At 45.9% G+C, this 576,716-nt stretch overlaps 14 protein-coding genes across 23 annotated transcripts; 7 read left to right on the top strand and 7 right to left on the bottom strand.

Annotated features, from left to right (window-relative positions):
• Nucleotides 1-15,247: 15,247 nt before the first annotated feature.
• LOC144727793 (uncharacterized) lies at nucleotides 15,248-26,844 on the bottom strand. Its single transcript, XM_078606905.1, has 5 exons — nucleotides 25,836-26,844; nucleotides 20,542-20,546; nucleotides 18,136-18,217; nucleotides 17,711-17,888; nucleotides 15,248-15,408 (listed from the first exon to the last, which is right to left on the bottom strand). The coding sequence occupies exons 1-5, from the start codon at nucleotides 26,487-26,489 to the stop codon at nucleotides 15,248-15,250; spliced, it is 1,080 nt and encodes a 359-aa protein (XP_078463031.1). The 5' UTR covers nucleotides 26,490-26,844.
• A 13,462-nt stretch (nucleotides 26,845-40,306) lies between these two features.
• BBS4 (Bardet-Biedl syndrome 4) lies at nucleotides 40,307-60,883 on the top strand. The gene is made up of 16 exons (XM_078606579.1): nucleotides 40,307-40,399; nucleotides 42,309-42,390; nucleotides 44,735-44,814; nucleotides 46,888-46,951; nucleotides 47,504-47,615; nucleotides 47,999-48,071; nucleotides 48,740-48,793; nucleotides 49,989-50,116; nucleotides 51,630-51,684; nucleotides 52,064-52,132; nucleotides 53,037-53,189; nucleotides 53,800-53,971; nucleotides 54,946-55,015; nucleotides 56,486-56,630; nucleotides 57,521-57,725; nucleotides 58,853-60,883. The coding sequence occupies exons 1-16, from the start codon at nucleotides 40,376-40,378 to the stop codon at nucleotides 58,960-58,962; spliced, it is 1,596 nt and encodes a 531-aa protein (XP_078462705.1). The 5' UTR covers nucleotides 40,307-40,375; the 3' UTR covers nucleotides 58,963-60,883.
• NIPSNAP3A (nipsnap homolog 3A) lies at nucleotides 60,193-71,715 on the bottom strand. Of its 5 annotated transcripts, none has more exons than XM_078606583.1 (7): nucleotides 71,595-71,715; nucleotides 67,738-67,834; nucleotides 66,829-67,042; nucleotides 64,943-65,104; nucleotides 63,784-63,933; nucleotides 62,626-62,712; nucleotides 60,193-61,074 (listed from the first exon to the last, which is right to left on the bottom strand). In XM_078606583.1, exons 2-7 carry the CDS (start codon nucleotides 67,807-67,809, stop codon nucleotides 60,998-61,000), a joined length of 762 nt encoding a protein of 253 aa, XP_078462709.1. In that variant the 5' UTR covers nucleotides 67,810-67,834; nucleotides 71,595-71,715; the 3' UTR covers nucleotides 60,193-60,997. The 5 variants fall into 5 exon arrangements, with proteins under 5 accessions (XP_078462709.1, XP_078462706.1, XP_078462710.1 ...); XM_078606580.1 differs by having other exon boundaries at nucleotides 66,829-67,045; nucleotides 71,595-71,702; XM_078606584.1 differs by having other exon boundaries at nucleotides 71,603-71,698.
• Nucleotides 71,716-74,530: 2,815 nt separating this feature from the next.
• MLKL (mixed lineage kinase domain like pseudokinase) lies at nucleotides 74,531-96,080 on the bottom strand. 2 transcript variants are annotated; one of them, XM_078606585.1, is made up of 12 exons: nucleotides 95,626-96,080; nucleotides 88,764-89,240; nucleotides 86,990-87,082; nucleotides 85,883-86,036; nucleotides 85,262-85,297; nucleotides 84,359-84,468; nucleotides 82,867-82,996; nucleotides 81,669-81,750; nucleotides 79,192-79,337; nucleotides 78,598-78,647; nucleotides 77,422-77,559; nucleotides 74,531-75,716 (listed from the first exon to the last, which is right to left on the bottom strand). In XM_078606585.1, the coding sequence occupies exons 1-12, from the start codon at nucleotides 95,636-95,638 to the stop codon at nucleotides 75,670-75,672; spliced, it is 1,476 nt and encodes a 491-aa protein (XP_078462711.1). In that variant the 5' UTR covers nucleotides 95,639-96,080; the 3' UTR covers nucleotides 74,531-75,669. The 2 variants fall into 2 exon arrangements, with proteins under 2 accessions (XP_078462711.1, XP_078462712.1); XM_078606586.1 differs by lacking the exon at nucleotides 85,262-85,297.
• A 5,316-nt stretch (nucleotides 96,081-101,396) lies between these two features.
• Nucleotides 101,397-103,406, bottom strand: DAD1 (defender against cell death 1). The gene is made up of 3 exons (XM_078606588.1): nucleotides 103,010-103,406; nucleotides 101,748-101,893; nucleotides 101,397-101,553 (listed from the first exon to the last, which is right to left on the bottom strand). Exons 1-2 carry the CDS (start codon nucleotides 103,218-103,220, stop codon nucleotides 101,763-101,765), a joined length of 342 nt encoding a protein of 113 aa, XP_078462714.1. The 5' UTR covers nucleotides 103,221-103,406; the 3' UTR covers nucleotides 101,397-101,553; nucleotides 101,748-101,762.
• A 1,625-nt stretch (nucleotides 103,407-105,031) lies between these two features.
• Nucleotides 105,032-125,564, top strand: PRMT7 (protein arginine methyltransferase 7). Of its 2 annotated transcripts, none has more exons than XM_078606590.1 (18): nucleotides 105,032-105,182; nucleotides 106,596-106,816; nucleotides 108,668-108,704; nucleotides 109,544-109,693; nucleotides 110,213-110,321; nucleotides 110,695-110,807; nucleotides 111,433-111,695; nucleotides 113,051-113,231; nucleotides 115,192-115,319; nucleotides 116,094-116,223; nucleotides 116,521-116,604; nucleotides 118,516-118,563; nucleotides 119,570-119,659; nucleotides 120,688-120,849; nucleotides 121,656-121,730; nucleotides 122,734-122,894; nucleotides 123,612-123,708; nucleotides 124,946-125,564. In XM_078606590.1, the coding sequence occupies exons 1-18, from the start codon at nucleotides 105,111-105,113 to the stop codon at nucleotides 125,105-125,107; spliced, it is 2,283 nt and encodes a 760-aa protein (XP_078462716.1). In that variant the 5' UTR covers nucleotides 105,032-105,110; the 3' UTR covers nucleotides 125,108-125,564. The 2 variants fall into 2 exon arrangements, with proteins under 2 accessions (XP_078462716.1, XP_078462717.1); XM_078606591.1 differs by having other exon boundaries at nucleotides 106,653-106,816.
• A 3,149-nt stretch (nucleotides 125,565-128,713) lies between these two features.
• On the top strand, nucleotides 128,714-153,649 carry PARP2 (poly(ADP-ribose) polymerase 2). Its single transcript, XM_078606587.1, has 19 exons — nucleotides 128,714-129,388; nucleotides 133,087-133,222; nucleotides 134,007-134,143; nucleotides 134,402-134,602; nucleotides 135,291-135,656; nucleotides 136,722-136,789; nucleotides 137,389-137,439; nucleotides 138,252-138,348; nucleotides 139,307-139,379; nucleotides 140,888-140,990; nucleotides 142,026-142,185; nucleotides 143,208-143,346; nucleotides 144,523-144,586; nucleotides 145,804-145,935; nucleotides 146,952-147,079; nucleotides 148,225-148,324; nucleotides 148,983-149,081; nucleotides 150,144-150,268; nucleotides 150,984-153,649. The coding sequence occupies exons 1-19, from the start codon at nucleotides 129,364-129,366 to the stop codon at nucleotides 151,147-151,149; spliced, it is 2,370 nt and encodes a 789-aa protein (XP_078462713.1). The 5' UTR covers nucleotides 128,714-129,363; the 3' UTR covers nucleotides 151,150-153,649.
• A 13,637-nt stretch (nucleotides 153,650-167,286) lies between these two features.
• On the bottom strand, nucleotides 167,287-270,757 carry SMPD3 (sphingomyelin phosphodiesterase 3). Its single transcript, XM_078606592.1, has 8 exons — nucleotides 270,638-270,757; nucleotides 189,420-191,094; nucleotides 182,886-182,961; nucleotides 178,934-179,095; nucleotides 172,005-172,094; nucleotides 170,670-170,733; nucleotides 170,067-170,226; nucleotides 167,287-168,643 (listed from the first exon to the last, which is right to left on the bottom strand). The coding sequence occupies exons 2-8, from the start codon at nucleotides 190,785-190,787 to the stop codon at nucleotides 168,542-168,544; spliced, it is 2,022 nt and encodes a 673-aa protein (XP_078462718.1). The 5' UTR covers nucleotides 190,788-191,094; nucleotides 270,638-270,757; the 3' UTR covers nucleotides 167,287-168,541.
• A 3,405-nt stretch (nucleotides 270,758-274,162) lies between these two features.
• LOC144727633 (uncharacterized) lies at nucleotides 274,163-334,033 on the top strand. The gene is made up of 12 exons (XM_078606593.1): nucleotides 274,163-274,357; nucleotides 288,449-288,584; nucleotides 303,505-303,817; nucleotides 307,622-307,774; nucleotides 312,433-312,520; nucleotides 318,768-318,892; nucleotides 320,613-320,674; nucleotides 323,755-323,824; nucleotides 326,184-326,268; nucleotides 330,089-330,164; nucleotides 330,997-331,125; nucleotides 332,544-334,033. The coding sequence occupies exons 1-12, from the start codon at nucleotides 274,178-274,180 to the stop codon at nucleotides 332,807-332,809; spliced, it is 1,683 nt and encodes a 560-aa protein (XP_078462719.1). The 5' UTR covers nucleotides 274,163-274,177; the 3' UTR covers nucleotides 332,810-334,033.
• LOC144727794 (uncharacterized) lies at nucleotides 333,798-382,360 on the bottom strand. The gene is made up of 17 exons (XM_078606906.1): nucleotides 382,076-382,360; nucleotides 376,410-376,588; nucleotides 374,266-374,483; nucleotides 373,503-373,640; nucleotides 372,361-372,531; nucleotides 368,746-368,888; nucleotides 367,686-367,784; nucleotides 366,867-366,957; nucleotides 366,058-366,321; nucleotides 365,063-365,210; nucleotides 364,289-364,388; nucleotides 361,704-361,798; nucleotides 356,833-357,023; nucleotides 338,870-339,203; nucleotides 337,487-337,599; nucleotides 336,721-336,814; nucleotides 333,798-334,957 (listed from the first exon to the last, which is right to left on the bottom strand). The coding sequence occupies exons 1-17, from the start codon at nucleotides 382,179-382,181 to the stop codon at nucleotides 334,766-334,768; spliced, it is 2,676 nt and encodes an 891-aa protein (XP_078463032.1). The 5' UTR covers nucleotides 382,182-382,360; the 3' UTR covers nucleotides 333,798-334,765.
• Nucleotides 382,361-385,359: 2,999 nt separating this feature from the next.
• Nucleotides 385,360-413,574, top strand: LOC144727635 (copine-3-like). Of its 2 annotated transcripts, none has more exons than XM_078606597.1 (16): nucleotides 385,360-385,543; nucleotides 392,257-392,387; nucleotides 394,934-395,113; nucleotides 397,076-397,150; nucleotides 398,002-398,073; nucleotides 399,003-399,086; nucleotides 399,951-400,040; nucleotides 402,352-402,447; nucleotides 402,636-402,722; nucleotides 403,300-403,359; nucleotides 403,950-404,083; nucleotides 406,876-406,930; nucleotides 407,150-407,201; nucleotides 407,439-407,572; nucleotides 408,211-408,447; nucleotides 409,485-413,574. In XM_078606597.1, exons 2-16 carry the CDS (start codon nucleotides 392,259-392,261, stop codon nucleotides 409,590-409,592), a joined length of 1,593 nt encoding a protein of 530 aa, XP_078462723.1. In that variant the 5' UTR covers nucleotides 385,360-385,543; nucleotides 392,257-392,258; the 3' UTR covers nucleotides 409,593-413,574. The 2 variants fall into 2 exon arrangements, with proteins under 2 accessions (XP_078462723.1, XP_078462724.1); XM_078606598.1 differs by having other exon boundaries at nucleotides 408,214-408,447.
• Nucleotides 413,575-419,494: 5,920 nt separating this feature from the next.
• LOC144727634 (copine-3-like) lies at nucleotides 419,495-469,313 on the bottom strand. Of its 3 annotated transcripts, none has more exons than XM_078606595.1 (16): nucleotides 468,983-469,313; nucleotides 445,836-446,047; nucleotides 441,809-441,988; nucleotides 440,794-440,868; nucleotides 440,357-440,428; nucleotides 436,859-436,942; nucleotides 435,384-435,473; nucleotides 434,233-434,331; nucleotides 428,854-428,940; nucleotides 428,165-428,224; nucleotides 426,331-426,464; nucleotides 424,885-424,939; nucleotides 424,652-424,703; nucleotides 423,180-423,313; nucleotides 422,219-422,455; nucleotides 419,495-421,435 (listed from the first exon to the last, which is right to left on the bottom strand). In XM_078606595.1, exons 2-16 carry the CDS (start codon nucleotides 446,010-446,012, stop codon nucleotides 421,322-421,324), a joined length of 1,650 nt encoding a protein of 549 aa, XP_078462721.1. In that variant the 5' UTR covers nucleotides 446,013-446,047; nucleotides 468,983-469,313; the 3' UTR covers nucleotides 419,495-421,321. The 3 variants fall into 3 exon arrangements, with proteins under 3 accessions (XP_078462721.1, XP_078462720.1, XP_078462722.1); XM_078606594.1 differs by having other exon boundaries at nucleotides 422,219-422,458; XM_078606596.1 differs by lacking the exons at nucleotides 445,836-446,047; nucleotides 468,983-469,313 and adding an exon at nucleotides 443,752-444,544 and having other exon boundaries at nucleotides 422,219-422,458.
• A 7,646-nt stretch (nucleotides 469,314-476,959) lies between these two features.
• On the top strand, nucleotides 476,960-487,942 carry COQ9 (coenzyme Q9). Its single transcript, XM_078606600.1, has 9 exons — nucleotides 476,960-477,214; nucleotides 479,914-480,139; nucleotides 480,894-481,026; nucleotides 481,835-481,977; nucleotides 482,842-482,926; nucleotides 484,093-484,197; nucleotides 485,360-485,515; nucleotides 486,344-486,397; nucleotides 486,530-487,942. The coding sequence occupies exons 1-9, from the start codon at nucleotides 477,106-477,108 to the stop codon at nucleotides 486,563-486,565; spliced, it is 1,047 nt and encodes a 348-aa protein (XP_078462726.1). The 5' UTR covers nucleotides 476,960-477,105; the 3' UTR covers nucleotides 486,566-487,942.
• Nucleotides 487,943-489,478: 1,536 nt separating this feature from the next.
• Nucleotides 489,479-516,915, top strand: LOC144727637 (endonuclease/exonuclease/phosphatase family domain-containing protein 1-like). The gene is made up of 8 exons (XM_078606599.1): nucleotides 489,479-489,945; nucleotides 502,593-503,241; nucleotides 504,858-504,909; nucleotides 506,977-507,087; nucleotides 508,272-508,397; nucleotides 509,534-509,669; nucleotides 511,207-511,401; nucleotides 511,988-516,915. The coding sequence occupies exons 2-8, from the start codon at nucleotides 502,649-502,651 to the stop codon at nucleotides 512,167-512,169; spliced, it is 1,395 nt and encodes a 464-aa protein (XP_078462725.1). The 5' UTR covers nucleotides 489,479-489,945; nucleotides 502,593-502,648; the 3' UTR covers nucleotides 512,170-516,915.
• Nucleotides 516,916-576,716: the final 59,801 nt, after the last annotated feature.

Below are 576,716 nucleotides of genomic sequence, written 5' to 3' on the forward strand. Positions count from 1 at the left end.
GTGAAGTATGGTCAAACAACCCCCGATAACTGACACGGTGTGGGGAGACCTAAATCCAGTAGTGGATTGCCAAAAGTTCTGTACATTTTATTTTATTAACGCATCTTCCCACCATCATCATCATCAGCCATGGCCAGGCACTGCTGGATGAAAACCTTCTCAAGTTGCTACTGAATCCGTGGTGTAACAATTTACCCAGCATCTGGACACAAGCTCATTGTATTTCTCCATCTATTCGGCGGACATTCTTTCCATGTTCAATTCTTCGGCTGCCACTTTATCGCCTTGTTTGAACATCGGCCATCATTCCCCTCGGCAACGCGTCCTGGCCAAGTCCACGCTACTCTTCTCACCCATCTTAATGATGTTTATAACCGGCCTATGTTCTCGAATCCATGCGCTCCTCTTTACGTCTGTCAATGCCACCCCATGCTTCTTTGTACACCTTTCAGTTGTTATTTTACACATATATGTGCGTACAACTCAACTGAACCTTCCAAATTGTGCTTCCCATCAACCACAAAGGTTGCACAACAGAGCTGTTTTCTGCATGTCGGTGAAATTCCAAACGGCAGCCAAAAACAACTTGAGACGAGAGGCCTCTCGGGCAATGGACATCGGTGCAAACACCAAGTAGGGTACGGTGGTGGCGAGGTGGTTGCGCAACCATCTGTGAACGGACGAGGACCACCACCAAACTCACTACGTGTGAGAACCATTTTCGCCCCGGGGAACTCCTGCCAGTTGCTGTCTGTCTGTCCCACCAGGGGCTTGCGCAGTGAACGGTAAAAGCCGGTACAGCGTGTGAGGCAGTATCGCCAGAAGGAATACAATGTGAATGAGAACATTCTAGGCGGTTATGCCATGCTGTGGCAGATGAAAGAACGCGATGGACGGATAGGTGGACGAATAGATATATTCTTGAAGGCATGGACCGGTGAATGCGTGGATTTTAAACGTAATCTACTTCTTACTCTTAGTCCTTTCGGTAAAGTCACGTAGGTAAAAAATGAAATTAAAATTAATAAAAAATAAAAACAATAAAATCACGACGTTTCGGAGGCAACATAAGCTTCCGTCTTCAGGTGAAACTGTCACAGCAAAAAATCTGTATCAAGTGGAGAGAAGTCCCAAGAGGTACGACCTTATATACTGGTTAAGGAGAGAGGAGGAGTTGTGAGATGGTCAGTACTGCTGCTGGAACTGAGCCTATGTAATGTAGATGGCATATGTAGATAAGCCAGCTAGGATTAAGCCGCCTTTTGTTATACTTGATACAGCTGTCGTGGCTGTGACGGTTCCACCTGAAGACGGAAGCTTGTGTTGCCTCCGAAACGTCGTGATTTTTTATTTTATTTCACTTTTATAAATTTTAATGTTTTTACCTACGTGACTTTACCGAAAAAAACCTAAGAATATGAATCCTTGCAGTCACGAAAGCTTCAAATCTAGAATTTTGTTATGCTGCTGGGTGGGTAAATTAATAAAATACGATTAAGCCGCCTTTTTCTTATGTGTGCACGGCGGATGTAGATGCAGAGCATCAACGACGATTTCACTTCCAGGTGGTCAAGCCGGAGAAGCGCGTCAGGACAAGCAGCGGAGTGTCTATCGCTGCGATGTCTCCTTTGTATTTGTGGATCGGGCATTGCGTCGATATATGTTGTACGGTCTGTTCTTTGATAACCACAGTCGCACACTGGAGAGTTTAAATTTTCCATTTGTGCAGCAGGTATCCGCATTTGCCATGGTTTGTGCCGATGCGATTTAGGGCGGACCGTGAACTTCGCGGAAGATCAAATCCTGGGATCTGCGTTGGGTCTTTCACAAGGTAATGAATGGATGGATTGGTAGGTGGGTCAATTAATGTGTGGGTGGATGGGTAGATGGATTGCTAATGAATGTATAAGTGCATTGGCAATCCAATTGATATATTGCTGAATAGGCAACAACTGGACATTGCTCTATGTATTGACATCATTACGTGCAGCACTGTCATGTGGTTCTTTAAAAAATGCTCTCACAATGAATTAAGTTGACCTTTCGCACTGACCTCAAAGCCATAAATGCCACACAGGTCAAATGCAGAGCTACTCTTCTTCTCCACGCATGTCTACAGATGTACCTTGGAGCGCAAGCCAAAATTTCATTTCCGGAGCTGTATTAGATATTAAATATCTGTAAAGGGGGTTACTTCTAAAAAATACAGCTACGTGTAGGTTTTCAAAAACGCACGAAGAGTGACAGAGAACCAGAAAGTCGGCATGCTCCCAGCACAACGCCAGGGGCTCACCAACGTATGCCAATTCTCCCAATAGTTATTAAGCCTGCGCTCCTTCTCTCTCTGCTCAGACTTTCCAGTGTGGACACAACCACCGTGGCCAGTCTGTTGCGTGCAGGTGTCACGTCAGAAACAGACAACCCACATATTCTTAGGTTTTTTACAGCTGTCGGGCTGTGACGGTTCCACCTGAAGACGGAAGCTTGTGTTGCCTCCGAAACGTCGTGATTTTTATTTTGTTTTACTTTTATTAATTTGAATTTTTTTACCTACGTGACTTTACCGAAAAAACCTAAGAATATGAATCCTTGCAGTCACGAAAGCTTCAAATCTAGACAACCCACACTCACGGCGGTAAGTCGATGTGCCCCGTGTTTGCGTCGCGATTACATTTCCCCGGGGCCCGCGCTATTTGCGCTGCGTACGGGACACGAAAAACTCGCACCGCGTCGCGTGCGTGTTCGGTGCCCTGGCGCAAGACGAACGAATGCCACCCCCCCCCCCCCGTAAAATATCAGCCGTAACCTCACACGACGATAATGCACCCGCAGATGCGTGCGAACCCGAGCGTGCGTGTAATTCGCCGGCGGTGAATTACGTCGCCGGGGTTGCACAACAGCCAGAAACCCTCCGCGGATTTCCGCGGAGGGTTTCCTCGGCACGGCTCCGACGTTGGTGAACGTTGATGAATGTGAGGTTTGAGCAGCGATCGGTTATACGCTCAGCTGCTGTGAGCCGCGAGACCCTGGGACAGCACATGCGTGTCGCCTCCAATTTCTCGGTGCATTGCTTCGTGCATCATCATCATCAGCAGCATCATCGTTTGCGGATGTCCTTCTTTGTTTGTCGTATGATAATGATACTAATACGTTATGTATCTACTCATGAAAGCCTCGCTGAGTTTTAAGACTATTTTACAAGGAAGTCGTCTTACTCGCGAATGGTTTGCATATTCCTCGGTTCCCGGAGATAGCCCACGCATATGAAGGGTTATGGCTCAACAGTGCAGACAATTAGGTCAGCAAATACATTTCTCTCTGCTATGAAGAAGAGCCGTTGTCTGAAAAGTCGCCTATGACATGTTTCCTTTTCAGACTGTGTTATTGACTGATGTGTCGAGTCTTTAGTTATTTGTGATTATCGACCACCGCCATTGCAGTATCACAAAACATTTTCAGTCTGGATGAGGCCGTTGATTGTCATTTACCAATATTTATATGTATTTATTTAACGGCATAATCGAAGCACATATTTTCACTGTATGCAGTTGTATGATTACAACGTGGAATAAATGTAATCTTTGTATGTATGTGTAATGTAATATTTTGTGTTTTTTTTTACTCAACATATTTTCAAACTCTAAACTTGGCGTAAAGATGTCAAAACTGTCAGCCTCATTTATTATCAAAGGATCCAAAGTTTTAAACGCCAGAAAAAAAGTATCAAATTCATCTCGGATGCCATGGGATTTTTTTTGCCAAAAGTCAAGACTGTAAAACCATCAGTGCGACGAGGAGCAGTGTAAAATGGCCAACAGTAATTTCGACTACAATGTGTTTGTGTATAAAAAACATTTTTTACGTTTATCTCCATTGACCGTTTTTTCGGTGATTCCCCTGCGGGGAATTCACCCATTCCATTTTATCTTGGAGCATCCCCACGCGGAAACAGCAAACCTGGCCCTTTTTTTTACTCTTCACATATGGTAAGCATTTCACGGGAGGTTTAGCGGTTAGTAGGTGGGTGGGTGGTGGTGGATATTGTGATCCTGGAAGTGTTCATGGGGGACTATTTCTCTGGGAGAATGGGTGTGAGCTAGGGCGGATAGGGCCTTGTGTGCAACATGTGCGTTAGTGCAAAAGGAACTGAGCCTAATCCACAGTGAAAATTTGTTGAACTGCGTAATATCTCTGTAAATCCTTCCACAGCACCAGGTTCTCATTTTTTTTTCCACCGACCTGTAGAGTGGGTGCAGCTGTTCTCCAGATGTTTGAAAAATTCTTCCGGAATCTAGACAGAACTGAACTATCTGTGCTTTAATAACGCACATACACACACGAACACATTTGTCTTGCTTGCTGCTAAACTCGCGATTGCTGTTTTCACCAGACCAAGTACGTGCGTGCGTGTTTTGTTTTTTATATACAAACAAGTTACATTTTTTACGCGAATATGTCTCACTTGGTGTTACAGACGGTCCGCAAACCCATTCAGATGTTACAAATAAATAGCGAAGCACATCGTCGATGACATCCCACGATCCAGTGATGTTTTATTAAATATTGCAAATTTTAAAGCTGTAAAGTATTCTGTGTGTGTGAGTTCGTGGTGGGGGGGGGGGGGGTTCTCAGATTACATTAATATTTTTTCACAGTCTATCGCAAAATAGAATGTTAATTAAATTACGCTCCTCGCAATATTTCATACATTCAAGCGAACCTGAAATTCACAAGTCTCGCTCAAATACCAACGGCGTGTAAAAGTGTCGACTTCCCCCCATGGGTAAAACGATCGGCCGGATTCACCGTGTCTAATCAGGACTCTCTTTGTGTCTGTCTCAGCTTGCCACGCAAACAGGGCCCCACAACCACCCCCCCACCCCCCGAGTTTTTTTTTCCGAAGCATCATTTTCAATAAATATATACGCGACGGTGCCGCGCGCGCCCCCGCTCATTTATTTGCTTGTGTGTTTTTACACGACGGTCATTTTAGTGCCCCGGGTGTGTGAGTACATCGGCAAAAAATCTGGAGCGGCACACCATGTGTCTTGACCCCCCCCCCCTCCTATAGCCAACTCATCCGGCCCTCAGCAGGTGGGAGCATGTGGAGGCAGACGGAGCCACTGATTTATAACTTCCTTCGGAGAAGAATCTCCTCTGGCCCAGCCGCTCCCATCCCTTCCCTTCTCCCCCCCCCATCCCATATTCTCTTACCCCCCCCCACCACTCTCCCTCTGGTCACCCCTGCTCCCCACTGCCTTCTCTCCCTGCGAATCTCCCCCCTCCCCTCCCCCCACCAGTTCCACTTCCAAAGAAACCACCAGATTACCCCCCACTGTCCTCCGCCAATCACATAGCAGGTGACGGCTGCCTCAAAGGGAGGAAACAGCAGCTATCCCACAACCCTCTGGGGCCAAACATTTGCAAAGCTGCTTCATTTAAATGTTTAAAAACAGTAAATTATGCCCCTTTCTGATCCCCCCCCCCCTTGCCCCCACTCCACCCAAGCATTACCGCTCAAATCTCACGTTAAGCGCTTGAATGGAAAACAAATTGAATGCAAAAGTATGCTCCAAAATATCACGTGATATTTGCTATTTTGTGTGTTTAACATTGGTCTGAACTTTTAAGCGTTTTTAAATATGCCAAGTACCGTTTGGCCATGGGTGACCCTTCTTGAAGCGATTCAACGAAAAAAAATACTTTACCCATCTGAAGGAATGAAATGTAATCCCATATAAATCTCACCCATTTTTAAATAACACGCGAGCCCTCGTGAGACGTATAAACGCAAGAAAAATAAAAACATTTTAAAAGCGTTAGACATAAATATTATTTGTTTAAAAAAAGCGTAATATCAATAGTGGAAAAAAACGGCAGAAACAAAAGTAAAATAAGCAATAAAAATAAGGAGCAACTGACAAAGTGGAGGAAAGGGTGGATTTAGAAGCCAAGTACATTTTTGTACATAAAAAAACGGATAAGGTCACAAACTTGTAAATCCACTGGCTTTAATTGGGATTAGGTGGCGTTTGGACGTGGACTGATCGTGCCATTCGGGGTGACGTGATGAGGTGAAAATATTTTAGTCCACAGAGCAACACGGCATACCAGGAACCCGTCCAGGAGGTAAACTTTTTACTATAAAAACTAAACAACGAAACTATTTTTCACTGAGCTACATAACTCTTTTTCGAAAGTGACCTGGCCACAAACGATAGCTCAACGAAGTGGCTTATCATGTGGAAATGTATAGCAGCCAAATGTGGAGGGGGAAACCCGGAGGACCTGAAGAAAAATCCACGCGACCACGGTGAGAGAGACATTCAAACTCCAAATATACAGGCGTCAGAGTTGGGATCGAACCCATGACTTCATGTACACCAGGCGAGGTCGTTAACATCTCGCCACCGTGTGCCCTTGACAGAACGAAACCAATCCCGAACAGACCTACATCCCCTACCCAACGGCTTCACGCCCAGGTATCATGCTTCGCTTTACCCCAGTCACTCTGTGTCACAGTAAAATACATTATTTTCAGCCCTTGCCAACCCACTGTTGTTTGGAAGCCTCTCCCACACCCTGTTGGAAATAGGACTTATTTGACCATACTTCACCAAGCCGGAGAGTTCAAGTTGGTGAGGCGGATGCTCAGGACCGGTTGAGGGACGACTCGCTGCTGATGATGCCACCCGTGACCAGGCAGAACGGAGTGCGCTAACCACTGCACCACCGCTCCACCCCTATTCCTTATATGTTTACATTTTCAGCCCTCGAAACTCAAGTGGGATTAATTTAATGACAAACCACCTCTTTTAATTTACAGCCCAAATGACTTTACCGAAAGAACCAAGAAGATGAAGCCCAAATGACTGTAGGCAGAATTGCAATGCAAGACTCCGCCACATGGCAAAGCGACACTCGTTCATTTAAATATCATTATAATTGCCAACAACTGTATTTAGCAGGAAATAATCCATTGCAATATCAATATTTTTTTTAGAAGGATTACTATGCTCTCATACAATTTGAGTACGGAACAGTGGTGCAGTGGTTAGTGCACTTTTTTTCTACGAACCAGGCAACTTGCGTTAAATTCCAAGTCACAACTAACATCAGTGGCGAGTGATTTCTGATCCTCGGCCCAGTCTTCACAACTTCACAATCCCACACTGACCAACTTGGTGAAGTATGGTCAAACAACCCCATGATTTGACATTGCATGGGTAGGCCTTCATCCACCAGTTGATTGACATGGAGCTGAGCATTGTACAATTGACTTTGTTTTTTTTGGAACGCAAAATCAACTAAGCACCGCTAATACGCTTTTGGCATGGGACATAGAATGAATCGATATTAAATTGAGCAATTGACTTGCAAATTGGCAGAAAACCGTGTTGTTATTATTTAAATATTATTGCGCATTCATATTACATTTCCACACATGTACGATAGAAATGAGGTCCCCCCCCCCCTCCAACAAGACAAATGAAATGCGATTGAGAGAGGGGAGAGGAAGCCAAGCCGCGAGCGCCCAACGTCGAGAAACTATAAAAGACGACGCCGTGGACTCTGAGCCGACTGGGCCGGAGATAGCGCAGACACAGAGCTGTCTGGAACTCGGGAGATGGGAAATGAAAGCTTCCTCTGTTCCTCGGGGATATTAGTGCCGTCAGGATTTCATGGCGTTGAGAGCGCTCCCGCTCGCCAGCCCGCTCATCGTCCTCTCTCTCTCTCAGCTCGCTCGTCCGCTCCCTGGCCCGCTGCCTCCCTCGCCGGCTCACCGGACGGCAGACCCCACCGTGGTTTGCTGGTAATGGTCACTTACTGGATCTCCGGCTCATTTGGCTGGCTCACGCGGTGCGCTCACCCGCTGGGACAGTGGCCCAATGACTGGCTTGCTAACTCAATGGATGGCTCAATGGCTGGCTCGCTAAATAATTGGTTTGCTTGCTGACTCAATAACTGGCTAAATCAGTGGCTTGCTGTCTGCTCACTGACTTGCTGGCTGACCTAATGGTTTGTTTATATCTCGTGTATTGGTTCACTGGCTCGCTGGCTTGCTCACCATCTCATGGATCATTGGCTAACTTGCTGGCTCATTGGCTGGCTCACTGGCTCACTCAAACACTTGCTTATACGACTGTTGGCTGCCTCACTTTATCACACTTTTGCTGGCTTTTGCTGGCCGTCTTCCTTGCTGCACTGCTCAGAGGATGCCAGTTTGACCGCCTCAGCCTGCTCATATTTTTTTGTTTTAAGACCGTGCCAAATTTTTGAATAGTAGCATCGTTTTTTTTATACGGCAGGCAGGGCTTAGAAAGATTGACACAGACGGCTGCATAGTTGGTGATCAGTGTGGATGCCACTGAGCCAATTTGCACAGTTACAATAATAGTTGATGTGTTTACCCAGAAAAGCTTCTCTACGCCTCTCCGTATCGGGCTGGCAGAGTACTCAATTCACAGCTGGAAGGATGATAGTTTGAGTCCCGGTCAGGGGTCGACCGGCCCCCATCACCTCCTCAGGCATTGATCAAATAAGTCCCACTTTGTGGGAGGTGGCCGGGTGGATCAGAGGTCAGAGTACAGAGCCGGCACCGCTGAGATCCTGGGTAAAAATCCAGGGAGTTGTCCACGAATTAACCTAGTTCTCAAGTGTGCAGTGAGCCGATGGTCCCAGCACAGTAGCCGATTGCTGCACGCGAAAACACCAACGCATGAACATTGCTTCCGCGCGTAACTTAGTTAAATTCCAGCTCTGAGCATTGAAGTGTCGGCTTGACTGTGATGCGACGAACATTACTTTCTCAGAAAGAGTGGGTGGGAACGTGCTACTCCCTACTGTGTTGGATCAGAGGTCACTTGAAGAGCTCTAAGAAGTAGTTCTATAATACAGTACCTGCTTCCGTGGGCCTAACTCAAATACTAAGGCACGTAAATTGATCTCTTCGCAAGCAATTTAAATAGATTCTTCATGTAGTGACAATCCGCCTTTAGCACAATCTCGATGAAGTTTGGTTAAAAAAAAATCACTTTTTTATTTAAATGGTTGTCATGTGGAGAGTTTGGCACTCGCCACGAAATGGAAATGTGGAATTTCCACCCCTGGGCTCAGGATCACCGATACGTAGTAAAGCGCTTGAGAGGAGAGACGCTTTCATTTATAACTTAACTAAAACGTATTTATTTTTTTACCAGGTAAGGCCTACTGAGCTGTATAGCTCTTTTCCAGAAACGACCTGGCCAGAAATTATAGCCCAACGAAGTGGCTCATGATGTGGAAATTTATAGCAGCCAAATACCCGAAGCGCACATTGATTATACATGTGGAGGGAAAAACCGGAGGACCTGAAGAAAAAATCCACGCGACCACGGGGAGAGAGACTATATACAGCAGCAGGCGTCAGGGTCGGGATCTATCCCACGACCTCCTGTATATCAAGCGAGGGAGTTAACATCTCCGAGCCACGGTGGTGATGATGAGAGAGAGAGAGACGCAAACTCCACATATACAGCAGCAGGCGTCAGGGTCGGAATCGAACCCACAAACCTCATGCACACCAGGCGAGGGAGTTAACATCTCCTTGCCACCGTGATGATGATGAGAGAGAGACACCACAAACTCCACAGAAACAGCAGCCAGCGTCAGGATCGAACCCACGAACCTCCTGCACATCGGGCGAGGGAGTTAACATCTCGCCACCGTTTAAAGCTTTCGTGACTGCAGGGATTCATCTTTTTGGTTCTTTCGGTAAAATCACGTAGAATGGAAATAATAAAACAATAAAAATAAAACATAATAAAATAATTCTCACGACGTTTCGGCCACAACGCAAGTAGCCGTCCTCAGGTGGAGAACAGGTCTGTCTCCTCGACAGACCTGTTCTCCACCTGACGACGGCTGCTTGCGTTGTGGCCGAAACGTCGTGAGAATTATTTTATTATGTTTTATTTTTATTCTTTCATTATTTCCATTCTACGTGACTTTACCGAAAGAACCAAGAAGATGATCTCGCCACCGCTCCGGTGTAACGAACGAGGCCGGAGGCGCCGCGCGTCTGCTCGCACGCTCATTCCGCCCGTCACGCTCGCGGGCAGCGCGTGCCGCTGAGACTCAGGTGCGTGCCGAGGGACTTGCAGAGGATGGCTGGAGGTTTTTCTTTTTGTGTGTGTCTCGTGTGTCTCGTGATGCTAAAGCGATCGCACGGCTGCCGTCCGCGAGATGCATCCGTCCGCCAGAGCCAGCGAGGCAGCTCTGGGAATCTCGGCGAGGAGCTGCCAAATAAAAGACTGCGAGATAAATGGAGGGGAAGCCTTCCAAGCCTTTCAGCACCATTGTCCGGAGTTGGTGATGCACAAGCTCCAGGTGTCGTGGTGACTCAAAGACAGCCCTCCTCCTTCCTCCTCCTCCTGCTGCTCGCAGCGCCCATCGCCAGGAGTAGCCTCGCGTTTGTTGTCAGCGTCACCCAGAAGGCGCCAGCTATTCGTAAGAACTCGCAAGCTGATCTTTAAAGGTGCATTTGAACAATGTTGATACTCCTACTGATGCGCCTGCTGTTGTGGAGTGACTCATGCAGCTAGCTATGGCTACAGGGTTTTGGTGGTACATGTTGTTTGTCGTTTATTGTGAAATTTCAGTCACAGTTTCTATGATCACTGTTACATTGCTTATGGCTTTATTTTGGTGATTTCGAAAAGTTTTTCGGTTTGGCCATATTTGTTTCTTGTAGCACGGAGTTAGAATGATGGCTTTAATCTAAGGGGTCTTGTAGTTGTTGTTGTTTGACTTGCATCCCACTGGGATTTTTGCACAGAGCGTTGGTGTACGGTGCTTTTTTCTGGAAGACTTTTCAGTTTTTTCCTAGATTTTTCTGTTTGCGCGTAGTCACTTTAAGATGTTTTCTTGTTCATGTTTTTGTTTTGTGTTTGTTGCGGTTGCACCCAATTCAAGAGCCGAATGGCTCACAGGGCTACACCTAATAAATGAAACTGAAACTGAAGCTAAGCATCGTTGATCATTGACAGCGATGGGTGACCACCAGGTTGCCATAGGCAGCAACCGTGCCACGCCGCGCGGTTGACCAGCAGAGGGCAGTGGAGAAATAATTTCAATTCCGCACTTCAATGTTGCCGCATCTGTGGTCACCCACCGTCAACAAGCTCACGGACCGGCCCTGTGGAGTATGGTCAAATGGCCTTCACATCTCGCACGGTGTTTGGGAGGCCGTCACGCAGCAGGGCGAGAATGGGGTCGCGACCGGTAAGTTGAAGAAGCGTGCATGTCGCCATGCCTCTCACGTAACGCGAGGTTGCCGAGTGGCGGCGTGAGGCTTGGGGTGTGAGGATGGGTGGGTGAGCATCGCACGGCTGAACACGCGAGTCGAGTCCATTAGTCTAACTCAGGGATCGACAAGCAAATTAACAAAAAATTCAACTCAACGTGTCAAAATTGCACGGTGTGGTGAATACGATAGGGCTGAACGATTAATCGATTTCAAATCGAAATCGCAATTAGATATTTTCCCCAAATCTTGACTTAAAGCTTTCGTGACTGCAGGATCTTATCTACGTGACTTTTGCCGAAAACCCCAAAGAATATTTCCCAAAATCGTTCAGTGCTAGAATACGAGACAGCGGTGATCCTTGATAATAATAAGTAATATTAAAAAAATTAAACACGCTTTCATGAAATGTACTAATTGTGGCAGAACTCCACGACTCCAGGAAGTGGCTAAATAATGTCACGAAGCGGTCATGTCACGAAGCGGTCATGGCAGAGCCACCACCGCTTGCTGCACCGGAGCCGAAGATCTGTTGACCCCCCGGGTCTAACTACTTGACCAAGTAGATACACGCATCACGTTTGCTTAGCGACGATTGTGATGATGCTGCCAATGATCATTATGAACGGGTGACCGCATAAAGTGGCGCAGATATTGAGTGTGCAGGCGGTTGAGCTGCGCCGTGGGGCCCAGGGGATTGAGTCGCCCAGGTGCTGGGCTACGAGCACGTTGGGGGATGGGTGGGAGGGTGGGAGGTGGACAGGGGGGTGGGGTGGGGGAGGTGGACAGGGGGGTGGGGGGGTGGAAAGGGGGGTGGGGGAGGGTGTGAGGTGGACAGGGGGTGGGGGGGTGGACAGGGGGGTGGGGTGGGGGAGGTGGACAGGGGGGTGGTGGAGGGTGGGGGGGTGGACAGGGGGTGGGGGAGGTGGACAGGGGGGTGGTGGAGGGTGGGAGGTGGACAGGGGGTGGGGGGGGGGGTGCCCATTTCGTTCCTCACACCCAGGGCCCACGCCAGCCACGCTACGCCGCTGATAGGGTGACAACTTTTTTGTTATGGAAACCCCTTTTAGAGGAGACAGCTTCCCCCCCCTCCCAAACGTTTTTTTCCATGGCTTCCTAAAATATTAAACATATATAACTAAACAAATATATACGCAAGTGTATACATAAAAAAAATTATATTTTATATATCTAAATATATATGTAACAATATATTGAGATGTTGTTTTGCCTTACACGCCACCATTGTGAGAAGTGGGAGTTTATCTTCTTGGTTCTTTCGGTAAAGTCACGTAGAAGGGAAATAATAAAATAATAGAAATAACACATAATCAAATACAATTGTATTTTATAATGTTTTTTTTTATTATCATAATAATATACAATTGTATTTTATAATGTTTTCTTTTTATTATTTTATTATTGTATTTTATTATGTTTTATTTGTATTACTTTATTATTTGCCTTCTACGTGACTTTACCGAAAGAATCAAGAAGATGAATCCCTGCAGTCACGAAAGTTTTAAATCGAAATTTAAGTGGGAGTTTATTGCGCTGAATCGCGTAATATTTACCCTCGTGATAGCACAATGACAACGACGGCGAGTGGTGTTTGCCACTGTGCTATCACCACACTTTCCCACTACCGTCAGCCCTGCAGCGGTCGTGAAGAGGAACGCGGTGTTTGGCGATGCTGGCCCGTGAGCTGCGCGCATGTTGTTCATGTCGCCACGTGGATCGAAGACGCGACGAACGTGGAGGAAGAATATGTAACGCGAGGCTGAGGAGCGTGCAAGGGTAGCGAGCATGGAGAGAGATGCGCGTGGTTGGAGTTCTATCGAGGGACGGGAAGTTGGAACACGTGGGTTAGAGAAGTGGTTCTCGACCTCTGTGGTCAGCGGCATGCTGGTGGCCTGCGAGATCTTAGGAAGTGGTGTGCGGAAACTTTGCAGGCGCAAAGGGGGGTTGCTTTTTGTGCGTTGAACGTCATTCGCACCGTTACGGAGGCCGTCCGTGTTAATCAGGAGGTGTGGTACTTATGACTCGTACACATTGCCTTACATGCTAATATTCCTTTTGATCTAAGAGAATGAACAATACCGTACAACAATGAGATGGTGCTCGCGAAAGCAAAACTACGTTGACTCTTGCGTGGAGTTTGTGACAAACCAAATCAACCTGCCGTGATTTGAGGGATGCTCAGCGAAAATTGTCCTGATAATCCGCATAAAAATGGAATTGGCCAAACGGCGTCATCTGTTGAGTTGGAAGATGAAATGTGCGCGTGGGCAGATGGCGCCCTAAACACGACCGCAGGTGGATTGTACGGACTGCCAATGGAGATAGAATGTGTTGTATCTTAAATATAGATACAGGGATAAGTTTCAGATGAATACATTTTTGGACATCCGAGCCCCCTCCCTTCACCCCCCTCGCACTGGCCAGCGTGGTGAAGTATGGTCAAACAAACCCCCCCTCCCTCCCCCCCACATTACTGAAAGGAATGGAGAGGACTTCATGTAGCAGTGAAATGATACAATACTTAAAATAATGCTTTTTGTTATTTAAAAAAATATACAATTTCAAATGAGGATAAAGTTTAGATTTTATTTTAACATTCGTAAAATATAGTATTTTGAATTTTTTTCACATACATTGAACGATAAAGCTATTGCAAGCAATTAGCATCACAAAATAATCTTAACTGCAACAAAAGGCATAATCAAAACAAGGAATGAAAATAAAATAAAAAAAATAGGCCTCTTGAAACAAAACAACATCAATCATTAACAGATCTGCACATCATACAGAGAGAATAACCCTTCGTCAAAGACACGTTCCAAAAATGTAATCTCGTGACCAGATGTCAAGGGGGAGTCGTGGTGGCGCAATGATTCACGCACTGCACTATGAACCTGCTGACCCCAGTTCAATCCCGAGCCACGGCTAACGGCGGTGCCGAGTGATATCCGAACCGGTCCTGGGCGCCCCGCCCCCCTCCAGCCCCCTTCACCACCAACCTGAACACGACCAGCGTGGTGAATGGTCAAACAACCCCCGTGGCCCGAGGCAGTGTGGGGGAAGGCGTCGATCCCGAGGGCTGCTGTGCGTTTGCGACTGACCAACATCGGCGCACTACGGATTGCTCTCCCGATGTTGTAAAGTCTGCTGCCAATAGTTGATTGTGACCTTCCGCATTGCCTGGATGTATTTTCTCTCACCCGGAATCTGTGTGCTTGTCTTGCTGTATACCATGGCTACATTGTAATGTTTAAACATTGGCTGAATAGTATTTCCCTTGCTGAGGGGCTGATTGAGGACTTTGAAATGCCTTTGGTGGGCAACCACACACACACACCCAAGTCTCTTCTGTTACTGCAACAGGCCCCTGTAAGTCACTGCAACAGGACTTTGTAGTCACTGCAGTCGGCCCTTCTAAGTCATTGCAAGAGGCCAGAGCAGAAAAAAAAGTGACTGAGCGTTGAACTAAAATTATAAACTCAATGTTGATGCCAGGTGAATAATATTCCCCTCGAGTACCCAATTAATCGAGATAAGATGATTGCAGTGATGGAAAAAAAAAGTTAGTGGATCATTTATATTTCCTGGCGAACCGTATTCGTAGGACTCGCAGTCAAAATTGTCTCCCAAGTGGCGATGTTAACACATGACACCAGGTACTCATTCGAGGGAAGCTAAGTCGACCTAGAGGAGGCCCGGGACCAGTTCAGCGAATCGTCACCGGTGTTGGCCCGTGAGCGTCAACGGAACTGGGGTCGCGACCACGCCAGAGGAGACGCGGCAGCGACGACGGCGACAGTGACGACGCCCTGTGTGCTGAGATCGGCGTGGGCCTCGAGACGAGTGGGACAACTCTCCACGGGGGGGGGGGGGGGGCAGCAGTCGCGGGGCGGACCACGTGGATCGACTCCCGCATCGACTTCGGCACCCAAAGTCGGCAGGTCAAGGGTTGTTGAAGCTGGCCACGTGGCGGTGAGCCACGATGCTGGACGACTGCGCGGAGGCCGACCGTGCCCGACGAAGTCCCCCTGCGCTGTGCAAAAATCTCGCAGCGAGCGACCTGTGAGCGCTGGAAAGGGCATTTGACTCTGGTGGAACGGGCGCTAAAAGCAAGACAAAGCGGGTCATTTTAAAGCGTCGGGCCCCGTATTGGCGGTCGAGGCCGTGTTGAAATGAAGTCACGCGCTGGGTAGGTTTAGGGCATCGCGCGCAAATAAATGCGCGGACATTCCAAAGTCAACTATTCGAGGCAAACTAAAGTGTTGCACTGAAATGATTGCATGCATTTCTGTCAATCAACTTTGACAAATTGATTCTAGATTTGAAGCTTTCGTGACTGCAAGGATTCATATTCTTAGGTTTTTTTCGGTAAAGTCACGTAGGTAAAAAAATTTAAATTAATTAAAGTAAAATACAAATAAAATAAAAATCACGTCGTGATTTTTATTTTATTTTACTTTTATTTGTATTTTACTTTTATTAACGTAAAAAATGTTACCTACGTGACTTTACCGAAAAAACCTAAGAATTTGACAAATTTAATTGATCATAATCCATTTGTGTTACGTTTTAAGTAGTTGCAAGTGGATTTGTTGTTGTTGTTGTAAATAATGTAATTGTGTTATCCCATAAGAAGAACTATGGGGGCCTGGCTGATTTCACAATATATTTTAATGAATGCTTAATCACTTTATATAATCGAGTTGTGCAACCTGTGCACAATTTACTTTAGTTTTCTATGTCAGGATGAATTTTCACAATGCTTCTCCAACTCAACGAGCTTCACATTCTATCCCCCACGTTTACCACCTGTCAGATGTTGGGATTGTAACGACCTTCGGCAATTTCGCTGGAAAAGATCGGTAAACATGGAAAGGTAGACCAATGTTCGGGTGGTGAAGGTTTTGGAATTCCTGTGTAAGCAAACCGTTTTTCTCGTGAACATAAAGCAATGCGTTCAAATCCCATTGCGAGACTGCTCGCTAAAGATATTTGCCTCAACTATATTGCCAAAGGGATCCTTTTTAACCAAATAAAAATAATAATGTTCTGTAAAGCCAGGAAAGATATTAACAGCACACTTGAGGACATCTCTTCATTTTTTTTATCTCTCAAAATTTGGCCCAAGATGGAAAACTTATGTTACAGTGTGCCACTGAGTCCGATACTTGGCCACACTGGCAGAGCCTTTCCGAATCCCTCTGTTCCCAGAACCCGCACAATTTATCACTGCGCAGTTTGGATTCCCAGCAGCAGTTTGAGATTCGTGTTGTTTTCAGCTTGAATTCTTTCGACAAAGAGCACTGCTCCGGGCTTTAATGGGCTGTGATGATTTGGTAGCAGAGCCATAACTCTTGTTTTTTCTTTTCCCAATCACCAAGGGAGACTAAACGTTTTCAGCTTAAACTTTGGTCCAAGGGTATTTAAATTTCCACAGAAAGAGAGGCTAGTTGTTATCCCCCCCCCTCGCCCCAATTTTTTAAAAAACTAATTCCTTCTCCTTTTCCATACTTTCAGCCACCTTTCCATCAATTCCGTTAGTTTTTCATTATTGGTAAACGTTAGTCCAATTAAGCTGTTTGCAAGTTATCTCGGCAGTAAGCTTCTCAACTCAGCTGTACGAAAAGACACGTGTATTGTTAGTATTGCTTTAACAAAGCAGGCGATGACAAACCGCACACCTGTGAACTTCGATCTACTCTGTGACATCGGAATGAGGGAGGAGGAGTTAAACCGAGTGTACGATTACATTATCGCCAAAAGGTAGTTTTTACTTTTATGATGATGTGGGAATCGACGTTGCGCAATATATTAGCTGGCACCCCATGATGACAGGTCCCGCCTCTTCAGGGGCATATGTGACCCATCTGTTCGTAAACCACTTCACTCAAACCTAATAAAACCTCAAACATAAAGTGTTGGGCCAAAAATCCCAGACAAGTTTGTTTCTTAATGTTTACTGTGAAACGGTCCGAGCACCTGGCGTTTTAAGGCCCACTCGCACACTCGGGCAAGTGTTCCCTGGCAGGTGGCAGAGCTTCTTGTACTAAACAGGACTTGTATATTTTATTGCAGAGGCAAGTCAGGCACGACAACATTGGACTACCAGAACCATCGCATTCAAAACAACACGATTGAATAGCGACGTCAATCATCGTTCCACGTCAGGTAACATGAAGCACTTAAAAACCTCGCGACCTATAAATCAGCCAGCTGATCATCGGGATAACCGCCACCGGCTGAAGCCGGGGGAAAGTTGTCGCTGGCGACAATGGAACAGCAAATAAATCAGAAGACGAAGGAAAAAATCCGCGGCCGTGCACAGGCACACTTTGTTCCAGCGCTTGGCCAACATGCGTTGCAGGGTTTTTGTTGTTGTTGTACTTCGTCAGTCTGCGATGGTACGCAGGGCAGGTTTCTCACGCACGTCAGAGGTCCTCCAGGAAGTGTCGTTCACTGTAGAAGGGCTCTTAGTGCCGGCTCCAACAGACGGAGGTTCAAATGTCCACGGCAGGAGGATCACTTGACCCAATGCACCGTTAGGGGTCACCCAGTAGCGCGTGTAGCGTGGTTGGCACGGGCCCTGGCGCAAGCAGTGAAATGGGGCCCTCCATGTGTCCGCCTTTTCCCTTCTTCGTATCTCAGAATTTGGGGCCCGTCAAGCCCACGGGGCCCCGGTGCAATTGCACCGCCTGCGCACTCGGCAGCAACGCCGCTTGGGTGGTGACAAAGATGCACGCGCGTTCGCGATCACCCGCGGTGCGGTACCGTGTGTCACGGGAGTCCGTTGCGTCAACATTTTATACCTTCCTCTCTATTTGCGAGCGTACGCAAATTGCCGTGGGTTTCCGAGAAAGGTAGCGTCCGTCCAGGTCATCGCTGGCTGCAGCCTTTTCTAGGAGCATCCCTGCCCTGCCAAGAAACCCACAAACACACACACATGCAACAGACACAAAGACACTTTACCGCGGCTGCAGTTGTGTCACCAAAGGCGTGGACGTGCGTTTTGACTCTTGTGCTATCGGTTGCCATTCCTATGCCATTGTTTCAGAGTGAGGCCTTCAAATTGTCCTTTGGCAAGGAAGACTTGTACAAAACTCGGTGTCAATCAGTTCAGCGCAGATGCTCAAGCGATCTGACCCAAACGCACCGCGCCACGCGTACGAAGAGCAATCACATGGCAAAAGCAAAATACATCGCTGTTGTTGACGTACGGCGAGTTAATTAGCGTTTTAAAAGAGCGTGTAAATGTACACAGGAACACTACAAACACGAAAAACATATTTTCTCGCAATCATCATTATAATGAACGATGCAGATACCAATACACTTACGAAACAATAATATTATTAAATGACAGCCCCCCCCCCCCCCTTTCTCAATGCACTGGAAGATGGTGGCCTTTCCAATTATTTTCGGTCTTGGGGGTTGCTTGACCATACTTCACCATGCTGGTCAGTGTGGGCTGGTGAAAGTGGCAAAGGGGCCAAGATCCGTTGAGATTTCACTCGCCACTGATGGTAGCCGTAGCACGGTACCGGACTCGCCATCTGAATCTTGCAGTGTTCCAACCGCTGCACCACCGCTCCAATCCCCGTGTACTTATGTAAACGTTATACTGTACGACAAATTAATAAAAGCAATTTTGCATTTACCTGCTTTAAAACAGGTGTTGTAATTAAAAGAGATTGATGTTTTTGCGTTTGACATTAAAATAAAACTTTCCATCTCATGAAATGTGTGTTCTCCGTGAGACATCATTAATGCTTTCATTGATTGGTACATCAATTTTTTTTGTTACTATCAAATCTCCCGTGAGAATGGGGTGTGTATGACCTGAGATTGTCTAGTGGCGGTGTGAGACTACGTTACGGGTGGTCTTGTACCGCAAAACACGCGAGTCCAGTCTATAGCCGGACCACCGTACTCGACTCCGTAAAATACATGCGCATTGTGTAAATGTGTAAACTGAAGCACCGTTGACTTATCAGTGGGAGACCGGTTAGAGTGGCGTAGCTATCGAGTGTGCAGGCGGTGCAACTGCAACCAGGGTGCACGGGCCAGCAGTACCCAGACGACTGACACGAGGACTGGCTTGCAAATGTCCACGACCGACGATGATGATGGTGACCATGTTGGCGGCTGTGAACATTGAAACTAACCCAATGTTCACAACACCCTACAGAGCTGTGTTCTTCACCGATTTTCAGAGGTGGGGCCTCTTTCGCCGATAAGACATCAGTGTGTGCAGGCCGCCACACGTTTGAAACCATTGGGGTTCGACAGCATGATGGCGGGGTCTTTTCACATTCGTGTATCGTCGGGGGGGCCGCACATCAGAGGCCGCACTGAAGGCCACCAAGGGCCGCCAATGGCAATGAAGAACACCGATCTACAGAGAGTTGGATCGATTGCTTTGCCCTTTGCCCTGTGCACGATATACACGGCGGAGCTCACAGCAAGGTGTGTCTCCCACGTGTCGTCAGTGCCCCCTGGTGAACCCAGCCCATAGTGGTTCCAGTGCGGGGTTCACAAACAGCGAGGGGAGAGATCCGCGAACGAAAGACAAAGCAGCGGGCGCAACAAAGTGTACCGAATGTTCATGACGAAGAAGACAAAGAACTCTCGCATCGTCTTAACAGACTTCGAGGGCAAGTGCCACATTTGTCTCCTCCCCAGTGGCTATGTTCCACACACACACACCTCACCAGGTACTTATTTGAGGCTGAGTCGACCTAGGTGCGGCCCAGAACCGGTTCAGATAATCGTCTCTGGTGTTCGTGGCCGTGGGCGGGAATCGAACTCGGGTGGCCGGGTTCGTCGCGCAGTGAGCTTAACCGCTGCACCACCGCTCCCCAAGCAGAATACTGATATGAATTAATACATCCATCGTCATCATCATCAGCCAAGGTCAGTCCACTGCTGGATGAGGGCCCACCCAAGCGATACACACGAGCCGATTTCATTACTCTATCTCCTAAATGTATGGCCGCTCGGACGCGTGTTCCGTTCCTTGGATGTCATTCCGTTATTATTCTTGACCATATGCATGAGTCCACATTGAAAAGTATGACGACGACATCCAGGCATGTTTGACTTTGTATGTCACGCTACAGGGGGCTCAGTGGTGCAGTGGTTGGCGCATTGCGCCATGAAAGCCGCCGACCTGAGTTTGACTGCCGGCCACAACAAACTGTTGATGTCTCAACAGGTCCTGAGCCTCCTCCTTTACCAACCTGCGCTGACCACAACCGACGCAGCATTTTATTAACAAATGAGAATTACACTATATACGCCATGCATGTTATATTTACATAATACTACGTACATGTAATTCGCCGTTGGTGTTATGTATTAAACATCTGTACATCCCTATAGGCATGCAGCGCTTGGCCGCTCAGTATTATATTCCTAACCTCTGACACTGCAGTGCTTCCACACCCCCACGGGTCACCTTAGGTCACACAAATGCACATGTAAATCATCCTACAGACTGAGCTCAGATTTCAATGGACGGAGAACCGACTGAGGCGAGGCAAACACAAATGAGCTAATTTTAAAAATCCATAGACTGGTTTCTGAGATCCCCCCACCATGAATGATACACACAGAGATAAACACGCGCACACACTCTCTCTTTGGCGGGGGCTCTAATTAATAACTGGGTAATTGTTATTGCAATGGATCTGGGTCGAGTGTGGTTAGGCACGGGAGGGGAGGATTTGGATCATCACCCTCCCGGGGCTAATGGGGTGCCCCGTGTCACGGTGGCAGCTGTGGGAAGTTGTTTGGGAGAAAACCCCTGGCGTTACGTGAAGACAAACGAGCTGTAGACACGTGTGCCAACCGACTGCCGTGATCGTGATGATGATTGGATTGCGTGTTATGATGATGATGATGACGTTGATTATTTATTGATATATGAACGTGATGATGATTGGATTGCGTGTTATGATGATGATGATGATGACGTTGATTATTTATTGATATATGAACGTGATGATGATTGGATTGCGTGTTATGATGATGATGATGATGATGACGTTGATTATTTATTGATATATGAACGTGATGATGATTGGATTGCGTGTTATGATGATGACGATGATGACGTTGATTGTTGATCGATATATGAACGTGATGATGCGGATATATGATTGTCAATCGTTCATAAACGATTTTGTTTGATGTAGAGTGTTACGATGATTGATGTCTGATAATTAGTTTTATAATCGATCATGAAGATGATGGATGGATTATCATGGTAGATGTGTGTCATGAATTATTATGATTAATATGAATATGTATGACTGAGCATTATTAATTACTGATAATTAATGTGTATTATTAATAATGGTGATGTTAATGAAGACGCTAATGATGATGGCGATTAATGTGTATTATTGATGATTACTAATTGATTATTATGATGATATCAGCCCACATTGATAGTAGCCCATATGGTGGTGGTGATGATGTTGATGATATCAGCCCATATTGTATCCCTTACAGGGCTTCCCAAGCGTTACGTGGCCATGTGTACCACTCAGCACCTTCACCGTGTCATGAGCCCGACTGCCATGAGCATGCTGGGACATTGAAGAGCGCTTTTAAATGGAACGAATATCCTCGTATCCTCATATAAAATAAGCTAAAAACTTTAGCGCTTGAGCAGGCGCACATTTGAACTATGTAATGTTGAGCTCTGTGATACTAACACACACTATATTGTTCGTATAATCGTTACATTTGAATAATAAGATAAATACGGAGTATGTCTCCGTCTCTGTAAATAAAAAATCATGTATTTCTTAAACAACGCATCAGCCGCATGGCCTTCCTTATGGTAGTGAATTATAACAGCAGCAACAAGACAAGCAAACTCTAGGCCGGTTTCGACAGTGTCTCATCAGTCAGGCTTGCTTGAATCAATGCTGGTGAAATGCTTGTCATTATAGGCAAGGACCCTAACCACGGCCGTAATTATAATATATTATAAAATATTATAAAATATATATTATAATATATATTGGGGGGGGGGGGGGGGACACATCCCCCCCCCCAATATTCAAATATGCTCAAAATGTCCCCCCCAATATATTGCTATAAAATAGATTTGTGTTTTATATGATTGTGTTTATGGTTGTACTTTATTAATTCCTAATCTCTGCCATTACATACAATTAAACAATAAAAGGTAAAAAAAACCAGAACAATGGAATACAATACACAATTAGACATTATTGTAAAAAATAAATAAAAGTCCATCCTGTGTGTTAGTGATTTTTTGTTATTTTAGGCAGGAAATTAGTTTTCAAATTTCGAATTTTTTTCTGGGGATGTACCCCCAGACCCCCTGAAAGATTTGGTCCCCCCCCAATGTTGACTCCATGGCTACGGCCTTGACCCTAACCCCTTACAATATCGGTTGTCAGTTGGGCGCAAAAAGTTACATCGTGATACACAACTTAAATATTCATTAGAGTTGTTGTGAAGAATATAGCTAAGTTAAATTAAAAGACAATATATTCAGTGATGTATTAAATATAATAGGACGTTACAAATTGCAATAACCGCATAAAATGTTGTAGTCAATTGCCAAAGTATATTATTTGGGTCTTTCGGTAAAGTCACGTAGATAGGTTCAAAGAAAACAACCACTTGTGTTGCGATCGAAACGTCGTAGTCTTTGTTTTTTGTTATTTTCTTTGAACCTCTCTACATGACTTTACCGAAAGACCCAAAGAATATGAATTCCTGCAGTCACGAAAGCTTTAAGTCAAGATTTAACTGCCAAATTATAATTATCGGGACACTTTGCGTAACCCTTTTAATATTTAAATGTGCATGTACAATGTAGGTATTGTATTATTCACATGCTTGCATGTTGCATCGACAGGGCCCCATCGTTTAGAGATTGTGCTCTGACCAATAACATCTGGTGAACCAGCGACATTTGTTCCGGAAGCCTGACTCTGCTGATGAGACCTAGAAGGTCAAAACCGGTCAAATGTTTCATGTTTTTATACTTAGAACAAATGCCGATGAGGCTAAACAAACATTTAATTTTTTGGGGAGATGGGACAGAGAAATTAATGTATTTCTGTTTTGCTTTAACGGTGTACGATGTGTACTGTATATTGATGCATATATATCTACATTGAAAGTTGCATCATTATTCCATGATCGTTTTATAGTTCCCAAATTTGAAGTATTACCGGCTGTCCATCGTAAACACAAACCCACTCACTATACGAACGTATTGTTGTTATGTTGAGGTCACACCGCTGCGGAGATGGAGCGATGTGCAGGGACGAGACGGATTGTGGCATTCATGCAGCAGTGGATTGACCATGGCTGCTGCTGATGATGATAGGACATACAGACCTCTTAACTGTTATAAAACAATTAGTTAGCGATGTATTGTATGAGATTACTAAAATGCTCTTTGCGTAGGCCCTATACTATTTCGACCGTGTATATATCGTAGTCATCATCATTGCAAGCAGGTGATCAGGCATAGGTCTAAAAAGGTTCCTCTACCATCGACAACATACAGACTGTCAATCAGATTGCGGGAATGACGAATGAGTCTCAAGCACCTTTACACGGTTTATGTAACTTATTACAACGAATCTAACGCCTCACAAAAACGTGTGTTCACAAGTGGTAACATTTGTGTTAATTAGTCAAATGTGTATGCTTAGAAGTGTTAGTTGCACACACATTCACAAGAACTAGTAAACAACAATACTGTACTATAATTATACGAAGCACTTATCAAAAAGTTTGAGACAAGTCGGTCAGCAACCTTATATAATGTGTGTACGTATGAAGTTTGACAATTAGTAGTGTGGTATTGAAACATTTAAGCACAGGTGTACACACAAACATGGCATTCACATGCATCGTTCACTCAACCTTCAATTAAAAATCGCACACGATTTGTCCCGTCTTGTAACGTAAAGAAACAACAACAGCTTAACATTATCGGGTAATGGCCCTGACTATGGAGTCCCAAGAAGGATCTGAAGCGGGATAATTGCTCGAAACGTGAGTTGTATATTTTGTGGTAAAAGACAATGTTCGTAAAACATGTGCACCATTGCAATGCCCTCCAGGTTCACCTTTTCAGTTAAGCATGGACGCACACAGAGGTGAAAACATGTGAACACACAAACACATTTCCCTCAAGCACTAACACATTTACAAATAATTTGCATACTTCTTTTCAATCGACTGTCAATGCGTCCAGGACCTTGCTCAGATATCACTCCACTCACCACTGATTCTATCCGTAGCGGGGAATCGAACTCGGGTCGCCGAGTTCGTAACACAGCGCGGTAACCACTGCCCCACCGCCTCTACTGCAAGCACGACTCACTTTCAGCCCAATGTCAATCCACTGCTAGATGACCCCCTCCCCATGCCGTGTCGGTCACGGGGGTTGTTCACGGCTAACATCGGTGATAACTTAACGCCTCCTGAGCCCAACTTCCCATAAGCCACAGTGACCAGCGTGGCGAAGTATGGCCAAACAACCTCCAAGCATTTACACTATGAGACATCTTCTTTACCAGTGGCAAAATATAGTAATAGGTTTTTACCCTTTCAACTGGTACAAAAACTCACACCTTTATACAAGGGATCAACTTCAAGGACAGTGCATATCATTATCAGAGTTGTTTCTTTTTGTTTGCATTTTGACTGCTTGTGGTTATTGCAAACATGATTCCTTGTATAAAGGGTGTCAGTTTTTGTACCAGTTGAAAGGGTAAAAACCCTATTACTAAACCTCCAAGCACTAAATGTTCGCACACAAAAAATTCGGGATGACTCGGTGGCGCGATGGGACGTTTTGCGCGGTGCGCTATGAACCCGGTGACCCGAATTCGACATTCCCCAGGCCACGGCCAACATCAACGGTGGGCAAATGCATTGGAAAGATGTGATTAACCATGCAAAAAAGATTTAACTACACTTATTTGGACCGTCTTATTTGACAGACAACTATTACAGGTTATTGATAGACAGCCAGTTTTGTTTTACCAGGTTTAGTTTTTTCTTTTTTCACACTTTTGGTATGTAGGCTAGTCGTAGTCACAAACCGCACCTCTCCATAACAAAGGCTCAGTCTTTTGTTATGCAGTCTATTCTTAGTCTTAAGCCTCACCTTACCATATTTATAAAAGTGTGCCGTACTTGGCCCTTCCCCTCTTCAATCATTATATATACGGAGTGGTAGCTCTTGTAATCTCTCATTTACTTGATACAGCTGTCGTGGCTGTGACGGTTCCACCTGAAGACGGAAGCTTGTGTTGCCTCCGAAACGTCGTGATTTTTATTTTATTTTTATTTTATTTTACTTTCATTAATTTTAAATTTTTACCTACGTGACTTTACCGAAAAAACCTAAGAATATGAATCAGAACCCGGTCCCGTGCCCTTCTTCCCGTTCGTCATTACGGCACTCCTGACAGCACACAGCGACTCATAGAAATCCGCACCGCGTGTGAGGGCTTCATCTCACCACTCGGCGCTGGTCACTCAGACAGAAGGTGCAGATAATTCGCGGCTCCCCTGCGCAGATACTCGCCGCGGTCGCCGCCGCCGCTGTCGATCCTTGCATCGCTCGGGTGACCTGCACGCCTCCCCCTCCTCCTCCGCCGTGCTGCTGCTGCTGCCCGCAAGGCTGCCCAGCCAGCAAGGTGTTGCCCAGGTGCGCGATGTAGCTTGATGCCAGCAGCAGCGTCTCCAGCTTTGAGAGTTTCCTGTCGGCCGGCTCGGTGGGGATGAGAGTCCGCAGAGCAGTGAAAGCGGAATTCACGGATTGCGTTCGGTCCCTCTCGCGGGCATTGGCCGCTCGCCTCTGCGGTCCGCACGGCACCATCACCTCCTGCTGCTGTTGCTGCTGCTGATGATGATGCTGCTGCTGATGATGATGGTTATGATTGTGTTGCAGATGCAGGCTCGTGCTGCTCCACTGATGCGCGCGTCTTGCCGACTCCTTGCAGCTCAAGTCGTCTTGGCCAGGGTTGTTGCAGTCACCGATGTCTTCCTCGGAAGCGCCGCTGCTGTTGCTGTCTCCCGCATAGCCAGCAGCAGCTGCTGCAGCAGCGGCCACGGACTGCAGCTGTAGGTCGTTCTGAAGCAAGGGGCTTTGGTACAGCGCGGCGCGGAACATGGCTGCATTCAAACGCGAGAGGGATGATGCTGCTGCTGGTGATGCTGATCGTGATGATAATGACAATGCTGATGGTGGTAGCGATAACGGTGCTGATGATGACAGTGGTGATGGCACAAATGATCGTGATACTGCTGCCGATCGTTGGAGTGATGACAATAACGATGAGGCTGTTAACGATAGTAAATGTTGACGATGATCTCAACGATAGAGCATCCGCGGTGCGATTCTAGAGAGTGGTGCGACGCCGGTTGTGCCGTGGTTTTAGCCCCACACACACGCACGCACGTGCAGAGACTTTCTCTAAGAGAGGGATTGTGAAGAGAGAGAGAGGGGGTCCCGGTGGCGGGGAGGGCTTGCGTTCACTGCCGCTGGGAGCTCAGTGGGGGGAGGTCAATATATAGATGGGGCTGGCCGGGCGAGCGTAGCACGGCTCCACGTGGATTCATCATCAGACACGTGTGTGAGGCCAGCCACGGGGTGACGTCTCGGTACGCTCCTCCACCGCCGTCTATCGCTTTGCGGTGGAGCGGCGGAACGCACGGTGGGGTGGGGGGTAGCGCGCAGCGCAACGAACCCCAAACTGCCCAAGTTCGATACCCGCATCAGGGCCACGAGCGTCATCGGTGACAATCATCATCCGAACCGATTCTGTGCGCACCACCCCCCTCCCACCCACCCACCACCACTCACTTTGCCAATCCGCACGGACCAGAGTGGGGTAAGCGTTGCCAAACAGCCACACACCCCCACGACGGATCCGGCGTGCGGAAGTCTTCGTCCAAAAAATTGTTTGGCTCAGATGTCCCACGGCACGTATGCAGAATAGTGGGGGGGGGGGGTAGAGGCGGTGGTGCAGTGGTTAGCGCGTTGCTAACCACTGCACCGCCGAGCAGAGTTGGATTCCCGACCCATCAGTGTTGAGTCATATCTAAATCGGTCCTAGGGGGAGGGGGTGGGCTCAGACCCACCACGCTTGACCATCGTGGTGAAGTAAGATCAATAACAGCCCCGTGACCGACACGGCACGGGGTGGCCTTTATCCAGTGGTGGATTGAGAACGGCTGGAATGTATAACTTATTAATTCAGACTCTGTCTCCTCGGCAGACCTGTTCTCCACCTGAGGACGGCTACTTGCGTTGTGGCCGAAACGTCGTGAGAATTATTTCATGTTTTATTTTTATTATTTTATTATTTCAATTCTACGTGACTTTACCGAAAGAACCAAGAAGATGAATCCCTGCAGTCACGAAAGCTTTAAATCGAAATTTAACTTGTTAAGTGTTTTATTACTCTGCTCTCAGGGCACCTTGCTTGCGATTAATTAACCATGATATTTAATTAACCATGATAACGTCCACACACAACAAATATACATGTAGAATGCTTAAAGTTGTCAGAGTTGCAGCAAAATACGCCGTTGTACTATATATCTTATACGTCTATGCTACCCGCTTTCACCAACCCGCACTTACGCAGTGTGGTGAAGTATGGTCAAATTGCCCTCACGGTTGGATAAGCGGGGTGTGAAAGAAGTTCAACATAGATTACATACGACACACACAGCGTGGGGAGGCCCTCATCCAGCAGTGGATTGTCTAAAGGGCTGTACATGTACAGCACTTATAGTCAGTTGGAGCCACTTAACGCTCATAGTGAAGAGTATTTTTTAATTCACCCCTTAATCACCACCAACCACGTTCAATCCGCTGTTAGATGGTCATCTCCCAAAGCCGCTGCCGCACTACTTTATAAAATGTTGAATGTATCACTTATAATGAATATTAAATATAATGTATCACTGGGCCACTTGCATTGAAGCGTATTATAGCAACGTCTCAAATATTTAAAGTATTTAGGGGTAATTTATTATTATATTTATAATTGCTCCCAATCAGGGCCGTCACCGTGATGTCGAAGCGCGGGGCCCCCCAAAGCACGGGGCCCAGGACGGTCGCCCTGATACGCCGTACCCCAGAGGAACGGCTCTGCTCCCAATTTCCAGAGAATTCCCATTTGTATTGAAGTCTTGAAAAGAAATGGCAACTTCGTGGACTTAACGCACGTTCGCCTCGCTTCAGTGTAGATTGTGAAGTGCAGGTTCAGAGGATTATGAAGAGTCATTATAATACAGTATTACAGATCTACAATATGAATTTTTTTGATAAGATGCTCATGCTGTTAAAGAAAGGAAAGTGAATGTCTCATTATGCCTGCATCATAGGAAAGATGCTGAGCCTTTGAAGGCACAATAGAGTTGAACATTCACTGACAACCTTACCGGAGGACCCGGAGAAACATCCACGTAATAACGGGCAGAGAGAGAGAGACACGCAAACTCCAAATGTACAGCAGGCGTTAGGGTCGGGATCGAGCGCACGAAACTCCTGTATACCAGGCGAGGTAGTTCCCATCTCACCACCGTGGCGTCCCTGAAGGCGGAGGGGGGCACTGCGCTCTGAACCCGGCCATCTGAATTAGATTTCTGACCACGACTAACATCAGTGGTGAGTGACATCTGAACCTGTCCCTGCTGCCTCCATCCCTACCCCCCCTTTCCCACTCCTTCATCAACCCGCACTGACCAGCGTGGTTGGTGATGAGTGGTCAAACAACTCCCGTAACCAACACGGCATGGGGAGGTATTTAATCCAGCTTTGGATTGACAGAGTATCTTGCAAGAGTAACTTAACGGACTGAAAATGCATCGTGACTCTACGTAGCGTGCGGGTGGCCTACATTATATAATTATTACTTTTAAGGCGCTGATATCTTGACGATAACTTGAGAGTATGTTTTTATTTATTTATCCCATGAGTGAAGCTTTGAACTCGTGTTGGACAACCAAGAGGCGAGTATGTACAAGATAACACATGTCCTCTCATGTGTTTTCGGGTTGTCCCCGCATGTTGTTCCGAATTATATCCAACGTTTCGCCCCACGTGCTAGGGAGCTTCTCCATCGGGAACGGAATTGAAGATTAACGCGTCGGTTTTCGCGACCAAAATCATCCATAATACAGGGTGTTTTTAATTATATTCATAGGTTGTTTCGGTAAAGTCACGTAGATAAAAAATTTAAATTAAAATTAATGATAGTAAAATAAAATAAAAATCACGACTTTTCGGAGGCAACACAAGATTCCGTCTTCAGGTGGAACCGTCACAGCACGCTTGCTGTTAAATATATTAACGCCGTTAAACCCGCCACCACCCGACACAGATAATTAGTAAGGGTTGTCATGTAAACAGAACCTGCCAATTCGTTACGAGTACAGCACACCGGTATATTGGAGAGCAATGCCACAACATTTACAATATTAGTACGACGTTTCGCTCATAATGATTAAGCTAGTTGTAATTACTGGCAAAACGTCGTACTAAGATCTTAAATGTTGTGGCTTTGCTCTCCAACACACCGGTGTGCTGTACTAATAACGAATTGGCATGTTCTGTTTACAGGACAACCCTTACTAATTGTCTGTGTCGGGTGGTGGCGGGTTTAACGACACATTTATATATTTACGCGATTTAACCCAAAAAAACTTGCATTATGGAATTGAAGATGCTCTCATCACATTGGATATCGTTCCGACCAACACGCGATACAACTAAAAGACACTGCAGAGAAGCTATTCAACACAAGCGCGAAAACCTCTACGTCTTACCGGAGCTTAGTTTTATTTAATCTCAGGCTACGTCTTGCTTTTAGGGACCCACATATGAAGTCTCCCTTGATGCAGTGGAGTTCGCCCAATTCATCCACGGTGGCTTCTGACGGCGTGTGTCGTTTTATGACCCCCGTGTTAAGTACCGTTGATGAGCCCCTTCAGCTGAACAAACATCATCACCAACATCAGCGACCACCACCACCACTACGACACCCCCGTCACACGTTCCTTGCCCGTGGAATGCAAATCCTGTCAAAACAGACACTCAGCGCTCCGCTCAGTTCTCTGTTCCATGCTCCGCTCCAATGATGTGCCGTCACTCACAATGGACAACTGTGGAAGGGGGGCAAATTTCAAGGGGTCGGCAACCAATATAACACGAGCCATTTTTTTCGAATTCGGTAAATAAAAACAACTCAATATGTCCAGAGGCGCAATGCACTGTGTGGTAAAATCCGAGACGGCGGGCCTTAATAAATAACGCTCACGAAGCAGCAGAACTTACAAGAGCCGCATGCGGCTCTGGAGACGCGGGTTTTTTGCCGACCCCTGGACGAATGCGATGCTTTTCGATTTAAAGCTTTCGTGACTGCAGGGATTCATCTTCTTGGTTCTTTCGGTGAAGTCACGTAGAATGGAAATAATAAAATAATAAAAATAAAACATAATAAAACAATTCTCACGACGTTTCGGCCAGAACGCAAGCAGCCGTCCTCATCATTCAGACTCTGTCTTCTAGACAGACCTGTTCTTCACCTGAGGACGGCTGCTTGCGTTGTGGCCGAAACGTCGTGAGAATTATTTTATTATTTTTATTTTAATTATTTTATTATTTCCATTCTACGTGACTTTACCGCAAGAACCAAGAAGATGAATGCGATGCTTGTCACACGCCGTAGAATATTACAAATCATTCACTCAAAGCGTTCTAAGGAAGCGAATTGTTCGGTGATGTGATGCAGCCGCGTTTGGCAGTGGCGCACAAGCACAGCGAACACGAGCAAACTCATCCGTGCGGTATATTGTTCAATTCACTAATGAACACTAATGTTCACCACAGATGGGGATCAAACTCCGCTTCTGAGGTCGCAGAAAAGTCATGCGCAGCACGCGAACCACTGCGCAACCGCTCCACCGCCGTATGTCGCCTGTACTGTATCACAAACAACGTGAGCACGCGCTAGGCACAATTAACACGTTTGTGTAAATTGTCGTGACAAGTGTAGTCGACTTAATGCCACTTAAACAAGTGTATCGGCGACTATAAGGGATTTAGGATACCCTTGTCGAACACAGCAGGGGTCTTTGTCACAACCGCGCAAGATGCATTTCTTAGCGTATCGTGAGCGCGTTTTTTATCTGGCGTATGTGCTGCGTCATCATCATCATAATCGGCCAAGGTCAATCCACTGCTGAATGTAGGCCTTCCCCAAGCCGCCAACAACGCTCATGATCCTGCGATGCACACGAGTTGATTTCGCTGCTTTCAATCCACACAGCAACTGCTCACCGCATACTCCGTATACACGCTGCATAGAAAAGCGCGATAGTTTTCATTCCAATTCGAATTTCACGCGATATTTTACATGTACATAGAATGGACTCAATGTCGTATAAACGCATGTGTATATCCTGCATTCGTAATGCAAAGTATAGCCGATAATAATATTGCTCGAGACACAAAATTCGTGACTAAATTATATACAAGAAATACAGGGCAATCCATTCATAGATACCCTGCTAAACTATTTGGAAGAAATTACGGTGTAGATAAAAGAACATTTTATTTAAAAGCATCTGCACGCCTCCCACTAATCTCAATACATTCAACATGTTAACACTCTGCTCTGTAAGTTTATTTTGTTTAACCAGGTCATAACTCCAGAGACCCAGGATTACTCTCTGTTGCTGCAGTGACCTGGGGGCATTAGTCTTCCAGTCAGCAGGGAGCTATGATAGCTTCCCATAATCCCCACTGAGTAATTTTCGGAAAATTTGGGACGATTGAGTAACTTGCGAATGACGTCGGCAGATCTTTAACGTCCAAATGTGAAACAGACGGGCCGCGTATGAATTACGGTTATTTCACTCGCAGTAATAATCAGGGCGGTCGCTTGAGTCGAACCGCGAGCCTAGCCACGTGGTGAACGCGCTGTAGGCCACGTCGCCGCTTTCACAGTTTCAAAGTGAGACAGGCGTTCGAAATCAGTGGGGGTATAAATAAATTAATCAGCTTGTACAGACCCGAATGGGATGATCTTTACACTGTGATGTGCCACATGCACACAGTCGCACGCTACACACGACTGTCGATTATACAATACATTAAATTTAAAAAATATAACAATATATTATGCAGATATAGATATGTACTTAAATTATGCCTATATGGGTTGAATGTGTTCAGAAATATATATTTTTCAAAACGTTCGTGTACTGTATTTAATTTTCAACATTTAATATTCAGTATCTTAAGAATAGTTTAACATACAGCGTAGAACAGTGGTGCAGTGGTTAGCGCAATATAAGTCCTCAACTCGGCCATCTGTTTTCGATTCTCGGCGACGGCTAACATCAGTAGCGAGTGATATCCGAACTGCTCTTGTCTTCAATTACAAACCCCCTTCCCCTTATCTAACCAGCGTGGTGAAGTATGGTGAAACCCTCACCCCGCCTCACCACAGACACGGGGCATGGGGGAGGTCTACATCCATGCAGCAGCGGACAGAAAAGGCTGTAACATTTTTTTGTGATTATCTTAGCATGCACTACGTGTACTAAACTGCATATCTTTAACATTGCACATGCATTGACTCTGCAGTAGTATTACAGTCATGTGGGTTTTAAATCAGAATATATGATCTGTTGTTTGTGGCAATACCTTATATTATACGAGTAGAGGGCATATACAATACATATATTTATACCCACAACATAGAATACGTAAAGCCCATTCCCCCCCCCCCCCCGTAAATAATCCAACAAAATAATTTGAAGAAGCTGCATACGGGTCATACTATTCAAACACGAGCCTGTGCTATGAATGCAAATCCTCTTCACTGAACAGTTTAATAGCACGTCGTTATAATAATAACCGTCGTGTCGTATAATATGTTACTATGGTCCTGTTGTAAAGTAAATATAATTTACTCCCTTTGTCATTCCACTGCTGTATAAAGTCATCTGCGCATCCTATCAATAATGAATTTTAACGATAGAGTGCTTAAAGATTTGGTTAATATTGTATAAGCTACATAGGTGTGTGTGCACTTATCTTGAACAATGTTATTTTTGCAAGCAGCAAATATCATCATCGGACGTGATCAATCCGCTTCTGGATGAAGGAATCCCCAAGTCAGCACCACATCTGACGATCCTACCGTGCCATAACCCAACCTCGAAGCGGCACATGAACTGATTTAATCGCTCCATCTCCACGATGGACGGCCTCCCGTGCTCTCTGTGTATATCATCTAGACCAGTGTTATTCACTGCTAGGACCGCGAGCTACTGGTGGACCCCAGGTGGCCTTCAGTCCGGCCTCTGACGTACGACCCCCCCCCCCCCATCATGCTGTCAAACCCCCCAATGTTTTCAAATGTGTGGCGGCCTTCGCACTGATGTCTTATCGGCGAAAATGCCCCCTCCCTCCCCACCCGTCTTTGAAAATCAGCGAAGAACCCTGATCTAATAATAGTTTTTTTACCCTTTAATCTGGCAACAAAACTGACACCTTTTTTACAAGGAGTCATGTTTGCATAGACCACAATACCTGCAGTCATAATCCTTGAAGTTGATCGGTGTGGACCGATCAACTTCAAGGACAGTGCATACATTATCAAAGTTGTGTTTTTTGTTTGCATTATGACTGCAGGTATTGTGGTCTATGCAAACATGACTCCTTGTAAAAAAATGTGTCAGTTTTGTTGCCAGATTAAAGGGTAAAAAAACAATTATCATATTTTGCTACTGGCAAATGAGGTTCCAATGGTGTAAACCCTGATCTAGACACAATAAAATTCCAGTTGGTGAGACTGTTACAGAAGGGCTATAAAACCATGGCCGAAAAGATGTATGCATTACTCGATGTAAATGAAAACTCGTGGCGTAAGTCCTCTGTGTGCCTTGACCACATTTCACGGCCATAATTTCACACGTTGGCCTTCTGTGACCTTGCTGAAAATCAGCCTTCTCTTTGCTCGCACACTGATAGACGATAGCGCAGTACAAGGAGAAGCGTGGCCGAGCGTGCAATGGGCTCCACAAAAGCGATGCGTTCTCCAGGTGTACCGTATTGCCTCTACAGTACGACATGGAACGGAAGGACAGCTGCGGATAAATTGTGAGAAAAAAATGTGTACACGATAACCTGTTTAGTTACACGTGAAACACGTGGGTTAATGTATAATAATGTACCATAAATATTCTAAATGACGATCTTTCGTGACTGCAGGGATTCATCTTCTTGGTTCTTTCGGTAAAGTCACGTAGAAGGGAAATAATAAAATAATAAAAATAAAACATAATAAAATAAAATTCTCACGACGTTTCGGCCGTACCCGGCCGGGTATCGGGTAGGGTACGGGTATCGGCCGAAACGTCGTGAGAATTTTATTTTATTATGTTTTATTTTTATTATTTTATTATTTCCCTTCTACGTGACTTTACCGAAAGAACCAAGAAGACTTCTAAATGACATTGAATTATATGTGTACAATAATGGTGTGTATACAGTGGACATGTGTGTTCATAATCAGACATCACTTATCTAAGCAAGTTACGTTCCGCATCTAGCAACACTTATTTATTTAACGTTGTTTAATGTAAATTGTTGCGGGTATTTAACCCCGTTGTTGCAAGCCAATAACGCAAATGCGTTTGCGTAGCCACGCAAAAATATATTCTGTAGCAGCCGTCATAATCAAAATATTTATTTATACTGGAGTAATCCAATGAGCGATGAAGCTCTTATTCACAAATGTCCAGTAGGGGCGGGTTAGAACGTTACAACCACAAACAATACAAAAACACGATAGGAGTGCAAAGTATAGGAAAAGGCAAGGAAATCACAAATAATGGACGTATAAAAATAAACTATTTTATTTTACCAGGTAAAGCCCATTGTGCAATTCGCTTCTTTTTCAGAAATGATCTGGTCACAAACGATAGCTCAACGAAATGGCTTATCATGTGGAAATTTATAGCAGCCAAATAATATAATCAAAACGCATTGTTTCATTGCCAATTTTTCGCAAAAAATCGGACCAATTTTAAACTTTTCTCAACATGTGAATCCGGCCACATCAGTATGCCTACAAACTGCATGTTGTCCTGATGCCACGTGTGCGTGAAAACATCTCTCCACCACCACCACCACCCCCCACCTCTCCTCCAAACATGCATCGCTTTCTCACCCATCTCCTTCAAGTCTCAACAGCCATTCCCGTCCCACGACCACCACCACCTCCACCCCCACAGCCTCGTATACATATAACGACGGCCAATGAGCCCGGTACGGCCACCTGAATACACAGCCACGGTGACCAATCCATTTGTGACGGCCGGCCAACATAAACATTGCGGCGTGAAGGCGTAGTGGCATCAGAGTAGAGGCATCGCGGACAAGAAGGAGCACCTGTGCCCCATTCCGAAGACCCCCCCCCCCGCCCCCCACGGGTTCACCCCCCGCAGGGCTCCATGCGGGTCAGCTGCCACTTTACAGCCGCCGCAATGCACCGTGTCATTGGGACCCATTAGGGGCCATTCACCACCCGCTGGGCCGGTCGCATGGCTTCAGAGCAAAAGCGGGTGGAGGGAGAGGTGGAGGAGGAGGTGGTGGTGGTGGAGAAAAGCACCCTGCTTTTACCAGTGCCACCAAAAACAACTACAATAATATCTTCTTGGTTCTTTCGGTAAAGTCACGTAGAAGGGAAGTAATTAAAGTAATAAAATAATAAAAATAAAACATAATAAAATATATATTATATTATTTTATTATATTATTTTATGTTTTATTTTTATTATTGTATTACTTCCCTTCTACGTGACTTTACCGAAAGAACCAAGAAAATGAATCCCTGCAGTCACGAAAGCTTTAAATCGAAACAATAATCATATATTTAAATAAAAATATGCATCGCTTTATCAATCTACCGCTGGATGAAGGTCTCGCCCCTGGCTATTCGGTCATGATGGTTTGTTTGATCGCGAGTAGATCACCACACTGGTCAATGAAGGGGGTGGTCAGGATTGGTCCCGGATATCACTCACAGCTGGTGTGAAAGCCGTGATCGGGTAGTGAACTCAAGTGGTCGAATTCATGGCAAAGTTGTGCGTGAACCGCAGTCACCACTCCACCCCGCCACCATTAGGCCCAATTCTAAAACCACCACTGCCAAAACATCCTCACCGTTGCTACCATGACCAACACCGCATCAAAATGACCTCTAAAAACCAACAGAACCACCACCAGCACCGCCACCATTTCCAGCACAACCATCAATACAACGGCCAGCATCATCACTAGCATCAGTACCGAGACCACATCTAACCGCCAGCACCAGCACATTCATGATTGGTATCACAGGGAATGCCCAGGATTCCAACGATAAATCCAGCACAATTCAACAAACTGACTCATTCCTAAGCGCGTGCGTGTAAGGGCGATATGGCCGATGAGTCAAGAATCTCAACTCGAGAACGCTGAGAAAGCCGACTGTGTAAAAAAAAATATATAGTCTCTTGTATACATCGTTGATAATAATGTGATTTTTACTGTATTTTGCGTCTCGTGAAAGCAAGGCCGTAGCCATGGAGTCAACATTGGGGGGGACCAAATCTTCGAGGGGGTCTGGGGGTCTTCCCCCAGAAAAAAAATCTAAACTATTTCCTGACATTTCCTGTCTAAAATAAAATAAAAATTCACTAACACATAGGTTGGACTTTTTATTTATTTTTTACAATGTCTAATAGTGTATTGTATTACATTGCTCTGTTTTTTCTTTTTTACCTTTTCTTGTTTTATTGTATGTATTGGCAGAGATTATGGATTAATAAAGTAAAACCATAACCACAATAATATAAACAGAAATCTATTTTATAGCAATATATTGGGGGGGACATTTATATTATAATTGCGGCCTTGCGTGAAAGTTATCAGACGGTGTTGGTCTAAACATTTCTAAATCAGTTTAAGTCTCCCGAAAAACACTTGATAATGTACGATACCCATCGACACTAAGCCAAACAATTAATTAACCTCCCGTTGAGTTTGACGCTAAAGTCAACAGAAAAAAAGGCGACCGCCGTTACAGGTTAATATTTGTATATACACGTGGCTATTCTTCATCTAAAGCAGCGCTCTTCACTAATTTTCAGACGGGGGCCACTTTTGCCGATACGACATCACTGTGAGGGCCGTCACATTTCAAACCATTGGGGGTTTGACAGCAGCACGACGATGATGGGGGTGGGGGGGGTCACGTGTTGTGTATTGTCGTTTGCCGCACTAAAAGCCACCAGGGGCCGCCTGTGGATGTACCCAGTGCCGGATTATCCCAGTAGCAAAAGTAGCTACATGTGTAGCAAAAGTAGCTACATGTGTAGCAAAAGTAGCTACATGTGTAGCTACGGGCCCCGCACTTTCAAGGGCCCCGCACTTTCAACGGCCTCATGCTTTCAAGCTATCAATTCCGGTTCAGTGATTCCGCACTTGCTCTATTACTATAGTACTATACCGCCTTTGACTTTTATGAACGACTGAGTGTTTAAGTGTAGCGATTTATCGTATTATCTGGCTGTATAGCAAATGAAAAAATACAATTACTTTACAATGCAAGTTCAAAATTTGTGTTTTAATATTTACGTGTTTTATTATTATTTTATTTTAGGGCCCTTTTATAAAATATGCTACAGGCTCGCACTAGCTTAGGGGCCGTCCATAAATGACGTCACGCACCTAGAGGGAGGGGGGTCAGACATTTGTAACGATGTGTGACGAGGGGGGGGGGTGAAAATGTGACGTCACATCAAAATGCGCAACTTTAAATAAATATAGACAACACGTTCTACTTAATTTAATAGACTTTTTACTAAAGAGTTTAGAGCGATTTGTAGCATGTTTTATATTTTTTTTGGGGGGGCAGAGTTTTGTGACGTCATATTTGAGGGGGGTCTGACTTTTTGTGTCGCCGTGTAACGAGGGGGGGGTAAAAAATCGTCCAAAATCGCGTGACGTCATTTATGGACGGCCCTTTATTCCAGCACTGGATGTACCCACACTTTACCCTAACCACACGCAAACCTGCCGATCGACTCACTGTGGTGGTATTGCCCATTTATTATGCGGGGGAAGGAGAGCGGAGTATTTTAAATGCATTCCACATTGTTGTAAATACACATTGGAGAATGGTCTTCTTCGGAGTGTGAGAAATCCACAAGTACAAACTGGGACAATAGCTGCTTTTGGGTATTGTTAAGACGAAAGTCATCGGAATGTCAGTAGTGAATTCTCTCCTGATTCACACAAATGATTTGGTTCTCAGAAACGGCAACTTGATTAATTTCTCAATTGAAAGGAGGGGTGGGGTGGGGGTACGTTGCGTTAATTGCTCTTGGCAATGCTATACGTGTGGCAAAGCGGTAACCGGTTTAAACCGTTATTTTTCCAATGCGGTTACGTGGATTGCAATAAAAACCGGTTCGGACAATTATAACAGTTTAAATAAGGATCACAACCCATCTGCTGTTAAGGAACGCTGCTCACAATAATCACTGTGATGAGTTCAATACATTTTATAATGATCCGTACAGGGTTTATGTAGTGATTCGTGCATCCAGTACACGCATGTACTCTCCGTCTCGTTCTGTCTCATTTGTTGTTCTTGTTAAGTTGAGGGTTTCTTCTCATTCACATATTTGACTACTGTCATTTTCATTATGCTTCTATGGGGCCGTCCATAAATGACGATTTTTGACCCCCCCCCCCTCGTCACACGGCGTAACAAAAAGTCAGACCCCCCCCCCTCAAATATGACGTCACAAAGCTCTGCCCCCCCCCCCCCCCAAAAAAAAACATGCTTCAAATCGCTTAAAGCTATTGTCATTGTAGTGCGTATTTAATGTGGCGCTGCACTCTGATGTTGTAGGAGAAAACATTTATTAAAAGTCTATTTAATTAAGTAGAACGTGTTGTCTATATTTATTTAAAGTTAAGTATTTTGATGTGACGTCACATTTCTCCCCCCCCCCCTCGTCACAAATGTCTGACCCCTCCCCTAGGTGCGTGACGTCATTTATGGACGGCCCCAATGCTGTTCCCTTTGTTTGTACCATAAAGACCTAAACTGAAAAGTAAAAAAAAAATGTTCACGAAACTTGCAATACAGCAATCTAACATAAACCAATCCCGTCACGCACTATTAATTCCAATTAATTCTAGATTTGAAGCTTTCGTGACTGCAAGGATTCATATTCTTAGGTTTTTTTGGTAAAGTCACGTAGGTAAAAAAATAAAATTAATAAAAGTAAAATAAAATAAAAATTACGACGTTTCGGAGGCAACACAAGCCTCCGTCTTCAGGTGAAGACGGAGGCTTGTGTTATTTTTTATTTTACTTTTATTAATTTTAATTTTTTACCTACGTGACTTTACCGAAAAACTAAGAATATCATTGCAATTAGTTCATGGGCCAGCTCAGATATTGGTGCCACCTTAAGGGAAGCACATCTCTCGCAGTATTTATTTAACTAATTGTCAAATAAGAGTGGTTTATTTGATAACCCACTCATTTTTGTTATTGCTATCACACAATTCGCTGTTGTTGAGCACATAGAGAAACAGGAAACAATAAAGTTGCGTCACCTTAGGTGGTACCGATAAGTGAAATATCTGATCTGGCCTCATGGACTTAATCTCTCAGTCGATGGGAACCAAATAAGATAGCAAGCAAAGACTTTAGCCGTTCCGATTTATTCACGTGGCTTATAGGAGTTAATGCTGTGAAAAGCCACACGTTTTTTATAAAGTCACCACGTAATTCCCTATTTATTCACCAGCGAAACACAGCATCTGGTGTGGGCCCTATATGAACAAGTGTCTTCAAAAATGAATGAATGAATCAGGCAGGCAGGCAAGGAAAGTGGCGCGGCCACCTAAAGCGTCGTATCCAAGGAGGGGTCCTCGCCCCCCACCCTTAGCGACCGCATACAAACAAGATGGCGGACGAGGAGAATGCAGAGGTCGGTGGAGCGACGGCCGCGCTCACTCTGCACCATCCACAGCCATCGCGGGCAGCCGGCGTCGGCACGCCATCGCCCCATCGCGGGCACGCACGCACGCACACGCACCAGCCGATGAATCAGCAATGCAGTGATTTGGGGTGGGGGGATAGATCACGCCATCGCGGGCACACGCACCAGCCGATGAATCGGCAATGCAGTGATTTGGGGTGGGGGGGAGAGGCGCACGGGCCGGCACGGGTTGGATATTCGGCCCGGCATGGTGTTCCATGAAGTGGGGTGTTTGTGGTGGGAGATGTGATGGGTGGTGATTGTGTGATGACGCATGGCGTGTTGCTGATGATGGTGGTGGCGCTGGCAATGATAACTGGCCGGGGTAACTGGCGATGCGAGTAGTTGTGATGAAGGCAATGACTGGTGAAGTGTTGATGGTATTGGTAATGTTGTGGTGGTGATGGTCACAGTGGTGGTAGCAATGCAATGGTGGTTGGTGGTGGTGTTTACATTGGTGATGTTGATGGAGACATGATGACAGTCGTAGTCATGAGAAGGGGTGGTGACAGGATTGGTGATAGTGATGATAGATGGTGGTGGTGACGAGGATGGTGGTGATCCAATGGCAGCATTTTTGTAGACTTCTAAACTTCAATAACATAATTTGCTCAGCCTCTGATACCGCTAATCTTCAAAGTCATACATTCTTAAAACTACCTCTTGTCTTCCTTTGACCCAACCTCAAATTAACATTTTTTTCAAACGATAGTTTCCATGTGCCATTTGTGTATTATATCTCCACATTTTCCTTGTCTAACGACATCTCTTCATTATCCTTAATCACTCTCATCTCTATAATACACTGCATAAAATAATCATGTACACATTCTTGCCTCCTCAACCTTCTTCACTTGTAATCCACTATCTCCACTATCTCGTCCTGAAGACTGCAAATTTAGAACGCATGGAAAGTAACCTCAGATAAAGGGAACAGAAAACCACAAGCTACAGGGAAAAAACATAGACTCATCCATGCCTCACACTCGCACGTGTCAGTCAAGAGCAATTAGTCACCACGATATGTGAACACATCTTGATGCCCACGGCCTGTAAGAGAGGATACATTAATATTAATAAAATATCATCTTGCAAACGCCCAAATAATTCAAACAGCAGACAAACCACAACACCGAGGTTGCATTTCCATAGTTGAGTTTCACTGACACATGCCCTTGGGAGTTACTTTTGACTTGCAGCAAATGCACACACCATTTATGATGCACCACAGATCACCAACATTGGTGTGTCCAGAGTGAATCACTACCACATGTTTGCAAATTTCCATGATAGGCTTTTAACTGAAGGTAGGCCGTTTATAAGTGCACATATACCCCACAGTTAAGGAATTTCATAGAAGTCCTTTAACATGTTTTCATGCATATTTTTTTTGTAAATAGCAATTTAGTGCACCCGCTGTACTTATTATTTTAGTATTTGCCCTCTTGTACGTAATTTTAGCGAAAGATCTAAATGATCAGTTTTAACATTACTCACTGATAAGCCCAAATAAGATTTTGAAGCAGCTGTATGAACTAAATGTATTTTTTATGACTAATACCATGCAATTTACGTAACCTCTTGCTCCCAACGCACTGTGGTCAAATACATTTACCGTACCACATTCACTAAATAGTGCAACTGTGCAGATGCTTTGTCACCTTTCAAAACTATTGAAATGTTACAATGTGAACCATATAGGTTTTGCAATTCATTTGACAAGCACTGTGTGGACAGCCATTCCATGTTGCCATGACAACGTGCATTTAAAATATTTGTTGAGTCCTCAATAGGCTGCAAAGACGTCCAGTGAATATTAAAGAGTCACAATTAAAGTCTGAATTATTTTTTTGTACAGAGCGAAGCCATGTCCGAAAGTCATGGGGTGGCAAAGTCTTCTGGACAGATCATGTCAGCCCCTCGTGCCAGGGCTAAGAAGGGTAAGAACACTTGACTCCCCTCTACGCCAGGCACGTTTTGCACTTGCATTTGGCAACATTAATTTCCATCCAATGTCATGTGCAATAACGTAAAGGTAACGCTGAAGCAGCAAATGAAGAGTTGCTGTTTGCAGTGCGCTCCAGAAGAGGTCACCGCTTGTAACATCACTGTTTAACAGTATCGGGGCATAGATCCCTGTACACTCAGGGGCCCTGGCTGTAGATTGCTATAAGTCAGGCAAGTTTTTGCTGTTGGTTCTGTAGTTTAAAGAAAACAAGAGAGCACAAATACTTTATTGGTTGTTCAAGACTTGTGGAATTACGATATATAGCATTATAGTAGTGTGTTTGAAAAATGTACTTGTATCAGCATGCAATGATATTTCATATATAATTTACTTAAGTGTTTCGACTTTTATGGGAAAGTTGATTAAATAACTGAAACAGCAAGCTCTACATGCTTCTTAGTGATGAGTACACAGATGGGTGATTTATTTGAAGTATTGATTATGGTATGGACAATGTTTTATGGGGTTGCTTACTGCAGGATGTTGCATGCCGTTAAGGTGCCATTCATATATATTTTATTTAATAACATAAATAATAGATTTGTCTACATCAGCAACATGTAAATCATTTACAAAATGCTGACTTCTAGTACCACGAGAGAAAATGTTTTTTGCAGGAAAAGTGATAATAAATATAATATATTACACTAGCTTGTTTGCCCGTCCGAGGATGGAAGCTGTAAAATGAGTATAATTGTATCTTGTGTAAATTTAATGGCAGTGAATCTTGCACGAAAGTATGTCATCAAATACTTCACTGCATTTCACTGTAGCACTGTATTAATGGCAGTGAATCTGCCACGAAACTATGTCATCAAACACCTCACTTCATGTCACTGTAGCACTGTATATAACTAACCTTCAATTTGTTCAAATTCACTGCCCTGAAACTGTATTCTTTTCTGCTTTCGGTCGCTGGAGTTAAAAGAAATTGGAAATCGATACAATATCTGGAAAATCACTGAGAAATGTCTTTTACCATAATGTAGAAGCATAAATTAGACTTACCTTTTGTCTCAAGTGCTGAAGAAATAAAGTCACCAAATCCACTTTGTTGCTGCGTATAATTATTTATTAGATTCAATTTCAATAAAGAAACGTCAAACTTAAAGCGAATTTGCGAAAAAAAATATTTCCGCTCGACCTTCTGGTGAGTGTAAAAATCCACCCGCTCATGAATATTAATGACGGGGGGGGGGGTGCATGTGGAGTGACGTCACGCGCGTTACACACAAACAGACATTCTTGGCTCATTATAGTAGTTCCGTTGATCACTTAACTTTAGAGTCAGAATGGACCATGTTCAATTCTTGTCGATTCAACAGGGACCAGACATTCTAAGTTCAACTAATTACTGTTATTGCCTAGATGGCCAGGAATAAAGTGCATATTTTTTTTATCGAAATGTACAACCTTAATAAAAAATGTGCTTTTACTAAATTCCACAGTTTTGAGCAGCAAATAACTACCAGACTCACAAATACATTAAATGCTCAAAGTTAACTGTTGTACTTGTATTGCCTTATTGTCCGTTGGTGAATGCTTTGACAAGCCACGTTTTAGCCATCGGAGCTTCTTAGCACAGCTGCAGTATATAGTCAGCATGCTGCTGTGCTGCTTTAGCTTTTATAAAACAAGCTTTTTAAATACGTCCTGCTATATTTTAAACCAGACACTTATTATTGGCTGCGCATAATGTGGTATGCCTGTTCACACGCGTCCAACAAGAGCTTAATTATTTATACTCACCAGGATAATTTGCAGTGCATATTTAAAATATATTTTATGTCCAGGCCCTCCGGCTCTTGATTTGTTAGTCATGAGGTTTATTCTTCGTGATTGGCAAGCTGCATTTTGAGTGTGCAAGACTCAGGAGACTGCACCATAAGATAATTTGGATTTAAATCAACGCTGTCACAAATGCGGCTGCTCTCGCTATGGGGAAGCAGGCAGAATGTGCAGTGTGCCGGAAATAACACCCGTTCAAATAACACATCCTCGTCGCCAAGTTCATCAACTGAGCAAATCCTGTGAAATTGGACTTTGGGAAGCGCAAGTACTTGCTCTTAAAAAAAGACTGCTATTTATGCAAAACACTGAAGCGGGCTGAAAGGCTCATTCGCACATGTCCAGCAACTGCAGCTGCAGATCCAGCGTGTGTAGGTTATTATCTGCTAGCATTTGAAGGCTGCCACAAGCCATGTCCAGGCCAGATAAGGCGCTCTGTCGGCTGGTAGCTCAGTGCTCCATTTGCTCTGTGCACATTTTTCACACAGCGCCCGAGATGCCCATCTTTGAGCGGCGCAACTGGCTCATCCACCAGCACTACGTCCGCAAGGATTACGACACCTGCAAGGTAAGCAATACCACAGTCGTTCACCACTGACACAATGTCTGGAGGAGGAAGAGGTAGAGGCATCTGTCAAATGCAGAGTTTCCGATAGTATTTGCATCACCCATGTACAAATATCCTTTTCAGAATAGCATTTGTTGTTTTATATGCTCAAAAATATATTTTAAAAATCTAATATAAAACTAAAATAAATGTTACACAGTATTATTTTGAAAAGAAAACCAAGGAAATAAACAAGCATAGACTGTATATTATTTACCAGAATTTAGTGAGAACACTGCATGATTTCTTCGTGAAAACATGTAACTGAGTGTATGACTGTAAAAAGCATACTTTGAATGTTGGTGCTAAAATAAGTCGTTATAACTTAATGGATAAATTTTTTAAGTAACTTGTCAGTAGTTACGTCAAATCTTGTTATTATGATGTTGACAATTTCACACAACATTCACAGGATGAAAACATCAGCATCCTTTTTATAGCTGTACCTGGTTCTTCAGAATTTGAATTCAGTTGTGTGCATTTTATTTAGGATTTGTCGCGTGAGTTATATATGCCTCATAGTTTATACTGCAGCCCAGTAGATGATCGCACACGTGTACGCACTTTTGACACAATTCCTCAGCTGTTCTGGCTTAGTAATGTACACATTTTCTTGACAAGACTGCTCATGAGCAGCCAATTAGTGAAGGCCACATCACATCTAATAGGTGGTTGGCTTGGTAGTCATTGCTTACCTCCAGACTCGATGTGCCATTTCCACCTCCATAATTACACGCCATTGTCCTTTGTTTTGGATATTCAATAACAGACCTTTGATTTATTTTGGTGTGTGCCCAGCATATTAATTTTGGTATGCACCGTCATGTGGTGGCAGAGGAAATAATAAATAAGATGAGAAAAGCGTTCATCAAGGCTTATAAAATCATTTTCTGGAACCAGGGCACACCTCTGGAAGACTTTGTTGTTTTTTTCCTGGATTTTTCTGTTGCGTGTAGTTACTTTAAGATGTTCTTTGTTCATGTTTTTGTTTGTTGTGGTTGCACCCGAGTCAAGAGCGCATGGCTCACAGGGTTATACCTAATAAATGAAACTGAACTGAAACATTAAACAAACAACACAGTTGTAGTGTTAAGCAAATTCAGATGATACAGTTTATTTTATATACAAGTCGAAGGATAGTTTTCAGCGTTGCTTTTTATTACTGTAGGGCCTCTAAATTGTGGCAGCTACACGGTCAATTTTACATTATATATTGCACATATTTATCTAGGAATACATTCCTCATATGACATGCAATATTTTTAAAGTGGGTACTGGAGCAGCAAAGCAAACAGTAAATACAACAAAATCCATTGCCAATCTCTCAATGTGAAATCACCCATATATATTTGAATGCTGCCAGTAAGTGAGTGTGGATCTGACAGTGAATTAATAGCACTACTATTCTCTTCTGTGTTGCGTGTGTTTATTTAATAGTGGTAAATATACTTAAAACATTAAATGAAAGGATGAATATTAAAATACAATAACAATGAATAAGTATTTTTTTTAATTTCTGACACTACACATATACGTAATAAACTTTTCCTAAATAACATTTATAAATCATCTATTCATTTTGATGGGCTAATGTCATTTTAATTCATTTTTTTTCTTGTCATCCTGTTGTTCCTACATTTATAAACCTGAACTTTGGAAGAAAACGTCTTTCATCAACCCTGAGGAATATTGTGACAGATGTAGCATTAAAATCACCCTGGATGATGACCTTTTGTTGCATGGTGTTGTGAGCGTGATTGCCATGATGCCATGATGACATTTTAAAAATTGAGGACTGAAAATAATCCCCTTTGTGTGAAAAATCATATTTGCTGGCTTATCTTGAGTTTATGATTTTCAGAGCTTGCATGTATATTTATTTATTTTTCTAAAACCCTGAATACATGGTGTTGTATGTATGTTGAACTTCTTTCGCGCCATACGTAGCCAACCGTGCTAATTGGAGGTTGTTTATATAGGAATAACAGACATTTGCATGAGTTTGTGCTTATTCTTTGGTTTTGTATATTTCAGGTTATTATTAAAGAACAGCTACAAGAGTCCCAAGGCATGTGTGAATATGCTGTGTACGTTCAAGGTAATACTCTCAACACTTTTGTCACTTATATCTTTAATAACTGAATACATAAAAAAACGATAATGGCACAGTGGTTAGTGCACTATACTCTGTACCCGGCAACCTGAGTTTCATTTCCGGCCGTATCTAACTGCAATGGATAGTGCTATCTGAACCAGTCGCACCCCCGATTAGCACGTTTGGCTATGTAAGGCGCGAAAGAAGTTCAACATACATTCAGTCCTGGGTACCGCCTTCAGCAATCCGTACTGACTAGTGTCAGCTAGTATGGTCAAACAACACCGACACAGCATGGGGAGGCCTTCATCCAGCAGTAGATGGACAAAGGGCTGTGAATAATTCTTGTTTGATATTGAAGACATGCATTTCAGTCGAGAAAATCACATGACAACTGAGGCGTTCATGAAAAAAGTGCATGCTTAGGGCTTGAATATTTTGGCCACACCTCTATGTGCATCCTTGCCGACTAGTATAGGCAGAGGGAGCTATGTAATTTCCATCAATGGTCATGGGAGATGGTAGCCACACTGTTGCATACGTTTATATTCACAGCCCTGATATTTCGCCTGGAGGGAAAAATCCAGGAGTCACTGGAGCTGTTTCAAACGTGCGCCATCCTCAACCCACAGAATGCAGAGAACCTCAAACAAGTGGCTCGCTCACTGTAAGCATTTCGATTTAAAGCTTTCGTGACTGCAGGGATTCATCTTCTTGGTTCTTTCGGTAAAGTCACGTAGAAGGGAAATAATAAAATAATAAAAAATAAAACATTATAAAATAATTCTCACGACGTTTCGGCCACAATACACGCTGTCTTCCGGACAGACCTGTTCTTCACCTGAGGACGGCTGCTTGCGTTGTGGCCGAAACATCGTGAGAATTATTTTATTATGTTTTATTATTTTATTATTTCCCTTCTACGTGACTTTACCGAAAGAACCAAGAAGACACTGTAAGCATATTTACTTTCTGTGCCCCAATGAGCATAGGTACACACACATGCCATCCAGCACCACCGCTGATGAGGACAATGTGTTGTGTTGGCAGGTTCCTGCTGGGAAAGCACAAGGCAGCTATTGAAGTCTACAATGAAGCAGCCAAAATGAATGAGAGGGACTGGGTAAGAGCCATTTCCCTCGATTTCGAATGTCTGATTGAACTTGGTGTGTGCTTAAATTGTAGTGTGGCATCAATCATAACTGAGGAGGCATGCACAGAATTATCGATTAAAATGGATTATGATGCACACAGCACATGCATCAAGTCGTATATGAGTGAATATGTTATTTCTAATATATGCAAATTCTATTTCAGATGTTATTCTTAGGTTACATTTATGTGATTTCAGTGAGCAAAACTGAAGGAGATGAAAACGAACAATAGAGTTTTATAAATGCATTGTCGCATCTCTGTTGGCTGCAAGGGTCATGTGATCTAATTACATGCAACAAAAACATGATTTATTAATTATATAAATTATTTTTCACTTGAAATGGAACATCTTGTTTGCAAGGGTGTCCATGTATGAATGGAAAATAATTATCTATTACACACACAGCATGCGAATCGTATTTTATTATATTAATACATTACACCCCGACCTCCAACTGATCACCTGTTATTGTGAAGGAAAACTTAAAATAAATCTTATTTCATCATGGAGAAACCATTTGATGAAAAATGTTAAATTGACGTATGAGTGACCATACAGTTTCCCATAATAATGTTCAAAACTGTATTAAAATTCTTTTTAAGCATGGCATGGTATGTATCCTCCTTAACCCTCAGGAAATCAGCCACAACCAAGGGGTGTGTTACATGTACCTCAAAGACTATGAGAAGGTAAGGCGGCGAGGTAGACGCAGATGGCATGTATCTTTTGGTAATGTGGAGATACATTTAATAAAAAAGCAGGGCTGTTATTTATTGCGAAATAAAAGTTTAATGCGTTTTTGCTCATCTGGAAGCCTGTTTAGACTTGCATTTTTTAATTTAGTTTGGCAATGAAGCTTTTGAAATTGCTGATCCTGCATGCTGGTAAACTTATTAAATTGTATGCTGCAACTGTTCAAACGGCGTGCTTGACAAAGAACCAAATGCCCCCAATGTGCATCCTATGACGTCACCTGCTGCTATATTTGCAAGGATTATGCTGGTTTGAAGTGAACATTGCAACATAAAAATGATGCACCCTTAGACGGTGGCACATATCGATACGCTTAATGCATAATTTGTTGCCCAAATCTTTAACACGGACATCAGTATCATTGATTTAGAATTGTAAATACTTTGTTGTAGTTTGGGATTGGGGATAATATCTGAACCTGGGTTAAGGTTGGAATTTGGGTTGGGATTAAGATATGTTTTTGCAAATACGGTTATATAGGCAGTGCCTCAATTTTAAAAATGGGTTATGTTTTAGCGCCTTTGACCAAATCAACCGGAATATGCCCAGTCTCGATGCAAGTAGGGTTGAGCCTGGAGAGTGGTTGAATCGGTAACGAACATGCACAACAAGTTTATATAAGCTGCGGGGCTACGTGGTGGGCAGCAGAAGGTTGTTAAGTACAATCATTTGTTTCACTCTCTACTTCTCTGCTCCCACATCTATGCTCCCCACCATCACCAACACGCACTGACCAGTGTAGTGAAATATCGTCAAATAACCTCAGTCCGCATGGTGGGGGGAGGTCCTAATTCAGCAGTATATTGCCATGAGGGCTGTATATGAACATATGTTTTAGCATGTACACATATTTTAGAAAATGAATATCTTGAGAACGACTTTTTGTGTTTAGTTTTGTTGTCCTTCCCCCTGCACGTCCAATTCGCATGGTTGGCTACGTAAGGTGCGAAATAAGTTAAACATACATAAACACAGCATCACAATGGTCAGCTCAGGCTGTGCAATAGCGACAATCTCAGCAGCAGAAGCAGCGCTGCCTCTAATCCGTCGCGTGACATTCTCAACAAGGGGTGACGCAGGTATGAGAGGGCGAATTGTCCGTAGGTCACACAATCCCCGTTCCCTTCGCAGGCGAAGGAGTGCCTGAACAGCGCGTTACAGTGCAGTCGCCACGACCTGACGTCTGGCGTGCTAGGACGCGTGCACCTGCTAGAGGGCGACACGGAGCGCGCCATCGAAGTCTACCGCCGCGCCATCGAGTGAGTCTTCGCACATCGCACTGCCCTGTCGGCCGCCACTGATCCCAGCAAAGATCTCTTGCTTTAATCACAACAGGATCCTAGTGACCCTACTTTAGCCCTGCCGACTGTGGGTGTCCTGTTGTAATAATTAGAAGTGTAGATTTTTACACTGGTATGCGTATGTAAGGTATTGCATATTACAAATTTATGCAGATCATATGCTTATGTTAAAATAAGAATATACGGCCCTTTGTCAATCCAATATGGATGAAGGCCTCCCCTTGCCATATCAGTCATGGGGATTGTATGACCTCACTTCACGCTGGGCAGTGCATGTTTTTATTCTCAGTTCCTTGTGCAGTGCACTAACCACTGCCACCGATCCACCCAAGGTTATCTTTAAGCAGAGTTGAGCTTGGATATTTATAGGATGGGTGACCACCATGTATTAAACAGATGTTACAGGTTGCTGCAGGGTTGCGTTGTCGGCAGATGACAGTGCAGCAGAATCCACTATTGTACTGTACTATGCTGCAATGTCTATTCTCCCCTCCACTCTACACTGACCAGCGTGGTGAAGTATCGTGTAATAACCCCCACAACCCGCACCATGTGGGGAGGCCCATATCCTTCAGTGGATTAACAAAAGAGTTGTATATATTAGCAACAGGATCTAAATGAAACACATTTCTTGGACACTGTTATCACATTTTTTGATGAGCAATGAACACCAGTGCATATTTGAAACATAAAGATCATACATATCGTGCAAATATCTCATTTCATATTTCAGATTAACTTAGTGAACTATATAATAATAATAAAAGTACAGCCTACTGTTTAGTCATAATGGGATTACAGGATCAACATAGAACTTGACAAACACAACATTTAACATTGGAAATGTTTTGGGCTTTTTGGTTTCTAAATTGTTTTACAGAGCAGATTAGTATGATATATAAAATATCCCATTTAATCGTGTCTAAAATGATTGCATGGTCTTGTAATTCCATTATTGTACAGGGTGGCCCAAAAGTAAGGACACATTGGTTTATTATATATATTTTAACAAATCAGATAGGGCTATTTAATTTATTTTACAAATGTTCAAACGGACTTCCCATGAACATTAATGCAAGCATAATTCAGGACTTTTTTTTAAGATTACAGGTATAGTCTTTGAACATTCATCAATTATGTTTTGTTGCAATTCATCCCGGGTTTTTGATCAAGTTTTGTAAACAACGAATTTGAGGTGACCCCACAGGAATAAGAACAATAGATATTAATATTGTTAATAGATAAAATATTAACTGAAATAATTAACAATTAAAAATGTTAATGGAAGTGTTAAAATAAATGAAAACGTTACGTATCATGACTGTTGGGCAACCCTCTATATTTGCCACGTGTTTTTACGTAAAGAAATGTTGCTAATCAAATTATTGGTGTTCAATAATGTGGAGATACGTTTCAATAATGCCGACAGTTAACAGCAGAAAAGTCCATCACTCGACTTTTTCTTCACCAGGCACTCTCCAGAAAACACTGAACTGTTGACAACCCTTGGATTGCTATACCTGCAGGTTAGCATTCATTTTATGATAAATATGTAAATTTTAGAGCAGATATGCCTCTGTAAGAAATTGGGATGCATTATCTCAGGGCATTTTCTCACGAGTCAAGATTTATTATAAGCAAATCATAAGGCTTTCTATAATGATTTGAGGCATGGCGTGTGCTACATACAGTACAACTAATTTAAAAACAATTGTTTTTTGAAAATCACAATAAATCTACAAGTCACCAATAACGTGACACAACATGAAATCTCAGAGATGCTCAGTTTGAAGGTCAATTTTAATTATGTTAGAACATTGCTTGACTGGCTTGATATGCACTTTGTGTTTCAGTCTGTATAAAAAATATAGTACCATAAAGACATTGCATTACTTGTGGTTGCAGATGGGGTCATACCAGAGGGCTTTTGAACATCTTGGAAATGCATTGACATATGATCCTACAAACTACAAGGTAACTGTCCAGTTGCATATCCTGTATGTATACATTTCATTGTATATGTATTTAAGGGTACAATGTGATCATTAATAATGCAGATTAAAACAATATGTGACTTAGTATGTGATGCTTAGCATGAATTACAATGTATATTTATTATATTTCGATTTAAAGCTTTCGTGACTGCAGGGATTCATCTTCTTGGTTCTTTCGGTAAAGTCACGTAGAAGGGAAGTAATAAAATAATAAAAATAAAACATAATAAAACAATTCTCACGACGTTTCGGCCACAACGCAAGCAGCCATCCTCAGGCGAAGAAGGAATGCATTATCTTCGCCTGAGGATGGCTGCTTGCGTTGTGGCCGAAACGTCGTGAGAATTGTTTTATTATGTTTTATTTTTATTATTTTATTACTTCCCTTCTACGTGACTTTACCGAAAGAACCAAGAAGATATATTTATTATGTTATTATCTGATGACAAATGGTGGTGTAATTCACAATACAATGTGAAGCAATTGACAAAGAATACGGAGGTCTATAAAAAAAAAAGAAGTAATTTTTTGAGCGATAAAAACATGAAAAATTTAATTTTAAATTGGCCACGATATTCTCCAGGCAACCTGCCATGAGGCTTCCACTACAAAACCACCAAGAGCAGCCCATAATATATGAAATAAAACACACAAGTGCTATGGTTGTGACACAATCTTTCAGCACAATTATATGAAACACATGTTCTCGCAATGGATCACAAGTAGGCACATATCAAATCTGTTTTAAGACAAGTGGGTGACACGGTATCACTAAACCGATGTTTTCATTCACGCGACGAGGATCTGTACTGCATTTTATGCCACGCTTGTCTTCCTGCCCGTACGTCCCTAACGCCGCGTTGACGGCACGTCGCGCCCCACAGGCCATCCTGGCGGCGGGCAGCATGATGCAAACACACGGCGACTTCGATGTGGCCCTCACCAAGTACCGTGTGGCGGCGCACTCCGCTCCCGAGTCCCCGCCGCTCTGGAACAACATCGCCATGTGCTTCTTCGGCAAGAAGAAATACGTGGCTGTGAGTACCTCTGGCACTGCTGCTATTGTTGCCCCACCTTGGATAACTCCTTTGCTAACTCTCTTCCCCTTTTCCTCTTCTGCTTACGACCCTTTGTTCTGTCTTTCCTGAATGTAACCCTACTTTGTAGTCTATATTGTCTCCTCCCCCCTGAAACATTTCCTCATGCAAAGGAATCTTGCTCTACAAATCAAAATGTTGGTAATTGTTTTTATGAATAATCCAAAATGGACCTGTGGAGACATGTGAAAGTAAAGTTTTACTGAGCTTCACCCTTCCTGATTTATTTATTCCACCGTGTGTTTTCGAGTCGTGCAAATGACTGTCATTTACACAATGTTGTAGTTGTTCATCCTTCCATACACGTATATAAATTGAGGACATTTTAAATAAATGTCCTGTTTATTTGACATAAGCCACCAGTATCAATGTACCATAGTATAGTGTTTAATCTTGATTTGTCACATCGTTTTTTCTTATTTAGAAAACTAAAGTGCTGTATGTTTTTTTCCATTTCACTACAATAATGAACCAATGAATGCCATGCACCACTAACCATGGCCACCTTGCACTGGTTATACATCAATTACCTGACTTCCGTCCTTCCCAGGCCATCAGCTGCCTGAAGCGGGCACACTACCTGGCACCGTTTGATGGCAAGGTGCTGTACAACCTGGGCCTCGTGCACCTGACCATGCAGCAGCACGCTTCTGCCTTCCACTTCTTGAGCGCCGCTATAAGCCTCATGCCACGCATGGGCGAGCTCTACATGCTGCTGGCAGGTATTAGTCACAGGGGTGTGTGTACGTGAGCGCTGCACAATCAGTTTCAAGAAATATGTACATGTACAGCCCTGTTGCTAACCGACTGCTGGATAAGGGCCACCCCATGCCTGTGTGGGTCGCGTGGGTTATTTTACTGGACTTTACCACACTGGTCGGTGCAGGTTGGTGAAGGCGGTCACGATAGACTTGGTGGGAGTACATAGTAAAGTGCACTACCGTCTGCTCCCCGCAACGTAGCCCTGCATGCAGCCTATAACAACTTGCCTTGCATTGTGGTTAGCCATCCAAGCATAATCCAGGGTCAACCCTACTTAGTTTCTGAGATCTGAAAAGCTTGGGCACATTGTAGGTTGATTTGGTTATACGTGCAAAGAAAGACACAAATATAAAGTGGCACTTACAGATAAATAACTACTCTGTGTCCTAGACTGTCAACTGAGAGTGACATTTTGCAAATGAAAACAAAAATTGAAAGAAATGCCAAGTGACTTTCGGAAGTGCTGCCACAGCACCCTCTAGTGATGCCCGTAACATATAACTTTTAATGGCAGGTGGAGGGCTCAGGACTACAGTTTTGTTCCAAAGTGTGGTGTAACATTACAATGTGTTGCAGCAAAAAAAACCTGCCATCGACCTCTTAAAGTGGCTTTTAGATTAAGCACTGCCATAAAATATTCAAATGTTCCAAACACGCATTTGAATATTCGATGGCAGTGCTCGAAAGTTTTTCTGTCAGATTTACACAAGCAGATTTAAACTTTCATCCTTTATGTATCACCAGGTAAAAGACTTAAAATAATCATTTTCAATGGAGCACGCAATAGCTTGCACACGTTATTTTACTGCACAATGTGTAATTGTAGGTTGTACATGTTGGTCACAATGTGCTGCCCGTTGTTGCTCAGGTTACTGCACAAGCCGTCATTCGTCTTTGTCGCTGTGTTGCTAACACAGTGTTTTATTTCTGTCAGTGGCTCTCAACAACTTGGGCGACCCAGAGAATGGGCGGCGAGCATACGAGCAGTCCGTCGCGCTCGATGAGTAAGTCCAAGTCCATGTATTAACTGCTGCAGTGTGCTCCTGCTGTTGTGTATAAATTGATGAAATCCCACGTTTTTCCAGACACTTCAACATCCATGGCGGAACTACCCATATAGTTTGTTTTAATTCATCTTCTGTTATATTTACTTGAATTGTATATACATTTTCTTGGTTCTTTCGGTAAAGTCACGTAGAAGGGAAGTAATAAAATAATAAAAATAAAACATAATAAAATAATTCTCACGACGTTATATGCTCCAAGCACGTGTGCTGTTTCATTCAGACGCTGTCGCCTCGACAGACCTGGTTTCACCTGAGGACGGCTGCTTGCGTTGTGGCCGAAACGTTGTGAGAATTATTTTATTATGTTTTATTTTTATTATTTTATTACTTCCCTTCTACGTGACTTTACCGAAAGAACCAAGAAGATGAATCCCTGCAGTCACGAAAGCTTTAAATCGAAATTATATATACATTGTATAATCTCATGTTTAAAGGAAGACAGCGCAAACAGCTCTCTTGATACATATATATCTCGGCTGCAAGTCGCAGGCTGTTTGACATGACATACACATATCATGAATAAGACCTTTAATGTTAAGGGTAAGTAGATTATTACAGCACGCTCGTGGCATCCCTGTGAAGTGACATTATATTGCCCGCTATGGTAGTACACTTTATCGTCTGGTGTTAATGGGCTATCACCTGGTTATACAAGATACCTACTTTTTCTCCAAAATATCACATATTTAAAGAATCTTATCTTTTTTATGTGTAACAGAATCAGACGCCATACTTTGACAGAGCACGCTCATAACGTGTATAGCCCTTTGTGAGAATAATTACCTCTTCACAGGCGATTGCACAATTTTTATATTCTTGTTCTGTTTCTCAATATTATATTATGTAAATATCCATAACGAGCTTTGGTCCTTCAAAACTGCTGTAAGCGAGTTTCTGAAACTCAGCCTATATATGTCTAGAATAACTATGTTTTTGGTTGCCCCCTACCTATGTGATACAATTTTACTTATTAAATGTACCCCTGCATATATATTTGGCCCAAACTGGACTCATGATAATGTCATTAATTATGAATAAAATAATAATGAATTGTTATTAATGTTACATTTCGATTTAAAGCTTTCGTGACTGCAGGGATTCATCTTCTTGGTTCTTTCCATAAAGTCACGTAGAATGGAAATAATAAAATAATAAAAATAAAACATAATAAAATAATTCTCAGGACGTTTCGGCTGCTTGCGTTGTGGCCGAAACGTCGTGAGAATTATTTTATTATGTTTTATTTTATTTTATTATTTCCATTCTACGTGACTTTACCGAAAGAACCAAGAAGATGTTATTAATGTTATTTTAAAAAATGTTTGATTAAATAAGCGCAAGAAACGTGTGTGTGTGATTTTACAATTATATCCGTCTTGTGTCTGCAATCGCTTTCGATGCGTGCAGAGTGAATCCACTGGCGAGCCTCAACTTCGCAGTGTTCCTCTACAACCAGGGGGACAAGAAGGCGGCGCTGGCACAGTTCCATGAACTCGAGGCCACGGTGGCCAAGCAGAGGGAGGAAAATGCCAACGTCGAGTTCGACCCGGAGGTCCCCCCTCACCACCCAGTTGAAGCCCATGGGTTCCCCACACCCCTGCAACACAGCTCAACCCTGTCACTCACAAATGTGGCCGATGTGGCACGGATTGACTTACCAAAGAAATGGTGCAACACAGCTTCGTATTTATAACATACGAACTTTATCTTCTTGGTTCTTTCAGTAAAGTCACGTAGAAGGGAAGTAATAAAATAATAAAAATAAAACATAATAAAATAATTCTCACGACGTTTCGGCCACAACCCAAGCAGCCGTCCTCAGGTGAAGACCAGGTCTGTCGGGGAGACAGCGTCTGAACTTTACTTACTGTTCCAGAAAAGGGCTATGCCTAGCTCATTTATTTATTTATGAATTGTAACCATTTTTAGTTTTCCCAGTCTCCTTTCCTGCTACCACAGTTATTCGTGTTTCTGATATCGGGCACATGATATGCCCTGGTGTGTAGCCTTGGCGAGGTCTTCTATGGCATTAGGCTCCTCCAGGAGTCATCAGACTAATAGACTATCCATAATCTGTGTTTCACCGATTACCCCAATGACCAGTAGCATACAACCATCAATTACATTGCCCTCATTTTGTACATAAATAGGCTGTGCTGACATTGCTGTGCTGACATGTGTTTCAGGTTTCGCTCATGAGAAAATACTAGTTTAAAGTTATAATAGCATTGTTATACAGCAAGTGGCATCACTAGAGCACGATAATCACATGTCTAACTGTAAAGTCTGTTTTTGTCACGAACAAAGAATAAAATGCATGTGGGCACAACACAGAACAGACGGCTTGGGGACGTATCGACAAATATTAACCTCTTTTGTCTTTTGTGTTGCTTGATTTAAGTGTTTTCACGGTAAGATTTGTGGATGCATATGACTATACAGATGCTGGACACAGCCCACAAGCTGGGAGGTGCGCTGCAAGTTGCTGAGAGCCCCATCTGGGCCAAACCGGCCAAGGATGCCAGGCTTAAGGCACGCGCTCCGGCTGCAGCCAAGCCCACTGCCCCCCAGCAGCCCCTGGGCACCAACCAGGTGCTGGGGCAGGCCATGTCCTCAGCTGCTGCATACAGCAAATCTCTCATCAGTGGTGAGACTTTTCAGAACCACACCATATCTGTGAAAGCCAATTCTAACACTTTGTAAATGACAAGAAACTTCATCAGACGGAAAAGAGGAGTGCAGGCTGGAAATAATAAGAGGAATTAGTTGACGTCAAATATCATGCAGCGTATAATGGGAGGACTCTTTCAACGGTCAGAATCTTGCCTTTTTCTGTCTAGCAATTACCCTTTGTGTGTATTACACCGCATCTGTGCGTGTGAATTCACCAGCTGTCTTTAACGTTAAGGTCATAAGTGCAAATCAAGGTCACAAGTTCACTTCAAGGGTTGAATCGGCATCTTCTTTCCACAGTTGACATAATGCACACCATCTGGTGGGGCTGCAGCCACTTGATGTAAAGCCAGCAGTGGTTGTCATGGTGCACTAACTGGGCCCTGCCAGAATAATTTAAACTTTCACCACTGCCTTAAGACCACGAATATATAAGAGCACTGCCCAATGACGAAAGGAAAATACTCTGGAACTAGTTGAACGTGAAAAGAGGAGCCTCTATAAAAGTAGTTTTGGGAATCATTGAGGCTTTTGCTGAATAAAATACTTACTCTAGGAGCACTGATGAAGCGTGCACATCTATGTGGAGAGCAGTGGCACAGGAGTACACTGCGCTGTAAACCTGATGACCCGAGTTAAATTTCTGGCTACAAATAACCTCAGTGACAAGCCATATCTGAACCTGTCTTCAGCTCCTTCAAGTATGGCCAAAATAAACCTCCGTGACTGACACGGCATGCAGAGGCCTGCATCCTTCAGTGGATGGACAAAAGACTGGAACTTACTTTTTAAATGCACAGACCTGTGTAAATTTACTTCTAGATGATGGCTTTCCCATACTGTGCAGATGATTGAGGGGGTTATTTTACAATATTTCACAATACTGCAGATAGAAGATAGTAAGCATAGATGTGGGAGCATAGAGTATAGTACGACAATGGATTTAGCATTTCCCTCTGCTGCCCACCAAATAGCCCAGCAGTCTATTCAAACGTCCTGTGCAAGATCTAGGCTCAAACCTACTTTGCATGTCTACATGTAGTAATTATCTGTCAACTTTTAACTGTCGTGGTGTACGTGCGTGTATGCCGGCACACACAGGTGGAGGCTCCATGCAGACCAAGGCACCTGCGATGCCTCTGGAGCCTGACCCATCAGCTGTGGGTGGTCAAGAGGAAAGCTCTTCCTCTTCAGAGTGCCCACGGGAGTGAGCGACACACATGGGAACAGTTGCCATTCCACCTCCACTTGCTGTCACCCGACGTCCCACCAGTCTACCCAAGCCATGCACATTCCCCGTTAGATTTTCCTATTTTGATCTGCTTTGTATGATTATGTACTGTACTGTATAAAAAAAAACAATGTATCGCTGACAAAGGTGTCCACTAGGCAAGTGCTATTTATATATTAAAGGATATTTTTTTAGTGTTGTGTGACTTTGCACCTCCAAATGTAATATATAATTATATAGTCCTCTGACACTAGCCTGATGAATTAAGTTTCCTTAGTTGAATGTAAGTGTTTTTATTTCAGTGCAGTTTGTCTAATTCATTTTTGTATCTGTGTTCAGTGTTGCTTTGAATATATTAATTTAAACAGCCTTGAAACTAAGAAGATCAATACATGTTTTGGAGCAATACAAAAGGCTCGCTTAATACGTGTAGTGACAGGGTGCCATCTGTTAACCATGAGGGATAACTATGGGCATGGGTGCGCTATATAACAGCTAACCATAAGGGTGGTGTAACTGGGCCAAGGGTCAGAGGCGGGGATCAGTCGGGAAGCTCCTGAAACCTGCATGAGAGTTATAGAAGGGGGAGGCGTCGCCAGAGGCAGTGCTTTGCCACGCTGAGGAGGATATGAGGGCGGTAACCGGAGGTTCGGGGCTGTTGGGGTTCAGGTCCTGGCTGCCGTCATCTCTTCATCGTCGTCCGGCCGTATAGCCGATCCGCTGTACAGTCCCCGTCGTCGCTGTATAGTCAGCCAGCGATATAGTTAGACGTCGTTGATGTGGCTGTATGAGTGGGTCAGCTATACGTAGCCCAGTGTGTATGTTAGTTACTCTGCCCGTAAAGTGTTGAGAAATAAACAAGGAGCCCTCTCCAAGTCGTGTCTCGGAAGTCGTCATTACACATGTATTGCTAAAGAAAAGAGCCGATCGAGAATTGATCCAAATTTGTAAAAAGATCTAATATTGTATTGAAATGTAGCATCACTGAAAGTACTGAAGTGAATTTATGATGGTAAAAATTGCAGACAATGTTTCTCAATTTGACAGCCTTCCATGGAATTATAAGGTGGGATTACTCCTTACACATGAACACTTTAATGTATGTATCTATCCATATTTGTATTTTGGACTGACTGCAGCTTGTAAGATGTGAATACTGACGTGAAATTCAGCTGTGCAAGTCTTTAAAAGAATAACGCATTTCCAAAAATAAAATTCTAAGTATAAGTATTTATTTTACTTCAGTGATGGTACTTGCTGCCAATATTGCAACACAAATGACTCTTTCGGTACAGTACTCAATAAAGCATCTTGCAGCGTTTTAATGCAAATTAATGCTCAATGACTGAGGGGTGTATTTCAGCTAGGAAAATATGTCAAATATCTTGATTACATTCATGCAGGACATTTCAAATTGAAATGTCAGAAAACGGTTTAATATAAATATTATTTGCAAATTAAGAGGTTTCAAAATAATATAGGCTATTTCATCACTGAAACATAAACATAACATTTCCAAACTTTCTTTATTTTCTGGCTACATTTACGTGTAATCATATTTGGAGTAACTTATAGAAAAGACTTTAACACTTTAAGTCTTTTTTAGTTCAGCATTTCTTTAATATCACGTGTCATCTTAAATCTAATGTTAATATGCTCACGGCAAGATTCCTTGAGATTATATCACCTTCAATTCGCTTTAATATAATTAAATGTACCAGAGGTATTCAAAGTTGAACGTTAACGCATCAATTGTTTTAAACGTATTGCGAGTTTTTTTAGTTTTTTTGCCAGAGACTATATAGCTACTACATTTCTTTAAATACCAATATCGCTTGGCACGTGACGTGACAAACCACCTGAAATGAACGAGAGCTTTATTTGTTTAAACCACCACCCCCGTGGTGCAAGTGAGGCAGCCGTTTCTATGCGGACGTCCCCGCCAGTATTGTGACGCCTGTCCTTTCGACGCGGCGGTAGCGACGCCGCCACCACCACGGTTCGTTGCGCCCGTCTCACTTGAGCGGCGAGAAGGGAGTGGGAAGGAGAAGCTTGTTGGACTGCGCCACCACGTAGCTCACGCTCTCCCGCACTGCAAGACAGGACAAGCTGCTCGTTGGGCGGCCGATCCAACCGTGGAATTCAAATAAGATCTGCCTTCGCACATTAAAATAATCGCTGGCACGAGCCGGAGGTGGCGTGACACGACATCGTGAGGCTACATCAATGAACAGCGAGGCACGGAGGTTCTTTCACACGGGCAAGTTCAAGCTTGCCCTCCGCCAAATCATTTTGTTTCGTAAGGAGGTGGAGTTTCTGCAGCAGGTTTCTGCAGCCTTACTGTACATTGGTATTCTTGTTTCGTGCGTGGACTAATTCATTTACGATAAAACACTTGACTTGAGTGTGGCTGGGCCACCATGCACGTGTATAATTAGCCACCTCTGTAGATTACGGATCAGCAGTGGAGGTACCTTCACATGCCTCATACGTACAAGGGTAGAAGCTGTTTTCATTACAGCTGCTCATGCACCTGAGCATACATTGATATACACGGGAACATGTGCTGGGTGAGGAGGTAAGGTGAGCCTTTTGAATAGGATTAGGTATTAAGTTCGAGGTTATGTTACGAGGCTAGGATAGCGATTATGGTAATGTAATATTATGGATGCAAGTCTGCATCCCAACATATGTGCCAGGTGGTGTGTACCCTACGAGCATTTTAACTACAACACAGACATAAACATATATAAGATGTGTGCAATTTGACTATATTTTGGAATTGACCTGACATCGGGTTAAATCTTGACTTAAAGCTTTCGTGACTGCAGCAATTCATATTCTTGGTTCTTTCGGTAAAGCGAGGTAGATAGAAAACAAATAATACAAATTTAAAAGAATTAAATTAAAATATTAAAAGCAAAAAACACAATAAAAAGTGAAAAAAGAATAAAATGATTTAATAAAAGCAAAAAACCGACGACGTTATTGTGTTTTTTTTCCTTTTATTATTTTCAAAATGTTTATATTTTTTATTATTTTAATTTTATCATATTCTTGGGTCTTTCGGTAAAGTCACGTATATAGGTTCAAAGAAAATAATAAAAAATAACAGAAAACTACGACGTTTCGATCGCAACGCAAGCGGTCGTCTTCAGGAAAAGGGGGGTTAGCTTCCAAGAGAAACTGTTAATAAGGGTTTGAAATGGGCGTAGTCCCTTACAAACAGTTTGCCTTGGAAGCTCACCCCCCCCTTTTCCTGAAGACGACCGCTTGCATTGCGATCGAAACGTCGTAGTTTTCTGTTATTTTTTATTATTTTTTTGAACCTATCTACGTGACTTCACCGAAAGACCCAAGAATATGAATTCCTGCAGTCACGAAAGCTTTAAGTCAAGATTTAATTTTATTATTTTTATTTTTTGTTTTCTATCTACGTGACTTTACCGAAAGAACCAAGCATATTCAAATACATATTTGCCAGTTTCATGTTCAATTAAATTTATAAACGTACAGTATGTCGGCAGGGATACAACATGAGACGTGTGGAAGGGCACCATGTAAACGGGGCACAATGCGTTGGGCTGCCGTGTGGGCTTTTGGCTGGGAACTGGGTTGGTGGTGCACGTGGGAGTGAGCCAACCTGCCGCAACGACACGTGCGTCTTCGTGAGCCAAGTGCCTGCCGGCCGCACGCGAGTCTGCGCTGTCGAAGTTCCACAGCACTTGCACTGCACAAGGAAAAGTAGATGTAATTTCACCTCAGGTTTGTTTATCCATCGTGACAAAGTGTCCCTTGGCCGATCTCTCCCGGTTATGTCAACCTCTGAGTTAGGGAATGATCCATAGAAGCAGATACTGCAGATCTACCTCTGAGGCCCCTTCAAAGGGGACCTGGTCTACACCTTCTATAATTGTTTTCACTCTCCCCGAGAGTGAACGATTCTGCAACGAGGAATGCCACAGACAGCAAGTACTGGCACCAACAATTGTTCAAGCTCTGTGATCTTATATTGGGATGTTTGGCCAACTCCACTAATGAGTGTTTAGACTGTACATGCGGGATAAAACTCACACTCAATCCCCATACAGAATGGACATTGATCCACTTTCTGTAGTTCTATCCCCTGACAAGCCAGGAGATGGCGACCACAAGCTGGGAGGGAGTTTCACGAACTTGTGTCATCTAGCAACCCTCGCCTCCTCCGCGCAGGATCACAGATGCCTGTGCCACAAGTGCCCGGCTAAAGTATAACAGTAATGGCGCACTTGCATGACAGTCAAACCAATGTTTTTAATTTTCGGAGATGAAATGAAGCCAATTTAAGTAAAGAACAAAATTAAATGTGATGGTTTAGTTTTATGTAGTCGTTGGTAACTGGGATAATACAATAAACTCGCTACACTTGAGAACCGGGTTTAATTACAGGTGACTGCCGAGATTTGAGCCCACTGAATTAGTGGCACCAGCTCAGCACTGACTTCTGAGCCAAACATCCACCTCGAAGCTATTGTTGGTTTAAACAACACATGATTGATGCCAGCATAGACTTAACAGTCGATAGGATGCCCCTTAGTTCTGTGTTATTTTATACATGTTCTGAACTATGCTAACCCTTCACCAAACAGTTTCCCGATAAACCACAGAGGTTGGTAAATACAAAACCTTGGATGTGTGTCAGTGGAATGAGCGTAACGAAACCACGGTTCCCATTACCACGGCAGTGAAACCAGTGGTTATTACGGGAACGTGTGTGTGTGTGTGTTCGCACGACAGAGAGCTCAGGGGTGGTGGTGAAGACCTCGGTTGAGTTTGCCAAACTCGGAGTGCCAGACGCCAATGAGGGAAGCGTATCCGACGTGCTGGTGTGTGGTGATGGCGGCACGGAACGCCTTCCCCCACAGTGCGGGCCCGCCGGGCTTCATGTCGAACATCACGAGCTCGTACACACCTGCCAGCGCGAAGTAAAAAAGGCCACGCATGAAACACTCACACTCTTAAACGATAAAAACTAAGCTTTTTTTTTTACCAGATATAAAGCCCACTGAGCTATACAGCTCTTTTCCAGAAGCGACCTGGCCACAAACGATAGATCAACGAAGCGGCTTATCGTGTGGAAATCTATAGCAGCCAAATACTCTAAGCGCCTGTTTCTAAATGTGGAAGGAAAAACCGGAGGATCCCGAGAAAATTCCACGCGATCATGGGGAGAACACGCAAACTCCAAATATACAGCAGGCATCAGGGTCGGGATCGCACCCACAACCTTTTGTATACCAGGCGAGGAAGTTAACATCTCGTCACCGTGGCACCCAACTATTGAAATAAGCCTCCCAGCCACCTTTTACTGATATCGAATGACTACCTGCTAATGAGATATAGGATGGCATTCATAGCCACTGGTGACAAAGTCAGTGGTGGAAATACAAAACGATAAAGTTGGTATTTACATATCATCTAAATGTAATTGTATATCGAGGCGCTGTATAGAAACAGTGGAGCTATTTTTGTTATATATATAGTGAGAGATGCAGACAATTATAGGCAGGGAAAAAAGGCAAGGCCTTGTAACTGGACTGGAATATGGGCAGGGAATCAACAGCATAGGTAGGTTCCAGACAACAGAGGCAGTACAGGTGAATGAGTGATCTCCAATTGAGCTAAGGTTGACAGGGAAATATTCCCATAAAGGAGACAGGGTCTCCAAAGAACGACTACCTTTGACTTCCCAAACAGCGGTACTCACTTTATCAATTGTGAACAGACAATGGACGCATGTAACGTACTAAAACAGATCTTTGTACTAGCCTTAATTTTACGTCCTCTATACATGAAATAATCACGCAATATTTAGTAAACCAGCTCCTTCATTGTCTGGCCGATCTTCCTTACTCACAGACAATAACAGTAAAGTGAGAACAATAAGCTATAATATGTAAACCAAACATCACACGACATACCTCCCTGCTTCTTTGGCTCGCCGAGTTCATTCCAGGGTACCAAGTAGGTCACCTCACTTTCAAGGCTGCACAGCATGGGCATGGCCTTGGCGATGTAGGTCTCCTGCCATTCCGGGTCTTTGGCCAGTGCCGCTCGCACCGCCGTCCTCTGTGCGTAGTCCTCTGTGCACACAACACCACCACCACCACCAGCAGCACTATCAAAGCTACCACCGTGAAATATCATCAGGCATTGCTAGCACCTTCATCACCAGCAAAAGTGCCACCAGCAGCAGCGCCACCAGCACCAGGTTCATCATCATCAAAACCTAGCACCCTGTAATAACGATTGTTAAAACCACAGCCATAACCATCACCACAACTATCACCACCAAAATTATATTACTCCTACGACCATCATTATCCACTTCCATCGCAAACATGACCAGCAGTTGCATCAATGTCACCACGACCATAAGGGCCTCTATACTTTAATGACCAATTACCAAGCTAGTGGTGGTGGTGTTGTGTGCACAGAGGACTAATTTTCCAACTTGTAATATGGATGTTCCTGTTCAAAAGGGCTTACTCTTACCACATGACGCTGTTTTAACATTGATTTTGCAGCAAAGGGAACAATTTCGTTTTTGAAAGAATTCGTAACGTGGCGTTCAACACAATAACATTTAATGCCACAATACGGGAGTGGGGAACTTAAGTTGTGAAATAAAATTATTCAGGCGCCAATGCTACAGCTACGTGTGATAAGAACGGACACTGGATCCATCAGCATGCTTATCTTACGAGGAAGAGAGGAGGAATACTACATTTTCCATAGAAGTTACCAGGTGATGGCAGAAACAACAGCTGGGACAATTAGATAGGTAAATTAATCAACCAAAACTCATATCTGTGAACCCACACGGTTTACCCGTATTCCTGTACAGGGAAATTTAGTTTTCAGGTCCATACAGCGTACAGCCGTTTCAAGACAGCAACATTTTTGTTCTTGTCGTTATGTTTGTGTTTCTCCCTTGTGATGGGACTTTGTAGGATGAACGTTGAGATTTATAAGGGCATGGGATGACCAATCAAGTCTGAATTGGTCTCTAATAAGGTAGGCCCTGACAATGGGTTGACAGGTATGAAAACTTGGAATCACCTACTCTGTCGATTACGCAGGCACCATTAAAAAATGGAAGGCGCTCCCACATCTTGCCTCCTGAAGGCAGGAGTCCCCCTACAAGTCATGCCCAGCGCGACACGACCGATGTTGATGACATCACCATAGTTTCGCCCATCACCTCCTGTCCAGCGGCAAGTGTAGGAACAAGGTGATAACCATTTTCATTTTATAAAATAAAGTCAGGTTAACGAACCTACAACCCATTAATGTTATCCTTGGCAATCCCTCGTATTAGGGTAATGGTCGCCCAAAATATGCCGTGTAATGTTCAGAACTGACGAAGGATGGCAAGCGGACTTGAAGTTCACCGCTTGCTATTATTGTCCCGATTCAGTCTAGCAATCAATTACTTAAATAATTCGGGTGGTGTCCCAGCTGCAGCACCTCAGAATAGTACGGTTGGCTACTACGTACAGTGCGAAGGAAGTTCAACATAATACATACGCTTTGGTTCTTTCGGTAAAGTCACATAGATAGAAAAACTAATAATAAAAATAAAGTGAATAAAAATGATATTTATTTTTATTATTTTTTATATCTACGTGACTTTACCGAAAGAACCAAACAATATGAATTCCTGCAGTCACGAAAGTTTTAAGTAAAAAAAAATACATACGTAGGTACGTGGTGGAAACAAAACTGCCGACCAGGCGTACGGCCAACTCACCGCCAGGGCCACAGCGAGCCCAGGAGTGGTGGTGCGCGCGGGTGCCGTGCGTACCGTACTGCCATATGTGCACGAGCTGCACGAGGGGACCGTGCTCCACGGTCCAGTAGCCGATCAGCGGGGAGTGCGCCGTTCGCAGCTGGATGCACTCGTTGGTCAGCTTGAGGAAGGCGGGGAAGGCGTGCGGGTGTGCCGTGTACGTCCTCAACTCGTACATCCGCCCGTGCTGCTGCTGCCCCACCGTCATGGAGGCCATTCGCCGCGTGGCCTGCTGCGTCGCAGAGCGTCAAGCGCACGGGAAGCCGCGAGTCTCAGCAGTATTATATGAGCATCCTCAGCAGTATTATATGATACTGGTAGGAACCTCCTGGTTACACCAGCCCACAGGGGATTATTGTGTCAGTCCATCCATCGCGCAGGGAGGGGCTGGGTGGGGAGGGAGTGGCTGGGTGGGGAAGGGAGGGTGGGGAGGGGCTGGGTGGCGAGGGTGGGAGGAGTGGGGCTGGATGGGGAGGGGCTGCTCACCCCGTGGTGCCCTTATAAAACTCAACGTTTAACCTACTCACGACGGCTTGTGCCCTGGCCATTGACCAAGCAACCCAACGTTCCTACCAGCTCCCTCCGCAGGAATGTGTTTTATTGTCAGCGTTTCATTTACTCGTCATCATCTTAGTCATGGTAATTCCACTGCTGGATGAAGGCCTCCCTGAGCTGCTGCCATCTCTCATGATGCTGTGATGTAACAAACCACCGAGTGGTTGAGACCAATGGAGTGGCATCAAAAGGAGGGAACACGCCCAAAAGGATGTCTGCTGCATAAAGCAAAATCAGCTCGTGTGCAGAAGGATTGTTGCATTGCGAAACTATCAGGGATGGCGATGGCTTGTGGATGGCCTTTGTTCAGCAGTGGATTTACCACGGTTGATGATGATGATGGCGACGATACATACGAATGATTATTACCTGCCTCCCCAAGGGAACGTTGCAGGACTTGAACAGTGATGTGGCCTCCCGAAGCAGATTTCTAAAAGCCATGTTTGCCTCTTGGTTCACCAGTTATCTGGAAACACAACCCACACAGGCGTTCGCTTATAGTCATCCAGCGACACACACAACGCACAGGCAATGAGGTTTCTCCAGTTCGAGAGGCTGTGGTGAATTTTCTCCGGATATTCAAAACACCACCAAGCACAAAGATTTGGCCATGCAGGTAAATTAACAGCGATTGCGTCCTCTCCACGTTGTCCCCTCCGACTAGCACAGTTGGCTCCCTATGGTGCGAAACGAAGTTCAACGTACATACATACAAACGAGCTTATGCTTAATACACCCGCAGAATTAACCAGGGTGGGATCCCAGACACAAATCGCGAAACTCTACAAGAAGTGGCGAGCATGCTATACATCGCTGGACCACGTCATATCCCGGGGCTGTGAGGTGGAGATGGCTTGGGAAGGCCTTCATGCAGCAGCGAATTGATCATTGCTGACGACGATTCTCACTCACTAATGCATTATCCCCACGTTACTAATGACCACAGCCTACCGTGTCCCCAGCTACAAAACCCCGAGTCTCCCTAATTAATCAACCAGGTAGGGTGTTGACTTATGTTATCCGACTCTCTGTTGTATTACATAACATTTCTAAGTATACTAGATTTGTGTTTCTATTTCATTTATACCTGATGATGATTGCTTGTGTTGCAATCGAAACGTCGTATGCTAGTATTTAATTTATAATTTTCTCTTTATACGTGACTTTACCGAAAGAACCAAAGAGAAGAATAAATGAGGTAAACGTGCTTCTTGAATTGAGCAAAATTCTAAAGAACTTGAAAAAGGAGACGATGGGAGGGTCTTCCGAAGTTTGGCAGCTTGAGGGCAGAAACAGAAAGAGAAGCGGTTTAACCTGCAGTGTGGTGATCATCTACTGCAGCATGGGTGAGACGAAACAGTCCCTCTGGTAGACCAAGCCCTCAGAGTGAGTAGAGCAATCAATGAGTGAAGTTCACAGGAACAGTGATCATTGTAGCAGCTATAGAAGAGTGATAACGATGTTGGCTAACCAGTGGTGAGTGATTGGGGTGAATAAGGGAATACCACTGAACTGGAGCATCAATCACCCCTGCTGCTGCTTCACACTGCATAAATGAGGTAGAAACTCTGTGCTCCATCCCAGATATGACAATAGCCTTCTAACTTCGGCCGAATCTGTCCTTTGTAAAGTCGGAATCATTTTTTAAATTATTGTTTACTCAGCAACGCATCACCGAGTCATAATACTCATTTTCATGAGTGTTATGCCATGTTTTGCAGTCATGGGCGATATTGTACAGTGTAATCCCAATTAATTAATCTGAAGGTAGTTTTTTAGCATTGGGATGTTTGGCAAATACCGGTTAGATGATACATGTTGTTTATGGCTACAGAGGAAACCCATGCAGGACAGCGGGAAAACACACAAACTCCACGCAGAAAAGTGCCAGAGTAGGGCAGTGAACCCAGGCCCTTCTTGCCGCGTGGCAAATGTGCTACCACTGTGCCACCCCTACTGCCCTTAAGCAAGTCTTGAGCATGGAAAAAAAAGCCGAGCTTCACAGATGTCTCCTTGACGAGATCAGTAATACAAGAACTGTAGTAATTACATGACAGGTCAGATAAGTTTCGATTTAAAGCTTTCGTGACTGCAGGGATTCATCTTCTTGGTTCTTTCGGTACGTGACATTACCGAAAGAACCAAGAAGGTCAGATAAGATTTCTGTGATACCAGCTGTATGAAATAGCACAGTACATCGGCCATGATGCATGTGGATGCTCAGCAAAGTGTATACAATTATTTAGCTTTTAGGGCAGCCAGAGGTTACTCTGTGCGACCAGTGATTGTTAATAAGTTAGTGTGGTTAAACATTTACAGAAGAGCAGATTTATCGCAAAAGATACAATTCTGCTGAGGTTCAAGTCTTAAAAAGCAATCTCGATAATAACCCTATTAAATAAAAAAATAAATGGCAACATTAAAGTTGTATGCAGCAGGTTCCTGATGATTTACGACACTGGCATGTAGTCAGTAATATGGTAATACAAATAATTCCCCATATAGCCTTAACATACTTTTAGGGCAAGTGCTGTTAGCGAGCACCTATGATGGCTGGCACGGCACACGACGGGGTGGGTGGCCAGCACCACCCCCAGACCGCCTTTGTCTCCTGAGTGGCGATGTTTACTACACACTGCACCAGGTACTAATTTGAGGCTGAGTCGACCTAGGGGAGGCCCAGGACCGGTTCAGATAATCGTCACTGGTGTTGGCCATGAGCGGGAATCGAACTCGGGTCGCCAGGTTCGTAGCGCAGGTGCAACTTGTAATCGACAAGGGTAATGTACAGCCTTCAACGTGCTGCTAAATGAGAGCCTCCCCACGCCATGCTGTTTGTGGGGGGTTTTAAGATCACACTTCACACAAATGGCGACACGATGCAATTGTGTTAGGATTAGTTTAACTTGAATGTTTGTAAATTGTGTATATTTCACGACCATATAGCTATTAATAATCTATTCATACAAATGCATATTTTTTATTGGCTGTATTTTTTTGTTAGTATGATACATTTAATGGAATTTTAGCATTCCTGTACAGCTGCGAAATCGTAATCGTAAACGCCATCACCATTCACTATGTCACCAGGGTAAGAGTTCATTTCTAGGCAAATCTCTTTTGCAAATTGACAACCTCAGATGCAAAATACCGAGCTGTATTTTTATTTCTCCCGTAATTTGGTTCTTCTGTTCATATATTGTTTTAATTGTCATTTTTGTATTTTGTGTTATATTCCTTGCTTTTATCATTTTTCCGACCCATGCCACTTTTGAAAATGAGCGTACAGCATACTGGGTCTCCGAGTTCTCGCCTTGTCTCCTAAGCTTTCACCGGATTAAACTAAATAAACCAAGCAGTATTAAATTCCACACAATCAACACAATATGCCCTCCTGATTGCCAATCACCACCAACACTAATGTCCTTGTAACAAACGCTACGGCACTCCTCATTGCCCCAACGCTTACCACCAAAACCCCCCAAAAATACATTTTGCAAACACCCTCCACATGCAATGCCCACCAAACTCGTAACCAAGTGCCACGAAGCTTCACAACTCAATGCCCTTCAAACTCACTGGCGAACGTCCTTCACTCTTAGCCCAAGCATCACACTCTTAACCCACCGTAGACAATGTAACACGACTCCCGCCCCACACGCGAACTGCAGCAGGCGTGTAGCGGCACGCTTATGCAGACTGTCAATTGTAATGCGAAGCTCTCATGTGAACTATCTATTGCAATATGACATCCTCAAACTAAAACTGTGCTGTTTTCACGCCTTACGTGAACTACTACCCATGACAATTCACAGAAGCAAACGCTGTATGAGCTAAAACTCCGCTGTCTCTGCAGCTACAGCTAATAAATAGGGGTTAGTCCATAAACGTCTAAAGTAGCGGTGCCTTTCCAAGACCAAATGTTATCCAGCAGCATGCGTTTAAGCGAACGAACGCTGGAGCAATTTTGATCTTCTTGGTTTCACCAGCAAGTAACATCTCTAAACTTCTATAGAATAAACACAACAGCGGCGTGTAAACTACCAATTACAATGCGGGTAACCCACTACGCATTTGCAACCGCAATCACTTTTTGACTTCGCGGATGTGCAAGGTCGCCAAATCCGTCGACTGTGCGCATCGAGGGGCAGAGAGTTCGGCGAAGTTAACATGACGAGACAACAACGACAACAACAACAATAACAGCAGCAGCATTTAGTAATTACGTGTTTACGCGATGAGTTCTCTAACGCTAGCCGGAGGGGGCCGTCGCGGTCACAGCTGACGGCGGACGGGAGCCGCGCGGGGGTCATCAAGCGGCGAGCAACAGCTGTCGCGTGAATAAACAAAACGCGATTTTTAAATACCCCCCCCCCCGGTCGCACGTGGGAACTTGTGCTTCAAGGCGCTGCGCTGTGGAGTGTGCAGACATGGAGGTTGTTTTTACTGGTGGGAACGTCCTGGTTACACCAGCCCACAGGGGATTATTGTGTCCGTCGTGCAGGGAGGGGCTGGGTGGGGAGGGAGGGGCTGGGTGGGGAGGGGAGGGTGGGGAGGGGCTGGGCGGGTAGGGTGGGGAGGGGCTGGGTGGGGAGGGGAAGGTGGGGAGGGGCCGGGTGGGGAGGGTGGGGAGGGGCCGGGTGGGGAGGGTGGGGCGGGGCTCGGTAGGGGACGTTGGGGCTGGGTGGGGGGTGGGAGGGGTAGGGCTGGGTGGGGAGGGGCTGGGTTTGGAGGGTGGGGATGTGAGGGTGGGGAGTGTGGGAAGGGGCTGGGTGGGGAGGGGCTGGGTGGGGGCTGGGTGGGGAGGGGCTGGTCACCCCGTGGTGCCCTTATAAAACTCAACGTTTAACCTACTCACGCCGGCTTGTGCCCGCCCTCACAGTCGGCCATATTTGCGGAATACACCACGCCGCCGTTGACCCTGGCCATTGACCGAGCAACCCAACGTTCCTACCAGCTCCCTCTGCAGGAATGTGTTTAGTGTTTGTTGGGTTAGATCGCGTAAATATATAAATGAGTCGTTAGACCCGACATAGTCTGTATACTGTGCGTGCGTGCGTGCAGCAAGCAATAGCTGTCAACCCACGCGGTTAACGTCGTATTATTGTAACAAGGAGTGTTCAGGTCGATACGGTGTACAGGTGTTTCAATACGGGCAAAAACATGTGTTTTTTTAATACTCTTTGTTTTTTTTGGTAAAGTCACGGAGGTGAAAATAAAATAAAAATGAAAACAACTAAATTAGATCACGACGTTTCGGGCACAACACAAGCGTCCGTCCTCAGGTGGGGACAAACAGCTAAATAACAATAATTTAGTTTAAAAAAAATATTTTATTTTTACCTACGTGACTTTACGAAAAAAAACAAAGTGTATTGTTTCACTAGTTCATTAAACCTATTTTTGGCAGTTACGAAAACTTCAAATCTAGAATGTTTTTTTTTTATATCTGTTTGTGTTTCTCCCTTGTGATGGCACTTTGTAGGATGGACGTTGATGTTTATAAGGGCACGGGCTGCCCAATAAAGTGTGAATTGTTTGTTAGAAGGAAGGGCACTGATGATGGGTTGACAGGTATGTAGTGGTAAGTGTAGTAGTGGTGAGTGTACTAATGGTGAGTGGAGTTGTGGTAATTGTAAAATGTTAGTATTTCTCTCTTATGATGGTATTTTGTAGGATTAACGTTGACATTTATAAGGGCACGGGCTGACCAATAAGGTCTATAATAAGGGAAGGCACTGATGATGGGTTGACATGTATGTGCTAGGGAGGTAAATTTACATTGCGTGTATTTGTTTCATCACGGTGAGGAATCAGGAAAGTCTGGATTTACCAAGAGACCCTGACGGCTGAGTGAATAGCTCAGTATGCATATGAAAGGGTTGGTAGGAATGTGGGTTCATAGGTAGGCGTCAGGAGCTAGCGAACAGCACTGTGAGTCTGTTCAGGCTGTGGGGGATCTTTGTATAGGCAGGCAGGTGGGTGGGTGGACAGACTGATCGATAAGTGGGGTAGTTCGGTGGATACGCAGATATCAGGTAGGTATAAGTGTTTAATAGATGGATAGGTAGGTGGTGCGCAGTCTGGTACGTGTAAATGTACTAAAGCATATTATTGTTTCACGTAAAATTATTTTATTTTATACCTACGTGGCTTTACCGAAAGAACCAAAGAGTATTGTTTCACTAGTTCATAAAACCTATTATTTTTTAAACTATTTGTATTTACAATCAGACACCGACTACTCCAAACGTGTATTTTTCCGCAAAAAAAAACACAAAAATAGTTGACTTGGTATATTTAAAGACGTACCCATCGGAAACCGCTTCATTTAAAGATTCCGTAGTTTTTTTTGTTGAAATAACAAACATTTATGAACGTAATACTCTGAGGGAAAGCTCCTATCTTTTGCCGTTTTCAAATTATTCAGATTTGATCATAAAATGCGTAATTTTTTCATTCAAAACCGCTTGAATCGAAAATCTCAAACAATAACAGATATAATGGTTCTCGCTTTAATTTTATTATCTGTTTAATGCTCTCATCAAACAAAGAAACCCGCAATGTTTATGGGGCGCCTAAAATAGAGATTTGGGGGCCTTAAAATAAAAAAAAATCTCGTTTCCAGATTTTTCCTGTTATGTCCTAAAAGCTACATATGTACCATATTTCAGCTTTCTACCTTGTCGGGAAGTACCCTAAGAGGTTTTTGAGACATACAGATTAAGGTATTTATAATAAACATTTTCTTGGAATGATGTTTCGATTCATGATCTTGTTTTCCTGGTGGCTTGAGAGTTGTGGGTATTCCATGGATTCAGGTAGTCTTGGTTTTCTAATTCCTTTTTTTAAATTGCAGAACACTTTTAAAACCTGCACTAGTTATTTAATTGCAGTATTTTAAGTCATAGCCATTTAATCGTTATGCTTCGACAGTAGTCTTTTTCATTTTACATTTTCTTGTTCGGTGTGCCGTGAAGACCGAGAGCCGTGAGAATGAAAATGTTTGCATTAGATGAATGTCGATCTTTGTAATGTCCTCATTCCAAAATCATGAGCCCGTTGCATTTTATATCGACGAATTACAGTACAGCTGTATAAACAGTACATTTTAAACCAGCCCACGATACAAATCCACGCGGTAAAAACACATTCAAAAGACTTTTGTAAAATCTCGAATATTTTATGGCATAAAATGATTTTAAACATGCACCCAGCTGAAACAATTGTTATCATGCAGTAAAGACATAAAAATGCTGCAAATACAAACTCTTGAACACCAATTTGTAACGCCAGAGAACGCACTCTGATTCACTTAAGTGTTGTATTTTTGTTAAGCTTATGAGTGTCAAAATAACCTCGAATGGCCACCGATTTATTCTTGTTAGATCTTGGAAGCGAAGTGGCATTAACCCGATGCAACTGCCATTCACAGTTCATCGTTGTTAGCACGAGGGAGTGCAGCAATATATATTGTACGATGATTCTACACGCCCACAACTACGCTCTGCACCTTCAACCTGGGCGGATGGTTGGTGCGGCTCAAGTCGGATCGAACAATCCACAGCGTGGGGAAGCTCTCATCCAGCATGTGATCTGACACTTCACATATTGCGTAGGCTTTTTGCGCTTGTATGGACACTTTCGTTTCACATACTAAGAGCTTCTCCTAGCAACCAAACATCGGGCATCGTGCCAAACATGTTTGTATGTAGACCTTCTTTTGCACCGTACATAGCTAACCGTGCTAAAACATGCAGTAAGCCCGAAAACCCACGAGACATGTTCACCTATTGGTACCTCAATGGGAAGTACTGGTTTCTCTGGTTGCCACATTTATTTTGTTTAGTATCAATACCACCAACATGCTTTGTTTAGCATAGTTTTTGATAGAAACAAGTTTACAGGATCCCACTACACTACAATAAAATCAATGAGTAATTACAATCAACAGTCACGAGATTTTGAAAAAAATAGGAAAAATTTTATGTTTTTAACTCATTGAGAAATGATCTTTTGCACAAAGGCTAAACTTATTAAACCATTACACACTGGCAGTCATGTTTTATGGCTGTACAAACATAATTCAACAATTCCAAATTTGGCTTTGGACCTGTAGAATAATACATTGCGTTTATTTAGTGCATACATTATGGTCAGGTGATTTGCATACCTGGACATTTGTATAGGTGGAAATGCCACCTTGATATGAGTGTATGGGATAGTTTTTGTGTGTAAATGCATAATTATTCTTGTGTGCATCAGTGTATGTCCACAGCGAATTTATTGCTCTTGACATCTTCAAAGGTCCAGGTCCTCGTGAAGATGAAGAAGTTTTCTCACCAGCTCTGAAATAAGCATACATGTACATACAAGAATAGCATAGATAGTTACACGATTGGCAGGTTCATAGGTTCAGTGCAATCTCCCCCAATATTCACAACAGTCATAAAGTAGATTCTAGTTGATTGATCTCAGCATGCCCCAGAGGAGAAAGTCCATGTGTGCCGATATCTCAAGTGTGATATTATTAGCAGTTGCGCTTTGCCTTCCCCTCCCTCCAAGTCTTATGTAAGCATGTCTTGTTTATACAAGAGTTGTGCCTATATATTCAGCTCCGATTGTATTGTGGTGCGGTATAAAAAATTGCTTTGAAGGATACCAAGTTGCAGGCAACCCTTTGTACGAATTACAACAGACCCTTTGTGAATAATAGTGCAATGTAGCTCTCAGAAACACCTTCTTGTTCGGTTATATGTATATTTATTATAAATGAAGTCCACCGACTCACTTATAACTTAACGAGTAACCGCGAGTGGCTATATACACTTGGATAACTTATGTGACTCTACGCGACGCTCCCTGTGTAGTTGGCTAACTACACAGGAGCGGACGCGTAGTCACGGAGACAATACAACTCTAGCCTTCCAAGACTACAAGGTGCCCGTTCCAGGACGATGAAGACAATCCGCTACAAGATGACGACTGCAACGACAGCTCCTTGCTTCCCCCACAACAGCAGCCCAGAGCCCTGTTCCACGCCGGCTTTTATCCCCCTCACGACCCGGCCACGCCCCTCTTCCCTAACTCTCTCTCCCCGCACCTGGTCCTGTCTGTCTGTCCTAATTACAATATACGACCGTCTAGGTCCCGTGCTTCTCCTCATGCCACCCTGTCAATGCCTGTCGCATCAATCATTATTAGACCACTTAGGTCCCACATTAGCCTAACGTGAGCCTGTCTGTTCCAGTCACGTTAATTAGTAACCATGGCCCTAGATCACACCGTACTGTTGACAATAGGAAGACAATACTTGTTTTCTTGTTTTGGAAAAGAGTTGAATGATTAATCTTGTAATGTTGCAACATGCCTTTGGATGCACGCAGGCAAATACATCAAGACTGTAACTCAGATAAATTTTACACGTCTATATAGATGGCGGGTTGTAACGACACATTTATATATTTACGCGATCTAACCCAAAAACCTCTTATGGATGATATTGGTCGCTAAAGCCTACGTGTTAAACTGACGTCTATATTATATTTTTTTATACAACGTGCAATTCGCAATCGAAAGAGGCACATGATTCACTGGTTATTTTTGTCAATTATATTTTTCACATTGAGGATGGAGTAGTGATGAGGTTGTTAATGGCCTGCACTATCAACCCAGCATCCTGAGTTTTGTTCCTGGTCACGGCCAACTTTGGTGGCAAGCTGATATCAGCATATCAGCACTGGGCCTGCCCTCCCCACCCTTCCACTACCTTGGACTGACCAGTGTGGAGAATCATAAAAAAATACCCTGATGAGCAAAATGGCACGGAAGGCCTTCATTTAGCAGTGAATTGACAAAGAGCTGTAAATGATCATTTTGTGAAAAATGTACAAAGCAGTATTTAAGTGTATACTGAATGTACATATTACATAGTGTTTTTTTTACCCTGCACACAGTACACGCCCTAATTCCAGCTTTCGGAGCAGGATTATGCAAAATGTGGTGCATTATTGTTAGATTAGGTCGGGCATGCCCCATGGCATCAAGGGTTACCTGCGGCGCCTGGCCTCAAAGGAATATCACACTCGCGCGCTTGGTCGATCAGAGTTTTCAAGGCCTCGGGGCAGTCCTCCGGCAGTGGCTCACTCTCGCCCTTCATCACCATGTTACGAATTGCCTTCATGTCTTTGCCTGCCGTGAACAATTTCAACCGTCACCATCAGCATCGATGTTAACAATTACAATGTAAGGTTTATGTAGCATCCATATGCAGTCTCATTTCAGCATGCTCTGTAGAGCAGTGGGGCGTGAAGGGCAGCAGAATGAAATGAGGGGAGAGGTAGGGAAAGAGCGAGTCCATGGACGGTTTCGATGACACGGAGTGCGATCTTGAGGTTGATCAATGATTGAATTGGAAGACAGTGGAGGGATCTGAGTATTGGGATGAAGTGGTCTCATTCAGGGTGCATGTGAAGAGTTTGACAGAAGCATTTCGGGTCATCTGGATATTGTAGATAGGGGAATTAGGGAAGCCGCATAAGAGAGAGTGGCAGTAGTAGAGTTGGAACGTGATGAAGACTTGAATTAAGATTTGAACGGCAGCTGGGGTAAGAAAATGGCAGATGCAAATACACGTTGCATAGATGGAGGCATGAGACCACGCAGAGTTGAGATATATATGGTAAGAGAGTTAGGGCTCAATGACACAATCATAAACTTCAAGATGAAAGCTGGAAAACAGTTGCTTCGGTATTAACTTGCATTTATCTACTAAGTTTATAAAATATGCTCAGCATCCATAAATACTGCTATATGTATTCCCTCAGCTGCTGCATGATAGAAAGTGCCAGTGGTGCAGCCCTAAACATTTCCCACGAATATCTTGGATGCTTTACTGGCACCAAAATACATGGGTACTAAATATACACCATGATTTGCAAAATACCATATCAGCACGGACATAGCACCAAATGATTGCAAGTGGGAGGTGTGGATGTGTCTAGGGCGTTCCATGCAATGTGGTGGCAGTTAGGGTTGTGATTGTTAAGTGACGATAATTGCGGTACAGATGGTGAAGTTGTGTTGGTTGTGTGTCGATTGTGATACTGTGGATGTTGGCGATGGTGGCATGTGTCGTTTGGTGGTGGTTGTACGAGGGGAATGTAGAAGCAGGTGTTGTGCAGAGATGTTCAAGATAACGACGGCCGTGGATCTTCTCAGAAATATCACCTTCGAAAGGAATCTTGCGTGCAGCAATTTCCCACATCACAACACCATAGCTGCAGAGACAACACCCCAACAAAAGCCATCAGATTACGGATACAACCATCTTCTGTTCATGAAAGACTAACTATCCTGTTATCCAACAACTAGCTAAAACTTGCACCCTATAAAATACATTTATTTACATCACAGGTGGGGGGAACCTATGGCTCATGGGCCAAGTGAGGGCCCAGTCATTCTAATCGGCCCACAAAGAATATTTTCTATTTCCATAAGCATCTTAGCCGTTTGATGTCTTCGGAACTGCGACGTGAAATCGTCGAGTTCGAGAAAAGCAATAGGCAGGCATCGCATTAATGGAGTGAAGGCAAGCCCTCGTTTATCTAGTTTCACGTAACTATTGGACAATGCTAAGCTGTGTGTTAATGTGGCCCACCAAAGGCATCTTAAAGTCATATTCAGCCCTTTTCAGTAAGAAAAAGTGGCTGCTTGGGGAAACCTTTATCCAGCAGTGGATTGATCAAGGCTCATGATGACAGTTACAAAAACCAAGTGTTTGTCCAGCAAAGAAAAGCAGCTGCATCAGCAACCGGGTGGCACCTGTAGATGTCGCAGCTGGGAATGGGTTTGTAGTTGAGGTCCCTCTGTCTCTCAGGAGCGATGAATGCCATCGACTCCGAAGAGTTCCGGTTCGTGCTGCTGCGGCAGATGGACGTGCAGGTCCTGGCAAAGCCAAGATCGGAGAGCTGCTCAAGACAGCACGATGAAATATAGAACATGGAACAGGACCGAGGAAGCAGGCATTAGGAACACGTACAAGTGTACATACATCCACCGCTGTATTAATTTTTCCACGGAGATTCAGACTCTGTGACCGTCTCAAGCCAACTTAACCACAATAGACCCCACTAAGCAGTTACAAATGAAGACGGGGCACTGCGGTCTCAAATGCCTGGCCACAATCATGCACACCTTTGCTCTAGTATCAGTATCCAGCTGCGAAGCTGTTAGGCATGCAACGATGCATCAACTTATTGATTAAAATTAATACTTATGCTCATCTTACATAGAATTCTAAGTATAAGCATAATTATTTTAAATGTACGTAAATTGTATGTAAATTTCTCATGTAAACTCTGCAACCAATAGCTTTTACATTCTCCCATTATCATCAACACCAGCCATGGTCAATCCGCTGCTGGATTAAGGCTTCCCCAAGCTGCCACAAACAATCCTTCTATGTAAATAAACCACCTAGCACCTGCACATGAACATTCTCTAATGTAAATAAACCACCTGGCACCTGCACATGAACATTCTCTAATGTAAATAAACCACCTAGCACCTGCACATGAACATTCTCTAATGTAAATAAACCACCTGGCACCTGCACATGAACATCCTCTAATGTAAATAAACCACCTGGCACCTGCACATGAACATCCTCTAATGTAAATAAACCACATGGCACCTGCACATGAACATCCTCTAATGTAAACAAACCACCTGGCACCTGCACATGAACATTCTCTAATGTAAATAAACCACCTGACACCTGCACATGAACATTCTCTAATGTAAATAAACCACCTGGCACCTGCTCATGAACATTCTCTAATGTAAATAAACCACCTGGCACCTGCACATGAACTTTCTCTAATGCAAATAAACCACCTGGCACCTGCACATGAACATTCTCTAATGTAAATAAACCACCTGGCACCTGCACATGAACATTCTCTAATGTAAATAAACCACCTGGCACCTGCACATGAACTTTCTCTAATGTAAATAAACCACCTGGCACCTGCACATGAACATTCTCTAATGTAAATAAACCACCTGGCACCTGCACATGAACATTCTCTAATGTAAATAAACCACCTGGCACCTGCACATGAACTTTCTCTAATGTAAACAAACCACCTGGTACCTGCACATGAACTTTCTCTAATGTAAATAAACCACTTGGCACCTACACATGAACTTTCTCTAATGCAAATAAACCACCTGGCACCTGCACATGAACATTCTCTAATGGAAATAAACCACCTGGCACCTGCACATGAACTTTCTCTAATGTAAATAAACCACCTGGCACCTGCACATGAACTTAGTCTAATGTAAATAAACCACCTGACACCTGCACATGAACATTCTCTAATGTAAATAAACCACCTGGCACCTGCACATGAACATTCTCTAATGTAAATAAACCACCTGGCACCTGCACATGAACATTCTCTAATGTAAATAAACCACCTGGTACCTGCACATGAACACTCTCTAATGGAAATAAACCACCTGGCACCTGCACATGAACACTCTCTAATGAAAATAAACCACCTGGCACCTGCACATGAACATTCTCTAATGTAAATAAACCACCTGGCACCTGCACATGAACTTTCTCTAATGTAAATAAACCACCTGACACCTGCACATTAACTTTCTCTAATGTAAATAAACCACCTGGCACCTGCACATGAACTTTCTCTAATGTAAATAAACCACCTGGCACCTGCACATGAACCTTCTCTAATGTAAATAAACTACCTGGCACCTGCACATGAACATTCTCTAATGTAAATAAACCACCTGGCACCTTCACATGAACCTTCTCTAATGTAAATAAACCACCTGCCACCTGCACATGAACATTCTCTAATGTAAATAAACCACCTGGCACCTGCACATGAACATTCTCTAATGTAAATAAACAACCTAGCACCTGCACATTAACTTTCTCTAATGGCAAAACGTTTCTGCAATCGAATCGCAACACTGTTGTATCAATAACAACAATGGCAGTACAATGGACATCTGTGGAAAAGAGCTTTATAGTTCATCAGATTCCTCCAGTATAAATACATATTCTGAGTATGTATATTGCTGTTGAGTAAACCCCTGAGGCTGCATGCAGTTTTGACCAATAATGCTGGTCCAGCTTCATTACACGAATGTAATTTTAGATTATTGTATTTCTTTATCATAATTTATCATTCATTTTTTCATTTCACGGTCATTTTATATTTGCAAACATCACAAAGTAACCCCGACCCCTGAGGCTCCGGCACCTTGATGGTGTAGTGCTCGTTGACCAGGAACTTATCCGTGCACACGTTGCGGTAGCACACTGGGCTCTTCATGCTGTGCATTCTGCAAAGAGATGGCAGGCAAGAGCATGAACGTTCAATCAAAATTGCCGCACCACACGGCCCCGTGACTCTGACTCATGACACAGTGTGCAACATCCGAAGAGGATCGGATGCTGAAAATAAAAAGGTGCAATTTCATTTTCGAGAGTGGACCACTGTGTTCCCGTGTCACGGTAAAAATTCTCAAGGACCCACATTAAGTAGAAATGAGCCCACAACGGCTATGACACTTTGTGCGTGTCTACACCTCCAGCTGTCTAACATCCCCCACCCCCTCCCCGCACTGAATGTTTCCACCGCAAGTGGTTATCGGAGAGATTTATTCAGATAAATTAGTGACCTAACATTAGTAGCGAGTGATGATTCATAATTGACTATCTTTGTATCAAATCGCTTGAGTACAATGCCTACGTGTGTCGGAGACATTCCTGCACCAACACAGCCTGCAGGAGTTGAACTCTGGAAACCGCCTGATGATGCTGGATGCAATTAGCAGTGAATCATCGTAAATAATTGTTAAATGCATGTGGATTGCACTTCAGCACACTGCTGTGCTGAAGCAATACAAAACTGACATTTGTTGTACGTGACAACTTAACTTATTCAGCCGTGTGATGTGCAGGAGAGTGTACGACACATTGTCATTGACCAAATAAATATATATTATGAACGTTAAGCAATGGTCGCGAAAGCCTACGTGTTAAAAGTAGCAGGTGATATCTGAACAAGCGTTGGCCAACGTCGGAATATATGGTCAAACAACCCCCATGACTAAGGCCTATAACATCCAGCAGTGAATTGACAAAGAGTACCAAATTATTACTTAATTTCTACGATAAGCGAATATGTCACGTAAGAGTCATGTGGAGTCCATCCAATTAATTTCCATAATTGCCACCAGGCTGCCATATATCACTGCATATTTTCAAATTGACACTTACATTTTGAAAAATCTAAGCAGAAAAATCATAATTCTTAATCCATCCAAGCCAGCTAAATTCCTCCCATCTGTTCCACGCATCCGCGATTACATGTCCATGCGCCAAACAGGTGGGCCCCTAAAGGTGCAAGATGGGGAAAGGGTAGAGGGGACCCCCGGGAGATGGCCAGCACGCACCGGCAGAGGGCACGTGCCCCCTCCATGGCCATGTGAACCTTGCTGCGCCAGCTGAGTGGCTCCTCAGACTGCAGCAGCTCACGGAGGGTGCCACGACTGCAGTACTCCATCACGATAGCAAAGAAACTCGCTGGAGCCAGGCAACGCATGCGGAGGAAGAGATACCGAGATACACACCAAGTTTCGATTTAAAGCTTTCGTGACTGCAGGGATTCATCTTCTTGGTTTTTTCGGTAAAGTCACGTAGAAGGGAAGTAATAAAATAATACAAATAAAACATAATAAAATAATTCTCACGACGTTTCGGCTACAACGCAAGCAGCCGTCTTCAGGTGAAGAATGATACACTGCCAAGCTAGGAGCTTATATATAAGCTGAGTTGGGGGTGTAAGAAGAGCGCCTTAACAAAAGAATATACTAAATTCCTCTTGATATGCACATTCTTTTGTTAAGGCGCTCTTCTTACACCCCCAACTCAGCTTATATACTGTATAAGCTCCTAGCTTGGCAGTGTCTCATTCTTCACCTGAAGACGGCTGCTTGCGTTGTGAACCAAAAACGTCGTGAGAATTATTTTATTATGTTTTATTTTTATTATTTTATTACTTCCCTTCTACGTGACTTTACCGAAAAAACCAAGAAGATACACACCAAGCATACATATGTAAACAAATGCAGCCCAGCGAACTGCTTGCTCCATCCGCTGACCGGCGGAAGGTGCCACCATTAGGGGAGGATCGAGAGAGCTGCCCTAGAGGGTATTTGGCCTACTCTTCCATGCTGGCCAGACATACACATACGTTGTTTTTTATTATCACGGTTGCCAAGCAGAGGCTCTGAAATGGCCAAAATGCCAAATGGCCAGCAACATACAGCACTCCTGAAGGTGTAATAAACAACAGTTATTATATTGAATTGAGAAAAAGTTCTAAGAACTTAGGAAAATAGACAATGTGAGGGAATTCCAAAGTGGGTCTTAGTGTGCGTATATTTGGGTCGCTATACAAGGGAGTCAGCCCAATATAACTGGCCACCTTGGTCTCCCCCCCACTGCTGGTTCATATTGAATCATTGAATCCGCACCAAGTAAATTGACCAGAGGCCTAGACCCAGTTAAGTATATCTATGTGGTTCACTAAAATGTACAACAGACACGTGACCATGCGAAATGCCCAATATCAAGCAATAACATAATTGTTTCTCTAATGAAAACAATCAGCATGGTTGCGTACATGATTGTTAAAAACAAATGCATTTTTAGTGGTCGGCAATCAACTAAAAGCCATTACGAATAATGGTGGAGCAATATCAATCGTATCTGCTCTTGAACATTTGCAGCACCCTTACACAAGTAAGCGTATTCACATGAAATATTTAGACGTGTTGACACGGTGCACTCTGCTCGCAAACATCATTCAACGCTGTATAAAACTCCATAAACACGCCGTCTTTCTAAAAAACGTCACTCTGGCTTGCACGTACGCAAACTTACCCGAAGGGTCCACGATAATCCCATAGAGCCTGATAATATTCTCAGAGTCAAGTTCCCGCATCTTCTTAGCTTCATCCAACATGACATTCTTGGACCCCGCTGCATATGCACTGCTCACAAATAAAAAATAAAAAAACAGATCCTCCATGTCAGTGATGTCAGCACAAGCCTGTGAGTAAAACTGTCTCCCTGTGTGTCGTGCAATGCTTACTTAAGTGCTTAAGGCCTACCAAGGCCCACCAAGGCAATGCACGGTACAGGACGCAGTGGCAGGGTTGGGGGCGGAAAGAACACATCTCTGCTCGGTGATAGTTTTAGGCCGAGTAAACCTTAAAGAGACCCAGGTCAAGTGAAGACACCAATTGCCACAGCTGTCCATAGCCATGCATGGACACAGGCTTATTAAGACTGTAGTGCAGCAATGTTCTCCAGTCACTCTCCCGGCATGCATCTGTCAAAGCCCAAGTGCCTTCTTCTTGGTTCTTTCGGTAAAGTCACGTAGAAGGGAAATAATAAAATAATAATAAAACTGAATAAAATACAGACCTGTTCTTCACCTGAGGATGGCTGCTTGCGTTGTGGCCGAAACGTTGTGAGAATTGTATTTTATTATGTTTTATTTGTATTATTTCCCTTCTACGCGACTTTACCGAAAGAACCAAGAAGTTAAATCCCTGCAGTCACGAAAGCTTTAAACCCATGATTTGGCACTTGCGATATAAAAGAAATGATAAAAAAAAGAACTTGTGTAAAAAGTTGTAGATATTTTAGAAAATTTCGAAAAAAATTCACGGCAAGGTTGGAAGCATGACGTCATTACACACGAACGTGGCTGAGGTGTTGTGAAAGAGAGCTGATGTCACCGCCCATGATCAGGAGCGTACATGTTTGTGAGGGGCACACCTCTGGTTGGCTGCTTGCTTGTGGTCACATGACGCACTTCAACCAATCCGTGCCGCGTTAATCACACAATGACAGAATCACAGAATCACAGAATGACAGACCTGGGTGTTTATATATATTTATGTTATTGTTACTTTGAATATTATGTCAGAAACACTTGGTCTGTGCCCTCCAGTTACCAGGGTGAAAAGTGGGCTACGTTTTGCCCAATCCTGGACCAGCTGCTTCAAAAACGTAATAAACAAACAATTTGTTCATGATTTGCTGTCACAATTTGAGTTTATCCCACCATTATTCTGCCGTGGCATCAAGGCAAGATGGGATGGTGGGTGGGGCTTAGCCGACCTAGTGGAATCGTCATTGAAATGTAATACTTACGCATCTACCATATCTTGCAATGGCAATTCCACTAGGCCTGAATGCCACGCTAGGCTCTATCCGACCCCCCCTCCTCCACACCCCACAATTCCACTGGTTCTGTTATCCTGTTAGGAAAATGTATTTCATTCTAAAAATCGAATTGCGATGCCAAGCTGGGAATTGTGCGAATCGACAAACTCTACCCACATGCGTCTCTTATGCACTCATAAGTCCAGCCCATCCCCAAATGAGCGCACTCACCTCATGTCAGATTTAAAATGCTTGATCCAAACGGGGAACTGGCAAAACTCGCCCTTGTACATGGAGTACTTGATGGTGGTAATGTCTTTTTTCCGGTTCACAATCTCATCCAGCTTTATCTCCCGGAGCTCTTCCACAGGGTGTCTAGACTTCCCTGTGTTAACAATAAATAAAGTCAGGGAGTGTAAAAACATGAAGGTTATCAAATGGACTTTTCCTGCTTTCCTGTATTAGTCGTGTTTCGCGTACGTAGACACAATGTACACTCCTACGTAATACACACAACACGCCACATACCACAATGCAATATACACCACACATGAAATCACATCCAATGGCGGGTGGAGTGGTGGCGCACTACACGATGACCAAGCGAGATGAGTTTCTTGGCCACGGCCAATCCGCACCAAGCAGTGTGGCAGAGTACGGTCAAGCACCCCCTTGGGAGGCCTTGATCCAGCAGTGGATTTAACAAAACCCTCTAATTTTCTTTACTTATTCCACCCAATCGTGTGGTTCCATGGTCAGAGTGCTCGACTCGTAAAATGGGAAGACTTTGATGATACACGGCATGCCAGAACACGTTCATTTTATTGTGGCCTACTGGAAAATACAACCATGAGAGGTTTTTTGGGTTAGATCGTGTAAATATATAAATGTGTCGTTAAAACCCGCCACAGCCAACCCTTACTAGTTGGCTGTCGGGGGGGTGTTGGGTTTTAACGACACATTTATATATTTACGCGATCTAACCCAAAAAACCTCTTATGGATGAAATTGGTCGCGAAAGCCTACGTGTGAAACTGGAAAATACAAGGTGATCCCGTTTATAGAGACTCCACTTAAATAATAGGGAAAATACACTTTGTTATTTTAAGACTTTCCCTTGTAAGCTAAGGAGTCATCGCTTGACAATACTGTGCAGAAGAAAATAAGATGGTGATTTGAAATCAAATGTGGTCTCTATAAAAAAAGGCATCGAAATCAATTCCTCATTACCAACCACAAACTTGATTAACGGCCAATTGCTCCTTTGAACAAAAAGGCACTTTGACCCGACTGTTATGGACCCTTCTGTTGTAGCTCAGCTGTATGTAGCATCCTCACCGAGATCCTTGGCAATGTTTAAGATGGTGCTGATTGTTTTTTTCATTTCTTCCTGCTGGGATTCGCTGGCTCTGCCCGTCTCTGTGAGCACAGCTGAAATAGCGAAACCAAGGACAGAAGAGACAAATCAATGGCGGGAAATACTGTACTGTAAACCAACAACATATAATGCACGACATGAAGTAAAACAAATGAGCATTGCATTAGGTTGTTTATTATTTGTATTCTGCAGATATTTCAGGCTATAGATCTTAAAATTAACCCAATTACTTTACTATGCAAGTTCAAAATTTGCGTTTTGATATTTAAGTGCTTTTTTGTATTTAAGGCCCCTTTTTAACATATGCTACAAGGCCCCGCACTCGCTTAATCCGGCACTGAACAGCTGTAAAATAGTTTCATAAGACTGGAAGTTGGCTAGCAGGTGCGTGGTGGGGTAAACCAATGAGTAATGTTTCATAGTTGGCATACTTCTTCTTAGAGGAGGGAAGCAGTGGGTTGAGTGCTTTGGTATGGATGAGTGCTTTGTGAAGGTCCTCATAGGTAATCAAGTTCTGACCTTCCCTTTCACATAAAAATGCAATGCTTACTTTAGTAGTTCAAAGCGTTTCTACATAGGTGGACATTTATGTAATGCCACAAGTAGACACTTCATTCAATATTAGTCAATTGAAAAAGTGCAAAAACAAAATGCTGTCCTTAAGACTGACGTGTATTAAAACAGGGGCACCAATAACTTATACTGCCATGAAAGCAATGCATATTCTGCTGCTCAAGGCACACATACAGAATTCAGTTCCCTTTGGTTATTTTATAGCTCAAGTTGCCATGGTGTAATGGCTACCCCACGCTTGAAATAGCAGTCCAGGTAAGACCAGTTCAATGTCTAACTCCAGCATGGCAGTGTAAAAACGATATGCAAGAGCCTTCAAATGGGAAAAGCACAGGATAGTTGATTTACAGGTCACGTGTGGTGGCGGTAAAGTGTGGGTAACTCCCACCTCATTAAAGACACCTGGCCAGCATAGAAGTGGGGGGGCAAAAATACCCTCCCAGATAAAGCGGTTCCCAAAAACCTTAGATTGTGCGGACACCTTTTTAGCCTCCAAAATATTTCGCGGACCACCACACTCCACTGGTTATTTGAAATAGCAGATTTCCTTGCGGCTCTGAAGTCACAGGTTGCTGACGCCTGCTCTAGAGGATTTTTCTAGAGGTCCCTATCATGGAGGCCCTTCCACCAGCAGCGGTGTGAACAAGCAATTGCATGGTTGCATCTTTACTTTGAAAGGTTATACCCAAGGGTTTGAAATTTTAATATAATATTGGAATGGCATGGACGGAAAAACGCATAAGAGGCCAGGCAAAGTGGAGATGGAGCAAAGTTACATGGAAGATAACTTAGGATTAAAGTGCAGTCGCACAGGATTGATAGCAACGGCATCCTAAGTAAGGGAAGGTAGGTGATAAAGAATTGTCACAAAAACATGTTTGCATGTGGATCCAAATCGCTCAAATAGGTATGCCGTAAAACTTCCTATTTTGTAAAATAATGCCCTATTAAAATACATGACCAAATTGCACTTTCCATATCCTTGCTATTCAATTTATACTTGACAAAGAAAATACTCTGAACATTATATTTGAACTAAACTTGTGCGATGGAGTCAAAATTTAAGTTCTAGTTTAGATCCTTGTGTGGTCCTGATCCAAGCCTCACGTAGGAATATAAAGCATATGGTATACAGAGATTAATTCATAATTTGAAACCTACCGTTCAGTATAAGCCGTGTGAGGTCCTCACGGAAGTCCTTCGTGGCGTCCATGATATTCTGCGGGCATATGTAGGTTTGCGTCTTGTCCAGCGTGTTGATATCCTGCAGGGTGATCATGGGAATGATGTCGTTGAGTCGCTCGTGGAAGAGTTCGAAGTTCTCCTGGGCATCGCTACTCTTCATGAATTTCTTAATGGCCCCGTAATTCTCATACTTCTCGATGTATTCCTTGATCTGCACGATGACCTCGATGAGCTGTACGAAAGCATTGCTACGGGCCCTGCAGGGCATCTTGTCAGGGTGTTTGGATTTGCCGGAGGCACCCTCAGACGAGGCCGCCTGCTCCTTCCTTTGGAGGTAGTCTATGACCATCTTCACCCTGTCCACCAACCTCTGACATTGGTATCTGTTGGACTTTACTTGCTGGAATGTTTTGTACAGCTCCTCTGCTACCGAGAAGACCTTTGATACAATTTCTGCAGGAGAAACAAGCGCAAACACAATTACACAGGCGTGCATGAATACACACAAGTACTTTATAGCGCAACAGCACGAGTGGATACACCAGTAAGGGCAGCATTTTAATGTTATGCACTTTGCTTGAAAACTTACTCGTCAAATTATTAAGGCTTCCATATTTTACACGAACAAAACTAAATATTACAATAAGCACGTGTGCTGAATATTTACCAGAATTTATAAGCACTGTACAGTGCTGTACAAATGCTCATTTGATATAATCCTTCTATTGTTCTACGTGGATGTAAATGCATGTTTTAATGCGTATATATAAAAAAACAATTCACTGGGATTGAGTGTGTGTAAATATGCTTCCTATTTGAAAGCCAACAGTAATTGTGTCCGATAAGCCAGTTCTAGCATTCATTCTTAGCAAAAATTCAGAAAAAAATGCCTATCATAAATTAGGGACAGGGTTAGTGTTGGCTTTTCACTTTCAGAAAAAAAATACCTATCATAAATTAGGGAAAGGGTTAGTGTTTGCTTTTCACTTTGAGCAAATAGACCACTTGTAATGTTATTCGGCGTTTCTCCAAACTTCAAGACTTGAACGGAAACCCACACGCTTCCTCATTAGTGTGTGTTTCAACTTGTTTTCCTCTAAGCAAACAAGTGCATGAGCCATACCGAAAGAGGATGCAAGTGTCCTGCATGACGAAGCCAGGCATTTTATGTCAACATGAGTATCTTTAACAGCCTCCGATTCGGTTAATGCGGAGTTTATTTTGGGTTAAATCACTGTGGTGTACAATGGCATTGTTTAAATTATTATAATCCGTACACTACCCGACACAGACAATCAAGTCAAGTTGGCACATCATGGGCAAATGTGGACGTTCTCCCCGTGACCGCGTGGATTTTTCTCCGGGTCCTCCGGTTTTTCCCTCCCCAATTAGAAACATGCGTTCAAAATATTTTGGCTGCTACATACCTGTCAACCCCTTATCAGCAGTGCCCTACCTTATTACAGACCAATTCAGACCTTATTGGTCACCCATGCCCTTATAAATCTCAACGTCCATCCCACAAAGTTGCATCACAAGGGAGACACAAACGAATAGACACACACATGTTGCTCGTATTGAAGCGGTCGTACGCCGTATGGACCTGAAAACTCAATTTACCTGTTACAAGAATACGGGTAAACTCTATGGGTTGACAGGTATGCCGCTATAATTTTCCGTATGATAGACCACTTAGTTGAGCTATTTGTGGCCAGGTCGCTTATGAAAAATAGCTGTATAGCTCAGTATGGCCTTAGCTGGTAAACAAAAATAGTTTAATAATAGTTTGTGTAAATATGCCAACTGATTTGGTTTATTATCAAATCCGAAAATATGTTGAAAAGGAAGGAACATTTTGGACGTTTCACTGGAGATTCCATGCAGTATCAGCAGGTGTTAGCCAAATTACATGTATTATTTGTCCATGCGATATTGATTCGCTCTGTTGGGTTATGGAGGATTATAGTTAAAAAATGGCATACCTACACGATCTAACCCCAAATAAACTCATTATAAACCAAAATATTGGTCGTTAAAGCTTATAACAATAATCTCCGATTTTAACAAATCAGTCTGTTGAGTTATCATAATAAGTTATGAAAAGGGCATTGGATACCACTGTAGGTCAAACGGATGTATGGAATTGAATCCTACAATATTTCCACACATAGAAAATGCCATAATCTCTGCTAATTTCCTGCACGCATGGCAGAGGTCGCAACCGGGTACCCGATACCTGTATCCTACCCAATACCCGGCTACCCGTACCCAGCCGGGTACGGGTACGGGTACCTGTTTGTGACCCTGGTGCGGCCGGGTACGGGTAGGCCGTGAGTCACTGGTGAGTAACTGTTTGTCACTCAACGTCTTGTCTCTTCTCACAATTCAAGTTCCTAGAATCAACCCACCCGCGCCTGCAACATGGCTTCATCCCAGAGGTCGCAATCAGGTACCCGATACCCGTACCCTACCTGTACCCTGCCGGGTACGGGTAGAGTACGGGTACGGCCGGGTACGGGTACCCGTTTGCGACCCTGGTGCGGCCGGGTATGGGTAAGGAATCAAAACCCGTTTGCGACCTCTGACGCATGGCCAAAGTAATCTTTGTGCAAAACGCCTAGCGACGCTTGAGCAGGCATTTACCATCTGTTTAGCAATCGGACATTATCTAAAATCTCGCTTGAGTTATCTTCATGCATTGTTGTTGTCCTTCTCCCACACCTACGATTAGCACGGATGGCTACATATGGTGCAAAAGAAGTTCAACATACATACATTGTTCACCCTTTTCCTGCAAATAACGCTTTTCAAATGTTTTTCTTTTAAAATAGCATTTTTCCCCCCTGCACAGCCAACATAAAACAAACTGCAGATGGCCCCTAAAGATATTAGCTTGACAGTTGAGTGCAAGAGTTTGGATGGTTAAGAAAAACACCATTCAAGTTACACAGCTGTATGCCAGACGGCAAAAGCCAGTGTTATCATCACTCATGATTATTCACATATAGGTTACATAATCCGCAGGGCTCAAAAACAGTCATGCATCGCTAAAATAACATTTATAAAATAACGTTCACAACATGGATAGCATTCATAACACGTTTAACATTCATAATATGAATCAATCAATTATGATAATTGTTTTTTTACCCTTTTATCTGGCAACAAAACTGACACCTTTTTTTTACAAGGAGTCATGTTTGCATTGACCACAATACCTGCAGTCGAAATGCAAACAAAAAACAACTCTGATAATGTATGCACTGTCCTTGAAATTGATTGGTCCACACCCGAGACAGCTTTCCTTAGAGCCAGTTTTGTTGCCAGATAAAAGGGTAAAAAAACAATTATCATATTTTGCTACTGGCAAAGGAGGTCCCAATGGTGTCAATCAATTATGCTATTTAAATAGTGAATATCTCATCAGACATTCATTCATGTTCATTACGGTTATGAATGTCTGGTCAACTATGCACAGGCAGAGAGGGCTGTGCAAAACTCACGTAGGGCAGTTCTTCTCAACCGTTATTGTCCACCACTTGTGTGGCCCATGATTTGTGAATTGTTAGCACATTGTGATCATACCAACTGACGTATTAAACGTGAAGCGCAAGAGACGCATTTAACACGTAGGCTTTCGTGACCAATATTATCCACAAGAGGCTTTTTTTGGGTTAGATTATTATTTAAGATTATTTAAGACCGAAACAGGAGAATTTCGCCACAACTCTGGCTGTCGCCTGATGATGCTGGTAGTAATTATCGGCGAAACGTCGTAATCGAATTGTAAATGTTGTGGGTTTTACTCTCCAACACGCTGGTTTTCTGAACTATAAACTAATTGGCATGTTTTGTTTACGTGACAAGCTTGACAAATTAGCTGTGTCGGGTGATGGTGGGTTTAACGATACATTTATATTTACGCAATCTAACTAAAAAAAACCTCGATTGTGCAATAACCATAGCAGAAACGCTGTATTATTTTCCAGGACTTATGTGCAAAGCTCTGTATAGCGCAGTGTATGTATTACGTATGTACGTGCATGTTTTATTATGCACTCAAACGCAACACAATAGTGTGCTGTGTTTCTGGCGACATTAGCGTAAACCCAGTAGAATAAGAGGGTGTGGAATACATTGCAAGCTACAGTTAAATCATTAAAGCAACGTTATACTGCAACGTGTTTGACAATGACCCTTATTTATAGCAAGGGGGCATCGCCCAAAACGTGAGCTATGATATTTTAAATATTTTACTGTAAAGCCCCAGAATGTTATTAACGAATGTATTAAGTTTGTATGATTTGTACTTGAATGCCAGTGCTAACGCAGCAGTAGCAGCATCACCACCAAATACAGTACCAATCAAGTATGTACCTTCTACTGCAGGCCAGGATATGCTGTGCATCCAGCAACATATCGTGTGTTACGAATACTCGACTGCATGTCTTGTCATTGAAACAGAACAAGTGTATGACCACGATGGCAGTATGACGCATCTGACCCGCCCATACTGCACATCTGTGAAAAACCTTCATAAGCTCATCGGATTTCTCCAGTCTAAATATTCAGATAAACATTCTGATGCAGCAACATTCGTGCTGTGTCTACCGATTCACACGTACCATATCATCACAAGCTCAAAACAGTGCCGTGCGTGCTGATTAATGTCAGTGCACCAATCCCACATTTCAAATGTTGAACATTCTCTGCACAGTCCAGCGTGGCAAGCTATGCTGAAACAACCTCTTCACGACCAACACGGAGTGGGGGAGACCCTCATCCTGCACTGGCTTGACAACAGGGCTGGACATGGCCATAAGAGTTAATGTCAGTGTACTGCATAGTGATATGCGGTGCTATCCTTGTGTGACCCTTACACTTTCACACAATCTTGGCAGTTGATTGACACGGTTACCATCATAACCACACACAAATCTAGACTTTACACTTTCAATACAAACTGCAAGCTGACCAAAGACAAATATCCCCCGTATAGCTGGGTGGGGAGGGTGGGGAGGGGCTGGGTGGGGAGGGGGGGCTGGGTGGGGGGGTGGGGAGGGGTGGGGCTGGGTGGGGGGTGGGGAGGGGCTGGTCACCCCGTGGTGCCCTTATAAAACTCAACGTTTAACCTATTCACGCCGGCTTGTGCCCGCCCTCACAGTCGGGCATATTTGCGGAATACACCACGCCGCCGTTGACCCTGGCCATTGGCCGAGCAACCCAACGTTCCTACCAGCTCCCTCCGCAGGACAATGTGTTAATTTACACTCGATGAATCCGATTAGCTATAAAGCTATTTTTTTCACAGATGTCCAGTAGCGGCACAGGGTCAGAACGTTACAATACAAAAACACGATAGGAATGCACACAAACACAAAGTATATGAAAAGTAAACAAATTACTTCATATATATACAAATGAAACTAAACTAGGTTTTTATCTTACCACGCCGGGTGTTCCATATGGGACACATTAACAAGCCGAGGACAAAAACTACGTGCAATGTACATTGATATCACCATGAGGTTAACCCGTATTCATATTCTTGGTTCTTTCGGTAAAGTCACGTAGAAGGGAAATAATAACAAAACAAAAATAAAACAATAAAATTCTCACGACGTTTCGATTGCAACACACGCAATCATCACCAGTTGCGAAAACCACAGCCACTTTTTTCAAATAAAATTGTCTTGCTGTGTTTTTCACACCTACTGATGATGATTGCTTGTGTTGCAATCGAAAGGTCGTGATGTTATTGTTTTATTTTTTATACTTTTATTATTTCCCTTCTACGTGACTTTACCGAAAGAACCAAGAATATGAATCCCTGCAGTCACGAAAGCTTTAAATCGAAATTTACCCGTATTCTTGTACCGGGAAATCGAGTTCTGAGGTCCATACGGTGTGCAGCCGTTTCAATACGGGCAAACACGTTCTTGTTTGTGTCTATTTGTTTGTGTTTCTCCCTTGTGATGGGACTTTGTGGGATGAATGTTGAGATTTATAGGGGCACGTGGTGACCAATAATATCTGAATTGGTCTGTAATAAGATGGGGCACTGATAAGGGGTTGACAGGTATGTAGTGGTGAATGTCTATGTGTTTGTGTTTCTCCCTTGTGATGGGACTTTTGTTGGATGAACATTGGGATTTATAAAGGACACGTGGTGACCAATAATATCTGAATTGGTCTGTAATAAGATGGGGGCACTGATAAGGGGTTGACAGGTATGTAGTGGTGAATGTCAGTGGTGAGTGTACTAGTGGTGAGTGTATGTGTTTGTGTTTCTCTCTTGTGATGGGACTTTGTGGGATGAATGTTGAGATTTATAGGGGCACGTGGTGACCAATAAGATCCGAATTGGTCTGTAAGAAGGTAAGGGGTTAACAGGTATGTTATCCACAAATATCAACATTGCTAGTAGCTTAACATTTCGAACACATTCGCCGCATTCCCCCCTCCGTCTTTAACCTGCGACGCCCACGTGCGTGAACACGGCTACCACAACGCGCGTAATTCGCGTAACCCAGATGGCGATAAAGTTCCACAAAATTCTCGCCTGCTTTTGTCTTTTGATTATTCAAATATAAGAAAAAAAATAGGGAGGGTGGGAGGAGGACGGGGAAAGAAAAGACGGCGAGTTTGGCGATTTCCCCCCCTCCGTGGACGAGGCTTCGAGGCGTTGCGCAAACAGCAACGCCGCCTCTACAGTGCACCACGCAGACTTCCAACATCACCACGAATCAGTCGTCTTCGTCGCGTTTAAAGCACCGCAGTATCCGCAAATGTAGCCGAGCAAGCGGCTCGATGTGTCTCTTGCACAAGTGTTACTCACCGAAAGCATCCATTGTAACAATGCTGCTGATGATGAAATGAACGCTTGGGGTGGGTGGTGGTGAATGAGATGCTGGTGATGTTGAACGCCAAGTCCAAACTCGACAAGAGCAGTTCTTTAATCGATCTTCTGCCGTATGGAACAAACACAGACAACTGTGTCCCGTATAGGCCACGCAAGGTTGCCGGGCAAGTGCTGCTGCACGTTCCGATTTAAAGGTTTGTATCAACTTCTCAGCGGAAACAAAGAAAACCAAAGAAAACACTGAAAACTGTACGTTCACGCAACCCCTAGACGCCCAGTGGGTTCTTCCAGAACCCGGTGAAAGACCCTCGTTCTTATAAGGAAATTAACAGCCTTGCAAACTCCTCCCATCTGACTGTCTCCTTCCTGCGCAACCATTCACCACTCACACTCCTCCTCCTCCCACTTCTCCTCCCGCCCCCTCCTTCTACAGGCACTAAGGGGCCGTCCATAAATGACGTCACGCGATTTTGGACGATTTTTGACCCCCCCCCCTTTCGTCACGCGGCGTCACAAAAAGTCAGACCCCCCTCCTCTCTCTCAAATATGACGTCACAAAGCTCTGCCCCCCCCTCCCCCCAAAAAATAAAACATGCTTCAAATCGCTTTAAACTATTGTCATTGTAGTGCGTAGTAAATGTGGCGCTGCACTCTGATGTTGTAGGAGAAAACATGTATTACAACCTTTACTTAATTAAGTAAGAACGTGTTGTCGATATTTATTTAAAGTTGCGCATTTTGATGTGACGTCACATTTCTCAAACAGTTTCATTTTCAGTTTCATGTATTTGGTATAGCCCTGTGAGCCATTCGGCTCTTGAATCGGGTGCAACCGCAAGAAACAAAAAAACATGAACAAGAAAACATATTAAAGTAACTATGTGACTAAGTGCAAACAGAAAATCCAGGAAAGAAAACAGAAAAAATTTAAGTAAAAAGCACCGTACACCAACGCTTCCCCTCCCTCCTCCTTCTCACTGCTTTCCTCTACGGGTCCATACTCTTTGTTTTTTTCAGTAAAGTCACGTAGGTAAAAAATAAAATACAAATAAATTAAATTAAATCACGACGTTTCGGAGGCAACACAAGCTTCCGTCTTCAGGTGGCACCGTCACAGCAAAATTACTGTATCAAGTGGGGACATGGGGAAAACCAAAGAGTATGGACCCTTGCAGTAACGAAAACTTCAAATCTAGAATTCCTCTATGGGGTCTAGCCAGTGGTTTGGGTTTTCCGAGCAACATTTAGTTGAAGCGACTTAGCCAATCATCATGGAATGTTGGCATGTTTACTGGGTGCCGACAAAACCAGGCATCATCACGATGCAGATGCTAATTCTGTATTAATGGCCCTCGAGAATAACGGGTGTTTTTTGGGTTAGATCACGTAAATATAAATGTGTCGTTAAACCCGCCACCACCCGACACAGCCAATTAGTAAGGTTTGGCACGTAAACAGAACATGAACAGGAGGAATTCTCCACAATTCTGGCCGCCGCCTGATGATGCCGGTTGTAATTACTGGCGAAACGTCGTAGTCAGATTGCAAATGTTGTGGATTTGCTCTCCAACACACCGGTGTGATGTACTAGTAACAAATTGGCACGTTCTGTTTAAGTGACAAACCTTACTGATTGCCTGTATCGGGTGGTGGCGGGTTTAACGACACAGTTATATATACGCGATCGAACTAAAAACACCTTATTATGAATGTCACGAAAGCCTATGTGTTAAACTGATTAATGCCCCTGTTTTATGCATGCACAGTGGTATATGCAGTTGTGTAGTGTGCGATCACATTGTAAAGTTACATTTTGACTTTAGAATTGTCAATCTAGCAACATCTACCAACCTCAAACGTCCTCTATGCCAGCAACTTAGAAGTCATTTGGTTGCTCTTGAAGCCGTGACACCATCACAACAGTGATTCTACAGCCTTTGAAACTGAAGTATAAAAAATCCTTTCCAAGCACACCTGATACTGCAGTGTGGTCGAACACATGCCGAAAATAGGTATTGGATGTGTCCCTTAAGTCTCCTACGATGGTGACGAACTGTTGGTGTACTCATATATATCTGGTCAAATTACCTGGTTTGTGCCCGATCTCGTCAGATGTTCTGAAGCTGTGGCAGGGTTGATCCTGGATAGTAGTTGGATGAGCGACAACCATGCATCACGGCTTGTTGTTAAAGGCATTTGGGGCTACCGTTTCAGCACTAGACAGTTGAACAATCTCCATTGCTCAGTCGTCAATGCCATATACCAAAACATAACCAAATCGCACCGACTATCGTCGTTGAAATACGGTCAAATAAACAGTGGATTGGCAAACGGATCGTGCATGTACCTCTATGTGTGTTGTACGGTGGCTATGTTGCTATCTTGTGTAATGAATATCGGACCAGGACAGATGTGAGTCACCAGTCAGCTTGACCGACGTGTTCATTACGTGAGTTTGTATAATGGCCTGACACAAGAGACGCCTCCTTGGAAGATTGATCAATTATGCACTTGATTGTAGACTACAAGGACTGTAATACATTAAAAAAAAGGTACCGTATACAACACTGACATGAACGGAACCTGTACAGCCCTGCTTAGATGGAGACATCTAGTTATTTCACTTATTTTTCACCACGCTGGTCCATGCAGGTTGGCGAAGGCAGAGACATAGGAATCATAGAAGTACAGTTCAACAATGGATTTTACCGTACGACCTGTTATGCCATACTACAGTGCTGTACTATGTGTCCAGTACTTATACTGCAGCGATATGTCAGAAATAATACTGTAGAGTAACAGCAAGTTAAATAACATAGTTTGTAAATACTGTACATTTTTAGCTAAATAAAGTTGCATTACAATACAGTGGTGAGGTGTAAACTGGCTTCGTGATACAAGGTATAGTGAACTATCTCAAATGCCCTCACTTTACAGAATATCTACTAACACGTACAACTCAACCACACACACACACACTCGTGATGTAAAACGAACTGGGAACACACTCTACTTCATTACTGTAGAGGGAAGTTTAATCAATACTCGATTGTCGCCATGCAACCCAAACTATGGGCCATATAGTAAACAGCTGTAGTCGATGCTCCTTCAACGGAAGAATGGAAAAGCGACACGAACTCTCTCTCTTTTGAAGCCCTCTTCGTCGTGGTCAATAGCTAACCGCGCGACATTGGCATTTAGCCTCCCGAACATACTGATGACATACTCAAAAAATAGAAGTGAAACTTTGGTTGGGGTAAATTGCGTCAATGAAGCCATGTGCTTGGATTTCAAATTGCGGAGTTTCCCTGATGCCTCTCTTTAGACCTGTGTGCCCGCGCTGTGCTTTGTTGCGCGAATAATAAATCAATCCGTGGCTTCGCCTCTGGGACCCAGTGGGTTTCCCCGAAATAACTCAACAGTGAGGTCATCATCAATGATGTAGCCATTGCAGTTAGGGAATTTCCTGTCCCATGCAGAAGCATGTCAGTGCGCCCCAAGTGGACAAGTTTACTAAAAGTACACCGATTATTGTGAGCGTCGTCGTCGTCGTTGAGATTATAAGATAAATAAACAGATGATATGCCTCCTTAACGTATTCGTCTTTCCACACAAAAACATTATTACATAACCCATCAGCCACATACACCGCCTTCTAGGAGTGCATATCAACAGCATTGTTTCAAGACAAGTAAACTCTAGACCTGTTTTGTCAGTCCCATCAGTCAGGCTTGCTTGAATCAATGCTGAACTGCCGATCTGACAGGCAAGGACCCTCCCCTGCACACGTAATGTATAAGAGGCTAGCATTGCCACGTTAATATCCCCAAACCAACTCGCTGGTTTATGGGAAATCGTCACTATAAAACTCGCCCGAGGGGTCGTCCACCCTGAAGATGGAATATTGCTGATGCGCAGTTAATACTTTGTGGCATCTTAGGGCCGTGAGATGGCGTTGGCATGTAGAGACATAAATACCATCGGCATTCATGAGGGTGATATAACAATGTTATGGATGATAGTGATGGGTGTGAATAGTATGGTGCTAGTGATGCTATTGGTGGAGATGATGATTGTGATGACAGTGATTATGGTTGGGCACATTCCTTGATTGGCAAAATTTCAATGATTCACTGCTGGATGGCAGATAGTGATACCGTATGATTATGTTACGACTCTCTTTACCCGCAGCTTTTTCACAGGTAATAGCAGCCAACTGAATTATAGCAGCGGAAAGTGCTATAATCCATGATTGACCACACAAAAAATACTAATTTATTTTTTTTACTTCAATAGGATCCACAAAGAGTGCCACCATATCATGGCGGAATAATTATTTTCTTTAAATGTACTCAAGATATTTTTAACATTCCTTTTGCCAACCTGAGTGAAATGTTGATTCCCAGAATCTCATCAACTTGTTTAGCTTCACCCAGCTTCCCCAAGCAGCTTGTGCTTGTGATAAATGTTAATCCGTGGTTTATTTGACTTTAGATTGTCCATTATTGGGTTCCCTATGATCACGAACAATGTATACACATGTAATAGGAGGAAAATAGTTCCATATTTAAATCAGTGTTGTATCCCTTTCTAAAGAGATTAAGGTATCTATTCACAATTTAGATTTTTTATTTCTGAGTCCGCTGGTCACAACTTCTGCTCCCACAATGATGTACAGTCATTCCACCTAGTCTGGAAAGTTTGGCTGCTTTCAGACTGAAAAGGGAAAGTTATTTCTTGTGCATTTTCCGCTAAGAAAATATTTCCGTATATATATGAATTGTTATAGACATGCAGAAAATGTATACTATATTTTAGGATTCTATCATGCATTATTGCTCCATTTAAGTACATCTGATTAATAAATAACCTTTTTGGCTTTTCATTATTAGGACATTTTTGTTGACAAAAAAACCCTGAACATTAAACGTTTCAACACCAAATAGACAACTATTGGAAGGCATCAAGTCTGCATTAACCGCACATGCTTGTGGTAAACAATGCCAACATGCTCTGATTATATATGTATTGACCTTGAAATTGATTGGCTTACACCAGAGAGAGCCTTCTTTATGGGCTTGTCTCACCAGTGTCAGACCAGAGAACGCCAAAAGGCGAATAGCATGAAGGTAATGCATATATCAAAGCATTCATTGCTCAGGTTGAGCAGTTATATCTGATACTGGCAAGAAGTTCAAAATATATATGTTGAACTTCTTTCGCACCGTACGCAGGCAACCACACTAAACTCTTGCATTTATATCGCCCCCAAAATGTAACTCAAGTTTAGAGCAGTTTTATTTTTCACCGAGGGGATCCTTATTTACAGCTTGTCCCTGTGCTACACAGGGTGAACACCACAGCGAGCTGCAAGTGGGCATTAGTTTGCCAGAAAGGGAAAGTGTTGCTACTGCTTTTTAAAATTCATTTTGCGAGAAGTGTTTGGAAAATGTGAAACCTGATATTGGCACACAATACCTATTCTTTTTTTTGTTATACGCGCAGTATAAACCAGAGTGGCCTGAACTGCAAAATTCCGCAAACGTGCGGCAAAGCTCTGCGCTACTACTCGGCCATGTCACTGCCCCAACACGGAAAAAATCTGCACACACAAGTCAAACTATTAAAACTATTACCTTCATGGTAATCAATCACACTTTCATGAGATCTGGTTATTAGTACTCTTTAGCCACAAATAATAGTTTAGTTTTGATTTGCAAATGCAGTGGACCACAAAAACTCAAGGGTAGTTGTCACAAACTCAATTTTTATTTTGGAAATGTTAGTGTACAAAATGTGACTTTACATTTGTTGAGCCTAATTAATTTGTGATAGATTTTCGCTGACATAACTGTCTTTTCCAATGGACATTTTCATGGGTTTTGCACCAGCACACCTCCGAGCCTGAAACAAAGCACAAACACAGTAATCACTGTGTGCTGCACATTTATCAATATTCAAAATATTCAAATAAAGCAACAATTTACAAGACCAACAACCCTCACTCGATAACTTAAAATAAATGCATTAAAATGCATAATATAAAAATGTATCGGGAATTCTTCGTGAAAATTAACCTACGAGTTCAATGCACTTACATGCTGATGGATCTCTCAGCCTATGAAGTTGACGACCACTATGTGAAGAATGATGTGGGCAAAAAGGAAATCTGCAAAGGCCCTCTCGGGGGAGATGTTAACGAAGTCTTCCTTGTTGCGAGGGTTAACCTGGATCCGCAAGCACACTGCACACACACGCGCACATAAACACAGCACAGTGGAATTAGTATTATTTGAAGCCACATTGACACTTTAAGACTGGTATCAAGAGTAAAGCAGCGCCTCATGTGCCAATTGCATGCCACAATGCAGACCGGTGATTGATGTATGGGGTCTCCCTTGAAAACTAAATATTATTATACAGTACCTCTTGGAATTCGAGGAAGTTACCCACACTTTACCACAACACACTTTAACCTCATTATCTACGGTGTACCAATGTACATATCTGGGTGGTCAGAGGCGTCGGTAGATCGAACCAAACCGGTCAACCTATGGATTGCAAGTTCAATGCGATAGCCATTACACTGCGATTACAACATCCACGCCATGGAAAAGGAGCACGTAGATTATTATTGTCATTATTTAAGTACAACGTAGCATATCTGACCGTCGGATATCCACAATAACCAACGAAGCGCCAACACGAAGTGCAACTTATATGCAGGGTGTAGCTATAATTTTCTAGAATATTCGCATATCCAACTTTTCACATATTCGTCTATACATCAGCAATTCCCAGCGAGTCGGATATGCGACGTCGTATTGTATGATGATTCATTGCTGGGAGGGATGTTGGGAATAGCTCTTAAGAGAAAGGAGGAATGAATAGATTGTAGCTTTAGCAGCGGGTTACTAATATTCTACAAACACGATGTAATTAGAAGGCCTATGGACATTAGAGACCCACAGACTCGCAGAGACACTTAGACCCGCAGACATTCATAGACTAACACAGAACGTGAGGCTCATACAGAGACCCACAGGTCAGAAGTTAAATGGGAGATGCTGCTGGTTGAGAGGGGAGGAAGCGATGGAGGACACAGATACGACGGCGGATGTGACTCGAGCAAAAGACAACAGAATAGACGCACGCAACAGCAAAGCACACCATCATAATTACCATCATTGCGTCAAATCTAATTAATAAAAACAGATAAGAAGACGAAACGTCTCCATCATTAAACGAAGACAATTACCACGCAAACCGACCCACGGGCCCTTCGTGAAGACCAATCTTGTACCATTCGGCTTCGGAGGTTATCGAGTCGTGTGTATGCGTGTGTTTGTTTGCAATGCACCTGCGAGAATGAAGGAGCCCACGCAGGAGATGAATCCCGAGAGGAAGGAGTTGAAGGGGAAGGTGCCGACCAGGCAGCAGTAGGCGAACTGCGCCAGGCCCGTCACGAGCACGTAGGCCAGGTAGGAATCCACCAGCTTCAGCTTGCTCGGAGTCGTCGACCTGTACTCGTCGTAGAACTTGGACACGACCGTCAGCAGCTGCGAAGACATGTTTGCTTTCGTGGTCGGAGGAGGCGACGATGATGATTATGATGGTCTACGACGAACAAGCAGAGAGGCCCGGTGTCGACCACTCGAGTCCGATGAGGCCACGTATGCCTCGTCGTTAGCGAGGGGGGGTCACGAGGGGGTCACCGGGTGACGTCACTGCGGCTCGCCGGCGGCCATATTGGTAAGGGAAAGCGGGTGGGAAGGGGGAGCGGTGGTGCTGCGGTTAGCGCGCTGAGCTACGAACAACACCCCACAACTCCTCCCCCCGAGGTTCATGATTTTCACGGTGCACCAACACCGGCGACGATTATTTGCACCGGTTCTGGGCCGCCGGCCTCAAGTGTGTGAATATCGACGCCGGGGGAGACAAGGCGGCCGCGCGTGCTGATTGTTGTTGATCCACCCAGGTGCGCGCTAACAGTGACTTGCCCAGTCTGTTGCAGGCTACACGGCGATGGAAGGGGAATAATTTGTGTTTAAGGGCGCTTGTTTGGCATTGCGAGCCGTGGGGTTCTCCCGTAGTAACATGGCGGCGCGCGTCACGCCGCGCGCGTGCTCACGTCAAGTGCAACGTGGACGGTGCAGACAGGGAGGTTGGCAATTGAGATCTTATTGGTCATCCCGTGTCCTTATAAATCCCAACGTTCATCCGACAAAGTCCCATCACAAAGGAGAAACACAAACGCAGACATTCACCACTACATACCTGTCAACCCCTTATCAGTGCCCCATCTTATTACAGAGCAATTCAGATCTTATTGGTCACCACGTGTCCTTCTTAATCCCAATGTTCGTCCTACAAAGTCCCATCACAAGGGAGAAAGATACTTTTTGTTGCCCATATTGAAACCGCCGTACGTCGTATGGACCTGAAAACTCAATTTCCCCGTTACAAGAATACGGCTAAACCGTATGGGTTGACAGCTGTGCATTTATAATGCTATAATTGTAAGCAGTAACTAATTGGCACACGTTTTGTTTCCGTGACAAGCCTTGCTAAATTGGCTGTGTCCAGGTATTGGGGTTAACGACTCATTTTTATTTAGGCGATCTCACCCCAACGTTAACCTTTATTACGTCTACGTGGTCAGCTATAATGCCAAATATATTTAATTTTTATTTTTTTACAGTTAGCGAGATTATACACGCACACACAGAAGGGCGATGCGATTTACACACACATTTTTGTTACAAAATTGTCGCAGCGAAAAATGTTATGGTGGCGTCTCCACAACGAATGCGTTAAAAAAAAATTGCAATTAGAAAAAATTGCAGCGTTTCGATATTTAACGGCGAATGCGTTAAAAAAATAAAGCCGTGTTGTACATCATAAATGAGTTATTTGCATTTTATTTTCAAACAAAATATTTATGCTCCGAATTGCACGGCATTTACTCTGACGTTTTGAACGTTGAAAATAATTCCCTTAAATATGTAGCGCTTATTGCAATCACGTCATTAGATACATTTATATTTCTATCCGGTTCTGAAATATGGCAATTAATTAAGGTGTTACATCAATAAAAGTAGTATGCATTATTAATAACCCTAACAAATAAACTCCATAAACACGAAACACTATTCAATAATCCATAACGTAAGCCTGTTAAATTTTGTAACGGTACTGCATATGATTATGAACATCGTTTGAAATATATCAACATAATTAACCAAACATAACTATGCACGCTCAACAGCAACGGTGCAGAAGTACAATATGAATAATCGCAAACAAGAGTTCACGCGTGGAATGGCAAATCGCGTTCATCTGCATCAACAGGGAGGGGGGGTCAGGCACAGCCGACGTCGGGGGGTCAAGGGTCACGCATCAGCTGGCGTCATGGCGGCGCCCAGGGGAGCCACGTGGCCCGCGCGCTGCCGCAGTGTGACATGAGGCTGCCCGCTCGTCTGCTGCCCTCGCTTCTCGCCACCGTGCAGCCGCTGCCCTCCTCCTCCTGTCAGGTGCCGCACGCGCTCCTGCTGTAACTGCACTGTCGCTGTGATGACCCGCTGACGTTCGGCTGTCCGTGCAGAATCAAGCCTGAACTGCACGGTCAATCGTCGTTACATGCGAAACATTCGTTCTCGTTCAGTGTGCCCATGCTTTACCGTAACATTGCCCTCCTTGCGTGCATTTGCTGCAGTCCTTTTTTTGCTCGTACCCTGCAATAGATTTTGGTCGGCGCGTGTGCCCATTGTGTTGGCTCGTGCCGCGATTCGCAGCGCGGGTCGCTTGTATGCATCCTCTGTGTTACAGGAGCTGTATGTTTCCCAGTTATATTACGGCCGCGCTTTTTGTGGCCATGTTGTTGTCATGACAAAGAAATCCACATTCGGAGCTCACGCCCAAAGCAACACAACGCCCAATTGTAGAAAATCGTCTCGTGAACGAGATATCACGTAACTAGAGGACGTGTACAGTAAGAATATGCAGTATTCTAAAACAATGTACATCTCCTTTCTGTTTTCTATTGGTCTCTCTTTGAGATTTCTTGAATTGCTTATTATCCATCCAAGGGGAGCTGTGACTTCGCATATGCCCTGCTGAAGAAGTGGTTGTCGCATGAAAATTTAAATGAACGCCATTTAGCCCTCAAAGCGGAAACTATGCCAAATTGCTGGTATACATGTCAACCACAGAGGGTTTCAAATTAGTGAGACCCTGACTGAAACACCTTTGCGAAACCCCAAGGAATGAGGCAGAAACCCAATAAATGAATGCACAAATATTTAAATGTGAAGTAGGCGAGTCAACTTTTGGAGGGGAGCGAGGGTGGGGTTACTAAACGAGTTTGCGTACCAGCACGAGACTAATGATGTCCACCACTTAGTGAACACCCCCACAGTAAATTAAATAATAACAACCTCGGATATGTATCAGTTTACCATTGTTTTATCATAAAAATGCAGCAAGTAAAGACATTTTGGAGCTGACCATCGACGGCTGTCAATGCGTACCAATATACTGTGTAGGGCAGAGTGTATTTATTTTCACGTAAACAGAAAACGTGATAAATTCATTGCACGGCCGTAAGACACTCAACATTGGGAATACCATGCATGAGTTTCAAGGGTAATCGTTGAGACTGCCAACTTGACTGAGACTAGCGGACCTGGGGTCAATTATAATGAGAATAATAATAACCAGACCTACGACTGTATTATCTGAAATGACAATCTCATTCTGATTGCAGTTAATTACGCATGGCATCTGTAATTAACGCCAGGCATTGAGACAATTGATTAGCACCTCCGATTAGCACGGTTGGCAACGTATGGCGCGAAAGAAGTTCAACATACGTACATACGTACAATTGACTTGCCTCAAATGTGAACCCGGTTTAAACCCCGGTGGTTGCCCGCATTTGAACCCAGAATCTCAGCGGTGCCGGAGCAGTGCAGCGGCTGTCCTCGTCCTTGCGATCCGCACAGACGCTGCTCTTCACATCCTCATCCTGCAGCACATCCTCCGTCGCTGCACCTGCCCCGGGCAGGAGGACAATGAAGACGTTCTGCGGCAGAGCCAACCCGACCACGGGTGCCATGGAGTGGCAGCAGGAGGGCGAAGACTATGACTTCCACCAGGAGATTGCGCGGTTCGAGTTGCACGCGTGCACGATCGATGCCGGTGACACTAGCAATACGATCATGTGATACACATATATTCTAGATTTGAAGCTTTCGTGACTGCAAGGATTCATATTCTTAGGTATTTTCGGTAAAGTCACGTAGGTAAAAAATTAAAATTAATACAAGTAAAATAAAAATAATATAATATATGCGAGCAACCACCGGGGTTTAATTTTTTACCTACGTGACTTTACCGAAAAAACCTAAGAATATGATGCACATATAATTTGGATTTAGACAAATTAATTATGCTTAAAGCCCAATGTAATGGGTCATGTGTGGCAACCTTTCTGGCGCAATTAAGCAAGTTATGGCGGCATTTGGCCGCGAAAAAGCACATTAGCTGGAAGGACATATTGGTCATGTAAAGTTTGTGTATTTGTGCCAGCTACTGTCATCAACACTATTGAACCTAAAGCTGAAATCTGATGTTTTATTTTCATCAGTACAGGAATACTTTGCACTTTTGTCTGGTTAGGGACCAGAGCATGGACGAATGTCAAAATTGGACGAATGTCAAAGCAGAGCCTTTGTTTAGCTTGCAAATGTATTTTGGCCGGCGAAAAACGTACATGCAAATTACTACAGTAAATATAAAAACCGTATTGCAAATAACTACAGTAACTATGTAACGCATGCATGCAAAACCTAAATAAACAGAAATAAAAGAAAAATAATAAGAATAAATACTCAAAACTAAATAAATAAACCTAACTAAATAAGCTAAATTATACCTTCAAATATTTGTATTCTTGCGTAAGTGGACGATGACTATATTGGTGATGAGTACAGTATTAATAATATATAAATAAACACAAATATAAGAGATGCTCACTGAACGACTTCTATTCATAGATTGAACGAAAAAGATGGCGCGTGACGCGAACGTCGTGGAAGGTTTGGGATGAAATTGGGCGAAAGAGGAAAGCGCGTGGACGAAATTTTAAATGTGGTGATAGTTGAAAACGGCCGAAAGAGCGAAGCGACGAAAGTCAAGTGGACGAAAGTCAAGGTATAGCTGTACAGTGGTACCCCGGAGATCGAACTTAATTCGTTCCAGAAGGTCAATTCGAACACCGATTTGTTCTAACACCGAATTTATTTTCCCCATAAGAATTAATGTAAATAACATTAATTGGTTCCAGACACAAGAAATCTCTCATTATAAAGCATTTTTACACGAAGTTTACAGTAATTGCATGCATAAAATCATCACTACCACTAACCTTCTTAGGAGACATTGTGTATGGATAAACACCAAAAAACACTAAAATAAAGGAAACTAACGAAAAAGTTAAGGAACGATGTTTTGCGGGTCTGCACTGGGTAAGAGCTACACGTTAACTGAGCCTCTCATACGGTAAAACCTTTGTCTGGGCAAGCGTCATGCACGCTGGCCATACGCGTTTGCCCGTTCGACCTCCGAATTTCGTTTGGTTTCCGGGGCAATTTTTTTCCGGAAATATCGTTCGAACACCGATTTGTTCGAGTTCTGGTGCGTTCGATCTCCGAGGTTCTACTGTACTATGGAGTTTTACTGTTGGTTGCTAAATGTTTTACTGGCAGCGCCTGTGATGGTACATATCTCTGCTTCCCTCATTATCTTTTTCCAATCTTGTCAGATTCACAAATTATATACAGTACAATACTTAAATGAGCAGATTAGTCCAGTGGGACGAGTGGTATCTTTAACATGTGCATTTGTACGGGTATTTTAACATTAGGACAGCATGCCTGTAAAATTGTGATTATAACAGGCAAAATTTTAACATTAAACACATCACCTTTGACAATTGCTGTACTTTTTTTTTTACCAGGTCTTCTTATGCAGATATGCTGCATGACAAAGACAGGGTAAGTAAATTTGTAAGTGTTTAAAAACAGTTCCATTTATAATATGTAAAGCATTTTTTCGATTTAAAGCTTTCGTGACTGCAGGGATTCATGTTCTTGGTTCTTTCGGTGAAGTCACGTAGAAGGGAAAAAAGAAAATAATAAAAATAAAACAATACATTTATTATTATTTTATTTTTTCTTAATATGTAAAGAATTGTGATGCATCTACATGCAGCCTACCAACAGAAGACTGATTAACTAGGATGGCTTGGTCTTGGCCACACCACGATCTCATAGGCTTTCTTGACCTTAATAGATATTCACTTGCAGCTACTGTTTCAATCGCTAAAGTAGACCACATAATGGAATTTTGTATGTTTTGCGTGTGCAAACAAGACCATGTTGACTTGATGAAGGCTTGATAATGACCAGTATATTCTCTTAAGTAGTGTGTGCTCGTGTGCATATCTGTTTATGCAAACCTAGAGTGTAGGCCTGTACTGGTCTTAAGAGTAGCTCGCTGTTAGCACTTTGTTTGGGCAGGTGCCATAGTTGCTAGAGCACTTGACTCACAATATGAAGGTTGTGAGTTCAAATGTATATGTTGCAAACAGTCCATCACCTAATCAGCGTCAAAAAGTATGCACCACTTTGCAAGGAAGTCGGCAGTGATTGCTTTACGGATTGACTGGTCACCGCCGTGGGAATGTGCAATTTCCACAGCTGGCTTAGAGCCACCTACGGAAATGAGTGCCAGTCCATTGCTCATTTGAGCAAGGAGGCCCTCTGACTCACTTTCAAGTGAACACCGCTCGGGCAGCCTGTAAAGTTGGGTCTCTGTTGTCCTCGCGTCTCAGAACGAGAAGTACTACGCGGGCATCCGAGCGGCCGTGCGGCGTGTTCGAGATCGCGGGCAGCGTGCCGTCGTGCTCGACATCGGCACGGGCACCGGTCTGCTGTCCATGATGGCCGTCACTGCTGGGGCTGACCGCTGCTACGCCATCGAGGTGTCCGCCAACCTAACCACCACCACCACCACAAGCCCACGAACCAATTAAACACATAGGTAGTTTGCATTCGCTTGTAATCCAAGCGGTTTTCTGGGTTGCACTGCATTTTGTGCATCTCCTCTCTCAATCTTTTGCCACGCCCTACTGTGGGCACATGGAGGACATCATGCAGCGCAATCCAGAAAACCGTAATTGGATGTGTTATTTTTTTTCTTACAAAAGGAGTATACTCAAGAAAACATACTGTGGTAGCCTTTTAACATGTTTTAAAGCTACCATGGTGAACTCTACATATCATAACGGACATTCAACCCTCATGGAATAAGGTTAACGTGTGTCCCGACACTCTATAAGTGAGCATTGTATTCTGCTTATCTTCACTGTTCGTCAAAAGGAAGTGCTAGAATCGTAATTATTTTCGTGTTTAAAAAAAAAATCAACTGATCGCTAGTTGATAATTTGCCACGTGCTGTTATTCAGATGTATTGTTTTATTCTGGTGGGTGTGGTTTCGCAGGTCTTTAAGCCAATGGCTGAAGCGGCTGTGAAAATCGTGGAAAAGAATGGCTTCAAGGACAAAATAAAAGTGATAAACAAGCATTCCACGTCTGTAACCGTTGGAGCCGGTACGAGAGTGGTGCCTGTTAACGTGCGCAGTTAACTTGACCCTGGTACACCCACCACTCAGCCGTTTACCTGCACTCGCATTAGACACTTTCGTCCATAAAAATTATAGTTGTGTGTACACATATTACTCGGGGATGTGTGTTCTCTATACAGTTCACTCGTTACTCAGTCTGTATGTTGAACTTCTTTTGCAATGTACGTAGCCAACCGTGCTAATCGGAGGTCTCATAAGACACGGTGAACTTCACGGTATTTTTTTTCACAAATCTACTTGGGTGGTGCTTGGCTCATAATCAAAAGATTGTTTGCTCCGATCCCATTCGGCGGGTGACTCGGCCAATACTGCCGTGTGGCGGCGTACTTCCATTGCAGGTGGAGACATGGAGGAGCGCGCCAACATCTTGGTGACCGAGCTGTTTGACACGGAGCTGATAGGCGAGGGTGCGCTGCCCAGCTACCAGCATGCGCACCAGCATCTGGTGGAGGTGAGGGGCCTACGAACGACCATTTCGCGACCGCGGTCGGTCACGTTCACGGCCCACGCATATTGCGTCGCTTTGCCGTTTTCGCTTTACAGCCCAGCAGGCTGTGTCGCCATCGCTTGCCAAAGAGACTTGCGCCTTGGTTTCACGGACGACTTTGGTTGATGGACGAGTTGGTTTCAAAAGTAAAGTAGAATTTCCTTGACCTTCCCGAGTTACATGAATTAGCAGGTGAATTGGGCAGATCTCTTGCAGATGATTTATACTCCTGCTAGGCCCGGATGTCTCTGCTTGACCAATGGAGAGGGCCACTGCATTGGTCAACCCAAGAAGTGAAGTCATCCTTGAGAATTTCAGTTCCTGCACGAATTGGTGGCGAACTCGATTTTTCCAAAAATATCAAAATGGGCTGCAATGGGGGAATAGGGGGGGGGGGGCAGAGGAAGGGATCGGGGGAGTTGGAGGGAGGCAGGGGGTGGGAATTTACGTACAAACTCAAGATCTGTGGTTCATCGAAACTGGGCATTACTGTCACAATGGCCTTACACCTGTTATACTCCTAACTGCTTGCCCATGTGTGTGTGTGTGCGCGCGCGCGTGCCTGCGTGTGTGGAATGCGAACCAACAGAGCGGCTGTGAGGCCGTGCCGCACAGCGCCAACGTGTACGCACAGCTGGTGGAGTGCCCCGCTATGTGGGCTTGCCACAAGCTGCTCCCCGACAGCTCCGTGACGGGCGGTCCTGGCGATGGCGGCGATGCGTCCGCTCCAACGCTGCGCCCACCCGAGGACGTGGTGCGCTGTGGCGGCGCTCCGTCCGTCTACGACGTTCAGCTGAGCCAGCTGTCGCGCGATGAGTTCACGCCGCTCGCTGCCGTGACTCGCATGTTCAGGTGAGGCCTCGCATCACGGGCCTCGCCACTGTGGTTTGGTTCGATGAGATGTGAAGCCAGGGGCCTGGGTGAGGCTGCTGTGGCTGAGTTAAATTATAAAGGCCCACTGAGCTGTGTAGCTCTTTTTTTCAGAAGCGACCTGGCCACAAATGATAGCTCAACAAAGTGGCTTATCGCGTGGACATTTATAGCAGCCAAATACTCCTAAAGACATGCCGAGTCTAAATGTGGAGGGAAAAAGCGGAGGACCGGGAGAAAAATCCACACGACCACGGGGAGAACATGCAAACTCCAATTATATAGGCGTTCAGGTCAGGATCGAATACACGACCTCCTGCATACCAGGCGAGGGAGTTAACATCTCGTCACCGTGGCATGAGGTTGTGTTGTCTCAGTGTGTTGAGTCAACTCATTGTGACCTTGTCGTGCTGTGATCGCCATTTAACAGTGCATGATGGTTGTGGTGTCGTGTGACCCACGGTGAATAATGTTTGTGTTTGTGTGCATTTGCACGTATATGTGCCTTTGTATTGGTGTATAACTGTGCGTCTTTGTGTATGCGTGTGGTCTTAAAGAGTGCTTGCTAACAGCACTTGCCCCAACAGTCTTGTTGAAGGCTACAGGGAGTATGTTTTGTCTAGTGGTTCGCACATTTCACTATGGACTCGGGATTCTCCGGCCAAGGCTGGCATCAGTGGCGAGTGATTTCCGAATTGTTGTGGGCTTCGCCTTGGTCAACTCGGCCTTGAATGAATGTGTGCTGTGTTGTGTAAACATGATCGCTGGGAGACTAAGGCGGTCAGAAGGCTGGCTACCAGCACTTGCTTGACATGGATTCTTTATCTTTTGCGTGCGTGTGTGTGCGTGCTCACTTTTGCGTTATGTGTATGTGTCCACAACTGTCACTAGTGATAGGTTTTTACCCTTTCAACTGGTACAAAAACTGACACCTTTATACAAGGCATCATGTTTGCAATAACCACAACACAAGCAGTCAAAATGCAAACAAAAAGAAACAACTCTGATAATGATATGCACTGTCCTTGAAGTTGATTGGTCCACACCCAAGACAGCTTTTCTTAGAGCCTAGTCTCCATTGGTGTTGGACCAGATGATGCCAAAAGCGTACAACTCAAAAACAGTGCACTATCAAAGTATTGAGAGCTCGGGGTAAGCATTTACACTTTGAGACCTCCTTTACCAGTGGCAAAATATAGTGATAGGTTTTTACCCTTTCAACTGGTACAAAAACTGACACCTTTATACAAGGCATCATGTTTGTCACTCTGTTCATGTGTCTGTTAAGGCTATACGGGGGCATTTTTGTCTCTGTGCATGTGCTCACGCGTTCGCAGCCTGGACTTCAGCAAGCCGGTGAGCAGTGCAGCGGCACAACACACGCAGCAACAGGTGGCCGCGTGCTCGGGGCTGGGCCAGTGCGTCTTCTCCTGGTGGGACCTGCACATGGACCCCGAGGGGAGCATCGTGTGCACCATGGCTCCCCGCTGGGCCCATCCGACCCCCGACACCCTGCAAGTAATGAATGCTGCGACGTGCCACCCGTAGCGTCGTGGTTGGTGAGGGGGGTGGGGGGCTGCAGGGTGAGGCTGGGCCCTTTTTAAATGATTAAATTGATATAATTATCTTCTTGGTTCTTTCGGTAAAGTCACGTAGAATGGAAATAATAAAATAATAAAAATACGTGACTTTACCGAAAGAACCAAGAAGATGAATCCCTGCAGTCACGAAAGCTTTAAATCGAAATTTGATATAATTAAGTGATGGGCATCACAGCCTTCCCTCTTATACACAGCGGAGTGAGATCCAGACCAGAATGCACGATGAACAAAGGCGGATCGTATCGTTACTCACGTTAGCGTTTAATAGCTTTCAACTTGTAACGCACCACCGCCGCCGCCCGCAGTAGTCGCTCACTAATCTCTAGGAGAGAGAACCACTTGGAGGCGTGAAGAGGCACCACAGGCAGTAGCTAGGCGGTGAGCCAATGCGGTCCCCTATATAGGAGCATAAACCATCACGTGAACTCCAGTCATCCTCGCGGCAGCTTTTGGCTCGCCATCGAACAAAGACGGCCACTGCATCGCGCGCTTTCAGATGCGCTTCTGCGGCTGTCTGGAACGCTCTTCCTTCCGATATTAGGAAGCCACTGGAGCTATGCACTTTTAAATCACCTAGATTGAAAACTCATTTATTTATAACTGCTTTTTGTGTTTAGTTTGTTGTCCTTCACCCGCACCTTCGATGGTAGTGGTTGGCTACGTACGGTGCGAAATAAGTTTAACACACATATCAAGAGGTTTTCAGACAATTAATGAGTGTTTGCTATTTGCGTCATGTTTGTTTAACATTGAGTGTGTGGTGGCCTTTCCCGAGCTTTCGTATGCGCGCACCCCCTTTGTGAACAAGGTCTCGCCAAAGGGTTGACCAACTTAGAAATAAAACGTTGTTAATGGAGAGTGACTACATGTCCTGGTACAGAACGCTCGAACAAGTAATTTGATGAAGTGTTGTGGTTTTACCATTCAATTAGAAGTTATTTTTCATGTGTTTGTGCTATCTTCGTGTTTGTTTTGTCTGTCTGATTCATGACGTGATCGTGCCTCATTTGTTTTGTCCATTGCGTACGTTGGGTCTGTCGTGTTTGTACCCGGTACGCACAGTTAAAAAACTGTGCGGCTTATTTTCACGCTGTGTCTTGTTCGCACCGTCTTGCGTCATGTTCGCACCGTCTGACAAGTGTGTATGGTCCGTTGTTTTGTTCCATTATCCTGAATTCTACGTGGGCATAGAAAGTGTGTAAATCGTTGTGTGTTACTGGCAACATTCCATTCACGTATTGTCCTCGGGGGTAACACGGTCATCAGGATTCATTCTGGTACTTTGACTCGAGGGATGGGTCTGGAGGGGCAATACCGTGACAATACCATACGCACCTCGAATTAGCACGGTTGGCGACGTACCGTGCGAAAGAAGTTGAACATACTTACATGACTGGGGTGCCACCACTAGAATCCTAAGTTGGCATCCGGGTTTCAGCCACTTGTGATTAAACCCCAGGGTGTTATCTGTTGTTTAATATCTATGAATGGGTTCCCTGTTTATTTACCATTTTCAATTGTTCATCTGGAAACATTAATAAAATGGAAATTTCTATCAGGGCTCTCTATGGCCTCTCTATCTCTTTGCTATGAAGAAGGGGCATTGCCTGAAACACTGCTTATATATGTATTTTTTGGGAATTGTTGAGTTTTTTTACTTGTACTGATGCACCACTGCCAATGCAGTATCACAAAATTATTGCAATTACACCGGTTCTCAATTGTTCAATCAGTGCTGCGTTACATTCCTACCTGCACTGGGCCCACTCCCCCGCCTCCAGCGTACTGATTGGCGCGCGTGTGCGTGTGTGCGTGTGTGCGCGTGTGCGCGTGTGCGCGTGTGCGTGTGTGCGTGTACCCACATCGCTGTGGTGCAGTGGAGGGACCACTGGATGCAGTGCGTTTACTTCCTACCAGAAGCGGTGCCAGTCCAGGCGGGCGAAGCCCTTCACCTGTCGGCCTGCCACGACGACTACGCCGTGTGGTACCGCCTGGACAAGCACAGGTGGGGGTTCCGGGTGGACGGCAGACGTGCAGTTACACATCTTATTTGTGAATGTGATTGAATCTCATTGTGACCACCATCACCGAATAAATAAACTGCTGCCTTGCCACAATGAAGTCAGCATTTCCATATTTATGGTTTTCTAGAAAATGTGTTTTCAGGGTGCAGAATATGCCTTGGAAACTAGAAAACATGATGGGGTGGACCGTGTCTGCATATGCCCCCAGCTAATGGGCGAAATATTCCCAGTTATTCCAGTTTCTATAATCCATACCTCAAGCCATCTAATAAGTCCAGTTTTTATTATTCATGTCACTGTTCCATTCATACGTGCACCTAGTGTCAGACATTTTTATTAACACTTTCCAACTAAGGTTGAAAACGTTCATGCCATGAGGTGGTTTCCATCCGGTAAGGGGGGTGCGGCACACTATCATTCCTTATGAAGGTGATCAAACATGAACGAACCTGTAGCATAGAGAAACGTTGCTGATATGGACATAGCATCTTGAAATTTGGCCAAATAGATCAAAGAGTTTGCCAAAAACATGGAGATGCAAACCACAGCAAAAATGACTTTGAAAATGTGCTAATATTTTTTGTTTCTGTCAGCAACACATCTTTCTTCCGTACTGCTAATTAAATCCTTCCAAGGACAAACATGCTGGAAAGCATTACATAATCCATCATCCGTACAGTTCACCTTTTCCTATGCACGACTTTTTTTCCTAACAAGGGAAACCGTGTGTTGCCTGCGTGCGCTCGCGCCTTCAGCCCTGGTAGTGAAGGGAAGATTGAGCGGCCGGTGTGCGAGTGCTTGGCTCACATGGTGTGGAATCGACAGCGCTTCAGGGAGTTGAACGACGCCGCCCGCACCTCCACCTACCTACAAGCCCTGCGGCAGGTGCGCCGGCGCTTTCCCGCATGCCGCGTCGCTTGCTTCTAACCAGTACTTTCTTACAGGAGCTACTCACACAGACTGAACAACGTTCTCTGTTCCATTTGTGGCCACCACCAGTGACGGTTGCGCGAATTATAACGTTTGTTTTATGCATGAAAGCATCATCGAGTCTCGTGACCTTTTCAGGAAAGTTGTTGCGTGCGCGCGCGCGTGTGTGTGCGTGTGCGCCTGCCCGAGTACGTGCGTTTGGTTGCGGCGTTTGCTGCTAACTCGCTCGCTGCCTCCGCTCTCTTCTGGTAGGTGGTGCGACAGGACAGCGTGTGCGTGAGTGTCAGCGATGGCTCTCTGCTACCCCTCCTGGCCGCCCAGCTCAGCGCGGAACAGGCAAGGGGGGATTGCACACTGCCCCCAGCTTCTGGCACAACGTCAGATTGACACAGGGTCCACACTGGGGGTCTATTTACATGGATCTCTGTCTTTGTAGGCCATCATCGCTAGTGTTGGGCGATTCCTAGAGGAATTGTATTCAAATCCTGTCATTCAATCCTGTGTGATTTTTTTTTCAAGATAGTAATTCCCACAGAGAAAATCTACATTCACTGAAATGGCATTCCAGCAGGGTTACCGTGCCACCTAGTAACGATTTTTAAGGGAGTGCGGTATCGTTGGGATTCTAGTCGTTCTATGGGGAATTGTGAAAGCGTGCCATCGATTGGTGATCCTTGGAATTCTCACTTCATTCCCACTCATTTGAATGGAGGTTCAGGAATATGTGCTTCAATGAATGGGGATTCCGTGGATCACTCCTATGGGGTCGTCCATAAATGACGTCACGCACCTACGGGGGGGTCAGACATTTGTGACGATGTGTGACGAGGGGGGGGGGGGGTTTGAGAAATGTGACGTCACATAAAAATGCGCAGCTTTAAATTAATATAGACAACACGTTATACTTAATTAAATAGACTTTTTAATAAATGTTTTCTCCTAGAACATCAGAGTCAAGCACCACATTAAATACGCACTACAATGACAATAGTTTAAAGCATATTTTTTTTTTTGGGGGGGGGGGGGGGCAGAGCTTTCTGACGTCATATTTGAGGGGGGGTCTGACTTTTTGTGACGCCGTGTGACGAAGGGGGGTGGGGTGGGTCAAAAATCGTCGAAAATCGCGTGACGTCATTTATGGACAGCCCCTTTGCTATCAATCACATTGTTTTGAATTGAGACTCCTCCACTTTCGTCTTTCAATTTCACACTTGAAGATTAGCCTGACTGTTGGACAAATATTTGTTATCCTTTTTATTCGTTCACACACCTCTGCATTGGAATATTCTTCATTTATGTTTTCAACCTCACATAAGCGGCCTCAATTCATCCAACTTGTCAACACTTACGTATTTCCATCCTGTAGTCCTCTGTGTTGCTTGCTGCTTTGCGTTGCGAAGGCACCTTGCTTTGCAGCTGTAATAACAGACAACAGGTTCTCTGCGGATATGTTAGAATTAATCCGGCCAACATGAATGTAGTCTCTTGATCTGTAGAGGCTTGACATAACTTGCTAGTTTATCACTCGTTATTAGCTTTCAGTAAAGATTCCCTCTTGACCAAATGCTTGTGCCTCTCATAATAAACAGTGGATTGCCATTTAAAGCTTTTGTGACAGCAGGGATTCATATTCTTGGTTCTTTCGGTAAAGTCACGTAGAAGGGAAATAATGAAATAATAAAATTTTAACATAATAAAATAAAATTCTCACGACGTTTCGGCCACAACGCAAGCAGCCGTCCTCAGAGCTGTCTTTCCGACAGATCTGTTTCTTCACCTGAGGACGGCTGCTTGCGTTGTGGCCGAAACGTCATGAGAAATGTATTGAATTTGTATTATTTACCTTCTACATGACTTTACCGAAAGAACCAAGAATATAGTGGATTGCCAGTTTGCGTGTTGTGAGGTAAAGTGTGGGTACTGTATTCCCACCTCTTCCAATATCTCTTCGTCAATTTGGAAGAGGGGGCCAGATATCCTCTGGAGGGGCTCTCTGTACATGAAATAAAAACCGCAGTTGCATTCGTACATTGCTGTGTAAGACGGGAGATATTTTCATTGGCGGCTTGAGTAAATATGGCCCACTTTACGGCAGCGACGACTAGCCTTGTGAGTTATCGTTCCGCATTGTAGCGCTAGGTGCATATCGGCAAGACTGCACTTGTTGATCAGATTGATTTGGGTTGTTTTGCTTTGTTACAGATACATATATTGACCCTATTGTGAAAACGTGTTGTTATATTGTAGGTGGTCTCTGTAGAGATCTCTTCACTGTCACGGCATGTGATCGAAAAGGTAAGAGTTGTTTGAATCTGATCGTTATTTTATCTGCGGCATTCGGGAATGCACAACATGCTGAATGGCGGCTGGTTGATGTTTTTTTTGTCAAACATAACATGAGATATGAAAAATAAGAATAGGTTTTATCCTTTCTGGCAATACAACGCCAAATAGATACATTTTGTGAAGAATCAAGTCTGCATTAACCACACGCACGCATTGGGGCTCTGACCTCTAGATTTAGTTTATTTTATTTATTTATCCAAGATAGCCTCACCGAGACTCAAAATCTTGCTTTCATTGCTTTCATTGCGGTTTTCGTGCTGTACGTAATCTACATATTTTAGCTTTACAGGAAATAGAAGTTGCTGACCACATCTTGTGAAATGGAGAAATTCAAATTGAGAATACAGCTTTTGAAAACAAGGGATTAAAATTTCAGTTCAACAAAATGTTTAGAATTTACCAGTTCGATAATAAATAACGAACCACATTGCCCCCCTGCCCCTGCCCCCCACCTGCATCACACGAATGGCTGCCACTTCAAAACCTCCCCATCACCAACCAACAGTCCCCATCGTCCCTTGCGATAGCAGATTCACGAATTGTAACAATTCGATGATTTGTTAAAATACAACAGCGTCTTAATGTGAATCAGCAATCGATTCTCGTATATATTGTTTATGGTTTGTTACGTCTCACCTGCAGTTTTGTTTGCCTCATTCACCCACTGCTACTGCAACTTATAGTTGTTATTTTTTTATCATGAGCTTCACCAGATGAAGAAAGAAATACCTTCGCATCTGGTGTAATGAAGAACTGTGGGTTGCTGAAAATTGCTCAAGTGTCCCACCAGACCATGCTTAGGATTCTTGCGATTTAGTATAACCAATTTAAAGCAACTTATCGAAGGCCCTATAAGGAGTGGGAGAAATATCCCAAGTCATCCTGCTTGGCTGCCCTGCTACGTGTTGTAGAAACTCATGTGTGTGTTCTTACTCTCATTGCTGCTTGGTTACAGGTGATACGAGCGAACGGGCTGGAAGGCAAAGTGCATCTCTTGGATAAAAGGCCGGAGCAGGTTACTCGCCAAGACCTCCATGGAAAGGAGGTATGAAATGTATATTCCGTACACAATAAAAATATAAAATTTTTACTTTTGTGCTGTTATTTGTTGTTGTTGCCCATTTAAAATTTGGTCCGTTTTTTTATCTTGTGGAAGTTGTTTGAATATTGATTATATAGATTCATTCCTAAAAAGAATGCTAAATGGTTAACATCTGCATGGACAGGAGACTCGTTATCTCATTGGTCTATCCCTATATGGAATAAAGTTTACAGAACCAAACTGATCGCAAAAGGTAATTCATGCTCTCTCAGTAAATTGGGAGAGAAAGATAAATGAGGCCAGCATCTGTTTTCTTGCCAAACACTTAAGTCGATTTCAGCCTGAAAATCAAATACAGTAAAACCTTGGATTGCGAGTAACTTGGTCTGCGAGTGTTTTGCAAGACGAGCAATTTTTTTAAATAAATATTAATTTGATGAACGAGCGAGGTCTTGCAATACGAGTAGTACGTGTATACGCTTTGTCTGCCGAGCGTCACTTGATCACAACTGATATACGAGTGCTTTGGATTACAAACATGTTTCCGGAACGAATTATGCTCGCAATCCAAGGTTTTACTGTATAAGCAGAACTCCATTCTGTGCCTTGACATACAAATAAAATGTCCCAACTCCCAACGGTTTTCCAGGTCAATATTCTCAAGCTGCATTTGTGCAAACAAGCAAACTCTCAACCGGTTTCAACCTTCTGGGTCTCATCAGCAAAGTCATGCTTGTTAAGAAAATGCTGCTGGATTACCTGATGTGATTGGTATGAGCACTCCCTAAAAACGATAGCACCCGCCCCCCCACAACCTTTAAAGTAACAAGCAATACCAAACAGCCATCAGTCCGTGAGTTTCAAACTAAAAACAAAAGCATTTTAAGTTTTTTGTCCTCCCCCCGCACCTCTGATTAGCTTGGTTGGCTACATACGGTGCGAAAAAGTTCAACATTTCACACACACATCCTAATTTTGAAATGGATACAGTTTGCCGAGTGTATGGGCCGACCAACGGTTGTTCCTCCCAGGTGTCGGTACTGCTGGGGGAGCCCTTCTTCACCACGAGCTTGCTGCCGTGGCACAGCCTCTACTTCTGGTACGCGCGCTCGGCACTCGCGCCGCTACTGCGGCCCGATGCGACTGTGCTGCCCAGCGCCGCGCGCCTCTTCATCATGGCCGTGCAGTTCCAGGTGGGAGCGGCTCGCGGCAACAACTGCTTGCCAACTCGCCCGCTTACTCGCTCGCCCACCCAACAACTTATCCACACACTCAGCAAACCAGGCTTGCCAACTCACCCATTTATTCACTTGCTTAACCACCCACCCTCCAACTTATCCACGCACCCACCCAGCAAACTCTGCTTGCCAACTCGCCTGATTCCTCGCTTGCTCACCCACCAACCAACTTATTAATTCGCCCACCCAGCAAACTCTGTTTGCCAACTCGCCCATTTACTCGCTCGCTCATCCACTCACTATCGTATCCTCCCGCCCACCCAGAAAACCATGCTTGGTAACTCACTTGTTCGCTCGCTCGCTCGCTCGCTCACCCACCCACCAACTTACTCGTCCACCCACCAACACGCTCGCCTACCCACAATGCCCTCACCCACCAACACACCCACCCACTCACACCATCTCTACCTACTCACCCACCCGTCTACCCTCTCACACTTCTACCTGCCCACTTATACCAATTACACATTCACCCATATACCTACCCACTCGCCAACCCACAAAACTATGCATCCACCCAGCGACCCACTCATCATCCTATCCACCTATTCACTCATTCACCCACTCACCCACCCATTACCCACCTGCTATAAATCTCTCCCATGTACCTCGCACCTTAATGAGCCTGTCGGTGATGCCAAATCTGGAATCTGTGAAGTGGGGAGTGCCCTTTTGTGAAGTGCTCCGTTCTATTGTATTGAGGTCGCATGCTCAGCTGGAGACCGCTGTTATTCCCCCCGCCTCTGTGCGTGCGTTTGTAGGACTTGTGGAGGATCCGAGCACCCATCGGGAAGTGCGAGGGCTTTGACGTCAGCGTCATGGACCACATGGTGCAGGTGCTCGTGCAGTTTCTACCGCACAAATTACATACAATTAATTCTAGATTATTTAAATTTCGATTTAAAGCTTTCGTGACTGCAGGGATTCATCTTCTTGGTTCTTTCGGTAAAGTCACGTAGAAGGGAAGTGACTTTACCGAAAGAACCAAGAAGATCTAGATTATTTGTGTGTGGATAAACCGTGCTCAGTCGCACCTTTTTTCGTTTAGTTCTTTCCCCGCACGTCTGTTTAGCACGGTAGGGCTACGTACGGTCCAAAAGACATCCAACATGCGTACGTACGTGCGATTATGTATTTATTAGTTGCTCAGTGACTGGCGCCCATGTGCGGTTAACGCATCAGTCATGCGCCAAACCTTGCACTGCCCAGAGTGGTGAAGTATGGTCAAGCAAACTCCATGACTGACATGGTGAGGTGAGGACTTCATCCAGCAGTGGAGTGAATATTGCTCCTAATTCATGCCATTTGTTTGTCTAGGATGGGCTCACGGTTTCTAAAGACTATTTTCAGGATGTTCCGCATTGAGATATTTGAGCAATTAACTTTTCAATGCCGTTTTACATGTGGAAGAAATCTATAATATTATGATATGCATTGTTTTCCGATGACCAAATTACACGCAATGTGTCTGATCTCATTAAATCTCAGAAGTTAAGCAGGATTGAGCCTGGATAATGCTTGGATGGGTGACCACCATGTGCAAAAAATGTGCTCTAGGCTGCTGCGTGGCTATGTTGTCAGCAAATGCCAGTGAAGCAAAAATCCATTGTTGTACTGTACTATGCACTGACTTCTACGCCTCCCACTTTCACCAACACGCACTGAGCAGGCGTGCTTCAGCATGGTCAAATAACCACCTCATTAGGACTGACGCAGGCAATGGGGGGGGGGTGGGGAGGCCCTCATCCAGCAGCGGATGGACGAGGAGGACCATACCTGTACCCACAATTCTCCTCTGCGACACGCGTGTGCCCCCCACCCCCCCCCCCCCGTGTGCAGCGCTCGCTGTCGTACCGCGAGAGCGCCGAGGCGGAGCCGCACGCGCTGTGGGAGTACCCGTGCCGCGCGCTCTCGGCGCCGCTCGCCACGCTCCACTTCCCCTTCACCGAGCTCGTCCCCGATGAGCCCCTCGGTGCCACTGGCTCGCTGCCTCTGTGCCGGTGAGAACGGCGCTGGCTCTTGCCACGTACACAACTCGGGACGTGCGAGTGCTGTGCCCGCCACCCGTAGTCCACTAAGCCATAGTTAACGGGGTAATCGTTAAGTCTGCGGCTGTAAGAGAGAGACTTTGGGTGCGTTTTCCTTCTATGGTTTTACGGATAAAAATCGATTTGGATTAATGGGAATTGACCTGGAAATGGGAGTTATTCAAATGTACAAGACTTTAGGGTATGTAACGATTCACACCCTGCATGGAAATGTATTATTTGGAGTGTTTTTGGGTCATGATTCAATGACAGTACGATTTTTTCGTCTTATTTTTAGTCTTGTTACTCCATCACCCTGAATATAACATTTGCATATTATTTTCACATCAGCTTACTGAATATTAAATAATTGATTATTAAACACTCAATTTGTGCACGTAGATAAATTGGAAATGTCTGATTTTATGAATCTTTAATTAAACTGCATCTATGTGGCACGGGTTGACACGACGCATCCTGTGTTGTAGTGGCGCCGTGAAACTTCAATTCCGTAACTTCACGGAGGCAAGCAATAGAATAATATGCAACAACAGACTCACTTTATAAATGTCATCATGGGCAAGTAAACATTCCAACTAGGCTTCCAAAAACGTGTTGTCAATACACGTTTATATTTTCTCATAAATGTTCCGTTGACTTTTATCTCGGTGGGCATGCCTGTGCGTTCAGGTCCGGCACGTGCCATGCCGTGGTGCTGTGGATGGAATACCTCCTCACCGATGAGCTCCACATCATGACAGGCTTGAATCAGCCACCTTCCCAGCAGGTCCATATTCGCTAGACAGCGCCGACGATCCATGCCAATTCACCTCTCGGGTTTCTGCTACCTCCGTCAGTCATCGCAGTTGGCAGCGGGAACTCTACAGCAGAATCTGTATTCGATTTGCATGAATTAGTTGACAAATGTTGCACCTTATTGTTGTATTAGTTATGTTCGTTACATTTTCTCCTGTGAAAAAAATAATCAGCCATCCACTCGTGCATGAGGCCTCCCCATGTAATTCCTATCCCTAACAGTCTTACAATGCGATAATCCATTTCACATCTACGCATGAGTAAATCACGTCTTTCTTCCATAGTGTTCATCCTCTCACGAGAAATTGTCTCCTTCAGCTGCCATTCTATCACCAGTCTCATCAATTGGCCATCTTCCATTCAAGTGATGTGTTCTGCCTGTGCCCAAGTAATTTCATTCGCAGTAATTCCCACCACACAACTCTTCATGCTTATTTGCACGTTTTCAGTAATTTTGCCATCGTCTTTCATGAGTACCAAGGTTGCTGATCAATCATACGTCATAGAAAAATATGGCCTTTCCTTCATGTGTCCGATCACTGCTGGATGAGGGCCTCCTCACACCTGCGTGGGTAGTGGGGGTTATTTGGCCACACTGGTCTGTGCGTGTTGGTAAAAGCAAGTTGAATAAACGTTGGAGCGTAGAAGTACAGTGAAATGATAGCTTTTTTGCCGCACTGCCATCTGCTCCCCACCACGTCACCCCTCAAGCCCTATGACAACCTGCTTGGTCATCTATCTAAGCACGAGCCAGGCTCAACTCTGCTTAGTTTCTGAGATTTGATGAGATCGGATACTTTGCTTACTCAGAAAAGACAAGACTCACCAAATCTCAATATTCTTTTTGAGAAGGCTTCTTAATTTCAAGTTGGTTTATTTTACATTAATACGTAATTGGTTACATGTGGAAGGAAACGGGACAACTTGGGGGGGGGGGAAACCCACACACATGAGGGTTTGACTTTTAAAGCACTATACAGAATCAAGAATCCTTGACTCCTACTGCTATCTTTTGTCGACCTCATATGAAAGCCTGGAAGTTTGCTTTAAAAGCTTACACAAGAATTGTTGCAGAAAACTGCAGAACTTAGAGCCTCAGTATAGCACTCAATGCGCAATCCAAATCGCCACCTCTGATGGTGATAATGGTGGTAATGGCAGTAGAGCTTGTGTGACTGCTGTGGCTGTCGACTGTTGTGTGTGTGCAGGGGGAGTGTGTGTGGAACCCCAACACCAAGCAAGCGGTCTTCTTCCTCGGCAACCCCCGTTCCCTGGAAGAGGGCGACGCCATCAACTTTTCCTTGCACTTCCATCCCAATACTGGAGAACTCAAGACGGTCTTTGCGGTGGAGGCAAAAGCCTCCGAGTAAAACAAAGAAAAATGAATTTGTTGAATCCTGTTGATAATATTAACAGAGGATACTGTTACGAATGATGTCGGGTGAAAGTGTGATCACAGGCTTTATAGACATGGAAATGAAAATCCATGCAGATCAGCTGTTAGCATGGCAAGCTGGCTTGCCCCCAAGGCCCTCACTGGGGTGTATTTTTGTTTTTAGTTTCGGTGGCTTTCTCAATTTGGTAGCCGTTTAATGAGTCTGCTTCAGAGCCATCTTTAGAGAAGACAAGAATACATGGGCCACCAATAAACTGAATATACAATATTCGTACAGGAATTATCTATGAAGTTGCAGCCTGCGTTATTTGTGAAATGAGTTATTATTAGTGGTTTTTATTGCTGTCGTTTTAAAGTTTGATACGTGTATGCCAGATCTGGTTGATTTATGTTTATTACATTCCAGCTTAAAAATATTTTTTTTCATCTGACATCTTTGGTGGACTTATATTTGTGTCTGTGTGTACTGTTCAATGCATTATGATGCTCGGGAAGGAACAATCCACATTCGTTCAGTTGCCTTTACAGACCACGATAGGTTCATGATTATTAATAACCAAAACCCAAATTATGAAATGTCAGAGAAGTGACTCACAAACGACTTCATTATTATGCAACACTAATTCCAGGAACGGTAGTGCCAATTTCTTTGTGGGCACACGTGAGTGTATTTGGCTGCACTTTAAAAAAAAAATCTTCACATTTGAGTATCACCCAGTAAGAACTACTAGTTTACCACGAGACTAGATTCAATACCAACATCATTTCCCTAGTAATTTATGAGCAGTGGACAATTATGCATGGCTAATTAACCAGCTTACAATGGAAGTCCAGTTTACCATGGAAGTCCAGTTCACCATGGAAGTCCAGTTCACCAAAGCAGTTCAGTTCACCATGGAAGTCCAATTCACCATGGAAGTCCAGTTCATCGTAAAAGTCCAAGTTCACCATGGAATTCCAGTTCACCGTGGAAGTCCAGTTCACCGTGGAAGTCCCAAGTTCACCATGGAAATCCAAGTTCACCATGGAAGTCCAGTTCACCGTGGAAGTCCCAAGTTCACCATGGAAGTCCAGTTCACCAAAGCAGTTCAGTTCACCATGGAAGTCCAGTTCACCAAAACAGTTCAGTTCACCATGGAAGTTCAATTCACCATGGAAGTCCAGTTCACCGTGAAAGTCCAAGTTCACCATGGAAGTCCAGTTCACCGTGGAAGTCCGAGTTCACCATGGAAGTCCAGTTCACCATGGAAGTCCAGTTCACCAAAGCAGTTCAGTTCACCATGGAAGTCCAGTTCACCAAAACAGTTCAGTTCACCATGGAAGTCCAATTCACCATGGAAGTCCAGTTCACCGTGAAAGTCCAAGTTCACCATGGAAGTCCAGTTCACCATGGAAGTCAGTTCACCGTGGAAGTCCAAGTTCACCATGGAAGTCCAGTTCACCGTGGCCAATATTCATCCAGCTAGTCGTGGTTTCACAGCACCCGTCGTTCACGTGAAACAAGTTCTTTGGCATCACTGCGCTAGTTGGTGGTACACAACGAGAAGAAACAAAACTCGACAATCATTCGACCCCCACCCCCCCCAAAAAAAAAACCGCTGTAACCTTAACAAAAAACATCTAATCATAGCTGTCAATCCACATGGTTTACCCCGTATTCTTGTCACAGGGAAATGGAGTTTTCGGGTCCATATGGCGCACAGCCGTTTAAATAGGGGCGAAACAAATGGTCTATTTGTTTCTTCCTTGTGATGGCACTTTTGTAGGATGAACGTTGAGGTCACCCCGTGGTGTCCTTATAAAACTCAACGTTTAACCTACTCACGCTGGCTTGTACCCGCCCTCGCAGTCGGGCATATTTGCGGAATACACCACGCCACCATTGACCCTGGCCATTGACCGAGCAACCCAACGTTCCTACCAGTTCCCTCCGCAGGAATGTGTTTTATAATTCAAATGGAAATGACAAAACCCCTGAAATAATCTTAGTTTTTTTCGGTAAAGTCACGTAGGTAAAAAATTATAATAGAAATTAAATAATAAATCACAACGTTTCGGAGTAAACACAAGTCTCCGTCATCAGGTGGGACCGTCACAGCTAAAATTACTGTATCAAGTGAGGCAAAATTCCAAGATACAAGCTCTTAAATGCAAGTTACGGGGGGAGGGGCTTATCTGAATGTGGTAGCCAATGAATGGAACGTGTTGGGGGGGGGGCTAAAAGAGAACAATAGGTGCACTTGGGGTTGTAACCGGTGTTGGCTGACAATCCAAATACAAAAAACAAAAAAGGGGGAGTACTGTTAAACGCTGGGGATGTCAAAACTCGGTAAGGTAGAATAGTACCTGTCAAATAAGATGGTCCAAATATGTGTAGTTAAATCTTTTTTACATGATTAATGACATCTTTCCAATGATTACTCAGTTTGTACCCATCATCACGGTCGAAGTTATGTCTGTGTTTGTATATCTGGATGGCTTCGTATACAAACCTTTGATGGTAGCCAGAAGGTTTGCAGAGTACCTTGGTCTCGGAAAAGACAATATCATGAGAGCCCACAGCGTTGTAGCAATGATCGGCAATGGCGGAAGACTCAATTTTGCCGTGTTTCATATCTGACTTGTGCTCGCGGACACGATCAGAGACATGACGTTTCGTTTCCCCAATGTAACAATCACCACAGATGCAACTCAGGGTATTGCAAGTCAGGAATGACATTTTACAGATGGGATTAGATCACGGATTTTATGTACTGTACTGAATCGGACTTGGATCTTATGTTTGTTTAGAATTTTGGAGATCTTTTTCGTCACGCCTGCTATGTATGGCAACGTGATAGTTTTGATCGGAGTTTCAAGTGGTTGTTTCTTTATGGTGGGAGCAATAGCTTGGCGGATAGTGCGGTCAGAGTATCCATTCATCTTAAGGGCCCGATGTACATGTTTTAATTCACTGGCCAGGTGTTGTTGGTCAGAAATGCCATGAGCTCTGTGGTATAGTGTTTTGATGAGATTATTATTTTGAGACGGGTGGTGGTGGGAATCAGGTTTCAAGTAGGAATCTGTGTGGGTGGCTTTCCTGTAGACAGAATGTCCCAAGGATCCATCAGGTCTCCTCTCAAACAGAACATCTAAGAATGGTAGTTTGCCATCTTTCTCCACTTCCATGGTGAATCTGATGGATGGGTGTCTGGAATTGATGTGGTCCAGGAAATGGTTCAATGCTGGGAGGCCATGTGGCCAAATGACGAAAGTGTCATCAACATACCTCTTCTACAGGGAAGGACGCAGGGTGGACGTCTGGATGGCGTCTGATTCAAACTTTTCCATGAACATGTTGGCTATAACTGGTGACAAGGGGGAGCCCATAGGGGTACCCTCATTCTGTTTGTAGAAGGTACCATTCCAGGTAAAATAAGTGTTGGTGGTGCAATGCCTAACCAGCGCAGGTACATCCGAATTCAATCCATGTTGGAGCAAGTCTTAATTATTGTTAGGGTGTCAGGTACTGGGACTTGGTTAACAGAGATACCACCCCTGAAACCCAAGAATCGTCGGGCCAAGGGGGTGACGTCAGGCGCGCACCCGGAAGTTGGCGATTGGCGCGAAGCCACGTGGGGGGGTTGCGGGCAGCAGCAGCAACAGCAGTAGCAGCAACAGCAGTAGCAACAACAGCAGTAGCAACAACAGCAGTAGCAGCAGCAGCAGCAACAACAACAGCAACAACAACAACAGCAACAACAACAGCAGCAGCAACAGCAGTAGCAGCAACAGTAGCAGCAGCAGCAACAACAGCAGTAGCAGCAGCAGCTGCAACAACAACAACAGCAACAACAACAGCAGTAGCAACAACAGCAGTAGCAACAACAGTAGCAGCAACAGCAGTAGCAACAACAACAGCAGTAGCAACAACAATAGCAGCACCAACAACAATAGCAGCAGCAACAACAATAGCAGCAATAACAACAGCAGTAGCTGCAGCAAGCGAGCAGCTGACGCTATTGTTCAGCATAATCGCGAACTGCGCTAGTTACACCTCGCGTCGTCGACATAATACAAAGTACAATAGTAATTGTACGCAATCCCAAGGGGGCGATTTACACCGCTCGCTTGCGAGGCGGAGGGGGGCACCGTTTTGGCAGTCGGAATAGCAAACATCGTCGCCTTTGCTTGCTGCTGTTGCTGCTGCTGTTGTTTTACACGTGCGGTGTCGTTGGTTCTGGTGAAATCATGCCGCCCGTGCGCGGTGTTCGTGGTAAGTCCAAGTCCTGTGCCGCGCGTGTTCTGCTTGGCGAGACGTAACCCCGATTGAGTAATTTGTGGTTTGTTTGCCGTGCGAGGTTGATGGTGATGATGGTGGTGGTGGAGCGACTTCCTGAGAATGACTTAAGTCTCACTCGTATGGTGGATGCGGAGCAATGACGACTACCATTTCACATTGGGGTGGTCGAGCGGGATTAATAAAAACGTCGTCAGGAGGATTTGTGGATCGGGCCCTGACCGTCGGTTCTGGACGACTACAGTCAAGCACACCACTGGAGGTTTTTTAAAAATTATTATTAATGTGCCATTCGTGCGTCGGGGTAGACCACGAGCAAGAACGTTGCACGAGGGAGAGATCCTCTCCGGTTGCAGTACCACGAGTGATCGACGCCACGGGCCGAGCCAAAACGAGTCGGCCTTCCTTGGAAAGCGCGGGAAACCAATACAGTGTGGTCCACATGTCTTGTGTCACCCCCACCCCCTCTACCATTTGATACTTTTGAACAGTTTATTTACAATTATACTCTTAGGTTTTTGTCGGTAAAGTCACGTAGGTAAAAAATATATAAATAAAATAAATCATTGCCCTGTGAGCTAAGAAGCTTTGAATCAGGTTTCATCAACAAAACTGAAAAACTAAAATTCAAAACAACGTTTGCAACAGGTCGCATAAAAATGATGAATACAATAAATACAGCAATGAAAAAAGTCTACCAATTTAGAAAAGGTACAATACATTACTTAATTATAAATTAAATATGTAACTAAAATGAACATTAAGATTAGAGAAACATTGCACAATAGTGCATCTAGAATGAGGAATAAGAATCGAAAATATATTGCAAAACGAGGAACAGAAACGCCTTTGGTAAAATAGTCTTCCTGTGCAAACGACAAATTCAAACTAACACGAGTAATCAACAATCACCATGACATTGCACACATCACAACAGAACAGGAGCCATATACATAATAAAAACAACTTCGTATATCATCTACTTGCTTCAGCAGTGGCAGATTGGTAGGAATGCACTTGAAAGAAGTGATTTAAGATGATTGAGCGAAGGTGGTGACTAAATTAAGTTATGTGCTGATATTATTGCAGAGATTAGGGGCGGCCACTGAGAATGCCCATTTACCAAAACCTTGTTTTGTACCTGGGAACATTCAACAAAAACAATGATGAGCTCCTCAGGTTCGGTCTGACATCCCGTGCATCCCGTGATGTCAACAGATCCAACAAATATTCTGCCGAATTCGAACTAAGGACATTTTTAATAAACAGCCTGGTGAATAATTCTGCGATCATGGATGGATGTTAGGCCAGCCTCTCTATACAAGTCACAATGATGAGTTTTATAAGGCGACATCCAGAGCAAATCTTAGAGCCGAATGATATATTGATTGGGTTGAGCTTATTTAGCAATGAATTTGATGCAGACTGATTAACAATGTCACAGTAATCAAATAAAGGCAGTATAGTAGCCCTCACCAACTCAAGACGAAGTTTAGCTGGCAAACAATGTTTATGCCTATAAATAAATTCAGTTTTAAATTTTACTTTTTTCCCAGTATGATCAATATGATCTTGGAACAGTTTAGAATCTATTATGAGCCCAAGGTAATTCGTTATGTCTACCTATTCAATAAGTTTGTTTTCAATGCTCTAAAACTTAACATAATTTTTTTTATGTAAGGTTTATCTAAAACAAATGCATATGCAAAGAGGATTTTGGGGGTGGGGGAGCGGTCACAAGACATCTTTACTGGACGTCTGTAGAAAAAGAGCTTTATAGCTCATCGGATTCCACCATAAAAATTGATCTGATCTGGACCACCCTGTACTGTGCCAACAGCGTGCCGTTGAAACCACACGAATCGGTGTGATTCCCCCCACCCACACCCCCCCCCCCCCCCAAAAGAATATAAATAATCACATTTGAGATTCTTAATTCCTTAAAATGCGAATTTTAAGTGAAGTCCGTTACCTTGCCTATAAGTTACGTTATCGCGAAATTGCGTACGTTTTGAGTTACCGTATAACGGAGTGGCGGCTATTCTTTTGATGCGCACTCGTGCAGGTAGATATCAGAGAGGTCGTGCATGGTTGTATGTTGAACTTCTTTCGCACCGTACGTTGCCAACCGTGCTAATCGGAGTTACGGACACACTATAAACACAAAGCATTTCCAAAGAAATTCGTTTTCCTGAGAAAGCAGGTAAGGGTGGTGATGACCTGTCAGGGACGCGTGTCCATACCTGTCAACCCCTTATCAGTGCCCTACCTTATTACAGACTAATTCAGGCATTATTGGTCACCACCGTGCCCTTATACATCTCAACGTTCATCCTACAAAGTCCTATCACAAAAGAGATACAAATAGAGAAAATAATTTCCCCGTATTGAAACTGATTTTTTGCCGTATGGACCTGAAAACGCAATTTCCCTGTTCAAGAATGCGTGCTAAACCGTATGGGTTGACAGCTATACGTGTTAGCAGCAGAGTGGCTCATTGTGCCACACGACAGACACCGCTGTCACCAGGTTTACGTTTGTATTGCGGCGAACGCCTGCAGGCCACCGTTTTAGATGAAAGGGTCGGTGGGTCACGTAGAGGTTTGTGTAGCCTTCACACCTGCTGGGCTTACCAGGTGGCTGTATAGCGGGTGGTATAGTAAACCCGTTTGTGAACGTGAGTGCTTTAGTATTGTGTTTTCATTTAAACTGGTTGTCTTCCACACGAAGAGAAACACTTTTTGGCCAAATGCAAATACCCACCTGATAACAGACGCTTGTGTTGCGCCTGAAACATCGTGATTTATTTTATTTTATACCTACGTGAATTTACCGAAAGAACCAAAGAGTAAGCCATCTGGAGTTCCTGAGGATGTGCTTTGTGTTTTTAAGGAACTACACTGGACCAACTTCCATATTTGACACGGCATGGGGAGGCCTCCAGCAGTGGATTTACAGGACTAAATAGAAAATGTTAGGGTTTAACATTTGCAGGCCTTTGTCGATAAGATCTCGAATGTCATGTCGGCCATGGATGCTTGACCATACCGCACCACGCTGGTCAATGCAGGGTTAGTGAAGTGGAGAACCAGGCCAATATATCACGTGTGCTTTACTTCGAGGGAACTCGGATACAAAAATAATATTAAACATCTCATCAGGAATTTAACTCAGGTTTCCAGATCCAGGGTGTAATACGCGAACCACTACGCAACCACTTGCACCCCAATTATATTATCTACACAACTTGTCCATTATTTCCCTCATCACTTGCTTTGAAGCAGAGGTCGCAACCGGGTACCCAATACCCGTACCCTACCCGATACCCGGCTACCCGTACCCGGCCAGGTACGGGTATCCGTTTGCGACCCAGGTGCGGCCGGGTACGGGTATGGGTAGGCCGTGAGTCACTGGTGAGTAACCGTTTGTCACTCATTTCGGGTAGGGTACGGGTATGGAACGGGTACCCGTACCCGGCCAGGTACGGGTACCCATTTGCGACCCTGGTGCGGCCGGGTACGGGTGCGGGTAAGGAATCAAAACCCGTTTGCGACCTCTGCTTTGAAGTTAGGATTTGAATGGACAAGGCATACGCCAGATGTGGGGATGCTGACCATGAGGTAACCCGGCCTGGAGGAGCTTTTGTTCGTTTCTCACGTCTCGTTTTGACACAGCCCCAAGTAAGGGTTCAAAGAAAGCCCCGGCTGGAAATGCATTGAACTGGGTTGGCCGCTGGTACTGGGAGGACGATGGGAAGAACTGGACTCCCTACTCGGACGAGCAAAATGAGATCATCTGCAACGCCTTCAGGTTTGTGGTACAGCAGCGGTCGTGGTGGCGAGTCCCAATTTATGAGGCAGGGTGGGGAGAATGATTCCTCATTGCACTGGCTGCTGACGCCATGCATTGCAATATTGCAATCAAAGCTGTGTGGTAGCCACCATTCTCAATTATATGAGTTTATTTCTCCAGATAAAAACTTGTAGCAATACAGTTACGATATAATTTGGATCCTTAAATGTGATTGCATCTCTCAATGCCAGACAGAAAATAGTGGGCATAGTTATTTTATTGAGACGGGCAGTCAGTCTTAGAGGAAACAAGGAAGGTCCTTTGTTTAGCTCTAATATAGGCAGGAAGTCGACAGCATGGATGGCTGGGGGAAAGGAGTTTCCAGATTGGGGTTCGCAGAGTAGAATGAGCGGTGATTAATATCGTATTTTTTTATTGTACATGGAAACCCCGCTGAACAGTCCTGAGTTCAATTATGATTACAATTTCAACAGCAGAATTTGACATTAAATCACTGTTACAATTACATTGTGATTGAAATTACAGCATAATTACAATTATTTGACCAGACGTCAGCTGGTTAATATGTCTATGCCTTTATATGAATTACACGCTCAGTAGTGGGCCAAACAACATGTGCAATGCAGGGCGGTTTGAATCGATGTTGCGCACAGTTCATGCATTGTCAGACACTTTGTGATGCTGTCACAATGTATTTAACTTCATGAGACGAAAATAACCCATTGAAAATGAATGATTGATAAGCACATGGTGCGTTGTGTTGCCACTGTTGTCACAATAGGACGAGCAAGAAAACTGTCTCTATAAAGCTGGCCTCTGGCATTGCCTTCAAAGTTATTTTCGACAACATGGTACAGCAGAACAGCCAGTCTGCATTCAAGAGGCGGATCCGGCTTGCGTTGGAGGATGGAGATTTCTGTAAGTACTTGATTCTACAAATTCCTACCATCTTAAGTTCTCACCTGGTTAAACAAAAAAAAACTTAATCTTAAAAGCACCGCGACACTTGTGGTATTGGCTTTTGAACACACATTCCTATCGCGTGCATTTGCGGCCAACGCTTACCGCGTTTGAGCTTCGCAGTTTATCATCGTCGTGCCTCTTCGAAGCCCATCGTCCTCCCGTTGCCACCAAGGTTTCCCGCTGCCATCACCTTCTCTCCCTTTCGCTCCGCAGACGTGTGGGAGTGGGAGGCAGACGGCCCAACGTGGGTCGTGTACGATGCGCACAGCTGCGTGGAGCTGGAGGGCGCCCACCGTGCCAAGAGCGCGACGCTGGACTTGAGCACCGGTGGACACGCGTACCGGGTGGACCTGAACGCCCTGACGCAGACAAACGTGGCCACGGGCACCGTTCGTGTAGTTCGGCGGCAGCCAGGTTCGTTGCAAAACGTGGACCGGAGCCTTTATGCACTGGATTTGTTGGTTCTAGTTTTGTTCCAATCTCATCCAGGCTGTCCTTGCACTTGTGTGGTATTTTTTCACGAGCATTTATTTAGGGGTTCCCCCGGTGGCAGTTGTGCCTCTAGCACAAATTTAACTCATCATCGGCTTGTAAGGTGGCATGTTGCAATGAGGCTTCAATGAAATTCAGAGTAATTGATCAAATTTGACAATTTCCAGTGGTTCTCGTTAACACTTTGGGGTATTTACCAGACTTTGCCATTCACCCACAGTTACTCGACCCTCCCTGACTGTTCTTTATGGCCCACCTCTTATCTAAGGGGTGTGCAGCCTGTTATGTGCACAGTCCGTATTGGAAATATCCTAGCTCCCCACAGGTCGAACGTGATGTCACAATTGCCTCCTGTTCACAGCAAACAGCTCGCCGATACGTTCGGCGTGTTTTCACTCATCCCTGATTCTCACGGGCTGATGAATACCGCATCGCGGGGCTGCAAATTGCAGACCTCTTGCTTGGTCTGTCTCAAAGTGCCGCGCCATAGTCGCTCTCCTCGCAAACCACACCGCTCGACACAGACCGACTTAAGTAAATAGATGCCACCCCTCCCCTTTTAACCAGAGGCCATCTCTCCGCTTAATATTTCTCCGCGTGCGCGACGCAGTCGGTAAAACAGATACAGATGCCAATCCGGGCGGGAGCCAGGGAGCCGAGGGCATCGAGGTCAAGCAGGAGGCAAAGCCGCAGGAGGCAAAGCCAAAGGAGGAGGAGAAGCAGCTGGAGCTGCCCAGCTCGACGGAGGGCGGAGGAGCTCCGGTTGGCGGCGCTCGCACTACGCGGAGCGGCGTCAAGCGCGGCCGCCAGCCGTCACAGCCACCGCTGGAGTCCATAGGTCTGGGCAACGGTGACGAGGAGTCAGACGCTCCACCCAGCAGGAAGCCGCGCTCGGGCAGGAAATCCGTGAAATCGGAACCCAAAGCTGCCCCGGAAACGAGCGAGGGGCAAAGCGACACTACTGTTTCCAGTGAAGGTGAATGGTCGTTAGTTCATTGTAAAAATGCCAGTGTCAGATCCTTCCTCTTTTTCCAAAATGTAATTTTTGAACGCATGAGACAACTAGAACAAAAACAAAGGTACACTGTACAGGTGTACAGCATTGCTGCTAGGCGATTTATTCCAAATCAATAGTTGGAATCGAATATGTTTCCCAGTGGGACGATTGTAACTGCCAGTATTTCCTATGATATCTTGGCAAAGTGTGCAATATCGCGGTGATGCTTGGAAATTGCCACTAAAATACCATTATTTTGAATGGACATCAAGGAATTGCCATTCAAATGGATGAGGTTTTTATGTATGATTTTTAAGCTGGCAAAGAATCCCCTTCATGGAAATAGCGGTTCCTGCTGTGAACAGCAATTGTTTAAAGTCGTAGGATCGTCCAATAAAATTCCATTAATACATTTTCAAATAATTGGGATCATAGTGGCGATTGCAAGGATTCCAAGGATCGCCACTAGATGGCAAACTAATCCCATGAGAATCCAATTCAGTTGAATGGATAGTGTAGCATGGAGATCACCCATAGCAGGATAGCGATTACTACAGAAATCACCTGGATTGACCAGAATTGCTGATTTAATACGTCGGATTAACGACCAATGTTATGATTCATAATTTTTTTTGGGTCAGATCGCGTGAGTGCGATGTCAGTGTTGTGTCATAGAGCCTGTTTCGCTCAACACAGCCAAATAAATAAAGTTGTCATGTGAACAAAGGTGCCAGCTTTTTATTGCTTCAACAGACCGGTATGTTGATCGGTGGTTTAACAATCAGGTACATCGTTTCTCTGGTAATTACACGCAGCATCATTAGACAATTGCCAATGTTACAACACCTGTAGTAAAAAATGTCCTTTGATTCACACACACAGATGAGCATGAAGTGGCAGGAAGTAATACCTGGAGGTTAATGTGTTCATTAATTTATAATACATTACAGTCAATTACGATAAACAATTTTGTTAATTTTGAAGCATTGTTGATAATGTAACAATGTCGGTAATGACGATGCTGATGGCCGTTGCTGCCAGCAGTGGTGAAGACGATCGTGATGAACGGGAGGGCTCCCGTGGACCCGGAGTGCAAGGCAAAGCTGGGCAAGGTGAGACAAACACCTCCATTTCACCGACATCCGCTTACAGCCAGTGCCTCTCGTCGAATATTTCACACGCTGAGGTCAAACAAAAAAAAAACTCGGCCTCGCTCAGCATCCCACGTGTGCTCAAGTCCTAGGTAACTTGAGACAAAAAAAAAGAATGTAAAAATATGATCAGAGTTTTGTTTGAGGCAGAGTTGGTGGGTCACACAGATTGCATTTATGTTTCGACTCCCAAAATGTGTGAGTCGTGATGTGGCTGGCAGATGGCGGCACAGCAAGTCGGTTCCTGGAACCCCTCCGGGATTATTAGTGATGGCAGTAGAGTTGCGGACCCTTGAACCTCTCTGAGCAGAGCTTTAGTTATCACCCCCCTTGTGTGCATCGTGAGTTTCGTGCGAGCACTCTGGATTCGTTTTGCATGCCAAACGCTCATCCATGGAAATTGTCCATATATGCCAATGCGGGGCCCTGCTGAAAAGAAACCTCTCGCTGAGGCATTCTCAGGTTGATGAAGTCCATCCATTTTATTATATCTGTATTAAAGTGGACAATAAATCAAAACGGTACCGCGTTTTGTGACGGCGATGTTTAATCTGTCTCAGGCGCACGTGTACAGTGAGGGGAACAACGTTTACGACGTCATGCTGAACCAGGTGAGGCCCTCGCTCATTAGCTCCTGCTTTCACCCAACAATCTAGTCAACTGGCAGGTGGGTGAGGCAGTACAACAAGTAGGGTTATGATATACTATCCCAGAACAATGTATGTGCCTTGCTCCCTTCTATTAGTGGGCTTGCTCTGGACTTTGAAGTTCACTTCTACATGAACAAAAAAGGAAATTAAATCCAAGCAAGACCTTCCTGTGCATAGATCACTATGCCCTGTAATTTCCTTTTATCACATTGGTAATGATTGGTTATTGCTCATGGCATTGGTATGAGAGGCCATACATTGCTCATATGACTCGGTTAAGTTGAATCTATTGCTGGTTTGCCTTGCTGTGAAATATTAAGCTTAACGGGCCATTGGTTCATATATTAAACATGAGAAAGCTTTAGTCCTATAACAAATCTTCTAATAAATCATTTCTATGCACATTATTTCACATGTCATAATTCACCTCCCCTGCACCCACCCCCAATTCGATACATTTTCACGAATTGGGGTGACGGTTGTATTGTGGTGTAATTTCTTCTGTCTCGTATGTACTATATCGTCTGCCTCTTTGGTTCCATTAGACTAGAGGTAACGTTTGCACTTAACTCGCATTCATCGTAGATACTCGGCTATTATTTTCTTGTTTAGGTGCATGCATCATTAGTATAATAATGTTTTTTTTAACCAAACTAATTGATGACGCGTCGCATGCCTAACAGCCAACCTGTACGACCACTTGCCGCGAGTGCGCGTGACGCGCCTTGCACGTAGCATGGCACGTAATAATAAATAAATTCATTTGCATGCAGACAAATGTCGGACTCAACAACAACAAGTTCTACCTGATTCAGCTGCTGAAGGACAATGACATGAAGAGCTTCAGTGTGTGGATGCGCTGGGGGAGAGGTGAGCAGCTGCTCTTACCGCTGTCCTGCTCGACGTTCTGCGTCACGCCTCGCTTTCGTCTTTGTGCAGTCGCTGTTATGGTGGGAGTGGTAGTGGTAGCGGCTAGGTTGACTCAGCCTCAAAATGAGTACCTGGTGCGATGTGTAAACATCGTCACTGGGGAGACAGAGGCAGCCGGGTATGGTGCGGGCCACCCACCCCCTCGTGTGCCGTGCCTGCCTTCATAGGTGCTCGCTAACAGCACTTGCCCCTACAGTCTGGTTCAGGCTATACGGGCATATTTGTCTTCTTTGAGTGGTGGTGCGCTTGAAACCTAGGCACCTGAGTTTCATTCCCGACCGTGGTGAACATCAGTGGCGAGTGATATCTGAACAGGTCGTGGGCCCCTGCTCAAACCAGCACTGACCAGCATTGTGAAGTATGGTTACACAATCCCTGTGTATCGTATGCCAGTGGGAGGCCTTCATTCAGCAGTGGACTGACAAAGGGCTGTAAATGATGATTTAGTTCATCGGAGTGCATCGCACCTTACGTTGCAAATTCATCCGCACACACCCGCCTGCATTGCGAGGCCCATCACGATGTTGACTTTCAAACTGCAGGCAGCGCAGTTAAGTGGTGGTCACTTTGTCGTGTAACAATTCTCATCTGCTTGGGTTCCATTCTCAAGCCGTGCACATCGAAAAAATGAAATCGCTACCGCTTGTTTTTCATCGGTCGCGCCTCGGTCAACTCTGCCCTGAAAACACGAGCTCGTTGCGTACGATCCGTGAGATCGAGCACTGATTACGGGTGAATGATGATGATGATGGCAGATGGCCTTGCTGATCTCATCGTCACCAACTTCAACGGGACATCGGCTAAACGGGGCTTTGACTTACGACTCGGCGAGGCTGCGAGTGCGATGCCTGCTCTGTCGCCTTCACCCTTGGTGTTTGCGTGCGCGCGTGCCTTGCAGTCGGAAGGGTCGGAATGAATTCCTTGAAGAACTGCAGTAACCTGTTGGGCGCCCAGGAACTGTTTGAGGATAAGTACGTGGGGAGCACGCACGCCACAACTTTCTTTGATATTTTAAACATCTATAAATACTATATGGATTTTTTCCCATTCGGTAGAGTTTACTATTTTTTACGTTTGAGTATTAATGTGACGACGGTGCTTTTGAGTGTGCAGATTTGTGCCGTAAAGGCGCCACCACGTGTGTAAGCAAACGTAAAATTTACTTGACTCACTCAACACGCTCGCTAATCCCTCGCGCTCATGCGCACACACACGCTGCCCTCGCCTGGCGTTGGAGTCGCGTTAAGAGTTGCGTTGCCGGTGCACGTTCAGGACCCTGTGGCCAAAACGAGGTTTCTAATACCGCCTTCCTCTTCTCCGCATATGACTGACCCATATCTCCATCTGTAAAGTAATTCCAATCGCACCTCACTTTAAAAATAAATAAACGGCTTTTTCGTTCCTGGAGTGCGCATCGCGATTTTTCAGAGGCATTTACACACTCTTTAAGTCAACATTGTAGTTGTATCTACATGATGAAAACTGCTTGTGTTTGGTTGTATGTCTTCGTTTAATGTACGGATAGGCACAGGATATGCGCAGAGGACCAAACACCACGGTTATGTTTAACACGTAGGCTTTCGCAACCAATATTATTCACAATAAAGGTTTTTGGGTTAGATTGCGTAAGTATAAATGTGTCATCATGGGACCTCCTCACCCCGAGCTCTCATTACTCTGACAGTGCATTGTCTTTGTGCTGTACGCCTTTTGGCGTCCTCTGGTCTAACACCGTTTGAGACGAGGCTCAAAATAAAGCTGTCTCTGGTGTGGACCAATCAGTTTCAAAGACAATGCATCTATTATCAAAGTATGTTTTTTTTTGCATTTTGACAATAAGTATTGTGGTTAATGCAGACTTGATTCCTTGTAAAAGGTTTCAATTTGGTGTTGTAACAACTTAACACCTGTTTTGTTGCCAGATAAAAGGGGAAAAACCTATTATAAATTTGGCATTAAACCCGCCACCCCCTGACACAGCCATTTAGTAAGGTTTGTCACGTAAACAAAATATGCCAATTCGTTGCTAGTACAGCACACCGGTGTGTTGGAGAGCAAATCCACAACATTTACAATCTGAGTACTGGTCCAATGTTGCTGTTGGTTGGTGTCTTGTCTTGAGACAAATAATCTGTATTTCCCACGGAGCTGTACGTTTGATAACGTACCACAAACAGATTTTTTTTCCTGCAGTAATTGGTGTCCAAGCTGACACAAACTCGCTACATGTGAGGACCCAGTTTATTTGCAGCAGGTAGCTGAAATCCAGATTTGAACCCTGGATCTCACCTTTGTGCCAGCTCAGTACTTTGACCCCTAAGCCACTGAGGCCAGTTTGTATTTCTGCTTTCTCGATGCTTTTATTGCCAGAAATCTCAAGAGTTGTATAATGGGACAGGACACTTAATCTGCTGTGAAATATAAAATGTGTACATAATAACAGATGAACGTTAAATACGAACCTCTTGTTTGCACGCAGATTTTTCCAAAAGACAAAAAACGAGTGGAGCCAAAGAAGTTCATTCCAGAAGGTGCCCGGAAAATACGACATTGTACCCATTGACTACAGTACCGACGCCATGGTAAGATTCCACAATGGTAAAATGCTTGTGATGATAAAGGCGCTTGCTCGTGCCACTGCCGGCTGAACGGCTTCCATTAGAGGGCGCTCTGGAGGAGGAGAACCTCTCTAAGGAGTATTTGGCCTAATCTTCCGCACTGGGCAGACATCTTGGAAGAGGGGTGGGGGAGTACCCACACTTTACCGCACCGCACACAAAACCTCAGAATCAGAATATTTATCCTGCAGTAATCCAATGAGCTGTAAAGCTATTTTTCACAAACGTCCAGTATGGTTGCCGATTGACTGCTGTATCCATTTCTACTGCTGGGTGTAAACAGGTGGGGGGGGATTTCAGAAACGTATTATGGCTGCCACAAGTACCGTGCGGGAAACATCACAGCACGGCAGCATCCCGCTTACGGTGGTGTCAAATATTGTGATTCGTATTTGATGTTTGGGTCAGATCGCCCGTGTGAGTAAAATGTGGTGTTGTGCATTCTCCTCCACCCGATAGCCAATGAATAGAGTTGTCACGTGATGATTAGAGTTGTCACGTGATGTACAAACGTGCTAATGTATTCTTACTGCTTCAGCAGCAACGCCAGTGTTGCTGGAGAGCGATCTCACGACACTTTACATTTAGGTAGTACGAGGTTTTGCTCATAATTACAACTAGCATTAATATCAGACCTTCGCCAGAAGAAAATATACATTACTGCCATTAGTAAGGATGTATGTTGAACTACTTTCGCACCGTACGTAGCCAACCGCGCGAATCGGAGGTGCGGGCGAAGGACAACAAACTAAACCGTTCTAAAGAAATTCGTTTTCAATCAAGTCGCGTGTTTTTATACTACGAGACTCGTAACACTACTTTCATGTCGAATTGAGCCTTCGCTCGCCTGTCTGTGCGATGAGAATCGCTCCAGTGACGTGCATGTCAACCAAGCAAAGTTCCTTTACGTACGAGGATGACCGCTTAAATTTGTGAACAAGACGAAATAAATCATAAGACTTGAGCGCTGGGCTTTTCCGTTCTCTCCCTGTCGAGCAGCAGACGAGCGAGACGGACGGGGCCCAGAAGCCGCCGCCACTGCAGAAGCAGTCGCTCCTGGACCTCCGCGTGCAGAACCTGCTGGAGCTGATCTGCAATGTGCGCGCGATGGAGGAGACCATCTTGGAGATGAAGTTTGACGCCAAGAAGGCCCCGCTCGGTACGCGGGTGCCACGCGGGTGCCACGCGGGGCGGACGGGGCGGACGGGGAGGACAGCGGCGGACGAGATGTCTCTGCCCCGGGCAGATAACTTTCGCAAACGTCGGCGAACGTTTGTTATCGAAATAAATTTTAAGCCGAAATCACGTGCCAAGCTCAAGTGGATGTAAAATAGCGGCCATCTATCTCTTCACAGGGCCAGGAGAAGAATATCCATATTCTCCTGGTCGGGAGCCAGACCTTTTCACCGGTGGTACTCATTTTATCTTCCAAGGAGGGATGGAGGGTTCACTGGAACTTGGACTGACGCTGCCTTGTGAAAGTCGAGCGCTCCGCTAACGGCACCACTGGGCCTGGTTTGACTTATGTAAATCTCGACACTAATGCAAATTTCAATCAATTGAAGGTGATATTTGTTGAGATGTTTTCCTCGGATATACATCGTGCTGGAGCCTCTGAGCAAGTACCGTTGAGAGTCTGTTTAAATCTGGGCTATTACACTCGTTTTAGCAGTGTTTTGTCAAAATAGAAAAACTTTGAAGGATGTAACCCAGTCACCGATGGCTATATATACCCTAATTGAGTTTCAGAATGTTACTGGACTTAGCCGAGACCTGACTTTCAGCCGCTCTCTTCACAGCATGCACGAGCGTCATCGAGCATTAGCTGAGTGGCCGAGCGGCCGAGCGAAGAGAATTGAGAAGGCAATTGTGTGTTGACATCGTCCTGGTCAGTTACATGACGTGATATCAGCCTCGATTGACTGTGGGAGTTCCGGAAAACGGCGTGTCGCCAAGTCTCGCTATAATTACGATTGTGCAGATGTGATGCAGTTTGCGATGGTGAGCAGCATCCCGTTGTTGTACTTCACTTCTGTTATCCCGCACCTTCTCTCCATGCACTGACTTGGGTGGTGAAGTATGGTTAAAGCAAACCCCAACAACACACAGGCGGTAGCAGCAGCAGTGTGTTCCGCAGACAGAGCTTGGCGGAGGAGGGACGCGTGCGCTTGTTGCTTGCAGGCAAGGTGACGAAGGCGCAGATCAAGGCCGGCTACGAGTCGCTCAAGAAGGTCGAGAGCTGCCTCAAGAGGAACGTGTTCGGCCGCGAGATGGTGGACGCCTGCAGCGAGTTCTACACGCGCATCCCACACGACTTCGGGTGCTCCCCTCTCAACTGGTCGCTCCTCACCCACTCACCGATTACACTGGTCAACAACAAAAAAAGCTTTTTTTTCTGGCCTGGACTTTTGCAGCTGCTTTAGACTAATTTCAGGGTGTTGATTCCAAATCTGATCTCAGATTTGCTCTATCACATCTCATTTTTATGCTATCGGCATACCCCATTTTCATTGATTTTACCCGAAATTAACTCTGTAACTTATGATTGCAAGTTGGTGCGAGTCAGTGACTGCTTTAGTGTTAAAATATGGTGCTGTATTTTTAGGATAGTGTGTTTATAATATCATTTTATGTAGATATCCACAATTATTTAATATTTTTCTTCTGCAGTTCTTATTGAAAATGCAATATTTGATTTCTGATGTGATAGACAAAAACTGATGCCAGATTTGGAATCAGCACCCCAAAATTACCTTAAAACCGTTGGAATACCTTATGCCAGAAAAAAGTGTGTTGACCAATGTCATCAGACCCACCCGCCCCTTGCAACCAAACCTGCTCCTCGCACTCACCACTCCTCACGCTCACTGCCCCCTCGCAATCAATGCTCCTCGTACTAATCCACTCATCGCCGCTCCTCACTCACTGCTCCTCACGCTCACTGCCCCCTCGCAATCGATGCACCCACCGCTCCTTGCAATCAACCGCTCCTCGTGCTCACCACTCGCGCTCATTGCCCGCTCACAATCACCGCTCCACACTCCCACGTCTCCCCCCAATCACTCCTCACACCCACCGCTTCTCATCACTCCTCGCACTCTCCGCTCCTTCCACTGCTCCCTACCACTCCTCACGCTCACCATTCCTCACCTGCTCCTCAGACCCACTGCTCCTTACTGCTCCTCACATCCACCGCTCGCTGCAAAGGCCTTTCGCAGTTTAACTTCGTGCTGTGTGTGAACATCAGTAGTGGGAAGACAAAGGCGGCTAATTTTGTGTGGCGCTGACATCGCTCACGTCTCGTGTGCCATGCCGGCCTTGATGAGTGTCCAGTAAAATCGCTCACCCCAACAGTCCGTAAAGGCTTCACGGGGAGTCTTGCCTTTGTGTAACGAGTGTGTGTGTGTGCGCTTGAGTGAGTGGCTGTGAGAGTGGATGTGGTTATGAAATCTCGAGTCTGTGTTTCACCCGACCCTTCACCTCTCTCACTCTGCAGCATGAAAACCCCTCCACTCATTCGCACTGAGAAGGAACTGAAGGAGAAAATTCAGCTTCTGGAGGTGAGTGGCGGCATGCGTATTATTATGCTTGTTTAACCAGGTGTCTCATGACTCTTTATTTCACGATGGTCCTGCAAAGTTTTTGCAGAAGCGGATGATGCTTTATTTGCATATTCCAATTGCGTGATTTGCGGGTAGTTTTTTTTTTATTGGGTCAATTTGGACCATTATTGCCAACACACGGTGGACTACTCTTGCAAATTACGTCATGGGACTTCTAACCCCAACTGTGAAGCGGGGCGGCGTGCCGTGTTTTTATGGTCAATACACCCGCAGTATTAATCAGGGCGGCTGCGTTTTCTCAACACGCGTTTTGAGGCCACAAAATTGTTGTGCATTTGTGTGTTTCTGTCTCTCTTTGCCTGTGTCTGTCTCTTTCTCTGTCCCTCTCCATGTCTCCCGGTGTTTCTGTCCATCTCTTGTTTTTACCTGAGTGTGTTTTTTTTGTTTTCCTTTCTCTGTATTTCAAATATATGTTTCTCTCCGTGTCTCTGAATATGCCAATCTGCTCCTGTCTGCTGTGCAGTTTTCTGTCTTTGTCTCCATGTCTCTGCATATGATCCTTATGGCGGTACCCCAGGGTACCAAATAATACAAAATGGCCGAGGCAATTAAATATTTTATTTCTGGGACACTATTTTTTTTCCAGGGGTGTACTTAACTCCACGACTGGGGTACCAATCAATCCGAAATCAGTGCTACGACGCGATGTCGAAACGCAAAACATCGGCATAAAAAAAAATCCGTTATCAAAAAATTCTACTTTGAATAGTGCATCGTGCACAGCTCGTCGAGATGAGTCGATTGCCGCATCGCCGACCATCAACAGAAAATTACTGCATCACGGACATTATGCGAGAGCCGGGGTACTGCGATAAGGTTCATATCTCTGTATCTCTCTGTCTCCCTATCATTTTCCACATCGCTCCTTCTGTTTTTTTCTATATATAGATCTTTCTGTTTGTGCGTGTCTCCTCTCTGTGATGCTGTCTTTGTATCTAGGGCCCGTTTTTTCCCCTTGCCTGCACAGAATCCCACTGAGTGTTGAGACGACCCCGATGACGATGATGACAACTATTTAATCCGCACTGTACACGTGTAGGCAACACGCATCCTGCCTCGTCAGAGTAGTCTCCCCGATGATGAGGTGGAGAGGGTTTATTTATTCGGTTCGGCAAGCGGACTTAAGAGCTCCCTGCCCGCGTCGACGACCGCAGGTGCTGAGCGACATCGAAATCGCGATCAAGTTCATCAGGTCCGCGGAGCAGACGGAGCACAGGCTGGACCAGTGCTACCAGGAGCTGCATTGCAAGATGACTCCTCTGGAGAGAGACCACGCCGACTTTAAGGTGAGGCTCGAGAGAGAGAGAGGGCAGCCGGGCAGATATTTGAGACGTGCAACAGCTATTATTATAGTTATTAACAGACAACTCTGCGTGCTTGGAATTACCGTTGAGAGAAATAAGAGGGCGTCAGAGTGGCGCTCGGTGGCAACAATTGTGGCTCTCGACAAGAAGGGCCTGGGTTCGATTCTTGACCTGGGCACCTTTCTGTGTGGAGTTTGTATGTTCTCCCCCCCCCCGGTTCTGCATGGATTATCCCTGGGTTCTCCAGTTTCATCCCTTAGCTAAAAACAAACAACGTAATTGTTTCCTCCCATGAGTCATCGGACTCGGTATGACTTTCGTGGGTAAGTAAATACTTGTTGTTCTAAGCAATGGCGGAGCCAGGATTTTGAGGTAGGGGGGGCAACCCCGCCAGCAATGAAAAATGATAGGAGTTGTTAGTAAGTAAGGACTTGTCCCTTGCTTTTTATTCGACGCGTGTGCGGCGATGGCGCAGTCATCGATCGAGGGTCGAATTCGAACCGTGTGTGATCGGCATCGTGCTCGATGAAGGCCTTCATGGAAGTCGTGTGCTGTTTACGCAACTGCACACAATTCTGAGTCCCTTATAACTGCATTGCCATTACTTAATGCCAATTATGGACTCAGACTATTGTTCTATCACCTCAGAGTCCCTGGCACATAATAATATGCTACACAGTGGCAGTGGGGGTCGCAAAATGCCGATTTATTACTAATAAACCCCAATGATCCGATCGAAATGAGCGATTTGGATCGGATCATTGGGGGGGGGGCACGTGCCTACCCAACCCCCCACTGGCTCCGCCAGTGGTTCTATGGAGGAGAACGTGGATTAGAGACGTGATATTGACCGTTAAGAAAAAATAAGTGCGTGGTTTTACCACGTGATGGTCGCTGTCCGTCGCACGGCAGCCTCTGCTCACCCGATGTACGATCGCCCCCCCTCGTCTCCCCCAAACACCCCCCACCCCCCATCCCCCAACCCCACACCACCGCAGATGATAGAGCGGTACATGACGTCGACTCACGCCAGCACTCACAACGAGTACTCGCTCAGCATCCTCGACGCCTTCGTGGTGGAGAAGGAGGGAGAGGCGGAGAAATTCCTCGCCGACTACGGGAACCGGTCAGTTCGCACGCCCCAAGCGCTCGCGGGTTGTTTGGTTTCTCGGCGAACAATTCAAGTCGATTGACATGAATTCTCACGCGGTGCACTCGTCGAATCGGGCACCTCCAGAATTGTGTGGTTTTTTTACGGGTTATGCAAATTGTATGCTAATGTGCTCTTCATGCCAGGAGTGGGCATCATTTTCCCACCAAGGGCCAATAGGACTTTTAAACACCTTCGAGGCAGGCCACACATTACCACACACGTCAATGACTTCAGTCTCAGCAGTGACCTGGCGTGCTAAACTAAGAAATATGCTGTGCAGTGCCGCCAGGTTAACGATATTCGGATTCCTCTAGTCTAAATAAAGATTCTGATATTCCCCTCTAGTACCCGATTAGTGCGGCTAAGTTGCTTGCTAGTGGAGATAAATATGATTTGCAAGTTGTTTCAACGCACGTCATTTTCATCCCCATGGGTCTTGGGTTTTCCAGCCCTGCTTTAGGCCAATGGAATAATTGAGACATAACAATTGAGGTTTCACAAAATAAGACCCTAAAGTTAATGGTTTCTTGAATTAAATCATGACCCCAAATTAATCCACTTCATGGAATCGTGGCAGGGATTGGGGTTGGTGGTGAGAATTGCAGCATTCCTGCTCTTTTGGGGTTAAAGGGCTGGATTTACAGGGGCAAACGCTCAACATTCGCACAAGGCTTCTGTTTCCGAAAAGCGGTTGGGTAATCCGGGTGATCTGCCCGACTCAGTGGCCTCGGTGTGGTTTTGAGCCCACTCTAGGCCCTGGAGGTGCGAAACGCATTTATACTGTGGTGGTTCCTACTGCTGTCACGTCCAGCTGTGCCCTGACTCCTTGGTGTCGTGGCCACGTTTCTGTTTTGGAAGAGCAATCTATTCCTCAAATGCAATGTTTATTTACTCAAGGTCAGGTGGCTTAAAATGATGAATCGTAATTCGAATGTCGATCGCCCAGTGGCTTTATCTGACTTTTCTCTACAAGTTGGTAATGGTACATTCCATGCAGCTTCCCAGGATGACGTGTCTGATGGAAGCCCAGCTCTGGTTCATTATTATTCAGATTATCATCTTCACCACACGTTGCTTCCACATTCACATTATCGCTCGGATTTTTTTTTTTTACGCAGCATGCTGCTGTGGCATGGGTCGCGTCTCTCCAACTGGGCCGGCATCCTGAGCCAGGGCCTTAAAATCGCTCCGCCAGAAGCTCCTGTCACTGGCTACATGGTGAGTGGCTCTGCCTTCCTTTTTGTCCCACCCTGTCTATCGTCGGTGACACTTAAAAGTTGGAAATGCTCTGTTTGACACTTTCCAATGGAGGTTAAAGTGTTCATGCACTAGCCTTGCCCATCTGTCTGTAATGCGGGTGCACAATAACTCTCGTACAGAAGTTAAATATAAACAGCACTTTAGTATAAACCTTTGCTGCTAGAGAAAAGCGGCCACATTCATCAAAGTCACCAGTGTGTTGACAACAGGAGTGCATGACTCTGGTCCTCACGGGCACTTGGTGTCTTCCTGTTTCCATTCCAACTGAGCTCTCCGTTACTGAATCGAACCCTTGATTGAAATATTAATTTGCTCAATGAGACCCTTTTTTATTCGTTTTAAATGTTAAAGTAGTTGGAGATTCCAAGTTATATATGACACCGACAGATTTGCAGCCCTTGAAGTCACGAAGTTGTACAGCTCTTTACAAGTTCCACGTGTATGTTGAAATTCTTTCCCACCAAACGTAGCCAACCGTGCTAATCGGAGGTGCGGGGGAAGGACGACACCCGACTATATTCAACAACCTTTGTCGCTAGTTTGTTATCCTTCTCCCGCACCTCCAATGTCATGTGTGTGTGGTTCCATTTGTCGTGTGTGTGTCGGACTTTCCCAGTTTGGGAAGGGCATATACTTTGCAGACATGTGCTCAAAAAGCGCCAACTACTGCTACACAACGCAGAAGAAGAACGTGGGCCTGGTGCTGCTCTCTGAGGTGAGCGTCGCAACGGGCAACCATATCTCACTGCACCAGATTGAATTAAATGATGACGTCACCCTACTGCTGCTCGATTTAAGACCGGAAGCAACAGGATAGCTTCACCATTCTTGCCCGATGAAGCTGATTGTAATTATCAGCGAAACGTCGTACTCAAATTTTAAAATGCTGTTGATTCTCTCTTCAACACACCGGTGGGCTAAAGAAGTGAATTATTTTGTCCTTTGAAAAACGTGACACATGTTTTACTGTTTGGCCGTGTCGGGTGGTGGAGGGTTATGACACATTTATAAATAACGCGATCTGACCCAAAAACCTATATTATGAATATCTCGCTTGACCATGTACGGGCCTTGCTCAATCCACTGCTGGATGAGGTCCCTCCCCACGCCTTGCGGGTCGTGCAGGTTATTTGACAATATTCGTTATGCTATGTCGGTGTAGGTTTGGCCAGAAAAGCCTCACCGAGTTTCAAGACCCGTGTAAGAATTTCCTGAATTGGAATGTTGGAGCAGTTCCATTCATGAGTGCTCGGCATGTGGGAGGAAACTGGAATAGCTGGACAAAACCCAGCACACACACTCGGAGGAATACACTCAAAGGTTGCAAATCTATGTGATGCACTAACCATTGCCTGCAGTGTGCTAGATTACAGGCACCCGTACCACTACTCCTGGCACCTTCTACTTAATGTCTCAGTGTGTTTCAGTCCAAGATCCTTGTTTTTACGTGTGTGCATACAGAAGTAGTGGTTAGTGCGCTGCGTTACGATCTCCTTTGTCGCGTGTGCCTGCGTCACGTTCCGAAGTTGAGCAAAATTTGATGAGTGACTTTCAAATTGCGTGCTTGGGTATGAATCCACTTAGCAACATCGCCCCCTCCTGGCAGCATAATCCTCTCTTGCAGGCCGGTTGCTGCATTCAATTTGTGCTGCATAACGACAGCTGCCATTGGGTGGGGGGTGGGGCTCCCCCTTGGCTAGGCTGCCCACATCAAGGTGGTAACTGCTGTGTAAATGAAGTGAGGATGATGATGATAATGATGATGATGTTCCGTCAGGTTGCCCTCGGCAAGTGTGCCGAGCTGTTGGCGGCTAACGATCAGGCAGACAAGCTCCCCAAGGGGAAGCACTCCACCAAGGGGCTGGGGAAAGTCGCTCCGGACCCCAGCAACAGCGTCAAGATGTAAGAGTGCCACCTTCCCGAGTGACCAGAGAACTAGGCAGCCGTGAAAGGCCGGATCGAAAATGTTTCTCCTGCCGCCGGTGGGAATACTTGATGGGTTGTCTCGGTTTAGACGTTTGATGTTTGGGTGTTTGTGCTGAAACGTAGAATTGTTAAAATGTGCTTATTTTTGGCTTTTCCACCTGGTGAAATCGCACAAATCCAGGCAAGCCAGTCTTTAAGTAATCCGAGCTTCTTTGAGAAAGACATTTTAAGAGAGAAAGTTATTATTTTGTGGATCTTGAGCTGTTCGTGTAGTTATTGAAAAACAAAAAAAAACGTGATAAATACGGTGAGGCACTCCGTCATAGCACTCGTGATGTCACTGCGTTGCTGTTGCATTAAAATGTATAGGATTGACATCACAGTGGCATCACTATCGCCTGCTCGTGAAATTGCCATTGTGTGGTTACGGATTTTCCTAAAACGTCACTGCAGCAATCTCGTTGCAGCACCGTGGCAACAAACCATAAAGTCTGATATATTTTTATTCTTGCAAATGATGTGAAGCCATGTTGGGGAGGCCAAGACACACAGCCTGGGGTACATTGCAATTGTGCTGTCGCTCGGCAGAGAGCACAATCGGGACACGATTGTCAGCAACTACTTACAGAAAAAGTTAAAACAAGAAAGCTGATTTGAGCGCCGCTTGCCGTGGGTGCGTGGGTGCGTGCAGAGATGGCGGCGACGTGACGGTGCCGATGGGACCCTCCACAGAGACCAATGTCACCAACCCCAGCGGCTTCACCCTCAACTACAACGAGTACGTGGTGTACCGGCCCGAGCAGGTGCGCATGCGCTACCTCCTCAAGGTTAGCTTCGACTACAAACCCATGTGGTGACGACGAGGGGCCAAGCGGCAAGACTGCGTCGACCCCCGGCGGTGCGTGCAGCAGGAGAGCGCCGAGGATTGTGGGAGATTTTGTCGAGTAGGCGCAGTGATGTGGCCGAGCCGTAGCGTGTTGGCCAATCGCTTGTAGCGGTTCACGGTTCGAACCGGGCAGGCTGCCCTGGTTAATAATGCAATACAACGTGCCGTCTGCCTCACATTGGACGTTCCAAAGGTCCCGTGACGTCGCTCGAAACGAGAAGGCCGTTGTGTTGCCAGCGTCACGGTCCAAATTTTCCAAATAAAAAAAATGTACTCGCAAATTATCTAATTGGGATCACACGTAGCAGTCATCACCCCCTACTGGCAGCCTCCTGCTCATTTGCAGGCTGGTGCCAAGTCACCTGCTGCACTGGGACATCTGCCACTGGGGGTGCCTTTGAATTTTTGAGAGGCTCTTGAAGTTCGAGGCATTGAAGCAACGCCATGTAAATGAACAGATTATTATAATCCATTTTCTGCGAGTCATCACGCCTTCTTGATAGCCCTGTGCAATAAAGGCACGGATACCAAATGTATTAACGATTCGATTATTTGAGCTGGGTGGGATGGGAAGGTGCAGCCAGTAAGCACTCAAGCTCGCATTGCCACCTATCTTGATTGTTTCCCAAACATCCTCTCTTTGAGGAAGGTCGCTGTCCTGGGAAATCTGTAAATATTTCCAGGAAGAAAAAAAATCCTGTTTTTGTTGTTGTGTATCGTCGATGCTATTATGTGTAAGTTCTACCCGCTGATGGTATTGTGAGCAGATTTATATTTCCAGATTTTGTACCTCAGAGGTGGCAACCCCTACGCTCGAGTGAGTAACAGAGGTGGCGGCATTACAAGTGAGCCAGCGATCGCATAAAGAATGTTGTTTTAATTTCACGCTTGTTTGGCGAGAAAAGCCTTGCCGAGTCTCGAGACTTTTTCAGTAGGATCCAGCCAAGTCTTTCACATTTGAGGATGATGTTGCAATGTTTAATCCAAAATGTAGGGATTTGCAGTTAATTTTTTGAGCCTTCTCGGTTACGTTTGTGTGTTTTTGTTACCTCTCGTTGACCCTTGTGTTTAAACTGAATCCGATGCCTTGCTACCTCCGCCAATGCCAAGGTCCCATTCTAGCGGAGCGGCTGTTTACCCTCATCGGCACGCTTGTCTCATCACACTCGCCCGTGTTGCAGAGGTCGCAACCGGGTACCCGATACCCGTACCCTACCCGATACCTGGCTACCCGTACCCGGCCAGGTACGGGTACGGGTACCCGTTTGCGACCCTGGTGCGGCCGAGTACGGGTACGGTTAGGCCGTGAGTCACTGGTGAGTCACCGTTTGTCACTCATTTCGGGTAGGGTACAGGTAGGGAACGGGTACCCGTACCCGGCCGGGTGCGGGTACGGGTACCCATTTGCGACCCTGGTGCGGCCGGGTACGGGTAAGGAATCAAAACCCGTTTGCGACCTCTGCCGTGTTGTCTCCGGCTCTTCTGTCGCATTTCTTTTCCGACTTGGGAATTCCCTCCCGCAATTGATTTTCACAAATTCCTGATGCATAGCCTTTTTTGTCAATTGAAGGAACGTATTACGGTAATTTTATCTGCCACGCTTGTCGGTCGTTTTGTTGCCTCTGACTAAATCACCCGCATTGCGTCCAACCTCGTCAGATTTCGGAAGCTTCGCAGATTTAAGCCTGGATAACGCTTGGATGAACGAGCTCGGTGCAGCAGAGGGCAGAAATCTAATGTTGTACTGGTACTCTATGCTCCCATTCTATGCGCCATCACTGACCAGCGTGGTGAAGTATGGTCAAATAACCCCCACAGCCCCGGCACAGCGTGAGTAGGCCCTCATCGTGCAGGAAAGGCCTGTGCGTGTACTGTCAGGTGCTCTCTGTTGCTGACCACATTTCATTACACACCTTTGGGTTTGTGCTTAGCAACTGATAACGGAGGCATTTTTTTTCCCCCAGCACCTCATCCACCACCAAAGTTCACAATTTAATTTGTTGTTAAACTGCTCCTAAGCAAGTTCCTGCACCTTCTTGGTTCTTTCAGTAAAGTCACGTAGAACGGGAAAAAAAATTAAAAACATAAAAAACATAATAAAATACAAATATTGTAAAAAAAAAGTATGTTTTATTTTTATTCTTTTATTATTTCCCTTTTACGTAACTTTACCGAAAGAACCAAGAAGATGAATCCCTGCAGTCACGAAAGCTTTAAATCGAAATTTAAGTTCCCGCACGTTGCGAGAGCGCTCGTTTGCGTTTGTTTTGCGACTCTTTCACTGGGGCCTTGGCATGCGATTGTTTGAAACGTATTTGAAAACTGAAAAGAAACGTACTTCCTCTTATCCCGTGACGACAATGTGCTTTGTAATCGATGTGTTTGGTAGGTTTATGCGTTTCTCGCAGGATGCGGTCTTACGCAGGTTGTCGTTTAGTTATTGCCTTCAATAAATCTGCTACGAGACAACACTTTCGACCTTCTCACGCCTTGTTTTTTGAAGTGAGTACACCCCCATGATTACGAACGCATCCAACTGTGGTACAACGAGGTACCAGTGGGAAACAATATAACCAGTAGATTCTGACTTACCTACATCGCACCGTTTGAGGATTATTACTCAGTATTTGGAGGTTTATCCGGAACATCCAGAATGCTCCTACATGGCATCTGACATTGAATTGTCACAAATCTGGGTCTTTGATTCAAGAATCTAACTTTGTTTTTTTTTCTCTCTCTCTAATTTGTAATTGCATTCGCTATTATTAGATTTCATTGTAACACTTGCACGCAACTTCTCGAACTTGTCATTGATTTTCCTGTATACAATTCGATACATATAAAATGTAAAGGTGCTCATCTTCTTGGTTCTTTCGGTAAAGTCACGTAGAAGGAAAGTAATAAAATAATAAAAATAAAACATAATAAAATAATTCCCACGACGTTTCGGCCACAATGCAAGCAGCCGTCTTCAGGTGGAGAACAGGTCTGTCAAGTAGACAGCGTCCTGTTCTCCACCTGAAGACGGCTGCTTGCGTTGTGGCCGAAACGTCGTGAGAATTTTTATTATTTTATTACTTCCCTTCTACGTGACTTTACCGAAAGAACCAAGAAGATGAATCCCTGCAGTCACGAAAGCTTTAAATCGAAATGTAAAGGTGCTGTCCTGCAATTGCTCGCTCACACCACTGCTGGCGGAAGGACCTCCACTGGAACGGAGCTCGAGAGAACCTCTCGAGGGTATTTGGCCTACTCTTCCAGGAAGGTGTGGGAGAACCCACGTTTTAGCCTACCACACCCCACGGCCTGCCGATCGACTAATCGGTGAATCCATTTACAATGCTGGGTGGGGTAGGGGATTTAAGAAACTGGCACCGTTATTTGAAAATAAATTAAATCATGACGTTTCGATCGCAACACAAGTGCCCGTCATCTGTATCTGTTCCACCTGATGACAGTCGCTTGTTGCGATCGAAACGTGATTTATTTTTTACCTACGTGACTTTACGAAAAAACCAAAGAGTATGGATCCCTGCAGTCACGAAAACTTCAAATCAAGATTGAACCGTTATTTTAATTCGTACCAGGGGATCGAACCAGTGTGACCTCTGCATTTAAAGTCCAGCGTGCAGCCCGGCAATTGCTTGGCTCGTGCCACTGCTTCACGGAATGGCCTCGACGAGAGAAAGCGTCGAGAGAGGCCCTCTAGAAGGTATTTGGCCTACTCTTCCACGCTGGCCAGACGTCTTGGAAGAGCTGGGAGTAGTCGCCACACTTCACCCCACCACCACCACTTGACGTGCCGATAGGTGGCGGCGTGGTCGCATGGGGCCACAGCTGAGCCACTGCTGCTTCCCAAACAATGCTCAACTTTCACTAAGAAAAAAAACCAAAGATCCCCCCCCTCCGTATAGCCTTCACAGAATGTTGGGGGCAAGTGCTGTTAACGAGCACCTATGAAGACCGGCACGGCACACAAAGGGGTGGGGGGAGGCCAACACCACCCCCGGCCGCCTTTGTCTTCCCAGTGGCGACGTTTACACCGCACCAGATACTCATTTTAGGCTGAGTCGACCTAGGAAAGGCCCAGGAACGGTTCAGATAATCGTCACCGGTGTTGGCCGTGAGCGGCAATCGAGCCCGGGTCGCCGGGTTCGTAGCGCAGCGCGCTAACCGCCTGCTACCTGCAACGTTTGTGCCAAATGTGTCACGCAGCATTTACGCACTTGAATTCCCTGCCAGTAACGCTAATCTCAACACACGTGGCTATGATGAGTCTGTGGGTTGGTATCGCAATGATCCATCATGAGATGGTCAAAATTGCTTCGGAAGACTGTAACTTAAGGGCACGGCAGCGTTGCGCGAAAGGAGGAGAGAGTGGGGTGGGGGGTACAGCGATGGAAACTCGTGACGATACGAGAACGAAGGTGAACTGCAAGACAATGGAATTGCAACTTACCCCTCCCACCTTGTCGGTGGAGAGATGTTAACTATCTCGGCCTTGTATACACGAAGTCGTGGGTTCGATCCCAACCCTTGACTCCTGTTGTATATTTGGGGTTTTGCGTGTCTCTCTCCCCGTGGTCGTGTTGATTTTTCTCCGGGTCCTCCCGATTTTTAAATCCTTTATATTAAGTTCACTTGCTTGCTTGCTTGCGCGCTTACGACCGTGCAAATCTTTCGGTCGTTTTTTAACCCACTTCCCGTGATCCAATCGAGTTGTGCGTGACAATTTATTTTCGTGAAAAAAATTTCCAAAATTTTCCACTTTTTAGGAAATTTTTTTTTTCATATTTAATTTAAAATACCAATGTGATAAAAATGAAACTCTTACTCAAGAAAAATTGAAATGAATAATAAAATAAAACCGATGCCACGCATATAAAGGATTTATAGTGAAAAACTTAGTTTTTACGGGTTAATTTTATTCCCCTCCACATTTGGAATCAACATCACGCGTTTAAGAGTATTTTTGCTGCTGTACATTTCCCCCCCGTGACGATAAGCCACTTCGTCGAGCTGTCGTTTGTGACAGCCAGGGCCGCTTCTAAAAAAAAGACTTTACATAGCTCAGTTGATGCCTTCCCTGGTAAAATTGTAATTTAACAAAAATAAAAAATTCCGTAGATTAGTTTTATCCCACGGAAGAAACACGAGGCTGACCACCGAGCGGACGGCATGACGAGAGAGAGATCATGGATCCCGAATCGCCATGGCAGTCGAACCTCGTGCGAGGTAAGGAGGAGGAGAGGGGAGGGTGGATCATTCTCTGGGTTCCTCCGCTTTTGCCCCCTTACCCACGTCTGAGAAAGGCGCGACTATTAATTCGCCCGCGTGACGATGGTGGTGTCAGCCCACTTCCATGAGCTTCGTCGTGCGCGGCAAGGTCGCCTCTGAAAAATAGATTCTGGCTCAGCAGGGCTTTACCTGGTAAAATACAATAGCGTATTCAATTTCCATTTAAAGCTTTCGTGACTGCAGGGATTCATCTTCTTGGTTCTTTCGGTAAAGTCACGTAGAAGGGAAATAATAAAGGAATAAAAATAAAACAATAAAAGAATTATGTTTTATTATTTTATTATTTCCCTTCTACGTGACTTTACCGAAAGAACCAAGAAGATACAATAGTGTATTTTGTTTTTATTTGTTTGACATTCCACGAGAGAAAGCGTCAAGATAGTCCTCTAAAATGTATTTGGCCTACTCTTCTACGCTGGTGAGACGCCTTAGGAGAGGTGGGAGTCGTCCCCACACTTTACCCCACCACCACCCACCCCAAATGTTATCCCTAATCATGTTGCCGTTAAGTCATGAGATTAAGAATCCGTTCGGATCTCTCTTAGCGCTGTGCGAAATGTCGCAGAGCGACTTCTGAAATCCCTTCACGAGAATTCTGCTTTCCCACATTTGGGGCGGGGGGGGATTTGCTTTCCCATCTTGTCTGCCACACGAGAGTGATGTTTTGACGGACGGCAGTCAAATCGATATTTTTTTAAATCTCAAGAGCTGGAGTCGTGCCAAAATATAAGTTCTTACTCTTTGGTTTTGTCGGTAAAGTCACGGGTGCCCGAAACGTCGTGATTTAATTCATTTAATTTTTTTACCTACGTGACTTTACCGAAAAAAACAAAAGAGTTTGAATCCTTGCAGTCACGAAAACTTCAAATCTAGAATATAAGTTCTTGTTTTTTGTTGTTGTTGTACCACATGCTGAGACCACTTGGGAACCCGTTTTGAACACAGGTGGGCTGCCTGCATTTAAAAAAGAAAACCGCGATCTCAGCGGTGCCAGCTCACCGCACTTACCTCTGAACCCACGTGGCAACCTCCAGGCGTACAACTTTAATAGCTTCTTGGTTCTTTATATGAATTTCATCTTTGGCAGATATCTGCTTATTGGGATTAAACGGATCCTGAACTGTATTTTATATAGATTGTGATCTTTTATGTCTTTCATGGACTCATTTTGAAAGCTGAGTAGTTGTTCTCAGCAAAGGCCGTCTCACTCAAAATGATGCTAAAAAATTTCCAGACGTCTTCTTGGTTCTTTCGGTAAAGTCACGTAGAAGGGAAATAATAAAATAATAAAAAAATAAAACATAATACATTTTTATTATATAAAATTATTATATAAAATGTTATTATGTTTTATTTTTATTATTATAATAAAATGTTATTATATAAAATTATTATATAAAATGTTATTGTTTTATTTTTATTATTTTATTATTTCCCTTCTACGTGACTTTACCGAAAGAACCAAGAAGATGAATCCCTGCAGTCACGAAAGCTTTAAATCGAAATTTTACTTTAATAGCCTCCAAACCCCCACCGTACGGTGGTGTCACGTTGGCGGTACCACCTGTGCGCCAAACACGAGGCTTCTTTCCTTGTGGTCTCGAATTGCTCTGCATTTTTTTTTATCGCTCTTGCCATTATTTACACAGCTGCCGCATTTGGTTGACTTTGTAGTCACGCGAAGCTGGTGTGCGTGCGTGCAAGCGCCAGGGCATGGGGGCCTTCGTCCGTGGAGTTTTTGCCGTTTTGTGGCCGAGTTTTACGGGCGACTTGTCCAGCGATGTGAACTCCGTGGCACCGCGAGAACGAGGGGAACTGCTAGGCAATGGAATAACAAATGCACCCTCCCATCTTGTTGGTGGCGAAATGTTAACTACCTCGCCTGGTTTTCAGGAGGGTTGTGGGTTCGATTCAGAACCTATCGCCTACTGTGTATTTGGAGTTTGTGTGTTCTCCCCGTGGTCGCGTCGATTTTTCTCCGGGTCCTCCGGGTTTTCCCTTCGCATTTAGAAACGTGCGTTCAAGAGTATTTGGCTGCTATACATTTCCACATGATAAGCCACTTCGTTGAGCTATTATTTGTGGTAGCCAGGTCGCTTCTGAAAAATAGCTATATAGCTCAGTGATCCTTACCTAGTATAGTAACAATAGTTTAGTTTTAGCTTCGGTTATACGTCCACAATTACTGCTTATGTCCCAACTGGTAATACCAGATGCCAAACAAGTTGTTGCGAGATCTGAACGAGGACCCATATCTCAGATAGTCCTCGCTTACAGCTTATGGCAGTGCACCTGCATTGATTCAAGCAGGTCTGACTGCTGATAAGACGCCTGCATGTTGAAACTGGTGCTGCTGAAATGATGCACTCCCGGAATGTCATGGGGCCGAGGGATTGCGTGGAAATACTTGTATATTTGTGTGTGGAGAAACGGCTATGTGAAGGAGAAATACTGTCTGCTTATCTATTTTATTCTATGAACAGTTCAGCTGTACAAGTAAAAACATCTCATGGGTGTATCACTGGTAAATGTGTAACGGTTCACCCGCATTGAGATATATATGGTTGTCGCTGTTTAGGTTTTATGTTTTTACCCAGGGCTGCAATTGTCACGTGAACCCAATACGTAGAGCATGTACCAACCGGGCAAGCATCAATATTTACACATGGGATTGGATACATTACTATGAGCGTGATGATCAATATCAATGGATGAATCCATGCCTCTAATGTCGAATAACTTGAACTTTCAATGATCTCGCTTTTACTGTTTGACTGAAGTGATTGTAAATCTATAAGATGGATAAATACATAATACCTCCGTTAAGAACAATTCATGCAACTTAAGACCTGGTTTATTATTTATAATCCGACTTTTTTTTAATGCATTTATGATCCAATTATTAAGGACAATTCGTTTTTTGCGTTAGTGTAAGTTATTTTTTCCTACTCGGAATTGAAAACTTGATCAAAGTTCAAATGGAATGAAACACACATATTTGACAGTTTGGTGATCGTGCATTGGCAGTGGTGCACAAGCAAAATATGTTTTTGTTTTAAACTTGCGAACACTTTCAACCAAATGTTTTCTACTGCCCAATGGGACTATTCACAATGCAGGCAACACTTAAACTTGTTTTTATTTTACCAGATAAAGTCCACTGAGCTATATAGCTCTTTTTTAGAAGCGACCTGGCCACAAATAATAGCTCAACTAAGTGGTTTATCATGTGTAATACTCTAAACGCACGTTTGTAAATGTGAAGGACCAGAGGTCGCAAACGGGTTTTGATTCCTTACCTGTACCAGTATCCGGCCGCACCAGGGTCGCAAACGGGTACCCGTACCCGGCCGGGCTACGGGTAGCCGGGTATCGGGTAGGGTACGGGTATCGGGTACCCGGTTGCGACCTCTGCGGAGGACCCGGAGAAATATCCACAAAACCACGGCAAGAACACGCAAACTCCAAATATACAGCAGCAGGCGTCAGGGTCGGGGTCGAACCCACGACTTCCTGTATACCAGGCGAGGTAGTTAACATCTCCTAGCCACCATAGCGTGGTTGGCCACACATAGGCGAACAGCTGCTGTTGCTAATTGTGCACGAATTTCATTGTCTCGTGGAAGATAAACACATTTGTCAACAACACTGTGTCCTTGAAAGGAAATAGAATAGGTGACTTTACGGAAAATTACTTTTCTTCATTGCACACACACAGGGGCTAGAGAGATCGAGTGGGTGTTAAGAATTGCGGACTGCATTGCTAAGTGGATTGTGCCGAGTGTTAAGTACAAAGCTCCCTACAGTGCCATGCGTCAGCAACATGTTAATTTTTTTGTTACATAAATGAGTTTATGTTGTAATACTGATTGATTATTGAAGCATGTGTCTGTTACCTAATAGCTAGTATTAAATAACTATTCATATGCTAATGTAAAAATATATCAGAAAACATGTTTTAATTAAATTCTTATCAGGCCCCATTTTGTACAGTGTAGTCTCCAACTCGTATCATTCACTCTGTCTCTCTAGCCTTTCTTTGTGCTTTGAAGAGGGCCGTTTCCTGTAAAGTAACCAAATATATTTTATCGTAAAGCCACAGTGTTATTGATTAATATTTTGAGGCTTTTCCCCCCCTCTAAAATGGAAATTGTGCGTCGTGCCAATGGATGCTGTTTGCCTCCGTGTACCAAGGCTGACAGTAACCACGTGCCAAACCAAGTGTTACCTTCTTTGCGACAAGTCCTATTTGGTAGGGGAAAAACATTTCTTGGGTAGGCGATGAAAATTTTTATTATTACGCTCGCAAAATGTACGTTGCATTATGCATTTCAAATAATTATTGTCCAATCGTGTTTGTTGTCGAGTGGCATTGCTTCATGTAAGCCCTTGCAGCCTCGATAGATTCCGCATGCACTACGAAGGCAAAAAAACTATATTTTAATCGCTAAAAACCATGAATGCTCATAATCGAATCACGAGGGAGATGGATTATTATTATTGGCCGATCGTCCCACTGACTTCTCAGTTTTATCCCATTTGTATTATTTAATGAGACAAAGTTCCCATTCGGAGCCCGCGCAGAGCAGTGCATACCCCAATGTGTGAGAGAATGGTCCGTGAAAGAACTACGTCTGAGATCTCTTCAATTGACCTTTTTTTAAAATCCACAAACTAGGGGGGGAGGGGGGTGGGGGGTGCACTTTCACACTTGTCTCCCTGGAGAGAAATGTTCATCAGATGGCAGCTTAACCCATAATTTGTTTGAAGTCTGAGAGCCGTATTTTTTTTATTACATTTTAAAAAGCTACATTTAACTTCGCGTTTTTGTGTGCAATTATTGGTGACTGGGCCCACACATGACACTTGAGAGCTTAGATAAATCACGGGCGGCTGAGTCTTGGGTTTAAACCCAAGTTCTCGGCAGCGTAGGCTCGGCGTAATCACGCCAGACCTACTCGGCAAGGCCTCTTCCGTTTAGCGCAACTAAAGCCCTCCATTTTCGGTCGGTTTTTTGTTGGCGCTTGTTGTTCGGCGCGATGTGAAGACGTTTGGCTCCACGTTCGCTGGGGGCTTTTTTTCGGGACCAGGCGTCGTTCGCGCTCGACAACAACGCCTTCGGTGCAAGCGCCGCGAACGCACGACGGACTTGGCAGGAGCGCAACTCTGGCACGCCGCCGCCACCACCTTGCAGTCTCGGAGAAGGTGCAAACCGCCGCACACCTGTCTGCGGGCAAATGTAGGTGTGAGGCACGCGCGTATATGGCGTGGGTGTTTGGAATTCCCACTGCCTTAAACAGCTGCTGCTGAGAACATTTTGGGCATACAGTAATGCCAGCACAGCGTTTGAACGAGGGGAAAAAAAAATGTAAAAGCAACAATTTTTTTTGTTTTGTTTACGGCACTCGGAAAACAAAGTAGCCGGGGATAAAAGTGGCTGAGCAATGTGGACCGTGCAACGAGATACATTTGCATTCAATGTACGCTGAGAAAATCAGAGTGCACAACTCAACACGTATATACACACACACATACACACGGAGTGTACAGCAGTGCTTGCGGGAACGACATTCCTATTAAGAGACACGTAGCGAAACGCCCCATTGGTCGCAACTCTTCCCAAAGTTTGTAACGGCTCCCGTATGACACTCTTAGCCGGGATGTGTGGCAGTCGGTGCAAAGGCCGTGAGAGCACCGGGACAAGAGTGGTGATGAATGGCTAACGAACAGAACACAACTGTCAAACCCATACGTCTTACCAGCATTCTTGTAACAGCGAAATTTTGTTTTGAGGTCCGTACGGCGTGCAGCCGTTTCAATACGGGCAAGCTAATTTTTTAAATATGTGTTTCTCCCTTGTGATGGGACTTTGTAGGATGCACGTTGAGATTTATAAGGGAGCACGGGGTGAACAATACGATCTGAATTGCTCTGTAATAAGGTAGGGCACTGATAAGGGGTTGATCGGTATGTAGTGGTGAATGTCTGTGTGTTTGTGTTTCTCTCTTGTGATGCGACTTTGTGGGATGAATGTTGAGATTTGTAAGGGCACGGGGCGACCAATAGGATCTGAATTGGTCTGTAATAAGGTAAGGGGTTAACAGGTATGTTATCCACAAATATCAACATTGCTATTAGCTAGTAGCTTAACATTTCGAACACATTCGCCGCATCCCTCCAACGTTCTGGATTGTTCTGGAATAAGGTAGGGCACTGACGAGGGGTTGACAGGTACGTATGCGATTCCCAGATTTGGGGCTGCGTGTTCAGCGTTTATTCTCTCAAACTTCCGCCACGCACTACTTACTGCGGGCGTCGCGATCAGTTCAAGTTGGCAGTGTGATTCTTAAACCCGCGAAGGCGCTCGCAAGTGGTGCGTGACAAAAGCCTTGGAGAAATTTTGCTCAACCCAAGGCCCAACCGGAATAACCAACACTCGGATTACAAGCTCCGGCAAAATATACGCTTTAGAATGATCATCCTTACCCTCTCTGTGAAGCTTATCGCTAAATGCAGCGTCAAAAAGAAATGTCCATGATTTTTGGTTCATGGCATGTACATTGTTCTAATATTTTTCGTAACGAGTTTTTTTTTTATACATTTGAAGGAACATTGTTTCCCATTGTGCCTTAATAGCCTGCTTTAGTTTCATTGCACGCTGCAATTTAATGCCGATTAACGTTAACGTTTTCCCTTTGAAATGTTACAATTGTAATTCGACTTTACACACGTTCACGTGTTGTGATCGCAGGTTCGTGCAGCTTCGGTGTCTTGTACTCGGCCTATTTCCCCGGCCTCCCTTTCAAACAAACGAGATATTTCCTGTGTCTCTTGAGCTCCGCTTCGCTTAACGCAGCAACCCCCCATTGTTGTTTTTCACTCCCACGCCACCTTTCAACCTGTGCTGACCAGCATGGTGAAGTATGGTCAATTATCCCTCGGCCTGCAAGGAGGCACGGGGATGGAGCCGACCTCATCCAGCAGTGGATTTACACAACGGGCCGTACGCGTCCGATGGCACCGTCCCTCCCTGCTTGACATCTCATTATGCACGCATCGAATGTTCCACGTAACAATTATTTTCGACGTATGCAAATGACACGCACACGTTATTTTTAACGCCACAAATTAAGCCCTTTCTCAATCTACTGCTGTGTTGATCATGGGGGGTTTGTTTGACCATACTTCACCGCGCTGGTCCGTGTGGCCTTGTGAAGGTGAGTGCCCTGGATGGGCTCAGATTGCAGCGGTTATCGATGTTGGCTGGGACTCAAACTCGGGTTGTTGGGTAAACAGCACCTGGCGCTAGCCACTGCCACCACTCGCCCTTTAAACGTCATTTTGTCTGCTTAAAAAACAACAAATGAGACAATCGACACGAACAACGCAAACCGGACGGTAAAAAAACAACAGCGACAACAACACAACAGAGTCGGGGCAATTGAACGAGCCTTGAACGTAGAGGAGTGTGTGGCTGAATCGCCCAGTCTCTACTCTGCGTCCCCACCTACCTGCCCTGTCACCTGTTTACATGTGCACTGGACATGTCAACAAGCTGCCCAGGTGGCGCAGTCTGTTAGCCCACTGTGCAATTAGACCCGGTGGCCTGAGCTCGATTCCCGACCACAGATAACACCGGTGACGGTATCTCAACCAGTCCAGGGCGACTCGTCCACCAACCCACACTCTTGTTTGTCCCTCCCCCCCCGCACCTCCCATTAGCACGGTTGGCTACGTACGGTGCGAAAGAAGTTCAACAAACAGGCATACATACGATCAGCACAGTCAAGTTACGGTCAAACATACCCCATGAGCGACAGCTAGGGGAGGAGGGCCTTCAGAAGTGAATTGACAAAAGGCCGCAAATTATGTTGTATTGCCTACACACCAACCTGCCCACCCACCTCCCCTGCCCACCCACCTCACCTGCCCACCCACCTCACCTGCAGTGGTCGCGCTGGTGAAAATCATTATGCGAGACGCCCTCTTGAGAACAATGGTTACCTCTGTTGTGTTTAGCCAGAGGGTTGAAAATGAAAGGTTGGCACACACACACAGAGAGAGAGAGGACCGGAGACAATGTTGGGTGACGAGTATAGATTTACATGCAAACGTGCACGGTCTCGTATTTTACAACCCGCGCGGTAATTAAATCTAGGGCGGGCATGAAGAGACACGACCACGGCTACAGCCCCCCCCTGCCCATCCTAGTTCCCACATTCTCGTGTCACCGCATGGAAATGGGGACTTCCAACGCATCTCTATCGATTGTGGCAGCGCGAACGACACTACGGTTTTTGGCGACCCCCGCCACTACCAGCCCCCCCCGTCCCACCACCACCACCAGCCCCCCTCCCCGCCCCACCACCAGCCCCCGTCCCACCACCACCAGCCCCCCCCCCGTCCCACCACCACCAGCCCCCCACCATCACCAGCCCTCCCCCCCCGCCCCACCACCAGCCCCCCCCCGTCCCACCACCACCAGCCCCCCACCATCACCAGCCCCCCTCCCAGCCCCACCACCAGCCCCCAACACCCGAGATCGCGATCTGTCGTTCTGCGGCTCCGGTGATGGGCTGCGTGAGATTGACCGCGAGCACTCCATGAAAACAGCTGCAGGGATGGGCCATTTCCTCCGGCCGTAAATTAGGAGTGGTAATTCAGCGCGGAGATTCATGACGATTTGCGTTTTTGTTGTTGTTATGACCGATTTCACTGCGAACCATTAGGCTTATCGCGTGCGTGAAAAAAACACCGACAATGGGTCTGCGGGTCATCGCTTTAACTGTCAATGAGTTCGAAATCCATCATCTTAGCGGCAGTGTGCCTGTCGAGTGTGTAGGCGGTGCGACCAAAAACTAAACTATTAAACTTTTTATTTATTTTACCAGGCAAGGCCCACAGAGCTACGTATTTTTTTTTTTAAAAGAAACGATCTGGCTATCACAAATGATGGCCCAGCGAAGTGGCTTATCGTGTGGAAATTTATAGTAGCAGCCAAATATTCCAAACGCGCGTTTCTAAATGTGGAGGGAAAACCCGGAGGACGCGGAGAAAAGTCCACGCGACCACGGGGAGAGAGAGACATACCAACTCCAAATATACATTAGGCATCGTTGGGATCGGGATCGAACCCACGACCTCCTGTATACCAGGCGAGGTCGTTAACATCTCCTAGCCACCGTGATGATGGTGAGAGAGAGACACGCAGACTCCAAATATACAGCAGCAGGCGTCAGGGTCGGAATCAAACCCACGACCTCCTGTACACCAGGCGAGGTCGTTAACATCTCCTAGCCACCGTGGTGCCCAACACCGGGGCTCAGAAGCCACAGGGGGCCGAGGCGATGGGCTTCAAAGAGGGTGGGGGGACAGGAGGGGGGGGGGGCCCATTTAATTCCTTGCACCAAGGCCCCATGTGAACCACGCTCCGCTACTGAATCTTAGCCACGCGTCAATACACGAAGGACAGTTGAAAAGGTATCTAGAGCATGAAGCTCCACAAGGTCACACCAACCGACGATTGCCACGCTTTCAATGTTTTGGCTGCAACTTTCAATGAGCGTCAACAAATTGACTGGCCGTTAAAAAAAAAAAACAAGCTTTACTTAAATACACAGCTCGCCGTTAGCCATATAGTGCATGTGACAACGTTTTATATCGTAATTATTTCGAGGTTGCACCTCGGTTTGCTTAAGGCAATCCTCGTGTAACGACATGTGTTCTGTACTTTTTGTTTTGTGGCACAAAGAGGCGTTTGCTGTAATATGGACAACACCGTTATTGTACGTACGTTGAACTTCTTTCGCACCCTACATAGCCAACAGTGCTAATCGGAGGTGCGGGGGAAGGACAGCCACCCAGAATGCAACATCCACCGACCCGCACTGACCAGCGTGTCTGACCAGGATGGTCAAACAGATCCGAATGACCGACGCAGCCTGGGAAGGCGGAGGCCTCGATCCAGCAGTGGATCGTCAAAGACCTTTACATCACGAGTAACTTTTAAAATCGAGGATTGCGTCATTGCTGGAGACTTGCTGAGCATGTCATGTCGATGTCTGCCTCATGAAAACTTCTCTCCAATGTGACAAACGAGACGGGCAAGCGTACAAAATACACCGTGGGTGCCAACAAAAATATGTAACAGTGCAAGAATGAGATACTAAAAAAAGAAATGTGCATCAATGTAATTAACCTTATAATATCTGCTTTAATATAATGTACAAATAATTAAGTGTAATAATTACATTGTTGAAACGTCAGTGGTTACTAAAATATAATAATTAAAAAATTAAAGCTACAGGTCCGTAACTCATTCACAACACTGTTTACATGTATATAAGCATTTCGTTTAAACGATGGTTTATTCCTGCAAGAGCCGACCATTTATTCCCAATCGTGACCACCACTTAGAAGCCACCACACGATTGAGGAAAGCCACCCAAGTGAATGTTCCCAGTATCGTCTCTTCCATTCTTTGTCACGCCGTAGGCTCCATCGCTCTGGCTCAAATTGCCTTCTGAATAAGCCCTCCCATAGCATATTACGAAATGAAATCGCAACTAAAAAAGCCAGTGGATCATGCCTCATGCGTACATGCGTTTGGCTGAATCATAATAAATTAGTTGTGTCAAAACAAAACAAATATAGCAAAGAGTTGTAAAAAAACTGACTCCCAAGGAGCGATTGCTGGTGGCAGTGATTGGGATATTTGGAATTAAAAAACATTTGGATTTCACTAAAACCCTTTTCCCTCAAAAGTACCACTACTACTATGAGGCTGAGCAATAATATTAAAAACACGTAGTCCCTTTAAATATTGTTTACTACTTGTCATAACTTCAATACAAACTTGCAATCATGCCCGCTCACAAAATAAACAACCTTTTCAAAATCACAAACATTGAGGGAGTTGCACGACAGTTGGTAACGTCATCAGCAACTCCTCGTTACAAAATGCTCCTGCAAAGTTCGCAAAATGTTTACTATCACGATAACGTCGTCAGCATTGAAAGTAATTAACGAAGGCCAACCGACGGAGGGTAGTCTGCACCTCGGCAGATGTATCACGCCCGCGTTGAGGGTAGCGTGGATAAAACACGAGCGCGACACCCCTTGCACTTTCAGCTGTGAATGTGTCTCACGCACGAGGATCGGACACAGACTTTCAACAGGCTTCGCTCGGATTTGTCACATCTCCTCCACTGGCGCTGTTTGATGCTGTTGATACTTGAGGGATCCAGGAGACTGGGAGTGGTCGAGGGAGATATCCGCCAGCAACAATAGTGTAGTGCGGAGACATTCCTGGTTTTATGCACTCAAATGCACGGACAAAACACTGACAAGATTTGTAATAAGGTGTAATTTTAAAATGAGGTCCCATGCTAAAATAGCCTCAGCCTCAGACACGTTGCGAATGGCCATAATATATAATCGTAGGACAACACAGTTGACTGACTTCTGTTTGACTCAAGGCATTAAGTGGGTGATCAGACACAGTGCCTACATGTAAATTACATTTAAAACGGCAGGTTTTTAAAAAGCGTCCGCTGGGACCACAGTTTTCATCTGATCAAATGTCAACGTCACTCCCCGTTGGTCAATTTGAGGAATGCTAACGAGGAGCGGAGCCTTTTCAACATCTCGGCGACCCCACGGCAACTTGAAACGCTCACCGCGACGCCGAGACCGACGTTTCGCCCCGAGGCAAGCCGAGCGTCGGCACTTCCATCAGCGCGCGTTCCCAACGGCCGATCGTCAGTGCGGCCGTGCAGCTGCCGCCACTGCAATCGCCGCGTTCCAGCGAGCGCCGATTCGAGGCCGCGCCGACCGCATCGCACCGCTGGCTGTTCCGGCTTCTCCGCGGGGCGGCCGTGCCAACAAAGCCACCTTGCTGAACCGCTCAAAGAGCTTCCCGAGTTCCATCGCCGGCGAGTCCGGCTCCCGAGGGCCAGGGCCGTCAACGTTCAGCCGGTGCGGATGTAGCCGCTGGTGGTGATGGCGGCGGCGGCAGCGGCGGCGGCAACGGCGGTGGTTTCCCAGCTGCCGGCGTCCGGCAGCGTTCAGGGCTCTTCGTCCAGAGAGGACACGAGGAGACGCATGGCGACGGGGAGATGGTCCGTGAGCCCGGCCAGCTGCGTGATGAACGAGTACTCCTCCACCTCCTGGCACGGAGACGAACAGGGGGAGAAGGAGAGCGGTGGAGCGGTTCGTTCGTGCACCGATAAAAACCCCACAGGCTGAGTTTGGTTTCCGGCCACGGCGAACGTTCGTGGCGAGTGACGTCCGAACTGGTTCTGAACCTCCCGGAGGATAATGCCGACTAGAAGTTAGTACCTCGTGCGATGGGGTCGGGGGAGTGATAAAGACGTCTGGGCGTTGCGCTCGCCACACCATCCCCCCCCTCATGCGCCGTTCCATCCTTAATAGTGTCTGGCTGACAGCACCTGCCCCAACAGTCTGTAGACTATATACGGCTGCGTTCACCACGACGCAACGTGAATCGTTGCATTGTGGCTGGCGCGATCGTCAACACGCGCGGTTGCACACGTGGCGCGTGATGCAAACGCGGGGGAGCACAGGACCTTGGCCTTTGATCGAAGTGGAACATCTGACGAGTGGAAATAACAAAAACAAAACGGGCGAGTTCACTTCGTTCGCGCCGTTGCAGGCAAAAAGCAGCGGGTGAACGTGCGCGTGTGGTTCCCGATAGGGGCAGGGCAGCAGCGCCGAAGGAAGTGGCTTGCAATGGGGATGGCTGTGCGTGGCTGAATTATTAAAGCTTCACCCGAGCGGGCCCACTCGTTTATCATCTGCCCCATTTGCACATCGACGGAGCGTACGGCGCGGTGCATTATTTACAGCCCTGTCCACGTTAATCACCGCCTTTCTTGGCTCCTAATTATATCCGGTAATTCGATTCGCTTTATTTAAAATTTCTCTCTGAAAAGTGTCGGAATATCCAGGAAGGTGGTTGTTGCCTCTGCGGTTATTGTTTCTTGCCCACAGCAGCAACTGGTTTCTGCTGCTTACCTCCCGCACCACATCGGCACCATCGTGTTGCCATGATTACAGCAGCCACTGACACGGGCGCTACCGCCACAATCACCGTCCAAAGTCAGATAGCGACTCCTACTCAAGATTGAATGTAATCCACTGCGGAGATGGAGCAATGACATCGGCATGCGTCTCAGGTGCTGGGTGGATCATTGCTTCGTAGGATCATGGGGACGGCAGGCGATGGTGATGGGGGGGGGGGGGTGGCGATGGCTAGGGGTAGCCTTCATCCAGCGGTGGATAGATCAGGGCTAATTATGATGGTTACTGAGAGAGAGAAGGAGTGTGTGGAGTGAGCGAGGGAGGGAAGATGCGAGGTGAGCGAGGGAGCGAAGTGAGTGAAGTGAGGGAGGGAGCAGGTGAGGGAGAGATGGAGCGAGCGAGCGAGGGAGCGAGAGAGGGAGCAAGGGGAGCGGAGGGAGGGGAGTAAAGTAAGCGAGAGAGGGAGGGAGACCAAGAAAGTGTGCGAGCGGAGGGAGCGAGCGAGCGTAGCAAGGGAGGGAGAGCGAGCGAGCGAGCGAGTGAGCGTACCGTGCGGCACTCGAGCGAGCTCTCCTCCGTGTGCAGCATGTAGTCGAGACGTCGCCCGCTGCCCCGGAGCGGCACGGGACGGCCGCCCTGGTCGCAGCGCGGGCTCTTGCTGGACGGGAACACCAGGTAGCTCTTGCGGCCTTCCTCGTTCTCCAGCACCCTGCGGGCCATGGAACGACAACGGAATTATGGAGTGTGCCGAGCGCGTAGGTTGTCAAAGGATCGCTCGATCACTCGATCGATCTTGATTTTGATTTTGCGTTCCGCCATGAAGGAAATGATCGCCTCGACGTGCTTTGCATGAACGTTGAAATTCACGGAAAAATACTGAAATGTTGGAAATAGTTGCATCGGAAAGAATAGCAACACGATCATTTTAAAAGCGCTTTAAGAATCAGAAATGCAATTTAAATAAATACAACTTCACAGCAGTAAAAGCAATACATATCAGATTAGGCACACTCAATCATGACACTTTGTAATATTAATCTAGTTTAGGTGCTCCTCGCAAACACCACTTGCCCCGACAGTCTGTTAAAGGCTATATGGGGGGGGACCTTTGTCTTTGGATAGTAATCCAGGTTTATTCAACAAGATGCTCACTTCTGCAGGTTTTCTGGTGATGCGACCTCCTCGTCGTACAAGCCTTCCTGGTCCAGCAAGGTGCCTGTGGAAATCACAGCAGGGCCAATTTGCAACAAAATTTACACCAATGGGTTTGTACGTATGCATGTTGAACTTCTTTTGGACCGTACGTAGGCAACCGTGCTAATCGGAGGTGCGGGGAAGGACAACAAACTCGACACAAAAAGCAGTTCATCACCACCATCATCATCATGACCCCCTACTTGTTCACACCTGAGTTTGGTTCTCAACCAGGGCTAACATCAGTCGTGAACTATATACTGGTTGTGTGTGTGATTGTCTTTTTGTGGTGGTGTGTGTGTGTGGGGAGCAGTAGCGTAGCGGTGAGTGGGTTGTACTGGCCACCCAAGTTCGATTCCCGCTCACGGCCAACAACTGTGACGATTATCTGAACCGATGCTGGGCCACCTCTAGGTCGGCTCTGATTAAAATAGTACCTGGTGCAGTGTATAGTAAATATCGCTACTGGGGAGACAAAGGCGGCCAGGCGTGGTGCTGGCCACAGATCCCCTGGTGTGCCATGCCAGCCTTGATAGGTGCTCGCTAACAGCACTTGCCCCAGCAGTCTGTTAAGGCTACACGGTGGGGGGGGGGGGGGGTCTTTGTGTGGTCACCCCTTACGATCCACGCTGTGTGGGGAGACCCTCATCCAGCAGTGGATTGACTACCTCTCTGTATGACTGTCCATCTCGCGGTGGCGAGATGTTAACTTCCTCGCATGGTATGTAGGAGGTCGTGGGTTCGATCCCGACCTCGATGCTTGTATATTTGGGGTTTGCGTGTCTCTCTCCCAGTGATCGCGTGGATTTTTCTCCGGGTTCTCCAGGTTTTCCCCTCCACATTTAGAATCAACATCACGCTGTTTCGAGTATGTGGCTGCTACTATAAATGTCCGCGCGATTATAAGCCACTTCGTTGAGCCATCATTTGTGATACCAGGACGCTTCTGAAAAAAGAGCTATGTACAGTGAGGGAAAAAAGTATTTGATCCCCTGCTGATTTTGTACGTTTGCCCACTGACAAAGAAATGATCAGTCTATCATTTTAATGGTAGGTTTATTTGAACAGTGAGAGACAGAATAACAACAACAAAATCCAGAAAGACGCATGTCAAAAATGTTATAAATTGATTCGCATTTTAATGAGGAAAATAAGTATTTGACCCCCTCTCAATCAGAAAGATTTCTGGCTCCCAGGTGTCTTTTATACAGGTAACGTGGGCCCTATCTGGTAAAATAAAAAAAATGGTTTCTAATTTAAGTGTTGCCTGCATTTACACAGATCTCTGCTCACCGACTGCCCACGTCTTCTCCTCGCCGGGGCCCTGCCGGCACGGGTCGCGGTAGTGCGTGAAGAGCGGGTGGTGCTGCTCCAACTTGTCCTCTGTTGGACATCAAACAAAGGAGGAGGAGGATGATGATGACGACGACGACGACGGCAATAATTATTTTGATAAAATCATCATGATTTTGATAAAATCATCATCAATGATAACAATGCTGAGGTAGGTGGTGACATTGAGGACATTGCTGATGATTGTGAAAGTGGTGATGATCATTGATGATGATGATGATGCTGAAATGCTGATCATGATAGTGAAAATGGTGGTGGTGGTGGTGGTGATGATATGACTTTACAAGGTCCGTGTCATCATCATCGTCAAACATAACCTTCATAACCACCACCACCATCATCATCATTGATGTTGTCAGCATCATCATCACCGCCATCATCATAATCACCTTCATCATCGGTTATCGATTTTTGTCAGCGTCGTCATCACCGCCACGTGCGTTTACTCATCAGCAATGCGAGCACCACCTGCCACTCGGTGCGTTGTTGTCGTCGTCGTGAGAGAGCCGCTATAACGAGACTGGGCCTCACGAGAGGAATACTCTATCGGAATTCCACCATTGGCTCAGGAGTGAAATATGGATGTCAGTGCTGTTGATGCTCATTGGAGCATGGGGAACTGACTTATTGACCACTGTAGACTGGCGAAATCGATCGTAACTTTTTTGTTTATTTGGCAAAGTGCAGGGAAAACCCAATCGTTGACCGTTTAAAAATGCGTCACGGCTCAATTCATGGACCCATCATCATAACCCCCCCGAATACAGGTACTGTGCAGTATTTAGACACAACACCAATCCAAAGTTGCATGTAATTCAACCTACGGATCGCTCTCTCAGAGTCGTACCATAATCCAGTGTTTTTTCATTTCTGCATCGGTCCTCTCGACCACCCGCAGTCTGCCTTTCTGTGATCACCCATCATTTATAACCGCAATGCAAATTAAGCCACCGCACACTGCAATTGCTGCATCGTGGGGTGTTGTGACGAATGTAGTTGAGAAGATTCGACTGCCCCCATTGCACGATATCGATTTTATTGTTGTTTCATGTTTTTATTGTACTTCAACGAGAGCCCGGCACGGAGCATAAACCGCGACGGCACGAGGAGGAGCACAGAAACTCGACGGACAAAGATTACAAAATCTATACTCCTGAATACAAAAAAAAGAAAGGTGGGGGAGAAGTTGGGATCACTGTCCCATCCAGGCAGGGGCCGGGTTTGGGATTGGACACGTCACTGTATCGAATTTAATATTTTTTTAATCGAATTCTGCCCACTCCACAAACGCTGCGACGGATTGGCGCGGACGACCGTGACGCTAGTCCTCGTACAGTCCGCCGTGGCGTGGAGTCGATGGCACGCGCCGACAAAAGGGGGAAGGACCGGCAAAAATTGTCTGGTTCGCGCATAATCAGCTTTCCGTGTAAAATCCTGCACACATTTATTCCTGGTCTGGTCCGCGCCAAAGCTGCTGTGGTGGGTTGGGGGGCTCTCTTGGGCTGAAAAGCATTCGAGCTGACAGCTCTATTAAATATAAAAACAGCTCATCCCTTCAGAGTGCGCATTAAAGAGAGAATTACAGTCACAGGCCTGGCGGGCCAAATGCATCGACTCCACCAGCTCATGGGTTTTTATATTTTGCTTCCATAGGTGGCTCGTGATGGCCATGTCTGAGCACCGAGACAGCACAGCTGAAATTCTGGGTTTGTAATTCTGCCCGGACAACAATTGCTCCTTGAATTACCCCTCGAATGTAAATGGGTCGCAATGCACAATTATTTCACTGTGAATATATTATGACCATATATTGAAACCGTGACTTATCCAGATTCAGCAGCATTTGGGCTAGCAGTGGGTCCTGTGGTACAGAGATGCTTAATTTGTGTAATGCTATGTTATGGTCATAGAGCTCTGTGGTTAGAGCACTCGACACTCAATGAGAAGGTTGTAATTCAAAATCCCGATCAAGCGTTGAATTCGGGCCATCATCCTTCCAAACAGTGGTGTAGTTTCGATTTAAAGCTTTCGTGACTGCAGGGATTCATATTCTTGGTTCTTTCGGTAAAGTCACGTAGAAGGGAAATAATAAAATAATAAAAATAAAACAATAAAATTCTCACGACGTTTCGACTGCAACACAAGCAATCATCATCAGGTGTGAAAACCACAGCAATAATTGTTTTGAAAAAGTGGCTGTGATTTTTACACCTGGTGATGATTGCTTGTGTTGCAATCGAAACGTCGTCAGAATCGTATTGTTTAATTTGATTATTTTATTATTTCCCTTCTACGTGATTTTACCGAAAGAACCAAGAATATAGTGGTGTGGTTATCGAGTGCGCAGGCAGTGCAACTCCACCAGGGAGCCCAGGTGCCGGGCTACGAGAAGGTCGGTAGCTGGCCCCGTTTTGATTCCATGCACCGGGGCCCATTTTGTTAATGCGTGGCCAATGTCACGAAGTGCGGAATATTCACCACGGACTGCGAGCAGAGATCAGTGCGAGTGGAGATCAGTGCGAGTGGAGATCAGTGCGAGTGGAGATCAGTGCGAGCGGAGATCAGTGCGAGCGGAGATCAGTGCGAGTGGAGATCAGTGCGAGCGGAGATCAGTGCGAGTGGAGATCAGTGCGAGTGGAGATCAGTGCGAGCGGAGATCAGTGCGAGCGGAGATCAGTGCGAGCGGAGATCAGTGCGAGCGGAGATCAGTGCGAGCGGAGATCAGTGCGAGCGGAGATCAGTGCGAGTGGAGATCAGTGCGAGTGGAGATCAGTGCGAGTGGAGATCAGTGCGAGTGGAGATCAGTGTGACTCGCTTGAGCATGCACCCGAGTTGCATCACGTAAAAGAAGAAGAAATCACTCAACCTATTCGAATCAAAACTGCCCCGTTGTTATCCTAACAAGTTGAGTAACTTAACTTTTTCCAAAATGTAACCATTTCTCTCGGAACGGCCATTAGTGGCGTCGTGTACTTTGATGAATGCATTGTTTTTACAGAAGCTTCCCAATTAAAGCCGTCTGTAATTGGGTGCAATCCGTCAACCAAACATAACAGACGTGTCCGTTATTTATCCTATTAGGGAGTCGTTTTTTAAAGTTTACACAGTGCTGGATTAAGCTAGTGCGGGGCCTGTAACATATGTTATAAACAGACCCTAACTTAAAAAAAAAGGTAAACATTAAAAAATACAATTTACTTGCATTGTAAAGTAATTGCATTTTTTCATTTGCTATACAGCCAGATAATACGACAAATCTCTAACCTTAAACACCCAGTCGTTCATACAAGTTGAAGGCAGTATAGTACTATAGTAATAGAGCAAGTGCAGAATCACTGAACCGGAATAGATAGCTTGAAAGCATTTAGCACGGGGCCCTTGAAAGTGCGGGGCCCGTAGCATATGCTACTTTTGCTACTAGGATAATCCGGCACTGAAAGTACATATACATTTTGTATCCAGCCTGTCAATGCATCAAGTAAATTTAATTGGGATAAATGTCAGTTATTCTCACGAAATAAAAAAAAAGAATGAATTGCAAACCTGGCAATGGATGGAAATGCAACTATAATTCTCTCCGTCACCTGACGCAGCCGACCCCACGCTTGTCCCACTCGCACGACGCATAGACCAGCGGCGTGAAACCGTTTCCTTACCGAGGTCCGAATGGGAGTTTCAAATCCCTTTTACAGGGTAATCACGCGTGAATGCTCGCACGCCGCAGTAACAAATGTGAGTTCGCGCGCCAAACTTAGAAAACGTTGCCAGGTTTTAGCATATTTCCCTCTCGTACCCGATTGGTGCAGCTAAGACGCCAAGCAGTGGAAGGTAAATGTTGTTCGCAGGGCCTCTCAAAGCGGTAGTCGTCTTGTGGCCACAGGCCACTTGGAAATGAAGTTCGGCTGGGCTACCCGATTATCCGAGCAATCGATTACTCTCGCGATTATTGATTCCGTTGCTGGGTTTGATTAGTCGACTAATCCGATAACAGGAAAAATACAAGAGGGCAAAAAAGTCCCCCCTCTCTTCCCACGTGCGCTGCTGTTGTGGGCTGTGATGGGCACGCCTTGCCAGTGCTGATGTTTACACGCCGCGTCGGGTACCCATACGACTGAGTGGACCGAGGGGAGGCCCAGGACAGGTTAAGATATTTGTCACTGACCTATGCATCTGTGACTGTAACTAAGACCTGAACCATCGCAGGACACCCATGAAGTAGAGCCTGGCAGCTTATTGGGCCCTCTCTGCTGAAATAAATGAACGGAAATGGAATTAGGGTCACTGAGTTGGTAGCACAGTAAGCCAACCACTATGCCACCACTCTCCATACCCCGTTACACAATGATAAAGATCCCCCATATAGCCTGTAACAGACTGTTGGGGCGAGTGCTGTTAACGAGCACACGAGGGGGTGGGTGGCCAACACCACGCTCGGCCGCCTTTGTCTCCCCAGCGGCGATGTTTACTGCACTGGGTACTCATTTGAGGCTGAGTCGACCTAGGGGAGGCATAGGAACGGTTCAGACAATCGTCACTGATGGTGTTGGCCGTGAGCGGGAATCGAACTCGGGTCTCCGGGTTCGTAGCGCAGCGCGCTAACCGCTGTAGACACACACGCAGAGACACACACACACACGTGCACCTTCGCAGTTCCGAGGCAAATTCAAATTCAACGAGCGGCTCACGATGCCACGATTTCCCACGTGGCCGGAGCTTTTGTGAAGCATTATGAAAATGACCACGGCGTGTGACAGGTGCCGCGGGATTCGCCTCGCCGCGCCGTGCAGTTTTTCTCACTTAATAACGAGCGAGCGACACACTTTGTTTTTTTTTTGGGTAACCTTTCAAAAACACCGCGCGTCCTGCTAGCGAGGAGCGCGGTGCATCTTCGCACGTCTCGTCATCACGATGACGGATGATGTTTTGCTGAAACTTGAATCGTTTCTGGGACGAAAAGAAAGAGCGGCTTAAGAAAGGAATGTTGATAGGAACCTTGATATGTCAACGTGAATGTGTGAACCGAACACGTCCGAGTGCATACAATATTGTACGTGAAAATCCTCTCTTTGCCCAGGAGAAAGCCTTGCCGAGTCTAAAAGCCATCTTTTAGGAGGGTCGTGCATTATGATGTTTGGCATATTGCTTTAATGAGTGTTTGGCACTTGGAAGGAAACCAGAGTACTGTACCTGGAAAAAAAGTCATTGAAGTAGGGGGAGTGGGGGGGGGGCAGGATTATGCTCAAAGCTCCACACAGATGGAATCAAGGATCCACTTGCTATAATACCATCTCCCAGCAGTCCTTTAGCAACCCAAGCTTCTAATGCCTGCCATTTCCAGCTAGGCTCCAATATAAGTACCAATCAGGCTCACACCAACTTAGCGTCCATGATCTTGTTACATCGGGAGCATTCAGGGTTTGTCGTGGGCACGATGCAAAACGTTATCACCGCTTCCCACGCCTTGCTCGTACAATTACTTCTGACCTTCCAAGGATCTTTGGGGTGCCGCGGTGACGAGATGTTAACTACATTGCCTGGTCTGCAGGAGGTCGTGGGTTCGATCCTGACCCTGGCACTTGTATATTTGGAGTTTGCATGTTCTCTCCGTGGTCGCGTGGATTTTTCTCCGGGTTCTCCGGTTTTTTCTCTCCACGTTTAGAATCAACGTCACGCGTTTAGAGCATTTGACTGCTTCTATAAATTCCCCAGTGATGATAAGCCACTTCGTTGAGCTATCATTTGGGGCCAGGTTGCTTCTGAAAAAGAGCTGTATAGCTCATTGGGCCTTACCTCGTAAAATAAAAAAAATTGTTAAGTTCATCTCCCGTGCCTTCTCTCTCTCTCTCTGCTGGCCCCGGCTTGCTGAGCAGAACCCTCACGTGAGAGGCAAGATCATTTAATGACCGACTGCCTCAACTCAATCACTTAAAACTGCAAGACACAAAACCGTATATATTTGCATCTGTGATAAAAGTACAAAGCAGAGCAAATCAAGTTGTGTGTCACAGATGAAATGTTGTGCCCCCTTCGAAGTAAATATCTCCCCATGCTTTAAAACCACTGGATTATAATGCAACACGCTTCTGACTCGGACACAGCGGCCCGGCCAGAGGGGGAGACGTGGTGGTGGGAGAAGCTGTTGGGGGGTGGTGGGAGTGAATGTATTTTATAATCTTTATCGAGAGCAAAAATATGTGGTGGTGCTGCTGCGTTGGCAGCGGTGCCCAAGCACAGCCAACAAACAAACACACACACTCGTCAATAGCAACACTGTGGCCTTTGAAGGGAAAAAAGAAAGGGGCGATGTTTCAGGCAATGGCCCTTCACGTAAACGATTTGCTACGGACGAGGGCGATTCCCCGAAACACCACCGATTAGATTCTTCCTTTTTAAGGCCACAGTGCTATTGACGAGTGTGTTGAGGTTTATTTTTGTTACAATGAGCAGGTCGGCATAAAGAAGATGTTTCTCCTTAATGCCCCATCAGCCCCATCGGCCCCATTGGCTGAATGAAGCCCCCCCATCTCCCCCCGCCCCGTCCCCCAGTCCACGATTGCTATGGAGATTTGTTTGACCATACTTCGCCACGCCGCTTTGATTAGTGACACAACCTACATTCCGTACCTCCAACTATTGAAAGACCTCGTAGCTCAGCAGGCGTGGCACGAGTACACCTGCGATCTAGCCCAGCGATGGCCGGTCGGTCAGTCGGTAATCATCGAGAGCGGGGCGAGCATTTGATCGCCGAGCATTGCTCCACCCGCAGACCGCTCATCCTTCCTCCCCCGTCGCACCGACTGACTTCTCATGTGTTTGGTCCGCCTCTCGATCGCGTCGTTAGCAGCGCGCTCGCTCGCACGCTCACTCACCCATGGAGCAGTTGTCGAAGTTGAGGTCGCCGCACATGACGTCGAAGAGGACGATGTCGCGGCTGGCGGGGCTGCCCGCCGCTTCGCCGCTGCACTCCTTGCGGAACTCGGCCTGCCACTGCACCAGCAGGTCCAGCTGCTCGCACCGCACCGACGCGTGGCCTGCTGGCCGCCGCACGGCCACGGCGTCACGCGCACGCGGACGCAGCGTCAACCACACGCGATGGACGCGCGGCGGCACCACCACCACATCGAATACCATCTCTCGCAAGCATTGGACATTCCGCGCGTGCCCTGGACTGCACGCCACAGACGCACGGCATCGCGCTGCGTGCATCGTACATGGCGCGACGTGTCGCCCCGCGCACGTAGAGCTACCGTTCCATTTTTCACCAAATGCGAATATTCGCATGCATCGTTACCCTCGTCGTCATCATTGTCATCGCCATTGCTGGCCGAAGGCCTCTCCTAACCACCGCCATCTCTCACACTTGTGCGGTGTAATAACGCACCTCGTACTTCACGCGTCATTGCATCTCGCGTGCCATTAACTCGCACTGCACATCCGAATTGCGCAGACGGGCGGTGAATCTGCGTTCAGCTTTGCCACCTTCTTCCAATTGTGTTATCAGAATCAGGCCACGAGATGAATCATTTCGATTCGGATTTCTCGTAGTGAGCGGCTCACTAGCTCGTGGCACAGAATTACGCTTGGGCTACCCGCCCTTCTCGACGCCCTGCAATCAACGCGTGTTCCTTCTGTCCTCATCAAACTGAAATATGTAATGCCCAGACCTGGAACAGTGAAAAGGGCGTTACATTTCATGGTCCTTTTTGTGCAATCTCGAGTAACAGGGCTGAAAGCATCAACTCGCTGAGCCGGTTTAATCACAAGATGCTGAAACACAGATTTGTAACCCGTGATCTCGATGGGGCAAGCTCAGTGCTCTGACGATAACACGAGCCCCCTGAGCGGCCCAATCACCCCGGCCATGGAGTGGCATAACAATCAACGAGCACGAGCAGCGTAGACGCCGGGTTACGAAGGGGGTGGGTGGTCGAATGAGACATGAGGCCCCATTGAATAATTCCCAGTACCAGGGCCCATGTCAACCAAAGCTACGCCACTGCCACCGCGAACATCTGTGGGTGCATTTGAATTCGAGGCGGGTGCAGTGCACTCTCATGCTCACCAGGCTGGGTTTGATGTCATCATTTGCCTTGGTGGGGATTAAGGTGTGTGGGCGTCCTTTGATTTAGTGTCGCCCGCCCACAGCCTGGTCGATAGCCGAGGGGACGCTCAATTTGTGGGAACAACAAACGGGGAAGTCAACTCAGTGCGATTCATCCGTCGTTTGCTTAACCAGGGGCAACGTTCTATCCCGTACAGATGGAAACAGATGACGATTAGACCACTTGCAGTACTGCCTTCTCCTGGCAAGCCAGAGTATGGCACCTCTTCGACGCATCAGGGAAGCGAGTTTCACAACATTTGTTGCGATCCACCAGCCCTCCGTCGTGCTGGATTTCCCGCACCCCCGGTTCGCATGGTTGGCTACGTAGGGTGCGAAAGAAGTTTAGCATATGTACATACGTACGTACAGGCGAGGGCAATGCTGAGATGCAGGGAGGTTCTGCGTGATCGTACCAGGGCCGGCGCCTTGGGGCGCTTGTGGGCCCCGTAGCATCCAATGTCCCTTTTGGGCCACCACCCAAGTTCACTCTTTCGTAGCGGCGCGTCACCGTTACGGTGCCCCCCCCCCCGCCCCCCCCCCCGCCCCCCCTCTCGCCCCCCCCCCCCCCACAGCGGATCTGCTGCCCCCCCCCCCCATCCGTGGAGCTGGAACCAAGCCTTGACCTTATAACGACGAGAATGTTGTTATGCTATTAATTTCATGATAAATGAGTTGAGGGTTATTTGCTAAATGTTAGATGCTGTCTATGATATATACACGCAGGGCATGAGTTAATTTAAAGTGGAATGTTATTGTTGTGCTACAATGTTAATATTTGCTGGGAATTAATTTTACGTACGCGTTTTTTTGCGTTATTGCATTCACGATGCACCTCAAGCCGCCTGGCTGTTATGGCAACGTGGAATTTTATGACATTGGCTTTCGCAATGACACAACAGATGGAGAGACGTGCATCTTCGGCACGCGGGGACAAAGGTAATAGATGGCCTTCGTGACCCAAGGACGAAAATTATGTCTTGCATCTCTCGAATGCCAAGTTTCCTCGCGTCGAACGCAAACATTAATCGCAGCTTCCCATTCCGCCGTGCGAACCTAAGTAAATGATGATGCTCATCAGCATTCTATTGGGCCCGGGACATGAATCAGGTTGAACACAGACACTGCACTGCACGTAATGGTTACGTGTTTAAAAATACATGCCGTTCATGTTCACATTTAAATTATAGATGGCCGCGGGCCCACCCGGCTACATTGAAGTGAGGCAACGGTTGAATTCAAATCGTGGACACTTTAATTTTTGAACGACGATTCGCTGTCATCGGAGACCAGCGATCTTCACGTAGAGTTCAGATTTTTCGGTCATATTCAGTGTGTGGCACTGCCCTCTGCTCCACCAAAGTGGCTTTCCACCTCTACACCGGTAAGGACAGGACATTTCTCGGATGGAGTCTCTTCAAATATACAGGCGACCCTGACGCCTGCTGTATGTATGGAGTTTGCATGTTCTCCCCGTGGTCGCGTGGATTTTTTTTTATCCAGGTCCTCCGGTTTTTCCCTCCACATTTATAAACGTGCGTTTAAAGTATTTGGCTGGCATTCATTTCCACGTGATAAGCCACTTTGTTGAGCTGTCATCTGTGGCCAGGATGGTTCTGAAAAAGAGCTAAATAGCTCAGTGGGCCTTACCTAGTACATAAAAAGTTTATATTTTTGTTTATCTTGCGTGCTTTGACATTCCTGTCTCAGAACACCTATTGTGCCAGGATATTTGTCTAAATGTTGTTACATTCATAGGTGGCACCAGCATGTTCGTCCAGGTCGCCTCTTGTGTTTTTCCTTTCTTTATTTCGGGTGCGTTTTGGATATATCCCTCCCTCCCTCCCCTTGTCATTCCCTCTCCCTTAAATTAAGAAAAGCTACCCTTACCCCTTTCGGTAGGGTCCCGCCTGGTTTGGGGCAGCTCCCCATATTTCTATCCACCGCTTTTTATAACCGGTTTAGTTTATGTTGACGGTGTGTACGCGCGTCACAACGCAATGCAACGGGCCCACGCATAGCCTCGATGAAAATAATAATAATCGGTGGCAGCTACACTGGCCACAAGACCACACACTTGTGAATGAACTCTGCGGAGTCCTTCTCAGAGCGGTAGTGCAGTCGCCTGCTCCCCCCCCTCCATCCCCCCCAAAATGTTTAGACAGCAGCTATTGTGCACCATAGAAGGGTTTTGAAATGTAAAAATTTTAAATAGCAAATAAATAACAAACGTTTTACATAAACCGTTCATCGTATTTTGTTGCTTCCAAAACGTTCATGCGTGTGCACCGCCGGGTTAGAGGCCACGTAGTTTGCGAATCCGCTGTCTTGGGGAATGGGTTTTCCTGGAGCGAAACGACGTGGACGTTTCCTCGACGTAAACACGTGGCGAGCACGCCACACTTGGCACGCGAGAGGCCTTCCACGTTGAGCTGATGCACTCAGAGTGCAGGACCCACTCTGCTCCTGAAGCTATCGCCACATGGCTCAAAGACTTAAACCCGGGCGTATGATGTGCACGTACTTGACTTACGCTCGAAGAAGAAGTGTTAGAGTTAGCGCTAGGGTGAGTGTTAGGGTTAGCGAAAGCGTGAGTGTTAAGAGTATGGGTTGGTGTAAGGGTAAACGTTGAGGTCAGGGTGCTTAGTGTTCGCGTGAGCATCAGTGCGAGTGTCGTCGTGAGTGTTGGTGCCACGTGCAGCGTTGCGCGCCACACGAACCTTCGGTCGCCTGCGTGTGCGTGCACGAGACGAACCCCACGAGCCGGCGCTCCTGAGGAGTGGTCCCAACCTGAACCTGCACGCGCACCATCACCACCACCACCATCACTACCACTGTCACCACCACCATCACCACCACTGTCACCACCACCACCGTCACCACCATCATCACTGTCACCACCACCATCACTGTCACCACCACCATCATCACCACCACTGTCACCACCACCATCACTGTCACCACCACCATCATCACCACCATCATCACCACCATCATCACCACCATCACCATCACCACCACCACCACTGTCACCATCACCACCACCACCATCACCACCACCATCACCACCACCGTCACCATCACCACCACATCACCACCATCATCATCATCACCACCACCACCAACACCATCACCAACACCATCACCACCATCACCACCACTGTGACCACCACCACCATCACCACCACTGTGACCACCACCACCATCACCACCAGTGTCACCACCATCACCACCATCACCACCACCATCATCACCATCACCACCACCGTCACCACCACCATCACCACCACCGTCACGAACCATCAAAAGACAAAGATCCCCCGTATAACCTTAACATACTCCTGGGGCAAGTGCTGTTAGCAAGCACTTATAAAGGCCAGCACAGCACACGAGGGGGTGGGTAGTCAGCACCACGCCCGGCCGCCTTTGTCTCCCTTGTGGCGATGTTTACTCACCGCACCAGGTACTCATTTGAGGCTGAGTGGACTTCGGTCAGGCCCAGGACCGGTTCAAATAATCCTCACTGGTGGTGGCCGTGAGCGGGAATTGTCGCCCGGCTCGTAGCGTAGCGCGCTAACCGCTGCACTACCGCTCCCCACCTCACCACAACCATCATCACTACCACCATTGTCACCACAACCATCATCACTACCACCATTGTCACCACAACCATCATCACTACCACCATTGTCACCACAACCATCATCACTACCACCATTGTCACCACAACCATCATCACTACCACCTATACCATCGACTATAACAATCATCACCATTGCCAGCACACGAAGTTCATGCTCAGGCTGTCTCGCCTAGCCTTCTATTAGCACAGCGGAGCAAAGAGGGCATTTGTACAAAGCATTGTTAACATAAAAACAGTAAGACCTCTTTCGTTCAGAAGCTTTGCAAGGCGTGGCAGAATTTTAACATACAAATTCTAATCATTAGCATTGCTGTTGCTAATTGTAGGAATTAACGAAGCAGACAACATATCTTGTTCATGCCCTTCCTGTCCCCCACAAGGCCGTCTAGGAGTGCAACATTTCATTGGTGACATACAATCAAACATTTCATTGGTGAAATAGAATCAAACTCTGGAGCGGTTTTCAACATACAGTGTTCCATCAGTAACATGTATGTATATATGTATGTCGTACTCAGATTGTAAATGTTGTGGCTTGGCTCCCCAACACACCGGTGTGCTGTACTAGTGACGAATTGGCACGTTCTGTTGACGTGACAACCCTCACTAGTTGGCTGTGTCGGGTGGTGGCGGGTTTTAACGACACATTTATATATTTACGCGATCTAACCCAAAAAAGCTCTATTATGGATATGTATGTATGTTGAATTTATTTTGCACCGTACGGACAACAAACAAACTAAACAGTAAAACAAAAATTAGTTTTCAATCCAGATTTAAAAGTGCATCGCTCCCAGTGGCTCCCTAAAGTCGGAAGGAAGAGCTTTCCAGACGGCCGCAGAAGCGCACCAGGTAGAACATTACGCAATGTGCAATCGAGTGAACACTTACCAGTGAATAATTGGTTTTTTACCCTTATATCTGGTAACAAAACTGACACCTTTTTTTACAAGGAGTCATGTTTGCATAAACCACAATACCTGCAGTCATAATGCAAACAAAAAACATAACTCTGTATGCACTGATGGTGGTGGTGATGGTGATGGTAAAAAAGGTGTCAGTTTTGTTGCCAGATAGAAGGGTAAAAAACCAATTATCATATTTTTTTACTGGCAAATGAGGTTCCAATGACTTACCAGTGAACTTAACTCAGTCACTCAGTGCTACGCGCTGGGGTGGATTCCTTCATGCAGATGGAGACATTACACTGAGGTCAACCTCATAGGCGAGGGCCATCGAATATCCAGTGCCTCCCCTACGATGCGAAGCAGCAGCAGCAGCGACGGCGTTGATCCGAGTGTGTTGCAGCTACGATAACCACTGTCGGTCAATGAACAACGAGACCTCTGGCCTAGCCAAATCCCTCCCGAGTGGATCATTTGTCTGACGTTTTCTTTTTGCGAGCGCGGGTATCGGAGTCTCGCCAGTTCTGGTGGGACATACCGTGTCAACAAACCACGCGGTTTACCCCGGCATTCTTGTGACAGGGAAATAGAATCGTCAGGTCCATACGGTGTTACAAGCCGTTTCAATACTGGCAAAAACATAGTTTCGTGTCTATTTGTTTGTGTTTCTCGCTCGCGATGGCACTTTGTAGGATGGACGTTGAGATGTATGAGGGCACGGGGTGACCAATACGGTCTGAATTGGTCTGTAATAAGGTAAGGGCACCGATAAGGGATTGACAGGTATCCGACGATGACAACCACACCCCGTCAACAAGGGGGCGAACTCTGACAGTGTGTGGCTTTAGTGCATTGGTAGTTACGAGGTACAATGTACAATGTGTGTATGTAGAACTTCTTTCGCACCGTACGCAGCCAACCGCGCTAATCGGAGGTGCGAGTGTTGAACGCGCGCACGCACGTTGCGTGGACACATCAAATGGGACAAAACGCTTGGCTTGAGCTTGGGCACGATCTCGATTGACCCATCAGTCCTGTACTAGGAGTCGATGCTATTGTGCAGTGTCGTCAATTATCATTTCACTCGACGCATCTGCTGCTCCTGCTCCTCCTTCTCCCCCCAAACCCCTCTATGTACATAATGCTAATCAAAGTAGAGGTCAGAGATCATGTAATCAGGGCGGCTTATAGTTGCCGACCCTTTGTGTAATCCACCTACAGTAGAGAACATAAACGCGTGGCTTGTGGTGGATTGACTTTCGACGAGGCTTCGGGCGCACGGGGGATTGATCGTACGTACGTGTGTGTGTGTGTGTACGCGTGTGTGTGTGTGTACGTGTGTGTGCGTGTGTGTGTACGCGTGTGTGTACGTGTGTGTGCGTGTGTGTGTACGTATGTGTGTGTGTGTACGTATGTGTGTGTGTGTGCGTGCTATGAACCCGGCGACACGGGTTCGATTCCCGCTCACTGCCAACATCAGTGACGATTATCTGAACCGGTCCCGGGCCTCCCCTAGTTCGACTCAGCCTTAAATGAGTACCTGGTGTGGTGTGTAAACATCGCCACCAGGGAGACAAAGGCGGTCGGGCGTGGTGCTGGCCACCCACCCCCTCGTGTACCGTTTCGGCCTTCATAGGTGCTCGCTAACAGCACTTGCCACTACAGTCTGTTAAGGCTATACGGGGGATCTTTTGTGTGTGCGTGTGTTCAGTCGGTCGAAAATAATCTCACGTCACTCGGTCTGTGATGAGAGAATTCCACGTGTCTATGGCCGGGAGCAGCCTGCTCACGTGTCCGGCGTGGCTGAGTTTCGGCCCAGTCAGAATCAGAATCTTTATTTACGCCGGAGGAATCCGATGAGCTATGAAGCTCTTCTTTTCCACAGATGTCCAGTAAGGGGCGGGTCAGAATCTTACAAACAACAAACAGGACAAAAACACGATCGGAATGCCAAGCATAGGAAAGGTAAGCAAATAACTTAAAAATATATATTTTACAAACTAAACTATTTCTATCTTACCAGGTAAAGCCCACCGAGCCAATGAACTTAGTTTTCAGAAGCGACGTGGTCACAAACGATGGCTCAACGAGGTGGCTCATGTATGAGCAGCCAAAATAACCCAAATAATCTAAACGCGAGTCAACGCTCCCGTTGCCACACGTGGCGGTTCCATGGGCCGCAGCAGCGGGGGCGCGTTCACCACTCGCTGCAGATGTTCGCGGCGTGAAACCAGCGGCCGCGCTGGTTAATACTGCGGCTGGACTGACCGTAATAACAATATACCGCTACGCGCGGCGTCTTCTTCGCGGTGGACGTCGAAGAATCCCGCGATGTCATTCGCGAAAAGAAGAGGCCATTCCGTGGCGGGAGCCATCGTTCGAGCGTTTCAAATTCGAAAAATCACCTAGAAATCACTAAATTGGGATTATATAGAGCAACCATCGCTGCCGACTAGGAACAACTTGGCAGGACCCTCCTGAAAACGAGTCATGAGAGTTCACCAGCCTTTCCTGACTAAACCTTTATTATAATTTTGATTTAAAGCTTTCGTGACTGCAGTGATCCATAATCTTGGTTCTTTCGGTAAAGTCACGTAGAAGGGAAATAATAAAATAATATAAATATATAAGAAAAACAATTATCACGACGTTTCATCACCTGATGATGATTGCTTGTGTTGCAGTCGAAACGTCGCGAGAATTTTTATTGTTTTGTATTTATAGTATTTTATTATTTCCCTTCTACGTGACATTATTATATTGTTACTCACCTTTGCAGATATGATGGGCAGTGATAGCCCGGCTGAATGTGAACTAAAAATCTCATTGTTGGGAACCCTGCTGCTCCGCCAAATGAGATAAATGCTGGTCCCAGAAGTAAACATTTTAAATGAATAATGTAATCACATTCTTGGTTCATTCTGTAAAGTCACATAGAAGGGAAATAATAAAATAATAAAAATAAAACGTAATAAAACACAATTCTCACGACGTTTCGGCCACAACGCAAGCAGCCGTCCTCAGGTGAAGAACAGGTCTGTCGGAGAGACAACGTGACTTTACCGAAAGAACCAAGAAGATGAATCCCTGCAGTCACGAAAGCTTTAAATCGAAATGCATTCACAGATTCATTTAATCTAAAATCGTATTCCAATCGTGCTATTGGCATCTGCTTGTTATGACTTAAAAAAATAGCAATTTGAAACTTTTCCAGGAAGCAGTGTAAAGGTTATTTAATTAAATTAAAACTTGTTTCACTTCCAAAATCCATTAAGATGGAACATCACTCTCGTTACATTTGTTACCTTTGGAAGAGAAACTCACAGAACTACTTCTGAGGTCCCTTCAATTGCCCCTCGTCCACGGTAGGGTTTGATGCATCTCATCACATGCTCTGTCTTAGGTATGGATGCCTGGGAATACAGGTTGGAAGTTTGGTTTCTTTTTTGGAAATCTACAGACTCTATTGAAATTGGACATCAGCTGGAATACAACAAGCCAGAAGCCTAATGCGACAGGCCTGTGGTTACTTTGTCAATTGCCTTAATATTTGGATAGGAATGTGACGTTTAGTGTGCGAATACATTTGCAGCTATTGCAAAAAATATTTGACAGCGTGCTGTCACAACTGGTTTCATGAATCAGCGGTTAATAAACAGGCTCGCGAAAAAAAGCCGTGAACACATCACGCTATTAATTACAAGTGTCTCGTTGTCACGGCTCTAGTTAAGCGCGCGTGCATTTTCAATGAACTTGCAAACGCCGCCGCTGCTTCACACTGTGATGCAAATGCACCATGAGGTTTATTTAACATTTGAAAGTTTCCACGCCTCTCGATTTTTTTTCTTTTTTTCCGCGTTCACTGCGCGCACAGTGGCTTGTCGTGGAACGCATGCCTCGCGCGGTCGTTGCAGCCGAGTGACAGAGATATGTATACATGCACGTGTGTATTTAAAACAATACAAGTGTGCATTCTATTCTGTGTACATGTCCCATCTGTTTGTATGTTGAATTTTTTTTCGCACCGTACGTAGCCAACCACCACGCTAATATTGGAGGTGCGATTACTGGTCTATCCAGGTCACTGTCGACAGTGGGTGTCTGTGACTCTATGACCATTGTTGTGTGAACTTCTTCGGCAACGAGGAGAGACTACGTTGGCCACTCCTGGTGTTACCCACGCCACTGACGTGCCCACTTTAATAGCTGCGACTCACTCGAACAGCAATTGTCCCAACAGAGTGTAATGCTAGCTCAGAGGCATCTTTGTCTTTTAGTATGTTTGTCGAAGCAAAATGAAGCGTGTATTTCTTTTGTTAATTGCAGTTGTCTAGTCTGGTCATCCTCTTGCCTGATATATAAATATATACCAGCTTGATCGTGCCTGCTGTCTGTAGTCCCAATGAGTGAACAGGTAACGGGTAAAACTGTCGTACAAAACTCACTTCATCGCGGTGAACAATCAATCGGCAACGCAGTACACACCACCACAACGTGAATATTCGTGAGGCTGCATAAACATTCTCTCCATCTGGCAGCAATTTTCATTAAAACTGAGCACTTCCTGGAGAGTGAATTAATTCCAGAGCGTGACCAAAACTCCTCTCCAAACTCAATGACAAAACCAACCGCAGAAGCCTCCGAATACAACGACGCAAAACGCTTCCGATTTAGCTTTTTTCCCCCTCTCTCTCCCCACGTCTCACCTTCACGAAGAGAGCTCCCTTGGACACGAAAACATCGGCGCCCTTGGCGTTGGGGAAGCACCTGAAGTCGGCGTCCAGGATGGGGTAGCAGCTGGCGAAGAAGAGGCCACTGTTGAAGAACTTGAAGGAGCAGCCGTGAAACCCGTACACGCCGACGTCGTACAGCACGTACTGGAAGTACGCCTGCAGCTGCGTCCGAAGCTTCTCGGCCGCCCGCTTGTCGAACACCTCCTGGAGGCACAGGAAGTCCAGGTTGGCCGGGAAGAACGAGGAGATCTCGTAGTCGAAGGGCTCGTCTGTGGGCTTCTTCCTGCGCATGGAGCTCTTCTTCATCACCGAGGGCTTGTACACGAAGCGCGTGGGCCACCCGCTCGCGTCCGTGCTGGCCCAGTCGGGCGACCGTGGAGGCTGCGAGAGAGACTCCTTGGAGGACGCGCGGCTATCCTGCGTCATCGCTCCTCCTCCTCCTCCTCCGCCTCCCCGCTGCTGCGGCTGCTGCTCCTCGCCGTACGTCACCGTCTTCTTGCCGTCGGCCTCCGGCCCCGCGGGTGGCTCGGCCAGCACGAGCTGGATCCCCGAGAGGTCGACGCACGCAGAGCCGTCGCGCTCCGCGTCCGCCCGCTCCCGGTGCCCGATCGCCGGGGACGGGCTCGCCGAGTCCACCGCCGCGCGTCCCCGGGGCCCGCCGTCCATCGCGCAGGCCCTCCGCAGGCTGACGGCGGGCGAGGGGCCGGCCGAGTCGGCGCCGCCGCCCTGCGAGGACACCACCAGGAGGCTGCTCCAGCTCGCCGCGCTGATGGACGTGTTGGTGGGCGAGTCGACGTAGATCTTGATCTGCGGGCGGCTGGCGCCCGTGCGCACCCTGCGCCCGATCTCCCGGGCGCGCCACTGCGTGTCCGACAGGTTGCCGACGCGCGCCAGCGAGTCGGGCGGGAGGCGCACGTTGGCCGTGGCGAAGGCGAAGCTGCGGCCGGACGCGAGCGGCCGCGACTCGAGGCGGGCGCGGGCCGCCGCCGCCGACAGCGCCGGGTCCGGGCGGCCGGCGTAGGCGTAGGCGCGGCGCGCCAGCTGCAGCGGGGCCCACGCCGCGAAGCCGAGCAGCGCCAGTGGCAGCGAGGCGGCCAGCAGCGCCAGGTAGAGAGGCGCCGCCACCACGACGGCGAAGAGGAAGCGAGGGCAGCGCGCGTCGTCGCCGCCGGCGCCGACGCCGGCGGCACCGTCGCGCCGTCGCCGCCGCTCGCAGGTGCCGGAGATGAGTGCGGCGAGCAGGCGGTCGCACAGCCAGTAGCACGGCACGATGAGCAGCCAGGCCGCCGCGTGCGCCGCGCGCAGGAACGCGTTGGGGAAGGGCGACGTGTGCAGCGCCATGCTCCCGGGCGCCGCCGCCGCCGCCGCTGCCGCTGCTGCTGCCGCTGCCGGTGGCTTCACATGCCGAGTTGCGCTTTCGTCAGTAGAAGTGGGGGAGGCTTCCCGGGCACACGGAGTGAAGCCGGAGGGCCGTCATTGCTTGCAGACTTTGTGCTGAGCTGCGAGTGCCCTCTTCTCTTGGTGTTTCCTCTCCTGTTGTCTCTTTTTCCTCCTCCTCCTGCTCAGGGTCTACCTCCTTGCTCCTGGTATCTATCCTCCGGGAGTCTCCTCTGGTCCTGAGTCAGCAGTCTCTAGAAGCTCAGTCACACTGAAGAAGAAGGCAAAACGTGAAGCGGGCTCATCACAAACACCACCCGGTCATCCTAAGTGCAGGCCAACAGAGTTCACGCATCGTTGATCAAACCATTGCATGCCAAGAATGGCAGGTGCAGCATATTTGCTACTTGCATTTTCAGAAGAAAACAAGTTTAAATACTCCAGTATACAGGGTGACCCAAAAAAAACGGGCCCCGTGTACACTTTATGTGATATCTCCTTTATTTATTCACCGATTGCCCTTATTTTACAGAACATGGCAGAATCAACGACCGTGAGTACACCAAGACCCCAGTGGGAGCTGGGACAAAGAATACACTGTGTTAAATTTTACTACAAGACAGGCTCGTTTAAGAAAACCCAGGACAGTTTCATGCGTCAGTTCGAATGTGAAAAGGCTCCATCCAAAAGCAGAATTCAGAACTGGGTGGCCCACTTCGAGAAGTATGGGACCGTGGAGAACCTCAACGCTGCCAGTGAGAACCGTCCAAGCCACTCGGGACGTCCCAAGAAGCGAACAGCCGAGCTGGTCGAAAGTGTGAGAGAGTCTCTCCAGCAGAGTCCGAAACGCTCTGTGCGTAAGCGAAGTCAGTCCCTCGGTATGTCCCGTGAGACTTGCAGGAGAGTGCTGGTGAACGATATCAGGGCTTACCCATACAAAATACAGACGCTGCAGACCCTTACAGCCTCAGACAAGAAGCAGAGGAGCGCTATGGCAGTCAAGATGCTCGAGAAGATCGAGGAGACACCAAGTTTCCTTAACCTCCTTTGGACCTCAGATAAAGCCCACTTCCATCTTGACGGAAAGGCGAACTCCAAGACAAATGTCTTCTGGGGGTCCTCCAGACCCAATGAAGTAGCCACCAAGCCCTTGCACTCTCCTAAGTGCACGGTGTGGGCTGCAATCTCGGCCAGAGGCATCATCGGACCAATCTTCATCGAAGAATCTGGCACAGCAGTGACAGTCACCAAGGAGCGGTATGTGGAGGTCCTCAAAACCTTCAAGAGTGAGCTCCAGACCCTCTACCCGTCGCTCATGAGCAAGTTCTGGTTCCAGCAAGACGGAGCAAGTTCTCACACCTCAAACCTGTCCCGAGATTGGCTGAAAGAGAACTTCGGAGGCCGAGTGATCAGTCTCAAGACTGATTTTGAGTGGGCACCCCAGAGCCCGGACCTAAGCCCCCCAGATTTTTTTCTTTGGGGATATCTTAAGGACAGAGTCTACGCAGGGAAACCCAGAACCATCACGGAACTCAAGGAAACCATCAGGGAGGAGATGAGAGCCATTACCAATTCAGTCTGTAAGAACGTCATGGACAACTTCGTGCTGCGCCTCAAGAAATGCACGGGGCTAAATGGAGGCCATCTAGAACACATGCTGTAGAACGGAGAAAAAAAGGCCAAAGACCCTAGTGTTTTGATTTGATGTTTTGAATATAATAAACTAGTTATGACCAAAGTTTCATTTCATTCGGACAAAACACTAAGAAACGGGGCCTAATTAGAGTTGGGGCCCGTTTTTTTTGGGTCACCCTGTATACCAAAAAAGTCAGGAAAATATTACATGATGATTAAAAGCAACTCAAAATGCTTTTATGCGCACAGCACGGTAATTACAATTTTTACAAAAAAATATTTTTCCACTCATTAATTTCGACAATGAAAGGCTGCCTGTTGTTGCTGGTGCAGTGCAGAGTGAATGTGCAAGGTCATGGGCCGATTTGGCAGCGGTGGTGGCACGCGCTCTGTCGGTATGCTCCACCTGTAAACTATTACTAAACTTAACTATAGTAGTAGGTTTATACCCTTTAAACTGGTACAAAACTGACACTTTTATACAAGGCATCATGTTTGCAATAACCACAACACAAGTAGTCAAAATGCAAACAAAAAGAAACAACTCTGATAATGATAATAATATGCACTGTCCTTGAAGTTGATTGGTCCACACCCGAGACAGCTTTCCTTAGAGCCTAGTCTCCATTGGTGTTGGACCAGATGACACCAAAAGGCGTACAACTCAAAAACAGTGCACTATCAGAGTATTGAGAGCTCTGGGTAAGCATTTACACTATCATTATCAGAGTTGTTTCTTTTGTTTGCATTTTGACTACTTGTGTTGTGGTTATTTAAAAAAATGATGCCTTGTATAAAGGTGTCAGTTTTGTACCAGTTTAAAGGGTAAAAACCTATTACTATGTTTTGCCACTGGTAAAGGAGGTCTCATAGTGTAAACTTAACTATTTTTCGATTTTACCTGAGCTATTTAGTTCTTTTCAGAAGCAACCTGGCCACAAATGATAGGTCAACAAAGTGGCTCACCATGTGGACATTTATAGCAGCCAAATACTCTAAACGCATGTTTATAAAACGTGGAGGGAAAAACCGGAGGACCCGGAGAAAAATCCACGCGACCACGTGGAGAACGTGCAAACAACTCCAAACATACAGCCGTCAGGGTCGCGATCGAACTCACGACCTCCGATACACCGGGAGAGGTAGTTTAACATCTTGCCACCTGTGGGTGTCGGCACAGTGGCTGATAGATCTTGTGCCCTTGGCGTCAAATAGTCCGTGCTTGCGTCGGTTATTTAATGGCTTCGCGGGATGAGTAATCGGTTTCTGAACCTTCAGGGACGAGGCCTTCGAACCAATAATGATCGGCTGTTTTTAGCGTATAAATATTTGGACGAATTGTGATATTGTACTTAAATGTAATGATTGCAAAACAATGCGAGGTCCATTCTAAATTTGGAATTGTGTAACTAAAAAATATATTTTTGAGAATGCTTTTTATTCTTTAAAAAAATAATAGAATTGATTATCTGAAGCGGCAAATTATTATTTAGGTTCACGGTTCTCTACGTACATACATGTCCTTTATAGTACAACAGTGATCGTCGCCTCAAATCCACATATTTTAAAACAGAGAGCAGGTCAGTACTACATAGTCATCATGGTGGCTTCATTTTAACAGGGGGAGTTCACCCAATTCAGTCAGGCACGCACAATTAACAGCACGCCTCGAGTACCCTCACACACAGCACACCTCACACCTCACACAAACCACACCTCACACCTCACTCCTCACACAAACCACACCTCACACCTCACACACAGCACACTCACACCTCACACAAACCCTCACACACCTCACACCTCACACACAGCACACTCACACCTCACACAAACCCTCACACACAGCACACCTCACACCTCACACACAGCACACTCACACCTCACACAAACCCTCACACACCTCACACCTCACACAAACCCTCACACACCTCACACCTCACACCTCACACACAGCACACTCACACCTCACACAAACCCTCACACACCTCACACCTCACACAAACCCTCACACCTCACACCTCACACACCACACCTCACACACCTCACACCTCACACAAACCCTCACACACCTCACACCTCACACCTCACACAAACCCTCACACACCTCACACCTCACACCTCACACACCACACCTCACACACCTCACACCTCACACAAACCCTCACACACCTCACACCTCACACACAGCACACCTCACACCTCACACAAACCCTCACACACAGCCAAACTGGGTCAGGTAACCCCTGCGGCAGTGCAGCGACGTTGGTAGTCACAGCGCTCAAGATCCCCATAACATCGAGACCAGGGACATGCGGTCAGGGGAGGCAGGGGAGGCACAGCCTCACCTGTCATACTCCAATGAAAATAGCTGTTACGAAAAGTAAAAAATAATGAACTAAAAATTAAGATTGTTCCACTGATCTGTGTTATAAATGTCATTTCTGTACGATTCCAATACTTTTTATAGTCAAAATCACCAAATTTGCAGAGCTCCGCTGCAAATACAGGAAGAGACGAGAGGTGAGGCAGCGACGAGCTCAGCCTCCCCTCTGATTGCGCAACCCCTCAGAACCTGGATGGAGCGAGGGCAATAAGCGTGTGCCTGTTACTATCTCAGTATGTCATCAATGTAATGTTTGTAGACCCCTTCCTTTCATGTCATCGCCTTTAATACTCCAGGTAACTTATTTCACGGATGTGTATGAAGATATTTCGGCTCGCTGGTCTCGTCATGAAACTGCAAGGAAAAAGCACCAGGGGAGGCAGCTATCACATCTGCCTCACTGAGGGGGGGGGGCGTTCCAGACACGCCTCCCTCCGTGAGGACACGCCCCTCAGTGAGGCCACGCCCCCTCAGTGAGACCACGCCCACCTCAGCGAGGCCACTCCCCCTCAACGAGGCCACGCCCCCCTCCGTGTGTGAATCTGGCTCTGATACCAGCCAGTGCCTCCCCAGCCATTGACCTCACTGCACGTCACTGATCGAGACTGGGTGGCGAGCTCAGCTCGGGCGACAGAGAATCAGCACGACGACCCGATTCGTTTTCACGGAATTGCGCCGTGCCGCTCTCTATCCGGCTACACTCTCTCGGGACCGCACGGGGTGCGTAGTATTCATCACGTTGTTTAACGCGTCGATCAATAGCGTGCTCCCACAATTTTGCGATTTAATTGAATGACGCCATAGATGGCCCTACTCGATACAACTTGACGCAATAGCCCAATCAGCACGGACATACATCGCTTGTGCTGAGTGGAGGCCCGGGGGGCATTTAACCGATTGGACCTCGGCTTTGGTGCTTTGTCAATGCTAGAATGTCACCGTTGCTATAAAACAGCCGCATGCCCATTTTCTTTGTGCGATCGGTGTGATGTCCTTAACCGACTCTGCACGTCTGCGCTTGTGTGCAGACCTCCCCTAAGGTCGACTCAGCCTCAAGCGAGTACCTGGTGCGATGTGTAAACATCGCCACTAGGGAGACAAAGGCGGCCTGGCGTGGTGTTGGCCACCCACCCCCCTCGTGTGCCGTGCCGGCCTTCATAGGTGCTCGCTAACAGCACTTGCCCCAACAGTCTGCGAAGGCTAGACGGGGGATCTTTGTCTTGTGTGTGTGTACGTAGCAGAGTGGCGCTGGCCACTCCACTCGCTCACGTGCCATGCTGGCCCCAGGAGGTGCTCACAAACAGAACTCTCTCCGACAGCCTATCGCGGTAGCACATTCCTGCGGAGGGAGCTGGTAGGAACGTTGGGTTGCTCGGTCAATGGCCAGGGTAGAGCATATGCAGTTAGGTTACGTGCATTGCAAACTAGCTCTACGCAACACACGTCAATGGTAATATTGTCACAGCGGGTAGCAAAGGGGCCGTCCATAAATGACGTCACGCGATTTTTGACTTTTTACCCCCCCCTCCCTTCGTCACACGGCGTCACAAAAGTCAGACCCCCCTCAAATATGACGTCACAAAGCTCTGCCCCCCTCCCCTCCCCAAAAATAAAACATGCTTCAAATCGCTTTAAACCATTGTCATTGTAGTGCGTATTTAATGTGGCGCTGCACTCTGATGTTGTAGGAGAAAACATATATTAAAAAGTATATTTAATTAAGTAGAACGTGTTGTCTATATTTATTTAAAGTTGCGCATTTTGATGTGACGTCACATTTCTCACCACCCCCCCCCCATCGTCACACATCGTCACAAATGTCTGACCCCCCCCCCTTAGGTGCGTGACGTCATTTATGGACGGCCCCAAATGACCTCGAGTCCATGACGCCCGGACGACCGAATTTCAAACCAATAACAGCACCGCGTGTAACGTGTAGAAGGAGCATGTTACACGGTCACGAGAAATAAAAACAATCCCTTTCATTGCTGCGTCTGTGTCGCACAAGAACGATACGTTCGTAAGCAGGGGGTGCGCGTTTCGTGTCGCGTGGCTCCAAAGTGGTGCGTCGTCCCATTGGAGGCCAATCGCATCGCCTGGCTCGCAGAAAACTTTCGCGTGTAACCACGCGGCCGCGGGAATTGCACAGGCCACTGCGACGGGTCGCTCAGGATGTCTGGCATTGCACGACTGTACGTTTTGCCAGATAATGCCAAATTAAAATAACAAAAAATTATACGTTGTTTTAAGAGGCACAGGACCCTGATAAAGGTAATATTTGAGCTATTTCTCATAATAATGAGCCATAATCATTAGTATTACTACTGGAAGTGGTAAAAAGTTAGTGGCACTCGTAAAATTAACTTGTACAATGCTTACCTACAGTTATAGGTCAATATAAAAACACACACACACACTCATAAATATTGCTACTACAGGCGGCACTGCAAAAGTGAGAGACATCTGGTTGGAGCCTATGGACTGTTATTACGCACAAACATTGACGAACATTTTCTTGGTTCTTTCGGTAAAGTCACGTAGAAGGGAAGTAATAAAATAATAAAAATAAAACATAATAAAATAATTCTCACGACGTTTCGGCCACAACGCAAGCAGCCGTCCTCTTCACCTGAGGACGGCTGCTTGCGTTGTGGCCGAAAGAACCAAGAAGATGAATCCCTGCAGTCACGAAAGCTTTAAATCGAAAAATTGACGACCATTTACAAGCAATTTCTTCAGAGTTAGTTCTAATGCACAACTGGATGCTTTGCTTGGACAACATAAATGTAAATGGTTTTAAGCCATACCTCGTTTCATTTTATAATACATCTTACGTGAAATTTTAAAGTTCCATGTTTAAATCTAATATTGCTGAAATGAAAATGTTGCTTAAGGTTTAGTATTAAGGCTCGTCTGTTTTACTTAAAACTTGCACCTTGCATGATGATGGTTTCCTTTTTTTTAACACGTGTATTTTATTGGCTTTCGTAACCCAGTTCTTCATTGTAAAATACCGGCTCACTCTCAATCGCCTCTTTATTCTCAATGGCCTTTTAAACAAATAATTGAGTCATAAAGAAAACGCAAGTGAGAGCCCATTAAGAGAAACATCTGTTTCGCAAAGGAAACCTGGGATAAATTGCGAGAAGGCAAAATGTATTCCGTAAAACGTGTGACCAGAAAAGGATGAATGAACGAGTGAAAATAATAATCAATGGGCAAAAAAAAGTTCCATTGCCGAATAATCAGACAGTGACTGGCCTCTCGCCGCACACTTGTCCAGCGCTGCCAACAGGTGATGAGAAATGTCAATTCCCTGGTTAACTCACGACTTCTAACCTCCAGGAATAGGGTTTTACCCTTTCAACTGGTACAAAAACTGACACCTTTATACAAGGCATCATGTTTGTAATAACCACAACACAAGCAGTCAAAATGCAAACAAAAAGAAACAACTCCGATGATGATAATGATATGCACACTGTCCTTGAAGTTGATTGGTCCACACCCGAGACAGCTTTTCTTAGAGCCTAGTCTCCATTGGTGTTGGACCAGATGACGCCAAAAGCGTACAACTCAAAGACAGCGCACTATCAGAGTATTGAGAGCTCGGGGTAAGCATTTACACTATGAGATCTCCTTTACCAGTGGCAAAATATAGTAATAGGTTTTTACCCTTTCAACTGGTACAAAAACTGACACCTTTATACAAGGTATCATTTATATCATCCAACCTCATTACAGAGCGGCTCGAATCGCGTGGAGAAGTGGCATTGCGGCTCCGCACAGATTCAGGAAAGCGCGTCGGAGCGAACTTATTTTCTCCGTCTGTTGCCGCGGTAATTAGACCACCATGGGCTGTCACTCTCTCTCTCTCTCTCGCTCATTGCTTCACTCCCGCAAATAAATCCTTTGGAACATTCACACACACGACGAGAAATTTCATTTTTCTCCAAAATATTTGAACCGATACAATATTTGAGATATTCATCAAAAGGGGGAAAGTCACGAATGCCATGAGCCTTTTTTCAATTGGCAGAAGCCCTCCTATTACACCCCAATCCAGAGCGCACACACAAGCCTGAGAACATCAGGGACCATTAATTTTTTTCATTCCATTAAAGGATGTCCTTGGGACTGGCGACATATTGAAAATTACACTTCTGTGTGGAGGCTGATGTTTGCAAATGGTTACATTACAATAACGAATCCGTTGTGCAAGTTCAAAGAAAAAAACGGAGAATATTTCGGAAAATAACAGCAAAATAATCCTGTTATCCCCATAAATAAAATTCAAAAAATAAGTGTTAGAGTTTATTGTCCCTCCCCTGCACCTTCAATTAGAACGGTCGACTGCGTACGGTGCAAAACCAACCTCTACTCAATGGGAGGTCGTCCCATCTCTGCTGCTACCTCCGTGGTCTGAATTTCTCTCCCAACAGCCACAGAATCTCCGTGCCCCTAAGAACAATTTTCAATTTCACTTTGAAATTAAATTAACTTGCCTGCTCAGTAGACTCAACAACTCGCAACGTGGCTCACCGGTATTATTCCCGCGTGAAAATACTCGGGAAACCTTTTCAGCTGTCACAGAGCACCTGGAGTGGATGTTCAAAGGTCTTTGTCAGCTCTGCCCTCAAAAGAAAGCATCGGCCACTTCATCCACGTCTGACAATGCGGCAGCCCTTCCAACGTTGCCATGGCAAGCACGCTGCCCCGCTGTGCACACTTTGACGTGGACTAAACAGGTCCAGAGCACGCACGCGCACGCACGCATGCACGCCCCCATGCAACCCTCGTGCGCCGTGTGGTGACCGTATAGCCGACCCCAAGAGATGAGAACCTCGGGCGAACCGTGCACGACCAGCGATGCCCGCAGCAACGCTGCCCCCCCCGCCCATCACCGCAAATCTGGGATATTCCTCAGGGAGGGGGATATTCCTTTCTTGTGTTGCTTTGAAGCTGCCGCTTCTCACAAGCAAGCGGACGCCCGTTTCATTGGCTCGGATTTCGGGGTACGGCAGAAACAACCAACGGCACGGCCACCGTTTTGCCAACGAGCGTCGGTGACGTCACCGCAAGCGCCCGTGCCAGGCTGGGTGCACTTTTGGGTGCAGCGTGAAGTGTCGAAGGCTCGCTGGGAGGGTCACGGGACAGTCCCAGGTGAGATGACTGGCCAGATATATCTAGATACGTACAAACTCTCATACACAAAGACAAAGATCCCCCGTATAGCCTTTAACAGACTGTTGGGGCAAGTGCTGTTAGCGAGCGAGCACCTATGAAGGCCGGCACAGCAACACGAGGGGGTGGGTGGCCAACACCACGCCCGGCCGCCTTTGTCTCCCGAGTGGCTGTGTTTGCACACCGCACCTAGTACTCATTTGAGTCTGAGTCGCCCTAGGGGAGGAGGCCCAGGACCGGTTCAAGATCATCGTCACAGGTGTTGGCCGTGAGCGGGAATCGAACTCGGGTAGCCGGGGTTCGTAGAGCAACATAGCGCTAACCGCGACACCACCGCTCCCCACGCACACACACACAGACACAAGTGCAAGGACGCACGTACAAACTTTCGGCAACAATTTTTTGTTTTTAGTTTTGTCGAAATCTCTGCGAGACAGGCGGAGGTCAGAATCCGGGCAGCCCACCCGTTGTGCGGTGTCGCCCTTGCACTCAGCTGCCCCAGTTTGTTGAACGAATGGGCCAACGGTGCATGCGCGGAGGTGTGCGGGAAGGAGGGCACGGGTGGGCAGTGCCCTTCCCAAACTGCACATCTGTATTCATTTATTTTCAGTCGTTCACTATGAAGATTCTAGATTTGAAGTTTTCGTGGGTTTTTTTCGGTAAAGTCACGTAGGTAAATAAAAATCATTTTTATTTTACTTTTATTAATTTTTATTTTTTTACCTACGTGACTTTACCGAAAAAACCTAAGAATACAATGAAGATGTTTAACAAAAGAAAAAATGTTTGCACCCGCGATTCCTAATGACCCCACCTCCCCACTCCCCCCCATTATAGAAGTTAAACTCCACCTATGAGGCATTGGGGGGGCGGGGGGGGTGGGAGTTGGGAGGCTTTGCCAATGGACACAGCAAGATGAATGGGTTATCATGTTTTCTGACGTCATGTTGTGCTTTTTTATATATAATTTGTAGGTGTCAGAAGTTATCCCCTCCTATCCATCGGGGCGCACGCACGCACACACAGTTTTTTTTGTTACAATCTATTAACCTTCGTGCAACAGAAAAGGTCATGGGAACAAAATGCCAAAGTGTGTCACCCGCTAGTCGCTGGAAATAAAATGAGAAGAATATTCGCCTTTTCGTTTGTTTTATTACGGTGACCTATAACGCGCTGGCCAAGCGGAAAGTCATCAACAACCTGTGCAGAGAGTCGATCCTACGGTATTGTGAGATCTCGGTTTTCACATAGATGTCCATGAACAAACGATGCATACTACTAAATAGATAGCTTTTGCAATGAATCAAGTCCGCATTAACCACACGTGCAAACACACGTGGTCTGATAATAGATGATGCATTAAATTTCGATTTAAAGCTTTCGTGACTGCAGGGATTCATCTTATTGGTTCTTTCGGTAAAGTCACGTAGAAGGGAAATAATAAATAATAAAAATAAAACATAATAAAATAATTCTCACGACAGTGTATTTCCGACAGACCTGGTCTTCACCTGAGGACGGCTGATTGCGTTGTGGCCGAAACGTCGTGAGAATTATTTTATTATGTTTGATTTTTATTATTTTATTATTTCCCTTCTACGTGACTTTACTGAAAGAACCAAGAAGATGATGCATTGTCTTTGAAACTGATTGGCCTACACCAGAGACAGCCTTCGTTATGGCCTCGTCTCACCACCAACGCCAAAAAGCGAACAGCACAAAGACAATGCACGTATCGGAGCAGCTATATCACGAGACCTTTTGTCAGTTTCAAAACGAATGCATCGCATATTATCAGAGCATGTTTGTTTTGCATGTTCACCGCAAGTACGTGCGCTTAACGCAGACATGATTCCTTGCAACAGGGATCTATTTGGCGTTTGAACATCTTAACACAACTGTTTTATTGCCAGAAAAAAGGGGAAAACCTTTTGTTATGCTTCATACTTTGATACTTGCAAAAGGACCCATGATAAACATATACTACTGGCAATACAATTATTAACTAAAAACATCTTTGCGAAGGGTCACTCCAAGACACTTTAAAATATATAATAAAGACAGTGAACATCGCTCCCGCTGTGTTTCAACTCATAGGTAAATACACACACGAGAATGCACACGCGCACAATTAACAAAGATCACTCAATCAAAAGGCTTTCAGCTGCCGTATGGCTCGGTGTGTTATTCCCTGTGCCTCTAATGGACGAGTTAATTCGTAAATACATTGCTACCGCAGCCCGAGAGATAAGCATAACAGGCTTGAGGCATGGCATATGGGTTTGATGTGACTCTAGCGCATCTGAATAGTTCATGAGACCCACGAGGGAATGTGCAATCCTTTCGGCACAAACAACCTTTTGTTTGGGGCATCCGTTAACGCTTTGTCAGACGCTTTTTGGACAGGTGCCGTTTTATTCCGTTTTGCGATTGGTGCCTTAACGGAGAAGGCACTGGAGGAATTTCATAACTTAAAAATGCCGATAATCAATTTGAAATTGTACTCTCTTTGTAGTAACTAAAGAACTAATTACAGCATTGATCGATGAGTTTAAAGAGACTAAAGGTCTTGCCACGAGTGTTGTATTCAACTGATAATTTATTACGTTCGATACTGAAATTTAATTTGCTTGGGCAGTTCCGTTATTGGCACGTGTGGCTGGATTTAGGCGATGCGTGGGGTTTACATCGATTCGATGATTAAGTTATTTTATTCCCATTCCTGCCCAGTAACTTCTGCTGGGATTACAAATCAAGCAGTCCATCCGCTTTCGAGTGAACCTCATCCGCGCTGTGACAGCATTCGCGACAGCGGCACAAATGTGTGCTGTGACACAACAGCCCGGATGGAAATCCTGAAGATTGATCACAGCTCAATTGCAAATAATAATAATAATCAATCACTCCCGCTGAATAACTAAGGTTATCAGGCACCGATGCGCTGGGAGTTTGAAATTAACGGGCGGCCTCTGGATTTCAACCCCAGTGTGTAAACCGCCTAACCTTGGCAGCGTCCCACTTTGTTAGTAAATGTGTTAAAATTCCATCATGAATACAACAAATGCGTGGGGCAATTAGTGTCATATTTCCTTGTTGCATTATGCTTGTTTTTTTTTTTGCAAACACGCCTCTGTCATTGCATTTGAAGATAAGTAGACAGGACAGCATGATGAACAAACCATTACCACAGTTTATAATTAGGTTCCCTGGTGACCTAATATGAAGCACTAACCTGCATGTTTGTGTGTCGTCACATTCCTGTGGAGGTTTATGTCCAACCAGACTTCATATCTCACGTGCGTACGTATTGTTTACACCTACTACTAGACAGTACGTGAAAACATCAGCTCTTTCACTTGGTAGAAGAAGAAAAAAGTTTCGATATTATTTACAAATACAACGGTATTAAAGGCCTCTCAGTGCTGTGTCAGTCATGCGCAGTGTTGGCTGTGGAATTATGTATGCATGTTGAACTCCTTTTGCACCGTACATAGCCAACCGTGATAATCAAAGGAGCGGGAAATCCAGCACTATGGAGGGCTGATGGATTGCAACAAATGTTGTGAAACTCGCTTCACTTCGGCGTTGAAGAGGTGCCATACTCTGGCTTGCCAGGAGAAGGCAGTACGGCAAGTGGTCGATTCGTCATCTGTTTCCATCTGTACGGGATAAAACGTTGCCCTATTGCTTGTGTGGAATTTCTCTGGGTGCTCCGGTTTCTTCACACTTCTATGTAGGTATGTATGTTGAACATATTTCGCCCCGTATGTGGCATACCGTGCTAATTGAAGGTGCGAGGGAAGGACAACAAACGAAATATATTAAAAACACGTATCATTAATTCTCTGAAAACATCTGAAAAACAAATTCGGACCCTCCTGAAAAAGAGTCCAACGATTCAGTTTGGCCCTCCTGGACAAATAAGCACCTCCGATCAGCACGGTTGGCTATGTACGGTGTGAAAGAAGTTCAACAGACATAAATAATTACAAGCACATTTCCAAAAAAATTCCAACCATCCTTCCCCACACTTGTCAGTGCAGGTTGGTGAACGACAGGGGTTGTGGGACGGAGAGAGCGGGGCCTGGGACCGATTCAGTCAGTGTTGACACCACCACAGATGCTAGCCATGAACAGGAATCAAACTCAGATCGTCGTGTTCAGGGTACCAGTGGCCTATAACGCGCCGTCGCCACACCACGTTGACCAACGCGACGAACGTCGAACTCGGTTGAGGTGGCGTTTGTTCAAATAAATTTGATTGGTTAACAGTCAGACCTGCTGTTAGTAATAGCAGAGTCTGGAGGAGCAAAGTAAAAGCGTTTATGTGCCTTGAGAGAGTGAGGATGTGCTTTTTTAAATGATGGTCATGAGTGTGCTATTACTGTCCTGGCTCAGAGAGACGTCAAGATAGCAAAGCCAATCACACGGGGTTTTAGAGGATCGCGTTGACAGTTTGAATTATTATTATTATTATTAATGTGAGCACGTGTTGCACTTTCAGTATTTTCAATGCCTAAAATGTGCATTTGTGATTGGTTGTGCTATTAGCAACGTCTGTTGTTTGGTGTTCTGTGAAGTGTTACACACTTGACTTGCAATCCAGAGAGCCGGGCTTCGATTTCTGGTCGAGATAACTAAATTGAAAATAAACATCACCAATACAGCATTCTATGAATGCGATAAAAATATAACAATTGCAAGCAAGTGATTCTTACCTACGTAGCTTTGTCAGATTTGAAAAATACTTATAATTTTACCGTTTTAAGTAAAACTGAGCTACGCTTGTAGACTAAATGTATACACAGCTCTACAATGTGCTGTCGGGTTGTACCGCATGCTGTTTGGCACGATGTCCCACGTTTCGCTCCACATGCTTGAGACCTTCTGCAGGAACACAGATTGAGAATAAATCTCCCAGCACGTGGAGCGAAACGTCAGACATCGTGCCGCACAACAATACGTACTATGACCCTAAACACACATCGGCCACATACACAGCAGAACAGCCACCGACGAATGCCTGCACAGTAACACGTGGGTACAGATAAACAAAAATAACTATACTCTTAGTTTTTTCGGTAAAGTCACATGACTTTACCGAAAAAACTAAGCGTATGAATCCTTGCAGTCACGAAAGCTTGAAATCTAGAAAAAAAAAAACTATATTTCCATGATTACTTTCGGCACACACAAAAGCAAAGGCTATCCCGTTAGGAATTAGTTGTGTGAGCTATCCCGGACCCTTGCTTTGTACGACACTTTTAATTATCGGTGAAACGTGGCCACAAAGAAGCGTCTCTCTCCAAATTTAACTATGAAAGAAGAACAAAAGGCATAAATTTCGATTTAAAGCTTTCGTGACTGCTTGCGTTGTGGCCGAAACGTCGTGAGAATTATTTTATAATGTTTTATTTTTATTATTTTATTATTTCCATTCTACGTGACTTTACCGAAAGAACCAAGAAGAGAAAAAACAAAAGGCATATTTGTATTAAATTATACATCAAACGGCTGGCGGCAGCAACAGAAAGCACGGATAAAAGGTTGGGGAATCCTGGTGCAGTGAAAAGGTAAAATTGTGCGTTTTCTCTGTGCCTGCTGAGCGTGCAAGCCACGGGGCTTTGGGATGATGACACATGGAGATGAGTGTGCCATAGCCACGGGGGAGAGAGGGCTTCAGCAGGAGACACACCAGTCAAGGGGACGGCAACGAATGAAGGACAAAGTGGAGACAAATTTGAAGGTCGCAACGGTGGGGAGATGTGAACTCCCTCGCCCGGGTTCTATCCCGACCCTGATGCTTGTATATTTGGTGCGTGCATGTTCTGCCAATGCCAGCTCCGCTCTGGGTCCTCTGGGTTTTTTTTTCCCTCCACATTTAGAAACATGCGTTTAACGTATTTGTCTGCTTTAAATTTCTACTTGATAAGCCACTTCGTTGAGCTATCGTGTTTGGCCAGGCCGCTTCTGAAAAAAAACTACATAGCTCAGTGGGCCTTACCTGGTAAAATAAAGTAAATACAAAACAGAATTAAGGGGATAAGGGAGACAGCAACGACGGGGGAATCGGGTACTCAGAAATGACTTGGAGAGTGCTGTGTATTGTTTTATTTAATCGTCTTCTTTCCCAGATGTCATATGGTACCACGCCACGAGTCAAAGAATCCATCCGCAACTCTCGCAAAGCAGCACAACTCCCACGTGTTAGAAAGTGGCTCGTGGAAGCAGCCATTATAGAAGTACTTCTGAGATCGCTTCAAGTGACCTCTGTTGCACAAAGTAGAGTGAAGCACCTAACCAGATACCCTGCTGCAGAGTGACGTTTGTGGCATTATAACTAAACCAATAGTTTTAATGCTTAGGATGGAATTTAGTTGAAAGAAATCTTTAAAAATGTAATATATTGTGGATTGGTGATCAAGCGGAGACAATCAATCCACTACACTTGAGAAGTGGCATTTAATCTTAGGCATCTGCATGGATTTACAACCAGGATCTAAGGGCTGCCAACTCAGCACTGTCACCTCTGAGCCACCCAGCCATCTCAGTAGAGGGGAAATGTCAAATGCAATCATTATTCAATTCCCAGTTCATTTTGTACTGTGAAGACCGATTCGCCACAAGGATAATCATACACTGGCGTTGGTCAACAAAGGGGTGTAAACAAGTTGTGAGACAACACCGACTGTGAAGAAGTCATGCCAACCCAATACCCATCATGCTTATAGCTCTATCACGTTGTACATGTCCTAGGAGGGGGAGTGGTAGCACAGTGGTTAGTGCACTTTACCATGAACACGACGAACTGAGTTTGATTCACGGCCACCGCTGACATCGCGCACTTCCTCTAGCCTCCAGCAACCCGCAGTGACTAGTGAAGTATGGACAATCAACCTTCACAACGGATGTGGAAGTGGGAGCTTCATATCACAGTGTTTTGACAGAGAGCTGTACAGGAATGAAAATTAAGGAATGCAAATACAAAGTGACCGGGCAAGATTGAACATTCCAGTACAACAATCCCATTAACTTTCATTCACTGAATATGTATCGACTAACTCAGTCGTGAGAGTGCCTCCACACACGTGGGTGGAGCTGCCGACAAAAGGGGCTTCTGTACAAAGCCGTGGCCCCGTCCTGAGCGTGGTTTATCTCCCCGTGAAAACACAGCACTCGCCCGGTCACTCGCAATACGGCCAAGCAGCGTCTCCAGACTCGGTCAGTGTTGGCACCGTGACCCCGAGATGCCTCGAATGACGAAATCCCAGCAATAATTCTACATTTGAAGCTTTCGTGACTGCAAGAAGTAAAGTCACGTAGGTAAAAAAAAAGATATATATATAAAAGAATATTATTCCTTATATAATTATTTATTTTTTACCCAGCAATAATATCGTGCAGCTCGCCGGTACGTCCATGTCATGGCATGGTTCAGGAACATGATCATTGATGAAGCAGATGGAACAAAACATCTGAAAGTGTGCAAAAACAGCAGAGGAGACATGCAGGCTTGGAATTACATTCGAGCTACGGAGTAAGTGGCACTTTGATTACAGAACATGCGATGGTTAATTACATCATTCATGCACGACTTGGGCAGGACACGGCACGAGAAGGGCTGATGGCCGATAGTCCAGAATATTGATGGGAGTGGAGCAATGAAATCAACTCGTGTGCAGGTGGACTGATCACGGTTGATGATGATGAAGCTAACCCATTTGACTCTGCATACCACGAAATTCAGCATGTGTATCCCTCGTGTCTCTTTGGTTCAGCAACATGCAAGTGTGGTAGCTATCGAGCGCGCAGGCGGGGAAAGTGCTCTAAGAACCTCATGGACAGGAAGGGCACAGCACTCATGGTTATGAAAGCGGGGGGCCCCATTTCATCCATGTACCAGGGCCAATGCCAGCTCCGCTCCGCTACTGACAATCAGGCGTGCTTTTTCGATGTCGGCTGGACATACATCACCATCATTATTATCAAACACGCCCCTATAAATACGATGATGCGTTTTCATTATCCAGGATAGCCTCACTGAGTGACATTCAAAAGCTCCCTTACTGTTCTTAACAGTCACGATGATGCCTCTGATTTTCACTTCTCTCTGATCCACGTGTTCTTGTTTCTGTCTATTTTTCCAACTATATCTTTTTTTTAAACGAACATCAACCTCTAATGCATTGAAAAAGAAATGACGACCGAAACATGGGAACTGTGAGACATTTGTTCAAAATGAATGTATATTGATGACAGCAGAGCGATGGAGCAGTGGGGACCTTGGAAGTGACATCTCGTTGGGTCGGGGAGAGTGTGTCCAGCGAAGATAAATGTCTCACCATGCCAGGCTACGAGCAGGACACTGCGATTCAGATATATCAGCCGGACTTGGAAGATATTGCCACTTTGGCACTGCGGGCATTTGTAAATGTTCTCAGCCACCGCTGCAAAACAATACCAACACCGCACTCCGACACATTCACGGTAATGCCACAGCAAACATTATGTTCGTGGAAGTGTTATTTTACGCGTAAAATACATTTGTATTGTTTCGATTTAAAGCTTTCGTGACTGCAGGGATTCATCTTCTTGGTTCTTTCGGTAAAGTCACGTAGAAGGAAAATAATAAAATAATAAAAAATAAAACATTAAATATTATATTATAATGTTTTATTTTTATTATTTTATTATTTTAAATAAAATAATAAAAATAAAACATAATATAATATTATAATGTTTTATTTTATTATTTTATTATTTTCCTTCTACGTGACTTTACCGAAAGAACCAAGAAGACATTTGTATTGCTTTTCCCCAATAATATTGCAATTGTGCGATCCGCACCATGTCATAACATTGATACATTTCCCTTCAGAATTCCGCAGCTAGAAGTGCATCACCCTATGTCAGAGAAAAGACTTGCAAGATGACTGCATTAAAGTACTTCTAAAGCCACTTCAATCGACCTCTTTATCCACACGAAGGATGCAACTGGTATACGCCGTGCACAGTCTGCTCATCACATGTCCAAGTAAAACAGGTTAGAGTTGTTTTGCATTCATTGGTAACTGGGCCGAGGCCATCAACTCACGTGACACTTTTGTAATATTTGACGGCCTAGGTTGCTCTTTGTGAACGAGACTCTATCCCGGACTCTTGAGTTCTCACCTGGTTTAGACAAATATACTCGACTTGAGAACATGCCACGGTTGAAAACCCGAATTCAAACCCATGGTGGCGGTCCAGTGCTCTGTCCCCTGGACCTACCCTACCACCTCTGTATTTGTTTTTACCAACACTCATGTTAAACAAATGTCCCCACCTAATGCTTATGTAAATGTTAATGCTGTGTGCTGATGACTCGAATGTAAACCCGGGGACGCCACTTTAAAACCCACTTACTGGTGGGCAGGGCCACGTTATTTTATCTTGTTTAGTTTGGCTTATTTATTTATTCCCGACAAACGTGTTCACACTTAGCGGCCGGGTGGATGGAAATGTCAACGTAGCGGTCGTGGACCCGGGATGATGATGATGTGCTCTGCCTCTGCGTGTAAACATGTGTGTTTCCATTGTTGAGAGCCGTGCTGGAGCTTCCGCTGCTGCTGGGCTGTTTGGGGTCACGCACAGTCAAGAGAGCCGGCATCTGGGCCCACGGTCGGCTAGGCCCACGGTCGGCTGGGCCTACGGCCGTTTGGGTCCACGGCCATCTGGGCCCACGGCCATCTGGGCCCACGGCCATCTGGGTCCACGGCCGCCTAGGCCCATGGCCATCTAGGTCCACGGTCGGCTGGGTGCATGGCCATCTGGGCCCACGGCCATCTGGGCCCCTGGCCATCTGGGCCCACGGCCATCTGGGCCCAAGGCCGTCTGGGCACACGGTTAGCTGCATGTTGCGGTGGTCAATTCAACCCCCTAATTCGCAGGACCCTCCGTGTAGCAAACGATGCTGAACTTAGAGCCCGTGGGGTAGACACGGCCTGCGACTTCATGCCGTACAACGGCGTAGACCAGGGTTCTTCATTGCAAGGCCCTGGGACCACTGGCGGCCCCTGGTGGCCTTTATTGCGGCCCCCGACAATACACAACACGTGAAAACACCCCCATCGTGCTGTCAAACCACAATGGTTTCAAATGTGTGGCAGCCCTCACACTGATGTCTTAACAATGAAAGTGGCGCCCCTTTGAAATTTAGTGATTAACGCTGGCGTAGATTCTCATCGTTGTGCGTCCGTTTGCATAGCTCTCCAATGTGTTATCTGGTTGTACTTGCACGCTGTCCGGCACGATGTCCGACGTTTTGCTTCACATGCCAGGAGAGTTTCTTCGAGTAATTGAACCCAACAGGCCGCGGATTGATAAAAGGCCGTATGTTAATGGTTAATTCATAAGAAGCGGTGTTTAGGTGTCGTTTTCAGATAGAGTTCTGCCCGCTTACGTGATTTATTTACGTCTCGTTACACGAGGATTTCGGAGACCAAGCGAAAAGGCGAAGTTTACAATGGCCGCCAGATGCTATTGGTGTCCATAGCGGCTGGCAATCCAACGTAAGAAGGTCACTGTTAGGGTCGTAACACAATGCACAAACCAAGCGAGGTCCCACCGTATGCAGCAATACAAGCTGTTGGCGGAAAGTCCTGTAAGCGGCGAGCGTCTATTCAGGCCGGTCTAAATGGCACACAAGGGGATGTGAGCACGGTGCCTGGCCACCTTTGTCCCCCCCCCCCCCCCCCCCGTGCTGCATGATGCTTACAGAGCACACATCATTTCACGTGTGAGCCGAGCGAGTTCGAGAGGCCGAGGACTGCTTGCAGATGCAACTCTGGTTCAGATTTTAAAAAACTCAAACTCAGGTCGCAGGGTTTGTCATGCAGTGCGCTAACCACTGCACCACCGCTCCCCACACAATCACACAAATATGCACATTGCGATACCCCAACCCCCCTCACACACAAATTCTGTACAAAGGTAGAATTCTAAAATTATCGATAGCAACATGATCTTTTCCATTCAAAAAATCCAAATCTGCATCCTAATATGTAAGGTGGCATCATATCTTGGCGGTTGATTTACATATAAATAACCAATCACTCGTAATAAAGTGTGAAGAACATTCCAGCAATTTATGGGGAATTTACCAATCACTCATAATGGCAACTTGTGAATTGCTGTACGGTCAGGTAATTTACTTACAAATGCACAAAACTGATCGCGTTAAGGAATGTGAAGGCACATTTCGCTAATGTGCGCACAATTTTCTGATGACAAATGCAGTCGTAAAATATAAAATGTGAAATGGGGAAATCTAGTAGTAGAGTACACGTCTTGTGTATGTGTGTGTCAATATAATATGTGGGGAGCGGTAGCGTAGCGGTGAGCACCTTGCGCTATAAATCCTGTGACCCGCTTATGGCCAACACCAGTTACGATTTCCTGAACTGGCCCTGGGCCTCCTCTAAGTCGACTCAGCTTCAAATGAGCACCTGGTACGGTGTGTAAACATCACTGGGCGTGGTGCTGGCCACCCACCCCCTCGCTCGTGTGCCGTGCCGGCCTTCATCGGCGTTACTTGCTAACAGCACTTGCCTCAACAGTCTGTTCAGGCTATACGGGGGATCTTTGCATTTGATCAAATGTGGATGGAGGAGTGGTGCAGCGGCTGGCACACTGCGCTCTGAATCTGACGAAATGAGTTTCATTTCCAGCCACGACAAACTAATCCTGGACGGCCCGTTCATCAACCGGCACTGACTAATGCAGTGAAGTATGGTCAAACACCCCCCCCCCCAACAAACATGATATAGAGAGGCTTCCATCCAGCAGTGGATTGACCATGGCTGATGATGCTGCTGCTGATGATAGTAATTGAAATACCCTGAAGCTGCAGGTAGGTTGTTTACATGGATCCCGTCTCTTGTTTTGCAGACTGAGACCTCAATCGGTAAGGTCAATTTCGCGACATCACGGCACACGGTGTGCTGATCTCCGGGTCAGCCGGCGTGCCCTGAGCTCTTTCATGTCTGAAAAACCAGCGGGACAAACAGCTGAACGTGCCAGTCCGTTACAAGCCTTGCTCGCAAGACACACTGCACACGTTTTTGGTCAGCCATTTTTTCAGACAAAGTTGTAGAATTCTAAATTTTGGATGCGACAGGTTTTGGTGCTACACATATGTCATCCGGCACTTTGGATGCAGCATCTGGTATGTCATGGAAGCAGGGAAGTGCCTCTGGGTGGCTCAGAGGTCAGAGCACGAAGCTGGCACCTTGGGTTGAAATCCAGACGGTGGCCCGTGATTAAACTGCGTTCTCAAGTGTCGTGAGTTGATAGTCGTGGCCTGTCGACAATTGACTGCTGTTATGTTTCGATTTAAAGCTTTCGCGACAGCAGGGATTCATATTCTTGGTTCTTTCGGCAAAGTCACGTAGAAGGGAAATAATAAAATAATATAAACATAAAACAATAAAATTCTCACGACGTTTCGACTGCAACACAAGCAATCATCACCAGGTGTGAAATCCACAGCAAGAACATTTTCTTGTTTAATATTTATATTATTTTATTATTTCCCTTCTACGTGACTTTACCGAAAGAACCAAGAATATGCTCTTATGTTGTCTAATTTCCAGCTCTGGGAACGAGAAACATCGGTGTGACTGTCACGTGACGAGCGTCACGTGACAGTCTATAGCAGAGTGGGTGGATTAGTGCTGCCCCCTACTGTGTACAATTGAGGTGCCTTACAATGTCACAGGTAGCTCTATGATATCTGCTTTAATGGGCCAAGAGTACAACGAGGCCAACAGCACAATCGGGATACACTTGGGGGAATTATATTTAAATCATGTAAGCAGTTTGCTGATCTATCAGTATGGATTGTTGTAGTGAGGCCAATAATGCCATCATATACGTGGGCTGTTGTTTTTTTTTCTTTTCTTCTGGCCACTCTGCTTTTCTACTATGTGCGAAAACCCCATTATGGAAATGGAATATATACAGTATCCCAATGCAACAGCCTCTTTAAAATAAAAAGCATATAGAGTCAGTGAGGTTTTTCTGAGCAAATGGCTAAATACTATTATATATGTGGCAGTGACTTTCTCTGCCCCCTGCTATCTCATTACAGGGTTGAAATGTGTTTTTTTTTAATGAAATCAGAGTTGTGGAACATTCTGTCTCATTATTGGATTTTTTTAAGTTCGGACATGCGATTTCAGATTTCACTTATTTAAATATGTCACATTCCCTGCGGAAAACCACACGGAACAGGTACACCCTCTATCACCCTGAGATGTCAGGTCTGAGAGCTTGGATTATATCCTTTTTTTCTGCAATACATTTTTCCCTCTCACCTATAATGAGATGGGATAGACACTTTGAGCTGGAATATATATATTTTTATCTCATGAAATAACTCAAATTATCATGATTGTGCAACTGGTTGCACATAAACGTACGATCATCATAATCATCAACTCATTCCAACAATAACAACCATTGTAACACATCAGTGTCTAAAGGTTGATCACTCGCTGGTGTTTAAGTACATTGACTGATTTATGGATGCTATCATGGTGTCACGGTGAGCACACTGGATTTGTAATACAGAGGTCGCCCGTTCAATTCCCCATGACAATAGCTGAAACAATGAGCACTTTTTTGTGTTTGCCCCAAACCGATGTCCACCCAGCAGTATAAGTGTGTGCATCGCAGTTCGTTAATTGCCAATGTCCGTGCGCGGTGGGGGAAAAGTGTGGGCACTGCCATATTTTCCTAAATGCCATTGTGGAAGAGTAGTCCAAATAGCAGAGGTGGGACAAAGTCATTGTTATGCAAGTCCAAGTCGAGTCGCAAGTCATCAAATTCATGACTCGAGTCTGACTCGAGTCCAAGTCACATGACTCGAGTCCACATCTCAGAGGTGGGACAAAGTCATTGTTATGCAAGTCCAAGTCGAGTCGCAAGTCATCAAATTCATGACTCGAGTCTGACTCGAGTCCAAGTCACATGACTCGAGTCCACATCTCAGAGGTGGGACAAAGTCATTGTTATGCAAGTCCAAGTCGAGTCGCAAGTCATCAAATTCATGACTCGAGTCTGACTCGAGTCCAAGTCACATGACTCGAGTCCACATCTCATAGGTGGGACAAAGTCATTGTTATGCAAGTCCAAGTCGAGTCGCAAGTCATCAAATTCATGACTCGAGTCTGACTCGAGTCCAAGTCACATGACTCGAGTCCACATCTCAGAGGTGGGACAAAGTCATTGTTATGCAAGTCCAAGTCGAGTCGCAAGTCATCAAATTCATGACTCGAGTCTGACTCGAGTCCAAGTCACATGACTCGAGTCCACATCTCAGAGGTGGGACAAAGTCATTGTTATGCAAGTCCAAGTCGAGTCGCAAGTCATCAAATTCATGACTCGAGTCTGACTCGAGTCCAAGTCACATGACTCGAGTCCACATCTCATAGGTGGGACAAAGTCATTGTTATGCAAGTCCAAGTCGAGTCGCAAGTCATCAAATTCATGACTCGAGTCTGACTCGAGTCCAAGTCACATGACTCGAGTCCACATCTCAGAGGTGGGACAAAGTCATTGTTATGCAAGTCCAAGTCGAGTCGCAAGTCATCAAATTCATGACTCGAGTCTGACTCGAGTCCAAGTCACATGACTCGAGTCCACATCTCAGAGGTGGGACAAAGTCATTGTTATGCAAGTCCAAGTCGAGTCGCAAGTCATCAAATTCATGACTCGAGTCTGACTCGAGTCCAAGTCACATGACTCGAGTCCACATCTCAGAGGTGGGACAAAGTCATTGTTATGCAAGTCCAAGTCGAGTCGCAAGTCATCAAATTCATGACTCGAGTCTGACTCGAGTCCAAGTCACATGACTCGAGTCCACATCTCATAGGTGGGACAAAGTCATTGTTATGCAAGTCCAAGTCGAGTCGCAAGTCATCAAATTCATGACTCGAGTCTGACTCGAGTCCAAGTCACATGACTCGAGTCCACATCTCAGAGGTGGGACAAAGTCATTGTTATGCAAGTCCAAGTCGAGTCGCAAGTCATCAAATTCATGACTCGAGTCTGACTCGAGTCCAAGTCACATGACTCGAGTCCACATCTCATAGGTGGGACAAAGTCATTGTTATGCAAGTCCAAGTCGAGTCGCAAGTCATCAAATTCATGACTCGAGTCTGACTCGAGTCCAAGTCACATGACTCGAGTCCACATCTCATAGGTGGGACAAAGTCATTGTTATGCAAGTCCAAGTCGAGTCGCAAGTCATCAAATTCATGACTCGAGTCTGACTCGAGTCCAAGTCACATGACTCGAGTCCACATCTCATAGGTGGGACAAAGTCATTGTTATGCAAGTCCAAGTCGAGTCGCAAGTCATCAAATTCATGACTCGAGTCTGACTCGAGTCCAAGTCACATGACTCGAGTCCACATCTCATAGGTGGGACAAAGTCATTGTTATGCAAGTCCAAGTCGAGTCGCAAGTCATCAAATTCATGACTCGAGTCTGACTCGAGTCCAAGTCACATGACTCGAGTCCACATCTCATAGGTGGGACAAAGTCATTGTTATGCAAGTCCAAGTCGAGTCGCAAGTCATCAAATTCATGACTCGAGTCTGACTCGAGTCCAAGTCACATGACTCGAGTCCACATCTCAGAGGTGGGACAAAGTCATTGTTATGCAAGTCCAAGTCGAGTCGCAAGTCATCAAATTCATGACTCGAGTCTGACTCGAGTCCAAGTCACATGACTCGAGTCCACATCTCATAGGTGGGACAAAGTCATTGTTATGCAAGTCCAAGTCGAGTCGCAAGTCATCAAATTCATGACTCGAGTCTGACTCGAGTCCAAGTCACATGACTCGAGTCCACATCTCATAGGTGGGACAAAGTCATTGTTATGCAAGTCCAAGTCGAGTCGCAAGTCATCAAATTCATGACTCGAGTCTGACTCGAGTCCAAGTCACATGACTCGAGTCCACATCTCAGAGGTGGGACAAAGTCATTGTTATGCAAGTCCAAGTCGAGTCGCAAGTCATCAAATTCATGACTCGAGTCTGACTCGAGTCCAAGTCACATGACTCGAGTCCACATCTCAGAGGTGGGACAAAGTCATTGTTATGCAAGTCCAAGTCGAGTCGCAAGTCATCAAATTCATGACTCGAGTCTGACTCGAGTCCAAGTCACATGACTCGAGTCCACATCTCAGAGGTGGGACAAAGTCATTGTTATGCAAGTCCAAGTCGAGTCGCAAGTCATCAAATTCATGACTCGAGTCTGACTCGAGTCCAAGTCACATGACTCGAGTCCACACCTCTGCCAAATAGCCCCTGCAGAGAGATTGTCTAGAGCTCCTCTAATGGAGGCCCTTTTCACGCTAGCAGTGGCACGAGCAATAGAGCTGCAAGGGCCGCACATCGGCCTCTTAGCAAAGGTCAAGCAAGGATAACCGTCGCAAGGTTCCGTCATTTTAAACAGAAATGTTCAAATGAGGTCCCAGGTGAAATCGGCTCTGCCCCTGCAATGATCGTCACGGGCTACGTAGAAGCGTGGCACTTCAAGTGAAGCATTACAGATGCAGCCTCCATTCACACACGACATGTTGTGCGATTAATTCATTTTACCATCACCGGTGGCAGATCGTTTAACTGTGAATCCGCATACAAAAACGCCGCTTTCCCATCCCCATTTCCCCTGTCTCCCCACTACATTCCAACTCACCCCTGAATATCAAAGCGATTACTCGGGGGACTCCCCAAGGCTAGGGGACCACCTTCTGGACGGCCCCAGGTAACCAAGGCTCTGGGTTCTGCTAGTCGTCAGTCCTCGTCCAAGCGTCGTCACGCAGAACCGACAGGGCCCACGAGAAAAGAAAAAAACACACGACCCTCTCTCTCTGGGTTGCTATGCAACGAGACGAAAGAGTTATTAACATTTCACTTGCCGAAGCGCAGACACGGTGGCCCATATAGCGCAGAAGTTGGCAGCCACTAAGTGACCTCACGAGGGTGTGGAACAGACAAGCGGGCATTATATCTCCCTCATATATCTCTGTCTCTCCACGTAAAAATAAATCATATGAATGTGTTTTTTTTTTGCTTGCGTACACAACCCAACGGGTCCCAAACCGCCCGCCCCACCATGGCCTCCCTGAGAGTGCATAATTTCTGCGGCATCGATTTTCTCGCATCGACTCAATTCTCCACAAACGGCCAGTTTGTGCGGCGGTGAAAGCGGGGCAACTTTAGAGAGAGAGGTGGTCAGAGGAGGATCCGAGTGGGAGCAGCGGACGGCACTAATCGTGGCACTGTACAGCGGGTGAGAACTAACACGTTAATAGAACTTAGCAACGCGACAGCAGCTGTGGACGCGAGGCGATGGGAAGGTTTAGGGTTAGGGAGTTCCAACAGTATGAGTGGGGGGGGGGGAAAGCAGGGGAAAATGTATGTACATGATAATTGTTTTTTTTACCCTTCTATCTGGCAACAAAACTGACACCTTTTTACAAGGAGTCATGTTTGCATAGACCGCAATACCTGCAGTCATAATACAAACAGGTATTGCGGTCTATGCAAACATGACTCCTTGTAAAAAGGTGTCAGTTTTGTTGCCAGATAGAAGGGTAAAAAAAACAATTATCATATTTTTACTGGCAAATGAGGTTCCCATAGTATTATGTACATTTGAACATCTTTCGCACCGCAACGTAGCCAAGTGTGCTTATCGGAGGTGGTTGATCGCAGTGGTGGACGAAAAGAATCGGTCATTCTTGACATTGACGGAGGTATTAAGCGGCTGACTGACGATTATTATACAGCCTCGTTTCGAATTTCAAAGCCAATCATACCACTTCATAAAACGTCTTCTTCTTTCGGTGCTCAGCTTTAACGGCAGATCCCCGGTTGCCATCTTCTCAATCCGCCTCTCTCTTCTCCGCCCTCCTTTTCATTCCCATTAAACGCCCCGTTCCTCCAATGATCCTTCGGCGGGCCTTCCTTCCCCTTCCATTCTTTCTTCCATGAAGTGCTCATTGGTCCAACCGTCCCCAGCGTAGAATGTGCCCTGTCAAATTAGGTTTTTTTTCGCTTTAAAAATACATGTACAAGATCAAACATGCACGGAACGTTTCTTTTTTGCTTCCATTTAGAAAAAGAAAATCGGCATGCGGGTGAAATAGTTTCAAACTCGGCAGCCTACTGATTAAATTGGTCGGAATAGCAAGTGGCCACTTCATAGACTTCCCAGTCGTTTCTCGTTGCCTCGGCAATCAGTTTACACGCACTCAGAGACATTTCTCAATTGGACCGGACGACCGACCACTGGAGGCGCCTCATTTCGTAACAACATTTCACTTATTTGTATGTACGTATGATTTTGCACCGTACGTAGCCAACCGTGCTAATCGGAGGTGCGGGGGAAGGACAAAAACACTACACGCAAAAAAAAGAAATGAGTTTTCAATCTAGATGATTTAAAAGTGCATAGCTCCAGTGGCGTCCTAATATCGGAAGAGCGTTCCAGACGGCCGCAAAAGCGCATCTGAAAGCGCCACGCGATGCGATGACCGTCTTTGTTCGATGTCCAGCCAACAGCGACACCTTTTAAATACCGTACGTGGATTGTCACGCAAGACTACTGTACTAATGGTTCACCGTCAATTTGTAAACTGAATTACTCAAGGATGTTAACGAACGTGCCGTTAATTGAGTGGCGCGCATGTAAGAGGCGGACCGGTTTTTGTTAAAATCCTTTATATTAAGTTCGCTTGCTTGCTTAGGACCGTGCAAATCTTTTGGTCGTTTTTTAACCCACTTCCCGTGATCCAATCGAGCTGACATTTTCCACACAGACTCGTTGTGCGTGACAATTAATGTTCGTGAAAATTTTTTTCCAAAATTTTACACTTTTTAGGACAAAAATATTATATTTAATTACCAATTGCTTAATGGTGCAATGCAATCATCTGACCCATAGGTGGCAGCCATCTCAAGCCAGAGGACTCTAGCCGCCACGCATATAAAGGATTTATAGTGAAAAACTTTGTTTTTACGGTTTATACTTATTAATGAATGTGAATGCAAATGCTGTGCGGTGTCTCTCGCGGTGGCCAAGCGGAATGGAACGGCACAGTGGCTTCTGTCCCAGCGCATCCCCGTTGCGGTGCCACGTGGTGCGAGCGGCTGGTGTCTCTTTAAGTGGCACTGACGCAAGCCTTGCCCTGCAAGTGACTCTTATTCCAGAGACCCCTGAAGCCTCCGCATGATAGCTGTGAACGTAACCTTTAGGCGTCGCACGCGCGCCACCGCACATTGTTTCACGCACGTATACCCCTGGGACCAGCGTTCATTTCACGTGTCCATATATAACCACCAAGCAGGTACGTACAGATGTTGAGTGTTTTTGTTTGTATATATTTATCATAATTTAAAGCTCCTTTGTCAATCCACTACACGAGTGCATCCCTCCCCATGCCGTGTTATTTGTGGAGGTTGTTTGACCATACTTGACCGGATCGGTCAATAAAAACTGGTGAGAGTGGACATTCGACCGGTTCATACATCGTTTGCCACTCATTTTAAGCTGTGCTCCAGAATCAAAATCAGGTTGCCGGGTTTCACAGCGCAGTGAGCTAACAAATGCACCACCATTCCTTCCCACGTGTGTGTAGACTGTATGCAATATATCTTATCGCGAGAATAGGTCAGTGTATTGTTGGACTTAAAAGCAGGTCATCAGTTTGAACCCTATGTTGGCAACACAGAGGTGCATCAAAACACAAACGCAACACAATTAATATTCGTAACGCGAATAAATGCGTAGAAACACGTAGAAATGTTCGGCCAGGACTAGTGGCTGATGAATGATATCTGAACGAGTGCTAACCTGACCCCTTCACCAACCCGCATTGACCAGCATGGCGAATTATGGGGTGCCCCGGTGGCGAGATCTCAACGACCCCGCCTGGTCGATCCCGACACTGATGGCTGCTGTATAGTTGATGCCTGCTGTATAGTTGATGCCTGCTGTATAGTTGATGCCTGCTGTATAGTTGCAGTTTGGATGTTCTCCCCGTAGTCACGTGTATTTTTCTCCGGGTGCTCCGGTGTTTTCTTCCACACTTAGAAACATGCGTTCATAGTATTTGGCTGCTATAAATTTCCACACGATCAGCCACTTCGGTGAGCTATCATTTGTGGCCAGGTCGCTTCTGAAAAAAAAATATAGCTCAATGGGTCTTATCTGCTAAAATAAAAAAGTGTACTTTCTCGTTTCAATCCCATTGACAAACATGGCAAGGGGAGGCCTTCATCCAGCAGTGGATGACAGAGGGTTCTCCGATTTTTTTTAAATATGCAATTGCATCTCAAGATTCAATACATGAAGACATGCACATTTCTGGTGTTGTAAGAGGATGAATTTTAATTTTAAAAAGGAAAAGAAAGTGCCTTGCATTTGTTTGGTTCTCAAGTGCACACTCACTGGAACATGGATTTATGTACAAAAAGCATCATCGCGAGACGTGTTCACTCCACTGCTGGATGAAGGTCTCCCCAAGCCATCTCTATCACGTCCCCCCCCCCACATTGCAACAAAATCTTAAACAGGAGCGGTGTCACAGCGGTGAGTGTACTACGCTATAATCACTGTGACCTCGGTTCACTTCCTTGCTGTGAAAAGATGTACAGTATTTGAACCTTGACCGAGCTTCCTGTAGGTATATTCACTTTGAGTAGTCAACGATGAATTTCGATTTAAAGCTTTCGTGACTGCAGGGATTCATCTTCTTGGTTCTTTCGGTAAAGTCACGTAGAATGGAAAAAAAAATAGTCAACGATGGTGAAGACAAAGGCAGCCAAGTTTTTGGGGTGATAGTCACAGCAAAACCCTCGCGTGTAGCACTGCCTTCAACGTGCACTCATCTCAGCAGCACTCACCCATGCAGACTGTGCGGCTACCATGTGGGATCTGAATATTTAAACATGAATCTACGCGAGCTAGTATGTTCTCTCATGCGTGCAGAGTATTACACCAAGTTCAGTGTGTGCGTGTAATTGTGGGGAGTGGGATCCGTAGTGTTTAGTGCACCCTGGTACAAACCCCTGTGATCTAAGTTCAAATCCTGGCCAAGGCTTTCACGTGAACTTCGGTCATCCTCGCAGCAACGGCTTTTGGCTGGCCATCGAACAAAGACGGTCGCTGCATCATCGCGCGCTTTCAGATGCGCTTCTGTGGCCGTCTAGAACGCTCTTCCATCCGAAATTACGAAGCCACTGGAGCTTTGCACTTTTTAATTTTTTATAAAAAACTAATTTCTTTAGAACTGCTTGTTGTGTTTAGTTTATTGTCCTTTCCCCGGCACCTGCGCTTAGCACGGATTGCTACGTACGTTGGGAAAGAGGTTCAACATACACACATTAGTGGTGGTTATCTGAACCAGTCCTGGGCCTTCCACAGGTCGATTTAGCCTTGAATGAGCACCTGGTGCAGTCTGGGAAAAAAAAACATCAGCGCTATGGAGACAAAGATTGTCCAAGCGTGATGCTCACCACGTAACCTATTTGTGCAGCATGCCAACATTAATAGGTGCTCACTAACAACACTTGCGCCAACAGTCTCTACATTTACAGAGGATCTATGTTTGTGACTGCACCATATGGAGCTGGGTACTCCTCCTATCCCTTAACAGGAGACAATGAGACTAATCTGTCCTGCATCATGGTATGATTGTGTTTGCCGAATACAAGAGCTGAAGCGTTTACTAAGCCAGCCCTAACTCCCTGTTCAATTGCATCTGTGTAAGGTAAACCACCAGCATACCATACCATCGATCCATTTCTGACAATACCAGAACGGTCTGTCAGCCTGGCAAAAGGACACAGAGGCGAATGCACTTCTGATTTCCCCCGACCATGAAATTAGATTGTCTGGAAAATGCTATCAATTTACACTCTCATGCCCTGTAGCATTGTCTCATGTTGTATATTCGATGCAGTGACTTAATCCTTCCAAAGTGTGTTTACTCGGAATATCAATGTAGTTCTAAAAAAAAACACATGCAAGTGAATTTAATAGCAATTTTATAATCATAATTACGCATTTATACTGGAGGAATATGATGAGCTACAAAGTTATTTTTCACAGACGTCCCAGTAATGTAATTTGTTCTATTTTTGTTGATCGTAGATATTTGGCGAAACCAAAGGCTGAAATATCTACGGTGCCATATTCAAATGAGGGTGACACAACACGTCGCAAACAGGACCATGTTCCACCGTTGCTAATAATGTGTCGAAGCTCAGAGTGATCCATTATTATGTCCCTTGCGTTCGCTTGACACAAACAGGTTTGTTTCATCGCAACATGCTGCGGATCAGCCTGGTAAGTTTCGTGGTCGTGGCAAATTCCCCAGATTTCGCCGTGGCATTAGCACGCTGTGCCCCAACTACCCTAAGCGGTCTCTGGCTTCGACTAAACAAATGTGCAAGTCGACGCACACAGAACGTGCGATGTAAAACAGACGTACGTTTCAGCGATTGAACAAATCACAACCTTTACGCATCCTTTACACGTCTTTAGGCGTGTTTACACATCAAACGTTACGCGTGTGTGTGTATATATATACCGCATTTAACAAAGAGGCACCCACTCAGAAACCGTGCAAAATCACATCGGCGCCACCGCACAATCAATGGGCACGAGTCGCATTGTGCGCACGCGGTTCACCGCGGACGAGCAGCTTCGCACTCGGCGTACGACGGTACTGACACCGAAGCACATCGTCATCACCACCATCATCACAATCCTCGTCGTAGTCGTACCTTGTGCGAGCGCAAGTGCTGGACGGATGTGGTTAGAGCTCACGGCCGCACACGGTCGCGAATGAGAGCGTGCGGGCGGGCGGGCGGGCTGATCGTGGCACCCAGCGGGGTTGGTGGTGGTGGTGGTGTTGTTGGGGATGGGGAGGCGGTGGGTATGGTAGTGGTAGCAGCAGCAGCAGCACAGGGGGGAGACGCTGAACACAAGAATCAATTCTGTTACGGAGGCACTGACCACTCCCCACCCTGCGACGGGCTTCAGCCAGCAGCCGGGAAATAATCACGCGCTCCCACAGCCCTTCCCCGCGTTGCTCTGTGCGCGCTGATCGCATCGTGTTGAGTTCAGTCAGTGGTGTCCACCCCTCCACCCCCAGGCTGCGTGCCCGTGTATGTCACTGTGCGGAGCGGTAGGTTAACGATTAGCGCGCTGCGCTACGAACCGGTGACGATTATCTGAACCGGTCCTGGGCCTCCCCTAGGTCGACTCAGCCTCAAGCGATTACCTGGTGCGGTGTGTAAACATCACCACTGGGGAGACAAAGGCGGTCGGGCGTGGTGTTGGAACACCCACCCCCTCGTGTGCCTGTTCCGGCCTTCATAGATGCTGGCTAACAGCACTTGCCCTTTCAGTCTGTTCAAGGCTATACGGGGAAACTTTGTCTTTGTGACTGCGTGTGCGCGTGTGTGACTGTGACTCCCCTGGGTGTCTTCTGCGTGACAGATGTTGTCGGATCTGCCACTCCCCCCTCCCACTCTGTGGATATATTGTTTGAAAATGTGGCACAAGCGTCCGCGTTTATCTGCGATCTTAAATTGTGGGTTAATTTCCAGAATTGATGACATGCATTGTATATATATAGGTGTGTGCGTACGTTTGCACGTATTTTAGTGAACACATTGTAAAGGTGAAGCCCTGCCATTGTTTGCTCATGCAACTGCTGGCAGAAGGGCATCGATTAGAAGCAGCTCTCTCTCGTTGGCTATCGGCTGACGAGGCTGGTTGTAATCACCAGCGAAACGTCGGACTCGAATTGTAAATGTTGTGTGTTTACTCTCCAACACACCGGTGTGCTGAAGTCTAAACTAATTGGTACGTTATGTTTACGTGACAAACCTTACTAATTGGCCATGTCAGGTGGTGGTGGGTTTAACGACACATTAGTATTTACGCAATCTAATTAAAAAAACCCGTTTATTATGTCTAACAGAGACTATTTGGTCTACTCTTTCACACTGGCCAGATATCTTCGAAGAGTTGGGAGTACCCACAATCTACTCGAACACACGCGACGTGCCGATCGACTGAATGTTCAATACCCGTACTACTCCTGGGCAGTGCCGGATTAAGCAAGCTAGTGTGGGGCCTGTAGCATATGTTATAACGGGGCCCTAAATAAAATAAAAACATAAATATGAAAACACAAATTTTTTACTTGCATAGTAATGTAATTGTATTTTTTCATTTGCTATACAGCCATATAATACGACAAATCGTTAATCTTATAACCCAGTCGTTCATAAAATTTGAAGGCGGTATAGTACTATAGTAATAGAGCAAGTGCAGAATCACTGAACTGATAGCTTGAAAGTATTTAGCGCGGGGCTCTTGAAAATGAGGGGCCCGTAGCTACTACACGTGTTGTAGCTACTACTTATGTAGCTACTTTTGCTACTGGGATAATCCGGCACTGCTGCTGGGCAAACAGGGGACGTATGTATGTCGTGTGAAAAAAATTAACGTTTTCATAAATATCGCATTTCTACATAAGCCAATAAAAAACCTCAGTGCGTAACATTGACAGCAGTCATGAATGCGAATACGCACTCAAACTTACATGGATGTCATGCGTTGATTAATAAAATATATATATATTTTGAAGACAATTTGTTCTCATTCCATTACTGGAATTTATAAGGTCCATTCGGTTCATTAGTATAAATAAATAAATTTGGCCGCTAACTGCCACCGAAACAAAAATAGATATTTTACTTATTCAAACTATTTATGTTTATGTTACCAGGTAAGGCCCACTGAGCTATACAGAGCTCTTTTTCAGAAGCGACCTGGCCACAAACGATAGCTCAACGAAGTGAATGATAAAGCGGCCAAATCGTCTACAGGCACATTTCTAGAATACATAAAATAGGGGCAACGGCATGAAGACATAAACAACTGCCTCCGTTCGCAGGCGTGTCGCGGTTATTATGTTGTTCTTGTCAACCGCTGTTGGGAAAACGCCGACGCGACAAGAAACCTTCCTCGGTGCAAACAGAATCGGCAGCACCCTGCAAATCCACGACAGCGACTTCAGGACAACGCGTCGGCTCGTGAACGCGTGCGTGGCTCTCATCCGCACACGAGACGAGTCGCACACGCCTTCCGTTCCTGCTCGACTGGGAGCACTGGCCCAATGTGCGGCGTGTTTGACAGGCGAGCCGCAATTTGCGAGTTCAATTCTCGCTGCGTGAATGATTGCGAGCACTCAGGGCATCTGTGGCCGTGCTTCAAATGAGGTCGCCAAATCACCCCTCCTCCCCCCCCAGAGGCGAACTGCTGCACCAAAAAGCATTGGGCATTAAAACAACAACAACAAAACCGATGCCGCGCGTTGAATGCGACGGCGACAAAGGGCACACGAACGCAGGCTGCGCGTTCAACAAAAGTTATCATCACATTGCGGAAAATAATTTGTGTTCGACAGCGGTTTCGGGTAGGCCGGCGAAACTGTGAATGCGCCGTCGTAGCGTGAACTTTGCACACACTTTGTCACATGAAGATGTCACCGGACGAGTTTCATGCCCCTTCTCTACACCTCCGCGCGCGCGTTTGTCATTCGGCATTTGCGGCACGCGCCACATTTGGGGCTTTTGGAGAGCCCCAGCCGTTTGCCAAATATCCCGGTTGTGTTTGTCACGAATACTTCTGCCATGTGCTGTTGAAGATCACCGAAGCTTTTCGGCGTTAAAACAAACGTAAGTGAACTGTGTATGGAATCAATAAATAAATTCAACGCATTTGTCAATAACACTGCCTGAAAAATTAAGCGTATATAATAGTTGATGTTTCAGGTGCCACTGCCAACGCAGCAATATCACCAAATAATTTGTACAAGGCATACATTTGCCAGTATTTCCACCGTGAAGTTCTAACTGCTGTGTAATGAACGCCACCTTCATTGACGCCCTGTATGCTGCTCTCATATTAAAAGGGGCGGTGGTGTTTATATCATTGTTAAAGTGGCAGCCGTGACGCACTTATTCCTGTGAACATTACCAAAAAAATTCGCAAGGACATAACGTTTGGTATCCACCGAGGATTCGTGCCGTGCCCTTTCGCCACGCTTCCAACTTAGCCTCGAATTTATGATCTTGAGGCGCCATTCCTCGTGGCAAAATTCGCCAATGTAATGTACACCGCGGTTCCCCGGCATTTCATCTCCACGTCGCTCGCTCCGACGACTGCTTTTTAAATCCTTTATATTAAGTTCGCTTGCTTGCTTAGGACCGTGCAAATCTTTCGGTCGTTTTTAAACCCACTTCCCGTGATCCAATCGAGCTGACATTTTGCACACAGACTCGTTGTGCGTGACAACGAATTTTCGTGAAATTTTTTCCCCAAAATTTTACACTGTTTAGGGGAATTTTTTTAAATATGTATTTACCAATTGATTAATGCTGGCACACAATCATCTGACCCATAGGTGGCAGCCATCTCAAGCCAGAGGACGAGAGGACTCTAGCCGCCCCGATGCCACGCATATAAAGGATTTATAGTGAAAAACTTTGTTTTTACGGGTTAATTTTTTACCGCATCACTTTCACACGCACGATTGTACAGACCTCTGCCCAAGCCCGCAGCAGCACCTATCACCGTCTCGGAAATCCCATAATGGCCTTTCCTTTAGGGCTCCCTTTCCCACCTCGGCAGTATCCTCGCACACCCTTCCACAACCCCTCGTGTCCCTCAAGTTCCGAGTAGAGCGATAATTGGCAGCTCGGAGACGTATGATGGATGGCTCCCTTATTGTGAGGAATAAGTTTAAAGCCAGCGGCGAGAAGAAGTACTGGGCTATCAGACGCGCAGCGCCTCGTGCCTCGTGCCCTGCGTCCTGACCGCTTCCGCTGGGCCCTGTGCTGTGTGGGATTCATGAGAACCCGCCGAACCACGATAGATGCCCACAAGTTGCCTGCTCGTTCTTTTTAATGCTTTCAAACCGATGTTGAAAGCGTTTATGCATTAGCCTCTCTCCGTCTGTAACGAAGGCCCTACAATGATTCTTGTAAAGATTATTATCCAATGTAAGCTAAATGTTCGCATAAAGCCGTGTTGCTATCAGGAGACTTGCCTATAGAATAGCGGCCAAATTAATGGTAGAACTGCCCAAACATTGGCACACACACACACAACAAAAACACAGCGCTAAAAGTATTCGCCATGCCGGACGTGACGATGACGTCACGCGATGTTATCTCACAACTTTACGCGTCACGTGATATCATCTCATTGTTCATCTTGGAACGTGAAATTGCTGTTCCCTCCTTATATGGCTTATGAGGACAGATGCATGTTGGGAAGCATTGCAGAAAGCTACACACATGAATGGCTTTCTTTTCATGTTGATTGATGGGTCCCCCTCCCCCCATATAATTTTCAACTGCACTATTGGCGTCATCCCATGAGACAAAGTTACCCCCATCTGATGGGAATCGGACCTTTGCCAGTGCAGCGCCAAGACCATGGAACGCGTTGCCTCTGCTAATAAGACAATCAGACACTTTAGAGCAATTTAAATCTGCCGTGAAAACTCACCTCTTTAAAATGGGCTTTTCCCCTATAGCTCTGGTCGTTTACGCTGGCTCTGTCTTATTTCCTGATTTCCATACATGGCGCATTGGGATCCTTGGATGAAATGCGCCTTAAAAATGTAAATTATTATTATTATCTGAGACTCTCGCAGCAAGAATGCACTTTGCTGTGGAAGAGAAAGGCCTCAAGAACACATTCCTGCGGAGGGAGCTGGTAGAAACGTTGGGTTGCCCGGTCAATGGCCAGGGTCAACGGCGGCGTGGTGTATTCCGCAAATATGGCCGACTGTGAGGGCGGGCACAAGCCGGCGTGAGTAGGTTAAACGTTGAGTTTTATAAGGGCACCACGGGGTGACCAGCCCCTCCTCACCCAGCCCCACCCCTCCCACCCCTCCCACCCCCCACCCAGCCCCACCCTCCCCACCCAGCCCCTCCCCACCCTCCCCTCCCCACCCAGCCCCTCCCCACCCTCCCCTCCCCACCCAGCCCCTCCCCACCCTCCCCTCCCCACCCAACCCCTCCCTACCCTCCCCACCCAGCCCCTCCCCACCCTCTCCTCTCCACCCAGCCCCACCCATTTTTGGATGCAGGACGGACGGACACACTAATCCCACGTGGGCTGGTATAACCAGGAGGTTCCTACCAGTATAAGAGATTGTAGAACTGTGGTGATTTCAAAAGAGTTAGTTTTAGTTGCTTATTTTGCCAGGTAAGGCCCAATGAGCTATAATAACTCTTTTTCAGAAGCGACCTGGCCACAAATGATAGCTCAACGAAGTGGCTTATCATCGTGTTGAATTTACAGCAGCCAAAAAGATGTAAACGCATGTTGATTCTAAATGTGGAGGGAAAACCTGGAGAAAAATCTACGCGACCACGTGGCGAGAGACATGCAAAACTCCAAATATACAGCAGGCGTCCGGGTCGGGATCGAACCCACGACCAGGCGAGGTAGTTAACTTCTCGCCATGGTGGCGCCCCAGGGGGCCCCTTTATCCAAGAAGCAAACATTTTAAATGGCTCGCAAAGTGTGTTCGTCGCATATCAATCTAACCAAACTGTTTATGTCACAGAGATAAAATGAGACAATTTACCAAATACGTTTTTTTTATATAATCAGGCGTTTCATACCGGCATTGTTTACCAGGCTGAAACCATCAACACAAGGACATCTCAGCCCATCATCCAACCGGGACCAAAGAAATTAGCGTTACTTTTTGGGAGATCCACAGCAATCGTCTTGTGGATAGACTGGCCCTGGAAAGGGAGCGTGCAATTTCCACCACTGGTCCGGTAACACGAATGCAGAAGAGCTGTACTCTATTATTCAACTGGGCATGGAGAAGCTCACTTTTTCTCATGATTCTAGTTTATTTCTTGCGCACAATGGCAACAATATGTTTCAGGAGAGAAATGCGAACGTCGAGATCTGGCAGCCACGAGAGGGCTTCAGGAGAGAGAGAGAAAGTTTGTGCAACGTTGCCATTCCCCCTCCATTGAAGGATCTAAGACTATACTGGTTTACTCTGTGGCCCATTTGTCATGATTACTAATCGCCACTTGTGGGAAGCCATAGCAGTGGAAGTTTGTTGTGACTATTTGTGTGTGTTTTTTGTCACTCCGCCCGTATGTTGTAAAATGTTGCGACTTTAAATGGCGTAAACGAATAAAAATGTTTTATGAGAAACTTAAAGCATTTTTTGTTTACAAAAGCAAATCAGTTTTAATGACGTCTGACTGAAATAACATAATTATAAACATATCAGTGTAAAAGTATTTATCAACAGATTTATTATTTCATAAACGTCCTGCTCAAACAGCACATTCATTGCCAAAAATACCCCGCTAAGAGCGGTCATTATAACGCAGATCTAAACTTCTAGTGCCTGCCCCAAATAGGCTTTAGGGACATCTGCAGAAACACTCAAAAGTTCGAAATATGTAACGGCAAAGTTGCAGCCCTGCAATTGCTCGCTCACGTCACCGCTGGCGGAAGAGCCTCCCACTGGAGTGAGCTCTGTACACAGAGCTTCTCCAGAGGGTATTTGGCCTACTCTTCTACACTGTCCAGACATTCTGACAGAGGTGGGAATATCCACACTCTATAATAGAGGTATTCTTTGGGTTAGATCGCGTCAATATCAATGTGTCGTTAAACCCGCCACCACACGACACGGCCAATTAGTAAGGTTTGTCACATAAAACAAAACATGTCATTTAGCGACTAGTTAAGAACACCAGTGTGATGGAGAGTGAACCCACAACATTTACAAACCTTACTAATTGGCTGTGTCGGGTGGTGGCAGGTTTAACGACACATTTATATTTACGCAATATAACCCAAACTCCCCCCCCCCTCCATCGTGGATAATATTGGTCGCGAAAAGTCTACGTGTTAAATCCACACTCTAATTCCACCACACGCAATCTGCCGATCGACTGACCGCCTTGAACCCATTTACACTGCAGCTGGGTGGACAACTCCCACGCCAGGAGATGGAATCGCACCGACGACCTCTGGATTGCAAGTCCAGTGCGGCTAACCGTTACGCCCACGATAAATAACTGAACGCCCGCGTGTGTGTACTGAACAGGCCGAATTACCTATCGTCTCAAACAATGCAGGAAACAGTTTATAAATACATCTTGCGCGGCCGTATTTTTCTTTAAGCTGATTGTTGCGTTTCCATGGAAACACTCCTCTCTTACCATAACTCTTCTCCCCGAGTGTCGGCTGTTATAAATAGCGCTCCCTGCATGTGGAGATTTCCTGGAAATTGCTAAAATCTTATTCCGCGCACGTATAAATTGTAATGGGAAAGTTCACATTTCAGTGACAACAGTCATGAATAAATATGTAAACAGAGTACTCTCACATTTAAATAATCGGTTTGTCCCACACCAATAATAATACTGTGTAACACTTTTTTTTTTAATCCTGGGTAGTAAGTGCTATTTTCCAATTGCTAATGCCTCAAAAGTACAGAAAATGGCTATTATTCCAAACAAACTTGGCTTTTGTGACCAGGACAGTGATATTTTTAAATTTACCTATTTTCAATGAGAAAACGTGGTGTGCATTTGTATCATTCCTTTACATTAAGTCCTGGTCACAACAGCAAAGTTTGTGGGGAATAATAGCACATTAAAAAAAAAATAATTTTGAGGCATAAGCATTTAGAAAATAACACTTACTACCCAGGAACAAAATTCGTGTTACGTAGTGTAATCATTTTTACTTGTGTCACATATGCATAGGCAATGCTGGATCGTTGGATCCTAAGTGTTTGTGCTAATTTAGTGGCTTCGATCACACCTCAATAGGGGTGTAACAATGCATCCCTTCTGCCCCCATTATTGATTTGATGAATTATCACAAATCAGGGCCACAATTCGATTCACAGGTGAATTGTTTTTTTTTTACCATGCCGTTTGTATTATTTTCTTTCTTATGTGTACGTTTTCGTCCACTGCGTTAGCCTACATGTTCCATAAGCATGTAATTTAGGCTTCTACCTTGCACACATGAAAAAACATTGATTCTTACACACGCGATTCGATGCATGTAATGCAAGTCTTAATAACCAATATGAATATATCCATACATGCATCCATACACCCCTATTCAACATCAATGCAAGGGAATACCAAGGCCATTGTAATTGAAAAACCACGTGACATTATTCATTAAAAAAATGTATCGGTGTTTGCTGATGTCACAGATTAAAATTGGAAATGTACTTATAATAAACACGGAATATTGTATACGTCATTTGTAGCTTTTAGTACATCCACTGCTGTATAACGGCCTTCCGATTCCATGTTGATATTGGGGGTTGTGACCATACATCACCACGCTGGTTAGTGTGGGTTGGTATTATTCGGGGAGGATGGGTTTCCAGAGCCAGTTTAAATATCACTCATCACTAATGTTAGACTTGGGTCGAGAATCGAACCTATATCGTCAGCTTCACAATGCAGTGTGCTAATCACTTTGCCACTGCTGCCCCTACCCCAAGTGTTATACATATAGTAACATGATAATCTTCATAATCAACGTTTTTGGGTTTAGATCGCGTTATTTATAAATGTGTCGTAACCCTCCACCACCCGACACGGCCAATCAGTAAAAAAGTGTCACGTTGACAAAAAACAAATTTTTCACTGCTTTAGCCCACCGGTGTGTTGAAGCGTGAAACCACAACATTTACAATTTGAGTAGCACGACGTTTCGCTGGTAATTGCATCCAGCATCATCGGGCAATTCGCCAGAATGGTGAGGCTCTGCTGTGTCTCCCGTTCTTATATAGAGCAGCAGCAGGGTGACGTCATCATTAACTCATTAATCTTTTCATCATGCATTTCATAAGCTAAGACGTCTCTGGGCTCAGTGTTTACACGTCGACTATACAATGGCTCGTTTATACAAGACCAATAACATAGCATGCACGTATGTAGTGAGTTGTATATACAGCATGACGATGAACAAAGAGTTATATACATGTCCATTGTATTTCCAAAGTAAAATGATAACCCGTACAGCATGCAGCTGCCCTCGATTAGAAGCGGTTGTTTACTAAAACGTGAACATTTGAATAATAAAAAAACATCCATTATACTATGAGATCTCTTTTACCAGTGGCAAAATATAGTAGTAGGTTTTTACCCTTTTAAACTGGTGTCAGTTTTGTACCAGTTTAAAAGGGTAAAAACCTACTACTACATCCATTTATATCAACAACAAAAAGTATGCTCATTGTAAGAAAGTTTACACAACTCTTGTGCTACCAAGTCCAACATTAATTGTTTTTTTCTCTGTCATGGTAGATACGGTACTTTGAATGAGCACTCAGTTTGACCCCAAAAAGCAGCAGCTCTAAATTGTACCAGAATGCACCAGTTTTTACACGAGTGGTGACTATGGGTGCACCATTACTATTATTAATGTGCACTTGACTTGTGTGCGATAATGGGGATGGGGCCAAGCTGTGCAATCTGGTCCAGTTAGTGAGCCTCTTTTTTATATAAAGACAAAGACAAAGATCCCTGTATAGCCTTAACAGACTGTTGGGGCAAGTGCTGTTAGCGAGCACCTAGTGGCGATGTTTACACACCGCACCAGGTACATACGTACACATACATTGTGGCAAATGTCATAATCTACTTGCCTGCTCAGGATACAATATCGATTGGGGTGCACACGAGTAATTACTCTACTCGTTAAATGTGCTTATGTAATGTTCATTACTGTATTTGAATTGCCCATCAATGTAAAAAAAAAACAGCTTTCTCACTGAAAAGGTGAATGATTAGGATGATAAAGGTGTTCAGTTTAGCAATGGTTGATAATTTTCAAGTACATTTATACAACGTGGAATCGTGAAGCGGTGGTTGACAGACTTGCACTACGAATACGAGGACCTGAGTTCAATTCCTGGCAGTGGCTAACATCAGTGGGGAATGAATATCCACACGAGTCTTGACCATGCGGAAGACGCATGGTCAACAACCCCTACGACGACCCGGTGTAGGGTGGCTTTCATCCAGCAGTGGATTGACGCAAGGCCGTTTAAAAAAAAATTAACCCGTAAAAACAAAGTTTTTCACTATAAATCCTTTATATGCGTGGTATCGGTTTTATTTTATTATTCATATCTGTTTTTCGTGAGTAAGAGTTTCATTTTTATCACATTGGTGTTTTAAATTAAATATGAATTTTTTTTTCCCTAAAAAGTGGAAAATTTTCACGAAAATAAATTGTCACGCACAACGAGTCTGTGTGCAAAATGTCAGCTCGATTGGATCACGGGAAGTGGGTTAAAAAACGACCTAAAGATCTGCACGGTCGTAAGCGCGCAAGCAAGCAAGTGAACTTAATATAAAGGATTTAATAAATATATTCGGCATGCACAAGCGTACGCGTGTAAGTTCAGACTGCTGTGTTGTTTTAATACGTAGAAATCAGTCTGTCTGGAAGAGGAATACAAAAACACATTTCACTTCATTCCATCTAATCCCTACCCTTTAGATTCCACCATCATCGCATTCAGCGTTGACACATATATATTCTTCATAATCAACGATTTTTGGGTTTAGATCGCGTTATTTATAAATGTGTCGTAACCCTCCACCACCCGACACGGCCAATCAGTAAAAAAAGTGTCACGTTGACAAAAGACAAATAGTTCACTGCTTTAGCCCACCGGTGTGTTGAAGCGTGAAACCACAACATTTACAATTTGAGTACGACGTTTCGCTGGTAATTGCATCCAGCATCATCGGGCAATTCGCCAGAATGGTGAGGCTCTGCTGTGTCTCCCGTTCTTATATAGAGCAGCAGCAGGGTGACGTCATCATTAACTCATTAACTCATCAGGTGCAAAGATTTGAGGGGGGGGGTTATTGTAATTATATACTTGATTAGTAATAAGGCTATTGTTACGATGCGAGTTGTAGATTAGTAATCATTTGGAATGTGTTCTATTGTGATTATGCTACATTAATAATCAGTTAGTGCTTGTTTCCCTTATAAGGAATTGTAATGCATCTTATTTAATAATACGCTTCCAGGCCGCACTAAGCCTGTAGCTGTCTGAGCGATTAAAGTTATTTCTGTTTCTCTCAATCTCAATGGATTCTCTAATTAGTCTTTGCCAGTAGTAACTAGTTTTACACAACACTTCAACGTTGTCAAAATCAATTGAGTGTCCCTGTTGACAAGCATGTTCTGCCACTGCCGACAGTTGTGTTTGCGATAGTTTAATATTTCTCTGGTGTTCTTTTAGTCTTACACTAACGTTACGCCCTGTCTGTCCAATATAGCATCTGCCACATACACAATTAATCCGATATACACCTTCTGTTGATAATTTAGGTAATTCGTCTTTAGTGCACGTTACTAATTGTTGAATTTTGTGTACTGTACCAAATCTTACTGTAATGTTTTGCTTTTGCAAAACACGGGCTAATTTGTCAGTTACTCCTGAGATAAATGGTATTTTTATTGTTTTAATAATCTGATCGCTTTCAGCAGTGTTGCTTTGCGATCGTGATTTGGCATTTAGTGCTCTGTTAATTTGAGCATTATTGTAGCCATTCTGTCTTAGTGCTTCTTTAACATGTTTAATCTCTCTCACTAGACTTTCATCATCTGACACTGTTTTAGCCCGATGTATGAGCGTCTTGATTAGAGAGGATTTCTGAGCTGGGTGATGATGCGATTTCGCATTCAGATAGGCATCAGTGTGCGTTTGCTTTCTGTAAACGCTGTGTGTTATTTTACCATTTAGGCCATGCCCAAGTAAAATATCCAGGAACGGGAGTGTGTTATTCACCTCCATTTCCATGGTGAACTGAATGGCCGGGTTTTGTGCATTGAGATGATTTAGAAAATCGTTAAGTGTATCTTTACCATGTGGCCAGACAACCAAAGTGTCATCCACATATCTAAACCAAAAGGATGGTTTTAATGTGCTCGAGGCAAGTGCTCTGGTTTCAAAGTTTTCCATGTACAAATTTGCTATAGCAGGAGATAAAGGAGAGCCCATTGCTGCTCCCTCCCTTTGTTTAAAGAATTCACCTCTCCATAAGAAGTAAGTGTTATTTAAACAATGGTCAGCGAGTTTCGGAATATCTTTTGGTAAATCTGTATTCTTTACCAGTGTATCAAGTAATTTAAGCGACTCGCTATTCACTAAGGTTCCAGTGAGCGAGTCGCTTAAATTACTTGATACACTGGTAAAGAATACAGATTTACCAAAAGATATTCCGAAACTCGCTGACCATTGTTTAAATAACACTTACTTCTTATGGAGAGGTGAATTCTTTAAACAAAGGGAGGGAGCAGCAATGGGCTCTCCTTTATCTCCTGCTATAGCAAATTTGTACATGGAAAACTTTGAAACCAGAGCACTTGCCTCGAGCACATTAAAACCATCCTTTTGGTTTAGATATGTGGATGACACTTTGGTTGTCTGGCCACATGGTAAAGATACACTTAACGATTTTCTAAATCATCTCAATGCACAAAACCCGGCCATTCAGTTCACCATGGAAATGGAGGTGAATAACACACTCCCGTTCCTGGATATTTTACTTGGGCATGGCCTAAATGGTAAAATAACACACAGCGTTTACAGAAAGCAAACGCACACTGATGCCTATCTGAATGCGAAATCGCATCATCACCCAGCTCAGAAATCCTCTCTAATCAAGACGCTCATACATCGGGCTAAAACAGTGTCAGATGATGAAAGTCTAGTGAGAGAGATTAAACATGTTAAAGAAGCACTAAGACAGAATGGCTACAATAATGCTCAAATTAACAGAGCACTAAATGCCAAATCACGATCGCAAAGCAACACTGCTGAAAGCGATCAGATTATTAAAACAATAAAAATACCATTTATCTCAGGAGTAACTGACAAATTAGCCCGTGTTTTGCAAAAGCAAAACATTACAGTAAGATTTGGTACAGTACACAAAATTCAACAATTAGTAACGTGCACTAAAGACGAATTACCTAAATTATCAACAGAAGGTGTATATCGGATTAATTGTGTATGTGGCAGATGCTATATTGGACAGACAGGGCGTAACGTTAGTGTAAGACTAAAAGAACACCAGAGAAATATTAAACTATCGCAAACACAACTGTCGGCAGTGGCAGAACATGCTTGTCAACAGGGACACTCAATTGATTTTGACAACGTTGAAGTGTTGTGTAAAACTAGTTACTACTGGCAAAGACTAATTAGAGAATCCATTGAGATTGAGAGAAACAGAAATAACTTTAATCGCTCAGACAGCTACAGGCTTAGTGCGGCCTGGAAGCGTATTATTAAATAAGATGCATTACAATTCCTTATAAGGGAAACAAGCACTAACTGATTATTAATGTAGCATAATCACAATAGAACACATTCCAAATGATTACTAATCTACAACTCGCATCGTAACAATAGCCTTATTACTAATCAAGTATATAATTACAATAACCCCCCCCCTCAAATCTTTGCACCTGATGAGTTAATGAGTTAATGATGACGTCACCCTGCTGCTGCTCTATATAAGAACGGGAGACACAGCAGAGCCTCACCATTCTGGCGAATTGCCCGATGATGCTGGATGCAATTACCAGCGAAACGTCGTACTCAAATTGTAAATGTTGTGGTTTCACGCTTCAACACACCGGTGGGCTAAAGCAGTGAACTATTTGTCTTTTGTCAACGTGACACTTTTTTTACTGATTGGCCGTGTCGGGTGGTGGAGGGTTACGACACATTTATAAATAACGCGATCTAAACCCAAAAATCGTTGATTATGAACAATATTGGTCGCGAAAGCCTACGTGTTAAACATATATATTCTGAAGCCTAATTAAGTATTTCAATGCTAAACAATGAACACGGGTGAATTAAACCTGCTTTCCCTTGGTTTGAAATGAAGGTGTGGACGTCCTTTCATTTTTAAATCCTTTATATTAAGTTCACTTGCTTGCTTGCTTGCGCGCTTACGGCCGTGCAAATCTTTCGGTCGTTTTTTAACCCACTTCCCGTGATCCAATCGAGCTGACATTTTGCACACAGACTCGTTGTGCGTGACAATTTATTTTCGTGAAAATTTGTTTCCAAAATGTTCCACTTTTTAGGAATTTTTTTTTTCATATTTAATTTAAAATACCAATGTGGTAAAAATGAAACTCTTACTCAAGAAAAACAGAAATGAATAATAAAATAAAACCGATGCCACGCATATAAAGGATTTATAGTGAAAAACTTTTTTTTACGGGTTAATTTTTTTTTATTGATCGAGCGTCAAAAGAGCAGTGCCAGTCGGCTCTGAGCTCTTTCCCTTGCCAGGTTATCAACAAACCAGTGTTTCCATGACGACGGATGGCTGAAGCCGCTATATTTACACACGTCTTAATGCCCTCTCATTGCCTGCCAAGCAGACAAATGGACCGGCTCTTGCGAAGAAAAAATAATAATTAAAAAAACGAGCTGTAATTTTATTTTGCCAACTTCAAATAAAGGTGTTTAATGGGGCAACATTAGCAGTTTAGAAAGTGGAGTTCATTTTCTGACTTTGGGGCAGCATGAGCAGTTTAGAAAGTCGAGTTAATTTTCTGACTTTCATGAAAGATTATATACCCACACCATTTTTGATTCATTGACGCGTATAGTTGAGTATGGTGAATGGCATATGTTGAGAAATTTATTTACAACATTTCTAAACTCGTAACACGTGGGGTCTAGCTTGCTTCCATCTTGCAACCTTGGATTCGCATGGTTGGCTTCGTACGGTGCGAAATAATTTCAACAAAAACTACATACATCTGTTAGGTAATTGATCATTTAAAGCTTTTAATTGAAACCTCACACAAAATTGAGCCTAAATTTCGATTTAAAGCTTTCGTGACTGCAGGGATTCATCTTCTTGGTTCTTTCGGTAAAGTCACGTTGAAGGAAAATAATAAAATAATAAATATAAAACATAATAAAATACTATTATATAATATTTTATTATGTTTTATTTTTATTATTTTATTATTTTCCTTCTACGTGACTTTACCGAAAGAACCAAGAAGATGAAAATTGAGCCTTTTGATCATAATTTACCCCGTCTTGGCCTCACAGAAGTTCAACTGCTTTTCATCACAATGACTGGCCACCGCTATTAATATCGGCCAGCGGGACAAAGAAGGCCATTGTTTCTTCCCTAAAACAAAGGCTCCTTTGTGGCAAACGGCCCGTTCGGAGAAGCCGGCAAGGAGAAGCAAGCCTGAAGCCGGTGTCTTCTATGTCCGCGTTAACCTCCAACAGGAGTCGGCGACCTGCGGCTCTGGAGCTGGCTATGTGCGGCGGAGGCTCTTTCAGGGCTGCTGCCTCGTGACGTCGTTTATTAAGGACCGTCTCGGATTCCCCCGCGGATCTTGAAATACTTGGGTTTTTTTTTTAAATACCGAATTCGATAAAAAAAAATAGCTTGGCTCTTCTTGTTATTTTGGTTGCCGACCCCTGACCCAGAAGCACAATTTACAATGTACGTGTTCTTTTTTTTTTACATGATTTAGATAAGCGAAATTGCCACGAATATTTATCACATTTTCATAGGCAGTTTTCTTTCATGCTGTTTAAGTAAACTGGATCAAGATGTAATCGTCATGGGCAAGGACTTTGATGTCACCACCTTCTGCCAGGTCCCACAGATGCTATACAGCAGACACTGTATATTACAGCAGATACTGTGTAGCAGCTGCCATGTTCTCTACTGGTCTTCTGCATCGCTGATCCTATCTTGCCGTGAAATTCATATCGCCTGTTTTTGACACGCGTGCTCAAATAGCAACAACTTCTTATTAAACCGCCTTTTGTTACTTGTTTTTTGTATATTGTATTTCTCGGCTTGTACTTTATCCCAACATTTCACTGGAAAAAGGGGTCTGGCCTCTAAGTGGAGCATACGTTTCGGAAATCTACGAACAGATCTCCCACGCAAAAGCGACATGCTTTTACAATGGGCTTTCATTTGATTGTGAATAATAAATGCATTTCCCATTCATCTCGATGAAAGAATCTCAATTTCAAAATGAATGCAAAATCTTAATTTGTGCAGCTGCATACAAATTGAGCCGCCAATTCGATGCAAACTGGTTGAATGCTGCGTACACTGATCACTCGACGTATCCTCGCAGCGTTATTTGGAACGTCATACACGTGTCAAAAAATTCGCCTGGACGGGCATTGCAATAGTACAACACAGGTGTGCCGATGTGGCAAAAGGTTCACGGGACTTGCCATCAACACCTGCCGCTCATGGAAAAAAAACCACCAAACTCAGCAATGGCCTGGCTGAACTCATCATAACTTATCTGAGATCGTATGAGAGCAAACACATGAAGCGCGTTGTCTCGCATCGACTCCCATTGTATGCATGCGGTACAGTGTTTTGCATTGTCATTGCCTTTGTTATGACACGCACTCTTCACACGAACTATCCCCTCGCACACACCGTAGACGCACGCATGTGTGTTGAACTTCTTTCGCGCCGTACGTCGCCAACCGTGCTAACCGGAGGTGCGGTGTTAACAGAGAGCAATTGCACGCCACTTAGGTCCGAGGCCACCTCATCACGGATGTTGTGGGGCAGCAGAGCCGCTGTGTGGGGTGGCACCGTAACGGTGACGCGCCGCTAAGAATGAACTTTGGGTGGTGGCCCAACAGGGACATTGGATGCTATGGGGCCCACGAGCAAACCAAGGCGCCGGGCCTTGATGAATTTGCGGTAAATTTCCTGGCAGTGCTCGTGCCATAGCTGTAAATCTTCTCTCTTTCTTAATTACCGTCATTATCAAATAAAATGTTGTGGATGCAATATTACACTCTACACTAAAATACTGAATTATTGATTTCTATAAGCCGTAATTATTTATATTTTTTTAAACCTATATTTTAATTTCGCATTCGTATGAATTATAAATGCGATGCAATGTATTGATAAGTAACTGGACTGGATGTATTTAATATGTACGTATGTTGACTTCCTTCGCACCGCACGTAACCAACCGTGTTAATTGGAGTTGTGAAAATAATATATGTTAATATTAACTAAATATTAACATTATATGCCAAGTGAATCCACTGCTGGATGAACAACTCATCGTGTCTTTTCGTTGTGGGGCTTTGCTCACCAAACTTCACCAAGCTTGTCACTGCGGGTTGATGAAGGGTAGGTCCTAGGACCAGTTCAGGTAGCGCTCATCACTTAATTTTGTCGTGGCCAGGAATCGAACTCAGGGTTTCTGAGCTCATAGTGCAGTGTCCTAACCACCCCACCGCTCCACCCTCACATACAGAATGCATTGCCGTATATATGAGTAAGAAGAAGGGCTATTTTATGTTTTTCCTTTCTGAAGCCACAGTGCACGATTGACACACGTCTGCATGTTGTCGCCATTAATTTTTACGGCTGCGATTAAAGTTTAAGCAATCGCAATTGGCGTGAATCATTGGATATGTTAGTCTATCGTTACGATCTGATGCAATTGACCCCACAAGCTCTCCACAGACCTTAACAACCATTTTTTTTTTTAAGACGTATCGGTTGAAAATGTTTATCTGTGTATGCTTTCACTCTCCTGCTCACTCTTGGACATTGAAGCAGGGAACTGACGATGCCGCAAAGTGTTTCAGATGCGCGTAAAAAGAGATCCTACGTGAAACCGAGCCACCAGCGGCATGAATTATAAACGGTTCTATTGCAGCTTCAGTTACTTGATGAATGACCTTATAGCAGATGACGGTGACCTTTCCATGAGTCTACACCAGAGGTCGCAAACGGGTTTTGATTCCTTACCCGTACCTGGCCGCACCAGGGTCGCAAATGGGTACCTGTACCCGGCCGCACCAGGGTCGCAAACGGGTACCCGTACCCGGCCGTACCTGTACCTTACCCGTACCCGGCCGGGTACGGGTATCAGGTACCTGATTGCGACCTCTGGGATGAAGCCATGTTGCAGGCGCGGGTGGGTTGATTCTAGGAACTTGAATTGTGAGAAGAGACAAGACGTTGGGAAATGAGTGACAAACAATTACTCACCAGTGACTCACGGTCTACCCATACCCGGCCGCACCAGGGCTACAAACGGGTACGGGTAGCCGGGTATCGGGTAGGGTACGGGTATCAGGTACCCGGTTGCGACCTCTGGTGAACACCAAGCCTGATATTTTTAGACCCTATCAGAGACTGCTGCAAAGGAGCCTGACGGACAAGTCCTGCACTTGTGGCAGCTTTACCCCCCAAATTGTTGACGCTGCTCTTTGGATTTCTTAGAGCACTTGTGTCGTAACGATTCACTTCCCCTCTGCCCACTCAATTTTTATGAATTGTCACAATTCATGATACGATAATGGCATCAATTCAATTTTCTAACATTGTGATGTGTCGATCATGGGGGTTGATTGATCATACTTCACCATGCTGGTCACTACGTGTTGATAAAGGCATTGGCCCATGGCCAGTTCAGATATCACTCAACACTGATATTAGCCATGGCTCAGAATCGGACTCGGGTTGTTGAGTTCACAGTGCAGTGCATTAGTAGCTACAGAGCTCAGGTAAACCCATTATATACACCGTATATGAAAAACATTGATTCTTACCACTGCTATTCATTGCAGACAACGTGAGCATAAGAATCTATATTCACCAATCAATGCCTGGTTACACCCATATGGAATACCATCCCTTCAAACTCTTGACCATTACTCTGTTTAACTTAACACGTAGGCTTTCGCGACCAATTTTATTCATAATATAGGTTTTTGGGTCAGATCGCGTTATTTATAAATGTGTCGTAACCTTCCACCACCCGACACGGCCAAACAGTAAAAAATGTGTCACGTTTTTCAAAGGACAAAATAATTCACTTCTTTAGCCCACCGGTGTGTTGAAGAGAGAATCAACAGCATTTTAAAATTTGAGTACGACGTTTCGCTGATAATTACAATCAGCTTCATCGGGAAAGAATGGTGAAGCTTTCCTGTTGCTTCCGGTCTTAAATAGAGCAGCATCAGGGTGACGTCATAATTTCTCTCGACAGCACACCGGTGGGCTAAAGAAGTGAATTATTTTGTCCTTTGAAAAACGTGACACATTTGTTACTGTTTGGCCGTGTCGGGTGGTGGAGGGTTACGACACATTTATAAATAACGCGATCTGACCCAAAAACCTATATTATGAATAATCTGTTTAGCGTCTGATTGCATACGTTTAAAATCTTTGGGTCTTTCGGTAAAGTCATGTAAACATTTTTTTTTTTACAAAAAACTGCGATGTTTCGATCGCAACACAAGCAATCGTCATCAGGAGGAAAAAAGGAGGGGGAAAGCTGCTGAAGCAGGCTGTTTTAAAGGTTTGAAATGGGTGTCGCCCAAGGGTCATAGACGAAGTGGGCAGGGCTAGTGATACATTTTCACGTTAATGTAAGATCGGAGGGCGACTTCCACGCCGAGGGCGCGGAGGTGGCTATTGTAATGTGAGAGGTTAGCATGGAAATGTAGGCGTTATCATGAAGCCATCCAGATATATAGACACAGACACAATTTCAGATATATAGACACGGACACAATTTCAACCGAGAAGATGGGTAAAAACTGAGCAATAATTGGAAGGACGTTATTAACCAGTTTAAGTCATAACTGGCTGTGATGTTTCCATCCTAGTTTCCAGTGTTCGTTGATATTTTCGACTCTCTGATTTTACATGAACAGGTGAAATGTCTCACACTAACACAGCCACCGTCGTTCGCGTCCTCGACGTGGCGACGGCTCTACGATCTTACATTACCACGCTAATCTCTCGCAATACAATAGACAGCTCCGTGCCCTCGGCATGGAAGTCGCCCTCCGATCTTACATTAACATGAAAATTTCTCACTTTAACATCACGAGCCCCGCCCACTTCGTTTATGACCCTTGGGCTACACCCATTTCAAACCTTTAAAACAGCCTGCCTTTTATTCCTCCTGATGACGATTGCTAGTGTTGCGATCGAAACGTCGTAGTTTTTTGTCAATTTATTTTGTTCCACGTGACTTTACCGAAAGACCCATTCCTGCAGTCACGAAAGCTTTCAGTCAAGATGCACACGTTAAATTTGATCACTTGAGTAGATCCTGGAATTATCGTGTCAATTCTTTTTAGTTTAATTGACTTTCATGTTTTACCCTTTTTCCAATATGGGCTGTTTATAAATGGTCCTTGTTTATCGAGGAATGCCTCACTGAGTCTCAGCAGGACTTCTACAGAAGGTTCAGCCTGGAATGATTAGTTAATCCCTTTTTGGGCTATTGTTTGCATGTGGGAGGTGGATATATGGTACCTGGGGGAAATCCAGACACGCAAGAGAATAATGATGAAACAAAAACAATCCAACGCAAATCCATAAAGTTCAGAATCTCGGTACCACGTGTGCTCTTTATTCTGTTTTGGCTGGAGGGAATATTGTGTTTTTGGCTGAAAATGTCAGTTGGCAGAAAGCTATAGTTTTACCAGCAGCACAAATTGTATATATATAATTGATATATTCAACAAATCCAAAAAAAATTGCTGAAACAGCAACATTTTCAATTAGCATATATCAATAACAAAAATCCACTTTATAAATAAGATTATTTCATTTACAACTTGGAATCCACGTGTTTACAAAGACCCCCCCCCATATAACCTACATACACTGTTGGAACAAATGCTGTTTGCGAGCACCTATAAAGGCCGGCACGGCACACGAGGGGGTGGGCAGCCAACACCACTCCCGAACACCATTGTCTCCGTAGTGGCGATGTTGAAACACCACACAAGGTACTAATTTGAGGCTAAGCCGACGTAGGGGAGGCCCAGAAACCGGTTCAGATTATCGTCGTTGGGGTTGACCGTGAGCGGGAATTGAACTCGGGTCACTGGGTTCACAGCACAGCGCGCTAACCGCTACGCCACCGCTCCCCACACAAACAAAGACAAAGATCCCCATATAGCCTTAACAGACTGTTGGGGCAAGTGCTGTTAGCGAGCACCTATGAAGGCCAAAACTGCACACGAAGGAGTGGGTGGCCAGCACCACGCCCAGCCGCCTTTGTCTCCCCAGTGGCGATGTTTTTACGCACCGTACCAGGTACTCATTTGAGGCTGGGTCGACCTAGAGGAGGCCCAGGGAATCTAACTCGGATCGCCAGCTTCGTAGCGCAGCGCACTAACCGCTACACTACCGCTCCAGATATACACACGCACACGAGCACATTGCATGCATTGTACGCAACAGCCAAGCAAATAAAACATTGAGATTCTCTGCAGTTTTTGTGCTCGCATACTCGGTACGTTCGGCTAATTGGACCCCCTCTCTGCAGCGCGCGTGTCCACAACATTGTGACGTCGCCGAATGCGTTGGGGTGATGGTGTTCCTTGTGTGCGCGTTGCGTGCTTCCCTCAAGGTCGTCGAGTCCTACGCCCGCATATTACGCCGCCTAATTTATTATCCACGTAGCTGTGGAAAACCCGCGACGCTTTGGACAATGCGTGACCCACGTTCCTCCTCCTGGGTTGGGTTGGGGGGGGGAGAAGGGGAATTTAATTTAAAAAAAGCGCCTCTTTCCACTCCGTTTCACGTGCGCTGCCCTGTAAATGCGCTCGCAGGTGCGATTCCGCAGAGAATATCGATTCGCCTAATTGACGCAAAAAGCAGAAGAAGATTAATTCTAGATTTGAAGCTTTCGTGACTGCAAGGATTCATATTCTTAGGTTTTTTCGGTAAAGTCACGTAGGTAAAACATTAAAATTAATAAAAGTAAAATAAAATAAAAAAATCACGACGTTTCGGAGGCAACACAAGCCTCCTGTCGTGGCTGTGACGGTTCCACCTGAAGACGGAGGCTTGTGTTGCCTCCGAAACGTCGTGATTTTTATTTTATTTTACTTTTATTAATTTTAATGTTTTACCTACGTGACTTTACCGAAAAAACCTAAGAATACGGAAGGGGATTATTTCACGAACGTGAATACCGTCGTGCGCAAAGTTGTTTTTGTCGTTACGGGAAGATACTTTTTTTAAGATGATAGCTGCTCACCCAGAGCTATAAATGCTGGTCGCCTTTTGGCGTTCTCTGGTCTGACACTGGTCAGACTAGGCCCTAAAGAAGGCTGTCTCTGGTGTAGGACAATCACTTTCAAAGACATTGCATCATGTATTATCAGAGCACGTGTGTTTGCATGTTCACCACGAGTACGTGTGCTTAATGCGAACTTGATTCCTTACAAAAGGTTTCTGTTCGGTGTTTGAACATCTTAACACAACTGTTTTTATTGCCAGAAAGGGTAAAACCAATTCTTATTTTTTTTATATAACGCACACCCCCCTTCCTTCCAAGGTGTCGCCCTCGTACTTAATGATGAAAAATAAACGTGGCCATTCCTATGAATGATGGGCGAGGCTTGCGAGGCATTAATCCAGGTCTCTACGGCTCAAACCGCTTCGACTCTTTGAGAGCGCCAGTCGACCTCATTGTTCATGTTGAACGCACGTGGCCCTTGTAAGCCCTACCTATTGATCGGTCGCCGAGGAAAATCTGGACTGGTTGTGCCACCACCGAAGCTCAATACAACGCCGACGTATCTCATTATTCTAACAGGGTGGTCCAGATGTATTGTGACGCCCCTCTGTTGAATTTTCCAAAAACTTTTTGTTCTAAGTAAGGTTTTTTTTAAAAAACAGAAATAAATGTGCAAAGAAAAATATGCTAAGGGTAAATTAATTGATGAGGGGGGTGGGGTCACAAGATATCTGGACCACCCAGCAGAGGAGTAAAACTCCAGCTGGTCGGGCTAATCGGGGTTGGGGGGGGGGGTCTAATGGTCCGGCTATCTCGAAATATCCGGCTATGTGCGATTTCAACTAAAAGTAGAGGCACACGCGATTCGTGTAATTGGTGCGTGCCGTTGCTGTGTGTGTTCTCGTGAGTGTACAGCCAAAACAATAATACATACTGACGGCATATGTGTGGTGAGTGCTGTGCTGTAAGGTATAGCACGTACGTAGGTAACGCTACTTGGAAAGATTCAATCCTTCTGGTTAATTGTGGAGGGTATTTTTGTAACTAGTAAAATGAGACGTTATGTAAAACGAACGGCACGTGCATGCGATTGATTGAAGACAACTGACGTGCAAATATGATTGTTCGCAAATTCCCCCCCTTTGGCTTCGGTTAAACAATCAACTCTATTGTCCATATATAGATACCCCTATATGAGGTTTACATTGCCGGCTCGGAAAGTTGAAGCAATGGGCATGTTAATTAATTAAATGCGTGCCCGCCGACGTCTTCCCGGGGCGATTGTGCACCGACCTTCTAAAGGCGATCCCTCGGGCGAGATGTTGACTACCTCGCCTGGTATACAGGAGGTCGTGGGTTCGATCCCGACCCTGACGCCTGCTGCTGTATATTTAGAGTTTACATGTTCTGCCCGTGGTCGTGTGGATTTTTCTCCGGGCCCTCCGGTTTTTCCCTGCACATTTGGAATGAACATCGAGTATTTGGCTGCTATAAATTTCCACGTGATAAGCCACTTCGTCGAGCTATCATTTTTGGCCTGGTCATCTCAGTGGGACTAACCTGGTAAAATAAAGAATCATTTTCGAGTGGAGGCCCTTCCTCCAGAAGTCCCGTGAGCAACTAAATGATGGACTCATATTCTTAGGTTTTCTCGGTAAAGTCACGTAGGTAAAACATTAAAATTAATAAAAATAAAATAAAATAAAAATCACGACGTTTTGGAGGCAACACAAGGTTCCACCTGAATACGGAAGCTTGTGTTGCCTCCGAAACGTCGTGATTTTTATTTTATTTTACTTTTATTAATTTTAATGTTTTACCTACGTGATTTTACCGAAAAAACCTAAGAATATAAATGCTGGACTGCCCCACTTGACATGTTCTACCGACGTTTGCGTTTCTATTATTCAAGCCGATCACGAATATAAGATTCAAGTTTGTAGAACAATGCATTGAAATAATGTTCCGTCCTTTGTAAATACACCGTGAGATGGAAAGACTCTCCGCACCTTTCAGTCATGGGCGTTGTTTGACCATACTTCACCGTGTTGGTCAACGTGGGATTGGCCACCGTGGGGGAGCAGGACTCATTCGGGTATCGTTTGCCACCGAGGTTGGCTTGGTCGGGAATCGAACGCAGGTTGCTTGTCTCAAAGTGCAATCTTCTTGGTTCTTTCGGTAAAGTCACGTAGAAGGGAAGTATTAAAATAATAAAAATAAAACATAATAAAATAATTCTCACAACGTTTCAGCTACAACGCAAGCAGCCGTCTTCAGGTGAAGAATGATACACTGCCAAGCTTGGAGCTTATATATAAGCTGGGTTGGATGTGGAAGAAGAGCGCCTTGACAAAATAATGTGCATATCAAGAGGAATTTAGCATTTTCATGGGAAATGCGTAGGAGGTGGGCGGGGGGGTTTCAAAAATCTAAGTGCAATGTGCGATCCAGTGCACCTCCCACTCCACCATAAATGTGTATACTGTACTGCAAAATATATAGCCTCCATTTGAAGTTAAATTCATATTAGGTACCCACGCTGCGGACGATATTTCCACTTCTGTTTTAGAAGCATAATGAAATAGAGCGTTGCAAATTATAGCACGTTTCAACATGACATTGGAATAATTTTCAAGCGACAAGTTAAAACCCATTTCCCTACTAAATATATCTCGCTAATATGCTGGAGATAATATATCCCTTCTCCCCTTGAGTACTAAATATAAAATAAACAGTTTAGAAGAGGTGTCTTTATCGGAGACGATATTTGTCGCGGCTATATCTCCAAAGGTGGGAGCGAGGGGTGGTGCAGTGGTTAGCGAAATGCCCCATGAAACTGGTGCACCTGAGTTTGACTGCCGGCCAGCTGAACCGGTTCCTTCTCCCCTTCCCCCAACCATCATTGACCAGCGTGGTGAAGTATGGTCGGATAATACGAATAACCAGCATGGTTTGAGAAAGCCTTCCTACAACAGTGCATTGGTTCCACCAATATTCAGGATTCGGTCAATCAGAGCGACTGCTTCGTCTCATCCATCCTGGAGTTCAACCACTGCACCGCAGGTCACAACGCTTCTGTTTCTGCTGCCTCCCTCGCACTGATCCACGTTGGAATTGCTTCCCATAATCGGGTTTACCCAAGCTCTTAGAATAATAATAATAAACTCGCTCGATTCAAGAAACGTGTTACGCAATCATTCATTGCTGGCCGCTTGACGTTTGTGAACTTTTGGGCCCTTTGCTCAGCCACTGTGTAAAATAAAAAGGTCGTAAATGATTCATTATTTTAGCTTCAGCGTCAATTGGAATGCAATGAAAATGTTTAGAGATATGAGATACCAGCATTAGTGAGACATCAGGTTTTTTTGGATTTGGCTGGCCAAGGCACCGTGATATAAAAATGTGAGCACAAAGTAAATTATTGCAGAGCTATATGGCAGCGTCTCTATAATGAGAAATGTTTAGAGCTTAAAATAAAAAAATGTAGTTCACCCACTACACAAATTAATTCATATGACAGGATGTTGTCCTTTAAAATATATAAAATATGTCACAAGACACTGAAAACTATCTATTTTTAATTGCTGCTATGCGAGTAAAAAAATAAGAGCAAAAATATCAGGCGATAATATTTATGGCAACATGTGCTATATATATATATAATCCAAACTGTTAAAGTGATATTTTAAACGAAGCCAGATATAGACGATTAGACAAAAGGTTAATCAGGACTGGAATTTGTCTGTGACGGATATCTCATCATTCAAGGCTGTGAGTGTGCATTGCCACAAGCCTCCAGACATCATTAAACAAAAAAACCCGCACACGTGGCAATGAGAAGGAGTCTATAAAACCTATTTAACGCCATTTATAGCCAAGTTTTCATTGATTTAATCCACTAAGGGATAATGCACATTGCAAAAACTAGTTCTGTGTATATTGACTTTCCGCAGGCAGGCTAATTTGTCTGCTGCCTATTTTTGTCCTTGCAAGTCAATGCTTGATGCGAAAGTGTTTGTTTTCTTGCCTTTGCCATTTTGCACTTCAACCAATGTGAGTCATGGCAGTCGTAATCTTAATCCAGGAATATCAAGCACATGGAATTAAACACAGAGGTTTGTCATGCACGTCAGTATTGTGATGGAGTCAACGACTGTGGGGATTTTACTGATGATAGCAACTGCAGTATTTTTCATTATTAATTAAATTCTGTCATTAATGTTCCACAATATATTTTCATATGGATATTCAACATAAAATCTCATGGATATTTTTCGATTTAAAGCTTTCATGACTGCAGGGATTCATCTTCTTGGTTCTTTACTGAAAGAACCAAGAAGACTCATGGATATTGTTTTTCCTATTTTGTTCCAGGCTGTACTCCAAACCAGTATGCATGCAACAACAGCAACAGTGGATATTTTGTTAGATCTATGTTTGTGATGGAGAAGTTGGTTGGAGCGGTGGATCTGATGCAAGCGACTTTGAAAGAGGTACGTCTGAGAATGTTAAATGGGTTTCAATATTTTGATTTAAAGTTTTCCTGACTGCAGGGATTCATATTCTTGGTTCATTTTGTTTGTTTGTTTAATATATTTATATTATTTTATTATTTCCCTTCTACGTGACTTTACCGAAAGAACCAAGAATATGGTTTCAATATTGTCAAGAAGGAAGTATAGTGACAATCGCCGGTGGCACAGCGCGGATAGTACGAGCCCATGCGCAAGGAATGAAACGGGGATGCCCTGTCCAATGTCGTCTCTCATCGTAGCCTAGGCCCCTCCAGCCCATGGGAACTTACACTTTGCTTTCCACCTGTCCTGGCTTTCTCAGGTTCATCCTCTTCTCGGGATAACCACTGTCCTGTGAACATCCGTAAGTCTTCCCAGGACATTAAGAGTCCTGATTTTTGTCAGTTGCAAAAAAACACACACCTCTCATGCACGATGCATGCACATGTGACATGTAGGTCTCTCCTCTTCCAGTATTGTGAGATACTATTATTCCCATGATATGTCCATGTTTTTGTGTTGCTGTCCTACCTCAGGTTGCAACCCAACCCCAAATTGCACTGCCTATCATCAAGTACGGGCTTTAATAAATTGCCACACTCTGCGCTGAGGAGTTATGCTCAATGGCAGCCTACGTCCCAGAGGAAATGGTAATCTTTTTACACATTAGGAAAAGTCATATTCCTCTCTTTAATTTCTCTTCTTATTTAATTGCTCTACGCGTTTTAATGAGATATCGCTCATTAAAATGCCCTGGTCTCTAATTAAAATTGTAACCGTGGGTCACAACACTTGTGAGTGCTACTGACGCGCGAGTGAAACAAATTGTCGTATTTTTAAGAAAGCCAATTGTAGCGCTTTAAAAAAAGAAAAGCATGATCTAGCTGTGTTGTTGTAACCGAAATGAGGATCTCTTTCCCTGTGTCGGTGTGCCCGATTGATTGCACCAGATCAGTACTTTGAACAGGTGACTTAAGCTAGTGCGGCGCAATACAGGAGGCCCTAATTTTAGAAAAGATCAATTTCTGTTGACAGGTCCCCATTCCCTATAAGAATGAGAAATGCCATGGACTGTACCTGGGGGCCACACTTTATTGATGGTCTAATATAACAATATAAAAACTCAGGGATTGATAAAATCAACCGTACATTATACATCATATGAAAGTGGTTCACAAATCACAATTATATAACTTTGAATGCCTATGGCCATATGAATGCCCATCAGCCCATCATATTATAGACGCTAAGCATAGATGAGCCTGGCGAGTACTTGGGATGGAAACGGCAATTTTGCCGGCTCGGGCTGCTAGGTGACGAGAATATGGCAGTATTAGAAATTGACTCAATCTGTGGGGAGCTTTGAGAGACTCCCCCTCGTACACCGTACGTAGATGTTCTACAGGATTCTCCAGTTTGCTCCCAGGAGCCAACCTCCCCTTTAGTAGAATTGCCCAAACATCCCAATTCAGCAATCTGTTGATGAAGTCTTGAAACTCGGTGAAGCTTTTCCGGCATAAGTACAGGGCATTATTATTTCTAGATTTAAAGTTTTCGTGACTGCAAGAATTCATACTCTTTGGTTTTTCGGGTAAAATAACGTAGGAAATAAATAAATAAACAACTAAATAAAATCACGACGTTTCGGAGGCAACACAAGCTTCCGTCTTCAGGTGGAACTGTTACAGCAAAACTCACTGTAAGTGAAATTCACTGTAAGTGAAATTCACTGTAAGTGAAATTGTGTTGCCTCCGAAACGTCGTGATTTTATTTAGTTGTTTTTTCATTTATTTCTTTTTTACCTACGTGACTTTACCGAAAAAAACAAAGGGCATTATTGTTGTGATTATAACAGACATTGTGACCCATGAGGAGGTTGGAATTTTTTGTGATGAACTAATCGTGCACTGATTGAATGTATGTGACTGAGCGTGCACCAGAGAATTGGACTCCCTACAGAGGCAGCCAAGCCCCTTGTAGGGAAGCCAATTACATCACGGTGACTTTAAATTTAAATTGCAACCCAGGTGGGCCATCTTTTTGAATCGATGCTAAAATGCATATGTCCTCTCTCACCGACTCCCGATCGACTCATTTGTGTACATTCACCAAGCGCATCAAGCTCCTCGGAGTTCCTTGACATCACTCTCGACTCCACCTTATCCTTTGGCAGCTGCACCAATCACATCATCAGATCTTGCAACTACCACCTCAGGACCCGCCGTCATTTACGTCCACTCATCACCACAGAAATCATCACCACAGATATCGCCAATACTGTAACTCATCGGGTCCCACCTCAGACTATTACATTTCCGTTCATGTTCGATCTTCATCGAGTAACCACAAGAAAGGCCGAAGGTTGCAACACCATCTCGCCCATATCGTCCTCTGCGCCTGTCATCCCCGGATAAGATTTCCCCGCCTCCCTCCACTGACTTCCCCCTGAAGCTCCCTGGATTTGATCTTCCACGAACCTCACCGTCCACCCTGAACCGCATCCGCTGCACAAACCATGGCAGTTGCGGAACCCCGATGCACAAATGGAAAATTTAAAACTCCCCAGCGGCGTGCGACTGTGGTCGTCCAGAACAGGCCGTACAACGGTGCGACGACGCAATGCCCCGATCCACAAACACGAACGAGACATCACGGCGATACAAAACTCCGCTGCTCCTGATGCGATTGTCTTTCATGACCACCCGAATGTGACATTGTAGTGGTTGCTCTTCATCCACATCGGCCATACGAAAGAAGAAGACCGACTTCCCATCGCCAGCAGGGTCAACTACAAGATCGTCCACCGCCTGTGCCACCGCGCCTCTGCTTTCGGTTGTCCACCCTGTCCGTCGCCGCTCCGCGGTCCCCCTGCACTACAGCTCATTGGACTCGCAACCAGAGGTCGCAAACGGGTTTTGATTCCTTACCCGTACCCGGCCGCACCAGGGTCGCAAACGGGTACCCGTACCCGCCAGGAACGGGTACCCGTTCCCTACCCGTACCCGTACCCTACCCGAAATGAGTGACAAACGGTTACTCACCAGTGACTCACGGCCTACCCGTACCCGGCCGCACCAGGGTCGCAAACGGGTACCCGTACCCGTACCTGGCCGGGTACGGGTAGCCGGGTATCGGGTAGGGTACGGGTATCGGGTACCCGGTTGCGACCTCTGCTCGCAACCCTTCCTCCTCCTCTTCCTCGCTACACCAAGGAGCAGGGGCTGTAGTCACCCTGGCAGCCACCGCCGTCGCGCTGCTGTTGCTGCTGCTCATTTGCAGCAGCAGCAGCAGCAGCGTTCAATCCGCAACCGACTTTTAAGAGACACTGAAATGCCCCACGGCCTCTTTCGCCCGGCGTTCGAGCCGGGGGCAGGGGCACAAGATGATCCAACACGAACGCAACTTTAGCGTGAAGTTGTGACGCTATAAAGGGACGTAGTCTGTCTTAGGGGAGATTGTCAAAGACAACAATTGTCTTGGTCATAATATTTATAAACGACGCGATCTAACCCAAAAACGTTTATTATGAATAATATTGGTCGCGAAAGCCGACGTGTTAAATCGTCTTGGTGTTTGCGTCGTAAACGGCCGAGGCGCAACGCTCATCTTTCTGTCATCCCGGCGACCCGGGGTTCCACTTCTTGTAAAAAAAAACAAAAAACCTGATTCTCCCTGAGCGCTCACATGGGTCGAACAAACTGAACCGCGCATTTGCACGCGCATTGCTTCCCGGTCCACTCCCGCGACGGTGCACTGTTGCTGCTGCTGCGTGACGCGACCCTCGCCACGCGTGTTTGGGAGCGCTAACGTTGTCACTTACTCGTCGAATGCTCCCACGTCGGGGAAAAGGCGAAAGTATCCGTGCGCGTGCACGGTTTTTCTTCCTTGGTTTTTGTTGTTGCTAGATCTCTGGCTCAGAAGACAAAAAAAATGGTAAAAGAAAACACGTTTTTCAATGCACACGCTTTTATTTGCACTCAAAAGTAGATTTTTTTTTATTTTCACCCCAAAAATTTATTTAATTTGATGTGCTGAATACAAGTGGGTGGCTTGTATGATGTAAATGAAACATACCGAAGTGAAGCCAGCCACTTTCATTCAGCACATCCAATCTTATTAATTTCTGGGGTGAAAATAATTTATTTTCTACTTTTGAGTGCAAATAAAAGTGAAAAAGTAGACTTTTCACGCAACGCTGTATGACTGGCAGCCGCCAATTGGAGCAATAACATTAAAACGTGGACAATATGTTTGTCATTTTGATTTGGTGTTGAACGTATTTGCTCAGCTTGTTACCTAACTCTTCTTTTTACTACTCCCAGTATTCTCTGAAGGGATGCATCGCTGTGCTGTCATCATTAAAACATGTGGAAGGGGCCTTTAAAATCAGGGGCGGTTTCTTCATTAGGGCGATTGGGCGACGCACCACCAATGTCATTCAACCACAAAGTCACGCTAGCCGTCACTGTGCCTCTGAATATAGTCCAATCAGCGTCATGCTACGTTCTGTGGAGTACCGCCTCTTTTTGGGCGATTTCCCTCCAGCTGAGAATCGCCCCGAGTGGTCCCATAGACTTACATTCAAAGATGTTTTTTTTCGAATGGGGGCGCTGCAATGCATTCTCTATGGCTTCCGGGAGGGCTCGCCCTAACGTGCTTACGTCATCATACGTGCTTACGTCATCATACGTAAGCACGTTTCATCCAACAATATAATTTGTTGCCACCTAGTGGAATCTTTAATAAAAGAAACTTGAGTGGTTTGTTTTAATAGTGAGTATAGAAACAAACAAGATGTATTGTAAGAGTCACTTTATTTTTCATTAATATTAAAGAAGTGAAGTTGCCTTTACATGCTTAAGCTGTTAATTTATCCATTGCATGGGTGGACCTTATCCTTATCAATCATCCAGACATTTGCCCCCCCTGAGAGATTTTGCAGGAGCCACCACTGTTTAAAATGGTTCAACTCCATATACAAAATGAATCATGGTCTCAGACTGAGTGCTTTCATTTCAACCCTGCAACCCCCAAAGGCAACACTTATTCTCTCTCATGATTAAAGCAGCAAAAATGGTGGAACTTCTAAAAGTTCAAAGCCCGAGTGTGATTATTTTTAGCATCAGTGGCTACATTTTTTATTGATTTGTTAAACATGTATGACCGTACGTATGCGTACCAGATTTTATACACGTGTACATTCTTACATACGTATGATGACTGGATTTGAAAAGTTGAATGATTTGATCTGGTAGAACATCACACTACTCTACCTCACTGGCCTTCATATGTGCCATTGCCCAAAACATCACTCAACATTGCTACGCGATCGGACTGTTGGACAATATTGTGTCTGTACTGTGTGCGTACTGTATGTGTACTGTATGTGTACTGTGTGTGTACTGTGTTGTGTGTGCGTACTGTGTGCGTACTGTGTGCATACGGTGTGTGCTGTGTATGTATGTTGTGTGTGCGTACTGTGTGTACTGTGTGCGTACAGTGTCTGCTGTGTATGTGTGCTGTGTGTGTACTGTGTGTGTTGTGTATGCGTACTGTGTGTGTACTGTGTTGTGTGCGTAGTGTGTGTACTGTGTGCGTACGGTGTGTGCTGTTTATGTATACTGTGTATGTACTGTGTGCGTTGTGTATGTGTACGGTGTGTACTGTGTATGTGTACTGTGTGTACTGTGTGTGTACTACTCGGTAGCCAGCTGTCTCCACGTGCGATTTCCCTTTGCGCGCCCTTTTTCTTGGAATGCATCTACTACCGCGAACAGCGAGGGGAACCTGCAGTTGAACCTCACACACCACGAGTGCTGGCTCACAGGCCAGCACCCTACACCTCGTGGTGTCATGGCCAGCACACTGCATTTCCAATAGAGGTCGCCAGTTCATCAGCAGGGCACGGCGCGGCAGTCAAAACAACGCCGCTGGTTTCTTAAATCCGCCCTCACCGCCGCCGCCTCTATCCACCCAGCAGAGTAATGGGCCAACAACAACCACAAGTTGATTGATCGCCAGGTCACGTGTGGTGGGGTAAAGTGTGGGTACCACCACCTCTTCCAAGACGCCTGGCCACCCCGGGAAAGCAGGCCAAATGTCTTCTCGAGGAGCTCCCGAGAGTGTGTGCTCTCTTGGGCGGCCTTTCTGCTAGCAGAGCATGCAATTGCACGGCTGCGCCTTCATACGTCAGAATCAGAATTTTTATTGATACTGGAGGAATCCGATGAGCTATGTTTCGCAGATGTCGAGTAGGGGCAGGTCAAAATGTGGCACACGCAGCACAACAAAAATGATCGGAGTGCAAAGTATAGAAAAGGTAATTTACAAAAAATATATATATTGTGATGGTCTTACACAAAGCATTCTCAGCAGCGGCTTTCAATGAAGACACGGCTAATGTTTACGCTGTGCGGCTTTCGGAATAATGATCGGACAATCACAACCACGAGGGTTTTTTTTTTGTACTTAATTTGATTCGATAAAGGGCCAACTATATTCTGTTTTGGGACAGAGGCTGTCTTGTCGCTTGTTTTAATTGCTGAATGAACGTAGAAAATACTCCACCCTATTTTGTCATCTCAAAAAACATTATTATAATCAACGTGTGACCGTGCATGCAGAGTGTTCATTTAAATGCTGCCGATGTTAAAATTAATTCCGTGCTCGCAAGCTCTATGCATACCTACTGATTATTTATTGATGCTCTCAGAAAGGCTGCATGCCAATCTCTGGTGCGATGAATTATGTCAAATTGCAAGCAGATGAAATTCAGCTCAATAGATTTGGGTGTAATGCAGCCACTAAATCTCCAATTACAAGATACGACCGGTGCTTTGAAACCCATTTCCCCGTGACAGCACTTAGGATCACCGTGAACTTGACCTCTGACTGTCTGACCCAAAAATCGATCTCATCGTGAGATGTTGTACGGCTGGACCATCCTTTAAAAGTGTCCGTTGAAATGGATCATTCGGCTCAAGCGATATCTTCGCCAGGCACGATTGGACACGAACATGTTGACAGAAAGACAATCTGAAAGTCTAACAGAATACGTGAGGATTCGGAAGCCCGAACGGGAACAGACACAGACATGAAGGCAATATCAATTGTTTGTGCCACGCTTTTGATGTAATTTCTGGGACACACCCATCAGTTGGGTGATAAGCGAGCCTCACTATTTGAAATACGACATTTAAAGAGTGGCTATCAAGGCTAACTCGTGCTTCGTACACAATCACGTGAAATAATTAGGAAAACCGATGTACGTCACTCTAAGTCAACGAAGGGCACACACGAGTATTAACGTAACGTTTCGTTTTATAAAGCATCGTCGTTCATGCAAATGGAATTTCGACGTCACCAGAGAACCACACGCAAGCTGGAAGGCAGTCACGCAGTGAATCGGTGCCAAAGCTCTGCAGTCCTGCATATATCAAGTTGTTTTATGCATGTGGGAGGAAACCGGAAACACCCGGGCAAAAACCCACTCGTCCTAGGGGGCAACGCTTTCTCTCCTGCAGAAGGGACGGGTTATACTGGTAGGAACCACCTGGTTCCACCAGCCCACAGGGGATTATTGTGTCCGTCCGTCGTGCAGGGAGGGGCTGGGTGGGGAGGGAGGGGCTGGGTGGGGGGTGAGGGGTGGGGCTGGGTGGGGAGGGGCTGGTCACCCCGTGGTGCCCTTATAAAACTCAACGTTTAACCTACTCACGCCGGCTTGTGCCCGCCCTCACAGTCGGGCATATTTGCGGAATACACCACGCCGCCGTTGACCCTGGCCATTGACCGAGCAACCCAACGTTCCTACCAGCTCCCTCTGCAGGACAATGTGTTGATAGTCTTCACTATACTGTACCGTCTTCTCCTGGCAAGCCAGGGTAGGGCACCTCAACATCCAGGGGGGGCAGGGAGTTCCTTAACGTTTGTGTGATCCACTAACCCTCGCCTCCACAGCGCTGAGTTAGAGACACGCATAGCCACAATCGTCCAATGAAAGTGTCGTGTATTTAAAAGTCGCACCAGAATGAACACGTTTTGTAATAATTTGAAAAATGTTAGCTTAACGTCCGAAAACCATTGGCCGTATATAATAGCATTTCTACACGGAAGTAGTGAAACAGTTCTGAAGATAGGCTTGCCTATGCGAATGCATTAACCTTTGAGCGCTGCGGCTGATGCGGTAGGCCTGCGGTATGTTGGAAGAGACTCGTTTGCTGTAAGTTGACGAATAGACATCGCCCTCCTGTTATCAATTTTAAAACAAAAGCCAGGCAAAGGAAGGCCGGGTGTGAGCATAGGCAGGTGGCTGCAATTAAAGTGTATATGCTAAAAGACGTCATTCTAAAAAAACAGGCCAAGGTGTGCGCCACTGTTAATAGAGACGAGAGAAGAGAATACTGTAATTAACGTGTAATAATAGCACGGGCACACGTGCTGAAATAATCCACCACTATTGTTATTAGCAATGCCCTGTACTGCTGCGCGTAACGTGTAATCAGCATTGGGATCTGTCCACATCGCTCTCTTTTTTTGTATTGCAGCATCATACTCCATAAACATCCACGAGCACTCCACTGCTGGATGAAGGCAAACAGCTCCTCGTCGCCCCCATCTCCACGACGATCGTCCTCTACTCCTTCAGCTGCCGTTCCATCACCAGTGTTGTCCGTCGACCATCAACCCACCTGAGAAATATGCCCTATATACTCTTAGTTCTTTCGGTAAAGTCACGTAGGTAAAAAATGAAATTAAGATTAATAAAAAAATAAAACAATAAAAATCACGACGTTTCGGAGGCAACACAAGTCTCTGTCGAAAGAACTAAGAGTATGAATCCTTGCAGTCACGAAAGCTTCAAATCTAAATATGCCCTGCCCAAGCACACTTACTCTCCTTCACGGCAAACGATCTCGTCAAAGAGCATACACCATTGCGCGAAACTCTGGTCATCCGTGCAGCGGCTTATTTGGCTGAGCCATCGAACAAAGACGGTCGCTACATTACGCGCTTTCAGATGCGCTTCTGCGGCCGTCTGGAACGCTCTTCCTTCGGATATGAGGAAGCCACCGGAGCTACGCACTTTTAAATAATCTAGATGGAAACTCATTTGTTTAGAACAGCTGTTTGTGTTTGTCGTCCTTCCTCCACACTTCCGATTAGCACGATTGTCGACCCAAGGGATAATCGTCACCGATGTTGGCCGCGAGCTGGAATCGAACTCGGGTCGCCGGGTTCGTAGCTACACTACTGCTCTCCTCTAGGACAGCAGATGCACACACACATGCTCATATGAGGGGAATCACCGTCTCCGTCTGCTAAACCTCTGAGTTCAAATCAAAACACAGTACTCCGGTATATCCATTGTGTAGCGTGGTTCACTCTCCTGCAGTGTACTGCTTGAGAGGTAATCACACACCGTGACTCAGTGCTGCTCCATCTCAACTGTGTTTTTTATGCATCTCACCACATGACGGGCAACACTATCTATATATATAAAATCGCAAATCTGTCTGTCTGTCTGTGTGTGTGTGTGTGTCTGTGTGTCGCCGGACCATACGCAGTTTCATTGGACGGCGGTTGCCCTAGGCAACGCTGCCGGGTGGACGCCATTTTTAATTCCCGTTAAAAATATGCGCACGCATTTGTGGTATAAACTCGATATACCCAGCGTTGCCCGGGGGGAAAATACATTTAAAATCTTATGAAAACTTTCAAACATTACATACCAATGAAAAAACAACCGTGTAATTACTTTTAAACCCGACGCGCCAAGACTCGATTCTCTGAATCGCGCAAAGGAATCGAAGGGTGTAGATTCCTTTAGATTCGGACGATTCCCGTTTACTATAAGTTGGTTAAAGTCGATATAAACTGCTACGAACGGGAAATATCCGCGGTTGACCAGGGCAAAATGTAATTAAAAACTCCTGAAAAAATACAAAAATAAAATAACAATGAAAATGAAACTCTATCATTCAAAATGTAAACCCCCAAAATGCCAGGAATCGATTCTTTGAATCGCACAAAGGAGTAATCGAAGGTTGTAAATTACTTTAGGATCGCGCTTCCTGTTTAATGTAAGTTGCTTATAGAGTTGATATAAACTGCTACGAATGGGAAATATCCGGCGTTGACTGGGGCAAAAATATAATGGTGAGGGCGGTTGTGAGTGGCGATTGTGAGTGGTGATTAGTGAGTGGAGGTTGAGTGGTGAGGGTGAGTGGTGAGGGTGAGTGTTGAGGGTGAGTGGTGAGTGGTGAGGATGAGTGGTGAGGGAGAGTGGTGAGGGAGAGTGGTGAGGGAGAGTGGTGAGGGTGAATGGTGAGGGTGAGTGTTGAGGGTGAGTGGTGAGCGTGTCATTGGTGAGGATGAGTGGTGAGCGGTGATTGGTGAGGGTGTGATTGGTGAGGATGAGTGGTGAGGGAGAGTGGTGAGGGAGAGTGGTGAAGGAGAGTGGTGAGGGAGAGTGGTGAGGGTGAATGGTGAGTGGTGAGGGTGAGTGGTGAGGGTGAGTGGTGAGGGTGTGATTGGTGAGGATGAGTGCTGAGGGAGAGTGGTGAGGGAGAGTGGTGAGGGTGAATGGTGAGGGTGAGTGTTGAGGGTGAGTGGTGAGTGGTGATTGGTGAGGGTGTGATTGGTGAGGATGAGTGGTGAGGGAGAGTGGTGAGGATGAGTGGTGAGGGTGAATGGTGAGGGTGAGTGGTGAGTGGTGAGGGTGAGTGTTGAAGGTGAGTGGTGAGTGGTGATTGGTGAGGGTGTGATTGGTGAGGATGAGTGGTGAGGGAGAGTGGGTGTATATATGTAAGGTTATTAAGAAATATATTTTTCACCCGGGCAACGCCGGGTACTTATGCTAGTAACACTATATCAGCCGTGATTTATCCACTGCTGGATCAAGGCATTCCCCAAGTCGTTGCTACTCCTCACATTACCACGTTGCGGTGATCAGCAATCTAGCTTCTGCACTTGAGCTCATCTTATCGTACGTAAAGGGTGAATTACATCGACAAGTCGACAAAAAAAGTTCAATTTCAACTTATCAAAGTACTGTGCAGCTGCAGACTTGCATATAAAATGGAGGAGGAAAACAGGTAAAATGTGAGGTTTTTCTTTTTTCCCTTTGCGTTAAGGATTTCAGGATTAACGTAACCATGACTCTGGCTTCAAATCCAGCCCGATCCATGCTGGCGAAGCGGATCGCCCGCCCCTTGCACACACAGCCGTGAGCGCCGGGATGAGTGTTTGTCGAAACAGCGACTTGAGAAAATGCCCTCACCTCAAACAGCTTACACGCTCATCAAGACCTCCTCGGGTACAGAGAACAGGCGCGCTTTGATTATATGGTTGCCCGGCAGGCAAAGGGCCTCTCTCTCTCTGTCAGACACGTTTCCCCACCAACCACAATGTCTGAATCGGTGCTCGGCGCAAGCTCTTTAATGTGAACGAAAAACGCCCAAAAAACACCCGCGCAGCGCGTTGACACAATGCCGTAGAGCGCAGTTGCCAATGTCACAGACAAAGGTTTGACGTTGCGACATCTTCCCGTTTCCCCAGTGAACGAACGAAACGAGTCACGAAATGCCTCTGCCTTCTCTTCCCTGCCAATTCCTGTCGCCACGCAACAACAACAACACTCCAAAAAACAAAACCTTCAGGAAATTGCATTTGGAGAACGATCTTGACCGCACCGCGACTCATTTTAAAATTACAACAACGACAACATTTGTTTTCTTCCATCCGCTCCGATGTCTGGCGGTATCTTCGCCCGTCGCGTAGTTTTCTTTGGACAGGATTTGGACAGCGGCCTTTTGGAGCTCGTGGTTAATTTAGTGACGGACGGGGCATTGGCGAGGTCTTGTTACGGGCCGCTCACTTTTCTTTCCTGCATTGCACGAGGGGGTGGGGTGTGTGTGCGGAGGGGGTGCTTATCCGCGGATGGACACGCACCCCCGGTGTGTTTTCCTGCTGAACGCTCACTTTACACGCCCCACGTCTCTTGCACGGGCAGGGAACTACTGCTCTACGGTATATAATCATTATTGGGGGAAAACGTGGCGCTGGGTGTTTCCATTGCACGAGCGGACATTGCGCACTTGAACGCCTGAGCAAGCTGTCTTGTCGTCATGCCACCCGGCTTGTCTCGGGCGACTGAGCTGCTAATAAATGGAACGTTTTAAAAATAGAAAATTGCTGCTGGTAGGTTTTGTTGTCACAGCCACAGGTGGATAGTATTTATGGAGGTAGGATTTTTCACCACCAATTCCAACATACGGTGCTGTATTGTACGTTGAATTTCTTTCGCACAGTAGGTGCTAATCGGAGGTCACGATTCGAGGTCAAGTTTTTTTTTTACCTTTTCCGGCTACTGCGTAATGTGTTCATGTATTAGTTCGGTCCATTCATCCATTTGTCTGCCTGCATGCCTGTCTGAATGGGGGGGGGGGGTGTAAGAACAAGCGAGCAATGGGAATAAATACCGGGCTGTCAGACGCGTGGCGCCTCGTGCCCTGTTTCATGACCGCTTCCGCTGGGCCGTGTGCTGTGTGGGATTCATGAGCACCCGCCGAACCACGATAGATGCCCACAGCTTTCCTGTTCGCTCTTTTTTCATGCTTTCCAACTCTGTCCGTTTGTCTGTCTAAAACGGGGGCCCTACAATAACTCTTTATAACACGATCCCAAAGTTGATTCGACTTTAGGAATAATGTTGGGCTGCATGTAGGGAATTGCTCTACGGACACCAGCCAAATTCACGAAATGACAGCCTAGACATTGGAGACACAAAACAACCACAGACCTAAAAGGACACGGTCTTAGCATCCCGATGCGGCCCGTTGTGGCGTGCCCTCCCCCGCTAAGTCGCTGTCCAAGACCTGAGGTCTCATCGCAGCTGGTGGACTTACTGCTTCCAGCGCGCCAGGCGTGAGTCCCTACCATTATTGTCGCTTCACAATACTTCCGAGGACAAACATACAAGTTGGGACGTGATAATTGTTTTTTTACCCTTCTATCTGGTAACAAAACTGACACCTTTTTTTACAAGGAGTCATGTTTGCATAGACCACAATACCTGCAGTCATAATGCAAACAAAAAACATAACTATGATAATGTATGCACTGTCCTTGAAATTGATTGGTCCACACCCGAGGCAGCTTTCCTTAGAGCCTAGTCTCACATGGGTTGGACCAGATGACGCCATAAGGCGCACAACTCAAAGACAATGCACCATCAGAGTATGAGAGCTCGGGGTGAAGCATTTACACCATTGGAACCTCATTTGCCAGTAAAAAATATGATAATTGGTTTTTTACCCTTCTATCTGGCAACAAAACTAACACCTTTTTTACAAGGAGTCATGTTTGCATAGACCACAATACCTGCGGTCATAATGCAAAAAAAAAACATAACTGATAATGTATGCACTGTCCTGTATGCAAGTTGGGACGTATTAACATCGTCCATGCGTATCCACGATTTGTTTCTTTGCTAATATTGCCTTCATTGTAGTGACTACGAAGAAAGTGGCCGCGGCGGGGGGGGGGGGGTCACGTGATTAATTTATCAAAGAACATGTTTGAATCGAACAAAAAATTGTGCTGCACTCACGCGATTCAATGCACGTGCCTCTAGGTTAACAATCAATAGCAATCGATGAATCAACAAAATGATAAACCTCGAATAGCCAATGGGAGGCAAAATAAAATCGAAGATAATCTTCACTGATCATGTCCCTACATGTATACTTCACATGATATGCTGTATAAAGAAAAGGGAAACAATATAATACTTAACAAATATGTTTCAAACTGAACGCGATGTATCAAGTCTCGCACTCGTAGCCCAGGAATCCGATCGGTCCAATTGAACGCGTGACCACGCTATTTGAACAGCTGATCTGTCCTGAGCCCAATATCACGTTGTGCTGTAATTGTGCACCGGCTGTATAACATCCGTGCTTCACTTGATCCATGTTACACGAAAGTGTTGGCATGCACCCGCGCCTGTTGTTTGCTGGGCGGAAATTGTCCCACTGACACAAACACGCACCTGTGTGTCTGCCACAAAGGGTGCGCACACGCACGAGTACTGCCCTGGCTGCACGATATGCATGCGTTAGTGTGTTCACGTGAGTGTGCTCAAACACGTCAAGATCCACAGAGGTGCACAAGACAAAGATCCCCCGTGTAGCCTTTAATGGACCGTTGGGGAAAGTGCTGTAAACGAGCGCCTATGAAGACCGCACCTCCGATTAGCACAGTTGGCTGCATACGGTGCGAAAGAAGTTCAACATATATACTGTACGCGATGGGGTTGGGGTGACCAGCGCCACGCCCCGGTCGAGTTTGTCTCCCCAGTACTAATGTTCACACTCCGAACTCATTTAAGGCCGAGTCGACCTAGGGGAGGCTCAGGACTGATTCAGATAAGTGTCGCCGATGTTGGCTGTGGGCGGGAATCGAATACGGGTTGCCAAGTTAGTAGCGCAGTGCGCTAACCACTACATTCCCGGTACCCACAAATGTGCACAAACACATACTGACCCGCATACATCGTCATATTGAAGCCCAATCAAATAGTTTTTGCAAGTGAGACCTTGTAAATGTTATTTGCGTTGCAGAAACTTAGCCGCTATACAGCCAAATCGATCAAGACAAACATGCTTATATAGTTTCGATTTTAAGCTTTCGTGACTGCAGGGATTCATCTTCTTGGTTCTTTCGGTAAAGTCACGTAGAAGGAAAATAATAAAATAATACAAATAAAACAATAAAATAAAAATTCTCACGACGTTCCGGCCACAACACAAGCAGCCGTCCTCAGGTGAAGAAACAGAGGCGCTCTCCTCCCCCCGACCCAGCTTAAATATACGCTGCCAAGCTTGGCGGTGTTCATTGGGACGCTGTCTTTCCGACAGCTCTGTTTCTTCACCTGAGGACGGCTGCTTCTGTTGTGGCCGAAACGTCGTGAGAATTTGTATTTTATGATGTTTTATTTGTATTATTTTATTATTTCCTTTCTACGTGACTTTACCGAAAGAACCAAGAAGATGCTTATATAGTGATTGGTTGTAATTAGCGAGCACCTATTAAGGGTAGCATGCCACTAAATGTTAAGTGGGCTAGAGCAGGACATGCCGCTTGTAGGGATGACGGTCGATAATGTCAGCATTATAACGGAGTGGCAGGCAAAGAACAAATGCCCCCGAAAGGCCATCCAAGAAGGAGATGGAGCTACGATATCAGTCGGTGTGCAGGTGGCACGTGGATTATATTACACCACAGGATCGCGAGTTGGTGAAGCCTTCATCCAGCATGGGTTTGACCGTAGCTGATGATAATGACACATGATGAGGTGGGTGGGTGGGTGGTGGAGAAAGCATTTTGCACGATGGGCTGTTTGTCTCGCCGTCGGAGATATGAACGAGAGAGAGAGCACTGCATCAGATGATAATCATGGTCGAGCAGACTGAACTAGTTAGCGGCAGCTCAGACCAGGCTCAAATATCAGATGGCCACTCGTGATGTTCTAATTTGCCAGGCATTGAACCCAGGCTGATGGGATGGTAACAACAACCGGCATCCGCCACTAAGTGATGGAAATATCACCAGAACGCATGTGCCAGGCTAGGTGCACATTAAAACCACGTGTGCACACGCACAAACCACATTAATATTAAAACAGTCCAACTAATTCAAATCTATAGTCATTCTAGAAGAAAAAAAGCTGCCTCATATACAAATAGGAATGAAGGGTAGCAATTATCCTTGTTTTCATTTATTCTACATTTGTAGAACCATACCGACCGTCCCAAGTGAAAACGGCACATCTGTAATGCAGTGTATGGCAGCAAAATTGGGGCTACTTAGCGAGGATTTAGAGTGCAACAATATTATCAGTGCTACTGTAATTGTGGTAATGTGCTAAAGTGGCCAGTGAAAAGGCTTTGGTCACGTTTGAAAGGCAGTGAGTTATCCTACCTGTTCTCCTCCACTCCATGTGTTGTTCGTGTGCTGTGGTTGTATCTGCAGCTGTCCCAGCTGATGGAACGGAGGTATCCGTGTGCAAGGAACCACGGAGAAGAGGTTCACTCAACGGTGGAAGATGCCCGGATATGCGGGGCACAACCAGCTGATATACAGCAATCCAACACCACACACACACACACAGAGGACCTCTCAATAATGGGAGATATACGGGCTAGAGCTGGTGTGATGAGTGAATTCAGTCTATTGACAACAATTGTAATCAACCACTTTATTTCATGGTCTATATCTCTGCCCCCCCCCTCAACCTTTATAAATGGCTGTCTCAACATTCTGCCTCCTATTCTTATGTTTTTTCGGTAAAGTCACGTAGGTAAAAAATTTAAATTAATAAAAGTAAAATAAAAAAAATAAAAAACATTTTTATTTTACTTTTATTAATTTAATTTTAAAATTAATAAATTAAAATAAAAAAAATAAAAAATATTTTTATTTTACTTTTATTAATTTAATTTTTTACCTACGTGATTTTACCGAAAAAAACCTAAGAATATGAATTCTTGCAGTCACGAAAGCTTCAAATCTAGAATCATACCTCCTGAAGGCGAGAAACCCCCAAGAAGTCACGCCCAGCGAGGCCCAGCTCATGATGCTGATGACGTGTGATCAAGCCCCACCCATTACCTCCCGTCTCGCGGCACATATAGAAACAGAGGTGAGACTTTATTCTCAAACTATGTTCGTGTTGTCCGCTTAGTCGAGTAATTGAACGATAGTTTAACAGGTAGGCTTTCGCGACCAATATTATCTGTAATAGTGGTTAAACCCGCCACCACTAGAGTGGTGGCGGGTTTAACGACACATTTATATTTACGCGATCTACCACAAAAACAACATCTATTATTGATAATTGAACGATAATTGATAGACACGTGGGTTAATTAATAAATCGGACAGCCCAGCTTTAGCATAGACATAAGCAGGTGCAACCAACTGATACACAGCAAGACATGAAACACAGGGATAGACCTTCATACAATTTGATGTCATTTGTTGAACCAGATTGGAAATAGTACGTTTTGTGAGCGAGACACTGATAGGCCCTGCTAAGTAGACAGAAACACAGTAAGTTAACAATGAAGGTTTCACATTTTAGTCTTGAATTGTGACACCGGTAGACAATCGTCAGTGTAATATTGAACGTCCGCTTTTTACATTTCACGGTAAAGGTGCAGCCCTGCAATTGCCCGCTCACGCCACTGCTGGTAGAAGGGCCTCCACTAAAGGGGAGCTCTAGAGAGCCCCTCTGGAGGATGTTTTGTCTACTATTCCACATTGCGGACCATTATTAATTATGATCTATTACCGAATTTACCCAGTGTCTGTTGTGGAAATCCCGACAAACACACACGACTCATATCTATTCTGCACGTGTGTAATGTGCATAACAGAATCACAGAGGTGGGACAAAGTCATTGTTATGCAAGTCCAAGTCGAGTCGCAAGTCATCAAATTCATGACTCGAGTCTGACTCGAGTCCAAGTCACATGACTCGAGTCCACATCTCATAGGTGGGACAAAGTCATTGTTATGCAAGTCCAAGTCGAGTCGCAAGTCATCAAATTCATGACTCGAGTCTGACTCGAGTCCAAGTCACATGACTCGAGTCCACACCTCTGCAGAATCAGAATCTGTATTTATACTGGAGGAATCCTATGAGTTATGAAGCGCTTCTGTACAGATGTGTAAACTATACCAACACCCTACCCGCAACACAGCTCCCTTTACAATGGCATAAAGGAAACACTAGCGCAATACTTCACACATAAACTCCATCGTATATTCTTTCACAGACTTGGGACAAAGTGCCGTTCGCGAGCACCGACTAAGGCAGACACGGCACACAAAGGGGTGGTTGGCCAACACTACGCCCGGCCGCCTTTGTCTTCCGAGTGCTCGTGTTTAGACACCGAACCAGATACTAACGTGAATGCTGAGTTGACCTAGAAGAGGCCCATGACCGGTTCAGATATTTGTCACTGATGTTGGCTGAGTAAGAATCAAACCCGGTTGCGCGTTACGATAGTAACGCAATGCCCTAACCACTGCACCACAATTCCACCCAGTATGTACAACACTAAATAGCACACAAACAAGGCACGCACATTCAGTATATTAATGCAAAATAACTCGCTATCAACAATCCAGATGTATATTACAATCCAGATGTATATGCACCGTCACATTTAACATGCTTTACTGTGTCTAGAACGAAGCCCAACGCAAAGCGTAATATAAACACACAATGCAATGCTATACCGTACTAATACACACGTAACATGATGTTGTGTCTATTTAACACGGCCCACTATGGTGGCTACAGCAAACAACATACATACAGAGCATGCAAGCACCTTTACAATAAAACCCTTCACATAATTCACAAGCAAAACACTACATCCAACACATTTGCAACACAGCCCGTACACAAAGCCACAGATCCCCCCTATAGCCCTAGCATACTCTAGGGACAAGTGCTGTTCGTGAGCACCTTTGAAGACCGGCACGACACACGAGGGGGTGGGTTGGCAGCACCACGCCCGACCGTCTTAATCTCCCCAGTGGCGATGTTTACACACCTCACCAGGTACTCATTTGGGGCTAAGTCGACCTAGATGAGGCCCAGAACCGGTTCAGACAATCGTCACTGGTGTTGGCCGTGAGCGGGTATCGAATTCGGGCAACCGGATTCGTAGCGCAGCGCGCTAACGACTGCGCCACCGCTCTGCATGCGCACGCAACACATTGCAAGACAGTCATGAATGGCCATACAGACACTACATATGCAACATATACGGACTAGGATATCGCCCATAGACATACAATTATTCTACACAAAAACTATACATTAAAGCACAACGCATGCACAATGTCTACACGTACATATGCTATACATAAATGCAAACACATTCGCAACACAACTAATTTACTATGACACAATAGACACAGACACTACACATGCACAATAACACCAAATAATAATACAACTCGGTACATGTTATGTATCCACATAGAGATGTTATACATATGCAGAAATAAATTAGCAACACAAACCAAATACTACGTATGAAAATCCAGATATACACATACTTATACCATATTAACAACATATCCTATACACTAAGTAGGTACAGACACTACACAATAACCTTCATGCATACGTAGCCACTGCGCATACATAACACCACAACATATTTTTGTTACCACAGCATGTACAATGTATTCACACACAGACATGCCTCGTACATTAAACACATTAGCAACACAACCCGTACACAATAATATGCACCAGAGGTGGGACAAAGTCATTGTTATGCAAGTCCAAGTCGAGTCGCAAGTCATCAAATTCATGACTCGAGTCTGACTCGAGTCCAAGTCACATGACTCGAGTCCACATCTCATAGGTGGGACAAAGTCATTGTTATGCAAGTCCAAGTCGAGTCGCAAGTCATCAAATTCATGACTCGAGTCTGACTCGAGTCCAAGTCACATGACTCGAGTCCACATCTCATAGGTGGGACAAAGTCATTGTTATGCAAGTCCAAGTCGAGTCGCAAGTCATCAAATTCATGACTCGAGTCTGACTCGAGTCCAAGTCACATGACTCGAGTCCACATCTCATAGGTGGGACAAAGTCATTGTTATGCAAGTCCAAGTCGAGTCGCAAGTCATCAAATTCATGACTCGAGTCTGACTCGAGTCCAAGTCACATGACTCGAGTCCACATCTCATAGGTGGGACAAAGTCATTGTTATGCAAGTCCAAGTCGAGTCGCAAGTCATCAAATTCATGACTCGAGTCTGACTCGAGTCCAAGTCACATGACTCGAGTCCACATCTCATAGGTGGGACAAAGTCATTGTTATGCAAGTCCAAGTCGAGTCGCAAGTCATCAAATTCATGACTCGAGTCTGACTCGAGTCCAAGTCACATGACTCGAGTCCACATCTCATAGGTGGGACAAAGTCATTGTTATGCAAGTCCAAGTCGAGTCGCAAGTCATCAAATTCATGACTCGAGTCTGACTCGAGTCCAAGTCACATGACTCGAGTCCACATCTCATAGGTGGGACAAAGTCATTGTTATGCAAGTCCAAGTCGAGTCGCAAGTCATCAAATTCATGACTCGAGTCTGACTCGAGTCCAAGTCACATGACTCGAGTCCACATCTCATAGGTGGGACAAAGTCATTGTTATGCAAGTCCAAGTCGAGTCGCAAGTCATCAAATTCATGACTCGAGTCTGACTCGAGTCCAAGTCACATGACTCGAGTCCACATCTCATAGGTGGGACAAAGTCATTGTTATGCAAGTCCAAGTCGAGTCGCAAGTCATCAAATTCATGACTCGAGTCTGACTCGAGTCCAAGTCACATGACTCGAGTCCACATCTCATAGGTGGGACAAAGTCATTGTTATGCAAGTCCAAGTCGAGTCGCAAGTCATCAAATTCATGACTCGAGTCTGACTCGAGTCCAAGTCACATGACTCGAGTCCACACCTCTGGTATGCACGGACAACGAATGCAGTGCACACACACACACACACTCCACACACGCGCAACACACTATCAATAGAACACATCCGCAATGCACGCACCATGCAGCCTCTCTACTCACGAAGCAACTGAATAAGGAGCAATCAACAACAGTGAGCAGTGAGTAGCAAAGCGGCAACGCAGAGGGAATGTTGCACACTCATTTGTCTCCATCCCTCGCAACCCCATGCCCTGAATGATGCGGATGCACCCAGTGGCAAACGTTAGGAATGTGAATCGGCGATGGAAGGGAAACAATAAACTTACGGATATCGCGCAGTCATGGACAAGAGCTCCGTCTCTTTAAATGCCTCCTTCGCGTTGCCGAGGCAACGGGTGCTGCTGTCACCTGCCTCCTATACTGCCATTCCCTCCCCTGTCGTCTACTCCCCACCCCTGCCGTCTACTCCACTACCCTGCATCCTACTCTCCTCCCCTGCCTCCCATTCCCCTCCCCTTCTTCCTACTCCCCTCCCTCATTCATACAGGTTCTCCCCTTCCCTGCCGCCTATCCGCACACATACGCTCGTGTTCTTCGCTAATTTTCAGGGGGGTGGGGTGGGCATTTTCGCAGATAAGTCATCAGTGCGTGAGGGCCCGCCACACATTTTAAACAATTGCGGATTGACAGCACAATGATGACGGGAGGGGGGGGGTGTTTTCACGTGTCGTGTTTTGTCAGGATCGCGGGCCTTGCAATGAAGACCACTGCCTTATCTCTTTTACTCGCATCCCCTTTCTCCTCCATTCCACTGCCTCTCACCCTCTGCGAGATATCACACCTGTTGCGTGCATACACACAAAGCGTGATGTTTATTAATAATTAGATGCGAGCCCACCGCCTGTGACTAAATTAGCCGTAATGCCCCCCATCCCATAAATTGTTTTAGCATGGCTAGTGCTTGAATGGGTGATTATCGTGTTATATAGAGCAGTGTCTTAGGTTGTAGCTGGGCTGGGTTGTAGTACAGCAAAATACACTGTTGTACAGTACTGTACATTGACCCGCAATAACGAGCATGGTGAAGTACGGTCAATTAACCCACACGACGCACACGGTGCCCGGAGGTCCTCACCCAGCAGTGGAGTGACAAATGCGACTCCACACGTGCATTGCACAACACTACCTGTATGCTACTGTAGTCCACAGCTGTTAATCACGCTGTCAAGCACGTGAACGTATGCCACGTGTGCTATTGTGATACAGTATTTATCATGATGACTCGCAGTCATTGTGCATTGTCTGCTAACAAATGAGAATGAAATGAGGCTTAACACCAACATCCACATACATAACGTAGTTTGACTGCAGGCACGTTTAACATTCTAAATACTTTATAAAAAGTGGCACGGAATAATTCAGAAAGTCGTTGCGGTATGTTTAACGTTTACAAGTGTGGTAAAGGCACCTGCACACGCAGCCAATGAAAATGCAATTACAATTAAGCTGCCAAAAATTGTGTAAATGCTGCCAATACAATACAGAATATAAGATTGTTATTGCCTTAACAGGTTTAAACATTATATTTTAACACGCCGAATATTTCCGTGATGGATAGTACAGACAAGTAGCATTGCTGACAGTACAGAAGATACAGCAGTTTCAAAATAACATAGGGTACAAGCACAATAGACGAAATAAAATGAGACAGACGATACAAAGATGACCATCACAAATTAAAGACGTAAAAAATAAGGGTACAAACGAGACGGAACACAAATAACACAGAACAGATATTCGATGTAACAAATGATACAGATAGTTACAGACATCACAAAGACAGTACAGACAAAACAAAAAATAACCTATTCCAAAATCGTGACATGAATCGCAACAACTCGTGGCGGAAATGGCGGAGAGATGGGTATTTATTATTACACTGGATATCGTTTAACCATTTAACACGATTTATTGAATCAACCGATAATTATTGTCGTAATGAACATCCCTTTATTAATCCACTGCTGGATGAAGGCCTCCCCACGCTGTGCTGGCTGACCCTACTTCACCATGCTGATCAATGAGGGCTGATGAAGGGGGGTGTCCAGGACCGATTGTGATATCACTTGCCATTGATGTTCGCGTTGTCTAGGATTCAAGCTAGGGTCGCCGGGTTCATAGCGCAGTGTATTAACCACTGTGCCACCTCGCCACCTAAATTAATCAATACCTTTATTCAAAGGCGATGACAGCCATTGATACGAAACGTCAATTTTGCAAAGGTAGTCTGGGTTACAAAAGGAGGAACATGCCAATGAAGTATTGTACAAGATACAACAAAATAAAAAAATACCCAATCACAAGACGCAGAGAAAAACATTTTAAAAAATCAACTAAGGTGCAAAAATAATTTCAGATGTACACACATTACATTCAGAATGCATTAGTGCAAATTACACAGTGAATATTACAAAAGCATGCAGTGTAGATCATAACACGTGCATTCATTAATGTCAGACAGGATATAGCAGCCCATTAAATTCATGGTTTATAGATGCAAAGCAAATGTCATATTGTTGCATGCATGTACACCAACATGTTCATATATTTCAGCCTTTTGTCAATCCGCTGCTTGATGACGGGCCTCCCATAGTTGGGTTATTTAACCATGCTTTCTAGTTTCTGCTTTGGAAAGCATCTTTCCTCCAATTCCATAAATGTACCATTTGAATATAGTTTGAATGTTATATCTTAGAATAATATATAGCTTTTATGTGCGCGAGTCGATGCAGGTATTGCAACCCTTAGAATCGAGTGTTTCATCCCTATAGCAATGTCCACGCTTCCTCTGAAAGTGTTCATTTGATTAAAGTTTTTAACTGCGACAATCACATTGTAAACTATCTAAAGTTACATCATGTTTGCGATCATAAGAATCTCCCGAAATACGCTACATTTTAGCTTCCAGTACTTTGGAAACTATGTTATATATATGGGAAACGAATCGAGTACGTTACACAAAGAAGCCTAACTGTTGATGAGACCCAGAATGTGGAAGCGAGTCCAGAGTTTTCTCGCTTAAATACAGGCTCCTTGATATTGATCTGGGATGCAAATAGGCTGATGGATTATAACATTTTTATTTATATGGGGAGACACACAACTAAATTTTCTCAAACATATTTTACAATGTTTCTCATGCTGCGTTGGCAGTGGTGCCACAATCACAAATAACAAAGAACTCAACACATTCGTCAATAAACACGTGGTACCAGAGAGAAGAGTCATTGCCCGAAACGTCGCCAATTATAAACGTATATATAGACTAGTTGGTCATAATGCGTTGGCAATAGTGCACAAGCACAAAAACTGAAAACACATTCATAAATAACTCTGGCCTTAAATTGGAAAAAAATATATACTGCAACAGGCGACGTTCAGGGAAGTTAACCTTCTTCATCACACATACATAGGACAGAGAGATAGAGTGGCTAAGAGTTATGTATAATAACGAAGGATCATTGCTCGAAACGTCACCTGTTATATCTTTTTTTCTTCAGGGCTTGCAGTGTTATTGACTAATATGTTGAGGATTCAATCTTGATTTGAAGCTTTCGTGACTGCAGGAATCCATACTCTTTGGTTCCTTTCGGTTAAGTCACGTAGGTAGATAGATATTTTATTATTATTATTTTACCTACGTGACTTTACCGAAAGAACCAAAGAGTTGGTTGAGAGATTCGCTGTCAATGGGTTCAGCACCATGGACAGCTCATGAGGGCGTGGAGCACCGAGGCCCCGCCTATTTCAAAACGACGTCACCCGCCTTCCACGTGACGATTCCCATAGCAACGGCGCGGGGTGACATGGAGGCGGCGTGCGTGACAACGCACAAGTTCGTGAGGCGCGAGCCTGACTCTCTGCCGGGTTCGGTGCCCCAATCGCGGCGGCGCGTCCAGGCCGACCCGGTCCTCACCGCCGCGGCCTACGTGCTCAACTTGGGGCGCGCACTTCGCGACAGACGGCCGCGCGATACGGTGGCCGGGGTGAGGGGTCACGTTGAGATATATATATGTCGTGACATTTCACTCGTTATTAAAATTACATTTATGCATGCTTGTACGTTTTGGTGAAAAAAAAAACTGTCACGTATACAATTGATAAAAGCGGGTTGTATTTATATTATTGGTGAATAATACATGTAGAAAGTTTACAGTATTTGTCAGTCCAATAATAGTTGAGTCATGTATGTTGAACTTCTTTGGCACCGTACGTAGCCAACTGTGTTAATCGGAGGTACGAATCATTATTCTTCCTCTGCTGGGTGGAAGCCTTGAACAGCGAGTTGTTTGTTACGTGAGGGTGTGTTGACGACACGTGGGGGCTGTGTCGGGTTCTCAGCGGTGGCGCGTTCGCCGCTTGCTGCAAGAGGCTCACGGTTCAGAGTTTTGCATTTGTTACATAGCTGGCAAACCATTATCAGTGCCCTAACTTGTTACAGACAAATTCAGACCTTATTGGTCACCCCGTGCCCTACAAAATCTCAACGTTCATCCTACAAAATCCCATCACAAGGGAGAAACACAAATAGACCAAAACATTTCGATTTAAAGCTTTCGTGACTGCAGGGATTCATCTTCTTGGTTCTTTCGGTAAAGCCACGTAGAAGGGAAATAATAAAATTAATTAAAATAAAACATAATAAAATAATTCTCACGACGTTTCGGCCACAACGCAAGCAGCCGTCCTCAGGTGAAGAACAGGTCTTTCGGAAAGACAGCGCCCTTTTACGTGACTTTACAGACCAAAACATGTTTGCCCGTATTGAAACCGCTGTACGCCGTATGGACCTAAAAACTATATTTCCCTGTACAAGAATACGGGTAAACCGTATGGGTTGACAGGTATGCACTTATGATCCATTTTAGTAATTTGCTCGGCTATTTTGCAATGGAGATCTGCGGTGCGTAAGCGCAGCAGCGAAAACCGGAAAAAAACATCAACATTGCAGAGAACAAGTCTGTCATCCAGGAATATTGGACAAGTAACAAACAATGTATTTAACAGTTGTAAACGAAACACGATAAAAAAAACTGCAAGTATATGAGATCAAGAGGTGCAAAAAAGAGTTAGGTACATGTGCAAGTATGCTGTATATTTTAGTCTTAAGAGTGACAACCATACGCAAATCGAATCGGGCATATGAGATTAAAGTTTCGATTTGGGATTTAAAGATCTTGACGTGAGGGGAGAGGATTTAGATAGGGCGGTAATTATTATTGTCTATTGCCACCTTTATGTCAATCGTTTTTTTCTAAACAGATTATATACGTGTGGTCGGGGGCTAATCGATCTGCATTTTTTAAAATCAGTGTTGTCTTCCTTTTTAAATGGAAGAATGATAGAGGCATCCTTCCATGATCGAGGCATTTCATTTTTTGTAAACATTTCGTAAATAGGTCCCCTAAATTAGTTCCAATAGCTGGTTCCATTTGATGATGTCCATAGTTATTCCATTATTAAATCTCTTTGTGACCGTGGATACTTCCTCCGCTTCGTATGAAGAAAATACAGCGTTTTTTAAGAGTTGATAAAAATTTTTTTTTAAAATTGTAGAACACAACACATTCAATTTAAGACATCATAGCATACATTGGAGCAGAGAAGCAGCAAAACGGATTTTGAAGATTGATAAATATAACCCTTAGGGAGAAAAACTAAATAAATTAGTTCATGCGTGTCTCAACAAAATCACATCACTGATATCAAACAGTTTTTCATATCTTATTTCATATTTATAGAGCGCCTTAGCTCAAGGCACTTAATATGGTTTAGCAGCGGTAACAAAAATCGAGTGATTTAGATGGAAAGGGCCTGCAAGGGCCGAGGAATGAGTAACCGTAACAGAGGGCACGTGGGGGTCATGAAAGGGCTACAGGGGAGGGACGCGAAGGAGTGGTGGTGCAACGGGAGGGAAGAGGAAGGGAATGGGCAATGGAATATCACGTAGATTTATATTTTGTAATTTTGTCTTGACATTGCACCCATAATTATCACAATGTACAATACTCGCATTGTATGAAATTGTAAATTAGCTATATTATTACTCTATTTTATTTGCAGAGTATCATTTACAGACCTAAAATTATGTACCGACCACAACATATGCAGACTTATGTATGAAATAATTCAGACAAAAGTACTTAATGTCTTATCCAAGCCATATAAACCTTTATGAAACCGGAGAGGCCGCTTGGATAATAAGCTGTGCCTTCATCATGAAAAGCCAGATACAGCACAATAGTTAAAATTGCTTTCTTGAGTTAACCTCCCCTGGCCAGTATACAATGTATATACAAATAACTTCAAAGGTTATTTATTGTAACTCATTTGTGTAACCTATTACAATCCAGAGGATCCTATTGGAATCCCTTTTGAATTATGAAGTTTGCACCTGTATTACAGTATATTTACTAAATGCAAGAACCTCTGTCACCAAATGATGGAAAATTCAGTAACTTGTCACTTCTTGTTCGATAGACACTGTGTAAAGCCAATGAAGCCATTGTAAAAAAAAACACATCCATTTATCACATACAGTGTATCATGTTCATTAGAGATACATAAAACTTCGTGAAATGTTTTCTCATGATTTTATATTCTCTTGTATAACGCTTTAACACATTGATAGTAGCCAGTTATGATGACCCCAAGAATTTGTGATTCAGAAAACGAGCTGTGTAGGTATTGATTGTTTTTCATTAAAACTTAAAAGTACCTCTGGGTTTGCGGGGGCAATGCATTTGTTATTGGGAAGTTATGGAAAGTGACTCCCTAGCCATTGCTTCCTTCCTCAGCAGTGCCGTTTCTTGAGCAAACAGCCTACACAGCAGAGTGAACTGTTATCTGAGATGCAAGAAATGAGACATTTTCGATTATCAGAAAACAACAAATTATTATGGTTACCTTTTATTTATGTTATATTAGCTCCTTCAATACATTTTTATTTAGCATTTTGCTCTTTTGTGGCCCTTAACTCAACACAGCCCATTTTATGTCCATTCTACACTTCATAATGCAACTTAAAATGCAATTAGCTTTGGTTGCTTGTGGCTATAAAATGTATCCACAAAAATGTCTACAGGTCCACATTCGCTCGGGCAGTTTTCTCTCTGAAACGAATATTTAAATTATTGTGACCATGCACAATGCAAAAACTTTATGAAAAGAGTATTTACAAATTATCTTTGCCATTCAAACCACTGCACAGTGATCCGTTTTGCTGTTCTATCTGAGGCTTTGCAGAAGAGCTTAGTGTTATCAGCGAAATACCTTATCCCTAATGCTGCGTTTACGGTATGAATACTGTCATTATAAAAGTGAGCATTATACCCACCACTAGCGATCATTGTTATACATTGCTAGCCACTTCACTGCAATCAGAGGAGCGTCTATATTTATCCACCCTTTGGTATCCTAAAAAATATAGTCAATGTACAAGAAACCTTTTGATGTCATGAGCTGTCTTTGTATTTTAACAGCCTCATATAAAATACCATCTTAGATGCCTTTTTAAAATTCACATGCTTCATGAAAATGTATTTCCATCTTGTTCACCAGATTTTCATATCCCTCAAGCAAGTCCAGAGCGATGTATTGGTACAATTTGGTGTTTTTTGTGACATACCCCGAATCCAGCTTGCCACAATTTTACTTCCACCTTTTTAAATAGAGCTGTACAAGGTTATGATTATGCATTTGCGGAGCATATGCATGACATGCATTAATGTAAATTATATAAACATAGCTGTGCAAATGTATACCTTTCACGATAGTCCACTAATTGATGCAGGCATATTAGTGCGACTCCTGCCACGAATGTAATTTTATCTTAACTTTCTTCAAAGCAGCTTTGTGATTGTAATTGAGAACATGTCAATTTAATTGACGATAACCATTGTTGAATCCAATCGATCGATAGTTTAGTATTTACCTCCCAAAGCCCAGCAGTGCAGGTTGACAAACCACACGATGAATGTCAAGTGATAGGCGTGTGGAGGCCATTTGGAGTGCAACATCAAAGGATCCACTGCAGTGAGTCATCCCGCCCCTCCACTCTGCAAAACTCCCGATTGACCCTCGAGTTCTTCGACAAGAGGCAGGAGATAGTCTGGAAATGCAAATGCCCTTGCAGCTAACCCCACAGCAGAGCTGTTTCAGCACGCTTAAATATACTCTATTCAGGATTATAGACAAGATTGATCTTTTTAATAAGGGGGTAGGTGGCATGCCAGGGGAGAGATTTCGTCCTTAGAGCACTGGATTTCATGGTCCCCTAAGTCTGACCCACACACACAAAAACCTAGCTTCTGCAATGAGGCTCACTCATCCGTGAACTTTGTTAATTTCATAGCCCAGTTAATAACCCTCTTGTGAGGGACTGGTTCAGGGCACAGTGTGCTATTCAGTGAGTGCTTAAATATCCATTAAAGTTGTTCTGATCAGCTGATAAGGCATTGTTATAGTCTCGCTCTGCCTTATGCAGTTGCATAGGGGTGGTCGGGTAAATGAGTGATTTACCAGTATGCATTTTACAGTTTAATTCCTGCAATCACGATAGCTTTAAGTCAATAATTTACAGTTGCTTAAAGCAATTGCTTACCAGAAATGATAATTTCTTAATTAATTACTGTAGGGGTGGAGTGGTGTTGGAGAGGTTAGTACACTGTGCTATAAACTCATCTGATTCTCATCTACACCTAACATCAACAGCAAGTTATATATGAACTGGTCCTGGGCTCCCCTTCAACCCACAATAAGGAGTGTAGTAAAGTATTTTCAAACAGGTGTCTGAATAGGGATAATCATTAAGGGGAGGGTGAGATGAAGTGATTTCATTTTTCTGAAGATACGAGATAAATAGCTTTGGCGGGAAGTAGGCGGCTTAATATCAATATAGAAGACCTCACGCAGCTCCCGTCATTGCGCCCGGGAATTATATACGGAAGTGAAAGCCAACATTACACCAAGCAGGCAGTGGAAAGTAGTCTCTAGTAAGCCTTTTGCGGGAGACTGATCTTGGATCAAGCTATGCGGGTTTCTGGCAATCACATTCTGTAGGGAGCATCATACGAGACTGAAGGGTACATCACAAGGAGGGCGGCAGAGCCGGAGATGAAAACAGGAGGCTGGGAGAAGTTACCTGCGGAGTGAGGGAGCCTGCGAGTGCAATGAAGCGATATGGTTGCCTCGTCACCGGCCGCTGGATATGCCAAGACACCACTGCCGAGCCATCGTCGGCTCACGAGAAGAGCAGGGTTGTTTAGTTCTCCGAGAACTGAATTGGCTTTGAAGCTGTGGTGTCATCCTGTGGGCAATCTCCTGTCAGACTCCTTGATCCGTGACAGACGTGTGCCGTTTCCCAGCAAGCCATGGCTCGCCGTTTCTCTCCTCACTGCCATGCCACGTTTTCTTTATCACCTAGGAAGGCTCTCGTGGTTGGCTTTTACTTCATTGAATTCAGTAACTGAGGAGGACATTCCACTAAAGCTGATGCATCTGTCTCTGGGAAGAGGTCATGAAGTCCTAGTGGATGTTGACAGGGATAAGAAATGGAAGTAGAGACCACCGCAGGTTCCTCAGGAGATGGCAGTAGCCCCAGGGAGGCAGAATGAAGCTCGACGGGAAGTAGATGTAGGCAGGAACATCTTGCTGACCTTTCCTGAATCTGACGAAAAAGATTTGGATTTTATCCTTTCCGGCAATAATATAGGAGGTATTTAGATGTTCAAACACCAAATAGACACCCATTTCAATGCATCAAGTCTGCATTAACCACACATACCTGTGGTAAAACATACAAACAAACGTCCTTTGATAATAATTATCAAAGGAAGTTTGGTTGTATGTTTATAATGTGTGCATTGCCAGTACAAAATGGTCCCGTAGATATTTCCTGGGTCTGTTGTCCCCAGGAGTGTGTTAGAGTGTATGCCGAACCCCAACACAGTTTCTTTATCTGCTTGATGTCTCCCAACAGGCCTGGTCTTAAAAATAGCTTAAATCCCAAAACAAACACAACACTCTCAGAGCAGACCAACATAGGGGTACATGCTAGCGAGCGAGCTGGAAGATCGCGTGAACAAGATTTTGGTTTACATCCTGCACGGGAGCTTGTTTGGGTGAGTGGCAGCTGTGACAGGTTGAGGACTCCAAACCGCTGTCCGAGGCATATCAGGTCCCGGAAGAGACCGAGGGTGATGGGAAGGAGAGGCAAGACAGTTGGGCTGCTCATGATGGGCGGTGTACAGAAAGATGGCGCCGAGGAAATCGTGATGCATCTGATGTGTCAATGACAATTTGCTTCTGGGAATGATGTAAGTCCAGTGCTTTGATGGAAATTAATTGTGGGTAGAGAGTGGCAATTACTACGATTTGCACACCAGTTCTTGGATACTAGCCTTTTGCCCGTCCAAGGACGGGTGTATTGCAGTAAATCTGAACTTGCAAGTGAAAAGCAGACCACGACGTGATATATTCATTGCATCCATTCGTGTGCAATTTGTAAGGCCGCGGTGACACAGACCTACTGCATTTTAAGGTTATAATCCCTTGTTCATCATGACGTCCTTTTTACTTCGATGTCTCAATAGCGTTACGGAGATGGCGTGACGTGAGGGTTCTGCCTTTATAGTGAGGGTTATAAGTTGACGCTAAGGAGGGGGGAGGAGGCGCCTCGCCCCCCATGTGGAGTGACGTCACCTGCTAATTATTATTAATGGGGGGGGGGGTGGTATCCATTTGGAGGACATCACCTGTTCATGATTATTAATGAGGGGGGCTAAATTTTTATTTTTTAAGCTTTCGTGACTGCAGGAATTCATATTCTTTGGGTTATTCAATAAAGTTACGTAGATAGGTTCAAAGAAAATAATAAACTACGACGTTTCGATCGCAACACAAGTGGTCGTCACCTGATGACAGTTTTCTGGTTTCCATGACCCATGGAAAAAGGCAGCAACTTTGACAATGGTCAAGTCCACAGATGGTGTGATTTTATCCTGGCCCTTGGATAAAGGAAATGGCCTCTTGCGAAGAAGCGCCTTCCCCATCCCTGAGCTAAAGAAGCCGATGCAACTTAAGTGTTGTGCTTTGCCATGCTCTGGATTCTAAAATGATTTAATGGTTTACTCGGTTCCTTGCAGTGACCTCTCGATAGCCTTTTCTGGTATTTTGTGGAGCACATACATTCACGCATTAACACGTTTCTTCAGAGTGGGCAGGTCGGAACTTGGTTGGACAGCGCATTCATGCACGACAGACAGACAAATAATCCCTGGTGGGAAGTGTGGAACCTGTTGTTCCTACCTGTATAAGTGTAGTGTATCGTGTCGTGTACAGTGTTGTGTGTAGGTTAAACGTTGAGTTTTATAAGGGCACCACGGGGTGACCAGCCCCTCCCCACCCAGCCCCACCCCTCCCACCCCCTACCCAGCCCCACCCTCCCCACCCAGCCCCTCCCTCCCCACCCAGCCCCTCCCCACCCTCCCCTTTCCACCCAGCCCCACCCTTCCCTCCTTATATGCACGACAGACAAATAATCCCTGGTGGGCAGTGTATATGCAAGGCTGTCCATAGGGGGAAATGGGCGGTGGGGGGGTGTGCAGGGCCCGGAGCAAATCCCACTGCGTGGACCCCCCCCCCCCCCGACGCTTTCAAACTAAACCAAAAGTATTACATCTGACACTGTGACGTCAAAGCGTGCCCCCCTCCCCCCTCTCCAAAAGTGCGGTGCCCGGGGCGGCGTCCCGATTCACCATATATCTGCAAACACGTGGACAGGGACTCCTCGAACTTATGAACATTCGACTTAAGCACTTTCAGAGATGCGAACAGACCTGTCCGTGTGTCATGGAGATGCCACGTGAAGAACCAGTGGCATCTACATCTGCAGAACGTGAAGAACCAATGGCATCTCCATCTACGGGAGATTATACAACTTTTAAAGCCACTCCCCGTGTTTAGTGTAAACGTCGTACAACACGTTTGGAATCGACGGGTGTAAAGTTTGATCTATGAGCAAATCGACGAACGAACAGACCTCTGGAACTTAACTCGTTTGTAAGTAGAAGGGTCCCTGTATACGATACTACGCACAATAAATCCCCTAGGAACTTGCGCAGGAGGGGGCTCTTAGATGTAGCAATATTTAATTATTTAGCTATTTACTGCAGCAGTCCTATCTTTTTTAACCTGTAAATTTAAATAAAGGGGGTTTTTTTACGTGTATGTGTGAAAACTAAATATTTGAAATGGACAAATATGATGTGATTCTAGACGATAGCCTCAGCTTAAATTTGATCAGTAAAATTGTGGGGGTGGTTCCTGCAGTTGTGCAGGAGATATGGATACCGAGATATACATCGCTAAGTCTGAATTTAGCAGTTGACTTATATTCATCATAACATAATGTAACGCGATGTATTCCATGCATTAATATACGTTTACATTGTGCCAGTCATATATATATACGTGCTGTTTTCGTTTACTTGCCTTTTAGTTGATCAGTAATGTGCTTGCACAGTATCCCAGGCAATATTGCAGTACGTGTGTGTGCTTGATAAACAAAGTGGAGCAATGTTTGTGCCTGAACATAAGGTCAGTGCCGTTGTGTGGAGCAGTAAAACCACGATGGAGGCCCTGCAGAGTTGCTAATGGAACAGCTCTAATCTATAATGTTTGCGTGTCCGGGTTGGCGTGTGTGTGCACGCACTCAGCTCCTGTGTGTGTGTGTGGACACGAGAGAGAGAGAGAGAGAGCGCTCACTCTCTCCTGGATGCCCATAGTTTATTTATTGCTCCACGCAGTCATCTGTCGGTCTATTCATTAATTTCTTAATGTTTTCAGGTGGAATCCCACATCTGTATTTATTTATTTAGTCAGCTGGGAGCTTTTAAAATTTCTGTGTACTCAAACATTAATTTCATTTTGTATACAAATATCAGCAATGGGTGAGGTTGATTATTGTGATTATTTGCTCTTCTGCTTCTCTTCACCTTCCGTTGGCACCACTGACTTGTGCTAGTGACATGCTGTGCAAGTCTTGTGTGCATTTTAAATTAGACGTATTATTATTATGAGTTGGCAGGTTATGTAGATTAGTGATTTAGTTTGGTCTCCTTTAAACAGGTTATGGAAATAATATCAGTTTTCTAAAATACTGTGCATATCCAATGATATTGTCTACCCTGGGTACCTGCAGCATATTGGAATAATGGACCTTTTTAGCCAACAATTGCCTTCGAAATAATTTTGTCTACATTACCTGCCATTACATGGGATGAATTTGACCAATTTTGTTCTCCCATATACAATGACCTACTGACGCAAGGTAAAGTATGTCCATGGTACAACCTATTTGTTTATTTATATGTATAACTGCTATCAGTCAACACATTGCATTTTACCATTGACAACAAAAAAATTGTCAACAATTCACAAATTGCCCCAGTTTTATATGTATGTTGAATTTCTTTCGCGCTGCATCTAGCCAACCGTGCTAGTTGCAGGTGCGGATGTTAAAACGTTGAACTTATGAATTAATTTAGATGATATAGTACAGCAGAACAAAAAAAAACAATGTTCAATAATCCATAATCCTATCATTTCCAGCGTCTCCACATTTTGCAGCAACTCCTGCAATCTGTAGGGGCGGAGATTCTAAAATATTGAATTTTGCAGCGGATTAAAAAAAATCAGCGTGGCGAGCTTCCAAGAAGCGGCTGCACTGCAACAAAAAAAAAAGCATTCCCATCACAGCCTGAAGCGATTTGTGTGATATAAGATATGGAGAGAGATTGCACTTCAGAGAAAAGAATTCAGATACAGAGAGACAAACTGGTACATATATTGCTTGACAAATGGAGATACAAACATACATGGAGATGCAAAGAGGCAAATAGAGATATGGAGAGTCACAGAGATAGATATTCTTTGGGTCTTTCAGTAAATTCACGTAGATACCGAAAGACACAACGAATATGAATTCCTGCAGTCACGAAAGCTTTAAGTCAACACAGAGATAGAGTAAAATCGTAATTCAGAGAAACAAGTACAGACAACATTTATTGGTTTACTTCGCTCAGACTCAATGTGCTAATGTGATTTGTTGCATAGTTAAGGATTTTTGCTATTTAAAAAAAATATAAGACTCAAACTGCTAAAAAGAATTTACTTTAGACCCCCGTGGCAGATTAGCTCCATTATGGTTTTATAAAAAAAAAAAACGTGAAATTTCTAAACTCTGCAAATTGTTCACAGATTATTGGAGTCGCTAGTTACATGCTGCGTTCCTCCTATAATCCGCATTTTTTCTGCAGATTAATGGAAATGCATGGCTATTTATTGTTGACCAGGCAAAATATTGGGATATGTTTTTTCAGATTTTAGTTTTATTTAACAGATTAATGGAGTTTCACTGTACTTGCATTTTTTACTTGTATGTGAGCTTTTTTATTCTAAGAATATCGTGTTCAATGTAGTTTAAAAAATTGCCAGGCTTGAATGTGATGGATTAGCTATTTTATGTTACAGCAAGCCCTGTCAACAGCACATGCTCGCCTGCCATTGAAGACTGCACACACTTTCTCCAGTAACAAGATATTTTAAGCCCCTGTGGAAAAATCATTGCACTTGGCACAAAAACACTTTCCAATCAACACTTTTTAACTAAGGCTCAGCCTGTTTCACTGAACGTTGTGTAACATGTCGCGGTGCTGGAGAGGTTGGTCCATCATCTGAAAGCTCGCAATGCAGTGAATCTGAAAGCTTGCGATGCAGTGAACAAAGACGGTCACTGCATCGCGCACTTTCAGATGCTCTTCTGCGGCCGTCTGGAACGCTCTTCCTTCCGATATTAGGAAGCCACTGTGAGCTATGCACTTTTAAATAATCTAGATTGCAAACTAATTTCTTTGGGAACTGCTTTTTGTGTTTAGTTTGTTTTCTTTCCCCCGCACCTCCGATGAGCACCGTTGGCTATGTATGGTGTGAAAGAAGTTCAACGTACATACCTACGTCCTCTAATAGCCTGCTTGCCTCTCAGCTTGAGTTGCCATTCTGGTGTCGCATTATGTATTGCTGAGTTTGTTTATGGATTCGTACAACTAAAACCCCTTAACAGAAAAAATGCCCACATGCTCTTTTCTTTCTTGGGCCTATGCATAAGATTGTGAATTGTTCAAGTCGCCTTAGCACTCGGCTTAAGAAAGCCCACATTATCTCCCGTTAATGCTTGGAAAAATACATTTCACACTTCAGTATTATTGCAATACTTGTAAAATACATAGAGTAGACGTATTTTTCTTTTAATATTTTAGGTGAAAAGCCATTATTTTTGCTCTTATCAAGCACTGCAACTCTAATGGTTCTTGGTTTGATTGTCTCGAGGCATTTTCGTGTCAAATGGCAACAAAGCGCAAACATTATTTTAACTATTTAAGCTTCCCACACTGGAATTATAATGCTCTTTGTATTAATGCCACAGTGTTAGTATGCATCGCCTGCCTGCAATGGCAATTTATTCAAAGCCTTTGTTTATGCATGTTGTGGCAATGGAAAGCCCAGTAGTGTTCATGTTAAGAGTAAAAACTTGACATTACTTTATGAATGTTGAGAGTGCATTGCACACAAATCACATTCCAATATAGATTGTGATAGCTTGTACAACACTATACTAAATAACTGTAAGGACAGCAAAAAATACGATCGACAAAAATATACAATCATTAAAATATTAATTACATATTCTTCCTCCTGTATGTAATTTAAGGCCCTCTCGTGTATAAATATGAAATAAATGTAAGATACATTTGGCTAGAACTAAGGCAAACCACGGAGATTGCTGAGTTGTGGGCCTTTGTTAATGCAGATATGGATTAAGTCCTTCCCACATCAGGGACTTTGTCAATTATTGAGATTGTTTGACCGTACTTGATCATACTGGTCTTTGTGAGAGGTTGTCAAAGACCAGTTTATATCACTCACCAATAATATTAGCCATGGCCAGGTGTCCAACACAGAAAACTGGGCTCATAAGGAACCAATGTGCCACTGCTGCCGCACTGTCTACTGTACAGTTCTGTATATGACATTAAATCACAGATTAATGAGCCCGGCCATGAGTCAATCAACGTATGCACGAAGAAAATAAAATTATTGTAAACAAAAATACGCCCTATTGATATGGAAATGCGATCTTTTGTAATGGTACAATACCTCCTCTCTGGTGATGCAGACTCGGTACACGTTAGCGTGGCTCTCACACACCCAATTGTGGACAATTGTAAACTAGGCAGGTCTGCCATCCTCAATAAAACAAGCGCGGCAATCTGATTAAAATGCAACATGGCCCTTTTACTGGAAGGAGCCTGGAAGGGCTGTGTCTCATGCATTTTTCATCATTGCCCGTAGTGCACAAGCTCATTACAGTATTCCCATTTAAAGTACTTTCATTTCGTTATTTGCAATTTCAATATGAACTCGGTGCCGTTATGTCCACACATTGCGCTTCTGCTTTACGCCTTGTGCCACATTTGTTACACGTTGGGCAGTGCGTCGTTGTGACACTTTTCGTTTGTGTTCATGCTGAACAAGCTGTGAAGATTAAATGACCATTTTCTGTTGAACTGTTCAAGTGCTGAGAGCAGGTGAGAGGAATTGAGGTCACTGGGATGTTTGCTGCCCTACTTTATTTGGTATTCAGGGAATTATGGTTTTGTGTTTTGTACATAAGGCTTTCAGCACGTTCGCTGCATCCTCAGAACACACCCCCGACACACTGGGATGGCAAGCCCATGTGGTGCAGTTTTGAGGGTGAACGCTGATGATGGCGCCATATCCCCCGAAGCACTCCTTTTGGCAGCCATAGGCTACACGGGGCACAGATAGGTGCTTCAGGGCTCCTCGATGACCGAGTGGCACTAGGCTGGCAGGACCGCTGGCTGGAGTGTTATCCCCTTTGGCTGACATCGCCACCAATAGTGTCGGAGGGCCTCATACAACAGTCTTTGACAAAGGGATGTAAGGTGGTATTCATCATCAGTAGCAGTAGCCATGTTGTGTCCACTGCTGGATGAAGGCCTCATGCTGTTGCCACCTTTAATTGTTTAAAGTGTTGAATCAGCATTTTCAGCCTCACCAAACTGATACATGATTTCTGGGTCCTTGAAAATTGAGTCCAATTCCCCAGAGGTTCCATATTGGCCATTGACTCAACCCAAGGGGACCACAGGCATCCCCACAATCCTTTTTATTTATGTATGTATTTTGAACTTCTGTCACTACAAGTGTCCACCCTTAACAGGGGGTACCTTGTACTGTAATTTTGGTTGTGGCTAATTTGATAGGCTGAGAATCCCTGCGGTGTACTAGCTTTCACGGCACATGGGGCCATCCATTTAGTAGTTACGCAAAAATCTGTCAACTTGACCCCCCCCTCCCTGTACGCACGCAAACTTTTTACACCCCCCCCCACCTGCGTACGTACGCTTAATGCACCCTCCCCCCCGAATCCTATAGAACGGCTGATATTTAATCCACGCAGAAACGATCAAGGATGAATAATATTAACATGTTTAAGCAAACGGTCCACCTGCCGGCTGCATTAAAGAATTAAGTTGCGTACCTTTAAAAAAAATGTCTCGTGTCCGCTAGGTTCAAACGCCGACTGAACCCAGTCGAACAGATTACGTATTATCGGGATTCCGTCAACACGCGCAATGTCAGGCTGAAGCACAGCAGCGTGATAGCTCGCAGTCAGGGGCACGGTGGCATACAAGTGACACCTCTCCCACAGTCCCACTTCTCCCGGTAGTACTTGTCTGACAGCTGAAGAAACTGAACTGTGGCTCATTTGAAGGCCAATGTAGACAAATTATTATCGAAGCTTCAACCGCCCCCCCCCCCCCCCATTTTCTATGCGTACATACATTGTCAGTAGACCCCCCATACGCAAGCGTACACATTTGGGTTAACCCCCCCTCCCCCCTCCATGCGTACTAAATGGATGGCCCCTATGCCTCAGTGGAAACACATCGGGGGAATTGTAAAGTGGCAATCGACTTTTGCTTGTGCTGTAGGTTTGCACCGAAGAACTTCTGCATGCTGTGGTGGCGTTGTACGACAGTGGTCTGCCAAATGTGGGCTCTGATGGCTTGTACTCGACCGTGTGCGCCAAAGGAACTCAAACCATCATGCTTCTCCGCAACAAGGAAGGTAATTACCCTCCAGATAAGGTTAACATGAGGCCATTTATTAGGACTGAAAATTTCCTTTCAAAAACAGAAGTGCCTGTTGTTTTTTTCCAAGTACACTTAGGGTGCCACGGTGGTGAGTTGTTTCTTCCCTCGCCTGGTATGCAGGAGGTCGTGGGTTCGATCCCGACCTGACGTCTATATATTTGAAGTTTGTATGTTCTCTCCCCGTGATCACGTGGATTATTTCCAGGTCCTCCGGTTTTTCCCTCCGCATTTAGAATCAACGTGCATTTAGAGTATTTAGCGGCTATACAGTTCCACATGATCATTTGTGGCCAGGTCGTTACTGAAAAAGAGCTATATAGCTCAGTGGGCCTTATCTGGTAAAATAAAAAAAATAAAAAGTAACTTTTTGGTGATTAAAAACAAGTTTAATTATTGTGATCTTTGTGACATCTACCTTAGCGAAGGACATTTCAGGATTAATCACATTTATATATTACGAGTTCATGAAGCCTGTCTTCGCCAGGCAAAAGTTTTCAATAATTAACCTGATATGATTTTTGACAATTTTATCTGCGATCAGACACTAAGAACTACAAAAATGTATATTTTTCCGCAAAAAGAACATTGTTGACGACTTGATTCTAACTTTTTATATTTAAAGACGTACCCATCGGAAACTGCTCAATTTTAAGATTCCATCCTTTTTTTATTAGAATGAACAAGCATTTATGAACTGAATTTTCTGAGGGGAGCTCCGATTCTTTACTGTTTTCTAATTATTCAGATATTAACATGAAATAAATGTTTTCGTTCAAAACTGCTTTAATTCGAAATATCGATAAAACAAAAGATAGAACAATGGTTCTCGCTTTAATTGTATTTGCTGCTTAATGGTTTCTGAATGACACGCACAAATATGTTTATGGGGCACTTAAAAATTTAGGGGCCTTAAGATGAAAAATATCGGATTTTCTGATTTGTACTGTTGTTTGTGTCGTAAAAGCTATCTATTTACCAAATTGCAGCTTTCTACCTTGTCGGGAAGTACGCTAGAGGTTTATGAGACATACAGATTAAGGTCATTACTTATATTGATGATACTTACATCTTTTTCTGTTTTTCAGTTTGTGCTGTTGGCAACGTGGAGGTATCTAACCTAACTTTAGCTCCTTCCACTGGTAAATTTATCGTGACATACGAGGACCTGGTAAAGACGAATGCATTATCTGCAAGTAAAAAACTACTTCTGTGAAGCAGTTGTTTCTAAAAAAAAACATGCATACATATCAACAGGTCTGTGTAACTGTGACTATGAAAACCACCAAAGGCTGCATTCAAAGGGTGTGCTTGGTACTTGGCAACAGCTGAACGATACAACCTGAAACCTCTGATAGATTTCCTTTAATTGTCGTGTTGTGCAGATGGCCAGGAGTCTAATTTAATATCCTGGCCACTAATGCATGTTTTATTGAGTGATCTCTCCAACGTCTGCTTATAAAGGTCACAAAAGACTTTGCCTTAATTATGAATCTGTGGCAACGTTTGTGACGTCGGTGAAATTATGGACAGACTAATGATCATTAATGATATCACGATGTTTGCTTCCTAGAGCATTCATGCAACCCTTGCTCGATTAACTGGTAATTTAATACCATTTTCAATGCGATGCAACATTAATCGCAAAAGCTCTGAAGTGCTAATTATCCTTTAAGATGGGGAACAACATTATACACATACAGTGATGTTCAACTGGTTACTCCACCTGCTTTTTTTTTAGCAGTATACAAAAGCGAAATCTTTTTTAGTAAAAACTGAACAGTTGTGTTTGGGAGGAGAATGAGAACAGCAGGGGGGGGGGTCAAACATTCCTCTCCTCTCACAAAAACAGGTGTGCTGTGTAAAACGCATTCAAGGAAGCCACTGTAGCTATGGATTTTATAATCTGGATTGAAAACTCATTTCCTTAGAACTGCTTTCTGTGTTCAGTTTGTTGTCCTTCCCCCGCACCTCCGATTAGCTCGGTTTGGCTACGTACGGTGCGAAAGAAGTTCAACATACTGTACATAAACGAGTGAAGTACAGTACTGTATGCCCATTTTGATATGACCATCTTACACACATTCACATATTTTACATTTTAACAGAAATACGGATAGAATCATACACTTTTACAGCACGGGTACACTTTAACATTTTGACTTGTGCCATATTGAGGAGCCAGTGGTGCACTTTGTGTGGTATCATTTTAAATCCACACCTTTATGCAGACTATCTTTAATTGGCTATATAAAAATTCTGATTCTGAAGTCAGCATGAGTTATTGGCCCACACAAGACAATGTCATACAAAGGACACCCTATATTTCTGTAAATTAAATTTTCATCATAAATTTGCATTTGTGGGAACGTCACAAACATTAATTTAGCAGTATTTCAACAGTCTCAATCCCTCTTTATGCACTTGCAACGTGGATGGATTCACAACCACTATTCAATCACGGTAAAAGTATGACTTTATATTACGCAACGATTTTTGAATGGCATCCTGTGCAGCGGCAGTGTGTGATTTTCAAAATGTTGCTCAGGTAAGCCATCGTTCAAAGGGCCAAACAGAAAATATTCAGATGGTGCCAGAACTAGGCTATATTATGGATCGGGCAGTGCAGTCCACTTCAACTGTGGCCTTTCATGTTCTCAGGCTTTCTGTAGCCTGGAGTTGTTATAAAAAGCACTTAAACCTTTGTGTATTATACACAAATTGGCCTGCACATTGTTTCTGTTATGATGGCTTTTTGTCATTTATATATTTGATTGGAATGTTCATGTTGGAGGGAAATGTATGTGTATCAAATTTTAAAAGGAAGAAACAAAAAATATTTGAAATAATATGGCAGGTATTTCTTTCAGGGTATCCCTCCTACATTAATATTGTTTATTTAAGATATGTATGTATAGCCAACACACTCACTTGGGTAACCAAAGCATTTATAATCAGTATATCGGAACAAAACTTATGTAATCTGAAAGTCACGTATTTGTGTGTATATATGTGCGTGTGGGTTTTGTCGAATGGACACACTTTGCTTGGCACAATCACCATTGCAGAATCACTGCCACTTTGTGGCGAATGGCGGTTGTTTTTATGTGATTAATGGTGTGGTTAGTTAGCTCACAATGCTGTGATACCAGCCACTCGTGGCCCATTTTGGCCATGCTTATCAGGACCAGTTAGCATATGGACACTGTGTTTTAGAGCCCCACACAAAAGTTAGCAAACTAATGGCATATTACTCCTAGGAAGAACAGATGTGCAAGGCAGTAATGGTCTCTCTGGGACTGGCTGGTAATAATGCTGCAGTATACTGTTTGTGTTTGCATGTGTTACATTTGTTGATATGTAAACATACTATATATGTCCTGTATGTATTCATCGGTGTATATTAGAATCTTTAAAAAAAAGTAATGCTTCCTATGCTTTCAATGCAGAACATGCTTAAATGTGTACAAATTCAAGGTTGGTGAGCCTTTCATTGGTGAGTACTTTATATAGGTTATTCATATTGGTAAATCGTTAATAGGTTAATTAAAACATGTTTTCCACAATGGAAACATACTTTGCAGTATATTTTTGTGTGGTGTATATACAGTGAGTATGTCTTAACAGTCCAGTAGATCAATTACATGGACATAGGCTAATGAATTTTGCTGACATGAATAATTAATATGTTAAAAATACATATATTTAAAACTATTGCACAGCGGAGAAAAGTAATATATCTGCACAATGCATAAACTGATCTGCATACATGTCTTCATTGACTCTTCTATATTTTTCTTCTTGGTTCTTTCGGTAAAGTCACGTAGAAGGGAAGTAATAAAATAATAAAAATAAAACATAATAAAATGAAATAATTCTCACGACGTTTCGGCTCAGGTGAAGCCGTCTTCACCTGAAGACGGCTTCACCTGAAGACGGCTGCTTGCGTTGTAGCCGAAACGTCGTGAGAATTATTTCATTTTATTATGTTTTATTTTTATTATTTTATTACTTCCCTTCTACGTGACTTTACCGAAAGAACCAAGAAGATGAATCCCTGCAGTCACGAAAGCTTTAAATCGAAATCTTCTATATTTCTTGCAGCTTGTATTAAATTGGAACTGATTAAATTTATTAAAACACCCTCAGGTTAGCACATATAGTTGTGAATACACTCTAATAATTTGTGTTCATTTTGTCAAGTTACGTGTTCAAACTAAGGTCCGTTAATTGTAATTTTCAATATGTACCAGCATTGCTTGGTCAGTAATTGTAATACTAGCATAGCTGAAAAAATTATTTCGTTGATAAATTGCATATGGTACAAATAATGGCCAACTGGAAAGATGTATTACCTTCAGAAATTGTGGGCCGCAACGACCACATCACTGGGAAATTTGAATTAAAATGGTCACAGCAGTTGAGGCACAAATCAACAACATGCAATAGGAAATGGTTTAATTATTTAAACAGTCTCTGAGCCACACTCCATCTTCATTCTGCTTCGTTTTCTTCTGCGACATATTGTACAGAACGACTAAAACTGCCTTTTGAATTAATGCAAATTTAAACTGGTTCCATGCAGTTTTATGGTACTAATAATAAAAAATACTGTAATGCAGATATTAGTCTATTTGTCAACAATATTGAAGCAATAAAGACACCCTTGCCATCTAAATTTTGTCATCTGACTCTTCACTACGATTCTCAGAAGACATTAAGATATGTTAAGACTTCTCAGCCACGGGTAACTGCTTTAGCCACATGTAAAATGAGTCCTCTGTGACCTAGACGACTCAGTTCATGCCCTCCTTCACGACAGCTACCCATGGTCACTTATACTGGTAGGAACCTCCTGGTTACACCAGCCCACAGGGGATTATTGTGTCCGTCCGTCGTGCAGGGAGGGGCTGGGTGGGTAGGGAGGGGAGGGGGTGGGGAGGGGCTGGGTGAGGAGGGTGGGGAGGGGCTGGGTGGGGAGGGTGGAGCTGGGTGGGGGGTGGGGCTGGGTGGGGGGTGGGAGGGGTGATGCTGGGTGTGGAGGGGCTGGTCACCCCGTGGTGCCCTTATAAAACTCAACGTTTAACCTACTCACGCCGGCTTGTGCCCGCCCTTACAGTCGGGCATATTTGCGGAATACACCACGCCGCCGTTGACCCTGGCCATTGACTGAGCAACCCAACGTTCCTACCTGCTCCCTCTGCAGGAATGTGTTTTTTTGATAATTATATCATTTTATTCTCACGTAGTTAACATAATGGATTAAAGTTGCCCACTTGCAGAGGTAATGTCATTGTCACATCTAGCAGTGAACAGAGATTGGCTGGGATAGTTTTTATTTTTAATCACTGCTGTAAGTGCTGTTTGTTGATAGTGGTAATGATATACAATCATTGTCATGTTAATAATTGTCATTGAGACCACGTTCTGTCCACTGCTCGATAGAGGCCTCCCCAAGCTGTTGCCATCTCTCATAGTCTTGGCAATGTAACTATCCCACTGTATTCAATCCTCATCTCCACGGGGGTCGTACTCTGGCGTGTGTTCCCTGTTTTTTAGCTGCCACTCTGTCATTACCCTTGACTGCTGGCCATGATCTCTTCTCGCAATGTCTCCTCAAAATGTCTGTTAATACATAAATATATGTAGCCTATACACACACATTTTTTCCCCATGATGAATATTTTCCTTTGTTTTGTACAGCATCCTGAGATGCAGTTTATACATTATTTCAACAAAAAATGTACTTGGATTGTATAATAATACTTATCATGGATTTTTAAAAAAATGTTTTCCATTATCTCGTGGTTTCTACTCCATGGCTAATGTTCTCAAGCAGTTCCAGCACAGACACTGCTTTGAGATCTCGATGCTTAGAGACAAGTCAGTGTGCTGCCACAATCAATTTTGTCAAACTGTTCCACACATCAGTCACTCGGAGTGCAGTGAAACAAAATAATAAATGATGCAAGACTGCAATAGTTGGTAAATTATGGATTTAATGTTGAAAAAAATATGAAATTGCTATACTCAATGGTCCAACACTGAGAATATAATTCCAGCTTTTATTTTGTTACATTTATCTTGTCTTCCTATGCAATTTGAAATTCAGTGATACGTGGAGCTGGCACTGTGCCACAGCTCAATACATCAGATCCCTGAGCCTCCTGCACGCCTCTGATCCCTCCTGTTGTTTTAATAAATTTTTAATACAATAGTGATGCTGACAGTATTCATTTTTACTATGTTACAGTTTTTTTTCTCATCTTAGGACAGCTATAGCGCCTAGAGATGCAAACACTGGCTTCAGTCTTGGAGTGTCTCTAATGAGGTTATTGGGAAGTTAATTTATTATCCGCTAATTTGTGTGCACATAATGTAATCTATGACATTGTTTACATAGGCGGGAGAAAAATTGCGATGCAATACTACATTACGGTAATTCCCATTTCTGACTGGTTGCAATGCACACTGAAATGTTATTGTGTTGAGCTGGGAGCACTTTCTCGAGGTCAAAGTGGTTACCGGGTAATAATTGGAATGTTGAGACTACTCGAGTTGCCGAATTGTTCTTGTGTAATGTAGCTCTCAGAGACACCATTTTATTCTTTACGTATATTTATTATGAATAAAGTCCGCTGACAACTTAACGAGTAACCGCGAGTGACTATATACACTTGGGTAATTTGACGACTCTATTCTGAGACAATGTAACTCTAGCCTCAAGACTACTCGAAGACGATGGAGACGACGCGTTCCAAGATGAAGACGGCGATTCCCCACAACAACAGCCCCCAGGTCCGGTTCGCGCCGGCTCTTATCCCTCGCACGACCCGGCCACGCCCCTATTCCCGAACTCTCGCTCACCGCACCTGGCTCTGTCAATCTCCGCCCTTATTACACTTTACGGTCGTTGGGTCCCTGACCCTGTCAACGCTCGTTCCATCAATCCTCATTAGCACGTTAATTAGTAACCGTGGTCCTGGGGAGCCATACTGCCCCTCCATCGCCCTACTGTATTTACATCACCCCCCCCCCTCTTAAAATATAGCCGTCCCCTGCTACAACGATTTTAAATCAACTTCTAGGCCGAACCATACATTTAACACAATGCTTGCACAATCAATGTTATAGGACCAAAGAGGATGAAAAGAAACCACTTAGAAGAAGAACAGTGCGGACAACAACCAAACCAACAACAATAACAATGTGAACAACGCACGCAACGCAACCCCCGCGATCGTTACTTCAAGCATCGGACATTTTAAACATGCGGTCGCCCAACAACACACAACTCAAAAACACAATTTCACAGGCGATCCGTCACCGAAATGTCAACCCCCTTGACCGAGTCCTCAATGCCGGCCCGTCTCCCCGGGTAGGATTTTAGCTTTCTTCAGCCAACGACGGCTTGGTCACTAGACCGGGAGGGTCGAAGTCTTTGGAGGCCTGCCCGGGAGAGGCTGACAGGTCCTCTACCGGTGGCCCCTTGCGTGTGGCAGGCCTTCAGGGTTCCCCCGACATCAAGGGCTCGAGAACTGCGGGCAGCACAACATAGTTTCCTCAGCGTCCGATTACTTCGGCCTGTCCGACACACCAGACCCCGACCGCACAGACACTGGAGATGAAATTTCTAATCGGGGACGCACGTACGGCTTTAAGCACGACGCATGGACAAACCTATGGCGGCGCCCTACCTGTACGCGCACACACTGCGGCGATCTAACTTCAACGATTTCCACCGGCCCTTGCCATGGCCGGTGCAATTTGAGGAACGTGTGCAACGGCACCGGTGGGCAGTGCAGCCATGCTCTATCCCCTACCACCCATGGCAACACGTGCTCGCGACGACGCACGTTCGTTTTGTTAGCGGCTTGCACCCTGGCAGTGTTTTCTTTAGCTGCCTCGCGTGCGTCAGAAATCCGATCTAGCGTGATCTGCAAAGTCGCTGGCAGAGAATGCTTCTTCCTTCTGTGGGACAGACCCAATTGGACATCATTAGTGGGTTCACTTTCGCGACCATACATCAAGAAAAACAGGTAAAATCCCGTGGAGGCATGAGGGGCCATCCTATATGCTGCCAGGACCCCAGGGATGTGTAGGTCCCAATTTGTCTGCGCCTCGTCGACTGCTTGGCAAAGCATCGACGTTAGGGTTTTGTGAAGGCGTTCTACCATGCCATCCATCTGAGGATGGTAAGGCGATGTCCGAATTTTATTCGTGCCTAGCATGTCACACACTTCACGTAACAACTTTGATGAGAAGTTCTTGTCCTGGTCTGTAACGAGTTGTTCGGGAGCCCCCATATCCAACACATAACCGTGCAAAAAGGTATCGGCTATAGACGCCGCCGTCTGGTCGGGTAGGGGCCAAGCCACCGGCCACCGGGAGAAATACTCTACCCCGACCACAAGGAATTTATTACCTTTCTGCGTACAGGGGAAGGGCCTCAAAATGTCAAGCGCGAATGGCTCATTAACTCGGGACACGGTGATGGACTGCAAGGGGGGTTGACACTTTCTGGCTGGTGTTTTCCGGCATGCACAAGCGGTGCAGCCCTTAACGAGGTGGTACACATCTTCTGACATTCCCGCGCGAAGTGGCCAAGTTGGCCGCAACGGAAGCAGGCGGCCCTGGCCGCTCGCGGCAATGGCGCCGCCTCGACCCGGGATCGCCACTGTCGGTTCCGTCGCGGCATGTCTCCTCGCCGCCGCTCCCATCCGTGAACCGCTGCCGACACCTTCCCCCGTCGATTCGGCGCCATCCTCCATCGGCTCCTCTATGCCCCGTGATGGTCGGCTGTTTGATCCATTTCCAGGCCACGGCTTCCCGGTCCATGCAGCCACCCGAGTCCGTTTACGCAGGGTTTCGTGCGCTTGCAGGCACCTGGCGGTCCACAAGGATGTCTGAGCATCTTCGTCGATCACCGGTAGCACGATACCCATTTTCGAAGACAATTCCAACATCTTCTCCATCACAAGGGAGTCGAGCGCTGCTTGATCCAACTGCGGGTAGGCCGGCAATCCCAATGCCATCAGCGCGCCGCAGTAGGCGAGGGGTGTCTCAGCTTCCCCTCAACACCGCTGGAGGAACTTTCCCCGCGTGGCCGATGGTGGGTCGTATACAGCGGTCATCTCTCTGTAAGCATCCTGAAGCGTAGCCCTTTTTTCCGCAGGGATGGCCCAAAGTGTTGCGAGGCCATCATCGTAAAGAGCCGTAGGCAAAGCCCTCAACGCCTCCTCCTCTGTCCAGTCGACTGACCGGTACGCTGCTTCAAACCGAGGGGTGAAGGCACTCCAATTTCCACCTGCTGCTGTAAACTCATTCACCGGGGGCAATCTTCGTGGTCGATTGGCGGCACTCTTCCTCGCCGCAGGAGTTGACACCACCTCAGCTGCCTCCCGCGCAGGTTCCAAAATGGCGGCCGTCGGTCGTGTCACTTCCCGCGAAATGGCGGCCCCTGACCGTGTGGTCTCCAGCGCGGGAATCCCGGCCGCAGGCGGCCGCTCCACCCTCCCTGCGCGATTTAGCAACTTGTCCACGGCCACATCCGCCCTTGACGTCGCCGCACCCATTGATGCCACCAATTGAGCGACGGTCGAGCGGAGCCGATCCACCTCCGCCACCAGCTCGCGCCATCCCTCCGTCGGGCCTCACTGGGGAGAAGCGGCCCCCACCTCCCCCCTCGCCGGCGGCGACCGCAACTTTACCGGAGCTTGTGGCCGGGGTGGCGAGGCGATCACCACCTCCGTCCCCGGCGCTGCGTTCCCTGCACATGCGGGGTTTGTCACCAGGACCCCGTCTCCCGGGGCTGCTTGGGGGACCCCTTGGAAGTCCTCCTCTTCTGAAGAAGCTACAGGTGGTTTCCCACGCTTTCCTCTCTTCGGTATCTTGCAATAGCCACTTCTGATACCACTGTAATGTAGCTCTCAGAGACACCATCTTATTCTTTACGTATATTTATTATTAATAAAGTCCGCTGACAACTTAATGAGTAACCGCGAGTGACTATATACACTTGGGTAATTAGACGACTCCATTCTGAGAAAATGTAACTCTAGCCTCAAGACTACTCGAAGACGATGGAGACGACCCGTTCCAAGATGAAGACGGCGACGGCGATTCCCCACAACAACAGCCCCCAGGTCCGGTTCGCGCCGGCTCTTATCCCTCGCACGACCCGGCCACGCCCCTATTCCCAGACTCTCGCTCACCGCACCTGGCTCTGTCAATCTCCGCCCTTATTACGCGTTATGGCCGTTGGGTCCCGTGCTTCCCCTCACGTGACCCTGTCAACGCTCGGCCCATCAATCCTCATTAGCACGTTAATTAGTAACCATGGTCCTGGGGAGCCATACTGCCCTTCTATCGCCCTGTACTGTCTTTACACTTATAGTGGCTATGAGCCCAGTGTATTTTCTTGTGTCGGGCAGCTCTAACCCAATCAGTAAATTAGCAGATTTCAATTTATTGTTGTCTTTAAGCAAGTACTAACAGGTTCCCATTGCGTTAAGGCACAAGTCCTCTCCATGTACGTGGCTCCCAGAGGCATATGGCCATCACGAAAATTGATGACTGGGCCGTACTGAAGAAGATGAAACTGGTCTATGGTTGTGTCTGTTTCACTGCTGCCTGTTGGGATGGTCACATCTTGTCAATACTGTGAGATGGTGGTCTAAATGACAAAATAGCCAGTCACTTATTTTGTGATGGTGATTTGGATAAGATTGAGAGCCTTTGTACATGCAATGCACATCTTTGTGTGTTGTGAAATTTTGTAGGGCAGATATTCATTGCATAACAGTTTTTCGTGCTCTTCAGTGGTTTTTATTGACGTGTACTGTTTGCTCTCATATTATGATGCCTACATTTTACATTGAAAATCATATCAATACCCACATAGCTATTATTTCAATAAAGATGCATTCAAATAAGTAAGAGCTGAGATATACAGCGCCATAAGCCCATGGACAACTATATTCTTCATTACTAGCAATTTGGAAATCAGTGTCTGGGTCATGTTTTACATTGGTATTTAAGCCTCAGGCTTATGTTATTATTTTCAAGCAATCATTAATGCTATCAGCGACTTCCTATCTGTTGTGACTAGTAGCCACACATTTATGTGAATGTGAATTTGATGAAAAATACAACAGAGCTTCTGAAAAAAACTAAATCAACCAAACGTTTACCTGTTCATAACTGGCGTACAGGGCATTTTAAAAATGGAGGCTGACTGGTAATGTCCTTCTTCTGGCCCACTGGGGAAAGCATATTTTATCAGACTTCTATATTTACAGAGCGAAAATAGGCATGTTCCTTCCATGGCCTAAGTGTATACAGCAATCACATGTTGTAACCAGGGCATTGTGAAATTTGTTTTGAAAACAAGAGCCAGCCTTTGGGGAACGTTTTCCATCATAATGTTCCAGTACCAGCGCTTTGAACTGGATCGGAAAAAAAAATGTGACCTGATAATGCCAAAATTCAAATATCATTGACCTGGTTGCAAAGGTCAGACTTGCAACAGCAGAGATCAAATACAGGCTGCACTCAGTTGTGGGTACATATATATATAAAAACATTTTAACGAGAACGTTTGTTGTCGTCGACCTGGGATGTGGGATGTGAGTCGGGGACAGCTGGGATAATCTCATCGTCCAGAGGCCTCGGACGCGCATGTCACGCTGGGCCGGGCAGGGCAGCAAGGCAACATTTAAACAGCCGCTTTAATTTCAAAACATGGGGTGCCTGGGTTGTCCAGGGGACACATGCCTGTGTTGGAGCAGTGAGCCAGCACCTTTCTGATCTTGGTTTCATGTTCAAAGTCGGCCCCCCAGGGGGAAAAATGTTTTTATGTGCACCGAGTTTGATGGTTTCAGCCTGTTACTGAGTTATCATCTTCACCTATTGTATATCCTTTGCTGCACTGTCGCCATTTTTCCTGTCTTGTGATGCCACAATTCATTCTCATTTCGACACAGAAAGTTATCTCATAATGAGCTGGATGTCCATGGTGGTCATCTACGTATGCTTCTCGTCCTCTGGCTGCCATTCCACCAATAGTCTTTCCATTTGCCATTATCCCTTTTAGTGTTCTGTCTAAAGTCACTTACTTTCTTCACAGTCAGTATCTTCTCTTTTCGTCTGTAAGTGTCATTCTGAGTGTGTGACTTCATTCTTGTATGCACGCAGTGCAGCATTTGTTCCAAAGAACGTTTTTGTTTTCCAGAAATAAAACTAGGAAAGAGCATGCGAGTCTTGGGCACCAGCATTAATCGCACGCCGTCTTGAGGCCTGAGTCATTTACAAACATGCGTTTAGAGTATTTTGTTTATTTGGCTGGTATACATTTCCACATGATAAGCCATTTCGTTGAGGCTATCATTTGTGGCCAGGTCGCTTCTGAAAAATAAGCAAATAGCTCAGTGGGCTTTACATTTTATTTGTATATTTTTGTATTGATTTGCTTATCTTTCCTATACGTTGCACTCCCATCGTATGTTTGTATTGATGTTGTGACGTTCTGACCTGCCCCTACTGGACATCTGTGAAAAGACCTTGAACCTCATTGGATTCCTCCAGTATAAAATACATGTCCTGATTCGTATACTGAGTATAGGATGGACAGCAAGGAGAGATATAAAACATCTTCTTTACTTTCAATATGTGGAGTGTATCGGTGTCCCCCGGGGAACAAATGGCCATGTTGGAGTTGTGATCCTGGATTCAGATTCTAAGTTGACCACCAGGGATAAAACTAAATGTTCTCGCACAGAAAGTTTAGCAAATTGGTGGTTTCAGGAGGTTTAGCAAAAACCTGTGAAATAACTTAGGACAAATCGATGATCAGTCATAATATTTCCTGGGTATTGAAATATGCAGCCTATGAACTGCCTGAAACACTGAAACAGTACTGTATGTTCAAGCAGCTTGCTGTGCCATATTTTAATACATTAAAATGTTTGATATCATCCTCGGCTATTTTCAATCAACTCCGAATTAATGTCACCCCATGCTAGCACCATTAATACTGCCTGCAATTTAAGTTTATTCCCATATGTAGACTTAGTCAATCATTCTATCTCCTCTTCGTGACTTGCTGTTCTTGTATTCTATCGCGGCTGCTATTTCATCACTAATTGTACCTGTCTATCACCATGCATTCGAGAGACAGGTCTTGATTGTTTTTCTAAATGCCCTACCACAGTAAGTACAATCTGTTAGTGTCTTTGTTCAACATACTTGTTATTTCATACCTTGCCTGAACAAAAACATTTATTTCACGAAATATACCCGATGCGTGCGGCATCTGTGCAGTGGCTTCACTTCTTTTGTAATGTCATTTATTTTATTTTTGTCCTGGCTCCAAGCCAGATTGTCTCACTCTGTAGCCTATAGCAACTGCTGACATGGGCACGGAAACAAAGAGCGTGTGGTGTTCAAGCTGGGAAGTGGGAAATTGTGTTTAGATGATGTCGGTGTGGGGAGGTAATGATTTAATACGGTTGCATTTCTTTTCAAGTTACTTAAGCAGTATTCTTAGGTTTTTTCGGTAAAGTCACCAGGTAGGTAAAACATCAAAATTAATAAAAAATAAAATAAAAATCACGACGTTTCGGAGGCAACACAAGTCTCCGTCATCAGGTGGGACCGTCACAGCCGGATTAGCTGGTCCCACCTGATGACGGAGACTTGTGTTGCCTCCGAAACGTCGTGATTTTTATTTTATTTTATTTTGATTAATTTTGATGTTTTACCTACGTGACTTTACCGAAAAAACCTAAGAATATGAATCCTTGCAGTCACGAAAGCTTCAAATCTAGAAATACTTAAGCAGTGGTTGTCAAAATGTGTTGAGAATGGCATAATTAAACAAGCATAGATTAATGCTCATTTCAATTACATTAGTTCTATTTTTAGTCACCCAAAAGAGATTACTTTTACATATTTAGTGCTTAACGATCGGATACTACAACTTAAGCTTCATGTTTTTTTTTACATTTATTTGAATCCTGATGTTTTTTTAGTACAGTACCCCTTTTTACAGTTATAAATGGGCTGGACCACTGCACGTGCAAACAGGGCAACCTATATTCATTGCCTGGCCATGTTTAACATCAGTGGAGAGTTATATATGAACTGGGACCCTCCTCCCTCCCCCTTAATTAAGTTGAACTGACCAGTATGGTGAAGTACTCCCATAATCGAGATGGTTGCAAGGAGGGCCTTTGCCCAGCAATGGATTGGCAAAGGATGTACATTTTTATTGGCACAAATCCCACTTGCACTCAGTCGTTCTGGAGGGAAGCACTATGCTCGTGGGTGTTGAAGACCTTGTGGTAGCACTCGCAGCCGCGTGCCGCTTTTGAAAATTATTCGATTGTAACATTTCCTGTAATGGATCACTGAAAATAAAATATTTGCCATCATTGACCAGATACGGGTTGTGCCGGTTTTCAAAAGAACGTTCATATAATGACAAATTGTCACGTGTATCAACACCTAAAACTAGTTTTAATTATTTCTTACAAAGTACTCTACAAGTATTTTGTCTGGAGATTATAATTGTATTTGTTACTATATGTCATGGCCAGTGTTTCCTAATGTTGCCCATCTCAATGTTTTATATTTGAATGCAGTAAGTACATGTTAATGGCATCTGCCACCGCACTGATTGTCAAATTTATTCTCTTCCACTCACATGTGGACCAGCTATCAATTGACACGCGGATTATCAATATGAATGTCCACGGTGTGCGTCCACGCGAATATTAAGACATTTGAAACAGGCCACTGGGCCATGAGGACCCGAGTCAGGAAGCTGCTCACAGGGACTACGCTTCTCGTTCAGAAAAAGAACCAATCTCACATCCTGAATCCCGGCTTTCCTGCAGAGGCCACGGAGAGCTACGCAAGGAGGAGTCTGAAGGGAGCGGCGGACAACCCGGGCAGCACGGTCGCAGACGGGGACCCGTCCGGCGTTCACAGCGGGCTCGTCGATATCGTTCCCGACGAGGTGACGGCCGTACGGGCAGCGGGAGCCGACTCCGGCGAGTGCGCCGGGGCTGCGGACCCGGCGACCGGAGGGTGCGGCACAGGGGGCAGCGGTGACGGAAACACGGCACCAGACGAGGAAGCCGCCAGCAAGTTCGCCGAGGTCTACAGCGACACGGACAGCAGCGAAGGGAGCAGCTCCTCTTCAGAGGAGTGAGCGTTTGCCTCTTGAGGAGGCTCTGGATGTTTATCGTTGTGCTTTTGCGAACAGTGGTCAAAGTAACAGCATTTATTTGTTTGTTTAACACGTAGGCTTTCGCGACCAATATCCATAATAGAGGTTATTTTTCTTTTTTGGGTTAGATCGCGTAAATATATAAATGTGTCATTAAAACCCACCACCACCCGACACAGCCAACTAGTAAGGGTTGTCACGTAAACAGAACGTGCCAACTCGTCACTAGTACAGCACACCGGTGTGTTGGAGTGCCAAGCCACAACATTTACAATCTGAGTACGACGTTTCGCCAGTAATTACAACTAGCTTCATCAGGCGACAGCCAGATTTGTGGAGAAGTTCACCTGTTTCGTTCCTTATATAGAGGTGTAGATGTGGTGACCACACTTCTGCGCTCTTGCACAAAGTGGGAGAGGGGGTGGGTGGGATTAATGAGCCAACGTACATTATGCATGGGCATTATGCGAGCCCTTTGATCTTGTCTTTTCTGCCCATTGTGTGTATTAAAATAGCCGTACCAACGGTAATCCTTATTGAAGTATGGTGCCCTGTATAGGCATGCATTTAAACAATGTATTATTTGATGATTCGCTTCCACACAGCACTAAGTCGGTAACGGTTAAAATTCTTTTTTATTTCTTTAAATTTCGATAGATTCTCTAATTATTCTTGGCCAGTAGTAGCTAGTTTTGTACAGAACGTCAACATTATCAAAATAAATTGAGTGTCCTTGTTGGCACGTGTGTTCTGCTACTGCTGACAGTTGCATTTGGGAGTATTTAATATTTCTCTGATGTTCTTTTAGTTTCGTGCTGATCATTCGTCCTGTTTGCCCAACATAACATTTCCCACACGTGCAGTTAATCCTGTACAAACCTTCTGTTGATAGCTTCGGTAATACATCTTTTGTACCAGATATTAATTTTTGTATTTTATGTACCGTGCCAAATCTCACTCGGATGTTTTTTGTTTTTACAAACATCTGGCTAATTTATCAGTTACTCCCGCAATGTACGGTATTTCAATGCTCGTGTTATTTGATTTGGTTTTGACATTCAATGCCCTGTTGATTTGTGCATCATTGTAACCGTTCATTTGCAGCGCTTCTTTAACATGTTGGGGGAAAAACCTCTTCTGGATTTATTTGTTTATTTCAGAAAACCTTGCTGAGTTTCGAAGTGTTTTTCGGAGGGTTCCTGCATGGGCATGTTTACATTTTGCAACTACTGTAGTAAGAACCTATAGTACCCAGAGTAAATCCATACATAGATTACCCTCAGGAATGCATGCATATGCTGTGGGGATTGGAAACCCATTCACTTTACTGAAATTTAGTGGCCATTCATGAGCAGAGCAAAACAGCAGCGTCACACACATGGTGAAATCATTGTTAAACATCGACCCGTTCCCCAAGGAATTTATGCTACAAGTGTGGATCATCACGCTTTGCAAATGTACGAGTTTGTGATATTTTAATATTTATTTTGGTTATTGTCACCGTTATTGTTTTTTATTTCATCATTAGCAATTTAATTATTTCTTACACTCATGATACATGCATATAACTTTAAGTGTAAGAATATATGCTGTATTAATCGTTATGCTCATTTAATTTACTCTGCAATACAGTATGAGGAATTATAATCGGAATATATTTTACATGCACCACAAGGATGTAAAAACGAATAATTTTGTCATTAATGTTAAATTATGACCATTTATTTAATCATGGAGAGGGGTTAATTGTGACGTCTGTAGTAATCACCTGTAGCGACTGGCCACGTTGTGGTGTCATGAGGCCCATCTGGCAGGTGAAACACTCTGGCAGAGGGTAATGAGTCTCTTTTATCCATTCTGGCCAGTGAAAAACTAACCCACCGCGCAGCTCGAAAAGCCTTTAAACATATCCCTTTTTAAATTAAAGTTTCCTTAAGTCTTTAATGCTACAGACATTTAGATAGTTTTACTTTTACAAGAGTAAAAGGCAAGAGCAAGAACAGACTCTATTGTACTTTTCACAAATTAGGTAATTATTTCATATACCTCTGGCTCAAGCAAATGCCATATTGTTGCTGTCTAAGCTATTTAAAAATATATATATTACGATGCTTAGGCCAGTATTTTCTCGTGCTTTAACAGCTTGAGATTAAAGTGTGTGGAGTATAAGTATGTGGCAGGGTACACTGTTGCTTGAAATGGCCGCTCTAAAGGTTGGGAACGCAGAAACATTAAGATTGCGGGGAATCACAGTTTTACTTTTCTCTAGGTGTTTGTGATCTGTAATTTGTGTTTGTCAGTCCAGGCCTTTTTGCGTTTAATATAGATCCTTTTGCGAGACATAGCCTTCTGAGTTTATGCATTTGTATAGGGGATATGGCCAGGAGTAGTGTTGCGGGCTTACTTCATTGGTTTAATTAACGACACAGCAGGTCGTCACGGCTTCTTGGCCATGTGCCCTTTAGTCTTGGTGCCCAGATCTTAAAGCACAATTTAATCTTTATTCAGCATGAGATTGATATAATAATGTTAATCAAAAGTAGCGTAACGCTCAGAATTTAATAAAAATGTTCATGCTGCTTTTTTATTTATTCTGAAAACGTATTAATGGTTTGTTTTCATTTAAAAAATTATGTTAAAATGTTTTATTCCATTATAATCTTTGCACAATTATTATAATGGACTGGCTAAATTATTAACATTTTTTTAATCCAACTGTTAATTCGTGTAATGCCAATGAACATCATCTTCAGATATTGTAAAAAAAAATGCTATTATGTGAATTCATTAAATTCCTCACAGTATAGGTGGTTATAGTTCATTCCCTTGTCTGTTGTTAGTCTGACCTCATTGAGCACGTTATTCCTTGAAGTAGAATCGATGCTCGAAAGTATATTTACCCGTAAAGATTTGCTCCTTCAACCCAATTATTGATCAGCCTAGGCCAGGTTTCCAAATAATCTTGTTAGGCAGTGTGTCCGATCGATGAAAGTTGATTTCAATGGATCTTCACGTTAAGGTTTTTGATGAAGTGATTCTACAGGACTTGTATGGTTTGCGTCGATTTATGGACGATGCAAAGCTTTTAGCTTTAATTTGGCCAAAATTGCGAAGTGTAAGTACTGCTCAGAATTAATGCCTGCATTTACTGGATTTATATTTACATTTTACAAAGACCCCCTACTTTGGCATCCTAGCCATGCACTCTATACTGTCGTTTCCCCTCCCAGTGGTGTATGTATGTTTAACTTATTTTGCTTCGTACCCAGCCAATCGTGCTAATTGGAGGCGTGGTGTAACGTGGTTGGCAAGGGCTCTGCTGCAAGGAGAAGCCCCCCTTGTTCGAGGCGTCTGCACCTTATTTAGGCCCATGGGCTCCAATGCAGCTTCACCTCCAGCTTGCTCGATAGCTACACCATTGTCCCTTCCTGTTGTGGCATGGTGCAGTTTCAGGTTGGTGAGGCGGTGCAAGTCTCTAGCCCCTGTGCTTTGGAGGCAACGGTCGCTTGGTTACGTTACATTTTTGAGACTCCCAAACCCACGGGGTTATGGTAGTAAAACAAGTTGAATCCACCTGTGCAGACCTTTGAGTGTTGTTGTGTGCGTGTGGTATCTCCAATTTCCTCACGTGCAAAAAAGCAACCCTTAAAAAGGAAAAAAAAAGCCAATGTATAACTATTGCTGAAAAGGGGTCTTGATACTCAGTAAGGCTTTCCTAGAAATATTACTGACATCATTATCAATTATAATGATTCTTCCATTTGTCTGTGCTCTGTACACAGGGAGGAGGATTTCTCAGGAAGCATCGACCAGTTCCTGCACGACGTAAGGAGGCGGCGCAGAGAGCGTGAAGCGGCTCCCGACGATATCGGCCCCTCCACCATCGGGGTCGAGTGCTGCCTACTCTCAGCCCTCACCTACACCACTTCTCGCACGTATGGCCTTTTCATAACGCAGCCACGCACAAGTACATGGTGCTGTAAACAAGACTGAGTAGTCAAATAATCAGCACATTCAGCACTAGGATGGCAGAAATTAAGAGCTCTCATAAGCTCGTATTGCACCTTTGCAATTATCCTTCTCTTTAGCAGTACATTTTAAGCATTCCCTCTGATATTTGGCGCACGTTAATGGCCAAATTGTGCCGTCAGAATAGTGTTACAACTCGAATCCCAGAATTGAAATGCATTGTAAAATATATAATATCGCATATTTTCTTGCATGTGTAGTGAATCATTTCAGAGACACTATTAGGAGGCAACGACGTTTATACTTTACACGACACCGTTACACACGGGACAAATACGCCTGTCTCTCAAACTTGTTACTCACGGGACTATAATACACTGATCTCTTTCCTACACGGGATAACTACAAGCGTGTCAGAGCAGCCACGTGCTGTCTGACACACGATGTCAAAGTCGTAGACGTAGCACCTCGGTTCCACTTCACCCACGGACAGCCCCGATATGCGATCGGGGCTCCCCTTTTATCCCTCTCGGCTCGACCCGGCTCCACCCTCGGCCGCGCCCCCTTCTCAAACGTTTCCGAAGGTTTCCGACAACCTCGCACATGCTACCTGCCCGGCTCCGCCCTTAACCACGCCCCCCACAGGAACTCTCCAGAAGCTTCTCGGCTACACTGCCCGTGTCCCCTCGGTCACCACGCGCTTCACCCGGAGCCGGGGTGACTCGTCCTCACAGCAAACCTCACCACGTCCCCCCGTGACCAATTATGCGGCAATTACTCGCTGCGCTGGCGGAGTGGCTGCTATTCCCTATTCTGTCGGTAGGGGTCCGTTGCCTCTTTCTTGCGAGCACCCGGTACCACGCCCCCAGTGACCCACTGTAGTACTGCACGGTGTGCTCACCTCTGTCCCCATATTTCCTTGTTATACTGCACTAAGCGATACGCGCCGTAGTGATCCATTTTACATGACTACACATGTGTGATGTGTCCTGGTCTTCCTTGTATATAGTAAGAGGTAATGCATCCCATTAGGCTCTCACCTCATGAAAGAACACGAATCAAAACAACGTTCACATGGCAGTTTTTACCCAGGCATGTCTTTCGCAGCCCATTAGATCTAAGATTTGAATTCGATACAAATGTAATTACTCCATGCACATTGCTTAGCATTAGGCTGTGATACAATTGCAGTCTTTGAATATTTTGCATCCAAACTAATTAGTAAATAGTGCCCTTATTTGATGAGGGTAACAGCTGTGCGCCCCCTCACAACCACAGCCTGCAGCATCCCCGAATAACCACAGACTGCGGCGCCCCCCAACAACCACAGCGTGCGGCGGCCCCCAACAGACTGGTCAAGTAAATCCTTACGATCCACTCGCACAGCGTGCGGTGGGCCTTCATCCAGCAGTGGATTTAAGCACCAAAAAAACTCGAGTACTAATGTAATGGACAGAGCACGGCTCTGTCTCAGGGTAGCAGCGGACCGAGCATGGCTCTGCCTCAGGGCAGCAGTGGAGAGAGCGCGTCTGGCTCTCTCACGGCAGCAGTGGAGAGCACGGGGTCCCTCAGGGCAGCAGTGGACGGAGCACGGCTCTGCCTCACTCACTCACCCGTTTCCTCACTGTCACTCACCCGTCTCCTCACTTTCACACACCCGTCTGTTGCTCACGATCACGTGACGCACTTCAACCAATGGGGGGGGGGGGGGGGCGTACATGTTTGGGAGGGGCTCACCTCTGGTTGGCTGCTTGCTCGCGGTCACGTGACGCACTTCAACCAATCCGTGCCGCGTTAATCACAGGCACAGAATGAAATAAATAATGACATATCTGGGCTATTATATATGCTTATGTTCAATATAGAGGGTTTTTTTACTCATGCAAAGAACTGGCCAAAGTACTCTGCCCTTTAAATGTTAATCCGATTACAGCCCCTGGATGAGAACCCAGGGGAGCGTCTACCAACCTCCTCCCTCTGAAATGACTTGAGCAGACAATAAAGGAATTGCTTCGGCGATTAAAGTAAAATGAATCTGAAACATGGCATAAACGGGTAAAGTAAAAAAAAAAGCCCACAAATATTTTACTCTGAATAATCACTTGAGAAGGAACATCTCATTGGCAAGGATGTCTATGGTTTCAAGAGACGTGTAGTTCAAAAGGATACAGGACAATGGGCCACAGTTGGTTATGTAAATGGTGCTCAAGAGAAGGAAAATTGTAAGAGCAAATGACCCAAGGGGATATGGAGCGATAACATCAAAACACAAGTGGGAGTGAGCAGCATTACAACCGCTGAGTGCAACATTTCTGTGGTGTTATCAAACAATTGGCTTCGTACAGCAGTGAATTGAAACGAGCTGATAACACTCGCGATTGTGATCGAAGTGCTAGAATTCACAGTTCGCAATGAGATGGGGTTAAGTAGAGGGAATAAAGAGTGGTGGAACAAACTTCTTAGAGAATCTGACAGAGAAAGGACCGATGGAGTAGCATAAGGACGGTGCAGTATTTCACGGTGTGCAGTTTGACACCAGAGGGAGGTTCGGGAAGTCTGTGAGCTGCGCACCACTGAAACGTAACTTGGGGCTCATTTTCTTGGTTCTTTCAGAAGGGAAATAATAAAATAATATAGATTAACCCGTAAAAACAAAGTTTTTCACTCTAAATCCTTTATATGCGTGGCGGCTAGAGTCTTCTCGTCCTCTGGCTTGAGATGGCTGCCACCTATGGGTCAGATGATTGTCTGCCAGCATTAAGCAATTGGTAATTAAATATTTAAAAAAAATTCCCTAAACAGTGTAAAATTTAGGAAAAAATTTTTTCACGAAAATTAATTGTCACGCACAACGAGTCTGTGTGGAAAATGTCAGCTCGATTGGATCACGGGAAGTGGGTTAAAAAACGACCGAAAGATTTGCACGGTTGTAAGCAAGCAAGCAAGCACGCAAGCACGCAAGCAAGCACGCGAGCGAACTTAATATAAAGGATTTAAAAAATAAAACATAATAAAATACAATTCTCACGACGTTTCGGCCACAACGCAAGCAGCCGTCCTCAGGTGAAGAACACCAGACAGCCCTGTTCTTCACCTGAGGATGGCTGCTTGTGTTGTGGCCGAAACATCGTGAGAATTGTATTTTATTATGTTTTATTTTTATTATTTTATTATTTCCTTTCTACGTGACTTTACTGAAAGAACCAAGAAGATGAATCCCTGCATTCACGAAACCTTTAAATCGAAAATTGGGGCTCATTTTTGGCTGAAGGAGAGACTCGTTTTTCGTGCGGCAAAATTGTGTTTGGCCGTTGTGGCACACCTCATTAAAAATGCACGTGTATGTATTATTAATTCGCTTTTAAACAGTTGCTAAATGCATTTCCCATTGTGCTCCCTGAAGAGAAGGCACTCATTAAGTACCAATCCATTTCTTTGAAAATGCCATTGGGTTTTAATATGCAAAATCTGCTTAAAAGTGACATACTCTGAGATGCAATTGCATTACTATTACATGGATGTGAGGAAGGGGAACAGATTTATGAAGGGCATCAACAAAAGCTGCATGCATTGGAAGGTATATACCAAAAACTATTGTGGATCATTAAATGTCCTTTTGATGTTAAGTCTAGGCCTAGAAGTATCGTCTCTACAAGCTTACTCATAAATAAAAGACAAAGAACCTACGTATAGCCTTAATAGGATGTTGGGAAAGTACTGTCAGCGAGCACCTCTTACAAATACAAATGTCCCCCGTATAGCCTTAACAGACTAATGAGGCAGGTGCTGTTAGTGAGCACCTATGAAGGCCGGCACGGTACACGAGAGGGTGGGTGGCCAGTATCGCGCCCGACCACCTTTGTCTTTCCAGTGGTGATGTTATTACACACTGCACCAGGTACTCATCTAAGACTGAGTCGACCTAGGGGAGGCCCAGCACCGTTTCAGATAATCATCACTGATGTTGACCATGAGTGGTAATCGAACTCGGGTCACCGGATTAATGGCGCAGCGTGTTAACCGCTGCACTGCTGCTACAAGACCAACAGAGACACGTACTGTATGTGCAATAAAATACAATTATGTTTCGAATATTACATTGTTTATACAATAGTGTCTCAAGATGTTGTGCCTTAGCAAAGGTGTATCATTTTAAGAAGGCATGAGTAGGTGATTAAGAAGGGAGAGAATAGATGTTTTAACTGGAGGAAAGGGTATCGAGGGTGGAGATGGGGTGAGATTCTGCATCGAGAGAGGTCATCGAGTATGATTGGAATGTCTCTAAAGCCTGGGCTTGAACATAGAAAGGGAACACACGGCCATCATCATTATTGTCCAACGTAGAATAATAAAAATGATGTATAATTATATTTGACTTCATAGTAACGGAATTGCAGCCAAGGAATGGAATGTGCTTCGAGGGTTTCGTCCACTGAGGAGTTTCAATGATTAAATTAGCCCGTGCGCAAGTCCTTAAGTGGATTTTGAGAGGTGGCAGCAACTTTGGGAGGCCTTCATTCGCAGTGGATTGATCATGGCTGATGATGAAGTCCCTTTATTTTAAAAAAAAGTGTGTTATATCAGTTGAGCTAGTTGTATTGCTGAGTTTTGTTTGCTCTTCCAGGACGTCTGGCGAAAAGGTGTTCTTGCTGCAGCTCATGGCTACAAGGAAGCGTTTCCGCAAGTACGGACTGGGACGATTCCTCCTGCAGGTGAGAATGTGTCACTCTGTCACTGCTGCCCCGCGTTTGTGGAAGACCCTCGCCCCTTGGTTCCCTTCCTTCACTACCCCCTTTTTATACTCTCTCGTTTTTTTGCATTCTTCGTTGTTGTCACTTCTGATCCAATGCGACTGGACATCTGTGGAAAAGGGCTTCGTAACTCATCGGATTTCTCCTCCAGGATAAATACAGATTCTGATTCTGATGTCTTGATTAGACCAAACTACAAAGCTTACTTGAACCTGGACCTAACCTTTTTTTTATCTGGTGCCGCTTGTGTGCCCTGTCCTTTTTTGTTTATTCGCGTGTGCTTCGTCTGCAACCGCTAAACACCTCGTTTTGTTGTACAATATTCCGTAAAGACCTTGCATTCGTTCTTTGCATTAGTTATGATTTTGTCTTTTGATGTTGTTGCTGATGCATTGACGCACCACAGATCTCCCGTGTAAAATAGCCGGGCAATTGGCTAAATGGGGTAATCCGTGTGTAAAGACAGTACGGGGTAATCCGTGTGTAAAGACAGTACAGGGGACTAGCGGTCGCAGGGGGTAACGACAGGGGAATTCGCATAGGAAGAAACTAGGGACCACAGGGGATAATGACAGGTTAAGGGACAGACAGGGGAACGATCTTCTGGGGTCTACGAGAAGGATCCAGATTAGGGGCTGTGGCCACGTGATAGAAGGGGGCAGGTGCGGACCAGGGACCGAGAGCCATCAAGAGGGTTCGAGAGAAGGGGTCGTGGCCAAGGGTCTAGGGATGGCCACACAGGGGATGAAAGGGGTCGAGAGGAGAGGATCGAGGTTGCTGTTGTCGTCGGGGTCTTCGCCTGTCAAGTGAACGTGTCTTCAATAAAGAATCATCACAAGGGCAGTGTCTCCTGGAGTCGTTACACGTGTAACAAATTAAATAAACTGAAACGCATTGTTCATGAACATTGGCCACACTGCACTGAAGATGTTAACAGTTATGAATAGGAAATGTATTAAAATAACAGATTAATAAAAACATAGCAACAGTTTTAATTTGATTAGCTTGCTATTTTTTATATAAATTAATTGCATTGGCAACTTCATCATTTGGCGGCAATGTATTAACGATCTGGAGTTCTCTTGGTTTTAACCCTTGTAATAATAAGATGTTTTTGCTGGGTTGTTTAGGCAATAGGCGCACAGACCAATCTCTTGTAATTATTTCTGCCTATTTGTTTATCTTGTACAAAGGGTTGTCATGATAATTGTATAACAATTGAAGTCTATATAAGTCCCTTCAGTACATACAAAATAATTAACTTTGAAGGAGACATAGCCCTACAATTTATGAAGAGAGAGAGAAAAATAATTACATTTGGAGAAGATTCAAATGCTGATAATGGTACCTTAATGTGTTTTTATGTTTTGCATGCTCAAACCTCAGCTTTGATAAGGTATGGTTGTGGCGTTTACTGAAGCTCAGGCAATGTTCTTGATAACATATGTGCAATTTGTTTTGCCAAATATGAAAAGCTTTTCAGATTGTTGTGCTACTTAGTAAAATTTGTCTCCTTTGAGAAAATAGCCTGGTTAAATAATCATCTTTGTGATGCTAATGCAAGTGTTTTAGAACATTCGTATTATTTGAGTGCACATCAAACAGTGTAATCTCCCATCTGACATGTATTTGTAGATTTAGGAGAAAAGACGTTCTACTTTTTGTCAACCACCTTTCAACAACACGCATTTTCGGTGTCGGTTTTGCTGCAAGTGTCTTCCTTGGCGAATTATTTGAATGTAGGTGGCCATTGGAACACTTTTTTGCAGAGTTTCTGTGACCAGTTGCAACACAACGGTTTTGCCTTCGAGCTTTGTATGTGATGCTATTCTCTGAAAATTCTGATTCACGATTCTTTGCTTTTCACTGTCTTAAGGCAGAGTGCTCGATATCTCAGCTTGTACGAATACTGGCATGTTCTTATACACCTTTGCAAGCACATACATCTCACATGGATATATATATATACACAAATGGATGGCTATTGTCATCATGTTAATGAGCACTCATTGATTGTGTGCTTCACTTTAATGGGACTGGAAGGTCGTTTGATACTTAAAAAGGGGTTAATGTGAATAATGGGTTGGAAAATGCATGCTACCCTAAATTAAAGGCCACGTAGGGGTGGCATTTAAACGTCTCAAATTATATATTTCATATGTACGGAATATTTGACAATTAGGGTATGTAGGGCAGACTTGGATTTCAAAGTGCTGTTTTTTCTCAGAATTCTGAAAGGCTCATGCATGAGGATGCTTATCCCTCTGTGTACTTGTGCCAAAACTCTACATTTATGTTTTATTAATTTCGTGATTAATTAATGTTTTGATATTATTTAATTTCACGTGATTTGGCACAGACTACATATATTTTGTTGGTAGCGCTGGTGAATTGGTTGGCACACTGCACTATGAACCTGGTGACTTGAGTTTAATTCCTGGCCATGGCTAACATCAGTGCTAAGTGATATCGGAAGCTGTGATCGGTCCCCCTTTCACCAAGCCATACTTACCAGCACAGTGCAGTTATGGTCCATCAACGCCCATGACTGACGTGATGTGGGAAGCCTTCATTCAGGAGTGGATTGACAAAGAGCTTTAATAAATTATTATTCGTAGCAGTATTAATATACACTCAAAGGCAGCCAGCACTTCACACTCACCCTTTTTTTTCTGGAGTGAGTGGCAGATATTTCTACGGCAGATGCCAGTCTACTTCTCACTTTTGGCTTCTGAACCAAGAGGTGCTTCTCATTTTACTGACCTGAGCCTGGGAAGGGTGGGGGGGAATGGGTGGATGATGGCCTGACGCTAGCGAGTTTAGCCTGACCAGAATTGTAACTCACTTCTATGTTGTCATGAAGCCATTTATCTACCAAGCGAGTTATCTTGTACTTTATTTGCACATCAATATTGCCGTGTGAATATATATAATGTACACCACCTGGCAGCCAGCCTTCCGACACTTCACGTGGCCACAAAGTACACCTAGCCTGGCACAAGCGTCGTGGTGATGTCACCGCCACTTAGTGGTAAATGGCGGTTGTTGTGTATATATCTATATATATAAAATCGCAAATCTGTCTGTCTGTCTGTGTGTGTGTCTGTGTGTCGCCGGACCATACGCAGTTTCATTGGTCGAAATGTGAGGGATTTGCGAGACACGATTGGTCCGTTTGGTTTTCCACGGCGGTTGCCCCTGGCAACGGCTAGCGACGCATTCGCTGCGGGGTGGACGCCATTTTTAATTCCCGTTAAAAATATGCGCACGCATTAACACGTGACTCTGAGGTAAATTCATCAAAGTTTCACGTCCTCTTCACTCCCCCCCACCCCAATGTGTGCAATTACTATTATAGGGTCGGTAGATAATAAAATTATAGCGATTAGACAGTATTATTGTAGCGCGGGGGGGGGGGTAACGGCCCCAGTACCCAGCCTCAGCCGGGTGGGCAATCTAGGCGAGGCCGGAGGCTCTGCACGGTACTAGGCCTCGACACCCCACCACACTATAGGCCGTACATATTACTGCACAGCGGCCGAGGAGATCGTGGCTGGGGGGGGGGGGGGGTAGCAGCCCATCTGTGTATATATGTAAGGTTATTAAGAAATATATTTTTCACCCGGGCAACGCCGGGTACTTCTGCTAGTGTGTATATATATACACACATATATACCAATACACATATATACACATTGAAATCTCATAATCTGCAAGCATATGATTTGCCTTATTGTAGTAAGAGCCATGGGTGAAGTTTTCTATATCATCAAAAGCACCTCTCACCTGAACAAACATACTCGCCCTTGAAGATACACATTTACTAATTTAATGTTATAATAAAAAAAACAGTTCTGGGAAGCAGAAATCAGTGAAGCAAAAAACATTATTGCACTGTACTCTGTGCCCAGGTATATGCTGCCTGTCTTTGCCCAACCCAGAATGACCGGCGTGGTGAAGTATGGTCAAATAGCCTCCATGATCCACACGATACGGGGAGGCCCTCATCCAGCAGTGGATTGACAAACGGGCTGCACATGTACATGATTAAAAAAAAAACAGTGTGCCACTCATTAAGCAGTATACCACCAGTGCATCGCAGATGTTGATTTGCATATGAAACATGTTTAACAACAATTAAGCGTTCCATTTTTCCAAGCAGTCATTTATCATGTTGGTAGTAACGTAATTGGCCACGTAATAATTGGTGCTGCAATGCTGCAACTCTAATGATGGTAGATATTTGAAATAACAGTTTGAATGGCTGGAGCACATTATTAAAACATTGTCAAACGAGGCGTTTTCAAATATTGCCCCTGTTTTAACATTTTTATTAATTTATTTACTCTGGTATCATCATGTTGGACACAGCGTTGGCTGCTATGATACCATTGCTGTGATTAGTAATCAATATTTTGTCATGGCCTGCGTCACTAATTACATTTTTGTTATCTGCAATTGAAAACGTTTTTTTTCAATCAAGCCAGTCGCTTGTGCCAATTCCGACACTTAAAGATTATTCAGCGTTTCAGATCAAGTGGTGGCACCGGTGGAGGCTAGTGTTGAGCTGCTCATGATGACAATAACTCATAGTAATGTGAGGTTGAAATGTTTTTGTAATGGTGTGATAGTGATGATGATGATTATCATTAACACCGGTAAGTGTGGTCGAAGCAATGACTGATATAAAATTACATTCAAATGAGTTTGGTATAAGTTACAGATTTTTAAAAGCTTTGAGAGTAAATATCAGCAACCTAATATCAGATAGATCAATGCTACCCCAGTACTTTTGTTCTACCCATATAATATAGTAAAGTGTATGAATTAATGTCAGTCACACCTATGGAAAACAATGTGTAGTTATTTGTAATATGCATTGAATTATCCTCAGTATCATTGTATTGCTCTTCCATCGTAATGTTGGTAATGCGACTATAGTGTGGTGTTGGATTTACTGATGGTGTTGGTGGTTCAATTGTTAGTCATAGTGATAATAGTTATATTGAAGGAGATGGTGACGTTAAAAGTGACTTCTATGAAGTCCAGGAGCTCATTGTTACAATATTTTCTACAGAATTTGCAGCGGACGACTATCGTTAAAGGATAGCGTGTCATTGTTATCTTTCATTTCTGCATTTGTTTTTATGCCAAAAGTCTGCTGTCCCTGCGTTTAAATAATATGAGGCTTTGGATGAGTTGAGCACCCGTGCAGGGTGGAGGAAGGGAGGTTACTCAGACAGGTGGCACATGTATATTGGTAACCATTAGGCATGCAAGTGCATCAATTCATAAAATAATATTAATTATTTCGCTTATAATACATGCATCAAATGACGTGGGTAGTATCATGAAACTCGTACGATAACATCTTCATACCACGTGTGTGTTTTTATTCATAAATGTGAATGGTTTTCTGGTATAGTTGAAACAAGTGGCCTAATTATAATTATATAACAATGGATGATACATTCATGGCCACCCTTTATTATTTTCACATATCGTATGTGATTGGTTCACCACAATGGAAAATGAAGAATCAAATCCTGAGTTTAGTTGTGACGCCACATCATTTGAGTGCAACGAATCACAAGGGCAGGGAAGGTGAGACAAATCCGTACACGCTTTTCTGCCGAGGGATAAGACCTTAAGGCAGGTACCGTAAGAGCAAACCTTGTAGGATGAGTTGCGACATGGCAACAGGAGCGGAATCTATCAGTCGGAAGCAATGGCAAAGTGTGGCACATTCAGTGTCATTGACCGCGAGGACCTTGTTGATCCCTACAATCTCTGGCTGGGATGAAACGATACGGAAGGGCAAGGCTTTCATTTCCAGGGCAAGATGGGCTGGCCTCAGCTCCTCGACAGTAGACCAGCAGTCTCGCAGAGGGTTGAGTAAGTCGTCGCCCACAGCGCAGGCTAGCTTGTTGGTTGTGTGTACCTATGTATGCATATTGGACTTCTTTTGCACCGTACATAGATAACTGTGCTAATCGGACGTGCGGGGGGAAGGACAAAAAACGAATCACAAAAAAGCAGTTCTAAAGAAATGGGCTTTCAATCTAGATTTAAAAGTGCATAGCTCCAGTGGCTTCCTAATATCGTAACGAAGAGCGTTCCAGACGGCTGCAGAAGCGCTCGATGCGTTGACCGTCTTTTTTCGATGGTAATCCATAAGCCATTTAAACTGATCGCTGTTTGTTGGCAGATGCTGAAGGAGCTCATGGAGTTGTGGCAGTACGATGCCATCCTGGTGCACGCCGACAGCGGAGCCGTGAGCTTCTTCACGCACCACGGCTTCAGCGATGATGTCATCCTCAACAGCAAGTTCAAGTGAGCGGAACTGTAAAGAAAGTCACCATCCAAAAGAAACGGTGCCCGTTGTGTTTCCTAGGCTGTCCGACACTCGTTTGAAGCATTTGTTCGTTAAAGAAAAAGATATTTAAAGTTACGGTTATGTGTGCTATTGTGGCACTTTGGTGAGATGACAATGATGTCGCTGGACTGAAGTTATGATCCGGTTGTGTCATTGTAGCAGTATAGAAATATCACCGTGATGTCCTATACACGTAAATACATCAACGAAATTGCCTTATTACAGCGTGATCGTCATTTACTCGACTGTAGCTTAGAATTTCATTTTTATTAATGAAGCTTCAAACGCATATTGGACAGCCGTTTTTGGGTTATAGCTTCCTTTTAAAACCCCAAATAAAAAGGTCAGTGTCTCTGACGAGCTTTGGGAGTTGCTCATCTCTGTTGTTGGCCCTTAGCCATTGGGGGAAATTCCACATTCCTGTCGTTGGGGCCAGTTTGTATAAAGGCCGACCATCGTTGACTCTAAAAAAAACAAGGTGTTTTTTAAATTGGCTCTGGAAAGATGATGTACTGAGTCAGCCTCTAATTGTGATTCAAGGACTCTGCAACACTCGGACCGATATGGAATATATATATCTGGACATGCATTAACGAATTAGTTATACTATTAAAAGAGCCATATTTAGATGCATGACCCATGGAGGGCATTCACTGCCCTTGGTGCTGGTGTTGTGGGCATTTATTCCCAGATATTTTTTCTGAGTCACATCTACAATCTATTTCCACCATGTATGTAATGCCAGGGCATCTGGTTGCCACTTTGATCATCATTTTGGAATCACCCTCCAATCTACTTGCGTGCCGAGCCAATAAATGAGAGCCAATTAGCCTCGTTATGTGCGCTGGGCCCTGCAGGACCATCAGTGCAAATGCCCTTATCTGCGAGACAAGTGCCAGCAAAGGTTGGGCATAGAGGGGGAGAGCGTTTTGGAAAGGCGACTGAAAGAATTGCTCACCACACCGTATGGCCTTTTGGCGAAATAATGCCAAATACTTGCACACATTAGCGGAGAGTCTTAATTACGGGAAAAATGCAATTAGTGCTTGGATTGTGCAGAGTGCAGCTTCCCAGGAGGGACTGCAGGTGAGATGGGGAAACCGTGCACTGGCCACGCTTCTATGACTCAACGTTCATTCTCATTATGCCACTTTTGTGCGATCGTAATTCTACAAACAAGGTAACTGCCCCAGGATTCCTTCTTAAACATCAGTGGTAGTGCAGTGTTGGAGTAATGGGAGGAGAAGCAAGAAGAGAATAGGACACTTTCTCGAAGACAAAAGGTTTTGAAAAGTTCTAAAAAGGTTTTAGAGACATTAAATAATCCTCAAAGTCAGGTGATTCAATTATTATGTTTGCCGCGTGTGCCATGTTCGGCAATTACCTAAAACTGCCCCTGCACAAGTGTCGAATTTGCTGGCATAACAGACAACTCTGCAGCTCGGCAACCAATGGTTCGTACTTGTTCATTGGCATCACTAGAGAACGTTAATGGGCCATTGAAGATTCTCCAATTATCGCTGATTATTTTTCACTTTGCTGGCAGCATGCCCTTTACTTAAGTGGTCCAGGAAGCATGAAATGAAATGACTTGGAACTGAAACAGCCCAACCCCGCTTTGGTTTTTCAAAGCTCATTAGTGTACTGTTGAAACACGGCCGTTGTGTTGTGTTGCAGGGAGTATTCTGACGACTGGGTCAACACCACGATGATGAGCTACTTCCCAGAGTACTGCGCAGGTAGTGCACGCTACACACTCGGTAGGGGACAGTCCGTGGTCCCAGTGACATAGAGGGCAGTGTCTTAACTACAAACAAACCAACAATGATGCAAAGAAAAACCCCGCATTTACCTTACCATATTTAGTTTCACGTAATATAAGTTTGGCAAGAAAACATTTTAGCGGGCTAATTATCTGCCAAAGTCCTTGAGCTGGGACCTTAAAGATCCCTGGTTGCTGTTTAAACTGAGTTCTCAAGTGTACCAACTTGATTGTATAAACTTTGTTATCAATGACTGCACATTTTTAGTTTTCATACTAAATAAGATTTTCACTTCATTTGCCACATTTTCAACTCTCAGGATTACAGTGCAGCAGTTATTATTGCCGCGTAATGAACACTTGTTTCAGTGGCGCATGTGTGGGAATTTGCAGGGTCCCCAAGCATGGATAGGGGGCAATCAAAGTGTTCTTATGGGTTGTTCTGTGATGCTCTTCTCTCTGCCATTGTCTTCATCACGCACAGTTACATTTCAGCTGGCTTCATCATAAAATAACTTGCGGGATAATAATATAACATTGATGTGCAGAGTGGTAGGTGTTTTGCGAGCACTGAGCATTTTGATGTTGGGTTCGAGTGCATGTTTCTCTACAGTACTCATTAGGGCTCAAACGAGAGCAGAACATTAATAGACAGCCCTCCTGTCAGATTTAATGTTTTTGATCTCACCATGTGCCTGGAATATGAATTTCATCTTTGGCAGATATCTGCTTATTGGGATTAAACGGATCCTGAACTGTATTTTATATAGATTGTGATCTTTTTTGTCTTTCATGGACTCATTTTGAAAGCTGAGTAGTTGTTCTCAGCAAAGGCCGTCTCACTCAATGATGCTAAAAAATTTCCAGACGTCTTCTTGGTTCTTTCAGTAAAGTCACGTAGAAAAGAGAAGTAATAAAATAATAAAAATAAAACATAATACATTTTTATTATATAAAATTATTATATAAAATGTTATTATGTTTTATTTTTATTATTATAATACATTTTTATTATATAAAATAATAATATAAAATGTAATGTTTTATTTTTATTATTTTATTATTTCCCTTCTACGTGACTTTACCGAAAGAACCAAGAAGATGAATCCCTGCAGTCACGAAAGCTTTAAATCGAAATTTTTCCTGACGGTTATTATGTGTAAATGCTTGTTGTTCTTAGCTTATTTTGAATCTCAATCAATAACTATTGCATGGATTTATCTTGAGTATGTCTGTAAAAAAAATCATGTTTGCTTGAGCAACCTAAACAAACGTAAATGATCCCAGGGTTCCCTCTGTAAAAGTGACGTTTCTCTCGGTGAGTTTTCGTGCGACTCAAATAAAGGGCTTGATTGATTGATGGTATCACCTGTCCATAGGAGGCTGATAAATACACACAATGGAAACCTGACACCTATGCATGCAAGTTTATTTTAAATATATATATATAACCTTGGCTGTTTTCATAGAACCAGAGTGCAGATAGGCTGACACCAGTAAATGTGGAGCAGGTACCATTGCCTCTGTAACCTGTATGTGACTCCCATAGAGCCTCATTTTGATGGTGCCCATGTGTTTTGAGGACACATTGTGAATTTATGAAACCACCTATTATTGTCAGGCCCCTGTGTGAAAACATGTCTTCGAGACCTTAGCACCCACAATGCACTTCGTGGCCAATGATCCAGAAACACTGCACTGCAAATTAGTCTATGCGCTGTGGAAAAATAATGAATGGATGAATGAATAGCCTAATAAAACTCTGGGGAGTTCCTTTAGATGCGTTTAAAAAACCTAAATATACAAAGTGCTCTCCTGAATACATGTTTGTGTTCCTGGCCCAGGCTAATTGCCAAGAGTGTGTTGCACTAATCAGTGTATGTGTGCCTATTGCTGGATTTTTTTCTTTGAAATACCTTGAGGGAAACAGCAAACCCCAGTGGTGTCCACAGGTCACAATAGCATCTATGATGAAAACCAACACTGTATAAAGCACCATGGCACTCATTTCATCTCTGCTCTGAGCAACCTTTTGACCGAGCAAGCAGAATTGTGCAGTGCAGTAAACGCCCACTAATCCCGGGTTATTGGAATGTGACCGACCCTCTTTTATAAAGCTGGAAAATCTGAATTAAAGACGGTTACACTTTAGTGGGATGGAGCAATGGTGCAGTGGTCCATACACTGCGCTGTGAACACAGCCACCTGACTTTGATTCCCAGCCACAACCAATGTCAGTGGCAAGGGATTTCTAAACCAGTGCCTGCACGTCTCCCATGCCCCCTCAACCTCCTCCGTCACCAACCCGCAGTGACCAGCATGGTGAAATATGGTCAAATGTCACCCATAACTGATGCACGGTGTGGGTTGAAGGGGCTGTGAATTATTATGATTGTATTTGACTACAATGTAGCAATTCATCATCATCATGAGCCATGGGCAGATAGCCCGTAGCTGTCCATTGCACGTTTCATCATTTGTTTCCACTTCCCTCTGTCTTGTGCCAATATGCTCCAGTAGTGCCACATATCTTATGTCGTTGTCAAGCCATTCTTTGTTAGGTCTTCCTCTTTCTCTCCAGTTTTTCCCTTTTACTGAACAACACACTTTTAATGTTCCTGTTGTTGTCCATCCTACATATGTGACCAAATAGTTCCAGTTTCCTTCCCATCACTGCCTGCGTCAGGTCTTCTTCTGTAGACTCGCACATAACATACTTTATGATCCAGGAGGCAAGCTCATCATCTATCACTCAGGGACTCTGCCACCTCCATGTACCTACACTGGGGGAAAAGAACACCACTGTACTGGGTGATTTTTATAACGTGATTTTCATTTCAATAATGACTTGTCACCTTTACTCTTTTAAGTCGTTACCGCTTTAGATAAAATTTACGCACTGCCTTATAATAGTTAACTGCGTAGCGCATACATGTTGAGCCAGTTTAACTTTAGTATTTAATATAAAATTGATGAAACGTTATATTGATTTTTCTTTTTGCACCTCAATGTTTCTTAAAATGCTCAGTAATCTGTTTGCTGGGGCTGTGCTTTCAGGTCGGAATGCCATCACAAAAGAGGAAATAAGCATAGACGTGAAGAAGATGGATTTGGATATAAAGTTCTGGTGAGTGATGTGAATGACTTAGCTTAACTTGAAGAGTTTTTCTATTACTTTTTTTTGTTGAGCTGTCAACCATTTATATGTGCGTGATGAATATGTTTCTACATGTGTTGTGTTGCTTTGTGACCGGGATCGGCCTTAAAAACGAGACGTTTTACCTTGGTGTGCCTTCACTCGGTTGACATAAAGATTTCATTATGGTTATCATCGGCACGAGTGTCCTCTACGTTAATTTGCTTTGGTGGCTATGTTAAAAATGCGTCTGGGTGTGAAGGGAGACGCACCATCTCATGCTGACCTTACACAACAGTACTCTCCGCAACAGTCTGCTGGAGAGATTGTCATGTGTCTGTGTGTGTACTTCCGTAATCCACATGAAGTTGCATGCCATCTGTCTATTGACAGATGCTCTCCATCTTTTGTGACTCTTTTGATAGCTGTCAAGCATGCATTTCTAAGTGTGTTTCAACTCGGTGCAGTTGAGAGCACACACAAGTTAGGGACATCATATTGAGTGCTAAGTAAAGTAAGTAAGTTTGGGCAGGGTATGTCACTCGAAGAAATGATGGCCAACGGTTGAGGTTAATGTCAAGAAGTGGCAGCCCACGAAGGGAATATGACCAAAAGGACATCTGCCATGGAATTAGAGTGAACACGTTCCTTCGGAGTGGGCAGGTAGGAACTTGGTTGGACAGCGCATTCGTGCGATCCGTGTCACATGGCGCAAGCTGCGGGGGGCGGCGCGTCACGTGGTGCTGAGCCCGCCCGAAGCGCTCTATGCACGACAGACAGACAAATAATCCCTGGTGGGCAGTGTGGAACTGTTGTTCCTACCTGTATTAAATGTTTCACATGCAAGTGTTTCACAGATTCTTGTATCGCGAGACCATAAATGATGTTTGCAGCTTGGGAAGGTGTTCATCCAGCAATGGATTGATTGTGGCTGCCGATGTTACACGTATCTACTTTGTTGGTTCCATCGTTTCTCAGTCCGCTTGTCCTGGTGAGGGTCGTGGCGGCAGCGTGTTGAGTAGTGGCGGTCCAGATCTCCCTTTCCCTGGTGACAGACTCTAGCTCTACATTACTATACACTACTACACTATTATACACTACTACACTATACACTACTACACTATACACTATTATACACTACTACACTATACACTACTACATTATACACTACTACACTATACACTACTACACTATACACTACTATACGCTACTACACTATACACTACATTACTATACACTGCTACACTATTATACACTACTACACTACTATACACTACTACACTATACACTACTATACTACTATGCACTACTATACACTACTACACTACTACACACTACATTACTATACACTACTACACTATTATACACTACTACACTATACACTACTACACACTACATTACTATACACTACTACACTATACACTACATTACTATACACTATTACACTATACACTACTACACTATACACTACTATACACTACTACACTATACACTACTACACTATACACTACTACACTATACACCACATTACTATACACTACTATATACTATTGTACTACACTATACACTACACTACTATATACTGCACTGTACACTGCACGACTATACACGACACTACTATACACTGCACGACTTTACACTACACTACTATACACTCCACTACTACACAGTACACTACACACTACACTATCATACACTACACTATACACTACTATACACTGCACTATTATACACTCCACTACCATACACTACACTATTATACACTATACACTACACTAATATACACTACACTACTATACACTCCACTACTATACACTATACACTCCACTACTATACACTACACTACTATACACTACACTATACATTACTATACACAGACTCCACAAGACATTGTGGGGAACACGGTCAAATGCTTTCTCCAAGTCTGCAAAGCGGAGGTAGACTGGAGAAGCATACTCCCATCACCCCTCAAATGTCTGTGAGAGGGAAGAGAGCTGGTCCATTATTCCACGACCCTTGCCGGAATCCACATTGTTTCTTCTGAATCTGAGGCTCAACTACCGGAGTATGTAAATGTATTCTATGAATGTGTTCGAATGCAAGATTATTTACTTGAGTTTTTCGTGTGTGCGTGTGTATAGGCATGTGTGTTTGTACATGTGTTCACCCTTGTGTGCACATGTTGTGTTTGGAACGAAGTGCATGCATTCAAGCACATATTTGCATTGCGTTTGTAAGCATTTAACAGGTGATTGACTGTATGTGCCAGCATGTGGGTGGCATAATGCATCTGTGTCGGCCATGTAAGTGTGTGTCTGTATGTGTGTGCATGCCCCCCGCGCCTTTCTAGGAGGGACCGCTCCTTGGCAGCCTACCAAGCACAGGCTGTGTGCATAACTCGAATGAAGAAAGAGATACTGTCTCTCAGAGATCAGGTAGCGTAATCGTTGTGAAAAGGGCATTTGCCCTCCCATAATATTCAATCGGCAGCTGAAATGTACCATCGTTCTTGCGTTTTTTGTGGATATGAAACATCCAAAGAGTGTATTTACTATGCTGAATATATGTGATGTTATCTTTGGTTGTGTGAACGCAAGATTAGTTTTGTTGTTATTTATTATTAATGATATAATCAGGAGGGTCCTGTCAAGTTTTTTTTTAGCAAGAGGAGGCGATGGTTGCTATCCAATTGTGGGTTATTTTTCAAAATTGGACCGGCGCACAATGGCCTGCTCTTACACAAATGCATCGCCGGGAACTTTACCGTCCATTGCAAAGCAGATGACGCTTGTATTTTTTTGTTTTGTTAATAAACCCGCAATATTAAAATCAAGGCGGCCACTGGATTTGAACCGTGGACCTCTGCAACAAGAGGCAAAAGCGCCTGAGCTAGACCACGTCACTGTTGGTGTATCGAATTGTGTGTATGTTTGGTTTTGGCTTGTGTGTGTGTGTGTATATTTGTTTCTTAATGTCACCTTGAAAGTTTCACCCAAAAAAAAATATTGAACCTATAAACAACCTCCATGCTGTGAGGAGGCCTTCAGCCAGCAGTGGACTTATAAGGAGCTCTAAAGAAACGTTATACATGATATACACAACATTAATGAAAATAACCGAATAGCATTTGTGTATTACATTGAATATTTAGTAAATTGTTTTGTTTCTTATTACCTGGAATGCCTGATCTCATCAGGTCTCGGAAAACAAACAAGGTTAAGCCTGTATGTATGTATATAGAACTTCTTTCACACCGTACGTAGCTAACCATGCTAATCAGAGGTCAACACAAATCCTGGATATTCTAATTAAGATTCTGAGCTGTTATAGCAAGTGTGGAAGTTATGTTGTGGGCAGTAGAGGTGTGTTGTTGGACTGTACTTCTGTGTTCCCATATCCATACTCCTAGCCTTGACCAATGCACACTGAGAAGAATGGAGAAATCTGGCCAAATAACTCTGCATGGCTTGGGGAGAGCCTCATCCAACAGGGGATTGACAAGAGGGCTGTACTTGGACACGTGCTCCAATTTATCTTGCAGCATTTCGTATGTCTCCTTCATTATTGCCAGGAATTCAGTTAAAGACATATCCAGGTGAAAGGACAATTCCAACTTTCTTTGGACAATCTCAAAGGTCTTAAACAAACGTCTAAAGAGACATTGTGAATATGTAATGAAAATAAATAATACAATTAGCATTACATTTTAAAATAAAACTTGGCGAAGCTGGATTGAATATAATTATCTTAAATTAAACATTAAACTAAATCTGACAGCAGTGCACATCAAAAAATATCCCTGAGGGTCAGACTGTCCAACCATCCAAACCAATCCGCTTGCTGCGCACTGAAAAACTGTGTTATGAGCATTCCCAAACGTCCATCGACTAGGTGCTGTGGAAAAATGTACTGTGTCTGACAGGCATCTTTTCCTGGTTTCTCGTTCATAATTTAATTAAAACCTTTGAGGTTTACATTCAGTTAAATGTCTCCCTGAATTATATTGGTTAAATTGGTCACACCTAACCTGATTCAATTACAGGGCTGGATTTAGAATGCGTGACAAAGGCAGTGCTGACCAAATGAGATCTCAAAGACAGATAGGAGTAATAAAGCGAACGGAATGAACACAATGCACTCGCACAGCAGAATGAAAGTAATAAAATACAAAAGCAACAGCCGTAGCGGCTGCTTTTCCAGTTGGAGCAGCGGATGGGAGTGTTAAGCGCAGGACATTTAAGGTTTTCAAGGCCCCAGCATGAACAGCAGGGGGAGACAATCACGGTTCCTTTGAAAAGGCCTTCTGATCTTCACCTTGAAACCAAAATTAGCATTTTAAGATGCAGTGATGAAACGATGTCGCGTGCTGACAAAATCATTCAAGCAATACTCATTATTTACAAGTTATCAGGATCTTACGGTTTAAAGAAAATTACTTTAACTTGTGCTTTAGTCAGATATCAGATGTCTTGTGTGGCCAGACAAGGTATTGATCAATACAGCATTGGGATTTTAGCCAGCACTCTGGCCTTATTGCCATCTATTTTATGATTTTTTTTTATCTTAGAACATCACAATATTCACATAAGTGGAAAGCATCACAGTTTTTGATGTTTCACCACAAACATAGAACAGTGTCCCCTCTACCTTGTTGCTGGAACATTGGGCAGGCAGGGGCAGAACAGTGAGAAACACAGGAATCACGATTACAGAGGGGAGAGTGCCTCCTGCTGAAAACCTCACGCAACGACTCATCATGGCCTCATGTTGGGTCATCCTTACATCTGATAAGCATTTTGTTGATCTGGGTGGAAAAATTACATGTCGTGAAAAAGTACGTGACTGTTTTTATCGTGCTCAAATGCGTTATCCACGATAATATTTTTTTAGATTGGTAAGTTAGCACATAACTTAGTGGTAGTGTTTTTTTTATATTGTTTATGTTGATCAGTTTGCCATGGTATTTTGTACTCCTCTAAGAGAGGGACTTGTCATTATTTTCTGTGACGACAATACGTTTAATACTATTTTCTTCTTCCGAGTATATTTTTGTATTGAGTTTGTACAGCATACAGGCGATGGTGACTGATGTTCAAGAAATTTGGCACAAATACAGCCAAATCTATTCTCATAAGTATACAATTCTTATAAGTTTGCTTTCACTAAATAATGGCTCAGAGGTTGATTGATTTTTATTATCGGCCAGAGTCGCACCTAAATCTTTAAATAGTTTTCAGTCCCTTGCTAAACACTTACAAATATATAATCCTAATCGTCAGAGCACCAAGTGATTAATCTTCTGTGGATTGTGGTGCGAATTAAAGCAATTGAAAGCAGATGAAATATTCAGCCGATTACGAGTATAAGATATTGTTACACGTGAATCACTGACTTGCAGACCGATGTTTTTTTTGCCAACCTATTGAAATGCATCGGTTTTCTCGACAGCCGCAACGCGTTGGACCGTAGCTGTCACAAGTGCTTCTCGCTGCGTGTGCAAAAATTTGACGCTGCAGGCATCAGCATTACATTAACCAAAATATCTAGTGCGTGATTTATTTTAAGTTACTTGCAGTTTGTGGTTCCACTAAGGAAGTGTGGTCGAAACAGTCGTGGTTTGACTCAAAAGCTGCAGAGTTTAAATGCATCTAATCAATGTTGGCAAGCATAAGAGCCCGAAAACAGTAACTAAATTAAGTTGACGCAGCATCAGCATCTTATTGGTTGTGTTATCTTATTCTTTTTTTACAACTTGGGGACACTTAACCTGCCGTTTAAACCATGCACTCCTGGTGTTTTATACTCCAGGTATTTAATTCTGTAAGCGGTCTGTCCCTTAGTTGTGTATGCATTCTCGTGTCCTGAGCTCAATTCCCGACCGCAGATAACATCAGTGGTGGTATTTACACCAATTTTGGGCACCTCCTTCACCACTGTTGTCTTTCCCCCGCACCTCCGATTAGCACTGTTGGATACGTATGGTGCAAAAGAAGTAAAAATTACGTACAAGCATACATTCTCATCGTAGATAACGCGCATAGGAATACGACTGTAAACCAATGGGCTGAGGACCATCAACAGCGATGAGCATTTGTTCGAACATGAAGATACTTGGACTTAATTTTGGCCATTGTGCTCATTATTTTTGTCATTCTCATGAAATCTTAAGGTATTTGCTTTGTGCCGCTGTCTCTGCCTTGATCTCTAACCTACCCTGACCTCTAACTGTCTTTTTCTCCACGTGTCTGGGGGCAGCTGCTGACTCAGAAAAAGCACATAGAAACCCTGGAAACTCAGCTTCAGCTAAGCCACGAGGAGAAGTCACAACTCCGTGAGTTGAAAATAAAGTTTTGCAGAAACAGTATCGAGTTCATAATAGAGGGTTTTGGGTTCGGTCGCGTAAATATAAATGTGTCGTTCAACCTGCCATCCACCCGACACAGCCAATTCGTAAGGTTTGTCACGTAAGCAAAACATTCCAATTCGTTCCTAGTTCACCACACCGGTGTGTTGGAGAGTAAAGCCCACAACGTTTACAATTCGAGCACGATCTTTCACGAGTAATTACAACTAGCGTCATCAGGCGAGCGGCCAGAGTATAGTGTAATTAGACAACTCTGAATGTCCACAGTGGTAGCGTACCGTGTGAAGCTGCACAGGATGGCAACAGAACAATGGCCTTGGCAACAGTCACAGTAGTGTCACCATGTTAAAATGACCACGTGTGCATTCCGCTTGACACAAGCTTTACAAGCACTGCCCGCGTTAAGACTAGAGCAGCTCCTGTGCACCACGGGCTTCGTGTGGGTGAATTGTTTTACCCCAATTCAACCTGCGTGCCCTCATCTGCCAGCAACTACGCGAATGCGGTGACAGGGTTCACAGCGCCCTAGTCACTTATAGTGATTTTTTCTTCTTGTGATTTTGGGCCTTGATTCCTGTCCAGAGATCAAATCAGTGACACTTGATGTCTGAACCTGTCCTCCTGCGTGTCCAATCACTGGAGAGACAAAAGCTACTGGACATGGCACCCTGACACATCACCTCCCACGTATGCTGCTGTGGTGACCTAACAGAGGCTCTCGAATGACCAATTGTCTCTCTGGTCGTACAGATAAGTAGAGGATCTTTCTTTCGTTTTTATCTTTGTGCATGCACGCTAGGGATGGAGTCCGCGAGTTGCAGATTGCTTGCGGTTGAAAAGATGCATTTGGGAATCGGACAACTCTCTCGGGAGTGGATGGATGACGGAGAAGATAATGCGCGTGTTGTGTTGTCCACGCAGCACACGGGTAGGTGGAACTTTCACCCCGGTGGAAACACGTACACCATCACTGTCACCTTTCTTTCAGCCGTGATCTGCCCCCTGCTCGATGAAGACCTCCTGTTGTTGGTACCGTTGCATCGAGGATTGTCCAGCATCGATGTGTTGTGCGCCTACACTTACCAGCTTTCGTCACTCACTCATGAATTTAACACGTAGACTTTCGCGACCAATATCCATATTTAAGACCGACTGTCTCGTGTTATTTTTTTACCGTTGCGAAAAACTACCTTTGAAATAGTTCAGTAATAACGACATTTATCCAGGAAAACATCACCGTGGATGTAATTAATATATCCAGAAAGTTTGTTCAGGAGGGTCTGCATTGGGATGTTTGGCAATTTTCTGGTGACTTGTCCAATAGAGTAGCATTCCTTCACTCACAAATCATCGCTGAAACATCCCATAATTATTCCTTCAAAATTTGCCACATTTTCTCTTTTTTTATTTTTTCTGTCACTGCGAAGCTCGTGAAAAGAGGTTGTTATTTTCTTTTTTTACCCAATTATTTTTGAAACTGTGCACTCCAGTCTCCAGGTCTTGGTGACTTTATGATTAGTGTCTTTAAGAAGCACACTTTGGAAAATGTAGTGGCTGCTTTCTGGTGGTGATAGATAGGAGGGCAAGGTGGAGCAGAGTGGTACTGTATCGATCGGATCGTTCACCCTATTTTTTTATCTGTGTTGTTTGTGTTACAAGGTTAATTTATTTGATTAACATTGGTCAAATTAAAGGTCGCACTCATTACACACAAAGTGCTTGCCACAAATGGCCCACGATACCTTGCTGATCTGGTCAAAGAGCATAAACCAAAATGCAAACTCCGCTTATCCTCGCAGCAGCTTTTAGCTAACCATCGAGCAAAGATGGTCACCGCATCGCACGCTTTAAGATGCGCTTCTACGGCTGTCTGGAATGCTCTTCCTTACGATATTAGGAAGACACTGGAGCTATACACTTTCAACTCTCGATTGAAAACAAATTTCTTAAGAACTGATTTTTGTGTTTAGTTTATTTTCCTTCCCCTGCACCTCAGATCAGCTCGGTTGGCTACGTACGGTACGAAACTGGAGCAACATTCCAAATTTACTCTTTCAAATAAATAATGCCACTTTTTTTCCATCTGGGTACCATTCATTCAAAGAAGTCTCAATGCTATTAATCCATCATGTGTCAAATTGCATACTCAGCTGTGCAATACATCATAAAAAATGAAAGGGTAATTGATGTCAAAGAAAATGCAGTGTATATTGAGGCATGTACGATTGCCCTGTTGACAAAAGGCATGCCGTGTAATCCTTTATCATTACTCTTGTTGTCCTGTGGATTCCTCGTCCGAACTCGTGATGCACTCGCCCTGGGCGCCAAAATCCCGTGGGTGCGCAGACGACCCGGAGCTACTGGGGGCAGAACACGAGACCCCCCCGTCGCCGTCAGAAGCCGGAGTGCTGGCTGCCCTCATGGGGGCCCTGGGCACTTGGGATGCGATGAAAAAAGGCGAAGCAACCTGCACGGGCATGACAGCGGGCGCAGGCGAGGCGGCGGGCGTGCAGGAAGTCGGGGTGGAAACGAGGGATCCAGCGGTGGGTCACAGCGGCTGCGGCTCGGGCGAGGACGCCTCCTGCGATGAGTTTAAGTGGAGCGCTTTGTAGGTGGCACAGTTGTCAGAAAACAACTCCATGCATTCCCGTGGCTTGAACAAAACTTGAGGAAATGTCTGAGTGTCTTCTCTGTTTTATTTATTGACTTGGAGCATACAAAAAACGCCCACAGAGATACCTATAATTGAGTGCCATTTTGTGGCTAAAAGTTACACTTCCAGGGAAATGATTTGCACTATTAACTATAGGCAGTTTCCCCATCAGCGAAACCAGAGACCCTAGCTCTTTCTGATGACTGGATGGCTCTTAAGTGACAGCGAGCAGCATTAATATGTGGTACTATGTTTAGTAGCTATTGCACGGTGCTGTAAACCCACCAATCCGAGTGATTTCTAACCATGGCTAATATCAGTGTGGAAATTGCCATCTGAACCAGTCCCCTTCACCGACCTGCAGCGACCGGCATAGTGCAACACAGTCAAACAACCCCTGTGACATATTCAGTGTATAGGCCTTCATCTTGCAGTGGATCAACAAAGGGCAGTAAATTATTACTTTGGTCCAATTGTATTGAGTGCGCGGTGTCCATTATTAGTTCACATGGGCCTTATAAACCTTTATAGTGCTCACAGCTGGTGTTCCCATCAGCGTGCCAGACTACAGGATCGGACCCACAAGGTCAGCTTGTCTACTCATTCACTCCATTTGCATGTAAATTGGATAATGCACTTGAGACATCAATACTGTGGTAAGACACAGTGAACCGGATAAAAGTGGTTATTGAAATAGGTAGTTTGGACATCATTTGAATGATCAGCAACTGACTGGCCATATAGCACCACGCTGGTGCTGTTCAAATTCCAGTTCTTGAACGTCTACTCCGATTCAACATTGACTTTGCCCAACCTACAGATGTATTGCAACGTGTAATGTTTTATTTATATGTGAATTGAGTAGATTGGTGTAGATGGAAATGTCCACCAGAATGGATCCTATGGGGAGTGGACTTTTAGAAACACCATATGACAACAGCCTTAACTTTTTTTTTTAAAGTCACTTTATTTTGTAATGTTGAAAAATGTGAAAAGTGTGATAGCTGTCTGCTGTTCTTTAGTTAGTCTTGTCTTTGTAAGTTAATATTATACCAAACAAAATACTTGCCTGCAAATTGTTTTGGTTGGTTTTAAATGCATAATTAAAACAAGGTCTTGAAAGGCAAAAGGTTAAAATGTACTTCATACATTATTATAATAAAAAAATAGTTCCAAAATGTGATGCTAAATGACTTGTCATTTTAAATAATACATTCTCGCTTGGCAAGGTGCTGGCTAGGGCAATGAGTCATTGGTCTTGGCTCTGCACCAATGGCATTAACTACATCAGCTTTCTCACTGTTTTATTGTCAAAGTGCACCCCCGTATTTTAATTCAGGGATACAGCACAGCATTTAGCTTACTAATGCTTGGCATTTCTCATTACGGTATTAGCATTTTAAACATTTATGGCTGGTGGAAGATTTATTTATTTATTAATAAAATGCAGTGGCGTCATTGTAAACACTGCTGCAGTTTACACTAATTCACTTAACTCAGGTTTGGATCTAACGAACCAGCGAATAAAGTATAAACAACTGTACATCAACATCTTAAGCATGCCACTTATTCCTGCAGATATCAAGAGCTTCCTTCCAGCTTAGCATATTAGTGTACAGCTCCAAGAAGCATTAATTAAAGACAGTTTTACCATTCAGCAATTGTGGATAACTCTCCAAGTAAGGTCCACCCACTATGGAAGGCAATGTCATGATATATTATTGCCTTAATTACTGAATACCATAGTTTAATAATCTCATGGTGCAATATCAGGAGACTATGGGGGTCTTTTTTTTCTCATCCAGCAAATACTGGATTCATCAGACACATCATCCCACTCAGCCACCCCGAAGGCACGAGGACGCGCACATAACTTAACCAAGAGCAGTTTTAATTGTCGACTTTGGAAGGGGCTCTACGGTATGACAAGATGAGGTGGCGGCGCGCGGTTTGGAGTGACCGCGTGGGGAGACGCGGCCCCGGCTCGTGACGGAGTGCCTCTCTGTAGAGTGGCTGTCGTAGAGCAGTTGTCCCTGGATGGCCCAGCCCGACCTCGGTGGTACGCGTTCCACACCCGCACGGTGCGGTCCCAGCCAGCAGACACGTACTGCCCACACAGACCACAGAGAGCAGCACACACCACATTACACTGAGCACACACGTGGGTGTGCGTGTTAGTGTGGCTTTGTCTTTGTGTGAGGATGTGATCGTGTAGTAGTTGGCAGAGGTGGGACAAAGTCATTGTTATGCAAGTCCAAGTCGAGTCGCAAGTCATCAAATTCATGACTCGAGTCTGACTCGAGTCCAAGTCACATGACTCGAGTCCACATCTCATAGGTGGGACAAAGTCATTGTTATGCAAGTCCAAGTCGAGTCGCAAGTCATCAAATTCATGACTCGAGTCTGACTCGAGTCCAAGTCACATGACTCGAGTCCACACCTCTGGTAGTTGGCATACTGCAATAACCACATCGGTGGCGAATATCTAAACTGGCCCTGAGCCCTCCTCATGGTTGACAGCCTTAAATGAGTACCTGGTGTGATGTGTAAACATCAGCACTAGGGAGACAAAGGTGGCCGGACGTGGTGCTGGCCACCACACCCCTCGTGTGCCATGTCGACCTTCATAGATGCTCGCTAACAGCACTTGCCCCAACAGCCTGGAGAGACAAGCCAGGGCTCTTTGTGTGAGGGTAGCTTGGAGAGCATCCTTAGGGCGTACTCATTTAGTCCAGCACCTTGCAAACATGGTTGGTGAATTGCATGGAGATGAACAGCATGTGTATGAGATGCCCAACCTGCAAGGCTGGAATGTGCCCAGTTGATCGTAGTAAAGAAAATGAACATCTAAAGTGTTTGTAATTTTTTTACATTATCCCCTCATATGCGTGGGGGGTTTTTTGAGAACCCTCCAGACTGCTCTTATCTATTAGACATTCGATAGTGTTTCTTATTGCTGGCCCTTTGGATGTTTGGGCCTTGGGCCTATGATCATAAACTGTCATAAGCAAAACTACTCCTTCATGCAAAAGACAGATTCATAAATGGTCCAAAAATCCCAATTTCCCTTCAAAACCTTTTAAAAAGCCATTCGACTTGATAAGGTTTTCTTGGGTAATTATTTATGTTCCATTTGTGAGATACATTCACATGTGCAACTCTTGCAGTAAGTAGTCAAAAATGTCTCCTAGACGATGCCATCACAGAGCTCACGAAGTATTTTCGATTGCTCTATACCCAGATTAAGTTTTGTGCAAATAAAAAAAAACCTAATTCACAGAGCCATAACTTGCCATATTAGGTAACAGATCAAATTGAATACGATTTTTTCGATGCCGTAAGTCGGCAGCAACAAAGAGCACTCGTGAATTTGGCAAAAGAGACGATGGGAGGGCATTTCAAAGTCGAGTGGTATTGGGGGAAAAATGTATGAAGAAAACATCACATCCCACGTTTTGGTGTTTGAACAGAGTCTTCCTCGGAGAAGGAGACCTTGGTGTTGTTCGGGGTGTCAAGGGTGCGAGGTTCATGGGAACGATGATTGGTAGCAGCAATAAAATAATAAGGAAGTGACTGACCAATCAATGGTCAGAGTGAATGAATGAGTGTAGCGGCTTCAATCTGGAAAATTGTGTTAAATTTGATTCCATCCAGCAAAGTCGCGCAGTTGATGTCTGGGCTGATGCCATCAATTTGCTGCACATAGAAAACTCACTTTCACCAGGAATCTCGTAGATATGATTAGAATCTTAACAGATGCAGAGATGACGGCAGGAGTGGCGATGGATGGATGAAGTAACGGATAGGAATGCAGCGATTGTGTAGATACAGAGCCGAGAGTCGTGGAGACTCTGGCGGGCAAAGCACCACCTGTCCTCGCTCGGGGATGTGGATGATGGACCTGACACAGTCGCTGTGCCCTGTGTTGACCTGCACCTGCGTGAAGGTCTCTGCATCGAACACGCTGCACATGACAGGGGGACAAGACGCCATTCGCAAGTGTTAAACACGCAGCGGAGAATTGGGAGTCACGGTTTAGGTGACTGGCCCCATCTTTACGCGAGGGGAAATCAACTGGCTTGATGGAATCCCGATTTCGAATGAGCCGCTTCTGTAAAACTAGCGGTTTGTCGAAATGATGCATTTCTCACAATGAAGAAAATTGTCACCAACATGAAGAAATCAGAACAGTTGCACTAAAATGTATTTTCTGTATGGTTTCATGTCAAACGAACTGCTGTGTAATTTCGCTCACATTTATATCCGTGTCATGTATGTCGTAGCTTATGTTACATCCGATGTCAAAACAATGCATGTATTAAAACGTGCGTTATATGTTATGCTGCGGACAGCAGTGGTTGGTGCAGCAAAAATCATCTGTTGTACTATACTTCTATACCCCCCGTGCCTGCGTTCCCTGCCTTCACAAATTCGCACCGACCAGCGTGGTAAAGTGCGGTCATGTAACCCTGTCGGCCCACGTGGCGTGGAGGTCTTCATCGAGCTATCCGGACACGACCCCGTTCCGAGATGCTCCGAGCCCGGGCGCATTGCGGGTGGATTGGTTCAGAGGCTTCAGCCGGGCAGAATTGTCGTGAAGTGTGCCTCGTCTAACCGGCAGCTCGTCACCACCCACCGGAGTGTGTTCTGCACCCCAACCACAATGCAGCCACTGAGCTCGTCGATGCATAGGGCGCCGACGGATCCCGGCATCACCAGCACCCGCTCACAGCTCGAGCCGTCCCCGCTCTGAACACACAAACACACAAGCACACACACACACAGGCACACACACAAGCACACACACAAGCACACACACAAGCACACACACACACAAGCACACACAAGCACACAAAGAAAATAAAGAAAAAAAAGATCCCCCGTATAGCCTTAACAGACTGGAGGAGCAAGTGCTGTCAGCAAGCACCTATAAAGGCCGGCACGGCACACGAGGGGGTGGGTGGCCAAGACCACGCCCGGCCACCTTTGTCTCCGTAGTGGCGATTTTTACACACCGCACCAGGTATTTATTTGAGGCTGAGTCGACCTAGGGGAGGACCAGGACCGGTTCCGATAATCGTCACTGGTGTTGGCCGTGAGCGGGAATCGAACTCGGGTCGCCAGTAACATAGCGCAGCGCGCTAACCGCCACACTACCGCTCCCCACAAGCACACACACACACAAGCACACACACACAAGCACACACAAACACAAGCACACAAAGAAACAACACCCGTGGTCACATCACAAACCTTAAAACGGTTGAAGAGAATCCTAATTTTAACTTATAAAGTGCCCTTAAACAATAGTTCGTAGGGCGCTATGCATGAAAAGGCGGAAATAGTTGAATATCAACCTAGGAAGATGTTTGAAAATAATTAGAGAGAAAGCCATTTTAAACGGATATGCTTTAGTCGAGATTTGAAGATGTATCGTGTCTTGGAAGTCCTGACCTCAAAGGGTATGGAGTTCCAGATTTTAGGTAGCAAAATTGCAAAGGCACGACCACCCCAAGTGTGAAGCCTCGACTGTGGGACTGAGCAATGCAAAATCTGAGGAACTTAATGATCTTGATGGAATATATGGCTGAAGGAGATCATGAATGTAGGGAGGAGCGAGTCAATTTCAGAAGTGTCCTTTTATGCTGAAATATTGCTTATGAGTAATGATAATGATGCTGATAATCAGCAATTATGCACTGGATGATGATGATCATCCTTTCGGTGGTGGTGATGAACATGACAGTGATGACAATGATAGTGACAATAATTGCAGTCTCGGTAATTATGCCGACAGTGATGATGATGATGAAGGTGATGGCAATAATTACCATATTGCCAATGATCATGATGGTAGCGATAATGATTGTAATAGTGACAAGAAAGACGGTGATGATTACAATGATGGTGACGATGGTGACATGATCACGACGATAATGATTAATCAACCGCGAGCTCGGCGAGTGCGTTGATCATTTGCGAATTCGAAACGTCTCCCCCGTCGCGGTTGCCACCGTACCCAGACGCGCACGGTGCCGTCCTGGGAGGCCGTGACCCAGCGCTCGGTGACCCCGTGCCAGCGAACGCAGGTCGCCTCGGCCTCGTGTCCCGTGAGCGTCGCGACGAGCTCCATCTCCGGCCCGCACGGTCTGAACGCGCGCACTCGCACCGCCCCATCGCTCGACGCGTAGGCAAACTCACGCCTGGTGACAAAGACAGCGACGACGACGATGATGGCGATGATGGCGATGAAAACGAAACGCTTACAAGCGAACGGCGTTACTCGTTGTTCGTGATGAAAGGCTTTTGGGTTAGAGCACTCGCACCTGTTTAGGTCTTCTCTAAAGACTCGCCTGTCTCGCCGGGCCTACACTTCCCATGAATGACCCCGTCGACTCTGGACTTTGTAGTGTTTATATTTCAGAAATTCGTGCATGGGCGCACTGAGATCCCTGGATGAATTGCGCCTTATAAATGTAAATGATTATTATTGTTAAATATAAATGTGTCGTTAACCCACCACCATCCGACACATTCCTATTAGGAAGGTGTTGTCATCTGAACAAAACGTACCAGTTAGCAAGTACTTCAGCCATGTGTCCTGGATGCATGTGTAGGGGTGTTAGAGAGAGAGCCCGTTATGCATGGCAGCCTATGGTAAACAAACACAGTAGGCGGGGCTACATGTGTGCACGAGCAGGTGCCCTCTGCGACGTCCGCGCCAGACACCCTGGGGGGTCGATTCGGTCATTATGATCCCCCGGGGCCCCACCCCTCAGGGAGGGGTTGGGTATAAAAGGGGAATGTATCGAGGGGCTCGAGAGTGTTGTGTTAGCTAAGAAGAGGAGACGGAAGACGTCCTAGATAGAGCCCTGGTCTCCCCCTGGCACGCCGTCCTTATCAGGACCGCGCAGGCTCGAGCCAGTGGCGTGGTACCAGAGCCAGAGCCAGTGCTGGTCTGGACTCTGGGTACCGGGCCCGACTGACCAGTGTCGGGCCAAGATAGCCTCCCCTAGCCCATTAGAGGAGGACTCAGAGGCAGGCTAGGGTTAGCCTAGAGGTGTGTCCTCAGATAGACGGGTGAGGGGGCCGATACCCCCTCAGTGTGTATGTCACAACGTGTGGTGTTGAATAAACAAGTGTGCCTCCAACTCCGGTGTGAACGAGTCATAAGCGTTACTACATCTGGCGTCAGAAGTGAAACAAAGTACGAACATGGATACACGCCGGACGACTCGAGTCGGGGTACCAGAGGCAGAAGACACCACTGCAGTCGGAGGGCCCGAGACGGCTGAAGATGCCATCGACCAGCCGGGGCTGGGCGCATCCACGCCACAGCAGCTGGAGGAAGGGGAGCCGTCGATGGAGGGGCTGAGGAAGGCGCACGCGAAGCTGACCGAGCTGCTGTACGCCGCAGCCGCCATGCTCGACACCATCACGCAGCTGGGGGCTGCGGGACCGCCACGGGGCAACGGCAGCCGACGATCACAGCGCCTTCCCGCCATTTCCACGGAGCAACATTTTGAAACTCCCGCCATCGCCGCAGCTGCTGTTGAGGGCGTGGCCGCTCTAAGCATCGCGTCCAACGGCGGGAGTACAGTACCTGCCGCGTCACCACCAACGGGCGGAACGTCACCACGGGTGCGACCGGCGATGCCATCGCTGGTTCGTGCCGACGCTGACTTGAGTGAGGCGGACGAGGGAGTGCGTTCTTCCTCTGCAGCCGCTGCCTTACATCAGCGGCTACCTCCACTCAAGGAATTTGTGGGCGAGGATGGCGACTGGGGCGGCTTCCAGCGGCGCTTCCTCGCTCACCAGGAGATGGCACAGTGGACAGACGCCGAGGCTCTCCGAGCACTGCCAGCACTCCTCGACAGCGACGCCCTCGCCACTCTAACATCGGCTTCGAAGGAGAGGCGCTCCACGCTGCAGAAGGCGATGCAGGTGCTGTCGGCGGTATATGGTCCACCATCGGACTGTCGCCAACTCTTTTACGATCGCCAGCGAGGGACGAAGGAGTCGCCCCTGGCGTACCGCACAAGCCTCCTGGCACTGGCGAAGGAGGCCTTTCCACGAATGGATGACGAGGGTGTCGACGCCATGGTGACAGAGAAGATACTTTTGCTGGCGGACGACTTAGACATCGTCATTGTCGCACAGGACGATGCAGAGATGTGCTCCCTCCAAGCGGCCCGTCTTCTCCACGCAAACCTGTCCTCTCAACGACGGAAGGCCAGCAAGGCGGCGAGCGGGCGTGCCGTCGCTGCAGCCACCCTCCCGGCGGAAGAGGTTTGCGCCATCGACCATCAACGGCAGCATGGAGCGGGAGTACGGGAGGACCGGGCCGGTTCAAGCCGTCTACAACATCCATCGTCGTCACCAGCGCTTCCACGCTGTTACAACTGCGGCATCCGGGGCCACGTCGCCTCGGGGTGCCGCTCTCCTGGGCAGCGCAGGACGACACCTCAACGGGACGCTGGCCCTCGTCACAAGCTCCACCATCATAATCCGGCGAGTCGCGGCACCCCTCATGCTTGGCCCACGCACACGCCCGTCACACACTCAAACACCGCAGCGAAGGGGGGGCCAATATCGCGTACCATGGCACCAACACGCACCGCTCTGGGTACTCAGATTGAACCCAGCCAGTGGTCCGTGTTGGCCCATCGGGTTGTAGCCGCGTCGTCAGGGTCGTCGGCCGTTGTGGGCCACATCGATGGGGTCGAGGTGCGCATCCTGGTCGATACAGGAGCATCGGCGACCATTATTTCGGAGTTGATTTATAACATTCTCCCTGCCCAAAGCCGTCCTTTGATGCCTGTTAACGTGCCATTCTTTGCTGCTAACGGGGGTTCACTTGGCATCATCGGACAAATTCGTGCCCAAATTTGTGTCGGGGATATTAAATTGTCTGGGCCGATTTTTGTTTCCTCCTCGCTGGCGGTTCCGTGCCTGCTGGGGACGGACTTCCTGGCCAAAATGCCGATTAGGATATTAATCGACCAGGGATGCATTGAGCTCCCATCGGGCCGACGCATGGCGTTTCTGCCATCCCCCGCTACGAGCCGGACGGCGTTCGCGACGGTGCCGGCGTTCGTAGATAGAACGGTGCGCGTTCCTCCGGGGGCGCAAATGTTGATTCCCTTGAAACTTCGGCGGCCCTTCGCTAAGGGCATTGGGGCTCAAGGGGTTCTGTTGGGACCGTCTAGGGCCGGGGTCAGTGGACCTGATTTACTCCCGGCCCAGACCATAGTGAGAGGGGAAGGAGAACCCTTCATCGCGGTCCTCAATGTGGGCTCGCAGACGGTGGTGGTCCCACAGGGGACCGTGCTTGCTCACGCAACGCCGGTGCCCTGTGAGGAACCCGTCGCGAGTCATGTCGGCGCTGTCCCTGCACCGCGACCACATTCGGACAGCGATGAAGGGTGGCTCGAGGCGCTTTGTGCGGGATCGACGGACCTGTCAAATTTAGAGCGTCAACGTCTTAAGACACTACTAAGGGAATTTTCCGACGTTTTCAGTCGGGATAAATACGATTTGGGCTGCACTAATCTGCTGCGTCACCATATTGATACGGGTGACAGCGCGCCAATACGCCAGAATCCTTTTCGGTTGAGTCCCGCCGAAAAGGACCATGTCAAATCGGCTGTTGATGACATGCTAGCCGCCGACATCATTTCTCCCTCCAACAGCCCTTGGGGAGCGCCGATCGTCCTGGTTAAGAAGCAGGACGGTTCGTTGCGGTTTTGCGTTGACTTTCGGCGCCTTAACAAAATTACGGTTGCCGACGCATACCCGCTCCCACGGATGGACGAATCGCTTGACGCCTTGGCGGGAGCGCGATTCTTCTCCACATTGGACTTACTTTCGGGATTCTGGCAGCTTCCTCTGGACGATGATTCAAAGCCTAAAACTGCTTTCCGTACTCCGCACGGCCTGTTTCAATTCAACCGGTTGCCGATGGGCTTACACTCAGCGCCGGCAACTTTCCAGCGGTTGATGGAATTGGTTTTGGCTGGATTGCAATGGGAGTCGTGCCTGATTTATTTGGATGACGTTATTGTCTTTGGCAAAACTTTTGATGAACATCTCCAGAGGTTGCGGGCGGTTTTCCTAAAGATGCGGGCTGCTAATTTGAAATTTAAGCCCCAAAAATGCCATTTGTTACGCGAGTCGGTGCGTTATTTGGGGCACATCGTGGGACGCTCAGGTATTTCTACCGATCCCGCCAAAACGCAGTGTGTAAGCTCCTGGCCGACTCCCACCTCAGTGGGAGAGGTTAGGAGTTTTATTGGGTTTGCGTCGTATTATAGACGCTTCGTCGCTAATTTTGCGACTATAGCAAAACCCCTACACGCTTTAACATCAAAAGGGGTTCGGTTCTGCTGGGGTCAGGAGGAGGAAGCTGCTTTTTGCTCCCTTCGGGACGCTTTGGTAAACGCTCCTCCCCTGATTTACCCTGATTTTTCAAAACCATTCTTGCTCGACACCGATGCGAGCAACACGGGTATTGGGGGCGTGCTCTCCCAGGTGGTTGACGGCGTGGAACGTGTGGTTGCGTACGGCAGTCGGGTGTTGTCTCCAGCGGAGCAACGATATTGTGTCACCCGTAGGGAACTGTTGGCAATTGTCCATTTCATCCAACAGTATCGCCCATATCTGTACGGTCGGCATTTCACCGTCCGCACAGATCATGCGGCACTGCAGTACGCCCTGAGGGTTCAACAGCCATCGGGACAATTGTCCCGATGGTTGGAGGTCCTCCAGGATTACGATTTCCAAACCACATACCGTAAGGGCGTTCGCCACACCAACGCGGACGCTCTGTCGCGCTTGCCAACCACCTCCGAGTGTGCATGCCTCCTGGGGTCTGGACGTTGCAGACCTCCAGGGGACACATCGGTTCCTGTCTTGGCGGCCGCCAACGACGACGATACAGTAGTTACTAATTCGATCGAACAACAGGGCAAAGATTCCCTGTTGGGGTTGCCCGTAATTGACTGGGGGCGCCTCCAGATGGAGGATGTGTCCCTCCTCGGGTGGCGACGTCGCGTTGGCGGTGCGGCGGGGGGAAAAAGAGGTGGTTCCGACGCATGGGAAATGTGCCAAGGCCTGCTGATGCATTGGGACGGGAAGTCGCGTCGACATCGGCTGGTGGTCCCTACTGGGTTGCGGGGCAGGGTGGTATGGGCCGCTCATGAGCGCCTCCTACACCTGGGGACCCAAAAGACTCTCGCCTTGCTGCAACTTGATTTTTATTGGCCTGGCATGACGAGGGATGTTGGGGATTTGTTGGGATCATGCCCTCGATGTGCACAACGCAAACCGCCGGCACGGGAGTCTAACCCGCCCTTGCAATCGATCAAAGTGTCCAGGATAAACGAGCTGGTCGCTCTGGACATTTTGGGACCATTCCCCGCCACCCCCAGGGGGAATAGATATTTGTTGACTGGTGTCGAGTATTTTACACGCTGGCCTATGGCCTGGCCTCTGGCCAACCAGTCGGCAGCAGCCATCGTGGAGGCCTTTGTTCAGGGTTATGTCCTGGACAAAGGTGCTCCGGAGAGGCTGCTGACCGACCAGGGCAGAAATTTTTCCGGTAAACTACTCAGACAAGTCTGTGATCTCCTGGGCACAAAGAAAATTCGGACCTCCCCATATCACCCACAAACTGACGGGATGGTCGAACGGTTGCATCGCACCATCACGTCCATGTTATCACAACAAGTTTCGGACTCGCAAACGGATTGGGACCTACAAATTCAGGGGGTCTTGGCGGCGTACCGGATGGCACCCCATGCAGCTACGGGGTTTTCTCCCTTTTACCTCATGTACGGCCGAGAACCAGACCCGCCTGTTCGTGCCCAGTTGCAGATCCCCGTGCCGCAGGGAAAAACTAATCTGGCTGACCACGTTAAATTTAATCTGGACAAATTGACCGAGGCACGGGATGCTGCAATGCAAAACTCTGACCTCCGTCAGAAGGCGAATGAGCGCCTCAGATTGAGTCGAGCGCACATGCTGCAGTGGAAGCCGGGGGACAAGGCATGGCTGCACTGCCCCCAGGTGCCACTGGCAACCTCCTCTAAACTGGTGCGGCCGTGGCGGGGCCCTGTGGAAGTGGTGGAGGTGTTACGACCGCAGTGCGTGCGCATCAAGTGGGGGAAGCGGCGATGGTTCGTGCACCCCTCTAGGTTAAAACCCTTCTCTGCGGTACACAATCACACTTCACACGCGCGTGGCCAAGCATGTGGGGGGTCGGCCGACTCGCTGGGTCCGTCTCCGTCGCTCTCACCTAATGCCTTGCCGGCTGTGCCACCTTCAGGTGCATCAGGAGTGACGGGCTCACGCCCAATCACCCCTCCTGCGGATACCGAGGGTCACGCGGAGTCGGATGAATGCTCACCCCAAGACGGACAATTGCCACCTGATGGTCCGCCACACGCGGTTACCCCGTGTGAGGGGCCCGCTGCAAGGACGCGCGCTAAAATGCGCAAACTGTTGTGAGGCCGGAAAATGTGTACATAGCTGTTGTGTTCATTGGATGTTGTGTGGGTGGTGTGTTCCCCACTCCTCGGATGTACATATGTTGGCTTCACCGTGTGTTGTGTGTGCGTGGTGGGTTCCCTGCTGATTGTATATAGGCTGTTTTTTTTACGGAATTCGTATTTATTCGGGGGGGGTGCGACGGGTTGTTTTCTCATCTTGCTGTTGCGTTCTTCTGGTTCCTGTTATTGTTCAAAAATAGTGAGGCACACGCGCGGTCAGGGGGTGAAGGCACCTTTATTGTCAAATTTTTGTATGTTGGCAGCCGGGACGGCTGCATGCTATGCGGGGGGGAGTGATGTAGGGGTGTTAGAGAGAGAGCCCGTTATGCATGGCAGCCTATGGTAAACAAACACAGTAGGCGGGGCTACATGTGTGCACGAGCAGGTGCCCTCTGCGACGTCCGCGCCAGACACCCTGGGGGGTCGATTCGGTCATTATGATCCCCCGGGGCCCCACCCCTCAGGGAGGGGTTGGGTATAAAAGGGGAATGTATCGAGGGGCTCGAGAGTGTTGTGTTAGCTAAGAAGAGGAGACGGAAGACGTCCTAGATAGAGCCCTGGTCTCCCCCTGGCACGCCGTCCTTATCAGGACCGCGCAGGCTCGAGCCAGTGGCGTGGTACCAGAGCCAGAGCCAGTGCTGGTCTGGACTCTGGGTACCGGGCCCGACTGACCAGTGTCGGGCCAAGATAGCCTCCCCTAGCCCATTAGAGGAGGACTCAGAGGCAGGCTAGGGTTAGCCTAGAGGTGTGTCCTCAGATAGACGGGTGAGGGGGCCGATACCCCCTCAGTGTGTATGTCACAACGTGTGGTGTTGAATAAACAAGTGTGCCTCCAACTCCGGTGTGAACGAGTCATAAGCGTTACTACACATGCAAAATGCTGCTAACCCATTGGGGGCACGAAGCCGAATATTTGACTGCCCACCAGAGGCATAGCTAGCTAGGGGGGGGCAGGGGGTGAGGGGGGTACATATGTCCCCGGGCGCCAAGGTAAAGGGGCGCCAAAATTAGGCTCAAAACGTGACATTAGAACTTATTGCGGCGGGCGCGGCAGCCTGAAACTACTGCACAAATCTACACCTCAACCTAAAAGTTTATATATCCCGCCACACACAGCCTACATGTCATGTAATTACATTTTGGTATGTGATTACACGGTGGGGGGGGGGGGGCGCCAATTTTATAGTTCGTCCCCGGGCACAAAATATCTGAGCTACGCCTTTGCTGCCCACCTCTCCACTCTGGTCTCCACCCACCTCCTAAAATAATAATTGTACTATTTCCACCAACCAAAAATATCCAAACACAATCCATACTAATAACACTTGTTCAAATGTCCACGAGAAATAAGAACAACGCTATATATGCACAATCTTGATTTAGACCGGAGGAATCCGATGAAGTGCTTTTTCACAAATGTCCAGTAATAAAGATACATTACTTAAATGTTGCCTTTATTTAGAGTGCTGTGTTTTAATGCGGAGCCATCATTCATATCACCGTTTGACAGCTGTCTTCCTATCTCATGATAGAGGATTAACATTGCAAATCCAGATAAACGATCCCTCTTGAATATTATAATAACAACAATACACATCCCTGTGTACCGCGTGCGCGTGAAGTTGCTCCAGAGCTCGAAGCGATTGCTTCATCCGCCGATGTCGAATGCCGCCCACTATATGCGCGTGCAGAGCGCTCAATATCACGGTGACATGTCGGCCAAAATAAATGTGGCGCGTTACCCTCGGCAAAATTGGACTTTAGCCAAATATTGAAAAACGATGATGAGATTCACGAAACACCACTTTCCTCCCACGTAATATATGCATTCTTCTTGGCATTGATCAAACATGGTGATGTAGGACCCTTCTGAAAAAAGTCTTCAAATGCAGGACATATCGTGGATGAATACAAATGTATTACGATTAGGAACACGAGTTATAACTGTGTATCGTATCCACGTGTGTGTTAACATCCACGTTTTAATTAAATGTGCATGAGAAGATTTTTTGAAAGTCGTCGGCCAGTTTCATGGAAATGAATCTCATCAGGATATCTGATGGCTGCTTAACATGAGAGCTGATTGTGTACGATCTTGTTGCTGCAAATTTAATTATAAAACACGCATTGTGTCTGGCTCGTTTGCAGCATGGTCACATGGATATAACATGCATACAGTAATTAGCTTGAAGCCATCACCGACCGAGCACCAATTATATAAGACAATTATACGTGCTAACTGCAACCTCTGTTATTTATTTACAAGCAAACTAAATAGGCCTGCTTGTTTACATCAAGGTCCACTGACCAAATCGGCGTAACCCCTTTAATAAATGAGTTGTCTACACAGTACCAACATATCTCTGGACTGTGAGTCATGGCACACGGGAAGGCGCTGTGGTCATTAGAGAGGGTTTCACAACTGTGGCCAACAAGAATGATAATATAGGTGCCTGTTTAATCACCTAAATAAATTAACATTTAACTCGCCAGTCAGGGCTGTCAGGATAACAGCACGATATCATCCCACATAAAATCTGCCCAGCAGGTGTTCCTGGGTTATTTTGGTGCATAATCGGTGGTCTTGAGTTGAATTTAACAGCACCTTGCCCTTGAGTGCTCTCAAAATCAAAGTGGTTTCCCACGCGCCAAACAAAAAGACAAAGCTCCCCCCGTGTAGCCTTAGCAGACTGTTGGGGCAAGTGCTGTTTGCGAGCGCCTATGAAGGCCGACATGGCACACGAGGGGTGTGGTGGCCAGCACCACGTCCGGCCGCCTTTGTTTCCCTAGTGACGATGTTTACACACCCCACCAGGTACGCACTGGAGGCTACGTCGACCTAGGGGAGGCCCAGAACTGATTCAGCCAATCGTTTAATGGTGTTGCACGTGAGTGGGAATCGAACTCATGTTGCCCGGCTCGAAGCCTGCCACGACTAACCACTAGACCACCTCTTCCCACGCACAAACGCAAACTTGTGTAGGGCTGTTACAGAGAGCCCGTTATGCATGGCAGCCTATGGTAAACAAGCACAGTGGGCGGGGCTACGTCAGTGCACGGGCAGGTGCCCTCTACGACGTCCGCGCTTCGGACGTTACGATCCCCCGGGGCCCCACCCCTCAGGGAGGGGGGTGTATAAAAGGGGAATGTATCGGGAGGCTCGGGAGTGATGTTTAGCTAAAGAAGAGGAGGAGGAAGACGTCTGAGATAGAGCCCTGGACTCCCCCTGGTACGCCGTCCTTATCAGGACCGCGCAGGCTCGAGCCAGTGGCGTGGTACCAGAGCCAGAGCCAGTGCTGGTCTGGACTCTGGGTACCGGGCCCGACTGACCAGTGTCGGGCCAAGATAGCCTCCCCTAGCCCATTAGTGGAGGACTCAGAGGCAGGCTAAGGTTAGCCTAGAGGTGTGTCCTCAGATAGACGGGTGAGGGGGCCGATACCCCCTCAATTGTGTATGTCACAAAGTTGGTATTCAAATAAACAAGTGTGCCTCCAACTCCGGTGTCAACGAGTCGTAAGCGTTACTACATCTGGCGTCAGAAGTGAAACAAAGTACGAACATGGATACACGCCGGACGACTCGAGTCGGAGTACCAGGGGCGGAGGACACCGCTGCAGTTGGAGGGCCCGAGATGGCTGAAGATGCCATCGAGCAGCCGGGGCTGGGTGCATCCACGCCACAGCAGCTGGAGAAAGGGGAGCCGTCGACGGAGGGGCTGAGGCAGGCGCACGCGAAGCTGGCCGAGCTGCTGTACGCCGCAGCCGCCATGCTCGACAACATCACGCGGCTGGGGGCTGCGGGACCGCCACGAGGCGACAGCAGCCAACGACCACAGCGCCTTCCCGCCATTTCAACGGAGCAACATTTTGAAACTCCCGCCATCGCCGCAGCTGCTGTTGAGGGCGTGGCCGCTCTAAGCATCGCGTCCAACGGCGGGAGTACAGTGCCTGCCGCGTCACCACGGGTGCGACCGGCGATGCCATCGCTGCTTCGGGCCGACGCTGAGTCGAGTGAGGGAGACGAGGGAGCGCGATCGTCCTCTGCAGCCGCTGCCTTACATCAGCGACTGCCGCCGCTCAAAGAATTTGTGGGCGAGGAGGGCGACTGGGGCGGCTTCCAGCGGCGCTTCCTCGCTCACCAGGAGATGGCACAGTGGACAGACGCCGAGGCTCTCCGAGCACTGCCAGCACTCCTCGACAGCGACGCCCTCGCCACACTAACATCGGCAACGAAGGAGAGGCGTTCCACGCTGCGGAAGGCGATGCAAGTGCTGTCCGCTGTGTATGGGCCACCATCGGACTGTCGTCAACTCTTTTACGATCGCCAGCGGGGGACGAAGGAGTCGCCCCTGGCGTACCGTACAAGCCTCCTGGCGCTGGCAAAGGAAGCCTTTCCACGAATGGACGACGAGGGGATCGACGCCATGGTGACAGAAAAGATACTTTTGCTGGCGGACGACTTAGACATCGTCATTGTCGCACAGGACGATGCAGAAATGTGCTCCCTCCAAGCGGCCCGTCTCCTCCACGCAAACCTGTCCTCTCAACGACGGAAGGCCAGCAAGGCGGCGAGCGGGCGCGCCGTCGCTGCGGCCACCCTCCCGGCGGAAGAGGTTTGCGCCATCAACCATCGACGGCAGCACGGAGCGGGAGCGCGGGAGGACCGGGCCGGTTCAAGCCGTCTACAACGTCCATCGTCGCCACCAGCGCTTCCACGCTGTTATAACTGCGGCATCCGGGGCCACGTCGCCTCGGGGTGCCGCTCTCCTCGGCAGCGCGGGACGACACCTCAACGGGACGCCGGCCCTCGTCACAAGCTCCACCATCATAATCCGGCGAGTCGCGGCACCCCTCATGTTTGGCCCACGCACACGCCCGTCACACACTCGAACACCGCAGCGAAGGGGGGGCAAATATCGCGTACCATGGCACCAACACGCACCGCTCTGGGTACTCACATTGAACCCAGCCAGTGGTCCGTGTTGGCCCATCGGGTTGTAGCCGCGTCATCGGGGTCGTCGGCCGTTGTGGGTCACATCGATGGGGTCGAGGTGCGCATCCTGGTCGATACAGGGGCATCGGCGACCATTATTTCGGAGTTGATTTATAACATTCTCCCTGCCCAGAGCCGTCCTTTGATGCCTGTTAATGTACCATTCTTTGCTGCTAACGGGGGTTCACTTGGCATCATCGGACAAATTCGAGCCCAGATTTGTGTCGGGGATATTAAATTATCTGGGCCGATTTTTGTTTCCTCCTCGCTGGCGGTTCCGTGCCTGCTGGGGATGGATTTCCTGGCCAAAATGCCGATTAGGATATTAATCGACCAGGGATGCATTGAGCTCCCATCGGGCCGACGCATGGCGTTTCTGCCATCCCCCGCTACGAGCCGGACGGCGTTCGCGACGGTGCCGGCGTTCGTAGATAGAACGGTGCGCGTTCCTCCGGGGGCGCAAATGTTAATTCCTTTGAAACTTCGGCGGCCCTTCGCTAAGGGCATTGGGGCTCAAGGGGTTCTGCTGGGACCGTCTAGGGCCGGGGTCAGTGGACCTAATTTACTCCCGGCCCAGACCATAGTGAGAGGGGAAGGAGAACCCTTCATCGCGGTCCTCAATGTGGGCTCGCAGACGGTGGTGGTCCCACAGGGGACCGTGCTTGCTCACGCAACGCCGGTGCCCTGTGAGGAACCCGTCGCGAGTCATGTCGGCGCTGTCCCTGCACCGCAACCACATTCGGACAGCGATGAAGGGTGGCTCGAGGCGCTTTGCGCGGGATCGACGGACCTGTCAAATTTAGAGCGCCAACGTCTTAAGACACTACTGAGGGAATTTTCCGACGTTTTCAGTCGGGATAAATACGATTTGGGCTGCACTCATCTGCTGCGTCACCATATTGATACGGGTGACAGCGCGCCAATACGCCAGAATCCTTTTCGGTTGAGTCCCGCCGAAAAGGACCATGTCAAATCGGCTGTTGATGACATGCTAGCCGCCGACATCATTTCTCCCTCCAACAGCCCTTGGGGAGCGCCGATCGTCCTGGTTAAGAAGCAGGACGGTTCGTTGCGGTTTTGCGTTGACTTTCGGCGCCTTAATAAAATTACGGTTGCCGACGCATACCCGCTCCCACGGATGGACGAATCGCTTGACGCCTTGGCGGGAGCGCGATTCTTCTCCACATTGGACTTACTTTCGGGATTCTGGCAGCTTCCTCTGGACGATGATTCAAAGCCTAAAACTGCTTTCCGTACTCCGCACGGCCTGTTTCAATTCAACCGGTTGCCGATGGGCTTACACTCAGCGCCGGCAACTTTCCAGCGGTTGATGGAATTGGTTTTGGCTGGATTGCAATGGGAATCGTGCCTGATTTATTTGGATGACGTCATTGTCTTTGGCAAAACTTTTGAGGAACATCTCCAGAGGTTGCGGGCAGTTTTCCTAAAGATGCGGGCTGCTAATTTGACATTTAAGCCCCAAAAATGCCATTTGTTACGCGAGTCGGTGCGTTATTTGGGGCACATCGTGGGGCGCTCAGGTATTTCTACCGATCCCGCCAAAACGCAGTGTGTTAGCTCCTGGCCGACTCCCACCTCAGTGGGAGAGGTTAGGAGTTTTATTGGGTTTGCGTCGTATTATAGACGCTTCGTCGCTAATTTTGCGACTATCGCCAAACCCCTACATGCTTTGACATCTAAAGGGGTTCGGTTCTGCTGGGGTCAGGAGGAGGAAGCTGCTTTTTGCTCCCTTCGGGACGCTTTGGTAAACGCTCCTCCCCTGATTTACCCTGATTTTTCAAAACCGTTCTTGCTCGACACCGATGCGAGCAACACGGGTATTGGGGGCGTGCTCTCCCAGGTGGTTGACGGCGTGGAACGTGTGGTTGCGTACGGCAGTCGGGTGTTGTCTCCAGCGGAGCAACGGTATTGTGTCACCCGTAGGGAACTGTTGGCAATTGTCCATTTCGTCCAACAGTATCGCCCATATCTGTACGGTCGGCATTTCACCGTCCGCACAGATCATGCGGCACTGCAGTACGCCCTGAGGGTTCAACAGCCATCGGGACAATTGTCCCGATGGTTGGAGGTCCTCCAGGATTACGATTTCCAAACCACATACCGTAAGGGCGTTCGCCACACCAACGCGGACGCTCTGTCACGCTTGCCAACCACCTCCGAGTGTGCATGCCTCCTGGGGTCTGGACGTTGCAGGCCTCCAGGGGACACATCGGTACCTGTCTTGGCGGCCGCCAACGACGACGATGCAATGGTTCCTAATTCGATCGAACAACAGGGCAAAGATTCCCTGTTGGGGTTGCCCGTCATTGAATGGGGGCGCCTCCAGATGGAGGATGTCTCCCTCCTCGGGTGGCGACGTCGCGTTGGCGGTGCGGCGGGGGGAAAAAGAGGTGCTTCCGACGCATGGGAAATGTGCCAAGGTCTGCTAATGCATTGGGACGGGAAGTCACGTCGACATCGGCTGGTTGTCCCTACTGGGTTGCGGGGTAGGGTGGTATGGGCCGCTCATGAGCGCCTCCTACACCTGGGGACCCAAAAGACTCTCGCCTTGCTGCAACTTGATTTTTACTGGCCTGGCATGACGAGGGATGTTGGGGATTTGTTGGGATCGTGCCCTCAATGTGCACAACGCAAACCGCCGGCACGGGAGTCTAACCCGCCCTTGCAATCGATCAAAGTGTCCAGGATAAACGAGCTGGTCGCTCTGGACATTTTGGGACCATTCCCCGCCACCCCCAGAGGGAATAGATATTTGTTGACGGGTGTCGAGTATTTTACACGCTGGCCTATGGCCTGGCCTCTGGCCAACCAGTCGGCAGCAGCCATCGTGGAGGCCTTTGTTCAGGGTTATGTCCTGGACAAAGGTGCTCCGGAGAGGCTGCTGACCGACCAGGGCAGAAATTTTTCCGGTAAACTACTCAGACAAGTCTGCGATCTCCTGGGCACAAAGAAAATTCGGACCTCCCCATATCACCCACAAACTGACGGGATGGTCGAACGTTTGCATCGCACCATCTCGTCCATGTTATCACAACAAGTTTCGGACTCGCAAACGGATTGGGACCTACAAATTCAGGGGGTCTTGGCGGCGTACCGGATGGCACCCCATGCGGCTACGGGGTTTTCTCCCTTTTACCTCATGTACGGCCGAGAACCAGACCCGCCTGTTCGTGCCCAGTTGCGGATCCCTGTGCCGCAGGGAAAAACTAATCTGGCTGACCACGTTAAATTTAATCTGGACAAATTGACTGAGGCACGGGATGCTGCAATGCAAAACTCTGACCTCCGTCAGAAGGCAAATGAGCGCCTCAGATTGAGTCGAGCGCACATGCTGCAGTGGAAGCCGGGGGACAAGGCATGGTTGCACTGCCCCCAGGTGCCACTGGCAACCTCCTCTAAACTGGTGCGGCCGTGGCGGGGCCCTGTGGAAGTGGGGGAGGTGTTACGTCCGCAGTGCGTGCGCATCAAGTGGGGGAAGCGGCGATGGTTCGTGCACCCCTCCAGATTAAAACCCTTCGCTGCGGTACACAACCCCACTTCACACGCGCGTGGCCAAACATGTGGGGGGTCGGCCGACTTGCTGGGTCCGTCTCCGTCGCTCTCACCTAATGCCTTGCCGGCTGTGCCACCTTCAGGAGCATCAGGAGTGACGGGCTCACGCCCGATCACCCCTCCTGCGGATGCCGAGGGTCACGCGGAGTCAGAGGAATGCTCACCTCAAGACGGACAGTCGCCACCTGATGGTCCGCCACGCGGGGTTACCCCGTGTGAGGGGCCCGCTGCAAGGACGCGCGCTAAAATGCGCAAACTGTTGTGAGGCCGGAAAATGTGTACATAGCTGTTGTGTTTATTGGGTGTTGTGTGGATGGTGTGTTTCCCGCTCCTCGGATGTACATATGTTGGGTTCACCGTTTGTTGTGTGTGCGGGGTGGGTTCCCTGCTGGTTGTATATAAGCTGTTTTTTTTACGGAATTCGTATTTATTCGGGGGGGTGCGACGGGTTGTTTCTCATCTTGTTGTTGTGTCTTGTTCTGGTTCCTGTTATGGTTCAAAAAATAGTGAGGCACACGTGAGGGGGTGAAGGCACCTTTATTGTCAAATTTTTGTATGTTGGCAGCCGGGACGGCTGCATGCTATGTGGGGGGGAGTGATGTAGGGCTGTTACAGAGAGCCCGTTATGCATGGCAGCCTATGGTAAACAAGCACAGTGGGCGGGGCTACGTCAGTGCACGGGCAGGTGCCCTCTACGACGTCCGCGCTTCGGACGTTACGATCCCCCGGGGCCCCACCCCTCAGGGAGGGGGGTGTATAAAAGGGGAATGTATCGGGAGGCTCGGGAGTGATGTTTAGCTAAAGAAGAGGAGGAGGAAGACGTCTGAGATAGAGCCCTGGACTCCCCCTGGTACGCCGTCCTTATCAGGACCGCGCAGGCTCGAGCCAGTGGCGTGGTACCAGAGCCAGAGCCAGTGCTGGTCTGGACTCTGGGTACCGGGCCCGACTGACCAGTGTCGGGCCAAGATAGCCTCCCCTAGCCCATTAGTGGAGGACTCAGAGGCAGGCTAAGGTTAGCCTAGAGGTGTGTCCTCAGATAGACGGGTGAGGGGGCCGATACCCCCTCAATTGTGTATGTCACAAAGTTGGTATTCAAATAAACAAGTGTGCCTCCAACTCCGGTGTCAACGAGTCGTAAGCGTTACTACACTTGCATGGGTACAGATTACACATTTTCAAAAGAAGCCTCAATTGGGGCAGTACTCATCTGCTTTTCAGAGTCATTATCCAGTTTTGAAAATCTCCACATTCCTCGGGTAGGATTGGTAAAGATACGCTCTGGACATCCTCTCTTGAGCTTTGCCTAGCAGCTGTCAGGCAGAAGAAGGGCCGACTCGCCCTAAACGCAGAGTAATGAGTCAAGCACAATTCAGCTGATTTTCTTGACATTTTTCCAATTTTAATCCAGCTGTGCTCCTGACGTCACATCATGAGATGAAATGTCAATTCAGGAATTCTCACAGAGAAGTGCATATCCTGCGCGTTTGAGAACAGAAATACTACCGAGATCCCATTCAAGCAGTGTTCTTCACTAATTTTCAAAGCAGGTGCCACTTTCGCCGATGAGACGTCATCAGTGTGAGGGCCGCCAAAACATTTGAAACCATTTTGGGTTTGACAGCACGATGATGATGGGGGTGTGTTTCACGTGTTGTGTCTTGTCAGGGGCCGCACTAGAGGCCACTATTTGGGTGATTTCGAAAAGTTGTTTGGTTTGGCCATGTTTGTTTGTTGTAGTACGGAGTTAGAATGCTGGCTTTAATCCAAGTTGTCTTGTGGTTGTTGTTGTTGTTTGACTTGCATCCCACTGGGATTTTTGCACAGCGCGTTGGTGTACGGTGCTTTTTTTCTGGAAGACTTTGCAGTTTTTTCCTGCATTTTTCTGTTTGCGCGTAGTCACTTTAAGATGTTTTCTTGTTCATGTTTTTGTTTGTTGCGGTTGCACCCGATTCAAGAGCCGAATGGGTCACAGGGCTATACCAAATAAATGAAACTGAAACTGAAACCAGGGACCGCCAGTGTCCCGCGGACCTTCCATTGAAGAACGCTGCATTGAAGTGACGTTTACTGTGCACACCCTGAGAGAACGTGCACCCTACTACAGAGAAATGTTCATCGTATGGCAGTCAACCGAATATTGAAAAATGTTGGTGCTGAAATATACCTAAAATATGCGTAAAACGATGTTTATGAGATGTTTGCACGCAATCATTAGTGCAATGCCTGGCTCGCGCCATTGCTGGCGGAAGGGCCTCTGCTTCGTGGAAGTTCTGGAGAGATTCTCTAAGATTGCATTTCGCCCGAGGGGTTTTAAGAAACCTGCCGATTGGTTCGACTGCCGGAAGGGAGATCGTCAGACCAGCAACGTCTGGAACGCAGGTTCCGCTATGCGAGCCATACATACATACGGGGTTGGCCCCAGATGTCTTGTGAACCACAATTAATTGACCCCTAAGATTCTTCCTTTGATTATCCATTTCTGTTTTAAATAAACCTTGTTTATTTCAGATGGCTGATACGAGTTCATATACTTTTGTAGAACCGCTTGGAGTGAGCTTATAAACCAGCAAGAAATAATGTTCGAAAAAAATGTTTGCGAACAATTTCATAATTATGATAATTAATTAAGTTATGTTGCTCACATTAAATGACACACCCATTGGAGTACCAAAAAAATACATAACGTTTTAGAGATTTAACGGGGGGATGGAGGGGTCACAAGACATCCGGACCAACCTGTACACATCCACCGAACCCAAGAGGCACCCGGTTCAACCCCGAGCAGCTACCCGGATTCAACCCCAGGGCTATGCTGGCTCTGCGCTCTGACCTCTTAGCCCCCCGGCAGCCCACCCCCCTCCCCCAGCACCCCCCCCCTCCCCCACCGCCCCTCAGCGTACGAGCTGCACCGTGCCGTTTGGGGGAGAAGTCCATGTCCATGATGACGCCGTCGGAGGCGACCTCCTGCTCCCCGTAGGGCGCCGTGTCGAGGAACGTGTCGTGCAGGGCGCCTTCCTCCAGCCGCCACACGCACAGCCGCCGGTCCCAGCCGCCGCTCACCTTGGGGGGGGTGGGGGGTGGAGAAAAAAAAACAAAAATGACGAGATGTTCAGTGGACGCGTACGGGACGATCTGGCCTGTGGGCCGTGGTGATACATGTTTATGCCATTTATTGTGAAAATTCCGTCACAGTTCCTATGATTGCTTTTTCATTGCTTTCATGGCTTTATTTTGGTGATTTCGAAAAGTGTATTGGTTTAGCCATGTTTGTTTGTTGTAGTACAGAGTTAGACTGATGGCCTTAATCTAAGTTGTCTGATGGTTGTTGGTGTTGTTGTTGTTTGACTTGCATCCCACTGGGATTTTTGCACACAGCGTTGGTTTACGGTGTTTTTTTCTGCAATATTTTGCTGTCTTTTCTTGGATTTTTTGTTTGCACTTAGTCACATATTCACTTTAAGATGTTTTTTGTTCATGTTTTTTTTTGTTTGTTGCGGTTGCACCCGATTCAAGAGCCGAATGGCTCACAGGGCTATACCTAATAAATGAACTTGAACTTGATGAACCTCGCAGCGGCGTATTTTGGTTCCTCGGGGAACTAAGGTGGCGGCGCTTTCGAGATGCGCTTCTGTGGCCGGTCCCAAACGCTTCTTCCGATATTAGCAAGCCCCTGGAGCTGTGTGGACTTTTAAGTCATCTAGATTGGACACTTATTTCTTAAAAACTGCTTTTTGGTGTTTTGTTTTGTTGTCCTTCCCCCCCCCGCCCCCGCACCTACGATTAGCACGGTTGGATACGTACGGTGCGAAAGACGTTCAACATACATTCATACTTGATGATCATGACGCCGTTGCGGATGATGAACGCAAGTGTTGCACTCGAAACGTCGTCATTTATTTTATTTCATACCTACGTGACTTTACCGAAATAACCAAAGAGTACACTGTGGGTTTAGTTTTGGAAATCTAATGATATCCGGTGCTTTTCAGGTCGTTTGGTCATGGGTCAAACAAACAAATATGATTTATTTTTTTATTTAAAGCTTTCGTGACTGCAGTGATTCATATTCTTGGTTCTTTCGGCAAAGTCACGTAGAAGGGAAATAATAAAATAATAAAAATATTAAACAATAAAAATTCTCAAATTTGAAAAAATGTCTTGCTATGGATATCACACCTAATGATGATGGCTTGTGTTGCAGTCAAAACGTCGTGAGAATTGTTTTTGTTTTTTATTATTTTATTGTTTCCCTTCTACGTGACTTTACCGAAAAAACCAAGAATATAAACATTACTTGGTCATAACACGCGAGTGCAAGTAGATTTTTCCCCTCAGGTTTCCATCAACCACAATCGGGAATTGAACCCAGTGTCCATTGCTTGGCAGGCCAGGTGTGCCGATGTCAGAGGAGCATATGCTCCCCCAATTACCGTTCCCCCAGGAACAAATATTCAGACAAATGTATCCCCTTAGAAATGTTTTCACCCCGTTATTTTATTTCGTAATAAAAGTAACCCGTATTCACACCACAGGCTATATCCATGCATTTCTAACTTCAAAATGAATCCTTACGACCGCTTCACGAAGTTATTGTTTTCCTTTCAGCATAGTTTCACCTTCTTGTGCAACCTCTTTGGCCTTAACCTTGCCCTAACAAATGTAGTCGCTTCACCAAACTCTAAGGCAAGGCCGTAATTATAATATAGAATGTCCCCCCCAATATATTGCTATGACAAAATATAAAAAATAAAAATAATTGCTATACTATGTAAATAAAACAACACTTTTCTAAACCTTGGCCACAATATCTGGACTTGTCTTCATATAAATCAATGCATAAATGTCTGTTTATATGATTGTGGTCATGTTTGTACTTTATCAATCCCTAATCTCAAACATTACATACAATGAAACAAGAAATGGTAAAAAAAAAGTAAAAACAGAGCAATTTAATACAATACACTATTAGACATTATTGTATAAAATCTAATAAAAATTCCATCCCATGCGTTAGTGAATTTTTAAATATTTTTAGGCAGGAAATGGCAGGAAATTAGTTTTCAAATTTAGATTTTTTTTTTTCTGGGTTAGGACCCCCCCAATGTTGACTCCATGGCTACGGCCTTGCTCTAAGGGGCACAATGCCCCCTGGTGATCACAAGCATTGAACAACCATTGTGTACGCATTGCTGCTGTATATTTGTTGTTACGGGAACAAATGCATGGGGAAGACGATACAGTGTTCATTCAAACCCGCTGACAGTTACACAACTTTAGCGCCAGCAACACACCCTTTGTAAATATGAAACAATTAGGATATATTCGTGCCGCTCTTGCTGCAAGTATGTAATGAAGACTGTGTGCGTAAAGACTGTTAAGTCTTTGTACGTAATGGATTCAGGCCAACATACTGATCATGGATTGTAGCAGCCTGCGTCATGCATATTCCCTGAGCCAGTAGGATGACAAAGGGGTTTTGTGGCAGTGACGGCTCGTGACATTGCCGCGAGGTGGGGCTGTTGTGAGTGACCTCTGAAAAGATGGTGTTCTAATAATTATTTTTAAAAACCTCGTCATGTTATTGGCCTTCCCATAAAAGTGATGTAACTGGCTCATCTACCAACGGTAGCCATCTATAAACAATACTAAACAAAACAACAAAGCACTCAAATGCTGTCCCCATGACCCTCAAGTCCACACCACACAACCCCTTTGACACTGCCAAAAGCCTGAAGAACAATTAAAGATCAGCTGACACGACTCAACAAATTAGCAAAGGCAACCAAGACACCGCATACTGTACAATAACAGCCACATAACGTCGTACACCCGCCTACACAAAAAGGTTTGATCAGTATTCAATGGCGACATTAATACAATGTACACAGGCCCTGCTATTTACTTCCCGTTTCATTAGAGCTTGTTTCGTTGTGTGGCCACTGTTTGACTCACTGTTATGTGTGGCAACTGTAACGTCACTTGACACTGACTACATTGTTCAATGGAAAGCTGGGCCTATACTGACATTAGCCTACACATTGAATTTTGGGTTTAAACCACGATTATAAGTGCAATGTCACAAATATTTCTGGTTTTAAGGCCACATGATTGCTATTAGGCAACATGCGTACACCTATTTCAATCAACCCATTAAGTTTCCATTAACATAGCTGACTGTACACAATATCCCCAAGATGGGCTACTCAAAATAACGGCCTACCTTTCCTCTTCGTTGGCATATTTGTCCAAGAATTTGGCTCGTCGATCCTCCTGAGAAGCAAACTTTGCAATCACTCGTCTGCTGAAGTAAGGAATTACATTGATCAGCTTCTTCTTCCTGCATAGTCATCCTTTCAAATGGAATATTCAGGAGTGACCCCACGGTGCCCGTTGCCAATTCTTCGTTCGCTGCCATCGCTGTTGCTATTTCCTCCTCGAGCGTGTCGGCCGTGACCTTGCGATATTTGCACAGTGCAACCTCTCGTGACATCGTCATTAGAGCCACGGGCACCTTTTTCACCGCCCTGAATGTGTCTCGAGCGACGTGGTTAACATGCTCGGAGCTAATCGCAATGGACGAAGGGGAAATCTCTCAGTCGGACGCCTTCACAGCCCCTCCCCCCGCCCCCCCGAGACCTCCCCATGGCACAATTCGGACTGTGACGTTGCAGCCGTTTCTAATATGAACATGTTAAAATGTTTTCTTCACTTGGCAATTTACTTTGAAATAATCGCTATAAAAATAAAATTTTATTTAAAAACGGCAAAACTATTTAGAGAAAAGCATTTTTATTAGAAAAATTACTTCTCATCTCCATCTGCTGGGTGGGGAGGCGTCCCAACGCCCCCCCTATAGTGGACGAACCGCGCCTGGTTGATGGGGATGTGCGTGGGGAGCGGTAGTGTAGTGGTTAGCGCGACGCGTGATTCCCGCTCACGGCCAAACATCAGTGACGATTTTTTGAACCGGTCCTGGGCCCCCACTAGGTCGACTCAGCCTCAAATGAGTACCTGGTGCGATGTGTAAAACATCACCACTGCGGAGACAAAGGCCGACCGGGCGTGGTGCTGGCCACCCACCCCCTCGTGTGCCGTGCCGGCCTTCATAGGTGCGACTCGCTAACAGCACTTGCCCGAACAGTTTGTTTCGGCCAGTGTTCTTCATTGCAAGGCCCGTGGGCCACTGAATCCACCCCTTGCAGGCGGTGCGGCGGCCCTCACGCTGACGTCTTATCGGCAAAAGTGGCCCCCTCTCTGGAAATGTGTGAAGAACACTGGTTGAGTTTAACACGTAGGCTTTCGCGACCAATATTATTCATAATCAACGTTTTTGGGTTTAGATCGCGTTATTTATAACATGAGTTAATGGTTACTGATGACGTCACCCTGCTGCTGCTCTATATAAGAACGGGAGACAGAGCAGAGCCTCACCATTCTGGCGAATTGCCCGATGATGCAGGATGCAATTACCAGCGAAACGTCGTGCTATTCAAAAATGGTAAATGTTGTGGTTTCACGCTTCAACACACCGGTGGGCTAAAGCAGTGAACTATTTGTCTTTTTGTCAACGTGACACTTTTTTACTGATTGGCCGTGTCGGGTGGTGGAGGGTTACGACACATTTATAAATAACGCGATCTAAACCCAAAAACGTTGATTATGAACACTGGTTAAGGCTATACGGGGGATCTTTGTTTTCCGTCGGCATGTGTGCGTGCGCGCGCGTGTGCATCGTCGCACCAGATACGTGGTCCCATCGTCGCCGTCCGGTCCCACCACTACGATGGCGCTCACGCAGGCGGTGTGAGCGCAGAGCGTGGACTTGCACACAAACCCTGCCACGCCAAGAACACACCACGCCAAAAACACGCGCTCGCTCACCACTGCCAAGACAGTCGCCTTCACAATCATCAGGACCTCAATGACGTCCCTCGTCATCGCTTGAAGTCACGCAAGCCCTTTTGGACCCACGCGCTTAACATTCAACGATGCGAGCTCAACCCCCGATGAAGCTTAGTGAGTGGAATGGAGTTCAAAAGAACTCAAAAACATCAAACGCAGAAGATCCCCTGGGTTTGATATTCGACGGAGCTCATGGTCCATCCCAGTGGCGGCTCCTGCAAAATCTCTCAGGGGGGGCAAATGTCTGGATGATTGATAAGGATAAGGTCCACCTATGCAATGGATAAATTAACAGCTTAAGCATGTAAAGGCAACTTCACTTCTTTAATATTAATGAAAAATAAAGTGACTCTTACAATACATCTTGTTTGTTTCTATACTCACTATTAATACAATCCACTCAAGTTTCTTTAATTAAAGATTCCACTAGGTGGCGACAAATTATATTGTTGGATGAAACGTGCTTACGTATGATGACGTAAGCACTTTAGTGCGAGCCCTCCCGGAAGCCATAGAGAATGCATTGCAGCGCCCGCCTTTCGAAAAAAAACATCTTTGAATGTAAGTCTATGGGACCACACGGGGCGATTCTCAGCCAGAGTGAAATCGCCCAAAAAGAGGCGGTACTCCACAGAACGTGACATGACGCTGATTGGACTATATCCAGAGGCACAGTAACGGCTGAGATTGGTGGTGCGTCGCCCAATCGCCCTAATGAAGAAACCGCCCCTGGTCCATCCTAAACCGCACTTGCACAAACCATGGCAGATGCGGATACCTGATGCACAAATGGAAAATGTTAAACTCTCCCGTGTGCGCCTGTGGCCATCCAGAGCATATCGTACAACATGTAACGACGCAATGCCTGATCCACAAATACGAAGGCGACATCACAGCGATTACACTGCTTCTGACGCGGAGATCCGGCTTGACCACCTCAATGTGAAATTGTCGTTGTTGTCTCTGCAGGGTGACGTTACCCGCTAGAGGGCACTCTATGACAGGGAGGAGATTATTTTAACTGCGGAGGGGGGAATCAAAATCCACTCGAGACGCATCCAGCGAGTTGGAAGCAGTGTTGGTGGATCACACATCGATTATCACTGGTCACACACAAAAAAAACATTTTTTTTTCTGGCCTGGACTTTTGCAGCCGTTTTAGACTAATTTCAGGGTGCTGATTCCAAATCTGATCTCAGATTTGCTCTATCACATCATGTTTATGATATTGGCATACCCCATTTTCATTGATTTTACCCGAAATTAACTCTGTCACTTATGATTGCAAGTTGTTGCGAGTCAGTGACTGCTTTAGTGTTAAAATATGGTGCTGTATTTTTAGGATAGTGTGTTTATAATATCATTTTATGTAGATATCCACATTTATTACATATTTTTCTTCTGCAGTTTTTATTGAAAATCCAATATTTGATATCTCAAAAACCTGATGTGATAGACAAAAACTGATGCCAGATTTGGAATCAGCACCCCAAAATTACCTTATAACCGTTGGAATACCTTATGCCAGAAAAAGTGTGTTGACCAGTGTTATCACAAGCACGTGAAACTCCCAGAGTTTAGGGCTACAACAGTGGTAAGTAGATGGCGGTAGAGCACAGCAAGTAGGAAGTCAACTCATTTGCATGGCTATTTAATCAACTAAAACTAAACTTTGTATTTTTCCCAGGTAAGCCCCACTTAGTTATATAGTTATTTTTCAGAAGGCCACAAATGATAGCTCAATGAAGTTGCTTATCATGATGTGGAAATGTGTGTTTCTAAATGTAGAGAGAAAAACCGGAGGACCCGGAGAAAAAATCCACGCGACCCCTGGGAGACAGAGAACATGCAAACTCAAAATATACAGGTGTCAGGGTCGAGATCGAACCCATGTCCTCCTGCATACCAGGTGAGGTAGTTACCATCTCACCACGCCTATGGCTGATTTGTCATGTGCCACTTGCAGCAGGAATTGTGCTACTTTGGAAAAAAAGCATTAGGAAGAAATGAAGCCCTGCCCTGCAGTGGTGCCACGGGTGCCCACGCCGGTGCATGTGCCGGGGTAGTCGAACGTGCCGCAGTGCACATCGTGATGTCGCTTCGGTGCTACGCCAGAGGTCGCAAACGGGTTTTGATTCCTTACCCGTACCTGGCCGCACCAGGGTCGCAAATGGGTACCCGTACCCGTACCCGGCCGGGTACGGGTACCCGTTCCCTACCCGTACCCTACCCGAAATGAGTGACAAACGGTTACTCACCAGTGACTCACGGCCTACCCGTACGCGTACCCGGCCGCGCCAGGGTCGCAAACGGCTACCCGTACTTGGCCGGGTACGGGTAGGGTACGGGTATCGGGTACCCGGTTGCGACCTCTGTGCTACGCTTGCAGGAGGCTGCGCGGTGCGGTGTGGTGGGGGAGCTACCGGCCACGCGGTTGGTGACGCTGTCACGGTCCTCCCCGTTGTCCCTGAGCGTCTTCATCAGCGACCGCAGCTCCGCTTCGCTCAGCAGCACCGCGAAGCGCTGCGGGGAAAATCACGACGCTCGCTTAAGTTAAGCGCGAGCATGACTCAGGGCCAACTTTCAACCATGTCTGTCCAGGCCGGTGATACACAAAATAGTTTTGGCGACCACGATGGTGAGATGATAACGACCTCGCCCGGTATACAGGAGGTCGTGGGTTCGATCCCGACCCTGACGCCTGGATATTTGGAGTTTGCGTGTTCTGCCCATGGTTACGTGGATTTTTCTCCTCCACATTTAGAATCAACATGCGTTTATTTGGCTGCTATACATTTCCACGTGATAAGCCACTTCATTGGGCTATACATTTGTGTCCAGGTCACTTCTGAAAGACAGCTACATAGCTCAGTGGAGCTTACCTGGTAAAGTAAAAATAGTTCTCGTTTTCTTGGTTCTTTCGGTAAAGTCACGTAGAAGGGAAGTAATCAAATAATAAAAATAAAACATAACTTCCCTTCTACGTGACTTTACCGAAATAACCAAGAAGATGAATCCCTGCAGTCACGAAAGCTTTAAATCGAAATTTATAGTTTTCGTTGTTATCATACATTTCCACGCCCGGCACACCACATCCAACATACGAGTCACGGCGGGTCACACCGACCCCAATCTACGAGCAACCCGAAGGATATTTTCTGGTGGGGGGGGGGGGGGGCGTCATCTCTCGCGTCCACCTTCAGCGAGTGCGCCGTGGCCTCATCTGGTGACCGCCCGGGGGCTCTCTGGAGCGCGCTGACGCCGGTCTCGTCGAATCCCCACACGTACACACGGCCATCCTCGCAGGCCAGCACCAGCAGGTCCCGCTCCTCAACGAACACAGCCCTGCACACGAAGACAAAGGTCACGTACATCCCCCACCACCACCACCATCACCCCGTGAAACCTTAACCAGACAGCTGTGGCAAGTGCTGTTAGCGGGCAGCAGCACCTATGAGGACAGGGGTGGGTGGTCAGCACCACGCCCGGCCGCCTTTGTCTCCCCGGTGGCGATGTTTACACACACCGCACCAGGTATTAATTTGAGGCTGAGTCGACTTAGGGGAGGCCTAGTACCGGTTCCAATAATCGCCACTGGTGTTGAACTTGGGTCATTGGGTTCATGTCATAAGCACAGCGTGCTAGCCACTACGCTGCCGTACACACACAGATACACAACAGCAGCCGTCATTCACAACTCAGCTGTGACGTTACCACAACGCTTGTGCCAGGCTAGGTGCACTTTAAAGCCACGTGAAGTGTTAATAAAGGCTTGATGTCATGAGATCAGACACAAGTGTTTGTGGGTTAATTAACTAAGATAATTGGCAGATGCACCACCTGTGCAGCTTGCTGTGTTTTAATCGGCCAGCTCTCCACTCGCTGCAATGAGCATCGCTCCTCCACCCTCCGTTGTTGCTGGAGGACGTCTGCCTCCAATTGCCCAGCAGCGTCCTTCGCAATCCTTCCTCCACGCAGACAAATCCTGACACCGCCGATATCGGTCACGGGCAGGTCCACTCGGCCCCACATCCTCCTATAACCACATCGGTTCAAATCTCTCCTCTAGCCCGTGCCCGCTGTTTAGCCCTCTCGTATCAAGCCACACAGAAGCTGTGCTCGGGGCAATGCGGGCTACGCGACCCATTGAACGCATCACGACGATCAACGACGAGAGAGCTGCTCCCCCCACCGTGTGATGGCCACGTTGCGGCCGTGCCTCTCCTCGCCGGCTTGCCCCGGAGCGCTCTGGCGGCTCGACTGGCGCTGGCCCCGCGTCCCGCCCAGGTCGCCCGGCGCAGTCACGGGCCGCCGGGGGGTCCCCCCGCCACCGCCGCCACCGCCGGAGCCGCCCGGTGGCACGGGGCCCCCGGGCGGTGCCCTCCGTGGCCGTTGACGCGCCGCAGAGGCCACCACCAGATTCTTGGCCGTACCGGGCAGCGGAAACTTCTCGCAGCTGCAACGCGTTCACAGCGCGCGGGGTCAGCGGGGCAGGGCACAGAGGTCTTTACTCTCTCTCTCTCCTCCGGGTCACAATAACAGTGGGCCTTACCTGGTAAAATAAAAATAATGATTAGTTTAGAGTGTGGCCAAGCTTTGAGCAGGTCCTAGCACTCACCTGCAGATCTATATTATGCGTTGCTGGATGAATAGCAACTTGTTCAGATTTGGCAACCAAGGATATGGATTTAGTTAATGCACAGTAGTACATTACTTTAAGTGGGGTGACCACGTCTTGACAACTCAATGAATTGGCGAAAAGGCTGAGCACTCGTACACAAGGCAATACACACCTTTGTGCATGTCCTGAAAGCTATTCCATGTCTCTGTAGAATTTCCGGAGCTTTTAGAGCGGTTCACTACCCACTTCGTTGCCGTTGTTAGTCTGATCGCATTGCTGGGCGAGCGACGACTCTTCACGAGGTAGACACGTTGAAGGTTCCACATACCAGGGAACACGGACCTGCGTCCTCAAATCGGACAAGTAGCAGCGGCAAATACCTGTAGATGAAGTGGCTGGACTGCAGCCTCTCCCACTTCATGACCGACCCGTCAGCGAGACCGCTGAAGATGAGCATGGGTGCCTTCCGCGCTGCGACAACGACGACGAAAAAAACATTCGGTGAAAAGACAGCGGCGCTGCGAAGCGCCCTTGAGATGTTGTGAAATCCGTAGCGAGGCGTCGTGTGAAAAATACCCTCTGTTTCACAGCACCCCTACATGAGATTAATATCGCACCGGCTTTTTGCGCTTGTTTGTTTAAAAACATATTTATACGCATTTTATAAATGGTCCCAAAGAAGCCGTTCGTAGATTCTGGACCATATTTTAGTACCAGTTTTACGAAATATTTCTGGCCTAATTCATGCGGTGGACATTGTATCTATTTCCTTCCGATTTAGCAATTTTTTCTGTGCATTAAAAAAAAACCAATCTGGTGACAACCGCTTTTTGCGGACACATAAACATGCCGTTTCATGTGCCCGTGCCGACCTTCATCGGTGCCAACTCGCGAACAGCCCTTGCCCCTAGATTTGAAGCTTTCGTGACTGCAAGGATTCATATTCTTAGGTTTTTTCGGTACAGTCACGTAGGTAATTTTTTTTAAATTAATTAAAAGTAAAATAAAAATAAAATAAAAATCACGACGTTTCGGAGGCAACACAAGCTTCCGTCTTCAGGTGGAACCGTCACAGCACGATAGCTGTGACTTTACCGAAAAAACCTAAGAATATGAGCCCTTGCCCCACCAGCCTGTTGAAGGCTACACGGGGGACCTTTGCTTTTACGTCGCGTTCGTGAGCGTGCGGTGATCCTCACTGTAGGCGAGGCTCTCCACTGGCTGCAGGCAGCGCAGGGCCGTGAGGCAGCCCGAGGCGACGAACTTCCACACCAGCAGCTGCCGACGGCTTGTGGACGCTGCGACGGGATCACAGCGGCACGAGTCGAGCTGAACTCACTACGGCGTCTCCCTCACTCCAAACATCGGCGTGACTCAGCGATGGCAACCCCCCCTCCCTCCCATCCTCCCACCCAGGAATATCCGTGTTCTTAATAGGAACCCCGTTATTTCCATGAATTATGGATTTAGCAGCCCATGTACAGCTTGCAATCTAATGTTTATTGCTTCTATAGCAGGGGTTGGCAACCAGCAGCTATGGAGCCGTAAGCCGCTCTTTAAGGACTGCTGCTTTACGGCGTTATTTATTAAGAACCATCGTCTCGTATCCACATTGCATTGTGGCTCTTGGAATATTGAGTGGGTTTTTTGTTACCGAATTCGAAAAAAAAAATGCTCTTCTTAGTTAGTTTGGTTACAGACCCCTGTTCTATGACATATACTGGACTTTAAAAACTCACAAATCACGAGCCAATTCTGGAACACACGATTTCAGTGCTACGGTGGAGGCAAGCTCTGGACTAGGACCCATATATTCTTTACCGAAAGTCACGTAGACATATTCCTATCTACGTAGATTCGTATCTACGTGACTTTACCGAAAGACCCAAAGAATATTAATCCCTGCAGTCACAAAAGCTTTGAGTCAAGATTTAGGACCCATATTTTAAAGAGAGGGTGTTTGCACTCTTTGCGTTTAACATCTGCCAGTAATCCAGCATTGATTAAAGCAAGCCTGACTCTGCTGATGAGACAATGGGGAGTCGAGACCGGTCCAGAGATTGCTTGCATTGAATCAATGCTGCTGAAATTATGCACTCCCAGAGGGCCGTGGATCCCGATATAGGTTGCGTAAGAAATACCTTCATTGTATATATTTTTTTTACACGTGGGAGAGACAGATACGTGAAGGAGACGCTCATCTACTCTGTATTTGCGAAGAGCGAGCGCACGTGCGGTAAAACGCGTGCACGCGCGCACCTACGACCTGGCACAGCTCCGGCAGGTAAGCCAGCAGCTGTAGCCGGTGTCTGGTGGCCTCGACGGGGTCGGAGAAGACGTCCACGAACTCGGACACCTGCACACACACACACGCGCGGACCACCGCGCACAGGTGTCCTGCTCTGTCTATTCAAACGCTCGTTAGGTCGCGTCCGCTGTTATTGCTAGTTGCAGGAGTCGGCAACCGAAATAACAAAGAAGTGATATTTTTTTTCGTGTTCGGTAAGAAATAAAACCCTCAATATTCCAAGAGCCTCAATGCACGTGAATGCGAGACGGTGTTAGTCCTTAATAAATGACGGTCACAAAGCAGCGATCCTTAAAGAGCCGCACGTGGCTCAGAGCACCAGGTCGCCGAGCCCTGTGCTCGTGGCGTGTATGTACGTACGTTGAACTCCTTTAGCACCGTCCGTAGCCAACCGCGTGAATCGGAGGAGCGGGGGAAGGACAGCAAACTAAACACAAAAAGCGGTCCTAAAGAAATGCGCTTTCAACCTAGACGATGATTTAAAAGTACACAGCTCCAGTGGCTTCCTAATATCGGAAGGGAAGAGCGTTCCAGACGGCCCCAGAAGAGCCATCCGAAAGCGCCGGATGCAGTGACATTTATCAGCCCAATCTGGGTAACCGTGTGCGCGCGCGCGTGCGTGTGTATATGCGTGCGTGCGTGTATGTATAATGGGTGCGTGTGCGCGCGTGTGTATGTGTATGTATCATGGGTGTGTGTATGTATAATGGGTTCGTGTGTGTATGTGCATTTGTGTGTGTATGTATAATGGATGCGTGCGTGCGTGCGTGTATGTATAATGGGTGCGTGTGTGCATGTGTGTGTGTGTATAATGAGTGCGTGTGTGTATGTGTATGTATCGTGGGTGGTGCATCAGTCAGTCATCTCGGTCATCTCGGTCAGTCGACCCGTGGCACCTGGGTCTGCCCCGTGACCTCCTGCCAGCGGGCGTTCGACACTTCACGTGGCCTCAAGGTGCACATGGCCTGGCACAAGCGTCGTGGTGACGTCACCGCCACTTAGTGGCGAATGGCGGTTGTTGTTGTTGTATCGTGGGTGTGTGTATGTATAATGGGTGCGTGTGCGCGCGTGTGTATGTGTATGTATCATGTGTGCGTGTATGTATAATGGGTGCGTGTGTGTATGTGCATTTGTGTGTGTATAATGAGTGCGTATGTGCATGTGTGTGTATGTATAATGGGTACGTGCGTGCATGTGTGTATGTATAATGAGTGCGTGTGTGTATGTATGTGCATGTGTGTGTATGTATGTATAATGGGTACGAGTAACGTGTGTGTATGTGCATGTGTGTGTGTGTGTATAATGAGTGCGTGTGTGTATGTGCATGTGTGTGTGTGTCCAATATTTGAAGCTGCGGTGCTTCAAATATTGGAAGAGGTCACCCCCTGTGAGTGGCTGGCTGAGGTACCAGCTGTTGAGGAAGTACTGAGGGCGATCCGGAGTCTGAGACCAGGGAAGGCACCGGGCAGAGATGATCTCCCAAGCGAAATGCTGAGGGAGGGTGGAGTTTGTGCACAGACTGCCCTATATGACATCATAACAACAGTCTGGACCACTGGACGGGTTCCGCAGGACTGGAAGGATGCCCTGGTGGTCCCCCTCTATAAGAGTGGGGACCGTACCGACTGTAACAACTACAGGGGCATCTCACTCCTCAGTGTGCCGGGTAAGGTCCTGGCAAGGATTATTCAACATCGCCTTGCTAGGCACGCTGAGGAGAGGCTTGCGGAGCCCCAATGCGGTTTCAGGAAAGGGCGGTCCTGCACAGATGCCATATTTTCTGTCCGTCTGCTACAGCAGAGGTGTAGGGAATTCCAACAAGACCTACATCTCTGCTTTATTGACCTGGTCAAGGCCTATGATACCATCAGTAGGCCTGGGCTCTGGGTTGTTCTTCGTGCTTTCGGAGTCCCTGACCCTCTGCTCACGATCATTAAGGACCTTCATGATGGTGAGCGGGCCCGGGTAAAACTACGTGGCCGGGAGTCGGAGCCTTTCCCTGTACACCTTGGGGTGCGACAGGGATGTCCTCTGGCTCCCACATTATTTAACATCTATTTCGACTGCGTAGTTTGTGAAGCCTTCAATAGCTGTACCGGGGGAATTACCATTTGGTACAGATACAATGGGAGGCTGATCGACGCCCGGGTGCGATCAAGGGATGGCTCCCTATTGGTCAACCACGTTATGTATGCCGATGATTTGGTAATAGCTGCTCATTCGGAAGAGGAGTTGGAGACGCTGCTGCTGAGACTGGAGCGTGCCACTAAGAGGTGGGGACTTACCATTAGCCCCACCAAAACTAAGCACCTGCCTGGGTATTTTGTACCATCGGGCACTCCACCCCCACAACTCCCAATCGGTGATGGGGCAGTTGTGGAGAGAGTGGAGAGTTTCCCATACCTGGGCAGTGTGCTTATGACCGGCTCCAGTTTATCAGCAGAGGTCTCACTCCGAATCAGTCGAGCGGCAATATCTTTTCATCGGTTGCGTAACGCCGTGTGGAAGCTACCTGGTCTGTCGCTCCGCACGAAGCTTCAGGTCTTCTCGGCCACGGTCATTCCCTCCCTTCTCTACGCTTGCGAAACGTGGACCCCCCTAGTGGAGCATCTTCGCCGGTTGGAAACATTTAGGCTGGCCTGCCTACGATCCATCCTGGGTTTAACCAGGCTGGATTGTGTGAGGAGCTCACAAGTCCTTGAAAGATCTGGGCAAAGTCCCATCAGTGAGCTCCTCCGGCAGGCAAGGCTGCGTTGGCTGGGTCATGTAGCCCGCATGCCCAGCCACCGCATGCCTAAACAGCTTTTGTTCGGCCGGATCGAGGGGGCTAAACGGGCGCGGCACGGGCTAGAGAAGAGATGGAGTGATGTGGTACAGGAGGACGTGGAGCTGAGTGGACTTGCCGATGACTGGTACCAGCGGTGTCAAGATCGGCCTCAGTGGAGGAGGCTCGTGAAGGACGCTACTGGGCAGTTGGAGGCAGTCGCCCTCCAACAACAACGGAGGGCGGAGGAGCGACGCTCACAACAACGAGCGGAGCGCCGGGTGGCTAAAGCACAGCAAGTTGGCACAGTAGGGGGCACAGGTGGTGCATCAGCCAGTCATCTCGGTCATCTCGGTCAGTCGACCCGTGGCACATGGGTCTGCCCCGTGACCTCCTGCCAGCGGGCGTTCGACACTTCACGTGGCCTCAGGGTGCACATGGCCTGGCACAAGCGTCGTGGTGACGTCACCGCCACTTAGTGGCGAATGGCGGTTGTTGTTGTTGTTGTATAATGGGTACGAGTGCGTGTGTGTATGTGCATGTGTGTGTGTATAATGAGTGCGTATGTGTATGCGTGTGTGTGTATGTATAATGAGTGTGTATGTGTGTGTATAATGGGTGCGTGTGTGTATGTGTGTGTATGTATAATGAGTGTGTGTGCATGTGTGTGTATGTATAATGCATGTGTGTGCATGTGCATGTGTGTGTATGTATAATGAGTGCGTGTGTGTGTATGTGCATGTGTGTATGTATGAGTGTGTGCGCGTGCGCGCGCGCGCATCAACGCACGCTCTCTCCCGACCGCAGGTCGATGAGCACGGGGCTACAGGCTCCGCTGAGCGCCCAGGCTGCGTGGGCGCTTGGCACGTAGCAGAGCCCCGTCACGCCGCTCAGGAAGTGGCCCAGACGCTGCAGAGGCTGCCCCTCTCGGGACCACAGCCTCACCGTGCGGTCGAACGAGCCCGTGAGCAGCCTGCGGTGGCGGAGCAATGCACTCGGCTTGTACACGGCATTTTTCGATTTGAAGCTTTCGTGACTGCAGGGATTTGTCTTCTTGGTTCTTTCGGTAAAGTCACGTAGAATGGAAGTAATAAAATAATAAAAATAAAACATTATGAAATAATAATAATATGTTTATTATGTTTTATTTTTTTATTATTTTATTATTTCCATTCTACGTGACTTTACCGAAAGAACCAAGAAGATGTACACAGCATGTCAGCACGCAGAGCATCGCGCAGGGCACTTTCATCATCACTGCTGGAGCAAAGCCGCAGATACCTCTCACGAATCCTGCCATGTAACAATCCACCAACTCGGGTCCCGCTCACGGCCACCACCAGTTATGATTATCTGAACTGGTCCTGGGCCTCCCCTAAGTCGACTCAGCTTCAAATGAGTACATCGTGCACATCGCCACTTGGGAGGAAAGGGGCAGGTCGGGACGAGATGCTGGCCACCACCCGCCCCATCGCGTGCCGTGCCGGCCTTCATAGGTTCAAGTTCAAGTTCATTGATTAGGTAGAGCCCTGTGAGCCATTCGGCTCTTGCATCGGGTGCAACCGCAACAAACAGAAAACAAAAACATGAACAAGAAAACATGTTAAAGTGACTATGTGCAAACAGAAAAGACAGCAAAATATTGCAAAAAAAGCACCGTACACCAACACTGTGTGCAAAAATCCCAGTGGGATGCAAGTCCATCAACAACAACAACCACAAGACAACTTAGATTAAGGCCATCAGTCTAACATTGTACTACAACAAACAAACATGGCCAAACCAAAAAACTTTTCGAAAATCACCAAAATAAAGCCGTAAAAGCAATGAAACAGTGGTGAAACATAGGTGCTGCTCACGAACCGCACTTGCCCCATTTAGTCTATCCAGGCTATACGTGGAGGGGGGATCTTTGTCTTTGGCAGGGATAGCGGCGGTTCTCACCAGGTGCTGCGATCGTCAGTGGGCAGCGCCAGGCAGGTGATGCCGGCGTCGTGGGCGCGGGGGTTGCAGTGCAGCAGCGAAACGTCGGACTCCCCCGCCGGCGAGCTCACGTCGTAGATGGCCAGCGTCCCCCCGTAGCTGCATAACCCACGCGGTGTGTGGTCACAACACAGAGGGAGCACGTTTAGACCTGGGCTCATACAGTTGTGTAATCTGAAGGCTTTAATAATTGGTGTGTATTGGGTCGAGATTTGAAGCTTTCGTGACTGCAAGGATTCATACTAGGTTTTTTCGGTAAAGTCACGTAGGTAAAAATGTAAATTAATAAAAGTAAAATAAATCCTCTTTACTTGATACAGCAATCGTGCTGTGACGGTTCCACCTGAAGACGGAAGCTTGTGTTGCCTCCGAAACGTCGTGATTTTTTATTTTACTTTTATTAATTTTAATTTTATTTTTTACCTACGTGACTTTACCGAAAAAACCTAAGAGTATGTGTATTGGGTGTTTGAGCATTGTAACGCCGATGTTCTTGCCAAAAAGGGTTGATATTGGTACAAAAAAAAGATGCGTAGATGTATGTACGTTGAACTTCGTTCGCACCGTACATATCCAAACCATGCTCGAGAGATGCGTCGTTACGCAAACTGATAAAGCACTGCTTCACGACGTCCTCGAAAGACCTGCAGACTTCCCACGGCACGGCAGCTGCCTCGGGAAGGTGTGAATGGACCCCGGGGTGAAGCGACACGTGCGGCGTTACCCGCCGGTGTAGAGCCGGCCGTCGTTGCTCGCCATGCAGCACACGACGCCCGCGGCGCCGTGCTTGTCCGCTGCGACGCTCAGGTTGGCCGGAGAGTCCAGGACGCGTGCCGTGCCCTTGCCGTCGCTGAGACGCACGGCGCGCAAGCCGCACCGGGTGCCGCACGCCAGCTTCTGCCAGTGGCCCAGCCCCGCCATGCAGTACACAGAGCTGCCCACCTGCAACGGGCACGCGCCTGCGTCTGGGCTTGCCGCACGGGGGGTGCTGAATCACGCAAAGGGATGGGACCGATGCGCGCGTGGCAGTCTGTGCGTGCGCGCGCGTGGATTCTCTTCAAACGACCCGTGAGCCAAATCGCCCGCGGGCAATGGCCTCGTCAGATCTCCAGATGCCGAGCCGAGTTGAGCAAGGGTAGTGTTCAGAAGGACGGTCGCAGGGCATGTACAGGTGCTATGGGGCTGCAGACCATGTGGCTCGGAAATGGGAAATTGTTCTGTGTGTGTGTGATACTGTCAGCTGCCAAATGACCAAATCGCTCGCACAGTGCCCATTCTGCTCATCAGATCTGGACAGCTAAGCCGGGTGGAGCCTAGATCAGAGGTCGGGAAACCAAATTAACAAGAAAGAGGCATTTTTAAAATATCAATGCACGAGGTGGCCCTTGATGAATAACGTCACGAAGCAGCAGTCCTTGAAGAGCCGCATGCGGCTCTGGAGCTGCAGGTTCTCGACCCCTGGCCTAGACAGCGCACGGTTTAGACGACCGCCGCGCCTAATAGTCTGTTGCAGTGCTACGTCGTCAGCAGAGGCAATGCAGCTAAATACATTTTGCTTTTATTGCGCTCTGCTGCCACCACTACGCTGCCTGCGTCCACCAACCCGCACCGAGCGGTCAAATAGCTCCAATGGCTCACAGGGCATGGTGGGGGTGGGGGGGCCCTTGCCATCCAGCAGTGGACAGAAAAGAAGGGACTATTCCATAGCAAGGTGACCCGTGTTGTTACTTTACTCTGCGCGCTGCAACGGGGACTAAATGAATCCGCGAGAGAATGAATGATGATGAATTGTGTTCATGCTCTCGGTGTGCAAATATTCGATATGCGAGGTTGCAGTAAAACGGACTTTGGATGTATTACCATTATTTTAACGGTAAAAAAATGTAGTAAAATAATAAGTAAACAATGAGATCACTCAATAAAAAATAAATTGTCGATCTCCGGTACTATATAAATCATAACATGGTTTCTTCACTAAGTTATTATAACTACGTCAGTTTTTTATATTGTACAGTATAAAAGATAATATGAATTTCCAATACGAATGGTCAGTTATTAAGTGTTAAGAGTATGCAAGAGGAAGTTACGAAGGTTGGGAACGCATCCTCATCGTACTGTTACAAGTTATTCATTATACGAAGTTTCAATATACGAACGTAGCTCCAGGAATGCATCTACTCGTCTATCGATACATTACCGCACAGTGTATGCTGTTACAAGGCACCACGGTGGCGAGATGTTAACTACTTCACTCGGTATACGGGAGGCCGTGGGTTTGATCCCGACCCTGACACCTGCTGTATATTTGAAGTTTGCGTGTTCTCCCGTGGTTGTGTGGATTTTTCTCCGTGCCCTCTGGTTTTCCCCTCCACATGTATTTGGCTGCTATACAATTGCACGCGATAAGCCACTTCGTTGAGCTAACATTTGTGGCCAGGTCGCTTCTGAAAAAGAGCTATATAGCTCAGTGGCCCGTACCTGGTAAAAGAAAAGAAAAATTGCATAAATCTTCTTGGTTCTTTCGGTAAAGTCACGTAGTAGGGAAATAATAAAATAATAAAAATAAAACATAATAAAATAATTCTCACGACGTTTCGGCCACAACGCAAGCAGCCGTCCTCAGGTGAAGACCAGGTCTGTCTCCCCGACAGACCTGAGGACGGCTGCTTGCGTTGTGGCCGAAACGTCGTGAGATTTATTTTATTATGTTTTATTTTCATTATTTTATTATTTCCCTTCTACGTGACTTTACCGAAAGAACCAAGAAGATGAATCCCTGCAGTCACGAAAGCTTGAAATATAAATTGCATACATGTGTGGGAACGAGAGACGCGGATTCGCTGCCGTTTCAGTGCCCCGAATGGCCACCTGAATTCTGTCGAGGAGCGTGGCGGCTGCCGACCAGGCCACGATGGAGCCATCGTTGGAGGAGGACAGGAGCAACTTGGCCTCGTGCCAGAAGACGAAGTGGGTGACCCAGCCCTGGTGCTCCGAGCTCGTCAAGAGCAGCCGCCCCGTCTCGCTCTCCCACCACTTGATCACGCCGTCTGCAGGAGGAGATGATGCGTGCGTGTGTGTGTGAGTGGGGAGCGGTGGTGTAGCGGTTGTGTAGCGCGCTGCGCAACGAACCCGGCAACACGAGTTTGAGTACCGCTCACGGTCAACAACACCAGTGACAATTATCTGAACCGGTCCTGGGCCTCCTCCCCTAGGTCGACTGGGTGGGGAGGGGAGGGTGGAGAGGGGCTGGGTGCGGAGGGTGGAGCTGGGTGGGGGGTGGGAGGGGTGGGGCTGGGTGGGGAGGGGCTGGTCACCCCGTGGTGCCCTTATAAAACTCAACGTTTAACCTACTCACGCCGGCTTGTGCCCGCCCTCACAGTCGGGCATATTTGCGGAATACACCACGCCGCCGTTGACCCTGGCCATTGACCGAGCAACCCAACGTTCCTACCAGCTCCCTCCACAGGAATGTGTTTGAGTTACATCCTCGCTCGGGAACTGATGAGAGGGAAAAGAAGAACCATCCTGTGCCGGGGATTGGGGCTGAGAACTTGACTCCACGGAACTACTTATGTAGTAATTTCATGACCCACGTTTAAAAGACATTTTTATACATCTTCTTGGTTCTTTCGGTGAAGTCACGTAGAAGGGAAATATTCAAAATAAAACATAATAAAATACAATTCTCACGACGTTTCGGCCACAACGCAAGCAGCCGTCCTCAGGTGCTTGCGTTGTGGCCGAAACGTCGTGAGAATTGTATTTTATTATATTGAATTTTTATTCTTTTATTATTTCCTTTCTACGTGACTTTACCGAAAGAACCAAGAAGATGAATCCCTGCAGTCACGAAAGCTTTACATAGAAATTTTTATACATTGCAATACAAAAACATGTTATCATGAATATCATTGGTCGCGAAAGCTTACATGTTAAATCAAACTCTTTTTTTTGTTATTATCAGAGCTGGAATAAGTCAAATTAAGTAATACAAATGTTTAGATTGATTTTATGACATTTTGTAGTTATTCGTGATGGGGTTGAGACAACGACCTTCATCCACTTGAACACGTTGTGGCACAAACCCACATAGAACAAATCCCGGATCTTTGTAATTCCCATGCTGTGCATTTATTTTAGCCCTTTGAGCCACGCTGCCACAAAATTTAGTGTGCGTTATCTGTTTAATGTTCATGATTAATTTATTCCGGAAAGCCTCAATAATTTCTGCGACTCTTTTAAAGGAGGGACCTACATGAGGATATTCTGTTCATTACTTTTTTTCTCATGGGAGAAAATTAGAAAATCCACACATACGAGGGGATACAATTCAAAGTCTCCCACACAGATTGGTAAAGTGGAACGGCTTTGTGAACCCGTCTGATGCATGGCAGTTCGGTGCGCTTCAGAGTTTCGCAAATCCACACAATCCACGCTCACCGCTAAAGCGCTGAATTGCCAATTCTGGCTACCATGCCCCTTACAATTGCAGTGAATGCCGTACTCGGGGCATTATGTGAAAAGCCGAAGTGAGTAAATACATAATCAAACAATTAAATACACAATAAAGGAGTGAATGAGAAGACAAGTGAATGATTTTACTGCACAGCATTACGCATATCGGACAGTGTAAGGAATTGGCCAAACATTCCACGCTAGACCCAGGTAAAGTCTAGAGGCTCAGCGAGGCTTTCCTGATCAAGTAAAATATGTATTACATGTAGAAATACTCTCTCTTTATGGCAATACTGACAAGAGAAAATTGCATGTAGATGTAAAAACCATAGTATGGAAATGTCTGTCAAAACAAAAATCCACTTGCCTTGCTTTGTTGTCTATGTTACTCTGCGTGCCTTGCTTATCACAGCGTTTTGGAAATTTGCAACGGAGATTATTAGTGCCAGGGACTCATTAGTGCAAATGGAGGCTTTTATTTGTGAGCATGAGGATCATTTGAGGCTCAGCCCAAAAATCTCTCCAGACACATAGTTAGCCAGTAAATGAGTATCGTGGCGATGTTTTCCTCATCGGCATTTTCTCTACGAACGCAGAGATTACTTAAACAGCAAGCTGCCTTAGGCGCCTTTTAATTGGCATTATGTTAGATGGTTGTTATTTGCCTTAATTAGCACCTCCGATTAGCACGGTTGGCTACGTACGGTGCGAAAGAAGGTCATCATGCATAAATAATTGGAGCCTAGGAGGCAGTGTTAACAATAACAATGACAAGGGTGCTGCTTTGCATTGATACAGTACTCAATTACTATGTGCGAATCACCCAGAATGCATTTAATCTCATCGGATCTTGGAAGACGAGCAGGGATGAGTATTGCTTGGATGAGCGCTCACCATGCATAAAATAGGTGTTGTTAGCTGCTGCGGGGCTACGTGAGCAAATGCAATGTTGTACTCTACTATGCCCCCGTGTCTGTGCCCCCCACATTTCCACATCTGCACTGGCCATTGTGGTGCAGTATCGTCAAATAGCCCCCACAACCGACATGTCATGGGAAGGATCTCATCCAGCAGTAGATTGATGAAAGGACTGTATATGTACATATATTATTTCGGATGAAAAAATAAACACATACAGGGTGAAATTTGATGATTGTGTTGCAGTCGAAACGTCGTGAGAATTGTATTGTTTTATATTTTTATTATTGTATTATTTCCCTTCTACGCGACTTTACCGAAAGAACCAAGAATATACATACAGGGTGCTTCAAAAACATGTTAACACTTACATTGGACGCTCGTTTTTAATGGAAAAAGAACGGATAATACACTGCAGCACGATAACAAATGGAATGTTAATAACTTCAAAAAGTCAAAGAGTCTCCCACTTGTTCCGCCATCATTGTCAACGCGTAGCCTGGAATCTTCTCCAGGTGGTCTCCAGAGCCCAGAGGCACATTTCTTGTGGTGTTGTTGCAAATTCTTAGAAGTGTTAATATTTTTTTTAACCATCCTGTATATAGATGTAGTGACATCGCCGATGTCACTGATGAATGCCGGCTCTAGCGAGGCACGGCGTGCGATGTACCATCATCGCGGACACCCCGTAGGTGGGTGTAGTACCAGCCCTAGAGGGGGCTCGGTGAGCTCTGGGATAGCGCTCAGTGGCACCATGCGTGGCGTGCAGTGCTGACCCCTACAGGAGGGAGAGTGGGAGTGTCAGCCTTGGGATGAGGTTACCCTCGGCCAGGGGTGGGGAACCTTTTTTCTGCCAAGGGCCATTTGGATATTTATAATATAATTTGCGGGCCATACAAAATTATCAACTTAAAAATTAGCCCGTTATATTTGGTCAAACATTTTATTAACTCACCCCTAATGCGATGGCTGGAACTGCTTCTCTTTGGTGAGGCGTGTGATGTTAGCTGGTTTTGATGATGTTGCTACTCGCAACTGCTTTTCCAGGTTTGCTCCTAGATTTATTTAATCTCGAGTCCTGCCTGCGGTTGCCTTGGCAGGGCCAGAAGAAATGATTTTGCGGGCCTTATACGGCCCACGGGCCGGACGTTCCCCACCCCTGCCCTAGGCCAGGAGACTCTGGTTGACCCTGGAAGGCACGTGACAAGTAAGATCGACACAGGGGCCCCAGACGGGGGCTAGGGGGTGGTCACGTGTCAGGGTGAGATCCTACGGGAAGGGTCGAGAAACGACAAGAGGTTTCTGGAAGGTGGTCGTGGCCACGGGCGGGGCAAGCCACGACCAGGGAGCATATAAACCGGGACCCCACAGGGACCGGGGTTCTGCGTTGCTGTTGTCATCCGAAGATCTACGATCTACATTCGACGTCCAAGAATAAGTAACCAACATGTGGACGAGGACCCAAGCCAGGGTCCTGTCAGTTGTAGCTACTCCCAGTAGCGAGCGTAGTAGGCCTGGTGGTCCACCACCATAGGTTATCTGGTAAAAGGGCAGTAACCCCTTTGTGTTAATGTGTTGGTGTTAATAAATGTGTTGCCTCCAAAGAGTACGTCTGCGACTCAGTTGAATCCACTACAACTAATCCACTACATATACACCAATAAAATCGTTAGATATGAATGGCAGCTATGCCCAAGGGCGTCGTTACCTGAGCACAAAGATGTTTCAGAAAATATAATGGCATTCGTAATCATTCGGAGAAAATGGAAATTTACGGCAGTAAGTTAATCAATTTCAGATGATGTATAAAAAAAAACTAGGGCCTTTCCATTGACACACACTGGCCTGTACGCTGTCTGAAAACATCTTCATGTATAAAGAACTACAGACCTTAGAAAATAGTTGCCTTCCGTCTTGTCTATCATTCCTTAGCGATTGTGAGATGCACTTTGCACGAACGACGGACAATGCTACATATAAAACTAAACGTTGCTATTGTACATTAATCATCAACGTCAAGTACCATTCAGCGTTTCTACACGTGCTGTTGACACGAGTTCCCTCCCCCTCTTCTGACATTTATCTACCTTCTCTGTTCAAGATACTGTGCAGTATTGTCAAATCCCATTGTGCCAAGACTCAAACAACGAGACTTACCCTTGCAGAATTTTTTTGGGCAATGCTGCTGCGTTATTAATAGTGTAGTAATAGCATAATTAACTAAAAACAACTCAATACACTCTTCAGCAACACTACATTAAAATAAACGAGATTTGTTCGTGCACGAAATAAGTGACAAATCTTGACTTAAGACCCAAAGAATATCAATAAGTGACAAGTTCAGTTTTCAGAATTACAAGGAAAATTACTGAATAAAAAGGAAAATGGATGTAAATAAAATTATTCTTGTTTGCTCAAAAAAACCCACAAGATCATAAAATGGCCCTCCATGACCTGTCAGCCACATACCTAAACGTATTATTGGTTCTTTCGGTAAAGTCATGTAGAAGGAAAATTATAAAAATAAAACAATAAAATGCTCACGACGTTTTCGGTCGCGATTAATACACACACACACCACTTTAACCGGCTCATAAACATTAAATTGCCACAACAGCAGCCAACGATACCTGCCTGGCCTTTCTCCCACATCGTTAACATTGAAAATGGTTGCATTCATGTGACCTCTTAATTCCTTTTACAATTCGCTTTAGAAAAAAACACATGGCATCGTCATTATCTGTGATGTATTTCCTTGCAGCAGTATGGCCCATAGAGATGGCAAACAAACATGTTATCTTAAATTTCTGCAAAGCTATATCCGGTTGCAGTCCACAAAGTAATAAAATGGACCATATAGCAAAAGACTGCAGTCTGCTCTCACGTCAACAGGGCAATAGCACAACGACTCTCTCCTGAAGCTCTCTCATTGTGGCTAGCAGACCTCGACATTAGCATTTAGCCCCTGAACATATAACTGCTGCCATCTGCAATAATCGTAATAATAATAATACGATTTTTAGGAAACACTGCACAAAATTATTTTGCGTTTTTTTTGTTAATTTCTTTACTTATTGCCACGTGTCTTTTTTTTTTACATTGGCTGCCACATAGCTGGTTCTTAGCAGAGACAAATGTAAAGAAAGCGCAGAGTCGTTTACCCTGGTGGCCCGTGAGGATCTCCCGTCTGCAAGGGTGGTATCCCAGGGCGGTGATGGCCCCTCTGTTGTGCGTGTCCCGCGACACGAAGTGGAGCTGCATGGCCATGGCTGAGAACACAAAGCTTTCGCTAAATCCATCTGTACGGATGTTGGGAAAATAAAAACATTACCGGTGATTTGTTAAAAAAAATGCTTATCTTTACAAATGTCACTGCTTTGCTTTTATTGAACCGCAGTGTTTGTGCACTGTGTTTATCTGAGATGTTAAACACTGCCTGGCTGGTAAGCTGTGCTGTAGTCAAGGCTACAGATGCCTTGGAGACGCATTTATTACCACGATTTGGGCTCACTCCCTACAGCAAATGTGAGTAGGCAAATGCCCCCTCTGAGCTAGGGGGCTCGGTTAGTGCATTGTGATGAAACAGGATCTTGTCGCGTGCCTGTGTGCTGTGTGCCAGGGGCGTCAATGTGTAACCGAGTTGTACGTGTGCATGTATGTTGAACTTCTTTCGCACCGTATGTAGCCAACCCTGCAAATCGGAGGTGCGGGTTTGCTGCACTATGGTGCATTCGTAACTTGTGCGTGTGGATTTCACCATTGCCAATCACTCAGAATGTGTCTGATGTTGTCACATGTCAGATTCTGAGCAAGGGTTGATCCTGGGTAGTGTTTAAGGTGAGCGAATATACTGTACCGCTACGGTGTGGGCAATGCAGCAACACGCATAATTGTTGTACTGTACTTGTGTGCTCACCGTATTCAACAAACCCCATTGACCGGATTGGTGAAGTATGGTCGAATAACCCCCACGGGGAGGATCTCATCCAGAAGTGGATTGACAACCAGCTTTGCATGTCATTGTATTTATACCACGTGTTAGGAATTGGTTTCACTGAAACAAAGTTATGGTTTATTCATGGAACATTTCACATGCACTACGTTGTTCACAACTTAAAATCTATTGCAATCCAGTACGTCACAATTTCGTTATTGTGCTGTAATCTGGAGATAATCTGGCCCGAGCCGATTTGGGAAATTTCATTATTTATTATAATTATTTAGCATTTAATTATGTTTGTAATATTTGCGATTTCTCATGTGAGTTGTTTTAGTTCTATTTACTTAATATTTTTGCTTGTCTTTTGTGGCCCAGATCCCTCTTGCAAATGAGACCCACCCTTGCATCTTGAGTTCTCAACCTGGATAAACAAAATAAACTTGAAAACTTTAATAACACAAAGTGTACAAAACTCCACGTTACTTATGTCTTATTAAAAGCAAACCCTCCACGCAAAAACAAAGCATAAAATGGACGTTTCGGGAAATGGTCTTTCTTGACAGCACTTAGAGAAAGAACAGAGTCAATCGTATTAGTATATGTTATTCGTATATATGGTTCGTATAGTCTACACAATACACATAGCACACATCATATGTGTCTACTCCACAGGAGGCTCTAAGACTGTTGGGGCAAGTGCTGTTTGCGAGCACCTATGAAGACACACGGAGGGGGTGGGTGCCCAGCACCGCGGCCGGCCGAGTTGCGAAGTGTACACGTAACACCAGGTAATCGTTTGCGGCTGAGTCGACCTAGGGGAGGGCTAGGACAGGTGGCTCCCAGAGACACACAACAACCGCCATTCGCCACTAAGTGGCGGTGACGTGACCACGACGCTTGTGCCAGGCTATGTGCACCTTGAGGCCACGTGAAGTGTCGAACGCCTGCTGGCAGGAGGTCACGGGGCAGACCCAGGTGCCATGGGTCGACTGACTGAGACGAGTGGCTGATGCACCACCTGTGCCCCCGACTGTGCCAAATTGCTGTGCTTTAGCCACCCGGCGCTCCGCTCGTTGTTGTGAGCATCGCTCCTCCGCCCTCCGTTGTTGTTGGAGGGCGTCTGCCTCCCAACTGCCCAGTAGCGTCCTTCACGAGCCTCCTCCACAGAGGCCGATCTTGACACCGCTGGTACCGGTGATCGGCAAGTCCACTCAGCTCCACGTCCTCCCGTACCACATCACTCCATCTCTTCTCTAGCTCGTGCCGCGCCCGTTTAGCCCCCTCGATCCGGCCGAACAAAAGCTGTTTAGGCATGCGGTGGCTGGGCACGTGGGCTACATGATCCAGCCAACGCAGCCCTGCCTGCCAGAGGAGCTCACCGATGGGACTTTGTCCAGATCTTTAAAGGATTTGTGAGCTCCTCACCCAATCCAGCCTGGTTAAACCCAGGATGGATCGTAGGCAGGCCAGCCTAAATGTTTCTAACTGGTGAAGTTGCTCCATTAGGGGGTCCACGTTTTGCAAGCGTAGAGAAGGGAGGGAATGACTGTGGCCGAGAAGACCTGAAGCTTCGTGCGGAGCGACAGACCAGGTAGCTTCCACACAACGATGAAAAGATATTGCTGCTCGACTGATTCGGAGTGAGACCTCTGCTGTTAAACTGGAGCCGGTCATAAGCACATTGCCCAGGTATGGGAAACTCTCCACTCTCTCCACTACTGCCCCATCACCGATTGGGAGTTGTGGGGGTGGAGTGTCCGATGGTACAAAATACCCAGACAGGTGCTTAGTTTTGGTGGGGCTGATGGTAAGGCCCCACCTCTTGGTGGCACGCTCCAGTCTCAGCAGCAGCGTCTCCAACTCCTCCTCTGAATGAGCAGCTATTACAAAATCATCGGCATACATAACGTGGTTGACCAATAGGGAGCCATCCCTTGATCGCACCCGGGCATCGATCAGCCTCCCATTATATCTGTACCAAATGGAAATTCCCCCGGTACAGCTACTGAAGGCTTCACGAACTACGTGGTCGAAATAGATGTTAAATAATGTGTGAGCCAGAGGACATCCCTGTCGCACCCCAAGGTGTACAGAGAAAGGCTCTGACACTTAGTTTTACCCGGGCCCGCTCACCATCATTAAGGTCCTTAATGATTGTGAGCAGAGGGTCAGGGACTCCGAAAGCACGAAGAACAACCCAGAGCCCAGGCCTACTGATGGTATCATAGGCCTTGACCAGGTCAATAAAGCAGAGATGTAGGTCTTGTTGGAATTCCCTACACCTCTGCTGTAGCAGACGGACAGAAAATATGGCATCTGTGCAGGACCGCCCTTTCCTGAAACCGCATTGGGGCTCCGCAAGCTTCTCCTCAGTGTGCTGAGCAAGGCGATGTTGAATAATCCTTGCCAGGACCTTTCCCGGCACCAGGTCACACACACATACATACACACACGGTGCACACACACCACACTGCACGTGTTCCCACGCGTGTCCGCCGTCACGTGGCCGGCGCCTCCACCAATGGGGAGTGCGGAACGCGTCCTTCCTGTCTCACTCCTCATCACCACCTCCACCACCACCTCTTCTGTCATCACCGCCTTCACCACCTCCTCTTACTCCTCTACCTCCTCCAGCATCACTGTCACCTCCTCCTCCTCGACTCGGAAGAGGCAAAAGAAGCGAGAGGAGGTGAGAGAACTCTTTGGCAGGCTCGTACGACCCACCCATCTTCTCTCTCTGCGTGTGGGTCTTGTACTTTGGCTGTACCACCGCTGAGTGTGTCTGTGATGGTGGTGATGGTGATGTTGATGGTGGTGTTGTTGATGTTGTTGTACTCACACAGACTGCAAGTTTGTACCGTGCATGTGGGGAGCGGTGGTGTAGTGGTCAGCGCGCCCACGGCCACCAAACACCCAGTGACCTGGGCCTCCTCCCCTAGGTCGACTCAGCCTCAAATGAGCACCTAGTGCGGTGTGTAGTAAACGTCGCCGCTGGGGAGACAAAGGCGGCCGAGCGTGGTGCTGGCCACCCCACCCCCTCTGTGTGCTACAGGCGACACAGAGGCCTTCGTCTCCTGATCTCGCCACAGGCTCAGCAGGGTTGCAGCCTGCTGAGCGCCTCTGATGTGGGGCCGTTGTGAACAGGGCCCCACGTGGTGGGCATTGACCAGCGTGGTGAAGTATGGTCAGTGAGCGGCGTGAGTGAAGGCCCCGTGGATTGACATGGGCTGTACGTGTAGACTGCTTTAGTTTATATAAGTGTGTGTGTGTGAACTCCGTGTTTTAACTTATTCCAGGGTGCCCTGTAGATACACTCGGTCTAAAATAGACATTAATAAGGAACCCATTTAAACTTGCACTAACGAACCATTTACATTCTGTAAAGTTATCTACGTTGACTCATCGGCACGGCTGTGGCCGCCTTTTGTGTAATGATAAATATGTGCACACACACTGCATGACACAGTATACTCACAACGTAAGGGCTATGTCACTCCTATTGTGTCATGTCGTATTTAATTCTTTACTATTTCAACCTGAGATCATGCCAGATCAATATTTGTCGGCTTGGACTCCGAGGTTTCCAGGAGATGGCAGTACTGCCATGGATTCGTAAATCCATCGGTGTGGAGCTTTGGATGTATGACCCACGAAGTATGCTCGGTGGGTTTTCTCTGGATTCTCTGGGTTCCTTCCACGTGTAACAAACTCATCGGCGTGTAATTTGGCCAAACACATACCTAATGTAATGGTAGGTTTTTACCCTTTTAACTGGTACAAAACTGACACCTTTATTCAAGGCATCATGTTTGCAATGACCACAACACAAGTATAATAGTGCATATTATTATCCTTATCAGAGTTGCTTCTTTTTGTTTGCTTTATTGACTACTTGTGTTGTGGTCATTGCAAACATGATGCCTTGAATAAAGGTGTCAGTTTTGTACCAGTTAAAAGGGTAAAAACCTACCATTATATTTTGCCACTGGTAAAAGAGATCTCATAGTGTAAACACATACCTATCAACCCATTATCAGTGCCCTACCTTATTACAGATCAATTCTGATGTTATTGGTCACCCCGTGCCCCTTATACATCTCAGCGTTCATCTTACAAAGTTCCATCACAAAGGAGAAACGCAAACAAATAAAACAAATTGTACTGGTAGGAACCTCCTGGTTACACCAGCCCACAGGGGATTATTGTGTCCGTCCGTCGTGTATCCAAAAATGGGAGGGGTGGGGCTGGGTGGAGAGGGTGGGGAGGGTGGGAGGGGTGGGGCTGGGTGGTGAGGGGAGGGTGGGACTGGGTGGGGAGGGGCTGGTCACCCCAAGGTGCCCTTATAAAACTCAACGTTTAACCTACTCACGCCGGCTTGTGCCCGCCCTCACAGTCGGGCATATTTGCGGAATACACCACGCCGCTGTTGACCCTGGCCATTGACCGAGCAACCCAACGTTCCTACCAGCTCCCTCCGCAGGAATGTGTTTACTCGATTGCCCTGTACAAGAATACAGGTAAACCGTATGGGTTGACAGGTATGCAAACGTCCCAATGCATGACCCATCATAAAATGTAGCCTTTAGACTCCATGAGAATTTCCTGCATACATAAAAGGACACTTCATTATTGTTTTGGTTCATACTACGGTCCACGTACCATGCATTCTGCACACTTTGCACATGCACCATGGCGCCATGGTGCACGTGCTACATTGTACTTGTGCTCTGTACGTGTATATGTATCCACCTTCGCTTCGAATGGCATATGCTTATTATTATTAGTTTACAACCAGCCGCGCTTTGCTCGCAGAGTTAAACTTACCACAGAGTAACCCACACAGAGTGAGAGAGACACAATTTTGCCTGCGGGAATTTGAAAGAGAAACGGGCAGGGCACTGCACTATTACAGGACTGTGCGTGCCACTCAATACCCAGTGTGTGTGTGTGTCACGTACTGTACATTATATTATGCTTGCAGTCGTGGGTGATGATCGCTATGTATAATCCCAATTTTGTCATTTGCGAATGACGGTTACGCATACCTGTCAACCCATAGGTCTACCCAGTAGTACTGGTAGGAACCTCCTGGTTACACCAGCCCACAGGGGATTATTGTGTCCGTCCGTCCGTCGTGCAGGGAGGGGCTGGGTGGGGAGGGAGGGGCTGGGTGGGGAGGGGCGGGGCTGGGAGGGGAGGGGCTGGGTGGGGAGGGTGGGGAGGGGCTGGGTGGGGAGGGGCTGGGTGGGGAGGGTGGGGCTGGGTGGGGCTGGGTGGGGGGTGGGAGGGGTGGGGCTGGGTGGGGAGGGGAGGGGCTGGTCACCCCGTGGTGCCCTTATAAAACTCAACGTTTAACCTACTCACGCCGGCTTGTGCCCGCCCTCACAGTCGGGCATATTTGCGGAATACACCACGCCGCAGTTGACCCTGGCCATTGGCCGAGCAACCCAACGTTCCTACCAGCTCCCTCCGCAGGAATGTGTTCCTTGTACAGGGAAATTGAGTATAGCCGTTTCAATACGCGCAAACACATTTAGTCTATTTGTTTGTGTTTCTCCCGTGTGATGGGACTTTGTAGGATGAACGTTGAGATTTACAAGGGGCACGGGGTGACCAATAAGGTCAGAATTGGCGTGTAATAAGGTAGGCACTGATAATGGGTTGACAGGTCTGGTTACGGGATCTTTAATCACAGACTGAGTAGGGTTGTGTTTTTTTAAACGGTTAATACAACCGCATTATTAATTATGGGTGGCTGCTGGTTTTTGAACCGTGAAACTCTTCTTGCAACAGGCGGTGAATGCGTGTAACCGCTAGGCCCATGTCACACCGCAAGCGTGATCAGTGTCTCCACGCCAATACCAATACAACCGCCATTCGCTGAAAAGTTTGGTCGTACATGTTATGGATATTGTTTATATTGTTAAATTTGAGTCACAGTTCCTATGATCACTGTTCCATTGTTTTTATAGCTTTATTTTGGTGATTTTTAAAAGTTTTGGTTTAGCCACACTTAAGCGGTTGTGCGTTCGCTACGTTGTCCCCACCTGAAGAAGGACGCTTGTGTTGTGCCAGAAACGTCGTGATTTAGTTTAGTTTTCTTTTCTTTTATTAGATTTTTTACCTACGTGACTTTACCGGGGAAAAACTAAGTATTAGCCATGTTTGTTTATTGTAGTACAGAGTTAGCCTGATAACTTTAATCTAAATTGTCTTATGGTTGTTATTGTTTGACTTGCATCCCACTGGGATTTTTGCACACAGCGTTGATATGCGGTGTTTTTTCTGGAAGACTTTGCTGTTTTTTCCTGGATTTTTCTGTTGCGTGTAGGCACTTTAAGATGTTTCTTGTTCATGTTTGTGTTTGTTGTGGTTGCACCCGAGTCAAGAGCCGCATGGCTCACAGGGTTATACATAATAAATGAAACTGAAAACTGAAACTGAAGTGAAGTGTCGAAGGCTCGCTTCTGACAGGAGGAGGTCTCGGGACAGACCCAGCAGGTGCCATGGGTTGGCTGACTGAGATGACCGGTAGATGCACCACCAGCTGTACCCCCCTACTGTGCCAGGCTAGGTGCAGGAGGTCACGGGACAGACCCAGCAGGTGCCATGGGTTGGCTGACTGAGATGACCGGTAGATGCACCACCAGCTGTACCCCCCTACTGTGCCAGGCTAGGTGCAGGAGGTCACGGGACAGACCCAGCAGGTGCCATGGGTTGGCTGACTGAGATGACCTGTAGATGCACCACCAACTGTGCCCCCTACTGTGCCAACCTGAATTTTATCCGCCCGGCACTCCGCTCGTTGTTGTGAGAGTCGCTTCTCTGCCCTCCGTTGTTGCTGGAGGGGCAACTGCCTCCAACTGACCCCAGTAGCAGCAGCAGCGTCCTTCACGAGCCTCCTCCACGCACACGGTCACAAGTGCGATACGAGATTTGCACAGGACAGGCCTCCCATCAATCCGCTGCTGGGTGACGGCTTCTCCACGTAGTGTCAGTCATGGGGCTTGTCCACTGGACATGTGTGTTAAAGAGTTTCATAGCTTACCGGATTCCTCCAGTCTTATAAGTGAATATTTTGATTCACCACGCAAGGTAGTACAGGTTGGAGAAGGGAGGGTCCCAATACCGCTTACCAACGGTCATAGCCGTGGGCGGGAATTTAACTCAAGTGATGAGTAATGATCGCATGTATCTTCTTGGTTTTTTCGGTAAAGTCACGTAGAAGGGAAATAATAAAATAATAAAAAATAAAACATAATAAAATAATTCTCACGACGTTTCGGCCACAATTTTATTATTTCCCTTCTACGTGACTTTACCGAAAGAACCAAGAAGATGAATCCCTGCAGTCACGAAAGCTTTAAATCGAAAAGATCGCATGTATAATAGAATTTTAAAGTACTGTAGTGTTGATGATTATCATGACCAGGCGAATGCCCACTCACGTGAATTATTAAAGAAACAAAATGTTATTCATAATAAAGGTTTTTGGGTTAGATCGCGTTATTTATAAATGTGTCGTAACCCTCCACCACCCGACACGGCCAAACAGTAAAAAAAGTGTCACGTTGACAAAAGACAAATAGTTCATGACTTTAGCCCACCGGTGTGTTTACAATTTTTGAGTACGACGTTTCGCTGGTAATTACATCCAGCATCATCAGGCAATTCGTGTTAAACAGACAAAATGTTCTTGTGTTCTGATTCTGTTTGTGTTCAGATATTTCTATATCACATTAGTGTCTAAACATGGGTGTACTGTATAGGGGATTAAAATGCTGTATGTGTATATACTATGTTTACGTGTTGTATACATATTGCATATGCATCATGGTGTGTGTACACAATTTATTGTACTGACTGCGTATGCACACACACACACACACGGGTTAAAAAATATAGACATTTGCTTTGTATTCATGATTGTTACTTACTTATAATAGCCTCAAAAATGTAGATGTCAGCAAAATTACGAATGAAACCACATTCATACTCTTTGGTTCTTTCGGTAAAGAGTTAACATAACAAACACAGCAGGAGAACTGCGGCTGCTTGTGTTGCGATCGAAACGTCGTGATCTATTACTTTCTAACCACGTGACTTTACCGAAAGAACCAAAGAGTATGGATTCCTGCAGTCACAAAAAGCTTCAGATCAAGATGAAACCACATTCAATCATCCTAAAGAGAGTACACTAATTGTGTGGCAGTCTAAAACTCTACATGGACCAGGTATGGGTCTGGCCTGACCACCTCATGGAATGCCTTGCCAGCTTTAATAAACTTAATTCTAGATTTTAAGCTTTCGTGATTGCAAGGATTCATATTCTTAGGTTTTTTCAGTAAAGTCACGTAGGTAAAAAATTAAAATTATTAAAAATAAAATTCCAGGGACTGTTTTCTTGGAATTTCTCTCACTTGATACAGCTATCGTGCTGTGACGGTTCCACCTGTAGACGGAAGCTTGTGTTGCCTCCAAAACGTCGTGATTTTATTTTATTTTTATTTTACTTTTATTAATTTTTTACCTACGTGACTTTACCGAAAAAACCTAAGAATATGAAGCTTTAATAAACGCTTGCTGCCATGGTACTTTTGCACTTTCTGTACACAGCATGAACGGGTTGTGCTTTTTTGTAGGATTTTATTGTTTACGTATGTGATCAGATTTGTGTACAATGTTTTTTAGGTGTATCTTGTAATTTTATTGTTTGTTACGGTTGAACCCAGGGTAAATCCTAATAAATTAAACTGAAACTAACTCATGAAGCTATTAGTGTCAGAACAATGAGCCAGCAGAGATCCAAAGTTTAAATCGGTGATTAAACCATATTCTTAAGGTTAGTGTGCTGACGGTCTCAGACCACTTCCCAATTACGTGAGAGAAAAATACATCTCATTGAACTTAGTTTTGTGCGTTTTGTTTTCAACTAAATTCAACTTATTCCAGTTCTGGGAGTAAAAACTATTTGGTACGATTGACCTATGAGAAACATTTTGTTTTATTTCACAGCAAAAAAATGCGTCTCTCGCATGGCTAAATAGACCAATTGAATTGACCTCCGAGTAGTTTTATGACATCATCTTCCAAGGTGGTGTAATTTTACCTGCTAGAGCTCTGGTCGCAAATGTCTTTGTCGAACAACACCTAAGAATATGAATCCTTGCCGTCACGAAAGCTTCAAATCTAGAACAACATCTTGTTGATAGCTCCGTTGGAATATAATTGTAAGAATAGTTTATACCAATATGTCCTCCGTTCAACATTATATACAGCACTGTAATACTCGTCTGCCTGTATGCGTGTATGTGTGTTGAACTTCTTTCGTACCGTACGTAGCCAACCGTGCTAATCGCAGATGCGGGTGTGTGTGTGTGTGCGTTTGCGTGGTGAGCAAAGATATGGCAGCGTCATGTGTGACCAAGGTGGAGTTGACAATAAGCTGCAAGGATCTCCTGGACAAGGACGTGGGCTCAAAGTCGGATCCGCTGTGCGTGGTGCTCATAGAGGCCGGGGGCACATGGACCGAGGCAAGTGGATTGTGACATTTGATGGTGAACCCAGGGCCCTGGTTGACATCTGAAAGGAAAATGTACCTTCCGGTACTCACCCAGATCGATGGCATTTGAGTAACTGCTTTTAAATTGCAAAAATGTGCCTCGCGCCATTCATTTGGTGCTCACGGGGTTTTAAATAGCCTGGTTGGACAATGCAGCAGTTTCCCGGATAGTATGAGCACCATTGATGATTTTTTTTGTTATTTAAAAAAAAAAATCATGGTATCTATGTTGTTTGTCTCTTAACTGTGATTCTTAAATAAGTTATTTTTAGTTTTAATGTGAGAACACTTAGTCTGTTCTCTCCAGTTACCTGGGTGAAAAGTGGGCTAATTTTCGCCAAATCCTGGCACAGCTGGCTAAGAACAAACAACACGAGGCAATGTCGTGGCCTCGTTGTACCAGCAGTGCACAATAGCTGCAGCAGATGAGAAGCAAGGTTGCCCTTCTGCATTGCTTTCATCTTATCGTGTTGTGCATTGTTTTATCCCAGGGCTGCTGTCATGCATGCGCAAATTAATAATGGGATAAAAGCATTGACACAATCACTGACTTAAGTTATTCCAGATTACTTTGCATAACAGTGGAGCTACATGTCCCACCTGCACAACGCACACACGGGCTTGTCACCCCATGAGTATTATTATTCTTTACACTTCGCCGTTATGTTCCGCATGTTTCCTTCATTTAATGCCTAATTCCTGTCTATGAATTGTCGGCTTGTAATGTTGCTTCAATCAATATCGTTCCTTAAGCTTGTGATGCATGCTTTGGAATTGTGTGCAGGAGCTGATTATTCACTATTTAGTAATTGGTGATCGCCTATCTTTAGGCTAATGTTATGGAGACGGGACAAGGGAGATAGAATAGATGAGACAGACCAATACAACTGAAAAATACAAAAGAGGCACAAACATTCCTGATTGCTTTAGAATCAAATCATTGCATTATTTGCTCGGGTTAAAGGGAGAGGTGAGGATCGTTACACATCTCATACATCTTCTTGGTTCTTTCGGTAAAGTCACGTAGAAGGGAAATAATGAAAGAAAAAAAAAACATTATTTTATTATTTCCCTTCTTCGTGACTGTACCGAAAGAACCAAGAAGATGAATCCCTGCAGTCACGAAAGCTTTAAATCGAAATCTCATACATCGTTATGATACATTTTGGTGGCCACAGTAAATATGACATTTTTACTCCGTGGAATACATCTGAACAAAACAGGTATCTTACGGATTGAGAACCAGCCCTGTAGTTATTTGGACGGCATGTATGTTGATTAATAATTGACTTACGAGTAAGCCAATCAGTCGGCTTCCCATCGTGTTCTGCATTTATACTGCATGGGAAACCACCACGGTGTTTTGTTAATAAGTTAAAGCCAATGGGGAGCTGCAAGCCCCATTAATAATGGGTGAGTCCATTGGCTATTCACAAGCTGTTAGCTGGTACTTAGGCATGTGGCACAGCTTGCTCCCGCAGCTGATTAGGGGCACCCCATGCAGTGCATGCAACGTTATGAGAAGCTAGTGCAATGTTTGTTTTGCTCGTTTATGAAACAATGTACATGTTACAACATAACATTAGCGTAGTTGTGGAGAATATAAATAACAATGAATAAGCAAACAAGAGGTTTCCTTCATGTATCTGTCTTTTTTCCTTCATGTCTCTCCGCATAGAATAAAAGTATTTCTTACACAACCCATGATCCAACAGTTCTCTGGGAATGCATAATTTCATCAGCATTGATTCAGTACAACCAAACTCTGGAATGGTAAATAAAGATCTTGTGGTTCACCTGCATTGATTGAAGTGAGCTCGACGCTGCTGATGAGACACTGTGTTGAAATTGGTCCATAGTTTGTACTGAATCGGCGATGATTAAATTATACACTCCCAGAAAGCCGTTGGGCTAATGGGTTGTGTAAGTAATACTTTTATTTTTAATGCGGAGTGACAGATGATGTAAAAAAACATAATTTTACATCATGTTTTTCTCTGCATATATATATTGAGGCCCTGGTACCTGATATTACGAGTGTATTATTTGCCCTCAGTGGATACGAAAAACTTCAATTATCCTCACATTGATTCTCCCTTTTGCATTTTCTGCAAATACGAGGAGTTGGGGAGTGGTAGCAAAGTGGCGAATGCACTGCAACGTGAGTTTTATTGCTGGCCATGGCTTAAGTGGCGAGTTATGTCTGAACCCATCTTGGCACCCTTCCCCCGACCTCCCCCCCCCCCCTCCATGACTGACTAACCAGCACTTACCAGAGTAGTAAAGTATGGTCACAAAACCCCATTGATTGACAGACTGTCGGGAGACTAAGTAGTGGATGGATAAAGGGGTGTAAATAAATAAACCCATATAGGAATCTCCTGGAAATGTCGGCAGATTTATCCTATTATTTATCAGTAGGCTTTCCTGGATAAACGAATTATCATTACTGGTTGACTTCCCTCTTTCTGTTCTAAAAAAAGACTCCACTAAATGTGTGTGTGTGTGTCTTTGCAGGTGGACCGCACTGAGCAGATTCAGAACTGCCAGGAGCCTGCATTTTCCAAGCGTCTGCAGATCGACTATTGCTTCGAGCAAGTGCAGAAGCTGCGCTTTGGTGTCTACGACATTGACAACAAAACCTATGACCTCACCGATGATGACTTCCTGGGTCAACTTGAGTGCAACCTGGCTCAGGTGGGTGCCTCTGTTGATGTTTAATGAAAAAGTAATTAATACTGTCAACATTCTGACGTGTTATTCTTCATAGTGATGCGTTTCCTGACTCAAAAAAGTTGATGAAATTCCACATTCTCATGACAGATCCCAGTTTTTTTCCTAGGGTGACCTGGATTGATGTTCCACAAAACTTTATTGTCTTTGGAAGGATGGAATATTGTCGAAGGTGACCCCAACTAGGATTATGACGTGTGACCTTTCCACTTGCAAGTCATGCACTCCAACCTCATCACCAGCCAGATACAGCATTTATAGCTGAAACATGTTTCTCCCATCTGTTCACAAGAGTGACTGTCCCTGGAAAAAGTTTAGGGTAAATTAGCTATTCATTTGGTGAATAGTTATAAAGGCCATCTGCATGACACTAATTAAAATGTGTCCCAATTCTCCAAGCCTTGGACCCTTTGGATTCATCTGTTTGTTGTGGTGCTCGCGAACAGCAGTTCACCATGCTAACAAGTGGAATTTTTTTTTATGTCAGCCAACCTGTGTGTGTGTGCTTGCACTGAAATAGTTAGCACCTTGCACTACAATGTCAGCCACCTGAGTTAAATTCCAAGCCATGCACGTCATTGGCATTCGATATTTGAACTGTTCTTGCCGATCTTTATGCAATGAGTCCACCAGACGAAGGTTGAGATGACACAACTCCTCTTTATTTTCTGCACGAGCTGACGCTGTATGTGGCCCACTTCAAATCCCACCAGGAAACACCCCGGTCACCCCGCCTCATCCGGTGACGTCACCACTCCCCTCCTGGGCATTCCCTGTCTCTCACGCCCTGCCTTCTCTTTCCTTTCGTTCGTGACGTCATCTTTAACAGTAACCTGGGACCCTTGGGTATTTCTACCCCAGGGTCGCGTAAGTATTGACACTACACTTACATTGGTTAGTTCAGCCTTGAAATAATACGTGATGCAATGAGTGACCATTACCACTGCAGAGACAAAGGTGGCGTAGTGCGGTGCTAACCCAACCATCCCTTTTATGTCATCCAACCTGGAATATATTCTTGCACTTTGGCCTACAAGACCAGACAAGGGTTCTTTGTGGTGTTTGTGTGTACTCTGAGCCATAGTGTGGAGTAGGGCTGAACGATTTGGGGAAAATATCTAATTGTGATTTTTCTGACAGATATTGCGATTTGCTTTGCGATAAAAATTTTTAATATTCAAGCTTCAGTTCAATATTCACTGTGTAATAGATTTGAAACAAGTGATGGGGCATTACCACATGATACCATCAAAATATGAACTGCTCTATCAAACATAGAACAATTGTTAAGTGAAATAAATTAAGTAATAAATATACAAAATAAAACAATTCCAATAAGAAAGTAACAGGACTTTTCAAATCGCAAAAGATCGCAGCCTTTGCGATTTGCTAATCGCATTGTTTCAAATTGGGATTTCGATTTGAAATCGATTCATCGTTCAGCCCTAGTGTGGAGTCGTTAACAAACATCGCTGCAAACCTGAAGAGCCGAGTTTCAAGTCCCTCTCACAGCCAAAACCAGTAACTATTGTCTGAACCGATCCTGGCCTTCCCTAGGTTGACTCAGCCTTAAAAAGGTACCTGGTGCGATGTATAAACATTATCACTAGGGTTTCCATTGAAAGCTTTCGTGACTGCAGGGATTCATCTTCTTGGTTCTTTCGGTAAAGTCACGTAGAAGGGAAGTAATAAAATAATAAAAATTATTTTATTATGTTTTATTTTTATTATTGTATTGCTTCCCTTCTACGTGACTTTACCGAAAGAGCCAAGAAGATCATCACTAGGGATACAAAGGCAGCCGGGCGTTGTGCTGGACACCCACCCCCTCGTGTGCCACACCCTTCATAGGTTCCCGCTAACAGCACTTACCTCAACACTATATTAAGGCTATACGGGGGATCTTTGTCTTTACACTCTGAGCAGGTTGTGTCGAGTAAGAAGATGACTCGACCCCTTCTGCTGAAAAACGGCAAGCCGGCAGGAAAGGGCCAGATCACAGTAAGTGGTTGTCCACGCACCACCAAGCAAGATCGCGTGAAGATCCCGTACATCGATTTGTGGGCCAGCTTAAAACCAATTTCCTTGTGAGCTATCATTGGAGGGTCTGACAGGTCCTTCATTACCATTGTTTAACCTAATATTCCAGCATCAACACACATTTGTTGTCTTTTTAAACTATTGTAGATGAACATGATACCCCAATTGCTCGTATGACATCCTCCAGTGAGTTTCTGTAATAATGAGTTTGAACAATGAGTATAGAGCTGCTTTCTTCCTTGTTATCGTTACCGACACTTGCAGTAATTTGTAGAATAGTAATGTTACATCTAATTAACATCATTCATCGTCAAGTTTAACCATCTTGGATTGCAATATCTGTTCATTGGATTTTGTATGAATGTTTAAAGAATCTGAATAACTTGGCCTGTTAATTATAAGAAAGCATTCACCCTTGCGGTTTCATTGTCACAATTCACCGTCGTGATTAAATTCACAAATATTTTAATAGTTTTCACGTATTTTTTCATTTGTTCTGTCTTAATTTGTCTGATTATAATTCACGAGTGTACATGTAGTATTTGCATGTGATTGCAATAATTTGTAAATCATAGATGTTACTTGCACGATTCTATGCATTTATCGCGAGCATAATAATTTATTTCAATGGATGAATTAATTAATTAATCTTCACATCCTTACATACCTCCTATTACCAAGGTTGGATACATACGGGGCAAAGAAGTTCAACATACATACTACATTTGCACCATTATTACTAGATTTCCCCTTTACAATAATGGCGAGTTTGGCACGTGTAATAATTTCTTTATTTATATTGTTTTTTTTAGATTGTGGCAGATGAGATTAAGGATAACAGAGTCCTCGCTCTTCAGGTGGATGCTCGTAACCTGGATAAGAAGGTGCGTCACTTCAATCTAATTCACCCAATCAATGGGTTGTGCAGATTATCGCTTTCCATAAAATATTTGTTCAAATGTGACAAAATCTTGGCTGGCTCTGATGTCTCCAAGTTTCTTCAGCAACCTCAAGCCAAAATGTGTAATCCTTAGCGCGCTGAGTGATGGAGAATTGAAGTCACAACCTAAGTTTATATAATGATGATGACTTTTAGGTTGTCAGTGTCTCTGATGTCGTATTAATCCCCTGAGGGCACCGAGCTACTTAATAGTTGCATGATGGTTAATGTGTGCTGGTGTCATCATGACTAATACTGCAGTGTTGTGCTGAATTTATAGTCGTGCACTGTCATGATTTACTACATTTATCGTTGTATATTACAGGGGTGCACTGCATACACGCATACACATATTTACTTCATCGTTGTGTTGAGAACTAGTCGAGCACTACTCGGAGACGGCTTGAAGGTTTAAGGGCTTTCGCCGTAAGTTTATTAAAGATATTACAACACACGAGGGTACACAACTCCCAGGGGCTAGGGCTCCTACTCTGAGTCCGGGTCCCTGCCGGCTAGCTCCGGTCTCTCTCTCTCTCGTCGGATCGTGGACTCTGCCGACTCCACCGACCGGAGAGAGAAGCACCTCTACGGCTACCACCGGCTTCTCCCCAGACTCACTATTCGATCCCTCTCTCTACCCCTGGTTCCCTCTTCACCCTGCTTACTCTACACGTTCCCACAGTGACCCCGCTTTCGTCACGGGGTCTCCCTTAAATACTCTACGAGACGTGACGTCATCGAGCCGCCCAGCGCGCATGACGTCACGTCCCGTTCCGTGACGTCATCGCACTGGACGGCACACATGACGTCACGTCCCCATTTTACTCCTCTACAGTTGTATCAGTGTCAGATGAACGTGCATTGTTTATACAGGATTTGTTCGGGAAGTCTGACCCATACCTGGAGTTTTTCAAGATGGGTGATGATGGCACCTGGCAGATGGTGCACCGGACAGAGGTAAGGGCGATCTCGCGCGTCGGGAAAACCTCCGTCCCTGAGTTTGAATCGTCAGACTAAGGCAGTGTTCTTCATCGCAAGGCCCGCAGGCAACTGGCTGCCCCTGGTGGCCTTTAGTGCGGCCCCTGACGTGCGGCCCACCGACAGTCCACAACGTCTGGAAACACCCCTTACAAGCGGTGGTCCTCACACTCGTGATGTCTTATCGGCGAAAGTTGCCCCCCCTCTGAAAAATTAGTGAAGAACACTGGACTAAGCGGCTGGGCACTTTAGCAACCGACACATTCATCGGTGAGCCTCTTTGCAGCGTTCTCATTGCAATCTGGCCATTGAAATTAAGAATGTAAACACTCTGTGACGTTCCTCACAAAAGTAGGATTTTTGTGTCCTCTCGGCTCAAATCACATTTTTAAATCACCTTCCTGTCCCTATCCTCTGGATTACAAGATGCGCAGTTTTTTTTTAAGTAAAAGTAGGGGTTGCAATCCGGCGCATCTTACAATCCGATAGGTTTGTGTGCGTGACCAGACTTGTATAACTTTGTTGACACCGGGCTCAAGTTTTGGGTGCGTCTTACTTTCCAGAGGGTCTCTTAATCAAAAGTGTTAAATTAAGCTTACGGTCAAGTTAAAAACTGGAGGCAAAATAACATGTAAATGTCTCTTCATAACGCTGCATGATTATCCAGGTCTTTAGCAAAGATGACAGTGAATTTCATTTAAATATCCTTGCATTGAACAAAGCCAATTTGTCCATCAAGGTAATGCCATCATTCATATTTGTCTTCGTGTAACGACAGTGCATCATAATGTTAGTGTTTCCCATTGGCTGTGGTACCTCTTGAATGTCAGCTGTCATCCACAGGTTATCAAGAACAACTTGAATCCCACATGGAGACCATTCAGCATCCCTCTGCAGGCGCTCTGTAACGGGGACCTGGAGAGAGACGTCAGGGTAAGTGACCCTGCTGTCATATAATGCATGCAGAGCATTGCTGGGACCACATCACGCCTATACAGGCCTTTTGTTGATGCACTGCTGGACAGATGTCGCAAACGGGTTTTGATTCCTTACCCGTACCCGTACCCGGCCGAGACAGGGTCGCAAATGGGTACCCGTTCCCTACCCGTACCCTACCCGAAATGAGTGACAAACGGTTACTCACCAGTGACTCGCGGCCTACCCGTACCCGTACCCGGCCGCACCAGGGTCGCAAACGGCTACCCGTACCCAGGTACCCAGGTACGGGTAGCCGGGTATCGGGTAGGGTACGGGTATCGGGTACCCGGTTGCGACCTCTGCTGCTGGATGAGTGTATCCCGACGCTCTATGGGTTGTGGGCTTTATTTGGCTACACATCACCACGGGGGTTAGGGAAGACAGGGAGTATGGACGAAGAATGGTACAGCAATTACTTTTTTCTACGCTGCCCTCTAAACTGAACTAAACCATTTTTTATTTTACCAGGAAAGGCCCACTGAGCTATATAGCTCTTTTTCAGAAGCGACCTGGCCACAAATGATAGCTCAACGAAGTGGCTTATCACGTGGAGATGTGTTGCAGCCAAATACTCTAAACGCATGTTTCTAAATGTCTAGGGAAAAACTGGAGGACCCTGAGAAAAATCTACACGACCACGGGGAGAACATGCAAATTCCAAATATACAGGCGTCTAGAGTCGGAATCGAACCCACAACCCTCCTGTATACCAGGCGAGGTAGTTAACATCTCGCCAAAACTCATAAAGGCTTCCTCGGTAAATAGATTCACTTATTTTTTCGTTATGTTGACTTCCCGCAATGTGTTACTCCATTGTATCAGTACTATAAGGACGACAGGTTTCGGAAATTCCAGACCAGGATTTAAACTTTAAACCTAGCAATTGCGAATCAGGCACCCGAACAACAGCACCACTCGACCGGATATTGGACTGTACGAGTGCTTTATTGTCAAAGCGTTTTATACTCATTCCCTGGTGCACTACTTTTCTCCTCCCGTCCCACATTCAGCTGTCTTCATTCAAATGCTAAATATGTCATTTAACATTACAAACGCTGACAAAGGATGGGGGGACAGAGGGAGGGTTATTGGTAAGAGGCTTCTTATCATGAAGTGGTGAAATTGCCAACACAATAAAAGGCAAATTCTGCGTTGCATTATGCTGCAAATGGAAGGATTTTGCTGATGATGCAGACACCCACACTTTACCTCACCGGGGGCAGATATTCTTTCCAACTGATGCATTTAAATGAGAATTAACTGATACAAACATTTTTAACTGCATTGCTTAAGCGTTGGTGAAACTAATCTGCCTCTTCAAAGTGGTATCTCACATTTTTAATCTGGCAATTTTGAGGCACGGGTTAGCAAATCGTGCAGATTTTGGAACTCCTCAAGTCTGCCGGGCTACCATGTAGCCAGTATGTGGGTTTTCCCCAGGTTTCCATAATTTCCTCCCATACGCCAGCACTCCTTGAGAAGAACTCATTCCAACGCATGACCCTACAATCCTGAAACTCAAGCGAGGCTGTCCCAGGTAAATTAATAACAAAACAATTTAACTGAAAAGCAATCCTAATGTTGTTAGGTCTCTGCTGTTCGTTTTGTGCCACTGTGACATGGCTCAGCGGTAACGCGCCTGCCACGGGTTGCAGAGGTTAGCTTCGTGGTTTGAGCCCAGCAGCCGTCCTGGTTAACACTGTGGGTTTATTATAGCCACCCTGACGCTATTCGATAGGCCACATGTGCTGGCATCACGGTCCAAATTTCCCCACTTGAAAAATTGCCCACAAATTACTCAATTGGGTAAAACCCACACAGCAACATCGCACCCTTCTGTGAAAACAATGCACACTGTAATTTTCCGTGAAACAGAATGTCTCTGTGATAGCCTTGAACTCTAAGAATGGTGCAATTACCAAATGTACTTTTGTTTGAATTTTTATTGTGTGTAAATGGATCTCTGGTGTTAGCGACATATTGTCAATTTTGTTTTGTTTATCCAGATGAGAACTTTGAGAGAACAGGATGAGTCTCATATGCAAGTTGTGACCTGGGTCACCAAAATGACACGAGCAAAACCAAGTACAACAATGAAATTTACCAAAACAAAAAAAAAACAAAAACGCTATCACATGAGGAATTGAAAATATTGCAAACATAAAGTCGACGTAAATCGATCATTATTCAGCACCTATAAATTAGCACCTCCGATTAGCACGGTTGGCTACGTACGGTGATACATTATGCTGTCCGTTCAATGCAGGTCGTCTGTTACGACTACGACAGCGATGGCTCCCACGACCTCATTGGCGAGTTCAAGACCAACGTGAAGAATCTTCAGCAGGCGGAGAAGGGGCAGGTGGGTTTCGGCCATGCCGCGTCACGCGCGTCGATCCTCGGAGGGGAGACGGTCACCTCGCTCCCGAACGGAGAGGGTTAACGACGCGACGTTGGACGTCATTGGCTGAGATGTTGCGCAAAGCGACGGATCTAATCGCGACCTCCCCCCCTCCTCGCCCCCCCCCCCCTCCTGGCTGCACCACGCAGGTGGAGTTTGCCGTCATTCACCCCGAGAAGAAGAAGAAAAAGAAGAACTACAAGGGCTCGGGCTTGGTCATCGTCAAGTCATGCCGGGTACGTGCATGTCCCCTTTCCCAACTGCGCCCAGTGCTAGCCCTGTACAAATTCATATCTTTGTTTATTCATAACTTTGGCCAGATACGTGACCCGAACCCAGTGACATCTGATTTTATTCTAACCCAGTGAAAACGAATTCTACTCAAACATTAACCTTTGGCCCTTTTCATTGCCCCTAACCTGGTACTAACCTGACCCCAACCAAATTCTATCTGAACCTGTCCTTAGACTTAAGACAAAAACTTGGCTATCATCGAACACTGTCGAAATAGACCATAGCACCAACCGCTTCCCTAGCTATAACCTCACACTACACACTCAATTTTCTCCATGAATTTCAAACCAGTGTAGCCATTACCCTAAACATGTGCAAATTAAGCATAATCTATCCAAAGCAACCATATTACTCACCATAACCTAATCATAGACTGTATCCTTTACATAACAACCTGAATGCTAACCCAGTCCAAACTACCTATTGCCATATCCCTAACCATAGCTTCGCCTTTGGCCATGTGCCATGGTCGTCATACTGAGAGAAATTTGTTAACGTGGTACTCTACGAATTTCACAGACGGAAGTTGAATATTCATTCCTGGATTACATCATGGGTGGCTGTCAGATCAATTTCACGGTGAGATGCGTTGTGTTTGCGTGAGCGTTGTGCATTTTTACACGCTTTTATTCAACTCACTCCATCTGTTGTCGTATCCTCAAATTTTGTAACTCAATTTTTACCCTCTTCCCAATGTGCTATCGACTGCAAACTTGGTATACTTATGTCATACTGATGACAATACTATATTCTATCATTCAAAATTAAAAATATATTTTTAAACAATATTTTTTACGGGTCTAATTGTCCACGCTCAACTCACGTTGCATGTAAATCACCACGGTCCCTTACGCTATGGCAAGCTGCGGGGCCACTTCCTGGAGTCGTGGAGTTCTGCCATTACGAGTACGGTACATTTCATTAAAACGTGTTTTAAAAAAAAAAGTATTTTAAAATATTTTTTTGTCTCAAGAGCATTGGTGTGTGCAAAACATTTTCACTCCTATGACATGAAGTTTTGATGAACTTCAATTACATCTAAAATAATAAAACAACAAACTTGTCAACAGCTCATCTCCTTGTTCAGCAGGTATGGCTGATGAAGCTTCAGCGCATAAATTCCACCAAATGCGTCGGTTTAAAAGTCCCCCCTTGTGCTGCTGCACCAGGTGGGGATCGACTTCACGGGGTCCAACGGGGACCCGAGGTCACCAGACTCGCTTCACTTCCTGAGTCCCAGCGGCGTGAACGAGTACCTGACGGCGCTGTGGTCGATCGGCAACGTCATCCAGGACTACGACTCGTGAGGCCGCCGCCGCCGCTGCACCTGGCCACTCGCGGGCGCGGCGCAAACATTTTCACGGGGGTGGGGGGGGGTGCTGGGCGGGGGCCCGCGGCGCTCGGTGGCGCGTTCGATACCAGCAGTCGCCGTCTAAAGTAACGTCGTCGTTGGTGGTGGCGTTGCCCGTGAACGAATCGGCCCTTCAACTGAATGCGCCCCATCTCGCGCGAGCTGTGAAGCTAAGCAGGTAGATTGATGGCTGGTTAGTACCTATATGGAAGATTGCACAGGAATGTGTGAGGTGTTACAGGCTTGAGCTGTGTGGTGGCCAGAAGATGGCAGTGCAGTAGTGAGTTATTGAACTTAGCTGTGGGGAACGGTGAGTGTTGCTCTGTGTGTCATGGATCGGACAAGATTGAGTTTATTCAGGATGATTAAAGCAAAATGCATATCACATTGTGGGAAGTCAGCAATGGCTTTCGGAAAGTGGAATTTCCACCTCTGATTCAAGCCAACAATAGAGATGACTGCTCTTCCATGCTCGATTGCATATTGGGACATAAACGTTATTCTCCAGCATCACCAGTAGCAAGATCAACATTACATTTCCATTGTTTCAGCATTTGCATTGGAATAGACATCATAATAGGTGTTCTTGGCTATCTTCATGACTGTCAGTGTACCCATTGGCATCTGCACCACACTAACGGAATTCCTGCAACCACCACCATAACTATTTTGGACATTAATATGTTCTGCTCGTGCCAGAATTATCTATTCAGTTCTTTATTTTTCTATTTCAAGGTCAGCTTTAAGATCTTGTCTTACCTTAGGTGACTTTCACTGCATTAATATCCTCGTTCTGCTCATACCGTGGCCCCTGCTCCCACTCAATAATGCATTGAGGTCATTTAATGGAATAAAATCCCACCACCTCCAGTGAAGAGGATGTGCTGTCAGCTGGGTCACAGATATTAAATGTCCAACAGCACAAGGATGAACTATTCCACCGATGCCCCGCATAGATGTGACCCAGAATTAACTTGGCAGCTAGACTAAAATTCCCTGTACATGTTCCTCTTCAAATATGTTGTTGTGTATCAACCGTAGCTTTAAATTGCGTTATAATGAATTCAGAGGTGCAGTGGAACTCATTAAAATTCATAGGCTGCGGTATTAACTGGATGAGATAAAAAATAAAAAATACCCAGATCGTTTTGCATGCGGGAAATGGCTTGTTTTTGTCCATGAGCATTGGCATTCACGCATTGCAAATGTTAATCACCATTGTCACTTTGCCCTTTATAACTAGATGAAAGCCCATGACACCATAATTCCCTTGTTTAAGAAAAGCCTGGGTTAATAAACAAGCACAACGATAACGGCGACACAATGTACGTCGCATCTAAATGCAACAGCGACACCCCAAAGACGCCGTACGGCAGTGAGGGACAAAGCCGAGAAAGAAGGTGACGTAAAGGATGGTGGAAAGGGAAGCGACCAACATGGGAGAGCGGGGAGGGACACGTGGGAGAGTAAGGAGGAGCAATGGCAATTCTGGCTGTCGCCTGATGAGGCTGGTTGTAATTACTGCCGAAACGTCGTGCTCGAATTGTAAGCGGTGTGGGTTTACTCCCCCACCCACCGGGGTGCTAAATTCGTAACTAATCGGCATGTTTTGTTTACGTGACAAATCCCGAAAAACCCTGGATAATATTGGTCGTGAAGCCTGCTACTATGTGTTAAAAGGGGCAATGCTGCGGTGTGATCCAGGGCCAATGGGGGGCCATACCCACGGGCACCGGGGGGGGGGGGGCCTGTAGGGACCCAGCAACAAGGAGTCCCAATGGTGCAAGGGCAGCCAGGGATTGGTGTCTTTGATTTATTTGCACTGTGCACCCCCATAGTGAGTAAATAAATACTGCAATCAAACAATTAAATCTACAAAGGGGGATGAATGAGAAGGCATGATTGTACTACCCACTATAGCCCTTTTTGGATCCATGCGAATTCAACCCCGTTGTAGTTTGGAGAGCTGAATGGAGTTCAAAAGAACTCTCAAACAAACACCTTGTGAAAGACCCAACACAGAAGATCCCTGGATTTGATCTTCCACGAAGCTCATGGTCCACCCTAAATCCGCATCCACCGCACAAACTGCGGCAGATGCAGATTCCCCTTTCACAAATGGAAAATTAAAAACTCTCCAGTGTGCGACTGTGGTCATCCAAAACAAACCATACAGCATATAACGACGTAATTCCCAATCCACAAATATGAAGGAGACATCACAGCGATACACAAAAAAAAATACGTATTTATTTTAAATATATCACCTCCACTCAAAGGGGTATCAAAAATTGTACACTCAAATGAAATGCAAGGACAATAAAATCATGTTTAAGTAAAAGCCATGAAAAAATTGTGAGTCTTGTACTCCCTCCTAAACACACCGAGGCTCGTAGCGTCCCGGATCACCGCCGGCAAGGCATTCCAGATCCTTGGGGCAACACTTGAGAAAGCCTGACCCCCCAGCGGCGAGCACAAAAGCCGAGGCCGGGAGAGTATGTCCTGCTCTGAAGAGCGTCGTGGTTCTCTGGCTTGACCACCTGAATGTGAAATTGTAATTGCTGCTCTGCATCTACATCAGCCGGACAGATGATAGACTACAATTTCCTGTACCCTTCGCACTGAGGGGACTGCATTTGCACGACTTTATCTTCATTTACTGAGCTAGGGAGGGCCTCAGCTGCGTGTTTCGTTGTGTCTTTGCGCATGTTGGGCTGAGCCTGGTGGTTGTGTTTCTTTTACAGGGATAAGCTCTTCCCTGCCTTTGGGTTTGGGGCACAGATCCCTCCAAGCTGGCAGGTAAAGAGTTTGGAAGCTACGCGTGAATTTTCTTTGATCGTTCGCTCTTGTCTAAATCCACTCGTGTGCTGTTACGTGTTTTTCCTACGCTTCATTAACGGTTTCTTTTATCGAATTGTATCAGTTTTGTATTATAATGACTGTTAGATGGTTCAAAATTGCTGCTGTCCCCTATTGGCCGTGTGCACGCTTAAATCTTGATCTTGTTTCCTCTCCCAGGTTTCACATGAATTTCCACTGAACTTCAATCCAGCAAACCCATACTGCAACGGTAATGTGCATTGAGTGGGCACTAAAAGTCATCAATTCAGCCAAACATTGTCCCCTGAAACAGGTTTCTCAACTCCAGTCTTCCCGACTTCCCAATGATACACCGCTAGCGCTCTGCGCTTACTAACCGTCAGGTGCATCTCGTGAGCAGTGGGACTGAATTGCAGATGGACCATGTGTCTCATCACGCTCGTGTCCCCTCCCCCAAACTGTTGCACCCCGATCGCTGGTGCGGCAGGCGTGCAGGGCATTGTGGACATGTACAAGGTGTGCCTGCCCCAGGTGCGCCTCTACGGCCCCACCAACTTCTCCCCGATCATCAACCACGTCGCGCGATTCGCCGCGGACGCCCTCCAGCAGCCCGCCGCCACGGTGAGGCAACCTGGCGGCTGCCAGGCTCGTGGGCGGTGGTCCGAATCATAAAGTGTCCGTGCAGTGTGGCGTGCTTACATTTTCAAAACGATTTATGGTAAAGTCACCCACGTGGTCCTCCTCTGCTGGTGAGCCACAGATGCGCGCGTGATTATTCTTGTTCATCTGCATCCACGCACGCTCACGTGCTTACGTACACACGTTCATGTAACCAGGGTTCAATTCACGGTCGTGGATAATCTCGATGGCAAGTAATGTTTGAACCAGTCCTAGTCCTCCCCTAATTTGTCTCTGCCTTAAATGGGTGCCTGGCACACTGTGTGTAAACATCAGCACTGGGGATACAATGGAAGCCAGGCGTGGCGCTGTTTCGGCCTTGGTAAGCGCCTGCCATCACCACTTGTACCTCCAGCCTGTAAGGCTAAATGAGAGACCTTTGCATCCATGTTCGTGTACGTATATATAGTGTGTGAGTGTTTTGTTAAGGGGTAGTGTTGTCATGGTTATTGCATTGAGATACCATCTCGTTAACTCAGACTGCACCAGCCTAAATAGCTGCTCGCTAAGAGCACTAATTAAAAGCTACATGGGGGATCTTGGTGCGTGTGCACGTGTGTGTGTGTGCGCGTGCGCGGCAGCAGTACTTCGTGCTGCTCATCGTGACGGACGGCGTGATCAGCGACATGGATGAGACGCGCCTCGCCGTGGTGCAGGCCTCCCGGCTGCCCATGTCGCTCATCATCGTGGGCGTGGGCAACGCCGACTTCTCTGCCATGGAGTTCCTGGATGGCGACAGCGGCGTCCTCAAGGCGCCCTCGGGCGAGCCGGCCGCCCGCGACATCGTGCAGTTCGTGCCGTTCCGCGATTTCCGCAACGTGAGCAATGCAAACCCCTCCCCCTCTCGCACGAGTGGGGGAAGGACGAGTGGGAAGGACGAGTGGGAAGGACGAGTGGGAAGGACGAGTGGGAAGGACGAGTGGGAAGGACGAGTGGGAAGGACGAGTGGGCGAAGGACGAGTGGGAAGGACGAGTGGGCGAAGGACGAGTGGCAAGGACGAGTGGCAAGGACGAGTGGGAAAGACGAGTGGGAAGGACGAGTGGGAAGGACGAGTGGGCGAAGGACGAGTGGGCGAAGGACGAGTGGGCGAAGGACGAGTGGGAAGGACGAGTGGGAAGGACGAGTGGGAAGGACGAGTGGGAAGGACGAGTGGGAAGGACGAGTGGGAAGGACGAGTGGGAAGGACGAGTGGGAAGGACGAGTGGGAAGGACGAGTGGGAAGGACGAGTGGGAAGGACGAGTGGGAAGGACGAGTGACCACTTCCCCACGTATTTACTAGAGAAGATCAAACGGAAAGCTTGCTCTTCTGAGCCACAAGTCGTGCCATTGCATGGGGGAGCAGTGGTGCAGCAGTCGACGCTCTGCGCTACCAACCCTGCGACCTGAGTCCGTTCCCGCTCACGATCACCAACACCAGTGACGATTGTCTGGACCGGTCCTGGGCCTCAAATTTGTACCTTATGCGGCGTGTAAACATCACCACTGGGGAGACAAAGGCGGTCAGGTGTGGTGCTGGCTACCCACCCCCTCATGTACCGTGCCGGCCTGAAAAGGTGCTCGCTAACAGCACTTGCCCCAAAAGTGTGTTATGGCTATATGGGGGGGGGGGGGGGGTCTTTGTATTTTGTATGTGAATTTTGATACAATAACAAATTAATTATTGAAATCCAAGGCATCGCAACTTCTCATAGGACAAGTCATGCTACATTTTGTTCATGCTACGTTTTTTTAATAAACAGAGACAAGCAAAAGTTGCCCGCATTTTGATGCTCAGTGCTGAATAAGTGAAGGGGGGGGAGGCTTGCTTTGACTGACTGGTCTTCTGTTTTGTTTCCTGATTTGTGCTTCCCCAGGCACCCAAGGAGGCACTGGCCAGGAGCGTCCTGGCTGAGGTTCCCCGGCAAGTGACGACGTATTTCAAACAGAGGGGTCTGCCCCCTCCGAATGTCGCACGATCCTAAGTTGATCGTGTGGCCGAGTGATTGCGGAGGATGGGATGAGCCCCCTCCAGCTTTGTGGGTTGATCTTGGGTGGAGAAACCGTGCCATATAAGACTTTGCGAGGTGGAGGGGGAGGTATGAGTCAAAGTGTTTTTCTTACAATATTATGCTAATTCTGGTAGGCTCACTTATCAAATACCCAAGTAAAAAAACAAACGCTGCAGATCTTGTTGTTTAGGGCAGCTATGCTGCTGTGTGTAAACATACTATTTTTTATTTTTAGTCTTCGTCCATCTGATGGCAACCTGTGGAATTTTAGTCAACTCTTACTCTGTGGATTTAATTTAGTCAGCGTTTTACTTTAATGATGAAAAAAACCCATGACGGATGTGGATACCTGACGCACAAATGGAAAATGGAAAACTCTCCAGTGTGTGGCTGTGATCATCCAGAACAGACCGTACAACATATGAACCTTATGGCGGTACCCCGGGGTACCATAGTTACCATAGTTACCCCGGCTCTCGCATAATGTCCGTGATGCAGTCATTTTTAGTCTGTTGATGGTCGGCGATGCGGCAATCGACTCATCTCGACGAGCTGTGCACAATGCACTATTCAAAGTTAAATTTTTCGATAACGGATTTTGTATTTTTATGCTGATGTTTGGCGTTTCGAAATTGCGGAGTAGCACTGATTTCGGATTGATTGGTTACCCCAGTCGCGGAGTTAAGTACACCCCTGAAAAAAAATAGTGTCCCAGAAATAAAATATTGAATTGCCTCGATCCACAAATACGAAGGAGACATCACAGCGATTACACTGCTCCTGACGCAGCTATCCGGCTTGACCACCTCAATGTGAAATTGTAGTTGTTGTCTCTGCATCTACGTCAGCCGTACGGAAGAAGAAGAATGAGGAGACAAAATCCACAGACGAAGACTTGACTCAAATCCCGCAAGTTGTCGGCAACTGAACTAACACTAAAATGCTGACTAACTAAATAAACACTGCTCAGCCGTGTGTCCTGGACTGTCCGACACGATCGCTGTGACGGCGTCGTTGTCTTGATGTTGGCAACGTGCCCTCCTGACCTTAACGAGGGTTATTCATCTTTATTCGTGTTTTAAATTCATGTCGGACAACCCAGGGCACAGATCCTGGAAGCTCCATATCTCCAAGAAAATGGATATTTGTGTTTTTCTTTGGGTTGTGTCGAAATGGTTTTCAGGTTACCGTTTTATGACTGTCAAATTCCTTTGCTAATTCTAATTTGGGCAGCTGTAAGACCTGCGTGTGTGTAAGACCTGCGTGTGTGCGTACGAGTCAAAGTCCATGTACTCTCTGTTCAACTGAGCACTGGGCGTGCCCGTGCCTTTTTGCTGTCGCCGACTCATTGGTGGGAACATCACATTCTTACGTGATGCCAAGTCTCTCTGTAGGACAACAACTGATGATTTCCAACCAAGTGGTGCCGATTAAATTGTGTCTGCGCAGTATATTTAGTTGAATGTTTCAACATGCATACATTTTCATAAAATCTCAGAAGCTAAGCAGGTTTGATCCTAAAATGTGCTTGGATGGGTGATCACCACTATGCATAAAACAGGTGCCTTCGGCTGTTGCAGTGGGGCTGTGTTGTCAAAATAGGGCAGTGTAGCAAAATCCATTGTTGTACTGCACTATTGCCCAACGTCGATTCCGCCTTCAACCCACACTGACCAGCGTGGTGAAGTACGGTCAAAAATAACCCCCTTGAGTAGCACGGCGTGAGTAGGCCCTCATCCAGCAGTGGATTGACAAAGAGCTGTACGTCAACATATTGCTTGGGAACAGAAATTATGGCTTTTCGCAAAGTGGCAGCCCTTGCTTTGTGGCAATGTCTCATTAGCATGCCTTCATTGTATAGCTGAAGCCATGCTTTGGGCATGAAACCACGCGTGCTATTTTTACTAAATGCATATATGCAAGGTATAGTTTGCATGTTTTGAGAGCGGGATATTGTAAGGGGAGAGGCATGTGCTTGATTTATTTCACTCATCATCCTCCCTCTTCATGTGATATTGTAATACGATTAGAACATGCCTATGTAAGCTTCACATGAGCGTGATTCGTCCTCTCAAAATAGTGTGACTATCCCTTGTGTGTGTGTGCGCACAAGCGCTTCTTTATGTATGTATATATATGCATGTCGTACGAACAGATTTTACAGGAACAATAATGTTGGCGCATAGTAAGCCATACGTTAAAACAAACTAGTCCTAATTCATATTTTATGTGCATGCTAATTACGCGAATCGTGTAAAATGTATGCTCAATGTGACGTATAGTAAGTGCCACACGAGCTAAATATAGAAGTAGTACAAGCTGTAAGTGAAAATGCCATTGCCAAATCACGGGAATAATTTGTACTTTTTACATTGCAAAGCCAAAGCAATGCAATTTTACCAACTGGAATGCGAACGTTACATTTTCCCTCCCCTCCCGTTTCATACTCACACCCAACGCAGTCTTAATCCCTACCCTGTGCCTTAGCAGGTTATTGTCAACGCAATAACGTGACCCCTGCCCTGTTCCGAACAGTTTCATGGGCTGCTTAATGGTAGGCTTGCCGAAGTGGCTCGCATGCGTGTCTTCGGAGCCATCGAATAATTGATATCCGTATCTTCTGACCCATCCTCATCTCCTGCTTCCTGCCGATTGGCTCACCGGTGCAAATTTGGCACTCGCTGTTTGTGAAATATCTTAACGCGCACAGCATGCCTTTGCAGGGTGTGCTGGTGCACGCCTGCAATCAAGGGCTCCGCAGCCACTGTTTGTAGGTAACACAGATATGTGCTGCGAGACAGGCTCCCAGGTCTATTTGGCTGCATGGAAGTTAAGGAGCTTGCAGTACAGCATGCAGGTTCACGATCTATATTTTCGGACAGTTAAGCACTATGCTCCTTCTAATGTGCTGGTTTTCTCCCACATCCATTATACCCCTTTACGAAGAAGTTGGCCAAAGCTTCGAATGCATAAATTGCTGAAAATTATTCCTCACTGTCGGTGTATTTTTTTTATTTGGAATGTGCTGCTTTCATCGGCAGATTCCGCGCTGCTTTGTGCCTTAGAATGGATTTTTCTGCAGTGCCGTCATAATCCATGCCGCCATCTGCCCTCCTCGGGGAGACGACCTTTATTGGTCAGCCTGGTGCACTTAAATACCTCCAATTATATAACAACGTTCGGCCAATGGGAACCAACATTTGAATGTGACGATTTTAAAAAATTATTAAATAAAAATTAGAATGTCAAGATTCATTTCGCTGAAATTCTCGGACCTCCACGTGGTAACTGTACACATTGTAGATCATTATTGATTGTAAAATGGAATGATTTCATGTTAAAATAAAATAGAACTATAAAATTGACAAAGTTACATTTTCATGCAGTTTTCTTAAAGCAGCCAAAGATCTCATCTTCATTTGGACTTTTGACTCTTAAAAAGATAGCAATCCTGCCGTGTGTGGCTGGTAAATGCAAAAAAAACAACAACGTTAAACAAGATAAAGCCACCCACTTAAGGGGGTTCGTCAACTGAAAGTCTGACGGTGATTATGTTCAAATAGGTAACTAGAGCCCTGGCCATTGAATTGGTTTGAGATGAAGCCAGCAGTGTTATCACATGTTCGAGAATATTACCTGCCCAGCCTTGATTTAGCATGGGATCCTTCTTCTCGCTCCCCTTGACGTTTAAACCAAAGCACAGTGCATCCACAGCACGGCGATGCCACTTTCATTTCTGAGCCATCAAAATGAATCGTACCTTACAACGAGCCGGCATCGCTTCTCGTGGTTGCATTAACGTTTGAGAGCACTGACCATTGCACCGTCACAAATGTGGTTATTAGCCCGTAATGAGCTTTGTATTTTAGTTAGTTCATCACTACAAAATTAGTCATTTTAAACTTTTTTTTTTATTGAACGCTTGATATTGAAATACAATGTATGCGGCAAGGTGGTTTGTGTTTTTGCTGAGTGCGTGGCTCTTTGGAATTGCCTGATGTGTCTGCCCGCCAACGACTGAAGGTGCAGGAGGAGGTTGTCGCGCACGGTCAAAGTGCACAGCGATGTGATGGTGGGCAGCAATCGGTGGTTCGTCCACTCGACACTCAAATTGGCAATGGGTAGTGCCAGAGGTGGGACAAAGTCATTGTTATGCAAGTCCAAGTCGAGTCGCAAGTCATCAAATTCATGACTCGAGTCTGACTCGAGTCCAAGTCACATGACTCGAGTCCACATCTCATAGGTGGGACAAAGTCATTGTTATGCAAGTCCAAGTCGAGTCGCAAGTCATCAAATTCATGACTCGAGTCTGACTCGAGTCCAAGTCACATGACTCGAGTCCACACCTCTGGGTAGCGCTCATATCCAATGATTACCCTAAACCAGGGGTCGGCAACCAAAATAACAAGAAGAGCCATTTCTTTCCAATTCGGTACAAAATTCAGTATTTCAAGAGCCGCAATGCATCTATGTACATACGTACATATCGTCAAGAAGCAGCCCGTAAAGAGCCGCATGCGGCTCCGGAGCCGTAGGTTGCCGACCCCTGCCCTAAACCATTGGTAGAATATTCTTTGGTTCTTTCGGTAAAGTCACGTAGGTAGAAAATTAAAAGATCACGACGTTTCGATCACAACACAAGCAATCGTCATCAGGTGGGACAACCACAGCAAGAAAAAACTGCGCTGTCACAAATGTGTTTATTAGCCAGTAATGAGCTTTGTATTTTAGTTATTTCATCACAACAAAATTAGTCATTTTAAACTTCAGTTTTTTCTTGCCGTGGTTGTCCCACCTGATGACGATTGCTTGTGTTGCGATCGAAATGTCGTGATCTATTATTTTTCTACCTACGTGACTTTACCGAAATAACCAACTGGATGGATTCTTGCGGTCACGAAAGCTTCAAATCAACATTGGTAGAATAATCCACGTTCCAATGGCAACAGCCAGATACTCCAGTTGACTTAGTATGGTACTATGTATCTATGTATTCTACTCTTAGGTTTTTTCGGTAAAGTCACGTAGGTAAAAAATAAATAATAAAAATAATACAAACAATAATAGAAATAAGGTAATAATTTGCTGTATAAAGATTTAGCTGTGACGGTCCCACCTGATGACGGAGACTTGCGTTGCCTCCGAAACGTCGTGATTTATTATCTTATTTCTATTATTGTTTGTATTATTTTTATTATTTATTTTTTACCTACGTGACTTTACCGAAAACACCTAAGCGTATGAATCCTTGCAGCCACGAAAGCTTCAAATGTATAATCTATGTATTATGTTTCAACCCCTGAATGATGATGACCGATTCCACCTTCCAACCAAGATTTCTACTCGTGGCCTGAGTGTGAGGACTATAAATGATTACCAAAACTCGAGACAATAGCAGCCAAGATAATATACACGATAATCCCTTCAACTAGTGGAATTATCAACACAATGGCAACAAATAGAATTCTGTAAAATTTTGGAAGAATTCATCCTCTGTCCACAGGGCATGTGCGTCATTAGCTAATGCCGAGGCAGCTCTGGGAATTTTGCAAGGAAACCCACGCTTTGTTTTGACCTCCCTACTCTTGATCTCTGCTAGGGATGAGTTTCCTGTGATTTTAAGCCCAATTTAGAAGATTTTTCGGATCTCTCTGATGTATTAAAATGGTTACATTTGAATGGTTTAAAAAAAGTTTACAAATTGTAACAGGACACTCAATGAGAGCTTTTTAGTTTAAGTAGCTTGATTCCATGTATCGATTACGAAAAAAAATACGTGAACACATTTTCTTGCCTTTAAAAGCAAATAATTGTTGGCCTTTTTGTCAAGGAGTGCCCTGATGTATGTTCATATGCAGAAAATATTTTGGTCAATTGACTGTTAAAATAAAGGGTTTTCTGGCTTCGAGTTTAAGAAAACTGAAGTACTTAGAGGAAGCCCGCCACACACGCGTGGGAGATGCCAACACTCAACAGGGAGGCAGGGCGAGTTTGGGTATCCACGCTGCGCTGCAAAGTCTTTGTCAATAACTCGAAGCCAAGCGAGTGTGGGGAGTTCCACAGCTTTACTCTTTGGTTCTTTCGGTAAAGTCACGTAGAAATTAAATGAGAATAGAATACGACGTTGCGATTGCAACACAAGCAACCATCATCAGGTACAAATGAATGAGAAAAAAACAGTCAACTTGGAAATATAATGCAATACAACACAGAGAGTCGGCCAACACAACAGTCAACACCCCACCTGGTTGATTACATTCTTCCAAAGATTGCTAAATTTGAGAGAGACAACACATAGGCACACAGAAAGACAACGTCTCTGTGTCGAGGTCATTTATGGACGGCCTCTAAAGCGAGGCAAATCTGTAAAATCTATACTGCTGTGGTCACAATTTCTGCTCTGGCCCCGTGAACTCAGGTGGCGGAGTGTGGCCGGTGCCACACCTGACCGCTTTTGTTTCCCCAGTACCGGGGTTATTGATACTTACCCATAAATAACACCAGGTCCACTACTCATTTACGGGATACACCTACCGAGGTATACACACACTTAGGGGAGGACAAAGGACCGGCTCAGACAATCGCCGATGATGTTAACCCGTTGCTGGGAAATCGGAGTAAATGCCAACAACAGCAGCAGCCGTCATTCGCCACTAAGTGGGGGTGACGTCACCACGGCGCTTGTGCCAGGCGAAGTGCACTTTAGGGCCACGTGAAGTGTCGAACGCCGGCTGGCAGGAGGTCACGGGACAGACCTAGGTGCTATAGGTTGACTGACTAAGATGACTGGCTGATGCACCACCTGTGCCCCCTACTGTGCCAACCAACTTGCTGTGCTTTAGCCACCCGGCGCTCCGCTCGTTGTTGTGAGCGTCGCTCCTCCGCCCTCCGTTGTTGTTGGAGGGCGACTGCCTCCAGCTGCTCAGTAGCGTCCTTCACGAGCCTCCTCCACAGAGGCCGATATTGACACCGCTGGTACCAGTCATCGGCAAGTCCACTCAGCTCCACATCCTCCTGTACCACGTCACTCCATCTCTTCTCTAGCCCGTGCCACGCCCGTTTAGCCTCCTCTATCCAGTAACGTGAGCGCACTCGCAAACACGCTGACGACAAGCGGCATCACAATGCCATTGCTTGCCACTCTTGCCACACGCAGAGGTTGTGGAAGTCTGTGGATATGTGAGCCCACGTGGTTTTTAAAAAATCTGAATCTTTATCATAATCTCGATTTATGCTGGAGGTCAGGAGGTCTTGCCATTGGCGTGCTGGTAGTGATTTGGAATCTGGAGTTATACTCCAATGCACTCTTTGATGAAATGAAAATACACCAAAAATCCATTGGTTTGTAATTTCAAAACACAGCCAAAATGTACTCGTCGACTGCAGTTGTTAAAAGTTGTGCGCGGATGAGTGACTTTCGAAATACAGCCTGCCTCTTGGCTACACCGACCACCAGTTTAATCCAAACATGAACAATAGTTCGGCATGTTTGACGAGCTTAGCCAGCCGGTGTTTCCCAACGTGTGGACCCGGGTAATTAACCCACGCTTCTTCAAATGTGCCCTCACCAGACGTTTGCTTGGTCTCGTTTTACCAATACCCCGCGTTCGTCACCGTTTAAATATCCCCACCCAAATCCCTTGCCGCCTTTGTTGCCTCATTGAACTGGCAAGCCCAGGTGCCTCCCGCAGACGATGTGCCTCGTGTAACAACTGCACGTTTATTCAAAGTGTCCACGTTTACTATTTTGACGAGGCTATGTAAATAATTAAACTACGCACGCATTGTATGTGCTTGGTTGCTGTGGCATCGCTTAAACGTCAGACTCGTGATGTGAGTGAATTAGGTGACTTGGTGGCTTAACACGTTGGCTTTCGCGACCAATATCATCCATATTGTTGAAAATATTTACCCGATCTAACCCCCCCAAAAAATCCTATATTATGGAGTATGGGTGGCTGTTTGGTAGTTATCTTCTCAAGTATTCTGCAGTGGTTCTCAGCCCATTTTTTGCTGTGGCACCACCACCAATCAAGACCACTCGAGTGGGACCCGCAGCATCGCAGTCAGCGCGTTGCGCTACCTTGGGCCGTCCATAAATGACGTCACGCACCTAGGGGGGGGGGGGTCAGACATTTGTGACGATGTGTGACGAGGGGGGGGGCTTTGAGAAATGTGACGTCACATAAAATGCGCAACTTTAAATAAATATAGACAACACGTTCTACTTAATTAAATATACTTTATAATAAAAGTTGTCTCCTACAACATCAGAGTGCAGCGCCACATTAAATACGCACTACAATGACAATAGATTAAAGCGATTTGAAGCATGGTTTATTTTTAAAATGGAAATATGGTTTGGGGGGGGGGCAGAGCTTTGTGACGTCATATTTGAGGGGGGGGGGGGTCTGACTTTTTGTGACGCCGTGTGACAAGGGGGCGGGTAAAAATCGTCCAAAATCGCGTGACGTCATTTATGGACGGCCCCCTACCGGGGGACCGGAGTTCCATTCCCGCTCACCGCCAACATCAGCGACGAATATCCGAACCTGTTCTTGGCCTCCCCTGGGTCGACTCAGCCTTGCATGGTTGTGATGTGTAAACATCGCCACTGGGGAGACAAAGGCGGCCGGGCGTGGTACTGGCCACCCATCCCCTCATGTCGTTCCGGCCTTCATAGGTGCTCGCTAACAGCACTTGCCCCAACAGCCTGTTAAGGCTACACGGGAGATCTTTGTACACATTTGCTTGAGACTGTGCTGGTGTGATTTTCCTGGGTAAACAAGCATAATAAGTGTGATAGGGAAATGTCTCCTGCACGTAAATCACAACCTCCATGAACCAAGCAGACGCTGTTTTATTTCTTACTGCCCTGAAGTTAATAAATACATGTTCCAGATGAAGCACCCCCCCCCTACATGCATGGAGTTTGTTTGACCAAAACCTTCTCATGCTGGTCAGTGTGGATTAGCGAAGTTGGGGAACCCGCACACAAATGTTTCATAAATGCAATAACCACTTTTAATCCACGTACCGTTACACCACCACGAGCCTTAACTATTATGGAGGAATGTGTCCAACCCACCCAAAATAGGCCTGCCTCAATAAGTGCCATTGTGTCGAGATGCTAACTATCTCACCTGGTACACAGGAGGTCATGGGTTCGATCCCGACCCTGACGCCTGCTGTATATTTGGAGTTTGCGTATTCTCCCCGTGGTCGTGTGGATTTTTTTCGGTCCTCTGGTTTTTTCTCTCCACATTTAGAATCAACGTGCGTTTAATGTATGTGGCTGCTATAAATTTCCACGTGATAAACCACTTCAGTGGGCCTTACCTGGTAAAATAAAAAGTTTATATTCTTGGTTCTTTCGGTAAAGTCACGTAGAAGGGAAATAATAAAATAATATAAATATAAAACAATAAAACAAATCTCACGTTTCGACTGTTAGGAAAAACCGCCACTTTTTTCAAATTTTCTTGCTGTGGATTTCACACCTGATGACGATTGCTTGTGTTGCAGTCGAAACGTCGTGAGAACTTTTTATTGTTTTATATTTATATTATTTTATTATTTCCCTTCTACGTGACTTTACCGAAAGAACCAAGGATATGAATCCCTGCAGTCACGAAAGCTTTAAATCGAAATTTATAGTTCTATAGAGTGTTCTTTAATAAACCTCATTTAACACCGAGCTAGATTATGCCGCGTTTGCAACGCTACCACTGCACTGCGCGTGATGCAATCTGCCCTGCTACAGGCGACGGCGGGAGGAGGTTCATGTTTTAAAATGTAAACAGCTTCATACGGCAGGGATAAATGCCCCATGACAAGGCTTACCGGCCAAGAAACATCCAATGGAAACATACGCATACACGTTAATCCATTTATTTACAACATCCACACGGCCGTTTAAAATCCATCGTTAAGCTTACTAAGAACAGCTAGGCACAGGACATTCCATGGCACTGCGCCGCTCGGAGGCAGCATTTGATGCCAATGCAACAGTGGTGTACAAAAGGAGCAAATACTGTCACTGCAGTTTCCTGCAAGACGAACTTGGCTTTTGCAAAAACAACAACACCCGACTTTATAGAATGCGTTAAACCCAAAAGGTAGAGCTCTCTAAATTCAACGATGACATTTAATCACGATCAGGTGGCTTTGCACTCAATGTTGTCTTCCCGAGCAAATGCACGAGCTGGAACTGCACTGGAGTTGACTGTGGCATTAGCACTGACAAAAAAAAACGACTTAGCTATAGTTGGTCTTTGATTCGTAACAATATTAAAAATAAAACCATCTAACAATGTACAAGTTACCTAGAACCTCTGACATGGGCACATAAACAACAAAAAACATGGATTTAAATGCCTCAAAACGTTTTTTGGTACATTTCTTTTGCAAACAATGCACTCACTTGACACAAACATTTGAAACACAGCAAGCTACATGTGCCGTGAAACTTATGCTTGCCCTAAGAAATACGTTTCACGCCAATCAATGAATTCCTCTCCCAATTATTTATATTGTGAGACTTGGCTGTGGTCACATGCCAAAAGTTCATCAATATAACTGTTTATTTTTATTTTTCAGAGGGCGAACAATATTTTCACAGAACACAATGAAAACAATTTTCAAGTCACTTGGTTATCTGGCCACAAAAAAAGACTAAAAATAGATTCACTTTTTCACCATAGGTATACCGAATAACAAGCTAATAATCTCCACCACGAAAGTAATAGTTTCTAGTTTTTCAACAAATAAAACAATGCTCATTTATAAGAACCATTAATAAGGATATGATTTGTTTTCAATTGATACAATAGCAAACAATGACGCAGTTCTATGCAGAATTTAACAGAAGCTTAATTGTGAATATTAATAAAACGCTCCACTCTTGTGCTAATTAGGCATTGCACTATGGCTGTTTTTAACAAATACTTTCAGTTTGTTCCCACCTTGCTTGTTTTTAAGAGTTAAAGGTACATTTTGAAAAATCTGCAGAAAAGAGCGTAGTTTTTTTTGTAGCACCGGTGACCGAGACGGGGATGTTGATGCTCACTCTTACTGAGTTGGCGGTCTAAACGACAACATGGGAACACATTCAGTTACTTTGAGCTGGTGGTCTGGTTAAGGCCGAGAGCTTTTGTGCATCAACTACTGCACACCTTTGTGTATTGTTAAAGCCGATCCTGGAGGCCCATGCCACAAACTAAAAACGGGCGCAGTTATGTTTACCATCCTCCCAATACGCAGCCTCCTGTTACGTAGGAAAAGCTATGACAACGGTTTTGGCTGAAGGTGGTAAATATTCACGATAACAAAAATGTCTGACCTCGTGAAAGTATTTTAAACAGAGGGTAAGTAAAATTGTACAACCAATTTTCTCAGCACTTAACTTGGGCATCGCTTTAAACAATTTGACACAGAGGGTGAGTAAAATTATAAAAACCTAGGTTATCCGCACATCCCAAAATTGGGCCCTCTCTTTAAAAGCACAAAAAAATAAAAAAAATAAAAAAAGGAAATTAACAAAACGATATTGGGCATAAATTATGCAACACTGGCGATATTGTCATATAACTAAAGAATATCGATGAAAACGCCACCTCCAGTTGAAAAGGACCATGCGGAAATCCACGTTTAACTCCACGTTGTTGTGGTTGTTGTGTTTGTGGTTTTCCGTTGTGTCTAAGCTACTGCGACGCCTGTTCGATAGCCGCCGGCGCAAGGCCACGCTGCTTGAAGTAGGTGACCACCTGACCTGGCACTTCCGCCAGCACCGCCTTAGCCAGCGCCTCCTTGGGAGCCTGGTGATTTGACACACACACAAAACACAACCCTGGTTAAGGGAAGATGCAACTCTAAAGAGAATAGCTCTCGTCTCATAGATATGGCCCATATGCCGATTCCATGACATTCGATTTTTAGAAGGTGGCCGGATGGCTCAGATATCAAAGCATGCAGCCAGCCTGCTGTGATCCTGGGTTCGAATCTGGTTTTCAGCCATGCAGGATTATTATTAGAGCTGGGATGATTATTGAATTACGTCAATGAATAAACATTTCTCTGTGGTAGAGTCGATGCTCTCTACTCTGTGGAATAGAGGTCACTGAAGGGATCTAAGCAATCGATCTGGGACAAATGCTTCCGTGGGTTGCGCTGGTCTGCGAGAGATCAGAATGGACACTTCATCTCCTGGCACGACGCCGATAGAACAGCTCAGATAAAATCAGAGGAAGAGTACATATTCTTAGGTTTTTTTCGGTAAAGTCACGTAGGTAAAAAAATAAAATTAATAAAAGTAAAATAAAAATAAAATTAAAATCACGACGTTTCGGAGGCAACACAAGCTTCCGTCTTGTTGCCTCCTAAACGTCGTGATTTTTATTTTATTTTTATTTTACTTTTATTAATTTTATTTTTTTACCTACGTGACTTTACCGAAAAAAACCTAAGAATATGAATCCTTGCAGTCACGAAAGCTTCAAGTCTAGAATCAGAGGAAGAGGACAATGACACGTGGGGTCACTCGTCCTTCCTGCTTCATGCTCGCGCTAAGGGGGGCGGGGAGGGGGGGCGGCGTAGCTCACGTTGCGGAAGTCGCGGAACGGCACGAACTGCACGATGTCGCGGGCGGCCGGCTCGCCCGAGGGCGCCTTGAGGATGCCGCCGTCACCGTCCAGGAACTCCATGGCGGAGAAGTCGGCGCTACCCACGCCCACGATGATGAGCGACATGGGCAGCCGGGAGGCCTGCACCACGGCGAGGCGCGTCTCATCCATGTCGCTGATCACGCCGTCCGTCACGATGAGCAGCACGAAGTACTGCTGCTGTGCAAGCACACGCACGCACGCACACACGTGCACACGCACCGTGAAGCCTTTTATAGACATTCATATTTGCTCATGTATGTCACACGGTGATCCGAGTTTGAGTTCCGCTCATGACCAATAACAACAGCGGATATTTTAACCAATCCTCGTGGGCCTCCCCTTGATCGACTCCGCCTCAAATGAGTACCTGGTGCGGTGTGTAAACATTACCACTAGGTAGACAAAGGCGGCCGGGCATAGTGCTGGCTACCAATCTCCTTGGTGTACCATGCCAGCTATTATAGGTGTTAACGAACAGCAATTGCCCCAACAGTCTGTTCAGATTATATGGGGGATCTTTGTCTTTGCCGTTCTGAACAGTGGCAGGCCTCCGTGACCTATTGCCGGCGAGCCTTCGGCACTTTTCGATTTAAAGCTTTCGGTAAAGTCACGTAGAATGGAAATAATAAAATAATAAAAATTAAACATAATAAAATAATTCTCACGTTTCGGCCACAACGCAAGCAGCCGTTGTGGCCGAAACGTCGTGAGAATTATTTTATTATGTTTTATTTTTTATTATTTTATTATTTCCATCCTTCGCCACTTCACGTGGTCTCGAAGCACACCTGGGCTGGCGCAAGCACCATGTTGCGAACGTCCCGATTCCACCTTTTCCAAACCCAGCAGAGGTCAGACCCCCGCCCGTGAGCCTGTGCGGCCGCCGGGTTGCGCTCACCGTAGCTGGGGGCTGCTGGGCAGCGGCAGCGGCGAATCGCGCGACGTGGTTGATGATCGGGGAGAAGTTGGTGGGGCCGTAGAGGCGTACCTGGGGAAGGCACGCCATGTACGCCTGCACTATGCCCTCCACACCTGCAGGAGTCGGGCGGGGGGTGGGAGAAGGAGGAGAGAGTTGAGGCCAATGTCGCCACGAGGCCGAAGCCCTGGAGGGAATCTAGCTCCTTGCAACAACACAGGTGTGTACAGTAATCAGGTGGAATAACCACATTACTCACTCATTCACGTGAAAAGATACTGCAAAACGATGCCCAGAGTAAATTAGACCGGAAGCTTATTGATGACTGAGAAGGCAATAAACTCTACTCTGGGTTCTCTAGATTAAGGTAACACAAACAGGTGGTTTCAATGGACTGGGAAACGGGTAAAGTAACGATAGTGTACAGGTATTTAACTGTCATGTATATTGTGGGGAATAAACTTCTAGAACTTAGAAGCAAATGTGAATCAGCAACTCTGTGGAATTATATGCTCGCTGTCAAAAGGAATGTTACCTGAAAGCGCTCTCACCTCTCACCTGGCTTTGATAAAGGTCACGAATCGATTTAACTCAATAAAACCAGACAAATGTCGCACACAAACTGAAAGCTCCCGAGTTGAAATTTGTTTTCCCAAACTGGAAATGTAAGCTGTCACTCTTGCGTCGTAATATATATATTGCTTTGTGTGTGCCTACAGTATTATCCGAGCATCAGTATGGGGGAGACAAAGGTGGCCAGGTGTGGTTCAGGCCACACATCTTCGTTCACCGTGCCTACCTTAACGAGTTGTTTACTCACAGCACTTGCCCGAACAGTCTATTCATCTTGATTTGAAGCTTTCGTGACTGCAGGGATTCATATTCTTGGTTCTTTCGGTAAAGTCACGTAGAAGGGAAATAATAAAATAATAAAAATATACAATTTTCTTGCTGTGGATTTCACACCTGATGATGATTGCTTGTGTTGCAGTCGAAACGTCGTGAGAATTTTAGTGTTTTATATTTTTATTATTTTATTATTTCCCTTCTACGTGACTTTACCGAAAGAACCAATAATATGAGGGTATTTTTGTCAACTCTTCCATGCTGGTCAAACATCTTGGAACATGTGCTCATACCCACACTTTACCCCACCACACGTGACTTGCCAATAGACTCACTGCAGTTGTACCTATTTATACTGCTGGGTGGACAGAGGGCAGGGGGCGATTCAATAAACTTGCACCGCTGTTTCAACTGCCGGGCTGGGAGATCGACACGGCGACCTCTGGAATTGCAAGTCCTATGCGCTAATGATTGCACAGCGACACACGTTCTGATATTAATACCTTTTCAAAGCAACATTTTTTTATGCAACCCGCGATAGGGTAAACATGCACGTGCGCATGCACCTGGTGAAGCCGTCACCGAAATGAAGCGAGTGCCGTGCATACCTGTGCAGAATGGGTTTAGGGGGTTGAAATTCAGGGCAAATTCGTGCGAGACCTGTGGGAGAGGAGAGAACGCCGGTTTTCGTGGGGAATAACGTAACGAATAAAAAAAAACTGCCAAACTAAAACAAAATAGATGGGCGGAAGGTTGGACGGGCTAATGCAAACTAAATCGAACACAATGATGGTTGTTTTATACAGGCATATACCAGAAATAAATACGCACAAACACTTACCCTCCATTCTGGAGGAAGCTGAGCTCCAAATCCGAGAGCTGGGAACTGCTTGTCCCTGAACACAATTAAAACATACATCGACACAAATAAACTATGAAATAAGAACGGTAACGTTGATAGCCCTGACAGGAGGATGGTATTGATGAGCAGGCGTGTCAGAAGCGAGGTGTCGGCAGCTCTGATCCCCTCTTCTGGCTGCAGTGTGGTGGTACGTGTTGTTTACGTCGTTTATTGTGAAAATTCGGTCACAGTTCCTATGATCACTGTTTCATTGCTTTTATGGCTTTATTTTGGTGATTTTTGAAAAGTTTTTCGGTTTGGCCGTGTTTGTTTGTTGTAGTACAAAGTTAGACTGATGGCCTTAATCTGAGTTGTCTTGTGGTTGTTGTTGTTTGACTTGCATCCCACTGGGATTTTTGCACACAGTGTTGGTGTACGGTGCTTTTTCTGCAATATTTTGCTGTCTTTTCTTGGATTTTCTGTTTGCACTTAGTCACTTTAAGATGTTTTCTTGTTCATGTTTTTGTTTTTTTGTTTGTTGTGGTTGCACCCGATTCAAGAGCCGAATGGCTCACAGGGCTATACCTAATAAATGAAACTTGAAAACTTGAAACTTGTTTTGACCATCACACCCGTTGGTCATGTGTCGTAAGGGCCATTACCTTTGTTTGTTACCTCGCATTACCTGCCATTATATTTTATTATCTGTCATTGTCCATCATCTTCCCCCATACACTCATGAGCCTAAGTAATGATGTCCTCGACTAATATTTTTTTACAACAGCTTGTCGATAAATAAACTGAAAATGAACAAACACGAAATATATTGCATACGCTTCGCTCAGGAGGCAGTTGATGTCTCAGCGATTTGGATGTGCTCATCCCAGTGGAGCTGCTGACTGGAACTAATGATGTAACCGAGTCCCAAGATTTATTTTCAGGCAGGCACTGCCTGTAATGTTGTATCAGAAATGTTTTGGCATATTCTTTTGTGACATTTTGTGTGTGGGAGGAAAACGAGAGTGATTGGAGAAAACACATTGACGGCACAAATGAGTAAACCTACTTGTTGTGCTGTCACCGACAAAGCACCGCATGCGGGCAGCTCACACACTTAATTACACCACCACCAAATGTGTCAAATTCGAAATTTACCCACAAAAAATACTCAATTTGGATTATACACAACAATCATTGCCCCCTACTGGCAGAGGTTACTCTCACTAATGAGACCGTCCTGGTCTCTTGAATTCCTGAAACCCTTGCATGAGCCAGCAAACCGACCAGCAAGTCACTCGGTGATGGGCGCGTGCATCACCGCGCACGACCGTAACAGCTCTGACGCTAAATTAGAGCCCCCCCCCACCTCCGCCATGTGTCCGCAGGCCGCGGTGTCACCCAGGCAGAGCACAGGGGCTCTCACCCCGCCGCGGGCCACATACTCACGCGTCGTAGTCCTGGATGACCTGGCCCACGGCCCACACGGCGGCCAGGTACTCGTTGGTACCGGTCGGGCTGATGTGGTGCAGCGAGGACGGGTCCCGCGGGTCCCCGTTGGACGCCGTGAAGTCGATACCGACCTTTGTGCGCAAAGGTCGGGGATAGAGCATAACAACTCCGCACCACAGGGACAGCGCGCATACTGCACAAACTCCTCCACACAGGGACAGAATATAGCAACTCCACACCACAGGGACAGAATATAGCAACTCCACACCACAGGGACAGAATATAGCAACTCCCCACCACAGGGACAGAATATAGCAGCTCCACACCACAGGGACAGCGCATACCAACTCCACACCACAGGGACAGAATATAGCAACTCCACACCACAGGGACAGAATATAGCAACTCCACACCACAGGGACAGAATATAGCAACTCCACACCACAGGGACAGAATATAGCAACTCCACACCACAGGGACAGCGCATACCAACTCCCCACCACAGGGACAGAATATAGCAGCTCCACACCACAGGGACAGAAGATACCAACTCCACACCACAGGGACAGAAGATACAAACTCCACACCACAGGGACAGAATATAGCAACTCCACACCACAGGGACAGAAGATACCAACTCCACACCACAGGGACAGAAGATAGCAACTCCACACCACAGGGACAGAATATAGCAACTCCACACCACAGGGACAGAATATAGCAACTCCACACCACAGGGACAGCGCATACCAACTCCACACCACAGGGACAGAGCATGCAAACTCCACACCACAGGACGGCACCCGAATCAAAGACAGGCACTTCTTGCTGCGAGGCACAGGAACTGCCACAGCGCCGACCTTGTCCCCCGTAGGCTTTAATCAAAATCACGGCAGGGAATATGCCACGGTGTTTTATGCAACTGCCTCTGGTTATGACTCTTGTCCATGCGGCAACTTACACGGTAACCCTCACGGTGTTTATTCGGTCATATTAATTGAAAATCGCATTTCTAACACAGCGTCAACTTTTTAAATCAAATCTTAGCCTACTCCAATGTGAGCCTCAGAACCAGACAATTTAAAACATCAATTTGTATTCGGACAGTTTGATCTAGTGTGTGCGCTTTAACAAGGCACAATTAAAATATTGGTTTGCAGTTTTTTGGAATTCTGAAATGACACTCGAGGGCACAGGGTAAGTCAATTAAATTGTGAATAAATTGCTTTCACTTTAACACTGTCACATAATGCATTTTAACCAATTTTAATGAAATACTTTGCACATAATTGTAGAGCCAATTATATATTGCACACTGCCACACTTCACATAAAAGGCTTCAGACCTGCAGAGGACAAGAATGACTTAAAAATACACCTTCCCACAATTTCACTCATCTCTGCCAGGGACACGAGGAGAAATAATGAATTCCAAATGTTGACAAGCCTCAGCTCCCTTCAAAGCCAAAAGTAGGACAATTTAGGCCACTGGAACTTTAATAAAAATGTTGTTACACTGCACGATCATTTAATGCCACATATTGCACAGCATTTCCTATCAAATGATGGAGCAATTATTAAGTCACTGGCTTTAAATAAACATAACGTATTTAAAGGAAAATGAAATAATTTCAATGATGCAAGTTAAGGTATTATTTCCCCAACGGCCAATGACAGACACATATATATAACACATATAACAACGGTTGCCTAAACTACATATGAATATCAATACGACCGAGCCCATAGCTGCATAGCGAGCAGCAGTGTAACGTTCATCTCCTAGATTAGTGATAGTGGAGGGGATGGAGTCTTAACGGCTTTAGGCTTACCGTAAAATTCAGCTGACAGCCTCCGGAGATGTAGTCGAGGAAAGTGTATTCCGCGTACATCTGCAGAGCACATGTGTGTGTTCAAACTACGTCTGTGCATAGGGTGGATGTCAATGCACATATGGGAGTGTGTGTATGGGTGTACCTGCCTAAATTGAGTACCTGGTGTGGTATGTATTAGGACTGGGGAAGACATCAACCCCCCATGTGCTGTTTCAAGCCTAGTAAGTGTTCGCGAATTCCGTTTGCTCCCCCAGCCTACGAGGCTAATTGGGAGATCTTTGCATCCGTGTGTGTGCACGTGTTCCATTTTAAGTCGAGTTGTCTCTCTAGTTATGACACTGCAACACAGTATCGGCAAACCCAGATTTGAGTCCTGGTCATGCATATCACGACCGATGTCATCTAAACCAATCCTGGGGCTCCTCTATGCATCTACTCGGCCTAAGTTAGACTCGAGTACAGTGTGATAAACATCAGCACTGGGGATACAAAGGCGACTGGGTGTGCATGCTGCGAACCACAGCAATCTCCCTCCATGCACAATGTTGGATACCGCGTGTGATTGGCTTTTGGATTCCCGCAATCTCCTGCAGCTCTGGAATCCCACGATCCCTCGTGGGCCTTCTGCTGCTTATTTGTGCGCAGCGGTTAAGGGGGGCGGCTTCTATCGAGGACGGTGAAAGCACCTTGCAGGATTTGAGCCGCACGATGCCGGAGTGTTGGTAGTCTTTCTTCTTCTGTTTCTTCTTGGCATTGATGCATTTGTAGTCCACCTCGAGTTAAAGAAAACACGTAAAGAACAATTATTGTCATTATTATTGACGATACATGCTTACTGGAGAAAGCTTGCCGAGTCTCAAGCCTCAGCGTTGTGGTTTCTGTTAAAAACATCTCAGTTCGCTTACGTATCAAATAATTCAACCACATGCCACCATGAAGTGTGGTTTGCAGCTAAGTTGACCTGGGCATTGTTTGTAGGGGGCAACCACCAAACAGAGAATAATAATGTTTCGTTGTTTTTATATCGTGTCGTCATTCATGCAAATGGCATCTCTCAATCGCTGAAGAACAACAGATAAGCTCTAAGGCAGCAGCCAGGTGGTGGGCTAGTACCAACAACTTCACAAACTCTAGAGTCTTGATTTAAAGCTTTCGTAACTGCAGGGATTCGTATTCTTGGTTCTTTCGGTAAAGTCACGTAGAAGGGAAATAATAAAATAATAAAAATAAAACAATTAAATTCTCACGACGTTTCGATTACAACACAAGCAATGATCATCAGGTGTGAAAACCACAGCAAGAAAATTTGATTTTCACACCTGATGATGATTGCTTGTGTTGTAATCGAAACGTCGTGAGAATTTAATTGTTTAATTTTTTATTATTTTATTATTTCCCTTCTACGTGACTTTACCGAAAGAACCAAGAATATATAAGCTCTAGAGTCCTTTATATATTAAGAGGTTTTCAGCCAATGAATTTTTGCAGAGGTTTCGCAATGCTGAAGGTGAGAGCGAAATCAAATGTTTACAAACAGCTCTTGAAGACCGATGTCTAAATAAATATTCTGATTCTGAAATGTTATTTTTCCAGTGGGTACTGTTGCCGTAAGAAGTGATATATTATCGTTAAAACAATTAGACCAAAGTGCCAGTTAGTTGATAAACTCCAACGGTCCTATGGTGGTCTTTGACAAGAGCAAGTGACTAAATTGACACTGTTTGGACCAACATGCTCCTTACATTTCAATAAGGTCTCTAGCCTGCGCACGCTGCGTCTGCATGAATAATTCCAAAAATGAATTATTTCCTTGCAGAGCCTGGATGTCAGCGCAAATGATATGCATGCAAATCTGTGAGTATAATCACTTCCCCGGCACTGAATATAAATAAAGCAGGTAAATTTACATTTCATTAAACTAATACGATTACAGTTTTTCCACACTCCTTCCTTCATATGATTTACTGTATATATATGTATAAAAACACACACACACACCGCACAACTAAAAACTAAACAAGCACAAGCCTCTACATCCAAAGAGCAGGTCCTTGCTTTGTGCTTCCGAGGGTTGAAAATGTAAGCGCTTCAGTTTGCAAAGGAAATCGGAGCAAATTCAAGCCGGTAACGTGGCCGCATTATGAGCTCTGACAGCCGCCAGACGAACGGCATTAGCCGTATCAGCGCGAGCGGCGAGTGCCGGGCTTTTGTGAACGTGGGGGATTGAGTCCGCAAGGACCGCTGTGTGGATTAGCTAGCATATTGCAACGTGTGCGCGTCTGCGTGCGCGCGGGGGGGGGAGGTCAGCAGTGGCGGCGCAGTGGTCTGTGCAACGCGTTCAAATCTCAGGTACCTGGGTATTTTATCTGCGCCACGCCAATAATCAGCAGCAAGCAGCATCCGAACCTGATCTCAGCCTCCTCTGGTTTGAATCATTTTTATTGTGGCGATAGTCGCACCATCCTCTCGTGTACCGGACTGACCTTCACAGATGCTCACTGATCATGCCTGCCGCTATGGTTTATCAATCTATTTTCTTCGGTCTGTGCCTCTGCGTACGTCTTTGTTTTTGTGCTCGTGTGTGTTCGTCTGGAGAGCGGCAGTGCAGTGGTCATCACACCGCACTGCGGACCCGGCGGACCCGGCGGACCCGAGTTCGACGCCCGCTAACGATCAATAACAGCGGAGAATATCTGAACCGGTTCTGGGATTCCCCACGGTGGACTTAGCCTTAAAAGAGTACCCGGTGCAGCGTGTAAACATCAGCGGGATGTTGGCCATCTTCCCCGCCCCTGTGTGCGGTGCCGAACTTCATTGGTGCCAACAGCACTTGCCCAAAAAGTCTGTACGAAAAACTATACGAGGGATTCTTCGTCATTGCATGTGACCGTAAGCCTAAATGCATGCCCGCGTTCGTTTTGCCATTGAGTGAATGTGCCTTCACGCACGATGTCAATTTGTATCGTTGAAACGCATACACGCAACACGCGTATGAAGTCTGTACCCATTCATCGGCATTGGCATCAGCCGCAATCTATCCACTGCCGGATGGAGACCTTTCCAAGTCGTCACGATTGCTAATGGTCTTGCGATGCAACAATCCGTATTGGCTCCGGTACACAAATACGATATCATTGCTCCATCTCCAAGGTGGATGACCCTCTTGGGTGCATTCCCTCCTTGGCTAGCACTCTGCTTTCAGTCTTGACCACTAACCATCATCCATATTTACAGTGGATCCTACCCAAGCCCGCTTACTTTTCTTTACAGTCAACATGACATCCTTAATCTGCCTACGTTATCTAATCCACGTGTTCCTCTTTCTGTCTCTCTCAGCGTAATTCCCAACGTTGCACCTCTCTTCACTTCTTCGTCAATGTGCACGTTTCTGATCCATATATCATAGAAACGAACATGTACCGATTGTCAATGTATTCTTTGTGCACATTGGTAAGTCTCTTTTCATTATCCGGGTTCAGCTTTCAAAATCATATCCATCCCACTATCATGTATCTCTTTATTTATTTGTATTATGCTGACCCTAATAACTGCATAAGTGCACATTCTAACATGTTTTCTCGTTGTGTCTCACTTAGGTATCTTCATTTGTTGAACAAACGTACAGTAGTTGAATTTTGTTTTTACTCGTAGTTATGTTTGCCACCATCCCTTGAAGATCTTCAACCATTTTCTATCAATCATTTCCGACGGTTATCACGTTAAGTGTTTATTGAGGCTGCGTATGTTACGTTATGTATGGGCTATTTTAAAATAAAAATTGATATGTGCGGCACTCAAAAAAGGACGAAATCAACAGAGCCAAGTCTTCTGTAATATATTGCACAGATGACAAAATGTGACAGTGCATTGGCAACAATGCACAAATAACAAAACTCATTTGTCAATAACCCTGCTCTAAAGAGGAAATAATTGGTGACGTTTCGGGCAATGAACCTTCTTCATAACAGAGAGGTGAAGAATGCTCAATGCTCAACGATGGCGCTTCATATAATTTGTCCTCTTTAGGGGCAGTGATATTGACGAATGTGTCACGCGTTCGTTTATTACAAAGTAGCTTCTCTGGTAAAGCGGGAGGCAGATTAGGTCCTGTTCAAGCCGAGAATGCTCGCTAAAAGCATGCGCCCGCCAATCTTAATTTGTTTCTCATCTTGTTCAGCTAATAAACGCCGCGAGAATGCACTAGCAGCTCCTTTAATCCTATTGATTCTCTCCGAGGGCAGGTGACTTTGAACGTCTCCATGAATCATATTCTTACTTATACATCTTGGTCCTATAAATGTGAGGCTTTAGCAAGATGACATTGGCAGCCCGTAGCCTGTGACTTGTTGGACATCTAAGTGTTATCTGGTTTTAAAAATAAATTGATGCTGTTTACAAGTTGCTTATGGGATTTTTAAAAAATGTCTTCATACAACAAATGAGGAAATTGTGGCACGCATCGTTATTGGAAACACGAACCCAGGAGTAAAATATCCATGTTCACATGGCGGGGGCCAGTATCTTCTTAGAACAATCAGTGGAGACCTCTCTCAAAGTGGTACACATTTTTATCAAATAGAGAAAGATGGTGCTTTTAACAGTTAAAGAAATAGATGTAACCACAATAATTGTATGTTACCAGATGAGATCACAGCGAGTTAAACATAATTACGTGCAAGACTTTGTCATAGTTTTGCATAATAAGTTAATTATATTTACGAATTAGCTGTGGGTAATTTTCTTATTTCGAGGTTTCACTGTATCACTGAAACATAACGACTTGCCTGGGGAAAATAAATAAATAAAGCTGACAATACGCCTCCTTCCCACCCACGTCTATCCACGTAATTGTTTTTAACGTTTTGTACAATTCCCATCGGCCACATCATTCTTTTGGGAGTGCACAATTTCAGCAGCATTTATTCAACAGAAGCAAACCGAAGAATCAGATTTGCTTGAACAATGTTGACAAAATGCCAGACGTTTCTAAGCAATGACCTTCTCTGATAGAGATGGGTCCTGGTTTGACGCTAAAACCATATAATACATATTTATAACAAAACAATGTTGTTACTCATATCTTCCTCAATGACGCTTGTGATCATTTTGCGTTACATCTTTGCAAATGTTAATTCCACAGGGTATTTAACATTCACTTCACAGCAGCTGGCAAGCTTTGGTAATTTCCAATAGATATTATCAGCCAGCAGATTAAACTACCGACTCTTAAAACCATCCCAGTGTGTAGCCACATCGCAGCCACTTTTGCTCACGCTGAATAAGTATTCATGTGTTCTCAGCTGCTGTGCGTTTTGCAGAGAACGCATGCACATTGCGGGGACTGCAGTTCTATCCAGAGATGAATAGGCAAAAAGAAGAAAATGCGTTCCACTGCAGGATATTGAAAACGGCATTGGTTTCCAGGGTCTCGGCGAGGTGTGAAGATGAACATTGAGAGAGAAAGAAAAGTTGCTGTACGACATCATGAACAGGAAAGTGGTGCTGGCAAGGCGTGTAATGAGAAGACTGAGCAGAGAAACTTTTTTCTTAACATTCTCACGAGAAAATACACGAGCGTGAGAGGGAGAAGCAATCACCGGGGTAACATCAGAGACTGTGTGAGATTGTGTCAAGCTTTCGGCCACAGAGACGAAACGCATATCCGTGGCACGCTAATCATCAAATCAAAGCATCTATCACATGACAAGACAGCATGACAACTTGCAGCTCAGCACATGGCAGATGCCTGCGCAGCGCGACTCACGACCTTCTCTTGATACCAAGATCCAGGATGGTCATGTCTATGCGCCGCTTCTCGGTGGCAGCCCCAACAGTCTGGAACGATATCCCTCTGCACATTCGCAGCATCACCTCAATCGCCTCCTTCAAGAGAGACTTATAAACTCACCTCTATAACCACGCTTTTGAGCGACTCTGAGCTTGGCTCCGCGCCTCTGAGTTGCGGCCACTACGTCTGCAAATTTGCGCGCGTTACAAATTGAACTATTATTATGAGGATGACCGCTATGCACGCCGTCGTTGCAACTTCCCATGCAGGTTCGTACCTCTTTGCCACTCTGTGCCTCAAGCATTTGCGTGACGCTCGTCTGGAATTCGCCTATGAAGTCATGGCCTCCGTCGCTGTCGTAATCGTAGCAGGTCACCTGGACAGGTGAGACGTGGGGCAATTAACGATCAGCAACGGAATTACATTTGCAGAACAGTAATCTTGCCCAGCACCGACGACAAATAATAAGCCTGAATGCTTAATTAGAAGATTAACTGGCTAATATGTGGTGTGCAGTGGCGAGTGTACTGCACTATGAACATGCTGACATACGTTTGATTTCTGGTTATAGCTGACATGAGTATTGAGTGATATCTGAAGCAATCCTGTCCCCACCCCTTAACCAACATGCATTGACTAGCATGGTGCAGTATGGTAAAAAAAACCCCCACATAATTGGCATGGCCTAAGAACACCTTTATCCAGCAGTTAAATGACAAAAGGCCCTTATCCATTATTTTTTTGAATTATTTGGATTTATTATTCGATCGTATATAGAGATTGACTATTCAATGTTTTACTCCGTGAGAGTTCATAAAATATCAATGCAGCACAATTGAGGCCTTGAATAATCCTTGGAAAATAGTAAGAATTATATTATTAATCATTTTTACTATTTATCTTTCATGCCTCATCCCATTGCTGGGATCTGGGCGAAGACCTAAAGCACAGAAATCCGTACCATAAATCACACAAATCTCTTCAGGGAGATGAGTCTTTTCTCTTATTAAGACTGCAAGGCTGAATAAATCCAGACGAATAAAACTGCAGCAGGCATTTAGAGTGGGCTGACGCCAACGCAAGTGAGCTCGGAAGCCCAGCTAAGGCCTTGGGCCTTTCCGGCATCGCTCATATCTTGGCCCCAACGTTTTGTGAGTCATGCATTTGTTGTGTGTTCAGGTCCTGGTCACTCCTTGGCAGCTGCCTCTTCCCCCTGCGCAATATCCTGCTTTGGTTGGGGCAGCGAGTACCATCCCGATGTGCCGAATTCGAATTCTCGCGGAATTTCTGTTCCCCTCCAATGTCGATCAGCGTATCGTACCGGGCTCGCAATTTCATTGCAATAAACATATTTTTAAAAAGTACCGTACATCATCGTGTGGATGCATTTTTCCTGAGACGTGCCTGTGGGGTGCATCGTCTACTCACACGGACAGATCTATCGAGGTCCCCACCGCACAGCGACTGCACGGCGAGCGTGAACGGCCGCCATGACGGGTTGAGGGTGTTCAGCACCACCTGTCGTCAACGCAGAGAAGCAGGCCTTCACTTGTCACCCAATGTCTCCTGTGCGACTGGTGGACTGGAGCAGGTGGCACGCGACTCGTTAAGCCACAGCCACATCGAGAGGTATAATGGGTGAGGTGTGCCCGATGCGGAAATATTTTCTGGGTTTAGTTTGTTGTCCTTCGTCCGCACCTGCGATTAGCACGGTTGGCTACGTACGGTGCGAAAGAAGTACGTATAGACAGTGGACTACACAATTTACACATAAATGGAAGGCGTTGGCTGACATGGAGAGCTGAACTGGATTCCTATGAACAAAACCTGGACTTGGCTATCATCGCATTTGCAATCTGTGCACCACAGACAACGAGCAAGTACATTTTATTGCTTGATTTGCCTCTCATTAATATTTCACTCTGCTAAATTTCGATCCATCCGTTGGCAATGAAGGGCCATTTAAACCCAGGGTCTTGAGGAGACATTCCCATGTGAAGTGAATTTTCCTTAGGAATAAAGGCAGGGACCTCGGATAACCCTCCCATTCAAAAGCCCAGCATTAATCCACAATAGCAAGCTAGCTTTTGTACTCGTTTTTCTTACAATTCATTTTATATATATTTAAAGCTTTGTTTGATTTGCTCCTGATTTTTCCACATGTTTCTTATGTGCAGAAGAGCTAATAAAATAATTCAGACTCTCATCAGGAATTGCTTTATACAAATTGTCAAAATGTTTTTTTCCATTAGGATGTCAAGCAAGAGTCTTAATACTGAGTCACGTGATATAATTGCATTCCTTGGAGTATCAGCAAAGTCATCATAGAAGCTCCTACCTCTGATTAATTAGCAAACATTTTTTTTTTATTGCCACAGCAACATCACGATCTAATTATCAGAAGTTCAATTAATAAACCCAATGGGATTGGGAACTGCATTTCAAAGTTCACGTAAGCTGATTAAAATAGGAATAAATTATAACATGCATGATTTAAAACTGACTTCATACCTCAAATTTTATTCATTGTATTCTACATCGTTATCCCGTGAATATATAAATTTACTTGTGGAGAATGTGTAATTTTTCTTTATTAATTAATGCAGCTCATATTTAATACTTTAAATGTCATACTCCATTTACATGTATTCATAATACAGTAAATGTTTTCGTAACTAAGAACTGTGAGACTGAAGCACACAAAATGTAAACATGCATTAAAAACGCCTTGTTCACCACAGCAGGGAGATTATAATCAAGGCTTTCCCTTGACCAAATTACCTCCAGTGGATGCAATGACAATGCTATTCATCCACTTCCAAACTCAACATTTCATTATTCATTTGATTGTTTGGTCTTACTTTGTCTTCAGGCTCTGCCATGATACACTGGGAGCATCTTACCTCTGTCCTGTGAACCAGAGCCCAACTCCCATCATCCCCTTTTTTGAAGAACTCCAGGTAAGGGTCCGATTTACCGAAAAAATCCTGCAGACAGACAGAGGCAATCAGCACAAAATAAACATCTGTGCATTGAATTTCGATTTAAAGCTTTCGTGACTGCAGAGATTCATCTTCTTGGTTCTTTCGGTAAAGTCACGTAGAGGACCTCACCTGAGGACGGCTGCTTGCGTTGTGGCCGAAACGTCGTGAGAATTATTTTATTATGTTTTATTTTTATTATTTTATTACTTCCCTTCTACGTGACTTTACCGAAAGAATCAAGAAGATCTGTGCATTGATTTGATCACATGTCTTACACTTCCATTGCTCTGCATTTCACGTGGGTGTATTTACACCTGAAATCGGGTCACAAACCTCATAGTCTTCACTGCCAGGACATTTGTCCACTTCAACTGAACCCTTCCTTGGTTTCAGCCCCTCCAAACCTTGGGACCCTGAGGCCAGGGCACCCTCACAAAATGTTGTTCGGTCACGAACCCCGGAACCAGAGGTCGCAAACGGGTTTTGATTCCTTACCCGTACCCGGCCGCACCAGGGTCGCAAACGGGTACCCGTACCCGGCTGGGTACGGGTAGGGTACGGGTATCGGGTACCTGATTGCGACCTCTGGGATGAAGCCATGTTGCAGGCGCGGGTGGGTTGATTCTAGGAAAACCTAAGAATATGATTCTAGGAACTTGAATTGTGAGAAGAGACAAGACGTTGGGAAATGAGTGACAAACGGTTACTCACCAGTGACTCACGGTCTACCCGTACCCGTACTCGGCCGCACCAAGGTCGCAAACGGCTACCCGTACCCGGCTGGGTACGGGTAGCCGGCTGGGTACGGGTAGCCGGGTATCGAGTAGGGTACGGGTATCGGGTACCCGGTTGCGACCTCTGCCCGGAACACAGCGGCATCGTTTTGCACGCATTGTATTTTAGTGTTCAAACAAATGCGTGCGTTAACGTAGTGAAACAACTACAGTGGCACATTCTGCTGCAAGCACGGGGGGTAGGTAGGGGGCTTGCACCTGAGCGCGCCAACCGCACCTCCGATCAGCGCGGTTGGCTGCGTACGGTGCGAAAGAAGTGCAACATATATACATACGTACAACCGCAAATGTATTTTGCTCCGGGCTCGTGACTCAATCCACTGCCGCGCTCCAATCTACTGCGCGATCCAAGGTCAAGGCTCTGTGCCGCGCGGTGCATTTTAAATTTCCCCCCCCCCAACCCCTGCTTTGTCGGAGCGTAAAAGGGTGGAACGACACAAAGGCGCGGCGGCGCATTAGCACCGCTACCGCACGTCCGCTTTGTCGAACCCTCTCGCCGTGCCGAGCCACCGGAGCGTCCCGTACACCTCCACGCTCATTTCGCTTAACGGGCGATAGGGATGTCACCCAAGTCATTATTGTAACGTCACCAAAATCATATCCTAATGTGTAATGCGTAGCGTTGTCTTTCACTTTGCAGAGACCAAACTTTTTTTTTTGTTGATCCGAAGACAAAAACCCGAAAGGGATGAAACAATTCTTCAGCATCAGCCCCGTGCTATCCGAGCAATGTGGGTCCCCACGATTGGTCGATTCATCGTGTAGGCGTTGATTAAGGAGAGGTTGGAAGGCGCCAGAGCGATCCTTTTAAGTCAATATGCAACGGTATTCTTTCGAGCAGAAATTTAAAGGTGCAAAAAAGAAAATAAAGGCAGGTCTTAAATAAAATGTTGCGCCTTACCACCATTATGACAGTGAAACTTCTCTCATGCACATTCCTTTAATCTGTGACTCCTGTTCTCTGAAGACTGAATCAAGCTGTGAAATATCCTCTTATATGCCGGTAGATTCCTATGATTATCCACCATTATCCATGGGTAAGAGGAGTCACCTGGAAGTGGCCATGGATAAGAGGAATTGCATGACAAATCCTCCTGTTATCATCATCATACGGAACTTTATTATTATGATGATTGATTCATGAAGATGATGGATCGTTAATGACGACGATGATAGCTGATTGGTGATAATGATGCTGGGTTGCTGATGAACGTGGTGGAATAATGAAACTGTCGATGTAACTGGGCAGTATCCCGACGTGTTCTCAAGCAAGCATTTGCACTCCATGTTTACGAAACTGGTGACGATGAGAACTCGCCTCGGAGGATGACCCCTATGGAGATGACGTGATAAAATCATTTCATGTGTAGGAGTGAGAAAGATTACGGCATCGCAGGACAGTGAAGGATGAGACCTTTATCCAGCAATGAATAGACAATTGCTCATGATGATGGTGGTGATGATGATGATGATGGTGACTAAAACGGTGGAGACGATGATGTTGGTGATGGTGCAACAGTGATAATGACGATGGTAATGGTAATTATAGTGACGATGCTGGTGATGATAATGGTGTTAATGACAATGGTGGTGATAACAATAGTTTTGATAATGACAATAACACTGGTAAACAAAAAAAACCTTTTTTTTCTGGCCTGGACTTTTGCAGCTGTTTTAGACTAATTTCAGGGTGCTGATTCCAGATTTGCTCTATCACATCTCATTTTTATGCTATCGGCATACCCCATTTTCATTGATTTTACCCGAAATTAACTCTGTCACTTATGATTGCAAGTTGTTGCGAGTCAGTGACTGCTTTAGTGTTAAAATATGGTGCTGTATTTTTAGGATAGTGGGTTTATAATATCATTTTATGTATATATCCACATTTATTTAATATTTTTCTTCTGCAGTTTTCATTGAAAATGCAATATTTGATATCTCAAAAACCTGATGTGATAGCCAAAATTACCTTAAAACCGTTGGAATACCTTATGCCAGAAAAAGTGTGTTGAGCAGTGTAATGATTTTATATCTGCCTCTTGTCTCTCTCATTCCGAACAATGCTTCCGCCATGACATATTGCACATCACACTATGCTACACATATTCCGCATTTTGCCCACGAGTATTTGCAGATGAGAGAAGATGAGCGGCAAATTCCCGCAAGCATCAGAATTTATGCATGGGTCTCCGAGAGGGTGAGCTGTGTATTTTTTGCAGATAAATGCAGATACTAAAATCTGTGCAAAGCACCACCATATTGACGTGGCTAAGAGAAGTTCCAGTGTATTAGTATAAGTACAGTTTAATTATGTTCGGGTTACCCTACTGAATATCTATCAACTGGTTTATGGGAAATATGTTACCCACAACATATCCCCCCACTAAATGTAGCAATTTAATCCTCGTTAATGATGCATTACCTTTTTTGCATGTTTTTTTCCCCCTTTCTTTCCCGGAAGCCATTTGCTACACACAATGAGCAGTGCGGGGATGTGTGGGAGGGGGGGGGCTGTGACGCTACAATAACAAAAAAGCCACAAATCAATCTGCCGAACAGGCGGCTGTGATTCTCCCCGGCTCGTGGCACGGCGTTCAAAAGAGTGCGTGCGCCGACATACCTTCTTGTCTAGTTTTATGCCTTCGAACAGGAGTTGCAAATGACGGTTGTCCTTCATTTCTTCAGCCAACACCTACAAAGGAGGAAGATAAGAAGATGTGTTTTGTGTCTGCTCAGCGTCCAGGAATGTTTAATGAGAGGCATTCCAAGGTTGTGTGTGTGTTGGCCGCATAAATTGCACTTTTTTTAAATGGCTTTAACATTTTGTCTGAAACTGAAGTGTAATTATGATTCAACTGCATCCCTCGAAACACTTAAAATGCTAGGCATTGCAGAAATTCTCTCCTCCTTTGTATGCAAAAGGTCACTATCTTCGTGACAATGTACTGAAATAGCTATTCAGAGTGCTTTAAGGGAAAAATGTGTGAAATGTGATAAAACCTTTATTTAAAAAACAAAACATAACGGAATAAAAAAAATTGTATTGAAATGTTTCACCTTTATTATTCCCTTTCCAGCAGGGCGGCCATCTTTGAGTACAAGTGCACGGGATAATTTCTTGCTTGAAACAACCTGCGTGGCAGAGTGTCAACAGAGTCAACAGAGTCAAATGATCAATGCTTCAGGCGAGGAACATGAACTATTTGGTGGAAAGCCAGAACAAGCCCTTCAAGCTCCAACATAGGCTTTCCTTTCGTTTTGACCTTTCCGTTAGAAGAGAACTCCCACAAAAGTGACTGCGGCCCCAGGCTGCGTCTGAAAATATCACGATAGGTGTCCGATAAATATCCTAGACATCTAACAACTGAACCTCCAGCACTTCAATGCCTTTTCACAATGTAGAGTTGTGATTCCATTCAAGGTAAAACATTATTTTGTTTTCCTTGATTATATATTTTAGTTCACATTAAATTTGTATTGCTGCTTATTTGTTCTGTCTTCTCTCTACAGTTTTGTTCCCGCCATGAGCATATAATCTGCTTGTAATGTATATGAATTGGAAATGAACAGTTCTGTCATAAGCTGCACAACACATGATTTTAATTACCACACACACGCGTCATTGTCCATTTTAACTAAACAATCGGTGCCCTTAGATGCCTAGAAAATACAGAGAGAAATTACAGACAGAAACGCGCAGGCCTCCAAAAGACTAAAATATGTAATTCTAACGAGCATAAGGAAAATAAATGTCGATTTCTAATACAAAAACATGAAGAATGGAACACGCCTGAGATGTTGACGACCGCAGAGAAAGAGCAATGAAATCAGCTCGTGTAGAAGATAAACAGACAGACCCTTGCATCACGAGACCACGGCGACTTTGGGAGGCCTTCATCCAGCAGCGGATAGAGCGTGGCTGATGATGATAGTGATTAAAAAAACAACGGCTCAGCTAGCAAGCAGATCAAATGGAAAAATGGTTCTGGTTGAAAGCCAGCTTGGCTCTCACACTCGGTTATGGGACCAATCCTCAGCCGACTCCAGCCAAAGGTGTTATCCGGCGCCTTACCTGTCCAAGGGTCAAGGTGAGGTCCCCCAGGAAGTCATGATCCTGTAGTCGCTTGCTGGGGCTGTCGAGATCGTAGATGGCAAAACGCAACTTCTGCACCTCCTCAAAGTGGTAGTCGATCTGGAACTTGTGCGCGAACACCGGGTTCAGATCGTTCTTCACGCTCTCCGTACGGCCCAGCTGGACATACAGACGTAAAGAGACAAAGAGCTCCTGTGTGACCTATACAGACTGTTGAGGCAAGTGTTGTTCATAACTGGCACCTATCAAAGCTGGCACAATGCAACAAGAGATTGGTTTGACCAGCACCATCCATGTCTGGCCGCCTTTGACTGCCCAGTGCTGATGTTTACACAACCATACCAGATACTCATTTCGGGCTCAATTAACCTCACGCAGCCGGAGGATTGATTGTGATAATTGTCACTGATGTTAGCCATTGCTAGGAATTAAACTAAGATCACTGGGTTTGTATCACAACGTGCGAATCACTGCACCACCGCTGGATTCTCGGGGGCACGTGTGCGCACGAGAAAACAGAGCCTGAAATTCGTATAAAACACCGATATACACCAGCGTTTAGAAAAATGAAAAGCATAGTTTGGTCGTTTTGGAAAAAAACGATGTGCCATTCTTGGTCTGGGGCGATTGTTTTAGGATGAGGGCGTCAACAGCAGGAGAATGCGGTAACCACACCGTTCCTTTTACATGGCAATGGAAAGGCATGTTTTGGGAATTTTGTGAGCACCAAGGCAAGCCCCTGCCTGTAGGAGGCACGTTTGGTGCTGCTTTGTGAAAACGCAATGCACGTACATGCCAACAAATCGTACCCCAGCACATATACACGTTCACGAACAACAGACATGCAGCAATGAGGTCACAAAATATGTTTGTGTGCGTGAAAATATATTACTTATGACTGATGAAAAATTGTACGTTAATGTTACGTTTCGGATAATGGAGCAAAAAAAACTGTACAAAGTATATGGTACAAACATAATGCGATACAAACGAGATGGTAAAAGTGAGATAATTTTTTAAAATCTATTTTTTTTACGGAATCAAACAACGGATGCTTGCAAGGACCGTTAAAAAAGACACAGTGAGGCTTTGCTAAAATAAGCATAATTAATTGATTATTTTTTCAACCACATTAGGTCATATACACTTACACAAAAAATGAATGACACAGCACAAAAAAAGATTTGAAAACACAAACACTTGTTCGCTGGCAGGCCACAATAACAACAGCCACAAGGGCTGTGTCAGGTTAGGTGCACTTGGAAGCAATGTGGTGTAGCAAAGCATCCTTTGGAAGGAAGTCAACGAGACATTTCCAGGAATTATAAGCAAACAGAATGGGGAGGCTAGCCGGTGCATTCAATGTACTCCCCATTGCAACATCTTGGGTGTGAATTCCGCAACAATGCATGCATCAACTCGGACCAAAAACGCCAAACATCCTGCACCTTCAAGACGGTGGGGCTATCTTCGTTAGAAAATGTTAAATAGTTTGAATCCGAATGCCTAAATTTAGCACCAGTACGCACGCTGCTGCTGCACAAATAAAAAATTAACCCGTTAAAACAAAGTTTTTCACTATAAATCCTTTATATGCGTGGCATCGGTTTTATTTTATTATTCATTTCTGTTTTTCTTGAGTAAGAGTTTCATTTTTATCACATTGGTATGTTAAATTAAATATGAATGCTTTTTTTCCTAAAAAGTAGTAAATTTTGGAAAAAAAATTTCACGAAAATAAATTGTTGCGCACAACGAGTCTGTGTGCAAAATGTCAGCTCGATTGGATCACGGGAAGTGGGTTAAAAAACGACCGAAAATTTTGCACGCTCGTAAGCGCGCAAGCAAGCAAGCAAGTGAACTTAATATAAAGGATTTAAAAATCGTCTGAAAGCGCGCGAATTTCGGGACACGGTCCTCACGCGTGTTTGACAACTGCGGTCGTTGTCGGCTCCTCTGGCGGAGCGACGAGTTGCTCGGAGGAGGAAGCCTTTGAACATCAAGAAGCCCCCTGGGTGTGCAGCGGCGGTGTCGCTCATTCTCCGCGCTTTGTTCGCGGCTGGCGTGGGCGTGGAATGCCGCGAGCCTGGTCAGATGTGCCGCTGGGTACATCTCCGCAGACGTAAAATATATATGCGCACACGCGCCTACGAGCAAATCACCCGGAATGCACCCGATTCCATCGGACATTAGAAAATAAGTAAGGCTGAGCTTGCATGGTGCTTTGATGGGCGGCCACCATAAAACAAGTGTAATCGACTGTGGGCCCATGTGGTGAGGAAACAAAGGGTAGTGCAGCAACATCCACTGTTGTACTGTACACCTCTACTACAACTATGCTCCCAGCCTTTCCAAACGATCCTGACCGACGTGGGGAAGTATGGTCATATATCCCGAGGAAACTGCACGGTGTAGGCATACCCTCGCCCAGTAGTGGATTAACGAAACGGCTGTAAGTGTACAAAAAATCGAAATAGCGTCTCCCTGCTCAAGTGAGCCGGTCGTGGTGATCATCTGTGTTTCTGCCTCGAGTCAGCGACGCATAGTCCACATTCACATGGCAGAGTACGACCCGCTTCTTGATCTCCAACAAAGCGGTACTCATTCCATTGACACCTGAAGGGGTGACAGGCTGCGTGGACTACCGACTCGCATTTGAACTTGCAACGCTGTAGAGTACACAGTTTGATTTTCCACAAAGTAGCCAATGCGGTACCGTAATTGATTTCTTATCCCCAGAGGAACGAGGAGCTGAGTCAACTTCCCGCCGGGGATTTCAACGAACAAATCACGGATTCATCTTTTTGGTTCTTTCGGTAAAGTCACGTAGAATGGAAATAATAAAATAAAAAATAAAACAAAAAAATATTAATGTAAAATAAAATAATTACTTTATTATGTTTTATTTTTATTATTTTATTATTTCCATTCTACGTGACTTTCCATTCTACGTGACTTTACCGAAAGAACCAAGAAGATGAATCCCTGCAGTCACGAAAGCTTTAAATCGAAAAAATCACGGATTGTGATTTGCAAGCTCTCTCTGCAAGCATTTTTAAATGCCGTAATTGAAGGCAAGAGGCTTGGGAGTGGCGGCACAGTGGTTATCGCGCTGCGCGAGGCGGTATAAATTATTGTTGTTATTGTTAAATAAGTGAAGCCTATTCAAGATGTGAATTCGTTTCCATGCTCGCATGTTTCACATCCGCTGTGGTATGCAGCACGTGGTACGAAACATCAGACATTATATCACATAACACACAGTAGCCGAAAACACATTGCAGAATTTAAAGCAGAACTGCAAATAACTGCACGTGAGTTTCATTATGACCTCATCGCTATGGAAATGGCAAAGAATGATGTCCAACTCAACCGTTTATGGACTGGCTCTGTCATTTGCCGACACCGAGCTGATCACAAGGACTTAACATTAATCTTCTTAGCAATTGATTTTAGGGAAGAAAACACTAACCCGAATACATTAGTGTGTGCAAGTGAGATGTGTAAGCTGTTTAGAATAATGGTGGCATTAACATGGACATGTGTTTTAAGAGCATCAGATAATGTATGCCATTATCCTCACGCAACAAGGATTGACTTTGATGTTGTTGTTTTTTACTGCGGCTATTGAAAAGTACTTAAAATGCACGTTAATATACGTTTCGAAGCCACGCATGTACTTACTATTTGCGTGCAAGATCAAGGATTTTGTGTTAGGTACAGATGTATCCATACACCCACACATAATGCTCTCTGTGCATATCAAATCACCATCTTACTTCCAACCCGGCAAGCTGGGTTTTATTTCTGGCCACGGCTAACCGCAGTGATGCAGGATGTCTCTACTGGTCCCGTGTTCCTCCCTCCACCATCCCATCCTGACCAGCACGAAGGACAATCAACCCCCATGACTGACATGGCACTGGAAGGTCTTCACCCGGCGGTAGGATTGACAAAGGGGTGGTACAAATGTAATTCTGAAACAGCGCCATGACCGAAGCAGTACCTCCATCCAGTTTCCTGGGCCACACTCCATGTAAAGCACGCAGAGCGGATCCGACTTGGAGGTGATGTCTTTGTCGAGGAGGTTGGTGCAAGACACCGATATCTCCACCTTGGTGACGCATTGCTGGGCTCCCTGTACCCCTGGCACTCCCGGCACGGGTCCCACAGTGTGCGCCATCTCCTCGCTCACCCTGGACCACCACGGAAGCAAACCTGGCAAAGAAAGGGCGGAGATTTTTCGATTTAAAGCTTTCGTGACTGCAGGGATTAATCTTCTTGGTTCTTTCGGTGAAGTCACGTAGGAGGGAAATACTAAAAGAATAAAAATAAAACGTAATAAAAAAACATAAATAAAATACAATGGTGAGAATTGTATTTTATTATGTTTTATTTTTATTATTTTATTATTTCCCTTCTACGTGACTTTACCGAAAGAACCAAGAAGATGAAAAGGGCAGAGAGGTCACATTTCCGGAACAGGGTAGGGGGTTCATAGACGAAGCTACCACGTGTTCGAGCAGTCCTGGTTTCACAAGTACTGTCACCGTGTCCCCATGAACCTTTTGGTGAAAATGGGTTTTTTTTGCCCCAGTTCAAAACGTTCTGGCCTCGTGCTTGACTTATGGGCAAGAGTTTGGGGGGGGGGGCGAGTAGTGGGTGTAGTTGCAGTGGAATAGCCAGGGCTGACATTTGAAGGAGTGAGGTTACTCACTCGCTGTGTTTGCCGGGCATAATAGTTAAGTGGGAGTGGCTTTTGAAAATTGTGTGGGGCTCATGGAGCGGGGCCTGGCGGCTCACCAAAGTGTCCCAGTTGAATCTCACAGAAATATGGAAACTTTACTCAAAGGCATACATTGATACATCGAATCGTAAATATAAATCGATTATTTGCACTCACAATACATCAAATAGTGTGTGTGTGTGACAGCCAATTTAGGCTTATGGAGTAAGAAACATTTTTGCAAAAGAGAAAGGAAGCATCACTAATGCGAACAAGATGACAAAAACAAGACAAAAACGCATGATTATTCAGCTAAATCGGGACCCTTAATCGATAACATTTTGCAACGTACGTTGACAACCGTCCGAATCGGAGGTGCAGTGGAAGGACAACAAACTAAACACAAAAAGCAGTTCTAGAGAAATTTAGAACTAAAAAATATGACGTTCCTTTTGACTCAGGGTTTTGACATCCATGCCTACTAAATGCACTAAGCCAGACCCCGAGTGATGTCATGTGCAGTGCAATGAGTTTGACGGTCTCAGCAAAGTCACTATTAATTGCTAAATTATTGGATAATTCACCATCATTATTATCGTTGGATTTAACTGCCTCTTGACAGTGCCATGAGATAAAAGTGCATTGAGTAAATTCACAATGTCAAATCATGAACATAAAGTGACTCCCAATAAAGTAACTGCTCTGATTGAGACAGACCCAGCAGTTATTTGTTCCATTCATGACACATCTTAGGCAGTAAGAGAGATAAGATACCAGAACAGTGGCGCGAGTGCTTATCTGCAAACACTTCCACGTTATCCCTGTTTTGATCTCTATTGCGCATGACTCTCTCGCTCTTGTGTGACCGGTTTTCTCTATTTCTGTGCGCAGACATTCCCTATCACAACGGAAAATGTAACCAACGCATGCAGCCAATGTTGCAGGACACCTCTGTAGAGCCAAGCCCTCCCCCCATTGCCCCTGTCACCATTCAAGAGTGTACACAGAGACATGAGGGCCCAGAACTGGAGCAATCAAGTTTCACCTCAATGGCTGACAGTCCTGGGTAGAAGCAGAATTAACAGGGTTTCTAATCTTAATTTGGAGCTTTCGTGACTGCAGAAATTACTCTTTGGTTCTTTCGGTAAAGTCACGTATAAAGATAAAATAATAAGTTAAATACTAGCATACGACGTTTCGATTGCAACACAAGCAATCATCATCAGGTATAAATGAAATAGAAACACAAATCTAGTATACTTAGAAATGTAATGTAATACAACAGAGAGTCGGATAACATAACAGTCATAATCCTCCCTGGTTGATTACATTCTTCCTGAGAATGCTAAATTTGAGAGAGAGATAAAGCACAGAACCAGAAACATATAGATATAGGTTTCTAATTCCTCCCAGTCTCATGTATTGTGAGGTGTATCTTGGCCCCTAATTACATTTGAACGGAGATTCTTGGTAAATGACAAAAGGTGGACGTCAGGAGTAGAGGGGTAATGACGGACGGCTTCATATTAATTCTAACACGATGCACACGTCAAATTGCACGTGCATTCATCAATGTTTTTCTTTCGTATCGAGTAAATAGTCCATATCCCAGCACCACATATCTAGCCTTGAATAATTAACTACCCAGTGCAGATTATATATGTTACATAGTAGAAGTAATTTCCATAAAGGTTCACAAAACCGACTTATTCTCATATCCTCCTAAACCTCTGTCTGCAGCGAGTCAGACAGGGGCGGTTTCTTCATTAGGGCGATTGGGCGACGCACCACCAATCTCAGCCGTTACTGTGCCTCTGGATATAGTCCAATCAGCGTCATGCTACGTTCTGTGGAGTACCGCCTCTTTTTGGGCGATTTCACTCCGGCTGAGAATCGCCCCGAGTGGCCCCATAGACTTACATTCAAAGATGTTTTTTTTCGAACAGCGGGCGCTGCAATGCATTCTCTATGGCTTCCGGGAGGGCTCGCACTAACGTGCTTACGTCATCATACGTAAGCACGTTTCAGTCAACAATATTATTTGTCGCCACCTAGTGGAATCTTTAATAAAAGAAACTGAGTGGATTGTAATAATAGTGAGATAGAAACAAACAAGATGTATTGTAAGAGTCACTTTATTTTTCATTAATATTAAAGAAGTGAAGTTGCCTTTACATGCTTAAGCTGTTAATTTATCCATTGCATGGGTGGACCTTATCCTTATCAATCATCCAGACATTTGCCCCCCCTGAGAGATTTTGCAGGAGCCGCCACTGGATAAGTTACGTCATACCCTGTGTTGTGTATCATAGATTGGTTCATGTGCCCCTGCAGTCACTGGTGATCGCTACATTGACCACAATATTGAGAGAGAACATTTTATAATCGATTCTTAAATAAAATCGTGACACGAAGTGACTCTTTGTTGCCGCCAGTTGAGAGAGGTCCTTTCGGTAAAGTCACGTATAAAGAGAAAATAACAAATTAAATAATAGCATACGACGTTTCGATTGCAACACAAGCAATCATCATCAGGTATAAATGGAAGAGAAAACAAACCTAGTATAGTTAGATTTAAAGCTTTCGTGACTGCAAGGATTCATCTTCTTGGTTCTTTCGGTAAAGTCAAGTAGAAAGGAAGTAATAAAATAATACATTTATTTTATTTTATTATTATTTTATAATATTATTTTATTGTTTTATTTTTATTATTTTATTACTTCCCTTCTACGTGACTTTACCGAAAGAACCAAGAAGATAAACCTGGTATACTTAGAAATGTAATGCAAGAGGTCTGCAGCTCACAGGCAAAAAGCAGTGATTAAGATGGTGTTGGGGAAAATCCACAGCCTTGTACGAATAATCTTATACTAAAGTCATCATTCATCAACACAGTAAATAAACAACCCCAGGCCAAGAAAATCAATTGAGCACAAATTTTGTTTTTTTATAAATCAGCACCGCCATTGCGGTAGTATGGTAATTTGCAATCCAATCGTGCTTTGGCAAATGTGCCCGAATTTGTCTGAGCCCATACAGCGTGGGGAAAACGCCAACAATCTCTGGCATTAAAAACCACGGTGTGTTGCATGCCCATGCAGCAGCGGAGGGACAAGGAGCATCTCCCTGGCTTCTGTTAATCACCGCTTGTTTTTTTATCTGCATCACATACTTGAAGAAAAGTGCACAGAGAGCCAACGGCGCAGGGGGAGCTGATATAAATGGGCCAACTGCGCATATCCGCAAGTGAATCGATCCGATGAAAGGTCAAAGTGTTTGGTGATACCATGGTGGCAGTGATGCACGAGCACAATTAGCAAGAACAACAACTCAACACAAATAGGCGAAGTTTTGGGCAAGGATAATAATAATAGGGTTTTTCCCCTTTTTTCTGCCAACAAAACTGAAACCTTTTTACAAGGATTCATGTCTGCATTAACCACAATACCTACAGTGTTTTTTGTTTGCATTTGACTGCAGGTATTGTGGTTAATGCAGACATGAATCCTTGTAAAAAGGTTTCAGTTTTGTTGCCAGAAAAAAAGGGGGAAAAACCCTATTATTATATTTTGGTACTGGCAAAGGAGGTCCAATGATGTATGTAGATGCTCACCCCGAGCCCTCATTACTTTGATAGTGCAGCATTGTCTTTGAGCTGGACGCCTTTTGACGTCCTCTGGTCGAGCACCAATTGGGTCGAGGCTCAAAAGAAAGCCGTCCCTTGGTGTGGACCAATCAGTTTCAAGGACAATGCATATATTATCATCGTGTGTTTTTTGTTTGCATTTGACTGCAGGTATTGTGGTTAATGCAGACATGAATCCTTGTAAAAAGGTTTCAGTTTTGTTGCCAGAAAAAAGGGGAAAACCCTATTATTATATTTTGGTACTGGCAAAGGAGGTCCAATGATGTAGATAATAAGAGTTGGAAACTGCATTTTACACCATGGGGTCTGAACAGAATGATGTTGTTTTCTTGCTGGCACATTGCATTGTGGGAAGATTAGTTCTCGTGAGCACTTAGCAATGTAATCCTGGGTCCATTACCATTTCAATAAAACAAGGATTTACTTTAATACAATTTTCAATGAAAAGGCCCCACGGTGTAAAGTGGAGTCTCTAACTATAATTATATATCTCTCTGGGCTCTATTCGTGTGCAATTAGCCTTGGCTAAAACAAAGAATCAATCCAATATACATATTCTTTGAAGGCCAGTGTTAGTACAAAATGCGATGGGTGTTTTCAATTGAAGGTTATGCATTTCAGACAAATACTGAACCGAGAGGAGTGTATGTAAAATAACGTGTGTGCTCTTACAAGTGCCAGCCGTGAACCTAGGGATAGGCAACGGTAGTCGAGACACGCCTCTTGTTAATCTGCTCGACGTCAAATAGAACATTGACGGATGCCGACTTCAGTTGCTGCCAATACAGGTTTAGAATGTTTAAATACTGGACTGTATTGTGCATGTGGTAACTTGTAAAGTACTGTGATGTTGAAGAAGTTGGCAATTATGGTACAACGCCTTCAATTATTATACACCTTTTATGGTTACAAGCATGCTGCCTCAATTCATACTCATCTAATGCTTAGCTAATTTGAACATAAGTTATACTTTACTTTGCGTATATAATGAAAGACAAACGCCGTTTAGAATGTAGGAAACTGCATATGGTGCTATTTTTAACACAAAGTAATATTCTAACCAACCAACATAGTCGAATGTAGTTGGAAAAGTTTCTTGACATGAAGGAAGAAGCTGACCCACTCAAGTTGAAAGAACATTCCATGACATGTCCAATTACTGCACATTCATGTCCTGTCCTTTTTCCGCCTACTGACCAACACATCCACTGTAGATATCTAAAGGACATTGCACGTAAGACACAGATGAACGCTGAGCAATCAATGAACATCAAAGACTCCTAATGGGCAGTAAAGTCAATTACAGCTGAATATTTCACTAAGCCAGCTAATTATAAAGTTGCAGATTTTACGTTTGACAATACGCCAACACGCTGGATCTACTAATCGATTGCAGTGTTGGTGTTCATGCTGAGGCCAATCGATTCATGTCGCGGATTTCTATTCATCACTGTGGAGCCGAGGCTGAGATTTCTATTGAGCAGCGAATGTCATCACGTCTCTCGCCCCCGTTCCCAGCGATTCCTCATCAGGACAGAGTTGCTTCAGTGTTTGTCACATCACTATCGAAGGCTGGATGGGCTAGCTGTCGTTACACTTGCCGGCAAGTCAATTTCAAACAGCTGCCTGGTGATTTTTAGAAAGAAATGCTGAAACATGCTGTTGGCTGTAAAGCGCACAATAAAGATCTCAGTGGCACAGAGTGTGGTTGGCAACGGCCCTGGTGCAAGGAATAAAACGGGGACCCGTCTAATGTTTGACCCTTTTTCGTAGCCTGGCATCTGGGTCTCTCCGGCCCAGTGCAGTTGGACCGCCTGCACACTCGATAGCTCACCCGCTGCCTGTTACGCCATCATTCGCAAGCATTGAACACTTTGATTTGGTCCCAAATCCCACGTTTTGAATCGAATGTAATTGTACAAAACAACCAATACAGTGAAATAGTAAAAATTCCCAAAATTATTACAAATGGCTGGGTGATGCTTGAAAAAAAAGAAACAACTGTAAGTGTTAATGGGCTTTCACCTGGTTAAATAAAGGACACAGAATTGAAGTCATGCCTCAGAATTAACCTTCAGTTCCCAGGATAAAGGGTCGCTGCCCCATCCAAATACCAACCCGCCTTGCGGCATGATTCATATGACCCCCAGTGAACTTGTAGCATGGTCCAGGTGTAAAAAGTGCAATGAAATAAATTGTGGAACAGTGTTGTAGGCAACAGCAGCAACAGGTATCCATGATTAGACGGCAGCTCTCTACCCATGTCTGTGTAAATGTGTTGTAATGAAGCATCCACAAGAGATTTGGGCACGCTGTGGATGTGAGTAAAGGAAAGACAAGCAGTCATCTAACCCCATTTTTCCTTAGGGCCATGTGCTGTCCATAAACATGAATCAATGCAGACTGCTTCTGCAAATAACCGACTATTTAACGAATGGCCTAAAATCTGCATGAAATAAAGAAGTAATGAATAGTATATATTTATATACACAATGACGGGAAGTGGACGCACAGTAAAACATGTACGTTAATAAGAATGTACACACGCACACGTTTTGAGCAAGGTTATTTTTTTTTCCAGAATATAAAGTAAGCAACAAATTCACGTGAACATATTTTCTTCACCTATAACCGTTACAGATTACCCATTACAGATTATGTGTTAAAATGTGTAAGTATACATACATTGCACAGTACATGGACTATATGTGTACATTCTTAATTACATCTGATACATAGACCGTCTTAAAATTTCTACGTAATAATTATCAAAACTATTTATAAAAATTATCTCATTGTCATGAAATTCTCCCCAAATTGTCACTACCCCTCATGATCTCATAATCCATTTAACACGTACGTACGCTTTCGCGACCAATATTATTCATAATAAAGGTTTTTGGGTTATATCGTGTACATATAAATGTGTCGTTAAAGATAAAAAAGTGTCATTTAAAATTGTAAATGTTGTGGGTTTTCTCACCATCACACCAATGTGTTCAATGGCTAATTGGCACCTTTTGTTAATGTCACAAACCTTACGCAAAGCCTACGTGTTAAATTTACTATAGGGCACTCCATAAATGACGTCACGCGATTTTGGACGATTTTTGACCCCCCCCTCGTTACACGGCGTCACAAAAAGTCAGACCCCCCCCTCAAATATGACGTCACAAAGCTCTGCCTCCCCCCCAAAAAAAAAAATGCTTCAAATCGCTTTAAACTATTGTCATTGTAGTGCGTATTTAATGTGGCGCTGCACTCTGATGTTGTAGGAGAAAACATTTATTAAAAAGTATATTTAATTAAGTAGAACGTGTTGTCTATATTTATTTAAAGTTGCGAATTTTGATGTGACGTCACATTTCTCAAACCCCCCCCCCTCGTCACACATCGTCACAAATGTCTGACCCCCCCCCTAGGTGCGTGACGTCATTTATGGACGGCCCCTATCTTCGTGTTTATGCCCTCATTTTTCCAATCCTATTTACGGGAAATGTATTTTGATGTCGCTGTTATTAGCCTTGGCGAGTGCAAATCTCCCTGCGTGACCCTTTATTTGATTTGTATTTTATGAATTCATTTCATGTCAGTGTAGAAGTGCCTCCATGCCCAACTGGCATTCCGATTGGTATTTGGTTTATTTGTTTAGTTTCTGCATTTGTTGCTCCTTGTAAATAGTTTTTTCAATATTTGTTTTGCCAAAGTGATTCCCAGCAGTATTAAATTGGATTGGAGAAATGAAGGCATAAGCATAGGTGGAGAAACTATGTTTAAGTTTTCTCACGACATTCACGACAAAGAACAAATGGAATTTAAAGGAAATGATTATAAACTATACAAAGAAGGCTTTAAAGTTCGGCCCAAGTTAAATATTAGTAAATAAAAGACGCGTACAATGTGTGTGCCGAATAAACGGAGATATTCATGGGAAGGAAACAGTTGTACAGAAAGATAAATTATTGCAGACAAAACTGGATGAAAATTACGATAATGGAAAAAAACACTTTGCATGTACACTACTTCAGCACAACCGTGTGTTGGAGAGTAAACCCAAAACAACTAGTACTGTTTCGATTTAAAGCTTTCGTGACTGCAGGGATTCATCTTCTTGGTTTTTTCGGTAAAGTCACGTAGAAGGGAAGTAATAAAATAATAAAAATAAAACATAATAAAATGAAACAATTCTCACGACGTTTCGGCCACAACGCATGCAGCCGTCCTCAGGCGAAGAATGAGAAGAAGAAATTGAAGTGTCTCATTCTTCGCCTGAGGACGGCTGCTTGCGTTGTGGCCGAAACGTCGTGATAATTGTTTCATTTTATTATGTTTTATTTTTATTATTTTATTACTTCCCTTCTACGTGACTTTACCGAAAAAACCAAGAAGATGAACTAGTACTGTATTAACCACGTCAGATTTGGTGACATTGTGAGAACGAATATAAATGTACTACTGTACAGGAAATGAGTCAGGCCAAATGTAAACATGAGGAAATAAAATAATTGGACAAGTTCACGCATCAAAGAAATACAATTTTTGGAAAGACACTAATAACATTTTTGCAATAAGAGGCAAATGAGAGCAGGTTGCAGTATTTTTGAAAACTAAATTTGATGTGTACTTAACATACCAAGGTTTCTGATGAAAAGAGTTTTAATTCGTAACACTTATCCATACATCATAGAATACTTGCTACCACATATGGATCAGATGGTCATTAATGAAGAAAATGGAAGTCTGAAATTGCAAAAAGCATGCACAGACAGTAAGAGGAACAAGTGCCAATTAGTCATCACATTGACGGTTTAAGAATGTGCACTTGGGCAGGACACAACACCGAGCTTGGAAGTGTTGATGGACGCCACGGTGGCGAAATGTTAACTCCCTCGCAAAAGGTTGTGGGTTCGATCCCAACCCTGAGGCTTGTATATTTGGGGTTTGCATGTTCTTCCCGTGGTCGCGTAGATTTATCTCCGTGTCCTATGGTTCCCCACCCCTACACCGCATTTAAAAACATGCGCTTACAATATTTTGTGCTATAAATTTCCACGTGATAAGCCACTTCGTTGAGCTATCATTTGTGGCCAGGTCGCTTCTGCAAGATAACTATATAGGTCAGTGGGCTTTACCTGGTTAACAAAAGCTTAAATAGTGTGGTGTCCTGCCAAAGTGCACATTCTTCAACAGTCAATATGATGCGCACGTGGGCTGGATACAACAGCGCTCGAAGGGATGACGATTGATAGACGAGACTGGTGACTGAATTGCAGCCCAAGGGGATAGACCACCGTGGAAATTTGGTGATGATAGCTGCTTATGTGCGGGCGAAACATGGATTGTGGCAATAAGGGACCGGGCAGATAGCATCAGCATTGACAGGCTTTCATTCAGCAGTGGATAGACCTTGCCTGATGATGATGACGATGTGCACATATGTAGTTACGTATCTGACACATATGCCATTAATACAATGAAAGCACTTTAATATAATTGAAGTAACATAGGTCACATACATTACATTACAGCAGTTTAGACGACGGTCCTTTTAAACTCCACTGCTGGATGAAGGCTTTCCCATGCCATATCAGATGTGGGGTTGTTAAGTCATACTTCACATTGGTGAGTTCGGAATCGTTAAGTGAGGAGCCAATCCCAATTCAGATATCACACGTCATTGATATCAGCCATAGCCAGGAATCAAACTCAGGACACCGGGTTTATAGCGCAAACTTCTGCACCACCACTACTACCTCCCTACATTACTGTTTATTAAAAATATGAGCACTGGCTATGCACTGCCTAAATTACACTCATGCAATTAATGTGTACCTGTGTTTGCACCCCTCTGTGTATTCATTTACTTACATAAATACCAGACACTCTAATTATTAACAAAGCAAGTGGTGGATGTATGCAAACAGGCTTGCAGCATCTGCAATGTATCTCACACAGCATATAGGCGAATATGCAATCGTACGAGCATGTACACATGCACCTATTTTTGTGCATTAGCCCATGTGTGCATGTGCTTATTGGGAAAAAATCAATCACCCCCTTGTATGGTATTTTGTTCACGGAGGGAGCTCACAGCAGCCACCAGAAACCATGGCGACCTGACCATGTCCTCCCAAGCCCAGCAGCTGGAGGATGGACCGGAGCACAGAGCCCTACTAGGGATGGCATGCGTAATACACATTGCCAAATGACGATACTGTGTAATGCGCTGCGTGGAAATATGAAAAGGTGTCAAATGCACTGAACGCACAAGATAACAAGAATGCACTGGATGGGAATCCTGTAAGATGTGACATGGGAAATACGTTTGCATCATAAACATTATGCACTGCATAGAAATCATATAGGACGTGGCATGTGCGTTACTCGTGAAAAATAACAATGCACTGTGTGTAAATCCTACAACATGTGACATGGGTTTTACAAACACAAAAAAAATCTGCTATGCATTGCATGGAAATCCTACAACATGTGACATGGGTTTTACACACACAAAAAACAAATTTGTAATGCATGGCATGGACATCCTATAATATGCGGCATGTGGATTGCAAGGCAAAATAAAAACAATGCATGTACTGTAGTACACGGCAAGCTAAACTCTGCACTACACATGCAACATAACTCGAATAAATATCCAATTACACATGCACGACCGTTAATTGTGGCGCATGAATTACACACACATAATAATAATGAGACTTGTGCTACCAGTAAAGCCTGTTCGGCGACATGTACATTACACTTGCAAGAAACAGAACATGTTGCAACAAATGCAGAAGCTTTGAGACGCTACACGTGTGTTGCACATGCACAACACTCATACACTGCATTGAAAACCAGGTGAGATGTGAATCATCCTATATACATGCAAAAACAGTCGTAGTTTTTGTAAATACAACTGTATGGTACTTGAAAAATAGTGTTGAACATGCACAATTGAATGTACACACATTAACATACACACTTTGTCAAGAATAAATTAGCTATACATAAGCACATTTCCCATGTGGGACTTTAAATACCGAACCTAGAGTAATTTTAAAAAGCACCATATGTGCTGCACTGATTAGCGAACTGTTCGTATATTCCAATCGTGTGGAATTATTATCTGTGTAACCGCAGACCTCGCCTCGTTAGACGCACACCTGTGGTGTCTTTATTGGCTGCAAGTGCATATACATGTGCATTTACAGCCCATTTGTTAATCCACTGCTGGATGAGGGCCTCCCCTCTCCGTGCGGGTGGGTCATGGTGGTTAGTTGACCATACTTCACCATGCTGGTCGATGCGGGTTGATGGAGACCATCGCAATATAAACCACATTATACACAAATACTCTGGTTGTATTGAAACTAGCCTACAGTCTGAGTGGACAGGGGTTAAGATACTCTACCAGTGAGGGATTGAACTTGCAGATGCACAACTCTCAACTCCATCACACGGCCAATGCATGGCAATCAAGATGAACAAATGGCCATCCCAATTGCTGTAATCCTTTGCAATACAAAAGCACAGGACAACAACACTGTTGTGTATTATTCACCAGGGACATTTACTGAGCCCATTGCTGGTGAGCGAATATTGATCAATGTTATTCCTTAGCCCATAGGGCCAAGAAACTACACGTGATTTCGTATCATGTTGATTCACATTTATATATGGATATCCCCACAAAACCGCACACAGGAAAACCACGTGCTTACGCTATGCATAGCTGTAGCTTTTGCAAAATTCATTGAATTTAAATGTGTTCCAAAATAAGCCTCTATGTGGCACGATGAGACTGATAAAGTACTGTTTATAATGTCATAAAACTGTGCTCCATTGCCTTAATGCTGAACCATGTGCCTGTACGATCATTAGCATTACAAACGTACAGAATTGAGCAACGTTTCCTGGGACTCTATTTACATCTTTTGTGTAAGTAACGCACATATACAATAGCTTGCTGCTGAAAAGCCACGTATGACAGAAACACACGCAATACATTTACTCTCCGGAGTGATAACAATTCACCTTTAAACCTTTATGTGCACCGTTTGTTTATATAAATATAGAGTCCTGTATTTGACTATAGATAACACACCAATGTAGCATATTCATACCCTGTGTAAGCTATACCCTACAGAATGCTGTGTGTGTGCTACACAGAGTCCTGTGCTTTTGGCGTGTACATGACATGCACACCGTAGGTGTCGTGGGAGTTATTTGACCATACTTCACCACGCTGGTTAAGTGTGGCTTGGTGAAGGTGTACAATGATTATTTAGTGCCTTACCCACGACGTGGTCCTTACATGTGAAGTATTGGAAAATGACGGCAGGAAACTCCTTGACGGGAACACACTTCTTTTATTAAATCTTGACTCGTAACAATACAACGCGTGGCCTCTCTTCTTCACAATGCGCTTCTCTTGACTCTGGATTCTGTGCTGCCGGCTCTCTGTGCCTCGTGTAGACTCCGCGCCTCGGCTACACTCCTCTCTCGCCTCGTGTAGACTCTGCGCCTCTGCTACACTCTCCACTCGCCTCGTGTAGACTTTGCATCTCTCTCTCTGGCTACACCATATGCATACTCGGCTCGTGTAGACCTTCCTCTCTCGCTGGCTACACCGTATGCATACTCGGCTCGTGTAGACCGTTCTCTCTCGCTGGCTACACACTATACATTACTCAGCTCGTGTAGACCGTTCTCTCTCGCTGGCTACACACTATACATTACTCAGCTCGTGTAGACCGTTCTCTCTCGCTGGCTACACACTATACATTACTCAGCTCGTGTAGACCGTTCTCTCTCGCTGGCTACACACTTATACCTTACTCTCCTCTACTCTCCATTACTCTCCTCTCCGGGCTCTATCTCTGCACCTTCGTCTTCATTCTTAGATGGTTCCACTTCCCCCCCTGCTCCTCTGTGCATCACCTTATATACCCCTTCTTACCGGGAGACGGAGCGGATGCGGACCTCAACGTCGGCACCGCTCCTCAGTTACCCAATCCCCACGCGCTATCCCTACGATCCGGTTCCGCTCAGCGCGTGTTTCCACTCCCCGACCAATCACACCGCGCTGCTACCCGATCACTCCCTCTGGGCGCGTCACCGGCACACAGCCAATCAGCAGCACTACCCCCACCCGCGCACTGACGCCTGCTCCTCCCCGTCAGCGCGCGTCACCACACACACACCCGTACATACGCGCTGGCACCCGACATATACACCCAGCGCGTATCACCACTACATCACCCCCTCCCACATAGCTCGCAGCCGGCCCGGCTGCTAACAACAACCAACCGCGACGATAAAACGACAACCAACATAAAAAAAACCCCGAAACCCCCCGAGTGTGCCCCGTAACATAACACAACACCAACAACAACAAGAATAACTATGTACAGATTGACAATGAACCCGAAAAGTCAACAATAACACGATACGAGCAAATTCGAAACGAACGCGCCCCACGTCCCTGCGACTACACGCAGTGACGAGGCGCTCCAACTGCCCCGACTCCTCACGAGGCAGGTCATGCAAAGTAGCACGACCTGGCGCGAGTCCGTCTGGCTGGTCCCTCGTATGGGGCGGGACACTGACGACCGTCCGGCGGTTCCGGCTGCTCCAGACGGCGCGGAACGGGCCTGAAAGGGCCGGCCCCGCCGCGGAGATCCGCCGCCGGTGATCGGCAGCTGTCAGTTCCGAGACACCTGGGAGCAGATCAGGCGAAAATACGTGTGGATCAGGCAGAGACATTTCCCCCTCTGGGTCGCCGGTCACGTCACACGCCCGGCCATCACGACACAAGGGGAGGCCATATGGAGGCGAGAACGGTTTCAGTCGGGAGGGGTGAACGTACCACCGGCGCTTTCCCCACTTTATCTGAACGCACTGGGGCCGTGCAACGCGCACGACCTCCACGGGTCCCCTCCACGGTCTCAACAATTTAGGCGACGTAGCCAAGGGTGCCTGAGGGCAATGCAGCCAGGCCCTGTCACCTGGTTTCCATTCGTGCATGGACACCTTCCGTGCCCGCAACCGTTCATTAGCAATTTGGCGAGCCCGCGAATTAAGCCGCGCGGCCTCCCTCGCCTCTGTCAGCTTGTGAATATTAAACTTAATATGTTCTGCCAAATTAGAATTAGTTCGTGGAGCGGACAGGCCAAGTTGCGTTTCTATTGGCGGGTCAGCTTCCCGACCGTACATCAAATAGAATGGGGAAAACCCCGTAGCTGCATGGGGGGCCATTCTATACGCGGCAAGGACTCCCGGGACCTGCAGGTCCCAATCTACATGTGCCTCGCACACCTGCTGGCACAGCATGGAAGTCAAGGTTTTGTGGAGTCTCTCCACCATCCCGTCAGTCTGCGGGTGGTACGGGGAGGTACGCACCTTCTTGGTACCCAACAGATCGCACACCTCTTGCAACAATTTACTCGAAAATTTTTTACCTTGGTCGGTCAGCAGGCGTTCGGGAGCCCCCTTGTCCAGGACATAGCCCTGGACGAAGGCATCCGTCACAGCCGCTGCCGACTGGTTAGCGAGAGGCCACGCCATAGGCCATCGGGTAAAGTATTCGACCCCCACTAACAAATATTTATTCCCTCTCGGCGTGACTGGGAAGGGCCCCAAAATATCGAGTGCAACGAGCTCGTTGGTACGCGAGACCTGAATAGATTGCAGCGGTGGATTAGCTGCCACGGCCGGTGGTTTACGCCTGGCGCACTCAACGCACCCCTTCAGAATATGCACCACATCACTTCCCATTCCCGGCCAGTAATAGTCACGCTGAAGCAGGGCAAGCGTCTTGTTAACTCCCAAGTGCAAGAGGCGTTCGTGTGCCGCCAAGACAACCCTCCCCCTCACAGCGGAAGGCACCACGAGTGCGTTCCGCCGGGACAAACTGTCCCATTTCAATAACACGCCCCGCTCAAGTACATAGGAGCCGGTACGCTCCTGGTCCCCCTCGGGACCCCCAACCTTGAGGCGCAATGCTAGCAGCGAGCTGTCCGCCATCTGGAGGCGGCCCCATTCGCTGAGCGACAGCGAGAGCAGCGAGTCCCGACCCTGAGAGGCAGTGGAATCATCCCCGATCGGTGCGCCCGCTGTCGCAGCCAGTGCCCCCATCTCCCCCGCAAGCGTCGGTTTACAGCGCGCCGATCCCGACAAACACGCGCATTCATCACAAGGCAACAACCGCGACAAGCAATCGGCATTCGTGTGTCGCAACCCCTTACGGTACGTAGTCGTAAACTGATAGTCCTGGAGGACTTCCAACCAACGCGACAACTGGCCCGAGGGCTGGGCGACCCTCAATGAATACTGTAGCGCCGCGTGGTCCGTTCGGACTGTAAAGTGACGACCATAAAGATATGGCCTAAACTGCTGCACAAAAAAAACAATGGCAAGCAGCTCGCGACGGGTGACACAGTAGCGCTGCTCCGCCGGTGACAACACCCTACTACCGTAGGCGACAACTCTTTCGACACCCCCAACGACTTGGGATAGCACCCCCCCAATGCCCGTGTTGCTAGCATCCGTGTCCAGCAAAAAGGGACTGGCAAAATCGGGATAACACAAGGGTGGGGCACCCACCAAGGCGTCCCGGAGGGAGCGAAACGCGGCCTCCTCCTCCGGTCCCCATTTGAACTTCACTCCCTTCGCCGTTAGAGCGTGCAAGGGTTTTGCAATAGTGGCGAAGTGCTCAACGAACCGCCGATAATAAGAAGCAAACCCGATGAAACTACGCACGTCGGAAACGGACGTAGGTGTCGGCCACGAACTGACACAATCCGTCTTCGCGGGATCGGTGGAGATCCCCGAAGAATCGACAATGTGACCCAAGTATCTAACGGACCTACGAAGGAGGTGACATTTGGCCGGTTTAAATTTCAACTTAGCCGATCGCATTCGCAAGAACACCCCTCTCAATCGCCGGAGGTGTTCCTCAAACGTTTTACTGAAAACAATGACATCGTCCATATAAATCAAGCATGTATCCCACTGCAAGCCCGACAAAACCAGCTCCATAAGTCGCTGAAACGTCGCTGGAGAGGAGTGAAGCCCCATGGGTAACCGGTTAAACTGGAACAGCCCCCCTGGAGTCCGAAATGCTGTCTTAGGTTTCGACTCTTCGTCGAGCGGCAACTGCCAAAACCCCGATAACAAATCAAGAGTCGAAAAATATTGCGCACCAGACAATGCATCGAGGGACTCATCCCTCCTGGGGAGCGGATACGCGTCAGCCACAGAGATCTTATTCAGGCGACGGAAATCAACGCAGAATCGCAGGGACCCGTCCTGCTTCTTAACCAGCACAATAGGCGCTCCCCACGGGCTAGAGGAGGGCGAAATAATATCGGCTTCTAGCATATCGTTAACAGCCGACTGAACATGTTCCTTCTCCACGGGACTCAGTCGGAAGGGATTTAGCCTGACCGGCGCCGCATCGCCCGTTTCAATGTGATGGTGCAACAAATCCGTGCACCCAATGTCATACTTATGTTTACTGAATACATCAGAGAATTCAATGAGCAACTCGCGCAGCGCACCCAACTGCGCCGCCGACAAATCGTCCGAGGCGGCACATAACGAATGGACCCACTCAAGGTCTTCCCTTGGCTCAACGTTCCGCGCGGGGCTCGAGCCCACCTGCGCAACCAACCCATCATCCCCAGGGACCTGCGCCGCGTGAGCCAGCACGGTGCCCTGCGGAATGACAGCTGGTCGCGACCCCGCGTTCAAAACCATCACAAACGGATCCCTGTCAGCCCGCACCAAAGTGTGAGCCACCGATAAATCAAGACCCCCGACAGCCTTGTTAGAAGGACCCAAAAGCATACTCTGTCCCGAAGCCTCCCTCACCCATGGTTTCCGCAACCGGAGGGGAATCAACATCTGTGAACCCGGGGGCACTTGCACTGTCTGCGTCGCCACCGCTTGTATCGTAGCGCACGCCGTCCGAATGTCAGTAGGGCCCGTCAAAAATGAAATCCGGCGACCCGATGGCAGTTCAATGCATCGTTGATCGATAAGAATTTTAATGGGCATTTTAGCCAAAAAGTCAGTGCCCAAAAGACACGGAACTGCCAAAGAAGACGAAACGAAAACGGGTCCCGACAATTTGATATCTCCAATGCAAATGGACGCCCTAACCTGACCGATAATGCCCAACGATCCCCCATTAGCGGCGTAAAATGGCACATCCACTGGAAGCAGCGGACGACATTGGACCGGAAGAATATTATAAATGAGGTCCGATATAATAGTTGCCGATGCCCCCGTGTCCACTAACACCCTAATCTCAACCCCATCAATAGATCCCGTAACAACGGACGAACCCGCCGAAGCAGCCACAATTCTATGCCCCAATTCCGCCCATTCAATGTCTCCCTGGTCCCGGCCGAACCCCCCTCGCCGAACCGAATCCCCGAACCTTAACCGGCCCTTCTCCGCCGCAACGCGGCGTCCCATGTGTGCCGAATAAACAGGCCGAGCGTGTGAGGTGCCGCGACTTGCCGGGGATTGTAGAGATGACTTGGGCTCTCGGTCGTCGTCCAGCCGAGCTCCCATGGCGCGCTGCCGCGGAGCGCGGCACCCGGACGCCACGTGGCCCCGGAGGCCGCAGTTATAGCACGTGACGAGGGTCGGAGTAGATCTTGGTTGCTCCGACTTTCGGCCCGATCGCAGAGGCGACCGGGCCCCCGGCCTCCAGTCCCCTGGTCGTCCCGTGGCGAACGCCTCCTCTCGTGGGCTGACGACTTGGGGTTCGGCGACCACCAAACCCGGGGCTGCGACGACAGGAGCGTTGCAACCAACGCCTTGCTTCCGTTGTAGGGCCTCGTGCGCTTGAATACTCGTGGCGACTCTCAAAGAAGAAATATCAATCTCGTCAGCTGTGTTGATAGGGACCCCCAGGTCCTGCGCCAACTTGAGCAGCTGCTCCAAAACCATCGCGTCTTGGCCCTCCTCGTCCATCCGAGGGAACGCAGCATCAGCAAGAGCCAGCAACGCCGTGCGATAGGCCAGCGCGGTCTCCGTGGCCGCTTTCCGTCTTGCGTAGAACTGATGGCGGCACGTAGAGGGAGGCCCGTAGACCCTGGCCAACAACCCCAGCGCATCCTTCAGCGTGGAGCGGTCCGACTTCCGTGCAGCCCTGAAGGCCGCGAGCGCATCGTCGTCCAGCATGGCGGGCAATGCCCGCAGCGCCGTAGCATCGGACCACGCTGACATCTCTTGATGGGCCAAAAACCTTCGCTGAAATTGGCCCCAGTCTCCGCCTTCCGCCTTGAAGGCTGACAACGTGGGCAGGCGCTGCTGAAAAATGAAGTCATCCGCCTCGTGGTTCCTCTCCGCCTGTCCGTCGGTGTCTAAGATGGCGGCTCCAGCAGCAGACGTAAGATGGCGGACCCCCTCGCGCGCTGATGACGTCGATGCGCGCGCTTGGGAACCCACCACCACGTGGCGCTCGCCGTTCCCGCCAAAAGTAGGCCCAGGCGCAATGGCGGGAATCCCCCATTCGTTTTGGCGGGAATCTGCGGGGCGACCTTGTAAAATGTCCCCCACCGTCCCCGCTCCTCCCGACGAGCTGATCTCCGCCAAGATGGACGCGGCGGCGAGCAGCAGCTCCGCCAGTCGGGAGTGCGCCTCACGAAGCCCGGCGTCTGTCCCCGGTCGCTCGGCCGGCGCCGTCGACGGACCCTGCAGCGTGGGCAAGTCCTCTTCCTCACCCCCCGCCACCAGCGGCCCCGAGTCGTCCAGGTCTTCCTCGCGGTCAATCCCGTGGGTCCTACGGGTCTTCCTCGTCTCCATACTTGGAAGCCCGTTTCACTTCTGACGCCAGATGAAGTATTGGAAAATGACGGCAGGAAACTCCTTGACGGGAACACACTTCTTTTATTAAATCTTGACTCGTAACAATACAATGCGTGGCCTCTCTTCTTCACAATGCGCTTCTCTTGACTCTGGATTCTGTGCTGCCGGCTCTCTGTGCCTCGTGTAGACTCCGCGCCTCGGCTACACTCCTCTCTCGCCTCGTGTAGACTCTGCGCCTCTGCTACACTCTCCACTCGCCTCGTGTAGACTTTGCATCTCTCTCTCTGGCTACACCATATGCATACTCGGCTCGTGTAGACCTTCCTCTCTCGCTGGCTACACCGTATGCATACTCGGCTCGTGTAGACCGTTCTCTCTCTCTGGCTACACACTATACATTACTCAGCTCGTGTAGACCGTTCTCTCTCGCTGGCTACACACTATACATTACTCAGCTCGTGTAGACCGTTCTCTCTCGCTGGCTACACACTATACATTACTCAGCTCGTGTAGACCGTTCTCTCTCGCTGGCTACACACTATACATTACTCAGCTCGTGTAGACCGTTCTCTCTCGCTGGCTACACACTATACATTACTCAGCTCGTGTAGACCGTTCTCTCTCGCTGGCTACACACTTATACCTTACTCTCCTCTACTCTCCATTACTCTCCTCTCCGGGCTCTATCTCTGCACCTTCGTCTTCATTCTTAGATGGTTCCACTTCCCCCCCTGCTCCTCTGTGCATCACCTTATATACCCCTTCTTCCCGGGAGACGGAGCGGATGCGGACCTCAACGTCGGCACCGCTCCTCAGTTACCCAATCCCCACGCGCTATCCCTACGATCCGGTTCCGCTCAGCGCGTGTTTCCACTCCCCGACCAATCACACCGCGCTGCTACCCGATCACTCCCTCTGGGCGCGTCACCGGCACACAGCCAATCAGCAGCACTACCCCCACCCGCGCACTGACGCCTGCTCCTCCCCGTCAGCGCGCGTCACCACACACACACCCGTACATACGCGCTGGCACCCGACATATACACCCAGCGCGTATCACCACTACACATGTGACACATGCCACAGAGTGGTTATACAGGGTGCTTAAATTTTTTTTCAACACTTATATGGGACTCTCGTTTTTAATGGCAAAATAATGGATAATACACTCTAGCAAGATGACAAATGTAATGTTAATAGCTTCAAGAAGTCACTTGTTCGCCATCATTGTCAATGCACGCCTGGAATCTTCTCCAGGTGGCCAGGAGGCACAACATTTCTTGTGGAATTGTTGCAAATTCTCAGAAGTGTTCACATTTTTTGTTATTAAGCACCACCCTGTATTGTAAACGGGAAGCGTCGAGTCAAAAAAACGCCACGCATTTGCAACTTCGTCGGCAACCGTGAAATGTCACCACGGCTTGGCAATAGCCACAGGTTTGTTGTTGTTTGTTGTTGTTGTTGTTGAACCCAGCCTTGCACACCAATTTGCGGTGCCAGTTAATTGCGGTGCACGGAAGCAAAGAGGACACAAATTCAAGGGTGGCACAGTCGGGTTTTTTTTAAAATCGGGTGTAATTGTCTTTTTATATATTAAACCCGACCATCTGAGATTGGGAGAAATCCGGTTTAATTGGTTCTAATTGCAGAACCGCACTTCTCAACGATGGGCTTCATCCATTCCAAGCGAAGGAACTCACTGGCGGTGCCCACGATTGTGGAGGAGAAGCTCGTGTTCATCAAGACCAACCTGCCCGCCGCATTCGACGACTACCCCGTGCCCGACGCCCCCCCCCCCCCCCGAGTACGATAGCAGCATCGATGAGGAAGCAGCCTAAGCCTTGGATCAGAGTTTCGTATTCATTAAATCAGGTTTTAACTCCCCGAAATCGGGTTTTTTTCCACCCATGCACAAATTGCGTGCGAGAGAATGGAAGGTGGTGCCACTAACTAAAAAACCAAGCTAAACACAACACAACATACAAATACAAACTTGCCAGAGCCACTTTACTCGCTTTTACCGCAAGTCGCGTCTAATTAACATCCTAAACCATCTCGTTCGGGCGGGATGGAAACACGCCAACTTGCACAGGGGGCACGCAGGGGATGTCCGGTTGCACGAGTGCGGACACAGACAACAAAGACCCCCCGTGTAGCCTGTACAGGCTGTAGGGGCAAGTGCTGTTAGCGAGCACCTATAAAGGCTGGCACGACCACACGAGGGGGTGGGTGGCCAACACCACGCCCGGCCGCCTTTGTCTCCCTAGTGATGATGTCTACACACCGTACTAGGTACTCATTTGAGGCTGAGTCGACCTAGGGGAGGCCCGGTTCAGATAATCGTCACTGGTGGTGTTGGCCGTGAGCGGGATTCGAACCTGGGTCGCCAGGTTCATAGCGCAGCGTAGCGCTAATCACTGCACCACCGCTCCTCACATACATAAACACAACACACACTGATATACACACACACACTGACACTGCGAATGATGACAACGCATATAGTAGGGGGTACATACAGTGAACTAGTCGATGAAGGATGTTGTATGAACTAGACATGCAGTGTATGGGGGAAGGTGAGGCACACATGCCAACCCCTGATCAGTTCCCTGCCTTATTACAGAGCAATTCACACATTATTGGTCACCACGTGCCACTTATACATCTCAACGTTCATCCTACAATGTCTCATCGCAAGGGAGAAACACAAACAAATAGACACAAACACATTGTTCTTGTCCGTATTGAAGCGGTACCGTGTGGGTTGACACGGTGTGTGTTGAGGAGTGTGCCACACATGAGCTTATAGACACACGCACAACAACATGACACACACACACTGCAGACACAACAACATGACACACACACACTGCAGACACAACAACAACATGACACACACACACTGCAGACACAACAACATGACACACACACAACAACAACATGACACACACACACTGCAGACACAACAACAACAACATGACACACACACACTGCAGACACAACAACAACAACATGACACACACTGCAGACGCAACAACATCATGACACTTTGGGAACATGCAGTCGAGGCAACGGGTGTGGAGCTCTCACCACACACACGTGGCAAGTGCGATGGGGTGTTTCTGTGCGTGTCGGCGTGCTAACTTGGTTTAGTGGCTAAACAAGTTTAATCGTTGTCATAGTAATCATAGTCACATAGCTGTCAACACACGAGATTTAACCCCGTAGTCTTGTAACAGGGAAATCGAGTTGTCAGGTCCATACGACATACAGCAGTTTCAATACGGGCAAAAAAAATTGCGTTTGTGTCTATTTATTTGCGTTTGTGTCTATGTGTTTGTGTCCATATCTTTGTGTTTGTGTCTATTTCTTTGTGTTTGTGTCTATATCTTTGTGTTTCTCCCTTGTGATGACACTCTGTAGGATGAAAGTTGAGATTTATAAGGGCAGAGGGATGACCAATAAGGTGTCAATTGCTCTGTAATAAGGTAGGGGTACTGATAAGGGGTTACCAGCTATGTAGTATAACAATATACTTTTATACCCCGACAGACACAAGTAACACATCAAGACGTGAAGACAGCGCATGGCGTTGTCTAACAGACGAATTGTGTTGTACTATTTAAACACACACACACCTGGACATGAAGAACAAGGCTTCTACGACGACTTACACGTCGATATATTTGTGCAAACCAACACACAATGTCCCATTCAAGTGTCGTACAACACACCACGAGAAGCGACACATAAGCAAAGACACCCACACACAGACACACGTGCTAATCATTCTGATGAGTGAGTTGACAGCACACCCAGAGACATGTAAACCAGGCAGGAGACCACTATTAATACAAAGTACACTCGCAAACTAAACACTAACACGTTACAACCACCAACAAGATCACAGCGAGGCACAGGTAACAAATGTTAGAACCTAAATGAAGACACTTACCTCTGTTTAGACGTCCTTGTGGGATGACTGCTCTCTCCTTCCTCCCTCTAAGCCAGCTGGGGGAGATGGATCCGGGCTAGGAGGGGAGGGAGACTGCCGCTTGCTGCTGCCGCTGTGTGCGCACACAATGTGTTATAGGGAATGAGAGAGAGATGTGTGTACACGAACAACAACACGTGTGCGTGTGTATGTGTAAAGGGGGGGTTCACACAGCAATTTATTTCAAACACTGCCCCCTTTTCCTTCTTGTGTGCGCGGCATTAGCGGAGCGGGAGACGCGTTAATGACGGAGGCTGCTGCTGCTGTGAAGAAGAATGTGGTGGTGGTGGGATGTGTGTGATGAGCGTGTGTGTGATGTGTGTGATGATCGTGTGTGTGCGTGTGTGTGTGCTGTGTGTGTTTGTGTGATGGGCGTGTGTGTGCTGTGTGTGTGTGCTGTGTGTGTGTGTGATGTGCGTGTGTGTGATGAGCGTGTGTGTGCTGTGTGTGTGTGTACTGTGTGTGTGCTGTGTGTGTGTTGTGTGTGCTGTGTGTGTGTTCTGTGTGTGTGGTGTGTGTATGATGTTTGTCTGGTGTGTGATGTGTGTGTGTGATGTGTGATGTGTGCTGTGTGTGTGATGTGTGTGTGATGAGCGTGTGTGTGATGTGTGTGCTGTGTGTGTGTGGTGTGTGTGTGTGCTGTGTGTGGTGTGTGTGATGAGCGTGTGTGTGCTGTGTGTGTGATGAGCGTGTGTGTGATGTGTGTGGTGTGTGCTGTGTGTGTGTGCTGTGTGTGTGTGCTGTGTGTGTGTGCTGTGTGTGTGTGCTGTGTGTGTGTGCTGTGTGGGGTGTGTGTGTGCTGTGTGTGTGTTCTGTGTGTGTGGTGTGTGTATGATGTTTGTCTGGTGTGTGATGTGTGTGTGTGATGTGTGCTGTGTGTGTGATGTGTGTGTGATGAGCGTGTGTGTGATGTGTGTGCTGTGTGTGGTGTGTGTGTGTGTGCTGTGTGTGGTGTGTGTGATGAGCGTGTGTGTGCTGTGTGTGTGATGAGCGTGTGTGTGATGTGTGTGGTGTGTGCTGTGTGTGTGTGTGCTGTGTGTGTGTGCTGTGTGTGTGTGCTGTGTGTGTGTGCTGTGTGTGTGTGCTGTGTGGGGTGTGTGTGCTGTGTGTGTGTGTGGTGTGTGTGGTGTGTGTGGTGTGTGTGTGTGCTGTGTGTGCTGTGTGTGTGTGCTGTGTGGTGTGTGTTGTGTGTGTGGTGTGTGTGTGCTGTGTGTGTGCTGTGTGTGTGTGGTGTGTGTGTGTGTTGTGTGTGTGCTGTGTGTGTGTGCTGTGTGTGTGTGAGCTGTGTGTGCTGTGTGGTGTGTGTGTGCTGTGTGTGTGTGATGTGCGTGTGTGTGCTGTGTGTGATGTGTGTGTGATGAGCGTGTGTGTGATGTGTGTGTGTGCTGTGTGTGTGTGTGCTGTGTGTGTGGTGTGTGTGCTGTGTGTGGTGTGTGTGATGAGCGTGTGCGTGCTGTGTGTGCTGTGTGTGGTGTGTGTGGTGTGTGTGGTGTGTGTGCTGTGTGTGTGTTCTGTGTGTGTGGTGTGTGTATGATGTTTGTCTGGTGTGTGATGTGTGTGTGTGATGTGTGCTGTGTGTGTGATGTGTGTGTGATGAGCGTGTGTGTGATGTGTGTGCTGTGTGTGTGTGGTGTGTGTGTGTGCTGTGTGTGGTGTGTGTGATGAGCGTGTGTGTGCTGTGTGTGTGATGAGCGTGTGTGTGATGTGTGTGGTGTGTGCTGTGTGTGTGCTGTGTGTGTGTGCTGTGTGTGTGTGCTGTGTGTGTGCTGTGTGTGTGTGTTGTGTGTGCTGTGTGTGTGTGCTGTGTGTGTGTGCTGTGTGGGGTGTGTGTGCTGTGTGTGTGTGTGGTGTGTGTGGTGTGTGTGTGTGTGTGCTGTGTGTGCTGTGTGTGTGTGCTGTGTGGTGTGTGTGTGCTGTGTGTGTGCTGTGTGTGTGCTGTGTGTGTGTGGTGTGTGTGTGTGAGCTGTGTGTGTGCTGTGTGGTGTGTGTGTGCTGTGTGTGTGTGATGTGCGTGTGTGTGCTGTGTGTGTGCTGTGTGTGCTGTGTGTGATGTGTGTGTGATGAGCGTGTGTGTGATGTGTGTGTGTGCTGTGTGTGTGTGCTGTGTGTGGTGTGTGTGATGAGCGTGTGCGTGCTGTGTGTGCGTGCTGTTTGTGTGTGGTGTGTGTGGTGTGTGTGTGCTGTGTGTGTGCTGTGGGTGTGTGATGTGTGTGCTGTGTGTGTGGCGTGTGTGTGCTCATACCTATATCTGTATGTCTGTGATGACAGTGTGGTGTGTGTGTGTGCTCATGTCTATGTCTGTATGTCTGTGATGAGAGTGTGCTGTGTGTGCTGTGGGTGTGTGATGTGTGTGCTGTGTGTGTGGCGTGTGTGTGCTCATACCTATGTCTGTATGTATGTGATGAGAGTGTGGTGTGTGTGTGTGCTCATGCCTATGTCTGTATGTCTGTGATGTGCGTGTGGTGTGTGTGGACTCATGCCTATGTCTGTATGTATGTGATGTGCGTGGTGTGTGTGTGTGTGCTCATGCCTATGTCTGTATGTCTGTGATGTGCGTGTGGTTTGTGTGTGTGCTCATACCTATATCTGTATGTCTGTGATGTGCGTGTGGTGTGTGTGGACTCATGCCTATGTCTGTATGTATGTGATGAGAGTGTGGTGTGTGTGGACTCATGCCTATGTCTGTATGTCTGTGATGTGCGTGTGGTGTGTGTGGACTCATGCCTATGTCTGTATGTATGTGATGAGAGTGTGGTGTGTGTGTGTGCTCATGCCTATGTCTGTATGTCTGTGATGTGCGAGTGGTGTGTGTGTGTGTGCTCATACCTATGTCTGTATGTCTGTGATGTGCGTGTGGTGTGTGTGGACTCATGCCTATGTCTGTATGTATGTGATGAGAGTGTGGTGTGTGTGCTCATGCCTATGTCTGTATGTCTGTGATGTGCGTGTGGTGTGTATGTGTGATCATACCTATGTCTGTATGTATGTGATGAGTGTGTGGTGTGTGTGTGGACTCATGCCTATGTCTGTATGTGATGTGCGTGTGGTGTGTGTGTGCTCATACCTATGTCTGTATGTCTGTGATGTGCGTGTGGTGTGTATGTGTGATCATACCTATGTCTGTATGTATGTGATGAGTGTGTGGTGTGTGTGTGCTCATACCTATGTCTGTATGAATGTGATGAGCGTGTGGTGTGTGTTGAGTGTGCAAAAGCTTGTCTGTATGTGATATGTATGCTCGATGATGTTTCTACACATGTACAGCGATGTTGCCGGTGTCGTCTGTATTCGTGTGTCAGCAGCTGATGAATGTGGGTGGAGTGTGTGCGTGTCATTGATGGCTATTTTTATTCTTTATTCAGAAAAAGTTTTGCTGAGTCTCCAAAACTATTTTTCTCGAGGGTCCTACGAAAAATTTGCAGTACGGGAGATGTTGCTAAGCGTACTATAAATTTAGTCATTTGATATTTTTTTCAGCAGTTTGATATGTGGAGTATAAACTGTACGGTTTTTTAAAGTTATTATTCCTGTGTGTGGTGATGATGTGTATGGGCTTCTATTGTGTAGACAATGGTGTACGTTACAGACGCAACCACTGGCCCATGACATGGCGACCCAATCTTAAATGAGTAACCTGGTGTGGCTGTGCATATCTGTAGTTGGGAGACAACGCTGGTAGCTTGCTGCTAACCCTCGCAGCAAGTGCCTCATTGTTGTTCACAGCTGATATTTGTGTTTGCCCTTCAATGTGTTGGCTTTTGTGTATGGCCACGACAACCTGTTTTATACGTGACCTTTGTCTGCTCATGTTCATATGTTACGATGTGTGGCCGCTCTGCATGGGATGTGTACCTAGGATGGTGCTTGTTTAAACATTCTTTTTGCCCCGGTGACACAATAATGTTGTGGTAGGTGTCTGTATATTATACTGGTAGGAACCTCCTGGTTACACCAGCCCACAGGGGATTATTGTGTCCGTCCGTCGTGCAGGGAGGGGCTGGGTGGGGAGGGGAGGGTGGGGAGGGGCTGGGTGGGGCTGGGTGGAGGGTGGGACTGGGTGGGGAGGGTGGGGAGGGGCTGGGTGGGGAGGGTGGGGCTGGGTGGAGGGTGGGACTGGGTGGGGAGGGGCTGGGTGGGGAGGGGCTAGGTGGGGCTGGGTGGGGAGGGGCTGGGTGGGGAGGGTGGGGAGGGGCTGGGTGGGTAGTGGGAGGGGTGGGGCTAGGTGGGGAGGGGCTGGTCACCCCGTGGTGCCCTTATAAAACTCAACGTTTAACCTCCTCACGCCGGCTTGTGCCCGCCCTCACAGTCGGGCATATTTGCGGAATACACCACGCCGCCGTTGACCCTGGCCATTGACCGACCAACCCAACGTTCCTACCAGCTCCCTCCGCAGGAATGTGTTTAAGTGCGTGACTGCAAATTTCAGACACTTGCAGGAACGAGCATGGGGCGCTTCGGTTGATGCGCTGCAAATGTCGTCGTCCTCTCCCTGATGACCTTACTCAGTGACCATGGCCTGCTCCCCCGAGGCTCGAACGCAAAACTCTCAGATGCACAATGAAATAACGCAACGCGCACCAGAACCGGAGCACTGAAATCCGCATCAATCCCCCGACTAAACCTGCTCTGGCGAATGATTCTACCACCAAAAATAGATGCAAAAATGCAGAGGAGTTTTACATATTTTCTTGCCAACAACGACCACCTATATACACCCATCAACCAAAATCTCAACAATGTAGTACGCTGCTTAATCAAGTTTACCGAACCTCTGATTACCGCGGTACGGTGCGAAAGAAGTTCAACATACATACAAGTCCCCTGATCCCACTTCTGGGATGGCGCTATCATCATCCTAGAATTTCTCATCCAGATCCGGAAGAAGGCTGGCAAAACAGTGGAAATCATGTGAACGTCAAGAATAAACACCTCATTCGAGACCAAAATTGTAGAGGAAAAACCAATGTGGCCTGGGGCTCCAATGAATTGCAAAACGACACCAACTCTTACACCATTGGAACCTCATTTGCCAGTAGCAAAATATGATAATTGTTTTTTTACCCTTTTATCTGGCAACAAAACTGACACCTTTTTTACAAGGAGTTAATGTTTGCATTGACCACAATACCTGCAGTCGGAATGCAAACAAAAAACATAACTCTGGCAATGTATGCACTGTCCTTGAAATTGATTGGGCCACACCCGAGACAGCTTTCCTTAAAGCCTAGTCTCACATGGTGTTGGACCAGATGACCAGCTGATGGCGTCATCATTTTTCTTGCGCCTTTTGGCGTCGTCTGGTCCAACACCATGTGAGACTAGGCTCTAAGGAAAGCTGTCGCGGGTGTGGACCAATCAATTTCAAGGACAATGCATACATTATCAGAGTTATGTTTTTTGTTTGCATTCCGACTGCAGGTATTGTGGTCAATGCAAACATGACTCCTTGTAAAAAAAAGATGTCAGTTTTGTTGCCAGATAAAAGGGTAAAAAACAATTATGACACCAACTCTCTCACGAAGAAGCCCTCTTCGTGGCGAGCCAGACCTCGTCAATATCATTGATCTACCTTAACATATTGCCAACAAATTAGTGCGACTGTTACAAATTAGTCACGTGTGATTTGTTTCCGTCGTGGCGTATACGATGGTGTGTTCAGCTCGATCAGCATCATGTGTCACATGTATCCTAAAGTGCATCTATGTGTCTGCTTTCTGTCGACCTATGTTGTGGCATCTGGGTCTGTCCCATAACCTCTCGTGAGCGAGCCTTCGACACTTCACGTGGGCCTCAAAGTGCACGTAGGCTGTCACACATGCGTGTGTACATGCTAGTGTCTGGATGTGATGGTGTATGTCTGTGTCTCTGGTGTATGTGACTACTAGTTATTGTACTGCACTATCTATAACATCACCGGTGTGCCTGTGATGGGTGTGTGTGTACAGTGGCCAATGTGTTCCAGTCTCTGCACCAGGATTAATTTGACAAGTCAGTGCAAAGGATGGCGTGGGAGGCGAGGAGTGGCTTCTTGGTTTTTTTTTTAAGCCCTCTAAATGGACGCACGCAGGAATGCCAGTGGCTTTAATGACATACACATGGCACATTATGGTCACGGAGTTTTATATACTGTATAGTACACATTAGGGGGTCGATCCTTTGCTGCTACTTACGTATAGTACATTGCAATTCTTTCGCATCGTACATTGCCAACCGTGCTAATCGGATTTGCGAAAAAATACATCACATATGTGATTGCTATCCAGTGTTTCATATCTAAACCATAGGAAAGATACCGTTAAATACTCCACACGGCTCTAAGTTGTTGGGTCTGAAACACCCGTGCAAACAATAATGTGTAATTGCTCAACAATTACTTATTGATCTCTCTATACATAGGATGTTAAATGTATTGTGTAAGGTCATGCAAAAGCCTGTAACGTGGATACGAAAGACATCATTCTGGGTCTCTTGGACCCAAGATTTCGTGAGGGTTAATGAAGTTTAGTTTAGTGCAATCACTGTTAACCGATAACAATAGCGTGACTAGTTTTGCATTACTGCACTGTACTTTTTATTTTAAGATACGGAAACATGTACTGGATATTAAATCCACGTTATAGGACAATATAATGAATTAGCATTGACGGAGATATTGTAAGACACAGCATTGATCTGTTCCTGTCAATAACTCAAAATCTTCACCATCTGCATACCGTGTCAACCCACACGGTTAATCCCGTATTGTGATACAGTGACATTGAGTTTTTAGGTCCATACGACGTACAGCCGTTTCAATACGGGCAAAAACATTGTTTTTGTATATTTGTTTGTGTTTCTCCCTTGTGATGGGACTTTGTGGGATGAATGTTGGGATCTATAAGGGCACAGGGTGACCAATAAGATCTGAATTTGTCTGTAATAAGGTAGGGCACTGATTAGGGGTTGACAAGTAATAGATTAACACCAAGTCATAACACGTGGTAAACACTTCACACAGTAATTTAAACATTTGAATCGCAATTAAAATAGTAAAATGACATCAATTCACACACCACAATGCTGTATATAACGAGACACGATACCTCAAGTGCCCTTTTGGAAGCACATTAAAAATAAATGTTTAAAAACCACTACCAGATTAACTCTTGCTAAGCAGTAATTACAATACGAAAACAATGTCTAAGACTGTTATGACATAATTTTCATGAAAACTACATCCATAATGACACTCAACAATAAAATTACGTAAGGTTATTCAATAAAGTTTAGAGTAATTGAGAGCTTGCTGAAGAAAATTAATTTTTTCGCACACAGTCAAAGGTTTAACCGAATGTTATATGCATTGTAAATCGTACGGAATATAATTCATTTAAAACGTCACGTTGGTGAAATCAGTCCACATCGAATACCATTGGAAGCAACGCGGTTCCACCACGCATTGTAATAACAACATTTATATAGCGGATTTCCATCAATGATCTCAAAGCGCTGCACAGGACACAGCAGCAATAGACAGTCAACATAAGAAATAATATTATAAGTACATTTAAATAAGAATATACTAAATGAACTAAAAGTTTCATAAGCATATCAATTGGTTTTGGCGACTGAGAAACGTATGACGTAACCATTCCAGCCACGATCACAAAACGCGTTTGGTAAATTTTGCTTCGCGTGATATTTTGACCACCGCGGCAGCCCGTACACGAGCTCGCCCCCCCCCGCCCCACACCCCCGCCCCACACCCCCGCCCCCCACAAAAACACCAAGTGGACGCGCCCGCAGCGCCTCCACACCCATTGGTTAACGCCACCAGCAACAACCAATCAAAACCGTCGCCTTGTCTCGCACGTGATCGGATCAAACCAACGAAGGGGGCGGGGGGGTTTGCTGTCGGCTTGTTCGACGGACTGTAATACCCCCCCCCACACACCACCCCTTCCTCCACACCGGCCATCTTACTTAGGGTAAAATCACGCGTAGGAAAGCAACATAAGGGGGGAGACGTCATCAAAGGTGCGACGACGTTGGCGAGCCTATAGGAACGTGACGCCTGAAGCGGCGCAGGTTCACCCCTTGGTAAGATGGCGGGGAGTTTCTCGCGTCGCACGGCTTGGGGCGTGGTGGGGGCTGTGATTGTCAAAACGATGGCGGCTTCTCTGCGAGGGGGCGCTGTGCGGCTCGTCCTGTCCGGTAAGTTTAAGCAACAACAATAACAACGACAGCAACATCAATAACTTACGAAATCAAGAAACACGCCAACACCAAGTCACATTGCGTCCTCTACACGTGGCTGGCTCGTGTTGTAGATCAGCACTGAATCGCCTCACGCGTTGAATTGTTGTTGGGTCTCCTTGTGCTGGCGGGTTCTTTTGTGACTTTGCAGTGGCCTTGGCTGTGCAAACGATACCAGCCACATTTCTAACATACAAGATTGTGCTTCACGCAAGCCAAGTGTCACTGTCGCTGCCCTCGGGCCGATAAAGTCGGTACTGCTTTGGGGGCAACATTGCCAGGCAATGTCATATGTGCGGACTGGGACACCTGCCATAAGAATGTGGAATTGACCGCCGCTGGGTAAGTGAGGGCAGCCAATTGATATGAGCGCCGCCCCTCTGCTCGTTTTAGCACGGAGACATTGACTTTACCTCGCCGATACAACCTTTTATCAGTATTGTATTGTTGGAGGAAGGCCTTCCCACCAAGTTACCGGTCATGGTAGTTGACCATACTTTACCACGCTCGTTAGTGCAGCTTGGTGCAGGGGGGTGGGCGGTTGTGCATTGCCAATAATTTAGCCCACAACCCAATGGGACACCGTCCCCATTGCGTTAAAATTAAACATCGCAGCATATGTAAAATAAAAACGGTCTGTAGGTCACGCTACCCTTTATTTCCACATACGACACAGCTTAACCAAGCTAATCAGGAACGTGGAACTGTCATTTGGATTGTTATCCACTGATATGGAGGGGCTCTATTTGCAGATCCTAATATCTGCCCTTATGCAAATGTTCATTTTCGTATGAAATGTCAGAAAGCCAACTTAAGATTAATTCGCCACTTATTTTTGAGACCACTTCTGTTTGAAGAATGTTTGGGTGAAATCTAATAGATAATCGCTTACATTGCGATGAATTTGCCAGCAATTCCTGGTTAGACCTTCGTTCGATCCGCATTTCTGCGTTGATAAGATAATTAACTTATAAGGTTGCAGAAACCACTTCTTCTGGGGGTGACTCAAATCGCATGGTCATCAATCTTGTAATTCCAATCTTCCACGACTGGGATAGGCGGACCATGTGTGTGCGTTGCATACCATCGAGCGGGTAATAAGAATTTACCACCGCTTCCTGGATAGCACTACAGTACTTAGAACGGATAATTTAATTTTCATCATCACGGTCCACGGGCAGGTTACTCCTTAGGTGTCCACTGCACATTTCGTAATTTGTTTCCACTTTCCTCTGTCTTGTGCCAATATGCTCAAGTAGTGCCACGTCTATCTGGCACCAATCTCGTATGTCAACAAGCAATTGCATTTTACGTGGATCAATTCTGGGATATTGGGATAATAAGAAAAGCAAACAAAGGGTGTTGCATTTTTCGATTTAAAGCTTTCGTGACTGCAGGGATTCATCTTCTTGGTTCTTTCGGTAAAGTCACGTAGAAGGGAAGTAATAAAATAATAAAAATAAAACATAATAAAATAATTCTCACGACGTTTCGGCCACAACGCAAGCAGCCGTCCAGTGTTGCACTTGAGCTAGGAAGTCAAGATTGCACCTTCAGGTGCAATATTTACTTATTGAAATGGAATAAAATATGTCATTCTTGATTCAACTTGAAAGGCAATTGATATTTTTATTTTATGAAGGTGCAACAGCAATGGCAAGGAATATAAACTGTATGTAAACAATACCACCTTAAGTTAATCGTTACAGTGGTAGAAAGATGGTGGTAAAGTAACATTTATATTTCGATTTAAAGCTTTCGTGACTGCAGGGATTCATCTTCTTGGTTCTTTCGGTAAAGTCACGTAGAAGGGAAGTAATAAAATAATAAAACATAATAAAATAAAATAATTCTCACGACGTTTCGGCTACAACGCAAGCAGCCGTCTTCAGGTCTTCAGGTGAAGAAGACGGCTACTTGCGTTGTAGCAGAAACGTCGTGAGAATTATTTTATTTTATTATGTTTTATTTTTATTATTTTATTACTTCCCTTCTACGTGACTTTACCGAAAGAACCAAGAAAACATTTATATTATTCGAGCCTCATTTATTTCTCAGCTTTATTTGATATCTGGCTGTCAGAATTCACTGTTCAGTTTTGTGATTGATGATTCCACTTTCACTGATATGTTATAGCCATACCCTCCTGTAATACTACTGAGAGCTACTGCCTTCAGGGGGCTCTGCGACTCCAATTTCTGTGATTGTACAGCTATTTTTGTATTTTTTCCCCTCATACGTCTCACCTTTAAAACTCCCTTCTAGTTTTTTTCCAACCTCATAAATTGTCTCATTAAAAAAAAGATTTGCTACGGTAAGGGCAGTAAAGGCCAATGCAACAAAATCAATTGTTTTACTTCTATGCTCCAACATCTGTAATCCCTACCTTAAACTGCACTGACCAGCGTGGTGAAGTGTGGTTAAATAACCCCACAACTTAGATGGCAAGGTAAGGCTCCTATTCAGCAGTGGTTTAGCAAAAGGGCTGTACATGTTCATGTCAGCTCTTTTGCTCTATCCATTTTCGAGTATTCTCTGCAACTGGCCCTTTTGCAATATATGCCTCCGGGGCATCTGCTTAGCAAATATGCTTATAAAACAAAGAGTGCATTTAAAAAAAAAACATTTGAAACGTGTATGTGTACTTGTGAGAATAGCAGGCAGCCTGCGGCGGCTGTCCCTGGAACGCAAGCTGACGGCGACGCTGCTCCCGTGCGCTCCCCGGCTGGGTCACCGAGCTACAAACGGCCTTAGATGCCTGCACACCGCCACCATGCTGCTCACCAAGGAGGGCGACGAAGCAGAAAAGAGTCACGGCCAACATCGCCCGGCGGAAGACACGCATGGCTCAGCGGAGCCCAAGTCTGCCGAGTCCACGGAGCGGTAGCGACCCCATCCGCAGACTCCTGCATGCTATTTGCTATATCAGCACGTAGTTATAATGAGACTTTGGGTAAAGGTGTTGCATACTTGTATGGGATAGCATCATTGTGCAACAAGTAACTGGGTGGTTAGTTGATGACTCGTGTTTATTATACCAGGCAGCAATCATTTGAGATGTATTTTTAGATAATTTATTTTTAGATAATTTACATTTGACGTAGAAAATTGAAAGCAAAAAAAATATGTGAAGAAATATGAAATAAAATAACAATTAATGGGGCAAATATACACACGTACAATTTCACTTGTTAAAATTAAAAGGGCATATGGTAGGATCATCTTCCAGCATGTCCAGGGCTATACGTTCCTTTGGCCAACCCGGTTGCACTGAACATCCAGAGATTATGTGCGTTCGTGTAACCTCCAGCCCACAGCCTCATAGCAGCTGTCACATAGGCCCCAGTGATAAATCATTGACATGATGCATCTTATAAACCTGGGTGCAAAAAAGTCTTGCAGAATTGTTCAAATAAGTATATAGTTATAACTAAGGAACTAAAATATTATAAAAGAAAAAGATATCTAAAAGCACAATTTTTTTTACACATTGCAATTAAAATTACAAGAGGTGTTATAGTGCACTTCTAATATAAAAAAAATCATTCCACAGACTTCACACCAATTATGCATGAACGCTGAGACTGGAATTTGAAGTTCAGGCCTGTCTCTGTGTGTCAACTGTGTCACGTGTTAGCGGAGAGGAGATGGGGAGCGAGTACGGTGGCTATGACAGCGAGGAGGAGATGAAGCAGAGGATCCTCATGCGCGCCTTGGAGTTTGTGCCCGAGCTCGGCTGGACCAATGAGGCTCTGGCAGAGGCAGCGACCGTACGAGACCTCGTAGCACCAACACGCGACAGCACACCAACATAACTACCCAGTGTGATACAGCCACCAATGATCGTTTTGTTCATTTTTTCTTAACGCTTTTCATGAGCTCCAGATTTCTGTTGGGAATTTAAAATGCACCACCCACATAGCCCTCATAGACAGGTATATCATTGGGAAACTTGCTGAGCCCATCAAAATTATTTGGTGCAAAATTTTAGATCCAATACACAACATGGCAATGTGCTATGGGGTGTCCTACATGACTTAAGAGGCTGCATTAATGAAAGATAATTTATAAAAAAAATTCAACTATGTGACCCTAATCACTATGCGACTTTCCGGCTAACTATTTTAGAACACTCACGTGGTATCACAGCCGTGTTGGAGTTCTGTCACTTTCGTTCAAAAGTTAGACCTCCTTGACTCCAGCTGTAAGTCATGACACACGATGCATTGTGGGTGCACCATGTTAGTATGTGGAGCTCATAATGCAAATGTATATTTCAAATCCACAATGGAAACACGCTGACCTATAGTTGAGACGTTAGTTGAGAGATTGATTTGAGAAATGGATGGTCAGTTTTTTTTTATATTTCCAGATATCGATTTCTACTGCCAGGTCGCGGTGGCTCAGTATTGTTTTGACAATGTAATAAAATTGCGTTATTTTTTCTACTTCCAGAAATATATTTCAATTGCGAGGTTGAAGTGGCTCTGTATTGTTTTGAAAATATTTCTAATTGTGTTATTGTTTTCGCTAAAAGTTTTCCTTTATTCTCATTTTTGCCGCACGTCGGCACCACAGGCAGAAGGCCTGTCACCGGCTGTGTCCGGGATCTTTCAAAAGGGAGCCGGTGACTTAGTGCTGCACTTCGTTCAGGACTGCAACAAGCGCCTGTCCGAGCAGCTCACGGAGGAGAACAAGCTCGTGCAGCTCGGGCAGGCAGAGTGAGTGTTGGCATTCAGTGCAAACCCCCCGCCCGTGAGGTCAGACCACAATGTGCTGCTGCTGTAACGCGAGCATATCAACAGGCTTATATCCATGATAATTGGTTTTTTACCCTTCTATCTGGCAACAAAACTGACACCTTTTTTTACAAGGAGTCATGTTTGCATAGACCACAATACCTGCAGTCATAATGCAAACAAAAAACATAACTCTGATAATGTATGCGCTGTCCTTGAAGTTGATTGGTCCACACCCAAGACAGCACGCCTTTTGGCGTCATCTGGTCCAACACCATGTGAGACTAGGCTCTAAGGAAAGCTGTCTCGGGTGTGGACCAATCAACTTCAAGGACAGTGCACATTATCAGAGTTATGTTTTTTGTTTGCATTATGACTGTAGGTATTGTGGTCTATGCAAACATGACTCCTTGTAAAAAAAGGTGTCAGTTTTGTTGCCAGATAGAAGGGTTAAAAACCTATTATCATATGTTTTACTGGCAAATGAGGTTCCAAAGGCTTATATCCACTTTAGTTATTGTGTGTGGTCATTCGTTCATTAATTTGTGTTCATGCCTCTTAAGCTTTGTAAAAGTGTTTCATGTACGGATCAGAAAGCTTAAGGAGTTTCAGAAGGCTTATTATTAACTCAAATTATTGTACAAAAGAATTTCCCAAACGAATTACGCAATTTATTACATGAATATTCCACCTCGAGACCAATTCAGTTTAAAGCATGCTGATTGTGTGCCTGTTATACTTAAATGTGGTACTTAAATCGGTATTTGACCGTGATGGTTATAATGTAGAGTTTTACTTGATTTTGTCGTAGGACCGTTAAATAGTTCTTTCTCATTTGATTTGTAGGAACAAGGAAACTGATCAGTTTCTGCGTGACGCAATAGAAGCCAGGCTTCGCATGCTCATCCCGTACATGGACAAGTGGACACAGGTTTGTGTGTAATGCGCTTTGCTCCAGTAAACCTCTCATGCAGCAATATTAGCTGCTGCTCCTAAGTATGCAATTTGCGTTAACTCTGCTAACTCATATCAGAAGATTTGGTAGGTAATATGTTGTTCACATTGAAATTGCATGTGCACCTAGAAGAATGCTGAATCGTTTTTGATTCTAAACATATTGTAAAAGAATTGTCACAACAAGAAAGTGTATTGAAAAATATTTTAACGTGTTTAAAATCTGTCTTATCAGTATGTGGGCATTATGCAAACGGCACACTTGATACATTGGCAACACCAACATGTCACGACATCACGTTTCCATTTCCAGAGTCACCGCTGTGTAAATGATGTGGGTTCCCCAGCTGTTAATCCAAGTGTCAAAGCAGCAATTGCCCATTAAATCCTGTGTACACCCATCCCAGTTCTGATTTAATCCTCTGGTAATTAGTCCTGCTGAGGCAATTTACCCAACACTGGTTGAAATCCACTTTGAATTAATGCATTTGCAGGAGTCAGCGTCTTGGCATATCTGTGAGCAGGTCATGATTTGTGTTTGTGCCAATAACATGACTGTCTGTGTACAATACGATTAAAAGTAAATATGCTGGTGCTTTTAATATGCCCTTAAAGCTACATAACTGCTGGATGTAATGATCGAGGCTTAGTTTGGTAAATCATTGAACGCATGATAATGATGTGCATTCAAATCCTGCCCAGGGTCAACTCAACCCATAATGATTAAAATTAGTCTAAAAAAACGTCGGTCAAATTTGTACCATCTAGTTACCACCCACATAGTAGAAAATCAGCATTCACTGTCTCGTGAATAAGAAGAGTCCTTGTCATAAGAATGTGGAAATTTCCCAACTGACTCGGAACCAGGAATATGTAAATTTCACAACTTACTCGGGCCCAACAATGGAAATTGCCCAATGCTCAAAAGACCATGGAGAAACGTTTGACTTTTCTCCTATTGTAATGGTTAATGGGTAATTGGTGTTATGGGAAATAGGTAATTGCTCCTCATTTAAACCATATTGGTGGTGTGTAGTACGTTTATGAAGTGTATAAAGCGAACCGAGCAATTAAAACTGGTTCCAGCCAGACTGACACTGTGCTCGCCGTTACGGTTGTATTTCTCCTGCCCGGTGTGCTCAGGCAATGGGGATATTGGTGATGCCGCAGAACCTGCCGGAGAGCGTGACGCTGCTCACGGCGCTCGTGGATGAGATCTGCTACCAGGGTGGCGACCGCTCCACCGATGTATGTGCCCACCACACACCCCCTTGTGGATTAGTGCCCAAGGAGAAGGGACACTCTTACTTGCCTTGTTTATGTTTCGCTTTGTATCAAAGGATTGCAGTTCAGATTACCCCAGTGGTATCCAGGAGGTCGTGGGTTCGATCTGGACCCCGACGCCTGTATATTAGGAGTTTGCATGTTCTCCACGTGGTCGAGTGGATTTTTCTTTGGGTCCTCCGGTTTTTCCCCCCACATTTGAAAACATGTGTTTCGAGTATTTGGCTGCTATAAATTTACACTTGGTGATAAGCCACTTCGTTCAGCTGTCATTTGTGACCAGGTCACTTCTGAAAAAGAGCTGTATAAGTCAGTGGGTATTGCCTGGTGAAATAAAAATAGTTGTAAAGGTATAGTCCTGGTATTGTATTTTTTGCATCACTGTGGGCAGAAGGGCCTCCACTCTAGGGAGCTCTACAGTGGCCCTCTAGAGGGAATGTTGGCCTACTGTTTCAAATTGAAGAGGTATGTGTACCCACAGTTTACCCCACCACATGTCACCTGCCGATGTATTAACTGGTGTACCCATTCATAAAGGTGGCGGAATTTTTGTGAACGTGCACCATTTTTTTTACTCGCACGCAGTCTATTTGTGTCTAAGCATAATATTGAATGGGATTGATTAAAATGTGAATGTACACATATACGAACTGTTTGTCAATTTCCTGCTGGAAGAGGGCCACCCCATACCGTATGGGTCATGGGGATTATTTGACCATACTTCACCGCACAGGTTATTGCTGGTTAGTTAATGTGGGGACCATAGAAGTAAAATACAACAATGAATTTTGGTGCACAGCCCTATGGCACCCACAATGTAGCCTCGCAACCGTTTAACAACTAGTTCGTGCATGGCTGTCACCCAAGCACTATCCAGGTTCAAACCTCTGCTTAGCATTCAAGATCTGATAGAATCTGGCACATTGTGAATGATTTGGTGATAGGCAATTAATGTCCTTTTAAAAATATAGTCTGCTGAAAAGCAGGATGAAAATGTATATATTCCATATATATATTTAGTTGAGTGAAATTCAGGTAGATTGAAAAATTCTGTGCAATCTAAGATAGTTATAATCTGTCAGCAAACTGAAACGAACCATGAATTGACCCTATGTTGAATATGCAGTTCAACTGGTATACGCGGCGTGGAGTGCTGGCTGCCGTCTACAATGCCACGGAGCTGGTGATGGTGCAGGACAAGTCGCACGACTTCCAGGACACCTGGACCTTCCTGGAGAACCGCATCGGCAACGCCATGATGGCCGCGCAGACTGCCCAGCAGGCACGTGGGCGTGCGAACAGTCGCCGATTGCCAGCGCTGTTGGAGCTCGTACGCACGCTGAATTGTTAACTCAAGATTGTAGATATTCTTCATAATTTTTTTCATGTATTTTTTTAAGTTATATGTATGTATATTTAACTTCTTTCGCACCGTACGTAGCCAAGGTTCTTCATTTTATGCTAGTGTCCTTTTAATTTATTTATTCCAATAGCGTTTTCGACATCGTCCAACAAAAACATTTTTCAGAAGTCATTCAGAAAGCAGTTCATTTTGCCATTGCCCAAAGGCGATGGCTTATATATTGTTCTGTTATTAGGTACAAATCTATTGGTATCTAATGAGGTTGCTCCTGCAAATAAATTCCCTCAATATTTATGATAGGTTTTGACGATTGGGCTAAGACTATTAATCTGCTACACGTAAAAAACAGTTAAATTGTGGATGGCTGTCCAGATTCAACCCAAAGATCTTAGCAGCATGTACTGAGTTTTAATGCTCACACATTTTACTTCATATCTAGATTTTCATCTGTTGATTTTACTTTAATGTCACTCTTAATTTTACTCTTAATTATTATCACTTTCAATTTATGCCACATGTTATTCTGGTTATTAACCCCGAAGTAAAGCATGGCCGTCATACACCAATCCTGTATGCATATAGCACACACAGCCTGGGATTGCCTCTTTCCTAGATGACGTCCAGTTTTCCTGCGCTGTGCAGTGTCTTGACGATGCGTAGTGTCCGACCTTTTAACAAGGTGGTGCTTCTTTGTGGTATCAACACTGAGGCCCTGCTAATTCCGGCGTTGCCATTGTCCCCCGGCAGGTGAAGGACACGGGTGACGCGTTGGTGCAGGGCTTGGTTGGTGCCGCTGTTACGGTGATTTGATTGAGACGCATTTACCTACGTAGCAGTCATTCGAAACTTGCTTCCACCTGCAATTTGCAGATGGTGTGCGTTGTTATAACATTCTGTCGCTTAATTCAACGCATTTTTTTTCCCACTGTGCAGCTAAAGAACTTGACGGGGATGAATCAGCGCAACTGAAAGTGGTGGTCTGCTGTGTCTGGTGTTTGGATCAGCTGGAAGAATCTGCAGTGACATGTGAACATCCACGCTTTTCACTAGTCACCCAAATTGTACGGTTGTTAGTTTTTAAGTTTAAAAATCTGTGCAATTGCTGCTCTCCACCTTGTGAAATGCCTAAATAGGAGTTGCGGCTTCGGCCATGATAGAACGGATAATCAGTGGACTGAGAGAGGATTAACAAAAGACAATATTGGTGGTTTTCGTTGTCATATTTAGCACTGTTTCTAAATTGTAGTTCACTTTAAAATATTGGCTTGGAAATATCACAGCTACCGTTATTGTATGCTGATGCCTCCTAGCCAATGGGCAGTTTCATAAAATAACTGAAGTTTTTCCTCCCTTAGCTTGTACTGCTTTAGATTATAAAAGCCAAAGGAAAGTGTCAACAAAAGTTATACTGGTTGTCACAAGAGTAAAACATACATATGCGATTGAGAAACCTTCGACATGACAAATTGATGATTTCATCATTTTATTTTCCAATTTAATTTCAGATTATCCAGTATTGAATGCAATTTGTAAAATGGTACATATCAAGACAAGATGGTCTGTTTTGGCAATGCATGCTTCCAAGGTAATGGCAATGGCTTTACCTCTTACTAGATTGCATGCTCACACATCTTAAATGTACAATTGTGCATTCAACTCAATTAAATATCCTTGAACTCATTAAGGGTGTAATTACATCTCTTGTTTTGGAGAGAGTCGGCTGACTAAAATGTGACAACTGTTTAATTTCTACTTGGTTGATAATAATAAAATGTGTTCTTTGTATTGGCTCAGGGTAGAGCGGTAGCACCGTGTTTGGCACACTGTGCAAGTGAGCCTGGCAACCTTAGTTTGAATCCCAGCCATGACTAACATAAGTGGAAAGTGATATCTGGACTGCTCTAGAGTCCCACCTTCACTGACGAGTGTGGTATGGGCCCACTGAGCTGCTCTTGTGAATGTCACAGAGTCGTTAAGATTGACAACAGGTGCTGGATTGTTTTACGTGTTAAAAAAGCGTTGTATAAAAAATAAAAGGCTGTATATTGACACTTGTGCCCTTAAATGTAACTTTGAACTCACAAAGGTCAACCGAGAAACTAAAGCACAAGCTACTACAGAAGAGAGAATAGCCCCTTGCGATTTGGTGTATCCTGTTTGATCGTGTTTACAAAAGTTACTGTCAGTCCACAGAGGATGCAGTCAAATCAAAAGTGCAAGCTGTGATGTTATGCTGATGTCAGTACACAGAGCCTGCTGCGATGTCACCGCATAGAGCATGCTGGGGTAGACTTGTCATACCATACCCCAAGGAGGTCGATAAAATAAATAACACCTTTATGTCGACTGCTTTTTCTTCACAGAGACTGTCCTTTGCCTATGAATGTGGAATTTCCACCACCATCTGTTTGGACCACGAGTGTATATATGTGGCACCCCAATCGCCCATTTGAGCAAAGATTCATGTCATCTTAATTTACGCACGGAGAGCTGTGTAAGGTCTCAACTCAATAATGTAAAAGGCAATTAAGAAATGTCAAACTCTCACGTCAATCAACCCGCAAGCCATCGTCGAGCCGTGCGCGGTGGCGAGTCTCCACCTGGTGGACACGGAGAGTTACTGCATTTCTCATGGGCCACCCGAAATTGCATCCGCGCAAACCATGGCAGATGAGGATACCTGATGCACAAATGGACAATTAAAAACTCACCAGTGTGCGACTGGTCATCCAGAACAGACCATACAACATCTAACGATTCAATGCCCTATCCACAAAGACATCACAGCGATACACACCACTACTACTGACGCGTTTATCTGGTTCACCTGAATGTAAAATTGTAGTTCTACATCAGCCATACGAAAGAAGAAGACTGCATTTCAAACTCTGAATCGAATAGGAACACAGGAGGAAAAGCAACACTACACAAACTCTCTCGTGAAGCCCTCTCGTGACATTGACATTGGTGTCTCGCTCCTCAACAGGTTGTCATACGCAAGAATAGAATAGTAAGTGGCAAGCAGAGTCTGGTTACAACCAGGCTCTGTGGATAGGGTAATAATTATAATATGTAAATGAGCAACTCCCATAAAAACAGCGACTGGGTGATAAGGTGGAAGTTTCGAAATCGATTATTTGTAACTACATGCCGTCGACTTCAACCCCACTTTTTCAGATCTTGAAATCTAAATGACACAATTATATATTAAACATGAATAAAAAAAAATATAATTTAGTCAACATGACCCGCTTCCTGTATTACAATGTGCAGTTGGAAGGTTAAATTATTGGTGGCCAGTATGAAAATAGGAATTATTTTTTTGGTTAGGTTTTCGAGTTGCAGGTTTGCATTGCTATTATTCATTGGTTAGTTTTTAATAAAGTACTGTCATTATTTTTGTGTGAATTGTGATAATTTATTGGTTATTTTTATACTTTGATTATTTTTCAATATACAGTACAGGACAGTATGTACACTATATGTAGATGTCCTAAAGTAGATGATCAACATTCAGGTATCAATACATTCGGACCATTCAGTTAATGTTTATTGCTTCTGTACATAGGTATTTTTTTATCACTCACTTCCTGAATTATTCGTGCTGTATTAATTCAGCAATAGTACATTCGATTACAAAATATAGGGGGTGTAACAATTCTATGCTTTAGTAACTTGGTGCGGGGATGTGGGATTGCAATCAGAATGGATTACAACAAATCCCAGGTCAACAATCTATAGACTCTGGTCACGACTCCAAAAATACTGTATCGGAGTCTAGCATCCCTAGCGGAAAAAGGGTGGCGGCTTGCGTAAGAGAGAGGGTGAGTGGGCGGGGAGCGGTGGTGCAGCGGTTAGCGCGCTGCGCTATGCATTTGGCGAATTCGATTGTGGCCCACGGCCGTCAACACCCGTGACGGTCATCTGAACCGGCCTCAAACGAGTACCTGGTGTGTGTTAAACATCTCTGGGGGAGACAAAGGCGGCCGGGCGTGGTGTCCGTTAACCGCCCTCGTGTGCCGTGCCGGCCTTCATAAGTGCTACTCGTTCAAAGCGCTTACCCCCCCCAACACTTTGAAAAGTCTATTACGGGGTAATGTTTGTCGGTGCTTGGGCTTGTTGAGCAACAGTCCAATGAATGTGGCAAGGCTGCTTGTGTGGGCTGGCCCCTAGCAACTTGGCTGTGGATACTCCCACCACCAGAAACCACCCCCGTTTTTTTGTTGTTTTGAGAACAAAAACAACGCGCTCGTTCTTGGTCGTCTTTCACTCTCCTCCTTCATCCCTCCCACCTCGCCGCAACAACAACTACCACCACCGCCGCCACCACCGCTTGAGTGAAAAGAATTGTGAGTACGGGTTCCGCGAACGTTGTTTGTGTGGCTTTCGCAAAGGTGCTGGGAGTCACCGTGTGTGGGTTGGCAGGTGAGTCGCGTGAATCCCCGCTGCCTTTTGGGGCGTGATGGGTTGGAACGTCACAAAGCAGTGGCAGACGAAGCGAGTGCGGGGCTTGTAGCATATGTTGTAAAGGGGCCCTAAATTAAAAAAAAAACCACAAATATTCAAACACACGTTTTTAACTGGCATAGTAAAGTTATTTTTTTTCATTTTCTATACAGCCAGATAATACGACAAATCGCTAACCTTAAACACCCAGTCGTTCGTAAAAGTAGAAGGCGGTATAGTACTATAGTAATAGAGCAAGTGCAGAATGACAACCGGAATTGATAGCTTGAAAGCATTTAGCGCGTGGCCCTTGAAAGTGCGGGGCCGGTAGCTACTACACGTGTAGCTACTACATATGTAGCAGCTACACGTGTAGCTACTACACGTGTAACTACAACACGTGTAGCTACTTTTGCTACTGGGATAATCCGGCACTGGTCACAAGGTTTGACGGCTTTGTGTTGACCACCCTACGTCACGTCCAGGTAAGCCGTCTGAATCGATGGCGTCGTCGTAAAATGTGCCTCTCTCACAATCGCCGAGGAAGCCACAGAGCGAGTTGCCCGAGCTTTTGAAGCTTCTCTCTGCCATGAGTAGGACGCGTTCAGCCGATGCCATGGGCGTTCATAATGAACGGGAGGGAGGGGAGGCAATAAGGGTGAATGGATGGTCACGCGTGCGAACAGGTAACACACAACATGGGTAATTTTTCGTTTGCCAGTATCAAAGTATGAAAAGGTGAGAATAGTGTTCGGGCTTAGCTGTTACCGCCGTCTCCTGGCGAGCCAGGGGTATGGTTCCTCCTCGAACCCACCGGCTACCCCCACGGTGGAAGGAGGTTTCACGACAAACGATCGATCGATTGATCCACCAACCCTCGTAGCCTCCAATAAGGGGGAATCAATCAATCAAACTTTATTTCTATAGCACTACTGTTTGGTTCTTTCGGTAAAGTCACGTAGTTAGAAATAAAATAAATTAGGACGTTTCGATCGAACTTTTTATAAGGGTTTGGGGATGGACACTTTGAGCCAACAACAACTGCTGTTGTTGTTGGTGCACTTGAGTCAACAACAACAGCTTATGTTGTTGTTGTTGGTGCATTTGAGTCAACAACAACAGCTGATGTTGTTGTTGTTGGTGCATTTGAGTCAACAACAACAACTGCTGTTGTTGTTGGTGCACTTGGGCTACGCCCATCAACAACAAAGTTTGCTTTTAGAGGCTGACTCCTTTGACTGATGACGACCGCTTGTGTTGCGATCGATACGTCGTGATTTGTTTTATTTTATTTCTACCTACGTGACTTTACCGAAAGAACCAAAGAGTATGGATTCCTGCAGTCACGAAAGCTTCAAATCAAGATTCTAAAGCACTATTAGTGCAAAAAAATAGCAAAATATAGTGATTTACAGACATGAACAAGTGAAATTGTTGGCTAAATAAAATCACGTTACAAAATTTATCGCAAAGGCATAATAAAAATAACACATTACGAGAATCCTAATTAAAAGCAAGTTTTAAAAAGTTTTTAGATGTATTTATTAAAAAGTGCTGAATGATTCTGAAGCCCTCAGATCCCGTGGCAGGCTGTACCACAGGCCATGACCTACACGCTGCTTCTCCCTAGGGTTTGGTCCCTGGCCTTTGGACGACTAAAAGACCAATACCAGAGGATCCGAGGGATCTTGTTGGTTCATATCTTAGAAGCATGGTTCACATGTATACAGGTGCCAGACCATTCAACGACTTAAAAACCATCAAAATCATTTTAAAATCAATTGCATGACTGACTGGCAGCAAGGGAAATGATATGGGTGTTACGTGGGTGCTCTTTCTCGTTTTAAGCAGTACACATGCCGCTGCATGCTGAATTAGTTGCAGTTTACGGATTAGTTTCTTCGGAAGACCACTTTGTTTACGCCGGGAATGCCAGAGAGAGAGAGAAATGGGGGTTACAATCGAATGGATTCATCCGATGAATGTTTGACAGGTTTGTTGCGTTCCTGGGCGAGGAATGTTTCTCCGACACGGTCGACAACGCAGCACGGTGTTGTACCAGCTCAGGTTTGGAGGCTGTGCATCTCGATGCAGCCAGAGCCTCCAGTTGATGTGCACGTTACGCAGGTGTGAGAGTGCAGGTTATAGAAATCGCAAGTTTTTGTCTTTGTCTTCATATGCAACGTTTTAACGCGTTGTGCTACTCAACCAGGCGACCCGAGTGAAGATATTCCACACAAACACATAATGTAGGAGCTAACAGCACTTGCTCCTACATTATGTGTTTGTGTGGAATGTCTACATTTAGTTTTAAATCAGTAGGTGTAAGCTACCGATATAAACAGGAGGCAAGGAGGTGGATGTAATGAGTTGTGGTATGAATGAAAAACTCTACACATTCGTCAATAACACTGCTGGCATAAAATATATGTTTTTGAATAGGTGACGTTGCAGGCAACGAGCCTTTTTCATAGCACACACATAGAGTGGCTAGAAGATAGTGCGTCCAGGGACGAGTTGGACACTGCACTTTCAGACCGTGGGGCCGAGTGTATAGGGCGGTCCAGATGTGCTGTGACCCCCAAATAGCTGACCCTAAAATGTTTTTCCTCTGCATATTATTTTCTGGTTTTAAATAAACCTTACTTCAAAAATATTACGTTTTAGATAATTAAATTGGGGGGGAAGGGGGTTGGTCACAAGACATCGGGACCACCCTGTAGATTTAAATGGTTGTTGCTGGGAGAAGAGTGTAGTGGGGAGGGGTTGTTCTGAGGCGGTGGCACAGGTGGAGCCCAAGGGGCCACCGAGGTGGTGCCGAGACCTGGTGCTGTATTCGCGTCGTCGTTGTTGACACGAGGAGGAGACAATGGGGGGGGGGGGTAGCATTCGCAAGCGGCGCCACAATTCGATGCTGTAGGTTGCAGTCTGTTTGTTTGAGCCGGGCGGTGGCGCTCCGATGTACGTCACTTGTAATCCGGTGGCAGCGAGGGTCGGTGGATCAATCGCGCAAATGTTGTGAAATTCCCTTCCCCATTGGGCGTCGAGGAAGGTGCCCGTACCCTGACTCGCCGGGAAGAAGGGGCGACAGCAAGCGGAACGATCGTCTTCGGTTTCCATCAGTACGGGGGGATGGGGGGGATTGAGCGTTGCTCCCTCGCGCGTGTGCGTTTTCTCCGGTTTCCTCCCACTTGTATAAGCGCTCAGTGTTAATTGTCTGGAAAAATACATTTACAAATGAAAGGACAATGCAGGACCCTCCTGGAACAGAGGGGGGCGGGGGGGAACCCGCCCGTCTGGGGGGCCCTCCCTCCCTCTCTGTGTTGTGTAGAGAGAGATCGACCTGTGCTCCTCTCCCGTCTCTGCCCCGCGACTGTTGCATAGGAATGTGGGATAACTTGCCTTGCCACGCAGGCCTTTAAAAAACACAAAACAGCCAACTTTCGAAGTCATATTCATGACTACAGGTTTTAAAACAGCCACATTGGCCCAGATGTTAATCTCCCCCCTCCCCCCCCGAGTAGGCTGTCAACGCACAATGAGAAAACGCATTTCATTTCAGTCAGACATTCAAAAACCTTCAAACGCTAATCACTAAAAGCACCCCAGTGACATCGCTGTCCCAGCCTCACTTACCGAAGACGTTCAATATTCATATTTACTAAATGTAAGTTGAACACAACATTTAGAGCTTGCAGATTATCTCAGGAATGGTTTTGATAATTTTGACGTTTTATTAACCTGCCATTTTGATGTGTAAGTTCTCTAAATCAGCAATCGGTGCTTTATTTTGGCACTTTTTTATCATTTGGGATTTTGGCTCAGGGTCGACGCTAGGAGTTGCTATTATTGACTCTTTTTCAGGAGGGGCCTGCATCGTTGTGAGTTTCGTTGCTTCACTCATGCTAATGAATAACAAAGGTTCATAATTTGGCCTTCCATCGAAAAGTGTGTCCTGGCGTGCCTTAATCGGCAGTGCTCTCACGTGCAGCCCCATGAGTTTCACTCAAGGTTTGGAGGCACACGGGAACGTTTACATCGATCTTTGCTTCATGTACGAGATGAACCGTACACATCTTAACTTTAATTCAATACCTGAATTCCTGAATAATTGATGCATTGTCAGTCTAAGAAATGCTAAATAACAATAACGCTTCCCTTCGTTGACCATGCATTATTAATGCGTTGTAAACATGCAAGGCAATATTGTAATACGCACTAAGAGGCTCCACTGGTGGACATGATATATGGCAAATAAATCAATGCGACAGAGTACAATGTTTAGAGTGGAACGCAAAACATTTTACTTAATCCAATTTTAGTAGAAAGACCAAAACATTTATTTTAAATTCTTGATTGTGAATAGAACTCATAATTTTTTTAAACGAAAATGGGTCTGTGTTGCCTGATATTTTATACCGCAGCATGCTCTTCATTTCATTCATTTTGCTTTAAAAGTAAATTGAATTTGAATAGGTAACAAATGGACTATAAATTATGGGAATTGCATTAATTAGGTAAGGCGAAAACGTCTAGATTTGAAGCTTTCGTGACTGCAAGGAGTCATATTCTTAGGTTTTTTCGGTCAAGTCACGTAGGTAAAAAATTAAAATTTATAAAAGTAAATTAAAAATAAAATAAAAATCACGACGTTTCGGAGGCAAGCTTGTGTTGCAAGCTTGTGTTGCCTCCGAAACGTCGTGATTTTTATTTTTATTTTTATTTTACTTTTATTAATTTAAATTTTACATTTTTACCTACGTGACCTAAGAATACCCATTAAACTCTCACCACTGTTTCGACTTGCGAGCCACGATATCTCCTAGATATAGTAGAACCAGCGTTACCTCTGGATTGCCAGCTCCCGTGATCTCTTAACTAACCATTACACCACGGCAACACGCTTAACATTTATTTATAACTTCACTTGTGCACAACCTTAACAACTATTTACAAACCAGCCGAGTATAATCACTACTCTCTGGTTCTGTCGGTAAAGTCACGCAGATAGAACAAAATAATAAAATAAAAGAGAAAACGACGTTTCGCAACACAAGCGTCCGTCTTCAAATCAAGATTGAGTTTTATCTTATTAAATAATAAATCGCTGTGTACCGTCGTAAACATTTCCTGCTTAGTTTATTGGCGCGTGTGGCATTCTTTAAAAAATAATCAGAACAAACTGTACGCTGAATGCGGTTTGCTTAATTTCCGCAGTTGATGAAAAGCGATAACAACGAAAATTGTAAATATATTGTACAGTGCCTTTACAGCAACAAAAACTAGTTCTGCCTACCACTGAGTGATGAACATTTTCACGAAGTGATGAACATTTTCACGAAGTGAAAACTGTCATCGAATGTGACATTCGGAATGGCAGCGTCTCTGGGATGTTTGAGCACAGAGTAGTGAATGCTAAAGGGTGGCACATCACGTTTCATTCGTATTACGTTATTTTTATTTCTGCGGCTGGGAGCAAGTCGCCTTAGCGGCTGTTGAATCGGCTCTGCCACGTTTCTTAAAATGCAGCTGTCACGCCATCCATCCACTCTCTCAACACGGCCACACAGTCCACGTTTAGCGCGTGGCCTGACAATTCCCATCCCTGGGGGCCACGTCCCACCCCTCCTCCTTCACAGGGCCAACCAGTCCACGACTGATCGTGGACACCGTCGCTTCGTATGCAGGAGGTCGTGGGTTCCGACCCTGACGCCTGCTGTATATTTTGAGTTTGCATGTTCTCGCTCTCCCCGTGGTCGCGTGGATTTTACTCCGGGTCCTCCGGGTTTCCCCTCCACATTCATTCGTTGCTGTAAATTTCCACATGATGATCAACTTTCGTTGAGCAATCATTTGTGATACCCATGTCGTTGCTGAAAACGACCTATACAGTTCAGTGGGCCTTAGCTGGTAAAATAAACGTAGTTTAGTCGTGAAGGTATAGCTCTGGTTGTTTACATCACTGTGGGCAGAAGGGCCTCCACTATAGGGACCTCAAAAGAGGCCATCTCGAGAGAACGTTGCCCAACTGTTCCACACGAGCCACACATTTTTGAATATGTATGTACAGTCCTAGTTTATACATCCTGGTCTCCCGCAGCTGCTCATCGCTATGCACAGCTGTCCCTCCGTCCCTCCTGTTGTTGCTGCAATAAGCCCCGAGGCAGAGTGGAGCCCAAAGGGTGGAAACTACAACGTTAGCTGTATGGTGACCGGTGTGCCAGGTGAGCTGAGAACATTTACAAAGCACGTGTGTGTGTGTTTGTTCATGGCCAACATCAGTGACGATTATCTGAACAGGTCCTGGGCCTCCGCTAGGTCGACTCAGCCTCAAATTAGTACCTCGTGCGGTGCCTAAAAACATCGCCACTGGGGAGACCAAGGCGGCCGGGCGTGGTGCTGGCCACCCACCCCCTCGTGCGCCGTTCCGGCCTTAATAGGTGCCCGCAAACAGCACTTGCTCCAGCAGTCTGTTAAGGCCACACGGGGGATCTCTGTCTTCGGATCTATCAGTGATAAACTCACTTCCTCTTTCGTACAGCGGGCGAGTTGTTTGGCCAGCAACGCTTCGATGCTAATGCTGAGAGTTTGCGATAGAGCCGGTGGCCGCTTTAGGAATAGCCCGGTGATGATTAAACTCGGAAAAGTAAGTGAGTGGCATTAAACTTGGCAAAGTGAGTGGCATTAAACTCGGCAAGTCCATGACGCCGGGAGACTGGTGACTTGCAGTCCGTTCTGAATTGTCAATTTGGTGGGCTATTTTGCCTTGGTTGTCCGTGCGTGTGAGAAGATTTTCACTGCTCTGTTGCCGTTCAATTCAGGTCACTGTTTAGGGGCCAATTTTAAACCGAGAGGCTTTCCATATCCAGCCTCCCGTGTGTGTTTTTACAAGCGTGGCACGACTGTCACTCAGTGCGGGTGATACAGTGGAGAGCGGTGGCACGAATGTAGTTAGCGCTACGCTGCGCTTACGAAACCGGCAGTGACCCGAGTTCAATTCCCGCTCACGGTCAACACCCGGTGACGATTATCTGAACCGGGCCTGGGCGTCGTACAACGTCGACTCAGCCTCAAATGAGCACCTGGTTCTAGATTTGAAGCTTTCGTGACTGCAAGGATTCATACTCTTAGGTTTTTTCGGTAAAAGTCACATAGGTAAAAATAAAAGAAAAAAGATTATTTCTATCATTTATTATTTATTTATTTTTTACCTACGTGACTTTACCGAAAAAAACTAAGAGTATGAACACCTGGTTTGGTGTGTAGTCAACATTGTCACCGGGAGGAGGTGGTGGGGGGGAGACAAAGGCGGCCGGGCGTGGTGCTGGCTATCCCACCCCCTCGTGTGTGCCGTGCCGGCCTTGCTAGGTGCTACTCGCTAAAAGCACTTTCTATAACAGTCTGTTAGAGGCTACACAGGGGATCTTTGTTATACACTCGGGCGCGGCGCTGACCACCCACCCTCTCGTGTGTGCCGTGCCGGCCTTCATAGGTGCTACTCGCTAGCAGCACTTGTCCCCAACAGCCTGTTCGAGCTATATAGGGAGGTCTTTGTCTTATACATTCTTGGCTACTGCCGTTGTCTCGGTGTTAATCTTATCTTGGGGTACCGAAGCAAACGCACAACTCCCTACACATCATCCACATGTACTGTATATACAATACAACACCATGACCTTTTTAGCAAATGAATGAATGAATGGGTCATGTTATGTAACTGCTCCGTATTTCACTGCATGGGGACTCTTTGTAAGAGCTGCCATGACTCATTTGGATATGTTTAGACAGTTGTACAGTATTACAGTCATACATAAGTACAATATACAGATATTTAAATATACATGGAAATAACTAATGCTAACGTGTTGCAGTATTATTACTTGCGTTTAGGGGCCGTCCATAAATGACGTCACGCACCTAGATGGGGGGGGGGGGTCAGACATTTGTGACGATGTGTGACGAGGGGGGGAGGGGTTTGAGAAATGTGACGTCACATCAACATGCGCAACTTTAAATAAATATAGACAACACGTTCTACTTAATTAAGTAGACTTTTAATAAATGTTTTCTCCTACAACATCAGAGTGTAGCGCCACATTAAATACGTACTACAATGACAATAGTTTAAGGCGATTTAAAGCATGTTTTATTTTTTGGGGGGGGGGGCAGAGCTTTGTGACGTCATATTTGAGGGGGGGTCTGACTTTTTGTGACGCCGTGTGACGAAGGGGGGGGGGTAAAAATCGTCCAAAATCGCGTGACGTCATTTATGGACGGCCCCTTAACTGAATGTGTTTCCATTGACTGTATAATACTGTCCACAATATATTTAGACAGTGATTGATGTACATTCTAATAATGCTCTATCATTTCTAAAACAATGCTACCGTATTTGGCGCAACAGTCTTTATATACATTTTCACAAATACTTAAAAAACCCAGAAAACAATCCCAACACTACAATTTGGACACCCACATTTCCAGAATTTAAGGTTGTTTGGTTTCGAGTCATAGGGTAGACTCTACATTGTTCATGCGTCGTCCTAAACATTATCATGAGTGAACCAAACAATTCCACCTCCCTTGGTGTGTGAGACGAGGAAGCTAAGGGAAAGCATGCCAAGCTTCGGTACTGGTTACTAATACTATACGTGCATCGATTTGCACCAAACACCGTATGTTGAACTTCTTTCACACCGTACGTAGCCAACCGTGCTAATCGGAGGTGCGGGGGAACGACAACAACTAAAATATAAAATATCATTCTGGATTTGAAGCTTTCGTGACTGCAGGAATCCATACACAAGCGTCCGTCATCAGGTGTGTTGCGCCCGAAACGTCGTGATTCATTTTATTTTATACCTACGTGACTTTACCGAAAGAACCAAAGAGTATAAAATATCACTCGCCGCTGGTGTTGGCGAGTATTTGCACGTGACAAAGCAGCTACTGAGAAGAGCGTTCGGACCTGACTGACACATGTCAAATGGTGATCCTACAGCCAGCAGTGGAAATTCCACATTCCCATGGCGGAGGACAATTTCTCCAGCGGCTGACAATGTGCCAAGTCGACTCCCACGTGGACGTCTGTGAAAAAGAGCTTCATGGCTCATCGGATTTCTCCAGGATAAATACAGATTCTGATACGGATTTTGATGAAAGATTCTGATTTTAACTTTCCACCGGATTGTGATGAGTTCCCTGGCAACAGTGGCACCCAGTTAGGCGCGTATGTATGGCGTACAATGCACGATATACAACTTTTAGAGGGGGGACGGTGGTCATGCAGTGGTATCGTACTACGCCTCTGAAAACGGCAATCTGAGTTTGATTCCCGGCCACGGCCAACACCAGTGGCGAGTGATATTTGAAGAGGTTCTGACACCCACCCTTGACTAACTTGCACTTCGCAGTGTGGTGAGGTATGGTCAAATAACCCTTTCCTCACCCCACATGACTGACGAGGCATAATGAGGCCTTCATTTAGCCATGGATTCACGAAGGGGCGGTGGATTAGATGTTTGAGCATAAGGTCTCTGCACATATTTCACTAGGGTGGGATTATTTGATATTGCGTAACAACAGTTTCTGATAACGTCTGTATTTTGCATTTCACAAGGCGTATCCTGACTTAATCTCCCTCCCTGCTAAGCGTATATCATTCTACCCACAAACCAGGTGCATCCGGTGGTCGGTATGATCCTGGCTACCGGCCAGACGTTTGTGAAGCCCTCATCGCACGGTGCCACTCAGTCTGACGGATGCTACAGCCTGGCCAATGGTACAACTCCCTATGGTCGTTTTGCTTTTCCTTAATCGTAGAAGCAGCTCAGTACCCAATGAGGCAATAGGTCTGTCTTGCAGCTGTAATCTGGGATACATTCAAGTGTGTACGATGTGGTTCAGAATCTGAATGTTTATTTATACTGGAGGAATCCGAAGAGTTATGAAGCTCTGTTTCACAGATGCCCAAGCAGGGGCAGGTCAGAACATTACAATGACGGAACGGTTCATGGAGGAACATGTGGACTAGATAACTTGCGCAGGTTGGTGACATCACATTGACCGTCAAGAAAAGTACAGGGACTTGGGCAGGGCTATTCTAGCAGGGAATGACCAATCAAGTTCAAGTTCATTTATTAGGTATAGCCCTGTGAGCCATTCGGCTCTTGAATCGGGTGCTACGGCAACAAACAAAAAACATGAACAAAAAACATCTTAAAGTGAATATGTGACTGAGTGCAAACATAAAATCCAAGAAAATCCAGTAAAATATTGCAGAAAAAGCACCGTACACCGACAATGATGGCTGGTGGTCAAGAATAATAAGTGATTAATAATGTATCGGTAGTCGAAGAATGGAACGCGGAGAGAATGCCTTCCGAGGAGATGGAGTGATGAAATCAGCCAGCGTGTAGGTGCAAGGTGGATTATTACATCGCGGGCTGTGGCTTGGGGAGGCCTTCATCCAGCAGTGGATTGGCCATGGCTGCTGATGAAATACAGAAACAAGAGAGCAAGTACAAACATCTCTATATGACTCAAAGGAGAAGCTCGGTTTTGAAAATGTCACTTTCAAAATAACGAGTGTTCACATGGAGGAAAGGGAAATTACGTTGTTTGAACCCAGTTGGTTCTGTGGTGGAATCCTCGTATCCACGTGACTTTGAAGATCGACTTTGAGGAAATCTAGATTCCCGATTTGGTGTTCACGGGAACAAAAAAACGATTTTGATGTTCACACTGTACATTTAAAATAGAGGCCACGTCCAATTTTCAAGAACTGATCTTCAATTTGTAATTCGCCTTGCCGGGCATTCGCGTGTGGGAAAGGGCACTATTAGTCTGCGGCCTCAGCCCACTACCCAACGGGTTTAGTCGCACACACGACGATTACGGCGAAGGGACTATCCCAGATGCGTGATTCTTTGGAGGAGGAAACTTCACCTCCAGGGAGCTGTCGGTGAGCGTGTGGCATAGGGATCCACCTCGTGTAGACTCGGGGTGCAGTGGGGAAAGGGGGCCCCCGTCCCGGTTGCATCATGCCCCCTGCGATGGGACCCATTTCCTTCACTGATATCTCTCTTGCATTGTGCATCTTTCACTTTCCTCTGTTTTGTCGCTGCGTCATACAACCGAGGCAGCTTCTAAACCGTGCAGCGTTTGAAGTTTGATGATTGACATCCAGTCAGACCGTGGCTTCCTTCTCATCCCCTACCACCTCCCAGTGTTTCACCTCCTTTACCAACTGTTGGCAGCCGGCCGCCATTCATCCTCGTCACATGTCCTTGACCTGGCTTAGTCGCCTTGATTCCTACTCCGTGTACGTTTTCTCATGTCAGTTGCTCTTTCGTAAGGAATTTCGACGGCAATTACTCCCGAGTGGGCAAAATTGTCAGGCTACTCATCCACTCCCCCACCCCCTTCGGTCCCAGCACAATCGCCGTCGCCCTCCCCAGGGCACACTCGTGACAACCAGATGATCGACTCGGGGCCGGATTCTCTGATAAACCACGGCGGCTGTTCTCGGTGTCCCCGGGGACGCGACGACGCACAACACACCGCGCACAACACCCCGTGCGATACAGGACACGGCGCCCCGGCACCGACCGCCACGCGAGACGCCACGCGAATCTCGACGCGACGTGGAACGCGATCGGCGGCGGCGCGGCTCCCGGCGCTCGGCACAACCCTCCGTGTGACGTGGCGCTCGCGAAGTCCGATCCCCGCAAAAATCACATCGGGCGCGATACACGATACTGCGCGCGGAGCGACCTGTAATCCAAGGCCCGGGCGAGGTTACGTGTGCCGCTCCGCTCGCCGTCGTGTCGCCGACAAAACAACTCGGCACGTTACGCAACGTCGCGCGGTGCACGGTAACCCCTTTTCCCAATGTCACGCTCGCAGCGCGCGGCAACCGTGCGGCCGTCGGTGGCGCGCTCGCAAAGTTTTGCTCGATAGCGACATTCCCAGCGCGCTTGCTGAAGGTTAGTTTCGAGGAGGAGGGAAACAGCCGGAAGTTAACTCAGTCTGTACAGGGTCTGGCTTGACTCGCACACAGGTGAAGAAGTCTCCAGACGTCTCCAGCAGGGCTGTTGCCCTTGAGGTACAAAAGCAGCCACAATATACAGGCGAAAGACCATCTCACAAGATTGGCACTGCGGCAGAACCTGTATGTTTGTTGGAGCCTTGGAGATTTCCCAAGATGGGAGCTACAAGAGCCCGATCCTGGAAAAATCAGGACAGGTGGTAACCCTTGCCCGAGGCTGTCTTGGGCACAAGTGCACAATCCCATGATTAATATCCCACTCTTACAGCCACTGCGCTCAGGGTGTATGGACCGACCTCTGAAACTTGTTGCGTATAACAAAAACAGAAATAGCTAAACATATTTTTTTTTCATATTTAAGCAAACAAAACATCAGTGCTGCTTTCATTGCATTGTCATGAAATGGCAAGACACAAACTAATCACGAGTAAGTCATAACTTAACTCGAGTGTAAATTAGTGAACGGTGCCAAACTTCGTCCGGACGACCGTTATTTTTCAGACCAAACGTCCCACGCGCGCCGCTCGGAGGCCTGACAAGGATCGCCGCCCGAAACCATGGGCGACACCTTGTCCTGCGTGGAGCCTTCGAATCCTCAGTTTAAAGATGCCCCTCAATCCGACGCCGGCTCTCGACCGCCGAGCGTGAATTCGGCGGACGTCGTCGAGTCCGTCGACGGCTCCGCGTCGCCGGTCGACCTCAACTCGGCGAGCGAGGCCCAGCTGACCACGATCAAGGGCATCGGCACCAAGACGGCGGCGAACATCGTCGCGTACCGCACGGCCAACGGGCCCTTCCAGACCGTCGACGACTTGGCCAAAGTGAAGGGCGTCAGCGCGGCGTTCGTCGACAGGCTGCGGCCCTCCTTGACCGTCGGCGGAGGGGGAGAAGGCACCGGCGGGACCGGCGACGGGGGCGGCGGGGGCGGCGGCCCTCCCGCCGTCATCGCCCCCTGCTACCCGACGTGCCCGTGCCTGGGCCCTGACTTCCCGGCGCCCATTCCCAGGCCCCAAGTGGAATCGTTTTCTGGGGTCGTGCGGGGTCGCCCGGCCGTGCGTGTCGCCAGCTGGAACCTGCAGTGCTGCTCGGCCGACAAGATGGACAACAACGGCGTGAGGGAGGTGGTGTGCCTCACGCTGCTGGAACAAGGGTAAGGGTTTCAGACGGAAACAGGAAGACTTCACAATTTTGGCTGTCGCCTGATGAAGCCGGTTGTTGCAATCACCAGCGAAAACGTCACGGCACTTGAATTGTAAATGTTGTTGGTTTACTCTCCAAAACATATCGGTGTGCAGGACTAGTAACGAATTGGCACGTTTTATTTCGTGACAAACCTAACTAATTGGCTGTGTCGGGTGGTGGTGGGGTTAACGACGCATTTGTATCTACGCGATCTGACCCAAAAAAAACCTTTATTGTGGATAATATTGGTCGCAAAAGCCTACTACTACTACGCGTTAAAAGAGTACGGGGTGACGCCGTCATAGGATTTGCCCCCTCTGTTGGTGTTCTTATTCAAGTCAGAGTGAAAATGTTTTCTGGCTCAAATGAGCATTCTCGGATTCCAGCGCCTTTGTTGAAGGCCACTGGGTCCACGATCTTCCGACAGCAGTCCTCTGTTGGCGATCATCATATGCTACCTGTTGCTGATGTTTCGGTGTGCCATTCCTCTCCATTCGAGAGCGTCTCTTCCACTCCATTGCTGCTATCGTTTTCCCGATCATCCCCCCGCCTCTGTTTCATGCCACGATCGTTGCCATTGCTGGATTCCTGTTTGGTAGCATTCTTTTGGGGCTGATCACGTAATTGAAGTCTGAATTCCACATTGGGCGGCAATGATTATTTCTGCGGCTGTTCTAAGCCCGCGGAAATTCCCCGTTTTCATCGTGACAGCCATATATGCTGAAGGATGACCACTGTTACATTCCCATAAATCGGTGCTAGTTTTATCGCCCCCAACAGGAATGATAGGCTGTCATCCCCAGACTTGGATCATTATTACGAGTGGTGTTTATGTCCAACACGAACTGACGTACTGCCTGAGTGGTTTATTGATTGTACGAAACAAGTTGCTTTCAAGGATAGTTCTAAACGTTTTATATTATTTTGTTGTTGTTGGTGAAACAGACTCGGTTCGATTCCCAGCCACGGCTCACAGCAGTGATGAGTGGTCTGAACCTACAGATAGGAGCAGCGAGGAATTTGCTGTACTGCCACCTACTGGCCACACATCTTAACCCTGCAGATTAAGATGTGTGGACAGAGCAACTGCAACTCCGCACAGATATGTTGGTGGTCTGCAAGCGGGCACAAGTGTCACGCAAAATTGTGAACCTTAAAGTATAAAATCTTAGGAAAATGGCTGTAAAACACAAACAATTGCACCTTTTTCTTCTTCGTTCTTTCGGTAAAGTCACGTAGAAGGGAAGTAATAAAATAATAAAAATAAAACATAATAAAATAATTCTCACTGAGAATTATTTTATTATTATTACTTCCCTTCTACGTGACTTTACCGAAAGAACCAAGAAGATGAATCCCTGCAGTCACAAAAGCTTTAAATCGAAATTGCACCTTTCTGTTAATTATTAGTTTGTTTTCCCATAGCTAAGTCATGATTTTAATACAAATCACTGTGCCGACATCTTTAGCCTTAGTCGTAGGCTTGTATATTTTATGCGATTATAAACGGTCGTAGCTCAAGTGGTACCACTGGTGGTAATGTATCAATGTTTGCTTCGTCGTGCTGGGATGTTCTAACCGCAGGATCAAGCTTCTGGCCGTGCAGGAGTTGGCAGATAAGGTCGCTTTGCAGAAGGTAAGAGTTGACGCTTGTTTTGTGTATGTGGCACAATCTCGTAAACTACCTATGGCAACTTGGCGTGCATGGTGGTTGTCGCGGTTGTGGTGGCCACCCATCCCATCCAAGCAGTATGCAGCCTCAACTGTGCTTAGCTTTCGAGATCTGATGACATGGAACGCATTCCTTGTGATTTGGTCATTGACTACTGTGTGTGTAAATTTTGATTTAAAACGTTCGTGACTGCAGGGATTCATCTTATTGGTTCTTTCGGTAAAGTCACGTAGAAGGGAAGTAATAAAATAATAAAAATAAAACAAACATTGTGTTGTGGCCGAAACGTCGTGAGAATTATTTTATTATGTTTTATTTTTATTATTTTATTACTTCCCTTCTACTGTGTGTGTGTTTGTATATATATAGTGGGGAGCGGTGGCGTAGCGGTGCTACGAACCCGGCGACCTGAGTTCGATTCCTGCTCATGGCCAACACCAGTGACGATTATCTGAACCGGTACTGGGCCTCCCCTAGGTCGACTCAGCCTCAAATGAGCACCTGGTGCGGTGTGTAGTAAGCATCGCCACTGGGGAGGCAAAGGCGGCCGGGTGTGGTGCTGGCCACCCACCCCCTCGTGTGCCGTGCCGGCCTTCATAGCTGCTACTCTCTAACAGCACTTGCCCCAACAGTATGTCAAGGCTATATGGGGGAGCTTTGTTTGTGTTATATTTTTACAATCTCTAAAATAGACAACCCTCTTTCATTTTGAGAAAATATCTGCGGGTAAGTTTGTGTTACAAGTTATATTTTTATTTATAAAAAAATATTCTTGCTTTAGGATCATTAAAGCAATCGTTTTAAAACGATAAACTCAATATTCTCGCCGGTCAAGTCCAATTGTCTCCATGCTCCGAACAAGCTTGGAGTGGAGTTTATCTCCTTTGGCAACCATGCACCACTGATGGAAGTTCCACATTTTAGCAATGGGACTGAATCAACCCCCTGACCAAAGTGTGAACACGCAATTCGAGAGAAACCCACGCTGCCGGTTAAGATGTTTTCTGTCCATCTGAACACACGGTTCACGCTCGATTATCTCCTGGGTGGATTACGCCTGCCGGTTCAATTAATAGCGGCTGCTTGCTCGTCGGGGGTAAGCAGAGGTCGCAACCGGGTACCCGATACCCGTACCCGATACCCGGCTACCCGTACCCGGCCGGGTACGGGTACCCGTTTGCGACCCTGGTGCGGCCGGCTACGGGTAGACTGTGTGTCACTGGTGAGTCACCGTTTGTGACTCATTTCCCAAAGTTTTGTCTCTTCTCACAATTCAAGTTCCTAGAATCAACCCACCCACGCCTGCAACATGGCTTCATCCCAGAGGTCGCAATCAGGTACCCGGCCGGGTACGGGTAGGGTACGGGTATGGCCGGGTATGGGTACGGGTACCCGTTTGCGACCCTGGTGCGGCCGGGTACGGGTAAGGAATCAAAACCCATTTGCGACCTCTGGGGGTAAGTGACTCGGTGCTTGTGTGGACATCTGTGAACAAGAGCCTCGTACTGTAGCTCATCGGATTCCTCCAGTCGAAGTAAAGATTCTGATTCTGATGTGACTGTTAAGACCTGGGAATGCAAACCGGTTACTTTACGAAGCAAAAAGTGCAGATGACGCATTCCACACCTTCTCATTATGCGTATATGTAAATAACAAGTACAATTATATTGTCAAATGTAAGTACGTTTGCATAGTCCATGTTTTGTTTCATCTGGGATACCCTCCCCGTATTACCCTGGGTAATTGAGAGTTGAACGTAGAACATCTGACACATATGTGTATATATATGTGGAAATATTACCAGTTTTCGGCACAGCAAGAGAGACACTCATTATTCTTTGCTGCTGCTGTGATAGTGCATTCTACGTTACGCCCCTCCGATAGAGCCGCGTGTGGGCGGATTAAAGAGCCGCTCGCGGCTCTCGGGAGACGCCAATTCGCCACCGCCGCTCTTAGCCGTAACGCACGGCAGTCGCTGCCGCATCGTCGCTCTAACGCGGTGCCGCCCCTCTGCTGCCGCCACCTCTGCAGCTGTGCGCGGAGCTCAACGCCCCGAGCCTGCGCTCCGTCCGCGACTGGCCGAGGCCCCGAGGAGACTGGCGCTGCGTCGTTTCGGAGAACCCCACGGGACCCATGTACCAGGTGAGGACCTGCCGCCCTCGCCGCCGCTGCCGCCGCCGCCGCTGCTGTTGCTTAACCCCTTTCCCGTTCCGATGACGTGCGTAAAGTAATAGGCCACGCGGGAGGGCGTGTGGCACAGTTCGGCGCCAGCTTTCGTAGGGTGCGGTTGTGTGAGGTTAGTTGTGTCTTTAAAAACAGCGGCGCTACGCCTCTCTAAATAACATTGATGCTAACCCGCTTGTGCGTTCCGAGATTCAGCGGTGAACCATTCTCGGCCGCGACTGACATCAGTGGCGAGTGACATCCGAAACCGCTACTCGCTCGGCTTCTCGTGGTAGACTGGAGAAGTCCTAGAGACAGGACGTGACTAGTAGCCGGAACCATAGCCAGAAGTATGGTGGACGTAGTGTGCCGGGCGCGGAAATATTTTCCGGCTCGCCAACGCCGACAGGCCCCGGCTGGACTTAATCCCAGAGCACGGTGATGAAGGCCTCGATGGTGGTGGTCGAGGCTGTGTTTCTTACTGCACACTGAGCTGCCTTGGGAGCACTGGCCTAGAGAGGCGACGTTGCGTGGAGACTTTGGCGGCTGCCTCGCCCCGTCTGAGGACCGACTCGCTGGGGCACGCGGGCGCACGTGCGTGTGGGTGTGTGTGGGTGTGTGTGGGTGGGTGTGTGTGTGGGTGTGCGTGCGTGCGTGTGGGTGTGCGTGCGTGTGGGTGTGCGTGCGTGTGGGTGTGCGTGCGTGCGTGTGGGTGTGCGTGGGTGTGGGTGGGTGTGGGTGCGGGTGCGTGTGCGTGCGTGTGGGTGTGTGTGGGTGCGGAGAGCGGAAGAATACTGCAGTGGTTCTCAACCGTTTTTGCTGTGGCGCCACCACCAATCAAGACCACTCGTGGGGCGGCGGCAGCGTCGCAGTTAGCACGTTGCACTACCTACCCGAGGACCCGAGTTCGATTCCCACTCTCCGCCAACATCAGTGACGAATATCCGAACTGTTCCTTCATCTCCCCAGGGTTGACTCCACCATTCGTGGTGCAGTTTGTAAACATCGCCACTGGTCGTGGTGCGAGCCATCCACCCCATCGAGTGCCGTTTCGGCCTTCATAGATGCTACTCGCTAACACCACTTGACCCAACAGTCCATTAAGGTTAAATGGGGGATCATCATCTTTGTGTGTGTGTGCGTGTGCTTACGCGCGGCCACAGAGCATGGAGTACGCGGGGTTCGCGTGGGATGCCTCGTCAGGCCTGGAGCTGCTCAGCGAGGGCCTCGTCAGGAAGAAGAAAGGGAGCAAGCACTTTGCTCGTTACCCGTACCTTGGCTACTTTAAGGTGCGTACAGCCACAGACAAAAACAAACAACCCTTTTTCCACTGCAAATCAGAGCCGAGCCAGTGTGAGGCCCCCTCTGTGCGGGTTGTTTTTTACTTGGCTGTTTGCCAGGCCGAGCCGGAACTAATATCCGTGCTATGCTGACCTCACACAAGACATCTGAATCTGACTTGGGGCCAAGCAGGGCCAGGTTCCTGAACTAAATCAAGCCCAAGTGAGCTGATTCGCAAAACAGCTTGCCAACTAGTGCATCACAGTTCCAACACGTCCCAAGGTCCACTTAGCCTGGCACAGGCATCGTTGTGATCTCACATCCACTTAGAGACAAATAGCCGCCACGATTGTTGTGGTGGTTGTTTGTTGTAAAGGCGGTCACACAGCCAAGCCGCTTGATGCATGGGTTCGCGGGTTGAGCACGGCGGCCGCCCTGGTTAATACTGCCGTTGTGTGTGCAGCGGAACTTGACAATTCCCGTGACTTTATGCGAAACAAGAGTGGGCCGCCTATGCCGGTGTCAGATGTTCCAAATTTCATGAAGCACTCACTAATTTTACTAGTCGCCTAAGCGTGCGGGAAAAAAACCCAACGCTTAACAACATCGGCCGCGCTATTGGCAGACTATGCGCGCCCGTGAAACATAGCGCCTTCCCGATAGATGGATAGTCTTTGTGGTAGAAGATCGGTGTGGATACCAAAGGAACTAAATCTGCTGTTTGTTGCTGTTTGTTTATGTTTGTTGATGTTTTCTGTTGTTTTTGTTTTTTGTTTACATTTGCTGTTTGTTGATGTTTATTGGTGTTTGTTGATGTTTCTTGATGTTTGTTGTTTGTTGATGTTCGTTGTTGTTTGTTGATGTTTGTTGATGTTCGTTGTTGTTTGTTGATGTTTGTTGATGTTCGTTGTTGTTTGTTGATGCTCGTTGTTGTTTGTTGATGTTTGTTGATGTTTCTTGATGTTTGTTGTTTATTGATGTTCGTTGTTGTTTGTTGATGTTTGTTGATGTTCGTTGATGTTTATTGTTTATTGATGTTCATTGATGTTTGTCGATGTTTTTTTATTGTTTCTTGACGTTCGTTGCTGTTTGTCGATGTTTGTCGTTGATGTTTATTGCCGGCGGCGTGCGTGCACGCGGTCAGGCGGGGCGGTTCGACTTCACGCTGGTGAACGTGCACCTCAAGGCGACGGGGCTCGGGAACGCGGAGCTCGAGAAGCTGCAGCTCGAGATCATGAAGCTGCCCCAGCTGCTGGACCTGCTGGAGGAGCACCTGAGTGGTGGGGCCCACACACACACGGACAGACATCCCACGTGGAGCCTTAACGGACCGTTGGGGCAAGTGATGTTAGCGAGTTGCACCTACGAAGGCCGGCACTGTGGCGCACGAGGGGACGGGATGGCCAGCGCCACGCCCGGCCGCCTTTGTCTCTCTCCCAGTACTGACGTTTAGACACCGCACCAGGTCAACCTTGGAGAGACCCAGGACCGGTTCGGATATTCGGCATCTCGAACTTGGTTCGCTGTGTTCATAGTGCAGCTCGCAAACCACCACAAAAGACAAAGATCCCCCCCCCGTGTAGCCTTAACAGAGTGTTGGGGCAAGTGCTGTTAGCGAACACCTACGAAGGCCGCCACGGCACATGAGGGGGTGGGTGGCCAACACCACGCCCGGCCGCCTTTGTCTCCCCAGTGGTGATGTTTACACACCGCACCAGGACACAAAGATCCATTGAACAGGCGCCTGGGGCAAGCGCTGTTCGCGAGGACCTATTACCGCCGTACGGGTTGGCGAACACCTGTAGCATGGGTGTGGGAGCATACAAGTTCAGTACAACAACGGGTTTTACCAAACCGCCCTCTTGAGAAATGCGTCGGTTCCCACCGGCCACGCTCGTTGCCGGTGGTTTTTATTCGCATCGCCGCTCGGCGCTAAAAGCCATTGGCAGCCGTGCTCAGGAGCTTCCATAACAACAAAAATTCAGAGAGAGCTGCACGCGGCTCCGATGCCGATAGCGCAGCAGCAGCGCCGATAATTATGGTCGACTGCGTGCGTATGTATGTACGTTGAGCTTCTTTCGCACCGTACGTAGCCAACCGTGCTCATTGGATGTGCGGGGGGGGGGGGGGGGAAGGACAACAAACTAAACACAAAATGCAGTTGTAATTAGTTGTCATGAGTTTTTCGATCTACGTGCGGTGCGAAAGAAGTCCCACAAATGTGCGTACATATACGGATGCGTATAGCCCATTTGTCAATCCGCTGCCAGATGGGGGCTTCCCCACGCCGCTCAGGTCATAGGGAGGGGGAGAAGGGCGTTCGTTTACCATACTTCGTCACACCGGCCAATGCGTGTTGGTGAATTCGGAGGTAATATTGCTGCACTGCCTCTGTTGCCGCACGACGTAGCCCAAGGTCCTCTGAAGGGGCACGGAGGCCACGTGCCATTCGGCGGGCAGCAAGTGGCACAGCCAGCGCTAATTTGGCAGCGGTGTCACTCGCGAGTCGCGCGCCCCGTGCCGTCGGGAAGGTGTCCTGGCTCGGTTGGGAAGTTGGGACTGTGGTCTGAGATGTTGAGACCGAGTGGGACTAATTTCTCTATTGTGGTAACTTTTTTGTTGTTTGTGCTTTTTGTTTTGGTGCAATTGGTTAATTAGCTCATTCATTTATTTAGCTTGAAAGTAGGGTTTTCATTTGCTTGAGAGTGGCTGTGTATGGGATTTGGTCTCTTATATATAATTAATGTACGGCGTTGTGGGATGCTATTCGCATTAATGACGGAATATAAAATGAAAGTATTATTATGTTGTGAGCAGGCGAGAAGGACACGCTGCTGCTGGGGGACTTCAACTTGACGCCGGACGCAAGCGACTTTGACGCTCTGCGCTCGCAGGGCTTCAAGAACTGCGTCCCCGCCGACGTCTTCACCAACATCAGCATCAAGAACCTCAGCGGCTCCAAGTCCTTCGACAACGTGTGGCTCAGTCCGGCCGCGCAGGGCCTGTACACTGGTGGGTGGGTGGCTGGGTGGTTGGGTGGCCGGGTGGGTTTGGGTGGCTGGGTTGGTGGGTGGGTGGCTGGGTAGCTGGGTGGGTTTGGGTGGCTGAGTGGGTGGGTGGCTGGGTGGCCGGGTGGGTTTGGGTGGCTGGGTAGGTGGCTAAGTGGCTGAGTGGGTTGGTGGCTGGGTGGCCGGGTGGGTTTGGGTGACTGGGTAGGTGGCTAAGTGGCTGAGTGGTTTGGTGGTTGAGTGGGTGGTTAGGTGGAAAGCTGGGTGGCCAGGTAGATGGGAGGATTCAGTTGAGAAGCAATACCAACGGGATGGTCAAATAAAACAAAACGAATCAATTGTTGAATAGAATCACAACCCAGAATTGTAACAGTTCATCGACTGGCAGTGGTAGGGTCGGGAGTGGTAAATCATTCATCATCAAGGCCTCCCTAATCCACGAACATCTCTCAGGGACCTGCGATGTAACAATCCACAAAGCCACATGCACATGAGCCGATGCCATCCCTCTCTACAATTTGGTCGCCACTCAACCGCCGGTCCTGTGTTTCACTGGCGCACCTCGCGCCCGCCCCGCCGTTTCCCCGCAGGTGGCTGGAGCGTGGTCCGTCAGGGCCTCTCTCACCGCCTCATACCGGACGGGTGGACCTGGGGCGGCGTCGCGTCCGACCACTGCCCCGTGTGGGCCGAGTTCCACTCGGACCGGGACCACGACTCGGAGCCGGAAAACGTCGACGTGCGGGGGATCGCCATGCTGGGGCGGGAGATGTGAGGCGCAGTCGGGGGAACCGGGGGGGGCACCATCACCGCCGCCGCTACCGCCACCACCAAAGACAAAACATCCCCCGTCTAGTTGGGGTTTGATGATTTTTTTTTATTGTTGTTAAAAGAAGGATTGGACTGAGGGGGGGTTCCTGAGGATGACGTTTTATTAATACTTCTGGCCATGACCGTTCACGATTGAACATGTGCGCTGGTTTTAACGCCGTAGACATTTAGCATGTGGAGTTCTGCAGAAAAAAGCAAAGCAAGGAGTTGGATTGCTTTGCTGTGCCTTCTCGTGACAATGTCTGACCAAAAAAAAGGTTATCATGTGGCCTATAACTGTAATTTAGTATTTGAGATGGACCGACGAAGAAATACATTGAGTATATCCAAAGCGTTTTACTATGACCGAATGTGTTTTGTGTAAAAACACAACTTGATTCAATATAACTGACTCACTGTCGAAGACGTCGGGCCAGATTCAGGGGCTGTGGTGAGTGCCTCATTGTCGTACAATTCTTTGTTGTTGGAAACGCCACGGTTGTCTCCATCACCGACCACGCGGCACATCGCCAAGGCTTATAACCATTCTGCCAAGATGCACTGGCGGAGCCAGTGGGGGGTGGCACGTGCCCCCTCCCCAATGATTCGACCGAAATCCCTAATTTCGATCGGATCATTGGGGTTTTTTAGTAATAAATCGGCATTTTGCGACCCCCACTGCCACTGTGTAGCATATTATTACGTGCCAGAGACTCTATGAGATGATAGGACAATAGTCTGAGTCCATAATTGGCAATAAGTAACGGCAAAGCAGTTTTAAGTGACTCAGAATTGTGCGCAGTTGCTTATTCAGTACACGACTTCCCTGAAGGCATTCACCTTCAGCGAGTGCAATACCGATCACACAACGCGGTTAGAATTCGACCCTCGATCGATGGCTGTGCCATCGCCACACACGCGTCGAATAAAAAGCAAGGGACAAGTCCTTACTTACTTACAACTCCTAACATTTTTCATTGCTGGAGGGGTTGCCCCCCCTACCTGAAAATTCTGGCTCCGTCATTGCCAAGATGTGAATCTGGCCCATCAAGTCTTGCCTCAGGGTGGCTTAGAACTGTCTATTAAACTGGATTATATTGTAGTGTTAAAACATCATAAATGTTTTAAAGTTATAATTATTATAAATGACAAACTTTACTTACGTTATAAAACGTTAAACGCGGTGGAATATCAACAAGCATTGCTGAAATTATGTAACGTTATTTAAATACGGCTTTGCTTGTCTTAACAAATGCAATCAAGGCGAATGCGTTTTTACTGTGTAATGTATACAATCACTGACGATACAAACCGCGCATTATTTGATTGATGTGCAGCGTCGCATGATGCACGTAGGAACGCTCCTATTCACAAAGAGTGAATGGACTTTTAGAAATGTATACCTTGCACTCAGTCTCCCCATAGGTGACCTCATAATGAACTAAACACTTTAATATTAACGTCTAATCCACAAGCCGGCTATGTATGTTAATACAGTAATAAGCAATAATCACGAATTTACTTAGATATGTGAGCATAAGGGGGCTGCTCTACTTACGAACGAGTTCAGCTTACAGAGGTTTGTTCGTAAGTCCAACTCTACTCCTGTCGATCCCAAACGTGTTGTACGGCATGTACACTAAACACGGGGAATGGCTTTAACAGTTGTATAATCTCCTGTAGATGTAGATGCCATTGGTTCTTCACGTTCTGTAGATGTAGATGCCAGTGGTTATTCACGTTCTGTAGATGTAGATGCCACTGGTTCTTCATGCTCTGCAGATGTAGATGCCACTGGTTATTCACGTTCTATAGATGTAGATGCCAGTGGTTATTCACGTTCTGTAGATGTAGATGCCACTGGTTCTTCGCGTTCTGCAGATGTAGATACCACCACCGCCATCTATTGCGTGGCGGTTGAACTTACGACTCTCGGTCCGAACAGACAACTGGACACACGGACAGGTTTGTTCGTATCTCTGAAAGTTCGTAAGTAGAATTTTCGTGAGTAGAGGAGTCCCTGTATATTTACTTTAAGAACTATGAAAATGTCACAATCAGATTATGAAATGATAAAACTTTTTACGAATAAATATTTTTGGGTTGCACAAATATCAAATATACTGTATCGAACTGTATCTAAGGTGCACTCGGGTGGAGAAGTTTGGTAAGAATTATTCGCAGCCGGTACCGGATGGCATGCAGAGGCCTGCATCCAGTAGTGGATTGACCATGGCTGATGATGATAGTGATGGCTTGGGGGAGGCCTTCATCCAGCAGTGGATTGACGAAGGGCTGCCGATGTACAACACATCGTGTGATCTATTTTCTAAGGACATAATTACGAATGACTGATCATTGTTGCATACAAAAAACCGAACACAATTCAACACCGAAAACTTAAAAACTATGCCAGTAGGTGGCGTTAATTTACCACCGAGAAAACATTGAGCTGAGAGCCGCTCACCAGAGGTCGCAAACGGGTTTTGATTCATCTTCTTGGTTCTTTCGGTAAAGTCACGTAGAAGGGAAATAATAAAAAAAAACATAATAAAATAATATAATATACCCGTACCCGGCCGCACCAGGGTCGCAAACGGGTACCCGCACCCGTACCATACCCGATACCCGTACCCTACCCGTACCCGGCCGGGTACGGGCAGGGTACGGGTATCAGGTACCTGATTGCGACCTCTAAGATGAAGCCATGTTGCAGGCGCGGGTGGGTTGATTCTAGGAACTTGAATTGTGAGAAGAGACAAGACGTTGGGAAATGAGTGACAAACGGTGACTCACCAGTGACTCACCGCCTGCCCGTACCCGTACCCGGCCGCACCAGGGTCGCAAACAGGTACCCGTACCCAGCCGGGTACGGGTAGCCGGGTATCGGGTAGGGTACGGGTATCGGGTACCCGGTTGCGACCTCTGCCGCTCACGCATCATATAATTACTCCGATCACCGTTACACCACTCGTAGTTAATGACTACTGTGCATTGGATAAGTTTAGGTTGAGCAATAAGGCTTTTGAAACGTCGCAGTTGGATTTTAAATAAGTGCCTTAAATATATTCGTTACATTCCTGTATTGCCAATCACCTATTTACGATAAGACACATTGATCGTCCTTGTTGTTTAAGGCACCGGTATATTATAGAATCTGGCAGGTGTGTTGGTGTGTGACCGGATCTGTATAACTTTATTGGCTTGGGGTACACTTTTTTAGGGGGTCGTTTCTTGACTTTTTTTAGGGGGTCGTTTCTTGACTTTTTTTAGGGGGGCATGTCTAACTTTCCGGAGCGTCTTCAAATACGCAAACACCCGGAGTGGAGCATTGTCAAGGAAATGTGTTGCAACCTCTGCGTGTCTTCTTCATAAGTGATTGCAGATGAGCTTCAGCGTTGGACAACCGGGTGGCTAAAGTGCAGTCTAATTCTCTGTGGGATTGCAAATGAGTGGATTGCAATAGGATTTAGACTTTACGTAACCTCATGCACCCATATCTCATATTTTTTCGAGAGAAAAAAAAAACACGTGTTTTTCTTACTCACTTCCTCTCGTGCTTGTATCGGGTCCGTGTTTGGGTGTATTTGAATTGTTACGCGGATTGTCCAGTTTAGCAAGTTCCCTGGCTATTTTACACGCGAGATCCGTGTTGTTGCTTGAGTATAGCAGCAGTAGCAGCGAAAAGAGACACAAATTGCGGAGCACGAGTACAGGGCATCGGTTCATCTTCTTGGTTCTTTCGGTAAAGTCACGTAGAAGGGAAATAAATTAATAAAAAAATAAAACATAATAATATAATGCCATTCAGACGCTGTCTTCCCGACAGACCTGTTCTTCACCTGAGGACGGCTGCTTGCGTTGTGGCCGAAACGTCGTGAGAATTATTTTATTATGTTTCATTATTTTATTATTTCCCTTCTACGTGACTTTACCGAAAGAACCAATAAGATGAATCCCTGCAGTCACGAAAGCTTTAAATCGAAATTTAGGGCATCGGTTGTTCAAATGATCGTAATGGGGGTGTGTGTGTGTGTGAGAGTATCCGCACATGCACACACATTAAAACAATATTTAAAAAAACTTTGCATTGTCACTGAAGCTCGGATGTGCGTACGCGTGATTTGTCCGTGTGGTTAACCAACCTTGGGGGTTTTTCCAATAGGAAGGTCCTGATGGCCTAAATAATCAGGTAATAAATGGTAGCGATTGGGCTGCGTGCATAAATTGCTTTAACCGAACGGCGAGGCGAGCGTGTTTGGCGGCTTAAGTTTTTCTTTAAAAAATCGTTTGAGCAGATGAATATATATTAAACTGAAATGCTTGCAGGGAAAAAAAAAGTGCATACTGCTGATGTCATTTTAAATATTACGGCTGCTGTGTATGCATGAGTCGGGTATTTTTTTTTAATGCTAATAGCTTCACGGTTGTAAACAACAAACAAGGATTTTTACATTGGATTTTAAATAAAAAAAAATGCAATTTACTACGACAATCTTGGCGATGTGCATTCATAATTCGTGGATAGAATAAGTGCATTCATAATTGATGTTTGGGTCAGATGGCCTAAGTAAAACGCGTGTCGTAAACCACCCCCCTTCACCCCGATACAGCCAATTAATGAAGCTGTCACGTGAACAGACGTGCCAATGTGTTTTTTTTTTACTGCTTGACCACAGCGGTGTATCGGAGAATAAATTCACAACAAGAACCGTGGCTCTCTCAAATTGCAAGCAAGTCCAGCGCGGCATAAACTCGTGTGCACACTACACACACGCGCGCGCACGTGTTTAGCAGCCCTCGTCCACAGCATCGGCTCAGCTGTAGATTCGTCCCTGCATTTCCTTCAATGCGTCGTAGAGAAACGCCACGCAAAGCCTTGCAGGATATAATGGGGATGATGGCCTCAACTTGAGCCCCAGCTGCCCGCCAATGAGCGGCATTTAATTAGGAGTGCCATTTGGTATCAAGGCCGATAAGCGGGTATTGACTTCACATCAAAAACAATAGCCGGGCGTTCAGTAGCATGACAAGCAATGCGATTTGAGATGTGCCCCTATTAATCATTGCCTTAAACGGGGTCGATGTTGCTCTTGGCTGTGGGAAGACCACTTCCGTGTGTTTATATGTACAAAGACAAAGGCCCCCCGTATAGCCTCAACATTCTTTTGGGGCAAGTGCGGTTAGCGAGCACATATGAAAGCCGGCACGGCACACGAGGGGGTGGGGTGGCCAGCACCACGCCCGGCCGCCTTTGTCTCCCCAGTGGCGATGTTTACACACCGCACCAGGTACTCATTTCAGGCTGAGTCGACTTAGGGGAGGCAGCCCAGGACGGGTTCAGATAACCGTCACTGGTGTTGGTCGTGAGCGTGAATCGAACTCGGGCTCGCGAGGTTCGTAGCGCAGCGCTCTAACTGCTACACCACCGTTCCCCACACTATACACACACACACAGACACAGGAGTCAATGAGCAAATCACCAGGAATGCGCTCGATCTCATCAGATCTCGAAAGCCAAGCAGAAGTTGAGCCTGGATAGTGCTTGGATGGGATGGGTGGCCGCCCACCACCACGGACGCCAAGATGCCATCGGTGGTTCAATGGATTGTGCCACATCATCGTGGGCCATGCAGCAAAGCAAAAACAAAAAAAAATCTGGCGTTGTAACGTACTTCTATGATCTCGCGTATCTGCGCCCCACCTTCACCAACCGGCACTGACCGACGTGGTGAAGTATGGTTGCTCATTGTTGGTGGGGGGGGGGGTGCAGCCCTAATCCAGCAGTTAATTGTCAAAAGGGGTGTTTCCGGATGCCACCGTTCGAACAATGGCGATGTATAGTTGCAATCCGGAGGTGGCCGGTTGAATCTCCTGGCACTACAGCTCAATGAATGGGCATCTATAAATACACATTCCCCGTCTCTGTCCATCCAGCAGTATAGTTGAATACACCGCAGTTAGTCCACAAAGCAGGTCGCCTGTGGTGGCGTAAAGTGTGGGTCATCCCACCTCTTCCAATATATCTGACCGGATGAATAGTCGGTCACATATCCTTTATAGGGGCTCTCTAGTGCTCCCTCTAATTGGGAGGCCCTTCTGCTAGCAATCGCATGAGCAAGTCATTCCAGGACTGCACCTTTACCTTGTGTGTGTGCCTTACCAACCCTTCGCTAATGCAATGAAGGCTGCATTGCGTTCAGAGCAGAGTATGCGAACACTAAACAATGCAGCCTTACAAGAGATTTCTCTTCTGTATTGATTTCAATATTGAAATTGATATTGCGATGCTTTGTGGAACACGCATTGCTCCTGGACATGTTACGTTTGATAGACACAGCCACATTACATAATGCCCTCTGTTAATTAATGCGAGTAAAGTCATTTCATTTATTTAAGCAGGTGAGAGAATGTTGATATTCATTACTTTTTAAAATCTTATCTGACCATGTGGTGCAGCGGCAGAGGGAGCGGGCTCGCTATCAGAATGCTGTGATTTCAAATCCAGGTTAGGGGTTGATTAAACCCATCATCCATCCGGGGTAGATAAAATAAGTACCATTTTGTGGGGAAGTCAACAATGACTGGCCGAATGGGTAGACTCACCCACCGCTATGGCAACACTGCGAGAAGGTTTATGAGAGTGGAAATGCGTGGCCAAGTTAGTTGTTTTATTGTTATGGATGATTTCCCAGGCATTCCTCGATGTATGGGAACAACTTTGAATTTGGGTGGCAAGTAGCCACGGGGGCCATGTGGAGTAGCCAAGGAGGCCCATAAAGACTTTCAGTAAAACCTATCGTAAAACATATATTATCCACAATCCTACAATGCACGACTATTACTCATTCATAGCCGCAGCTGATGCATAGAAAATCCTATTATGTGCAGAGGGATTCTTCCTATGCACGTGTGTTGCGTAGATAGGACGAGAGGGAGCGGCAAGTCCGTTGCATTGTGGGTCTTTCGGTGGACAAACTGAGAGTGGCCTGTGCCCAAACCACGTGGAGAGAGATTTCAGAGACGAGGACAGCGCTTGCATGGGCGGCCACCGTGCACCAAAAACACGTCTCATAGGCTGCTGCAGGGACGCATCATGGGCAGCAGCGGGCAGTTGCGTAACAATCCATTGTTGTACTGTACTGTGTTCCCACTTCTATGCTCACCGCCTTCACCAACCAGAACCTCACAGGGTCTGATAACCCGCACCCACCCGCACAAAGTGGGGAGGCGCTCATCCAGCAGTGGATCGACACAAGCACTGCATGTGTCGACGAAAGGCGTGACCCAGAAGTGGTGGCAGATGCATCCTCTTATCTGCATTTAATCACGGATAAGAGTCGCCGGCGCGTGGACTGCCGGCAGTGTTTCATGAACACGAGATGTTGATTTGAAAACTCGTTTCTTTAGAACTGCTTTTTTGTGTTCAGGTTGTTGCCCCCCGCACCTCCGATTAGCAAGGTTGGCTACGCACGATGCGAAACAGGTTCAACATAGACAAACGTACAATTGCAGGTGGTTAAAAATCCTTCCTATTTACCGGTGTTTATCCGTGGAAAACCACACGGATGTTGACGATAAGGGGAATTAAAACTCTGATTCGGGGGCACACGCATTCAGCTTGTCTACCCTGCCCCAATATCCCCGCACCCATGAACATCCTAATTTCTTCTTTCCACATAAAACTAAATTGGCCAAACATCCTGAATGAGTCTTGGAACTCCGTCTTGGGACTCAGTGGAAACGACATGTTTTTGGGGTGATGATTTTCCAGTTTGTATTATTAACAAGTGAGTTACACTTCCCTCTACACATATATATGTGTTATCAATTAACAACGTAATAACCAATCGCCGTATCAAGCAGCATTGATTTGTCATTTGAAAGTCCGATTGAGTGACAGCTCACGACCGCCCCTGACAGCGGGGAGGGTTCCGTTCGCTGTCAGCACCACCTCCATCATTATCATCAACATCAAGCACTCTGAGGCCCCATCGCTCATTCTTAAGCCTCATCCAGTCACGGGGGGGACTGGCTCTAAGCCACGAGGCGTAGAGCAGTCGCCACTGCGGCCCAGCGTTGCAGCTTGCTCGAGTAACATTTATGTTACCCGATAAAAGGCTTTATTACTGACCACTGTGTTTTTTTTACTTTTGCAGAAGGAATGTGATGGGAAGGGGGGGGGGGTAATTACGAAGGTTATGTAGGACAGAGATAAGACAGGAGCGTACATTTCAGCATGCAACCAAAACATATTGCAAAGCATGCAAAACAAGCATCACAATGCAATGAAAAAGAATTGAAAATAGTGATTGGTTTCCTAGTTGTGTTGTTGCCCACACTTGACCCCGCCACGTGCGACTGCGTCGTATCCATTCACACCGCTGGATGCGTGGACTGAGACAGAGAGGATTTTAACTCCCCTCGTCTGCGACCCTTTTGCCCGCAACGCCTATACAGGATTTTCCTCGGGAGCTTGTGGGGTTCACAAACATTATCTGCACCCATAGTATTCCTATTATCCACAGTTACAGTGTTCGCGATGTATTTCCATGGATAAGTGAAGTACGTTTTGCGGATTAGCACGCGGATAGCAGCATGCACAATGTTCGATCCTTACATCACCGTGGATTAGATGTGTCTCCCATAAACATATCTTGTGATAATTGTAAGGCATTGCTTTCTGGTGCTGTTTTTGACTGGCGTCAATGTTATTGCTACTACTCGTGATGCCGGTACCGATGTTATTACTCGTGTTGCTCGTCGCTGTTATTGTTCACGTTGCTGTTGCTGCTGCTGGTGGTGGTGGTGGTTAGTGGGGTCTCTGTGGGAGGCAGGGCACTGAGACTCGTTGTCTCTATCAGTCCGGCCGGCGCCACTGCCCAACGCTCGGCACGGACAAGAGGCACGAGCGCGATACGCGGGCGCCCCTATCACGGCGGACCTGTCTCGACTATCGTAAACGTTACATAATTAAAAAGAGCCGGCTCCGACATGCCGCGGCCCAGATAAGTCCAGGGGCCCGGCCCCTTCATGAGGTCTCTGACCCGCCCAGTCTCAGAGTCTCTCTCCCCTCTGTCTCTCACTCCGGCGCCCAGACTCAAGGCGTTGTTGTTGTTGTTGCTGTTGTTGTTGCTGCTCAGCTTCTCCGTCATTATTTATTGTTCTCACCGCGATTCATTATCCGACTCTCTTCTATGGGCCAATGTCGGCCCGTGGTTGGAATTGTTGGGCCAATGTGTGCCCCAGTGTTCTATGTTTACTGGGTTATACTTATTCTTCTCCCCAACAAACATTGCCTTCTTTAGCTTGAAAATTATGGGAATAATAATCATTTACAGATTCTAGATTTGAAGCTTTCGTGACTGCAAGGATTCATATTCTTAGGTTTTTTCGGTAAAGTCACGTAGGTAAAAATTTTAAATTAATAAAAGAAAAAGAAAAAGAAAAGAAAAACCACGACGTTTCGGAGGCAACACAAGCTTCCGTTTTCAGGAGGAACAGTCACAGCACTTGATACAGCTATCGTGCTGTGACGGTTCCACCTGAAGACAGAAGCTTGTGTTGCCTCCGAAACGTCGTGATTTTTATTTAATTTGTAATTTTTATTTTACTTTTATTAATTTTAATTTTTTACCTACGTGACTTTACCGAAAAAACCTAAGAATATCATTTACAGACTTGAGTCAATCCAATGGTGAATGAAGGCATGCTGCTTTGTGCCATACTTCACCACTCTAAGGGAGGGGGGAAATTAATTACCGGCCATGACTAACACCAGTGGTGAGTGATATCTCCAACCCACAGTAGTGAAGTATGATCAAGCACAGGCCCACGGTCGAAAGGCATTGCGGTGGCCTTCATCCATCAGCGGACTGAAAAAGGGCAGCACATTATTGTGTAATTAATTTATATTTAAAACAAGTATAACCCGTAAAAACAAAGTATAAATCCTTTATATGCATGGCATCGGTTTATCTTATTATTCATTTCTGTTTTTCTTGAGTAAGAGTTTCATTTTTATCACATTGGTATTTTAAATTAAATATGAAAAAAAAAATCCTAAAAAGTGGAACATTTTGGAAAAATGTTTTCACGAAAATAAATTGTCACGCACAACGAGTCTGTGTGCAAAATGTCAGCTCGATTGGATCACGGGAAGTGGGTTAAAAAAACGACCGAAAGATTTGCACGGTCGTAAGCACGCAAGCAAGCAAGTGAACTTAATATAAAGGATTTAAAAAAATACCCTCCTGTTTCCCAGATATCTCAAGACGCATGCCCTCTTACTTTCCCCGGCAACATGAGATGTGGCCACGTTGAAACACTTTGTAAATGTAAATACATTTCCATCATATGTTGCTTGTGTAAGCACTCGCAAACGTGATGTATACGATTAGGATGTTTTAAGATAATGGCACGAGGCAGATGTTTCAGTGAAACGTCCAATTATATAAAGTTCGCTAGCACTGTCTCCGTTTCATTTCAGAGGCTTTGTTTTGGATAGCGTCAAATAACGATACATCCACCATGGAAATGTAAAAACAAACTAAAATGTTTTTTTTAATAATATCTGCTTTTAAATAAAACACTTACGAGTATTGTATATTCAACAGTAGATATGTAATTTGTATAAATATGTCCACAGACTGCCAATTGCAATAAGTTACATTTTTAAACAATAAACAAGATAATGTACTTAGTACAGTCATCACTTGCACATCATACAGTTATATATGTACATGTACAGGATCTTAATGTAGAATATGTAACTACTTTATCCCAGTTTGAATTTTTTTAATAATTAAATTAACGAAGTAGCTAAGATCACAAGTTTGTTCAAGCAAATAACGGGACATTGGCTCAAGAGGCCCAACCTTGCTGATGAGGCCCAGTAAAAGTAAAAACTCGGACCAACATTGCCCCATGAATGTGGACATCATAACAATTCCTTTATTTAACCAGGACATTTATCGCCGAGTCTCAGTACTTTTTTTTGGGGGGGGGGGGGGGGAGGTCAGTATCATTTGGATGTTTGGCCGATTCAACGTCTGCAGTGGGTGTTTGGAATGTGGGGCAGAAACCAGAGAAGACAGAAGACAACTTGCATCGGGGGAGGGAGGGAGGGAGGGGAGACGGAGAGGGGTGTGGCTTGGGGAGAAGGGGGTTGCGGGAGACTGGGTGGGGATAGAGGTGGGGGGGTATAGGTGGGGGGCGGGGGGGTATAGGTGGGGGGCGGGGGGGTATAGGTGGGGGGCGGGGGGGTAGAGGTGGGGGGCGGGGGGGGTAGAGGTGGGGGGCGGGGGGGTAGAGGTGGGGGACGGGGGGTAGAGGTGGGGGGGGGGTATAGGTGGGGGGCGGGGGGGTAGAGGTGGGGGGCGGGGGGGTAGAGGTGGGGGACAAGGGGGGGTAGAGGTGGGGGACGGGGGGTAGAGGTGGGGGGCGGAAGGTAGAGGTGGGGGACAAGGGGGGGTAGAGGTGGCGGACAGGGGGGGGTAGAGGTGGGGGACAAGGGGGGGGTAGAGGTGGGGGACAGGGGGGGTAGAGGTGGGGGACAAGGGGGGGTAGAGGTGGGGGACAAGGGGGCGGGTAGAGGTGGCGGACAGGGGGGGGTAGAGGTGGCGGACAGGGGGGGGTAGAGGTGGGGGACAAGGGGGGGGGTAGAGGTGGGGGACAAGGGGGAAGGGGGTAGAGGTAGGGGGACAGGGGGCGTGGCGGGGTGGGACAAATCCAAAATCTCCGCACAGAAAGATTCAAGAATCAATTTCTGCACCGCCATCACCTCGCCACCAATACAGCATCTTAATCTGCAATTAACGCCTACAGACTGGTGGATTGAACATTATTTTTTTAATATTAATTTAACGGACCCAACTAGGTAAAAATTGAATAGCTTACGGTCAAAAAAGTATACAGGGCAGTGGCAGCTCTTTTCGCAATGCAGGGCTGGATGAACGCTTCCCAATGGCGTGTGAGTTATGAGCTGTCTGACCATACTTCACCATGATGGTCAGTGCGGGCTAGTGAATTGGGGAGGGTGAGTGTCCAGAAGTGGTTACGATCATTATATTATATAGCTCTTATTAATTTCACATTCATTATGTACACATTTACATATAATTGTGCCGATAATGGAATTTATGACGACGACGACGATGATTATGAAGGTGTAGAGGAAGCTTTGGCTCGTGGTTCGCCGGACATCAGGACACACACACAGATCTAAGAGCGTTGACCAGCTCAGCAAAGGCAATACCCCCCCACCCACCCCTCCCCTAATTACCGTGGATCAGAGACAAGAAGAATGGGTTAGGGGGCGCAGAAGTAAGTGGAGGGCTTTAGCCCCCTGGGTGAAGAGGCGGTCGAGTCGTGGGTGGTTGCCGGGCAGGCGAACGGTGCGGTCACCAAAAAAAAAATGAGAAAGACGGTGAAGAGAAAGAGAGACAGAGAGAGGAGAGACAGAAAAAAAAGACTCAAACCCCAGGGAAGAGCGCTCGCAACCCATCATCAAGAGGCGCTGTGGACAGCCAGTCACAGAGGGCCCACCCATCAGGGCGCTTGGCACGGAAGACGCTCCCCATGCGCGCCCGAGCTGGATTCTCTCCGACATTAAAAACATCGGTAAATTACTGAGCCCGAGCCACCGCGCCACGCTTCTAAATCTCTAGCGGCGCGAGTAAACAACGTGTCAACAGGGCGGGCATCGACAGGCCCCCTGCGGCAATGGCAGCATCGGCCAGCCGAGAGCGCGCAGACCCCCACTCACATCGCATTCCTGCTGTGCCCGCGTGACTTCTCTCCCTCCCCAGCAAGAGGGGGGCTCTTGATAGGCATTGAATGCCCCCCCCCCCCGGTTCAACCGGCGCCCCAGCCACTTTCCACCTCCATTTAAGTGAATGGGGTAGGTTGATGGGTGGGTTGGTGAGTGAGTGGCGGTGCTGGTGACTTTACTGGAGGCGCTTGGTTCACAATCGGCAGGATGTGAGTTCACATTCACGTCGTCGTCATCGGCATCATCAGCAGTGGCCATGATCTATCCACCGCTGGATGATGGACTCCGAAAGCCAGAGCAGCCTCCTCTCAATGCGTTGCGAATACAATCAGGGCAAAAGAGGGTGGCAACGTGGAGATGGAGCGATGGAATCAACTCCGTGTGCATGGCCGAGATGGACTGCTGTTGCATGATACCTCCCGAGCCACTGTAATGACTGCCACACAGTGGGATGTTGAGAGTGTTAGATCTATGGGTAGCCTGAATCCTACCATCAATTTGCGTGAATTTCTACTACTGGTTGGCTCCGAGCCATGAACACCTGCAACTCTCAATACGACGTGTGGACATATGGAAGCTTAGGTGAATGAAACTCGACTTAAAGCTGTCGTGACTGCAGGAATTAATATTCTTAGGTCTTTCGGTAAAGTCACGTAGATAGAAAAAATAATAGCAATAAAATAATAAAAATAAAAGCAATCGATTGCTTGTGTTGTGATCGAAACATCGTGATATTTTTATTATTATTTTTCATTCACTTTATTTTCATTTTTATTATTTTATTGTTATTATTTTTTCTATCTACGTGACTTTACCGAAAGACCCACAGAATATAATTGAAACTCGTATTATAGAATATATTCCACAGGTGTGTTTGTGTGTGCAGTTTTACAGACCTAGCTCAAACCGATGTCTATATTTAATAATGGACAATACTTTAGTGGAAACAATGTACTTTCAAAGTTGCACCTTATAAACCTATCTACGAAACACTGGAACACGGGGATGTGCGACCTATGATATTACTTGCTTTAATGGCCATGAAAACAATTATCGGTGTGGAGCGGTGGTGCAGCGGTTAGCGCACTGTGCCATGCACGCCACTGGCGAGTGAAATATGGGCAGGGGTTGGAACCACCTTTTTCACCAAACCGCACTGATCAGCGTGGTGAAGTGTGGTCAAACAATCCCTATGACCAACACATTTCCCTATGACCAACACATTTCATCCAGCAGTGGATTGCCAATGGGCTGTACATCCCTTGATTATGAAACCGAGATTGCAACTCAGATCTGTACAGTATATCATCGCTACCCTGGCAGCCCGCCCATGAAGCAGTTTAACAGTTCATTGGCCCATTCCTGCTGAGATGAATAAAATCTAAATTACCATAGAATTGACTTCTTAATGTAGAGCATCTTCTGTCTACAACCCACCTGAGTGTTTCCTTCAACGTACTTATTCTTACTGAGATTAATTGCATGCCGTCATTTGGAGATAAATATCCACAAATACAGGTCACGCTGGTGGCGATCTGGCGAACAGTGGAAACAACGCGAACGCCCCGAATGAATGCCTCGCTCGGGACGCAAACATCACGGGACCTCCTGGCGTGGACATTTCTCATCGAAGACACCGGCGGCGTGGCCATCGCACCGCCGCCTCCTTCACGAATGAATGGATGATTCGGGGCACGCGACAGTCGTGGGATTGTGGCCCATGCAAGTCCCCCCAAAAAAACAAAACTGTGGACCGAAAAAATTGTCAAAACGCCGCAGTCCGCGCTCCTTCGGCACGTAACATCAAAACGACACGAACTCTCTTCTGAAGCCAATCTCGTGGCGAGCAGACCTCGATAGTGGCGTTCAGCTGCCGAGCATATCGCTACCGTGGGCACGAACCGAGAACGTCCCGGCGGCATTCAAGCGAAGAGAGGGGGGCCTCATCGGTGACGGCAGCTCACCGCAGCGTCGCGTGAAAAAGCAAAAATGTGTACGCAATGGCCAGATGATTGAACGACAGACAAGGCGAACGAACGAATGAATGAATGAAAGCGCTGAAGCCATCGCCAGTGAACCGGGGACTGCCTGCGACGGCCGTACATCCACACCAAGCGTCGAGGCGAATCTCGGCGCGATAACGCGTGGCAGCAGTGGCGGCGTTCGACTTTCAGCAGCCGCAGCCCATGGCTTCGGTGGTAAAAAAAACCCTCCAATCCGTCGCATCAGCAGGGAGCGGCTGGGGCTCACTGGCTCGCACGGGTGCGCTCGCTTTCCCAGCGCAAAGAGCGTTGAGGTCATTGTTTTGCTTTGGAAGTGGCGAGGAGTGCGGGAGGGGGGAGAGAGAGAGATAACGCGTGTGTGTCTCGGCCCAGCTTTCCAGCTCGCTCGCTCGCTCTCTCTCGCACGGCCAGGAGACGCGAATCGCGAGGCTGTGTTCGTCCGGGAGACCCCGAGGCGACGGAGGAGATAGAGCAGCGTCTCCTGTGGCGGTGGGGGGGGGGGCGGCGGTGGAGACGGCGTCGAGACCTCGTTATCGGACGCGCTCGCTGAGATACCACGCCAACGACGGGGAGAGAGAGAGAGCGCGAGGGAGGGAGATGGACATGGAGTGAGGGACACACACACGCGCGCGCGCGCACAGAGGGTGAGACAGCGAGATATGGACAGAGACGGCCTGATAAAGCGACGGCGGGGAGGAAGAGAGAGACGGAGGGACAGAAGGAGACAGCGATAAACGGAGAGACCATGTGAACGGCTGGCCGACCGACAAAACAGGCAGGCAGGAAGGAGAGCACAGAGCGAGAGAGACAGGCAAACGCGCAGACAAACGAAGAGACACGCGCGGGTAGTCAAGCAGCCAGATAGACAGGCAAGTAAACAGACAGACATCCATGCAGACAGGCTGAAAGACAGACAGCCACGCAGACAGGCGGACAGACAGACAGCCACGCAGACAGGCGGACAGACAGACAGCCACGCAGACAAGCTGACAGACAGACAGCCACGCAGACAGGCGGACAGACAGACCGCCACGCAGACAGGCGGACAGACAGACAGCCAAGCAGACAGGCTGACAGACAGACAGCCATGCAGACAGGCTGACAGACAGACAGCCAAGCAGACAGGCTGACAGACAGACAGCCATGCAGACAGGCTGACAGACAGACAGCCACGCAGACAGGCTGACAGACAGCCATGCAGACAGGCTGACAGACAGATATACACGCAGACAGGCTGACAGACAGACAGCCACGCAGACAGGCTGACAGACAGACAGCCACGCAGACAGGCGGACAGACAAACAGCCACGAAGACAGGCGGACAGACAGACAGACACGCAGACAGGCGGACAGACAAACAGCCACGCAGACAGGCGGACAGACAGACAGCCATGCAGACAGGCGGACAGACAGACAGCCATGCAGACAGGCTGACAGAAAGACAGCCATGTAGAGAGGCGGACAGACAGACAGCCATGCAGACAGGCTGACAGAAAGACAGCCATGCAGACAGGCTGACAGAAAGACAGCCATGCAGACAGGCGGACAGACAGACAGCCATGCAGACAGGCTGACAGAAAGACAGCAATGCAGACAGGCGGACAGACAGACAGCCACGCAGACAGGCGGACAGACAGACAGCCACGCAGACAGGCGGACAGACAGACAGCCATGCAGACAGGCTGACAGACAGACAGCCATGCAGACAGGCTGACAGACAGACAGCCATGCAGACAGGCGGACAGAAAGACAGCCACGCAGACAGGCGGACAGACAGACAGCCACGCAGACAGGCGGACAGACAGACAGCCATGCAGACAGGCTAACAGACAGACAGCCATGCAGACAGGCTGACAGACAGACAGCCACGCAGACAGGCGGACAGACAGACAGCCACGCAGACAGGCAGACAGACAGACAGCCACGCAGACAGGCGGACAGACAGACAGCCACGCAGACAGGCGGACAGACAGACAGCCATGCAGACAGGCGGACAGACAGACAGCCACGCAGACAGGCGGACAGACAGACAGCCACGCAGACAGGCGGACAGACAGCCACGCAGACAGGCGGACAGACAGACAGCCATGCAGACAGGCTGACAGACGGACAGCCATGCAGACAGGCCGGCAAAGCAGATGGATGGACGGACAATTAAAGAGTGAGAGACACAGAAATAAGCAGGCAGGCATATAAAGACAGATTTACACAAAGCAGGGGAGACAGGATGCGAGGGACATCAAACAAGGCGGACTGCACACAGACCGACGTTGATGACACAGAGAGAGAGCCCCCGATGTGGACTGAAGGGGGGGGGGGGGAGTTGCAGGTGTCCGTACACTGCGCTGTGAAGTAGGGACCCAGCTCCTGTCAGTTTGATTCCCGATCAGAGCTCACGTTATACGTGAGTAATGTCTGAGCTTGCTATGTATGTGTAGCGTTCCAACATCACCACCACATATGTACGTGCGCTGAACTTGCTTTCGCACCGTACGTAGCCAACCATGCTCATCGAAGGTGCGGGGGAAGGACAACAAACTGTGGGTCTCTGTGTGAATCTATTGGTCTCTCTCTCTGTGTGGGAGCATATGGGTCTCTCTGTGAATCTATGGGTCTTTGTGTGAGTCTATGTATGGACGTTGAACTTCTTTCGCACCGTACGTAGCCAACCGTGCTCTTTGAAGGTGCGGGGGAAGCATAACAAACTAAACACGACAAACAGTTCCAAAGAGATGAGTTTGTCAATGTAGACGATGTAACAGTGCACAACTCCAGTGACTAATATCGGAAGGGAGAGCGTTCTAGACGGCCACGGAAGCGCTTCTGAAAGCACCGCGCGATGCGTTCACCACCGCCTTTGTTCGGTGGCCAGAGCCTCTTGTAGAACTTTCCGCTGCGTTCTCGGAATGTACTGAGTGTGTCGTTTAGAATGATTGGCCGACGTTTCTCTCCACGAGCTGGGAGCCTCTTAAGTAACCGAATTGAGCATCACCCCGTCCTCCCAAGATTATGATTGAGGAATTTGCTGGAAATCAGTCAGTGAGTCTGTGTATTTGGAGGTAAGGCCTATTGACCTAAGAAGATTTTTTTTATTCACTTGCTGAAGCAGCTCTCAGCACGCGGAGCGAAACGTCGGACATTGCGCCGCGCTACAAAAGCGGTAAAAACCGAAATCCCATCGCAGAGCTACGCAGCGTGAACCGCAATAAAAAAAAAACGTACGTAGCGGTAGCAGCAGCAGTAGTAGCAGTGTATCTCCCGAACACCTCACTACTCAACAGCCAATAAAAACGGCATTCTTCCCTCGATTTCTGCCGGAGACGCCGGCCAAGAAACAACAACAACAACCTGATATCCTGAAAGGTTTGGAGCAAACAAAAAAAACCAACCCAATCCACCGCCCGCTTATCGTGAGTACCTTCGACATCCAACCTTGGTGTCTGTGTCCTAGAGGACAGGCATTGTGCTGGGTTTAAGGTTCTGGATTTAGTGACGGCTGCCACGCCGCTTGCTGCCGAAGCTGGCGGCTTGCTAACAGATTGCCCCCCCCCCCTAATCCTGTTCCTTGCAAAGCGGTGGCTGTGACCTTTAAAAGACAAGACGGAGCAAAAAAAAATTCACGACAGGGATGGAATTTAATGCGTGTAGCGTGTGTAAGAAATATAGCCGATTGTGTTTCATTCATTTTCTTTCGCACTTGAGATCTCTTTACAAACATGTTTTTTTTTTACCCAAAGCTTCATTGGTAAAATACTGCTCCTGCTGCAGCAGCTGCTGCTGCGTAGGCTATCGTGGTTGTGTGTTGATTAGCTCTCCGATGTGTTTTGGCGTCGTCCTAAGGCTTGTTTGGCACAATGTCTCACTGTTTATGGAGACCTGCGTGCTGGGAGCTTCCACAGGTGGTCGGAGCGAAACGTTGGACATACGAAGTGCTGGGGGGGGGGGAGGTGGAGGGTGTAACACTCAAAGATACACCACCGATTTTATACACAGACAAAATAATGCAAACTTGATTTGAAGCTTTCGTGGCCGCAGGAATTACTCTTTGGTTCTTTCGGTAAAGTCACGTAGATAGAAAAAATAATAATAGCAATAAAATAATAAAATAAAAGCAATCGATTGCTTGTGTTGTGATCGAAACGTCGTGATATTTTTATTATTATTTTTCATTCACTTTATTTTCATTTTTATTATTTTATTATTATTATTTTTAATATCTACGTGACTTTACCGAAAGACCCACAGAATAGAAATGAAACTCGTATTATAGAATATACTCCACAGGTGTGTTTGTGTGTGCAGTTTTCCAGACCCAGCTCAAACCGATGTCTATATTTAATAATGGACAATACTCTAGTGGAAAAAGTTGTACTTTCAAAGTTGCACCTTATAGACCTATCTACGAAACACACGGGGATGTGCGACCTCTGATATTACTTGATTTAATGGCCATGAAAACAATTATTAATATTGTGGACTCGGCCTATTGTAATTGGCCAATAGTCTCCTGGCCACACCACAGCCTGCAGCCTCACAACTACAGCACCTGGAAAGCACTGGCCGTAACCCATTACGAAATGTATATTTTACAAAAAATGTTACAATAAGTACTGGCATTTCAAAATCGCACCGTACTTTTAGACCCTCTCCTCAACCCGTAGTGGGCAGAGGAGGGCAGCGCAGCGAAATGCATTGTTGTACCGTCCTTCTATGTTCCCCCGCTTATTCCCCCGCCTTCACCACCAAACCGCATTGGGCGGTGAGGTTAAGTACGGTTCAACAACCCGCACGGCGTGGGGAGCTTTTCGCCCAGCAGTGGATTAAGGGCTACGTACGGTGCGAAAGAAGTTCAACGCGCATACAGCAAGGGGGCTGTGTGCCTGCTTGTGCTTTATGCATGGATGGTTCATGTTTGTTTCCCGCCCCCCCTTGCCCAATGCATTCACATTCATTCCCCCCAGGTCTCCCTCTGCGAGAGAAGAGAGGCGCTCCCATCTGAACGGGCTCTGCTCGTCGCACCCCGGAACGAATCAAGAATATCAATTCGACTCTATGCAAATACAAGAAACGGCCAAATTAAATGGATTATGTTGGGGGCTCGGAGCTAGCCGACGGCGGTTAATTGTTTTGACGCGCATGGCATTGCGCGCACGACGGTGGAGGCGAACGAGAAATACTCTTGCAGCCAGGCCACCAACCCCCCCCGCCCCACCCCCCCCCCCCCCAGAAAAAAAAACTAATTTTGATCAAATGGAAGGTGACTTTTCTGTGCGAGCGATTGCAAATCCGCGCACACAAAACACACGGTGTCGTGTGACAGAGAGGGCCATCTGTTTGGAAGGACGGCGCTAAATCCCATTGAAGCAGTGGCCGGGAGCCACGCTATACCCCCCCCTCTCCATCGCCCCCCCCCCATCAACTGCCCCCTTTCTTTCCCCAGGTTGCCCCCCACCCACTCCCCGACCAAAATCCATGACCCCTTCCCACCCCGCATCTCTTACCTTTCATTTTCCACGCCATGCCTTGGCATTCCAGCTGCCAACAATTGCCCACCGATGTCTCTTCTCTCAATAATAATGACAATTATAATTTAATACATTTATGGGGTGATGCTTCATCGAGTCTCAAGGCTGCTTTTCACGAAGGGTGATTGTGCGTCATCTGTGTGTGTGTGTGGGGAGCGGTGCTGTAGCGGTTAGTGCGCAGCGCTATGAACCTGGCGACCCGGGTTCGATTCCCACTCACGGTCAACACCAATGACGGTTATCTAAACCGGTCCTGGGCCTCCCCTAGGTCGACTCAGCCTCAAATGAGTACCTGGTGCGGTGTGTAAACATCGCCACTGGGCAGACAAAGGCGGCCGGGCGTGGTGTTGGCCACAAAACCCCTCGTGTGTGCCGTGCTGGCCTTAATAGGTGTTCGCTAACATCACTTACCCCAACAATCTGTTAAGGCTACATGGAGGATCTTTGTCTCTTATCAGTGTGTAGGGGAGCGATAGTGAAGCGGTAAGCGCGATGCACTACGAACCTGGCGACCCGAGTTCGATATCCGCTGACGGCCAGCACCAGTGACGATTATCTGAAGACACTTTAACCATTGTATTACTTATTTGAATGATAATAATCCATCGAGTGGGAGCAGTGGCAGAGTGTTTAGAGCACTGCGTTACGAACCTGACTCCCCTGACTTCGATTCCTGGGTACGGCCACCAACATCAGTGGTGCGTGATGCCTGATTCAGTCCAGACCGTCTTTATAGAAGTATGCACAAAAGATCCCCCACGAGCCACAAGGGTGTCGTAGGGGCGGCCTTCATCCATCAGTGGATTGAGAAAGGACTGTAAAGTTATCGATACTCCCGTACGTCTAGGATAATGCCTAAATTGCTCCCCAAAACGTATTGCCTGGAGTCTTCAATTGGGATATTTTGGCCCGTTCCTTCTTTTATATAATTTGCGTGTGGAAGGAAAGTGATCTATCCAGAGAACACCACACATACGAGGGCATCACAAATACGGTACATAAAAAACTAAGATCTGGACACAAATAAACCTCCTCCCGGTTGAGGTACTGCTGCCTCCTGCAACGCACACACCACGGCCCCCATCCCTGCTCGATCCACCAATCCCAGCTGTAGTTCGCTGCGTTAAGAGGCACCGCAGCCGACTGTGAGATCACTCTATACCTGGGCTTTTCCTCGCTCGCGCTCTCTCTCTCTCTCCTGGCAGCAGCGATGATTGAGGGATATGATTTATGATAATGCCGCAAGCCTCGTGGGGATCGTGCGTAATTATTGTGCGTGCGTGTAATCTCGCATAATACCCCGGGCTCGTGGCATTGAGCAGCGTTCGTCATAGCCTCGTAACTGCCTCCCTTAAGCTTATTTAATTTTTTGTTCGGGCCGATCCCGCCCTTCAGATTACTATCGACCCGACGGTAAAGCAGGAATCATTATTACGCGGCTAACAAGAGGGAGGAATCGATCGGATGATACACTCAGAGTCAACCGAACAGCGCCAAGGGTACTCCGACATGGCTTTGCATTCAACTTAATCTACATTCGAGATCAAAATGCAATTACTGCTCTATGAATACAGTATGTGTATGGACGCATGATAGTGGGGGAGCGGTAGTGCAGCGGTTAGCGCGCTGCGCTACGAACCCAGCGTCCCGAGTTCGATTCCCGCTCACGGCCAACATCAGTGACGATTATCTTAACCGGTCCTGGGGGGAATCGCCTTGGTCGACTCAGCATCAAATGATTACCTGGTGTGGTGTGTGTAAACATCGCCTTTGGGGAGACAAAGGCGGCCGGGCGTGGTGCTACTCACTAACAGCACTTGCTTCAACAGCCGATTTTCCCGTCCACATTTAGAATCAACATCACGCGTTTGGAGTATCTGGCTGTATTATTGGTTCTTTCGGTAAAGTCACGTAGAAGAGAAATAAAAAAATTAAACATTATATAATAAAATTCTCACGACGTTTCGGCCAGAACGCAAGGAGGACGGCTGCTTGCGTTGTGGCCGAAACGTCGTGAGAATTTTATTATATTATATTTTATTTTCATTATTTTATTATTTCTCTTCTACGTGACTTTACCGAAAGAACCAAGAATATGATTCCCTGCAGTCACGAAAGCTTTAAATCGAATTTTAAAGTATCTGGCTGCTTTACATTTCCGCATGATAATAATCAACTTTGTTGAGCTATGATTTGTGGCCAGGTCGCTTTTGAAAAAAAGAGCCATATAGCTCAGCGGGCCTTACCTGGTAAAATAAAAAATAGTTAACAGTGTAGTTTAGGTTGCCGGGTTCAGAGAGTGCAGTGTGGGAAGCGGCACATCACCGTTCACCCACTTGGTCGAGGCGTACACACTCAAGAGCACTCTGTGGTTTCGACCCGCCTTACAAATAAATGGAAAGAGAAACAAAAACCAACGAGAAGCAATTCGACACTTTCTAAAGTGTCCGCGTGACCGCACGCGCATCTGCGAGGTTTGGGATTGAACGTGCGCACGCTTGTCACGTTTAAACGACGCGCAGTTCCCTGCGTGCTGTCCTAAACACACGTGGCGTAGTTGTTGCAACGACAATGCTGTTGCAGAGTTTGCGAGCTGCTCCGGGTGCTCTTGCAAAACAATAACACTGGTCAACACACTTTTTCTTGCATAAGGTATTCCAACGGTTTTAATGTAATTTTGGGGTGCTGAATCCAAATCTGGCATCAGTTTTTGTCTATCACATCAACACACTTTTTCTGGCATAAGGTATTCCAACGGGTTTAATGTAATTTTGGGGTGCTGATTCCAAATCTGACATCAGTTTTTGTCTATCACATCAGGTTTTTTAGATATCAAATATTGCATTTTCAATAAAAACTGCGGAAGAAAAATATTAAATAAATGTGGATATCTACATAAATTATATTATAAACACACTATCCTAAAAATACAGCACCATATTTTAACACTAAAGCAGTCACTGACTCGCAACAACTTGCAATCATAAGTGACAGAGTTAATTTCGGGTAAAATCAATGAAAATGGGGTATGCCGATAGCATACAAATGATGTGATAGAGCAAATCTGAGATAAGATTTGGAATCAGCACCCTGAAATTAGTCTAAAACAGCTGCAAAAGTCTAGGCCAGAAAATTTTTTTTTTATTGTTGACCAGTGTAATTAGTCACACGTTCCAAGTTGGACCCCTCCTGGAATTAGGTATATTTGAGTATTCAGACTGGGTTTTGTTTGTTAGTATCCTATTTTTAGATAGACATGTACACACAACTCCGATGTATATACAGTCTGAATTCATCCGCATCTCATATTATATAATATATTCTGCGTAAATATTCGAGTAGCCAATAGCATGCTATGCCCACTTTCTGTCAATGGTAATGGGAGTAATACATTTTATTGCCATCAAGTGTATGCCGCAAGACTTAAAGCAATGCAGAACATTTGGTTGATCGTGCCCTGCAAGTTTAACTCACAAGCAGCTGTTCTCCAACCTGCGTTTTCATGAGTTTTTTTAGTTTAACCATAGACTCGACTATATTAGTGCAAAATATAAGCTTTAATGTAAACCTTCTAGATCATAATTCTAATTTACATCAATTACTCACTACGTCATGATCGCCTATTGTATTCGATACCAAAGTCTCAAGCGCTTGGATGCAAGACTAATAATAACAATAACCTAATGGTGGCCTTATTTTGAAGCCACAAAATCTATCTCACGATGTATGAAAAATGTCCCCACTTCATTGAGCACGGAGCGGTGATCATTTCTGCAGTGCTGAGCCAGTGGTATCACAGAGGTGAGTCACAACAGTACGTATGATAACCACTGCAGTCAGTAACCAACGTATACATTCAACGTGCAAATACTAGCCTGGTTAGTACTTGGATGGGAGACTACCTGTTAGGTCTAGGTATTTTGGGCTCAGACTACGAGGTGGGCAAGATATGGCTGTACTGCAAAGGAATAGTAAATCCATATGTGTGGAGCTTATCACCAATGTCGCCCCAGGGCCTATAACGCCAGTTATGCATGATGGATTGTCCAGGCTCAATCCTACTAAACTTCTGAAGTCTGATGGGATCGCTTGCATTTTGTGGGATTTTGTCATAGGAGCTGGCCGTATTATCATTTGAAATTCATTAAGTTTAGCCATCAGAGATGAGCTCAGCGAAATGTTGTGATAAAACCCAACGCATACAATTTTTTTTAATATTGCGTAATCATCGTTCAACGGGCTGAGTCTATCACCTTGCCCAAATTGACATCGAAAGTTTTCACGTTTTCGTCGGTCACTTCTGGACAAATACCATCCCAGGGAAGGGCCTCGGTAAAAATGCCAACGCGGCCCTGGCATCACGAGCCACCGCTGAGCCAACCCCGACCCCACAAACCCATCCGTGCGTTCCTCTCAGTAAACAAATGCGGGGGGGGGGGGGGGGGTGGCGGCGCCTTAGTGGGCCCTCGCGCCTGAGGAAGTGGCGGCGCTTTCCCATGCGGCAGCGCTGGCGCGTGCGTGGGGGAAGGAAAACAGCGACCGTCCTGAGAAAGGGAACTCAAAAGTTGTTTGGCCGGGCCCTGATTGATGGAGCCATTTCTGTCTATTGCTTCCCCCTTTCCTGGACCGGTGCCCGTGGCTTTGCCCCATGGCCATGCCAGTGCCCGGTGTTTGTGCAAACCCGGAGGTCGCCGCGGGCAGCGCAGGGTGTGGGGGGCGCGGGGTAAGTGGCGAAGCGAGTCGGGCACGTGGAGGACACAAGGAATGAATGGACATGGGCCGCAGTTCAGAAAGCGAAAGTGGCACTGTGCTCGAATAGGGCCTGTGTGGTCGCGGATTAACTCCCGATGCAGCGGTGGTTCCGAGTCAGTGGTGAAAGTTCCACATTTCTGTGGAACTTTTCTGTGGAACTTTCAGCACGAGGTCATGATTGGGAGCCCTCGTGTTCTACCCACCGAACATCATCGTCATCATCATGATCATTTATTATTATTGCAGGACATCTCAAGGCACCAGGATAAAGGGGTATTGGAGATAATAGCAAGATAGTAACTCAGTACTGCATGTTGAACTTCTTTCGCATCCTACGTAGCCAACCGTGCTAATCGGAGGTGCGGAGAAGGACAACAAGCCATGGGTCTTCAATCATTACGGGACAGTGTGGAGAATCACAGCGTGGTTGAGCTGATTGCTGTCAACAACGACACCTGAGAAGAAACCGAGTTCTCAAGCGTAGCTCATTGGTCGGTCAACTCAACCGAGCCAGCACAAAGAAAACTAATTTAATTACTTTTTCAAACCTAGTCCACTTCCCAGAAATCTAATACGCATAGAAAGTTGTGACGGAGTGACTGATGTAGATTGTAGTGAAGAGTTCTGGGAGGATTATAAAACAGAAATTTGGCGCCAATACAGTGAAGTCTGTGTTTTCACTCGAAAATCTCATACCAATTGTTTTTTTAATTGATGCCCCCAAAAATGACGTGGAGGTTGATTGGTTTTACTCAAGAGGCAGGGTCAGGCTAAAGCTCTGCAGCGCTTCGAGTATTTTGCCAAACGCTTACAAATACACAGGCCCCTATTATCAGTGAATCAAATAATTCCCTTTCTGTGGAGAACGGTGCCAACAGAATGTGCCTGTGACTAGTGAAATACAGGGTGCTTCAAAAATGTTTTACACTTATATGGGACTATCATCTTTATTGAAAAAAGAACGGATATTACACTGATAACAAATGTATGTGAATAGCTTCAAAAAGTCAAAGCGTCTCTGCTTATTCGCAATCATTGTCAACACACGGCTGGAATCTTCTCCAGGTGATCTCCAGAGCCCGGAGGCACAACATTTCTTGTGGTATTTTTACAAATTCTCAGAAGTGTTAACGATTTTTTTAAGCACCCTGTACATGTATCGCATGAATAAGATACCGTGACCGACCCCTTACAAAGCACAGCAGGGCACAGGATGGCATTGGCCTACTTAAGTGACTTCAGGAATAGTTCTGTGGTGTCTGCTTCCACAGCCATTCCATGAAACCTCTGGCTCTTCTGACTTCATGATTTTCAAACGCACAAAAAGTTTTCTCTTTATTTAATTATTTAACGATTGATGCTGTCTCAAGTCAAGTTTATTAAATCCTCGCCGATCGCCGATATGCGCCCAGCAATGTAAACGGGCTCAACCGCAGTGAGTCGATCGGTAGGTCACGTGTGGTGGGGTAAAGTGTGAGTAGTCCCCACCTATTCCAAGACATCTAGCGAGCGTGGAAGAGTAGGCCAAAAATACCCTTTCAAGGGGCTCTCTAGAGCTCCCACTAGTTGAGGCCCTTCCACCAGCAATGGCGTTAGTGGGCAAAATTCCAGGGCTGTGCCTTTACGTTATAGGACTCAATTTCAATATAATAGGTGATAGAATCCCAGTAAAAAAATATAACAATAATAAACGAACATCTAAGACAAGGAAGTTGGCCCCAAAAAATAATATCCCTTCCAAACCACCCCATTTTCTCAACAATTTGTGCCACAATTTGTCAATAAAGTTTGGCTTCTGCACAAGTAAATCCTCAATCCTTCCTGTGCCAAGAATGCTCAAGCGCCGGGTGAGTACTGCAATCCAACGCAAGGGCCTTGCTTATTCAGCTGTGTGTGTCCGACGCTATAAGCGGCCTCAAAGCTCGAGAAGCAAAACACACAACCGGATTGGAGTGAATCAAACTCCAAATATTTATGCCCCAGTTCCTGTATTGGCTCAAAGGATGTCAATGGGAACAGACCTGCCCAGGAAACCCATTCATGAAATTAATGTTTATCGAGCTGCCCATTGTAGTTTTCTTGCTTCCCTGGTACACTAGGATCTTAAAACACTTAAGACCAGTACACAGCATACTTGCGCGTGTCTGCGTATATTTGTGTAGGTATTTACATTGGCATGTTTTTGTTTTCACATGTAATAATGTAAAAAATAATTGTGTCGAGGAAGGTCTCACGAAGCCTCACGTTTATTTTAGGAGGGTCATGCATTGGGATGTGTCTCGACCTCGCTGTGTGCTGCGTTGCACCACTCTCCGAGTAGTTAACCTCGCATTCAATAAACCTTCAGAGCCAGGGTGAACATCTGACTCCAACGTATTTAGTGAATGAAACGAGGTAAAACTGATGGAAAACACAGCACATAATACAGCATCTATTAATACTTGCAATATCAGTACAATGAATGAACACTGCAGCATCATAACATTGTCTTAGATAACATGAATTTCAACAATTGGTCCTGGATGGACCAGGCACCTACATTAGCACTGAATAGCTATACAAGAGAATAAGCGACTGTGTTAAATTTGGTAACTTTGTGTAATCACCATACTGCAGCCTAAATGTACAGTGCTGCACAAAACACTGAAATGTGGATGAGATACTTCTTCATCCTTGCTCTCAAGAACGCATTAAAGTTACATGGGCACAAGTCTGACTCGACTTATCCAACTACAAATAACATTCATAATAATGCAAGTGGCAGGCTTCGTTGCTAACTAGGCCCCATATTAATAACAATTAAACGGCATTATAAAGGCATTTACAGCATTATAACGGCAATCCTAACATTATAACAGCATTCCCAGTATTATAAGAACATAAACAAACTTATGGACAATGCTTCTTAAAGTCCCGCAATGAACAGATGCACCCGTCTTCACTGAGACGCTAATTGTGCCTCCATTTTGTCTTCTATGTAATGGCTGACACCCCTGCCAGGCCTCGTGACTTAGAGACCCTTAACTCGTAACTTTCTGGTCACGTGACCAAACTCAACTCCATCATATCACGAAGTTCCTGTGTAAGCACACCCCCATATCTTCCGTGGGGCAGAACAGGATGTTTAAGAGGAATTACTTTTGAGGGTTAGAGAAGCATGCCTGGAGAAACCCACATATATCAGGGGGGAAATAATCCAATCTGCGCACGGTTAGATTCCACAATCCATTCCTTTACTGCCACTTCCTGGCCACCTCGTAGCCCAAACACGTGGCATTGCCAGGCACACTTCCACATAACCCTGCTTAGTGTCCGAGATTGGTTGAGAGGATTAATTGATTATCGGGTGTTTGGTAAAAGAGCCGAAAGGCAAGGTGCCCGGAGCCACACCACTGTTTGAAAACAAATTACTTTAGAACTGCTTCGTAAGTTTAGTTTGTTTTCCTTTCCTCCGCACCTCCAATAATTATCACGGTTGGCTATGTACGGTGCAAAAGAAATTCAACATACATACATACATGCATACGAAACAGGAGTATTATTCCAAATTTGACACGCTTTTAAGATGCAATACTTTTTGTGGTTGAGAGCTGGCTGCTAATACATGAACCATGAGTGTTTACCTTTTGTATAATCTCACCATAGACCATTCTTAACCATGTGACTGGCTAGGCCCACAGTAACAAGGGCAAGGAATACCTCCTCACTAGTTACACGCTCCAAATGCGCTAACGTGCTATGGCCCAGATTTGATTGCACAACACTGAACGTAAGGAGTTTGCTACAAAGGCAAATATCCCTCGTGTAGACACGTAAAAACATGATAATAGTTTTTTTACACTTTTATCTGGCAACAGTGCATACATTATAATCAGAGTTATGTTTTTTGTTTGCATTACGACTGCAGGTATTGTAGTCTATGCAAACATGACTCCTTGTAAAAAAAGGTGTCAGTTTTGTTGCCAGATTAAAGGGTAAAAAAACCAATTATCATATTTTTTCTACTGGCAAATGAGGTTCCAGTGGTGTAAACGTAAACACATGTTTCTGCAGGCGCTATTGGTGGGCACCTATCAAGTCCGGAATGGTGCACGGGAGGATGTTTGTGGCCAGCACCACGCTTGGTCACCTTTGTCTCCCCAGTTCTGATGTTTGGACACCATTCTAGGTTCTCATTTAAGGCTGAGTCGACCTAGAGAAGGCCCAGGAATGGTTCTGATAGGATTTATGGCATAATTTTAGGCTGCGGCAAAATCGTAGCGCGGCGTTAACCACTGCGCCACCGCTCCCATCAGCATTATACAAAGACACACAAAGACAAAGATCCCCCCATGTAGCCTACACGGTATGTGGGAACAAGGGCTGCTAGCGAGCATCTACTAAGGCCGATGCGGCGCTCGATGGGGTGGTGTGGCCATCACCATTCCCTCGTAGCGATGCTTACTCATATGAGGCTGAGTCGACCTAGGGGCGGCCCAGGACCGGTTCACAAATTCGCCACGCAAACGGAGACGCGGGATAGAGACGCGGGCACGCGCGCGCACGCACGAGCGAGACGTTCGCGCCGCCGCCGCCGCCGCACCCCCCACCGGAGCCGCTTAGCCCCCCCGCGTCTCCGTTAAGTGGCGGGCTGACAGCAGAATTAACCCGGCGCCGTGACGGCACAGGGGCAGCAGCCCACCCCATCCCGGGCCAGGCTCCGGTATCTCCGATCGCCCACTCTCGCAATCTGTTTCCCGTGCTGCGAGCGAAACAGCTCCTTGCCTTGTTTGTTTATTTGCGTGCTTATTTTCGTCGCGATCTGCGTCTACGTTCAAAATGCCTGGGTCGTAGGGGTCAACTCAGGCCGTCATCGCTCCGAGGAGGAGGAGGTGGTGGGGTGGAGTGGCTATAAAATAAGTTCTGCTTATTTATGGGAAGTCGAGTCAACAAAACATGGGCCACCCAATCGCGAAACTGAAGTGTGGAATACGTAGATTGTGTGTGGCCAGTTACATGAAACGTCGTCTACGAAATTTATGCTTCGCTTTAAGGGCGCCACGGTGGCTAGGAGATGTTAACGCCCTCGCCTGGTCTACAGGAGGTCGTGGGTTCGATCCCGACCCCTGACGCCTGCTGTATATTTGGAGTTTGCAAGTTTCTCTCTGCCCGTGGTCGCGTGGATTTTTCTCCGAGTCCTCCGGATTTCCTTCCACATTTTTAATAAATACGCGTTTCGAGTATTTGGCTGATATAATCTCCACGTGATAAGCCACTTCGTTGAGCTGTCATTTGTGGCCAGGTCGCTTGTGAAAAATACAGAGCAGTGGGCCTTACCTGGTAAAATTAAAATACGTTTTTTTATCCGGTTCCTCCGATTTTTCCCTCCACATTTAGAAATGTGCGTTTCGAGTATTTGGCTGTTATACATTTACACAAGAGATGCCACTTCGTTTAGCTATCATCATTTGTGGCCAAGTCGCTTCTGGAAAAAAAACCTATATAGCTCAGTGGGCCTTACATGGTAAAATAAAATAAATAGTTTAGTTGTAAAGTATTTGGACGGCAGCTAGACGACCACTGGTCTGTTTCCGTGGCTGAGAGGCAGAGTCACCAATGTGTTCACCACAGGACGCGACTGCGTCGGACCGGCCGTTTGATTCCCATGCGCGTAACAGCGTGCTGTGTCGACTTACACACTTACGTGTGGTGGGGGTTCTCTAACTATTCTCGTTGCCTCGCACATGAAGCCAAACCCTCAAGAATGGAATTCGCCATGACATCTCAACGCAGGACCCTCCTGAACAAAACAAAAAAATAGTCTTGAGACTCACTGAGGCTCTCCTCGATAAATAAAGAACATTTTTTTACGATAAACATTACCGCGAGATGAATCATTCGGAGCAAGCGTGGCATGTGTGGGGCCCGGGCTTGATTCATCCGAGCGGAGAATATGTTAAGAATCTACGAAGCGAAACCCGTATAGCCACACTTACGCAGTATGTTAGAACAAAACTGACAACATCGGAAAGGTATGTCTTGGGTAACTCTTAAATAAGAAGCCACGGCTGCGATGCGCTGCGGAGCAATTTGTAAATGGCTTCTATTCACGTCAAGAGCCCCGTTCCACAAGTGCGTCCAGGCCGCGCTGCTGCGTGGGAACGTTTTGTGAGGAGTCCTCGCGCGAACGCTCCGTTAAAGTCCGGCGTCTGGGGACCCAATCGCACTCTTCGCTGCGTTGTCCCCTTTTGTTGCGCCGTTTGCCGGTTCCGCTTGTGCTGCGCGCGTCATCCGCGGTGCAGTGACGCTACGTTCCATTATCGGCGGTTGCCTATTGACAAGCAGAGCGGCGTGCGATGGCAGGGAGACGGCCCTGCAAGTATCACACAGGTTTCTATTAAATACCTGGTAAGTATGGGGGGGGGGGGGGATCTGGAGGGGGGGGGGGAATCTGGGAGGGAAAAAAAACTTGAGTTATTTTTTATAACCCTCAGTTATTTCGATTGTGCTCTTGTGTGATGAGACATCATGCCACGAGGCGAAGTGTAAATGTTTTACTCTCACAGAGCAGTACGTACCTGCATGTGTTATGGAACAGCCCGCGGAAGGAGGGTTCATAGAACTACTGCTTAGATCTCTTAAGGGACCTTCTTGATCAACATACTCGGAGGCACACTTTCTCACAAGCCCGGCAAATTTGGAAATTTCCGTCGCATGGGAGTAAAAATCTTCGGGTATATTTTTGGAACTTCAGAACTAAAAAGTGGGCGCCACGGTGGTGAGATGTAAACTATCTCGCCTGGTATACAGAGGTCGTGGGTTTCATCCCGACCCTAACGCCTGTATATTTGGAGTTTGCAAGTCTCTCTCTGCCCGTGGTCGCGTGGATTTTTCTCCGAGTCCTCCGGATTTCCTTCCACATTTTTAATAAATATGCGTTTCGAGTATTTGGCTGATATAATCTCCACGTGATAAGCCACTTCGTTGAGCTGTCATTTGTGGCCAGGTCGCTTATGAAAAATGGCTATACAGAGCAGTGGGCCTTACCTGGTAAAATTAAAATAAGTTAAAGTTGCCCAGATGCAAACCCAGGATCTCAGCAGTACCGGCTAAGGCCCTCCGGGTTTCCCTCTTTGTGCAAATAAAAAAAATCAAGAAGGAATTTATCAAACATCCCAAAATAAAGCCCTCTTGAAAAAAAATATATCTTGAAACTGCGTGATGTTTTTTGCCTAACGAATATATTCATGTACAGATTCATCGGTGTTCTGAATATCCATGGTGTTTGCACCTGAACATATTTTACTTTGAGAGTTATGGTCAAAATGATGTTAGAATCTACCATCTCAGTTTTATAGATGTTGTACTTTGTGTTAGATAAGTGTTACGTTTGTCACTTGTTTAACCAATGGCTAAAAACAATGTGATTGTTAAGAACCCACCGTACAGCAAAATTACTGTAACGGTTCCACCTAAAGACGGAAACTTGTGTTGCCTCCGAAACGTCGTGATTTAATTTATTAAATTTTTTTACCTACGTGACTTCACCGAAAAAACTAAAGAGTATGAATCCTTGCAGTCACGAAAACTTCAAATCAAGAATCCGCCAGTAGATAAAAATAACAATAATAATAATAATAACATTTTCAATGTTCTATCTGGATAAGAGTAAAAATATATGTATTGCATTATTTGGCACAGTATGATGTATGACTTAATCCAACTAGTAACTTAATTGAAAATAGTAAAACGATAAAATGTGTTTATGCTAAAATGAGCAATGCACAAGTGTTAATTTTTTAAAGTAAATTCCACATCTTCAGGGCCGGTTTCTGTATGATGTGGCCACTTTTGATTTCTCAAAAACGTCACTATTTTAGGCTGAGTCAACCTCTGTTATTACAATCAGCAACCAGCCGAATGTTCAAATGTACAATCCACAGCTGGATGAGGAGAGGCCCACACTGTGCGGGTCATTGTGGGCTGTGTGAGCATACTTCACCACGCTGGTCAGTGCGGGCCGGTGAATGTGGGGAGCGTAGTAAAATAGAACAATGGATGTTACTTCACTCCTGGCAAGGTGGCGATTATTTAAACATGGTAATTTAATTGTCCAAAAACGAAAACCACGGTGGTTACCTTGGCACATGTGTACCGACTGCAACACGGATTAGCAAAATGCAAGATCACATTATGAGCGCCGCATAAATGAAAACGCGCACGCACAAACCAAACCTGACGCGCAAAAAATAAAATCGCCGTTTAAGTTGTCGCCTTGTGTGGAGGATTAACGCGTTGTGCCATCGCGTCGTTGAACTGCCACATTAGCAGATGAGTTTCAGATTCTTTGAGATCACACGGCCAAAACTGTGCTCCTATCAACACAGAAAGGACAGACATTCAGCGAGAGAGAGAGAGACAGGGTTGGCGGAGTGAGCGAGAGAGCGAGGGAGCGAGCGACGCGTGGGCGGGTGGATGGGGGAGCAGTTTTCTAAACGCGTCGCACGCACACACACACACTCATTTCAATAATGGATCGGTAATGGGATAATTTGATACCCAATGAAAAACCAAGGGACCGCGCGTCTCAGCACAAAACGGAGGGGGACGGTGCGGGGGCGGGCAGGCGGGTGGGGTGGGGGGAGGGAGGAGGGCCCCTAATCAGATTTCCACCTAGGGGGCACTGCTCTGCCACTCCAGTAATGGAAACGTCTTTATCGGGTAGTGCGCGCAGCCAAGCCAGCCCCAAGCAAGCGTGGCTCTCCCGACACAGCCCGGCGCTGCACGGCACAAACGCGGCGCGACACGCAACCACTGTCCTCAAAGCACCACCAGGGGCTGGTGGTGGTGTGTGCGTGTGCGTGTGTGTGTCTGCGCGGACGTGCGTGTGTGCGCGCGTGCACAGGACAAAGACAAAATCACCTGGGATGCGCCCGGAATTGTTCGGACCTCCGAAGCTAAGAAGGGCTGAGTGCTTGGAATGGCGACCACCGTGTATAGCAGGCGTTATAGGCTGGCTGCTGCGGGGGCTATATGATAGGCTTTGCTGAAAAATAAATTGCTGGTATGTACTTCTATGCTCCCACGTATATTTCTCCCCGCCTTCACCGACTACTGACCAGCGTGGTGAAGTATGGGCAAATAACTCCCACGACCCATACGATGCCCTCATCCAGCAGTGGATGACAAAGGGCTGTGCATGTACACGTACTGGTTGTAAACGTGTCAACATCCTCATCCCCGGTGATTTTACAGAAAACAAAAATAACATCGCGTGTCCATTTCAAAGTGTTCCCTGCTCCATTGAGCGATGGGGCGACGGTTTTATTCAATTCCAAATTCACCATGGCGGTGGTCGGTCTCTCCGTAGGGTGACCACTTCTCATCAGGTGATACCCATTGTCTTGACCCGGCCCAATTGTGCCACCTGGTCAAATTGTGCTACCTAATCCAATTGTGCCATCTGGCACAAATGTGTCACCTCGCCCAAATGTGCCACCCGGCCCAAATGTGCCACCAGGCCGAATTGCACCACCTGGCCAAAACACTACATTTCCTATTCTAGATTTGAAGCTTTCGTGACTGCAATGATTCATATTCTCAGGTTTTTTTCGGTAAAGTCACGTAGGTAAAAACATTAAAATTAATGAAAGTAAAATAAAACAAAACAAAATAAAATTCACGACGTTTCGGAGGCAACACAAGTCTCCGTCATCAGGTGGGACCGTCACAGCCGAATTAGCTGCATCAAGTGAAGCAATGATTCAAGATGTAATCCCTTATAAGCAAGTTGAAGGGAGGTGGAGAGGGGGGGGGGAGAGTTTATCAGGCTGTGGTAGCCAATGAATGGAAACGTATCGGGAGGGAGGAGGAGCGGTGATCAAAGACTGCACGCAGTGCTCAACACAATGAATGGAGACGTGTCGGGACGGAGGGCGAGCGGCGATCAAAGACTGCACGCAGTGCTCAACACAATGAATGGAGACGCGCCGGGACGGAGGGCGAGCGGTGATCAAAGACATCACGTAGTGCTCAACACAATGAATGGAAACGTGGCGAGCGGTGATCAAAGAACAATGAAGAGATTACTGTTAAACACTGTGGATGTTAACACTCGGTGAAGTAAATTAAAATAGTGCAGAGGTGGAGAGGGGGGGGGGAGAGCTTATCAGGCTGTGGTAGCCAATGAATGGAAACGTATCGGGAGGGAGGAGGAGCGGTGATCAAAGACTGCACGCAGTGCTCAACACAATGAATGGAGACGCGCCGGGACGGAGGGCGAGCGGTGATCAAAGACATCACGTAGTGCTCAACACAATGAATGGAAACGTGGCGAGCGGTGATCAAAGAACAATGAAGAGATTACTGTTAAACACTGTGGATGTTAACACTCGGTGAAGTAAATTAAAATAGTGACAGGCACTATTTTAATTTACTTCACCGAGTGTTAACATCCACAGTGTTTAACAGTAATCTCTTCATTGTTCTTTGATCACCGCTCGCCACGTTTCCATTCATTGTGTTGAGCACTACGTGATGTCTTTGATCACCGCTCGCCCTCCGTCCCAGCGCGTCTCCATTCATTGTGTTGAGCACTGCGTGCAGTCTTTGATCGCCGCTCGCCCTCCGTCCCGACACGTCTCCATTCATTGTGTTGAGCACTGCGTGCAGTCTTTGATCACCGCTCCTCCTCCCTCCCGATACGTTTCCATTCATTGGCTACCACAGCCTGATAAGCTCTCCCCCCCCCTCTCCACCTCCCTTCAACTTGCTTATAAGGGATTACATCTTGAATCATTGCTTCACTTGATGCAGCTAATTCGGCTGTGACGGTCCCACCTGATGACGGAGACTTGTGTTGCCTCCGAAACGTCGTGAATTTTATTTTGTTTTGTTTTATTTTACTTTCATTAATTTTAATGTTTTTACCTACGTGACTTTACCGAAAAAAAACCTGAGAATACATTTCCTATATCTCGATACACACCGTGTGTTTCAAGTAAAAGCTAAGAGCGCATTTATGAACAACACTGCCAATTGGAATGATCCATGTCACTGTGAGGCCCCCTTAATCCCATCTCTCACAAAATTAAGACCCCCGCTGCTAACCAGCCCACCACGGCGGCAATAGATTGCTCCTCATTTGTATTTGTCCAAATTTAATCATGAACCTTTCTGCTTCAGCATCCTCCTGCAGTCATATCACTTGTGACATTTGTTTCATGACACTGCCCACCTGCATCAAAGATGTTTAAAAAAGAATCGCAGAGGAATTAATTCCAAACTTTGCCTTAAAATGTATTTTGAAGATAACCCACGGGTCATGAATTGTATGATACAAAATTATTTTGTAGGAACAACTACTTTAGATCGTACGTTTATGTTATATTCATGGCCACATATCTGTAGTTTCCGAGCCCCCATTTAAAATCAATATCATTAGCCATGGTCTGTCCACTGCTGGACGAAATCTGTCGCCATCTCTCACTGTGTAACAATCCATCCAGTGCCTGCACATGAGCTCATCTTATCGCTCCGTCTCCACAGTGGACGTACTCCCAGGCGTGTGTCCCTCATTTGGGTGCCACTTTGTTATACATTCTCCACCACCCAGTATAACCGGACCCTCAATACAACTACTTCTTCTTCTTTTGTACGGCGGATGTAGATGCAGAGCATCAACTACAATTTCACATCCAGGTGGTCAAGCCGGATAACCGCGGCAGGTGCAGCAGCGGAGTTGTATCGCTGCGGTGTCTCCTTCGTATTTGTGGATCGGGCATTGAGTCCTTGTATGTCCGCACGGTCTGTTCTGGACGACCAAAGTCGCACACTGGAGAGTTTTTCATGTTCCCGAGTTGCCACCGGATGGGTGGCACGCCAGTCGATTGCATGGCTTGCACTTGCAATGTTGGGAGACATCTTCTTGGTTCTTTCGGTAAAGTCACGTAGAAGGGAAGTAATAAAATAATAAAAATAATAAAAAAATTAAAATAAAAATATGTTTTATTTTTATTATTTTATTACTTCCCTTCTACGTGACTTTACCGAAAGAACCAAGAAGATGAATCCCTGCAGTCACGAAAGCTTTAAATCGAAATGTTGGGAGAGTTGCAAATCCCGGTTGAGGGGATCGACTCAGCCCTCATCTCTCTCTCTGGGGTCAATAAAATTAGGAACCGCCTTGCGGGGATGTCAATGGTGGAAGCACTCACCTCCCTGTCATAGTGAACTGCAATTCCCACCACTTGACTAGGTCTGTGAGTGTGTGGGCAGGAAACCAATTTGGCTTTTTGAGTTTTGAACTGGTTGTGGGATCATCAAATGTCTGTGTTTGGAGTCAAGTCAAATAGTCTCGCAACTCAAATGGGCAATGTGTGTATGTTGAACTTCTTTCGCACCGTACGTAGCCAACCGTGCTAATCGGAGGTGCGGGGGGAAGGACAACAAACTAAACACAAAAAGCAGTAATGATGGTAAATTATTTGAAAAAGAATTCCAATGGATAAAACATTCTAATCGCTGCTGATTATCGCAACATGATGATCACAACGATGATTATGACGACGACGATGACGACGTTGAGTGCTAGATGTGACACAATTGCCGTCATTAGACAGCCAACACACGACAAAAACACACCACCAACAGAGACGGCAAATCATAGAAAGCAATTTGGTAAAATGCCCTGCGCCTGTGTGGAGCCACTTGGAACATCGCATGCGAGCCTGCGGTTGCTGACTCGCTCCGTGGTCAGTCAAGGCTCTGGGTGAGTTCCTCCTCCCAGCCTAAACACAGCGCAGAGAGACGGCTTCTGGTTGGTCCAGATGTCTTGTGACCCCCCCCCCCAATTAATTGACCCCGAACATTTTTTTTGTATATTCATCTCTCTTTCAAATAAACATTACTTGCAAAAAAATATGACGTTTTAGAGAATTGAACGGAGGAGGGGGGGGGGGGGGAAGTCACAATACATCTGGACCAGCTTGTACAGTACACGTGGCCGATATTCCACATGACGGACACAAGGCGAACATGACATTTCAGGAGGACCCACGTCAGATGCCATGAACGCAAGCCTCGGTACTAATTCTAGCCGTCGAATGACAATAGTTTCCTAACAATAACCCTACACCGCTCTGCAGGAAATCAACGATTTGTTGTCCTGGAGTGTGATATTGACTAGCCCCCTTCAAATCGGAATTTCGTACATTTCCACCACTCTCTCACGGTGTCGTCCACGGAGAGCCGTACGCGCTGCGCTACAAACCCAGCCAGCACCGAGTCCTTTGCCTGGCCATGACGAACGTCAGTCACGAGTCGGTTTGTCCCGTGATGACTCCTCCCTTAGGTCAACTCGGCCTCAAATCGCGCAGCTTGGCTCGGTGCGTCCAAACGCCAGCTGCGGTGAGACGCAAGGCGGACGAGCCTCGTGTTGGCCTTGCAAACCTCCGTGCTCACCCTAACAGGGGCTCGCCAACGACACCTGCCACGGTACGTCCGCGAAGGCTATACGGTGGGTGGGAGTGGAGGTGGTTGCAGCCTTTGTCTTTGTGTTCTTCGAACGTGCATTTTGTAAATGTCAATCGCGTGCGTCACGTGGGAGGAAAACGATGGACAATGCAATACGGGGGGGGGGGTTGAATTATTTCAACTTGAAACGGCGCATGAAAGAAAAGCACAACTTATCTGGTGGTTTCCCGAGTGTTATCGCGAGAGAGCGAGTGACCCGGGCAGAGCGGTGCGTATTACCACTTATGACAAATTACACGCAACCGGCACAAGTGCAATTTAGCCGGATTGCTAAATACAGTATTGCTCAATGCTAAGCGTATTACAGAAATTGGGGCTTTCAATCAGCGAGCGTGATTCAATTGCACGCTTTCTTAACAGAGCACTGATAAATATCCACTTGTTTATATGAATGCGTCTGCGCGCGTGTGCGCTGCGCACGTGGGGAGCGGTGACGTAGGTCCACTCAGCCTAAAATGAGTACCGGGTGTGATGTATGAGCATCGCCACTAGGGACACAAAGGCGGCCGGGCATGGTGCTGGCCACCCACCCCCTCGTGTGCCGTGTCGGCCTTCATAGGTGCTCGCTAACAGCACTTGCCCCAACAGTCGGTTAAGGCTATACGGGGATCTTTGTCTTTGTTTGCTGTGCCGTGAGTGTGCAGCATATCTCTGGGTGCAGCCAGGCAGGGCCCCAATGAGATATGTGATGAGACATGTGATGTGCAGGGGTTGCTGTGTAAAAACCGGCTTGGAATGCAATATTGTGGCACAGAAGTCAATGCCAAGTTTGTTTGCTGTCCGTCTCATATCGACGACATCTGAATTGGCATTGGCGGACTCACACACACAAATAAGCCAAAAAGCCACGGCAAGTGGCATCATAATTACCGGAAGGAAAGTATTATTGTATGTATGGCCCTTGGTCAATCTGCTGCTGGATGAAGCCCTCCAAATTTCCTCGTGGTTTGTGGAGGTTTTTTGGCAACACTGCACAATGGTGGTCTGTAATGGGGTGGTGAAATGGCGACCCAGACCTGCTTCAGATGTCACTCGCCGCTGATGGTAGCCGTGGCCGGGAATCGAACTCGGGTGACCGGGTTCATTTTGGAGTGCACTGACCACTGTGCCACCGCTCCCATCCTCTTATCTTTGAACTTGCGATGAAACTGGCATGACCAAAGATGACACACGCACGTGAAGAGAGGACACTCAAACTGCGCCCAGATATTCTTTGGGTCTTTCGGTTAGAGTCACGTAGATTGGTTCAAAGAAAATAACAACACATTACAAAAAAACTACGACGTTTCGATCGCAACGCAAGCGTTTTCTTTTTTCAGCCTGATGACTTTACCGAAAGACCCAAGGAATATGAATTCCTGCAGTCACGAAAGATTTAAGTCAACATGTGAAGCTCCCAGATACATTACAAAGTTAGCAAATCGAACAAATTCATCCGTAACTGTCACAGATCACGACCCAGAGGTGGCTGAGTGGCTCAATAGCACAGACCCAGCACTGCTGAGACCCTGTATTCAAATCCGGGTAGCTACCCATGACTAAACCGGATTCCCAAGTATACAGAGTTGATGGTCTCAACAATAACTGCACACAAATATAATACATTTGGGTTTTTTTTCACTTAATATGATTAAATTCCAGTTATGAGACTCAAACATTTATGCTTGTGACGACGTCTCTCTGCATGGCATAAACAAAGAGTGAATAGAGAGGCCAGTTGAAGTGACTCCAGGACTCGTTCTGTGATGTCATATTCTGGGGTTGCTCTCCGACAAAGGGGTGATCCACTGACAGCTGATGTCCCGACTTTAGCATGGCAATTTCCTCATCTCATTTCACGACACCCATAGCACAATTTGAATATAATTGGCATAAACGGTAGTGTACATTGATGCTGTCTTCCTGGGCTTTTCTGGAGCTAGTCCTGATTATGTGGTGTGACGTGTTTCAAATGGAAACGTTGGATCGAGTTGCTGAATGTGGTCGTGAGGATTGTTCTTCAACTTGCCGGTGAGCTGAAAACAATAACTGGCACGTCAACCGCTTGTACGCCACGTGACAATCACTTTGTTTGGCCGTGTCAGGTGGTGGAGGGTTACCAATGATACATATTTCCCCAGATCATTCCGTGGCCTTACCCAAAAAAACCTATTATGAATCAGTGCTGTGAAGCATTTAAAGCAGGATGCATATACACTCTATATAAGTAATCACGAAGATGGATGACTACAGTATTAGTCACCCGGAAACGCATGCAAATTCACATGTGCACACTAAGCTCTGCTTTTATTGTCCATAACAAAGGCAAAGAATCCCCGTATAGCCTTAACAGACTGTAGGAGCAAGTGTTAGCGAGCACCTATGAAGGCTGGCACAGCACACGAGCGGGTGGGTGACCAGCAACACGCCCGGCCGCCTTTGTTTCCCTAGTGACGATGTTTTACGCACCGCACCAGGTACTCATTTGAGGCTGAGTCGACCTATGGGAGGCCCAGGACCGGTTCAGATAATCGTCACCGGTGTTGGCCGTGAGCGGGAATCGAACCCGGGTCGCCGGGTTCGTAGCGCAGCGTGCTCAACGCTGCCCTACCGCTCTCTCCACACACACACACACATTATCCAATTAGCACAGATGAAGATTTGGAGCATCGCATTAACGTAAACGTTTGCCAGATCACCCTGGCTCGCACAGAATTCCTGGGCCTGCCCCAGGCTAAGGCCTGGGAGCCCAGTCCGCCCCTGCACAGGCCGTTATCTGCTCCCTATTAGTGTCTTGCCACTCAAGAGACTTATCTAAATGGCCCTCTGTACAGAACTGCAGACTCGGGGAGGGCACCGGGAGCCATGGTACAAGATAACTAATGGATTAGAGCTTAGAGAGCGATCACCTCCACACACAGAGTTTCGTGTCGCTCCTTGATGCGACTGTGACCTGCCACTGCCTCTGGGTAATGATCTGACATTGGCGGTCTAATCCAGAACACCAAGGCACCAGGCCCTGAGGTGGTGGGCCAGGTGGCTCAGGGAGTCGATTAGAAGCTTGCCATCTGCTCTGGTTACCCCTGGATCGTCATCTCTCTCGTTTTTTAAGAAGAGATATCCTCTTCTTGGTTCTTTCGGTAAAGTCACGTAGAATGGAAATAATAAAACAATAAAAATAAAACATAATAAAATAATTCTCAGACGCTGTCTCTCCGACAGACCTGGTCTTCACCTGAGGATGGCTGCTTGCTTTGTGGCCGAAACGTCGTGAGAATTATTTTATTATGTTTTAGTTTTATTATTTTATAATTTCCATTCTACGTGACTTTACCGAAAGAACCCAGAAGATGAATCCCTGCAGTCACGAAAGCTTTAAATCGAAATTTAAGAGCTATCCTGAAAAAATCTGTGCACATCTTCCAGTAAAATAAATACAAGTCTCGATTTCTCGTCAGTTGAATGATAAAGCTACCATGCAGATTTCCCCTATCCCAATATTGTAAGATATTCTTCTTCTTCCCGTCATGTGTTCTGGTGTTTCTCTAACCTCAGGGGTGGCCACCCTCAGGCTGATAAAGTGTCAGAGCACTGAGCCGGCAATCGTGAGATCCTGGTTCAAATATGGGATCAATCTGCACAACTGTGAAAGGGTTCCAAGTGTGGTCAGTCGATGGTCTCAGTCCTATCGACAATCACTGCAAAAACTCCCTCGTCCGGTTAAATGTGGCTTTGCACTACATTTGGCAAAATTCTAGCTCTGAAAATATAAAAAAAACATACGGGTTTGACGAGGCCCTGTGAGGTACATTTCTTTGTAGCATGGCTTGTGGAAAAGTGCACACTACTGGGTCTGAAAATAAAAAAGGTCACATTATGAGATCTCAGAAGTAGTTCTATAACATCTCCTTCCACGGGCTGTCCTTTAGCATTTGGGAAAGCACCAAAATAAAAAAAAACTATGTTAAAATAGCTGCGTAATTTCGCTTGACTTATTCCACCTACTGGACATCTGTGAGAAAGAGCTTTATAGCTAATCAGATTCCTGCTGCAGTCTAAATAAAGATTCTTATTCTGAAATGGCACTCGACTTAACTTCACAAGTAGCTCTGTGGTGTCATCTGCAATCATATCCGCAGTGATGTGAGCAGAGCTGCACTTTTATAGAGGGCCATATTTAATAAATGTTACATTGGTGGGGGTGGGGAAACACCCTTGCACGTGGGAGCGAGTTGGTGGGGGGGGGGGGCACAATCGAGATGCCAACGTCTCAATAAATAAAAGGAATCTTGCGTTGGCACTCACACAGCAAAGCGCAGTGCAATTCACGATTACACGACCTCAAACATCCAAACGGTATAGCCTGAATGAGGCGGGCCTGCCGGCTTGTTGCTTTGCCTTTTCAGAGTTATTAACGCCCACATCCGCGGCGCGTGCGGTCTTTCGCCCGCGAGATATCACACGGGCGTTAATGCAGCAGCGTGTCAGCCCACGGCGCTAATCGCTCGCGAGCCCTTTGTGGCGCATTCACGCGTTCCGAATCGTGCGACCGCCAAAAACCTAATCATTGTTTCCACCAACAAACGCAAAGGGCCGTCGTACACGGTCGAAAATGAAAAGGACTCTCGCGTTGCAGCGCCCACGTGCGCGCGCTGGCACGTGCTGGCACGCGCTAGCGGAGGTCCGGGTGGGCCCCTTCCTTGATGCGTAAAAGCCATGTTTGGCGGAGACAAAGTGACTGATTGGACTCTTTCAAACGCGAATTCATGGGCTGCAAGAACAGTGGCGTAGAAACGCAAGGATAAAAATGATCGAGCGCCCGCTGCTATTAACAAAGCCCTGTTTTACTGCTCAAAATGAAGTACGGGCTATAACTTTTGAGGAATTGGTTCAGGTTCGGAGCCCCCTTTTTTAGGCCGCGAAAAGACTGCCGTTTTACGACGTCGGTTTTCACAGTTGTGAAATAAGGTCGTCTCATGTCTTTTCGGGTTGCACCGCAGGTTATTCAGTTGCAAAGTCAGCGTTTGCTCACGGTGACAGTGGCGACTTGCTTCACAGTCACAAAGTACTACGCGAAACATGTATGCTTGTTTTGTATGAAATGTAAAATGTTAAACTCTCCAGTGCGTGTGACGGTGGTCACGCAGAGCAGACCGTGCAACGTGTAACGACGCAATGCCCCGATCCAGATACAAAGGAGACATCGCAGCGGATACACGACCCCGCTGCTTCTCGTGATGCGGTTATACGGATTTACCACCTCAATGTGAAATTGTTGTTGTTGCTCTGCATCTACGTCAGCCATACGAAAGAAGAAGAAAAAGAAAACCACTTAAACCGCTGAGTTTGAAAATTCAATCGAGTGAGAAAACGTGGAAAACATAGCAGTGTTGTCCCGTTTTGAAAGCGGGCACATTCAGAGATCTAAACGTTTGTTACGATCCTGCTGCTGATGCTGCTGCTGATGCTGCTGCTGCTGATGATGCTGCTGCTGCTGATGCTGCTGCTGATGCTGATGCTGCTGCTGCGTGTGAACGAGTCATCTCGGAGATTAAGACAGCGAGCAACGTGAATCCCTTGAAGCGATTCCGCATTGTTTGTGTGCGCAGGGTAGGGTTTCATAACACCTTCCACGGGGCTCAGCAGTTTAAACACGAGGATCAGCCAATTAGTGGACAAGGATCCAATTAGGCAGCCGTGGAACCTGGAGGCGCAGCCAGCCTCCCCCACGCCTCCCCCACGCCTCCCACCACCATCACCAACATCATCACCAACACCACCAACATCATCACCAACACCACCAACATCACCACCATCACCAACATCATCACCACCATCATCACCACCATCACCACCAACATCACCACCAACATCACCACCAACATCACCACCAACATCACCACCAACATCACCACCAACATCACCACCAACACCATCCCATTGTCACCACCACCAAAGACAAATAACCCCCATATAGTCTTAACAGACTGTTGAGGCAAGTGCTGTTAGCGAGCACCTATGAAGGCCGGCACGGCACACAAGGGGGTGGGTGGCCAACACCACGCCCGGCCGCCTTTGTCTCCCCAGTGGCGATGTTAACACACCGCACCCGGTACTCATTTTAGGCTGAGTCGACCTAGGGGAGGCTCAGAACCGGTTCTAATAATCCTCACTGATGTTGGCCGTGAGCGAGAATCGAACTCGGGTCGCCGGGTTCGTAGCGCAGCGCGCTCACCGCTACACCACCGCTCCCCACCAGCACCACCACGCAGCAACAGCAGCACCACCCACTCCTTGCACCACCCCTGGGCTGCCATCTGATCTGAGGCCGACAACCTAAAGAGCACGCAGCGAAATCCGCAGATTTACGGGATTAGCGAATCCTCGCTCGCGTCCAGGAGAATAAGGTGGACCGCACAGCGAGATGTTGGGCTTGGGAGGGAGGGCGGGAGGCGTTACAGGGGCAAAAGTCATAAACTTGTGAAGGCGAAGGCTGTATTCGTGAGGGTAAGAGTCAGCCAGTGCTTAGAAACATGACCCCCAGCACCCCCCACCGCGACCGCCAGGCCACCAGCACTGCGTGATTAAATTAGAGGAAGATAAATAGACGGGCAGATTAGAGATGTATAGACGAGACAGAGAGATGGAGAGAGATGTAGACAGACGGATAGATAGACAGAGACACACACACACGGAGAGATGGATTGACGTATTGAAAGCCAACGAGGTAGGTCGTCACTTTGATAGATAACCAGGTAGGTATATAGGCAGACAGGCAGGGAGACAAATGGATGGAAAGACAGATATATGGATGGAGAGCTAAACATATATACATAAATACAGGCAGAAAGAGAGTCGAAATATACGTAGACAGAGAGATTGATACACATATAGATATACAGACATAGACAAACAGATAGATGGAGATGTGATGGTGGTGCAGTGGTCAGCACACTTCGCTATGAACCCAGATAGCTGAGTTCGATCTCCGGCCACAGCTAACGCCAGTGGTGAGTGACATCTGAACTGGTACCTGGGTGAAGTATGGTCACACATTGCCCATTACCAGCAGTGCGTTGACAAGGGCCGTACACTTACAGCCCTCTGTCTCAACACTAGATCTCAGTGGGATCTTAGCACGATTCATTGCTAAGTATTATTGAGTGTGGAAGGGACATTTGAATGCCCGGAGGAAACCCACACATACTAGCAGATAAATCTCCCCCCCCCTCCCCTGCACACTAAACTACAGTCAAAAAACCGTCTTGCGGAACTGCCCCATAACAGTCACCTACCATCTCATTGCCCCGCAAGTGGGTGTCAAACACATCAATTGCACCATATCTGCGCGACCCACCAACCCACGTTTAAGTTGTATTGTCGCAAGCATGCTCAGCCGCACTGCTCTTTTATAGTTCAGGGGTGGGCCAAACACGACCCGCGACTTGGAACGATCTTTATCTGTCACTACAACCATCTCGAGAAGAATATCGAGTTGGTAACGCGCTGATTTTTCAACCTACTTGGACACCTGTGAAAAAGAGCTTCATTCCTTCAGTATGAATAAATATTCCGAATCTGATATTTGCGCTCAGTCACCTGCCAACGTTTAGGGGTAAAGATGGAGTCATGCAAATACTTGCTCACGCCTACCGCTGGCAGCTCAAGGAAGCCTGGCTGGACGGTATTTGGCCTACTCTTCCATGTTAGCCGAGATGTTTCGGAAGAGGTGCGACTACCCACACTTGACCCGACCACACACGAGTTGCCAATCGACACACCGGTAAACGATTAAATCCGAGTTATTGGGTGCCACGGTGGCTAGGAGATGTTAACTCCCTGGCCGAGGAGACAGGAGGTCGTGGGATCGATCCCGACCATGACGCCTGCTGCTGTATATTTGGAGTTTGCACGTCTCGCTCTCCCCATGGTGGCGTGGACTTTCTCCGGGTCCTCTGGTTTTTCCCTCCGCATTTAGAAAACATGCGCTGAGAGTATTGGCCCGCTATGTACGTATGTAGGCTATACAATTTCACATGATAAGCCACTTCGTTGAGCTATCATTTGTGGGCAGGTCGCTTCTGAAAAAGAGCTACATAGCTCAGTGGGCTTTACCTGGTAAAATAATTTTTTTAAAACGTCTTTAAATTTCGATTTAAAGCTTTCGTGAAAGCAGGGATTCATATTCTTGGTTGTTTCGGTAAAGTCACGTAGAAGGGAAATAATAAAATAGTAAAAATAAAACAATAAAATTATCACGACGTTTCGATTGCAACACAAGCAATCATCATCAGGTGTGAAAACCACAGCAAGAAAACGTATTTAGTTTTCTTCTTTTCATTTGTTGCGTTATTAGTGGATCAACAACATTAAGGTGCGTCTTCACTGTGTGACTTGCAAAAGCAGTTTGAAAGTCCTGTGACGCTGTCGGTAGGAACATCTTTTTCTTGTCATCCCTGCTCTAGCGCATGGACATCACGCAATGTAAATACTGGACAAGGAGCTACAACGTTCAGTGCAGGGTTACGCCAGGTCTAGGTAAGAATGGCTTGAACTGAATTGTCAGGCTTTGTGCGTATGAAGAAAACCCCATTGATTTGAAATTGATTATTGTTTTTCTTGATCACTTGCGATCAATTGTAATCATCTTCTTGTTGCTATTTTAATCTTTTGTGTGGATATATTTCACCTTATTGCATTTGCTCTCTTTCATATTTTACAAATGTGTACTACAATGTTGAGATTATTGTTACTGTCATTAACTTAAGAGCCTATGGCCTCGAGAAGAGAATGTCAATATTGTAGACATTGTTTTTGCCTAACTGCCAACGTTTGTTTTTATCCAAGGCAATGCAATAACTCATGTTAATGAGAGCAACCAAAGTCTAAATGTCTTCCCGTACAAAAGAACGTGGATCAGAGCTCATCTGTTGATAATCCTGAACCCAAAAATTCCGCGTGATCCTGATAGCGTATCTCGGGGTACCAAATAATACAAAATGCTCGAGGCAATTAAATATTTTATTTCTGGGACACTATTTTTCCCAGGGGTGTGCTTGACTCCGCGACTGGGGTACCATTAATGTCGAAACGCCAAACATTCGCATAAAAAAATCCGTTATCGAAAATTTCAACTTTGAATAGTGCATCGCGTAGAGCTCGTCGAGATGAGTCGATTGCCGCATCGCCGACCATCAACAGACTAAAAATGACTGCATCACGGACATTGTGCGAGAGCCGGGGTAACTATGGTACCGACATGAGGTTCATATTGCCGTGGCTGGCACCAGGGAATTGCCCACAGGACAACCATTGCTGGTTAATTAGAAACTGGTAGTACACGTGGAGCTGAGTGAGGGCCTGCCAATGCAGTACCGGCCGTGGGGGCTCATTTCACCATACTTGATCACACTGGTCAATGCGAGTCGGTGAAAGCGGGGGAGCGTGGAAGTACGGTACAACAATATTTTTTTTTGCACTGCCCATAACGTAGCCCCGAGGCCTATAACACCCGTTATGCATGGTCGTTACCGATGCCATTACGACCTCGGCTCAACGTCACTTAGCTCCTGAGATGTTGTGCTTTCATAGGCGAAGTGGTTAGCTGTGAATGATGAATGACAAACGTGCAAACTGCCAGCAGTGATTCCGCGAAACGCATAAACGTTTCATCGTGAGATGTATTTTGGGGTGGGCGCTTCCCAAATAAAGTTGGATGATGGCGATGATAATGATATATAAAAAAAACTCGACATTGTAAATGATTGCATTCGTTCAATGCCAAAAGCAAAACAATTAGCACAAAGCACTTAATGCTGTAGTGCGCATGATAGGGGAATGTAATCCAATTGAGTCGCCTTTGTCACGGAGGATGCCTTGTCCGCTACTAAATTAATTCTCTTATTAACTTTTGCACGGGAGTGGAGGGGGGGGGAGACAGAGGGTGGACCGGCCGTTCAACGCAAGGGCCGTGGAACTGCCGGTCAACAGCGGGGAAGGCGGGGGTAGAGACATCGCGAGCCCTCGGATTGTGTTGAATTGTCAATGTGTGCAGTGCCCCCTCCCCACCTTCACGATTGTATTTCACGTACAATGTAAACACACTAAAAAAATAATGTTTTATTTTTATTTTACCAGCTGTAATGGCCCACTGAGTTATTTAGTGTTTTTTTGTCAGACGCGACCTGGCTATCACAAATGATAGCGCAACGAAGTAGCTTATCATCACCCGGACATTTATAGCAGGTAAATACTCTAAACGCCTAATGTTGATTCTTAATGTGGAGGGAAACACCGGAGGAGTCGGAGAAAAATCCACTCGGCCACGGGGAGAGCATGTAAACTTTAAATATACAGCAGGTGTCGGGGTTGAACCCACGAGCTCCTGTACACCAGGCGAGGTAGTCAACATCTCGCCACCGTGTCTCCCTGATAGACTAACGATATGTTTAGTCCATCAGCCTATTGGCTTTTCAAAGCAACGTCATCGTGCAGAGTTTGTTTTCGCAAGCGAACTCTGAAATTATTTCTACATTTTATGCATGCATGTTTGTTGAACTTCTTTCGCACCGTACATCACCAACCGTGCTAATCAGAGGTGCGGGGGAAGGACAACAAACTAAACATAAAAAGCAGTTCTAAAGAAATGAGTTTTCAATCTACATCTAAAAGTGCACAGCTCACAGTGACTTCCTAATATCGGAAAGAAGAGAGCGTTCCAGACGGCCACAGAAGCGCATCTGAAAGCGCCACGCGATGCGGTGACCGCCGCCTTTGTCTCGATGTCCCAGCCACCTGCGACGTGGAGCGATTGGATCAGTTCGTGTGCAGGTACAGGGTGGACCGCTCCCTTGCAGAACTGTGAGAGATGGCGACGACTTGGGCAGGCCTTGGGTCCAGCAGTGGATTGACAGTGGCTGATGATAATTACGTTGTTAGCCGCTGGATCAGGGCCACCAACAGAGACGAGGACTCTTGTTTGAGCAATGAGAGCACCCCTGGACTTCATTGTTATCCGCTTGCTCATACAACACTTCGTAAAAGCCAGTTTGTAATCTAGTACACAAACAGACCTGTACACGGGTGTTGTTTATTTACATGTCGGGTAATACGTTAAGTAACTGGCTCGGCTCCATACATGTTGTTGTGACGTTCCGTTGTTGTGACCTGCCCCCACTGGACATCTGTGATAAAGAGCTCCAGTGTCAATAGATATTCTGATTCTGACATCTCTTTCGAGATAGCAGTAGTGGCCGAATATGACGTAAATGTGGAAAAACAACACAGCACAATCACAGGTACAATAACGCACGCGCTGCTAACCGTGCCACACCAAGCGCACGCATCACAGGTCATGGAGACAGTTATTAATGAGTGTTTGCCAAAAAGCAGCGCATTCCAAGCCTAAATTATACAGCAGCCTGACATGAGTGGACATTTTATGTGCCCCAGCACTTTGGGGCATGCGTTTTAGGTGGTGGTGGTGGGGGGGGGTGTTTCTTCTTCTTTCGCCGAGATCGTAAACTTGTACTGGTGGAGCAGAGACAGAGGCAGGGGCTGGGCCGATGGGTCGGTCGGCCGGTCACAGCGGTGCGATGCTCTGGCTTGCGTCGTGGAATTACCACGCCATGTGCGAGCGCGCTGGCATAACACAGCGGTGACCTGAGGATCACCAGACGGGCCTGCTTTACACATTATCACCAGCATCCTCGCATCGTGGGAAGGAGTCAGTGGCGTTGCGCGTACGGCTTTCCGCATTAAAGCGAGCGCCGTTCGATAACTTTTTTTATCTCTCTCCCCTCTCTCCGCTTCTTCCCATGCCAAAAATCATCATTCACATCGTCCGTTATTTGCGACTCGTCTCGCAAATGCGTTTATAATTGGATTTGTTTTTTTTTCGGGAAGGGGGGGGGAGAGAATGTGATTAAGTGCTTCTTGCTCAGCTATCCTTAGCCCCCCCCCCTCCTCCTCCTCACCCCGGTCGCTTTCCCTCCGCGAAGAACGTGCACACTTAACCAACGCGCCAGACTGCCACTACCACCACCACCACCAACCACCACCTCAGCAAGCCTCTCTGCACACTCCCTCGCCCACCCCACTCCAACTCCGCCCGCCACACTCCTCCACTCTCGTTTGTCAACCTCCCCGCCACCCCCCCCCCCTCATGCTCCCTCACCTCGTTTCCATAATGTGATCATTCTCCAAAATGTTTCGGAGGGCGGTGGAGAGACATTCATCGCTGGGGATCTTACGGGGGGTGATATGCCAACGCGGGGTTGCCGCCTCCAAAATTTACCCTCACTGCTTTCGTTTGCTATGGTTTAAGGCGACCTCCCTTAACACGGTGCTCGCAATATACTGCACGCGCAGTATATGCCATTCATCGTGAACGAATTCCCATCTTTGTACTTCAATCTTTCACCAAACCTCCCCCCCTACCCTCCCCCCATAGGTAAAACAACGCTGGAGCAAGTGCCAAGGGCTAAAATTCGCACCTTGACAAAACGCATCTCCTTCTTGGCGATTTGCCCCATTGATAGTGACGGACACATCAGTATATATATTTATATTTTGTTTTACCGTTAAAGAAAAGGATGGAAGTTAACGTTCGCACACACACACACGTGAACTGAGTCCTGTGTACGCTGTTGTTTATGAAGCACTCTGTATTTTCCAAAGTGCAGGGGGGGGGGGGTGGAAGAGAATCGCCCACGTCGAGGTCACTGCTGCACAATAGCAACTTAGGAAAGGACATAGTGGAATCATAAAATTGTGGAGCCATTTTCCCAGTAGTGGGAAGTTACAGACCAAAAACAATAACAACAACATCAGGCAGATCAGGCCTTTGAATAAGCCACACAGCAGAGATGCACCCAGCATCTCTAATTAACTTCTAATTGTATTTGCAACTCCGTCCAATGTTGTGCCGACAACAAATGCGGTGGACACGACGCCACGTGCAGCCCACGTGTTGTGCTGCGTCCAGGTATCGGCGTCGATTGCTTCGACAACGAATTGAGAGCACAACGTGGGGGAGTAATGCTTGAGTAATCCTCACGACCCACGCGGCGTGGAGAGGGCCCTCATCCAGCCGTGGAGTGACAAAGGGCTGCAAATAAAGACAATATTCCTCGCTGATGGTTATGAAGGATTGTGACGGTGGTCATGATACTGGACGTCTGTGCAAATACTGGATAACTGTGAATAAAGAACTCTAAAGCTCATGGGACTTCTCCAGTATAAATAAATATTCTCATTCTGATGACGACAACGATGGCATGACGATGACCCCCATCGCACGTGATATTCCACGTACAACATCTGAAACGCGTTTCACAAAATCGTCACCTCCCGAACACATTTTCCAGTAAAGTCACGACGGGGGGGGGGCAACGCCTCCACGCACGCTTTTCGCACCTCCACCAAGAACGTTTCCGTCTGATGCCCGTAGCATGCACGACTTAAAAAAAATAAAGTACCCAACCACTTTCCCCCCCCCCCACAGCCAATGTGCCCTTGCCACTTTTACTGTCTCCCCGTGAACATTCGTGGATCTGCGCTTTGCAAGCACACCCAATAAGTCACCCAATATATCATCAGGGCTCTTCGCATTTTAACAGCAACCCCCCCCCCCCCCTTCGACATCCCCAACGCGTTGTTCCCCGCGTGCCTTTGCAGAGGCTCATCTCGACGGGGTGATGAGTGGATGATGGAAACGAATGGAGCGAGTCTCAGAAGTGCTCTTCGCTCTCAGCGTTTGAGTCCGAAAACTCCCGCCTAGGCTATTGAGGTTATTGTGGTTTTCGCATGATGTCCGACGTTCCGCTCCGCGTCCTAGGAGCTTCCCCAGGAACCGTTGTGGAGTGAAACGTCGGACATTACGCCCACCGGCACACGGGACAGCGTGAGAACACATCTGGGAGTCCAAAGAGCTCGTTCGGTGGGCGAGTCCGTACACCGAATCTCAAACACCCTCCAAAGAGGGCGTCAAGGAGGGTGCTTTGCGAGGCACGGTGGTGCAGTGGAAATTCTCGCCGCCGGGTTCGATTCTTCACTTGGGCGCCTTTCTGTGTGGAGTCTTAATGGGTTTCTTTTCGTTTCTCCGGATTGCTCCCATAGCAAAAAAATTACCCACAAACAATATGACTGGGATTAGCCAAACATCCCAATGCGGAAACATTGTGAATTTGTTTGACGTCTTTTGTGTGTACGTGTGTGACTTTGTGCGTGCGTGCTGTAGTTGTTTGGTGTGTTAGTCTATTTGTGTATGTTAATTTGCACGTGAATATTTGTGCATTACTCTTCTTGGTTCTTTCGGTAAAGTCACGTAAAAGGGAAATAATAAAATAATAAAAATAGAACATAATAAAATAATTATCAGGACGTTTCGGCCACAACGCAAGCAGCCGTCCTCAGGTGAGAATGATTTTATTATGTTTAATTTTATATATTTTATTATTTCCCTTCTACGTGACTTTATCGCAAGAACCAAGAAAATGAATCCCTGTAGTCACGAAAGCTTTAAATCGAAATTTGTGCATTACCTTATGTATATGTGCGCGTTATCTTCATGCACGTGTATCTGTCTCCCGGGGATCTGTGAAAAAGAGCTTTATAGCTAATCGGATTCCTTCAATATAAATAAAAAATCTGAATGTTCTGATTGTATATACGTGAGCTATGTGTATATTTGTGTACGGTTTGTATTGTGTATATAACCATGATTGTGTGTATAATTGTGCTGAAATGTGCCATGACCCCTCTGCATTTGTATTATATGTATTTATATATGTGTCTGAGCGAATGTGTGCTTTAATAATTGTGTTTGTGCCATTCTGTATAATTGTGTTTGTATAATTGTGTACAATAGTCGTGTAGCGGTTAGCACGCTGTGCTACGAACCCGACGACCCGAGTTCGATTCCCGCTCGCGGCCAACATCGGTGACGATTATCTGAACCAGTCCTAGGTCAACTCAGCCTGAAATGAGTACCTGGTGCAGTGTGTGAAACATCGCCACTGGGAAGACAAAGGCGGCCGAGCGTGACGCTGGCCACCCACCCGGTCGTGTGCCGTGCCGGCCTTCAATGGGTGATCGCTAGCAGTCTGTTAAAAGCTGTCTGTGTCTTTGTATAGTATAATCGCGTGCGTGCATCGTGTCCCGTGCCGCACAAAGGTGCCCCGTTGCACAGGGCGTCTTCTGAGATTTCTTTGCCCCACGATTCAACTCCAGCCCCGGGGCAAAGTGTCTTCTTCCTGCGACTGAGCTTGGAAGCTCTCCCGCCCGCAAGTATGGGAGGAGTGGGGGGGGGCAAGGTTCAAACCCATATCCGGAGCCGATGCTTTAATTCAAGCAAAGCCACGATTACTGACCTACAAATGCAAGTGGGCAGGGGTTAAACCTAGGCAGCCCACCCAGGGGATGCACATTGTGTTGTGTATACGATTTCCCTATCTGTGTGTGTGTATAAGATTTCACTATCAGACGGACTGTCAGTCACAGCACTTAATTGAGAGTGGAGTAAGGGGTCACTTTGACCGGAAGGAACAAGGAACCCCACGGTATCGATGGTGAGCTATGTACGACATATGACCTTTGACCTAGGTTTAAAAAAAAAAACCCACTAATTGAAAATTTTCGTCGACGTAATCTTTTGGTGGGGGTGGCGGCGGCGGGGGGGGGGGCTTCAAAACTGTTCACGCTGACTAATCGTGGCGTTGTCGATAGTTTTTGAATAGAGCGGTGGGCATAGTTCGTCGTTTTTGTAAATATCAAGAAATATGTGGGTAACGCGTGATGGACACACGTGGTGGGGGGGAGGGTATATAAATTGCGTTAACTGAAGTGTCACCATGCCCAAAGAATCCACTGAGCGATGGCAACATCCAAAGGTGATTCTGAGACAGTGGTGGAGAGTCCAGATTAGTATGCCAGGGACTCGCCTACATTTAACTACCTCTCGTCATTTCCTGCGAAGGGGCTGTTCACCATAGTGGTGCTCATGGATTCTGATGTTGATGATGATAATTTATGGATTCAATGGATGCATTGATGCGTGATTATAATGATGGTTGGACTAATGATGATAACAATTGATGGACGCTTAATACACGATAATGATGATGGTGAAGACAATATCATAATGATGACAATTTAATCATCATCATCATCATCAATGAACAATCAAATCATCATCATTGATCATGATGATGATTTAATTAATACTATTGATTGATTATCCTTGATATATAATGATTATGACTAAAATGATAACAATGACGTTGATGATTAATGCCAAAATAGTTATTTGGCAGACAGCTCCACGTGGCTGTGTAGGGGCAAGCACAAGGAGAAAGGGGGAGGAGGGAGAAGGGAGGCAGGGGAGGCGCTGGGTTGCTGGGTGCTCTTTCTACACGGGTCACAAGACCCGCAACGAGCATGCGTTTACACCCAATTATCTCGCAAAATAAAGTCTCACACTGGGTGTTCGCGCCACCCACACCACACAGCCAGGCAGCACACGCGGGCCGATTCGCAATGCGAGACGATGCAGCATCACATCGGATGTCAATAAGTGAACAGCGCTTGTCCAAAACAGGATCATCTGTCCCTCGCCGTGGGGATGTGGAATTTCCACAGACGGCCCTGGGACATCGGCGGAGATGACCGCCGTTTTGATGTTTTGCTGGACATTTGTGATAACGAGCTTTGTAACTCATCGGATTCCTCCAATAGGAATACAGATTTTGATTCTGATTATTTGAGAACTGAAACATTATATTCTTAGGTTTTTTCGGTAAAGTCACGTAGGTAAAACATTAAAATTAATTAAAGTAAAATTAAATAAAAATCACGACGTTTCGGAGGCAACACAAGACGGAAGCTTGTGTTGCATCCGAAACGTCGTGATTTTTATTTTATTTTACTTTCATTAATTTTAATGTTTTACCTACGTGACTTTACCGAAAAAACCTAAGAATATGAATCCTTGCAGTCACGAAAGCTTCAAATCTAGAACTGAGACATTGAACCTTTGACTTTAAATAATGTTATGTAAATAATTGAGTTCCTATGTAATCTAAAGGGAAAGCGCAGTATCGCTAGACCGTGTTAGCTGTGCACGTGCACAGCCCTAATGTCAATCCACTGCTGGATGAGGGCCTCCTCGTGTCGTGCATGTGGGTCTTAGGGGGCATTTGTTCATACTTCACAAATGGCCGGTGTGGATTTCTGAAAGTAGAGAACGTAAAATGTGAAAGCATAGAAGTAGAGTACAACAATCGGTTTTGATGCTCAGTCTTCTGCTGCCCACTACATCGGCCTGCAGATTAACACAACATGTTGTGCATGGTGTTAGGTGAAATATTAAATCAAACATCGTTTTCAAAATGTAAAATTGTGTTGTATAGCTTTTCATTCGGAAACTTTTGAAAGATAATAACAAAATATACAGATAAAATATCAATAATATCCCACTGAAAAAGGGTACCGTACTAGTTTAATGCATCATTTAAAACATTGTCAACATTTACAACAATGTAAAAACGTATGGAACACTAAACATACTCAATATGCATTCCACACATATACTAATTATCATAATAAACATTAGCTAGCTTTACTCGCTTTTTATTAGCTTGAGCGTCATACTCCACTGGTGATGGGGATCACGTATTATTATAATTTTTTAACCAGGTAAGGCCCATTGAGCTTTATATCTTTTTTTCAGAAGCGACCTGGCCACAAATAACAGCTCAAACAAAGTGGCTTATCACGTGGACATTTTTTTTTATAGCAGCCAAATACTCTAAACGCATGTTAATTGTAAATGTGCAGGGAAAACCCGGAGAAAATCCACGTGACCACGGGGAGAACATGCAATTTACAAATATACAAATATACAGCAGGCATCAGGGTCGGGATCACGACCTCCTGTATATGAGGCGAGGGAGTTAACATCTCGCCATCGTGGGGAGATGTAGGTTGACCCTGCTCTATATAAAGCACTGTAATTGCAATCAATCGACATCCGAGCCAGAATATTTTTGGACCCGAAATCAGGAATGTTGGTTTCTGATCATTCGAATAATTCGCGTGGATTAGACGACATTCGTGCAAACGTTCAGCTTTCTAGCCCTTTCAAAACATCATTTAGAATCCACATCAATCTCAAGTTGGGATCGTCAATATGCAGCCGATGAACCAGAGTGATGGTACAGAGCGGTGATTCAGCGGAGTTGCAGGCAAGGGTTGGTGGATCACGTTGAGATGTGTATAACTCACCCGAACCCTCTTAAGCCGCAACACGGCGAGCAGGTGGCAGTACAGCAAGTAGGGGTTTCGACACTGTGCGCAGACGTTTGATGTGTTATCCCCTCGTATTTGCCGGGTTGTCTCCAGCTAAGTCTGATTTCATCCCAAGGGCAAGTTTCAATGGATGCAGTTTAGTTGGTAAAGTCCGGACAATAGAAATGTCAAGGTCTTACTTATTACGTTGATAATTATGGCCTAGATGTGACAGCTCGCGTCTGTCAGCGAATATATGGCACACGTGGTGCATGCACGCATGTACATATATATATCATAGCGAGTTATGCTGACACGGTTTGACATCACACGGTGAGGTTTTTGTTTGTTTGTTTGAGAGCAAAACCACAACAACAACAACAAAGACCCCACGTTCTGCGTACAAACAGACCCTCGGAGTCACATTCACGATCTGCCCCGTGGCTCCGCAACTGCGGAAGAGCTCAGCCCCCCCCCACCCCCTTTCAATTGGTTTTTAGTCAAGTCAACATTTGTTGGTGTAATATCTAACACGAGTGATGGTTCAGCGTTGACCAGTCACGTGCTGACCCCGTGCCCCGACTGAACGTCTGTGGAAAACAAAAGAGCTTTACAGCTCATATGATTCCTCCTCCAGCATCAATGAAGATTATGACTCTGAGAAACACAGAGCCCGGGGAGCTCGAACAAGTGAGATCGTTTGGCTGTTACCGCATCCTGTTCAGTATTCAACATTTGTTTGAACTTTGTTTAACGCCGTTTCATAACCCCCGCCCCCAGAGTTCTAGACCTCCAGCCGCCCTATAAGCAAAGTGACTGCACGGGATTGTTGCCCCCGCATTGCCAACGGAGACAAGTTTAACAGTTTCCCCGAAACACAATACATCTTCTGACAAGGGACATTCGCGAAACGGGCTCCGCACGTGTCCATCGTTTTCACTTAAAGGTGAACGATGAAGTCACTCGCCCCGCATCAAGGCTGCTTCTCGACAAATATCTTCTAAGGCCGACGGCGTGCATGCTGTGTTGTACAACCACCCCCCCCCCCCCCCCCCCCCATTTAATTCTAAATTTTAAGCTTTCGTGACTGCAAGGATTCGTACTCTTAGTTCTTTCGGTAAAGTCACGTAGGTAAAAAAAATCAATTTAATTTAATTTAAAAAAATAATAAAAAATCACGACGTTTCGGAGGCAACACAAGTCTCCGTCATCAGGTGGGACCGTCACAGCCAAATTTGCTGCATCAAGTGAGGCAGGGATTCAAGATGCAAGCTCTTAAATACAAGTTAAGCGGGAGGAGAGGGGGAGGAGAGGGGGGGGGGGGAGCTTATCAGAATGTGGTTTACCTACGTGACTTTACCGAAAGAACTAAGAGTATACCCTCCCCTGCGATGTTTGGTTGGGCACGACGGCCGACGTTTCGCGTCTTGGCCTGAGTGGAGACGCACGCCGGTAGCTGCAGCCCAAGACGCCGTAACTGCCCGACAAACGCACGCCAGAGTGTGTGCAGCACAGGAGTGGATGTGTTCATCGCTTGACCACATCTCTCCGTGGCATTGGTCATTTACGCTTAATTTCGGTTATAAGTGGAACATTAAGAGAAGATGCATTCATTTAATTTGGTAAGACTTCTAGTTAATTTGTTAGAACAATATTACAAATTATCGTGGGTGCATTTGATCGTCCTCAGTTATTTTCTCGTGGGGGTTTTTTTTTTTGGTAAGCTACAGAGGAGTCTAGAGCATCTATCGTAGCATGTTGTGATGGTGATGTTACATGTTTCATTGCATGGAGACAACCACACGCCCTTTCATGTTTGACCTTCTTGAGCGCGATGACAATTAACACAGCTGTCATACTCGAGGCACGACATATCCGTGCAGGTTATTTCGCGGACACAATTCAATTGTGTTGCTGTGCTATGGAGAAGGGTCGTTACCTGAAACGTCGCTGATTGACGAATGCGTCGATTAGGTCGTCTTTGTTAACTGTGCTGTGTGGATCACTGTTAATGCGGCAGCATCACCAACTCATTTGTAAAATGTATATTAATTCGTTTTTTTTTTTACAATATAACACTCTAAACTTATAGAGATAAACGCGCATTTGAGTAGCTTAGGGGCCATCCATAAATGGCGTCACGCACCTGGGGGGGGGGGGGGTCAGACATTTGTGACGATGTGTGACGAGGGGGGGGGGTTGAGAAATGTGACGTCACATCAAAATGCGCAGCTTTAAATAAATATTGAATTGTTATAACAACAATAATTGTTATAACAATAATCCTACAACATCAGAGTGCAGCGCCACATTAAATCCGCACTACAATGACAATAGTTTAGAGCCATTTGAAGCATGTTTAAATTTCAAAATGGAAATATGGTTTTAGGGGGGCGGGAGGCAAAGCTTCGTGACGTCAAATTTGAGGGAGGGGGGGGTCTGACTTTTTGTGACGCCGTGTGACGAGGGGGGGGGGGGTCAAAAATCGTCCAAAATCGCGTGACGTCATTTATGGACGGCCCCTTATGCGCTCTGTGACATCAAGGCAACCGCGGTCGTGCTCTGCGGTGCCGGATTGGCCTTGCACGCGGCACCTTAATAGGCGCTCGCTAACACCACCTGAGCGGTACTCCTAGGTGTTTTCGGTAAAGTCACGTAGGTAAAAAATAAAATTAATAAAATTAATAATATAAATCGAATAATAAATCACGACGTTTCGGAGGCAACACAAGTCTCCGTCATCAGGTAGAACCGTCACAGCTAGATTTACTGTATCAAGTGAGGCAAAAATTCCAAGATACAAGTTCTTAAATACAAGTTAAGGGGGGGAGGAGGAAGGGAGGGGCTTATCTGAATGTGGTAGCCAATGAATTGAATGTATTGGGGGTGGGGGGAGCTAAAAGAGAACAAAAGGTGCACATGCTAAAAGGGAACCACCTGAGCGGATTTGTCTGCGAGGCGAAATTGGTTCCACGCGTCCCCTCTTGTGCACCGTCAGTTGCATTTGCTTGTGCACATATATGTACGGCTCTGTGTTGACGTTTGTGTATATTGCAGTGTGTGCATGTGTATATGTATGTATGTGTACGGCATTTATGCCTGTATGTACACAGAGAACGTGTATATCTCTGTGGTAATAAAAATATTTTAATCATATCTGTGTGTGTACGCACTGTATATCCTATACTTCTTGTGAAATACAGTTATGCACGTGAAGTGTACATGTTTATGAATGTGTATACATGTCTGGTTATTGGTATACTGTAGATGTGTATGTGTATTGTGTATGCAGGACCCGTGTTATCTAAAACGGTGTAAGGATATGGGGGGGGGGGGATTGGTGGCGCAGTGGTTAGCGCACGGTGCTACGAATCCAGGCCACCTGAGTTCTCATGCCGGCCAAGACCGACATCACTGACAAGTTGATATCTGACCCACTCATGGGCCTCCCCTATTTCAACTCAGCCCTGAATAGTAATGACCAGCTACGGTGTTTAAGCATGAGCACTGGGGATACAAAGGTGGTCCTGGCCACACTGCCTCATCCAGCGCGTTTCCAGTCTTCATGAGTCCCCCAATAGCGTTCGACTGACCGTGTGCATGCATCTGTGTGCGTCTGTGTAGCGAAGAGCGCGTTGCCCTATGAACCCGGCGAGCCGAGTTCGATTCCCACTCACGGCCAACAACCAGTGACGATTATTTGAACCGGTCCTGAGCCTCCCTAGGTTGACTCAGCCTCAAATGAGTACCTGGTGCGGTGTGTAAACATCGCCACTGCAGGGAGACGAAGGCGGCCGGGCGTGGTGCTGGCCACCCACCACCTCGTGTGCCGTGCCGGCCTTCATAGGTGCTACTCGCTAACAGCACTTGCCCCAACAGTCCGTTAAAGGCTATACGGGGCATATTTGTCTATGTACGCCACTGGGAAGACAAAGGCGGCCGGGCGTGGTGCTGGCCACCCACCCTCTCATATCGCCGTGCAGGCCTTCATAGGTGCTACTCGCTAACAGCACTTGCCCCAACAGCCTGTTAAGGCTATACGGGGCATCTTTATCTTTGTATGACCCACCCCATAGCACCCAATGCGTGGGCGCCTCGGTGGCGCATGGAGTGGGTGGGTGGTGGGTGGGGGCGGGCGGGCGGGCGGGCTGGTGGGTGGGTGGGGGTGCAAGGTGCGGACTGTGAGACGCGGGTCGCAGTGGGTGGGGGGTGGGGGGGGGCCCTTGACGCTAAGTGAGCCGGACCCCTGGGAGCCTCAATAATCTAATAAGGGGCGGCTCAGGCGGGCGCCCAGGCGTCACCCGCATTAGCGCCACTTCATTACAGCGGCGGCGGCGGGACGGCGGACGGGGCGTGTGGCTAGGCGAGAGAGGGGGGAGAGAGAGGAGGGGAGATGGGAGAGAGGGGAGCGACAGGGGAGGGAGAGGGGGGTGAGGCGGCGGCTGGGGGGGGACAGGGTACAGAGGGGGAGATAGCGGGGGGCGTGGGGGGAGATGGGGTGGAGCGAAATGGGAGAGACAGGGGAGGGAGAGGGGGGGGCGACGGTTCGGGAACACAGGGGAGACAGAGGGCGGGGATATTTCGGGGGAGAGGGTCGTGTGTAGGAGAGAGAGAGGGGTGGGGGGGGGAGATGGAGTGGGGGGAGCGAGCTGTGTGTGTGGGAGACGGGGGTTCCACTCACCGGCCGGGTGACACTTTGCTGGCCTCTCGGACTTTATTTCCACTTAGACGTTGAATACATTTATCCAGGAATGTGCTCGTTTAGACGAATTCAACCACGAGCTTTGTTGCAGGGCAAGCATCACGAATGCCCAACCGTGATAATTACAACAGCACTCTGCACAAGGCGGATTAAATACCCATCCAGACTCCGCCGTCAGTGTCAATTTAATTTGAACTTTGTCTATGTGTGTGTGCACGTGTGTCGTCCATGGTCGTTTGCAAACTGCACAACGATTGTTTGCAAGGGACGCCACGGTCGTGAGATGTTAACTACCTCGCCTGGCATACAGGAGGACGTGGGTTCGATCCCGATCCTGGTGCGATGTGTAGACATAACCACTGGGGATTTAATCCGGGTTTTCTGGTTTTTCCCTCTATATTTAGAAACCTCTGTTTGGAGTATTTGGCTGCTATAAATGTTCACATGAGCCATTTCATCTTCTTGGTTCTTTCGGTAAAGTCACGTAGAAGGGAAGTAATAAAATAATAAAAATAAAACATAATAAAATAATTCTCACGACGTTTCGGCCACAACGCAAGCAGCCGTCCTCAGATGAAGACCAGCGTCTATTATTTTATTACTTCCCTTCTACGTGACTTTACCGAAAGAACCAAGAAGATGAATCCCTGCAGTCACGAAAGCTTTAAATCGACATGAGCCATTTCGTTGAGCTCTCATTTGTTGCTAAGTCGCTTCTGAAAAAGAGCTACAGTAGGTAGCTCAGTGGGCTTTGCCCGGTAAAATAAAACAAAGTTTAATATTTTATTAGTTAAATTGTAAGTGATCGATATTCCAATGTCCTTGTGATAAACTGAGTTTCCGCTAAAAAGGTGAAGACGTGACTTCCTCTACACGAAAACCTCACATAATCCCGATTTTAATTCGTTCACTGCGCACTAAATTAAGTTCATCGTCGTCATCATGAGCCCTGGTCAATCCACTGCTGGATGAAGGCTTCCCCAAGTCGCGGTCACATCTCACGATTCTAGACAAACAGAATGTGAGCCAATTCATGAGATCCCACGGCGAAATATTGAATGTCTTACTTTCAATCGAAAATAGGTGGAACACTTACAAAATACAGCAGCTGTTATTGGTGTGTGCGGTGTTAAGTCTTCTCAGGATGTTTTGATCGCTCTTCGAATGTCAACAATAATACGAATTAATTTCACATCTCTTTGTCAAAACACTCCCTCTCCCCCATGCCGTGTCGTTGAATGGGAAGTTTAAGACCATACTTCACCACTCTGGTTTGTACGGGTCGGTGAAGGGCAGCGAGTGCCAGCATCGCTTCGGATACAAACGCGCGCGCATTTGATTTCTGCCCTGGCCGGGAATCGAACTTGGAGCGGCGGATGGGGCGGGCGAACGAACGTGGCACAACGGCTGCGTGCCGCTAACCACTCGCGCCACCGCTCCGCCTTTCCATACCGTGGCGTCGCCCTCTCAGGCGCATGGCACGGTCCCGCTTGCCCCCCCCCCCCCCGACTGACCTCTCGCGAGTAAACGAGATAAAAGGGAGAGAGCGCAAAGGGAGGCGTGCGGGTGCACGGATGAAGGGAGGGCGAGGAGGCTGCAAGGGAGAGAGAGAGAGAGGGATTGGCGCTCCCGGACCTAATTTCCACCCCTAACCCTTTCAGCTTTAAGAAAAATACAAATATCCCCCGTCTAGCCTTAACACACTGTTGGGGCAAGTGCTGTTAGCGAGCACCTATGAAGACCGGCACAGCACACGAGGGGGTGGGTGGCCAACACCACGCCCGACCGCCTTTGTCTCCCTAGTGGCGATGCTCATACATCACACCAGGTACTCATTTGCGGCTGAGTCGAACGAGGCGAGGCCCAGGACCGGTTCAGATAATCGTCACCGGTGTTGGTGGCCGTGAGCGGGAATCGAACCCGGATCGCCGGGTTCGTAGCGCAGCGCGCTAACCATAACACACACACACACGCGCGGCCAACCCATACACTCGCACACCCCTTCCCCTCGTTACATTGGCCACGCACACAGAGTTGTGGGAGCTGGAGGGGGGGGGGAGAGGCTTCTTAACTCAACCAATTACGCAGACATGACCCTGTCAAAGCCCATAGACGCCGACATCCATTACCGAACCTTAACAGCTGATTTCGTTTTGTGATTTGATTCAGGCGCTGGTCTTTTCAGCCCATGCGCAATCGCGCCCCGAGTCGATACCGTAGGGGGGGCGGGGGGGGGCATTGTGGGAGCGATTATTCGCAGCCAGCGAGTATTACATGGGAAGTAACGCAAACCGAGTACCCGCTTCGTAACAATGGAATAAGAAGCTTGTTCGGTGGAGGTCTTAATTGACTGCGGTATTACGCGCGCATATGTGATCTCCGTACTGGGTGTGTGTGTGTGCGCTATTACTACGAGGAGCGGTGGCGCAGTGGTTAGCGCACTGCGCTCCGAACACAAGCCAACCCGACTTCGATTTCTGCTCACGAGCAGCATCGGTGGCGAATGTCTGAGCCAGTCCTGAGCTTCCTGTAAGTCGACCAAGCTTCTAAAACGAGAACCTGGTGCGGTGTGTAGACATCACCACTGGGGAGGCAAAGGCGGCCGGGCGTGGTGCTGGCCACCGACCCCCCCCTGCCGTGCCGTGCCGGTCTAAATAGTTGCTCGCGAAACAGAAACAACATTGTCAAGGCGATAGAGGGGATATGTTTTTGTTTGTCTGTCCGTTGCGTGTGGATGCTATTACGTGGAGCGGTGGCGCAGTGGGAAGCGCGCTGCACTACTGAACCGCACATCTGAGTTTGATTCCGGGTAAGGGCTAGCATCGGTGGCGAGTGACATTTGAACCATTCCAGGGGCCACCCCGAGTAGGATTTGAGTTGAATTCCGGGCTAGCGGTTAACGTCAACGGTGAGTGAAGCTTGTTCGGTGGAGGTTTTAATTGACCTGACCCAATAGCTCGACTGAGTCGTCCACGATGACCT

Source organism: Lampetra planeri, chromosome 26 (genome assembly GCF_965212315.1).
Source record: "Lampetra planeri chromosome 26, kcLamPlan1.2.h2, whole genome shotgun sequence".
NCBI lineage: Eukaryota > Metazoa > Chordata > Hyperoartia > Petromyzontiformes > Petromyzontidae > Lampetra > Lampetra planeri.

Coding starts and splice junctions, on each gene's coding strand:
- LOC144727793 (XM_078606905.1), bottom strand. CDS start 26,489: ATGTTCCGCGCCGCGCTGTACCAAAGCCCCTTGCTTCAGAACGACCTA. Junction 17,889..18,135: donor GGAAACCCACGGCAATTTGC/GTACGCTCGCAA, acceptor TGCTTGCGCCAG/GGCCCGTGCCAACCACGCTA. Junction 15,409..17,710: donor GCGTGAGAAACCTGCCCTGC/GTACCATCGCAG, acceptor TCTTGCTTTTAG/CGCCCGTTCCACCAGAGTCA.
- BBS4 (XM_078606579.1), top strand. CDS start 40,376: ATGGCGGACGAGGAGAATGCAGAG. Junction 46,952..47,503: donor ATATGCTGTGTACGTTCAAG/GTAATACTCTCA, acceptor TTATATTCACAG/CCCTGATATTTCGCCTGGAG. Junction 57,726..58,852: donor CAGCAAATCTCTCATCAGTG/GTGAGACTTTTC, acceptor CGGCACACACAG/GTGGAGGCTCCATGCAGACC.
- NIPSNAP3A (XM_078606580.1), bottom strand. CDS start 67,809: ATGGCTTTTAGAAATCTGCTTCGGGAGGCCACATCACTGTTCAAGTCC. Junction 63,934..64,942: donor CGAGCCAAAGAAGCAGGGAG/GTATGTCGTGTG, acceptor TCGCGCTGGCAG/GTGTGTACGAGCTCGTGATG. Junction 62,713..63,783: donor GTTTGGCAAACTCAACCGAG/GTCTTCACCACC, acceptor TTCCTTGTGCAG/TGCAAGTGCTGTGGAACTTC.
- MLKL (XM_078606585.1), bottom strand. Junction 77,560..78,597: donor ACGCAAGATTCCTTTCGAAG/GTGATATTTCTG, acceptor TGTTCACGGCAG/GCAAAGACATGAAGGCAATT. Junction 75,717..77,421: donor TTTGAGGCCAGGCGCCGCAG/GTAACCCTTGAT, acceptor TGCTTATTTCAG/AGCTGGTGAGAAAACTTCTT.
- DAD1 (XM_078606588.1), bottom strand. CDS start 103,220: ATGTCTTCGCAGCTGCTGACGGTCGTGTCCAAGTTCTACGACGAGTAC. Junction 101,894..103,009: donor GGGCTCCTTCATTCTCGCAG/GTGCATTGCAAA, acceptor GTGTGTGTGCAG/TGTGCTTGCGGATCCAGGTT.
- PRMT7 (XM_078606590.1), top strand. CDS start 105,111: ATGAGGCTGCCCGCTCGTCTGCTGCCCTCGCTTCTCGCCACCGTGCAG. Junction 110,808..111,432: donor CGCACCAGCATCTGGTGGAG/GTGAGGGGCCTA, acceptor GCGAACCAACAG/AGCGGCTGTGAGGCCGTGCC. Junction 116,224..116,520: donor ACCTACAAGCCCTGCGGCAG/GTGCGCCGGCGC, acceptor CTCTTCTGGTAG/GTGGTGCGACAGGACAGCGT.
- PARP2 (XM_078606587.1), top strand. CDS start 129,364: ATGCCGCCCGTGCGCGGTGTTCGTG. Junction 140,991..142,025: donor ACTACAGTACCGACGCCATG/GTAAGATTCCAC, acceptor CCTGTCGAGCAG/CAGACGAGCGAGACGGACGG. Junction 147,080..148,224: donor CTCGCCGACTACGGGAACCG/GTCAGTTCGCAC, acceptor TTTTTTACGCAG/CATGCTGCTGTGGCATGGGT.
- SMPD3 (XM_078606592.1), bottom strand. CDS start 190,787: ATGGCGCTGCACACGTCGCCCTTCCCCAACGCGTTCCTGCGCGCGGCG. Junction 179,096..182,885: donor GCACACGCAGGCGACCGAAG/GTTCGTGTGGCG, acceptor GGCGGCCAGCAG/GCCACGCGTCGGTGCGGTGC. Junction 172,095..178,933: donor CTTCGACAACTGCTCCATGG/GTGAGTGAGCGT, acceptor GATGTCCAACAG/AGGACAAGTTGGAGCAGCAC.
- LOC144727633 (XM_078606593.1), top strand. CDS start 274,178: ATGGAGGCGGCGTGCGTGACAACGCACAAGTTCGTGAGGCGCGAGCCT. Junction 274,358..288,448: donor CGCGCGATACGGTGGCCGGG/GTGAGGGGTCAC, acceptor CTTGTGCTGTAG/GTTTGCACCGAAGAACTTCT. Junction 318,893..320,612: donor ATCCTCAACAGCAAGTTCAA/GTGAGCGGAACT, acceptor GTTGTGTTGCAG/GGAGTATTCTGACGACTGGG.
- LOC144727794 (XM_078606906.1), bottom strand. CDS start 382,181: ATGGCCATGCAGCTCCACTTCGTGTCGCGGGACACGCACAACAGAGGG. Junction 373,641..374,265: donor GGCCGGCTCTACACCGGCGG/GTAACGCCGCAC, acceptor TGGGTTATGCAG/CTACGGGGGGACGCTGGCCA. Junction 364,389..365,062: donor CCACGGCGCACTCGCTGAAG/GTGGACGCGAGA, acceptor TTTTCCCCGCAG/CGCTTCGCGGTGCTGCTGAG.
- LOC144727635 (XM_078606597.1), top strand. CDS start 392,259: ATGGCAGCGTCATGTGTGACCAAGGTGGAGTTGACAATAAGCTGCAAG. Junction 399,087..399,950: donor AGATGGTGCACCGGACAGAG/GTAAGGGCGATC, acceptor TGTCATCCACAG/GTTATCAAGAACAACTTGAA. Junction 406,931..407,149: donor AGATCCCTCCAAGCTGGCAG/GTAAAGAGTTTG, acceptor TTCCTCTCCCAG/GTTTCACATGAATTTCCACT.
- LOC144727634 (XM_078606594.1), bottom strand. CDS start 446,012: ATGGCGCACACTGTGGGACCCGTGCCGGGAGTGCCAGGGGTACAGGGA. Junction 440,429..440,793: donor CTGGAAAGGGAATAATAAAG/GTGAAACATTTC, acceptor CCTCCTTTGTAG/GTGTTGGCTGAAGAAATGAA. Junction 428,225..428,853: donor TGCGGCTCAAATCCTGCAAG/GTGCTTTCACCG, acceptor TGTGCTCTGCAG/ATGTACGCGGAATACACTTT.
- COQ9 (XM_078606600.1), top strand. CDS start 477,106: ATGGCGGGGAGTTTCTCGCGTCGCACGGCTTGGGGCGTGGTGGGGGCT. Junction 477,215..479,913: donor TGTGCGGCTCGTCCTGTCCG/GTAAGTTTAAGC, acceptor TTGTGAGAATAG/CAGGCAGCCTGCGGCGGCTG. Junction 482,927..484,092: donor ACATGGACAAGTGGACACAG/GTTTGTGTGTAA, acceptor CGGTGTGCTCAG/GCAATGGGGATATTGGTGAT.
- LOC144727637 (XM_078606599.1), top strand. CDS start 502,649: ATGGGCGACACCTTGTCCTGCGTGGAGCCTTCGAATCCTCAGTTTAAA. Junction 503,242..504,857: donor CTCACGCTGCTGGAACAAGG/GTAAGGGTTTCA, acceptor TTCTAACCGCAG/GATCAAGCTTCTGGCCGTGC. Junction 507,088..508,271: donor CCACGGGACCCATGTACCAG/GTGAGGACCTGC, acceptor GCGCGGCCACAG/AGCATGGAGTACGCGGGGTT.